The following is a 510,777-nucleotide window of genomic DNA, read 5'->3' as shown; positions in this document are numbered from 1 at the left end:
CTGCTCCCCATAAGGCTATCAATAGGCAGACGAGACGGTAGAAGCTGAGGCCTAAACCCTGAGAAAGTGAGCAGGGTAGTGAGGGAGAGGCCCTCCCCGCCCAGGATGAAGCAGCATCCCGACCTCAGCGTGGAGCATGCACCAGATGTTTGCAAAAGGAATGGATCTGCTGCTGGGCCCTGTGCCTGGGGACCTGGCTTGCCTTGGCTGGGTTTTGGAGCTTTTCCACGTAGGGAGTGGCCCCTGGCTGCTCTGGGGGTCCCTGCAGGGAGCCCAGCTTCTTGGTGTGTACCCAGAGGAGGGTGTCTATTGTCTGGTCTTGGAGACCGTGTTACAGATTTGTTGGGGGTCACAGTCTTCAAGGAAGGGGGCTTCTGCTGTGGATAAAAGGGGCCTCAAAGAGATCAGGGATGGGTCTGCCAGGGTCCAGGGCCACCAGTCAGCTCGAGGAGCCACAGCTTTGGGTTTTCCAAGCCAGAGACTCCCCTGTAGATTTCTGCTCTAGGAGTGTGTGATCCCCAACTATTCTCGGGTGAGAAGACAATTTCTAAAATGAGAATGACCAGAAAACACTAGTGAGAGAGACAATCAGATGCTAATGAGGGTTAGGGAACATATTTTTTGCAATCTAGGTTCTATGGGAATTGGAAAATACTTTTAAGCCCCAAGCCACCCCAAATAAAAAGACCATAAATTGTTTGAAAACCATCCTTGTGCCTGTGTGACTTATTTCTGGGCCCAATGTGCAACATCATACAACAATCCTTTTCTCCTCTATTGCCTGGGAGGGTTCCTGTGTCCCAGTGCTGGCTGGGCAAGGAGAAGAAGAATCCTACCCCTCGAATGATGGCCTGTTTTGCCTTTTGGCAAAATAATTTAAGAATGAAGTCCTAGGCTTAGAGTTCAATAGGTTTCAGAACTTCTGATAAGCAGCTGATGGGGGAGCTGGGCTCCATGGAGGTGGTGAGGAGGGGAGGCAGTCTGTGTGTGTAGTGGACACAGTGGCCCGTGGTTTTTGTTGGTTTGTTTGGTTTTGCTGCCTGGCTTCTCAGCCCACTGGATAAGCTGAAATGCAAAAATGCTTGCTTGCCTGGTTCCCCTGCAAGATCCTCAGGGCCACTTACAGCTTCTCCAACATTTTATTCCTGAATAACCAGTCTGCCAGAGCCCAGCTGCCCCCAGACAGCCCCTGATGAGGCCCTCAGCCTATATCTTCAGTGACGACTCGAAGGGAAATGGGGACAACATGTAGAGAAGCACTCTTAGAAGGGACTGGTGGGTTCCCCCACAGAAATAGTGAAGCAAATCAGGAAAACGTCTGATGATTAGGTCCAGGTTGACCATGCTGGCTGTGTTGTCTTAAAAAATCATGTTTTTAATTATTTTATATGGTGGTTAAAAATATCACACTGACGCTATAAGCATGAGACAGTTCCTGACCCTAGCTCACAGCCTGGTGGGGGAAAGTTAACTTGGGTAAATGAATGTAACATATGCTCATACATATTACAAAACTGAGCAAATATTTCTAACTTCAGCACCTTCTTACCCCATTAGATCCAAATGTGTTTCTCAAGCAGAACAGGCTCCACAGAGCTAAGAGAAATAGTGTGATGAGTGATATGTTATGAGACAATCCAGAAAGCCCGGTGGTGGCTGAGTTGGGAAGTGGGGGTGGGAGGGGGGAGTCTGCAGGCTGGGCTGGGAGGTGGGGCGCCTGGCTTCAGAGAGACGTCCTGCCTCTTCCTTGTACCCCCGAGAGATCTGGGACTCAGAGGGATTAATGTCATTCTCTGAACATCCTGGCCCCACACCTCCAGGTGCTACACTCGCCTCCTCTCTGTCCCTTTGAATTTCCATCTGGTGACGAGGATAGATGACTGCAGGGCAGCAGAGCAGCGGTCAGACTAGGGGGCGTGGTCAGAGCTGCTCACGAGAACCTCTTGGGAGGTAAGGCTCATGAAAAAGATGTGTGACCCTCGGGACAATTTCTGAGCTCTGCCGAGGCAGGAGACCCTCCAGGACAGGCTGGTTTCTGGCAGAAGGGCCTGGCCAGAACCTGAGTGAAGTTGGGCAGCCTGGGGAGTCTTTTGGTGTGGTGATGCTGCTGAGCACTGAGGCTCTTCCTGGGCCTGCTGTTTCCACAGGCTTCTCTTCTGGTTCAGCAGGGACAGTGGGGGAGCCTAGGCCTCAAAGTCCCACAGCCCCCTGAGTGTGTCACTGTCGCAGCCCTAATACCACCGGGGTCTCTTTCTCTCCCTCTGCCAGCTTCTTGGGGGAAAATCCTGTGTTTATCTCAGGAGCCCCAGCTCCTAGTACACTGCCTGCCACACAGTAGGTGCTTAATAAATGAACAGGGACAAGTCTACTCTGGGCCTCAGGGGGGCAGCAGGGACAGAGACAACCTCTGCCCTCAGAGAAGGAGGGTGCTGGCTAAGCGACCAGATGCCCCATTTTGCAGATGGGGCTGTAGAGGCCCCAACTGGCCACCTGATCTGCCCTCAGCCACACACTGGGCTCAGACGGCTGCTCAGGCCCAACGGGTGAGCTGGCTGAACTCCAGTGAGTCATAGGGACTGGGCTGGGGAGCACCCCTGCTTCATGTGAGAACATCTGCTGAGAGGAACAGCTGTCTCCACCCTGCGCTGAGCGGCTCCCGTGGGAATGTGGTCTGTGGCTTGGCAGAGAAACGGACACAGCTCCTTCGCCACCCGTGGCATTTTCGGGGTGGGAGGATGCTTAGAGTTCTGGGGCTTTGTCATATCTGTCAACGGCCATTTCTCTGGGCTTACATTGTCCCCTCTTCCCATTCTTTCCTACTTTAATTTCTAGGAGGTCTGGAAAGGGCAGGGCCCGATTGGTTGGGAACACAGTGGTCATAGGGTTAGGGAGATAGAGAGCTCTAGTGTCAGGAAACCAGCCCTCTCAGGTGGCCAGCATGACTTAGGCGGCCTGGGGCCAGAGCAGGCTGGGACAGTGTTATGAAAGGTGAGGGTGGTTGGTTTGGGGGTGGGGGTGGGGTAGGGGATGGTGGTGGGCACTCTTCCTTCAACTGTCCTTGAGAGAAAAACCACTGGGACTCACCTTGGCTTCCCAGCAGCAGCGGCCTGGCACGCAGTGAGATGGAATGAATGAACCAGCTCTGAACCATCAGAGAAACTCTCCTCACAGCAGCCAGGGGACGGGGGTGGAGCTGAGGCTTCCAGGGAAAAGAGGCGGCACCCGGGCTGGGCAGAGCCTCCTTTCTGCCTTGGGGATCCTCACAGCTTTCTGACTCGCCTTCCTAGCATCTCCTCTGGCTGACACCCACCTGGGAGGTGGCTTCTGGGTTAGGGCTGCTGCATAGTCTGGGACTGAGACAGAAACAAGACAGTGGCTCAGATATGGGCAGGGCCCAGAGTCCATGCGGGGTCTGGACTCAGAGTGGCTGAGCAGTCCCCAGATCAGGGCAAGACATGAAGGGGATGGGGTGAGTGGGGTGTGTGGGGTGTGTAGGGGCAGGGGTGGGTGGGGAGGAGGGCCTGTTTAACCCCCCAGTCCTTCAACTGAGCTTAAGTCCTTTGGCTAAACAATGATCTGGTCAATGTGGAACCACAGAGTGGGAGTCAGTGTCTCCTGGGGGCACAGGGCAGTGCAAGAGCGGGAAAGGAGCTGCCCCTGGCAGTAATCTGACTAAAGAGAACTTCCGGAGCAGTATTGAGCTCACTCACAGGCACCCGCGCTGAGCTGGGTGGTGACAGGAAAGGCATGCAGATCCTTTCGCTGCAGACCTGGAGGTGTGGGCCTTTCACATCAGCTCATTCAATAAAATGGCCCGGCAGCTGTGTCCTGAGGGAGGAGCCCCTGCTGGCCCTGCCAGCCGATGCCCTCCACCCCTGCTCCCACTTGCTTGGAAACTCTGCCCTGAGCCCCAGGAATCCAGCCTTGAGATGACCTGGGTAGACTTATTCGGGTGGAGTGATGAAAGTTTTTAAAAAATGGATCCTGTTTATTTCTTTTGTACATAATATTTACCCAATGTTACAGTGCAAAACCCCCAGAAATGTCAAACTAGCAGCAAAATGTACCAGTAATTCCATCAGTATAACAGCCTGCCTATCACTCTCCTAGGTTTTCAGATTCTCCCAGAACAATTTGTGCCTGGTTGGAATCTAGGTGCATATCATATCTTGTGATCAACTTTTTCATGTAACATTATTCTGTGTATCCTTTTCCATGGATCTGCATAGTCTGCAACATAATAGTTCGCAGTCAGGATTTGGGCTGTATCTAGTGTTGTGTGTTTACGAATTACACAGGTAAAAACATCTCTTTACAAATTGAGTTTTTCTTTTTTCTCTCCCTCTTCCTCCTTCCCTCCCTTCCCTCCTTTCTCTCTCCCTTTCCCCTCTCTTCCTTCCTTCTTTCATTCCTTCCATCTCTCCCCGCCTCTCCTTCTTCAGACAGAGGAAAGCAGGTCGGAAGGTCTGTTAATGTGAGCCCTCCGTGGCTAGGAGCTCTTTATCGACTCCGGAATGATCAGCTGTGTTTAGTGAGCTTCTTCTCCAGCTACTCGACCAAAGCTGCACCTTGCTCTGTGTTTGCTGGAGACCCTCGGAGATGCCTTCTGTGGCCGTCCTCTAATTTCTACGGACTTTCTTAAATATTTTTTATCAGTTTGTTAAGTATTTTGACATTATTTTTCATATTTACCATGAAGTATTCTTTCACACCAGCGCTTTTCGAATTGTTGACATACAGATGTTTACACGTCTTTAAAATATATTCTCATGGCCTCCTGTACTTTTCTTTGATTTCGTGCTTGAACAGTTTCTTGACTCTGATCTTTCTCCTCAGGGCCATCTGTTCACAGAGGCACCTCACTGCATCTGCCACACACAGCCCGGGGATGTCCACAACAGAGGCTAAAAGTGTGAATCACGGAACGGGCTCAATTCTTACGAACTGGGTATTTTTTTGTGCCTATGTTGTAGATAGGAAACTGAGCTCAGAGATGCTAAGTGTTTGAGTAAGCACCTCAAGTGGGACGGAAACTCAGAGATCTGTCTGCTGTGAAACCCACAGTTTGTTCTGACACCAGACTTTCAGCAGATTGAGTGAGCATACACACTTTTAGATTCTTGTATTGTGTGTTTTGTGTGTTTTTTTTTTTAAATGGTATATATGTGTATATCTGTGTGTATTTAACATTAGCCTGTCTGGAATGTTCTGTGGTAAATGGTATGAGTAAGGATTTGCTATTCACATGTCATTATTATCCATTTCCCCTATGAATGTAGTAGCCATTTTTCTTTCATTTTATAGTCACTTGATTTGTTACATATTAAACTCAAATAAATGTATTCACATCTGCTCTACCATAACGTGTTGACAATGGCCACATGTGTTCTACAGACTGGTAAGTAGGTATTTTCCTGGTTTTGCCTTAAGTAAAAAATTTTCTGAACAGTTGCTTTTCCATATAAATGTTTTTTTATGACTTTATAAACTTTTATAAAATGGATTTTATTTTCTTATGGATTTTTAATTTTATTGCATTGTGGTCAGAGAATAGAACTCATAACATTTCTGGGATTTGAACTTTACTGAGATTTTCTTTGTACCTGGATATGTTATTTTTATACTATTTCCTGGGTACTTAAAATAGGGCTATTCTTTGTAGTTCCATATAACTACATATGGGTTTATGTCATCATTTTCCATGGCACTCTAATGTATGGAGGCCTCATAATTTATTTAGTCACTTCCTTATTGATGGATTTGTAGGTTGTTTCCACATTTTTACTGTTATAAATGTAACGACATGACCACAGATGAGCTTCGATCTTGCAGTATATTGTGAGCATCTGACTAGGGCCAGAGACTCTGACCACATCCCAGTTGGTGGGGGAGCACCTGCTTCTGCAGCAACAGGTATTTCCAGGGCCAGATAATGACCTGGGGCAGGAAGAGAAGAGTAGGGAGGGTACTGGGAGGACATCATTGTTTTGGAGCTGATGGCCAGTTGGGCCTGGCTTTGCCTTCAGGGAAGGCCTGGGGCAGTTCTGAAGGGGGTGATGCTTGCCTGTGGCTACGTGAAAGCAGATGCTGCCCATGAGTGACCCTAGGCTGGGGTTCAGCCTGCAGTGGCCATTAGGTTGCTGTCTGTGCTTGCTGTCTAGAGTCCAGCATATTCCAAGAGCCACATAGGGATTTATGGGGTCCTGAAGGAAAACCCCCAGCCTGTGGTCACACTGAGAAACATCAATTTCTTTATCTGTCTAGGGAATCGAGTCCTCCCAGTCAGGAGCTCACTCCTATCCCGTGATCACCCAAGAGTGCTGGCACTAGGGGTGGGCCTAGCGGGCTAGGTTGTGTTTGACTTGGAAAAGCTGCTTTGCTTTGGGGTGCTGGTGCTTTTCCTGGATACCCTGGTAACATGGCATGGGGAGGCAGCTTCTTCCTTTTCCTCTCACCTCAGGGATCCCCAGGGGGAGGGAGGGGAGTTTGGTTTCATGGTGGCAAAAGGGGCGGTAGAGCAGGTATTAGCACCCTGAAAAGGGACCCCACACTCTTTAACCATCAACACCCAATTCTTCCGTGCCCCCAGGTGTAGGAAACCACCAATCTACTTTTTGTATCTATAGATTTGACAGGTGTTTTTTAAATTTAATAAATCTTTATTGTTCAGATTATTACAATTGTTTCTCCTTTTTCCCCCCATAGCTCCCCTCCACCCGGTTCCCACTCCACCCTCTGCCCTTAACTCCCCCACACTGTCCTCATCCATAGATGTACGATTTTTGTCCAGTCTCTTCCTGTACCCCCGACACCCCTTTACCCCTGAGAATTATCAATTTCTTCCCATTCTATGTGCCTGATTCTATTATATTCACCAGTTTATTCTGTTCATCAGATTTTTTATTCACTTGATTTTTAGATTCACTTGTTGATAGATACGTATTTGTTATTCATAATTTTTATCTTTATTTTTTTCTTCTTCTTCCTCTTCTTAAAGAATACCTTTCAGCATTTCATATAATACTGGTTTGGTGGTGATGAACTCCTTTAGCTTTTTCTTGTCTGTGAAGCTCTTTATCTGACCTTCAATTCTGAATGATAACTTTGCTGGGTAGAGTAATCTTGGTTGTAGGTTCTTGCTATTCATCACTTTGAATATTTCTTGCCACTCCCATCTGGCCTGCATAGTTTTTGTTGAGAAATCAGCTGACAATCATATGGGTGCTCCCTTGTAGGTAACTGTTTTTCTCTTGCTGCTTTTAATGTTCTCTCTTTGTCTTTTGCCCTTGGCGTTTTATTTTATTTATTTACTAGAGGCCCAGTGCACGAAATTCATGCACGGAGGGGGGGTTGTCTCTTAACCCAGCCTGTACCCTCTCCAATCTGGGACCCCTCGAGGAATGTCTGACTGCCCGTATAGGCCCGATCCCACTGGGATCGGGTCTAAAGGGGCAGTTGGACATCCCTCTCACAATCCAGGACTGCTGGCTCCCAACTGCTTGCCTGCCTGCCTTCCTGATTGCCCCTAACCACTTCTGCCTGCCAGCCTGATCACCCCCTAACCACTCCGCTGCCAGCCTGTTTGCCCCCAACTTCCCTCCTCTGTCGGCCTGGTCACCCCTAACTGCCTTCTCCTGCAGGGTTGATCACCTCCAACTGTCCTCCCTTGCAGGCCTGGTCCTTCTCAACTGCCCTCCCTTGCAGGTCGGGAGCCTCCCAACTGCCCTCTCCTGCTGGCCATCTTGTGGTGGCCATCTTGTGTCCACATGGGGGCAGGATCTTTGACCACATGGGGGCAGCTATATTGTGTGTTGCAGTGATGATCAATCTGCATATTACTCTTTTATTAGATAGGATAGAGGCTTGGTACAGGGGTGGGGGCCAGCTGGTTTGCCCTGAAGGGTGTCCCTGATCAGGGTGGGGTTCCCTTGGGGCGTGGGGTGGCCTGAGCAAGGGGCCTGTGGTGGTTTGCAGGCCGGCCACGCCCCCTGGCAACCCAAGCGGAGGCCCTGGTATCTGGAATTTATTTTCCCTCTACAATTGAAACTTTGTAGCCTGGAGTGGAGCCAAGCCTAGGGCTCCCTCTGCAGCCGGCAGCCATTTCTGTTGGGGTTATAATTGATACTTTGTAGTCTTAAGCGGGTGGGCCCAGACAGGGTGTGAGGAAAGCTTTGCTTCCCCTGTTGCCGGGGGCAACGCTGGCCTGCTCTCTCAAGCTCAATTCTGCTGCCATTTCTGTTTGAATTTGTTTACCTTCTATAATTGAAACTTTGTAGCTTGAGTGGAGGCTTAGGCCTGGCAAGGGCAGGCGGAAAGCTTGGCTTCCTCTGTTACCTAGGAAACCTTGCTCTCTGTGGCTGTAGCCATCTTGGTTGGGTTAATTTGCATACTCGCTCTGATTGGGTGGTGGGCATGGCTTGTGGGTGTGTCGGAGGTATGGTCAATTTGCATATTTGTCTATTATTAGACAGGATTTATTTATTTATTTATTTGTATTTTATTGATTTTTTACAGAGAGTAAGGGAGAGGGATAGAGAGTTAGAAACATCGATGAGAGAGGAACATCGACCAGCTGCCTCCTGCACACACCCCACCGGGGATGTGCCTGCAACCAATGTACATGCCCTTGACCGGAATCGAACCTGGGACCTTTCAGTCCGCAGACTGACGCTCTATCCACTGAGTCAAACCGGTTTCGGCACCCCTTGGCATTTTAATTATGATGTGTCTTGGTGTGGTCCTCTTTGGATTCCTTTTGTTTGGAGTTCTGTGCACTTCCTGGACTTGTAAGTCTATTTCTTTCACCAGGTGGGGGAAATTTTCGGTCATTATTTCTTCAAATAGGTTTTCAGTATCTTGCTCTCTCTCTTCTGCTGGCACCCCCATAATTCTGATGTTGGTACGCTTGAAGTTGTCCCAGAGGCTTCTTACAGCATCTTCAACTTTTTGGATTCTTTTTTCTTTTTGCTTTTCCCGTTGAGTGTTTGTTTCAAATCTTTGACTTGATTCTTGCGTTCCTCTAGTCTGCTGTTGGGTCTCTGTATAATATTCTTTATTTCAGTCAGTGTGTGTTTAATTTCTAGTTGGTCATTTTTCTTATCCTCGAGGGTCTCGTTAAATTTATTGGCCTTTTCTAGGAAATTCTTGAAAAACCTTATAACCGTGGTTTTGAACTCTATATCCAGTCATTTGTTTTCCTCCATTTCTTTCGTTCGTGATATGTTTCCTTGTCTCCTCATTTTCGCTGCTTCCCTGAGTTGGTAGGGTGGCTTTGGGTGCTAGGTGTCCAATGGGTGGGCCTCCCAGTTACCTGAAGTGGACACTCTTGGTGCACCCCCTTGTGGCCTGTGTGTACAGCCTTGTTGTAGTTAAGTCTTGATTGTTGTTGGTGTCACTGGGAGGAATTGACTGCCAGGCCAATTGGCTGTGAGGACCCACTGTGTCTCAGCTTTTCAGCACTTGTGCACGTCTCAATGCTCTTTTCTCTTTCCTTCTAGTTGTAGAACTTCCACTCAGCCAGCTTTCCCATGGTTCTGGGTGATAGATGCTTTGTCTTTTAGTTGTAGTTTTGAAATTGTTGTGTGAGGCAGCACTTTAGGTGTTTACCTATGCCACCATCTTGGTTTCTCCTTGACAGGTGGTTTTGATAAATAGAGCAGACACTTGATAAACTTTTATAAACCTCCCAAATGTATGCAACAGAACTTTTATTAATGAGCACAAACTCTGAACTAGACCTGTTGGGTCTGAATTCCAGTTCTGTCATTCCTAGCTATGTGACCTTAGAGAAGCTACTCAACTTGCTGTGCCTCAATGTCCTTATCTATGAAATATGGGGCTTTGTGGGTCAGACTTCTTAACATAATGGTTTTTTTTTTTTTTTTTTTTATTTTTATTTTTATTTTTTTTTATTTCTTTATTGATTAAGGTGTCACATATTTGTCCTCATGCCCCCATTCCCATCCCACCCCTCTCCCCACGCATGCCCCAATCCCCTGTTGAACTTAACCGTTGGACAGGCTTATATGCATGCATACAGGTCCTTTGGTTGAACTCTCCCCCTCCCCCCACCCTCCCCCTACCCTCCCCTATCCTCCCTCTGAGGCCCGATAGTCCGATCGATGCCTCCTTGATTCTGGTTCTGTTCTTGTTCCTCAGTCTATGTTGTTCATCATTTCCTCTAGATGAATGAGATCAAATGTCACTAGATATATACTAATAAGAACTGAATGTGAGACGAGCAATAATATTTATGCTGACAGGCAAATGAATCAATCTGTAGCGAGCTTCCCCCTGGACCAACAGTTCTTTTGAGACCCAATTTCGATGTCCAGTAGTTCCTTATGTGTACATGTCAGCACTGACCCCTCAGCTCTGGATGGTGGACAAATGGTGGTAATGGAGGTCCGACTCCCTCTGGTTTGGTCTCAGCCGAACCCAGGGGCACGGCGTCACCTGGACTAAGGGGCACGTGGCCTCACCCATACCCAAGGGGCGCGTGGTCTCACCCGGGCCTGGGACACAGCCTCACCAGGATGGATCCAGGGGCGCACGGCCTCACCCGGACCCAGGATCTGGCTTCACCCGTACCCAGGGACGCTTGGCCTCTCCCAGACCCAGGGGCACGTGGCCTCACCCGGGCTTAGTTGCACAAGGCCTCACCTGGATCCAGGGACACATGGTCTCACCCAGACCCAGGAACGTTTGGCCACTCCCAGACCCAGGGCCACTTGGGCTCACCCGGGCCTAGGTGCACGAGGCTTCATCCGGATCCAGGGACACATGGTCTCACCCGGACCCAGGGACGCTTGGCCTCTCCCAGACCCAGGGCCACTTGGGCTCACCCGGGCCTAGGTGCACGAGGCCTCACCCGGATCCAGGGACACATGGTCTCACCCGGACCCAGGGACGCTTGGCCTCTCCCAGACCCAGGGCCACTTGGGCTCACCCGGGCCTAGGTGCACGAGGCCTCACCCGGATCCAGGGACACATGGTCTCACCCGGACCCAGGGACGCTTGGCCTCTCCCCGACCCAGGGCCACTTGGGCTCACCCGGGCCTAGGTGCACGAGGCCTCACCCGGGTCCAGGGACACATGGTCTCACCCGGACCCAGGGATGCTTGGCCTCTCCCAGACCCAGGGCCACTTGGGCTCACCCGGGCCTAGGTGCACGAGGCCTCACCCGGATCCTGGGACACATGGTCTCACCCGGACCCAGGGATGCTTGGCCTCTCCCAGACCCAGGGCCACGTGGGCTCACCCGGGCCTAGGTGCACGAGGCCTCACCCGGATCCAGGGACACATGGTCTCACCCGGACCCAGGGACGCTTGGCCTCTCCCCGACCCAGGGCCACTTGGGCTCACCCGGGCCTAGGTGCACGAGGCTTCACCCAGATCCTGGGACACATGGTCTCACCCGGACCCAGGGACGCTTGGCCTCTCCCAGACCCAGGGCCACTTGGGCTCACCCGGGCCTAGGTGCACGAGGCCTCATCCGGATCCAGGGACACATGGTCTCACCCGGACCCAGGGACGCTTGGCCTCTCCCAGACCCAGGGCCACTTGGGCTCACCCGGGCCTAGGTGCACGAGGCCTCACCCGGATCCAGGGACGCATGGTCTCACCCGGACCCAGGGACGCTTGGCCTCTCCCAGACCCAGGGCCACTTGGGCTCACCCGGGCCTAGGTGCACGAGGCCTCACCCGGATCCAGGGACACATGGTCTCACCCGGACCCAGGGACGCTTAGCCTCTCCCAGACCCAGGGCCACTTGGGCTCACCCGGGCCTAGGTGCACGAGGCCTCACCCGGATCCAGGGACACATGGTCTCACCCGGACCTAGGGATGCTTGGCCTCTCCCAGACCCAGGGCCACTTGGGCTCACCCGGGCCTAGGTGCACGAGGCCTCACCCGGATCCAGGGACACATGGTCTCACCCGGACCCAGGGACGCTTGGCCTCTCCCCGACCCAGGGCCACTTGGGCTCACCCGGGCCTAGGTGCACGAGGCCTCACCCAGATCCTGGGACACATGGTCTCACCCGGACCCAGGGACGCTTGGCCTCTCCCAGACCCAGGGCCACTTGGTCTCACCCGGGCCTAGGTGCACGAGGCCTCATCCGGATCCAGGGACACATGGTCTCACCCGGACCCAGGGACGCTTGGCCTCTCCCCGACCCAGGGCCACTTGGGCTCACCCGGGCCTAGGTGCACGAGGCCTCATCCGGATCCAGGGACGCATGGTCTCACCCGGACCCAGGGACGCTTGGCCTCTCCCAGACCCAGGGCCACTTGGGCTCACCCGGGCCTAGGTGCACGAGGCCTCATCCGGATCCAGGGACGCATGGTCTCACCCGGACCCAGGGACGCTTGGCCTCTCCCAGACCCAGGGCCACTTGGGCTCACCCGGGCCTAGGTGCACGAGGCCTCACCCGGATCCAGGGACGCATGGTCTCACCCGGACCCAGGGACGCTTGGCCTCTCCCAGACCCAGGGCCACTTGGGCTCACCCGGGCCTAGGTGCACGAGGCCTCACCCGGATCCAGGGACACATGGTCTCACCCGGACCCAGGGACGCTTGGCCTCTTCCAGACCCAGGGCCACTTGGGCTCACCCGGGCCTAGGTGCACGAGGCCTCACCCGGATCCAGGGACACATGGTCTCACCCGGACCCAGGGACGCTTGGCCTCTCCCAGACCCAGGGCCACTTGGGCTCACCCGGGCCTAGGTGCACGAGGCCTCACCCGGATCCAGGGACGCATGGTCTCACCCGGACCCAGGGACGCTTGGCCTCTCCCAGACCCAGGGCCACTTGGGCTCACCCGGGCCTAGGTGCACGAGGCCTCACCCGGATCCAGGGACACATGGTCTCACCCGGACCCAGGGACGCTTGGCCTCTCCCAGACCCAGGGCCACTTGGGATCACCCGGGCTTAGGTGCACGAGGCCTCACCCAGATCCAGGGACACATGGTCTCACCCGGACCCAGGGACGCTTGGCCTCCCCCAGACCCAGGGCCACTTGGGCTCACCCGGGCCTAGGTGCACGAGGCCTCACCCAATCCAGGGACGCATGGTCTCACCCGGACCCAGGGACGCTTGGCCTCTCCCAGACCCAGGGGCACGTGGCCTCACCCGGGCCTAGGTGCCCGAGGCCTCACCCGGATCCAGGGACACATGGTCTCACCCGGACCCAGGGACGCTTGGCCTCTCCCAGACCCAGGGCCACTTGGGCTCACCCGGGCCTAGGTGCACGCGGCCTCACCCGGATCCAGGGACACATGGTCTCGCCTGGACCCAGGGGTGTGTGGGCTCTCCCAGACCCAGGGGCGCTTGGCCTCGCCTGGGCACGGGATCCAGCGTCATCCGGGTCCAGGGGCACTTGGCCTCACCCGGACCCAGAGTCCGGCCTCACCTGGACCCAGGGGCATGTGGCCTCACCTAGACCCAGGGACGTGAGGCCTCACTTATACCCAGAGGCGTGTGACCACACCCGAGCCCAGAGGCGCGCAACCCCGCCCGCACCCGGGTCTCAGCGGGGCCCCGTCTTCCCGATCCCAATTCCTGCCGGTCAATCCTCCCTCAGCAATTCCCCTGGCCATCCTTCCGGAGCTCCAGTATGGCTGCTGCAGAACTCGTCGGGCGGCGGCTCGGCGAAGCTCCGGTGCCCCCGGTGCATGGCGGTGGGCCAGTCTGGCGTCACTGTGTCGGCCCTTGGGTCTGCATCGGTGGCCGGTCGCTGAGCATGCGCACCTGGCCACTTCTGGGGCGTTGAGATTCTTGACGGACTCAGAGGTCAGCAAGCGCGGAGTCTCCCACCCCATGTCTCATAGGGGCTCGTCTGTCCGTGCTTGGCTGCCAGTGGAGCCGTCCCCTCAGCCGGAGACCGCCGGGGGAACTGCGCCGAGCACGTTCCAGGCCGCTGTTGTATCGCCTGAGCCATAGTTCTTTTGTGTCGCCTGAGCTGTAGTTCTTAAAGTGTGGTCTTTGGGTCACCGGCATCAGCATCATCCCACATCCCCCTCTTTTATTCTAGTTGTAGAGCATCTACTCAGCCAGCCCTATGGTGGTCTTGGATGGTGTCTGCTCTGCTCTCTTGTCGTAGTCTCAAAGTTGTTGTGGTAGGCAACAATCAGGCTTCCGCCCTATGCCTCCATCTTGGTCCTCCTTTGTATAGTTAAGTCTTGATTGTTGTTGGTGTCACTGGGGGGGCTCTCCTTGTCTATAAAGGAAGAGTTGCTGTGCAGGAGACACGTTTATGGGCCGGGTCTTGGTGCAGCAAAGCTTTGGCGCTCACTGAATATTCCCGTTGAATGTGTCCCTCATGCACGTGGTTGAAATCTGGTGTCATCTCCCACAGACCACTAGATGCCCTCGTTTCTGGGTCTCCAATGGGGTGTAGATCAGCTACTGCCTTAGGCACTCAGCAAGGATTACAGCAAAAACTGTAGTTTCTTCCTCCTGTCTGAGTGGCCCTGGAGCAGTCCGACTAGAACAGCAGATCATCTGGTCCGCTGCCAGAGGGCAGTCCACCCACATGCATAAGCCGTTGCTTGGGGCGCAGGTGTGCCTGCAAGACCTGCGGGGCAGGTCTTCAAGACGTGCGGGGCGGGTCCCAGGGCGGGGCGGGGTCTCAGGGCGCCAACAGGCCATGGTGCGGCGAGCCTCGATGGCTGTGAGTCTGGTCCTTCTGCCTTCCATGTATCTAAGTCCCCTGGTTCCGCACTCCAGCGCAGCAAACACTGATTGCTGGGCGCACCTCTGCATGAGTCCCGCCTCTCCCCGCAGGCATCTGGGTCTCCCGGAGTTCGCCAGAAGATGGGTTTCAGGGTGATGGAGAGCCAATCTCCCTTAGGTTTGGAACAAAAGCCCCTTTCCCCCGCCACCAGCCAGACCCACGCACCTCCACACCTCATCCCCTCCGACTTCGCTGGGTGCGAGGCAACAGAACAGCCTTTAACCTCCGTCGCCATCTTTTTCAAACCTCTCAATTTGCACTTCTTAATCCCTTCATTTCAGACAACTTTACTGAAGTCTAGCGCCGCCGGGAGGTGCACGGAAAGGGCGCCCGGGCCTCCGTCCGGTGCGCGGTGCACGCGTCCCGCGGAACCAGGCGCGCGAGGGCCGCGCGGCTGGGACGGGCGCTGGGCGGCCGCCGAGCTCCAGGCACCGCCATCGCCGTGTTCCGGACGTCGCCGCCGCGGCGTCCCCCCCAATTCATACTTCTTAATCCCTTGAATTCAGTCAACTCTACTGAAGTCTAGCGCCGCCGGGAGGTGCACGGAGAGGGCGCCCGGGCCTCCGTCCGGTGTGCGGGGCGCTCGGCCCGCGGCACCAGGCGCGCGGGGGCTTTGCGGCGGGGACGGGTGCTGGGAGGCCGCCGGGCTCCGGGCGCCGCCCCAGCGGCGGCGTCCCCAGCGTCCCGGGCCGGGCCGCCGGCGGGGGCGGCGGAGTTGCGAAAGTGAGTGAGTTTACCAGGGTTTTGCCCGGAATGGGGTTCAGTGCAATCGGCGCCGGTGCTCAGCGCACTCCGGAGCCTTTATCTCCTTCCTGCCAGTGAACTCCGGCCAGGTCATCAGCCGCCCCCTCCTCTCCGGTTCCATCCTCCCCGCAGGCGCGTGTGCTCGTGTCTCCGCCCGTTTCTCCATACCTCAGGCTTTTACGGCTTCCCCGACTGTCCCCGTGGCCTTCTCCTTCCCTCCAGCTGTGGGCATTTCAGTCCGCCAGCTCTCCTGTGGTTCTGGACGATGTCCGTTCTGACCTCTAGTTGTATTTTTGAAATTGTTGTGCCCGGCTGCAGGTTAGGTGTTTAACCTATGCCGCCATCTTGGTTTCCCCCTTAACATAATGGTTTTAAGATTCAGCCATAGTGTAGCATATAACTGTACTTCATTTCTTTTTATGGCTAAATAATATTCTGTTGCATGGATATACCACATTTTGTTTATCTATTCATGAGCATTTGGGTTGTTTCCACTTTTTGACTAACATTAATAATGCTGCTATGAATATACATGTACAAATTTTTCTGTCAACATATGTTTTCATTTTCTTGACTATATACCTAGGAGTAGAATTATTGGGTCTTGTGGTAACTCCAAGTTTAACTTGGAACTGCCAACTTACTTTGGTAGGTTACATATGTCTATATATTCTATTTTCTGTATATGCAGTATCAACAAACTTTTAAGATTATGCAAGTGTAAACTTATCCCAGTCTAATAAAACTGTTGTAAATTACATACAGTAAAATCTAAACGAGAGATTTTACTATGTATACTTTCATGATACTCTTTGATCATCACCTTTCACACAGTTATAAAGAGATCCTACATCATTCTCCATTGTGAGAAGTATCAACGCAGACACGGGTAAAGAGTAAGTGTGGGGCCCTCGCTGGTTTGGCTCAATGGATGGAGCCTGCAGACTGGGGGGTCCCGGGTTCGGTTCCGGCTGGGGGCACATGCCTAGGTTGTGGGCTTGATTCTCATTGGGGGGCATGCAGGAGGCAGCCGGCCAATGATTCTCTCATCATTATGTTTCTATCTCTCTAACCCTCTCCTTTCCTCTCTGAAATAAATTATATATATATATATATATATATATATATATATATATATATATATATAAACGAGAGAGAGAGAGAGAGAGAGAAACAGGTGGGAAATCAGCATTCTGTCAAAGTAACATCTCACCCCAGGTTTGTTCTATACATCATCCTTCAGCACCATCTGATTATGCTTGAAATAGTTGGCAAAGAATTGTTGGTTAAGATTAGTCAATCTGCATTTGAAAAAGTGTCTAAGAGGCAAGACATTTCTCATTCTTCAGTGACTCTAATATTAAATAAATGTATGTATTTTTTATTTTTGCACATTCTACTTTTAAAAATAACATATTTTTATTGATTTCAGGAAGGGAGAGGGAGAGAGAGAAACATTAATGATGAGAGAAAACCATTGATCAGCTGCCTCCTGCACGCTCTCCACCGTGGATCGAGCCCGAAACCTGGACATGTGCCCTGATCAGGATTTGAGCTGTGACCTCCTGGTTCATAGGTCCATGCTCAACCACATTCAACCAATCACAAGATGGCCACCCCCATGTCATCACAAGATGGCTGCCCCCACTGACACTAGCTGGGCTGCACATTCTACTTTTAAAAGTTTATATATTTGATTTTTCTGAAATTTATTTGGATTTAAAGTGAAGAATACAACTCTGATTTCCCCAAATGAGCTGCCAGTTGCCCCAACATTATTTGTGGAGTTTTTTTTGGCACATTTGTTGAGTTTTTCTCCCAACTATTTACTTTCACTTTTCTCATGCTGAATTCTCATTACACTTATGTAAAGTTTTGGACTCTGTTTTATTGCTTTGCCTGTTTATTTCTGACCATACTGTTTCATTCAGTGTGGTCTTAAAATATGTTTTAACATCTAGTAAGGTGTATCACTCCAAAGATTCTCTTCTTTTTCGGAGTTTTCTTTACTCTTTTTCAATATTTATTTTTCAGAACTTTAGAATAATGTATCCAAGTTCCCCAAATATCATGCTATAATTTTATTGAAATTACACATAAACTTAAGACAATTTGACATATTTTCAATATTGAGTTTTCCTATCCAAGGAAAAGGAGTTCCTTTCCATTTTCCAAGCTTTAAAGTTTCCTCATATTGGTCCTACACATTTTTATGAAGTTATTCCTGGCTTTTTATAGGTTTTGTGGTTATAATAAATGGAATTTTTAAAATGCTATTTTCTTACTGAGAGTTTTTATAAGTCAATGGTATTGCTGACATAAATAAAGCTATTAAATGTTTACATATTAATTTTTTTAATCCTCACCTAAGGATATATTTTTAAAAAAATTGATTTTAGAGAGAAGGAGAGAGAGAGAAATATTGATGTGAGAGAGAAACATCCATTTGTTGCTCCTGTACATGCCCCGACCAGTTATCAAACCCACAATCTTTTTGGTGTATGGGACAATGCTCCAAATGACTGATCCACCTGGCCAGTGCTACATATTAATTTTAAATTTAAACTAATAACTAAATATTTTTATTGTATTAATAGTTGTTAATTCAACTCTCTTGTTTGTTTGGCACACAGACAAGTCATGGTAAATAATAATCATATGATTTCCCGTTTTCTAAGTCTTATTGTTATTATTGGGCTTAAGAAAATAACCACTTAAAGGAAATGTAAAAGTGGCCTTACACAAAAAAAACATTTAAAAAATATTTTTATTGATTTCAGAGAGTAAGGTTGAGGAAGAGAGAGATAGAAACATCAATGATGAGAGGGAGTCATTGATTGGCCACCTCCTGCATGCCCCTCACTGGGGATTGAGCCCACAACCCAGGCGTGTGCCCTGACCTAGAATCAAACTGTGACATCCTAGTTCATAGGTCGACACTCAACCACTGAGCCACACCACCTGAGTCAAAAAACATTAAAAAAATAAAAGTCAAATACTTTCTTATCTATACTAATAAAAGCCTAGGTGGCCCTTGCACCCTCATGTTATCACAAGATGGTCACCCCCACATCGTCACAAGATGGCCACAAGATGGCTACCCCCATGTTGTCACAAGATGGCCACCCCCACATCATCACAAGATGATACCATAGCATGGCCGCCCCCATGTTGTCACAAGATGGCCACCACAAGATGGCTGTCAGGGGAGGGCAGTTGGGGGTGACCAGACCAGCAGGGGAGCAGTTAGGTGTCAATCAGGCCAGCAGGGGAGCAGTTAGGGGGCGATCAGGCTGGCAGGCAGAAGCGGTTAGGGGCAATCAGGCAGGCAGTCAGGAGAGTGGTTAGCAGCCAGCAGCCTAAACCATTAGTCGGACATCCCCCAAGGGGTCCCAGATTGGAGAGGGTACAGGCTGGGCTGAAGGACACGCCCCAGTGCGTGAATTTTGTGCACCGAGCCTCTAGTCTATATATATAAAAGGCTAATATGCTAAGTGTCCAACCGTCTGACCAGTTACTATGACATGCACTGATCACCAGGGGGCAGACACTCAATGCAGGAACTGCCGAGTTGCAGTGACTTGGCAGTGGTGGTTCTTGGGTGATGTATCCAAATAGTGCATAAATTTAATATGACCCCAAACAAAATATTGGTGGCTCTGTGACTGATGAAAAAATGATTCCAAATATTCTCAGGAACAATAAATAAGTTCATGAAAATGGTCAAGAAAATTTTTTAAAAAGAAAAGTCTTAAGGCATATTTTGTACACTTTGATATAAAAATGTGTTCTAAATGTTAATTAAAGATGTGTTACTGGTAAAGGAATAGATAGGTTGAAAAAAAATAGAATAAAAGGTTCAGAGATGGACCAAGGTAATTGAGGCTCTTAAATAACTGGAGCAAGTAGATTTAAAATAATAATAGCACATCATTAAAAATGTCCATATGTAAATATGGACATATATAAATAAGACATATTAAGAAGGCCTCTGTGAACCAGTGGACACTTCCTGCTGCTGCACTGGACATCCCTGCTCACCCTGCCAGTCTTACTGGTCACATTTTCAGGCTATGAAAATGGACTCTTTGGGGGTCCTTCACAGACAGTTCCATGAGAAACACCTTAGACCCTGGGAGGCCATTCTGGGGATGTCCTAGGTAGACAAGACCACGAGCTTTGCTGCTGAGATTCTACTAAGGCCCCAGCTCTTGTTGGAGCTGCTCTCCACGATCCAGCTAGTCCAGTTCCTCTGACATGGCTAAAGTACACCTACTGTATATTGTGCCTGGAGAGAAGGGAGGTGGGTGGTCCCTCCCGGGCCTTGCTACCTGCACCTTCAAACATTGGGCTGGTACAAGAAGCCAGCAGGCAGTTGGGGGTGGTGAGGGGAAATCTCTCAGCTTTCTCCTGAGGCTGAGTGCTTTGGGGACAGCCTTGTCATCTCATAGGTGGCAGCTCCCTGGTGGCAGGAAGAACCAAGGGGAGAGAAGGGGGAGTGACTAGCTCCCAGGTTACTGCTCCCCCAGATGCACCGGCATCATGCCTTACCCTCCTCCAAGAACCCTTCCACCCCTCAGAAGGTGTCCCTCCCTCAAGTTTGCCTCATGTGTTCAACAGCACAATGAGAACAGTGTTAAAAAAGTAAATGTGTGTTTGGATATAGGTATTTTTAGACGGAAAACTTGCTTTTCTTTGCAGTCAGAAGGCAGAGATGGTGAAGATGTCGGCCAGTATTTTCAGATTTCAGTGACTATTTTTCTTTAAGAAGAACAAAAAAGATGACACAGGAATTAGATGCATGAGTTCATTGCTTATGTTAACTCCCGCCCCCCCCCCCCCCCCCCCCCCCGCCCATGGCTGAATACTTGCCATCCATAATGTTGAGACAAAACTGTAAATGTTTTCACTGTTTCTGATAAGATAAATCTGGTGATATGAAATTTGAGAATTTGGTTAAACATTCTCACAGTCAGTATGAGGCAGTGGAAAGCCTCAGCTTCTGCCTCATGGCTATCTGCAGGGCCCGTGGATGGGCTTCTGTGCAGTGGGAGGAGAGGAATATGGAAGACTCTAGGTCAGCAGCAAGAGAAATAGCCCAATCCCAATGGGGAAAGATGAGATGCTTGAGCAGTGCTCTAAGGACAGGCCACATCTAGCTTGTTCACAGTGGTATCTTTAGGACCCAGGTTTGCCCAAGGCCATGGGCTGTCAGTGATAGAGGTGGGATTGAAACCTCTCTGAGCCACTGTACTTGCCTGCCTTCACACAGAGAAGGTACCATGAAAATGCTGATGGGATGGATGGATGGATATTGGGATGGAGGAAAGTGCTAACAGAGAGGGTACCTAGACACTGCTGGACAGGGATGGGAGAAATCTTTTCACTAGCTACCCTTTGGTACCTTCTGAATTTTGCACTAAATGAGTGTGCTACATCTAAAAACAAATACATAAAATTACAAAGATTAATATCTCCCAAGCAGAATAGGAAGCCACTTTTGAAGGATTGGAAATTAGCTTAGCTTTAGTTTTCATTTTCCCCCCAAATAAACATTCTAATCCCAGCATGACGCTCTGACTGCTGTTACATTCTTGTACATTAAAAATAAAAGAGGCAAAATAAACAGGAAATTGTTTTCAGCAAAAATGTCAGAAAATGGTTAACATTACACTTTAATAAGAGACTTGACAAATTAGTTGAATTGAAGGCCTTAATAGAGGAATCTTTAAAGTCATGAAAAAACAATATACTCATAAGAAAATACATTTATAGCATCAAAGAGAAGCCCAAACATCTTAGTAATCATACGAATGTATTAAAACATAAATGAAGCACTATTTTAAATCACTAAAGTAGTTTTTTAAAAGTAAAATACTCAATTCTGACAAAGTTATAGTGACATTGGTATACATTGTTTGGAGGCAACATTAAATTGGTACAATGTATATGGACTGGACATATATCAATTGTCAAAATAATGTTTATACCCTTTAGTATATTTTAGTTAGTACATTTTGTCTAAGAAAATTATCCAAAAGGGACTTAACCAAATAAATATACAAAAATGTTATTATATCATTATTATAATACTTAAATACTAAATGAAATAATTGTATATAAACTTAAGGGGATATTATATAGTCTTTGAAATTAATACAAAGATTTTTTCAAACAAAATAATTTAATACATGTGAAAATATTTAGTTGCATGGATGTTTATGATAACAAAAGATTGGAAATAATCTATATATTTAACATTATTGTGTAATTTTGGTCAAATAACTAATAGAAAATTCATAATGTGGAATACTACATATTTATTTAAATTAATGCTATAGAATTATATCTATTGGCATGTTAAATGAAAATTTTCAAGTTTATGAAATAAAGAAATTACAAAACAATGTTAAAGTCTATTCCATTGGAGGACTCACACTTTCAATTTAAAATGTACTACAAAGCTACAGTAACCAGGACAGTGTGGTACTGGCATAAAGACAGACAGATCAGTGAAACAGAATTGAGAGTCCAGAAATAAACCCATATATTTATGGCCAATTGATTTAGACAAGGGCGCCAAGATCATTCAATGAGAGAAGAGTAGTCTTAAAAAAAAAAAAAAAAAAAATACACACACACACACACACACACACACACACACACACACACATATATATATATATTGATTGATTTCACAGGGGCAGGGAGAGTGAGAGTAAGATAGAAACATCAGTGATGAGAGCAGATCATTGATCGGCTGCCTTCTGCACACCCCTTAATGGGGATTGAGCCCACAACCAGGACATGTGTCCTGACCAGGTATCAAACCATGACCGCCTGGCTCCTAGGTTGATGTTCAACCACTGAGCCACACCAGCTGGGCAAGAATAGTCTTTTTAACAAATGGTGCTTGGACAACTGAATAGCCACGTGCAGCACCCCCTTCCAAGTTAGACCCCTACATCATACCATATACAAAAATTAAACTAACATGGATCAAAGATATAAATGTAAGAGCTAAAACTATTAAACTCTTCATGACCTTGAATTAGGCAACAATTTCCCAGATATAATACCTAAAGCACAAGCAACTAAAGAAAAACAAGATAATTTGGACTTGATAAAAATTAAAACTTTTCTTTCATCAAAGGACATCACTAAGAGAGTGAAAAGACAATCCACAAAATGGAAGAAAATATTTGCAAATCATTTATTTGATAAGGGTCAAATACCTAGAATATATAGAGAATGCTTACAATTCAACAATAAAAAACAAATAACCCAATTAAAAATGGGCAAAGGACTTGAATAGATATTTCTCCAAAGAAGATGCACAAATGGTCAATAAACACATGAAAAGATACTCACCATCATTAACCATCGGGAATGCAACTGCAAAAACAAAATAATGTCATCAAGGTTGTTGAGAAACTGGAACCCCTTATGTTGCTAGTGGGAATGTAAAATGGTGCAGTTAGCATATGACTTAACCCATATGACCCAGAAATTCCACTCCTATGTATATGTATACCCCAAAAAATTGAAAATGTATTTTCATGCAAAAAGTGTACTTGAATGTTCATAGCAGCATTATTCATAATAGCCATAAAGTGGAAACAATCCAAATGTCCATCAACTGATGAATGGATAAACAAAATGTGATTGTATGTACAATGGAATATTATTTAGGCATGAAAGCAATGAAGTACTGATTCATGCTATAGTATGGATGGAATGTGAAAACATTATGCTAAGTGAAAGAAGCCAGTTGCAAGGGATCATATATTGTCTGATTCCATTTATATGAAATGTCCAGAATAGGGAAATCCATAGAAACAGAAAGTAGAGTGGTAGTTGCCTAGGGTTGGGAAATGAGGGACACTATTAATGACTATAGGTTTTCTTTTTGGTGTGATGAGATATTCTAAAATTCATTGTCCTAATGATTGCACATTGTGATTATACTACAAACTACTGAATTGTATGTTTTAAAATGATGAATTTTATGTTATGCAAATTTTATCTAAATTTAAAAATTTCAAAAAAGTATATCCAATCAACTACAAATGTATGTGTGTATATCTATTGATCTATCTCTGGGTGGTGGAATTGCACATAAATTTTTAGTTGTTTCCTAATAATCAAATGTATTACATAAGTTATTGAAATAAACATTTATCATTTATATAAAAAAGAAAAAATATATAAGAAAACAGAAAATACTAAGATACAATTTAAGAAAGAAGAAGGGATGTAAAATAGTTATATATTTTGCAACTGTGCAAAATAAATGTATAGTACTGGAAAACAGAATAAAATAAAATAATTATGCAAAAGTGGTAAAATTATGTATGAAGCAAATTTTTTGGAAATATTTTTTTATATTGTCATCATTATCTTTACAAGTAGGTGGAAAATGACCATATTTGCCTCACAAAATGAATTTATTTTTTATTTATTTATTTGATATTGAAAGTGTTAATGACAACATTATCAAGTCTAGATGCTTTTTTCTAAAAATGCACTCATTCATTCTACAAATCTTCATTGAATGTTTTCCCTATTTGTTCCTCCTTCTTCCTTTTGCCATTCTCTACCAGAGATTTCTTTTCTTTCTTGTGTTAATTTTATTCAAAATTGTTTATTTTCTTTTAATGTTTTAAACTTATAATAATGTAGTCTTTTGAATTTTGTGTTACAGTACTTGTGGTTTGTATATATTACATTAATTATATAACTAGTTATCTCACTTTTGCATATTAAACATATATTTTCTAATTTATTTCATATTTATAATTTTCCCTTTTAAATTTGTTGCTTGTATCTCTTTGAAATATAGGTGTAGATTTAGTTGATTTTTCTTCTCTTTTTCTTTCTTATTATCATAGGCATGGAAGATATAAAAGTTCCTCCAATACAGTTTTAACTATGTCTCCTTTATCTATTTTTCTTGTTTGTCTTTAAAATAACATCCTCATATTTGGTGTTGCCCTTTCAACTCATTGTTCCATCACAGAGCCTTTCTTCCATTCTTGCCTGGTCATGTGCATATAGCCCAGTATTGGATTTCTCTCCAATATTATTGTATGGAAGTCTGAGAAAGTATGTGTAAACTTTTTGTGTGTTTATCGTGAAAATAGCAGTTAATTTTTATGAAAGCTTAATGTACACTTGAGAAAGCTCTGTATTTCCCAATCTTTCCTCTTTTGGAGCAATTCCTCCAACAGCCTCATTTTGTAGAAGAAATGGAGGTGTAGGGACTTGCCAAGGATCCCTCAGTGAAGCTGGGGCAGAGCCTGTGTGTGGGGCCAATGAATGGAGTATTGTGGAGAGCTTACTCCAACATGCTCCAACAGCACTCGTCCTCTGCTGGTGCCCAGTTCTGTTGGAAAGCTCCAAAGCAGGCTCCCTTAGTCTAAACAGCTTGTTTTGTGGGAGCTCCCTTTCCCTACTGCACACAGCATCATACTGACTTGCTGTCCTTGGGCTTCTCTTTGGCCTTGGCTGAAAAAGGGATGCTTTCCTAGAATGCTGGCTTCTCATAAAAACCCATCCTCCAGTGGGTTCTGCCAGTGGTGTTCTGGGCATGCCCAAGTATGCTGGAATTCTGGGATGAACATAACTTCATCAGTCAAGCTGGGGCCCGCTATACTTGCTTTTATGTAAGCAGAATTGATCTGAGCCAGGTTTTTAAATTCTTCAATCTCCCCTTTCTTTAAATGTGTTTTTAATAAGATTCATAGGTGTGGATTTTGTCTTTTTTTTAATCCAGTCTATGTTCTGTTTTTTAAATAGTAGAGAATTTAGTCCATTTATATGTACTCTTATAATTGTCATAATTGTGTTATTATTTTTTCAATTAGTAAAATTCACTGTTTCTCTTTAACTTAATATAGGATTTCTATTGGATACTGTGTTGATTCTTTTAAGTGAGATCAAATGTAACATTTTCTGAACAACCCAATTTCCTAGTGCTTTACTATGTTTTCACTTACCCAACAAAAAATAGACTGTGCTCATTTCTTCACATCTTTTCTAATAAAAAAAATGTTTTTCTTTCTTATAAATAGGTTCATAACTTTTTGTCATTCACTCACCTTCTCTAAGCCCTCCTTAGTCAAATCCTCTTAGTTTTATTTTTGTATTCTGAAAAGTTTTCTCTCCAGTTAAATATTTTAAAATATGACCATCACATTTTATGATAACTATATTTATGTCCTTGCTTTCAAGACTAGGATATGAATATATGTGGAGATAGGCTACATACTGCGTAAGATTATCACACACAGAGCCCCTCAGGAAGGCATAAACCTGAGCAGCCATAATTCTACTTGTTGCATCTGTTTGCTTGGCTCAGCTGATAAGCTCCAGTGGATCCCTAACCTAATTCATAGCCTAGGCCAATCATATGTTTTCTCTCTAGAATTCTAGAATGTATGGACTCAATCAATGCTAGGCACTGGAGAGAAACAGAACAATGAAATTGTTCCCCACCCCCACCCCCCCCCCACCCAACACACACACACACACACACACACACACACACACACACACACGTGTGCGCGCACGCACACACAGCATGCTAACCCCCACCATGACTCCTTGGAGTATTGACACCTGAAGAAAAAAAAGAAGATTCTGTTAGGAAGAGAGAATGCCAAAGAGCAGTTTGGTAGGCTACAATATTTGTTTCAAGGGGAAGAATAAAAGCTGTTCTATTAGGACCACCATCTACAAGATATTTGGTTATTTTGCAGTCCTGAGAGTGACTACTGTTTAGGATAACTTCTTATTAAATAATAATATTAGCAAAAACATATATTTACTATATGCCAGGCACTGTCCTAAATGCTTTACATGTATTGACTCATTTAAATCTCACATCCACCTTATGAAATGATACTGTAATCATTCACATTCTATAGGTGAGGAAAACAGAGAGGTTGATTCACTTGCCCAAGGTCATACAGCAAGTAAATGGAGTTGGATTTGAAGCCAGCAGTTTGGTTCCCCTTAAGTGCTATGCTGCATTGCTGCTGTATTAGGGTTGCAACATGAGAGATGCCTTTCTTTTAAAAAAAATTTATCATTACTGTTGAAAGTTACAGATGTTTCCCTTTTTTCTCCATTGCTGCCCTCCACCCTGCACTTGTCCCCCCTCCTCAGGCCTTCACACTATTGTCTGTGTCCATAGGTTATGTATATCTTAATATATAAAAATCTTGGGTCCTAATGACCGGTAAAGACTAAGACTCGACCAACCGGAAGTCAGTGCTTCCACTGCAGGTGCGGTGCCCCAGCACTGACTGCTGAGGGGGCTACGAATCAGGGCCAGAGAGAGGCCTGAAGAGAGAAGCAGGGACTGATCCGTTGCCTCTGTAGCAGCTTTTGATCAGCTCTTGCCTTTCTCTTTCTCCCCCAGTCTGGCCAGCAGCTGCGCCTCCATTTCTCTCCAGGCCTCTACCGGGGATGCTGATCAGCCCCGCCTTTCTGATCAGGCCCCGTTGATAAGCCCAGAGAGGCAGACTGGCATAGAAACTGACCAATCAGAACCAAATCTCAGTGAAGTGTGAAGAACCAATGGCTGCCTAGGAGGCAGGGCTTTTGACATTGACTGGTATAGAAACTGACCAATCAGAACCAAATCTGGGTCAACTGTGAGGATCCAATGGCTGCCTAGGAGGCGGAGCTTTTGATGCTGACTGGCATAGAAACTGACCAATCAGAACCAAATTGGCCGGCAGAGGAGAGCAGTTGGGAGCGAGATCAGGCTGGCAGGGGAGGGCCGTTGGGGGAGATCAGGCCGGCAGAGGAAGGCAGTTGGGGGAAACCAGGCTGGCAAGGGGAGGGCAGTTAGGGATGAGATCAGCCCGGTAGGGGAGGGCAGTTCGGGGCAACCAGGCTGGCAGGGGAGGGCAGTTGGGGGCAAGATCAGGCTGGCAGGGGAGGGCAGTTGGGGGGCGAGATCAGGCCAGCAGGGGAGGGCAGTTAGGGGCGATCAGGCAGGCAGGCAGGTGAGCGGTTAGGAGCCAGCGGTCCCAGATTGTGAGAGGGACATACCCCAAGGGGGTCCCCGATTGGAGAGGGTACAGGCTGGGCTGAGGGAACCCCCCCACCTTCGTGCACGAATTTCATGTACTGGGCCACTAGTATGCATATAAATTCTTTGGTTAATCTCCCCCCACTCAACCCCAACTTTCCTCTGAGATTCATTAGTTTGGTCCATGCTTCTATGTCTCTGGAGAGAGTTGCCTTTCTAGCTTCATATGAGGCTGGTATCTGGCCGGGGGCAAGGTACAAGAGAAAAGCAAAATCTTGTCCTATAAAGACCTCCCACTACAGTGAATTCTCCAACACATTCTGGGTATACACATTCTGGGTTTGGTGAATTTAATGCCATTCTTTCTCTTTTAAAGTATAATAATTGTTAGATGCCATTTGCGGCTGCTGAAATACATTTGTGATTAAAACAGAAAGTTTGAAACCAGAAAAATATCTGCAAGATGGGAGATCAGAGAAAGAAAATATTAAAATAGGATGAGAGTATAAAAATTAAAACAAATTTAAAAATGTAGGAATGAAAGTTTAGAAAGAATAACCTTGCAAATAAGATAATTTTCTAAATTTCACATTTAAAGTAGCATATGTGAAATAAAAAATAAAAAAGACCAAAGAACTACCCAGCAATCCCTCTTCTGGGTATCTACTGAAAAACTCTAAAACATTTATTGGCAAAGATATATGCACCCCATCTTCATTGCAGCATTATTCACAGTGGCCAAGTCATGGAGACAACCAAAGTGCCCTGGATAAAGAAGATGTATTTGTACCATACACAATGGAATACTACTCGGTCATAAGAAAAGATGAAATACTGCTATTTGAGACAACATGAATAAACCTGAAGAATATCATGCTAAGCAAAATAAGTCAGTCAGAAAAAGCTAAGAACCATATTACTTCACTCATATGTGGGATATAAAACTGAAACTCATAGACACAGACAACAGTATGGTGGTTGCCAAAGGAAAGGGGGTGGGAGGGTAGTAAAGGGAAAAGGGGGCCAACTATATGGTGATAGAAGACGATATTTGACTGTGGTGGTGGGCACACAATGCAATATACTGATCATGTATCACAGAAATGTACACTTGAAACCTATATAATCTTATTAACTATGTCACCCCAATAAATTTAGTAAAAAAAGAATTAACCTGTGTGTGAAGGGGTTGGGGGAATAGAAGAGGTAAGAAAAAAAAATAGAGGAAAAAAGAAAAAGAGCAACAAACTAGAAAAGAGAAAAGAGAAACATCTAAAAAGTTAAGAATATTCTTAACATGTTGATAAAAATCCTGTTATAATAAAATTAATAGGAATGTCCTGGAAGTATTTATATTTAAAAAGTTAAGATAAAAATAATACTATAAAAGTAGAACGAAAATAAAAATGTGGTTTTTAAAACTAAGTTTAAAGTGAGACAAGAACAAAAACCGGCTATACTCAGACAAAAACTGCAAGTTGGGAATAATGGTCTGGGTGGGTCTAGTTGCTGCAGTGGAGGCGGCCAAGAACAATGGATACGGTGTTGGATGAGAAATGTTTTTTGCTCTCCCACAGCATTGTCAGCCCACAGCACTGTCAGCCTGCACAGGTAAAGACGGGGCTCCTGGCACTTTAATGCACCCCACACTGAGCTGAGGCCTTCCAAAGTCGAAGCCTCAGGCCAGCAAACACACCTCCACTTTTGGTTCTTGGAATATGTTCATTCTACCTTAGTTTTTCTTTAACCTATTTAATAGTCCTTTCATTATCTTTTACTTCCTTTAAGGTGAAATTAGCATGTGAAAGGCAATCAAAACAGTTGTTGAAAGCCTCTATTCCATTTTATCTCCTGAAGTCTCTCTCTCTCTCTCTTTCTCTCTCTCTCTCTCTCTCTCTCTCTCTCTCTCTCTCTCTCACACACACACACACACACACACACACACACACACACACAGAGGGACTGCCGGATATTATCACCTTGCTTCATCTTTGAGGTTGCAACACTTCTTATTGATCCTGAGTTGCTTGGTTATTTGTTCCTTTCACTGTAATTGGTGGCAGTGGAATTGGGTGGGGAGGAGACAATCTACAGCAAGTGTGTCAAACTCCTGGCCTATGGGTTGCACACGACCCACACCACAAGGAATATTTTTGCAGCCCAGCCAATATAACAGTATGTAAAAAATGTTTTAATAAAAATTTCATAACTTAATTTTTACAATATCCTGTTATACATAATTATTAATAACGAACTACAACGTTCGCTAATGTCTGATTAATATAATCGTGTTGCATTCATTTCCCTTACACTGCCTTATGTGAGGGTGCACCATTTCTCTCCACTAACACTAGCAGCAAATATTTTAGCAGCTGATTGCCACGTCATTAGTCTTGTACTGACTTGTACTGACTTGTTTGATGTGTGCAACAGGAAATATTTCGCTGTCTGAGAACAAGAAAAGTACGTTTATTTGCGTTACACTTATTCATTTGTGCAGTTATTCAGTGTCTGGTAAGTTAATGTTCAAGAAAAAAATATTAATTTTTATTAAAATGTTCTACTATTTTACGTTAACGATTACTCATTTATTTCAGCCCTTTGTATTCAGCATGTCTCTATTGAATCTACGTTTCTATGAAAATTGAAGCTTTTATTTTTTTGCAGCCCACATAAACTTAAACCTTGTTTATTTGGCCTGTGTTAGCCTTTGAGTTTAACATGCTTGATCTACGGGACTTTTCTTGGACTGGGCTGTTAGGATGAGGATGAGGTGATGAGGGCAAGTGGAGATGTCAAGAAGGACTCCTTTGTGACTGGGTGATGTCAGTATAGGGAAAGGCCAAGTGGTGGTGGTTAGATGTCACCAGTAGGCTGGAACTGGAAAGCTCTGGGGCAACGATAGCTTCCTGTAACCCCTAAACTCCCCAGAAGGATTGGACTTCATAACAGACACAGTCTCTCAAATGCCAAAATGTAATTCTCTGGAGGCAACAGATGGCTCACTTCATATACAAACGGGGTGTGATAACTCTGATCCTCCACTCATATCTTGCATTTTGAGGGCATTCTTCAAAGCACTTTGTACCATTAATTGGCCATCAGCCATTATTCAGAGACCAAAGTCAGACAAAGCATAGCATCTGGAACCTTCTATGCCCTCACTATCCTGAAAGTACACAGTTTACCCACAACTCTTTTTGTTACAGAATTTACCAGGTGACTGAGAAATATACAGGGAGTACTCGGAGATCCAGGATAAGCCCATTTATTTTCAGATGTACTAGTACAGTGACTCAGGGGGTCAGTTCTCCAAATCCTGAGTGAGTGACTATGGAGGAAGCTTTCCCTTTATACCCTTTGGTTTCTTTGTTTTCTGTTTCCTAACTACCAGCTTTTGTGGTGGGCTTTCACAGCCCCTCCTGAGTCAGTTAGAATGGGGAGGTTAGATTGTATCTAAATGCCTGGTCTGGGTGGTCGTAGTGACCTCCCCTCTAGCTAAGCTGTTACATTCTTTGTTTATGGCCCCTTTGTAAAATGGGAGTATTCTGAGAAACAGGTTCTGCAAGACAAGACAGGCATCAATGGAGTTAATTATCGGCTAGCAAGAGTGTGTATTAGAAGGCAGGTTACTGGCACAGATTCAGATTGCTAGCCTCCCCAAAATGTCTTATATTCCCCATTATTTTCAGTTCTCAAAAAATATGTCCTTTATACCTTCTTACATCATATACTAGAATGAACTCAAAATGGATAGGGAAAGATTTAAATGTAAGACCTGAAACCATAAAACTCCTAGAAGAAAACATAGGCGATAAAATCTTGGACATTTCTATTAGCAATATTTTTTTCTGACATATCCTCTTGGGCAAATGAAACAAAAGAAAAAATAAACAAATGGGACTACATCAAACTAAAGTTTTTGCACAGCAAAGGAAACATCAACAAAACGAAAAGACAACCTACTGAATGGAAGAAGATATTTGCCAATGATACATCCAATAAGGGGTTAATATTAAAAAGAACTCACAACTTACCCTGGCTGGGTGGCTCAATTGGTTGGAGTGTTGTCCTGTATACCAAAAGGTTGTGGGTTGGATTCCCGGGAGTGGCATGTATGGGAGGCAACTGATCGATGTTTCTCTCTCATGTATTTCTCTCTCTCTCAAAATATCATATCCTTGGGTGAGGATAAAAAAAAAAGTTTAAACCTAAATAGATACATTTCCAAAGTGGACATACAGGTGTCCAAGAGACATCTGAAAAAATGCTCAAAGTTACTAATCATCAGAGAGATGCAAATTAAAATGATAATGAGGTATCACCTCACACCTATCAGAATGGCTACCATCAACAAATCAACAAATGACAAGTGCTGGAGAGGATGTGGTAAAAAGGGAACTCTAGTACACTGCTGGTGGGAATGTAGACTGGTGCAGCCACTATGGAAAACAATATAGAGTTTCCTCAAAAAATTAAAAATGGAACTGCCATTTGACCCAGTGATCCCACTTCTAGAAATATATCCTAAGAAACCTAAACATCCCTATGTTCATAGCAGCACAATTTACAATAGCTAAGATCTGGAAACAGCCCAAGTGCCCATTAGTAGATGAGTGGCTAAAAAAGCGGTGGTAGCCTAAGCTGGTTTGGCTCAGTGGATAGAGTGTCGGCCTGCGGACTGAAAGGTCCCAGGTTCGATTCCGGTCAAGGGCATGTACCTTGGTTGCGGGCACATCCCCAGTAGGGGTTGTGCAGGAGGCAGCTAATCGATGTTTCTCTATCATCGATGTTTCTAACTCTCTATCCCTCTCTATTCCTCTCTGTAAAAAAATCAATAACATATATTAAAAAAAAAAAGCGGTGGTACATTTATACCATGGAATACTATCTATATATATAAAAGCCTAAGTGACTATCCGACCAGTAGCTATGACATGCACTGACTACCAGGGGGCAGATGCTCAACGCAGGGTGACTTGGCAGCTGTGGTTCTTGGGTAATGAACCTGGAACCGGAGAGGAGGGAGCCTGATTCCGGGGTGTGTCACCCAAGAATCGCCCTCTTGCAATCTGGGACCCCTCGGGGGATGTCGGAGAGCTGGTTTTGGCCCGATCCCCACAGGCCAGGCCGAGGGACCCCACTGGTGCATGAATTGGTGCACTGGGCTCCTCTAGTGCAGATATAAAAAAGAAGGGATCTCTTACCCTTTGAGATAGCATGGAGGGACCTGAAGAGTATTATGCTAAGTGAAATAAGCCAGTCAGAGAAAGATAAGTATCACATGATTTCACTCATATATGGAATCTAAAGAACAAAATAAACTGATGAACAAAATAGAAACAGACTCATAGATATAGAGAACAGATTGACAACTAACAGAGGGGAGGGGAGTTGGGAGGCTAGGTAAAAAAGGTGAAGGGATTAAGAAGTACAAATTGGTAGATACAGAACAGTCACAGAGATGTAAAGTACAGCATGGGGAATATAATTGATAATATTGTAATAACTATAGGTATGGGACCAGATGGGTACTTGAAATATTGGAGGAACCACTCTGTAAAAAAAAAAAATGCCCTTTATAGGAAAGATAAGTGTCTATCTCTTGAGGCATCATTGAAATCTCCCAGAATCCCAGCCAAGTTGAGCCTCATGAATTACGTTGGTCCTTTAACAAAGCACAGTTCTTTAGAATAGATGCTATATTCAAGTCTGCTAAGACATTGTGGGATAAACTTCACCTATTATATTTCATGTATTTGGGTCTTCCTTTTTCTACCTTAAAGGTTGATTTTGCCCCTTTTGTTTACAAAATAATTGATTTAGCTTCCTTTTATCAAATTATAACCATTTCTGGCCCTGTCTTGCTGGTGTTACCCTTGGCTAATATTTGGGGTATTTTAAAATTCTTCAACCAATTTAGAATTTTGTGGTTTTACTCCATAGATGGCTGGTGGAATAGATTTATAGTCTTTCAGAGAATAATATTTATATTTTGGTGGAGCTTATTATAATATTTTATATAATGGAAATGTACTGGAGTTATGGACTTGTGAGATAAGTCTCTCCCTCCAGTCACTCCAAAGTGTGTTGTGGTTTTCCTTTGGCCCATATGAGGAAGCCTTAGGCTCACTGAACTTAGAGGACATGGGGATATGTCTACCAGCCCTGCAAGGAGCCTTCATACTGGCTGACATCACACTTCCTCTCAAATGTCCAATCAGAACAGGATCTGCCTGTCCAACTTCTATACAATCACCTGAACTTATGATGTATATTCCCTTGTTCTTGTCTTTGCTATTTATTCCTGCTTCTATTTTAAAAAAATATATTTATTGATTTTAGAGAGGAAGGGAACAGAGAGATAGAAACATCAGTGATGAGAGAGAATCATGGATGGGCTGCCTCCTGCAACCAGGGCATGTGCCCTTGGCCAGAATTGAACCTGGGACGCTGCAGTCCGCAGGCCTATGCTCTATCCACTGAACCAAGCCGGCCAGGGCCCTGCTTCTATTTTTGATTTCCTTGGCTTCATTTCTAGTTCTGACCCCCAAAACTCAGCTTCCAAATTTTCAATCCTTTGTTCTTTTTCTCTTTTGGGTTTTCCATCCCAGGCTCCATTGGATCCTCTCCCACTCATTAAACCCCTGGACCTCCACCATCCTCTGCCCCCTGCCCCTGCTGGTATTCTCCCATCTTCTACACTTGAATAGACAAATTTGACATACATCACAGTTTTGCTAAGGGTTCTGAAAGGACTTGTGTGAACATTTAACACCAAAGACTGGGTTTATTCATTCTTTAAACAACATTGATTAAAGCTTTTGTGTGTGGCAGGCACTGTAGATACAAGGGTAAGTAAGAAATATTTCCTGCTTTCAAGGAACTCAGTTATCAGTAGAGGAATCCTGAAATTTGCAAATGCTTTTTAAAAAAATTACATTTTTACTGATTTTAGAGAGGAAGGGAAAGGGAGAGAGACATAGAAACATCAATGAGAGAGAATCACTGGCTGCCTCCTGCACGCCCCCTACTGGGAATGTGCCTGCAACCCAGGCATGTGCCCTTGGCTGGAATCCAACTTGGGACCCTTCAGTCCGCAGGCCAGTGCTCTATCCACTGAGCCAAACCGGCTAGGGCTGACAGTGCCTTTTAAAACACTAAGGTATTCAGGAATGAAGTCATCTCTTTTCCTTGTTTCAGTATGGAGCATATAGTGGTGGGCTCCAAACTCAAGCCACTATAGACTTTGACACTGTATACCTGAATTTTGATTTTCCTAGTCACCACTGGGCACTTGACCTCCATATTTGACGCGGGTGACCGCTCCCTTACAGAAATTCTTTCCTCTCCTGCTGCATCCTCAGCAGTCCTTCAACCCAACATCTGATTGCTCTTTGGGGGTTCCTTTTCCTTTGGTCACATCTACAATATTGATGCTCTCTAGGTTCCATTCTTAGCCATTCTCTCTTCTCTACACACTTCCCTGGATAGACCACACTGATCTTTCCTTGAGTTTGTCGTCTGAGCCAGCTCCGACCTGAAACACTTTTTTCCTTATCCTTTTTATTCGGCTCTCCACCATCAGCTTTCCCTACTTGTGTCTGGACTGGCCCTTCTCGGGCAGGCTCCAGTAGCTTCCTATATTTGGCCCTTCCCAGTACGCAGGACACTGCCTGCCCTCCCGGCGGCCTGGCATTCTGAGGTCAGGGACAAGACCGGGTTGACCCCTCTGCATCCCCAGTGCCGGTCCTGCACCGAGCCCTGAGCAGGGCCGTAGAGTAAAACCCTAAGGGCCGGCATGGTCACACTCGGGGACTAGAAGCGGGCTGCAGGGGCGGGAGGGCGCCCCTCGACGGCTAGCCTCGTAGAGCAGGGCCCGGAGCCCGTCGGGGCCGGGCAGGAAGGTGTTCCTGAGGCCGTCCTGCTAGAGCCACCCATCCAGCCAGTCGCCCCCGCAAGGCGAGACGGGAAAAGCTCCGGGGGCTCCCCGCCCGGCCCTTTCGCTCCCGCTGCAGCGGAGCAACCGCAGACCACCGCCTGCGCAGCTCACAAACCCGCGCTTCGCTCTTGGTCCCTTCCGGCCACCGTTGCTCTCTACACCGCCGCGCCCGCCCTCGACCCGGAAGAGCTTTCTCCTTAGCAACTGCGGAATCCTGGCAGCGCCGGCCTCCCGGGAGCTACGGTGAGGCCACTCACCCCCTCCCCGCCAGTCCCACCTCGACCCCTCCGCCGGACCCACCTGGTCTGGCCAGCGGGGCCTCTGCGGTGCTGCGTGGGGCACCAGTGGCGGCCCCGGGCGAGCGCCCTCCGCCGCTGGCGTTTCTCCCGGCCCTGACGTCGCTCCTGCTCACCTCACGCCCCCTGCTCCCGGCAGACGCGGCCTTCCCGGTAGCCCGGCGAGGTGCGCGGGGAGCACACCAGCTACAAGGCTGGTTGCGGTGGAGAGGATGCTTCCCGAGGCTCGGTCACCTGTGGGCGCCTTCTCAGGGTCCCTGACACTGATGTTCGGTGCCGGCGCTTCAGGAGTCTTGAACAGCAGCCACTTAAATATATTACTTGATGTTTTTTAGCTGCTTTCCAAAGTGATATACTTGAAATGTTCTGTTGATCGTGGAGACTCATTTAACTGATTATATTTGACCCTTTTCCCTGGAAATGAACTTTCCAGTGTCTAGGAATGTGCAGTTAATACTGTGTAGTTAAGATTTTGTATTTTCCGATTTTCTACAGAAGGAACTCTCCCTGAGACTGAGTAGGTTTAGGAGAAGTTTCAAGTGAAATTTGCTATGTTGAAGAAAGTAGGGGCAGGTGGTGTTAATATCTCTGATTTCCATTTGAAAACAGATTCAACATAATATCCAAATCCCAGCTGTATTTTTGAAATAGACAAACTGAAATTTATATGGAACTACAAGAGACTGAACACCTCCCATAACTGAGTTTGAAGGTGTAGTAACATTGTTGGATAATGACTTTACATTTAATCCAATGATAATAGAGCCCAAACAAGCATGTGAACAATTTTTGGGAATTACTTATTATTTGGGAATAAAATACAGGAGTTTCTGTCTCAAAATTCATTATTCAAAACAGTATAATTTCATTTTGGTTCAAGAACTATTAATTAAGCACCTACAGTGTTATATGCATCTGGAAGGATACATAATAAGAAATGAGACTGCACACATTAAATTTTAGGGAAACTGTAAAATAACATTTACTAAAATGCAAAATCAGCAGGAGGAGAGGTCAGTATGGGTCTGAGTTTTCAGGAATATGTTTATGGATTATATCTCTAAAGTATTGATATTTGTTTCCTCTCTAAGGCATAGATACAACTTCTATTCATATTGGAGGGGATAGAGAATCCTAAATAGTTTTTTTTTTATTGTCTAAAGTTTTACATGTGTTTCTTTTCCCCCAATTGACCCCCCCCCCCAAGACACCACAATTTAAGTAGAGTTACTGTTTCATACACACTTACTAGTCTTGTGAAATGTTGCTTTCTTCATTTTGACATATATTTCCAGAATGCTTACTATGTAGCTGGTACTGGATCAGGAAATAGTTTACCTATGGGGTGTATATGATGTGTGTGTATGTTTAAAATATCTGCCTTGGATGCTCAGCATTTGTCTAGAGGCATAGGAGGGCTAGAGAAATTTATATAGGTATACCTCGTTTTGTTTTGCTTTGTTTTATTGTGCTTCACAGGTTTTGCATTTTTTACTAATGGTAGGCAAGACCCTCCACCAGCAAAAAGATTGTGACTCACTTTATTATGGTGTCTGGAATTGAAACTGCAACATTTCCAAGGTATGCCTGTACATGCATCTGAGTTGACATTTTTCTCTTTTTTTAAAAAAAAATAATTTTTATTATTTTAAAAATCCTCACCTGAGGATATTTTTTCTTTGATTTTTGGAGAGAGTGGAATGGAGAGGGAAAGACAGAGAGAAACAGCTGTGTGAGAGAAACATTGGTTGCCTCCTGCTCAAGCCCTGACCAGGGCCCAAGCCAGGGAGGAGCCTGTAACTGAGGTATGTGCCCTTGACCAGAATTGAACCCAGGACCCTTTGGTCTGCAGGCCAACGCTCTATTCACTGAGCCAAACTGGCTAGGGCTTGTTTTTCTTTTTAAAGAGTTGAATAGGGACTTTAGGTTCAATTTTTTTGGGCATTCTCCAAAGATTCATTTTGTGAAGATGCACACTCTTTAAAAAAAAATTTCTTTATTGATTTCAGAGAGGAAGGGAGATGGAGAGAGAGAAAGAGAAACATCAGTGATGTGAGAGAATCATTGGTCGGCCGCCTCCTGCATGCCCCCTACTGGAGATCGAGCCCGCAACCCAGGCATGTGCCCTTGGCTGGAATTGAACCTGGGATCCTTCAGTCCACAGGCTGACACTCTTATCTACTGAGCCAAGCCGGCTAGGGCAAAGATAAACACTCTTAAGGAGACCCCTTCATTCTTTATAGTTTTAGTGCCCCTTTATTCACTTAGTCCACCAATTGAGCGCTTACTTGGTACTAGGCACTGTGCTTGGTCTTGGAAATGAAGGGGGAATGAGTGCAAACATGGTCCCTGTCCTCAGCAGATGATATCACATAATCACACAAATATAAAACTGTGACAAGTATTTGAGTTAGAGAAGTCACAGAAGTGACATTTGGACTGAAATCTGAAGGATGCACAAGAAAGGAGCAGTGTTCGAGTCAGAGCAAACAGTAAGGACAAAGACCATGTGATGTCACAGTTCATGAAGTGGACTAGGGACTTACAGTACAGCTGCATGTATGGAGCAAGAAGAGTGTAGAAGAATCTGGTGGGTGAGGGGGGCTCGAGAGTTGAGCTGGAGGGTGCTGGGCCTTGGAAACAGGTTGAGGATTTTTCTTTATCCTCTGTATGGTTTTACTTAATGGATTTAGGCTGGATTGCTTGTGGAGAAGACACCATTAGTTTGTGTTTGAATAGCCTGCTTTGTATTTTTACTATTGCTTAGTATTTGTATTGTCTTCTCTTTCCTCATTTTTTTCAACATGCTCCCTCAGCATTATTGTTGGGGAAGCCTCTATGTCCCACTAGCAATACATGTTCACGTTTCTAATTGGGAGAAAAGGAATTTAAGAGATTAGGATTAGAAACTAGAAGTTGATTTGAAATGTTTTTGCATTAGTGTGTGACCTCTAGGACACTAATTTCTGTGATTCTTTTTCTTTTTAATTGTGGTAGTAGAAACATTAAATTTACCTTCTTAATATTTTGAAGTGTTAACTATATTTACATTGTTGTGTAACAGATCTCTAGGACTTTGTCATCTTGCAAAATGAAAACTCTACCTATTGAACAATTTCCTATTTCTCCTTCCCTCAGCTCCTGGCACCTACCCTTTTACCTTCAGTTTCCATGATTTTGACTACTCCAGATATCTCATATAAGTGAAATTGTACAAGGTATGTTCATTTTTACCTTCATGCTCCTTCCCTAGAATATCCTTTCTTCTCAGTCAATTTAAATCCTTCCAGTTCTTTAAGGCCCATTTCCTCTCCCTTGTCCTTTTACTTGGCTTAATAGACCCAGTGTGGAAGAGCCCTTAGCAATTTTCTAGGTGAGCCCTGGCCAGGGTAATTCAGTGGTTAGAGCGTCGGCCTGTGCACCAGAGAGTTGCAGGCTCGACTCCTTTCAAGGACACATACCTGGGTTGCAGGTCTGATTCCTGCCCCAGGTCAGGGAGCGTGCAGGAGGCAACCAAGAAGCAGCCAATGGATGTGTCTCTGTCACATTGATGTTTCTCTCTTTCTCCCCTGCCCCCTTCCTTCCGCTCTCTCTAGAAATCAGTGGAAAAAATAAAAGAAAATTGAGTTCTATAGAAGTTTCAGTGATTTGCTTAGGGACAGACATCTAGAGAGTCGGGCAAAGTTGGACTAGAGCTCTAATCTTTCAACTCTTGGGTGGGTGCCTTTTCTGCTTCAGCCTGCTAACATGTTGTAATTTAAGTACCACTGAGGCACAGGCACATTTTCCTATCTCCATAACATTATGCAGAGGCATATTAGATGCCTAGGAAATATTTGTTAATGAATCGATTGTCTCCAGGACTTTCATTGCCTAAGAGGTGGCCCTACATAAAATTTTGAACTTCATTGATTTTTTAGATCCTTGGTTATATTAATCAAATTTACACTAGTCCTTCTGCAGTTGAGTAATTCTTTCACCTTTGCAATCAGAGTTAAGACTTTCTTACCTTTTCCTAATGCTCTCTATATTGCATATATTTGTCCATGGCACACATACTTGGGTTTCCCTACAAATTTTGATGAAAATCTAATGAAAAAAACAATCAGAAGTGGAAAACCTAATGCATTAAACTTTTTAGATTAGCTGATTTATTTTGAGGCAAAGGTTTAATGCTTCTTTGTGAGCTTTATTGCTGCTAAATGTTTTTGAAAGAATCATATTTGTACCACACTATATAGTGCTCATCTCAGAATGCCTATGAATCAGTTGATTTTGGGTATTGTACTGGAAATGATTTTGAGATGGCTCAATATCTTTAGGGGTAAAAACGTGTAAAAGAGCATTTTCTTGTATGAGGAAGATTTATAAACTTTTATTTGTAGTTTCATCATTTACCTCAGACTTTGCTTTCCTATAATGTTATAGTACCAGCCTTATAGAATCCAACTTTTATTTTTTAATTTATTTTTTTAAAAAATCTTTATTGTTGAACGTATTACATAGGTTCTTCCTTTTCCCCCATCGACCCCCTCCAACTCACCCCCGCCCCCCAACACCCCACTCTCTGTGTTCATGGGTTACGCATATATGCATACAAGGTCTTTGGTTGATTAACTCCCATCCATCCACCCTTCCCCGCCTTCCTGAGATTCCGCACTTTGTTCCTTGCTTCCATGACTCTGGATCCACTCCGTAAAAATCCAACTTTTAAAGTGTCCTCCTAATTTAACCTTCAAAAAAAAAATTAAAAAAAAAATCTGAGGAATTGCTGTGAGAAATTAAGTTCATCTTCATTCAAATACTACTGAGCACAAGTAAAAATCAAACTGTGGGCCTGGAATAGATACCTCTGAGGTCTAGCCATCTAAGCCATTATTGGTGATGTCAGGGAGACTTGGCCAGAATTCTTGTTGTCTTTATTAGTCTGAGGGTGGTGGTGGAACTGCACAGAATGCTCCTTTGGTCATGTGACAGGAGATAGAAAGATTTGACAATGAGGACTTTTCAGATAGCATTTTATTTGGAACCATAGTAGGAACTTGGTGTCCCAGAGTTGCAATTATGTGATTAACTTTTGTGTTGAGGCTAGAATTAGTCAAGTTTAGTCAACTGTTAGTCCAAAAAAACTACCTTTCTCCCCCACTATTTAAAATTATGGTGTATTGTGGAGATTATAATTAATGGATCACCTCCTATCTGTCAAGTAATTCACATACATTGTGTCATTTAATACCAGTATTTATCCATTGAGAAAGATGATTTGACTCTTTTATTGAGAAACTTGAGTCAAAAAGCAATATGTATTAGAACCAAAGTTTGGACCTATGTCTGTCTGATGCCAAAGCCCATATTCCTTCCATCACACTACATCATGCCACTTCCTTAAATCAGGTTCTGATTTCAACATTTACACTGGTCATGAGAACATAAACATAAGTATTGTGGTGATGATAAAGAAAAGGACAAGTGATGAAGTAGGCTGATATAGTAGGAAGTTACCTGTTCCCTGTGGCTTAAAAAATCCTTCAAATGAAGGAAAGTAATTGTTGGAGTATCTGATAGACTTAAGAGTTTGGGTACCTAAGCCAGGAGGAGGCAGGAAGTTATATAATGCTAATTGAAGAACTCTTTTCTTTAGGTTCCTCTGTAGGCTTCCTTTAGTGAAATTGGATTGTTTCTACCATTAGGCTTTGATGAGGAGGAGAGGTTTGTGGTGATTGTCTAGGTGCTGAGGGATTCAGAGAGAAGCCCCAGACATTTCTGTTTAACTTCACCTCATTTAGAGAACATTTCCTCATGGGAAATAGTTGCTTCTTTCTCTATTTGCCATGGTCAGCTTTAATCTGTTATAGAGGATTGACTATAAAACTGTAATAGCAGTTATACTAGGAAGGAGATAATAGCACTTTTTTTTTTGTTTAATCCTACTTGAAATAAAATCAACAGTTTACATGGTTTGCTATTCTTTTTAGTTATTTTTTCTTAATGAAAAAACATGTATATTGTTTAGAGATTTATTGCTTTTATAAGACATTTATTTTATGATTTACTGAATTTTGCCAGTTCAAATTAGTCTTTTTTAATAGTTTGGAAATAAGGATGCCCTATGAATTTTATGACAAAATACACATTATTAACAAGGAATAATTTTTAATGAACGAATTAGGGCCCAATTTGTATTATGAAATATTATTAATTATTGGGTTAAAACCATATTTGTTAAAAGCTGATTTATTGAGATAAGTTGACATATAAATTGTACATATCTAAGGTGTACAATTGGTTAAGTTTTGACATATGTATAGACTCATGAGACCATCATCACAAACAAGAGGATGAACATATCCCTCACCCCTAAAGCTTTCATCATATCCTGGCTCCTTGACCTCCATTCCAGACAACCACTGATCTTTCTCTCATTACACATTAATTTTCATTTCCTAGAAATTTATATAAATGGAATCATACAGCATGTAGTTATGCTTATTTTATTCAATATCAATTGTTCTTTTTTGCTTTTTTAAAATTAAATTTAATTTTTTTCTATTATTTTATGTTTAAATTTAATTTTATTGTTTAAAGTATTACAAATACTTGGACCTATGTCTGTCTGATGCCAAAGCCCATATTCCTTCCATCACACTACATCATGCCACTTGAGATAAGTTTGGCATCAGACAGGAGAGGGCAGTTGGGGGCGACCAGGCTGGCAGGGGAGGGCAGTTGGGGCGACCAGTACATATGTCTTCTTTTTTTCCCCATTGACCTCCCCGCAGCCTTCCCTACCTCCTCCCTCCCCCCCCCCCCGCTGGCATATGCCCTCCTCCCACCCCCTCCAGTGTCTTGTGCCCATTGGTTATGCTTATATGCTTATATGCAAGGATCAACAAGTCCTTCGGTTGATCTCTTGTTTTGAGATTCATGTTTTTAATGTATTAGTACTTGATTTCCCTTTAATTCTGAGTAATATTCCTTTGTATGAATATACCACAGTTTATTAATACATTCACCTATTGTCCGACTGGCGTGGCTCAGTGGTTGAGCATTGACCTATGAACTAGGAGGTCATGGTTTAATTCCCCAGGGCACATGCCTGGGTTGCGGGCTCGATCCTCAGTGTGGTGTGTGCAGGAGGCAGCTGATAAATGATTTTCTCTCATCATTGATGTTTCTATCCCTCTCTCCCTCTCTGAAATCAATAAAAACAAACAAACAAACAAACAAAAAAACCCTAATGGGTTCTTTAACTCTTTAGAAAATACATTCACCCATTGTTGGACATATTATTTCTAGTTTTGATAATAAATAAGACTGCTATGAAACTTTGTATACAAGTCTTTGTATGGACATATACTTTTATTTCTCTTGGCTACATAAATACCTTGGAGTAGAATGGCTAGATCATATGGTAGGTATATACTTAACTTTTAAAGAAACTATCGGTTTTTTGAAGCAGCTGTACTATTTTGCATTCCCACCAGCAGCGTATAAGAGGTTCACTTCTTCCACATTCTTATCAACTCTTGGTATAGCCAATCTTTTAAATTTTTAGACATTCTAATTTGTAGTGGTATCTCATTATGTTTTTAATTTTCATTTCTCCAACAATTAGTGATGCTGAGCATATTTTCTATCCATATAGCTTTGGTGAAGTGTCTTTTCACATTTTTTTGTCAATTTTTAATTGGGTTCTGTGTTTTCATATTACTAAGTTTAAGAATTTCTTTATATATTCTGGATGTAAGTCATTTTTCAGACGTAAATTTGCAGATATTTTCTTCTACTTTTTCCATTCTCTTTAATGGTGTCTTTTAAAGAGAGACAGTCTTAATTTTGATAAAGCCCAATTTATAATTTCTTTATTTTATGGGTTGTGCTTTTGTTGCTTTAGCTAAGAAATCTTTGCCTAAGTTAATATCACAAAGACATTGTCCTGTATTCTAGAAGTTTTAGTTTTTACATTTAGATCTATGATCTACTTTGAGTTAATTTTTATGTATAGGACAAAGTATTGATCAAATGTCATTTCTTTTATTTCTTTACATATGGGATACAATTGTTGTAGAACCATTTGTTTAAAAGATCACTCTTTCACTAAATTGCCTTGAACCTAGGTTATACCTAGGTTGAAAATCTATATATGTGTGGTTTTATTTCTGGACTCTCTTTTCTGTTTCATTATTATTATTATTATTATTTTTTATTTAATAAATATTTATTGTTCAGATTATTACAATTGTTCCTCTTTTTTTCCCCCCATAGCTCCCCTCCACCCAGTTCCCACCCCACCCTCTGCCCTTATCTCCCCCCACTGTCCTCATCCATAGGTGTACGATTTTTGTCCAGTCTCTTCCTGCACCCCCCACACCCCTATCCCCCCCAAGAATTGTCAGTCCACTCCCTTTCTATGCCCCTGATTCTATTATATTCACCAGTTTATTCTGTTCATCAGATTTTTTATTCACTTGATTTTTAGATTCACTTGTTGATAGATATGTATGTGTTGTTCATAATTTTTCTCTTTATCTTTTTCTTCTTCCTCTTCTTAAAGAATACCTTTCAGCATTTCATATAATACTGGTTTGGTGGTGAACTCCTTTAGCTTTTTCTTGTCTATGAAGCTCTTTATCTGACCTTCAATTCTGAATGATAGGCTTTGCTGGGTAGAGTAATCTTGGTTGTAGGTTCTTGATATTCATCACTTTGAATATTTCTTGCCACTCCCTTCTGGCCTGCATAGTTTCTGTTGAGAAATCAGCTGACAATCGTATGGGTGCTCCCTGTAGGTAACTAACTGTTTTTCTCTTGCTGCTTTAATGTTCTCTCTTTGTGTTTTGCTCTTGGCATTTTAATTATGATGTGTCTTGGTGTGGTCCTCTTTGGATTCCTTTTGTTTGGGGTTCTGTGCGCTTCCTGGACATGTAAGTCTATTTCTTTCACCAGGTGGGAAAGTTTTCTGTCATTATTTCTTCAAATAGGTTTTCAGTATCTTGCTCTCTCTCTTCTTCTGGGACCCCCATAATTCTGATGTTGGTACGCTTGAAGTTGTCCCAGAGGCTCCTTACACTATCTTCATTTTTTGGATTCTTTTTTCCTTTTGATTTTCAGGTTGGGTATTTTTTGCTTCTTTGTATTTCAAATCTTTGACTTGATTCTTGTGATCCTCTAGTTTGCTGTTGGATCTCTGTATATTATTTTTTATTTCAGTCAGTGTATGCTTAATTTCTAGTTGGTCCTTTTTCATATCCTCGAGGGTCTCACTAAATTATCAGCCTTTTCTAGGAAATTCTTGAAAAACCTTATAACCGTGGTTTTGAACTCTATATTCAGTCGTTTGCTTTCCTCCATTTCTTTCATTTGTGACTTGTTTCTTTGTCTCCACATTTTGGCTGCTTCCCTGAGTTGATAGAGTGGCTTTGTGAGCTAGGTGTCCAATAGGACCCAGTGGCTCAGCCTCCCCAGTTACCTGAGGTGGACATTCTTGGTGCACCTCTATGTGGGCTGTGTGCACAGTCTTGTTGTAGTTAAGCCTTGATTGTTGTTGGTATCACTGGGAGGAATTGACCTCCAGGCCAATTGGCTGTGAGGATCTGCTGTGTCTACGATGGGAGAACTTCTGTGCTGGAGACACCCTTAGGAAGCAAGACTTGCAAAAGCCTCTGTGCTCAGCTTGGATGGGGCAGAGCACACAGCATTGGCTTCCCGTCAGCCCTGCCCTAAGAGGCCCCTGGGTCTCAGTGTCCCGTGGTAATCGCTGCAAGCACCTCTGAGAGAAAGCTGCCCTTGAGTTTTGCCCGCTGCCAGACAGTCCAGTTTCTCCCCGAATGAGTCTGGGTCCCCAGAGTCTTGCCTGGAACTGGAGTTCAGAGTAGTCAGGAGCTTTTGTCTCACTCCCGGTTGAGAAAGCCAGCCGCGTTCTAAGTTGCCAGTCATCTCCGTGCACGCGTCTCTGTACCTCTGCCTTCCACAGCGCCTGTGAGTCTCAGTGTGCTTTTCTCTTTCATTCTAGTTGTAGAATTTCCACTCAGCCAGCCTTCCTGTGGTTTTGGATGATGTCCTTTTTGTCTTTTAGTTGTAGTTTTGAAATGTGCGAGGGAGCAGTTTAGGTGTTTACCTATGCTGCCATCTTGGTTTCCCCCTTCTGTCTCATTATTTGTTTGTCTATCTTGATGCCAATGTTATACTGACTTGATTAATATCTATACTAATAAAAGTCTAGGTGGCCCTCGCGCCCTCGCATGACACTTTCAAGTCATCACAAGATGGTCATCACAAGATGACTGGCAGAGGATGGCAGATGTGGGTGATCAGGTCGGCAGGGGAGAGCAGTTGGGGGCAGACAGTCCAGCAGGAGAGGGCAGTTGGGGGTGATCGGGCCGTCAGGGGAGGACAGTTGGGGTCAACCAGACTGGCAGGGGAGGGCAGTTGGGGGCAACCAGGCCTTCAGGTGAGGGCAGTTAGAGGTGACCAGGCCTACAGGGGAGGACAGCTTGGGCAACCAGGCCTGCAGGAGTGGGCAGTTGGGGGGGACCAGGCTGGCAGGGGAGGGCAGTTGTGGGCGATCAGGTCGCCAGGGGAGGGCAGTTGGGGGTGAGATCAGGCCTGCAGGGGAGGGCAGTTGCGGGGGACCAGGCTGGCAGGGGAGGGCAGTTGGGGGCGACTGGGCCTGCAGGGGAGGGCAGTTGGGGGTTATTGCGCCAGCAGGGGAGGGCATTTGGGGGCGATCGGGCCAGCAGGGGAGGGCAGTTGGGGGAAATTGGGCCAGTAGGGGAGTAATTGGGTGTCGATCAGGCTGGCAGGGGAGTGGTTAGGGGGTGATCAGGCTGTCAGGCAGGCAGGCGAGCAGTTGGGAGCCAGCAGTCCCAGAATGTGAGAGGGATGTCCGACGACTGGTTTAGGCCTGATCCGTGTGGGGTCCCAGATTGGAGAGGGTGCGGGCTGGGTTGAGGGATACTCCCCCCCCCCCCCAGTGCACGAATTTAGTGCACTGGGCCTCTAGTGTTAAATAGAAGTGATAGAAGCAGACTTATTTTGTCTTGTTCCTGATTTTAGGAAGAAAGTATTTAGTCTTTCACCATTAAGTATGATAGACCTGGGACTTTTCAACTTCTCTCTGGTAGGGAGGAGTATGTTGGTACTGTCCTTGAACTCACAGCTGCCTGCCACATGCAGAATTGGCTCTGATAAGGCAAGTGCTCAACTGGATTCATTCTAATTTTTGTATCGCAAAAGAGTTGAGAGCTGAGATTCAACCAGGGTTTTATTGGATTTTTATCAGTTAAAAATAATGGAAAAACATATTACTGTTCAAATCACATCATTCCTCCTGCAGTGCTCTCAGTTATCTGATGCAAACCTTTTTGCTCTTAGTTCTGGCAAGTACCCTCTTTGCTGAAGCTCCCTGAAATGAATGATAATTGTTTTCAGTGAATTTGATCAGAGTGGTTTACCCTTTGCTGTAAGCCCTCCCTACACCCATGAATCTCCTTGTTAATGCAACATCAGAAGAAAACATGAAAATCAAGGATTTTGCTAACTCCTAGCAAGTAATATTTAGGACATGATAGAATCAAACAGGTTTTCTGTGGCAGAAATTGAATCTAGTATTAAAAGACTACATATGTGTTTACATGAATTCTGTACAGTCTTGTTTTAAAATTGTGGTCTTTTATTAAATACTGAGAAGTTACAAAATAATAAATGCAAAATATGTGTAAGGTATACAGAATAATAGGGCAATGAATACTCATGTGTCCTAATGCCTAGTTTAAGGAAAGATTATCATTGCCTTTGAAATTCTCTGTGATTCTGTTCCTGATTCTACTGTTTCCTCTTTCAGAAGTAACCTGAGTTTTATATTTTCTTCATATGTGAACCACATAGTTTATATCCTTAAGGTACTTAATTTTTCATGTTTTTGAAATCTATAAAATGGAATCACAATGCAAATATTTTTCAGTAATATTTGAAATTAAATATTTTACACATCAAACAGCTGGTTGTTTTTGAAAATTGGAAATGAGCGTTTAGAGGAAACCCTGTTAAGTTGTCTATCCTTCAGGCCAGGTCAGGATTGTTTCTTCCAGCACATTCTTCAGTGCTTGGTCCAGCCTTTGTTAATTGTTTCAAAGAAAGTGCTCCACTATCCCAGAAAGAAGGTAGATTTGTAATCTCTGCTCTTGTCTGGGAGTTGTCCTTTGTAATTAGATATGGAGATTTCTTTTAAGGTCACTACCATCTGAAGTAATACAGAATGCATGTATATGGGTTTGCCAAGAGTACAATTGCTGTGGGAATCATAACTTTGGATTTCTTCACTTCTGGATTAAGGAATTATACTCTATGAATATAGGTTTTATATTTAATGTGTATCTGTAGGCAGCAAGATCTTAGTGATGTAGCTTCCCATAAATGATAGGTTGAACACTTGCAGCATGAAGTTTTAAAATAATCCTAAGATTCTGAACTTTGCTCTGGAGCCAATGTCCCACACTCTGCTCGTCTGCTCAGAAGGCTTGTGTAGAACCCTGCTCAGTGGTTGGCAAACTCATTAGTCAACAGAGCCAAATATCAACAGTACAACAACTGAAATTTCTTTTGAGAGCCAAATTTTTTAGACTTAAAATTCTACTAACGCTAGTTCTTCAATATAGACTCGCCCAGGCTGTGGTATTTTGTGGAAGAGCCACACTCAAGGGACCAAAGAGCCTCATGTGGCTCGTGAGCCACAGTTTGCCGACCACGGGCCTAGCATATTTCCCTGGCACCTGTGGACCTCAGTTTTGTTTTGTCTCCCTGAGAAGCAGGGATTTCAGTGTTGCTGTTTTAGAAGCAGCAAGGAGAAGAAAGGCCACAGGTCTGTCTTAGTTGCGTTTCAATATTTTTGGAATTATTTTGGTTAATTGTTGATTGTCCTATTATCTACCTGAAATTATTAACTGTAAAATCTATGGTTATGCCCTTGTGGGGGTGCTAGAGGTTTTTATCTGGAAAATGTAGAATTTTAAAAAGCTGCAAACCCTAGACTTACCATCTTTCAAACTCACTCATGTTGAAAGGTATGAATGTGGAACATAATTTATCCACAGAAAGAAGGGCTCCCATCACTTGTTCTTTGTAGGACTTCTCTCAGGTCCCCTATCACAGGGTGCTCAGCTGACAGACCAGATCCAAAATCGGCAGATTGGCATAGGGGGTCTTTAAAGTTTCCCCGTATTTCTATCGGTGGTCTGGATTTAGTCTTAGTCATTTAGCTGTTTAGATTTTGTGTCCTGCATCCCTCCAGATGCCTTGAATAATGCTAGAATTCTTCTCTGTGACAACTGCTTGTAAATTTGCATGTGTTCCTCTGGGAACATTCTATAAGACCCTATAGGGACCTTGTATTGTAGGCAGGAATGTGGTCATTAGTGAGGTCTTAACTCACGTGGGGCTGAATGAGACTGAAGGAAGTAAATTCCAGATATTTTCAGCTACAGCCCCGAGAGTAGGCATTGGTATAGCAATACTTTTCCAAGAAGAGAGTAGTGATATAACTGATAGAATTCTTAAAATATAGAACTGAAGAACCAAGATGGCACTGTAGATAAATGCGGGTACTCATGGCCTCCCACAACCACATCAAAATTACAACTAAAATACAGAATAACCATCATTCAGAACCGCCTGAAATTTGGCTGAATGGATGTCCTACAACTGGAGAAGTAAAGAAGAAAGTATATCCAGATTGATAGGAGGGGTGGAGGCATAGAACGGGCTGGTCCAACACCCATGTGTGGTGTGTTTTTAATTGAGAGGAATATCTCCACTGCAGAGGCTTCCTGTGAGAAGCAAGGGGTCCCAGCCTCACACCAGCCCAGGGTTTCAGAGCTGGGAAGAGAAGTCCCTGTAACTTTGGCCTATAGAAACCAGTGGGGATTGTGGCTGAGTGAAATGGAGGCTGCTGGAGACCCAGGCAGTCCCTCTTAAAAGGGCTGGTCCATGGACTTATTCGGACTCAATCCCTCTGGGCTCTAGCACTGGGGCAATAGCTGAGGTGGGGGGAATTCAGGGATATACGGGTGGGGGGGGTGGGGGGGGGTGGGGAGAACTAGATTGTCTGGCATTGGAGCAAGAACTTGGGGAAGGCTTTCTCCCAGATAGGGATGCTCACAAGGTCATTGTTCCTATATCAAGACCTCCCCCCAACCCCCGTTGCAGAACTGACTGGCAGCCATATGTGAGTTTCCATCAGCATGGGTGACACTGTTTGCTCTACCCTGGTGATTCCCTGAGACCATACCCCACCCAATTTGCAGCCCCACACAAGCTGTTTGCAGTGGCTTTTCACTATGAATGGCCTGTCTTGGCTCAGGCTTCAGACATTCCTAAAACCTTGGCGTCATTGTGCCCATACCTGTCAATAAGAGGCTCAACACTAACAGCAATCAAAACTCAGTTACTACAAGACTGTGCACACAGCCCACACAGGGGCGCACCTAAAGTGTCCAGCTCAGGTGACTGGGCACTACAGGACACCTACTACACAAGGCCACTCTACCAATTCCAGGATTCATAGTAGCTCTACCTAGTTCATAATAACAAACACAGGGAAGCAGTTAAAACGTGGAGATGGAGAAGCATGTCATAAATGAAAGACCAGAAGAAATATCTAGAAAAAGTTCTAAATGGAAGCAAGCAACCTACTGGATACAGAGTTCAAACAGTGGTTATAAGGATTCTCAAGGATCTTAATGAGAGCTTCAAGGGACTTAGTGAGAATTTCAAAGACATAAAAAAGGTCCAGTCAGAAATGAAGTATACACTAACTGAAATGAAGAATAATATAGAGGGTATAATAGTAAAGTAGAGGACACAGAGAATCAAATCAAGAATTTGGAATATGAAGAAGAAAACACCCAATCAGAATAGCAAAAAGAAGAAGGAATAAAAAATGTGAAGAGATAGTGTTAAGGAACCCCTGGGACAACTTCAAGTGTACCACCATTCCCATCATGGGGTTACTAGAAGGAGAAGAGAGGGAGCAAGAAATGGAAAACCTGGTGAAAGAAATAGATATACAAGTCCAGGAAGCACAGGGTCCCAAACAAGATGAACCCAAAGAGGCCCACAAGACACATCATAATTAAAATGCTAAAGGTTAAAAACAAAAAGAGAATCTTAAAAGTAGCAAGAGAAAAGCAGTTAGTTACCTACCAGGGAGTGCCCATCTGACTGTCAGCCGATTGCTCAGCAGAAACTTTGCAGGCCAGAAGGGAGTGGTGAGGAATATTCAAAGTGATGAAAAGCAAGGACCTACAACCAAGATAACTCTACCCAGCAAAGCTATCATTTAGAATTGAAGATCAGATAAAGAGCTTCCCAGACCAGGATAAACTAGAGGAGCTCATCGCCACCAAACCAGTATTGCATGAAATGTTAAAGGGTCTTCTTTAAGAAGAAATAAAAGATAAAAATATGAATAATAAATGCAAATCTACCAACAATTGAATCTAAAAATCAAAATAAATGAATGAGGAATCTAATGAACAAAATAAACTGATGAATAAAATAGAGCCAGAGGCATGGAGGTGCGGGAAGAGATTTACCAAAGAACATATGCTTATATGCATTACGTATGGACACAGACAATAGAGTGGTGAAAGCTTGGGGTGGGGTGGGAACTGGGTGGAGAGGGGCAATGGGAGGAAAAAGGGGGATAGCTGTAATACTCTCAACAATAAAGATAAAAAAAAATAGGACTAACACAGAAGCCAGGTTGATATTAATCTCTTGTGTAAAATAATTTATTTTTCATGAAAACTGACATTTTATTAGAAGTAATATAAATTTAGGGAAAACTACTTTTAATTCTTGTGCATTTTAATCACATTGTTCAGTTGATTATCGATTTTGAAAGTCACATATTTTTCCAAATTGCCACATGCACCTTTTTCCCCTTTGTCTCATTAATTTTGAGATTAGTATATGTGGGCAGATGATGGCTTTGATTACCATTTAAATTATGTACATTTCTAGTAGATGAGTTATTTTTCAGCTCTATTATTAAATATCTGCTTCTGTATCACAGCATGAAATTTGAGTTACCCTGTCTGATAACCTTGCTCCATAAAAACTTATGTTTTATGTAAGTAAAGGCCCTAAGTAGTGATAGAAGTTGCTGAATTGTTTGCTGAATAGAATATTTTTCCATTTATGACCTGTAATTTAGAGTTTTTAAAAGGGGGTTTAAAAGTTTTCCTACGTCCCTGGACCCGGGTGTGGCTGGGTCCCTGGGCCCGGGTGAGGCCACACGCCCCTGGGCCCGGGTGAGGCCACGCGCCCCTGGGTCCGGGTGAGACCAAGCGCCACTGGACCCGGATGAGGCTGGGTCCCTGGGCCCGGGTGAGGCCATGTGCCCCTGGGTCCGGGTGAGGTCTTGCGCCCCTGGGTACGGGTGAAGCCGGATCCTGGGTCCGGGTGAGGCCGTGTGCCCCTGGATCCATCCGGGTGAGGCTGGGTCCTGGGCCCGGGTGAGGCCACGCGCCCCTTGGGTCTGGGTGAGGCCACGTGCCCCTTAGTCCGGGTGAAGCCGTGCCCCTGGCCGAGACCAAACCAGAGGGAGTCGGACCTCCGTTACCACCATTTGTCCACCATCCAGAGCTTAAAAGTCAGTGCCGACATGTACACATAAGGAACTGGTGGACATTGAAATTGGGTCTCAAAAGAACTGTTGGTCCAGAAAGAAACTCACTACAGACTGATTCATTTGCCTGTCAGCATAACTATTATTGCTCGTCTCACATTCAGTTCTTATAAGTATATATCTAGTGACATATGATCTCGCTCATCTAGGGGAAATGATGAACAACATAGACTGAGGAACAAGAACAGAACCAGAAACAAGGAGGCATCGATAGGACTATCGGGCTTCAGAGGGAGGATAGGGGAGGTTGGGAGGAGGGGGGAGAGATCAACCAAAGGACTTGTGTGCATGCATATGAGCCTATCCAACAGTTAAGTTCAACAGGGGGTTGGGGCATCCGGGGGGAGGGGTGTGGGATGGGAATGGGGGGATGAGGACAAATATGTGACACCTTAATCAATAAATAAATTAAAAAAAAATAAATAAAAGTTTTCCTACGTGCTTCAGTATAATTTAGTATGTGTATATGTATGTGGGAGAGATGGTGTGTGTGTGTGTGTGTGTGTGTGTGTGTGTGTGTGTGTGTGTTTGTGTAGTAGTAATAGTAGATGAAATAATATTGGCTGATTAATTGGCAATTGTTGAATTTTAGATATGAGTATACAGTCATAAATTTTTTAACTTTGTATATGTTTTTAACTATATTTTTAAAAATTGATTTCAGAGAGGAAGGGGAGGGATAGAGAGAGATAGAAACATCAGTGATGAGAGAGAATCATTGATTGACTGCCTCCTGCACACCCCTCATGTGCCATGACCAGGAATCGAACCCTGACCTCCTGATTCATAGGTTGATGCTCAACTACTGGCCACTCCGGCTGGGCTTTTATGCATGTTTTAAAATATTTAAAATAAAAAGATAAAAAAGTCTTTCTGAAAGTAATTAAGAAAAGTGGTAAGATACCAGACAGATTTTATCTGATAGCAAGGACTAAGAGTTAATGAAATAGATGTCATAATTTCCAATACCCCCTACAGCGGCTTTTTCAGTGCTGTTGAAGTACTGCCCCTGGATTATTTCAGGAGAGAGAATATTATTTTGTTATTGCTCAAGATTACTGATCATAGCAGATACTCCAGTATGTTATTGCTCAAGTTTACTGATCATGGCAGATACTCCAGTATGACTGCTCACTTGTTATGAAAAGAAAGTCTTTTTTTTATAAGATACTTTCTTTTGCCATTTGGGTGCTGAGCATGAATTCTAACATCAATAGGTACCTTCATGTGCTTCCTTAGGCTCTGATTTCTGTTAAAAACTGAAATTTTAATTTAGTTTAATATTGCACAAGTTTCTCTGTTCATTTCTTCCCTCTACTGGATAAAGAGACATTTCTTCTTGTCTCTAAAGGTACTTTAACCCGAGCCTTTTGGTGCTTTGTCTAGAATTTGTCTCCAAAGTCTTCTTAAAAAGAGAAGATAGAATAAATTTCAGTGGGTTGAAAGTACCAATTGGTATGAGAGTCTTTAAAGCATAAGAAGTAATTTTATTTGTTTTAATTTAGTAATTATGTAGATAATTTTAATTATAACAATAAAATATGGGAGAGAAACATGAAGTTGAATTTAAAATAAATCCTGTACAAAGTATATATGAGAAATGAAGCTATTTGTTGAAAAATGAAGTAATTTTCACCTCAGCATTTTCGGGCCCTATTTGGTGGGAAAGCTTGTATTTGAGAAGACCTCTTTTGTTTTGGGTTTTGTATGTTGCCTCATTACAAATCTTATTTTGTTGTGTTATTTATGACCAGAACTCTGATACTTTAGTGACATTAAGATGATTCTGTCCTAATGGCAGGGAGATGATACTTAGGTCCACCCTAACAATATCCTTGTTATACTTCCTGCCTTTACTGCTGTGCTCCTGCATGTTATCAGGATGTGAAAATATTAAACTCCAGCATTCAGATAAATTGTATAATAGGCACTGAGATTTTAGAGTATTGTACAAATTTGTAAAATGATTATATAAATAGGGGAAATATAGTTCCGTTGTCTTTAAGGGTTTTCTTAAATTTTGGAATATGGTGATATGTTTTATTATTTTGAGGACAACTATTATTATCTTTTAAAATTAGAGTTAAGAAACACAGGTTTTTTATTCTTTTTCATAAATGTCAAGGTGTATTATCAAATTGTGTCTTCTAAATTCCATTGTGATATTAGGTCATAATTATGTTATAAATTGTATTCAACGTATCTTTTGTAGGGCACTATGTATAAATAGGCATAAGACATAGTTTCTACTGTTCAGTAATTTATAGTTGAGGAGTAACAGGGTATTTTAATTACTTCATTTAGTAAGCATTTCCGGGGTACCCACCCCACTAGGCACTGGTGATACACTGGTGAACCAGACAGACAAGGCTCCACACTCTTGGAACTTACATTCTAGGATCTTACAAATTTAATGCTAAATGTTGTAATTGTCCAGAACTTTACAAAGGAGGTACTACTTGTTCTGGGATGGTTAGGAAAGGTTGTATTGAGGGGATAGGACATGAGCTGGACAGGAAGTAGGATGTTCATTTCCCAGTGTATATTCTGTGGAACCTACTTTTAAGGATTTTTGGTCAAATAAATGTGGAAAACATAGTATACTATGGGGTTGCTGAGAAGGGATCCCAAGAGCTAGAGAAATTAGGTGAGATTCATAGAGGGGAGAGGATATGGAATTTGAACTGTTCTACTTTCTTTAAAAAAAATTTTTTTTTAATTGATTTCAGAGAGGAAGGGAAAGGGAGAGATAGATGAAACATCAGTGATGAGGAAGAATCATTGATTGGTTGCCTCCTGCACACCCCTAACTGGGGATTAAGCTCATAACCCAGGCATATGCCCTGATCAGGAATTGAACCGTGATTTCCAGGTTCATAGGTTGACATTCAACCACTGAACCACATTGGCCTGATGAGCTGTTCTTTAATGGATATAATTTTAAGAGTGACGTTAGAGTGGAGGATGAGTGAACTGTGTGAACTTGAGGGTACAGGACGTGCTGGGGGAGTACTAATCAAAATGAACCCATCTCCTCTCTTCCTCATAGAAGCTATAATTTATCCTTGGCCCCACTTTCTCAACTCTTCCTTTCTATCAGTATTTGAACACATCAGGGTTCTTCCTTAATGAAAATAATTGCAACAACAACAAATGGAAACTCTGTCTTTTGATTTCACCTATGCCTCTTCATAACCAAATATCACAAAAGAGTCAACTATACTCATCTTCTCTGCCCATTAATTCCTCGGTTTATTTTTCTTTGGTTATTATTTCCATTGCTTTACTAAAACAGCACTCACCAAACTCCCTGTGACATCCACGCTGCTAAGTCTAATGAACACAATTTTTATTTCACTTTTTTTTTTTATTGCCCATTACCTTCTTGAAACCTTGATTTTCTTGACAACACACTCCCAAGTTTTCTCTTTTATATTCTTCTTCATCTTTGCAATTTTGATTTTCTTCTTCCTGGCTACTAAACTTTGAGGCTCCTCAAATCTCAATCTTAGGCCCTCTCCATTCACTCTCTCTACACTCTCCTAGGCTGATGTCATCTGTGTTCAGGACTTCAGTTACTGTTTGTTCTTCTGTAACTTCAAATTTGACCTTAGACCAGATGTTCTCAGAGCTCTAGATTGTATATCAGCTGCCTGTTTGATATAGTTTGTTGGTGTTGCAAAATTGCCTCATACTTAGCATGTCCAGTACTGGGTTAATGATCTGTATCCTACTGTAATCCAATAATCCTGTCCCAGTGAATGTTACCATCATCCACCCTAGTGTATAAGCCAGAAAACATGAAGTTATCCTTGATCATTCTTTTTTTTTTAGTCTTATTGTCATTACCAAGTTTTTCTCATCCTATGGTGGAGGGAATATCTACTTATTCAAGATTATAAGTGTTAAAGTTGCAGCTGTTACCTTAAGGCAAGGTGGCAGGCTCTGGGCTTAGGGATCTAACTGTTGGCTATAGTGCCCTATACGGCAGGGTCCTCCACCTGTGGGGCTGAGTGAGCACACCTAATGCATTTCCTTTCCTTTTATTAATGAAAAGAGAAGATTATAATTTGGATGTCCTAGGATTGGTGCCTGTGTTACTTGTTCTTTAAATTAGTAAAATGTTGTTCAGCTCTGTTCCATTGTAGGGGTTCTGGAGAAGAGGCTTTCAAGAGCTGGGAGGGCAGCTTTCTCCCAGACAGAGGTGCTGGCAGAGGCCAGTGTTCCCGTTGCTGAGCCCTCCCTACCACGGAGCTGAAAGACTGTGCCATATCTGAATCCCCATAAACCTGTCTCACACTTTTCACCCTGTCCTGGTGATTCCTTGAGACCCCACCACTCCCTACTTGCAGGCTCATCCAAGCCATTTCCAGTGTCTTTGTCCATACAACTGGCCTCTCTTGCCTCATGCTTTCAACTTTTCTAAAAGCTCTCAAATAGGTAACAGCTGGCTTCAGCTTTCCCTGTACCTCTTAATAAGTGGCCCCAGGTTTGGCACTAGTGGCAGCCCACCCTATTCACAGCTTGGCCTCTCCTGGACACCACCAAGCTCAACACAAGTATCAGCCAGCTGCAGATTGCTTTGTAGCTCATGCTGGGTGGCCCCGGGCAGGGCACAGACAGAGGCTGACTTTGCACCTCCTGGGAGGACTCAGAGCCAGTGCACCTGGTAGCCAATTTTGACCATGCCGGATTAGAAGCCTACACCTCCATGAGTGACACACTCAAGGGATGGACTCATCAGAGCCCCACTGAAGTAAGTCCTGCTCCATAGGGTCAGCTCCTACACAGCAGCTCTTCAGCTATAGTTGTAGCTGATCCTTGCAACTGATTGACCTGGGGGTCAATCCCTCCCAGTGACGCCAACATAAATTAAGGCTCAATTACAATAGGACAGTGCACATAGCTTACACAGGGGTGCACCTAAAGTGTCCAGCTCAGGCGACGGGGGAGACTGAGCCACTGGGTTCTACAGGACACCTACTACACAAGGCCATTCTACCAAGTCCGGAACACATAGTAACTCTACCTAATACATAGAAACAAACAGAGAGAAGCAGCCAAAATGCAGAGCCAAAGAGACATGTTTAAATGAAAGAACTGGAGAAATCTCCAGAAAAAGAACTGAATGAAATGGAAGCAAGAAAACTACTGGATACAGAGTTCAAAACAATGGTTATAAAAATGCTCAAGGAACTTAATGAGAATTTTGAGAAACTTAGTGAGAATTTTAAGAAAATTAGAACATCAGGGTAAAAAAGGATGTCAGAAATGAAGTATACACTAACTGAAATAAAGAGTAATATACAGGGTATCAACAGTAGAGGACGCAGAGACTCAAATCAAGAATTTGGAATATAAGGAAGAAAAAAAATACCCAATCAGAACAGTAAAAAGAAAAATGTGAAGATAGTGTAAGAAGCCTCTGGGACAACTTCAAGCATACCAACATTCACATCATGGGGTTACCAGAAGGAGAAGAGAGGGAGCAAGAAATGGAAAACCTGGTGAAAACAATAGACATACAAGTCCAGGAAGTATAGAGAGTCCCAAACAAGATGAATCCAAAGAGGCCCACCAAGACACATCATAATTAAAATGCTAAAGGTTAAAGACAAAGATAGAATCTTAAAAGCAGCAAGTTACCTACAAGGGAATGCCCATATGACTGTCAGCTGATTGCTCAACAGAAACTTTGCAGGCCAGAAGGGAGTGGCAAGAAATATTTAAAGTGATGGAAAGCAAGGACCTACAACCAAGATTACCCAGCAAAGCTATAATTTAGAATTGGAGCTCAGATAAAGAGCTTCCCAGACAAGGACAAGCTAGAGAAGTTCATCACCACCAAACTAGTATTACATGAAATATTAAAGGGTCTTCTTTAAGAAGAAGTAAAAGATACAAAATATGAACAATAAAGTGGCAATAAATGCACATCTATTAACAATTGTATCTAAAAATCAAAATAAATGAATAAGGAACCTAGTGAACAAAATAAACCGATGAATAAAATGAACCAGAGGCATGGAAACATGGAACAGATTGACAAATCTCAGAGGAAAGGGGGAGGGGGTGGGAAGAGATAAAAGAACTTATATGTATGTATGTATTACCTATGTACACAGACAATAGGGTGGTGAAGGCCTGGGACATGGTGGGAACCTGGTGGAGGGAAGCAATGAGTGAATAAAAAGGGGTACATCTGTAATACTCTCAACAATATAGGTTTTTAAATACGTTTTTATTGATTTTTAGAGAGAGAGGAAGGGACAGGGATGAGAGATAGAAACATCGATGAGAGAGAAATATCAATTGGCTGCTTCCTGCATGTTCCTTATTGGGGATTGAGTCCACAACCCGGTGATGTGCCCTAACTAGGAATTGAACTGGTGACCTCTTGGTTCATGGGTCTCTGCTCAACCACCGAGCCACACTGGCCGGGCTGTCTTGACTTAAAAAATACATATATTTTTATTGATTTCAGAGAGGAAGGGAGAGGGACAGAGAGATAGAAACATCAATGAGAAGAGAGAGTCATTGATCGGATGCCTCTTGCAATTTCCACATGGGATCAAGCCCGCAACCCAGGCATATGCCCTGATCTGGAATTGAACTGTGACCTCCTGGTTCATAGGTCGATGCTAAACCACTGAGCCACGCAGCCAGGCTGTGTTGACTTCTTGATGTCCACCAACCAGGGCCTTTAAGAACTCTAAGCTGCCATCTGGCATTTAGTCAGTCTTGTCACAACCCCAAAGCAGCCTGGCCTTTTTCCTTTGTCTTGGTCAGTGATGGCAAACCAAATTGACACGCGTAGCCATTTCGGATGACACGCGGCCGCATGCCGAGGATGAAACATTTGCTACTCCTGAGGATGAAACATTTGCGACTAGAGTCTTGGAGTTAGTTTTTTCCTCAAAGTGACACACTACCCAAGTTATGCTCAGTTTTTTGGCGAAGTTTGACACACCAAGCTCAAAAGGTTGCCCATCACTGGTCTTGGTTGTTCCTTCAAGGGCTTATTCCCAAGCCTTCCAACATCTTCCCCTCCATATCAGTTCTCATGCAGGTGCATGCACCAGAGGAAGAATGGGGGTGATGAAGGGCAGCCAGGACTACATGTCAAAGGGATCTGGGTGAGGAACAGGTAGGGCTATACCAGCCATTCCTTCTAGCCCAGAGGGATGGAGGGGGCACCAAGGTGAGGGGGAGTGTGTGAGAGGGAAGAAGCATTGCTGAGCTCTCTGTCCTCTTGGACATGTGTTCAGAGAAAGGAGGAATGGATGGGACTGGGCTGGTTGTCTTCATGAAGTTGGAGACTTAATTAGTTGGGAACAGAAGAATTAGGAGCAATAAAGGATTTTTTAAAATATATTTTTACTGATATCAGAGAGGATGGGAGAGGGAGAAAGAGAGAGAGAAAAACATCAGTGATGGGAGAGAATCATTGATTGGCTGCCTCTTGCATGCCCCCACTGGGTCAAGCCCGCCATCCAGGCATGTGTCCTGACCGGGAATTAAACTGTGACCTCCTGGTTCACAAGTTGATGCTCAACCACAGAGCCATGCCAGTCAGGCAAAAAAGGTTTTTTGTTTGTTTTAAATAAAATAAAATGATAAGTTGTAGGTAAATGGTGTTAAGCCAATGTCATTAAAGTGAAGTAATTGTACATAAGTCCTTACTATTTAAGGATAAAACAGAGAACTTAAATTCTAACTACTCTTTTTGGTCTTCTGATAAGATAATGTTGAATAAGTTGAATAAGAATTTCTTAAATTTTTATTCATCTATGCCAATGACCAGGTCCTAGAAATGTAAGGAGAAACAATTTACCCAATTTTTTTTCTATATGAATGATGCTTTTGGTGTCATGACTAAGAACTATTTTTACCTAATCTTAGGTCATAAACTTTTTCTCTTATGTTTTCTTCTAAAAGTTTTTTAGTTGTATGTTTAGCCTGGTTTTTATTTAGAATTAATTTTTGTATAAGATGAGAAGTTTAGGTCAAGGTTTATTTTTTGGTCGTTTGATGTCCAGTTGTTCCAGTGCCATTTGTTCAAAGGCTATTTTCCCTCCTTTTGCACCTCTGTCAAAAATCAGTTGAACATGTTTGGATCTATTTCTAGGTTCTCTATGTTGTTCCATTGGTCTAGTGCAGTGGTCGGCAAACTGCGGCTCGTGAGCCACATGCAGCTCTTTGGTCCCTTGAGTGTGGCTCTTCCACAAAATACCATGGCCTGGGCGAGTCTATTTTGAAGAAGTGGCGTTAGAAGAAGTTTAAATTTAAATTTAAATTTGGCTCTCAAAAGAAATTTCAATCGTTGTACTGTTGATATTTGGCTCTGTTGACTAATGAGTTTGCCGACCACGTCTAGTGTCTATCCTACTGAAAATACCACTTTATTTTGATTTCTATTGATACACAGCTTAAAATCAGTATGTTTTCCCCAACTTAATTTTTTTCATTATTTTAGTTATTCTAGTTCCTTTACATTTCCATATAAGTTTTAAGATAAGCTTGTCTATATCTACAAGAAATATGGCGATTCTTTTTTAAAATATTTTTTATTAATTTCAGAAAGGAAGGAAGAGGGAGAGAGAGATAGAGACATCAATTATGAGAGGAAATCATTGATTGGCTGTCTCCTGCACGTCCCCCACTGGGGGTCGAGCCTGCAACCTGGGCATGTGCCCTTGACCGGATTCAAACCCGGGACCCTTCAGTCCGCAGGCCGATGCTCTCAAACCAGCTAGGGCAATCTGGGAATTCTGATAGGAATTATATTGAATTTAAAGATCAGTTTGGGGAGAATTGACATTTTTCCTATGTCATAATAGTCTACCAGTATCAACATCTTACCACTTTAGGTGAAATGTAGGAACCTTACCAACCATTTAGGCCCCTTTATCCTCCTTACTTTATAATTAGTTGTCTTAAATATCTCCTTTACATAAATTGAGAACAATATCAGATAATGTAATACTTTTCCTTTTAACCATGTAACATAATTTTAAAAACTTTAGGAGAAAGTTAGTCTAGTACATTTACCTGTAAAGTTACCAACATTAGTTACTTTTTCACTTCTAAAAGTTCTGTTTAATGCTTTAAATATTTGTCTTTTAGTAAGCTTTTCCACTTAATTTTTTCTTTATACACATTATGGTTTTAAAATAGTTTATTTATTGTTTTTATGACCTGAAACTATTTCGTACCACATTTTGCTGTGTTTTTTTTTTTTTTTCTGACTCTCAATCATGATGTCTCTGTTCCTAAAGCTCTCTTCCTCATGTGTTTTGTAAGTATTCATCAGGCATTTGACTATAGGAATATTCTGAATCAGATAGTTTTGAGAGGATTTTTTAAATTCACCCGGCACCCTGGGACATTACCAACCTGGGATCACTTGAAGTTAGTGTATGTGTTTGGGGTTGCATGACTGCGCTGCCCCCATGAGCAGCCTGGATCAGACACATTTCTTGATTGTTTTCTTCACTAGTCAGTGCATTTTTCCCTAGCCCACTGTTTCACTGAGTTGGTTGTCCTTTACGGGCCTTGATTTTTTGCACGGGGATCATGTCTCATGTAGTCAGAGCCTTATTTCCTGTCCCCCTTGTAGTTTTAGACTGTAAGCCTGTTGGCAATGACACCAAGATGTGCTCCAGTCTCTGTAGCTTCAGCTTCTACATATTCTGGTTACTAGCTCATGATATTGGGGATTTTCTTTTCTCTTTTGAGCTCTCCACTGTGCTGTCAAGCAGTTGATAATATTTTGTTCAATAGTTGTAGTAATTTGATATCAGTAAGTTTTTCAGAATATTGACTCCACTAAATGATCAGAAACAATTTTCAGCCACATCATGCTTTAGATCACAGATAGTTGGGTTAGGGACCTGCTCCTGGTTACTTCAGAATCTTTCAGAACTGGTCACCTTGGACAAAAGTTGCTTGCTGTCTCTCAGAAGAGGCTGTGTCCTTAAAAGAAAGGAGTATGGTCATATTTTGTTCTGCTATCACATTTGCCAAGCACATAGAGAGGCTCCAGAAGAGGGGAAATGTTCAGCTGTGTCAAGGGCTACGGTAAGGTTAAGTAAGACCAAGACTGAAAATTGATAGTGGGATTTCACAATCAGAAGATCTTTGCCAAAAAAGTTTCCATGGAACCGAGTGGGAAAAAGCCTATTGGGTGTTTTAACCTCTGGAAAGATGGTTCTTACCCAGGCAATTCCCATTTTGTCAGAAAGCATGACTTTTTTTAAGTAAGTGGCTATTTATTTTATAATCTCTTATTTTAATTCTCTCTGGGTTCCAACCCTGCCTTTGGTAGATTAGCTCTGTCTATCATAGAAATTGGACTCAGTCATAGAGTGTAGGACCTATCCATTATGTACCTATTCTTTTTTTTATTTGTTTTTTTTTTGTTAATCCTCTCTCGAGGATATATTTTCATTGATTTTTAGAGAGAGTGAAAGGGAGAGGGAGAGAGAGAAAAATCAATGTGAGAGAGACACATTGATTGGTTGCCTCCCACAGACACCCTGACCAGGGCCAGGGATTAAAACTGCAACTCAGGTATGTGCCCTTGACCTGGACTTGAACTTGCAACCCTTTGATCCTTGGGCCGATGCTCTAACTACTGAGCAACAGGCCAGGGCCAATGTGTGCCTATCCTTAAAGCTTTCATTTTATCTCCTCAAATGAGGTAATCAGAAGACTGATACAGTAAGAGCTGAGCTGGGGTGTGAAAGTAAGAGAAGTTATGAGATGTTACCAGTTTTAACATGAAGTTTCTGTTCTGTGGCGTTTTTAAAAATTATTATGAAAGTTTCAAATATACACAAACTAGAGAGAGTAGTTTATCACCCTCCATTGACCTATTTCCCAAATTCAAGAATTTTTGCATATTTGCCTCATTCATCCCTTTTTATTTTTCTCTCCTTTGCTGAAATATTTAAAAGAAATCCCTGACATCATTTATTGTAATTTCACATATATATGTACATGCTATGCAATATGAAAATTGTTATCTACAGGCATAATGTCATTATCATACCTGATACAAAATTGACAGTTCTTTGGTATAACCTACTATACTGAGAGTATTACTGAGGCCTCTTTTATTTATTTTTTTAAACTTTGAATATGCTGACGTTGTATCTCCTTTGTTTGTGTTTGTCATGTCCTCTCCCAAGAAGGCTCTACCCGGAGACCTTCACGTGGTGGACTTCTCATCATTTGGATCTTGACTATAGTATTTTTTCCTCAATAGAAGCTTTTTGTAATCACCAAAGCTAAAGTAGTACCCTCTTTCTCCATTCCATTTGTCACTATCTCTTCAGTCTGTTTTACTGCCTTAAATGGTTGCTTATCTTCTCCACCCCCTAGATGGTCAATACGATGGGAGTAGGGACTTTGTAAGGTCATGTTGTGTTCATTGCTCTTTGCCCAGGGCCTGAAGAGGTCCTACCATATAGCAATGAAGCACATGTTTAGAAACAAGTCAGCTATCAGATTAATAAGAAAAGGCTAAAAAATCTTCTTAATATTTTATAACCATTATCTCTCCCTACAACTGAATCCCAAGAGCTTTAACCAACAGCTGTGTTTGCAAAAATTGCTAGATTGTTGTCCCTTTCAGGACATTTAATCTTTTAAATCCTCAAAATATTTTATAAAATGTGAATAAAGTCACTTCTGACCTGTTGAGAAGCACTATTTTTACTGACATAACTCTCATTTGAGATCACTTTATTTGAGCTTGCAGCTAATAAATCTGTTTTGGCCTGTATGAAATGATTTTGTAGCCCACATATCCTTTAACTGGTTATTTGAACTTTTATTTAGTACATCATTTGTATTCGCTGTTAAGGGGATGTTTTTATTATATTGTCAGTTGTTGGGAATGTTCTTTAGCATGAGGAAAAATGTAACTCAATAAACAGATATGGTTTTATAATTAAAGATTTGGATTCTTGTTGGAAACATAATTTCAGACCTAAAGAAATGATTGAAATCAGCAAATTAACACTGATGTAATGGCATTGATGTAATCTATAGATTCTATTTAAATGTCTTCAAGTTCCTCAGTCATGCTCTTTATATGAAAAGAAAATCCTGGCCTTGGCCCATGTAGCTAAGTTGGTTGAACCTCATTCGATGCACCAAAAGGTTGCTCGTTCGGTTCCTGGTCAGGGAACATGCCCAAATTGCGGGTTTGGTCCCTGGTCGGGGTACGTTTGGGGAGGTAACCAATCGATGTTTCTCTCTCACATTGATATTTCTTTCTCTCTCTCTATTCCTTCCTCTCTCTCTAAAAAAAAATCCTGCATCACAAGTAGCATAGAGTTGTCATGTGTCTTTAGTCTCCTTTAATCTGGAACAGTTTTAACTTTTGCGAATTTAACATTTTTGAAGATTATAGAGCAGTTGTCTTGTAAATATGTTTTTTAAAAAAGTATTGATTTCAGAGAGAGAATGGGAGAGGGAAAGAGAGCTAGAAACATCACTGATGAGAGAGAAACATCTACTGGCTGCCTCCTGCACTCCCCCTACTGGAGATTCAGCTCTCAACTCAGGCATGTGTCCTGACCTCCTGGTTCATGGGTTGACCCTCAACTACTGAGCCACACCGGCTGAGCTATGCAGTTATTTTGTAGCAGGTTTAATTCATGTTTCACAAGTGATGTGTTTTTCATTATGTATCAGGAGGCATGTGATGTTGACTTGTCCCATTACAGGTGTCTACTTTACTAGTAATCACTTGGTTAAGGTGGTCTGCCAGATTGCTCTACCATCAAGATATGCTTTTCCTCTTTGTATTTAATAAGTATCTTAGAGACTATTTTGAGACTTTTAAATATTCTGTTACTTCTCAAAACTTTTACCCATTATTTTTATCATCCACTGATGAATTAAAATTAATTATGATGATGATTGTCAATGGTAATATTCTAATTCCATAATTGTTCTATATTTATTAGTTGGGATTCTGATGTAAGGAAGAACTTCCCCCTTCCATTTACTTGTTTTTATCAGTATGAACTCATGGATTCTTATTTAATATTTTACATGTAAGCTGTCATAATTTAAACAATTTAATCCTTAAATTATTATATACTAGTGGCCCGGTGCATGAAATTCATACACATTAAAAGGGAATTAATTAGAAGAAATATTTTAATATTGCTATTTGCCCTTTCTGTATAATAGAAGTGTCAGAGATGAAAGAAAATTAGTAAAATGTATGTAAAATCTCCCTCCTGTCAGAGTCTGGGGCGTGCCACAGGACCTAGAGTCAAGTTCCCCACCCACCACCCGCATGCACTTTGAAAACCCAGGAGACCCAGACCAGACCAGACCCACCCCCATTGGGTGAGACCCAGACCCGGCTGGCCCCAACCCCGTCAAGCCCCTCCTGGCGGGGGTGGGGGGGGGGAGGGGGCACAGCCTCAGGTCCCCTGGCCTGGCGCCAGGGTGGAAGGTGTGGCCTGAGGTCCCCTGTCAAGCCCTGCTGGGCGGGTTACGTGGTCTGAGGTCCCCCGGCCTGATGCTGGGGTAGGGGGGCGCAGCATGAGGTCTCCCAGCCTGGTGCCAGGGCACAGGGCATGGTCTGAGGTGTCCTGGCCCTGCGCTGGGGCGGGGTGTGCTGGGGCGGGGTGTGCTGGGGCGGGGTGTGCTGGGGCAGGGGTGCGGCCTGAGGTACCCCATCAAGCCCCACCAGGTGAGGGGCGTGGCCTGAGGTCCCTCGTCAACCCCCCCCTCCCCCCATCATTATGTCAGTCAGGGCTGAACGGGATGCACACAGGCAGTTTCTAGCTAGCTGGGGATGCAGGCAGGCAGCTTCACCTCAGTGCTGGGTCGGGACGCATGCAGGCAGCATGACCTTAGTGCTGGGGGAAGTCCCCGCCCCCATTCCCGCCCACAGACTGGTCGTGACTGGGACACCATAATGGACAAATTAGCATATTACCTCTTTATATGTATAGATTTTGCCAGTGGGAATCTTTTCAACTGGCTCCTGTGAACTTTTGTCATGTCCCCATCACTTTTTGGGTGTTTATTTACTTTTTGGAATGACAAGATACTTTAGGCCAGGGCTTGGAAAACTTTTTCTGTAAGTGGCCAGATAGTAAATATTTTTGGCTTTTTGGGCCATCTAGTCTCTGTGGCAACTACTTAACTCCACCCTCACAGCAGGAATGCAGCCATAGACAATTTGTAAATGAATGACTGTGGCTGTGTTCCAATAAAACTTTATTTATAAGGAAAGGTGGCTGTTTGGATTTGTTTGGCCTGTGGGCTATAGTTTGCCAACTCCCCTCTAGGCTCGTATTGTACTTTCCTCAAGCCAGTCTCAGAATTGGCCATTTTTCTAAGGAGCCCTGGATCCTTTTTGCAGTGAATGGTATTTAGAAAGTGAGAACAAGCCTGGCTGGTGTGGCTCAGTGGATTAAGCATCGTCCCATAAACCAAAAGGTCGCTGGTTCGATTCCTGGTCAGGGCACATGCCTAGGTTGCGGGCTTGATCCCTGGGGAGGTGGTGGTGGTGGTGGGGGGACACTCCAGGAGGCAGCCTAACAATGTTTCTATCTCTTCTTCTTACTTCCTCTTTAAAATCAATAAAAACATATTAAAAATATTTTTAAAAAGTGAGATCTGGGTAGGCCGGCTGGTGTGGCTTAGTGGTTGAGTGTTGACCTATGGATTCGATACCCAGTCAAGACATATGCCCGGACTGTGGGCTCAATCCCCAGTGTGGGGTGTGCAGGAGGCAGCCGATCAGTGGTTCTCTCTCATCATTGATTTTCTCTCTCTCTCCCCCTGCCTTCCTCTCTGAAATCAATAAAAATATTTTTTTAAAAAGCGAGATCTGGGTACTAGATATGTTCATTGCTACTGGGATATTGTTGATTCTAGACCCTCTTAGACAGAGCTAGATAATATAAGAATATATATATACATACTTGTATACATTTGTGTGTGTGTGTGTAGACACATCTATATTTCTGTGTATAGACCATCTATTTCTCTCCCTTTTTTCACGTTTTGACATTTCCTCTTTATCTCTTTATATATTATAAACCATTGAGTTATAATGATATGTTGGGGAGCACAAGAGACTTGGTTGGAAGTTGTAAGGAGGACATTCTGATAAAAGGGAAGTATGTGGAAGGCCGCCTGCTGAAAGCAGTGCCCCTTATTATTCCTTGACCTTTCCAAACAAGTCTGTGTACGTGCAGACCCCCGGTGTTTACTGGAATCCTTATGCTTAATCCCTGGATGCCCTTGCCTAGAGGACAGTGTAAACACATGTCCTCCCGAAATTACTCACCCTACTGATTGTATCTAAAGATAAAAATTCCAATAAAGGCCTACCTAACAAGGCAGGCACTAGAGCTGGGCAAGCCCCTTAGCCCTCTGTTTCACAGTCAGACTGTGTTTGAGTAATCTGTTCATCCATCGTTCAGGGGCTGCTGGTCAACCTCGGCAAGGTGGTGCCCGTGTGAGGACCAAGGAACGCAAGGAGAGGCGGCGGAACCCTCAAAAACGAAGAGGAAGGAAACGAAAGTAACTGCCCAGTAAGTCATTGGAGCCCGCTTGGGATTTCTAAGTTAGAGGGAATTGTTTTTCAGCTAAGGTTTCACAACAGGACAGCAACTGTCCACTGAGTAACATCTCTCTGTTACTTAAAAAGTGTTAAAAGCTAATGGTGCCTCAGTTATACAAGAACAATTAAGGAGCCTATTACAAATCATTATAATTTATAATTCTTGGTTCCCTTAGGATTTCCAAGTTTGAGGGGATTGTTTTTCAGCCAAGGTTTCACAATGGGACAGAAGTTATCCGTAGAACAACAATATGTAAAAGTGCTTAAGCAGTTGTTAAAGGTGAATGGTGCCTCGGTTATCAAGAAACAATTAAAAGGCCTTTTGCAGACTATTATAACTTATAGTCCTTGATCCTTGATGCTGGAACATTAGACCTTGATCTTTGGGAACAAGTAGGCAGGGTTTTAAAGAGAAATCAGGCCCAGGTGTTGTGGCAAGCCCCTTAGCCCTTCTTTCACAGTCAAATTGTGTCTGAGTAATCAGTTCATACGTCGTTCAGGGGCTGCTGGTCAGCCCTGGCAATGATATCCCCAATTTCATTTCAAAACCACAGGTCTTTATTCTAGTTTTTACACTTTCTATATTTGTAATTTCTTTCTCACTTTCACAAGTGTGACTCCTATTATCCACAGTATATTTACTTAATTTGTTGACTCTTAAAATATCCAGAAAGTAGTTTTAGAATTGCTAACCCATTCCTCTATAAAAAACTATTAATTTGAGTTTAATTTTTATTTCTTTTTTGTTTTTAACTTTTCAAAAGTTATTTGGGTTAATTCTCTCCCCATCTCTTTAGTATGTTGTGTTTTTCATTTTAAATATATTAGGATTGATATTAGGATTGTTTGTTTTTATTTGCATTGTATTTTAGGCTATTTCCTCCATTTTTATTTTATTTTATGCTGATTTTTTTGATTATGTGAAACATGAGCCTGTCTTTCTTTGGAAGTTATTTTCTCCCCCCCCCTTTTTTTTTTGTAACATCTGATTTTGTTGCTTCTTTATTTCATTTCAGTGTCTGCCTGTATATCTTTATTAATTTCTTTGTTATATTTTCTACTTTTTCCTCTTTGCATTTCCTAAAAGTTGCCCTAACCCAGATTTTGTCCTAGGCCCTCTTCTGTATAGTTTACCCTTTCTTGGCAGTCTCATCTATTTTAGAAAACTTTGGAGTACCATCTTTATGCAAATGGCTGGGTAATTTATCTCTCTAAGCTATGCTCTAATTTCTAAGTATTTGGTGTGGAGGTATAGGAAAAGGTATGTATTTCCATATATAGAGTATGCATTTCCATATGGAGCTCTATAATACCCCATGTAGAATTCATCATTTTCTCTAACTTAGTGATGTTATCATTCCTCAGTTTCCTTGTTTGAAATTTCACACAGGTGCCACTTCCTTGCTCTCATTCAGATCTGCCTGATTGCCAAATGATGCCACTTGGTCCTGTGTGACATTATGTTAAAAGTCTCTTCAGTGTCTGCCTATACAACTCTAGTTCAGGCATTCCTTTTCTCCATTCTGTTCTAGTTCTTTCCTAAGGTGCAGCTGCTGCTAGTTTTTCTCAACTGCAGATGAATCCTGCACAGGTCAATTTTTCCTGAAACACAACTCTGATCTGTCTTCTCTCCTGCTCACTCATGCTTCTGAAATTCCCTACTGCTTCTGAAAAACTGGACTGGTTTTCTAGACCTTCCAACTTGTTTTAATTTCCTTACCACTGCTTTTCTTCATATAGGCTGGACTGTATCCAAATGGAATTAATGTTGCAAGAACCTGCCTGTATTTCTCTCTCTCTCTCTCTCTCTCTCTCTCTCTCTCTCTCTCTCTCTTTCTCTCTCTCTCTCTCTCTCTCTCTCTCTCTCTCTCTCTCTCTCTCTCGTTTCCTTTGCCAGCAGTATGCTTTTCTCACATTCTCAGTTATTCCTTAAAATTTTTCCTAAAGCTCTCTTTGATTTATTGGCCTGCAGATACCTTTTCTCTCTCATCAGAAGTACATTTAGCCATACTTAAAAAAAAATTTAATGCTATCACTTTCTAACTTGTATTGTTAGTTCAATATGATTTTTATAAATTAACGTTGTATCCCTTATTGTTCCTAGTACAGTACCTTGAAGAAGTGTTGGTTGAATGAATGAATGGATGAATGCATTTCTGAATTAGACAATTAGACAGTCTGGGTTCCTGAATGTGCCTTTCCCACTACCTTGCTGGTTATCTAAGACAGAGATTTTCAACCAGTGTGCTGTGTCACACTGGCGTGCCACAAGAATTGTTAAAACCTGACTATTGCAATACCTGTCTATTTAGTCAGGGACACTGACCCCTTTTCCCTTAGATTGTTAAATAAAAAATGACAACAGCCAATATAACAATAGCTGTCTGGTGTGAATGAATCAAAATTATATCTATTTTTGTCATATAGGCAAAAAATATATTTTTTGGTGTGCCACAGGATTTTAGTAATTAGTTTATGTGTACCATGAGATGAGAATAGTTGAAAATTTTTTATCTAAGACAATCTATTTCTCTCACTTTTTGCACTTTTTGACATTATCTCTGTATCTCTTCATGTATGGCTAAATGGCCTATTACCTTTTGTCTCTGTTGCTTCTCTTCTCCTGAGTTATATTAATTTCATTTTAAAGAAAAATTACATCATTTTGGTAAAGGATGTTTGTGGGAAATTTAGAGGAAATGGAAGCTAGTATTTAGAATGACATCTTGATCCATTTTATGGGAAAGCATAAAGGCTGCTTACCAGGATTTCGGAAATTTGCAAGTATAGGCTTAAATCCTGGGCTGGTGGCCAGCAGAGAATAGAAAGTAGACATTGTGATGACATGTTCAGGTGGAAGGTCAGGGGGCCAGCTGCAGGGTCCCATATTCCAGTGCACTGATTCAGACAGCTGATTTCTATTCCTTAGAAGCAGCTGCCTGAGCTTCTGGTCAGATGACTGGTTTGAAGTGATGGCAGATCAGAATAGGGAAATAGATGCTTAACTACAATATTTCTATTTTTTAAAAGCTAGTGAACCATCTAGGGTTCCCTGCATAGTTTTGTGGCAGTGAATTAGATTTTGTTGATGAATTCTAAGGAATTGATTACTTGGTTTCATAGAGGAACGTCATTTTGTTCAAGGTTAAACTTAGTCAATGCTACGTCTCTTGACTAAGTGTACTTTTTCAAAATTGCTTTCCCTCCTGCTCTTGTGCATTTCACAAGCTAAATAGAACTGCACAACTCCTTAACTTCTACCTCATTGTTCCATTTGTGGAAGTTCTTAGTTGGAGTGGTCCAAATAAGCAAGCTAGTGATAACTGTGAAGGCGAAGGCCTTGAAAAGAAACTCAGGACAGAGGGTGTGCTTGATTAACTGCCCAGGACAAAGTGACGCCAGGACCCCGGAAGAGCACCACACTGCCTTTGCCCTCCAAGTACTAAATTTCCAAGAGCACAGAGGAGGCTACAGGTTAATTGCTCTTTAATCACCCATTTCTCTTTGGTTTCAGCTTGTAACAGCTAAGCTGCTAAAGGCAGGAAGAACTCTGAGCCTGAGCAGTGGAGGCCCCTCTGGATCTGGAGAGAAGAGGCAACCTTGGAACCAGTAATGAGTTATCCTGACGGCAGGCTGAACCTGGGGACTCTCAGAGGTAGCAAAAGGAAAATGGAGTCTACTCTAGCAACTAGAGATCTGAAATACAAATGGAAAGGAGGCAAAGGGCGGGTCTTAGGATTGAGGGGGCCTATAATTCTTTTGATGACTTGTTAAATATGCTCCTGTGTTATTTGTTCTAGAATTAAGTGTGATTTCTCGTTGTCTTAAATTGTTGATATATTGAGCACAGCTATTTAATTTCCTCTTGAAAAATGGCAATCTTTTAGTAATTCCTGTTTTTAAAAAGTTTGTTTCTATAAACAAAGCATACTGAACCCATTATTCAGATTATATTCCATGCATATGTGGTATTGTTTTAAAACTCAAGTCTCATCTGTATATATTTTACTCATGTTTTCTTACTTATTCTTTCCTTCTTGTGACTATTTGAAATCTTTATCAGGGAGTTTCATTTTCTTTTTTTAAATTTATTTAAGTATTTAAAAAATATATTTTTATTGATTTCAGAGAAGAAGGGAGTGGGAGAGAGAGAGATAGAAACATCAGTGATGAGAGAGGATTATTGATTGGCTGCCTCCTGCGTGCCCCACACTGGGGGTCAAGCCGGTAACCCAGGGATGTGCCTGACCAGAAATTGAACCATGACCTCCTGGTTCATAGGTTGATGCTCAACCACTGAGCCACGCTACCTGAGCAGGGAGTTTCATTTTCATGTTGGTCATTCTAAATTAAAAAAAAAAAGGTAAAATATCTCTAGTTTTAAAAATACAGTGATGTTTGATTGAGGAAAGAGTTACTTACTGCCTCATGTTTCTAGGTGTGTCCTCTGTGGTTGGCCCACATGGTGTTGGTGCTTCGCCAAGTGACAAAAAGTCAAAGAACAAGTTCATACGAGGGAAGAAAAAGAGCATATTTGAAAATTACATGTCCAAGGAGGATGTTTCAGAAGGCTTGAAGAGAGGAACACTTATCCAGGTGCTTAAATCATACTAGAAGGCTATTCCTTGAATATGTGGAATCTACAAGTGTTTATTTTTCTGTGCTGTGTGCTTTGAAAGAAATGATGACATAACAGGCACAGGGCTTCCCACTTCTTAGAACTACAGTGCAATTAGATGTAATAGGTGCCACAAGACAGTGACAGCCTAGTGCTCTGAGGTTTCAGAGATAGGATCTGTTACTTCCAGTTAAGGTTGTCCAGGAATGTTGTATTGGAAGTGATATATATGTATCTTTTTTCCAAGGCAGTTGTATAACTTTATTCAGCCATCAGCATTAGTTCTCATCCACATTAACGGTCTGTAGATTTTTGAAGGTGGCGACAGGAATGTAGGTGACCAATATATTCAGCTTGTTTGGTGAGTCTTCATCCTCATTACGTTTTCTGGACAAATGTACCCGTATACGATATGGGACATTCCTTATTCTTTTGGCCCAGATAGTTTTGTTGAGCCTGGTGTCCATGCACACGTCTGGAGTCCCTATCTCCTTCATGGCAAATTTCCAGATCTCCTGGAGTGCCTGAGGGGCAAGCTTCTTGAAATCCATGCCGTGGATGCACTTGTGGATGTTGATGGTGTGCTTCCTGGTCACCACCTTGTTGAGGGTGAAGCGGCCCTTCTTCTTCTCACCACCATTCTTTGCGGGAGCCATCATGCCAGGCAAGTTGGGAGGAACGTGGGGTATTGTCTGGAAGTGATATTTTTGACCCAGGCCATAGATTGGTACTATTTGAATAAGTAAAGATAAGAGAAAGAGCTTTATAAATGTAGAGACAAGTGTAAGCTACTCAGACAAAAGTGGAAAATAGGTTTTGGCTGTAAGACGCATTGATAGTTCAATTTGCCTTGAGCACATGAAAGCTGAGTGATGGAGAATAAGGTTGAAAGGAAACAGTAAACAGCAGCAAATATTTGTTGAGTGCTTTATAGTTTACAAAGTACTTTTACAAGCTAGTATAATGGTTTGGCTCAGCAAATGTTTATTGAGCATCCACTGTTAGCCAGGCACAGTTTATAATTAAGAGCATGCTCCTGGGTGCTCTTGAAATGAAGGTGGGTGAGGCTGCCTTTGTGTACTTTAAGCTGGCAGCCCAATGTGGGGCAGGCAGTCATATGAATAGATGATTTGGGGATAGATGGTAAGTGCTTAGATGAAGTGTGACCCGGGGTATGGGAGAGTGGTTGGTAGAAATTGGCAAACGGGGTGGTGACATCTGCTATGGATATTGGAGGATGACTAGTTTGGATCTATATTTTAAAAATATGTCTTTATTGATTTTTAGAGAGAGGGGAAGGAAGAGGGAGTGATAGAAACATAGATTAGAGAGAAACATCAACTGGTTGCCTCCTGCATGTCCCTACTGGGGATGGAGCCTGCAACCCAGGCATGTGTCCTGGCTGGGAATTGAACTGGGGACCTCTTGGTTCATGGGTCAATGCTCAACCACTGAGCCACACCAGCTGGACTGGTTTGGATCTACTAAATGAGTGATATGTGTGTAGGAAGAGTAGTGGCACTAATGAAAACATGAACTTTTGAAACAGTATGGAGTAGGGTAGCTTAGGTCTTCATAGCCATGAAATGGGAGCCAGGTAGTAGGTCGTGAGATGGAGACACAGGCAGAGCCACATATTCTTTGAATTAAGTTCATTTCATAATTCTTGGATTAGTATAGAAATATTGCCATGTGTTACCTGGCTCACTTGAAAATGTTGACTGTGTTCCATTTTTTCTCATTCTGAGAGCTCAGCTTCTATATTTGTATTTTTGGCTGAAGATCCAGCCAATTAATAAATACTATTGTCTTCTCTTCCTTTTTTGTCACCTTTTTGTATTTAACTATGGTTAAGTGCACATGTGATTAATACAGACTCTTGAATTGAAAACTGTATTTAACAGATGAATTAATCTTTCTGACTTTAGAAGTCCTGTTGGCTTTTTTTTAAAAGCTTCCCTTGGATTTCTTTGACAGGCCTCTCTTAGGAGAACTGGCCATTTGGCCATTCATTAATCCATTCACATGCTGTTTATCATTTGGCCCACACACTGAACTCCATTTTATGTACAGTTCCTTGGCCTTCTTCTTGGTCCACATACGAGGACTTGTTGTACCTTTCCCATTCTCATCCCCTGCACTTTCCTCCAGTTACGTTCTGCTCCATTCACTCTGATCTTCAAACTTTTCCTGTAAAGACTCTGCTCTTTGATTCCTCTATTTCTCTGTACATGCTGTTCCTGGTGCTTGGAGCATCTTCTTCCACTATCTTGATGTCATTGTGCTCGACCTTTAAGTCCCTATCTAAATATCACCCCCTTTGAGAGGCCTGACTTAAAATCTCCACAGAATCAGCCTTTTCCACTTTCCTGAAGCCAACTTCTTGGTTTACCCTTTATTTTAATCCTATTACCATTTCTTGACATTTTATGTTTCCTCATATAGATTGTTCAATTCCTTGTGTGCAGGGTCATCATGTCTTATTCCCACCTAGCTGGCATTTGATTGAAGCTTAATAAGTTTATATTGAATAAACATTTACTTACTGAATAAAGGATCAAGGTACTTACTAAAGAGTGCGGGGAATCTTGGTTGTTATAACTTGAAAGAAAAATTGCTTATAATTTTGGTTATAGGATTTACACAGATAATGTGAGGGAAATATTCTGCAATTGTATTCATTTTCCTTCCCTCCTATTAATTTTTACTTTTGAAGTAATTCTTTGCTGATAGTAAAAAAAACACACCAAAAACCTGATAAGTATAACAACTCTCATTTCCAGGCATTTTTAAGTGATTCCTCCTGGCCTGTGACATCAATAGACTCTAGCCAGAGCCTCCCCGCAACAGATGAGAACAGTTGTTCTCTGCAGATGGGGAAAGAAATGGGTTCCAGATATGAGGTCACTGTGTGAAATATACAACAACTGTAAATAATATTTTCATAGGCAGAAAACAGAGTCCATCTGCTTTTTGATATGAACTTTATGTGTGCAGGCCTTGATGGGTAAGGTAGAGAGCTAGACAATAAGAGATTTTTGAGTATTGTTGGAGAAAATACACTTACTATATATACTTATAAGCATGTAACTTGTATTCAAACATAAGTATACTGTTACATCCTTGCTCTTTCCTCCATCCAGAGGAGCAACTTTTAATGAGAGATATTGAGATATTTTAAAATAGGATAGGATAATAGTTTTTGTTTCCTTTCAATACTTTGACTGATATTTTGACATTTCATTGGTATCAAATTACTGTCCTCAGTGACAAAGAAATCTCTTTCCTGTGTTTGAACTGACTAGCAATAACTCATGATCATGTACATGTAGTTTGGAAAAAAATTTTTTATAACAAATCATCATCATATCAAAGAACATATGTCCTTTCTCCCTCTGTAGGTACAATGTTGTGAGGTTGTTCTAGGAGATGTTGGGGGAAATTGAGGGTATGGAATAGATAGTCTTAGAAGGGGCTCAGGTTTGGGGTGATGACCAAAGTGACATGGATAGAAAGATGGTAGAATTGGTTGGTTTCATAATCCCAGATATTGCTGTGTCTAAAGGTGGTTCAAGCTGGGCCCCAGAGCTGCCCAAGACATGATGTCAGAGTTCCCCCTAGAATAAAATATTGGTGTAAAACTGTTATTGAACCTCAAAAGAAATCCTAGTTCAGGAAGACAGGACAGGATAACCTAGTTCCTAGGACCATCACCATTTGTTAGGAGTGAAATCAGCTGGAGAACATTTGGGTGTGAGTTAACAGAAGAATAGAAGTGACATTACAGTGGACTGTCCAGTCATTTAGAAGGAACAGATGACATTCTTAACGTTATTATTAGGGGTGGTGGGAGAGCTTCAACTCTGCAGCCAATTAATTAGCTCAACAAATGTTTCTTGACTTCCTACTAAGTGCCAAACATATAACAGAGAGGCAATTCACTGGGGAGATAGGCAAAAGCAACTAAAGAAATAAAGATGAAATTATACCTGTGACGATTGCTGTAACCACCTCTAAGGAGGTAATCTCTTAGTTGAGATCTGAAGGGTGAGAATGAGCCAGCCATTTGAAGAATTAGGAGAAGAACATATAGGCAGAGAGAGCAGCTAGTGGAAGAATAGCAAGTAGAAAAAGACTTGGTGTTTTGGAGGACTAAGGAAGAAACCTATTGGACATGATGAGCAAAAGGAATTACCATGTGAGAATAAGTTGGAGAGTTAGGCAGCTGCCAAATCATGTAAGGTCTCTGGACTTTGTTGGAGAGTTGGATTTAATTTAAAGAATGATGGGGAGGGAGATGTCACTAAAGTGTATTAAGCAGGGGAAGCACATGATCTGTTTTATGCTTTAAAAACATCTCTCTGGCAGTAGTAAGACAAGTAGACTAGAGTGGAAGCTGGAGACCATGTAGAAGGCCATCACAGTACAACTGGCAAGAAAATAGGGAGACATGAACAAGGTGGGTGGCAGTGGAGGTGGAGAGAAGTGGATGGATGTGGAGCTAGAACTGGCATGTCATAATAATGGACTAAATGTGAAAGGTGAGGCAAAAGGAGGAGTAAAGGATGGTTCCTAAGTGTTTGAGTCAAGAAACTGGATGGATGATGTTGTCATTCACCAAGATTGGAAAGACTGAGGGTTGGAATATAGTTCGGTTTTTCTGTGGGAAGGGAGCAGATGGCATAAGTGTGAGCAAAGAGGCCCTGGGTCTGAGTATGGCAAACAGAAGCAGTCTGTAGTAGTTAAGAGCAAGGTCTCTGGAACCAGACTGCTTGGGATAGAATGTAGTGTGAAAGTGGGCACCTCTCAGTGTCTCAGTTTTCTGATTTATAAAGAGAGGATAATAGTACCTACCACCTAGGGTTGCTTTGAGGGTTAAATTAGTTGAATAGATATAAAGCTGTTACAACTGTGTGTGACACGTAATATATTGGTATAAGTGTTATTTGTGATTGTTTTTATTGCTATAAGAGAAGTATCTGCTATTCAACTCAGGTGGCTGTTGCTGGATGGGGTTAGCTGATGTTTCAACAAAATCTGGAAATATATATATTTATAAGTGAAATTCCTCAGTTTTGAATATTCTCAAATATCTTGTAAGTTTGTGATTGCCAAGTTAGGCTACTTAGTCCAGTTGTGTGGTTTTTTTTTTTCTCTATAGTAACAGTCAGCTCCTTGGGTTTAGTCATGGAGAAGGCAGATAGTTGGGGTCAACTGGGAGTGAGGTTTTGCTGGTTACATGTAAGAGGAAGAGTGGACTCAAGGTTTGCAAGGGCAGGAGGTAATGACAGGCCATGGCAATTAGGTAGCCAAGAAAGGGAGTAGGCATAGAGTGAAGATGATGAATGGTCAAAGTGTGGTCAGGTTCATGGGTTGGAGTTCTTAGTGAAGACGAAGAATTGTCGAAGTGGTGTTTCTACCATAAGTGAGCTGGAAGGCTAGGGGATTTTAATTAGAAAGTATGATATTTGATTTTTTGTGTTTAGAGGTGGTATAATTAGCAATGATGACAAGACATGGGGTGTGAACATGGGAGAAAGTGGCTAGGGTTGGGTGGAAGAAAAGGTGGCTAGAGTGACTGGTTAGGGTTGCCTGGTTATCAATATGGATGTGAAGTCCCATTAAATGTTTATAGGATTGGGAGTGAGCTACAAGTCAAAGCTTTCGGGAATCAGGGATATGATCAGGTTTGAAGATGACAGAAGGAGCTATAACAGGAGCTAATGAAATGAACTTCAAAGCACCTGTGGGGTTTGGAAAAGAACAGGGATGGCCAGGTTTCAATTAAGTCAAGGAGGTACCTCAGCTGAAAGTGAGCTGCACCCTCACAGCATTCATGCTTTATTTTCTTTTATAATATTTTTTATTGATTTTTTACAGAGAGGAAGGGAGAGGGATAGAGAGTTAGAAACATCGATGAGAGAGAAGCATTGATCAGCTGCCTCCTGCACCTCTGCCCCCCCCACTGGGGATGTGCTCGCAACCAAGGTCCATGCCCTTGACCGGAATTGAACCTGGGACCCTTCAGTCCCCAGGCCGACGCTTTATCCACTGAGCCAAACCGGCCAGGGCTATTTTTAAAAATTATTTATTGTTGAAAGTATTACATATGTCTCCTTTTTCCCCCATTTACCTTTCTCCGGCCCCAGCACATGGCCCCACCCCCTTATTGTCTGTGTCCAGAGACATAGAAGCATCAAACAGACCTTCAAACCTCAGAGGGAAGGCAGGGGAGGAGGCGTGGGGTAAGAGATCAACCAAAGGACTTGTATTCATGCCTATGAGCATGACCAATGCTTTACTTTAAATAGGCCTAGCTTGGTCATTACTCTCTCTCCCATATTATCTATCTCAGGGTTTTGAATATAATCAGAATTCAAGAAATAATTATTGAACTAAGGACTGAATGAGCATTTGTAGTAGTCGTATTGGATTGTTAATGGCAGTATAAACTGTTGCATGGAAATTTGTAATTTAAACATGGTGGGCCAGTGAAAGAAAGAATTATTGTCTGCTTTATTTTATGCCCTCACCTGTGTTGTTAATTATGCATCTTTGAGTCTTTTTGACAATTTAGGGGGAAATGTTATTTAAAATGCTTTCTCAAGACACTCTTTGAATCTGGCTCTTAGCAAAATAATTGCCTCCCTCCATGTGTTCCAGTGGCCTTCAGATGCAGCTGGGATGTGGGGAGGGTTACAGCTTCCTGCAAGAGCCTAAAATACTGAACTGGTATTGAGCACAGCCCCCACCTGCACCCTGTGCATAAATAGAAGCAGACCCTGATTTGGTGCTGGAATAACATGAAGCTGAAGGCAGACTGGGTGGCCTGGCTATTGGAGCCAGGATCCCCATTTACATTAAGAGCTGGTTCTGGACCACTTTGAATTATTGACTCATGCTGCTCTGCAGAGGGGCTAGAGTAAAAAATTATGCATCTGATCCCTTGAGGCTAAGTATCCAGGTTGGAAATCAACCTGTATTACTTTGAAAATTGTCACAGAAACAAGCAATTGTGGAAAGGTCTTAGAGAATTAAAAAGGCCATTATATAGTGAAGTATAATTCCCTGATCACCTTGTTCTTAAAATAAAAGTTGGAATTTGAAGACCAGCATATAGGGGCATATACAATCCCAATAGCTGCCACTTTCTCACTCCACTCCAGGCTCTGTTACTTCTTATCTCTACCTGTTCACAGCAAGGTGCCAGTGTGAGCTTTCAGTGTTTGATGGAACCCTATGTTACAAGTACCAATATAAATCATGTTTCATGCATTTAATGAGCAGCTCTCATAATCTAACTTGTTTTCTAGATCAAACTATTTAATTTAAAACTTTTTATTGGAGAATAACATAAGTATAGAAAAATCATACATGTATAACTAGTTAAAGTTTCATATATTTTTAATTTTATTTTAAAGGGTGTATTGAGAATTAATCCAAAGAAGTTTCATGAAGCCTTCATTCCTTCCCCGGTAAGTCCAATAATTTTATAATAAACTTAATGTCACATTTAATTTTTAGATGTGCTCTGGAACTGAAATAATATATTCTTACTAAAAAGCAGAGTAGTAAAACAAAATTGAGGATGGGCAAGGATTTGTTTCAAACTTAAATAAACAAAATTTGCTTTTGGTTAACAACCCTTTCTGCCAGTCTTAAAATCACACTTGAAATGAAAAGGGTGGCATTTGTTACTAGGCTGCAGAGCAGCTGAACCCACCCAGAACCCCACCAGTTCATGTAATTGGATGCCCTTGGTTTATAGCTTAAAAGGATTTATGGGTTTTCCACTGATTTATGTTAATCTTTCCTAAACAAATATGCTATCTACTTTCGATCTACTGCATGAGCTAATCTGCACATTTGTCCAAAAATAATGTGTAATGCTTTTTTTTTTTTGGTCAGTTTCTCACATCAGGTGATAGGACTTGGTACAAGGCTTTTTACCATTGGGTCTTTATACCCTTCCTTATGTTCATGACTCATTTTAACAGGCTCTTTTCCATTAAAGGAAGTCCACCCTGGCATATAGTTAGCAGCAGGCCTCTGAATAAGACTTGATTGTACAAAGTGGGAGAGCAATGTTCTTAAATTCCTGACCTAACTTTTCTAGGACACCATAAGTAGGATAGCAGTAGAATTATAGATTTTTCAAGACAGAAGATACCATAGAAATAAACTTTTGCTTATAGTTGAGGAAATTGTTCCGTTCTTCGGTCGATTTACATATTAGGGTTTTATTATATAGGATGTCAGTTAACATCTATATATATAAAACCCTAAGCAACAGGTTGACAGTTCAACCAGTCGACTGTTTGACCGGTTGCTATGACATGCACTGACCACCAGGGGGCAGTTGCTCAACATAGGAGCTGCCCCCTGGTGTGAGTGTGCTCCCACAGTGGGAGCGCAGCTGTGGTGGTATGAACCTCTCCCACCTCTGTGGCAGCGCTACTGGGTGGCGGCAGGCGCAGTGGGAGCAGCGCAGTGCCTGGGCTCAGGCTTGGGCTCCTCCCTGGCTGCCTGCCACTTCGTGCACTACTACATCCCTTGGGGGATGTTGGGCTGCCAATTTTGGCCCCATCCCCGAAACCGGCAGTCCGCCATCCCCCGAGGGTGTCCCAGATTGTGAGAGGGTGCAGGCCAGGCTGAGGGACCCCACTGGTGCATGAATCCATGCACTGGGCTTCTAGTAGCCTATCTAATAAAAGAATAATATGCAAATTGACCGTACTTCTGCTACACCCACAAGCCATGCCCACCAGCCAATCAGGAGCAAGTATGCAAATTAACCCAACCAAGATGGCTGTGGCCATGGAGTGAGCAGGAGGCTTGGGTTTCCCTGGCAATGGAGGAAGCTAAGCTTCCTGCACACCCTGGCCAGCCCAGGCCTCCGCTCAAGGCTACAAAGTTTCAATTGTAGAAGATAAATAAATCCCAGATCCCAGGGCCTCCCCTTGGGTCGCTGGGGGGCATGGCCGGCCTGCAAACCACCACAGGCCCCTTGCCCAGGCCGCCCCATGCCCCAAGAGAACCCCCACCCTGATCTAGGCCTCTAGCCTATCTAATAAAAGAGTAATATGTAAATTGACCATCACTCCAACACACAAGATGGTTGCCCCCTTGTGGACACAAGATGGCCACCACAAGATGGCCAGCAGGGGAGGGCAGTTTGGAGGGACCAGGCCTGCAAGGGAGGGCAGTTGGGGGCGATCAAGCCTGCAGGGGTGGGCAGTTAGGGGTGACCAGGCCTGCAGGGGATGGCAGTTAGGGGCAAACAGGCTGGCAGGGGAGTAGTTAGGCATCAATCAGGCTGGCAGGGGAGTGGTTAGGGGGTGATGAGGCTGGCAGGCAGAAGTGATTAGGGGCAATCAGGAAGGCAGGCAGGTGAGCAGTTGGGAGCCAGCAGTCCTGGATTGTGAGAGGGATGTCTGGCTGCCCGTTTGGGCAACCAGACATCCCTTGAGGTGTCCCAGATTGGAGAGGGTGCAGGCTGGGCTGAGGAACCCCCCCCCCCGTGCACGAATTTCATGCACCGGGCCTCTAGTCTATACTAATAAAAGGGTAATATGCTAATTAGACCGGGAGACCTTTCGGACATCCTTCTGGACAAAGCCATGATGGTGGGGCCTAGGCAGAGGCAGTTAGGGGCGATCAGGCTGGCAGGGGGGGCAGTTGGGGGCGAGCAGGCCAGCAGGGGGGCAGTTGAAGGTGAGCATGCCAGCAGGGGGGGTAGTTGGGGGCGATCAGGCCGGTATGGGGGGCAATTGGAAGTGAGCAGGCCGGCAGGGGGGCAGTTGGGGGTGATCAGGCTGGTGTGTGGGGGGAGGCAGTTGGGGACAAGTAGGCTGGCAGGGGGAGCAGTTGGGGGCGAGCAGTCTGGCAGGAGGGGTAGTTGGGGGCGATGAGGCTGGCAGGGGAGGCAGTTCAGGGCAAACAGGCCAGCAGAGGGGAGCAATTGGGGGTGATCAGGCCAGCAGGAGGGGCAGTTGGTGGTGAGCAGGCCGGCAGTGGGGGCGAGCAGACTGGCACGGTGGGCAGTTGGGGGCGAGCAGGCCAGCAAAGTGGGGGGGGAGTTGGAAGCAATCAGGCCGGCAGGGGGTGTAGTTGGGGGAAATCAGGCCAGCAGGGGGGCAGTTTGGGACGAGCAGGCTGGCGAAGGGGGAAGTTGGGGACGAGCAGGCTGGCAGGAGGGATAGTTGGGGGTGAGCAGGCCAGCAAGGAGGGCAATTGGGGGTGATCAGGCCGGCGGGGGGGCAGTTGGGGGTGAGCAGGCCAGTGGGGGAGGGCAGTTGGAGACAATCAGGCTGGCAGGGGGGCAGTTAAGGGTGATCAGGCCAGAAGGGGGGCAGTTGGGGGCTATTAGGCTGGCAGACCCAGTGGTTAGAGGTGATCAGGCAGGCAGGCAGGTGAGCAGTTAGGAGCCAGCGGTCCCGGATTGCGAGAGGGATGTTCGACTGCCAGTTAAACCTGCAGTCCGACATCCCCTGACGGGTCCCAGATTGGAGAGGGTGCAGGCTGAGCCACTATTTTCATAATGTTACACGACAGGTTTAGTGAGAATACAAGTTTAGACATGTACTTCATAGATATTATTGTTATTAACCTTAATACCTGGTCTCAAGCTCAGTTTAGTTCTTTTATTCCCTTCTCCAGAAGCCAGGAATTCATATTTATATCTCAAGTTTAGGTCTTAACCCATTGGGTTATATAAAAAGTATTACTGACACAAACAACAAGTGTTGGTGAGGATGTGAAGTAAAGGTAACCCTTGTGCACTGTTGGTGGGATTGTAAATTGATGCAGCCACTATAGAGAACAGTATGGAGGTTCTTCAAAAAATTAAAAATAGAACTACCATATAACCTAGCAATTCCACTTCTGGGTATTTATCTGAAGCAATCAAAAACACTAATTCGAAAAGATATATGCACCCCTATGTTCATTGCACCATTATTTACAATAGCCAAGATATGGAAGCAACCTAGGTGTCCATCAGTAGATGAGTAGATAAAGAAGATATGGTACATATATATATGATGGAATATTACTCAGCCATAAAAAAGAATGAAATTTTGCTATTTGCAACAACATGGATGGACCTGAAGGGTATTATGCTAAGGGAAATAAATCAGAGAAAGACAAATAACCTATGATTTCACTTATATGTAGAATTGAAAACATGAAATAAACAAACTCTTAAATACATAGAACAAGTTGATGGTTGCCAGATGGGAGGGGGTTGGGCAGCTGGGTGAAAAGGGTGAAGGGAAAAAGAAGTATAAATTGGTAGTTACAGAATAGTCACGGGGATGTAAAGTACAGCACAGGGAATATAGTCAGAAAGTCATAATAACTTATGTCTGGTGCATGGATGGTAGATTTAGAGCACATTGAGATAGTAACTTATACCCCCCATGAATCTGGGTTCAAAAGTAGAATTCTCAGATTCTTTGGAGCTGTCTACTGAAATATGGCTGCCTGGAGAGGGTCCACCTCTGGCCTGCTCCTCTTCTCTTCCCAGTTCTATCTTCCTAGCCACTGTTTGCTATCTACCCCCAGTCAGGAAGGGTCTCTGCATGCACCTTGTGGGCATCTTATCCCACACTAGAGGCCCAGTGCACGAAATTCGTGCACTGGGCGCGGGTCCCTCAGCCTGGCCTGCGCCCGCTTGCAGTCCAGGAGCCCTCAGGGGATGTCTGACTGACAGCTTAGTGGGCCTAAGCTGTCAGTCGGACATTCTTAGCATTGCCATGGAGGTAGGAGAGGCTCCCACAACTGCCGTTGTGCTCACCAGCTGTGAGCCCAGCTTCTGGCTGAGCGGCGCTCCCCCTGTGGGAGCACACTGATCACCAGGGGGCAGCTCCTGCATTGAGTGTCTGCCCCCTGGTGGTCAGTGTGCATCATAGTGACCAGTCATTCCACCATTCGGTCATTTGCATATTAGCCTTTTATTATGTAGGATACGTTGTAGATGAGGTCCCCTAGAACCATAAGAAATGCAAAAAATTCACTGTTAACTCATTCTTGAATTGCCCCCACTTAAAATCAAATTGCCCTCCTCTCCCCCCACCCCGGTGGGGCGTGTGCTGCACCTTGGGCACCACTGGGTTTGACACTTTTTCTCTCTGAGCTTCATTTCTGAATACATGAGCATATACCATGGGAATTGTAATTTCTTCTCTGCCTACCTCACTGGGTTTTCATGAGGAGGTTCTGAGCTAATAAACCTAGAAATGTTTCTTCAAGTAAGTGATGTCTAAACGGGAAGGGATTGTTATTTTAAGCCCATGTGTACCCTCACAGGTAGCAGGTGCTGATTAGGGGAGGAGGGCATGATTGTTTCCTGGGACTGTAGCTATGGAAGCTTTGCAGAGGGTTCCGCAGGCCTTGGAGGGGCGGGCTCTGGCCAGCAGCCCTGTAGCAGTGGTTGTCCTTGGAGGTGCTGGTGGGGGGCTGGGCATTAGGGGGGCTCTAGGGGGCAGTGAGGCCAAATGGGGAGTAACTGTCAAACCTTCCCGCTTGACGCCATTCTTTAAATTGTACGTGGCTGTTTCTCAGCTGTACTTGCTCAGGGCGGGGCTCCAATCTCCTGGAGTGGGGTGGGGGCCGGACCAGGGCAGAGCCAGGTGGGCTAGGAGGGCAGGTTTAGCTGCGCCCCCAGCGAGGTTCAGCACGCTTCCTCTGTGGAGACGGCGCTGCTGCTGTTGTGGGGAAGGGTCTGACCCTGGGGGGCCACTCAGGCCTACCTCCACACAGGTCTGGAATTATAGGGAGGAGAGGTGTGCCTGGCCCCAGTGGAGAGGGCCTGGCAGCAGCGGGCCACGGACCCTGGGTGCCTCGGTGGCGCTGATGGGTGGTTGCTGGCATGCTATTGTTATGGGCGCCCCTGGCAGGGGTGGCCAGGGAAGAGATTGGGAGTCGGAGGTGCGGGCTGCAGCTACCCCCGAGGCTGGGTCTTCTCCCCGTCAGGTCAGCCTCCCTGTTCCCCCTGGGTGTGCGGGGGCTGGGGTAGGGTGTCTGTCCATCCCCCCGGGGGTGCGGGGGCTGGGGTAGGGTGTCCATCAATCCCCCTGGGGGTGCAGGGGCTGAAGTAGGGTGTCTGTGCAGGGGGATTGGAAGAGCTCCCCGTGGCCGCTTCCTCTTCCTTCTTTGCAGTTGGGGCTCCTGTCAGGCACTCTCCTCAGACCCCCGGAACTTGGCTCCCGCTGCCTGCTCCCTGCTCCCTGCTGTGCGTGCAGCCTCCTGCTGGTCTGTCAGTATGCAAATTGGTTGTTACTGGGACACGGTAATGGACAATTAGCATATTACCTCTTTATATGTATAGATGTCCATCTCTTTACATAACTCATAGAAATTTCTACCCTTTAGCCACCTGCCAAATCCAGGGGTTGCCACCTATGATGTGGTCTGCCTTCAGGAAGACAGACTTGGGAAATATGCCTATATATGCCCTGGAAGTGAGCTTGGGGTTGAGTACAAATGGGGATACACATCCATTTGGCCCTGAAGACTCCTGAAGGGTGGGGTGTGTCAGGAGAGGAGAGCCAGAGTAATAGGAGAGGGAGTTAGAGGCAATAAATTACATGTGGAGAAATCCCACCACTGCTCTGGATTTCTGAGTACATATACACAGCCCATGTCCATGTCAAGTGCGAACTTTTATGAACTAGAAAAATGCTCAAAGGTTGACTAAGAGGTGGTGTCAGAAACGGCATGAACGTTACTGTACTCTGCTTTAGTAAGGAGGATAAAGACAATAATTGGTATTAAAAAAGATGTAGCCTCTGCTCTGACAATAAGAAATAGGAGTTTTCTTATTTGTAAAATGAAGAGGTGGATTAAATATTGTCTAATGTTCCTCACAACCTTAAAATTCTAAAGTTTTTGGAGAGTTGCAAATAGACTAGAGTTGATGAAATTATGTAGGTTAATTCTTTCTGACTAAAGAAAGTTGTGAACTTATACAATGTCATTTGCTATGTTCAAATATCTACTTAACTCACTAGGCTAGGAACAGTGAATTGATCATCAGGTTAAAAAAGTACTTTGTTTTGGGGAAACTTGACTTAGATTCATTATAATTTCTATTGATGGAAAGTCGATTTTCATTTTCTTATGGCAAACCCAAAATACATGGGATAAATCACTTTTGTATATAACTGCCAGTCTCCTGGGGTTCTGAATAAAATTAAGATATAGAGTTAGAATAAGACCATGTGATTTTAAGCACACCAAGATGATTTTATATTATTGATATGCCTTTTTATCCTATTTGGGCATAAGATAAATGGAGAAATGGATATGATGTAAAAACTTTTACAAAAAGCAGTTTCCATTCAGAGTTATGTTGATAAAAGACGTTTTGTAACTTTTTGGTGCATCTTGTCATGGTAGGCACTCTATATATCTGTGCAATTTACTTTTGGTACAGAGTAGCTATTCCATTGATGGAGGATGCTCTGATCATCTTGGCATACTTGTCCTCCCCTCTATAGCCTTCTATATATTTAGATTACCCCCAGATTCCTGTTTATTTTCTCTAGGATTGTTCATTATCCATTTTTCTTTTTTTTCCTCTCTATTCTTTCTGATGGGTAAAGCAAGTCTTTTGGCATTCAAATAAAGGACTGAACCTTTTTTTCCCCCCTTTAAAGAAGGCAGACTGTCACATGTAGTGCCTCAATTTGGATGTGTCTGGAGTCTTGGAAGCTTGACTACCCTATGTTCTCCTACAAATGGACCTTGAGAGCTTGTTTGGAGGTTCCAGCCCCAGTAGCGGGGGTGGTTAGGAGGGGGTGCTACTCGTATACTTTGACTGAAAATTGGTCCTTTCCTCTGGGGGGTGGGGAAGTTGTCCTCTTCGACTTAGCACAGCTCCAGAGGGTTGTACATGGAACGGTGAGGGAGGAAGGGGACACCTGTCTAGCCAGCGAGATGAGCTGAATCAACCCTGACGATCAGTGGGGTGACAGATGTTGCAGCCAGTTCACCCTTCACATCCAGAGCTGAACCTTTTGGCCTTAAAAAGTAGTTAAGAGGTATGACACAAACTTTTAACATTGAGGTATTCACATGTTTTGTATCTTTAAAATAAGAGATTCTGCAATAGATACAGGATTCTGAATGAATGAAGTAAGAGCTCAGTAGTGGTGCAATATTTATAGATTTGTGTGTTGTCTGAAGTTCAACTCAGCCTGCTTCTCTTGGTTTCCTGGCATAGAAACATGGCAATATCAGCATCTTACCGTCTTAAATATCTGAGCTGTCTGAGGGTGGTGTAACTGCTCATGAAAGAGGCATCTCACTGCATGTTTTGACACGTGATAATGGGTAGGATGATCTACATGCAGACAGCTCTTTTTTTCATTCATAGGAAGACGGAGATATCCCATTGCTTTATAAATTGCAGAAGGCAGTGATTGATGGTGGTATGTCACACTTTAGTTGTTCACTCTCTAGTTGCCTCTTTCTTGCTTGTCTTGAGGTCAACTGCAGTAATTCTGTCTTTGTGGCTAACATGGTAGCTATCCCTCAGGGACTAGGGTGGGTCAGGTTTGGCAGAGTATGCAGGCATAGCTGCCAGCCCACGGCTAGAGTGGAACTGGAACAGAAAGACTGTTTTAAAGATCTCTAATGATTTGTAACCAGAAACTATAAAAATTGCTGAGTGTCTAAAATCCCATGGGGGTGGTACATTTGGATGCTAATTTTAACTTTGACTAACATGTCATAGTAATCACCTGTAGTCGTCTGTTGAGTGTTAAATCCATTCTATATCATCTATATTAGGAAATTTTGAGTTTCCAAGCTTGCTTTCTATTTAAGAAAAATTAACATTTTATTTCTCCCTTATCCTCTGAAAAGAAGCACATAGTATAAACTTTGGAATGATAAAAGAATAAGAGTACATGTTTGCATGTTTGTTTTTGAAACATTTGGAAAATACTTAATTTTGTCACTTAACTGTTGAAGGCATGCTTTTTCTTAGCTGTGTTTTCCACTTAAGTATTTTTATAAAATTTGGCTTATTTTTGTAAAGGAATCTTGCACTAATTTAAGTTTAGCAATCAATATCTGGAGAGTTCACTGGGGCTACACTGCTTAAAGTGGGTTGTTTATAAGCATGTGATTGAGGGTGAAGGTACTCAAGCCTTGTTGCATTCACAGTTTACACTGCTCCTAGGTCAGTGAGAGAGGTGGAACATGAGAATGCTTTATGAATCTCATTTACATTCCTTTTCTTCTTTGCTATTTACTTTGCTATCCATAAAAACAATCCCAATTTTCTTTCTGCCACTTTTCTGGGGGGAGGTTTGGGGGAGTAGGATTTTGCTGGCTTCCTCTTAGAGAACCCACATTCTAGAGCTGTTCTAGCTCTCGATGTTCTTGAGGGATTATATGTTATTGTTCTGTTTTCTTGAAAACCTTTTTTTTTTTTTTTTACACTCTTACCTTTATTTAAAAAAAAATCAGCTGGTGTAGAAAAGATATCAGCATGTTTTATTTTATTTAAAACGTAAAAAGGATAACCTAAGGATAACCGGATAACCTACTCCTTTCTTATTTCAGTTATGAAAGCATGCAATCCTAGTTTTTTTGCTTCGTGTGTTTTTTTGTTTTGTTTGTCTTTGACCTGCCTGTAGTAGATTCTCTCTTACTTGGTGATTTGTTAGTATTCTGTTAATCTGCTCTTATGTGTTTATCACCATTTCTATTAGTTCCAAAGGGACTGAGCTCCCTCTAGGTCTACTTGTGACTTTGTACTAGTGTTCCTATTAAATCAGTGGACAGATTGTGGAGTTCATAGTTTTTAAACCAAGGAAATAATTTTTGGTTCCAAGCTTTGGTAAGCTCATTATTTTATTTCTTTCTCCAACCTAGGATGGTGATAGAGACATTTTTATTGATGGGATTGTTGCTCGTAATAGAGCCTTGAATGGGGATCTGGTGGTCGTGAAGCTGCTTCCAGAAGAGCAGTGGAAGGTGAGTTAAATTTTCATTTTCTAATTATAGACTTCTCATGGCCTTTTGCATCCATGGTGCATCACTGAGTATTATGGACCCCTAAGGCCCTGTGGTTGTCTCAGAAACAGGCCACATAATGCTTAGGACATAGAAGCTCTGGTGAGTAGACATGGAATGATTTGAGTTGTTTTCCTTGCTCTCTCCCCTGTGATTTGTCTTCCCTGTCACATGCTTTGCAAATTATATAACCTCTCTATGCCTCAAATGCCTCACCCATAAAATGGGAATGATCATAGTACCTACTTCATAGGTTTGTCATGTGGATTAAATGAGAATACCTGTAAAAATCTTAGAATGGTGCCAGATTAATGGTAGCAGTTCTTATTAATAACAGATCCAGAAATGTGGAAGTATTACCTTATACCAGAGCTTTGTTGAGGCATAAGTTTAATTCTTTTTTATCTGACAGGGCTAGAATAATTGAGTTAGACCTGTGTGCCAGGGATTTGTAGGGTGCAGGGAAATTAGTCATGATCCAAGATGACATAGTTCTTGCCCTCATAGAGCTTTTGGTCTGGTGGGGAGTACAGGCAGGAAGAGACACATAATAATTTAAGAGGCACTTATACAAATTTAAGGATACCAGTACATTTTTTAAAATCCTCACCTGAGGGTATGTTTTTTAAATTGATTTAGAGAGAGAGAAAGGAACAGATTGAGAGAGAACATTGATCAGTTGCCATCTGTACGTGCCCTGACTACACCAACCATGGATCGAACCTGCAACCTAGATATGTGCCCTGACCAGGAATTGAACCCTTCACCCTTTTGATGTACAGATGACACTACAGCCAACTGAGCCACCTGGCCAGTGCCAAGGATGATGTTTTTTAATGCTGTGAAGTTAAGTACAGAGTGTTTTATGAAAGTGAATTATTCTAAACCAGACCCCCGCTCCCCCAGTGTGGATATAGTTTCCTCCCTTGATTCCTTGAAAGCACAGTTAAGAGTTGGCTCCAGGTCCTAGGGACACAGATTGATTTAGTTCACTTCCTCTTTTCTTGAAAGCATCATTTAGCACAGTGTTGACCAAGTCCAAGAAGATAAGAGGAGTGCATTAAGGCTAAGCCAAAGGGGTCAAGCCAAAGGAAGTATTCTTATAGAGGTCATTTGGTAAAGTTAAGAGACAGCGTTACAATTAAGATGAGCCAAAGAAGGGCAAGAAATATGGCTTTCTTTTACTTAAGGGATAATAGTGGATAGAATTGAAAGAAACGGAAGAGTTGGGTGGGTCTAGAGCTGACTAGGTGTTGACTAGTGAAGAACACCTGTTGAGCTCTGCAGAGATTGCTTAGAGCAGTGATGGCGAACCTATGACACACGTGTCAGCACTGACACGCGTAGCCATTTCTGATGACACGCGGCCGCTGAGGCAGCTGCATGCCGAGGATGAAACATTTGCTGCTCCTGAGGATGAAACATTTGCGAAATAATGTTTTTTCCTCAAAGTGACACACTACCCGAGTTATGCTCAGTTTTTTGGCGAAGTTTGACACACCAAGCTCAAAAGGTTGCCCATCACTGGCTTAGAGGAACAAAGCCAAGTTGCCTGGCATTCTTATTGTCCTTGGCTGAGGTAGGGGATGGCTAAAATAAACAAGCATATGAATAAATAAATTGGTTACTTGTTCTTTACACATTTCTATTTAAGACCAGCAAGCACATCCTTTCCTGGTATGGTCAGAAGCACTCTTGCTTTGGGCAAGAAGCCTAAGAAGATGGGGGTAGGCTGGAGTTGAACGTGTTTGTTGCTGTTGTTGAGTTCTAAAAGGACAGATTTTGGACTTGGTCGTTCTTATTTCTGTGTTGGTGCCTTTACTTCTAGAAAAAAACCTATACCTGCTTTAAGACTCAACAAAGCAAAGTTGTGGTTTTCCCTAAAATGTCTTAATTTTGTGGACATTATCTGCTAATTAAGCAGATAAGAATTTGTAGAAATTCTTCTAGCATTTCCACAGTCAAAACATTCAGAGTACGTAGACACAACTTGTTGTTTTTCTATTTTACAGTTAATATCTGTAAAATATTGGCATGGATAAAAATAAGAGCCTAGACTGGCCAGGAGGACCCTACTGGGTTGCTAGTAGGAGTAGAGAAGGGGCAATGACAGAAGGCCAGCCTGGGTGTGTGCATAGGCCCTCTTCAGCTTTCAGAAGATTTGAAATGTAGAGGGGTTCCTTTCTTATGCTGTTTCTGTGGAGCCTTCAGGGTCTTCACGTGACTGCCTGACAATTGCTTTTTTTTTTTTTTTTAATTCTCACCCAAGGACATGTGTGTTTTTTAAAAAAATTGTTTTTTTAGAGATAGGGAGGGGGAGAAGGCAGGAGGAGAGAGACAGACAGACAAACATCTATGTGAGAGAGAAATATCGATTAATTGCCTCTCACATGTGCCTCAACCAGAGATCGAACCTGTAATCTGACTGGGAATAGAACATGCCACCTTTCCGTGTACTGGATGACACTCCAACCAACTGAGCCACACCAACCAGGATGACAATGGCTTTTTATATTAAAGTCAGCCCCAGAAGGTCTGTCTCTTAGGACTCATTAGTTAAAATATTTCACAGCTTCCCATTCTGAAGAGGGGAGCTCTGTTGACTGTAACACACCTATGACAGTTGTTGATGATAAGGTCAAACTAGAGAGAAGAGAATATTCAGACTGCCATCAAGAATCCCTGACAGCTGAAACTGGTTTGGCTCAGTGGATAGAGCGTCGGCCTGCAGACTCAAGGGTCCCAGGTTCGATTCTGGTCAAGGGCATGTACCTTGGTTGCGGGCACATCCCCAGTAGCGGGTGCGCAAGAGGCAGCTGATCGATGTTTCTCTCTCATCGATGTTTCTAACTCTCTATCCCTCTCTCATCCTCTCTGTAAAAAAATCAATAAAATATATTAAAAAAAAAAAGAATCCCTGACATGTAGAAGCTCAACATCTCAAAGCATACTGGTCAATTGTATTACAGGTTTGTTAGTACAAAAGCATATTGTTATCAAAGGAATCTGTAGTCAATGGTGTGAACAAATGTGAATTAATTGGATTATTCATCTTTGCTTCTTTATACTTGTGCTCACCCCTCTTGGGTATGTAAACTACAGGGCCTTTGGGGTTTTGGAAAAAAACAACAATTCTTTTAGCTATTGTAGTAAACAGTCACTTTATTTCACAGCATGTTTTTTTGTGTGTTTTTTTTTGCAAAATAGCTGTAAAAGTATCAAGCTGTGAGCCATAAACAATTTGCTTGTATATAACAATTTTAATTTCAGAATTATTCCACATTTTTAGTATTTATGTATATTTTTTGTTACAGTAATCTAATGAAGGGCAAATGATAGTTTATTTTCACTTTGTCAGTTGAGAAATTGCCTTCTCGAGAACTTGGAGTTTTTGACAGAACCAGGGAGTAGAATCCAGAATCCTTGGACTCTTCGCTTAATGTTCTTTTCTTATGTGTGTGTTTTTATTTCTTTTTTTTATTTTATTTTATTTATTTATTTATTTATTTATTTTTTTTTTGTGAGAGACACATTGATTGGTTGCCTCCTGCACATGCCCCAACTGGGGCCACGATGGAACCTGCAACCCAGGCATGTGCCCTGGCCAGGTAATTGAACCCATGACCCTTCGTTTTGTGGGCTGACTAACCAGAGAGCCACACCAGCCAGGGCGAGGGCCCACATTTTAAGTCCTTGGGAGTCCCAACGTCCTTTTGGATCCTGCTGGTTGGTGTCATGCTCTGTTGGCAACGATGTCCAAAATCTGGATTGAAGACCTGTGATGGTGGCCTTGGTTTCTCTTGGATTATGTCAGGTCAGGACCACTTTTCTCTATTTGGTACCGCAGCCTCCTGGCTCACCAGCTTGTCCATGAGCAAGCCCACCAAGTGATGTTTGAGAACTGAAAACCAACCACCAAAAGACCCATACAACAAAAACACCATGACTGGCCCCTTAATAACTACCAGGAACTGCTTTGTCCAACTTAACTCTGCTGTGTCCTGGCTCAGCTAGCACTGGTCTCAGGACCTCCCATTGGACATGAGTTGGGCCACCACCAGCCCTTTTAAACTCAAATCCCTCAGCAGCTTTGGCTGCTGCCCTGTGAAAAGGGATAGGGGTCAATATAGTCCAGGGAGGAGAGGGAGTGTTTTTATATTTGTTTTGTTTTTTGAGCGAGTGCATGTGTATATATTTTTCTAGGCTGAGCATCTGTGGCTTTCCTCAGGTTTTTAAAACAGGGGGCTGGGGCATGTTGCCCAAATAGTTAGGAGCCATGATCCTGATGTTTCTGCCTGCAGCAGTGCAGGGTACCAGGGGCTTCTCATCTTCCACCCATCTTGCTTTGTGTTAGATATTGGAGGTACAAACTCCAATAGATTATACGCTTTGGTCTTAAGGAACTCCTAGGCTGGATGGAAAGGGGATGGGAATAACTGTAGTATGGTTTGCAGGATAGAAAGAGAGATACATGTTGTTATGGAAGCATGAAACTCTTGAGTGAGTTGGGGAAGGTCCATATAGAGGAGGTTACATTTGAACTAAGGTTTGAAGGATGGGAATGGAGAAGGAGAGAAAATTTGTTTTGTTTTAGGAGGAGAGTGGGGCTGAGAATGATTTGGCAAGAGATGATTATGAAAGTTCCCCCTTTGAGGAGGAACCTACGGAATAAAGCTCCCTCTTCCTGCCATGCCGTTGGCTAAGTGCTGCTGCCCCTCAACCAAGTCTCCTAGACACTGGCAAGAGCAGGGGTTTCCTAACTGTTCTCTAGATCCTGCCCTCCAGGAAGATCAGCATCCTTGGCCCCTTTGCCAGAAGCTCACAGAATACTGTACTTTGCTTTGTAAAATCTTCTATTTGGCCATTTATTTGATCTTCATCCTGCCTCTTCCATTCTTTTCCCTTGTCCTTTTCTTTCCTTTTCCCCATCAAGTTAATCTCCCATCATTGTTAAACAACCTTGTCCTTCATCTTTTTTTTGTTAACTAAAAAAGTGTATCCTACTGTTTTCCTTATCTTGATACTTTATTTTTTTTAATCCTCACTTGAGGACATGCTTAGGGAGAGAGAGAGGGAGAGGGAGAGGGAGAGAAAGAGGGAGGGAGGAAGAGAGATAGAGATAGAGATAGAGATAGAGATAGAGATAGAGATAGAGAGAAATACCTATTGGTTGCTTCCAGAGTGGGGATCAAATCTGCAACCCAGGTGTATTCCCTGATAGGAAATCAAACCATCGTGCATAGGTCATTGCTCAATCAACTGAGCCACTCTGGCTGGACCCTTCTCTTAATACTTTACAAATAAGCATTGTAAATCTGTAGGTATTGCTGCTGATTACTAACTTTTTAGTGCTTACTATGTACCAAGAACTGTATTTGGTGCCTCACACCATTCTTTAGTTTGTTGTTATCTCTGTCTCAATTTTGTGAATGAGAACCCTGGGGTTTAGCTTAAACATCTTACTTATTTAGGGAAGTAGGCAGAGATAGAGTTGGGATTCAGATTCACATCTTATTTCATGGTCTTATTACTGTTTATTAGTCGAGATATAAAGAAGAAAGTTATTTGATCTGTAGATAGATATTGTTAGGTATCATAAAAATCAGCATAAATAAAAAATTAGTTAATATTTTAAGTTGCCATCATGGGTAAAGAAGATGACTATTAATTCAAATGACCAAAGGCCTAGTATTAGTTTTAGGAAATAAACAGTTTAGAAAAAAATAATTAGAATTCTAGTGCTTGTATCTTAAGACTAGAGAGATATGATTGCTTCTCATAGTGTTACGGAGGCAGATGTTGGGAATGTGTCACAACCTTGCCAGACACCTGCTGTAGTTGGTGGATCAGATACTGAGAGGACTGACCCAATTCAGATTAAAAGCTTGCCCTAACCAGTTTGGATCAGTGGATAGAGCATTGGCCTTTGGACTGAAGGGTCGTGGGTTCAATTCTGGCACAATCCCCAGTAGGGGGCGTGTGGGAGGCAGCCGGTCAGTGATTCACTCTCATCATTGATGTTTTGATCTCTCTCTTCCTCTCTGAAATCAGTAAAAAAATATGTTAAAAAAAATAAAGAGCTGGACAAGGTACAGAGTCAAATGGGTTGTAGACCCAGATGCCATCCTGACTTGTTGACAGCAGATCCCCCATTCATGGGGCATGTTGCACAGATATTCAGAAAGCAGGAGATGGGTCCTTCTGGGGCTTTGGAATAGGGTTCTAATTTCAGATATGTTGTATTGTCTTATTACAAACAGACTAGTAAATGAAGCCACTGTCATGTAGGAGATGGGTCCTTCTGGGGCTTTGGAATAGGGTTCTAATTTCAGATATGTTGTATTGTCTTATTACAAACAGACTAGTAAATGCAGCCACTGGGCTGGGAGTTAAGGGTAGGATTTGATCCCTACACTAGTATTGGCTAGAGCAGTACTAGGAGCAAGAACCATAGCAGAAGACCAACCCTAAGATCAGAATTCTGGACCTTTTCTAGTTACATAAAGGAAATTTGGGAATTCAGCTCTGGAATCTCAGATCTGGGAGGTGGGTTAAAAGCTAAGGCCTCCTATAGGAGGAGCCAAAGCTGTTTAAATAGTGCCTATTCTGCTTGATTGGGAGCTAGGGTGAGCAGTTTAGTTGATGCAACCATAGTGAGTGTCCATGAGAAAATCAGAGTGATGGAGGCCAACAGGAACATAGTTAAATTACACTCAATCAGGAAAAGAGAAGTGTGAAAGAGAAGCTGACTAGCTAAAGAGTTAGGGTGAATTTCAAGTGAAATTTATACTCATTAGAACAAAGCTTCTATATTCTTTTGTCTGAATATTTAAAAATATAGTAAGACTAGTGGCCCGGTGCACAAATTCATACACATTGAAAGGAAATTAATTAGAAGGAATATTTTAATATCGCTATTCGCCCTTTCTCTATAATAGAACTGTCAACCAAATTCACGATCCACAATGACAGATCAAAACATGTGTGTGATTGGCGCCAGCGAGAGCTTTTTATATATAGATAAACTTGCTTAATTAGACCTGCTTTCTGATTTAGCTAAACTTTTTCCAGCTCAGTAAAGCACCCCAACTTCTCTTTCAGGTAATTGTCAGCAACACAGCAGTAAATATCAACACAAAGCAGATTATTATTGTAGATCACGCAGGGAGAACAAAGGGTAAAATATTTAACTGCAGCAGTGTTTGACTATATTCTGTGTGAGAAAACCTGAAGTCATTTTCAAGGTCCACCATTTCTTACTTCTTTTCAGTCGGGTCAAGTTTCTAAATCTCTGTTTTCCTGCTAATGAAAAGAAAATAGAATTCCACTGAGTCTCCTATCTACCAACTCCAGGACTTCTGTGAGGATCAAATGAGATGAGGCACAGGAAAATGCTTCACAGACATCTGGTTAAAGTGTAAAATGTTTCCTCCTGGCTATAAAGCAAGTTGTGTTCCTGGGCTGAAGAAACAACAAGGAGACTAGTTGCTAGGGAGAGGAAGCTGGGCAATGCTATGTGACGTCATTACTCAGTGCCCACAGCCACCATTTCCGGGCTGGGCTGGGCTGTGGGCCGCATTTTGCACCATGGGGTTTTGGCAGCATCTGCTGCAATTTGGTGGGCTGTTGCTCAGGGTGGTGGCAGGGCCTGTGTCCCACTTGGGGGAAGCTGAGTGTTGCTTTGTCGGCACCAGGTCCACGGTGCCATTTCTCTGTAAATGATGAGCTCTTGCGTTGAGCATCTACCCCCTGGTCAGTGCACATCATAGTGACTGGTCAGATCAGATGGTTGGACACTTAGCATACCTGGTATTAGCCTTTCATATATATCCTATCTAATAAAAGAGTAATATGCAAATTGACCATCACTCCAACACTCAAGATGGCTGCCCCCATGTGGTCAAAGATGGCTGCCCCCAAGTGGATACAAGATGGCCGCCACAAGATGGCCAGCAGGGGAGGGCAGTTGGGGGCGATTAAGCCTGCAGGAGAGGGCAGTTAGGGGTGACCAGGCTGGCAGAGGAGGAAAGTTGGGGGCGACCGGGCCTGCAGGGAAGGGCAGTTGGGAGGGACCCAGGCCTGCCAGGGAGAGCAGTTGGGGGGGGGGACCAGGCCTGCAGGGGAGGACAGTTAGGGGCAAACAGGCTGTCAGGGGAGCAGTTAAACATCAATCAGGCTGGCAGGGGAGTGGTTAGGGGGTGATCAGTCTGGCAGGCAGAAGTGGTTAGGGCAATCAGGAAGGCAAGCAGGCGAGCAATTGGGAGCCAGCAGTCCTGGATTGTGAGAGGGATGTCCGACTGTCCGTTTGGGCCTAAACGGGCAGTCGGACATCCCTTGAGGGGTCCCAGATTGGAGAGGGTGCAGGCTGGGCTGAGGGACACCACCCCCCCATGCACGAATTTCGTGCACCGGGCCTTTTGTGTGTGTGTGTGTGTGTGTGTGTGTGTGTGTATATATCCTAGCCTAGAACTGATTTAATAATTGATACCCACTGGAAAATAATGCTATTCGTGTATCCCCCAGGTATTTGTTGAGTATCTGCATTGTACTGACAGGATATAGGGGGAATAAATCAATTTGTTAGCTAAGTCTAAATTTCTCTTGGGTCAGGATTCCTTCACTTAACTTACAACAGAGCAAAGGCTATACATGAATTAAGGAGGGTATAGAAGCAGGGACAGTTATTCTATATTTTCTAACATGTCTATTATACAGTTACTAAGAAAACATTTTTATTTAATGATTAATAATATTTTGGCAAGGAAATAATAGAAGTATGGATGGGTATTTTGGAAGAGCTTGGCACAGAAAGAAAAAAAATAACTTGAGTTTGGAAGAATACAGGAAGTACTGATAGGAGTAACTACTCTTATTCTAAATTAAACAAACAATAGGAAAAATCAAAGTGCACATTTAATCTCTGGTTTTCAATGACTGTTCCAAACCTTCTTATAGTCACATGAAATTGGTCTAGCATAGTAAATTGTTTCCTTTGACAACTACCTTTTCCTTCAAATGATTGTTTTAAAGTTTTGTCTTCCAAGTTCTTTAAATACGCACCCATCATATTAGATTATATTTAATCCAATCTCTTATATAACACTATCATTTTGGATTATTCTTAATTCCAGTGGAATTAGGATTTCTTAGAACTGTTTGGTTTCTTGGCCTGGGTGGCAGGCCCAAAAAAGACTTGGAAAGGTACTTAATGATGGGGAGAGCAAGGTCTTTGGAGCCTCCACCCACAGCAGTATGGTTGGTAAGGTGTATCTACTATGATGATCAGATTTTTCCCAAATTGTTATATACACAAATCTATTTTTAACAATCATCTTTTCTTCTTTATTATTGCCAGCTCTGGGATCAAATACTTCAGGTTCTCTGTTGCTTTAAACATGCTTTCAGATCTCTGTAATTCAAATTGAAATGTCTGAAATAAGGAATGTATCATTTAAGGTTAGAGTAGCTTATTTGTGCAGGGAAACTCCCAGTTAACATTTCAGAATTATTTGCTAGAAAACTAATTAATTCCTTCTTAACTCCATGGAGATAGTTTGATGAAATTCATGCTTATTGTAAGGAATGAGTCAATGTAGATAAAGTACTGATAAAAATGTTAGCACATAATAAGTGCTCGAGAAATGGCAGATATTACTATTACTCTTCTTTGAAATGAGGACTGAGAGTCATAGTTTGGCCAAGATCACATAATAATTCAATTTTATGATTTCCTGCTCTTGAATTTACCACTGACAATATATACTCACAGCAGACATAAAATATTGATGTAAAATGTTGACATAAAATGTTTGTGGTTTAATAAGCATTCCTTTGAAGTGTCTAAATTGCTGGACAATTGTGTGGTAGGTAAGGTCATACTGTGGAATGACATGGCTTAGTTCTTATTCATGCTCCTTGCCCATCAAGATCTTTTAGAGTTTTGTTTTGTATTATCTTCATTCCAGAGTTCCAGGGTGAATGGAACAGCTGCCAACTGGAGGGAACTGCTTTGAGGGGAAGGACTAGGGTGGTTTTTGATACTTTGAGTTTAAGGGGATAGTAGCAAATTATGATGGAATTGTCTAGAAGACATTGTGTTGGGTACTATATTCAATGTTGGGATAGAACAGTGAGAAAATATGCAAGCTCTGTCTTCATGGAGCTTGCTTGTCACTGGGAAAGGCATAATAATATAAATAAAATATGATTAGCATGCTCAATAGTGAGTGATAAGTACTAAAGTAAAAATAAATAAAGGAAGACATAAGAATTTTAGGGATGTGATTGAGATTTTTAATAGGATGACCAAAGAAGGCTTCATTGAGAAGGTGACTTTGTATAAGAATTGAAGCAAGTGAGGGAGCTATCCTTGTGGAGATCTTGGGGAACAGCAAATATGTGCCTTAATGTGTTCAAGGGACAGCAAAGAGGTTGAGCTGTAGAACAGTTGGAAGTGAGGTCAGAGGGTTTGTGGGGTTGGACTATATAGATTAGGTAGGGCCTGTGTATCAATTAGGAGTTGGGTTTAGCTCTGATGGAGGTGGAAAGACTTGGAGGACTTAGAGTATTGACATGATATGACTTATGTTTCATAAGCTCACTCTGGCTGCTCTATTGGGAATAGACTGAAGGGGGCAAGAGTAGAAGATCCTTTACAAGGCTATTATCTATATCCAGGTGAGAGAGATGATGCACCAGGGTGGTGGCCATGGTGCAGTGATGTAGAGTTGACAGGATGAGCTGACAAATGTGGTAGTGGTTGTGTGTGTGTGTGTGTGTGTGTGTGTGTGTCAGAGAGAGAGAGAGAGAGAGAGAGAGAGAGAGAGAGAGAGAGAGAGATTAATTGACATAGAAGGATAATGGGAATTTTGAGTAACTGGAAGAATGGAGATAGTTTGTTATGTTCCTATTAACTAAATAAAGGTAATTTCGGATGAACTACCTTAAGCAAACGAAGTTCCCAATAACAGATATGCCTTTAAGAACCTCTGTAATATGTCTTTAAAAATGATAGTGTTTATGGTCATATTTTATAATGAAAGAAGCCATTGGCAAGCCTTGTCAGGAACTCCCTGTGGAAATATCAATTGCTTTTCTTGGCTCCAAGTTATTTCCTTGAACAGTGTATTATACTTTGTCCCAAGTGTGCCATTAAGGGATTTGAAAGTTTGTTCAAACATGTGTGGCATGTGAGTGCTGTCACCTAAGCCTGGCCAGAGGAGCCAAGAAACGAAAAGCAGCTCCTAGATGGACTTTGACATGATTGGGACTGAACCAGATGCTCAGGTAGAGGGATGGGATGCACAAAGTCTTCAACCAACATTGCTCAACTAAACAGTCCTGTCAGCAGAAAGTGTGTGTGGACAGGTATATGTAAATCTTCTGGAAAACCTCCATTATACCCAGTTGATAGCACTGGGGAATGTAATATAATTTATTTGCTGGAACAGAATTTTCCAGTGCTAATATAGACTTGCTCTTTTTTATAAGGTTTAAAATAGCACTCTTCAAAGATAACTTTTATGTTCAAGGAAGGGCTTTTCTCTATCAGTAAGTGGCGAAACTATGAAATGTTTCATGTTTGGAATTTGAGTAAGCCATGTGTGATGGAAATGTTACTTAGCATTTTTATTTAGGATTTCATTGGAATTGTTTGGTTATAAGGATCCTTTCTGTGGCTGTCCAGTTTTTCAATACATTAATATATTAATTTTAAAAGGAAGGGGGAGAAAATCTGATCAATATCAAATAGTTTTGAAGTAGCCAGATTCTTGATTCTGGTAAGTTCCAGTAGCTATTTGCAGTTGATTTAATTTATAGTTCAATGTAGATGTTTCTCTTCCCCTCTTCTCCCCTTTCTAAGGGATAGATTGCTACTTCAAGATTTTGTAGGAATCAGGAAATGTACCTGCAAGTTATGCTCAGCTCTATACTTTCTCTTCTTTATCTAGGCATTTGTGATTTTTCTAGCTAAAACTGTTGTTTTTAAATTGGGTAATGGTAACTTTATGGTTATTTTGAGTTTATATTGAAATTGGCATTATAACTTAGGTATGAAGCTCTAGAATTATTTTTGAAAAATGCATTTATTTAAATGGCTTCCAGTTTTACTTAGTTGCATTTGTATTTATAGTTGCTTCATATGGTGCTAAGTTTCTATTTTTATTTTTATTTTTTGGTATTTGGTGTGGTTTTTTTCCCCAATTTTTTTTATTAAGGTATTATATGTGTACATATCTTACCATTGCCCCCCCCACCCCACTCCCATATATGCCCTCACCCCCCAGAGTTTTGCCTCCATTGGTTATGTTTATATGCATGCATACAAGTCCTTTGGTTGATCTCTTATCTTCCCCACCTCTCCCTAACCTTCCTGCTGTAATTTGACAGACTGTTTGATGCTTTACTGCTTCTGTATCTATCTTTTTGTTCAAGTTTATAGTGTTTTTTATTATCCATAAATGAGTAAGATCATGTGGTATTTTTCTTTCATTGACTGGCTTATTTCACTCAGCACAATGTTCTCTAATTCCATCCAGGTTGCTGCAAATGGTAAGAATTCCTTCTTTTTTATGGCAGCATAATATTCCATTGTGTAGATGTACCATAGTTTTCTGATCCAGTCATCTGCTGATGGGCACCTAGGCTGTTTCCAGATCTTAGCTATTGTAAATTGTGCTGCTATGAACATAGGGGTGCATATATCCTTTCTTATTGGTGTTCCCAGTTTCTTAGGATATGTTCCTAGGAGTGGGATTACTGGGTCAAATGGGAGTTCCATTTTCAGTTTTTTGAGGAAACTCCATACTGTTCTCCACAGTGGCTGCACCAGTCTGCATTCCCACCAGCATTGCACGAGGGTTCCTTTTTCTCTGCATCCTCGCCAACACTTGTCGTTTGTTGATTTGTTGATGATAGCCATTCTGACAGGTGTGAGATGGTACTGCATTGTTGTTTTGATTTGCATCTCTCGGATAATTAGTGACGTTGAGCATGTTTTCATGTGTCTCTTGGCCTTCCTTCTGTCTTCTTTTGAAAAGATTCTATTTAGGACCGTTGCCCATTTTTTTATTGGATCATTTATCTTCCTTTTATTAAGTTGTGTAAGCTGCCTGTAGATGTTGGAGATTAAACCTTTATCAGTGATACCATTTGCAAATATGTTCTCTCATGCAGTGGGCTTTCTTGTTGTTTTGTTGATAGTTTCTTTTGCTGTAAAAAAGCTTTTTATTTTGATGTAGTCCCATTTGTTTATTTTCTCCTTCATATGGTGCTAAGTTTCAACTGCGATGATTAACTGATGACTCCTGGTCTCAAGACATAGTGGTTAATGGGGAAGAATGCAGTATCATGCTGACAAGCATATCACTTTAGCTGGCTCTTGCTACTTGGTAGTTAACTTTATTCATTTCTTGCAATTTTTAAAGAATGTTTCTTTTACAGCTGATTTAAGTCTTTCTCATTCTCTTCATAAGAGAAAAAGAAACCAATATTTATTGAGCATGTTTTATGTGCCCAACATTTTGGGAACCTCTGAGGAATATAAAAAATGAATGTGACATGGTTTGCTGCCTGGTTGGAGCAAGAAACATGCAAACAAATAAGTGGAATATAACCTGATCAAGGAACCTTGTAATGAAAGAATAGTTAAGGAAAAGCAGTAGAACAAAGGAAGGAAAAAGAACATTTCTTAAGAGAGGGAAAGTAGTCAGAATCATTCACAGAAGAGCTAGGTCCTGAATGTCGATTATTTGCCAGGCAGACAAACAGTGCAGAGACATTGTATGCAGTGTATGTTCGTGGTGGGAGCTGTCTGTGCAAAGCTCACTCTGAATCTGTTTGCAGGAAATCTCCCATAAGAGTGTCCAGGACTGTGAGCACTGGACCTGGTGCCCTAGACCTGTGTGTTTGTCACAGCTCTGCTGTTTAGTTGCTGTGGGGTTGTAACATGTCTGAACCTGTTCTTTCCTCTGTGAGCTGAATATAATTATTCTCCTCTATATCACCTGGGGTCATTGTGTGGGTCAAATCAATCAGTATGTGTAAATATGAAGAGTGATAATAAAAGCCTTAGTGTTTGTTATGATTAACATTCATAATTATATTTAAATGTTCTCTACTTCACTAACTCCTCTCCCTTGTTGAATCCCCTTTATTTGAGTCTCTTCTCAGGGGTCTAGTCTCAGCTTATCTTTTCAGTTGACTATTGGCCCTGGTACACCTCACCTTTACTTTACTGTCAACCCATTGTGGTTAATTTCCTAACCTGGATTTCAGTTCCCCAGTATACTTTTCCATCTTCAGACCTACATTTCCAGCTGCCACCTGGATGGTCCTTTATCACCTTGGACTTCCTGGGTCTAAAAACTGAATTTGTTTCCCCTATACAAATTCACTTATTAAGCTTCTTACCATGTTCCAGGAACATGTGCTAAGAGCTTTTCATATATTATCTTAGTTTCCAGAATAACCTTATGATACTGGATACTGTTGTCCCTATTTTAAAGAGAATGAAACCGAGATTAAAAGAGATTAAATAACTTCCCCAAAGTGATATAGCTAGTAAGCAGCAGAGCCATGATGCAAACCCAGTTTGTTGACTAGAGTTACTGCTCTTAAGCACTTTTTTCTGCTTCGTCACTTCACTTGCTTTACAGTAAAGACCAGACTCATAAAGTTGGCATTCTGGACTCTTCATCCTCCCTTCTTACTCTTACTGTACATTTTGGTATTACTTGCCTTTCCTAAAGGAAAGTCTGCATTTTATCTCCTTGCTTTTGCATGTATGTCCTTTCCCAGTTCAGTCTTCTCCTTTTCATGTGTTCACCTATCAAAATCCAGAGGAAGGCAGGGCAGTGTATTGGAATATAATTTGCAGTGCACTCCCACAGCCAGAAGCCAGGTTCATGGCGGGCGAGCACAGCAGCAGTGGTGGGAGCCTCTCCCACCTCAGAGGCAGTGCTAAGGAGAAGTGAGCCAAGCAGTAAGGAGCAGTGAGCAGGTGGATGGTAAGGAGCGAGGGGTCCTGGACTGTGAGAGGGAGCGGTCTAAACTGGCAGGTGGACATCCCTCAAGGGGTCCCGAACTGCGAGAGGTTGAATGCCAGGATGAGGGAACCCCCCACCCCCCAGTTCACGAATTTCATGCATCAAGCCTCTAGTTGGAATATAATTTGCAAAGGAAGAAGTAGAAAATGAAAAAGATAGATATGGGCCAGATTTGATAAGGCCTTTTGGCATGGTGATAGAAGGATGTTGGGGAGCTGTTGGGAGAAGAACGTGATCTGATTTATGTTTTAAAAGGATCACTCTAACTACTTTAGCCCAAAATGGAAACCAGGAGGTCAGTTATTTCAGTAGTTCAGTAAGGAGCTAAAGGTTGCCCGGATTTGTGTAGTAACAGTGGAAATGTCAAGAAGATACATTATAAAGGAAGGACCAATGGGCTCTTCTGATGGATTGGATGTGGGGCATGAGAGAGAGAGCAAAGGGTAATGCCACAGTTTGGTGCCATTGGCGGAGAGACGGAATGCTGGGCGAGGAGTGGGCTCTGTTGTTTGAGGTTCCAACTGGCATCCAAATGAAGATTTAGTAGGGAATCTTATCTAATAAAAGAGCAATATGCAAATTAACCATCACTCTGCTACACCCACAAGCCACGCCCACCAGCCAATCAGGAGCGAGTATGCAAATTAACCCAACCAAGATGGCTGCGGCTACAGAGAGAGCAGGAGGGAGGCTTGGGTTTTCCCGGCAATGGAGGAAGCCAAGCTTTCCGTACACCCTGGCCAGCCCAGGCCTCCGCTTAAGACTACAAAGTTTCAATTATAGAAGATAAATAAATCCCAACAGAAATGGCTGCCGCCACAGAGTGAGGAAAAGGCTTGGCTCCGCTCCAGGCTACAAAGTTTCAATTGTAGAAGATAAATAAATCCCAGATACCAGGGCCTCCCCTTGGGTTGCCAGGGGGCATGGCCGGGCTGCAAACCACCACAGGCCCCTCGCCCAGGCCACCCCATGCCCCAAGGGAACCCCCACCCTGATCCAGGACACCCTTCAGGGCAAACCAGCTGGCCCCCACCCATGCACCAGGCCTGTATCCTATCTAATAAAAGAGTAATATGCAAATTTACCATCACTCCAACACACAAGATGGCTGCCCCCATGTGGTCAAAGATCCTGCCCCCATGTGGACACAAGATGACCACCATAAGATGGCCAGCAGGGGAAGGCAGTTGGGAGGGACCAGGCCTGCAAGGGAGGGCAGTTATGGGTGATCAGGCCAGCAGGGGAGAGCAGTTGGGAGGGACCAGGCTGGCAGAGGAGGGAAGTTGGGGGCAAACAGGCTGGCAAGGGAGTGGTTAGGGGGTGATCAGGCTGGCAGGAAGAAGCGGTTGGGGCAATCAGGAAGGCAGGCAGGCGAGCAATTGGGAGCCAGCAGTCCTGGATTGTGAGAGGGATGTCCAACTGCCCATTTAGACCCGATCCCGGTGGGGTCCCAGATTGGAGTGGGTGCAGGCTGGGCTGAGGGACACCCTCCCCCCCCCTCGTGCACGAATTTCGTGCACCGGGCCTCTAGTTGGATATAAGCCTGGAATTGAAGGAAAAGGTTGAGGATAGGCATTTAATTTAGGGAATTAATGACATATAGAGATGTAAAGCCATAAAACCAGATGCAATTACCTAGGGGTTAAGTGTAAAAGGATCTTTGCCCTGGTGTTGTTTAATGTGTTACTCTGTTCCCTTTATCAAATCAGATTCAAGTTCAACTTTTGGGGCAAAAAGTACTTCATAGTTAGTTGTATGTACTTCCTATTATGGTACATGAGGAAGCACTTGGATTATTTCTCTTTTTAAAATATTTATATTGATTAGTGGGTTCAGGTATTTCCACTCTGGTCCATCCTATATAATAAAAGGCTAATATGCAAATAGACTGAACGGCAGAATGACTGGTTGCTATGATGCACACTGACCACCAAGGGGCAGACGCTCAATGCTGGAGCTTCTCCCTGGTGGTCAGTGCGCTCCCACAGGGGGAAACGCTGCTCAGCCAAAAGCCCTGAGCTGGACTCACGGCTGGCGAGCACAGTGGCGGTGGCGGGAGCCTCTCCCGCCTCCACGGCAGTACTAAGGATGTACGACTGCCAGCTTAGGTCTGCAGGGAGCGGACCTTAGCCTTCAGTCAGACATCCCCTGAGGGCTCCTGGATTGTGAGAGGGCGCAGGCCGGGCAGAGGGATCTCCCCTTTCCCAAGCACATGAATTTTGTGCACCGGGCTTCTGGTCTGTTATAAAACTCCATCCCCATCAGCTTATGACTTATTGGTTTTAGTGACCATTGATGATCATATCCTGAATCCATTATTTCAATAGGTAAAATGGTGGTATTGAATGCCTTTCGTTTTTTTTTAATTTTATCTTTATTGTTGAAAGTATTACAGATAATTAGCTCAAACTCTCTGTGAAGAACCACTTTACCTCATCAATTATTTGGTTAACCTGAGATATAGGAAATGTAGGATAAATGCTTCGAATTTTCTAAGAATGACCACAGAGAACCTTTGATAGCTTCCTCATTTTCCAATTATGACACGATGGTCCCGGATAATCTTGTTTATTTTCTGTTCTGCACTTGAATTAACCATTTCTCTAAGGAATCCCACAATCCTTACTCTTAAGCAGTATAGAATAATTTTAGAATACCTTTTGTATCCTGTGATCTTATGATGATCTATGCCTCCCAACATTAGTTCTATTCTTTTAAAAATATATTTTTTTTTATTGATTTCAGAGAGGAAGGGAGAGGGAGAGAGAGATAGAAACATCAATGATGAGAGAGAATCAAAGATTGGTTGCTTCCTGCACACCCACACTGGGGATCAAGCCCTCAGTCCAGGTATGTGCCCTGATTGGTAATCGAACTGTGACCTCCTGGTTCATAAGTCAATGCTCAACTACTAGACTGTTCTATTCTTGTGTGTACTGAGATAACAGAATAGAATGAAAATACCTTTAAAGTGCAACATACTAATTTATATTTTAGTTGCACAGTTTCAAGTGACTTGATTTATTTATTAATTCCTGCTATTTTATTGAAAACTAGAGCCCGTGGCACGAAATTCGTGCATGGGGGGGCTCCCCTCAACTCAGCCTGCACTCTCTCCAATCCGGGACCCCTCAGGGGATGTCTGACTGCTGGTTTAGGCCCGATATTGGATGTTATTTTTATGTAGACGAAAGAACATCTTTTAACCCCTTTTTCAAACTACATGGTGAGTGTCCAGTGTTGGAGCTTTTGAATATGCAGTTTTTCGTTAGGAAAGAAAAAGGAAAAAATCTGCTCTTGCCCTTTCTTTCTTTGATTTAGCAGAACTTTTCTATTTTATTCAGGTAATTAAACCAGAGAGCAGTGACAAAGAAACAGAAGGTGCCTATGAATCAGATCTCCCTGAGGAAATCTGTGGAAGCCATCTTCTGCAACAGTCCCTGAAAGGCCATAATGACAGTCCTGATGTCATTATAGAGGCTCAGTTTGATGACAGCGACTCAGAAGATAGACATGGCAACACACAAAATGTTCTGGTTGATGGTATTAAGAAACTCTCAGTTTGTGTTCATGAAAAAGGTGAGTACTGGACTGCTATCTGACATTTTATTTTAGTAAATTAATCATGTTAGGTATTGGAATTCTCTCTGTGCTCCAGAATTAATCAAACAACACATTTGGTATTTTTCCAATTTCTGACCTGTATCAGCTTTTAGGAAAGAGGATCTTTGATAAACTTACAGCTGCTGGTTATGAGGAAGGACAGCAATGCCACTGGTGGTTTGTTTGGTTAGTGATGGCTGTTGTCATTTCCTAATAGGTTTTGAGTTGTGTTGATAGCTAACCTGAAATTTCCTGTGATTAGGTCAGCCCTACCTTTTGGTTGATATGAATAGAAGTAAACTGATCTTTAAAGTCCTTATTAAAAGCACTTTATTTTATCCTGTATTTTTCTTTAACTCAATACATTTGAAAAGAATTTATGTAATTGGTGGTGGAAATGGACCACTTTAAATTTTATAAGTAGGTTATTTTTATATAGACGAAAGAACATCCAGCCTAAGAAAAAGTCTTATTTAAGCCAAACTGATGACAATCTCTGGGAAGCAATTGAGAAAATGCCCTGGCCCTAGCTGGTTTGGCTCAGTGGATAGAGTGTCCGATTGCAGACTGGAAGGTCCTGGGTTCGATTCTGGTCAAGGGCACATAGCCTGGGTTGTGGCCTGGTCCCAAGTGGGGGGTGTGCAGGAGACAGCCGATTGGTGATTCTCTCATCATTGATGTTTCTTTCTCTCTCTCTCCTTTTCCTTTCCTCTCCAAAATTAATAAAATGGTGTGTGTACACACACACACACACACACACACACACACACACACAGGCCTGGTACATGAAATTTGTGCATTGGGGCAGGGTGTCCCTCAGCCCAGCATGAACCCTCTCCAATCTGGGACATCCCTCTCACAATCCAGGACTGCTGGCTCCTAACAGTTCACCTGCCTGCCTGCCTGATATCCCCCTAAGCGCTCCCCTGCCGGCCTGATTGACGCTTAACCGCTCCCCTGCTGCCATGATTGACATCTAACTGCTCCCCTGCCGGCCTGATTGCCCCCAACTGCCCTCCCCTGCCAACCTGATTGCTCCTAAGTGCCCTCCCCTGCAGGCCTGGGCCCCCCCCCCCCAACTGCCCTCCCCTGCTGGCCTGGTTGCCCCCAACTGCCCTCCCCTGCTGGCCATCTTGTGACAATGTGGGGGCGGCCATCTTGTGATGACATGGGGGCAGCCATCATGCGATGTGAGGGTGTGAGGGTCAATTTGCATATTACCTTTTTTATTGGATAGGATACTAGTAACCCAGTGCATGAAATTTGTGCATGGAGAGGGCATTCCTTCAGCCCAGCCTGCACCCTCTTCAATCAGGGACCCCTTCCTTGTGGGATGTCCGACTGCTGGTTTAGGCCTGATCCCTCTTGGACATCCCTCTTGCAATCTGGGACTGCTGGCTCCTAACCGCTCACCTGCCTTCCTGCCTGATAGCCCATAAATGCCTCTGCCTGCCTGCCTGATTTCCTCTAACCCCTCTGCCTGCCTGCCTGATTGCCCCTAACTGCCTCTGCCTGCCTGCCCCTAACTGCCCTCACCTGCCGGCCTGATCTCGCCCCCTAATTGCCCTGCCATCCTGATCACCTGATTACCCCTAACTGCCTCTGCCTGCCTCATTGCCCCTAACTGCCCTCCCCTGTCGGCCTGATCTCTCTCCCAACTGCTTTCCCCTGCTGGCCAGTTTGGTTTTGATTGGTTAGTTTCTATGCCAGTCAGCGTCAAAAGCTCCATCTTTTAGGCAGCCATTGGCTCCTCACAGTTCACCCAGATTTGGTTCTGATTGGTTGGTTTCGATGCCAGGGTCAAAAGCTCCGCTTCCTAGGCAGCCATTGGCTCCTCATAGTTCACCCAGATTTGGTTCTGATTGGTCAGTTTCTATGCCAGTCAGCGTCAAAAACTCTGCCTCCTAGGCAGCCATTGGCTCCTCACAGTACACCCAGATTTGGTTCTGATTGATCGGTTTCTGTGCCAGTCAGCGTCTCCGGGCCTATTTCTGGGCCTGATAAGAGAGGTGGAGCTGATCCGCAGCCCCCATGGAGGCCCAGAGAGAAACAGAAGTGCAGCTGCTGGCGAAGCCTGGAAAGAAAGAGAGAGGCAACATCTGCCATGGAGGCTGTGGATCAGACCCTTCCTCTCTCTCTGGGCCTCTCTCTGGGCCTCTCTCTGGGCCTGATCCGCAGCCCCACTGACTGCCAGACTGACTTCCGGTGTTCGGTCTAGCCTTCGGTTGTTTTGGACGTTATGGTCTCTGAGTTTTTATATATCTACTAGAGGCCCATTGCACAAAGAGATTCATGCAATAGGCCTTTCTTCCCTTGGCTTCCAGCACCGGTTTTCCTCCGGGACCCAGGATCCAGGCCTTCGCTCCGGCCAGAGTCTGTCTTTGCTGCAGACTCTGGCTGGAGTCTTCCATCTTTGTCTTTGCTGCGGCACTCGGCTCCTGTAGATCCCTGTCATAGCAGGTGTCCTGCCCCACCTGGCCACTCCGCGCCTGGAGCAGCTGGGTGGTCGCCGTCTTTGGCCATCTAATTTGCATACTCACTCTGATTGGGTATGGGTGTAGCGGAGGTACGGTCAATTTTACATGTTTGTCTATTATTAGGTAAGATATATATATAAAAGCCTAAGCACTCATTATGATGAAACAACCAGAACGACCAGTCACAATGATGCACACTGACTACCAGGGGGCAGACACTCAACTCAGGAGCTGACCCCAGCCTGCAGGCCCTGATCATTGATAAGGCCTGCTGGCCAACCTCCTGGTCCTTCCCCCTGGCCAGCAGGCCCCGATCGCCTGATTGGGGCCAGGCCCCCAGGCTGGGATGAGGAACCAGTGGTGTGTGGCGGCGGACATGGCCCCTTTCCCAGGGGGGCTGAGGGCTGGATCCCTCCTCAGGGCTGGTGGCCAACCTCCTGGGTCCCTCCCCTTGTTCCTCCCTCTGGCCGGCAGGCCCCAAGTGGCCCACCGCCTGCCCGCTGCGGTGGTGGTTGGCTCCTCCTCTCCTCCCAATGCCCCCCACCGGCAGGCCCTGATTGCCTGATCGGGGCCTGCTGGCCAACCTCCTGGTCCCTTCTCCCAGCCGGCAGGTCCCGATTGCCTGATCGGGGCTGGGCCCCAGGCTAGTACAGGGAACCGGGGGTGGGTGGTGGCTGACATGGGCAGTGAGGGAAAGAGGAGGCGGGGAGGTGGGGAGATGGGGAACCTAATCAGCCCTGATCGCTGGCCAGGCCTAGGGACTCCACCCGTGCACGAATTTCATGCACTGGGCTTCTAGTTAGGATATAAAAGAAAATGCTCTGGAGAATGGCAGTTTTGCAGCTTATTTCATACATGATAATCAGAGGAGACATTAGGAAGGTTACATGAAATTTGTTGGTGGTAGATTAAGGGGGAGGAAGAAAGCAAAGCTGGGAAACCTCTGAGATTGGATAAAAAGCAAGTGAAGATTCACATACTTCTTTTACATTGGTGGGTACAGGATAGTTAACATTTATAGCACAGAGAGTGTATGTGGAGGAACAAGGTAACAATGAGGGATTCTGGAGTCTAGAAAACAAGATTATTCTGACATTTATAAGGTATTTTATTTTAGATGCACAAAGTCAATGGACAATTTTAAAATTAAAGATTGATCTTTGTCAAGAAGGCTCCAGCCTAGGACATCACTATCCATTGTGACCCAGTTTTAGTTAGGAAGTTTTATGCTCAGACCACCCTATGTGGTTACTTTAGTCTCTCAGTTTGTAAGGCCTTCATGCTTGTCAGGTTTAGTATATGACTCCTTTTTAAATCACATTTACAAAGTGTCTTTTGATTTTAAGCCTTTTAAAAAAGCCAGTCTTATTTTCTCTGATCAAAACCTAAGCCATGAGTCCTCTGAATGTAGAGGACAGCAATTGCAAACACATGGCAAGGAGCTGTGATCAAGGGCTCTACCTGACCACACACTGGGAAGTGTAAGGGAAAATAGTAATGAAAATTGGAATATTTCAATGTATAGATTTCTAAGAGATTTTAAATGCAGGGTGGATATTTTCCAGCCAAATTGAGCTTTATGTATATTATGAAATGGAAAAGATTAACTTGGCTAGGTTGCCTAGATTATTAGGTTATTATTTTTTTTTTATGAGGAAGAAGTTTCTGGCACAGTCCCCATTAAAGGCTAGAAGAATGCCAAAAGATTACTAAAGGAGGATATTCAGCAGACACCCTGTGATAGGGACTGGTAAGCACAGCTCATTGAGTTCCTGAATAAAGCTGGGGGTGATTTCAGTAGGTGGCTGCCTAAGAATCAGGCTGGTTCTCCACTGCTGACTAGGTAGTGACTTGGGACATTGAACATTTTCTAAAAGCATGTATCTCTTAACTTTCCAAGTTTGAAATTCTTTTATTTTTTTTAATGAAGAGGCTGTTACTTTCTCACTGCCCTATCAGGTGTGGTGACCTGAGGGCACCCAGTTTCTTTTTGTTTTATGACTTACTTAGTGGTTTCACTGTTCAGGGCTCAGCCAATTTCCTTCTGTTGTTTCTTTTTTTCTTCCTTTAAAAACAGTTGGATACTGTGATGTGACCCTCTTCTTGAGAGTGCCTGTATATTATCGTAATGGCGTCAGTACTGTGAGTTATGTTTTTTCTATGAGAAGAAGAGGGAAATAACTAGGACCCTAACAAGCCAAATCCTTCATCATTAAGATCACCAAGGGAGAGAGATATTTGTAGTCCGAAGTCAGGCAAAGGAGCACTTTAAAATTTTACTATTTGGCCCAAAACTACTTTGTAGAAATGGAGTTCTGATGATTGGACTTGGCAGACCTTAGTAGCTCTTTTTCTTCTGGGCTCTGAGGTGAAGGGATAAGATGCCTTAATTTCTCATTAGTGATTGGTACCAATATAAGGGCAAGGAGATACTGATGGATGGAAGTGATGGCAGATTGATGCCCGGGGTGGATACTAATAATTCACTTTGCCCTTTGTTTGTGTAAATGTGCTCTTGATTTGTCCTCTATTGTAATTCCTCTCCTTCTCCCTTACTAATAAATACATTGAATTCTTTACAAGTCCACTGCATGCATGTTTTTCCTTTACTCTTTTTATGGTTTTCCTATCCTACTGTTATTTATATTGCTTCCTTACTAGCCCTGACTGAGGGAACAGCTTTAATCCTTCCCTCAGTATCTGGTACAAATTTCTCCTTTTTGCTAGCCTCTAAATAGAGAGTTTGTGAAACCACATGGCTGTTTCTCATTTCTTGCCCTCTTGATATTTAGGAAAATTGCAATTTGCTCTTTTAAAAATCATGATTTTTAAAGATATTTTAACCAGATTCTCTTGTCTGGATAATATAAAATCTGGTTACAGTTAAGATGTTAGTACTTTTTGCGCCATTTAAGGTTTTGAAATTTGTTATTGAAACAAACCATAACCTTAAGAACATTTCCTTAGATTTCTAGAAAGGTTCTTTGCTTTGTGTTGTAATTGCAAATGGATTATTTATCTTGTTTTACACTTATGTTTAAAAGAGTGTTTTTATATTTGCTTACTTTTGTTTTAATACCACGTTTCTTTTCCCAAAGCAAATGTTACATAGAGCATGTGTATGAATTATATATCCCTGTTGCCCAGGAAACATTCATATTTTTAAGATAACTACTAGTTTCTCTGGTAAGTGAGTAATTGCTTTAGCTGTCTGCAGTAAGTTCCTGTTGTTGCATGAAGAGAAAAATTTCTCTGGACATCTCAGACCTACACAATAATTTCTTCTAGGAAGACAACATGATCTGCATTGTCCTTAGCCTCTGAGAGACAGTGGGCCAAACACCTGGGCCCCTTTTGTAGGGCCAGTCCCACAGCCTCCCGATGCTGAGCTTTTACCACTTTCCAGGAAGTCGTGTTTTTGTCAGCACAGAAATATGCCATCTGTTTAGAGTCTGGGGGCAATCCTGATAAATTTTCTTTGGTATCAAATGAGTGGATAATGGCTGCCTGGTTTGCAAACTCCAAAGGATAAAGATCATCATGTCCAAGTGATACAGCTTGGTCATGTAATGTTAGTGCTCAGTGTATTTCATCATCAGAATTTTAAGAACAGTTTTGACCTCTGAATCTTGGTGACCATGTCCTAATCAGGTTAATGAGATGATAGTAGATGCAATCACAGTTGAAACACTGAGACAAAAAAAAAAAAAAAAAAAAGGAATTAACCTCTAACATGTTCTTGTTTATACTTTAAATCTAATATCTTAGAAAACACAAGGATACATAAGTACACATTCTATTAGTCATTCAAGTAAGGATTAGCAAAGGTATTCTGTAAAGGGCCAGGTAATATTTCCAGCATTGTGGGCCAGGGACAGAGACTTCTCTGTCACCACTATTCAACTCTGTTGCTGTAGCCTAAAAGCCACTGTAGGAAATATGTAATTGAGTGGACTTGGCTAGATTTGGCCTGCTGGTCAGTTTAGTTGGCTGATCACTACTTTACACTCATGCGTGAATGAAAGAGAAAAGAAGAAATAATGTCTTACTATTATTATGAAAAGAGTTTTGACCTGTGGACCGACCCTCTGACAGGGTCTCAAACCACACTTGGAGAACCACTGGTTTAAACTATTGAAAGTGATAGTTCATGCTGAACAGGACTTTAGTATATGTTTTAATTATTCTTTACTGTTAGGATATTCAACACTTCATTTCCTTAATTTTAAGTGGTTATTGGATTGGTACTTCTCCCCTTGTTTAGGAATGAATGCTAAATTACAGACTAAAATCTCTTGCCTCAATTCTTTTACCCAATTGTGGAATCTTTTTTGGGGACTCTTGTGCCCTATTTTGCTGTTTTGGCTCTAGTCTGGTCTATGTACATCTTCATTTATCAAAACTAGTCAAATTGTGAATTATAAACTCTTAGAACTTCTTAATATGCTTAGTAGTTTATCTATAGCATTGTCTTACACATTTCTTACTAGAAAAAACTTGAGTATTTTGTGTTTTTTTTTTTATTAATTTGAAAGGATATTTTTTCTAGCATTTTCTCACAGGTCTTTGTTGAGATACAAAAAAAGCTATTGTGGTTGTTCTTGTGAATTTTTTTAACTTAATGAGTGCTCTTAGTATTTCTAATAATTTTTCAGTTGGTTATTTTGATTTTCTAGTTATAAAATAATTTGATCTGCAAACATTGATTTTTGCCCCTTCCTTTCTAATTGTGTGCTTATTATATTACTCCATTGACCATTGCTTTAAGAACTGTATTACATAATAGTGGTAATTGTTTTCTTCCGGACTTTAATGGGAATGCTTCTACTATTAAACCCTCAAGAACAAGGCTGGTTGTTGGCTTGAGATCAAGTTAACCTAGTTTCCTTTTTCTTTTTTACTAAAAGTTCCTATTAGAACTGGATATTGAAATTTTTTTAAGTGCATTTTGAACTTTTTTCAAAATGCTGTTATTCCCTTTGGCTTGTTTACATGATGACATGTAACATTGAATAATTCTTGCATCCCTCATATGACCATGACCCTCGTTTAGTTTTGGTATGTAACATATTTTGTAACAGTTCTGTTTGCTAATTATTAATGATTTTTGTATTTGTAATACAGAATGTGAGATTGGTCTGTGGTTTATTTCTATTGTGGTTTTGGTATCAAGCTCTATTAACTTTGAAGGAAGAATTGGGGAGCCTTTCTCAATGTTTTGAAACAGTTAAAATAGCATCAAGAATGACCAGCTGTTCTCAGTGATTGAAGCATTTACAGAACTTGTGCTTGAAACATGGGTTAGGGCTTTCTTTAGCTAGCAACTTTCTCCATCTTTAATGATTATTGGTTTCTGTAGGAAATTTTTCCTCTTCTTGCATTAATCTTGATAATTTATATTTTCTAGGAAATCATATCTTTGAACCACATTGCCTATCTAATAAAAGAGTAATATGCAAATTGACTGTCACTCCAAGGCACAAGATGGCCGCCCCCATGTGGTCAAAGATAGCTGCCCCCATGTGGACACAAGATGGCCACCACAAGATGGCCAGCAGGGGAGGGCAGTTGGGAGGCACCAGGCCTGCAAGGGAGGGCAGTTGGGGGTGATCAAGCCTGCAGGGGAGGGCAGTTAGGGGTGACCAGGCCAGCACAGAAGGGAAGTTGGGGCTGACTGGGCCTGCAGGGAAGGGCAGTTGGGGGGGGGGGACCAGGCCTGCAGGGGAGGGCATTTTGGGGGAACCAGGCCTGCAGGGGAGGATAGTTGTGGGGGGGCCAGGCCTGCAGGGGAGAGCAGTTAGGGGTGAACAGGCCGACGGGAGGGCAGTTAGGGGCAATCGGGCCAGCCAGGGGAGCAGTTAGGCATTGATCAGGCTGGCAGGGGAGTGGTTAGGGGGTGATCAGGTTGGCAGGCAGAAGTGGTTAGGGGCAATCAGACAGAGGCAGGTGAGCGGTTGGGAGCCAGCAGTCCTGGATTGTGAGAGGGATGTCCAACTGCCTGTTTAGGCCCGAACCCACCTAAACGGGTGGTTGGACATCCCTCAAGGGGTCCCAGATTGGAGAGGGTGCAGGCTGGGCTGAGGGACACCCCACCTCCCGTGCACAAATTTTATGCACCGGGCCTCTAGTTCTAATATATTAGAGTTGTAGACATTTTTCAGTTGTTCAATTTCCTGTGCATCTGTGATCATAACTTTTTTCAATTTCCCCCTCATTTTTATAATGCTAGCTAGTGATCTGCCTAATTTTTAAAAGAACTTTATTTTTACCATTTAGTTATTATAAATAACTAATTTCTGCTTTTATATTTTATTACTAAGAACTTTCAGATACATTAAGTCTGAGGTGATCCTATGTCGTTGAAAATGCAAGTTGAAGCTCATGACAGGAGTTTGACTGGGAATATAGTTTACTAGTATAGAGTCATTGGCATCTAGTTAGTTCCTCAAAGAAACCCCTCTATTCTAAGAGTTTCTTTAAGGGGACTGTGAGAGTTCAGGGGCCTACCTCTTCTCTTCTGCCCCTGGGTTCCCCTCTGTGAAAGCAATAACTATTGTTTATCGAACTCTTCCCTGCCCTACAGGCTCTGTAACAAACAGAAACTCATGTGGGTTCAATTTGTGTGTGTGTGTGTGTGTGGTAAAATATATATACTACAAATTTTGCCATTTTTATGTATTCAATTCAATTGCATTAATTACATTCATGATGTGCAACTGTTACACTGTTATTACTATTTCAACACTTTCTCATCACCCTAAACAAAACTCTATAACCATTAAGCAGTAACTCTTTATTTCACCTACCCTAACCCTGATAACCACTAATCTACTTTCTCTCTGTAAATTTGTCTGTTCTCAATATTTCATAATAAGTGGAATCATATAATATGTCTCCTTTTGTGTCTGGCTTATTTAATTTAGTATAATCATTATTTATTTTTGTATTTATAATATAAAATGTGAGATTGGTCTATGGTTTATTTCTATTGTGATTTTGGTATCAAGCTCTATTAACTTTGGAGGAAGAATTGGGGAGCCTTTCTTTCTGTTTTTTTATGGCTGAATAATATTCCATTATACTGTATATATCACATTTTGTTTATCCATCCATGTTGATGGACATTTGAATTGTTTCCACCTTTTGGTATTGAATAGTGAGTAGTGCTGTAATGAACATTGCTGTGTAAGTATCTGAGTACCTTGTTTTCAATTTATTTGTGCACATACCTAGGAGTAGAATTATTGGGTTATATGGTAATTCCATATTTAGCTGCTTAAGGGAGGTGGATTTTTAGAAAGGGTTTTTTGTTATTAAAATTATATTTATTAGAAGGATAAACATAAATATAAAATCATGATGAACTATAAGAAATCTTAAAATAATAGTAATGAATTCTGTTCATTATTGAAATATAACAGAAGCTTGCCCAGTTCTTTCTCCAGCTTATTCTTTTCACTTCCTCCTTTGCCCTTTTAAAATTTTTTAATCATGGAGTCACTTCTACCTACTTGCCTAGTTTTTCTTTGACACATCAGCAGATGTAGGGGACTTGGGTTTCAGAATATTTTACTAACATTGCAAGTAGTTTATTTTATAGAATAAATAAAGTACCTAGGAATAGACATATCTGTCAGCCTTCTTGGTAGCAGCTTTAAAATAAAATTTTGGGCATAGAAATTTAAATAAAAGGAAATAATAATAAACATTCTTTATGCTATTATCTGGGAACTAGAGGTTCAGCGCACAAAATCTTGCGTGAGTAGGGTCCCTAGGCCTAGCCTGCGGTCAGGGCCATGTCCAACGCCCCACTACTCCCGCCCAACCACCCCATGACGCCCTGTGATGTGATGCTCACCCCCCCATGAAGCTCCGTGATGCTCGCCTCTGCCGCCCAGCAACGCTTGGTGAAGCTCCCTTCCCTGTGACACTCTGCAGTGCTCTCTGTCTCCCCGTCACCGCCCTGTGGTGCTCCCTGGTGCTCCGCGACACTCGTCTCAGCTGTGCCACGAGGCTCTGCGAAGCTCCCCACCCCGTGATTTTCCGTGATGCTCCACGATGCTTTCTGCAGCTGCCCTGCTTAGCTCAGTGACGCTCACCTCCGTCACCCCGTGATACTCCTCGACACTCCCCACCCCGCAACGCTCTACAATGCTCACCACTGCCACCCCACGATACTCACTGCTGCTCCCCGCTGGCCACCCGCCTGCCGCCACTCAACAGTCCCCAGTCCAGCCACCGCGCCCCCCCCCCTCCCCCCCTGTTCGCCGTGGTTCCCCAAGCCCCAGGCTCGGGCAGAGGGGAGGGACTGGTCAGTGCACCTCATGGTGACTGGTGGAGCGGTTGTTCTGGTTGTTCCACTTATGGTCCTGGCCTTTTATTATATAGGATTGGAGTTCCCAGGATTCTAGCATGTCAGTCATTATTTGTGCCTGCCCTTCTCTTCAGTGGAGGTGAATGAAGACTTGAAAGTGTCTGGAATCATCCTCCCTGGGGCACTTCTAGCACCCTTTTCAATATAGCACACTTAATTCTCTTGTTCGCTTTCAGCTCTATACTTGGTTCCTGGATTATTTAATAATCTACTTTTCTTGGGTTTACAAATGAAAAGGGAAGATCAACATCTTTATGTGATGATATCATTTTCTTCTTAATTTTTGTCCCTTGTTCACTAGATTTCAGTCACCCTTGAAATCTTTCTTTCCAGTCCATTCACTCATTCCTCTCTCTGGTACTTTCCAGATTGGGCAAGTTTGTGCTAGTGACAAGGGTCATAACTGTTTATAGTTTCATTGCCATAGAAATCATAGAATTTGGACCTGCACAGGTCCTACTTGATCATGTACTTGACATGTGGTGATGGTCTATACCTAGGGCTTTCAATGGAGCATTTGACATTATTTATAAATATTTTATAACAGTAAGTGAAAGTAGTAAAATTGTTTTCAGTAAGACCGCAAGGTAAACTTACTTCACTTTGATACAAATGATGCCTGCCCACCATTGTGACATTTCTTGCTGATCAGAAGCTCTAAGTTACATGTTTTTGGTAAAAACAAAACAAAATAAAAAATCCAATAACAACAAGATAGCAAATTAATTTTCAAAGCAGTTAATAAAAATACTTCAAAGTGTGAGATCTTGGGCAAAAATTCACTTTTAAAATGTACTTATAAAAAAATCTGCTGTGATTAAAAGGTCAGAAACAACTGATCTAGTTCATCCCTTTTGTTTTACAGACGAGGAAACTGAGGCTCAGAGAAGTTACTTGGCTTGTCCAGTGTCCTACAGGAAGTTAGTGAGTTCATAAAAGAAAATTACCTTATAATAACAACAGACAATTTCTACATGTGGTCTTACTTTTTGAAGAGCAAATCATGCCAGATCAGATTAATATTTTTTTATAAGAATATATTAGACATTGTTCATTGCCCACCTTCTGTCTATTTTCTCTTTCCTTTCCCATATGTTCCCAGACTTTCATCTGGACATGTTTCTTTCCTAATTCCTTAAACTTTAGGCAAGTTGACTCCGACTGCCAAACTGAGTCTTGGTTGTCTTATATAAGTTGCTTGATATATTTGGTTACCTTATGTCAATAGAACTTTTTGCAGCAATGGAAATGTTCTAATTTATACTGTTCAGTATTGCAGCTAGTAGCTGCATGTGACTGTTGAGCACTTGAAATGTGGCTAGTGTGATTGATAAACTGAATTTTTAATTGTTTCTAATTTTAGTTAATTTTCTTTTAAGTAGCTATATATGTTTTGTGGTATTATATTAAATATTGTAGCTTCATACTATTCCTCTTAGGCACATGATATAATCTGTTTAATCAGGGTGATTCCTGCTAGGATTTCTGGGATGTAAGTAGTTTCCTGACATATATAAGCAGGAAACATTTATCCCTAATTGCTACTAGAAGCTATTCTACATCTTACTAAGTATTGGGGACAGAAGACCAGGAAAAATCTGGGCCCCTAAGTGGGCCCAGGATCATCTGACCCTGAAGTCTGCCTTACTTCTGGATTTCTAATTGCATGAGTCACCTTTGATATATAAGCCAGTTTGTTTGAATGTTCTGTCATCTCAATGAGTATCCAAGAGAATACAGAGGGATTTTTTTTTTTTTTTTTTTGCTATTTGCTGGGAAAAGAAAGGTGAATAAAGAGTAAAATCTAGATGCTTGTCCTCAAGGTGAAATTAGTCTGTAAGAAGAGCTTCAATAAAGACATGTTCTGGGTCTTGCCTGCATTTGTTCCCTTCAATGGGAATTGCATTTACTGAAGCAGTACATACAATCTAACCTTGCCCCCCGGATCTTGGTTAGACCATGAGTAGATTCCTGACCCAAGGGTCATCAGTGACCCATTAGATTTTTTCTTCCATAGCTTGAGGACTCTGAAGCTCAAATGTCAGATAGAGTGAGAGCTGGAGACAGTCTTTAGGGAACAGAAGCTGCTAGTAACCTTACAGTGCACGTAGAGAAGAGGAACTGATGAGCAGAGGGAGGGAAGGGCCATGTAGAGAGGAAGGAGGGGAAGGTGAAAGGAGAAGGTAGGAAAAGGGAAGAAAAAAACAAAAACAAAAGACTTCTTCTCTGGGCCTTGAAGGGTTTGCCCGGTGAAGAAGGGTGAAAAATAGTTTTGGTATGAACAGGAGCACAGAGGTGGATGGTAGGTAGAGTAATATCTACAGTTGAAATAGTGCAGGATGCACAGTGGGGGAGTCTGGAGAGGAGGCTAGAAAAGTAGGCTCTGGTGATATCTTGCCCAGTTATCTGGCTGCTAAGAGATCTGGATCATCCAAGAGTTTGGATCCCCAAATCATCCAAGGTTTTTAAGGAAAGGAAACTGATTATTAGAAAGAAGGGAGAAATTGGCACACAGCATGAACCAGTTAAGACTAGTGATATTGAAGACCCGACTGAGAGCAGTGGCAGTTGGAATGTAGAAGGGATAGAGTCACACAATTTCAGAATTATAATTGACAGAGTTCAATGGCAGATCAAATATGGGACTTAAGGCAGAGGAACATTCAAGAATGAGATTCACTTGATATCTAGTTTAGCAACTGCACAGGTACTGACATCCTTTTTTTTTTTTTTTTTTGCATTTTAATTTCTTTATTGGTTAAGGTATTACATATTTGTCCTCATCACCCCATTACCTCTCCCCGCCCCCCCCCACACCTGACATTCTTAAGTGAGAAAAAGATGACCAGGGGTAAGAAAGACTGTGAATTCATGTTCTGATCGTATGTTGAATTTGAGCTACATGGGGGACATTGAAGTCATGACATCCAATAGGCAATTGGAAATAGAAATGTAAACCCAGAAGAGGGATGGTGAGAGTTATAGATTTGAACATTATCAATGAAAGCTATGGGAAATCAATAAGATTATCAAATACATGACTCAAAGTTGGAATTACATGAAGTAGACATTGTCTTATTAAACCAAGGCAAAAGCTGGTAGATATGGAAAACTTAGGGACAAGGGTAGGGGTTGGGAAATAACTCTGATAAAGATTTTGAGAGTGCTGTACAAGACTTAAAGAGCCCTAGCTGGTTTTTCTCAGTGGTTAGAGCGTTGGCCTGTGGACTGAAGGGTCCCCAGGTTCGATTCTGGTCAAGGCACATACCTCGGTTGCAGGCTCGATCCCCAGGCCCTGGTAGGGATGCATGTGGAAGGCAAACAATCGCTGTGTCTGTCTCACATCAACAGTTCTCTCTCGGTCTCTTCTTCTCCCTTCCACACTCTCTAAAAATCAATGGAAAAAATATCCTCAGATGAGGATTAACAACAACAAAAAAAGACCTAACAGAAAAGTGTGTAGAGCTAAGACATGTTGAGTATTTTCAATAAATGAAAGAATGCCTCTCTTTCAAGAATATCAAATGACTAAAGATAATTTTCATTTAAAAAGTCTAATTCTCACAATTATTTCAAATCAACCTTTATTCAGGGAGGGCCCCTCTCTCTTTTGTATTTAAACATTATTTTGGAAAAATAGATTTAAAGAAAAAAGTTCAGTTTGGTTTTTATTGAACTGGGAAACAGAATCAACTGTAGATGGGGACAGTTAATGTACTCATCCCACTTCCCTCTGCTGGGATTCTGAGCACTACTGCCTGTGAGGTTAGTTTTCAGGTCTTCAGAAGGGAAGGCCCAATCAAGTAGGTCTTCCCAATTTATCCCTTTGGTCAGCATATCCCAGGTTTATTCAGTTGAGTAATGAAGCCTTTAAAAAATAATTTTAAGTGTTTAACCTACTTCCTTAAGGGTTTATGTACTTTTCTTTATTATCTTTTGTTTGGTTTTGGTTAGAGACCCTTTCATTGCCACTGTGCAGAATTATATGGCTACAGATCCATCTTAATGACATTGATTTCCCCTTTGGGTCACTCTAAAAATGCCCATTCTCTCTTAAGAACTACTAACTACGTTTTTCAAGTTGTGAAGAAACATGCCAGGGGAAATCTTTGCCTGGTAATTAGAATAATGTTGAGATTTCAACTAAGCCTGTTGGGGAAAGAAAAAATAAAATTAAAACTGGGTCATGAGACGCTGGATGGGGAGAGGGAACTGACAGCTGTCCTACACTAGGTAGAAAATGTCCATTATTAAGGACAGATCTTATTTAACATTTTACAGTAGAAAATTGTCCCTGGTTTTCTGATATTAGTTTTAAAAAACTCTAGGAAATGATTGAGTTATCCATATCCCTTTAAGTGGAACCAGTCTCCTCCCTACCCGCCTCGCACACCCTTTCATTAGTCCCCTGAGTGAAAAAGCTCAGCTCCCATCTCTGCTCCCAGTTGGCTGACCCCCATTTAGCCAGCCCCCCTCGCTTTGACTCATTTGTTTGAGCCAGAAGCAGCAATCATGAACTTGATAGGCTTGACTTTGGCTCTGACGCTCATTTTGACCCTTCTTATTTCAAAGCCTTTTTAATACCAGCTTCTGCAGTTGAGAATGCTACACTGTTGGCTCTGGAGTATACCCAGGCCTCCTTGTACCTACTATTCCAGGTACAAATGCTCCTAGGACCCTCCACCCTGGTGCTTAGGGGCCAGGATCCAACCTGTCTGGCTAGCCCTCTTTGAATCTATACCAGCAAAGGAGGATCCAACAAAATGTGGCAACATTCTTAGGAAGAAAAAAAGGTACTGAACAACAGTTTTTGCCATTAATTCTTGACTATTAGTGCTTCATATTCCTTATTTGTGTAAAACCAAAAGAACAACAACCAAAGAAACTCCCCAAAAACAGCAATAAAGCAAAAACACACCTTCATAATACATAGTTGCCTTGGCTTCTTCATAGGTTGTTGCCTAAGTCAATGAGCTAATGGAAGAGAAAGTGTCTTAAAAAGGAGAAAGCATAGCATTCCATTATGGGCAGTTTCTAAATCATTTTTTGACGCTTGTTGCCTCTTGCACCTGCCCATTCAGACCTTGGTTCCAGTCACACCAGGCTTTGTATTGTTCCTAAGCAGTCCCTTCCCTCTTCTACCTTTGTGCTCCCTCCTTCCTGCCATGTATGCTGCCCAATTCCTCATCTCTTCCTGTGAAAATTCCTCCAATCTTCAAATATCAGCTGCCCTTTTACATGTGTATTAATTACCTATGGCTGTGCCACAAATGTAGTGGCTTAAAACAACACATTTATTATCCTGCATTTTCTGTGAGTCAGTGTAACATAATAAGAAATATTTATTTGGCCTCTGCCTCGGGTTTCTGACACAGAACTCCTAAAACCCTTGTAATTTCCTGAGTGATAGCAGTGCTAGGAACATCTTTTGTTCTAATATTTGGTCTTTGACCCTGGTTCCTGACACAGAACTCCTAAAACTCTCGTAATTTCCTGAGTGATAGACACATCTATTGTTCTAGTCTCTTGGTGGACTCCTAGATAGCTTCAGGATGGAGACTGGTCACCTGAAAGACCAAGCTGTGATTAGAAGCTTGAAATTTGCAGCTCCACCCTCCAACCCCCAGGGAGGGAAGGAGGGCTTGAGATTGAGTTAACATTTGATCATACCTACCTGATGAAATTGATCATGCCTATGGGATTTCATAGAAATTTCTGAACTATGGGGTTTGGAGAGCTTTTAGGTTGGTGAATTCATCTATGTGCTGGGAGGGTTGCTATACTTCTACTCCACAGGAACAGACACTCCTGTGCTCAGGAGCCTTGAAGACCTCAACCTATGTATATCTTCATCTAGCTGTTCATCAGCCTTTTATTATATTCTTTGTACTAAATCAGTAAAGGTAAGGTATGTGTTGCCCTGAGTTCTGTGAGTGGTTATTGAACCTAAGGAAGGGGTCATGGGAACCTCCACACCACTTTGTAGTGAACTTAGAAGTCTGGATAACCTAGAGACCCATTACTTGCATTTGGTATCACAAAAGCAGGGGGGAGGGGAAGTTTTTTGGGACTGAGCCCTTCACTTGTGGGGCTGTACTAACTCTTGAGTATTTAGTGTCAGAATTCAGTTAAATTGTAGCACACCCAGGTTGTGTCTGAAGAGAATGGGGTAATTCCTTAGTGTGGAAAACCCATACATTTGGTATCCAAAGTGTTATGAGTAGAGGAAGAAACAAGGTTTACCTTTAGTCAGGAATCTGGACATGGCTCAACTCTGTCCTCTGCTTCAGGGTTTCTCATTAGGCTGTGATCATGGTGTTGCTCATCTGAAGGCCTGACTTGGGAAGGATCTGCTTCTAAGTTTATGTGATTGTGGGCCAGATTTAATTCCTTGTGGGCTTTTGAACTGAGGACCTCAGCTCCTTGCTGGCTGCTCTTTGCTGCAAGGACCTATCTATATGGCAGCTGGCTTCATCTGATCCAGCAAGGGAGAGAGCTTGCTATCAAGACTGAAGTTATAGTCTTATGTAACCTAATCATGGAAATGACATCCTATCGTCTTTTCCAAATTCTATTGATTGGAAGCAAGACACAGGTACTTTTCACACTTGAAGAGAGGAGATTATACAAGGGTGTGAAGACTAGGAGGTGTGGGAATCATTTGGGGCCATTTTAGAGTATAGTCGGCTACAAGATATTTTCTCCACAAGCCTTTACTAATTTCTTCCAACTAAATGTGTGATCTGTCCTTTCTGTGGATCTTCTTTATAGTTACTTTTTTTTTTTCCAGTTTATATTCCATGACTGATATTATGTTGAATTTTTTTTTAACATTTCTCTCATGTAACTTTTTGCTTATCTTTCATCCACCTGCAACTCCCAGAACAGAGTTTTGTATTCGAAAATGTTCTGCAGAAGACTCCTTCCTTCCATTTTTTGAAACTAAAGAAGGACCAAACTAGTCACTCTCCTGAGTAATAACTGAGTCCTTTTTCTCCACAGCAGTCACCTAAGATCCACTATAAAACCTTCAGATTTGCCAATTTGGCATCAAAAGCAATGATTCACCTCTGTCTATATAACCTGGCTGGAATGATTTGCCTTAATCTGATTTGCATTTAGAGCTAGACTTGTTATCTTATTAAGGTGAAGCAATTTTCCATCAAAGATGCTTCAGACATTAGCTTTTTTTGAGTGGCACATTTTTTGTTTCCTAGGGGACCTGATGGATCTTAGAAGTGATTCAGTCTTCTTCTTTAAAGTCTTTTTCTTTTTTTCTGGTCATGATCACTTTGTGGTCCTGCTATTATTAGGTCACAGTAAATAAATTGATAAAGAGGACCAGCTTTTGGAGAAGCAGTGTTTTCCTTTTTTTCCTTTTTACCCAAGCAATGGGCCAGATCTTATTATCCCTGTTGGAGATGTTCAGTAGTACGAAATATTGCATGTGCTTTAAGAGTCTTGGGACATAGGAGGGCTATAATGTTTGATATATGTGAGATCACAGACTCAAAACACGGCAAAACCCATCTAATCTAGCTTCCCAAGCTTTGATCCATTCTCTACTTAACTCTCTAAGATAGCTTAGCACCATTATAATTTTTTTTGAAGTATTAATGGATAGCTAGTCCTTAGAAGGCAGATAAAGAAATACCAGTTTGATTTGAGTAAACACTTTCTGGTGTTGAAATGTCACATCACAGTAAGATGTGAAGCTTGGCTTCTTTAAGAAAACTCATGGGAGTCAACTTAAATTTGGAGGAATCATTCATCTTTTCTGTTGGAAAGATGCAGAATTAGTAATTTAAAGCCAGCTGTAGATGGGAGCACATTAGTGTGTATGCCTACATTTTGGGTCTTTTGGGAGCTATGAGGCTAAAAGCCAGTTAAAGCTTTAGTAGAGAGAAATTTAAAAGTGGTTTCTCCTGGGTAAGAGAAAGATTTGGAGCAGAGGGTACTCAGAGAAAAGCAGGAGGGTATTGATGATGTAATTAATGCATTTAATAGCTGGGAATGGGAATCAGTGCAAAGCTCCATTTAAGAAGATGACCCTGTGAGGGACTCAGACTTGGGCCTGAAAGCCACACCATCTGGGCTTCGACTCCAACTCAGGAACCTGGAGGCATCTGTATGCTCAGCCTGATGAGAAGGGTGACTAAATCGTGCCAAAAGAGTACCTCCTTTCTTACTCCCTTCCCAGTCTATAAGTTAAAAATGCATGAAAATAGGGTAGCGAAGGGATTCCCCACCCCCTTAATACTTGAATCTTAGTTTTATTTTCATTCATTTATTCATCCTGTTACTCTTAGTATGTTAAGTCCTTTTCCCTCCAGTCTCTACACATTTGTCTACTCAGACAATGTTATCGTCTAGTTGATATTTACAACCTCTACATCATCATAGTTATATTTCATTGTCACCCCAAACTCAAAAGGTGCCCCAGAATTGATTGACTTCTCCCAGTGTCTTATCACTCAGGCAGGTCTCTTCAACACCATGTGTTCTTTTCCATTCTCACATCTATTAATCCTGTTCAGATCTTGAAGGTTGAGTGGCATGATGGGAAGAGGATGAGGAGTTGGCATTTATGAGACTTAGGTTTGAATCCTGTCCTTGTCATTTCCTAGCTGGTAACCATGGACAAGCATGTTATTTGACCTTTGTGAGCCTCATTTCCCTTATCTCTAAAATTGGCATGATAATATCTGCCTACCTCTTTGGATTATTGGAGAATATTAAATATGGTAGTGCATGCAAATCCCCTGATTGTGCCTGGCATGTTCAGGGCCACTGTTTTGAGATGCCATTTGCATTTGATTCTCATCTGGAATTGTGAAACCCAATTCTGAATGTAGTGTGTGTCCTCTACCTCCCCTAGTGCTTTCCCACAGATGAGTTTGGCTACTATGTTTCAGAGAAAACAGAACTGCCCCATGTGCCCTCTCAGCTTTCAACTGCCAGACTTACAAATGGCTTGTGTCTGGATTCTTTCCCTCTTCCATTTACTTTGATACAACAAAGTTGGCATCTTTCTGTCCTTCTGCTTGAAATTAATCCTTTCCTCTGGGTTCAGGACCCCATCCCTTCCTGCCCAGGGACCTCTCCCTTTCCTAAGTGTGCCCTCTTTGACCACACCTTCTTTAACAGTTCCTTCATATCAGCAATGAATCATGTCCAAGCCTCCCTTATCTTAAAAAAGTAAAATAATAAAAACCTTGTCTGTCTCCCTCTAGAGCTACCACCCTGTCTTATTCCACTCCTTCTCAGCCTGACTTCCGGAGCACAGTCCTCACCCTCACCTCCACAGTCTACCTCCCACTTAATTTCCCACACCTGGCACTTAGTTTCTTTCTTTAAAATTAGTCTCGCTAGGGCCACCTGTTACTTTGCCACTAAGGTCACACTGCTGACCTTGATTTTCCTATTGAAACACTTGCTTTTCTGATCCCACATTAGTGTGATTTTTCTCAATATCACCTCTACCACCTCCAGTTTCCCACTAGCATCTAAACAGTCTTGCCTTCTAAATACCTCTCTATCCAGAACCCTCCATCCCCTCTGCCACTGGTCTGATTTATTGCAACCTGCTAACTGTTCTTTCTGCCTTCAGTCTCACATCTTCTAAATTTGTTCCCAATACAACCATCAATGTGAGCTTCTTAAAGCATAAATCACATTAGTCTCCTGCCTACTTTCTTCTATAGCTCTCCATTGCCTTTGGGATAAATCCGAATTTCTTAATGTTGACCTGGCCTCTGCCTAACATCTCTTGCCTCTCCTTACTTTGCACAGAATGCACCAGCCATACAAACAGGTATGTGCAATTTAAAGATATATATTATATAGCAATTATTGTGTGCTTACTGTGTTCTTTGGCATTTTTATAAACATTAATTTTAATCTTCTCATTAACCCTATAGGATGGATTACATTTCACAGATGATGAAATGTGACCCATTTTATAATTTAGACATTGTTCTGTACACCAGTCCTGTTCAGTTGTGACCAGGGTAACAGGGTTGGAGTCACTCAAAACTTACTGTGAGAGCTAATAACAATATCAACATTAATAATTACCTGACCATTTTTGTTAATGTACTTTGTGCCAGAGCATTACATGTAAACAGAACTCATGTAAACTATTCCTGATTTACAGAGTAGAATATTCAAAGGGAAGAAATAACTTGTTCAAAGCCACATAGTTTTGAATTTAGGTCTTGTGACTCTAGAGCTCATGCTTTTAACTTACTCTATTGTCTCCATAGGCAGAAACAATGAAATTACTTAGAGAGCTTTTTGTCATTTGGCATCTTCTAAAATTTTGGATTTGGATTCATACTGGGTTATGACTCCTCCTCTGATAACCATCTCTTTGGATGAACCCTGGGATTAGTTACTTTACCTCTTTGATCTACTGATTGCTGTTCTTGAAAAATCAGAATAGTAATACTTTCTTCATGGGGTTGCTGAGGAAAATATTACTTTCCTGCCTCTTCTCTCCATCCCTTGTGCTTCTGTCTTAATGTGATATTGGACACTATCATAGTAGCTTCCTTATTATTTTCATGTTGTGTTTCCTGCACAGATCACTGTTGTTCCCACCCCTGACCTCTCACCCCTGTCACTGCTCCCTAACTATGCTCAACACTGCTACCTGAAAAACATCAAATTAAAAACAAAACCCTAAGGACTTTCTGTTAATTGTAACAGAAATGGTAGGCTGTTATTCAGACACACCCCTTCCCACTGAAACAACCAACAATATTTGGATAAAATAAAAACAAACAAACCAGCAAATTGGAAAAGGAATGAAATAGAACTTCTAGAAGTAAACATAACTGTGATGAAATTAAGAACTTAGTGAATGAGGAAAAATATGTATTCAAGTTTAAAGAAAAAAATCTCAATGGATGGATTTAACAGAAGATTGGATAAAGCTGAAGAGAAAACTAACAAACTGGAAGACAATGAGAAAAAATTATCCACAGACAAATAGAACTGCAGAGGGAGAGAAAGTATACGTTTAATTAGAGTCATAGAAGGAGTTGAGAAAAAAAAAAATGAACAAAGATGAAATTTGAAGTTAGTGGCTGAGATTTTCCATAGCAGATAAGATACTGAACTGAAGATTTAAGAAGACTAGTGATTGTAAGTGTAATTTCTTTTTAAAAAATCTAAGCTTAGACATATCAAGAGGAAACTATAGAAAACCAAAGGTCAAGAGAAAATCTTAAAAGCAGCTAGAGAAAAAGATTATCTTCAAAGTAGCAATAGACCATTCACTTTTCATCAAATATAATTCTGATCATGCTATTCTCAAAATTTCCAATGGCTTTCCATCCTTAAAATGTAAAAGACATACTTTTTAGCATATGAGGCTTTTCATAGGCTGGTCCCTGCAGCTTGTTTAGACACAACCTTCCTCCTTCTCAGTTTATTCTTGATGGTGTGCCCTTGCACATGCTCTTCTCCCTTTCTGGAATGCTCCACATGCCCATTCATCTAGCCAGCTCTTACTCAGCCTTCCCATTCTCAGCTCAGGGGTTCACTGTCAAACTGTCTGTCGCCCTTACTACTGCCTTTGAGTACACTATTTGCTAGCTGTTGTAAACACCATGTACTTTAAATATTTGTTGTCACCTTTGTCTCATTTCTAGCACATGGGCTCTCTGAGGATAGAGATAGGGTCATTTACAGTGTCTGACACTCCATAGACATTCGGACTTTTACTGGGTTAATGCCGGCTTTTCAGGGAATCCCATCACTACTTACACAAAATCTTAATGTGGGTTTTCATGGCTTTTCCCATGATGCACTAATTCTTGCTTATGTGGAGAACTGGTCACCATGGTCTGCATACTGTCATAGACTGACTCTGTCTTTTCATTACTCCCATTTCCTTGGTGAAACGGTAATGACAATATCCACTCTACCCATAGCATGAAGTTATAGTGTGGATCAAATGAGGTAACATTTGTGAACCCACTGTGAAAACTCTCTTGACACCATACAATTTCATTAGCTTTATTTCAGTCAGAGGCTTGTTTGGGCTGGGGATTTTATGAAGAAAAAAACTCATTGGTGCCCTAAGCTTTGGCCTTGGCAAGGGCTAGATGTGGGGTCCTAGAACAATCATCAACACTTGCAGCATAGCAAATTACTATAACATGAATGTTAACTGCCCCTGTGAAGACTTGTGTTGTCATTTCTACATTTCATTGAGGAGAGGGACCCATAAAATATGTTTTCCTGGTTGGTTGATTTTGAGAGATCTAAAGGGAAATGTTTTCATTTACAAAAAACAACTGCAGTTTTCATTGTAAATTAGAGGCGGGGTGAGAGGTGTGTGGCAGGGGGGGAGGTTTTGTTGGGTCCCTCAGCCTGGCCTTCGCCCTCTCACAGTCTGGGAGCTTCTCATTGTGTTTAGGTTTAACTCCAGGACTCTTTTTTTTTGTGTCTTATAAACAGCTTTACTTATGTATTTATTTATTATTGTTTAAAATATTACATATATTAGTACATATATCTCCTTTTTTCCCCTCATTGCTCTTCCCCTAGCCTCCCCTATCCCCTGTCGCATGCCTTCATCCCACCTCCCCAGTGTCTTGTGTCCATTGGTGTGCTTATATGCATGCATACAAGTCCTTTGGCTGATCTATTTCCCTCCCTCCCCAACACTCCCCAGCCTTCCCGCTGTAATTTGACAGTCTGTTTGGTGCTTTACTGCCTCTGTATCTATCTTTTTATTCATCAGGTTATAATGTTCTTTATTTTCCATAAATGAGTGAGATCATGTGGTATTTTTCTTTCATTGCCTGGCTTATTTCACTTAACACAATGCTCTCCAGGTCCATCCATGCTGTTGCAAATGGTAAGAATTCCTTCCTTTTTATAGCAGCGTAGTATTCCATTGTGTAGATGTACCACAGTTTTCTAATCCACTCATCTGCTGATGGGCATTTAGGCTGTTTCCAAATCTTAGCTATGGTGAATTGTGCTGCTATGAACATAGGGGTGCATATATCCTTCCTGATTGGTGTTTCTAGTTTCTTGGGATATATTCCTAGAAGTGGGATCACTGGGTCAAATGGGAGCTCCATTTTTAGTTTTTTGAGGAAACTCCATACTGTTCTCCACAGTGGCTGCACCAGTCTGCATTCCCACCAGCAGTGCACGAGGGTTCCTTTTTCTCCGCATCCTTGCCAGCACTTGTCGTTTGTTGATTTGTTGATGATAGCCATTCTGACAGGTGTGAGATGGTACTGCATTATTGTTTTGATTGCATCTCTCAGATAATTAGTGACTTTGAGCATGTTTTCATATGTCTCAAAGCCACAGAATATACATTCTTCTCAAGTGCACATGGGTCATTTTCAAAGATAGACCATATGTTGGGTCATAGGCAAAGTCTCTTCAAATTCAAGAAGATAGAAATCATATCAAGCATCTTCTCAGATTAAAGTGGCATAAAACTGGAAATCAACTACAATAAAAACAATCTAAAAAAATCAAACACGAGTGAGCGCCAAAGCTTTGCTGCACCAAGACCCGGCCCATAAACGTGTCTCCTGCACAGCAACTCTTCCTTTATAGACAAAGAGAGCCCCCCCAGTGACACCAACAACAATCAAGACTTAACTATACAAAGGAGGACCAAGATGGAGGCATAGGGCGGAAGCCTGATTGTTGCCTTCCACAACAACTTTGAGACTACGACAAGAGAGCAGAGCAGACACCATCCAAGACCACCATAGGGCTGGCTGAGTAGATGCTCTACAACTAGAATAAAAGAGGGGTATGTGGGATGATGCTGATGCCGGTGACCCAAAGACCACACTTTAAGAACTACGGCTCAGGCGACACAAAAGAACTATGGCTCAGGCGATACAACAGCGGCCTGGAACGTGCTCGGCGCAGTTCCCCCGGCGGTCTCCGGCTGAGGGGACGGCTCCACTGGCAGCCAAGCACGGACAGACGAGCCCCTATGAGACATGGGGTGGGAGACTCCGCGCTTGCTGACCTCTGAGTCCGTCAAGAATCTCAACGCCCCGGAAGCGGCCAGGTGCGCATGCTCGGCGACCGGCCACCTATGCAGACCCAAGGGCCGACGCAGCGACGCCAGACTGGCCCATCGCCATGCACCGGGTGCACCGGAACTTCGCCGAGCCGCCGCCCGACGAGTTCTGCAGCAGCCATACTGGAGCTCTGGAAGGATGGCCAGGGGAATTGCTGAGGGGGGATTGACCGGCAGGAATTGGGATCGGGAAGACGGGGCCCCGCTGAGACCCGGGTGCGGGCGGGGTTGCGCGCCTCTGGACTCGGGTGTGGTCACACGCCTCTGGGTATAAGTGAGGCCTCACGTCCCTGGGTCTAGGTGAGGCCACATGCCCCTGGGTCCAGGTGAGGCCGGACTCCGGGTCCGGGTGAGGCCAAGTGCCCCTGGACCCGGATGACGCTGGACCCCATGCCCGGGCGAGGCCAAGCGCCCCTGGGTCTGGGAGAGCCCACACACCCCTGGGGCCAGGCGAGACCATGTGTCCCTGGATCCGGGTGAGGCTGCGTGCACCTAGGCCCGGGTGAGCCCAAGTGGCCCTGGGTCTGGGAGAGGCCAAGCGTCCCTGGGTCCGGGTGAGACCATGTGTCCCTGGATCCGGGTGAGGCCTCGTGCACCTAGGCCCGGGTGAGGCAACGTGCCCCTGGGTCTGGGAGAGGCCAAGCGTCCCTGGGTCCGGGCGAGACCATGTGTCCCTGGATCCGGGTAAGGCCTCGTGCACCTAGGCCCGGGTGAGCCCAAGTGGCCCTGGGTCTGGGAGAGGCCAAGCGTCCCTGGGTCCGGGTGAGACCATGTGTCCCTGGATCCGGGTGATGCCTTGTGCACCTAGGCCCGGGTGAGCCCAAGTGGCCCTGGGTCTGGGAGAGGCCAAGCGTCCCTGGGTCCGGGTGAGACCATGTGTCCCTGGATCCGGGTGAGGCCTCGTGCACCTAGGCCCGGGTGAGCCCAAGTGGCCCTGGGTCTGGGAGAGGCCAAGCGTCCCTGGGTCCGGGTGAGACCATGCGTCCCTGGATCCGGGTGAGGCCTAGTGCACCTAGGCCCGGGTGAGCCCAAGTGGCCCTGGGTCGGGGAGAGGCCAAGCGTCCCTGGGTCCGGGTGAGACCATGCGTCCCAGGATCTGGGTGAGGCCTCATGCACCTAGGCCCAGGTGAGCCCAAGTGGCCCTGGGTCGGGGAGAGGCCAAGCGTCCCTGGGTCCGGGTGAGACCATGTGTCCCTGGATCCGGGTGAGGCCTCGTGCACCTAGGCCCGGGTGAGCCCAAGTGGCCCTGGGTCTGGGAGAGACCAAGCATCCCTGGGTCCGGGTGAGACCATGTGTCCCAGGATCCGGGTGAGGCCTCGTGCACCTAGGCCCGGGTGAGCCCAAGTGGCCCTGGGTCTGGGAGAGGCCAAGCGTCCCTGGGTCCGGGTGAGACCATGTGTTCCTGGATCCGGGTGAGGCCTTGTGCACCTAGGCCCGGGTGAGCCCAAGTGGCCCTGGGTCTGGGAGAGGCCAAGCGTCCCTGGGTCCGGGTGAGACCATGTGTCCCTGGATCCGGGTGAGGCCTCGTGCACCTAGGCCCGGGTGAGCCCAAGTGGCCCTGGGTCTGGGAGAGGCCAAGCATCCCTGGGTCCGGGTGAGACCATGTGTCCCAGGATCCGGGTGAGGCCTCGTGCACCTAGGCCCGGGTGAGCCCAAGTGGCCCTGGGTCTGGGAGAGGCCAAGCGTCCCTGGGTCCGGGTGAGACCATGCGTCCCTGGATCCGGATGAGACCTCGTGCACCTAGGCCCGGGTGAGCCCAAGAGGCCCTGGGTCTGGGAGAGGCCAAGCGTCCCTGGGTCCGGGTGAGACCATGTGTCCCTGGATCCGGATGAGGCCTCGTGCACCTAGGCCCGGGTGAGCCCAAGTGGCCCTGGGTCTGGGAGAGGCCAAGCGTCCCTGGGTCCGGGTGAGACCATGTGTCCCTGGATCCGGGTGAGGCCTCGTGCACCTAGGCCCGGGTGAGCCCAAGTGGCCCTGGGTCTGGGAGAGGCCAAGCGTCCCTGGGTCCGGGTGAGACCATGTGTCCCTGGATCCGGGTGAGGCCTCGTGCACCTAGGCCCGGGTGAGCCCAAGTGGCCCTGGGTCGGGGAGAGGCCAAGCGTCCCTGGGTCCGGGAGAGACCATGTGTCCCTGGATCCGGGTGAGGCCTCGTGCACCTAGGCCCGGGTGAACCCAAGTTGCCCTGGGTCTGGGAGAGGCCAAGCATCCCTGGGTCCGGGTGAGACCATGTGTCCCAGGATCCGGGTGAGGCCTCGTGCACCTAGGCCCGGGTGAGCCCAAGTGGCCCTGGGTCTGGGAGAGGCCAAGCGTCCCTGGGTCCGGGTGAGACCATGCGTCCCTGGATCCGGATGAGGCCTAGTGCACCTAGGCCCGGGTGAGCCCAAGTGGCCCTGGGTCGGGGAGAGGCCAAGCGTCCCTGGGTCCGGGTGAGACCATGTGTCCCAGGATCTGGGTGAGGCCTTGTGCACCTAGGCCCGGGTGAGCCCAAGTGGCCCTGGGTCGGGGAGAGGCCAAGCGTCCCTGGGTCCGGGTGAGACCATGTGTCCCTGGATCCGGGTGAGGCCTTGTGCACCTAGGCCCGGGTGAGCCCAAGTGGCCCTGGGTCTGGGAGAGGCCAAGCGTCCCTGGGTCCGGGTGAGACCATGTGTCCCAGGATCCGGGTGAGGCCTCGTGCACCTAGGCCCGGGTGAGCCCAAGTGGCCCTGGGTCTGGGAGAGGCCAAGCATCCCTGGGTCCGGGTGAGACCATGTGTCCCAGGATCCGGGTGAGGCCTCGTGCACCTAGGCCCGGGTGAGCCCAAGTGGCCCTGGGTCTGGGAGAGGCCAAGCGTCCCTGGGTCCGGGTGAGACCATGCGTCCCTGGATCCGGATGAGGACTCGTGCACCTAGGCCCGGGTGAGCCCAAGAGGCCCTGGGTCTGGGAGAGGCCAAGCGTCCCTGGGTCCGGGTGAGACCATGTGTCCCTGGATCCGGATGAGGCCTCGTGCACCTAGGCCCGGGTGAGCCCAAGTGGCCCTGGGTCTGGGAGAGGCCAAGCGTCCCTGGGTCCGGGTGAGACCATGTGTCCCTGGATCCGGGTGAGGCCTCGTGCACCTAGGCCCGGGTGAGCCCAAGTGGCCCTGGGTCTGGGAGAGGCCAAGCGTCCCTGGGTCCGGGTGAGACCATGTGTCCCTGGATCCGGGTGAGGCCTCGTGCACCTAGGCCCGGGTGAGCCCAAGTGGCCCTGGGTCGGGGAGAGGCCAAGCGTCCCTGGGTCCGGGAGAGACCATGTGTCCCTGGATCCGGGTGAGGCCTCGTGCACCTAGGCCCGGGTGAGCCCAAGTGGCCCTGGGTCTGGGAGAGGCCAAGCGTCCCTGGGTCCGGGTGAGACCATGCGTCCCTGGATCCGGATGAGGCCTCGTGCACCTAGGCCCGGGTGAGCCCAAGAGGCCCTGGGTCTGGGAGAGGCCAAGCGTCCCTGGGTCCGGGTGAGACCATGTGTCCCTGGATCCGGATGAGGCCTCGTGCACCTAGGCCCGGGTGAGCCCAAGTGGCCCTGGGTCTGGGAGTGGCCAAACGTTCCTGGGTCTGGGTGTGACCATGTGTCCCTGGATCCGAGTGAGGCCTCGTGAACCTAGGACCGGGTGAGGCCACGTGCCCCTGGGTCTGGGAGAGGCCACGCGTCCCTGGGTCCGGGTGAGACCATGCGTCCCTGGATCCGGATGAGGCCTCGTGCACCTAGGCCCGGGTGAGCCCAAGTGGCCCTGGGTCTGGGAGAGGCCAAGACTCCCTGGGTCCGGGAGAGACCATGTGTCCCTGGATCCAGGTGAGGCCTTGTGCAACTAAGCCCGGGTGAGGCCACGTGCCCCTGGGTCTGGGAGAGGCCAAGTGTCCTTGGGTACGGGTGAAGCCAGATCCTGGATCCGGGTGAGGCCGTGCGCCCCTGGATCCATCCGGGTGAGGCTGGGTCCTAGGCCCGGGTGAGACCACGCGCCCCTTGGGTATGGGTGAGGCCACGTGCCCCTTAGTCCAGGTGACGCCGTGCCCCTGGGATCGGCCGAGACCAAACCAGAGGGAGTCAGACCTCCGTTACCACCATTTGTCCACCACCCAGAGCTGAGGGGTCAGTGCTGACATGTACACATAAGGAACTACTGGACATCGAAATTGGGTCTCAAAAGAACTGTTGGTCCAGGGGGAAGCTCGCTACAGATTGATTCATTTGCCTGTCAGCATAAATATTATTGCTCGTCTCACATTCAGTTCTTATTAGTATATATCTAGTGACATTTGATCTCGTTCATCTAGAGGAAATGATGAACAACATAGACTGAGGAACAAGAACAGAACCAGAAGCAAGGAGGCATCGATCGGACTATCGGGCCTCAGAGGGAGGATACGGGAGGGTGGGGGGAGGGTGGGGGGAGGGGGAGAGTTCAACCAAAGGACCTGTATGCATGCATATAAGCCTATCCAACGGTTAAGTTCAACAGGGTATTGGGGCATGCGTGGGGAGAGGGGTGGGATGGGAATGGGGGGATGAGGACAAATATGTGACACCTTAATCAATAAAGAAATTAAAAAAAAAAAAAAAATCAAACACATGGAGACTAAACAGCATGCTATTAAACAATGACTGGGTTACCAGAGAGATCAAAGAAGAAATAAAAAACATCATGGCAACAAATGACAATGAAAACACAACAATCCAAAATCTATGGGACACAGCGAAAGCAGTCTTGAGAGGGAAGTTCATAGCTCTACAAGCCTACTGCAAAAAACAAGAAACAATGGTAATAAATTACCTAACCCTACAACTCAAAGAGTTAGAAAGAGAGCAACAAGAAAAGCCCAGTGTAAGCAGAAGGAAGGAAATAATAAAGATCAGAGCGGAGATAAACGACATTGAGACAAAAAAAACAACAACAAAAAACACAGTATAAAAGATCAACAAAACCAAGAGCTGGTTCTTTGAAAGGATAAACAAGATGGATGAACCTCTAGCCAGGCTCACCAAGTAGCAAAGAGAGAGGACCCAAATAATCAAAATCAGAAATGAAAGAGGAGAAATAACAACAGATCCCACCGAAATACAAAGGATTGTTAAAAAATACTATGAACAACTCTATTCCAAAAAACTGGACAACCTGGAGGAAATGGACATATTCCTAGAAAAATATAACCTTCCAAAACTCAATCAGGAAGAATCTAAACAGCTCAATAGGCCAATAACTATGGAAGAAATTGAAGCAGTCATCAAAAAGCTTCCAGCAAACAAAAGCCCAGGGCCAGACAGCTTCACAGGGGAGTTTTACCAAACATTTAAGGAAGAACTAAAACCTATCCTCCTCAGACTATTCCAAAACATTCAAGAGGAAGGTACACTTCCAGGCTCCTTCTATGAAGCCAGCATCACCCTAATACCAAAACCAGATAAAGACAACACAATGAAAGAGAATTACAGGCCAATATCCCTCATGAACATAGATGCCAAAATCCTCAACAAAATTCTAGCAAATTGGATCCAGCAGTATATCAGAAAGATCATTCGCCATGACCAAGTAGGATTTATCCCAGGAATGCAAGGATGGTACAAAATCCACAAATCAATAAACGTGATACTTCACATAAACAAATTGAGAGATAAAAATCACAGTCATATCAATTGATGCAGAAAAAGCATTGACAAAATCCAACACCCTTTCTTGATAAAAACTCTCAACAAGGTAGGAATAGAAGGATCATACCTCAACATAATAAAAGCCATATATGATAAAGCCACAGCTAACATCATACTCAGTGAGCAAAAACTAAAACCATTTCCCTTAAGAACAGGAACAAGACAGGGATGCCCACTCTTACCACTCCTGTTCAATATAGTGCTGGAAGTACTAGCCATTGTGATCAGACAAGAAGAAGAAATAAAAGGCATCCAAATTGGAAAAGAAGAAGTAAAGCTGTCCTTATTTGCAGATGACATGGTATTGTACATAAAAAACCCGAAAGACTCCATTAAAAAACTAATAGACTTAATAAATGAATTCGGCAATGTAGCAGGATACAAAATTAATGCCAAGAATCTATGGCATTTCTATACACCAATAGTGAACTTACAGAAAGAGGGACTAAAAAAGCAATCTCATTTACCATCGCACCAAAAAAATTAAGATACCTAGGAATAACCTTAACTAAGGAGGTAAAAGATCTATACGCATGGAAAACTACAGGACACTGAAAAACTCCTGGACTCTTAAATCCTAGAAAGCCCCACCTGAATTGACTCCTGTCTGCCTCTCATTCTCATCTTTTGTCATGCATATTCCTGCTCATTGTGCTCTAGCCGCAAAGCCTTCTTTTTCTGCTCTAGATTGTGCCAAGAACTTCCCACTTCTGGCTCTTCCCTAGTGACATTCCCAACCCTTATGTTCCCTTCTTCACTCCTAAACACACCATCCTCATTGTCTTAGCTTAAATGTCACCTCCACACAGAGCCTTTCCCTTACCTCTTAATGTAAATCATATGTCCTCTCCTCTTATTCCTAAGGGACTATTCTTTCCTTTCTACCATTCATCACAACTTATAACTTTATATTTGAGTGATTACTTATTGAATATCACTCCCACATTAAGGTATATGTTCTATATGGTCTTGGACTATATTTCTTTTATTCACCACTGAATCCTCAATGCCCAGTGCTCAATAAATACACATGGAATAAATGAATAAATAAGTGATCTTGAGATTAAACAATGCAATAGATTCTCTCATTAAATTGGCAACTTTGCTATTCAGTGTGGTGAAATGTAGCTGTGGGAAACCTATTAAGGTGATTCACCTTTCTAAACTGGCATTGTGCTTCTTCATATATATTGAGCACATCTATGATGTTCACCCACAGGGCTGTAAACTTAGTTTAATTTATTAGTTCAACTCCAAAATGCATCTTTGTCTGAACAAAGCCTTATTTCTGCCAGGATAGTCTTATGAACATAGAACCTGAAAAGGTCATGTTCAGGTGTGATATCTGAAAGTCATGATTGGGCCCACTGCCGTGGCTTGCCCTCTTTCTTTGGATACAGCCTGGCATAACCTTTGAAATTAAAGGCCTGCTTGTTGTTGGAGTGGAATTTAAACCAGCAGTCATAAGACAGAGCCATCAGAAGGCTTTATGCCTAGGATTTGGGGTACATTGGAAAAACCCTCACTACCCTGTATTGACTACCAACTCTTGTGCTCAAATATTAGATATCTAGGTACAGTGTACTTGTTCATGGTAATTCCAAGTTCATTATCTTTCCTGAATTACCTGTTCTGCAGAACATATTGGCAAGATATGTATGGACCAGATCAAAAACTTGTATGGGTTTTTCTCCCTAAGAGTGTAAGAGGTGTTGTTCTGGAAGCATCCAATGATTTTTTGGAATCCTGAACATCGAATTGTGACTTCCTGGTTCATAGGTCAACGCTCAACCACTGAGCCACACCGGTCAGGCTGAATCCCCTCTTTTACTGGTGGACAGCATGATCAACAATGGGAATGTTATTATTTGTTTTTTTTCCTTTTGGTAAACAATGAAAATTTTGCTTTCAGTGGGCACTATGGTAGGTATAGTGGAAAAGCAAACTGTTGGTCATTCTTAAGCCCTAGTAGGTCAGATCATGTCAGTGTTTCCAGAGTATGCTCACAATGGTAAAAATTGGCTTTAAGCCTAGCTGGTTTGGCTCAGTGGATGGAGCACCAGCCTGCCGACTGAAGGGTCCTAGGTTCAATTCCAGTCAAGGGCACATGCCCAGGTTCCGGGCTCTATCCCTAGTAGGGGGTGTGTAGGAGGCAGCCGATCAGTGATTCTCATCATTGATGTTTCTGTCTCTCTCTCCCTCTCCCTTCCTCTCTGAAGTCAATAAAAAAATATATTTAAAAAATTGGCTTTAAGCTGAGGCTTTCTAAGAGGCAGCTGGTCCTTAAAATAAATTATTTATTTATTTTGGCCTTGGTAATATCTAATTGATGATAAATACAAGTCTCTCTTGGCTCTCTGGAGTGTGTCCTGCATGAATTGGTTGTGACCCCCCAAATCCAAAAACTCTAGTATAGTTGGCTAAGACTATTTTGTGGCATGGGGGAAATTTAATGTAACACATGAAAATACAAAATATTAAATGTTCAAAAGTGTGTAACTTGCTGCTTTTGTTCATGAGTGTTTTTAATACTTCTGGTATAGAGCCTAATTCTCTTTACTGGGGAAATGTGATTTCAGTTTCTTGGGTGAATGTGCATTTTATAAGTTTTTTAAGAAAGGAAATTAAACATTAAAAGACTTTAAGTACTTTATTCTTTATATAATGTCACTAAGAAAGCCAGAAAAATCAGGTTTGGCATTTTTATTTATTTATTTAACTAGAGGCCCGGTGCACGAAATTTGTGCACGGAGGGTCGGGGGGTTGTCACTTAGCCCAGCCTGCACCCTTTCCAATCTGGGACCCCTCGAGGGATGTCCAGCTGCCTGTTTAGGATCGGGCCTAAATGGGCAGTCGGACATCCCTCTCATAATCCAGGACTGCTGGCTCCCAACTGCTCGCCTGCCTGCCTTCCTGATTGCCCCTAACCGCTTCTGCCTGCCAGCTTGATCACCCCCTAACCACTCCCCTGCCAGCCTGATTGATGCCTAACTGCTCCCCTGCCATCCTGTTTGCCCCTAACTGCCCTCCCCTGCAGGCCTGGTCCCCCCCAACTGCTCTCCACTGGAGGCCTGGGTCCCCCCCAACTGCCCTTTCCTGCAGGCCTGGTCACCCCTAACTGCCCTCCTGTGCCGGCCTGGTCACCCCTAACTGCCCTCCCCTGCAGGCTTGATTGCCCCCAACTGCCCTCTCTTGCAGGCCTGGTCCCTCCCAACTGCCCTTACCTGCTGCCCATCTTGTGGTGGCCATCTTGTGTCCACATGGGGGCAGGATCTTTGACCACATGGGGGCAGCTATATTGTGTGTTGGAGTGATGGTCAATCTGCATATTACTCTTTTATTAGATAGGATACAGGCCTGGTGCATGGGTGGGGGCCAGCTGGTTTGCCCTGAAGGATGTCCCGGATCAGGGTGGGGGTTCCCTTGAGGTGTGGGGCAGCCTGGGCGAGGGGCCTGTGGTGGTTTGCAGGCCAGCCACGCCCCCCTGGTGACCCAAGCAGAGGCCCTGGTATCTGAGATTTATTTATCTTCTACAATTGAAACTTTGTAGCCTGGAGTGGAGCCAAGCCTTCTGCTTGCTCCTTGGCGGCAGCCATTTCTCTTGGGATTTATGTATCTTCTATAATTGAAACTTTGTAGCCTCGAGCGGAGGCCAAGGCAGGCTAGGGCTTCAGAAGCTTGGCTTCCTCCATCGCTGGGAGCAACCCTAGCCTCCTGCTCTTTCCAGCTCTGTGGCTGCTGCCATTTCTGTTTGGATTTATTTATCTTCTATCATTGAAACTTTGTAGCCTTGAGTGGAGGCCTAGACTGGCAAGGGCAGGCAGAAAGCTTGGCTTCCTCTATTGCCAGGGAAACCCAAGCCTCCCTCCTGCTCTCTGTGGCTGCAGCCATCTTGGTTGGGTTTATTTGCATATTTGCTCTTGATTGGCTGGTGGGCATGGCTTGTGGGTGTAGCAGAGGTACAGTCAATTTGCATATTACTATTTTATTAGATAGGACTATAGGCCCAGTGCATGAAATCGTGCACCAGCGGGGTCCCTTGGCCTGGCCTGCGAGATTGGGCTAAAACTGGCTCTCTGACATTCCCTGAGGGGTTCCAGATTGCAAGAGGGCTCAGGTCAGTCCGAGGGACCTCACTGATGCAGGATTGGGGCCAGGGAGGGACGAGGGAGGTTGGCCAGCTGGGGAAGGATCGCGGGAGGGCTCCAGCCCATCTTGCTCAGTCCCAATCGGCCAGACCCAGCAGCAAGCTAACCTACCACTTGTTGGAGCATCTTTCCCCTGTGGTCAGTGCACGTCATAGCGACTGGTCGACCAGTCAACTGTCTGCCTCCTGGTTGTCAGTGCATGTCATAGGGAGCGGTTGAGCGGCCTTAGCATATCATTAGCATATTATGCCTTGTTTGGTTGAACAGACAACCAGACACTTATCATATTAGGCTTTTATTATCCTATCTAATAAAGAGGGAATATGCTAGTTGACCCTCACGCCATTGCCAAGATAGCGGCGCCCATAGCCAGTAAGGAGGGAGTATGCTAATTTGACTGTCGTGACCACAGCCACAACATGGCCGGCGCCCAGTCCCCTCAACCTTGCCTCCTCAAGTCCTCTCAGCCCCCCAGCCGCCCAGGGCCAGCCCGAAGCACAGGCAAACTTTGGATGGCAGCTGCCCAGCTGCTCAGGGCTGGCCTGAGGTTCAGGCAAACCTCAGATGGTGGCTGCCCAGCTGATGCCCGAGGTGCAGGCAAGCCTCAGATGTCAGCTTCCCAGGGCTGCCCGAGGCTCAGGTAACCGGCTGAGGCTTGCACTGCCGGCAGTGGCAGCAGTAGAGGTGTGATGGGGCATCACCTTCCCCTGATCTCCGGGTCACCTCCTGCCCCTGAGGGCTCCCGGACTGTGAGAGGGGGCAGGCCAGGCTGAGGGGACCCCCCCACCTCCAGTGCATGAATTTTCATACACCGGGCCTCTAGTATAGTATAAGTATAATTTATTTTCCACCATTTTGTTTGTTATGGCTGATACCAAAATACTTTTAAAGTTAACATTTATTTTGATTTTGTTTTATTTCAGCAGATATACATAATAAAATAACCTATCTCTATTCTTCATTGTGGGCAGGCACAGTATTTAACATGTAGTGTTTTTGGCATTTTGACACATAGGTGATTAAGTTTAACTCAACGTAGTTTGATGCTCTCCTTATGTATGATGTTTAGCATATGAATAGTGTTAAATTGGTAAAATGTGGCCTGCTGAGTGAGCCTTAATGCAAGTAGGTGATGTGATTGACCGTAGCCAAGTCACATAACCAGTGAGGGCCTGGTTTTTCATTGCCATAAAATGAGTTGTTTGGGGTAAATGGTATCCAAGAACTCTGTAGCTCTGAACTTAAAAATACCATGAGTCTATATGCCTAATACATTATGACTAATACATTATGCCTAATACATACACGTCTTATTGCTCCTCTTCTCTCTTTTTCTTTCTGTTTTTAATTAAGGAGAAGAGGATGCTGGTGCACCAAGTGCAAAAGATGAGAGCACTTCCGTGGCACAGGACACAAGCGCTTTACCAGAGAGGTCGCTGCAAAGATCAGCAAAGGTCATTGCCTACAGATTTCCCCATTTGTCCAAAAGGCTGTCCTCTGAGCTACCTGTCAAAGGTCTCTCATGGGTCACTTAGGGCTGTAGTTAGTAAATTAATCAGAACTGTCAGTGGAAGCAGGGTATTATAAAAAGTGAATCTTTTTTTTATAACTATAAACATGTAATAAGTTCATTTGCCTGCCTTTGGATGAAGGACCAAGGCCTTTTCTTTGTATGTGGGTAAGTTTATTGAAGTTCTGCATTATTTATTTACTTATTTTTGCTTAAACCACACTCCATAATGTGACATCTGTGATTTCCAGTTTGGGTTATTTAAAGTGGAGTGAGAATTTAGGCACTGGAGAAGGAATCAATATTAATGTTCTAGATTTTTATAGTTTTTATTCTTCATTATTTTTAATTAATTAATTAGTTAATCCTCACCTGAGGACATGTTCATTGATTTTTAGAGAGAGGGGAGGGAAGAGAGAGAGAGAGACTTTGATGTAAGAGAAATATTGATTGGTTGCCTTCCCTACACACACTGACCTGGGATTAAACCCATCACCTAGGTATGAGCTCTGACCAGGAATCCAACTCTCGCCCTTTTGGTGTATGGGATGATACTCCAACCAACTGAGCAACACCAGCAGGGCTCCATTGTTTTTTAGTTGTCATGCTCATATGTAATTAAAAAGTAAGCTTTTAAAAAGTCTTTTTTAATTTTTCCAAAGTGTTTAATTTAGTTATCATAGAAATGTAAACAATTGATTTTGTTGTTTTGCATAATTCAGTTTTATTGTTTAATTATGTATGCAGTGACGTAATCAGATATGGGATCAAACACAGCTGACCCCAGCTAAGTAGCTCATGGTGGAGGAAGCGGTACACAGGCAAAGAATGAGGTGGCATAATGGCGTGAGGCTTCCTCTGCCCGAAGCATAGACAGCATGTTTAACCTGGGGAATGCAGTTTTGCTGCTCAGTCTAGGGCAGTGGTCGACAAACCGTGGTTCACGAGCCACATGCGGCTCTTTGGCCCCTTGAGTGTGGCTCTTCCACAAAATACCACGTGCGGGCGCGCACGTACAGTGCGATTGAAACTTTGTGGCCCATGCACAGAAGTTTGTTTTCAGCTCTCAAAAGAAATTTCAATTGTTGTACTGTTGATATTTGGCTCTGTTGACTAATGAGTTTGCCGACCACTGGTCTAGGGAGTTAGTTAGGAGAGTGTCTAGAGTGTCTCCTGCATAGTGACATGAGAAATTTCTAAATTATATCACATACATGTTACCCACAATTCCCATCCAGTTATATAGGTCTTTATTTTAATAAGCATTTTCAATACTAACCATGTGACAGTATGTGAGGTGTGGAAGATTATAATGAATGGAAATCCTGTGGGCTAGATCTGGCTCACAAACTTGTGTTTTGTTTGACCTGAGAAGTATTTAAGTATTTAAGATTTTTACTTGGTAGCTTACATTAAAAAAAAAAAAATTGGAGTGGTCACATAAAAAAAATTAGACTTCTGGCTTCTCCTGACAAAGCAAAACATCGGCAGCACTGGGCCACATTCTGAAATGACTTTAGTCAGAGCTGAATAGAGGCAGCTGGAAATGGAACTTGTGTTCTGTAATTTGCTACTGCCCTCCAATGGTACTCTCTCTCTCTGGCTGTTTTTTGTTTTGTTTTGTTTTCATGAGGGGTGGGGAGATGGAGGGATAGTTTCATAATGAATTCAAACTAAAATTACAAGCCCAAATAACACTTGTATGGGAAAACTATGCTGTGGTCAAGTCATTTCTATGACAACTAATGTATGAAATATAAGTAATGTCAAGCTGCTTTATACACTTCTTATGCTGTCAAATATTAAAACTAGAAGCAAGGATTTCTGGTTCAGACAAGATGCCATAGATTCATTTCTCCTTGCTCTTCTCTACTAAGTACAACTATAAACCCTGGAAAATAACAAGAGACAACCAAGGAAGAATTCTGAAAGGGGAAAAGAGGAAGGCAACTAGTTAGGGGCTCCAGACTAGAGGAACAACATAGCAGCAGGGGACTTCACAGTCCCCCACCAACAGAAATAGCAACTACTTAGTCACACAGCTTCCCTGAGAGGCACTTCATATAGACCTAGAAAAATTGCTGGACCCAGCTGGTTGACCAAATAATTTCCTGCTGACCTCTCCCAACTGTCCCCAGTCCTGTAGATAAACAGCATTGAGTATGTCTTTGGTTTTTGCAGGTGGTTTACATCGTGGAGAAAAAGCATTCCCGAGCAGCAACTGGCTTCCTCAAACTTCTGGCTGATAAGAACAGTGAACTATTCAGGAAATATGCCCTGTTTTCTCCCTCAGATCACCGAGTGCCTAGAATATACGTGCCTCTCAAGGACTGTCCCCAAGACTTTGTGACCCGACCTAAAGATTATGCCAATACACTGTTCATTTGCCGCATTGTCGACTGGAAGGAGGACAGCAATTTTGCCTTAGGGTAGGTGAGCTCTGGCAAGAAAACCACAGATCCCACACAGAAATTGGTTCAGGGAGCCTTTAGGTAAACTTTTTTGTTATATTTTAATTATTATTTCTTATTAAGACATGGGTACTTTACATATTTTAATCCTGGTTCTTAAGAAATTGACCTTAGCTACCACCTCAAGTGGTCACCTATAGGTTCCTCGAATTGCGAGGCAATCACATTTTCAGTTTGTTTTTTTGACATAAAATATAAGCACATACTGAACCTATACATATATATTTCCTGTCATATATCCTGTTTGTATTTGTGAACTACAAAGAATTCATCACATCAAACAATCAGACCCATCCTTTCAGACACTAGTGTTAATATATGCAAGTTCAGGGCATATTCAGGGGATCCCAGTCTCCCATGTTTTAAATCTGAATATGAAGGGATGTTTGAATGATGTGCTTTTTTGACACTAATCTTCCGAGTTTTCACTTATGACATTAAAAACTAAATTACCTTACTGTAAGCAGAAAAATGGTACCATTTTTTAACGGAAGCTATCAGAAACCAATCTAACTTAAATATAGATTATGTAGTTGCAGAGCATCATGGATAGCCACTTTATTTTGATCTGAAGAAACTGCTGGACCCAGCTGTTTGATCAAATGCTGAGCCTGTCTTCTTATAATTGGTCTTCATATTGAAAGAAAAGCAGTCTTAAGTTTTAGCTAAATCTTTAGCTCTTTATTATTGACTAGAGGCCCGGTGCATGAAATTCATGCAAGGGGCTTGTCCCTTGTAGCTGCGGCGGCTTGCCTCGGCCCTCGCAGCCCCGGCTTCGTCCAAAGGTCATCTGGAAGGACGTCCAGAAGGTCGTTGGGCTGTCCAGTCTAATTAGCATATTACACTTTTATTATTATAGATGATGTCTGGTTTATGCTTCACAGGAAATGAAAATAAAAGCATACAAGTTAGAACAGTTTTTTTCTGACACTTTTTTATCCATTTTGGTGATTTGCTTGTTGATCATCTAACTTATACAGGATGGAGCCTTCTGGGAATGTTCCATGGTTATGAGTGCCAATGCTGAATGGATGCCCAAGTGTGCTGTTTTGATCAAGTTTATTCTATACTTAGCCTCTTATGCCTAGTGAAGTAAGCCAGATCAAATCTGTATGTCATATCAGTGCAATTTAAGAAGGACTATCCTATACCACTCTCAGTGATATGAAGATCATTATGATTTATATGATCTCAGAACCACTTAGGAACAGTTGTACTTTCTTTTTACTCTCAAGTGGTGTGATTGCAATGTCATCATTTTTTAAAGCCTAATTCATTATCCAAAAGTGACGTCAATCCATTGAGCTCTAAATAGTCCTTCTCAGAGGCTTGCCAGTTTCTCACCATTAACTCGAAAGGCCTGATAGTAGCTGTGCCACCTGGCCTCTGTTGATTGTGGCTGCCATACTCTGCTTGGCAGTGAAAAGGGAAGACTTGCACATCACAGCAGGAAATCCAGCCTTGTCTTTTATCTGCCTTTATGTCACGTCCCATTGTGTATATTTGATTGGACTTCTTCCTTAGTTTTCAAGTTGTAAGGGTGTAGTCAGGATGTCTTTAGGGTGTGAGTTTCTCTTATTGCTAGAATGGCCTTGCAGGTTCCTTTTTTTTTTTTTTATACAGTTGAGCCATTATTTCATCAAGGTTTCTTTTTCTTATGGGTAAAGTACATTAATAATTGAAAAAGGAATCAGGCCTTTAAAGCAGCAAGGACATTTGCTGAATATTAAGAAAGAATATTTAAAAATAGCCATATGTTAATTATTTTCTTTTCAAAATAAAAAAAATGGAAGCTTCTCAACTTAGATGGAAAACTCTGCTTGCTTTTCCTCTATTTTCTTACTATAAAGACGTTAAAAATGATCTTTTATGGAAATATGCCTTTTAAAATCTTTGTGAAAAAGAGAAAATGTATCTGAAATAAAATATGGCAGGTTTTCATGATGTAGTTCTCAGATGACGTCTGTCTCCTAAGGGGTATGGGCTGCAGCTGCTGAACATGTTGGTGGTCGCCTTCCCATTGGTTCTGGCTATCAGTTACTGATCTTTAGGAGCTGAGGTCACTGTTTCCCAACCAGAACATGCTGTGCTGAGACTGTCTAGGTTTTCTGTATCATCCTGGCCAGATTTCTAGCAGGAGTGTGAAGGTAGTACTTGCTATGGGTGTAAATGTGTGTGGTTAGCTTCCACAAAAAACTATGCCTAAAAACTGAGGTTAGCCAAAGAGGCTTTCTTTTGAATTTTCTCCCTGCCCCTACACTCTACCCTTAGAAGTATCAAACTTCTTCCGCCTGTCTAATTGCTACTAATTATTCAAGTCCAAAGTCATTTACTTCCTCTGTAGTTAAATTCAGTTCATGAGGCAAGTGTTGATCAACTGTGTGCAAGTCACTGTGCTCTATTGTGTGAGAACTAGAAAGGTGGAAAGCTATGGTTTCTTTATTCAAAGGAATTATAGCCTAATGAGGAAGGATTTGTACATAAATGTCACAGGATTAATTTGATTCCAAGAAATGGAATCCTAATTGAACCGGTTTAAATAAAAATGGTGATCCTCCTCAAATCCAGGGCCAGAAGTATAGGCAGGTCTCCTGAGGAACTCAGACCTAACATGGCGGCAAAGAATCACAGCTTCTCTCTCAACTACCCTGACCAGTCCAGCCAGCACGTGGTATCATTTCTCTACCCCTTTCTACACGCAAGCTGTATTATTCTGCTTCTTTCTTAACAGTTGCCACCTACCTACTCAATATTCCACATGGCCCCAAAATGGTACTGCTGGGCCTCTGCAGGTCACATACCAAAGTCTAGATCACAATACAGAATTTCTATGATAGAAAATTTTATTGATCTAGCTTGAGGCAATTATTTTCCCTGGTCAGTAGTTTTAACTAGAGGTAGGAGCCCAAAGTCCCATGACCTACTGCCCAGTTAGCATGGCTCTCTGTGCAGGAGTGTGGATAAACAGACAGATTGAATGGCTTATGTCTTTTGAGCTCTAATTATAATATGAAATAGAATGTTCTAAGTTCTTCCATAGGAACAAAATAATTTTCAGGAAGTGTAGAGGAGGTGGATGAAGGGAGAAATCCAAGATTGTTTCCTGGAAAATGGAAGCCTCCTTGCTAAAAGATCAATCACTGAGAGCCTAGAGTGGATGGGAAGGTACATGACTTGAAGCAAGCAGTCATAATAGGCTTTTGCAGTAAGATGAGATGTAGAGAACCTGAAGGAAAGGAGTTGCAGTGAAGGAAACAAGAGAAAGAAAAGATTCAGGGGAAATGAAGAAGGTCAGTTCTTCCAGGCATGATGACCGATTACAAATGGGGCATGAAGGAAAAGGACAGAATCTTGGATGAACTTTCAGACTTCCAACTTGTGTGATTGGGTAGGTGATGATGGCATGTAACCACAGTTCTCTGAGAGCAATCTCAGCTCCCACCATTCTCTTCACTTATGCCTCACTGCTTGCTGTTTTCATTTTCCAACCTGTGTTTGGTCGTAGCTCCAAACTTTTGCACACTGCACTCCCATTCCTAACAGCGGCTTTCTCCTCTCCCCAGAGTTTATTTAGTGAAATACTCAATTTTTAAACTTTTATCAGTTGTCAAAAAATGTTTCATGACTCGATAAGTCAGTGATGGGCAACCTTTTGAGCTTGGTGTGTCAAACTTCGCCAAAAAACTGAGCATAACTCAGGTAGTATGTCACTTTGAGGAAAAAACATTATTTCGCAAATGTTTCATCCTCAGGAGCAGCAAATGTTTCATCCTCAGCATGAGGCCGCCTCAGCGGCCGCGTGTCATCAGAAATGGCTACACGTGTCAGTGCTGACACGCGTGTCATAGGTTCGCTATCACTGCTCTAAGTCCTCTGACTCTTAGGTGCTCTAACAGTTTCTAATAATAACTTTATTGTGTCTCTCCTCTGTTTGTATTGTAATTGCTTATGCAAGTTATTTACCTGGCCATGAGCTCCTTTAGGACAGGATACTGAGTAGCTGGTCAGATGGGTAGATGAAAATGATTTGATGACCCCCGACATTGATTAGGAAAAGGTTGTACCATAAATCATGCTAGAAAACATAGGAGAGTGTGTTTGGAACAGAAAATGATGAGAACTAAGGTTATATGATTTCAAAATCAACATTTTTAACAACATCTAATCAGTATATAAACATAAGTAGAGAACTCCTAATTTAGAATGTTTGTTTTTTAAAATAAACCTTTATTGTTGAGAGTATTACATATGTCCTCCTCTTTTCATCCCCCTATTGCCCTTCTCCACCTGGATACTGCCCAGCCCCAGGCCTCCACCACCATATTATTTGTGTCTATGGGTTTTTGCATATATGCATATAAGTTATTTGGTTAATCTCTTCCTGCCCACCTCTTCCCTTCCATCTGAGATTTGTCAGTCTGTTCCATGCTTCCATGCCTCTAGTTCTATTTTATTCATAAGTTTATTTTGTTCATTAGATTCTTTGATTATTTTGATTTTATATTCAGTTGTTGATAGAATTATATTTATTACCACTTTATTGTTCATATTTTTATCATTTTTTCTTCTTCTTAAAGAAGACTATTCAACATTCTATCTAATAAAAGAGTAATATGCAAATTGACCATCACTCCAACACACAAGATGGCTGCCCCCATGTGGTCAAAGATGGCTCCCCATGTGGACACAAGATGGCCACCACAAGATGGCCAGCAGGGGAGGGAAGTTGGGAGGGACCAGGCCTGCAAAGGAGGGCAGTTGTGGGCAATCAGGCCAGCAGGGGAGGGCAGTTGGGAGGGACCAGGACTGCAAGAGAGGGCAGTTGGGGGCGATCAATCCTGCAGGGGAGGGCAGTTAGGGGTGACCAGGCCGGCACAGGAGGGAAGTTGGGGGCGACCAGGCTTGCAGGGAAGGGCAGTTGGGGGGGGACCCAGGCCTGCAAGGGAGAGCAGTTGGGGAGGACCAGGCCTGCAGGGGAGGGCAGTTAGGGGTGACTAGGCCTGCAGGGGAGGACAGTTAGGGGTGACCAGGCCTGCAGGGGACGGCAGTTAGGGACAAACAGGCTGGCAGGGGAGCAGTTAGGCATCAATCAGGCTGGCAGGGGAGTGGTTAGGGGGTGATCAGGCTGGCAGGCAGAAGCGGTTAGGGGCAATCAGGAAGGCAGGTAGGAGAACATTTGGGAGCCAGCAGTCCTGGATTGTGAGAGGGTTGTCCGACTGCCTGTTTAGCTAACAGGCAGTCGGACATCCCTCGAGGGGTCCCAGATTGGAGAGGGTGCAGGCTGGGCTGAGGGATACCCCCCATGCATGAATTTCATGCACCGGGCCTCTAGTTGGTATATATAAAAGGCTAATATGCAAATTGTCCTTTTAGGAATTCGACCAGGAGACTGGGAGTTCAATTGCTCACTATGATGTGTGCTGACCACCAGGGGGTGATGCAGAATGAAGGAAGGCCCCAGCCAGCAATTGGCAGCTGAGGAAAGGAGGCCCTGGCCGTCAGCCTGAAGGAAGGCCCTGATTGGTCCTGATCGCTGACCAGGCCTAGGGACCCTACTCGTGCATGAATTTCGTGCACTGGGCCTCTAGTTTCATATAATACTGGTTTGGTGGTAATGAATTTCTTTAGCTTTTTCTTGTCTGTGAAGTTCTTTATCTGACTTTCAATTCTAAATTATAGCTTTGCTGGGTAGAGTAATCTTGGTTGTAGGTCCTTGCTTTTCATCACTTTGAATATTTCTTGCCACTCCCTTCTGGCCTGCAAAGTTTTTGTTGAGAAATCAGCTGACATTTGTATGACGTTCCCTTGTAGGTAACTAATTGCTTTTCTCTTGTTGCTTTTAGGATTCTCTTTATCTTTAACCTTTACCATTTTAATTATGATGTGTCTTGTTTGGGACTCTCTGCACTTCCAGGGTGTGTATGTCTATTTCTTTCAGGTAGGGGAAGCTTTCTGTCATTATTTCTTCAAATAGGTTTTCAATTTCTTGCTCCCTCTCTTCTCCTTCTGGCACCCCCATGATGCAAATATTGTTATGCTTTAAGTTCTCCCAGAGGCTCCTTACACTATCTTCATATTTTTGGATTCTTTTTTCTTTTTACTCTTCTGATTGGGTGTTATTTGCTTCCTCATATTCCAAATTGATGATCTTATTCTCAGATCCTCTACTTTACTATTGATTCCCTGTAAATTATTCTTCATTTCACTTAGTGTATCCTTCATTTCTGACTGGTCTTTGATGTTCTCAGTACTTTTCTTAAAATTCTCACTAAGTTCCTTGACATTCTCACTACGACCTTTGAAGCTCTCATTAAGTTCCTTGAGCATACTCATAACCATTGTTTTGAACTCTGTATCTAGTTTGCTTGCATCCATTTTCATTTAGTTTTTTTCCCCTGAATATTTCTTCTGGTCTTTCATTTGTGACATGTTTCTTTGACTCCGCATTTTGGCTGCTTCCCTGTGTTTGCTTCTATGTATTAGGTAGAGCTGCTATGTCTCCTGGAATTGGTAGAGTGGCCTTGTGTAGGAGGTATCCTGTAGGGCCCAGTGGCTCAGCCAAAGCAGTTACCTGAGCTGGGCACTATAGGTAAACCCCTGTGTGATCTGTATGCACTGTCCTGTTATAGTTGAGCCTTGATTGCTGCTGACCCCCAGAATAATTGTGAGAACCAGTTATGACTATAGCGAAAAAGCTGTTCTGTAGAAGATATTCCTATGGAGCAGGACTTGTTTCATTGTGGCTTTTGTGCTCACCAAGTCCACCCCTTGAATTGTCGCTCATGGATATGATAGAGTTGTAATCTGGCATGGTCTGAAGCTTCTGTCATGGTCTGAAGCTGACAACTGGGTGTATTGACTCTGGCCTCCCCGGAGGTACAAAATCAGTCTTTGCCTGTGCCCTGCCTGGGGCCATCTGTCACGAACTACAGGGTGATCTGCAAGATGGCTGCTACTTGTGTTGGGTTAGGAGGTGCCCAGGAGAGGCCAAGCTGTGAATTTTGGCAAGCTGCTGCTAGTGCCGGGCCTAGGGCCACTTATTATTATTATTTTTTAAAAAAAATATATATATATACACTGAGTGGCCAGATTATTATGATCTCTGAACGCATAATAATCTGGCCACTCAGTGTGTGTGTGTGTGTGTGTGTGTGTGTGTGTGTGTGTGTGTGTATTGGAGGCCCGGTGCATGAATTCGTGCATGGGTGAGGTCCAGCCAGCCTGGCCAGGGGGAGGGGACATGGGTGGTTGGCTGGCTTGCCTGTTGGTCAAACTCCTAGTTGAGGGGACAATTTGCATATTAGCCTTTTATTATATAGGATATATACTTACAGAGAGGAAGGGAGGAGAGAGAGATAGAAACATCAACGATGAGAGAGACCCATTGATCAGCTGTCTCCTGCATGCCCCATACTGGGGATTGAGCCCACAACTCAGGCATGTGCCCTTGACCAGAATTGAACCTGGGACCTTTCAGTCTGCAGGCCAATGCTCTATCCACTGATCAAGCATTGGGGCCACTTATTGAGAGGCATGGGGCACACTGAATCCAACTGCTACTTGTTTGAGAGATTTTAGGAAAGTCTGAAGCCTGAGCCAAACAGCCATTCATATGATAAAGACACTGCAAACAGCTTGGGTGAGGCTGCAAATTGGGTGGATTGGGATCTTAGGGCAAGGCAAACAGTGTGGGCCAGGTTGATGGAGACTCAGATATAGTGACTATTAGTCAGCTGTGTGTGTGTGTGTGTGTGTGTGATGTCCCAGCTCTTTTGTCTGGGAGAAAGCTTCCCCCTAGTTCTTGCCCTGATGCCAAACAATTTAGTTTCTCCCGTATGTCTCTGGATCCTTTCAAGGTGCTGCCCCAGTGCTGGAGCTCAGAGGAGTGAGTCTGGGTAAGTCTGTGTGCTGGCCCTTAAAGAGGAACTGTCTGGGACTCCAGCAGCCTCTGTGTGACTCAGCTACAGTCCCAGCTGGTTTTTACAGCCCAAAGCTATGGGGACTTCTCTTCCTGGCTCTGGAACCCTGGGCTGGGGCCTGTGTGCGGCTGGGACCCCTTGCTCTTCAGGGATGCCTCCTCAACCAAGATAACCCTCTGATTAAAAACATGCCCATATGGGTATCGGACTAGCCTGTTCAGTACCTTCATCCCCCTACCAGTCTCAGTGTGCTTTCTTATTTAATTCTCTAGTTGTAGGACTTCCATTCAGCCAGATTTCAGGCGGTTCTGAACGATGGCTGTTCTGTATTTTAGTTTTAATTTTGTTGTGGTTGTGGGAGGATGTGAGAACCGCCATCTTGATTCCTTCTAATTTAGTATTTTTAATAACTTTAAATAAAACATACACATTAATTGAATATATAATTCCAGTAGCTTTAGAAGGGGCCTTAAGGAGGCCATTAATCTTGGTGCCTCCTTTGGTGTAAGCATTGCTTCTCTGGCTCCCCCATTGGCACTTTGGTGTTTCTAATTGAGGGAAGTCCCAAGGTTATTACAGTACTGGAAACCTCTATTTGTTAGAAAAGTTATTTTTCATCTTGTTCTTAAAATTGTCATGAGAGATCTCAGTTGAGCCTTGTTTACCTCTATACACGATATCTACCACATTTTCATGAATCTTAGTTCTGTAATATAAAAAGCCTAAAGATAATCATTCTTAGCAAACGCTTGCTGGCTTTCAGGGATCACAACATATTAGGTACTTTTCATATTTACTACTGCATAGTCCAGGATATTTAAAAAGCCACATTGACTTCCTCATTGAGATAATTTGTAATTATATAATCAAATTTACAGTTCTTAGAGCTTCCCAACCCTCTTCAACCATCTTTCCCGTTAGAAACTCTTACAGTAGAATTCATGCCTGTATTTTCTCAGACCTTTTTGATATCTCTTTTCCTAAAGGCTAGAGTTTACAGTCCCATATTTCCCTTCCAGGATGTCATAGCAAGGAGATACAATTATGGTCTTTTTCTCCCAGATTTGTCATAATTTCTTTTTCTTAAATATTTAAGGATAAATCTTAAAGAAAATGGGCAAGTTTTACAGCAGCTACTCTGGGGAACATAATAGTGTTTCTTGGCAACATTGTAGACTAACTAAAGATGTATCACATGAATTGACCTAGAGCAAATTGACATATTTATAATATTTTCTCTAGCAAACTTTGGTAGCTTCAAAGGATGGGGAGGAGGGAAAATGAATAGGTCAGTGTAGGTATAGCAAGGCTGAGAAAGTTTTGGTTGAACATGGGATTATTTAAGCAGTGGTTCTCAACCTTTCTAATGCCACGACCCTTTAATACAGTTCCTCATGTTGTGGTGACCCCCAACCATAAAATTATTTTCGTTGCTACTTCATAACTGTAATTTTGCTACTGTTATGAATCGTAATGTAAATATCTGTGTTTTCCGATGGTCTTAGGCGACCCTGCTAGTGGTTCTCAGCCTGTGGGGGTCACCACAACATGAGGAACTGTATTAAAGGGTCGTGGCATTAGAAAGGTTGAGAACCACTGGTTTAAGGCTTAATGGGAGGCTGTCGAAAAGTGAGAAATAGAGAATGGGTCACAATACTGCTCATTTTAATGAAAGTGAAGGACAGCAGTTTCCGTTGCAGAGTGACTGGGCAAGGTGAAAGAAGAGGAAGGAAGTGGTGGAGGAGGACCTGGTTGGGGAGGGAAGAGGGTCGTTCTAGTATTTTCCTCATCTCCCAGTTTTGTGCCCATAAGGTGTCAGTTATTAGACAATCAGAAACATTTGTTGACTAATGAAATCAAATACTTTAACTCTTCCATCTAGTTTTGATAGACTGAATTTCTTATAAGGGTTGGGGAGCTGGTCATTAAATTTTATTTAGTAGGAAAATGAAAATGTAACTAGGTTGCTGAAAAAAACAAAACAGGAAAAATTAGTTTGTTTCATTGAGGCATAGCTTACAAGATTAGCAAATTGAAAAGTAGCGCTATCCAGTCTTTCTTCTTGAGCAAAAGGACTATTTCACCTTTTTAAGAGTATGCTTTCCTTATCTGAGGAAGAGGCTGAGTTATGTAATCCTATGAACTTGCATTGCCAAACTTAGACTTTGTAAGTTCTTTCCAGGGGGTATGGCTCTAGCTGGCTGGTGGACAAAAAGCAAATCAGGCTGAGGAGGGGGCTCTCTTTTGTGACTTTTGGGCTCCACCTGGTGGCCTATAAGGATCAGATTTGGAGAGCGCTCCTTCAGCAATGAGAGCTTCCTGATCAAAGCAGAGCAAATGTAAAAGGAGTGGAAGAGAATGGGCTTTGATGAACAGATTGTTTCTTTCTTCACACTGTGTATAATCATTAACACATCTTTTGTGGTTGTCAGCTTCACCCACAATTTTTAGTGCTTTCTCTTGGAAGTATTAGTATAAAGTATAAGGGAACTTGACTACCATTAGCCTTCTCATAGTATATCCTTAAATGCTTTCGGCTTCCTCTTTGCTCCCTTCACATCGACATCAAGCTCTTCACTCTCAAGCTTTAGGGCCTTTTCTAAAATCATTCAGAATTGTTGAGCCTTGCTTTTTCCCCACATTTTGCAATCTGTTTTCATTGATCTGTATACACTTTTCCTAAAGTCCCCCTTTACTTGCTGCCTTCTGTTCTGTCATAATACTGAGCCAGAAAAAAGGGAAAATAACATGTTCTTTCCTCCTGATTATAGAAAATAGTATGTAAATATGTGCAGCCAAAGACATTGTATACTTCCCACACATTGTTTTCACTGTGTGTTGCTACTGATGTTCCGGGCCCTCCATGTGCTGATGTTCGATTGCTCTTCACTTGCAGGTTCTTATTGTATCTGTTTGCATGGAGTTTTCAACATGGACTAATATTCATGAGAACATTGATTTAAGAGTGTTAATGATAGGGATAATCACTATAAGGGTGTATGAATGTCTTCCTAGGTATAGCCTAGTTTTAAAGCTGAACCTTTCTAGGAATATGTGATAGAGAAAGGAGGATAACACCATGTTTACTTTTAAGTGCTCCTATTTCCTTTAAGGCAAAGAGACCAATTTGAAGGATTTCTTATCTTAATTTTTTACATCTATAGCTGGTCCCTTCCCTCAAGAAGTTTTGTACTTGTACATCACCCAGAACAGTGGACCTAATGCTTATATATATGGAATTTTTACACACACACCACCTAGCTATAGGATGTTGGGAATATTGTTTCAGCATTGTACCAATTAATTTACAGTAGGAGCCAATTGTAATGTCATTGATTATGAATGGGAACAGTATTTTTGGAGGAGTTCTGGCGAGTGAGAAAATTTGAGTTGGTAATCATTATAAATTACTCACAGATATTTATTATTACCATATCAAAATTAGGAAAAAATTTTAATTTTCTCAAGTACATATATATTATATACTTATTATTAAAATTGTTTCAAATATATGCTAGAGAAAGTGAAAAACTATAATTTTACCTCTGTGAAATAATCATTCTTAAGAGTTTGGTATATATTTATCTAAAATATTGTTTTAAAATATTTATATTAATTGCAAAATACGTTTCACAGATAAAAGAATATATGTAATACTTATGTAATTTTTGAATTCTGATATTAAAACCGACCCATTAACCCATTAACTCACCACCCAGATTAAAAAGTATATCACAATACTGTTGAAGATCCCTGTGTTCCTGTCATAATCTCTAATTTTTTTTTTAGTAGTAACCATGATCTCAAACATGCTAATTGAAATGTGCTTTTCTTTTTAATTTACCCATGTTTTATATTCCTAAAAGTGTTTTTGAACCTTATAAAAAATACCATGCTATCCCTGATCAGGTAGAACAGTTGTTTAGAGTGTCATCCTGATACACCAAGGTTGTGGGTTTAATCTCTGGTCAGGGCACATACAATAAGCAACCAATGAATGCATAAATAAGTGGAACAAAAAAATCAATGTTTTCTCTCTCTCTCTCTCTCTCTCTCTCTCTCTCGCTCTCTCTCTCTCGCTCTCTCGCTCTCGCTCTCTCCCTAAAAAGAAATCAATAAAAAAATAAAAATACCATGCTATATATATTCTTCTATGACTTGCTTTTTTATTTAACATTATGTTTCTAAGATATATGTATATATATCATTCATTTTAATTCATAGTATTTTCACTTTTTGACATATAACATTATTTATTTATCTCACAATGGATATTTGGGTTGAACCACGGTTTTGTTACTATAAACAATGCTTTTATAAATATTCCAGTTCTTATGAACTCAAGTTTCTCTAGATGCTAAGAATACAATTATTGCATTACACATATATACATGTTTAACTTTACAATTTTATAGCCAACCCATTTTTCTAAGTGGCTGCACCTATTTTTAGTCCTACTAGCAGTGTATTAGTTTTCACATTTTTATCAACACTTGATATTGTTAGACTCTTCAATTTTTGCCAATCAAGTGGGTATAAAATGGTATCTCATGATTTTAATTTACATTTTCCTAATTACTAATGAAATTGAGCATCTTTTCCTACATGATCATTATGTTTCTCTTCTAGAAATGTCTTTATTTTTTTCACAGTTAATTTTTTTGTTTAGATAATTTAGGTTTACAGAAGTTGCAAAAATGATACAGAGAGTTCCTTTACCCAGCTTCTCCTTAAGTTAACATCTTACATTACCATCGAATACTTATCAAAACTAAGAAATTAACCTTGGCACAATACTATTAAATAAAGTATAACATTTATTCAGATCTTACTAGCTTTTTCACTACTATCTTTTTTCTGTTTGAGAATCTGGGCCAGGATCCTATAGTACTATTACTTGTTGTATTGCTGTAGTTTCTTTAGTTGTGACTATTCTTCAGCCTTATCTTTCCTTACCTTGATACTTCTGAAGAGTATTAGTCAGTGCTTTTGTGGAATGTTTCTCAGTTTGGGTTTGTCTAATGAGTTCTCATGATTATATTTAGATTACCCATTATTTGGAAGGACACTACAGAAGTGATGTGCATCGTATCAAGGGATACATTATGTTGATCACTTGGCTAAGCTAGTATCTGCCAGGATTTCTGACTCCTTGTTTTTTCCTTGTAATTACTATACTATATTTTTGGGAAGATTATTTTTGAGACTATGCAATTATTCTGTTTCTGGTTAAACTTTCACCAACTAATTTTAGCATTCATTTTTAATTGGGCTGTTTGTTGTATGATTTTTTTGGAGTTAAAAAATATTCTAGAAAGTAGTACTTTTAACATTCACTATATGGAAGATACCTTCTCCCCAGTTCATGAATTGTCTTTTCATGTTATTAATGTTAACTTCTGAAGAATACGATTTTAAGTTGCATTTTCTAACTTTTTAGTGCTTGTGTATAGAATTACAATTAATTTCTGTATATTAATCTTATATATCCAGCCATCTTGCTATATTCCCTTATTAATTCTAATACTTTGGATATACTGTAATTTGCTTTGTATTTTCTATGTAGAAAATCACATCATCAACATGTAATGACAGATTTGTTTCTTCCATTCTAATCTATAACTTTTTTTCTCTCATCTTATTAAACGGGTAACTCAAAATTGGCATTTTCTACACCAATAAATGATAAAAGTTCAATAATTTTTTTTAACTTAGAGGGTTTTTCATTTTTTTAATTTAATAAATCTTTATTGTTTAGATTATTATAATTGTTCCTCTTTTTCCCCCCATATCTCCCCTCCACCAGGTTCCTACCCCACCCTCTGCCCTTACCTTCCCCCCACTGTCCTCATCCATATTTGTATGCTTTTTGTCCAGTCTCTTTCCGCACCCCCCACTCCCCTTTTCCCCCAAGAATTGTCAGTCCACTCCCTTTCTATGCCCCTGATTCTATTATATTCACCAGTTTATTCTGTTCATCAGATTTTTTATTCCCTTGGTTATTAGATTCACTTCTTGATAGATATGTATTTGTTGTTCATAATTTTTTTTCAAGTTTTGGGGGAGATAAGTTATATATAGATTTTCTTATAAATTTTTTATTTATTTATTTTTTAATTTTTATTTTTTACATATGTGTCCCTATTCCCCCATTACCCCCCACCCCCCAGTCATGCCGCACCCCCCTGTTGTCTGTGTCCATTGATTAGGCTCATATGCATGCACATAGTCCCTCTGTTGGTCTCTCCCCCTTACTCCCACCGACCCCCACCTTCCCTGAGGTTTGACGTTCTGATTGATGTTTCTCTGTCTCTGGATCTATTTTTGTTCATCAGTTTATATTGTTCATTATATTCCACAAATGAGTGAGATCATGTGATATTTATCTTTCTCTGCCTGGCTAATTTCACTTAGCATAATGCTCTCCAATTCCATCCAAGTTGTTGCAAATGGTAAGAACTCCTTCTTCTTTACCGCAGCGTAGTATTCCATTGTGTATATGTACCACAGTTTTTTAATCCATTCATTTGCTGATGGGCACTTAGGCTGTTTCCAGATCTTAGCTATGGTGAATTGTGCTGCTATGAACATAGGGGTGCATATATCCTTTCTGATTCGTGTTTCTAGTTTCTTGGGATATATTCCTAGAAGTGGGATCACTGGGTCAAATGGGAGTTCCATTTTTAGTTTTTTGAAGAAACTCCATACTGTTCTCCACAGTGGCTGCACCAGTCTGCATTCCCACCAGCAGTGCACAAGGGTTCCTTTTTCTCCACATCCTCGCCAGCACTTGTTATTTGTTGATTTGTTGATGACAGGTGTGCGATGGTACTGCATTGTTGTTTTAATTTGCACCTCTCTGATGATTAGTGACTTTGAGCAGGTTTTCATATGTCTCTTGGCCTTCCTTCTGTCTTCTTTCGAAAAGTGTCTATTTAGATCAGTTGCCCATTTTTTTATTGTGTTGTTTATGTTCTTTTTGTTAAGCTGCATGAGTTCCCTGTAAATGTTGGAGATTAAACCCTTATTGTTGATATCATTGGTGAATATGTTCTCCCATGCAGTGGGCTTTCTTGTTGTTTTATTGATGGTGTCCTTTGCTGTGCAAAAGCTTTTTATTTTGAGGTAGTCCCATTTGTTTATTTTCTCTTTAGCTTGCATTGCCCTAGGAGTATTATCAATGAAGAAGTTCTTTCGGCATACATCTGATATTTTGCTGCCTGTGGATTTTTCTAGTATTTTCCTGGTTTCCCATCTTAGGTTTAAGTCCTTTATCCATTTTGAGTTTATTTTTGTGTATGGTGTAAGTTGGTGATCTAGCTTCATTTTTTTGCATGTATCTGTCCAGTTTTCCCAACACCATTTGTTGAAGAGACTGTCTTGACTCCATTGTATGTTCGTGCCTCCTTTGTCAAATATTAATTAAGCATAGTGATTTGGGTCAATTTCTGGGTTCTCTGTTCTGTTCCATTGGTCTATATGTCTGTTCTTGTGCCAGTACCAGGCTGTTTTAAGAACACTGGCTTTGTAATACAGCTTGAAATCTGGTATTGAGATCCCACCTACTTTATTCTTCTTTCTCAGGATTGCTGCAGCTATTCAGGGTCTTTTTTTATTCCAGATAAATTTTTGGAAAGTTCGTTCTACGTCTGTGAAATATGTCATTGGTATTTTAATGGGAAGTGCATTGAATTTATATATTGCTTTGGGTAGTATGGACATTTTGATGATGTTGATTCTGCCAATCCATGAACATGGTATGTTCTTCCATCTGTTTATGTCTTCCTCTATCTCTTTTTTCAGTGTCGTGTAGTTTACTTCCTTAGTTAAGTTTATTCCTAGGTATCTTAATTTTTTTGGTACGATGGAAAATGGGATTGCTTTTTTAGTCTCTTTTTCTGTAAGTTCATTATTGGTGTATAGAAATGCCATAGATTTCTTGGCGTTAATTTTGTATCCTGCTACATTGCTGAATTCATTTATTAAGTCTAATAATTTTTTTTGATGGAGTCTTTAGGGTTTTCTATGTACAGTATCATGTCATCTGAAAATAAGGACAGTTTTACTTCTTCTTTTCCAATTTGGATGCCTTTTATTTCTTCTTCTTGTCTGATCACAATGGCTAGTACTTCCAACACTATATTGAACAGGAGTGGTGAGAGTGGGCATCCCTGTCTTGTTCCTGGTCTTAGGGGGAATGGTTTTAGTTTTTGCCCATTGAGTATGATGTTGGCTGTGGGTTTGTCATATATGGCTTTTATTATGTTGAGGTATGATCCTTCTAATCCTATCTTGCTGAGAGTTTTTATCAAGAAAGGGTGTTGGATTTTGTCATGCTTTTTCTGCATCAATTGATATAACTATGTGATTTTTATCTCTCAATTTGTTTATGTGTTGTATCACGTTTATTGACTTGCGAATATTGTACCATCCTTGCATCCCCGGGATAAATCCTACTTGGTCATGGTGTATGATCTTTCTGATGTACTGCTGGATCCAATTTGCTAGAATTTTGTTGAGGATTTTGGCATCTATATTCATAGGGGATATGGGCCTGTAATTCTCTTTCATTGTGTCATCTTTATCTGGTTTTGGTATTAGGGTGATGCTGGTTTCATAGAAGGAGCTTGGAAGTGCTCCTTCCTCTTGAATGTTTTGGAATAGTCTGAGGAGGATAGGTTTTAGTTCTTCCTTGAATGTTTGGTAAAACTACCCTGTGAAGCCATCTGGCCCTGGGCTTTTGTTTGCTGGAAGCTTTTTGATGACTGCTTCAATTTCTTCCATAGTTATCAGCCTATTGAGATTTTTAGAATCTTCCTGATTGAGTTTTGGAAGGTTGTATTTTTCTAGGAATGTGTCCATTTCCTCCAGGTTGTATAGTTTGTTAGAATAGAGCTGTTCATAGTATTTTTTAAACAATCCTTTGTATTTCTGTGGAGTCTGTTGTTATTTCACCTCTTTCATTTCTGATTTTGTTTATTTGGGTCCTCTCTCTTTGCTACTTGGTGAGCCTGGCTAGAGGTTCATCAATCTTGTTTATCCTTTTAAAGAACCAGCTCTTGGTTTTGTTGATCTTTTGTATTGTTTTTTTTGGTCTTATGTCATTCATTTCTGCTCTGATCTTTATTATGTCCTTCCTTCTGCTCACTGTGGGCTTTTCTTATTGCTCTCTTTCTAATTCTTTGAGTTGTTGAGTTAGATGATTTATTACCATTTTTTCTTGTTTTTTGAGGTAGGCCTGTCGAGCTATAAACTTCCCTCTCAGTACTGCTTTCATTGTGTCCCATAGCATTTGCCTTGTTGTGTTATTATTGTCATTAGTCTCCAGGATGTTTTTAATTTCTTCTTTGATCTCGTTGATCACCCAATCATTGTTTAATAGCATGCTATTCAGCTTCCAAGTGTTTGAGTTTTTTGGAATGTTTTTATTATAGCTTATTTCTAATATTATGCCATTGTGGTCTGAGAAAATGCTTGATATGATTTCAATCTTTTTGAATTTGGGGAGACTTTGCTTGTGACCCAATGTGTGGTCTATTTTTGAAAATGTGCCATGTGCACTTGAGAAGAACGTATATTCCGTGGCTTTGGGGTGAAATGCTCTGAAGATGCCAATTAGGTCTATTTGATCTAGTGCGTCATTTAGAATTGCTGTTTCTTTGCTGATTTTTTGTCTAGAGGATTTATCCAGTGATGTCAGTGGTGTATTAAAGTCTCCTACTATGATTGTATTGTTGTCAATCTCTCCCTTGATATCTTCCAGGAGTTTTTTAATGTATTTGGGTGCTCCTGCATTGGGTGCATATATGTTTACCAGAGTTATATCTTCTTGTTGAATTGCTCCCTTTAGTACTATGTAATGGCTTTCCTTATCTCTTGTTATGGCCTTTACTTTGAGGTCTATTTTATCAGATATAAGTATTGCAACCCCAGCTTTTTTCTCATTTCCATTTGCCTGAAAAATGTTTTTCCATCCCTTCACTCTCAGTCTGTGTGAATCCTTTGCTCTGACGTGAGTCTCTTGTAGACATCAAATATATGGGTCATGTTTTCTTATCCATTCAGCTACCCTATGTCTTTTGATTGGTGCATTTAATCCATTTACATTTAATGTTATTATTGACACGTACATGTTTGTTGACATGTTTTTCCTTAATGTTTGTGTTTCTTTTTTTTACTTTCTCTTTCTTCTTTTTACAGCAGTCCCTTTAGCATTTCTTGCATTGCTGGCTTGGTAGTGATAAACTCTCTTAGCCCTTTTTTGTCTGTGAAGCTCCTGATTCCACCTTCAATTTTGAATGATAGCCTTGCTGGGTATAGTATTCTTGGATTCAGTCACTTGCTTTGCATCACTTTGTATATTTCATTCCATTCCCTCTGGCCTGGTATGTTTCTGTTGAGAAATCAGTTGATATTCTAATAGGAGATCCCTTGTAGGTAACTTTCTGTCTCTCTCTGGCAGCCTTTAAGATTCTTACTTTGTCGTTAGTGTTCGCCAATTTAATTATGATGTCTTGGTGTCGGTCTTTGGGGATTCAACGTGTTTGGGACTCTATGTACTTCTTGGACTTGCATAGCTTTTTTCTTGCCAATATCAGGGAAGTTTTCTGTCATTATTTCTTCAAACAGGTTTTCTATTCCTTGCTTCTCTTCCTCTCCTTCTTGTATCCCTATTATTCAAATGTTGTTTCGTTTTGTGTTGTCCCAAAGCTCCCTTAGGCTCTCCTCTTGCTTTTAAAGTCTTCTTTCCAGTTGCTGCTGTGTTTGTGTGTTTTTTCCAACCTTGTCTTCTAATTCACTGATGCGGTCCTCAGCCTCTTCTAGTCTACTGTTTAAACCTTCCAATGTGTTCTTTATTTAAGCTATGTCGTTCTTCATCTCCTCTTGGGTTTCTTTTCATGTTGGTGACATTTTCATTCAGCTTCTTATAGTTCTCATTGAGTTGTGTGTATTTGTCATCCATCTGTTTAAATATCCTTATAACCATTACTCTGAATTCTTTCTCTGTTAAGCTGCTAGCCTCAAGTTCATTTAACTCCCTTTCTGGTGATTCCTCTTTTTCTTTCCTTTGAGGATTGCTTTTTTTGTCTCCCCATGTTTTCCTGTAATGTTTTAATTGTAGATCCAATTGCTTTGCTACCCAGGCTCTTTTGGTGATGGTGCTACTGGTGTAATCTCTCAGTTCTCCTGGGCTTGGTAATCTAGTGTAGTTCCCTACTTGAGCTATTTGGGTTCTCTTGATGTAGGCCTGCGAGCTTGAGAGGCACAACTGCAGTGTCTAGAAGTCAGAAGTCATGGAGGGGAGTATCCCAATTTTTGCTGTCTTGCACCCTAAATTGAAATCACGCATGCCCAGTGGGGACTCACAGTGGCACCTAGGAACCGTCTGTCGGGGTGATGTGGCTCAGGGGGCCTGCACTCTGGAAAGGCGTGACTGTGTTGCCCAGAGTTCTGTAGTTATGGGGTGGGCAGACTCAGCTTTTGCTGCTGCACCTTTTCCCAGGGGATCTCTGCCCTTCCCGGCTGCAAACTGTCTCACCAAGCTGCGTCTCCTTCGCCAATTCGGGCTGGATTCCACTTGTTTCAGCTGCTCCCTCTATTTGCTCTGGGACAAGGCTCAGGACACATCCGTCTATTTTGCCGCCATTTTGTCTCTCCTCTTGTTCATAATTTTTATCTTCTTCTTCTTCTTTCTTCTTCTTTCTTCTGCTTTCTTCTTCCCTCTCCCCCTCCCCCTCCCCCTCCTCCCCCTCCTCCTCCTCCTCCTGCATTTTATATAATACTGGTTTGGCGGTGATGAACTCCTTTAGCTTTTTCTTATCTGTAAAGCTCTTTATCTGACCTTCAATTCTGAATGATAGCTTTGCTGGGTAGAGTAATCTTGGTTGTAGTTTCTTGCTATTCATCACTTTGAATATTTCTTGCCATTCCCGTCTGTTGAGAAATCAGCTGACAATCGTATGGGTGCTCCCTTGTAGGTAACTAACTGTTTTTCTCTTGCTGCTTTTAATATTCTCTCTTTGTCTTTTGCTTTTTGCATTTTAATTATGATGTGTCTTGGTGTGGTCCTCTTTGGATTCCTTTTTTTGGGGGTTCTGTGCACTTCCTGGACTTGTAAGTCTATTTCTTTCACCAGGTGGGGGAAGTTTTCGGTCACTATTTCTTCAAATAGGTTTTCAGTATCTTGCTCTCTCTCTTCTTCTGGGACCCCCATAATTCTGATGTTGGTAAGCTTGAAGTTGTCCCAGAGGCTTCTTACACTATCTTCAACTTTTTGGATTCTTTTTGCTTTTCCGATTGAGTGTTTTTTTGCTTCTTTGTATTCTAAGTCTTTGACTTGGTTCTTGCAATACTCTAGTCTGCTTTTAGGTCTCTGTATAATATTTTTTATTTCAGTCAGTGTATGCTTAATTTCTAGTTGATCCTTTTTCATATCCTCGAGGGTTTTATTAAATTTATCGGCCTTTTCTAGGAAATTCTTGAAAAACCTTATAACCATGGTTTTGAACTCTATATCCAGTCATTTACTTTCCTCCATTTCCTTCATTTGTGGCCTGCCTCTTTGTCTCTGCATTTTGGCTGCTTCCCTGAGTTGATTGAGTGGCTTTGTGTGCTAGGTGTCCTAGCAGGGCCCAGTGGCTCAGCTTCCCCAGTTACCTGAGGTGGGCACTCTTGGTGTACCCCTTTGTGGGCTGTGTGTGCAGCCTTGTTGTAGTTAAGCCTAGATTGTTGTTAGTATCACTGGGGGGAGTTGACCTCCAGTCCAATTGGCTGTGAGGATCAGCTGTGTCTCCGCTGGGAGAGCTTCTGTGCGCAGCTTGGAAGGGGCGGAGTCTCAGGGTGGAGCAGACAGCCTTCGTTTCCCTCAGCCCCGCCCTATGAGGCCCCTCTTGTGTCTCAGTGTCCCGCGGCAATGGCTGCACGCACCTCTGAGAGAAGGCTGCCCTCGATTTTTGCCCACTGCCAGACAGTCCAGTTTCTCCCCGAATGAGTCTGGGTACCCAAAGTCTCACCTGGAACTGGATTTCAGTGCAGTTGGGAGGTTTTGTTTCCCTCCCGAACGAGACAGCTAGCCGTGCGCTTGCTGCCCACCCTCTCCGCGCGCCGCGAGTAAGCCAGCCGCGTATTCAGCCGCCTGTCCTTTCCGCATGCGCGGGTCTCTGCACCTCTGTCCTCCACAGCTCCTCTGGGTCTCAGTGTCCTTTTATCTTTCCTTCTAGGTATAGAATTTCCACTCAGCCAGCTTTCCGATGGTTCTGGACGATGTACGCTCTGTCTTCCAGTTGCAGTTTTGAAATTGTTGTGCGAGGCAGCAGTATAGGTGTTTACCTATGCCGCCATCTTGGTTTCTCCCAAAGTTCAATAATTTTGAAATAAAGCAATAGTAGCAGGCATTTTTCCTTATTTGATTTTTTGATATGTTAATATTAATAATTTTGATAATGTGGCAGCTGGTTATTAAAGTGCTCAAAAGTATACCTAAGTACATGTCTTTGGGTTTTATTTGTTTGTTTTATTATCTTCATTTTTCTTAGTTTTCCTTTGGAGTTTCAAGGAGGACTAGGAGCCTTTTTCCAGGCTCAAAAGCATTAATATGTTTATTCATTTACTTACCCATCATGTGATTAACAAGTCTCATTGTAGGATACAGAAATAAATATTTATTCTCTTTAGGATAATCCTCCTCATTTATTAGTAAAGAAGAGATGTACTTAAAAGCACTATGACTAGAAAGTGGAAAGTGGCATGTGTCAGAAAGGAGACATAACCAGAAGAGAGTGATAGTACTGAGGAGAGAGATTTGTGCTAAGGCTCAGATATCCTTCCTCCTATATCCCATGAAGTGAAATGAACTTGACTTATGTTTTGTGGGTTGAGTTCAACAGAAATCTTAAAGGAAGTATCTTTAAGATAGTAATATATTGCTTAAGGAAGGAGGCTTTATAGTGTTTTTATGCTCTAGAACTAGCAATACTGTGTCAATGTGTAGTGAATACCTACAAGATATATGATGTTAACAGTCCTGAGATTCTATTTTTGGTGGTAAGAGCTTTACATTTTCTGTTGTAGAGTGAAGGGAGGGAAAGGGAAGTTTGCTTCTCATGGAAGATATTTTAAAATATTTTATATTTGTTAATATGCTTGTAGCACCAAATGATAGAGCAAGCACCCTAACCAAATCGACTGCAATAGTAGGAAATTTATTATCTCACTTATGTGGGAATCCAGAAGTTGTGCAGGCTCCAGGCCCGATAGTCAGTGACTTCTTGGTGTTATCAGGATGCCTTTGTGCTCTTCAGTGATCTAATAGTAGATTCTCTAAGGCCACATAGACGTGTGGTACATGCAAGTATGGTCAGCTATAGGTGCTTTTTGACCACATGCCAGTCATGATATTGATTACAGTCCCCATGGGAGTCATGCCCTAGTAGATTCTGCTTTTGTTTAGACCCCTAAATATTCTGATTTTTAGGGTGACAGTGGAATTTATGAATAAGTAGACAGCATAGGATTCTTCTGGGGCATCTAAGGCCCAAATCATGAGCTTTGTCAGCATGCTGACCTGTTGGATTTTTATCTCCTGTAAGCAGCCTAGTCTGTGCTGCTATCAAATAGATCTCCAATGAAAATCTATAATACATTTATTTAAATAAGGTACTTGAGAAATGTTCTCTGAAACTTAGAAAAATAAATGCTAATTACTACTAATAGAAACTTGGAGTCATTGATAATATTTGGAAGCCATAACTGAAATATAATTTTGTCTTTATAAGCCATGTTGTACTTTCAGTAAACAAATCAAGCTTCTTTGGACTCAGAATATAACCTGCTGAAAATTTTTGCCAGAACACAAAGTGCCAATAAAATTAAACAAAAGACCAACTTCTTTTTCTTTTAATTTCAGTAAAGGTCCAATGACTGGTATGATTTGTTCTGACAATTAATGTTAGATCTGTCTTCACCTGCTTCCTTTTGTTCTCCTTTATGTTCACCTCCCCACCCCACAGAAGTGATCCGATACTTGGCACCAGTCTTCTTGGAGAAATTTCTCCATATCTTGGTAGGCCATAGTTTTTCATCCAGTAGTTTTTCAGAAAAGGTTTGTGAGAACTATATTCCCTGAGTTCTTGCATTAAAATTTTTCATCTTCGAACTCCAGTAACTTCACTAAAATATATTTCGGTGATGATTTTTTATATTAGTTTTTCCTGAAACACGGTATATTCTTTCTGTCTATAAAATTTCTTTTATTTAAGGAAAGTTGTCTTAAAAAGTATCTTGTAAAATGTTTTCTATTCCATATACCTATTTCCTTACTTCAGGAATACCAGTTATGCCAATGTTGGATCTCCATCTGCCTTTCGTATCTGTTTTCTCTGTAATCTTTTTCTTTAACTCTTTATATTTTTCATTTTCATTTTCTTCACTTCTCTCAAGCTTCTCCTTTGAGATCCTTATTTTTTTTAAATAGTATCAGTTCTTCATTAGTTATCTCCAGTATTACCTGCATGTCTGTAATGGTTTTCTTTTTTACTTATTTTTTAGGTCTAAAACACTAGTTTTTATTTCCTTTTGTGAAATCTATTTATTGTTTTGAACTCTTCCCTTCTAGAATTCTTCTAGAATTCTAGTGGCGATATTCTCATATGCCTGTTCTTGTTTACATTATCAGGTTGTTTTGATTACATTATCAGGTTGTCTTTGATTCTCAAGACAATCATTTCTATGACCACATACTTGTAGACTATGTTTTATCCTTCTGCCATTTCTTTTGCTTGTTCCTTTCTTCCTTTTTAATGTAGTACTTCTTTTTAATAGAACACCTGGGATGGCTCCTCTATCCCTCATCCTTGAATAATGAATTCTTTGTGGATTTATTTTATTTTATTATTATTTTTATTGTTTAAAGTATTACATATATTAGTACATATATCTCCTTTTTTTCCCCCCATTGACCTTCCCCCAGCCTTCCCTACATCCTGTCGCATGCCCTCATCCCACCCCCCCCCCCCACCCCCAGTGTCTTGTGTCCATTGGTGTGCTTATATGCATGCATACAAGTCCTTTGGCTGATCTATTTCCCTCCCTCCCTAACACTCCCCAGCCTTCCCGCTGTAATTTGACAGTCTGTTTGGTGCTTTACTGCCTCTGTATCTATCTTTTTATTTATCAGGTTATAATGTTCTTTATTTTCCATGAATGAGTGAGATCATGTGGCATTTTTCTTTCATTGCCTGGCTTATTTCACTTAACATAATGCTCTCCAGGTCCATCCATGCTGCTGCAAATGGTAAGAATTCTCAGAGCTGCTAACAGAGGGGATCTCTAAAAAGTAACCCATTTTGATCTGGCACAGAAGGACAGCCTAAAAATTTAAAAAGTGTCCTGGCTGCTTGGACACAAGGGGGAAGGAAGGACTGCTCAGACTTGCGCACAACCTGGAAGTTCGCACACTTGCGCTTTTTCCTCTTTAAATCCTTGCTTCTGATTACTAAGCCCAATACATAGGATCACCCAGTTGGGGACACCCTAGGAGATTGCAGGGGAAAGTTGTTTTTCTGGAACCTGGGAATAAGAGCGGGGAGTGACCATCGGAGAACCAGCTCTGGGGCAGCCCACTCCCACAAATTGGTATTGAGTGCCACTGGGAAAGTAGGATCTAAGCACAGGCTAGAGAGGACCTATAGACCCGGAGGTCAGTCCAGAAACACTGCCACCCAGGGGTTGAATCGCAAATTGACTTCCGTGGATGTTTTATTATTCTTTAAAAGTTGGACATTATAAAATGCCTTCTGTTTAAGTGTTTAGGCCCTTTTCTTCTTCAGGTATATAATAATCATTTTTGGCCACTCCAGCCTCATCAGGTAAGAATGGCCATTGTGTTTTAAGTGTGCCTCACAAAGATTGATACTGAGACTCCCACTCCATGTAAAAATGTATTTCTTTTAACAGTCTAATTCTCTAATAACCTCTATAAGATGTACCTCATTGCTCATACTTCTCCAAGAAACTATCTATGCTATCTGATTATATATATGGTTAGTTATTTTATGTGATTTTTGATACTATAGGGTAGAATCATGTGGAATTGTGTTTTATAAAAAGGTCAAATACATTGGCTATTTCATATGTGTCAATATAATATATGAGTTACTTCTATATAATATGACTTGCCATTCTTTTTTTTTTAATTTGTCTTTATTGTTGAAAGTATTACAGATGTCCCCCTTTTTTCCCTATTGACCGCTTCTGGTCCACACCTACCTCCCACCCCATGCCTTCACCACACTATTGTCTGTGTCCATGGGTTATGCATAAATGCATATAAGTTCTTTGGTTAATCTTTTCCCACCCACCTCCACTTTTTCTCTGAGATTCGACAGTCTGTTCCACGCTTGTATGTCTCTGGATCTATTTTGTTCATCAGTTTATATTATTCTTTAGATTCCACATATGAGTGAGATCATGTGATACTTAGCTTTCTCTGAATGGTTTATTCACTTAGCATAATACTCTCCAGGTCCCTCCATGCTATCTCAAAGGGAAAGAGATCCTCCTTTTTTACAGCTGCATAGTATTCCATGGTGTAAATGCACCACAGCTTTTTAATCCACTCATCTACTGATGGGTACTTGGGCTGTTTCCAGATCTTAGCCTTTGTAAATTGCACTGCTATGAACACAGGGGTGCATATATTATTTCTGATTGGTGTTTTTTTTTGTTTTGTTTTTTTAGGATATATTCCTAGAAGTGGGATCACTTTGTCAAATGACAGTTCCATTTTTAATTTTTTGAGGAAACTCCATACTGTTTTCCATAGTGGCTGCACCAGCAGTATACTAGGGTTTCCTTTTCTCCACATCCTCACCAGCACTTGTCATTTGTTAATTTGTTGATGGTAGTCATTCTGACAGGTGTGAGGTGATACTTCATTGTCATTTCAATTTGCATCTCTCTGATGATCAGTGACTTTGAACATTTTTTCATTTGTCTCTTGGCCATCTGTATGTCTACTTTGGAGAAGTGTCTGTTTAAGCCCTTGGCTCCTTTTTTTTTCTTTGTTCATTTTTAATTGGATTGTTTGTCTTCCCTTTGTTAAGTTGTATGAGTTCTTATATATTTGGAAATTACATAACCTTTTATCAGATGTATCATTGGCAAATATGTTCTCCCATACAGTGGGCTCCCTTTTCATTTTGTTAATGGTTTCTTTTGCTGTGCAAAAGCTTTTTATTTTTATATAGTCCCATTGGTTGATTTTTCTCCTTTGTTTCCTGTGCCCTTAGAGATGTATCCACAAACATATTGCTATGAGAAATGTCTGAGATTTTGCTTCCTAAGGTTTCTTCTAGGATTTTAATGGTTTCACGACTTGCATTTAAGTCTTATCCTTTTTGAGTTTATTCTTATGTTGGTCTAAGTTTGATGGTCTAGTTTCATTTTTTTGCATGTACCTATCCAGTTTTCCCAACACCATTTATTGAAGAAACTGTCTTGACTCTATTGTATACTCTTGCCTCCTTTGTCAAATACTAATTGAGCATAATGGCTTGGGTGGGTTTCTGGGATCTCTGTTCTGTTCCATTGACCTATATGCCTGTTCTTGTTTACATTATCAGGTTGTTTTGATTACAGTCACTTTGTAATATAACTTGATATTTGGTATTGATCCCTCCAACTTTGTTCTTCTTTCTCAAGATTGCTGTGGCTGTTCGGAGACTTTTTTGGTTCCATATAAATTTTTGGAGTATTTGTTATAGATCTGTGAAATATGCCATTGGCATTTTTATAGGGATTGCATTGAATCTATAGATTGATTTGGGTAGTATGGACATTTAAATGATGTTAATTCTACCAATCCATGAACATGATATATTCTTCCAGTTATTTGTATCTTCCTTTATCTCATTTTTCAATATCCTGTAGTTTTTCAAGTACAAGTCTTTTACCTCCTTGGCTTATTCCTAAGTATCTTAATTTTTTGTTGCAATGGTAAATAGGATTTTTTTTTAAGTTTTTCTTTCTGGTAACTCATTTTTGGTGTATAAAAATGCCATCAATTTCTGGGTGTTAATTTTGTATCCAGTAAATGTCAATTAAATTAATCTGATCTGGTGTATCATTTAGAGTAACTGTTTCCTTGTTGATTTTTTTATCTGGAAGATCTAGTAGATAATCTTTAGGGTTTTATATGTACAATATCATGTTATCTGTGAATAATGACAGTTTTACTTCCTCCTTTCAAATTTGGATGCCTTTCACGTTTTCTTCTCTGATCGCTGTGGCTAAGACTTCCAGTACTACTAGTATGTTGAATAAGAGTGATAAAAGCAGACCTTCCTGTCTTATTCCTGTTCTTAGGGGGAATGGTTTTAGTTTTTGCCCATTGAGTAATAGTGTTGGCTGTAGGCTTATCATGTATAGCCTTTATTATGTTGAGGTATGATCCCTCTATTCCCACATTGCTGAAAATTTTTGTTTTGTTTTTTAATCAAAAATGGGTGTTGGATTTTGTCTAATGCTTTTCTTCTGAGTCTATTGATATGATTGTGTGATTTTTGTCTTTCAATTTATTTATGTGATGTATCACATTTATTGATTTGCAAATATTGTACCACCAGCCTTGCATCCCTGGAATAAATACCAATTGGTATTGGTATCTGGTATTTTTAATGTATTGCTGCATCTGATTTGCTAACATTTTGTTGAGGATTTTAGCATCTATGTTCATTAGGAGTATTGGCCTATAGTTCTCTTTCTCTGTATCTTTCTCTGTCTTTGGAATTAGGATAATGCTGGCCTCACAAAAAGAGCATGGAAGTGGTCCTTCCTCTTAGATTAAAAAACAACACTTTATTGTTCAGATTATTACAGATGTTCCTCTTTTTTCCCCCCATAGCTCCCCTCCACCCGGTTCCCACCCCACTCCAGGCCTCCTTGAAGGTCAGATAAAGAGCTTCACAGATAAGAAAAAGCTAAAGGAGTTCATCACTTTGAATATTTCTTGCCACTCTCTTCTGGCCTGCATAGTTTCTGTTGAGAAATCAGCTGACAGTCATATGGGTGCTCCCTTGTAGGTAACATACCGTATTTTCCGGCGTATAAGACGACTGGGCGTATAAGATTTTCCTGGGTTAAAAAGTCATCTTATACGCCGGAAAATACGGTAGTCCAATATATCTAATCCATTATATCTAATAATATCAATATAGTCCAATATACCGAATTTTCCGGCGTATAAAACGACTTTTTAACCCATGAAAATCTAATACGCCCAGTTGTCTTATACGCCAGAAAGTACGGTACTGTTTTTCTCTTGCAGCTTTTAATATTCTCTCTTTGTCTTTTGCTCTTAGAATTTTAATTATGATGTGTCTTGGTGTGGTCCTCTTTGGATTCCTTTTGTTTGGGGTTCTCTGCGCTTCCTGGACTTGTAAGTCTATTTCTTTCACCAGGTAGGGGAAGTTTTCTGTCATTATTTCTTCAAATAGGTTTTCAATATTTTGCTTGCTCTCTTCTTCTGGCACCCCCATAATTCAGATGTTGGTATGCTTGAAGTTGTCCCAGAGGCTCCTGACACTATCTTCATATTTTTGGATTCTTTTTTCTTTTTGCTTTTCCAGTTCGGTGTTTTTTGCTTCTTCGTATTTCAAATCTTTGACTTGATACTTGCGATCCTCTAGTCTACTGTTGGATATCTGTATATTATTCTTTATTTCAGTCAGTGTATGCTCAATTTCTAGTTGATCCTTTTTCATATCCTCGAGGGTCTCACTAAATTTATCAGCGGTTTTTAGAAAATTCTTGAGTAACCTCAAAACCGTGGTTTTGAACTCTATATCTAGTAGTTTGCTTTTCTCTATTTCTGTCATTTGTGACTTGTTTCTTTATCTCCGCATTTTGGCTGCTTCCCTGTGTTGATAGAGTGGCTTTGTGTGCCAGGTGTCGTATAGGGCCCAGTGGCTCAGCCTCCCCAGTTACCTGAGGTGGACACACTTGGTGCACCCCTTTGTGGGCTGTGTGCACAGTCTTGTAGTTAAGCCTTGATTGTTGTTGGTAATCACTGGGAGGAATTGACCTCCAGGCCATTTGGCTGTGAGAATCAGCTGTGTCTACGTTGGGAGAGCTTCTCTGCTGGAGACACCCTTATGGGGCAAGACTTGCTTCAGTGGGGCTTTGGTGCTCACTGAGTCTGCCCCCGAGTGTGTCCCTTATGGGTCTGAGGAGTTGTAATCTGGATGGTCCCACTCTGACCACTGGGTACACTGGCTCTTGGATCTCTAAGGAGGTGCTAATTTAGCCTCTACCCGAGGCCACCCAGCAGGAGCTATGGAGATCTGCAGATTCCTCTTCTTTGTTTGGGGTTTGGAGGTGCCCAGATGAGGCCCGGCTGTGATGCAGTGCAAGCTGCTGTGGGGCCTTGGGCCTTCTTTTGGATGTTCTGGGTCTCTCTGACCCAGCTGCAGTTTGTTAGGTAATTTTAGATTGCAAAGGGCCAGGCCATTCTTATACAAAGGCCTCTGCGCACGGTTTGGGTGGGACGAGGTATCAGGAAATCAACAGGGTGGAGCAAACAGCTATGGCTGATCCTCAGCCCTGCCCTAAGAGGCCCGGGTCTCAGTGTCCCGCGCTAATCACTGCAAGCACCTCTGAGAGAAAGCCGCCCTCAAGTTCCGCCCGATGCCAGCCAGTCCAGTTTCTCCCCATATGAGTCTGGGTCCCCAGAGTCTTGCCCAGAACTGGAGTTCAGAGCAGTCTGGAGTTTGTGTCTCCCTTCCTGATGAAAAAGACAACCGCATCCTCAGTTGCCAGCCCTTTTCGTGCATGCACCTCTGTACCTCTGCACTTTATTCCCGTACCTCTTCTGAGTCTCAGTGTGCTTTTCTCTTTCCTTCTAGTTGTAGAATTTCTACTCAGCCAGCCTTCCTGTGGTTCTGGATGATGTCCGTTTTGTTTTTTAGTTGTAGTTTTGAAGTGGTTGTGCGAGGCAGCAATTTCAGGTGTTTACCTATGCTGCCATCTTGGTTTCTCCTCCTCATCAGGTTTTTTATTCATTTGATTTTTAAATTCACTTGTTGTTAGGTACGTATTTGTTGTCACTTTGCTGTTCATAATTTTTTATCTTTACCTTTTTCTTCTTCTTCCTCTTCTTAAAGAATACCCTTCAGCATTTCATATAATACTGGTTTGGTGGTGATGAACTCCTTTAGCTTTTTCTTATTCGTGAAGCTCTTTATCTGACCATCAATTCTGAATGATAGCTTTTCTGGGTAGAATAATCTTGGTTGTAGGTTTTTGCTATTTATCACTTTGTATATTTCTTGCCACTCCCTTCTGGCCTGCCTAGTTTCTGTTGAGAAATCAGCTGACAATCGTATGAGTACTCCCTTGTAGGTAACTGTTTTTCTTTTGCTACTTTTAATATTCTCTCTTTGTCTTTTGCCCTTGGCATTTTAATTATGTTGTGTCTTGGTGTGGTCCTCTTTGGATTCCTTTTGTTTGGGGTTTTCTGTGCTTCCTGGACTTGTAAGTCTATTTCTTTCACCAGGTAGGGGAACTTTTCTGTCATTATTTCTTCTAATAGGTTTTCAATATCTCACTCTCTCTTCTTCTGACACCCCCATAATTCTGATGTTGCTATACTTGAAGTTGTCCCAGAGGCTCCTGACACTATCTTCATATTTTTGGATTCTTTTTTCTTTTTGCTTTTCCGGTTGGGTGTTTTTTTGCTTCTTTGTATTTTAAATCTTTGACTTGATTCTTGCGATCCTCTAGTCTGCTGTTGAATCTCTGTATATTATTCTTTATTTTAGTCAGTGTATGCTTAATTTCTGATTGGTCCTTTTCCATATCCTTGAAGGTCTCACTAAATTTCTAAGATGTTTCTAAAAGATTCTTGAGTAACAAGAATAACCGTGGTTTTGAACTCTATATCATCCAGTATTTTGCTTTCCTCCATTTCTTTCATTTGTGACTTGTTTCTTTGTCTCTGCATTTTGGCTGCTTCCCTGTTTTTGGTTCTATGTACTGGGTAGCTGCTAAGTCTCCTTGAGTTGATAGAGTGGCCTTGTGTGGTAGGTGTCCTATAGGGCTCAGTGGCTCAGCCTCTCCAGTCACCTGAGGTGGACGCTCTTGGTGCACCCTTTTTTGGGCTATGTGCACAGTCTTGTTGTAGTTAAGCCTTGATTGTTGTTGGTATCACTGGGAGGAATTGACCTCCAGGCCAACTGGCTGTGATGACCAGCTGTGTCTACACTGGAAGATCTGTTGCACAGGAGACACCCTTATGGGGCAGGACTTGCTTCAGTGGGGCTTTGGCGTTCACTGAGTCTGCCCCTTGAGTGTGTCTCTTATGGATGTGAAGAATTGTAATCCGGTATGGTCTCACACAGACCACTGGGTACACTGGCTCTTGGATCTCCAAGGAGGTGCAAGGTCAGCCACTGTCTCGGCTGCCCAGCAGGAGCTACAGAGACATCTGCAGATTCCTCCTCTTTGTATGGAGTTTGGAAGTGTCCAGACGAGGCCCAGCTGTGAAGCAAGGCAGGCTGCTGCTGCCAGGCCTTGGGCCTTCTTTTGGAAGCTCTGGGGCTCTCTGACCCCGCTGCAGTTTGACAGGTTTTAGGTGGAGAAAGGACAGCCTATTCATATGCAAAGCCAATTCGCACAGCTTGGATGGGGTTGTAAATTGGGTGTGGCGGGGTCTCTGGGAATCACCACGGTGGAGCAAACAGCAATGGCTGCCAGTCAGCCCTGCACCAGAGAGGTCCCCGGGTCTCTGTGCCCCGAGCCCCGTGCAGGAACAATGATCACTGCAAGCACCTCTGAGAGAGCCGCCCTTGTGTTCCTATACTGATGCCAGATAGTCTAGTTTCTCCCCATATGTGTCTGGGTCCCCCAGAGTCTCGCCCAGAATTGGAGTTCAAAGCAAGTGGGAGCTTGTGTCTCCTTCCCGATTAAAAGAGCAGCACATCCAGGTGCCAGTACTTTCCATGCCTCTGCACCTCTTACCAGTCTCAATGTGCTTTCTTCACATCTCTAGTTGTGGAACTTCCAGTCAGCCAGCTTTCCCACGGTTCTGGGTGGTAGTTGTTCTGCCTTTCTGTTGTAATTTTGATGTGGTTGTGAGAGGCAGCAAGTATAGGTGTTTACCTATGCCACCGTCTTGGTTCTTCCTTCCTCTTAGGTTTTTTTGAATAGTTTGAGGAGTACAGGTGTTAGTTCTTCTTTAAATGTTTGGTAGTCATCTTCTACTTATTCTGGGATTTTCTTGTTGTTCTCTTTTTAATTCTTTAAGTTGTAGAGTTAGATAGTTTATTTAAAATTTTTATTGTTTTTTGAGGAAGGCCTGTAGTGCTATGAACTTCCCTCTCAGTTCTGCTTTTGTTGTGTCCCAGAGATTTTAGGTTGTGTGTGTAAATTTGCATTAGTTTCCAGGAAGTCTTTTCTTTTTTTCTTGATCTTATTGGTAACTCATTTGTTGTTTAATAACATGCTCTTTAGCCTCCATGTGTTTGAGTGTTTTTAATCGTAATTAATTTATAATTTCATTCCATTGTGATCTAAGAAGATGATCAATATAGTTTCAATGTTCTTGAACTCGTAGAAACTTGTTTTGTGTCCCAATATGTGGTCTATCTTTGAGAATGACCCATGTGCACTTGAGAAGAATGTATATTCTGCAACTTTGGGATGAAATGTTCTATAAATGTCAATTAAATCCATCTGATCTTGTGTATCATTTAGAGTCACTGTTTCTTGTTGATTTTTTTTACCTGGAAAATCTATCCAGTGAAGTTAGTGGGTGTTAAAGTCCCCGCTTATGACTGTATTGCTGTCGATCTCTACCTTAATATCCTCCAGAAGTTTTTTTTTTTTTAATATTTAGGTGTTCTTATATTGGGTGCATATATTTTTAACAGGGTTATATCCTCTTGTTGGATCACATGTAATGACCTTTATTGTCTCTTGTTACGGCCTTCATTTTGAAGTCTATTTTGTCAGATATGAGTATTGCCATCCCAGCTTTTTTTTTTTCTTCATTTCCATTTGCTGGAAATTTTTTTCCATCCCTTCATTCTCATCCTGTGTGAGTCTTTTGTTCTGAGGTGGATCTCTTGTCGACAGCATATATTAGGGTCATGCTTTATTATCCATTTAGCAACCCTATGTCTTTTGATTAGAGCATTTAATATATTTACATTTAAGGTGATTATTGATAGGTACTTATTTATTGCCATTTTAATTCTTTATGCCTATGTCTCTGTTTCTTCTTATTATTACAGTAGTCCCTTTAACATTTCTTGCAATGTTGGTTTGGTTTGGTGGTCATAAACTCCTTTAGCCTTTTCTTTTAGGTCTGGGAAGCTCTTTGTTTTACCATCTATTTTTGAATGATAGCCTTGCTGGATATAGTAGTCTTGATTTCAGATCCTTGTTTGTCATTACCTTGAATACTTCATGCTGTTTCCTTCTGGCCTGTAGTGTTTCTGATGAAAAATAACTGACAGCTTTATGTGAGCTCCTTTGTAGGTAACAGGTTGCTTTTCTCTGCTGCCTTTAAGATTCTCCTTTGTGCTGGGGTTCTTTTCCCAGCCTTACAAAGAGTTCAGCATTCTGGAGAAAGGGGCTGTGTAGATGATTAAAGAGTCCGGAGACAAAAGATAATTTTGAAAGACATTGGGGGGTTAGAGGATCTTCAGCTGAAGGAGTTAAAGACTCTGTTGTCTAAGGATCCCGTGGTATTTATTAAACACAATTTGTCGTAAGGCAAGGCGGACATATACACTTCAAAGGGTAGGGTACAGAAGCATTGTCAGTTTGGGGAATAGCCTACAGCTGTTCAGGTGTTTGGCCAACAGGAGGCAATAAAATACCCTGAGCTGTCTGGCAGTTAACAATTATCCTATTCAGGTTTGGGGGAAGTGCTGTTTAGCGGTTTCCAACAGGTAAACTACATATGTGGCTCACCCTTGTTGAGCCGCCCAAGCTTCACCAACCTTTTGGTGAAACTCTTGTAATTATTACATGCTGGAATTGGTTCCCGGCACTGTGTCTTTAATTTTTGGCATTTTAATTATGATATGCCTTAGTGTGGGCCTCTTTGGGTTCTTGCTTGGATCTGTGTGCCTCCTGAGCTTGTGTGACTTATGACTTGCCATTCTTGAAATCTTACCTTAGAGTCATCTCTCAGCTGGCTTGAATTGCAAGTGTTTTTCCAGGAAGGAAGTGGGCAATATATTTTATGCCTTATTTATATCAGTCAGGTTTCTTAGAGTCTTAGCTTCCAACTCAAAGGAATCACTACGGTGTCCCCAGAGATACTAAAAACCTTTCAGCTATAGAGGTGAGTATTGCTGTGATTATTATGGGTAGGTTTTAAGCATGATATTGAAAGATTCAACTCCTCCCCAGCCAGATCATGTACATGGCTCTTTTATCCTGAGAAGGTGTTGCCTCTCAATGTAGTCTGTCAGTACACCATTCTAATCAGTGACTTCAATAGGCTTTGCTACTTCTGTAAGAATAAATTGTTGATTACAATGTTGAATGTGATAACATAATGGCTGATATTTGGTAAATCTATGGATTGTGGTATTTATACAAGCCAGGTAGGTAGAACAAATGAAGGTAGCAAATCTAAACCCAAAATTAGTGTTTCTTTTAATGGAGAGAGGTTACTGTCCTCTCCATCACAGAAGAGTTCAGTGAACTTAACCCGCTATCAAATATTTGGTGTGTCCTCCTGCTGCGCTTTTGTGTCAGAGGCTCAGAGTTGGTAGCTGGTGCTGGCAAACTGGCGTCCTGCAGGGGTGGTAGTCAGGTCATCATTAGTAAGAGGAAGTTCACACTGTGGAGCTCATTTCCTGCTACCATGTACTTGGTACTTATGCCCATTGAATAAGCACTGTAGTGGCTAGGGAATGAGGTTGGTTGACAGGTCATTCTGCCTCCACAGTGGAAGTATTTTGCTGAGCATTCTCATGGAATACAAATAATCATATTTTGGGCTCATTTCAGTAGATCCATTATCCACATGTCTTCACCAGCTGTTCTGGTCACCAGTTCTCCAAACTTGCCTCTTTCAGGTCTTTATCCATCAGGCCACCTTTCCTTAGCCAGAGTAGACCATGGACATATTTTGCTTGAAGTTCTGTTGCAGGGAGGAAGTTGCTGCTCTACTGTCTTTTTAGAGACAACCCTTAGAATGGATATAACACTGTCATAGTCCACTTATGACTGTGAGAATGGAAGGTGAGTTGGAACTAGCCATCCTCCTATATAATATCGTGTGTGTGTGTGTGTGTGTGTAAATCTGGTTCTCTGAATTTCACCTTTCTGATTAGCACCCTTCACTTCTCACATAAAAAACTTAGTGAGACCATGACTTTTATGATATAATCATTTATTACCTTTTGAATTTCTCCCCATCTTATCCTGTAAGTAATTCAAAGTATCTTTGTGATATACATAGAAAAACCCTAAGTTTCCCATTAGCCTGGAATCAAGAATTTAGAAGTTGAGCATGTAATTCTTTGTTTCCACCCCCTTTTCAGGTTCTTCAAGTCTCTTACTATTTCTGTGAACTCTTTGATATCTTTCCAATAAATTCTTTTTCAAACCAGAGTTAGTTTCTTGTGCTTGCAACTAAGAACTTAGACAGTTAAAGACATTAGTATTAAGAGATAGATGTAGAAAACAGAACCACATGAACTTGTGAAAATAATAAATGGTTTTAGGTTTCATTAATTTTCAAAATACTAATGAATTTCCAAAATGTCCTTCAAACTTTAAAGATAGTGATAGTAGCTTCTCCAAATTCTCAGTGGGAACTTTGTTCTAGTGAACACAGGTAATAATGTAGTAATTTTGAAAATTAATGAGACCCGAGTCTTCAACTGTCTGGATTTTTGGTACAAACAAAAGAAACCAGCTCTCCTGGCCAGCATGGCTCAGTGGTTGAGCATGGACCTATGAACCAGGAGGTCAAGGTTCAATTCCCAGTCAGGGCACATACCTGGGTTGCAGGCTCCATCCCCAGTGTGTGGCATGCAGAAGGCAGCTGATTAATGATTCTCTCTCAGCATCGATGTTTCTCTCTCTCTCCCACTCACCTTTCCTCTCTGAAATCAATAAAAAAAGAAAGGAAGGAAGGAAGGAAGGAAGGAAGGAAGGAAGGAAGGAAGGAAGGAAGGAAAAGAAAGAAAGAAAGAAAGAAAGAAAGAAAGAAAGAAAGAAAGAAAGAAAGAAAGAAAGAAAGAAAGAAAGAAAAGAAAAGAAAGAAAGAAAGAAAGGAAAGAAAGAAAGAAAGAAAGAAAGAAAGAAAGAAAGAAAGAAAGAAAGAAAGAAAGAAAGAAAGAAAGAAAGAAAGAAAGAAGAAACCAGCTTGGGTTGGAAAAGGAATTTATTAGAAGGGTATTGAAGGACTCACGAAACAATTAAGAGTCTTGATCATCCTGAGGAAGTCATGGGTAGGAACCAAGGCATATCTGAAGAGGCAAGAGCAGGAAGTCCAGCCATCGTCTTTTTATCAGGATTAGTTTGGCCATAATGCCAACGATTCTTCCTGCTACCTTTCAGGACAGCATTGCCATCAGACACTGATATGCACTACTGTCACTAGAAACCATTCTAGCCATGAATGAATCCTAAGCACTTCTTTGTCTTTGTGTCATTCTTTTCACAATCAAAGTCTTGAGTAGAAGCAGAGTGTAAGTCATACAGTGTGCTGGCTACTGTACTTTCATAGAATGAGAGAGGTCTTCTATAAAGAGAGTCTAGGCATTATGTAGGGGGCTGGCCACTTCTATAATGGGAATGATAGTCCTTGGACCCATTTACATGCAATGTGGAAGTCATCCTTTCCAATTTGTATGCCTTTTCTTTCTTTTTTCCTTGCTTAATGGCATTCACTAGGACCTCCAACGCCATGTTTAATAGTGCTGGTGAGAGTGAACACCCTTGTCTTCTTCCTAATCCAGAGGAAAGATAATTTAGTCTTTTCCCATTGAGTTTGGCATTAGCTGTAATTGAAGATGTTCTTTATTACTCTTTTGCTGAGAGTTTTGATCATGGATTGATTTTGTCAAATGCTGTTTCTGCATCTTTTGAGAGGATTGTATGTGTTTTTCTCATTATTTGCTAATATGATTATGTTGATTGTCTTTTAATGTTGGACAAATCTTGAATTATGTGGTCATGATGTATTACCCCTTTTATATATTGCTGAATTCTGTTAATATTTTATCAGAATTTTAAGTCTATGGGATTTAAAATATAAAAACTTGCTCAAAATTTAAAAATGGGAATTTGTTAGAAGTCTATATATGAGGCAGTCACATCCTCCACCCCTTCCACCACTGTGCATCTAAGGGCTCTGGTGGCCAGGCATCTACCCTTACATCAGAAATGGTATCTTCTTCCAAGAAATTGAATTATCCCTGAAAAGGCTCCAATGGCAGATCTAAACTCCTTGCAGGAAGAGCTGAGAGCAGATTCCTAGATCACCCTGGTAGACCTGCAAAATAGAAGTGAAGTGGCCATCTTTGGTCTCCCCAAAACACTTTACAAAGGCAGCTGCTTCATATATTGCATTTCCTGTTGAATGTCTGTATTTAACATGTAGCTTTAGACTTGTGGTCTATATGTGGTATGTCAATATATATGAGAATGGGAGCTATCAGTTTGACATATGTATACATGACCCACAGATAAAGAGTGAGATCTGCCCCCTGAAGGTGGAACCCTACTCATAATGTCAGTACTATCCCATTAAATGCAATCTTACTTTTAATAGACCACTACCCTCAAATGTGAATAGCATTTTTCCTGGTGACTGGATTACAGATAAATTTCATTTCAGTGCATTTCTGTATTTTCTAAATTCTCTGAACATATACTACTTTTTTGTTGAGATAAAATACTTCAAAATGTTAAGGTAAAGCCGAGACCGGTTTGGCTCGGTGGATAGAGCGTCGGTCTGCGGACTGGAAGGTCCTGGGTTCGATTCCGGTCAGGGGCATGTACATTGGTTGCGGGCCCATCCCCTGGTGAGGGGTGTGCAGGAGGCAGCTGGTCGATGTCTCTCTCTCATCGATGTTTCTGGCTCTCTATCACTCTCCCTTCCTCTCTGTGAAAAATCAATAAAATATATTTTAAAAAAATGTTAAGGTAAAAATTTGTAGAATTATGAAATATAAACATTGAATCAAATCTAGTGAGCATGACTTAAGGTATAGGGACTGTGAAACTAATGATTTAACAACAAACTGGGTTGATCAGAATTGTCTCTGAAGGTAAACAAGAGAAAAAATAGACAAAAGCTTTTAACAATATCAGTTTGACTTCTCCATGAAACACAATTGCTGGAGTCCAAAGGAAAGCTGTCTGGCTCTAGTCGCCAGGACAGAATTCCTGAAGAAAGTTAACATTACACAGTAGTCATGGCTTTAAAGGACACATGTATCATTGTCTCTTCTGCTTGGCCCCTCATTCATTTCCTCTCTAAAACTGGCCTTATAGGAAAGTCTTTAAAACCTCTTGCCCTTCCTACTAGGGTCAGTTTTAGAGAGGAAATGGGTACCTGTCTTCCCTTTACTCACTATCACACTTGTTTCTCTCTGTCTTGTCCACAGGCAGCTGGCTAAGAGTCTTGGGCAGGCTGGTGAAATTGAGCCTGAAACAGAAGGAATACTAACAGAGTATGGTGTGGATTTCTCTGATTTCTCTTCAGAAGTTTTAGAATGTCTTCCTCAAGACCTGCCCTGGACAATACCACCAGAGGAATTCAGCAAGAGAAGAGATTTAAGGTAAATATCTGAAGCTCTTTAAGAAAAACATGTTTCTCCCTTTTTGCTTTCTCACTTAACTTTCCTAGGAGCTGGGCTCAGATGTTTCCATCTTCCATTAACATTCAAGTTCAGTTCAGTTGACAATTAAATGCTCTGTACCAGAGGTTGTCAGATTGTGGCCCACCAACTAAATCCATCCCACTGCTTATTTATGTACAGCCCATGAGCTAAGAATGATTTTATGTTTTTAAATCATTATAAAAATCAAAACAAGAATAATCTTTTATGATTATTATGTGAAATTCAAATTTCAGCATCCATAAAGTTGCATTGGAACACAACCATGCTTGTTCAGTTACGCATTGTCTCTGGGTGTATTTTTACACTAAAATAGCAGAGTTGAATAACTACAACAGAGACCTATGGCCTGCAAAGCCTAATAGATTTGTTCTCTGGCCCTTTATAGAAAAAGTGTGTTGACCCCTGTTCTAGATCATCCAGATTTCAAAGGGTCCAGTTGTCATCTTGCTTTCTCATTGCTTTGCCCCATAAGTCTGGTCGAATAAAGACAGTGCTATCTGGTTAGAAGTGCCTTCCTTTAAATGGGCCTCTTCAGGCACAGAGCAAAGGATTCAAGACTCTGTGCTTGGAGCTTCATTTTAAAGCTTTACTTTTAGGTCTGGAATTTGTTGGAAAGTACTTTTGTGGTATTTTTATAACAACATCTTCTTTGAAGATGTTTCTTCATTGTGGGATGTTAGTTCTTTTCTGATATTTCTCTTTAGAATTTGGTTTCAGTACTGGCATTCATTTTGGATGCCACATGGAGATAGTTAGAACCAAGAAACTTTTCATACAACCCACTGAGGCTGTGGAAGGTTTTTTGCTAAGGTCATCCCATGTCAGAGTCTTTTTCACCACACTTGCTCACTTCATGCAGCTGAACTTATGATACCTTTAGCTCTTGGTGCCCATTCCTCCACCTACTTTGAGAATCCTCCTTCTGTGTCCCCTTTTGCTATTGTATCTTTTAGGAATTTACTGCCTTTTTTCCTTTTCTTGCCAAAGTTAGGCAAGGAAAAGATGACAGCACTAGTATGTCCCTTTTCCTACTTGTTAGTAGCTCTTGTGGAACTCATTATTTTTGAAGTCCATTAACTGAAGTTGTTGTCCTGGCTTTCAGCAGTAACCACTATCGTGGAACTCCTGCTGTCCCGTTATCTCATCCCGGGGGCTTTGAGATCTTGGGCCCATCGCCTTGCTCTCTCTCAACCTTTGTTTACTCGGCTACAAATTGATGGGATTATTTTCTGAGATATTTTTATAAATCTAGGAATCTATAAAAAAAATTAATAGATAAGTCAGAATGAATGGCTGAACTTTATTGTTTGAAATATAAATTACTATAGCCATTCTGTAGTTGCTATCAATGTTTTAAATGTACTCCACTTCTAGGAATCCTACTCAAAGAAGTATATAAGGATACATGTTCATTATTGCAAAGGTAACTCTGCTAATGACTATGTCATGTCAGTAAGATAGCATTCCCTACAGCTGTAAAAAAGGAGCTAAATCCATATGCACTGTCCTAAAACAATGGCTGTTACAGATTGTGAAGGAAAAGAAGCAATTCAGAACAATATGAATGAGTCTATTTTTTATATAGTCAGATAATAAAAAAACTATATAAATGTATATGCATCCATATATATATATATATATATATATATATATATACACATTATACTATATAAATGTATATGCATCCATATATATATATATATATATATATATATATATATATACATATATATATATAAAAGTATATATACATTAAAAATTCCTGGAAGGAAATCCAGACCTTTTTCTATGGTTATTGACAGTGATTGGCATGTGCAAACTCAGTAGAATAGTAGGAGGTAGGGAGGCAATATTTTACTTTTTATTTTATAAATTTTTCTATTTAAATTATTTTAAAATAACTTATAACTATTAAAAATTATAAATTAGACTATTCGAAAAGAGAAGTGCTCAATCATTTCTAGTCTTACTCCTAGCCTATCCTATATAATAAAAGGCTAATATGCAAATTGTCCCCTCGGGAGTTTGACTGGGAGTTCCATCGCTCACTATGATGTGCGCTGACCACCAGGGGGTGGCGTGGAACATGGTGGGCCACCAGCAAGGGTGGTGGCAGTGGGGCGCTGAGGGAGCGAGGGAAGGAGGAGTGGGGGAGGCAGGGAGATGGGAAACCTGATCGGCCCCGATTGTCGGCCAGGCCTAGGGACCCTACCCGTGCATTTTGTGCACTGGGCCTCTAGTAGATAAGTAATAAGGCACTTCAATAGTCATAGAGTCCAGTGTTTCTCTCAGTCCCCTCACTTGTCTCCACCTTGCCTTTTTCTTTGTTCCGCATTGCCTCTGTAGACCACAGAATAGGAGGCCTTGCTCTGCCGAAAGCCTCTGTGAAAATATACCAATGTGTCCTGCAAAGGGCTTTAAAGATACAAGGGGCTTATGGAATGTTGTCTGCTGTTAGTATAGTAACAGGGATTTTTTTAAAAAATCACTTTAACCTCCAAACACTTTCTCCCTGCCTATTATCTCTAGGATTATGTTTCTAAAATTCAAATCTGATTTTTTTTTTTACTCCTTTGGCCTAAAATCTTTCAACTGCTTCTTGATGTTCTAAAGTAGTAATCTCTGAACTTTGTTGAACATACATTCCAATAATGTATGTCTCTTATAAAATTACAAATGTACTTACTTTAGTAATTTATTATGTGCATTGTAAATTTACATAAAAGTAGAAAAGTGAGAATGAAATAAATTTTAGAATATTTTCATTGTCCTACCTAATAAAAGAGTAATATGCAAATTAACCATCACTCCGCTACATGCACAAGCCATGCCCACCAGCCAATCAGAGCAAGTATGCAAATAAACCCAACCAAGATGGCTACAGCCACAGAGAGCCAGAGGGAGGCTTGGGTTTCCCAGGCAACAGATGAAGCCAAGCTTTCCACCTGCCCTTCCCAGCCTAAGCCTCCACTCAAGGCTACAAAGTTTCAATTATAGAAGGTAAACAAATCCAAACAGAAATGGCGGCAGCCATGGAGCTGGAAAGAGCAGGAGGCTAGGGTTGATCCCCGCTTTCCACACATCCTGGCCAGGACAGGCTTCCGTTTAAGGCTACAAAGTTTCAATTATAGAAGATATACACAAACCCCAACAGAAACGGCTGCCAGCCAGGAGCTAGCAGGAGGCTTGGCTCCACTCCAGACTACAAAGTTTCAATTGTAGAAGGTAAATAAATTCCAGATACCAGGGCCTCTGCTTGGGTCGCCAGGGGGCGTGGCTGGCCTGCAAACCACCACAGGCCCCTCGCTCAGGCCACCCCACGCCCCAAGGGAACCCCCACCCTGATCCGGGACACCCTTCAGGGCAAACCAGCTGGCCCCCACCCCTGCACCAGGCCTCTAGCCTATCTAATAAAAGAGTAATATGCAGATTGACCATCACTCCAACACACAATATGGATGCCCCCTTGTGGTCAAAGATCCTGCCCCCATGTGGACACAAGATGGCCAGCAGGGGAGGGCAGTTGGGAGGCACCAGGCCTGCAAGGGAGGGCAGTTGAGAGGGACCAGGCCTGCAAGGGAGGGCAGTTGGAGGTGATCAAGCCTGCAGAGGAGGGCAGTTAGGGGTGGCCAGGCAGGCAGAGGAGGGAAGTTGGGGGCAAACAGGCTGTCAGGGGAGCAGTTAGACATCAATCAGGCTGGCATGGGAGTGGTTAGGGGGTGATCAGGCTGGCAGGCAGAAGCAGTTAGGGGCAATCAGGAAGGCAGGCAGGCGAGCAGTTGAGAGCCAGCAGTCCTGGATTGTGAGAGGGATGTCCGGTGGGATCGGGCCTAAACGGGTAGTCGGACATCCCTTGAGGGGTCCCAGATTGGAGAGGGTGCAAGCTGGGCTGAGGGCCACCCCCCCCCCCCCCGCCCCTAGTAAAGGTATAAAAAACTTCATATTAATTTTACTTTTGATGGAAGTAATGTGATTGAATATTCTTTTTTTAAAATGTTGCTTTAACAACTTATGATATGGATATGCAAAGGTCTAATTATAGGTTCTGTAAATTTGGTACTTAGTTTTGCTTTTAATAGTTATCATAACTGAAAAAGATACCTGAATTTACTAAACTATAGTACTCATTTTTCATCCTATTCACTGATTATATTCAGATTCATTTTGCAATCCAGCTAATAAATTTCCATCTTTCATGTCAGTTCTTGGGGACTAATTGAAAGGTGCTGCATTTTTTGATTTTTTAAAAAATGTGTTCTTAATCCTTGATTATTTTTTAGTTGGCATCTTTAAAAACTACCATATTTTCCGGTGTATAAGACGACTTTTTAACCCAGGAAAATCTTCTCAAAAGTCGGGGGTCGTCCGGGTGTCATCTTATAGGACGGGTATATCCCAAACTCTATATTTTAACTGGAAAAGTTGGGGGTCATCTTATACGCACAGTCGTCTTATACGCCGGAAAATACGGGTAATTAGAAAATTCTGTTAGGATATTTAAGTGTATAGGTATAAGTAGTTTTTTTTTTCTTTCTGTTTTGTTAATCCTCACCCACAGATATTTTTTTCATTGATTTTTGGAGAGAGTGGGAGAGTAGAGAGAGAGAGAGAGACAGAGCGATATGAGAGAGACACATAGATTGGTTGCTTCCCTCATGCACCTCAGCCAGGGCTGGGGATCAAACCTGTAACCCAGGTACATGCCCTTGACTGGGAATCAAACCTGCAACACTGTGGTAGGTAGGCAATACTCTAACCACTGAGCATGCCAGCTAGGGCTAGATATGAGTAGTTTTATAGTTTATACACTAAGATCATTTTAGGCTCTCAAACTGTATAAAAATAGAAAAATTTAAAGATATCCATTTTAAAAATTTTATCTTTGAACACTTGAGTTTTTCATTTTGTTTTGTTTAAAAAGAAGTAACTTTTTTTCCTCATTGTTAAAATGTCAACTTTACCTTGAAGGGACAGATTAAGTGTGTTTAATTTTGTCTAAGTATCTGCTTGATAGCATATGATTGACAGTCATTGTTTTGAAATCATAATGTGACTGATTATGAATTCCTATTAGGAGAAGATATGTTAACTCTGCTATTTTCCTGGTATTGGTAGTATTAGTGTTATTGTTAGTTTAGTATTATCTTTAATCTGTGGATCTTTGCAATAATCATTTTATCCACTTTTCTATTTTGTGAAGATTAGTTCAGCTAAAACTAGATAATTTCTGTAAATACCCACTGATGGCTGAAAGCATAGAATCTAATGGGATTGCCAATGTCATTGCCTTGGTGTTCTGGAGTACTGACTTTCATCTGTACACCTCAACATCTCACCCACACACCTTGTGAGGATGCCAGGTGGTTATATTGTCATGGTTAAGTTTTTATTTTTTTACAATAAAGAACAAAGAGAGAGAAAAAAGCAAACAAAAAACAAAGAAAAGTCCATAGTATGCTGAAGTATTTGGATCTGATTACCTTTCCCTTTTTTTTTTTGACTGGTTTTGTAATAGACTTATTCAATTTTAAACTAACAAATATTTACAGAACAGCGGGGAATCAACAATGAACAAATACAGGTCTGGTCTCTGTTCTCATGGAACTCTCAGTCATTGCAGAAGAGCATGAGCTAAATGTGTTAAACAGGCCCTAGCCAGTTTTGCTCAGTGGTTAGTTAGAGTGTCGGCCGCAGATTGTTGCAGGTTCAGTCCGCGCCCACAGGAGTCAACCAATCAATATGTATCTCTCTATCGATGTTTCTCTTTCTGTCTCTCTCCCTCCCTTCTACTCTCTCTAAAAATCAATGGAAAAATTATACTTGGGTGAGGATTAACAAAAAAAAATAAAATAAAATAAGTGTCTTAAACAGTAGTCAAATATGGATTTGTAATGGAGGAGAGAGGTACTTGATATAAGGAGAGAGGTACTTGATACAAGGATTTATGCTTAGAGGTTCAGAACCTTCACAAAGTTTTTATGAATATTAATTTCCCCAGGAATGTCAAGAGGACTAGGAATGAGTTCCAGTGCATGCTAAAAACATGTGCTATGATTAATTAATACATAGTCCATAAATTCCTAAATAAGACCTTTTGTGTCTTCCCTTCTTTCTTCTCTCATGTATACATTTATTTACATATATTATTATATATGTGTATATATCATATACTAGAGGCCTGGTGCACGAAATTCGTGCACTGCGGGGGGGGGGGGGTTCCCTCAGCCCAGCCTGCACCCTCTGCAATCTGGGACCCCTCAGGGATCGGGCCTAAACCGGCAGTCGGACATCCCTCTCACAATCTAGAACTGGCTTCCAACTGCTTGCCTGCCTGCCTAATTTCCCCTAACCACTTCTGCCTGCCAGCCTAATCACCCCCTAACCACTCCCCTGCCAGCCTGATCGATGCCTAACTGCTCCCCTGCTGGCCTGATTGCCCCCAACTGCCCTCCCATGCCAGCCTGGTTGCCCCCAACTGCCCTCCCATGCCAGCCTGGTTGCCCCCAACTGCCCTCCCATGCCAGCCTGGTTGCCCCCAACTGCCCTCCCATGCCAGCCCGGTTGCCCCCAACTGCCCTCCCTTGCCGGCCCAGTCGCCCCCAATTGCTCTCCCCTGCCGGCCTGGTTGCCCTAACTGCCCTCCTCTGCTGGCCCGGTTGCCCCTAACTGCCCTCTCCTGCTGGCCTGATTGCCCACAACTGCCCTCCCCTGCTGGCCATCTTGTGGTGGCCATCTTGTGACGACATGGGGGCGGCCATGTTGTGCAAGGGTGTGATGGTCAATTTTCATATTACCTCTTTATTATATAGGATGCCAAGTAATAAATTAGTCACTGGAAGTACATAGACAAGTAAGGCCCAACCTTTTTTCTTCAAGACTGTACTGTTTCTTAGGGATACAGATTTATACTCAGATAAATTAAGCAGAGTATGTCAAATGCTATAATGTGTGTGTGAGCAAGCTGCGGGTCACTCATTGGTGCTTGAGCTGAGATCTGAGAAATGAGCAGGCACAGTGAGAACTAGAGGGACTAAAGTAGCTTTCATTTTCTTGATAAGCTATGGTGGCAGAAAAGGTGACATGTTCCCCAAGACTCCCAGGTCCTTCTATAACAGGGTTCACAACTCCTATGGTTTTGATAGCTTCTTGACCCCCTCTGCTGGGCCACCTTGCCATGGAGCCGGCAGTGTTACTCTGGCTCTAACTATGTAAGGACTTCAACATACCCGTTTAGGTTTGGTATTTGAACAATTATATTTGGAACAGAAAAGTTCCATCAATCTTTAAACCTCATAATCCAATTATGTCAGTAAAATTCCAGTTTTTTAGTCCAATGGAATTGGGGTAATATTTTGCAAACTGAAGTTGAGAGAAATAGTGTTTATTTTGAAAAGAAAAATGGTTGGTTAGCAATTTTCAAGAAGTGAGGCTGGTGTGAACTGCTAGGGGCGATCTGGCCCTTCTGATTAGGAGCACCATTTTTTCGGACCTGCAGAATCCCTGTTTACCTTGCCTAGACCTGAAGCTCTCTTTAGCAGGGCATCTGAGGTTAAAAAAAAAAAAGCAACACCAATACTGCAAGCCTTTGGGGATCTGGAGAAGAATGTATCCAAGGAAACTGCTTAAAGGGGGTTGCACCAGAAGCCCAAGAAACCCCAAGGTTATTTCTGAGACTGGCTCCAGTTATTTCCAATTTCATTGATATTGTTTTGTTTCCTTTGTTGCTAAACGAATAGGAAACCAAAGCTTAAAAGCTCAATTGAAGTGGAAAATGAAAACCTAAATATTGGAGGGGAAAATACCACGCTAAACTGATTTTTATGTTTTTCCTATAGTTAGTAATATTGCAGAAGCTTGGGTCACATCACTTTTTAGTAAAACTATGAGTTTCATTGAAGTGGAGGTGGTTTCTATAGTATTTCACAGGAGAACTTGTGGATATCTATTTCTTTACTATTTCCTCAATAAAAAGGAAGCCCAGTGACCTCCACTGGACCATTACAATGTGAAACTTGGCACTTAAAATTGCTTGCTCTAAATTTTCCAATTGCTTTCTTTTTCCCCCATTTAATGTCGTTCTGCCAACTAGTGATTTTATTATTATAAACAGGACATTGTATTCACTTTTAAGAAGAAATATGAAGCTGGAGGTAAAATTACAAACTGTAGCTTCTCAGCTGCCAAAATAGAAAACAATGAGCTAAAAATACTGAGCACAGAAAGGGTGTTGTGGTAAGAAATATTGAAATATCTTCAAGATGGAACTGTTCCAAATAGACAGAAATGTCCTCTCACTCCAGGTAAAACCAACCTTGAAATAGCAACTTGAAAGTAGAGACATATAATACTAACCTCTTTCAGGTCAATCCTTTTTGTGGGAAAATTTTCAAACACAACTAACATTAAGTGACTAATAATCTTGCTGTTTATCAGGAAGTCCAGTGTGATTAAATTGCCATTAGAAAAGGTTCTCCTGGTAAGGGAGTGTGGCAGCATAGAAGGAGCACTAGAAGTTAGTCCTCCCTCTCCCAGGGACTAGTTGAGTAACTCTGGGCAAACGAGCTAAACTTGGGAAGACAGACAGAGAGAACAATTTCATCTTTTGTACAATGGATTAGTTGACCAGGTTAGGATTTCCCAAAAAGTGTTGATAGACTACAGTTTCTTTTGGTATTAAGGTAATAGGTATTAAGGAGAAAAGGGGGTTGATAGCCAAGTATTTTTAGAAATCAGTGGGTTATTAAATTTCTTAGAACTTTTTCTTATAGATCATCTCATAGAAGTATAGTGTTCCTTAGAATACACTTTGAAATTGCTAAACTAAATATTTCAAAATGTACTAGCTCTAATAGTTTTTTTGTGGATGCCTTAGGATTTTTTATATTTAGATTATCATCTGCCTATTTATTTCCTTTTCTTATCCAGTTGCTCTGGCTAGAACCTTTAGTACAAAGTTGAATAGGAGTAGCAGTGGATCTCCTTGTATTGTTCTTGATATGAGGGGGGAAACTATTCAGTCTTACAACATTAATTATAATGTGAGCTATGGGGGTTTTTGAGGATGCTTTCTATCAAGGTAAAGGCAATTTCTTATATTTCTAGTTTTTTTAGTGTTTTTCTCATGAATATTACTAGATTTTGTGAAGTGGTTTATCTATGTGATTTTTGTTCTCCATTAATATATTTCATTGATTGACTTTTATATGTTAAACCAACCTTGCATTCCTGTGTTAAATCTTACTTGATCATGATGTATAATCCTTTTTATGTTGCTAGATTTGGCTTGCTAGTGTCCTGTTGGGCATTTTTGCATCTATATTTCTAAGGGATCATGTCTGTAAATTTCTTTTGATATTTTTGTTTGGTTTTTGTTTGAGGATAATGCTGACCCCATAGAACAAGTTTTAGAAGAGTTTGTGAAGAATTGGTGTTAATTCCTCTTTAAATGTTGGGTAGAATTTACCAATGTAGTCATCTGGCCCTGTGCTTTTCTTTATGGAAAAATTTTAATTATTAATTTAATTTCTTTACATGTTATAGGTCTGTTGAACTTTTCTGTTTCGTCTTAAATCAGTTTCAGAAGTTTGTAATCTTTCTACAAATTTGTCCTTTTTATTGGTTAACTAATTCATGGTTTTCCTTTCTGTGGTTTCAGTTACCCTTTGTCAACTGTGGCCTGAAAATATTAAATGGATAATTCCAGAAATAAATAATTTAAAAGTTTTAAATTGCACACCATTCCGAGTAGTGTGATGAAATCTCAGGCCATCCAACCAGAGATGTGAATCATCCCTTTGTCCAGCATGCCCATGCTGTATATGCTACCTGCTTGTTAGTCCCTTAGTAGCCATCTCAGTTATCATATCAAATGCTGTGGTATCACAATGCTTGTGTTCAAGTAACCCTTATTTTACTTAATGGCCCTAATTATAGTAATAGTGAGTTAGATGTGTGAAATACACCATTTGGATGTGCCAAATACACAATACAGATATGCCAAAGAGAAGACACAAAGTGCTTCCTTTAAGTGAAAATCAAAGTTCTCAACTTAATAAGGAAAGAAAATAAATGTTTGCTGAGGTTGCTAAAATCCACATTAAGAAAGATTCTTCTATTTGAGAAATTGTAAAGAATGAAAACGAAATTTGTGCTAGTTTGCAAAGAGAGAGCTATCCATAGTCACATAATCGTTATTATAGTACTAGAGGCCCAGTGCATGATTGAATCATGCACGTGTAGGGTCCCCTACACGCTTTCGCTTTCAATCACGGGGGACCTGGGTGCCTGTCCACTGGTGCACCAGGCCTTTCGGAGGCTTCTGAAAGGCCTGGTGCCTGAGTGGACAGGCACCCAGCTCCCACGCTTTTGCTTTCGATCGCAGGGGAGCTGGGTATCTGTCCGCTGATGCACCAGGCCTTTCAGAAGCCTCCAGCGCGGCGAAGGCTTCTGAAAGGCCTGGTGCCTGAGCAGACAGGCACCCAGCTCCCACGCTTTTGCTTTTGATCGCTGGTGCACCAGGCCTGTGTGGACAGGCACCCAGCTCCCACGCTTTTGCTTTCGATCATGGGGGAGCTGGGTGCCTGTCCGCTGGTGCCTGAGCGGATAGGCACCCAGCTCCCACGCTTTTGCTTTTGATCGCTGGTGCCTGAGCGGGCAGGCACCCATCTTCCCTGCTTTTGATGGTCCACAGTGGGATGTGAGCTCGCTGCCCCAGAGGCCCCTTCTGTGCCGCAGCACAGCCATGGTGCAGACGCTGAGCTCGAGCCGCCGCTGGCGACGCGAGCTCAGCGTCCCGCCGGCCCAATCAGTCACCCCGGCCACCCCGAGTCCCGCCACCCCCCCCGCGCCTCCTGGCCAATCGCGGGCATAGCGAAGGTATGGTCAATTTGCATAATATTTGCCTATTATTAGGTAGGGCTAGTGGCCCAGTGCATGAAATTTGTGCATGGTGGGGGGGTGGTGTCCCTCAGCCCAGCCTGCACCCTCTCCAATCTGGGACCCCTTGGACATCCCTCTCGCAATCTGGGACTGCTGGCTCCTAACCACTCACCTGCCTGCCTGCCTGATTGCCCCTAACCACTCTGCCTGCCGGCCTTCTCACCCCCAACTGCCCCCTCACCAGCCTGCTTGCCCTCAACTGCCCCCCTGCCAGCCTGATTACCCCCACCTGCCCTCCCCACTAGCCTGCTCACCCCCAAAGCCCCCCCCCCCACCGGCCTGATCACCCACAACTGCCATCCCATTCTGGCCTGATCACCCACAACTACCCTCCCTTCTTGGCCCCTAACTGCTTCTACCTTGGCCCCGCCACTATGGCTTTGTCCAGAAGAACATCTGGGAGGTCTCTAATTAGCATATTATCCTTTTATTAGTATAGATAGAGGCCTGGGGCACGGGTGGGGACCAGCTGGTTTGCCCGGAAGGGTGTCCCGGATCAGGGTGGGGTTCCCTTGGGGGGTGGGGCAGCCTGGGCGAGGGGCCTGTGGGTGGTTTGCAGGCCGGCCATGCCCCATTGGGGTGGGGGTCCCCACTGGGGATGGTGCTGGCCTGGGCGAGGGGCTGGGGCAGTTTGCAGGCCAGCCACACCCCCATGGGGTGAGGGTCTCTGCTGGGGGGGCGTGGCCAACCTGGGTGAGGGGCTGAGGGCTGTTTCAGGCTGGCCAAGCACCCCAGCGGGGACCCCCACCCCATGGGGGCATGGCTAGTCTGGGTAAGGGGCTGAGGGCCGTTTGCAGGCCCCTCCTTTGGCGGCTGGCCTGGGCGACCCAAGCCTCCTGCCTGCTCTGGTTGGCTCCGTGGCTGCTGCCATCTTTGTCCTGCTAATTTGCATATTCCCTCCTGAGCACCACGGAGTGATGGTAAATTACCATATTTCTTTCTTTGGGTTTCCCTGGCAACAGAGAAAGCCAAGCTTTCCACACACTCTGGCGGGCCCAGGCCTCCACTCAAGGATACAAAGTTTCAATTATAGAAGGTAAACAAATCCAAACAGAAATGGCAGCAGCCACGGATCAAGCAGGAGGCTTGGCTCCGCTCCAGGCTACAAAGTTTCAATTGTAGAAGGTAAATAAATTCCAGATACCAGGGTCTCTGCTTGGGTCGCCAGGGGGCGTGGCTGGCCTGCAAACCACCACAGGCCCCTTGCTCAGGCCGCCCCACGCCCCAAGGGAACCCCCATCCTGATCCGGACACCCTTCAGAGCAAACCAGCTGGCCCCCACCCCTGCACCAGGCCTCTAGCCTATCTAATAAAAGAGTAATATGCAGATTGACCATCACTCCAACACACAAGATCAAGATAGCTACCCCTATGTGGTCAAAGATCCTGCCCCCATGTGGACACAAGATGGCCACCACAGATGGCCAGCAGGGGAGGGCAGTTGGGAGGCACCAGGCCTGCAAGGGAAGGCAGTTGAGAGGGACCAGGCCTGCAAGGGAAGGCAGTTGGAGGCAATCAACCCTGCAGAGGAGGGCAGTTAGGGGTGGCCAGGCAGGCAGAGGAGGGAAGTTGGGGGCAAACAGGCTGTCAGGGGAGCAGTTAGACATCAATCAGGCTGGCATGGGAGTGGTTAGGGGGTGATCAGGCTGGCAGGCAGAAGCAGTTAGGGGCAATCAGGAAGGCAGGCAGGCGAGCAGTTGAGAGCCAGCAGTCCTGGATTGTGAGAGGGATGTCCGGTGGGATCGGGCCTAAACGGACAGTCGGACATCCCTTGAGGGGTCCCAGATTGGAGAGGGTGCAAGCTGGGCTGAGGGACACCCCCCTACCCCCGTGCACGAATTTCGTGCACCCGGCCTCTAGTATTTTATAATTTCCCTGTGATTTCTTCTTTGACTCACTGATTATTTAGAAGTGTCTTAATTTCCATATATGTATGAATTTCTCAACTTCCCTTTTGTTATTATTTTCTATTTTCATTCCATTTGGAGAACATACTTTGTATGATTTCAGTCTTTTAAGATTTATTGAAACTTGTTTTATGGCCTAGAGAATGTACCATGTGCACTTGAAAAATATGTGTTCTACTGTCGTTAGATGGGATGTTCTGTAGATATCTGTTAGAATGACTTGGTTGATGTATTTTTCAAGTCTTTAGTTTTCGTGTTGATATTCTAGTTGTTTTCTGTGTTGAAAGTTGGGTATTAAAGTCTTCAAATATTATGTTTTCATTGTTTCTCCTTTTAGATCAGCAAGTTTTTGCTTCATTTGGTGGCTCTGTTTTTAGGTGCATATATGTTTATAATGTTATGTCTTCTAGGTGGATTGATCCTATTATCATTATAAATTACCTTTCTTTGTCTTTATAACACTTTTAATCTTGAAATCTATTTTTCTATTTAGCATCTGTAGCTTTCTTTATTACTGTTTGCATGATATATCTTCTATATCATAAAGATATATCATTCATTGTAAATAATATAACATGGAAACTCTGAAAATCAGATCACTTTCTCAAAGTTTGTTGTTGTCACAGTTTGTTTTTGCTGCTGTTTGTGACTTTCATGAACAAATTCTGTAGTGTGTATTCTTTGTTGTGTAAAGTTTCTGCTTGACCAGCTTTGTAATCACCTAATGAATAGACAAAAATTTTCTTAAATGCTTAGGCTCAATAGTCTCTCAGCTTTGCTGAAGACCTGTGTGTATGTGTTGGGGTATACCTTCAATGCTCAGACATGCACTTTCTAACTCTGCCTTATTCTTTGTTTCATGCCTGGTCCGAGTTTCAGTATCATCCAGTGGTGAAAACTTCACTGTTACCTGTTTTTTTTGGGGGGTAGAATGGGGAATGAAGGGCATGTGCACAGCCTGTGGATATGTGTGGCTGTCTCCATCTCCAGGAATATATCAGGCCTTTTCAAAGCTCTCTATGACATCTTAATCTCCAACTTTAATTTTTAACTGTTTTGGTTAGCTTTTTGTTTGCCCAACTGTTATCACCACCTCAAAAATCTGTGATGTTAAATAATTACTGGTTGTTTTCTTTTTTTTTTCTTTCTTTCTTTCTTTTTTACAAACACCCCTAGGTTTATAAGGCTGTTTGCACTGAGTAAGGTGTGAGTCATGTCAAATTAATGTGAATGGGGTTTTTCAGGGAAGTGCCAAGCAGGTCAAATAATGTCAGTTCCTCTGGATTGCTGTTTTTGGTGAGTTTCTAAATCTGTTCTGCCCCTCCAGTGGCTGCTAAGCTGCTGGTTTTCACCATATTAGAAGGCTGTTTGTTTTCAAGGCTATTACAGAGCTTGGGAGAGAAATATAAAGCAGTAAAAACCTTACAAAGCTCTTTGTTCTTATTGAGATTAAGCCATTTCTCGTGAATAAATGTACATCAGATTGTTACAAGCCTTTAGTTAATGTCCAGAGTTATGAAAAGGTTGATTTTGACAATTCTACCAATGTTATCAATGCTTTTCAGAGATCCATACTCTCTGCCAGTCCCACTTATGTAACTCTCAAGTCACTTCACCTTTTAATATTTATGTTGGAGATAAAATAAGACAACTTGCAGCAGAAAGTTTTGAGAAAGAAATAAGCCTCTCGTTGAAGATAACAGAGAGAGGGAAAGGAAGATGTAATTTGAAAATAAAAGCCAGGAGAAGTAAATAATTGTATAGGCAAATTTTTCTTAAGATTAAGAAATGTTGGATAGCTTGGCTCTCATCATCATATATAATAAAAGCCTAATATGCTAAGTGTCTGGTCGTCCGGTCATCTGTTCAACCAATCAAAGCGTAATATGCTAAGGCAGTTCAAGTGCTCACTATGACATGCACTGACGACCTGGGGCAGACTGTTGACCAGTCGACTAGTCATTATGATGTGCACTGACCACTAGGGGGCAGACACTCGGACCAGTAGGTTAGCTTGCTGCTGGGGTCCGGCCAATTGGGACTGAGTGAGATGTGCTGGACATACCCTGGAGCCCTCCCACAGTCCCTCCCTGGCTGGCCAACCTCCTACATCCCAGATTGTGCACCAGTGGGGCCCTCGGCCTGGCCTGTGCCCTCTCGCAATCCAGGACCCTCGGGGGATGTTGGAGAGCCGGTTTTGGCCTGATCCCGCTCAATGCAGGAGCTGCCCCCTGGTGGTCAGTGTGCTTCCACAGGGGAAGTGCAGCTTAGCTAGAAGCTGGGCTCACGGCTGGCCTAAGCCGGCAGTCAGACATCCCCCCAGGGCTCCCAGACTATGAGAGTGCACAGGCTGGGCTGAGGGGACTTCTCCGCTCCTCCCCCCACCCCCGAGTGCAGGAATTTTGTGCACCAGGCCTCTAGTATATAAATAAAAGTGAAAAAATGAAATTACAAAGTTTATTGGTAATGGGAAATGATGGAAATAAATTTCTTAGCTCCTATGCAATATCCTGTTCTGCATTCAACCCTTCATCTTATCCCAAGACATTTTACTCCATCAGAGTTCTGCATCTTGCCTATGCCTTGCTCTGCACTTAATTCATTTTCCAGAGCCCATCTTAACTTAAGATGTCTTCGCTATCTGGCTCTGGAAGAATTAGTCATGCCCCACTCTCTTGTCCCTTGACTTTTTGTTCATACCTACATTACAGTACTTGCCATACTGTCCTCTAATTTACCTGAATGCAATTCTGTTTTCCTGATGGATAGCAAAATTCTCAAGAACAAGGGCTAGGTCTTACTTATCTTTTCATTTCTAGAAGCTAACTCAATACTTGGTATATAATAAATTTTATAGAGTAGTTCCTCCTCACCTGTGGGAGATACGCTCCAAGACCCCCAGTGGATGCCTGAAACTATGGATAGTACCAAATCCTGTATATACTGTGTTTTTTCTATTCATATATCCTATATAATAAAGAGGTAATATGCAAATTGACCATTATGCCCTCGTGTCACAAGATGGCCTCCTCCACGTTGTCACAAGATGGCCACCCCACGTCGTCACAAGATGGCCACGCGCCCATCATCACAAGATGGACTCCCACATGTCATCACAAGATGGTTGCCACCATACGGCTGCCCCCACATCATCACAAGATGGCCGCCCCCACATCCTTACAAGATGTCCGCCCCCACATCCTTACAAGATGTCCGCCCCCCACGTTGTCATAAGATGACCGCCCCCACATCGTCACAAGATGGCCACCCCATGTTGTCACAAGATGGCTGCCCCCACGTAGTCACAAGATGGCCGCCCCCACATCCTTACAAGATGGCTGACCCCCAAGTTGTCACAAGATGGCCGCCCCCACATTGTCACAAGATGGCTGGCAGGGGAGGGCAGTTGGGGGGGACCAGGACTGCAGGGGAGGCAGTTGGGGTGATCAGGCCAGCAGAGAAAGGCAGTTGGGGGCGACCAGGCCTGCAGGGGAGGACAGTTGGGGCTGATCAAGCCAGCAGGGGAGGGCAGTTGGGGGCGATTGGGCCGGCAGGGGAGCAGTTAGGTGTCAATCATGCCAGCAGGGGAGCGGTTAAGGGGCTGTCAGGCTGTCAGGCAGAAGCGGTTAGGGGCAATCAGGCAGGCAGGCAGGCAGGCAAGTTGTTAGGAGCCAGCAGTCCTGGATTGTGAGAGGGATGTCCGACAGGGATTGAGCCTAAACTGGCAGTCGGACATCCCCCTAGGGGTCTCAGATTGGAAAGGGTGCAGGCTGGGCTGAGAGACTGGGCCTCTAGTATATACATATTTATGATGGGCTTTAATTTATAAATTAGGAACAGTAGAAGGTTAACAATAATCTAACCTAATAATAGAATAATATGCAAATTAACCCTCACTCCATCACACAAGCCACGCCCACCAGCCAATCAGGAGCAAACATGCAAATAAACCCAACCAAGATGGCTACAGCCACAGAAAGTGGGAAGGAGGCTTGGGTTTCCCTGGTAACAAAAGAAGCCAAGCTTTCTGCCTCCTGTTGCTGGCCTAAGCCTCCACTCAAGGCTACAAAGTTTCAATTATAGAAGGTGAATTAACTCCAACAGAAATTGCTGCTGGCCACGGAGCGAGCAGCAGTCTTGGCTTTGCTCCAGGCTACAAAGTTTCAATTGTAGAAGGTAAATAAATTCCAGATACCAGGGCCTCCTCTTGGGTCGCCAGGGGGCATGGCCGGCCTGCAAACCACCACAGACCCCTTGCTCAGGCCGCCCCACGCCCCAAGGGAACCCCCACCCTTCAGGGCAAACCAGTCAGCCCCCACCCATGCACCAGGCCTCTATCCTATCTAATAAAAGAGTAATATGCAGATTGACCTTCACTGCAACACACAATATATCTGCCCCCATGTGGTCAAAGATTCTGCCCCCATGTGGACACAAGGTGGCCACCACAAGATGGCCAGCAGGGGAGGGCAGTTGGGAGGCACCAGGCCTGCAAGGGAGGGCAGTTGGAGGCGATCAACCCTTCAGGGGAGGGCAGTTAGGGGTGACCAGGACGGCAGAGGAGGGAAGTTGGGGGCAAACAGGCTGGCTGGGGAGCAGTTAGGGATCAATCAAGCTGGCAGCGGAGTGGTTAGGGGGTGATCAGGCTGGCAGGCAGAAGCGGTTAGGGGCAATCAGGAAGGCAGGCAAGGTGATCAGTTGGGAGCCAGCAGTCCTGGATTGTGAGAGGGATGTCTGACTGCCCGTTTAGGCCCGATCCAGGATCGGGCCTAAACGGGCAGTCGGATATCCCTTGAGGGGTCCCAGATTGGAGAGGGTGCAGGCTGGGCTGAGGGACACGCCCCCTTCCGTGCACGAATTTTGTGCACCGGGCCTCTAGTCCTATATAATAAAAGTGTAATATGCAAATAGACCAAACAGCAGAACAACCGAAAAACCAATCAAAGCATAATATGCTAATGATATGCCAAGGCTGCACAACTGCTTGCTATGATGTGCACTTACCACCAGGGGGCAGACAGTTGGCCGGTCAACCAGTCACTATGATGTTCACTGATCACCAGGGGGTAGATGTTCCGATCGGTAGGTTAGCTTGCTGCTGGGGTCCAGCCTGTCAGGACTGAGCAAGATGGTTCAGACACTCCCTGGAGCCCTCCCGCAGTCCCTCTCTGGCCCAGTTGTGCACCAGTGGGGTCTCTCAGCCTCGCCTGCACCCTCTCACAATCCGGGACCCCTCGGGGCATGTTGAAGGGCCAGTTTCAGTCTGATCCCACAGGCCACTCCCCTTGAGAGGGCACCAGATGCAGGGCTCATGGCTGGGGAGCGCTGCTGTGGCAGCGCGAGCCTCTCCCGATTGGGACTGATTGAGGGTGAGACTGTGGCAGGACAGTGGGGCCGGGATGAGCCAGAGCAGCAGGTAGGAGCTGCAGGTGGCGTTGGACTGTGGGTTTCGGCTTGATCCTTGCAGGCCACCCAGAGGGACCCCACCCATGCACAAATTCATTCACCAGGCCTCTAGTAACTAATAATAGAACTATTATAGCAATATATTATAATAATAAAAGTTAGATGGATGTGGTTTCTCTCAGATAACCAGTTTGATAATCTAGACGGCTACTTAGTGACTAACGGGGAGCGTATAAGTATGCTTGCGTTGGATTGGACAAATGAATGTTTCTTGTCCAGATGGGACAGAGCAGGATAGCAAGAAGGTACTGCTACTCAGAAGAGTATGCAATTTAAAACGTATGAATCTTTTATTTCTGGAAAATTTCATTTAATATTTTGGGCCTCAGGTGACTGGACCAAGGGTGACTGGAACCATGAAAAATGAAACTGTGGATAAGAGAGGACTACACATTTGCAAATAAATGTGTATAGGATAAAAGAAGGGAGAAAAAGGAAAAAGATAAAGAAGGTTATGTTTAGAAATTTGCAGAATATGTATTAATTTATTCAATATAATGTATTTTTAAGCAAGTGCTGAGGTTAATTCTCATTTCTTCGCGATATTCCTAGGGAAATGAATATAGATAAAATGCAATCCAGTGCCTTTAAAGTGGTTGCTGTGTAATATAAAAATTAGGTAGGAAAACACATTAAAGAATAAAATATTAAAATTAATAAAATGAGGTACAATTTCTTCTGACAAAGCTAGAGGATACCCACTCCTCCTGGTTCTTCCAGCTGAAAACATGGAGATAACACAATAAACAAGCATGGTAAGATTCTCTCAAAAAAGAAGACAGGACTGCCTAGGGTTCTCAGGACTTGAGATACAACATGCCAGTGGTTCCCCTGAGTTTCCTTATTGCCTCCCATATAGCTTAGACAGGGTGCTTTAGAAGTTGCCAACCTGGAATGGCCAGAAGGCACAGGAAAAATAATCTCCAAGAGAAATCTTTCTCGTCTATCCAAAAGACCAGGGAAAGGGTGGTCTAACAACAGGAAACCCTTTTGGCAATATCTGCCATACTCCAACCAAATAGTAGTAGAAAAGACACACACATACACACACACACACACACACACACACACACACACACACTCCCTATAGTTCAGTGGGGCTGAACAAGATGCCATTATTCCACACACCCCCATCCTATCCCATGAAATCAAGCAGCAATGCTCTAATTCCCCCTACCTGGTGATGTCTGTGGAGCCATGCAGTGACTTAATCTTCCATCCTGTCTGCCACACTCCAATTCCCCCTTTGGGAGGTATCAGCAGGTCTGAGTAGGGAGCTAATATTTCATTCCCTGCACAGCAGAAGCAAATTAAGTTCACAATGAAATATCAGTACATACCTATCAGAATGGCCAAAATCTAAAAGAAAAAGGCTAAGTTGATGAGAAGTTTCCAAGCAATATAAAATGCTGGTGAGAATGCAAAGAAAGTGGGTCATTCACACACTACTGGTGGAAATGTAAAATGGCACAGCCACTTTGGAAACCCTTGGGCAGTTTCCCAAAAAACTAAACATAACCATTATACAGCCTGGTAATTGCATTCCGGGCATTTATCCCAGAGAAATGAACACTTATAGTTCACACAAAAACTACACAAATTTTCATAGCAGGTTTATTCATAACAGCCCCAACTGGAAACAACCCAAATGTCCTTCCACGGGTGAATGGTTAAAACTGTGGTACATCCATATCATGATTGATACGCAACAGTAAAAAGGGCCCTATCCAGTTTGGCTCAATGGATGGAGCGTCAGCCTGCGGACTGAAGAGTCCTGGGTTCGATTCCAGTCAAGGACATACATGCCCAGGTTGTGGGCTCGTTCCCCAGTAAGGGGCATGCAGGAGGCAGCCAATCAATGATTCTCTCTCATCATTGATGTTTCAATCTCTCCCTCTCCCTCTCTCTGAAATCAATAAAAATATATTTTTAAAAAAGCACAGTAAAAAGGAATGAACTATTGATACACGCAGCAACTTGAATGAATCTTCAGGATATTATGCTGAATGATAAAAGGCCAATCAGAAAGATTACATCGGTATGATTCTATTTAACATTTTAAAAAGACACATTTTAGAAATGGAGGATAGATCTGAAGTTGCCAGGGATTGATGGAGGCAAGGCAAGAAAGACTTGGATATGATTATTATTAAAAGACAACTAGAGGATCCTTAAGATGATGGCTGTTTTCAGTGTCCTGATTGAGGTAGTGCTTACTGAACCTACCTGTGACATTTTATAGAACTTAACTAGAGGCCTGGTGCACGAAATTCATGCATGGGGTGTGTGTCCCTCAGCCCAGCCTACACCCTCTCCAACCTGGGACCCCTCGACCTCAGTGGGATCGGGCCTAAACGGGCAGTCGGACATCCCTCTCACAATCCAGGACTGCTGGCTCCCAACTGCTCGCCTGCCTGCCTGCCTGATTGCCCCTAACCACTTCTGCCTGCCAGCCTGATCACCCACTAACCACTCCCCTGCCAGCCTGATCAATGCCTAACTGCTCCCCTGCCAGCCCAATTGCCCCTAACTGCCCTCCCCTGCTGACCTGGTCACCTCTCACTGCCCTCCCCTGCCGGCCTGGTCACCCCTAACTGCCCTCCCTGCAGGCCTGGTCGCCCCTAACTGTCCTCCCCTGCAGGCCTGGTCGCCCCTAACTGTCCTCCTCTGCAGGCCTGGTCAACCCCAGCTGCCCTCCTGTGCTGGCCCGGTCACCCCTAACTGCCCTCACTTGCCAGCCTGGTCGCACTAACTGCCCTCACCTGCCAGCCTGGTTGCCCCCAACTGCCTTCCCCTATAGGCCTGGTCCCCCCAACTGCCCTCCCCTGCAGGCCTGGTCCCCCCCAACTGCCCTCTCCTGCAGGCCTTGTCCCTCCCAACTGCCCTCCCCTGCAGGTCTATTCACCCCCAACTTCCCTCCCCTGCCGACCTTGATCGTCCCTTACTCCTCTCCCCTACAGGCCTACTTCCCCCCAACTGCCCTCCCCTGCAGGCCTGGTCCCCCCCAACTGCCCTCCCCTGCAGGCCTGGTCCCCCCCAACTGCCCTCCCCTGCTGGTCATCTTGTGGTGGCCATCTTGTGTCCACATGGGGGCGGCAATCTTATGTGTTGGAGTGATGGTCAATTTGCATATTACCTCTTTATTATATAGGATGAGTACAAGTAAGAATGGGAAATAAAGATCATGCGTTGTATCAATGGCAATATCCTGGTTTTGATGCTGTACTATGTTATATAATTTTGTTAGATTTTACCATTGAAAATTGGGTAAAAGATAGCATCTATTATTTTTTACCACTACATGTTAATTGACAATTATCTCAAAATGAAAGGTTCAAAACTTTTTAAAAAGGAACCAGGTGAACATAGATGAAAAAGTAGTAATTAATTTTGCATGAGGAAGCTTTAAAGCCAGGCAATCTTTGAACTTGGCCTTGAAGGATGAATAGGATTTCCATAGGCTTTTACCTTATTATTATTATTAAAAAAGAAGAAAAGCAACTAACACTGTTACAGATATCCTCTGAAAAGACCTCTAAGTAGGGGGATATGCTTGTACAGCCCTTGAACTATGTCAGTAACCTTAGGTAAGGTGAGATTCAGGAAAATCTGAGATTGCAAGGTAGAGGGCAAGAATAAAATGCTTGGATGGGGAAATGTGAGTAAAATCTGGATACTCAGTGCCTAGAATACCAAAAGGAGATGTTCAAGTGGCAGTAAGAAAAATAGACCTGCACTCAGGAAAGAAGTCTGGGCTGCAGATAGCTATTTAGGTGCATACAAGTAGGAGTCAGAGCCACCAAATTGAATGAATATACCTAATGAGCATGCGGTGTGAAAAAGAGAGAGGACCATGGTGGACTCTGAAGAGCTCCAACATTAAAAGGGTGGAAGCTTCTGAGGAAAAATGGAGTGGGGGCGCAGAAAGGCGGTTATTAGAAGAGTGAAAGAATAGGAACAGGAAAAGCTGGTACCAAGTTCCAAGCAAGGGTGAGCTTCCCTGTACTCTGCTGTATCAAGGTCATTGAGGATAGAAGCCACTGCATTTAGCCATCAAGTCCTTTTCTTTGTCTTTTGGATTCTGACCAATTGCTTCAGTGAAGTGATGGGAGCCAAAGCAGATTGGAGTCAGTTGAGGAGTAGAAGGGAGGTGGGAAAGTGGAGACACTAAGTATCAACTTCTCTTTTAAGGAGCTTTTTTCAATGCAGAGGAGGTAAGAGGGACTTGACAGAAGCAAGGTCCTGAGGATGTTTTTGAGGATGAAGAGGCTTTGAGCTTGCTGGCAGGCAGTGGGGAAGGAGCCAGGGGAGGACATACACATTTTTGGACTCCTCTTCGGAAATTGCCTTCAGAGCCTAAGGCACATTTTCAACAATGGCAAATCTTCATCTTTTAAGAGTGGCTTTGATTTTTGGAAACAGCCAAGTCAGTTTAGAGCCAAGAGTGGTAAATCAGGTGGTGATCAAGCTGGATAATACAAGTTCAAAAAAAAGTATAATTATAAAGTAGTAAAACTGATTTTCTTGTGAAGCTCATGAATTGGCTTAGAAAGTAGTTCTTAGAGAACTCCAAAAACCTTGTGAGCAGTTGTGGCATTATGTGAATAAGTGTCCAGAGTTTGTTTATAACTCAGGAAGACACTGAAGTGCATAGAAGTTCTATTATATGTGTGCAGAAATTGGCCTTGTTATTCCATATTTACTCTAAATGTGCAAATGTAAAGTTGCCCTATAATCTTTTTGCCTGAGAGGTGACTTAGTGGAATTCCACCAAAGTTTGTATATGGGAGAATCAGGAGTTTCAAATTGTGATTGTTTAAACAGTTCTCCTGTGGTCTTACAGATGTAATTAGAATTCCTAGGATAGGAGTGTTCCCACAAGCATAATAATACTTTAAATGTGTGTTCAATTATCCTTTTCTATAGTCATATTTAATCGTTTCTTTTTGAAATAGTTACTTTAAAAACATTAAATAACTAGCATAATCTTGACTATCTGTGAGACCTGGGCCGGTGCTGGGCATGTAGTAGGTACTCACTGAATGTCCCTCTCCTGTCTTCTCTGCTTTGGGGCTTGACATATACCAGAGGACACACCAAGAGAAAGTACATCCCTAGTAGTAGATCATCTCCATTAATGCTCAGCCCAAAATATCCAAGATAAAGAAATTTAGCTTTATTTTAATGTGACAAATATACACATATCAAAATGGGTCATTTACCTAATACTTCTTTTATACTTTTTATATAGATTATCTCACTTAATTATTTTATACTTATGTAATACCTTATTTAATCATTAAAACAAACCTGTGCAATAACTCTCTTTATTTTACAGATGAAACTGTGGCTCAGGCTATGTAGTCACTTGCCCCATGTCTCATGTTGAGAGGAGAACAACTGGGTCTTGAATTCAGGTCTGCAGTCAGGAAGCTTTTAACTACCATCCTCCTAGTCTTCACCCTCTTAAACCCACACCCTTAATAACCATTTTAAGATAATCAATCCAAAACACCAAGTCAATAAAAAACACTATACACTGCCCTCTCTGATATTAAGGAAAGAGAAGTTAGAGCCTTCTTCAAATCACTACTGGCCAAAAAATGGTGTATAGCACTGTATTTTGTGTAATTTGAATGACTAAAGCAATCTTTTTAAAGTTGATTTGTTTTTTAAATAGAAACTTAATATTGCTTTTCTGCCATTCCTTCCCTCTACCTCCCCACACCTTAGACACTCACGTGCCACCAGGAGTGGGCTGTGTGGAAGCATCGACCTAACTTCCTATTGTGGCTTGTTAGTGAGAAGCATCGAGAGCACAAGTTAGCTATTCTAGGAAACTTTCACAGCTGTTGTATTAATTAAGACTTTTTTGGTCCCAAATAACAGAAACCACTTGAGCTCGCCTAAGCAGAAAGGATCCTGTGGTGACTGCCAGAACCCAAGGCCAGGGAACCAAGGACCGAAGTGAGGCAGGAACCCTGAAGGGCTTCTGTCTTCATCTCCACCTCTTCTACTCTCCACATCTGATCCCTTCTTCCCTTCACTCAGACTAGCCTCTTTTCCTTCCTACTCCTTATTGGGATGGCTGCTACCTAACAGCTACCACAACCCCTCAGAGGGAGCCTGATTTCTCTTTCCCTCTTGTCTCCTCACATGCCTTTCTCCTTATCTCCCTCTCCCATTCTCAGTCCCAGTTTGAAATTCTGGGCCCAGGGTCTGTTTGTCCTGGTTCGGGTTCCATGCTGGTTTGGGAGAGGTATCGTCAAGACAGGTAACAGTCTACAACAGCTGTGTTCACTGGTTCTTTTTCTATTCCAGGAGTTTGAAAATTTTAAATTACCCTGATATCACAAGGCTGAAATATAAGAAGTACATAGGTTTTAGAGACAAATTTGGTTTGAATCCCCACTCCCTCTGCCACTTACTAGGTATACATTCTTGGGCGAGTTACTTAACTCCTCTGAGCCTTACTTTGTCCTTCAAAGAAAATAAAGTCTAGAAGAGATGATGAGTCTACATGAATCACTAAAATCAGGACATTTAGCAGAACTGGTTTGTTAAGGGCCCATGTTAATGAATGCATCATCTTAAGAAGGGAAGAATAGTTTGAAGTCAGAGCATGGAGGATTCTGAATGCCAAGCTGATGACTGTTTGTCAGGATAGCTGGAAGTTAGTGAAGGTTTTTGAGAAAGAAGCATAACTAATGCTATGTTTTAGGAACTTCATCCTGGTAGCCAAATGCTGATGAATCTGAAAGGCAGGCGAGAAGGAGAGAAGATGGGAGTCCAGTTGGCAAGAGCTTCTGTAGGAAAAGAGGGTGGGGTTATGAATTCAGGACCAGTCCAAGGCTTGGTAAGGACTGGGTGATGTTGATTGGATTGAGATAGAGGGAGTATTTTGGGAGACTTGACCCCGGAAATACAGGAAGAGGTGCAAACTGTACATGGGGTCATCCAGGTCACTCCTGAAGATGGGGTGGGAGTGGAGAAGTAGTTCTCTGAGTTTCACTCAATGCATTCTGCGGCCAAGGGAGTGCTTACGGTAACCAGGGTGCTGCTATTAGAGCTTGCCCTGCCCTGCCCACCTCAAAGGGAGACTTTATGGGTTTTTGTTTTTTTGTTGTTGTGTTTGTGTTTTTGAGAAAGGAAACCTAGATGAATTTCAGTGACTTATTTGGAGCAGTAATTACAAACACATTTTCATCTCAAAATCTAGGTATTTAATATTAAAATCAGTTAGGAAGTCACTACTGGCCTGATTGGATTTTGTTGTTGTTGTTGTTTTTAAAACTATACAATCAACTCTGTGAATAGTGAAAACAGAATTTTGGCTCCAAAGTGAATATTTAAAAGACATACAAGACTAGATGTGGCTTTCCCCATTAATGAGAAGAAAGAATTCACTTTTTTTTTTTTCCTATTAAGAGCTACAGAGTTATCATGTTAGCTAAAGTAATAATAATGAACCCCTGATCATTCTGAAATAGCAGCTGACATTTATTTAGGCATTTATTATTTGATATATTCAAGTTGTTATTTTCAGCAGTAATTTTAATTAAAATGCTAAAATGCTTGTAGGTGTCTCTTAAACAAGTCTCTCACTTCACTAAACTGGGACTCTAATAAATGTTCTCAGTATTTTACAGAACTGTGCAAGGTCTATTAAGGCCCATTCATGGTGCTTTAATCATCCTTTTAATAAGAAACAATCATTTGGGAATACATTTTCCAGACAGTTCCTCTACCTCCCAGGGGAAATATTTGAGGCCTCCTAGTGACCACAGGATTAAAAGCCTTGACAAGGAAGCCCTAGAATTCTTGAAGAGTTAGGCTTTTGAAAGATTCATTGTTGTGGAATCTCCCTTTGAAAGAGACCACTTTATCTTGCTCCTAAACATCTATAGGACAAACATAGCACTTTCTGAAAAGCAGTTCTGGGTAATGTAGAAGAACAAATGTATGTAGGTAATCCAGTATGGGAAGTGTGTAATTTGAAGAATGATAGTTCCATTTTTATGGTTGCCATAACAATCATACAGTTGTGCAAAATACGTGTATAGCTTTTATAGAAGGGAGCTGGCACCATTGTAATGATTCTTCTCATATCAGAACAACTGTTTTCAGATCTGAAAAATAGGGGTGGCTTAACCCTTCCCCAGTTAGCTCAGCATGTTCCTGAGAAGGCTTTTTGGAGCTCCAGGGCTGTTGAAATGTTTTCATCACTTACATTTGCATGTTAGCCTGATAAATGGATTGAGAATTAAGGATGATGATCCTTTCAACAGCAGGTTCTGAATTCCTAGTTTGGGAATTCAGAGGATGAGAAAAAAAAATACTGTTCCTCAAATAGAAATCTAGGAGCCATGTCTAGACATAGTTAATTCCTTGACTTTGTGACTGTTCTTAATTCTGCCTACTAGAATTTAAATCTGTTACATACTGGTCTTTACCCCATTGTGTTTAAGTCTCGGATAAAGTCATTAAACTTTGGTTACAATTTCTGTTTTATTTTTACATATTAACTATGTCGCTTCTGGAAATTGCATAGTAAATTTAAAAATGTAGTATATCTAAGTGAAAATATTTCTATGCATATTCTTTTTTAAGCTCCTTTTCCCTATTTTTGTATATTCATTCCAAAAGAAAATACTTGGGTCTTAACTTTTTTCTGACAAACTAAGGAATATCGACTTTGAATAAATTTTATATCAGAACTCTGTATGTGGATTTTCATGTTGAAAGTAAAAGGTTGTCAGATTTGGATTTGGTACTTTAAAATTAAGTCATTGCCAACTTAACCATAGAGAAACTTGTCCTGAAAGAAATTTTTGGCAAATATATATATTTTTTTTTTTTGCCAAATTTTTTCTGGGATGTCTAAATCTTAATATAACGTTTGGAACTACAGGTAATTAGAAAAGTTGTCAATTTCCATTGAAATAAAACTTCTTGGTCTAATCCACTTTTAACACCTCCTCTTTTGAATTCCTGTCCCATTAAATCAGAGCTCTACAATTCTGTGATCTTAGGCATGTTACTTAATCTCCCTGAGCCTCAGTTTCCCCATCCCACAAAATGGGAGTAAAAAATAATACCCACCACTATTATAAATTTATTTTCTCGCCCTGACCAGTTTGGCTCAGTGGATAGAGCATCGGCCTGCGGACTGAAAGGTCCCAGGTTCGATTCCAGTCAAGGGCATGTACCTTGGTTGCGGGCACATCCCCAGTACAGGGTGTGCAGGAGGCAGCTGATTGATGTGTCTAACTCTCTATCCCTCTTCCTTCCTCTCTGTAAAAAATCAATAAAATATATTTTAAAAAAAATTTATTTTCTCAAGAAGTGATTTGTAGGAGGTAGAAAAAAAGTATTTTAAAGTATTTCCCATATATTGAAGACCTCTAATGTGTTTATTCTCTGTGAAGATTTTGTACATTGTATAGACCTTTTTATGCTTAAACTCTTAACACTACAGGCAGTCCGCAGCTCTCGGGTTATGTCATACTCGATGTATATTGTTTCGTGGTTACGTTGCCATCTCCCATTTATTTATAAAAAAAAAAAAGTTCCGTCATTTCAACATATGCACATATGTGCTTTATGTTTTTTATTATCTATTTACCACTAGTAAAGGTTAGGAATTGTTAACTTACTTAAAAATTTTTTTTACTGTTTCACTTCATTACTACCTGTGTATGTGCTTCATGTGAGTGACGTAAGTGCATATATAGGTGGGTTCTGACTTAACGGTGAAAATCGCATTACGTCGCACCATAGGAACGGATCTCCGATGTAACCCGAGGACCTACTGTATATAAATATTTAGGGGCTTAGAAATTTGATCCCTCTGTGGGAGTATTTTCTGGAAGCTTACTGCTACCTCATTTTGTCCAATTTTAAATTTTAATATATATTAATCAGTATTCTCATAGCCTGTTTTAAAGTAACCCCAATCTGATATTTTAAATCTGGGTTATAGGAAAATCCTACTACCAGAGGTTAAAAGAAAGATGTTCAGTAAGAGCTGAGAAAAGATAGAAAGACTTTGTGGATGCATTGGGACTCGGCTGCTCTTGCTGTCTTGGGCAAGCCTAGGTTAAAACAGGAAATAAAAGCGTGAAGAGGCCAAGCCATCTCTGCTCCACATACAAACACTCTTGGTTCAGCTGTGCCCAGTATAACTTCAGGGAAATTAACTTAATGGATTCTGGAACTTTGCACCAGCTCTTCTTCTTCTTCTTCTTTTTCTTTTTCTTTTTTTCATTTTTCAAAAATATATTTTTATTGATTTCAGAGAGGAAGGGAGAGGGAGAGATAGAAACATCAATGATGAGAGAGAATCACTGATCGGCTGCCTCCTGCATGCCTGTACCCTACTGGGGATTGAGCCCGCAACCCGGGCATGTGCCCTTGACCAGAAGCGAACCTGGGAGCCTTCAGTCCTCAGGCTGATGCTCTATCCACTGAGCGAAACCAGCCAGGCCAGCTCTTCTTTTTGCCCAAGTCTTTCTTCCCCCAGATAGCCATGGATCACTTCCTGAAATCCTTCAAGTCATCTTCAGATGTCATCGGCTTGCCCTTACTGTCCTATTTGTAATTGTAATCAGTACTTCGAACACTTCTTGCTCTGTTCTAATGTTTCTTTCTTTTGCTCCACAGCACTTAGTGTTTATTTTATGTCTCCTCTCCCACTAGAATGTAAGCGGATAATAATCTTTGTTTTCAAATGTTTCCCTAGAACCGTGGTCGGCAAACTGTGGCTCGCGAGCCACATGCGGCTCTTTGGCCCCTTGAGTGTGGCTCTTCCACAAAATACCATGGCCTGGGCGAGTCTATTTTGAAGAAGTGGCGTTAGAAGAAATTTAAGTTTAAAAAATTTGGCTCTCAAAAGAAATTTCAATCGTTGTACTGTTGATATTTGGCTCTGTTGACTAATGAGTTTGCCGACCACTACCCTAGAACAAGCAGTAGATGCCCAGTAAATACTTAATGAAGGAATTCTGGCCTTCTTCCTCTTGACCTCTGATACCTTCTTTATACTCATGTTTCACTGGTCCCTACAACTTCAAATTGATCTGGATACAAAATAAGTAAAAATGTATGAAAAGAGTGACAATTATTACACACAAGTATAAACAATTTTTTAAAATAAATCTTTATTGTTCAGATTATTACAATTGTTCCTCTTTTTTGCCCCCATAGCTCCCTTCCACCCATTTCCCACCCCACCCTCTGCCCTTACCTCCCCCCCACACTGTCCTCATCCATAGGTGTACGATATTTGTCCTGTCTCTTCCCACACCCGCCACACCCCTTTCCCCGCCGAGAATTGTCAGTGCACTCCCTTTCTATGCCCCTGATTCTATTATATTCACCAGTTTATTCTGTTCATCAGATTTTTTATTCACTTGATTTTTAGATTCACTTGTTGATAAATATGTATTTGTTGTTCATAATTTTTATCTTTACCTTTTTCTTCTTCTTCCTCTTCTTAAAGAATACCTTTCAGCATTTCATATAATACTGGTTTGGCGGTGATGAACTCCTTTAACTTTTTTTTATCTATAAAGCTCTTTATCTGACCTTCAATTCTGAATGATAACTTTGCTGGGTAGAGTAATCTTGGTTGTAGGTTCTTGCTATTCATCACTTGGAATATTTCTTGCCACTCCCATCTGGCCTGCATAGTTTCTGTTGAGAAATCAGCTGACAATCGTATGGGTGCTCCCTTGTAGGTAACTAACTGTTTTTCTCTTGCTGCTTTTAATAGTCTCTCTTTGTCTTTTGCTCTTTGCATTTTAATTATGATGTGTCTTGGTGTGGTCCTCTTTGGATTCCTTTTGTCTGGGGTTCTGTGTGCTTCCTGGACTTATAAGTCTATTTCTTTCACCAGGTGGGGGAAGTTTTCTGTCATTATTTCTTCAAATAGGTTTTCAGTATCTTGCTCTCTCTCTTCTTCTGGCACCCCCATAATTCGGATATTGGTAGTCTTGAAGTTGTCCCAGAGGCTCCTTACACTATCTTCATATTTTTTGATTCTTTTTTCTTTTTGCTTTTCCGGTTGGGTGTTTCTTGCTTCTTTGTATTTCAAATCTTTGACTTGATTCTTGCAATCCTTTAGTCTGCTGTTGCGTCTCTGTATATTATTTTTTATTTCAGTCAGTGTATGCCTAATTTCTAGTTGGTCCTTTTTCATATCCTTGAGGGTCTCGCTAAATTTGTCAGCCTTTTCTAGAAAATTCCTGAAAAACCTTATAACTGTGGTTTTGAACTCTATATCCAGTGGTTTGCTTTCCTCCTTTTCTTTCATTTGTGACCTGTTTCTTTGTCTCCGCATTTTGGCTGCTTCCCTGTGTTGATAGAGTGGCTTTGTGTGCCAGGTGTCGTATAGGGCCCAGTGGTTCAGCCTCCCCAGTTACCTGAGGTGGACACTCTTGGTGCACCCCTTTGTGGGCTGTGTGCACAGTCTTGTTGTAGTTAAGCCTTGATTGTTGTTGGTATCACTGGGAGGAATTGACCTCCAGGCCAGTTGGCTGTGAGGATCAGCTGTGTCTATGATGGGAGAACTTCTGTGCTAGAGACAACCTTATGAGACAAGAGTGTGTCCCTTATGGATCTGAGGAGTTGTAATCTGGATGGTCCCACTCTGACCCCTGGGTACACTGGCTCTTGGATCTCCAAGGAGGTGCTAATTTAGCCTCTGCCTGAGGCCACCGAGCAGGAGCTACAGAGAGGGTGCTCTCTTTGTTTGGGTTTTGGAGGTGCTCAGATGAGGCCCAGCTGTGAAGCAATGCAAGCTGCTGCGGGGTCTTGGGCCTTCTTTTGGATGTTCTGGGTCCCACTGACTCAGCTGCAGTTTGTGAGGTAAGATTAGAATTCAAATGACCAGGCTATTCATGTACAAAAGCCTCTGCACTCACCTTGGATGGGGCGGAGTCTCAGGGCAGAGCAAACAACAATGGCTTCATGAGGCAGGATCTCAGGGCGGAGCACACAGCAATGGCTTCCTGTCAGCCCTGCCCTAAGAGGCCCCTGGTTCTCGGTGTCCTGGGGTAATCGCTGCAAGCACCTCTGAGAGAAAGCCACCCTTGAGTTTCGCCCACGGCCAGACAGTCCAGTTTTTCCCCTTATGAGTCTGGGTCCCCAGAGTCTCGCCCAGAACTGGAGTTCAGAGCAGTCGGGAGCTTTTGTCTCCCTCCCGCTTGAGAAAGCCAGCCACGTACTAAGTTGCCAGCCCTCTCCGCGCGCACGCCTCCCTCTCTGTGCGTGCACCTCCATACCTCTGCCTTCTGCAGCTCCTGTGAGTCTCAGTGTGCTTTTCTCTTTCCTTCTAGTTGTAGAATTTCCACTCAGCCAGCCTTCCTGTAGTTCTGGATGATGTCCGTTTTGTCTTTTAGTTGTAGTTTTGAAATTGTTGTGCGAGGCAGCAGTTTAGGTGTTTACCTATGCTGTCATCTTGGTTTCTCCCAGGTATAAACAATTTAAAACAAGGAAGGAATGGTTCTACTTCTTGGGAAAAGTCATATTTGAAGGACTGCATGGTGAAAGAGGGAGCCAACTAATTCTTTGTGGCTACAAAGGGCTGAATTATGAAGTTTCTGAGACTCGGATTTCAATTCAGAGTGTGAAGGTACTTTCTAATAGTTAGAGTTCTCTAAAATTAAATTCACAGAAGAAGAATCTGCAGATCTCTCTGTAGCTCCTGCTTGGTGGCCTCAGGCAGAGGCTAAATTAGCACCTCCTTGGAGATCCAAGAGCCAGTGTACCCAGGGGTCAGAGTGGGACCATCCAGATTACAACTCCTCAGATCCATAGGGACACACTCTTGTCTCATAAGGTTGTCTCCAGCCTAATGTGGCAATGAATTCCACCACCCCTGTCCCAGGTATTCAAGAGATGAGCTGACCTGCCTGATGGACTGTGGTTTGTAGGCATTTCGGAGATAAGATTCGGATGATGGTGACCTCTAAGGAACTTTCAGCTCTGAAGATTCTATGATTCTGTTCCCTGAACTGATAGAGTAATTCCCAGGATTTATTGTTAAGTAACAATAAAGCAATTTGCAAAAAAGAATTTATAGTATTCAACTGTTTGAGTAGGGAAGAATAGAAAATAAAAATAAGGTATATCAAAAAAGAAAAGATAAATCAGAAAATGATAAAAATAATTATCTATAGTGGGTGGGTTGGATCAAAGTAAAAGAACAGAGACAAGAATAAAACTCATTTTAACTTTGAACCATTTAAATGTTTTAAATATTCAACAATAACATTAAATCTAAAAGGAGGTAAAAGCATACTCTTTAAAATTGACATCAAACAGAAACAAATGGTTCTAATGTTTAGCAAGTATGTAACATCACCACATTTCGAAATAATAATTAAATCAAGTAACTTTGGGGTACTGTATATTTGACCACTTTGACTATATATCCTTAGTGACTACTTTCTAAGAATAAAACTCCAAACACATCTTATATTTAATAGGTTATTTGATGCTAGTGGTATTGAAATTCTGAAGCTACTTTGAATATTAGGTTATTGGTAGCTGAGGTTCTTACTGTGAGACTGAAGTTATAAATATATAATTGGAGAAGATGAGGAAGAACTCTGTAGTATTAGATTTCAGTTGGAGATGTCAATATGAACTCATGATTTTTTAGCAGTATGTTAGGTTGAACCACATGAAATTGCCAATTTTTAAGCCACAAGTAGTCAACTATTAGCAATTTCATATGATTTAACCCAGTATTTTCTAATTCTGCTCACTAAGCAGTATCATGGTTCTGTAGAAGAATGCTCTTATTCTTAGAAAACACATGATAAAGTATGGAGGAATAAAGTATCATGATCTCTGCAGTGTAATTTTAAATAGTCAAGATGTTTTTTAAAAGCTTGCTAAATGAAGGGAGGGATCCAGGGAGGAGAAAGAAGATAAAGCAAATATGGCAAATTATTGACATTTAATGAATCTTGATGAGAAGTATATGGATGTTCATTTTGTTATTCTTTCAACTTTCCTGAAAGTTTGACATTTTTCAAAATGAAAATTGAGAAGTAGAAAGTAGCATAGTTTCTGAATTTAAACCATGGCTTTCCTGGACCGGGCCATAGTCTTGGGCTCCCATAATACCAGACCACCCTTGTCCTGTGGCCTCTGCTCTAAGAGTGTCTTTTTTTTTTTTTTAAGTATAAAAGAAGTTCAATGGTAGATGAGTAAATGAATGTAACAAGAGAGGTCAGTTCTGATTCAGTCTTATTACTGTCCTTTCGAAAGTAACCATTTGATCTAGCATTTTACTAATGCTTGAGATAGACCTTCTGTGGACCCTATATGAAAACCCCTGGTCAGATGAAAAGAGCCTGCACAGAGCATTGCATCATTTCTCTCTGCTCACTCCATGGCCTCATATGTGTCCGGCTATCACTTGGGGGAAAGAGAGGACAGATAAATCAAGGTCTGTTTTTGCTTTACATAGACTAAGTATTTTTCTGTTCTGAAAATATCTGTGATTTGTGTCAGACTTGTTAACATCTGTTGTGGCAGTAGAACTGAGTGAAAGAGTGTTACCATATCCATAGCTGCCATCAGAAAAAATAAACGGTCCAGCCCCACCACACCAAGGAGGCAGACCGAGATTTAAATGATGATCCCAACTCCCTCTGCGTGCAAGAGGAGAGGCCACCCAAGTCCTGAAGAAAGTCAAGGTGAAATGGAAGTGCAGGTGAATTCAACATCTGACTTGACTATGCTCTCCACTTGGCACTCCTTAGGGACACGTTACCATGGAGTCCTCTAGCTCATTAGCTGTTTTTTTCTGCTGCAGTTTACATAAAAATTTCTGGTTTCTTTATAAACTCCAATACTATCTAATCTAAGAAAGTGTTCGAGTAAAAAATTATTCTTTGTTTTCTTAAAGTTATTTCTTAAAATTTTCCATTCCTTTTCACCCATTCACCACCACTGACCCAAATCCTCTCAGAAGAATTGCTTGCTAGCAAAGAGACAAACCCAGAGTCACGGACGTAGGAGGGCCTCTATAAATTTTGTTAGTCTACAAATGGTTCCTGAACCACAGTGTATAAAACCCTGTTTTATGAGAAAAGAATATGGGATAAAGACAGAAAAGGACACCCTTGGAAACAATAACACTGTGGTGTGACCACAGGTTTGGATGCCAAGAGGTCATGAGTTCTAATCCTAAATGTATTTCCCAAGACATAGTAGCAAAATTGAATGGAAAAATGCTAAAGAGAGCCCTTTCGTCATTTTTTCATTCACTTATCCATCAACTATTCATTACATGTGTGTCTTCAGTATGCTACAAGAGGTACAGAGACAGGCCAATGTCACAGCAGACCTTGAAGATTTTCTAGCCTTGTCACTGCAATAAGACATATCCATAAGTAACCACCAGCATACTGGGACCGTGACCAGTGTTATTGGAGAGAGACAGGTCACAGATTTGGGCAGGGCAGACAGGAAGAGGCGGCTTCCACTCTGGAGCCACAAAGGTTTCCTAGAAAAAAACATGGCAATGCAGTTAGGCCTTTAAAAGCCTTGTAGGTCTTAGACATTGGAGATAGGTGATGAAACGTCCCAGTGTTAGGGACTGAACAAACAATGTCTCAGAGACCAGAGGGCATAGAGAAAAGTTTGGCACAAAATATACTGTTGGGAATATGCAGTCTAACTGGAAAAATATAGGTTGGGGCCCTATCTGAAAGGCTTCGAATTCTAAGCCAAATTTCTGTTTTACTCAGTAAGGAGTTGGTGAAGGTTTTTGACTAGATGCATGCTTTAAAATGATGACTCTGGCCCTAGCTGGTTGCTCAGTGGTTAGAGCAGGGGGTGGGAAACTTTTTTCTGCCAAGGGCCATTTGGATATTTATAATATTCTTGGGCCATACAAAATTACCAACTTAAAATTTTAACCTGGTGTTTTTGGTCAAACATTTAATTAACTCATTGCTAATGCCTTGGCAGAACCAGACCAAATGATTTTGTGGGCCTTATAAGGCCCGCAGGCTGTATGTTCCCCACTCCTGGGTTAGAGTGTTGGCCTGCGGATTGAAGGGTCACAGGTTCGATTCCAATCAAGGGCACATACCTTGGTTTCAGGCTACTCAGTCCCAGGTGGGGCATGTACAGGAGGCAACCAATCGATGTGTCTCACATTGATGTTTCTCTCTCTCTGTTTCTCCCCTTCCCTTGTATTCTCTCTAAAAATCAATGGAAAAAAATATCCTTGGGGGAGGATTAACAACAACAACAACAACAAAAAGATGATGAATCTGGCAGCACTGTTGCCTTAGGGAGAACAATTTATGTGCTGTGATACAGGCCACAGCCAAAATCCAGTGAGGTCAATAGTGACAAAGTAAGTGGTGAGTAAAAGTTGCTGTGGAGACTAGACAGCTGTTCCAGCTGCAAGGAGGTGGATGGAGATGTTGGCACCTTGAGGAGGAAGAGGACGCAAGGTCAGAGGAAGAATGTGTGAGTGACAGAGGAACGGAAGTTCTTTCTATGCTTTTGTGATATCCTGGGATTCTTGGCCAAGTCTTAAGGGCTTATAGAAGGCTTTTATTTTTATTCTTCATGTGTTCTTTTCCTGGGTCAAGGCTTTGTATAAAATAATATTAGAAGTTTTCTGTCACTTTAAAAAGTTATACTGGGCCCTTCAGTCATGTGCCTTCAGAAGTTTTGGTTATATAACATTGCTCTGAATTGAAATTCTGCAGCCTCATGAACTGGAGTCTCATTCTATCCCTCCCCCACCTGGCACTTTATTTTCTGTGGGTCAGGGTTAGTTTCTTTCTAACCATTGTTGTGGAACTCCTTAAATATTTGGTCTCGCAGGTTCTAGAAGCTGGCAGGCCAGGCCTCTCCCTGCAGGTTGTGAGACCAGAGCCTTCCAGAAAAGGAGCCAGTAAAATCCGAAGCATGTTAACAGAGTGTAGCAGCTGCACAGTACACCGCCCCATGGTGCTGGGCTCCCAAATGCTGAGGCCAGCAGCTCCCAGCTACTGTGGCCCACAACCAGAAGGAGCCCTCTTGCACCACATCATGGCTGATTCGTAATTGTGGTGATGACAACAGATTAACTCACTGGCTCTCAGCACTGAGGCCTGGGGTTTGTCAGGGTCACTCACTGTTCCCTTGCTTCTCCCAATTTTCCATAGTGAGAGAACAAATTGGAGTCTACTGATACAGTACAAATAGTTGTTGGGAGCTCTGTGAACTTTATCTAGAAGTTGGTTTTCTTTATTTTTTAAAAAAATATATTTTTATTGATTTCAGAGAGGAAGGGAGAGGGAGAGAGAGATAGAAACATCAATGATGAAAATCAATGATCGGCTGTCTCCTGCGTGCCCCCTACTGAGGATTGCAGGTTCTAGAAGCTGGCAGGCCAGACCTCTCCCTGCAGGTTGTGAGACCAGAGCCTTCCAGAAAAGGAGCCAGTAAAATCCGAAGCATGTTAACAGAGTGTAGCAGCTGCACAGTACACCGCCCCTGGGCATGTAACCTGGGCATGTGCCCTTGACCGGAATCGAACCCGGGACCCTTCATTCCACAGGCTGACGCGCTATCCACTGAGCCAAACCAGCCAGGGCTAGAAGTTGGTTTTCTTAATAGCCCATACTGAAAGTCTCTTTTTCTTCTCGCATCATCTCAATATATATACAGTGTATATATACCCTGTGGTTTTTAAAAATTATTTAAGGCAACTTGCTGATATACATATAGTGCAGTGAATTTTTAAAAATTAGGACATAGGGCAAAAGGAATACATGCATAGAAAAATTAGGCACAGCTAGGATAAAGTTTCACAAAGTTTAAACTACAAACAAGATCCTCTAGAGGCAAGTCACAGATGTTTTTATGAGCTTCCTGACAGCCAAAGCAGTGAAGGAAATCTTAAAGGATGAAACTCACATGTCTGTAAGGTATAAATCAACCATCAACTCAGGAGAAGAGTGAGTCCTTGCACTTAATGGACTTCCCTCATAAAAGAGACACTGAGTGATGAAAAGGACAGGGCTCTCATCAGCTTCCCCTCAGTGAATAGTACAGCCATTTGGTTGACTTCTTGCAGTGTCTCTTAGGGTAGGCTTGTGGGACAAGGACTGCACTGGAGGCCTGTGCAGTCCATCATTGCTCAAAGAGTGCTGTCCTGATGATCCTGCCTCTGGAAGACGCTCTGCCATAAAAAGTGCCAAGATCAAGAGAGTCAGGCAAGAACTGTACAATACCAGCATATTGAAGGCTCTGCGAAGTCCTACAAAATGGTGATGGAAGGATACTTGACTTGGGTTGGTGAACACACTATACAATATACAGATGATATACTGTAGAATTGTACCCCTGAAACCTGTGTAATTTTATTAACCAATCTCACCCCAATAAATTCAGTAAAAAAATCCTAAAATTAAGAAACTGGTCCAGAGTTTCCCAAACAGATTTAATCACAGGACCTTTTTTTAAAAATTAGAATACTTACTTGACACATTGGGAAACATTGATCTAAAATGGGCCAGCAGACACAGGATATCCACCTCATCTTGCTGCTGCCCAATATGCATCTCATCTGTATGTTCCCTTAATAAACTTTTGATATAACACACACACACACACACACACACAAAACAGGGGACAGCAAACTTTCTGCTAAGAGCCAGATAGTTATAGTTTAAGCATAACTACTCAACTCTGCCATTGTACTGAAAAATGGTGGCTCTGTTTCAATAGAACTTCATTTATGGATACAGAAATTTGAATTTCATGTACTTTTCACATGTCATGCAATAATCTTCTATTTGATTTTTTTTCAACTACTTAAAAATGCAAAAACCATTCTTAGCTTTCAGGCCTTTCAAAACAGGTGAGGGCCCACTTGGACTGTGAACTGTAGTTTGCCGACCCCTGATGAAGAATTGGATGGTATGCTTTTCCAGCAAGCTTTCCTGAGGACTATTCCTCAGAGTTGTCTTAATTTAGACTTGTATGTTTCTGGTTTAAGAGCAGATTTTTTTTAAGTAGAAAAGAATTAGTTTGAGAGCATGCAGGTTAAGGTTAGTCTAAGATTTTTCTCAGAAACAATTTGTGGGTCCTCTCAAAGAAGACATTGACAGACTAAAAATTAAAGACTTATAGTTTTACTCTGTTACATATGGTTGGGTCAATTTGAGGCTTGAAATGTTTTAGTGGGAATTATCATTCATTCATAGAAATAAAAGTCTCAAATCACCCAGAGACATTCAATTTTAAGAAAACATAGCTCCTAGTCAACGCTCCAAGTAAACCAATGAACTGTGTCCCCTACCAAGCTAAGAGTATTCTTTTTTATTTTGACTAGAGAGATGTTCTTCCAGCTTCTTACAATGAAAGGACTAAAATATTCCCACCACCAAGTCTGACATTTCAATTTCAGTTCAACAACTATTTATTGATACTCAGTACATATAAAGCATATTGCTTGCTTTTATGGGGCATACAAAAAGAACCAAGAAGCAGACAGTTCCTTCTTTACCTTGTGAATCAAGTTCAAGCTTCTAACCAATTTAGAGCCCATTATTGTTGTGTCAGGATTAATTTCATCTTCCTGTCAGCATTCATTCATTCATTCATTCATTCAACATACACTTGTGAATTGCAGCCTATGTTCATAGCACTGAAACACAGCCTTTAGTCACCTGCGAAACACCCAATCTCCAGCCCAGTGCCTGTGGAGGAAAGGGCAGAAGTTATGGAAAATTGAGGCCAGACTCTGCCCAAATCTTTAGCCATTTGATAGGAATGGCTGGGTTGGGTGGGCATGTTATTTGAGAAAATCTAAAGCAGAAAGAGAGTGGCTGGGGCTTCACAGAGTAAGAGTGGAATTGCATAGGGATAGTTTGTGGAAATAAATGGACAGAGGGTGTACTTGATGATATGAGCTTGGGTGAGGTATACAATTGTTCATGTAAACAAACTGTGATTAGGGACGTTTCCAAGTAGAATTGTATTACAGCTAACTATATGGCCGAAAGTTTTTTTGCAAAACTTATTCTTGGGTCCCCTGCCCCATGTCATAACAAGTTAGGTGATTTGTTTTTTTAACACACCCCTTTTTCGGAAGATAGAAGCACTACATTTCCTCACATAGATCCTTGAAGGATAGGTTCCCATGAACCACTGAGGAAGGGGGAAGCAAAAATAAGAACTGATGATTGGAGAGTTGTTTACCAGAGATTTGTCCCTGTAGTCAGACAGCTCCTCTTGAGCAGCCTCATTCATGGATGCTGCCTCATTTCCACCTTCTCACACCTATTCCTGTTCAGGGTCAAGAAGAAGTAGGTGCCAGTTCACAGAGAGGAAGAAAAAGACACAGAGACAATATGGAGCCTTGCTGTCTCCTCCCATTGTCTCTCCCCAGTCTCACATTTTACTGAAGACCCCTCCTCAAAGAGACATTATAAGAGTTACTCTGCACTGTGCCTACCATTTGTACATTTTCAAAATAACTGTTCTTTAAAGCTAATACTACAGTAGGGTAAAGTTTCTGTTATATGCGGCATCACTAATTATATCTTCAATCTTTCCTAGAAAAGACTGTATCTTCACCATTGACCCATCAACTGCCCGAGACCTTGATGACGCCCTCTCCTGCAAGCTACTTGCTGACGGTAGGATAGAAATGTCTCTACCATTCTGGGTAGCAGACAGTGTGCATACCTTTGTGGTCAGCCTGGCTGCTGTGTATTCCCCAGGCAATGCAATGTGCAGGCTGAGATTTGCCTTGTTCCTGAGCTTGCCATAGGCTTCTGAGGCCACACAAGTATGTGACCTAAGGATTGTGTTCCTGTGGTGACTTTGGTGAGGGTGAGAATAAGAAATGTCTTCTCTATGGGATCCTTCTTGGGCCTCAGAAGAGGCAGCAGAAAGGGCAGAATAGCTAATTCCAGGCCTTGGCCTTCAGGAAGTTCCAGTTTGGGTGGGATGTGTTAAAAAAAAAAAAAAAAAGAAATCCCTGAAGACTCTGCTTGGGAGAAGCATAGGCCTCTTTACCTGAATTTGACAACATATGGGGTGAGTCAAGGGTGCTCTCCAAAGGCATGCTCAGCAATGGGTATTAGGAACACCTGCCCTGAGGAATGTCCCTCAAGTGAACTGGAGAAGCCTGCACTGTTCCCAGTAGGTCTTCATCTGTCCAGCGAATTGCAAAAGGCAGCTGTTAGGGACTCTTTCAACAATCTTTTGGGGTGGAGCTGAGCAAGAAAAGGTGGGATTTGAGGCAGCAGCCTTTGAAAACTGCAGTAGGGAGAAAGGGAATGTGGGGGTGGTGGTGAGAAGAGCAAACTTATCAATTTCCATTTTAATGTCTCCCCAGGATGTACTGCTTAAGTCTTAGCTACTTCTTGCCCCTCTCTAGGGTAGTGTCTGGGTGACTGCTTTGGCTTCAGTCTTTCTTGGATATGGTTTTGGTAGTAATATGGCCTGGGACGGCTTGCCTATGATGAATGTCCACCCTGGGTTTCAATCTTCAACAAAGTGTTGATGGCCTAGTGGCTTAGTCTTATAAAACATTTCAGAGTTGTTCACATATTCCACTGGGACAAAACTGCATAGATTCAACGTCTAATCTCTACTAGGCAGTGAAGCATAGTAGAGAGAATCCAGAGAGACAGAAAGCATCATTGCCTAAAACTTTTTTTATCTTCTTTTAATGGGAGTCCTCCTTGAAACTATGGGCAAAATAGCTCAGTATTTTCAACTAGAGAAATTTGAAAGGAAGATAAAGCATAAAGAGAGGAAAGTCCCCATGAAAATTTTTGAGGAATTATGTATTTTTAAAATCCAAAATTTGAACAGCCTACTTAAAAAAGCAAATACTGGGTTAGTTTCTTATATCTTGAGCCATCTGTGCATATAAAGGCTTGGGCATAGATCGTCCTCAGCATGAATTCTACTCCCCTGAACCCCAGTGTGAAAAGTGCCCCTGGGCAGAAAGCCAGGTGACAATGGGCCGCACTTCCTGTATTGCCCTACTCCCCAGGTTCACAGCCCTGCTCTGTTTGTAATCAAGTGCTTGAAAACAGCTGCTTCATTTATTTTGTCCACTTTTATAGTGTTAATGGCAGGAGGATAGGTCTAATATCTGTTACTCCATCTTTGCTGGCCCCAATGAATTTGCCTTGCAGGGACGGACACCAGGGAGCTGGCACGTGTCCTGCCCCACTCACTCAACCCTAGTTTTGTGTGTACAGGATCACTGCAGAGGTTTCACATAGGCTGATGGTAACAGATAGGCTAGAAAGGTAGACTGGGGACAAATTGTACATTTTTTAAATTTTTCAACTAGAGAATATGCTTTGTCAGACAGTCAAATAAATTGTTTTCAATCTGTGGGTCAGGGAGAGCAGTGAAAGTGAGGGAAACAATTTAGCAGCACAAGATAAAGGATAGGAGAGGAAGTAGAGGCAGAGAAATGAGTCAGAAAAACATTGTAATTATTTAGGAATATAAGTAGGTAATAAGTAACTGGACCAGAGATGGTGACAGTATTGATGGGGGTGGGGAGGACAGATGTGAGAAAGGGGTAACAACAGAATAATCAATGGAAATGGATGCTAGAATTCAGGGAGAGTAGTTCAAGAGGGGGCAAAAGTTTCAACCTGGATGATGAGGGGATGAAATCCATAATTTAGAAACCGGGAAGACAGGAGGTCAGGCTTGTTTTGGAGAGAGTATGTCCACATGGAGTTATCTGTCTGATGATATGTATTTATATAAGCTGCTGCAAATCCTTTTCAGAGGAGGTCGAGCGCAAATAAGCTACATACATATGGTCCATTAACTACATCCGGAGAGCCCTGAAAAAAAGTAGACAGTGCACCAAATGCAAACAGTGATTTTATTGGGATGATGGGATCATAAGTGATTTTTCTCTCTTCTCTAGTTTCCAAATTTTTATAATGTGGTAATAATAGTTTTATAATGAAAAAAATTTTGTAATAAAAAATATTATGAGGTGCCAGAAATCACAGGGCTGCCGAGTAGCGCACTGCACCAGGTGACTAGATACCTTCCATCTGCTTAGTTATTCTTGCATTCCAGAGGGGTAATTAACATCTGGTCATTTGGCAAAGCAGCAGAAAAAGGACATGGAAAAGGAGTCAGGGAAGAATCTGAAAAGGCCTCAGTTGGTCAGTCAAGTGTTTTTATGGTGGCACTTCTACAGTTGGCCTTTGTGACAGCAGTTTCTGCCAAAGCCATTTATCCAGGGAACTGAAAAGTAAAAGTCAGTTCCAGCTTGGATGGGGGTGAGTTTGGCAAAGTTCAGGTTCCGTTAGTTAACAATTCAGTCAATTCTTGCTTAGAGGAAAAAATGTTTAATGTTTCAAAGAGCAAATAATGTTTTCTGGCCATATTTACATCATCTATAACCATTTCATTTATTTTTTATTGAATTTATTGGGGTGACATTGGTTAATAAAAATATATAGGTTTCATATATATAGGGATATAATTCTATATATAACCATTTTTATTTAAAGAAAATAGAAAGGTCAAACTTTTCTTTGTTCCCATTGAAATCATCTGAATGACTGTTCTGTGAAAATAAAACATGCAGACAGATGTAGATTATTTAGTCCTCATTCTCCCTTTCTACAGAGTTCAGATGTAACCCCAGGACTTGTTACCAATATCTCCTATAGGTAGGAGACTGAGACTATATAGTCTGAAGATAAATTCTGCAGAAACACAGTGACACCTGTTCTCTAGTAGGTCCTGATTAGATTGGAAGGCTGAGGGGGGTGCCCCTACCCTTGAATTTCAGCTTTGGAAGGGATCCTACATCTAGCTGGTAATGCTCCACCTCGTGTAGCCTATAAGCACACTTGAGTGGAACATTCCCATGACAGTACCCAGAACATAGAGTACTGTCATGGGAATGTTCATAGAGTCTTTCATTTTTGCTCAAGAAAATACTTAATAATGCAAGTGAATAAGAGTGGTGTTATATTGAGAACCCCGAATCTAAAGTCAGTAAATCACACACTTCAGTTTTATTGATGTAACAGATCACTTGCAACACACCTCACAGTTGACCTCACCCATCAAGTGTGGGAATGCCATAGTTGTCACACCACCTTCTGTTTTCAAGCCTCTACAGCATCACTTACTGAATTACAGATTGCATTTAACACTCTACCTTATAGGCAGCCCTTTGGCCTGAAGATTACATGACTATTAGGAACTCCTTCCCTCTAATGACCTGAAATAATGCTATCTCCCTGTAACTTTATATCCATTAGTCCCATTTATTCTCCTTGCAGACTACACAAGTTTTGTCTGTCATGTGACAACCCTTCAAATACTAGATAACAGCTGTCACATTTCTCTGAGTCGCTTCTCAGCTGAGCATCCTACATATTCTTCCATGTCCTGTAGCTTTTGCAATTTGAGCCCATTTCCTGTGTCATAGAGTTTTTTCTGCCTGTATGGGACCTGAGGTACATAGCTGTCTATATCCAGACTTCTCCTCCCTGGTGGCCAGGGCATGGTGACTTTCTTGCTACTGGATGAGATCTGAGTCTGGTGTAATAGCCACCCATTCTGTTCAATTAAATAAGCATTATTGCTATGTTCTAATCTCTGAGCGAGGAAGTTGTTAGCCAAATAAGCAAGGACCTTTATTCAGCTTTTAGCTGTTCAGGCTTCCAATAGACCCCACAAGAAATTGATGTTCACCATTTCTCTATCATCTTTTTTCTCTAATGATGCTCTGCCTCTAAGCATGTCAGGATTATCCTAGCCAGGCCTTCAAAATGAAGGATTGGAGCTAAGGAGAGGGGGAAATGAGGAATGACTGCTAATGGGTTTAGGTTTTCTTTTGGGGGTGATGAAATGTTCTGGAAGTAAGGTGTTGATGGTTGCACAACTTTGTGAATATACTGAAAACCACTGGGTGGGGGGAGGAAAAGGAGTGTATGGATGAATGAATAAGAATAAACAAACAAATCCACTCATCCTTGAGGCTATCTGGAAATTGGAATATACACCTTAACCACAGTTTAGCAGAAGTCATGATGGAATGCCTGGGCTAGATACCTGTAGTCACATCCCTCTTCTCTCTCTCTCCTCCTTGCTGCTGTAATCTCTGAATTAATGAGCACACCCCTCTCTTCAGCCACCTGCTCATATTTCCCTTACCTTCAGAGTGCAGCCATCGTACTCAGAAGAAAGAAGGATCTGTCCTACTGTCCAGGTAAAAGGACATCATCTAGCCCAAGGGACCTCATCATCTAGCCCAAGGAATGCAAAGTACCTACTGTGCTCTAGGGGCGCCAGTCTTCCCGTCTGTTTTTTTTCCTGATGCCTCTCTGGTTGCAAGCAAGGCTTTCCCTTCCCTGAGGAGCATGGACTAGGGAACTCTGTCTCAGGGAGCCCTTTGGTAAGGGAACAGGAATGAGAGACTAGAAGCAAAGCCTGTAAGAATTCCTAAACTCTGTCACTTCCCCACATGTCTATATTTGTCACCTGCTGAGAGTTTCTTGTCATGACTGATCCCCTTTGGAGGCAGAGGGGAAGTAAGAGCTGGAGAGGCTTTTCCTTTGTTTTTAAGATTGAAGTGATTTATTTTTATTTTTTTAAAAGAAATCTTTATTGTTCAGATTATTACAGGTGTTTCTCCCCCCCCCCCATAGCTGCCCTCCACCTGATTCCCCATCCCACCCCATGCCCTTACCCCCCGCCACTGTCTTCATCCATAGGTGTAAGATTTTTGTCCAATCTCTTCCCGCACCCTGCACACTCCCTTCCCCCTTAGAAATGTCAGTCCACTCCCTTTCTATGTCCCTGATTCTATTATATTCATCAGTCCATTCTGTTCATCAGATTTTTTATTCACTTGATTTTTATTATTTGATTTTTATTCACTTGATTTTTATTATTTATTTTTTTATTCAATTGTTGGTAGGTATGTATTTGTTGTCATTTTGTTGTTCATAATTTTTATCTTTACCTTTTTTTTCTTCTTCCTCTTCTTAAAGAATACCCTTCAGCATTTCATATAATCCTGGTTTGGTGGTGATGAACTCCTTTAGCTTTTTCTTGTCTGTGAAGCTCTTTATCTGACCTTCAATTCTGAATGATAGCTTTGCTGGGTAGAGTAATCTTGGTTGTAGGTTCTTGCTATTCATCACTTAGAATATTTCTTGCCACTCCCTTCTGGCCTGCATAGTTTCTGTTGAGAAATCAGCTGACAGTTGTATGGGTACTCCCTTGTAGGTAACTAACTGTTTTTCTCTTGCTGCTTTCAAGATTCTCTCTTTGTCTTTTGCTCTTGGCATTTTAATTATGATGTGTCTTGGTGTGGTCCTCTTTGGATTCCTCTTGTTTGGGGTTCTCAGCGCTTGGTGTGGTCCTCTTTGGATTCCTCTTGTTTGGGGTTCTCTTGCTGGACTTGTAAGTCTATTTCTTTTACCAGGTAGGGAAAGTTTTCTTTCATTATTTCTTCTAATAGGTTTTCAATATTTTGCTCTCTCTCTTCTTCTGGCACCCCAATAATTCAGATGTTGGTATGCTTGAAGTTGTCCCAGAGAATCCTTACACTATCTTCATATTTTTGGATTCTTTTTTCTTTTTGCTTTTCTGGTTGGGTGTTTTTTGTTTCCTCATATTTCAGATCTTTGGTTTGATTCTTGGGGTCCTTTGATCTACAGTTGAATTTCTGTATATTCTTTATTTCAGACAGTGTATGCTTAATTTCTGACTGGTCCTTTTCCATTTTTTTGGCATTCTCATTAAGATCCTTGAAGGTCTCACTAAGCTCCTCGGAGCTCATCAAGTTTCTCGGCGGTTTTTAGAAGATTCTTGAGTAACTTTATAAATGTGGTTTTGAACTCTATGTCCAGTAGTTTGTTTTCCTCCATTTCTTTCATTCGTGACATGTTTCTTTGTCTCTGCATTTTGCTGCTTCCCTGTGTTGATGGAGTGGTTTTCTGTGGTAGGTGACCAGTGGTTCAGCCTATCACCTGAGGTGGAGACTCTTGGTGCACCCCTTTGTAGGCTGAGTGCAAAGTCTTGGTGTAGTTAAGCCTTGATTGCTGTTGGTATACTGGGAGGAATTGACCTCCAGGCCAATTGGCTGTGAGGACCCACTGTGTCTATAATGGAAGAACTGCTGTGCTGGAGGTATGCTTATGAGGCAGGACTTGCTTCAGTGGGGCTTTGGTGCTCACTGAGTCTGTCTCTTGCATGTGTCACTTATGGATGTGAGTAGTTGAAATCTGTTGTCATCTCACACTGACCACTAGATACACTAGCTTCTGGATCTCCAATGGGGTGCAGGTCAGCTACTGTCTGAGGCCACCCAGCAGGAGCTACAGCGAGAACTACAGTTTTCTCCTCTTTGCTTGGGGTTTGGAGGTTTTGGAGCTGTCTGACCAGAGCTACAGTTTGTTAGGTTAAGCTGCAATAGGGCAGGCCATTTATATGCAAAAGCCGCTGCGAGGAACTTGGGTGGGTTTGTAGATTGTGCGGGGTGGGGTCTCAGGGAGTCACTAGGCTAGGGCATGGCAAACAGTGATGGCTGCCAGTCAGCCGTCTCTGTGTTTCCAAATCCCCGCACCCCAGCGCAGTAAACAATGATTGTTGCGCGCACCTCTGCAAGGAAGCCACCCTCACTTTCCGACCCGATGGCAGACAGTCCAGCTTCTCCCCGTAGGAGTTTGGGTCCCCAGCGTCTCCCCAGAAACTGGAGTTCAGAGTAATCGGGAGCTTGTCTCCCTTTGGGTTGAAAAAAGCAACGCACCCAGTTGCCCACCGCCAGCCCGATTCGCGTGCCTCCATACCTCAGCTTTTTAGTGCTTGTGCACGTCTCAGTGCTCTTTTCTCTTTCCTTCTAGTTGTAGAACTTCCACTCAGCCAGCTTTCCCGTGGTTCTGGGTGATAGACGTTTTGTCTTTTAGTTGTAGTTTTGAAATTGTTGTGCGAGGCAGCAGTTTATGTGTTTACCTGTGCCGCCATCTTGGTTTCTCCTGAAGTGATTTAAAAATATATATATAATTGATTTTTTTACAGAGAGGAAGGGAGAGGGATAAAGAGTTAGAAACATCGATCAGCTGTCTCCGGCACACCTCCTACTGGGGATGTGCCCGCAACCAAGGTACATGCCCTTGACCGGAATCGAACCTGGGACTTTTCAGTCCGTAGGCTGATGCTCTATCCACTGAGCCAAACCGGTTAGGGCAAGATGGAAGTGATTTTGACCTGTTTCTATATTAAGAGATTGGAGACATTGAAAAAAAAAATAGGAATGAAAGGAGTTGATTATTTTTGTAAGGTCTTGAAGAAGAAGGTGGGAGTGAATTCAGCGTGTAAATGGAAAATGAAATGACATGAGAGGTCTTAGGGAATGGCTGCTGCTGCTGAGTCTTCACACCTGCTGAGGGAAGAAATGGAGGAGGAGGGGTACTATTGAAAGGGATAGGAAAAGGAGCTGACCAGAAACCCACCAAACACGCATTATTAGCTACACTGTCCAGGTGTGCTGAGGTGGAAATACTAGCAAGTCTGGGGGATTTTCTTCAAAAACCCTCAGCCTCCTGAGTTTGGAAGCAGAAGTTGCAATGATCCAAATTTGGGGGTTTGCTGGGAGGGAAGGCATGGCCAGCACCAAGACAAGGGTGCTGTGACCTTGCTTCTCCTCTGTTTTTTCTCCATTCCCTACTTTTATAATGGCATTACCTGCCACCTAATCAGCCAAAGGTTTTTTAGAAAAGGAATCCTGGAATCACATTTGATTCCTCTTCCTAAGCCCTGTGACAGCCATTTCAATAGTTCCCCTCATTCTTCCTGTCTACCCTCCACCTTGCTACCCAGTTGTCTCTTCTATTATATATTCTCAAGAACCAGATCATGTTGCTTTTCTGCTTGAAAATCTGTTGTACCTGAGTATAGTCCACATTTTTTAGCAGAGCTTCTTTATAAAAGCCCTTTAAGATTAGCTTCCTCTCCCACCTTCCCCACCTCCCAATGTCACTTCCCCCAATATACACACACACACCTAATGATGTCTGGTCACTCTGGGCTCTGCATTTTCCACTGTACTCTATCCTGCATCTGGGCCTCTGCTTGCCCTTTGCCCTCTGCTTAGAATGCCTAGCCTCCCTCTTCTGTGTTGGCTGAATTCCCATAGATAACCAAGATTGTTCCTATCAGCACACTTTCTTCATGTCACTAATGCAGCAATACTAGTAAACACCGTTGCTTCTGGATTTAATTTTCCTTTTTGCTTGTTTCCTATGGGCAGGGAGTGCCTTGGATAGCTCTATATCCTGAGTATCAAAACCTGTGTTTAAAAAGCGTTTGGTCTAGTCAATCTAACTAAGCAACCTGGTGTATACCTTCAGAGTTCACTCCTTTTTGTTTCTTACCTTGCCCTTTTTATTTCAACCCTTAAATCTGTAAGTGTCTGTGGGCTTATATGCTGATATATAAGCCTACTCCACATGCTCTCCTAAAAAAGTCTGTTGTTTTTTTTTAATTGGTGTACCTTTCTGTCATCACAATTAAGTCTTTTAGTCCTTTTCATCATGCCTCTGCAATACTATGAGATCACTGAGTTATAACTTATGTTCCTGACATCTGTTCCTCCAGCTCTGTGATTGGCATATTTGAGCCTCACTCCTTCCTCATTATCTTTTACTAGAGGCTTGGTGCATGACATTTGTGCACTGGAGGGGGTTCCCTCAGCCCAGCCTGTACCCTCTTGCAGTCTGGGACCTCTCAGGGGATGTCTGCCTGCTGCAGAGGCGGGAGAGGCTCCTTCCACCACTGCTGTGCTTGCCAGCTGTGAGCCTGGCTTCTGGCTGAGCGGGGCTCCCCCTGTGGGAGCACACTGACCACCAGGGGCCAGCTCCGGTGTTGAGTGTCTGCCCCTGGTGGTCAGTGTGCATCATAGTGAACAGTCATTCTGCCATTCAGTCAATTTGCATATTAGCCTTTTATTATATAGGATAACTGAACAAATAGAAGCTCTCTCTACTTCCTCCAAAATACATAAGACAAATAACCAAACTCTTTTCATGCATGTCATAGGAAAAAACAATTTATTTACTCGAATGACAAAAATTCTGTTTGCACTTTGGCCCTGCCAAAATGGAAATCTTAAAAAGTAGATATAATATGTCAAACATAGCTATTAGGTCTCATTTTTGTTTTTCTAGTATTAGAGTGCTATTTAATTGTCAAGCTAAGGGTATTTTACCAAAAACCATTAATGTTTGAAAAAAATTTGGCATGTTAAGATTTAATTTTGGAACAGAATTTGAAACATATGAACATGTACATATGCTTTTTTAATATTCAGTTTCTGCATTATTTTTAGATTTTATATTATACATATATATGTATAGTGTTTGTGTTCCATGAACATTTTAAATGTCTTTTCAATAATAATAGAAATATAGTAAATAACTTCCTAACTTGGAAAGAGAGGCAAATGGAATGAGGAAAACACATAAAAACACCTCAGTATAAAAGAAAGCGTAACAGGAGGGGGGAAAATGTATAGAAATGAAATAAAAAGCACATATTAAGGTGCCAAAAAATATAAGCACATTAAATTTAACTGCAGTAAAAAACAAGCAAACAAAGACTGTTAAACCAGATAAATCTAGCTATATGCTTCTTTTTTTTTTTTTTTTATCAGACACACCTAATACATGAAGACATGAAGGGCATCCCTTGGAACATGGCATTAAGATTAAATATAAAAATGTGAAGACACAAATATTAAATGTAAACCAGGCCCACCTAGGTTTAGACCTGTCCCCACACTGCCAAGGCATCACCCAGGGACCATGCCTCAACACCTGCCCTTCAAAAGTCTAGACCTAAGAGGTGCTAGAAAGAGGCCTTGGGCCTACTTCCTGCATTTCCCATCTGAGGACTTGCCCTTCCCAGGAGGTTGGGGAGGTTCATTTCCTCTAGGGAAGGATGTGCCCATGCCTTGTTTCTGCTATCAGTGTACTGCAGTGGCAGTGGGATTGCTGCATATTGACAGAAGCTGAAGGTCATTGGTTCTACATCTAATGGGAGACCTGGTCTGCTGCTTCTCCTCTTGCATCCGCAGTGAGATGACTTAAAGACAGCATTGCATTATATTGTACTGTGCACCACTCCTAACCTTGCACAGTGTATTTTGCCACATCCTTAGCTCTAGCTGAACCCTGCCTTACACCCCAGGATCTCACATATCCCTGTTGACAAGGAATAGAAAGACAGAATCATAATCCTATGCTCTTGTCAATTAGGTCATTGGGTAGGAAATAGGCTCAACAATCAGTGCCTTCAGGCACTGTGGAGAGACTTCTCCTTGGTTCATCCACTTTAGCAAGCTGGACCCTGATATGCCATGTTCCAAGGGATGCCTTTCCTGAATATTGACATTGTACTGCAACAGGCAACTTAAACTTCATTTGGAAAGTTTAATCTATTAGATGTTGGAAACATGCAATATATAGCTTAAAAATAAGGTCTATGTGCAACATTTAATTTATCTAAAAGAAACTATGTTTAAAATCTATTCCTTGTGTTCTAGAAGAGAACCCTTGATAAATCTTTCATAGATTTTTGGAAAAGAAAAATTTCATGTCAGGTCAATTTTATACCTGAATCCATTTCTGGGTTTTGTCTCTGACACCTTCATGATGCTCAGTGCTTCAAATGCTGGTCCTCCTACTCTCCTCTTCTTTGTGAAGTCATTTCTAATCCAGATTTTGAAGCGCTAATTTTTCCTCTTTCAGTCTCTGTGTCAGAGGGCACTCTGACCTCAGGCAAATGCAAAGCAACCCAAGTACTTCATGTGAGACAAACCTTATTTTTGTAGTATGACCCTTGATAATGAACCTGGGAAGAGAAATGGAAAATTCTGTAGAGCCATCAGCTCATAAGGAAGTGCATGTCTTCTTCATTCATATGGGGCATTGGTAAGTGAACAATTTTAACTGTTCTTGTAGTATGATAATTTTTTACTGAATCGTACCTTGACTCGAAAAATCCAAGTAACTGAATAGTCATGCGAGTCCTCTGGCATGGAAGTGGGCTTCTGGGATGCTTGCCAATGAGTTCCTGTTTTGAGGACACAGAATCTAAGTGGAAAGATTAAGTGGAGAGACAGCTCCACCCCTCTAAGTCTTATTCCTATGTTCCATTTGAATCTTCTAGCCTAATTTCTGTGGGGTCTGGACTTCGGAAATTCTCTTTTTTCATGGATGTCTCAGTGCACCTTGTTAAACCAAATTTGGACTATGGCCTGTTCATCTCCTTCCAGCTCTGCTGATTGGTTCCAGTTTCCTTCCTCATTAAAGCCAAGATAATCTGGCACCCACCAGTCAGGCATCCTCATGTATCTGGCACCAAGGTAAACTTGGAAGCCAGTTAAGAAATCTCAGTGATCCAACATGCTCATTGCATGAGGAGAGGCAGTTGTGGTATACCAGAAAGAGCACTGGGGTAGGAGCAGGAGAGCTGGGTTCTTGTCTCATCTTTGCCTTTACTGCATCATGTAAGTTTGGACATGTCTGTGGTTTCTCTGAAATTGTCTTTCCTCGGCTATATAGGTGTTTGGACTAGACAGTTTCTCAAATGTCTTCCAGTTCCAAAATACTGAGTATATGAAAAGCTAAAGGAACAAAGCTCCATTTATGCCTGTTGTTGCAAAAACACAATCTAGCTTTAAAGATATTAGCAGTGACTGCCAAAAGTTGCATATATTACTAATGCTTTTCCATAAAAATAGATAGAATGACAACAAAATAAGAAGTACAGTCTATATTTCAGAAGAAAAAATTAACCTCTCCATAGCTCACATTTTCCAATCTATAAAATGGAGATAATAACACCTAATTTAAAATTGTGGAAAAGACTAAGTGAGATAACCCTTGGCATTTAGAACTGTGCCAGACAAAAAGTAAGTGCTCAGTGAAAATTAGTATTAATATAAACGTGAAAGGTTAAATTGACGTGGAATTTTAGTAAGGTAATGCTGAAAGGATACTAACGGTAGGTACAGAATAGAGAATCCAGAAACAGACCCGCACATATATGATCACCTGGTTTTCAGCAGAGATGTCACTGCAGTGTAGTGAGGGAAAATGTTTTTATCAGTAAATGGTACTGGCTATCCATATGGAAACAAATGAACTTTGACTCCTATTTTATACTTTGCATAAAAATAAATTTCATGTGGCTCACAGATCTAAATGTGAAAAAGTAAAATAGTAACACTTCTTGAAATGTTAACACTTCCAGAAGATAACATAGAAGAGTTAACCTTATGACCTTGGGATAGGCAAATATTTCTTAAGCTGGAGAAGAATGATAACTTAGAATTAAAAGGCAAGTCACATAGTAGGAGAAGATATTTGTCAATTATATCCATTAAAGGACTCCTATCCAGAATATGTAAAGAGTTGGACAGGGATTTCATAAAAGAAGATAGCCAGTGGTCAAAACTATTCGAAAAGTGCTTAATATTATTAGTCCACAGCAAAATGGAAATTAAAACCACAATGAAATACTACTATGTAGTATCCTTGGCATTTAGAATCTACCAAAATAGCTAATTTTTTTTTGAAAGCTGACAGTACCAAATATTACTGGAGATGTGGAGCAATTAGAACTCTCATACCCTAATTAGGAGTATAAGTTGGTAGAATCATTTTGGAAAATTATTGTATGATACATAATGGAGCTGAAAATATTCCTATTCCATAACCTAGTGGTTATATTTTTAGATATATACCCTACAGAAATGAGTACATATGTACAAGAATGCTCATAGCAACATTATTCACAATAGCAAAAAACTAAAAACAAACCAAGTATCATCAATAAAATGTTACATTGTCAGATAGTTTTACAATGGAATTCTATATAATAATGTACAGAGCAAATTCAAAACACAACATAGATGAGTAGCAAAAATATTGTGAATAAAAGAAGCCAGACACACACACACACACACACACACACACACACACACTGTGTGTGAATCCATTTATGTACAGTGCAAAGATAGGCAACACTGATTTATGATTATAGGTGGCAGAGGTTAGAAAAGTGGTTACCTTTGGTAGGTATAACGACTTAAAGGAAGACACAAGAGAAACTTCTGGAATTCTGGTTATGGTCTGTTTCTTGAACCTGGGGTGTGTTTACCTAAGTGTATTCATGTTGTAAATATTCACTGAGCTGTAGCTTAAGGTTTGTATACTTTTAAATTTTATGTCTCAATAAAAAGTTTATTTTAGAAAGTGAAGGAACATAGAAAAAGTGGAATCAACCCAAATGTCTATCAACTGATGAATAATCCTATCTAATAAAGAGGGAATATGCAAGTTGACTGTCACACCATGACAAAGATGGCAGTGCCCAGTCCCCTCAGCCCCGCCAGAGTCCCCCAGTCCTTTCAGCCCCACTGAGGGGGGTGGGTGGGAAGGGAGGGAAGCGGCAGGTGCACAGTGCGGCTAGACCTGCCCTCAGCCCCCCAGCTGCCCAGGGCCAGCCCGAGGTGCAGGCAAGCCTTGGATGGCGGCTGCCCAGCCGACGCCTGAGGCGCAGGCAAGCCTCGGATGGCGGCCGCCCAGCCGCTCAGGGCCACCCAAGGCTCAGGTAACCAGGGCCGGCCGAGGCTCGCGCTGCCGGCTGTGGCAGCAGCAGAGGTGTGATGGGGATGTAGCCTTCCCCTGATTGCTGGGTCGCCTCCTGCCCCTAAGGGCTCCCGGACTGTGAGAGGGGGCAGGCCAGGCTGAGGGACCCCCCTCCCTCCAGTGCATGAATTTTCATGCACTGGGCCTCTAGTCCTTTATAATAAAGAGTTAATATGCAAATTGACCTTCACACCCTCACAAGATGGTTGCCTATGACCAGGCCTGCAGGGGGGTTAGTGAGGGACGACCAAATGACCGAACAGCAGACTATGTGGGGTGACCAGGCCGGCAGGGGGGTTAGTGAGGGACAACCAAATGACTGAACAAGCAGGCTGCGTGGGGCGACCAGGCTGGCAGGGGGGGCAGTTGAGGGCAACCAGGCCGGCGCAGGGGGGTGAGGATTTAGGGATGATCAGGCCAGCAGAGGAGGGCAGTTGCGGGCAACCAGGCTGGCAGGGGCGTCAGTAAGAGGCGACCAGGCCGGCGGGATGGGGCAGTTAGGGGTGACCAGGCTGGCGGGAGGGGCTGCAGTTGGGGAGACCAGGCTGGCAGGGGGCACAGTGAGGGGCAATCAGGCTGTCTCGGCGGGGGGGGGTGGGGGGGGAAGGGGCAGTTAGGGACAACCAGGCAGGCAGGCAGGTGAGTGATTAGGAGCCAGCAGTCCAGGATTGTAAGAGGGATGTCCGACTGCTGGTTTAGGTCTGATCCCCGGGATCAGGCCTAAACCAGCAGTTGGACATCCCCCAAGGAGTCCTGGATTGGAGAGGGTGCAGGCTGGGCTGAGTAGACCCCCCTCCCCAGTGCACGAATTTCCTGCACTGGGCCTCTATTGTTTAATAAATGTGGTATAGCTTCACAGTAGAATAGTATTCAACCATTAAAGAAGTGAAGTACTGATACATGCTACAACATGGATGACCCTGGAAAACGTGCTGAGTGAGAGAAGACACATAGTGAATTATTCCATTTCTATGAGATGTCCAGAATAGGCACATTTATAGAGACAGAACATAAATTAATGGTTGCCAAGGCCTGGGAAGGTTGGGGAGAAATAGGAAATAGTGCCTGAAAACAGATATGGGTTTCTTTTAGGTATGTTGAAATGTTCTAAAATTGATTGTGGTGATGGTTACGCAACTCTGTATATACTAAAACCCATTGAATTGTACACTTTAAATGAGTGAGTGAAATCTCAATAAAGTTGCTAACTGTGGAATGATTAAAGCCCCTTAGGAAAAGGCTGTCCCATGTGGCCCTGTAGCATGATAGTTAAGAATGCTGATACTAGAGTCCAACAGTATTCTAATCCTGGCCCTACTGTTTGCTAAATGTGACATCGAGTAAAATATCTAAGCTCTCTGAGCCAAATGTCTTCATCTGTAAAATATTAATATTATTAGAATCTACTCTGCCCAGCCGCATGGCTCAGTGGTTGAGTGTCGTTGACCTATGAACTAGGGCAGCAGTCGCCAACCTTTCAGACCTCATGGACCACTGGTTGCCAACCGCTGAACTAGGGGGTCAAGGTTCGATTCCCGGTCAGGGCACATGCCCAGATTGCAGACTTGGTCCCCAGTAGAGGGCCATGCAGGAGGCAGCCAATCAATGATTCTCTCTCATCACTGATGTTTCTATCTCTCTCTCCCTCTCCCTGCCTCTCTGAAATTAAAAAAAAAAAAAATAGTACCTATCCCATAGAACTTTTGTGAAGATGATTCATTTAATTAAGAGATATGTGGGTATCTTTTATGTGCCAGGTTGAATCTGATAACTGTTGTTATATATAGCCAGGGGGTTTTGCATCTGAAGTCTTTACTCCACTTTAGTGACAGCGATAAGTAAATTTGAGAGTATGTCTTGAAGATAAGACAACTTTGCCCTGCTATACCACATCAACATCTATTGCAAAATACAAAAGAAATGTTTATATTAATGACCCTGAGTTATTAATATTGAATTATATTCTGCTATTAAGAAAAGGAGGTACATAATCTATAATAATAAAAGCATAATATGCTAATTAGACTGGATGTCCTTCCAGGATGAAGGGATCCAGGCAGCCACCGTGGCTGCAAGGGAGGGATCAAGGCAGCTGCGGCTGCGAAGGCCTACTCTTGACGAACTTTGTGCATTGGGCCTCTAGTACATTTATAAAGGATTTTCATCTGGAAGCATTAAAACCATAAATGTTGATGATTAAGGTATTGGCATTCAGTTACCTAGAAAATTTGGCATTTCATTATACATTATCTGAAAACTAGGTTTATGAAAAAAAAACCACAGGAAAACTGAGTTATAACTGTAATCGATATATAGACAGTTCAAAAATAGAAAGTAACTTTTTATTTCAGTCAATGTATATTGTCCTCATAATGAAGTTCCTTTTGGTTATGTTTAAAATCATACTGTGGTTACTTAGTTATCATAAAATGGATATTCTGCAATGTAAATGTATAACCCTTTTAAATGTTACATTGACAGTGCTTGTAGCCACAGGAGTTGAGAAAGAAGCAATTATAAGTTAGTCAAGTTCCTGATACTAAGGGGCACATCCCATAAAGTAATATTTAAGAGCTTAGTCTCAGGAGCCAGACTTTGAGGCAAGGTATCTGATCTCCCTGGGCTTCCGTTTCTCATCTGTGGAAAGAGAACTCATAGCATTGGAAGGATTAAATGAATTAATACAAAATTCTCTAAAAATCAAATAGCCAATATGCGATTGTTATGGGATAGCCAATATAGTAGACTCATACTGCAAGCATGCATAAATTGTGGATATCATTTTTTATTAACTGTTGGAAAGCCTTGGGGAATCAGAAAAGCCTTGGGGAATCATACAAGGAGATTAATTAATGAAACTAAGTGCCTAGATCTAAAAAGAACTAATTGGATATGGTGAGAAAGTAACAGAAACCCACAAAGGCTTCTCCAGAATGAGATAAAAGCTCCTAAAGGGTTTTATCACCAGGATATAAACCTTTTAAAAGCTTTTGCCTCTCAAAACTCAAGGTGAATATGAAAGTCGATTTAATTTCAGCTGAAAGGAAGGCTGGGATTGGACTAAGCTGTTGTTGATGATAGTTAACATTTAGTGAATCAACATCTAAATACACACATGTTTATATTTCTGTAAGACTTGTTGAAATTTTTATCTCTTTTCAATTTGGCTATTTTAGACTTGTAATTATGTTTTGTTAATAGAAGGGAGCTTTTTAAAAATAGAAAAATCTACAAGTGAGTGAAAATACACTGAAATTCAGTTTTCAAGCCCAATCTGGGAAACCAGTTTACTGGGATTATACAAGCACTAGAGGCCGGTGCATGAAATTCATGCATGGGGGGGGGGGGGTGTACCTCAGCCTGGCCTGCAACGACGTCAGCATTCCTCACCCCAGCCTCTAGCCAGAGGCCCCTCCCTATCCTCCGCACAGCCTCTGGGAAGATGCTTGTCCTGGGGCCTCCTCAGGGCCCCAGCCCACGACGCACGGAAGCTCGGGTACTTGGGGGCTTGGGCTTCCAGGTCCTGCTACCCCGGCACCCATAGGGCTCTGTCAGCGTCAAGAACTGGGAAGATCCATTTTTCTGGCTCCGTCAGCATCAGGAACTGGAAAGATCCATTTTTCTGGGTCCTCCCCTCCCTCCGTGAGGCTGGGGCGGGGACGCTGGGCTCGCTTTACCATGAGCTCAGCGTCCCTCACCCCGACCTCTGGCCAGAGGCCCCTTCCCTCCCTCTGCGGCCAAGGAGCAGACGCTGGGCTCGCGTTGCCTGGGCGATGCCTCTAGCGTCTGCCCTGGCCGCTATGTGTGCCGCCGTTTTGTCATGGAGTGACGGTTAATTTGCATATTACTCTTTTATTAGATAGGATTCCTTGCACCCTACAGAGACGAGAAAGAACAGGGTTCTCATGCTATCTGCAAACACTGAACCTATGTAATGATGACAAAAAACACAGGCTGCCACAATCTGGAGTCACATTTCTGGCATGAAAATAAAAGGGGTATGCCCAGTTCCTGCTACTTCATTTACTGAGTTGGCTCTAACAGAACTTGCTCACAAAGGGTTTAGTTGCTGTTATCCACCAGGAAAATTGTCAATGAGCTGCCACTCTTTCACTGCCTCCTGCCCAGGCTGGCCAGTGGGGCTTTTTCCTATGTGGTGGGGAATCACCAGGAAGCAGGAGTGGGGGAGGGGAGCAAACAGCCTTTTGTTGGTGTGTTTTTATTTAAAAAAAGAACACAAAAATGTAAAACAAAAACCCATTTATAATAGAAAATCCTATGTAATAAAAAGCTAATATACACATTGTCCCCTCGGGAGTTCGACTGCTCACTATGACGTGTGCTGACCACCAGGGGGTGGTGCGGAATGAAGGAAGACTCTGGCCAGCAGCTGGCAGCCAGGAGAAGGGATGCCCCAATGGGCCCCGTTGACTGCCAGGCCTAGGGACCCTACCTGTGCACGAATTTCATGCACCGGGCCTCTAGTTTACATATAAGCAGGAAAAAAAATTCATCATACTACCACTCAGACATTTTCAAGCCAGGTTTGCATTTTTTGTTTTATACTTTTTATCATTATTGTTTTTCCAGCCTTTGAAAGCTGGCAATGTTACAAATGTATATAATGCAGAAAGATATGGTCCCCATAACCTCAACTTCCAGAGATCATCACTGGGGACATTTTAATTCTGCTCTTCTTAAGCGGTAACCCTCCCTTGCCTCTATTGGCTTGTCTTGCTTTTAATACTTGTAACTAGTTTTGCTTAACTGGATTTTTCCTTTTTAAACTTTTTTCCTTTCGTTGGCTTCAACCTCTGCAAACATTCTTATTTTTAATTTTTGGATAGAGAAGTTTGAACACAAAAGTAGACAGAATGGTATAATGAACCCCCTTGTTCCCATCATCCAGCCCCGGGAACCCTGAAAATATAGCCAATCCACCCCATTCACACCTACCCCTCTCCCAGTCCTTATTATTTGGATTTGCTAATTTTGTAACTACCTTTAAGGGTCTTTCTTGGTCCCTCTGACTTCACTCTCTTTTAGAAATGAGAAAGGACCAAATGCCCGCCTTGCGCCTCATGAGCTGTACTCAGCTCTCTGTCCCAGGCCCGACCGGCTGACCTGGGCTTTCCCCGCTCACTGTGAAATGCCTGGAAACTCCCAGACACAAGGTGTGCCAGCTGCACATGTGCAGCTCCTAGTCCTCTTTCCTGGTAATGAAGGAGGCCATTGCTCAAATCACTTGGAAAGGGAAATGTGGAACTTACTACCTGGGTGTTCCTCTTCATGCTGTTCATATAAATTTAAACTTAGATTCCTGAGAATTAAATTGAACATGACAAAAAGTTTTGTGTGGGTAGTTTAGCTGAGTACTTGAAGCTTGATAGAGCCCTTTGTAATAATGAAGGGAAAGATTTTCTAAGCTGATTAGTTCCAGAAGGTGAGCTCACCATTTATGGAGTTTGCAGCTAAAGATCCTCATCAACTCTCTGTGGATGGCATAGAAAATTTTTGAAAGGCAATCTGCAGACTCTTCAAATCCTGGCTTTCAGAAGAACCTGAGAAGTCATCTTGTATAGCCCCCTTCTCATACATGGGTACCTTGCATTGCATTCAGATTTATTTGTCCCAGAAATTTTTCTCTTTTGACTTCTTTTAAGTTTATGAAATATCCTCAAACCATCACCACGTCATAGCTAGGGAGCACTGCCATGGCTTGCTGTATCAGTGGTCAACTTTTGTGTTTGATTGCATAACCAAATACCACACAATTGGAATATGTCAGCATTTGAGTTGTCCCTCTTACCTAGCAACTCAATCAGTGTTTCCACCAAAGTCAGGGAATTTGCTTACCCCAATTAAAAGATGGAGTTTGTTGTGTGGCCACAAGGTGATCCAAGCCCAGTTATTTCTCAGCTATGGAATCTGTCTCTAAAATTCAATAGGACCAAACTAAGGCTAGGGCCCTCATCCTGGCTGACTGTGCTGCCAAAAGTGAAGCCCATCACAGCTGGGGATGTCTGGACAGCAGAAAAGTCCCATTCTCTCAGGTCTCTACATTGGATTACCCTTTCTGAGCTTCCAGAGTACTGTTTTCTATCTCTCTAAGACTCATGTTGCTGAGAAGACTGGCCACAGGGTCAAGAGAGTGATTTAAGTAAGATCATCATGTTCCCGCTGTGTTGGCTGGATGGAAACGGGTCTGCGGGATGGGGAATCCCACTTTTATTGTATCTTTTAGTGTGTCTTTTACATTTTGCTTCTTTTCATCATCTACCTTTGTTCACCAAATGTATTTATTCACTGAAGGGTCGATTTAATTTTTTTGCCTGTTAGCACCATTCCCAAGAGATTGTGGTCTTATTCAGGCTCATTGTTTTCAGTTCAGTATGGCCTTAGCAGAACCATGGTGGCAGGGTGACTGTCTTATTACAGGTGGGAAATACATTAGTAGGATCATGGTGTGCAGAGTGAAGGAGGTGACAGTGTGAGAAGTGAATGTGGCATATCCAATTAATGTTGCTTTGCTGCTTAAAACTCACCAGTGGTTTCCCATTGCACTTGAAATAAAATCTACATGCTTCTTCCTGCCACCACAGGGCATCTCTCATTGTGGCCCCATCTACCTCAATAGCCTCCTGGCTTCCAATTCTCCCGTCTTTCCATTCTTCTATTTCTTAGATGCACCAGGCTTGCTCCCAGCTTTGACCCTTTGTTCTGGTTATTCTCCTACCTTGATGCTCTCCCTCATACCATGATGTGACGTGGTTCTTTTCAGACATACATCTCAATTTATTTACTCAAAGAAACCTTCCTAACTAAATCTGAGATGGACCTAGACATTTTTATCACCTCACCCTAATTTTATTTACTTTAAAGTCCTTTTTACTATGTTAAGTAATCTTATCACTTAATTATTTGCTTACTGTCTTCTCTCCCCCATTATAATGTGAGCTCCACAAGGGAAGGGACCTTGTCAATCTTGTTGACTTGTATGTACCCAGAACCTAGAAAAGTACCTGCCACACGTAGTAGGAGCTTACTAAGTATTTATTGGTGGCTAATTGAATGAATGAAGACGGTCATTAGAAACACGTTTGAAGTAGATGGTGAGGATTATGAGGTGACTCAGAGCCACGCCATGTGGGTATTTAGCCTGAAGGAGAGAAGATCCAGGGGACCTCATGCTATCTAAATATTCAAAGCTGGTGCTACCCCAAAAGCAGAGCTCAACCCTACTGGAAGAGGTCTACCCCGTCACTGTTTCTCTTAGCCAGGTTGCTGTCCTCTGAGAAGATGGCATTGTTCTGGAGAGCCCAATGAGGTAGAACTGCACCAACAAGTGGAAATTTAGTGAGATGTATTTTGTCTTCAAAGGCGGGAATTTTTAAAACACAATTCCTTATTGTTGAAAATATTATATATGTACCCTTTTTTTTCAAAGGAGGAACTTTTTTCTTATTGTTGCTATCTGAGGAAGAAGTGGACTGTGCTGGGAAGTAGTGATTTCTAAGTTGCCTGAGACATACAAGAATAGGTTGGACACCCTTTGGGAGAACCAGGTGTGGGGACTGCAGGCTTACCCCATCGGTGGTGGAGATCTGTGTTTTGGAAAGAGTACAGTGTGGAGAATGGGTTTGAGAAATGGCAGGGAGATCCACGAGTAGGTTGTTAGATTTTCCTCCAGAGAAACGATGGTGGCTCTAGCCAAGAATGGGATGGTGGGCAGAAGAGAGACAGGCAGTCTGAAGAGGCGTTGGGAGGTAGAGTTCAGAGTACTTGGTGGATGCAGGTGGAGGCAGGCCCAGGTTTCCTCTATGTTTGAGCAGTGCTGCTTTAGTGGAGGTGATTCCACTTCCTGGGTGGAGAATAGGAAAAGAAAAGGTTGTGCTGGGGGTGGGGACTTTAGGAGGTGTAAGTGTGAGGTACCTGTGGAACAGCTAAGTAGCAGTTCCCAGTAGACCCTTGTATATGTCATTCTGGAGCTGGTGGCACAGAATGAGGAGACAGAAGCACAGAGATGATGCTTGAACTCATGGGAGTGGATGAGACAGTCCAGGGAGAGAGAGCAGAATGGGAAAAGAAGGTGGCCCAGGGCAGAGCTTAGAGGCATATGTACATGGGAGGGATAGGAGAGGAAGAGGAGCCTGAGAAGGAGCAGCCACAGTGTTGGACATCCAGAGTGGGGCCATAGCCAAAGGAAGAGGGTCTCAGCAAGGTTAGAAATCACCACAAGCCTCAGATGTCCTAGAAGATCAGGCCAAGTCAGGCCTAAAAAGGTTTGAATTTAATGACACAAAGGCCATTAGTGACCTGGACAAATGCAATCATTTTTGCTAGTGAAATACACTTAACAGCATTGTTCCCCTACACTCTGGATTAAAAGGAGTGTCCCACTGGTCAAGAAGAGCCTCTGTCACCACGGTCCAATCTTAGCAGTGGGTAAAGGTGAGATCAAGTGACCCAGGTCTGAAAGGCCCTGGTCTCACCCTTGGCAAGGCAGGGGAAGCATGATATTGCCACCTATAATAAGACAGTCACCCTGCCACCAGCTAAAGATGACTGTAAGCTAGAAGTTTAGAAAGGGATTGTTGGACCTCAAGGGCTTTAGTTAAGTAGAACTAGAGTTGACAGCTTAGTGGTTACTCTAGAATCAGGCCCTGCTACAAGTGGCCAAGGAGATTGGCAATGGGAACCAAAAAAAAAAGCATCTGCAGGGTCAGAGATGTGACTGGGTACAAGGCTGAGAAAATTCCTGACAGGACTTATGAATCCATAGCAAGAATGTGGCTTCTATGGAATCAGAAGACATAGAGAGGCATTTCTAGCTGTGGTCCACTGAGATGAAAAATTGGGTTATATCATGTCCTAAAGTTTTGGTGACATTGGCGGAATTGAGGGGTGGTAATAAAAGGAGCAAAGGCTCGAAATCTGACCTGGTTTTGAATCCAGGGTTTATTACTTACCAGCCAGGTAAACCTGGACAAGTGACTTGGAACCTCTCTGAGTCTTAGATGATCCATCAGTGAAATACGGTTTACATGGCTATTGCCAGAGCTACATTAATGTGTGTGAAGACCCTGGCACAAAGGAGACATTAAACCAAATGGTCACTGCTGCTGTCCTTGTTATCATTTTTGTGATCATCAATGTCAACATTGCATTTATGTTGTTATAAATTATAAAACACTAGACATGTTCTTATTGAAGTAAAAACAGATTTCAGCTCAACTTGCTCCCTGCAGTAAGGTTTTGTAACTGTCCTCTTTCATAGCACTAGTAACATTATATTGTCACCACATTGGTATATCTGCCAACCACCTTAGGCTGTGAGCTCCTCTAATGGAGGGATTACCTCTTAACAGAGGTCCAGTGCTGAAATAAACTAGGGCTCTATTTCTGAGTATCATGGATCTGTGTAAGGAAGCGCTTTCTCGTGACCAAAGCTCTTCAGAAATGGAACAGTGGCCCTAACCAGTGGTCAAGGACAACGGGGATTGGGGCATGCGTGGGGAGGGGTTTGGGATGGGAATGGGGGGATGAGGACAAATATGTGATACCTTAATCAATAAAGAAATTTAAAAAAGAAATAAAAGGGGGGGGGGAAAGAAATGGAGCAGTGGCTTCAAAATATGAGCTCCACCCCCTTGAGACTGTGTCGGGGGCCACCTGACAGGCACACAGCAGGGAACAGCTGAATGACTGAAAGGCTAGTGTAGAAGATGGTTCTTAAGCCCCTGCTTTAGGTTTTGTTAGTGTTTTAATTAGATGAAGCAGTTCTGATATCTTCTCAGGTTCATTCAGAGGAGCATTTGTATTCATTTAAGTCTGCAGAGTTCGCCAGGCATGGCTGGCCTGGGGACTCTTCTTCCTCCCTCTCCTTCCACAGCTCTTCAGAACTCACAAGACTCACCTTAGCCCCAGGAGATGAAAATGTTTTAATGTAAAGAAAAAATTTAGAGAATACTTTTATATGGAAGACGGTATTTTTTAAAACATCAAATTTGTCCTAAATGTTTTGGCGGCATATATTATATAACCTTTTGGATTTATATTTTCTCTTTCATAGAATAAAAACTACAGTACAACTACCTCAAGAGTTCTGCAAGTTCACATTATGTAAATATATGTAATAAAATATTTACTTAGGGTTTCCATTAAAAATGTCCAAAGGAGAGAATACAAGAGCTTCTCTTTACTGGTTTTAGAGGCTCTGCTGGGAATTCTGAGTGAAATTTAAGCCTCTCAAATATGTTTTGATTGGCCTCCTTCATATTTTATCTCCTGTAATGAACTCTTTGTCAGTTTGTCAATTTTGACTAAGGACAGAAAGTTCATGTGTAGTAACAACACACAGACTGAATTTAAGATTATGGTTTATATCATGATGTAATAATCCTCTCTCTTTTCCTTTAGTCAATATTTACCTGTTAGGCCAATATATTATAATTCTGACTTCAAAAGAAGACACTTGGTTTTACCTTCTTCAAGTGTTGGCTTTAGATACTTGTAATATCAAAATTGGAAGTTGAGCTGTCTGAGACTGTTGGCCACATTCTCTTGGGGTTGAGTTCCTCGATCATCGCAGGGCAGGTTTCACTGTTCCCCATGACCCAACAACACAGCTGCGTGGCTCTCAGAATGAGGCAGCTGAACTTTGAGCCACACTGTTTTCTCTCAGCCTTTCAGACAGTCCTTTCTCCTCTGTGGGAAATTGGTCTGTTATCCCATAGCAGCAGGATCTCTTAGGTGGACTTAGGTTTTTCTAATGTATTAATGTTAAAGGATTGGGCAGGAAAACCCAGTGAATGTCCAGTAGGAGGGTGGTCTCTGAGTAAAGAATGCTTTTCCTCCCCTGAATCCCTTAACTACCCCATTTTTAAATGTTTTTCCATTTTAAAAACTGGGGGAAGAATCATCCCCCAGTGAAGAAGGAATAGGAGGACAATAAATAGCTATAAGATTTTCAGATAAATGTGTGAAACCTTATCCAGGTAACAGAGAAGCACGTTTGTGATATGTTAGCAAACTCTTCTAAGTAAACTTGGATATCAATCAGGATTCTTTCTTTTTGGTGGCTTATAAACAACAACATTTACTTCTTACAGTTCTGGAGGCTGGGAAGTCCAAGATCAAAGAGCCAACACACTTAGTGTCTATGAGGGTCTGCTTCCTAGTTCATAGATAGATAGTGGTCTTCCCACTGTGACCTCACATGGTGGAGGACTCAGTCAGGATTGTTTCAGTGAGGTCGCCATGACCGAATCACTCATGAATTGCCAAGTCCACAGATAGTCTAGTTGCGAGTTCAGCTGGATCCTGGAGTTCAAATGAGGTCATCATGATTTCTCCCTTTATTTCTTAGACCTATTATTTACTATATTGGCATGATTATATGACAAAGAAATTTCCTTGGCAATTCTGGACTTAACAATGGACCTTACTGTCTCTGGATTCGGAGAGAGACACTTTTTCCTGAAGTCCAAATTCAGTCCCTGAAAACAGACTCAGAATAGATCTACTTGAGTCATATACCTATGCCTAAACCAGTAACTGTGAACAGGGATGAGGTGTAATAGAATTACACCAAGTATATATTTAAATTTAAACAAATTCACTTTTGTGCTCATATCATCAGTATGCTTCTGTCTGCATACTTCTACACGTTTATTTCACATGTGTGCTCTTTTTCATATTCTGTTCATTTTGTGTATTTTCATATATATATGGAAGTGTGTGTGTATGTGTAATTACATATACTACATTTGATAGATGATTTATAGGATTTTCAAGAGTAAATCTTAAATAACTTCACTGGTCCCCAGCCCAGCTTTAGATGCAATTCCATTGGCCTGAATCATCTGACCATCTCTAGTGGAACTGATAGGGAATGCAGTGCCTGTTGAAAAACAGCTTCCCCAGTAAGGGAAAGGGCATTTCCTTTCTAAAAGGAAAACAAGAAGGGTCTTTTGCCAGAAGGGAAAAAGCAACTGGCAAAGCAATTATTGATTTATTCACTCAACAGGTATTGCTGAGTGTCTACTGTGTCAGGCATTCTTCTAGGCACTGGGCCTACAACAGTGAACTTTACACCAAAGCCTTTCCTTTCCGGAGCTTACACTGTAGGGAGAGAGACAGACATTGGAGTAACGCAGTGCAGATATGCTGTGATATCTGGTAGTGATGAGACCTCTGAAGAATGGTCATGACAGGCATCTTCAGTTATGGGTTGAGTGTTTTAATAGTGCAGCTGGAGGAAACAGGGCAGAGAATCTCTTCTTGTTCTGGGATACTCTTCAGTTAGCCCTTATAAGGTAAGAAGGATCTTGATAGGCAAGTCCTGTTGAGATTATCTCAAGTGTAAGAAAAAGCACAAGCCAAGCCAGCATCTGAATGGGATGGAGTAAGACATGTTCTGGGAATGGGAAGAAATTTGCCATGACAGCTGCATATAGCGCATGTGGAGGTTAAGGTCATAAGGCTGGTGTGATAGATTGGGTGAGACCATGCAAAAACAAGAGTAGCAGGCTAGGGAGTGGCATCACCAGATCCATGGTTATGAAGATGAATGGAAACAGTATGGAAGGTTGGGTATGAGGCTGCGTACATCAAGGGAGAAAGGCCAGATGTGGGGCTGAAAGCAGGGTGTTGTCAGATGGACTGGACAGCAGAGCTTTCAGAGGCAGAGTCTGTAGGATTTTGGGACCAACTTGCTTCTAGTGACCTGAAATGACTTGTTCATCATCTAAAATGAGTCTTCTTTTGCAAGTCTACTAATGTTTTGTTAAAGACAGGAAGCCTTTAGAAATGGGAAACACACCTGGCTGTCATGGCTCAGTGGTTGAGCGTTGAACTATGAACCAGGAGGTCACAGTTAATTCCTGGTCAGAGCATATGCCTGGGTTGCGGATTCCCAGTGTGGGACATGCAGGAGGCAGCCAATCAATGACTCTCTCTCATCATTGATGTTTCCATCTCTCTCTCTCTCCATCTCCCTTCTTCTCTGAAATTAATAAAAATATTTAATTTAAAGAGAGAAGTGGGAAACATATTGTGAAAATGGTTAATGTTGTTTGTTCAGGATAAAAATCTCATCAAGTAACAACAGTGAAGTTATGGGAGTAGGTAGAGCGCCCATCGAGACTGGAAAGGGTCCCCATTGGCCTCTGAGAGTGACATGTGTTCTTGGGAAGAGTTCTTGGGAGGGATTGCTGTTGCCTTCCAGACCAGGCTGATGGACTTTCTTGTGTCTTTACAGGCAGCACCTATGAAGTGGGAGTTCACATTGCCGACGTCAGTTACTTTGTCCCTGAGGGCTCTGAATTGGATCAAGTGGCTGCTCAGAGAGCTACAAGTGTCTACTTGGTTCAGAAGGTAAAAATCAGTCTCTAGTGTCTTGGATTGAAAAATGTGCTTCTATTTAGTCCTCTTCCCTTCTTTTAAATTTTTTTAAATTTCTCTTTAAACAAAAAATTCCTGAGGACAGCAACCTTGTCTGAATATCTTTTTTCACATCTAATAAGGTCTAAAAAAAAAAAAAAGTTTTCCCTGGAAAAATACTTGTCCTCTATTATTGCATGTTTTCCTGTTAGGCCTTTATATGTTCAATAGGAATGAAATTAAAGAGATACGAAGGCAAGATACAGGTATTCATCTCTAGCCTTCCTATAGACCCTGACACGTAAGTAATGCAGACAAGTAGTCAGCTTCAGCAAGAAATGAGGAAAAATAATTGCTTGCAAACTATCATTCCAAATAAAGCAGGGCTCAGCAAACTCAGCCACAGCAGCCACCATTTTTATAAACTTTTATTGTAACACAGTCACACTCGTTCACTTATGTAGTATCTATTAAACGGCCATACTATAGAATAATGGAATGAAAGTTTACTACTAGCCTTTTAAGAAAAAGTTTTTTTGTGTTTTTTAAAAAGATTTTTAAAATTGATTTTTAGAGAGAAAGGAAGGCACCCTACCAGGATTAAGCCTGCAACCCGGGCATGTGCCCTGACTGGGATTTAAACTGGCAACCTTTTGTTGCACTGGACTCAACCAAGTGAGCCACACCTCCCAGGGTGTTTTGACTCCTGTTCTAAAGGGTGGAGTTCATCTGCCCTTGCCCTGCCCTTTACAAGATACCCTGGATTCTCAGAGATGGAAAAGCAAAGGGAGCCAAGGATATACCATCTGCCTAGTCTTGATTCTGCCATTCCTGATGAGGCACTGAGTCTATAGGCCTCCTTTAACAAGTATTCAATGGGCACCAGTGTCTTCCTGGCACTGCACTTAGCCCTGGGGACGGTGATGAGTAAAAGACCATATGTGAGTTATTTCTACCCCCTTACTGAAGCTCATGAATTCTTCCAACTTCTTTTCTCCTCCATTCATCTGCTTATTTGGTTATATCATGACTTTCACTTCCAGTGTTCTCCCGGGTTCTGAAAATTGTCCCCGACAATTTCATGTCCGTGCTCATAGATGGCTCTGTGGCACCACCTCCATACCCACCCCTCCCCATCACACTATTGCCAAAGATATACCATCTATGCCCATATCCCAAATGTATAATTACCCTGGAGCCCAAAGCTTCTAAGACTGCCCAGCAATTATAGTATACAGTCAGCCCTCTGTATCCACTGATTTTGTATCCCTGGATCCAAACAACTACATATTTAAAACATTCAGGGGGAAAACAGTTATGTTGTTGCTGACATGTACTATGTAGTTAGCCCTGTGATGGTTACGTCTGTACTAAACATGTATAGACTTTTTTTCTTGTTATTCCCTAAACTATACAGTATAACAACTATTTACATAGCATTTACATTGTATTAGGGATTATAAGTAATCTAGGGATGAGTTAAAGGTTGTGCATGGGTTCTATGCAAATACAACATACACCATTTAATATAAGGGACTTGAGCATTTTCGGATTTTGGTATCTGTGGGGGTTGTCCTGAAACCCGTCCCCCATGGATACTGAGGGATGACTGTACTTCCTTTTCAAGTCTGAAACCAAGGCTTTCTACAAATAGAGACGTCAACTGTGTCAGGGGTTTCTCAGCCTCTCTGTCTTTGCTGTGGAGCCCACTTCTGCCAGGACTTCTGCTACTTAAATACAGCCATCATGGAAAGTTCCCATGATTCCCACAGACCCAAAACCTCATGTAGTTCTGCTCTGGTGCACAGGATTGGTTCACCCCCACCTCAGCCCTAGTGGGCATCATCTGTGATATGTGGAAGATTAACTTCCAAACATACCTCTGCCACATCCAATAAACCTAATGTCATTTGACCTTTGAGTGCCCCAGCCGCGTGCTAGCAATGCATGGACTACATTTACTATAGCCTCAGGTTGGAGATGTCTCATCCACATCCCCTGCCCGAAAATGCAGGACCTCTTAGAGGAGGGAGATGAGACTTCAAAATCACTTTTATCTACAAAAACTATAATGTTATGATGGAAAGATAAATAAAAGTAGCAATCTCTTTGCAGACCACATAAAAGTGCATAAAAGAAATGTTCTCCCCATGTAGAAAAGTTTAACTCTGCTCTTCAAATTCAAATATTTAGGAATTTCTGTCACAATGTGAGGTTCTTCTAAGCAGGTGTCTTTCTCTTATCTAACTGCTGCATTCTCTTTTTATAGCCAGGAATTTTGTTTCAAAATTAGGAAATGATGAAACAAAATTGGGTTAAATAACTAAACATGTTTTCAGTTCTCTTTGATTTCCTGACTGTCACAGTTCTAAAATTTATTGTTGGGACTCTGCTCCTAAGCTCTGAAAGCAGGAGCTGGGTGGAGGAAGGGCCTTCATGCCTCTGAATGGCTGCGGGCTCCTGCCGCCTGCCGGCACTGCCCCAGCTTGGCAGGAGCCAGTGGCGCCGGCCTACAACCTTGGACAGCAGCAGCTTTGCCTCCGGATTCCTTGGAACCACAGCTCTGACCTTTCCTCCTACTCGTTTTTGTTTCTTAAAGGACTGTGTCCAGGAACTCTTCTGCTGTTTTCACTTTACTTTGCCTATAAAGGTCTTCTTAAAAGCTGGATGAGCTGCGTTCCTCCTCCTCAAATCCTCTGCTCTCTCATTTGGCAGAATCATTATCCCAACTCCATCAGATCGGGGAGGGAATATGTGTGGTGAGGGCGGGAGTGCCGGATATTTTCCCACCTGGAGGGAATGTGCCACTAATTGTGTTCATTCAGTGCAACTGACCTGTGAGTGACTAATGTCAGATTGCAATCTAAGCTTGATGGGGAATTCTCATGGGATCAGGACAGCATGCAGGGCAACAGATCTGGGTCCAAATACTGTCTTACTGCCTTCTAAATGAGATTCGTTTTTGTTGGGACGTTATTCACAGAAATAAGTATTTGGTTATTCTTGTTAACACTAGGGTTTACTCAGGAGGAAAGATAAATTTAAATACTGTCCATTTAAATCCCTTGAAAAAACACCTTTTTTTCTTTTCTTTTTTTAATAAAAGATATCTATTAGGCTAGGGACTATTTGCCCTAACTTAGGCCTGTCCTTCTCAGGAGGACATGCCATCTACCCAGTTAATGTTTCCCACTGTCTTCTCTGAGAGAGAAATATAATGTAATTGTAAAATTTAAGGTAATTCTTTTAAATAAGTGAATTGAGTTTTAGAAGTAAAAGAAAACCTAAACAGTTGAAACCTAAACCAAAAATTTCTGCCTATTGGCCCAAGCACTTGTGTTATTTTAGGTGTGAAACAGCTCAAATGAAAGTTCGCCCATAAATCTCTACGATATTTTATTGGTACTGCTTTATAATAGAGATCAAAGATTGGGATTGGAAGCCTGTCTTAAAGTGAAGTCCAAAAAGTTTTAAGATGTTCCTTTCTGACCCCAGCAGGTTGTCAGAATGTTGATGTTTTGTTAATGTCAAACTGTGCAACACAGAGTTGATCAAATTCAGAATTCATGGAAGTGTTGATGTGAAAAAGAAAACTCTTTAAACAGAGATGTTGGTAGGCAAGTGAATTATCTCTGTCCTTTTAAGTTGTTTATGTGTGTGAGTTGGGAGCTAGCTGAGTGCACCTCATTGTTAAAACCTCGAAGTCCTCAGAGAGGAGAAAATTCACCACGTTCTCAGGCTCAGACAGCCAGTGGGCACAGAAGGTGTGAGGGAGGTTTGGGAGCCAGCGGTGGCCTGAGCTGAGAGAGACAGAAGAGGCCTCTACAGCCCCTCCTGGTTTTGCGCAACCCAGTTAACAGCTAGCTTCCTTCAGCTATTGTAGCCCCCTTGTCACTGCTAGTCACCTCCTGTTCCTCCTTGCCTAGCTGATTGATTCTTCCCCTCTGTGGCCCTTTCGGTTGGTCACAGGGCTGTCCTGGCTAACCCGTTGCTGAACTTGGCCAGCCTACCCGCTGTGGCTTTTGCAGATGTTTCTGCTCTCTGAGGCTAATATAAGATTTTATAGTCTTGTTGGTACCCCCACCCAGCTTCCTTGGGCAGTGGTGTATTTACCTAAATGATCAATTCTCTCAGCTCTCTTAAGTTCTAGTCCAGAATGCTTAGAAAGTCGGTATTGTCCCTTTTTATCCATGACCAGCTTTTAAGCTCTGCCCTGACCCAACTTTGATCCTGACTCTGAAACATGCTTAAGAAGATTTAGCACCCTTTAATCCCCTTTCCTTTCCTGCTGCCTGAGGTGCTACTAGCCTTCATCCAGTTAGCATTTATCAAGTTCCAGCTGTGTGCCAGGTGCCAGGCTTATGAAAAGGGCCGAGATGCTGATCTTGGCCTGGGAAGTCTGAGGAGGTGGGCATGTAACAAACAATTACAATGCACTGGGCTACCTGTACTCCCAAGGTGAGGAAGTACTATAGAGAAGAGAGGTTTTATTTGCCCTGGTTGGTGGTAAGAGAGGAGCTTCCATAAGAGCCAAGAAGGCATTATAAAGCTATTGATTTTTTTGAGCAGGGCTTCAAATTATGAGTAGAAAATTTTTAGATAGACAAAAGTGGATGGAGAGGGCATTCTAGGCCCAGGCTAGGAAAAGCATGGAACTTTTCATGGAACAGTATATAGTTTAGAATTGCTGGGGTGTATGTTGCAGGGGGTGCCAAGAGATGCTACAGAGAGGCCTAGAATGGTGGGCTAAAGAGCTTGGGCTTCATTTTGAGCGCAAGCAGGGAAGTGACATGATCTTTTTTTATTAAGATGGGCAATCCCCTTAGCAACCATGTGGTTGAAGAACAGTGATGCTACAGTTATCAGTACCAGAGCCCTTTCCCTCGGTTGTGACCCCTTGAGGCTTTGAGTGACCCTCCACAGAATCATAGGGGGAGTCTACTGATGTGCTGGCATCCACCTGGAGCTCAGGAAAAGTAGAGCAATAAATGTCTGCAGCCTGTGGCTAAAATGGACATCCTGAGCACGAAGTGTTTCACATTTGCCTCCAGATTGCCTCCCCTCCCAATCTAGCAATCCATCTCACACAATAAGAGTGGGGTGAGGCAGATGGGAAAGCTCAGCTTTCACTGTGACTTTGCTGTCTCCTTAGAGGAGGGATCCCGGTGTTGTGCCTTTGCTCCTGGAGAGGCCTGGGCCACACGTGACCTGGGCCATGACCAGGCTGGTTCGCAGACTTCTCAGAGCCCTCCCTTATTAGCAGGATGAATAAAAAATCAAATTACAGAATTTAGCTCATCAACTGTCAGAGAAGGTAAAAGCAATGTACCTTAATAGAAGTGGGAATGCAGGTTATCATTGGATGGAGTTTAGTAAGAAGATGTAGAAATCTGGAGACTAATAAAGAAATCTTATCCAGAATAATTTCCACTCCGGAACTCTACTGCTATCGGGAAATATCCCAAGAGAGACAAAGGTGTCAACACTTTACCAGTGGAGATGGAGAGGGAAAAATTCATTTTAGAGAGATTTAGAAGGTAAGACCTACCAGACCTGAATACTGGTGGGTTGTAGCAGGAAGAGGAGAGTGGAGGAATCACAAAGTAACACCTAGTTGTGGTCTGTGGGAGGGGTGTGTGTGTGTCTGTGTGTGTGTGTGTGTGTGTGTGTGTGTGTGTGTGTGTCTATGTGTGTGTGTGTGTGTTGTTTGCTTGCTTATTTAACTAGGATAAGGTGCTGCTCTTAACTGAGAAAGAAAATACAGACACAGGAACAGGTGAAGGGATGAAAATGCTGACCTTTGTCTTCTATATGCAAAGTTGAAGTAGGCATGGAATGTCCAAATCAGGGTGTGCAAAGGGCAGTGTAATAGAGGGGTTTGGAGCTACCAGGAGAGGAAAGGCAGGGCTAGAGACGGGATATAGATGGTATTCATGTATCAGTGGTCATGCACACCCAGGGGTGAAGGGGCTCCTTGGGGAGAATGTGCAGAGAGAGAATAGAAAGCAAAGCCCAGAGAGAGAGGAGCACCAGGGTTGAGGGAGCCTGGGAGGGAGAAGAGACCCATAAAGACCAATACAGAGGAGCGTCTGAGTGTCCACTAGTTCTTTGTTTCAAAATATACATAGACCTATAATATGTAATATTTTACCTGACACATAGTTGTTTATATGTGCACTGAAAAAAGACAAAAGTTCTGTACCAACATGTTACCATTGTTTATCCTAAGGCATGGAGCCTCAGAATTTTTACATTCTCATGTTTTGGTTTATTGTCATCTAAAATTTCTACAGTGAACATATAATTTTTGCAATTTTAAAATGTCATATTGCCTTGAGATGTGAAAACAAACTGGAAATGAAAACAGGAAGCGAAACTATTTTGAGAACCTTACCTGAGAAGTGAAGGGAGGGCTCAGAGGGAGAGGGAGAGCTAACCTTACCTGAGAAGTGAAGGGAGGGCTCAGAGGAAGAGGGAGAGCTAAACTGAGGAGGTGAGTGTTGTCTGTTGTTGCTAAGACTGGCCTTGTATATGGTCTATAAGAAAGATATGACACCAGCAGAGCAGGTAGCTGATTGAGAAGAGCGTTGGCGGGAGGGGTGGATCAAATGTCCAGACAGAGGCCAGGCTTTAGACAAGGAGGACACTTGTACTTGTGAGGTGTCAGGGAACTGAGGCACTCAGGTGAAGTTAGAGGGGGTGGAGTCTGGAGAAACTGGTGAAGGAAAGAGCTGGAAGGATGCTTGGGAACAAGTAAATTTGACGTGCTCACCTTCTCTGTGAAGAAGAGTTGAGGTTTTCTATTGAAAATGAGGCAGAAGGCAGTTGGGCAGGAAGTTTGAGGAGAGTAATGAAGTTTTGGAATAGAGCCTGAGGGGCACAGAGGAAGGAACTAAGCAATGTAAGTGAAAGACTGCCAGCCACCACTGGGTGGGAGCTAAGGCTGGTTCAGTGGTGCACCTGCACACGGTCCATTGATTTCCTCCATCACCACTCATCTGTGAATGGCAGAAGCAGGAAAGGCAGATGATAAGCTTGACTGTGGGTCTGTAGACTTGGGACAGTGAAAGTGAGCAAGTTTGAGAACTTTGAAAGAAATAGCCACGTGGTCCATACTGAGTAGTGAAGCTAATGAGGATAAGGCAGGACTCAACTGTGGACAATCTCAGGGATGCATAAGCATCTGCACGATGCTAATAACAACTAGCAGTTTCTCAACTCCTGCAGAGACCTGGTCTTTCTTCTCTTTCTAGTTACACACCATGTTATGCATGTATCACCCCTGCTTCGGAGTCTCTCCAGGTACCATGGCAGATCTTATGCAGAGAAGTGCGCATGGGGCACTGTGCTGTTGTCCAGGCAGGTCTTCCCTGAAATAATAGGACTGTATTTAAAGCAGCTTATCAGGAGCAGCTGCCTGTCTCCCCAGCCCCATCTCCCATGGGGATCCCTGCTGTGCTCTGTTCTTGATACATGTGCCTCATGTCATAGAGCACATTCCCAGTGACCCCAGCAGAAGTCAGGCCCGATTTATGAGAGGCATGACATGCCAAACCACAGATGTGATTGTGGTTTACTCATTTTCCTTTCAAAGACATAGAAATAACCATTTATTTACAAAACTATGTGGACATAAAGACTGTTTTCTCTGAATTCCGTCTGAATTCTGCCCTAAGAAATTTTATTAAAAGGAATACTCTTTAAAATTTAAAGATAATTATACTACAAGAAAAGTGTTAATGTTTAGCTTCTTCCTGAGCACTTAGGTTCTTTGGCATCACATTGCAGTGTGAATGTTAAAATGTCATCTTCTGTATAAGATACAGGAGACCAAGCAGTGTTTATCTATAACCAGGGCAGTCCCTGTGTGTGTCCATTGTTTTTAGGGGAGAGTAGCCAAAACAGCTTATCTTATACTTAAAGTACTAGCTGCCTGTGAAAATCTTTTGTAAAGATGTTTAAGTAGAAGTCTGCCATGTATTTCATAAAATCTTCTGTGATGCAGTAAACAGTAAACATAGAAAAAAACAGGTGATTCATTTCCCAGGCAAAAGTCATTCATTCATTCAACCAAAGTGCCTGCTGTGTGTCTGGTGCTGGATAGAGAGATAGGAACAGGAGCTGGAGCTGGTCTTCATTCCTAAGGATTACATGGTCTAGTAGAGGGGAGAGGCACATAAAGAAGCAATTAGGATGAGTGTGTTAAGGGCTACAGAAGTACTGTGAAAGAGCAGGAAGGATGGAGTAAGTGACAGACGTTCAGGACTGCCTCTAGTTCTTTTTGAAAGAACGGGCTGGGGTGGGGAAGTACACAGAACATAGTACACACTCCACCTGGGGGAATCTGTATAATCTTTTTAGAAATGGTGATGAGTTGAATCTTAAAGGATGTGCAAAAGTTGGCCAGATGCCAATTATCCATACAAGTATTCCAGAAAGAGGGAACAAGAGCTAGAGCAATGAGCAGGCCTGGCAGGTGAAGGGGTGTGCAGTGAGCAAGTCAGTGTGGCTCTGATTTGGGTGTAGAGGGGAACACCAGGGCAAAGACTGGGGGAAGGCTGAGCCATGTGACCAAAGACCCAGTAGACCGTGGGATGGCAAGGAGCTGACTTTTATTGGGCACCTTCAATATTGTTTTCCTAATAAGGAAACTGAGACTCAAGAGAACTAGACTAGCTTGCCCAACTTGTACAGGATTAAACCTCAAGTCTGTCTGGCTTCAAAGCCTTTGCTTTTCTTTCCTGCATTGTGCTGATGATGAACCTGGACATAATGCTATTGGTTAATGATTTTCAGACAATTTGCAAATACAATGTTAACCCCAAACTCTGATGTATAGTGTTACCTGAACAGATCTGGTTAATATCTTCACAGTGCCATGTACATTTGCTATAAGTAAAAAGCTGACATCAGAACATTACTGTTAACGAAAATGCATACTGTATTTGGATTTCACCAGTTTTTGCACTATTGCCTTCTTTCTGTACCAGGGTCCAGTCCAGGGTACCACATTGCATTTAGTTGCGATAACTTTCTTTTGACAAACACTAACACATGAAGTCAGGAGTTGTGCTACATCCTCAGATATTCAGTTTTGTGATTCACAATCAGATACTGCCTTGTACACTTAGAAGAAATCCTAACTAGCAGGGTGAGCAGCCTGCTACCAAATACAGTTGGTATAATTATCTGATAATGCAGCACAAAGAAGAATTCAAGAATTCACCACAAAAAACTCGATTTGGCCTGTCTTACTCAGCTTGGGCTGGCATACCAAAATATCAAAGAGGGGACTTAAACAACTCACATTTATTTTTTCATAGCTCCAGATGCTAGAAGTCCCAGAAGAAGATGTCAGCCAATTTGGTTCCTACTGAGGACTCTTCCTGGCTTATAGTGTTACCTGAACACTATTTTCACAGGCAGCTAGTACTTTAAGTATAAGATAAGCTGAACAGATCTGGTTGTATTTATTAACATAAATTTCTTCCATATTTAAATGTATGGCACTTAGGAAACATACTAATAAAAACAGTGGCTTTCTTTTTAATAAACTCTTTTATTTTGAAATAATTTTAGATTTACAATGAAGTTGCAATGACATTACAGAGGGGGTCCATGCTCAGTGGCGTTTTGTGTATGTGCAGGGTAGAGGGGTGTTTATCTCTTTCTATAGGATCAGGGACCCACCCTTATGACCTTATTTAACCTTGATTACCTCCTAAAGACCTCACGTCCAAATACAGTCAAATTGAGGGTTAGGGCTTCAACATGAAATTTGGGATGGGAGACAATTCAGTCCATAGCATAGTCCAAAGGCTGAAATTATGTAAAATCTTTACAATTCAATCATGGCACAATATGGTACTGAAACTTAATCCATTTTGTTCAATATGTTTATGCAGGTAAAAATGTATTACTTTGTAAAACACTTGATATGTACAAGAAAAAAATTTAATTACATTTTAATATTCATTAAATAAGTTAAAGAAAATATAGTGTTATTTGAACATATGGTATAAAAGTAATGATAAGAAAAAATTTCAAAAGTGGTTATCTTATAAAAGCTGTTACCAGACATTTGCAGGTGGTCATTAGATTGTACATAGGTGTTAGGAAGATACAGCATCCCTTAGGACAATTAGTTGTTACTGGTATGGGCTGTGAGTTCTAGAATTTACTTTTCCATACCAAGGTTATTTACTGTACTGAAATGGTACAAGTACAGACACTTCACACAGAATAAGAAAACACTGGGGTTTGTTTTGCCTTTGCTGACATAGAAACTTAACTAGCTAATTTTATATCAACTAGTGCATAGTTGCTCCTCTTACCTGTCACTCCAGTTACTTCACACAGAGTAGCATGTTACCTGTACTTGGCTGCAAATCAAGTAGGTATGCAGTGTGTTGAACAAATGGCTATTGATGCTCTGTTTTTAGTTTGGGTGGTGGGGTGAATGGTACTGCCATTAATCCAGAAAACTGAGAAAAGGAATAGATTCAAAGGAAGGAGGGAGAGAGTTTGAAATATCTCTAGGAAATCTGGGTAGAGATATTCAAATCATCTCTGGAATTTTAGAGAAAACAAGTAATATTCTAGAATAGCCATCATTTAAAAGTAAATTGAAAAGATATTTTTTAATTAAAGAGAGCATACCATTGTATCAGTTACAGGATAGAAAGATCAGTAAAATTAAGAAATAATTTGGGCTTAAAACACTGCAAAATGAGTGACTAGTAGACTACAATGTTCATGTAGGAAACCTGTATTTAAGAACCTTTCAGTATAAGCCAGTCAAAGAAAGACAAGTATCACATGATCTCACTTATACGTGGAATCAGATGAATAAAATACACTGACGAACAAAATAGAAAAAGAAAAGAGAACCTTTCAGGGATATTTCATTGGAATATGTATTAATGTTCCAACATGTGATTTGATCAGTTGTGTTATTTTCAATTACTAAAGCATTGATTCAGCAATTTTACTTGGATGAAATTCTGTTATACTTAGTCCTTAGATTCTTTTTATTGTCCCCAGCTTTATTGAAGAATCATTGACAAATGTAATTGTATGTATTTAAAGTGTATAGTGTTACATGGATGGAGATGGAGAGCATTATGCTAAGTGAAATAAGCCAGTCAGAGAAAGATAAATATCACATGATCTCACTCATTTGTGGAATATAATGAATAACATAAACTGATGAACAAAAATAGATCCAGAGACAGAGAAACATCAATCAGAACGTCAAACCTCAGGGAAGGTAAGGGACAATGGGGGTAAGGGGGAGAGATCAACCAAAGGACTTATATGCATGCATATAAGCCTAATCAATGGACACAGACGACAGGGGGGTGGGGGCATGAATGGGAGGTGGGGAGTAATGGGGAAAAAGGACACATATGTAGTACCTTAATCAATAAAGAAATTAAAAAAATAAAGTGTATAGTGTTATGATTTCATATACATATACATTGTGAAATGATTGCCAAAGTCAAGATAATTAAGACATTTATCAACTCATGTAATTAACTCTTTTTTGGGTGTATGGTGAGAGGACACTTAAGATCTCTCTCAAAAAAAATCTGCTCTCATCAAATTTCAAGTATACAGTATCTTATCAGTAACTGTAGTCACCAGGCTGTACCTTAGATCCTCAGAATGTATTCACCTTATAACTAAAAGTATGTAACCTTTGACCAACATCTCTCTATTCGCATCTTACCCACCAACCCCCCACCTCCAGCCCCTGGCAACCACCATTCTACTCTCTGTTTCTATGAATAGGCTTTTTTTTCCCCAAAGATTTAACATATATATGATACCATACACTACTTGTATTTCTCTGTCTGGCTTATTTCATTTAGCATTATGTCCTCCAAGTTCATCCATGTTGTCACAAATGGCAGGATTTCCTTCCAACAGCCAAATAATATTCCTCTGTGTGTGTGTCACATATTTTAGCCATTCATTTGAGATATAGACACAGACACACACACACACACACATGCACATATATATGTATATCACATATTTTAATCTATTCATTCATCAGTGGACACTGGGTTGTTTCCATGTCTTGGCTATTGTGAATAATACTGTCATGAACATGTGCCGGGGCTGACCAGCAGACCCTGAGCGACGGATGAACAGATTGCTCTGATGCACGTTTCTGTGAAAAAAGAGGGCTAAGGGACTACTTGGCTGTCGCCACCAAGTAGCCCTGTTCGCCTGCCTCCTTTGGCTTTTATTGTCATAACAGCTTGAACTAAAATTAACCTCTAGATACAATCACCAAGGTAAGCATTCTTGAGAAAGCACATTCTTCTACAAGGTCGGGTCTAAAGACTAAACAGATCCCTTAGTAAAACACCCGGGGGATCAGACTTGTTTGGAAAAGTCAAGGTAGGGGCTGCCGCCTTCGGCAAGGTCCCCCCAGAGGCCCCCAACCTTTCTGAGAATCCTCCTTACAGACATTCCAACCAAGTCCTGTACTTCTCCACAAACATGGGAGTGCAGATATCTCTTAGAAGTAATAGTAAGTCACCATGGTTCCCTTCTCTTCTAATATATACCTAAAAGTGAGATTGCTGGATCATATGGTAGTTCTATTTTTAATTTTTTGAGGAACCTTCATACTGTTTTCCATAGTAGCTGTACCAATTTACATTCCCATCAACAATGTACAAGGGTTTCCTTTCCTCTACATCTTTGCCAACATTTGTTATCTTTGTCTTTTTTGTAATAGCTATCATGTGAGGTGATAAAGAAATAAAGACAGCAATCCTACTTACAATAACATCAAAAACAATAAAATACTTAGGAATAAATTTAACTAAGGAGATGAAAGACCTATACACTGAAAACTGTAAGACTAATTTTTTACAAGGGTGACAAGAACACACAATGGGGAAAGGATAGTCTCTTTCAATAAAAGTTGGGATAATTGCATAGCCTCATGCAAAAGACCCCTACACCACTATGCATAAAAAACAAACTCAAAATGAATTGAAGACTTAAAGAGTAAGACCTTGGGTTTTTAAGTATATAGTTCAACTGGAATAGTTATATCCTAAAGTACAGGTCATTCTTGAGTCTAAAGCTTCAGTTTTAATATATGGTAAAATGTAGATGTTTTTCATTGCTCTAATGTATTTTTCCCTGCTACCAATTCTTCTTACCTTTCATTTCACATTCCTATTTGACTTTAGAAGCTCATGGAAAAGTATCAGATAGTGTGGTTTTTCTGATAGTCTTTGGGGAAAAGAGCTGCCTCCTTCTTCAGCTCTATCTGGAAGCTCAAACTGTTCATCAAAACTCTGCTGTCTGGGATATTTCTAAGGCTGTGTAAACTCCTGTGGATTGGAGAAAGGTGCTCACGGGTCTATTCTCTATTTGCAGGTGATCCCCATGCTTCCCAGGGCATTGTGTGAGGAACTCTGCAGCCTCAATCCCATGACCGACAAACTGACCTTCTCTGTGATCTGGACGCTGACTTCGGAGGGCAAGGTAACAACTTAGACTTGTGTCCATTCTACTCAGTGAGTCCCTGTTAAGTCCCTACTGTATGCCTCGTACTAGGCTGGAGTCCCACGGTGGTAGATGATGATGATATAGGAACAGCCACCATAGAGAACATATAAGAGCTGCTGCCTCTGAAAAGCTGTCAGTCTATTGGTTTGTTTGTTTATTTATTTACTTTCTTTCCTTCCTCACCTGCAAATGAACACACAAGAGTAATGGCTGCTTCCTACATAATAACCAGAATGAGATTTGAAGACAAATCTGACTGAGTTGTCCCTTGTTTAGAATCCTCCTGTGGCTTCCCATTCTTTCCCATTGCAAGACCTCCAGGGTCTCCCACTCCTGTTGACTCATTTTCATCAGACAGCAGTGGCCTAGTGTGGGGCCACAGCAGACCCACCCAGCAGAGCAAGGAGTCCCCCACCATCTCTGCAGATTACAAAACAAAACACAACATCGATCCAGAGCCCAAGGCCAGAAGCACAGGGAGGTGTGTCCCTAAGCCAAGACCATTGGAAGGTCGGTTGGACAGGATGTGCAGGGAGATGCTAAAGAGCCCTGTCTGCTGTCGTCTGATTTGATGGAGACTCTCCCTATCTCTCCAGGTTACCTGGAAAACAGGTGGGTGAGACCTTGGCAGTTTTCAAAGGTTTGGGGCTGTTCCTGGGAAATGTTGCCCAATACCTGCCCTGCCACTTCCAGGATTTCTTTATCTACAAGAACTTCTGTCCCACTCACTGGGCTTTGTGAGGGGGAAAAGGAGCAAAGAGATTGCCCACAGAAGTCGGTTAAAAAATTCTAGTGAAACTCCTTCACCCAAAGTCCTATGTGGTTGGAGGTCTCTGATGTATCATTGCCAAATATGTTCCCTCATACAGTGGGCTCCTTTTGCGTTTTGTTGATGGTTTCTTTTGCTGTGCAGAAGAGACTGTCTTGACTCCATTGTATGCTCTTGCCTCCTTTGTCAAATATTAATTGAGCATAATGGCTTGGGTTGATTTCTGGGGTCTCTGTTCTGTTCCATTGGTCTATATGCCTGCTCTTGTGCCAGTACCAAGCTGTTTTGATTATGGTGGCTTTGTAGTATAACTTGAAATCTGGTATTGTGATTCCTCCAACTTTGTTTTTCTCAAGATTGCTGCAGCTATTCGGGGTCTTTTTTATTCCATTTAATTTTCAGAGTATTTGTTCTAGCTCTGTGAAGTATGCTGTTGGTATTTTAATAGGGATTGCATTCAATCTGTAGATTGTCTTGGGTAGTATGGACATTTTAATGATATTGATTCTACCAATCCATGAATACAGTATATTCTTCCACTTGTTTATATCTTCTTCTATCTTTTTTTTTTCCAACATCCTGTCGTTTTCTGAGAACAGGTCTTTTGCCTCCTTGGTTAAGTTTATTCCTAAGTATCTTAATTTTTTTGTTGCAATGGTAAATGGGACTTTTTTTTTTAGTTTCTCTGAGAATTCATTATTGGTGTATAAAAAAGCCATTGATTTTTGGGTGTTGATTTTGTATCCTCCTACATTGCCAAATTCATTTATTAAATATAATAGTTTTTTTTGTGGAGTTTTTACGGTTTTGTATGTACAATATCATATCATTTGCGAATAATGAGAGTTTTACTTCCTCCTTTCCAATTTGGATGTCTTTTACTTCTTCTTCTTGTTTGATCGCTGTGGCTAGGACTTCCAGTACTATGTTGAATAATAGGGGTGAAAGTGGACATCCCTGTCTTGTTCCTTTTCTTAGGGGAAACTGTTTTAGTTTTTGCCTGTTGAGTATGCTGTTCACTGTAGGTTTGTCATATATGGCCTTTATCATGTTGAGATATGCTCCCTCTATTCACACTTCGCTGAGGGTTTTATCCAAAATGGGTGTTGGGCCCTAGCCAGTTTGGCTCAGTGGATAAGGCGTTGGCCTGTGGACTGAAGGGTCCCGGGTTTGATTCCAGTCAAGGACACATACCCGGGTTTGGGGGCTTGATCGCCAGTAAGGGGCGTGCAGGAGGAGGCAATCAATGATTCTCCCTTATCATTGATGTTTCTATCTCTCATTCCCTCTCTCTTCCTCTCTGAAATCAATTAAAAAAATGTGTGTGTGTGTGTGTGTGTGTGTGTGTGTGTATTAAATGGGTGTTGGATTTTGTCAAATGCTTTTTTCTGCGTCTATTGATAAAATCATGTGATTTTTTTCTTTTATTAAGGTATTATATGTGTACATATCTTACCATTGCCCCCCCACCCCACTCCCATACATGCCCTCACCCCCCCAATGTTTTGCATCCATTGGTTATGCTTATATGCATGCATACAAGTCCTTCGGTTGATCTCTTATCTCCCCCACCTCTCCCTAACCTTCCCACTGTAATTTGACAGCCTGTTTGATGCTTTACTGCCTCTGTATCTATCTTTTTGTTCATCAGATTATAATGTTCTTTATTATCCACAAATGAGTGAGATCATGTGGTATTTTCCTTTCATTGACTGGCTTATTTCACTTAGCATAATGTTCTCCAATTCCATCCAGGTTGCTGCAAATGGTAAGAATTCCTTCTTTTTTATGGCAGCATAGTATTCCATTGTGTAGATATACCATAGTTTTCTGATCCAGTCATCTGCTGATGGGCACCTAGACTGTTTTCAAATCTTAGCTATTGTAAATTGTGCTGCTATGAGCATAGGGGTGCATATATCCTTTCTGATTGGTGTTTCTAGTTTCTTAGGATATTTTCCTAGAAGTGGGATTACTGGATCAAATGGGAGTTCCATTTTTAGTTTTTTTAAGGAAACTCCATACTGTTCTCCACAGTGTCTGCACCCACCAGCATTCCCACCAGTCTGCATTCCCACCAGCAGTGCACAAGGGTTCCTTTTTCTCCGCATCCTTGCCAATACTTGTTGTTTGTTGATTTGTTGATGATAGCCATTCTGACAGGTGTGAGATGGTACCTCATTGTCGTTTTGATTTGCATCTCTCAGATAATTAGTGACTTTGAGCATGTTTTCATGTGTCTCTTGGCCTTCCTTCTGTCTTCTTTTGAAAAGATTCTATTTTGGTCCGTTGCCCATTTTTTTATTGGATCATTTATCTTCCTTTTATTAAGTTGTATAAGCTGCCTGTAGATGTTGGAGATTAAACCTTTATCAGTGATTACATTTGCTAATACAGTGGGCTTTCTTGTTTTGTTGATGGTTTCTTTCACTGTGAAAAAGCTTTTTATTTTGATGTAGTCTCATTTGTTTATTTTCTCTTTAGCTCCCATTGCCCTAGGAGCAGTACCAGTGAAGAAGTTCTTTCGGTATACGTCTGAGATTTTGCTGCCTGTGGATTCCTCTAGTATTTTTATGGTTTCCCATCTTATGTTTAAGTCCTGTATCCATTTTGAGTTTATTTTTGTATATGGTGTAAGTTGGTGATCTAGTTTCATTTTTTTGCATGTTTCTGTCCAATTTTCCCAACACCATTTATTGACTCCATTGAATGTTCATGCCTCCTTTGTCAAATATTAATTGAGCATAGTGGTTTGGGTTGATACCTGGATTCTCTATTCTATTCCATTGATCTATATGTCTGTTCTTGTGCCAGTACCAGGCTGTTTTGAGAACAGTGGCTTTGTAATACAGCTTGAAATCTGGTATTGAGATCCCTCCTACTTTATTCTTCTTTCTCAGGATTGCTGTGGCTATTCGGGGTCTTTTTTTATTCCAGATTAATTTTTGGAGAGTTCTTTCTAGGTCTGTGAAATATGCCGTTGGTATTTTATTTTTATTTTTTAAAATATATTTTATTGATTTTTTACAGAGAGGAAGGGAGAGGGATAGGAAGTTAGAAACATAGATGAGAGAGAAACATCACTCAGCTGCCTCTTGCACACCCCCTACTGGGGATGTACCCGCAACCAAGGTACATGCCCTTAACCGGAATCAAACCTGGGACCCTTGAGTCCGCAGGCCGCTGCTCTAGCCACTGAGCCAAACCGGTTAGGGCATGCCGTTGGTATTTTAATGGGGAGTGCATTGAATCTATAGATTGCTTTGGGTAGTATGGACATTTTAATTATGTTGATTCTACCAATCCGTAAACATGGTATGTTCTTTCATCTGTTTACGTCTTCTTCTATCTCTTTTTTCAGTGTCCTGTAGTTTTCTGCGTATAGGTCTTTTACCTCCTTAGTTAAGTTTATTCCTAGTTATCTTAATTTTTTTGGTGCGATGGTAAATGGGATTGCTTTTTTAGTCTCTCTTTCTGTAAGTTCACTATTGGTGTATAGAAATGCCATAGATTTCTTGGCGTTAATTTTGTATCCTGCTACATTGCCGAATTCATTTATTAAGTCTATTAGTTTTTTGATGGAGTCTTTCGGGTTTTTTATGTACAATATCATGTCATCTGCAAATAAGGACAGCTTTACTTCTTTTCCAATTTGGATGCCTTTTATTTCTTCTTGTCTAATTGCAATGGCTGATACTTCCATTACTATGTCGAACAGGAGTGGTGAGAGTGGGCATCCCTGTCTTGTTCCTGTTCTTAAGGGAAATGGTTTTAGTTTTTGCCCACTGAGTACGATGTTAGCTGTGGCTTTATCATATATGGCTTTTATTTTGTTGAGGTATGATCCTTCTATTTCCACCTTGTTGAGAGTTTTTATCAAGAAAGGGTGTTGGATTTTGTCAAATGCTTTTTCTGCATCAATTGATGTGACTATGTGATTTTTATCTCTCAATTTGTTTATGTGATATATCACGTTTATTGATTTGTGGATATTGTACCATCCTTGCATTCCTGGGATAAATCCTACTTGGTCATGGTGTATGATCTTTCTGATGTACTGCTGGATCCGATTTGCTAGAATTTTGTTGAGGATTTTGGCATCTGTGTTCATGAGGGATATTGGCCTGTAATTCTCTTTCATTGTGTTGTCTTTATCTGGTTTTGGTATTAGGGTGATGCTGGCTTCATAGAAGGAACTTGGAAGTGTTCCTTCCTCTTGAATTTTTGGAATAGTCTGAGGAGGATAGGTTTTAGTTCTTCCTTGAATGTTTGCTAAAACTCCCCTGTGAAGCCATCTGGCCCCAGGCTTTTGTTTGCTGGAAGCGTTTTGATGACTGTTTCAATTTCTTCCATAGTTATTGGCCTATTGAGCTGTTTAGATTCTTCCTGATTGAGTTTTGGAAGGTTATATTTTTCTAGGAATATGTCCATTTCCTCCAGGTTGTCCAGTTTGTTGGAATAAAGTTGTTCGTAGTATTTTTTAACAATCCTTTGTATTTCGGCAGGGTCTGTTATTTCACCTCTTTCATTTCTGATTTTGTTTATTTGAGTCCTCTCTCTTTGCTTCTTGGTGAGCCTGGCTAGAGGTTCATCAATCTTGTTTATCCTTTCAAAGAACCAGCTCTTGGTTTTGTTGATCTTTTGTATTGTTTCTTTGGTCTCTATGTCGTTTATCTCCGCTCTGATCTTTATTATTTCCTTCCTTCTGCTGCGTACACTGGGCTTTTCTTGTTGCTCTTTTTCTAACTCTTTGAGTTGTAGGGTTAGGTAATTTATTACCATTGTTTCTTTTTTTTTTTTTTTTTTGCAGTAGACTTGTAGAGCTATGAACTTCCCTCTCAATACTGCTTTCGCTGTGTCCCATAGATTTTGGATTGTTGTGTTTTCATTGTCGTTTGTTGCCATGATGTTTTTTATTTCTTCCTTGATCTCTCTGGTAACCCAGTCATTGTTTATAGCATGCTGTTTAGTCTCCATGTGTTTGATTTCTTTGGATTGTTTTTATTGTAGTTGGTTTCCAGTTTTATGCCACTGTGATCTGAGAAGATGCTTGATATGATTTCTATCTTCTTGAATTTGAAGAGATTTTGCCTATGCCCCAACATATGGTCTATCTTTGAAAACGATCCATGTGCACTTGAGAACAATGTATATTCCGTGGCTTTGGGGTGAAATGTTCTGAAGATGTCAATTAATTCCATCTGGTCTAGTAAGTCATTTAGGATTGATGTTTCTTTGCTGATTTTTTGTTTGGAGGATTTGTCCAATGGTGATAGTGGGGTATTAAAGTCTCCTACTATGATTGTATTGCTGTTAATCTCTCCCTTGACATCCTCCAGGAGTTTTTTTTATGTATTTGGGTGCTTCTGTATTGGGTGCGTATATGTTACCAGAGTTATTTCTTCTTGTTGGATTGCTCCCTTTAGTATTATGAAGTGGCCTTCCTTATCTCTTGTTATGTCCTTCACTTTGAGATCTAATTTGTCAGATATAAGTATTGCTACCCCAGCTTTTTTTCATTTCCATTTGCCTGGAAAACCTTTTTCCATCCCTTCACCCTCAGTCTGTGTGCGTCTTTTTTTCTGAGGTGGGTTTCTTGTAGACAGCAGATATATGGGTCTTGTTTTCTTATCCAATCCGTTACCCTGTGTCTTTTGATTGGGGCATTTAATCCATTTACATTTAAAGTTATTATTGCCCTGACCAGTTTGGCTCAGTGGATGGAGCGTCGGCCTGCAGACTCAAGGGTCCCAGGTTCGATTCCGGTCAGGGGCATGTACCTTGGTTGCGGGCACATCCCCAATAGGGGACATGCAGGAGGCAGCTGATCGATGTTTCTCTCTCTCATCGATGTTTCTAACTCTCTATCCCTCTCCCTTCCTCTCTGTAAAAAATCAATGAAATATATTTTTAAAAAATAAATAAATAAAGTTATTATTGATAGGTACTTATTTGTCGCCATTTTTATTCTTTACCCTTGTGTTCCTTCTTCGCTTCCTATTTCTTTTTTTTTTTTTTACAGCAGACCCTTTAGCATTTCTTGCATTGCTGGTCTGTTGGTAATAAATTCCCTTAGTCCTTTTTTGTCTGTGAAGCTCCTGATTTCACCTTCAATTTTGATTGATAGCCATGCTGGGTACAGTGTTCTTGGATTCAGACCCTTCCTTTGCATGACTTTGTATATTTCATTCAATTCTCTTCTGGCCTGATGAGTTTCTGTTGAAAAATCAGTTGCTAGTCTGATGGGGGTTCCTTTGTATGTAACTTTCTGTCTCTCTCTGGCCGCTTTTAAGATTCTTACTTTGTCGTTGGTGTTTGCCAGTTTAATTATAATGTACCTTGGCTTTGGTCTTTTGGGGTTCATTTTGTTTGGGACTCTCTGAGCTTCTTGGATTTGTGTGGGGTTTTTCTTCCCTATATCGGGGAAGTTTTCTGTCATTATTTCTTCAAACAGGTTTTCTATTCCTTGTTCAGTTTCCTCTCCTTCTGGAACCCCTATAATGAGGATATTGTTTTGTTTCGTGTTGTCCCAAAGTTCCCTTAGGCTCTCCTCCTGCTTTTTAATTGTTTTTTCTAGACTCTGCTCTACTTGGTTATTTTTTCCCATCTTGTCTTCTAGCTCATTGATGTGGTCCCCTCTTCTTCTAGTCTACTCTTGTTGCATTCTATTGAGTTCTTTACAGCAGCGATGCCATTTTTCATTTCTTCTTGGTTCTTCTTCATTTCCTCTTGGTTCTTACTCATATTGTCGAATTTGTCTTCCATTCTTTTCAGCCACCTTATGACCATTTCTCTGAATTCTTTCTCTGATAGGTTGCTTGCCTCTATTTCGTTTACTACCTTTTCTGGTGATGCCTGCTTTTCTTTCATATGTGGGCTGTTTCTTTGTCTCTCATGGTCTCTCTTCTCCGGATGTCTGGTTATGTAGTTCTCTCTCTCCTTATCCTAGCCGAAATCTGACCCTTCCGTGGTGGAGTGCAGAGCTCCCCCGAATCCGTGTGTTTGCGCCAATTGGGGACTGGTGCGCTGGGGCTCGCAGCTGTTCGGTGGCTGCTGCAGCCATAGATTTTCAGGCTTCCAATAAGATCCACTCTCTCCTTCAAGATGGCGCGGTCTCTGCATCTGAGCGCATAGCTCTGGGAGGGACCCAGCAGCAGTGGGGGCTGCCCAGTCAGGGGAACCCCATCCAGCAGTCCCCCACCTTCTCCTGGAGTCTACCTGTCCCCTAACTTGCCAACAAACACTCCCCATGCGACCCTCAGCTGCTCTTTCTTTCCACTCTGGGACAAGGCTCAGAACACATCTGTCTATTCCACCGCCTTTTTCTGAATCCAAAATCATGTGATTTTTGTCTTTCAGTTTGTTCATGTGATGTATCACGTTTATTGATTTGCAAATATTGTACCAGCCTTGCATCCCTGGAATAAATCCTACTTGGTCATGGTGTATGATCTTTTTAATATATTGCTGGATCCTATTCGCTAATATTTTGTGGAGGATTTTAGCATCTATGTTCATCAGGGATATTGGTTTGTAATTCTCTTTCTTTGTAGTGTCCTTATCTGGTTTTGGAATTAGGATAATGCTGGCCTCATTAAAAGAGCATAGAAGTGTTTCTTCATCTTGGATTTTTTGGAATAGTTTGAGGAGTATAGGTGTTAGTTCTTCTTTGAATGTTTGGTAAAACTCCCCTGTGAAGCTGTATAGACCTGGACTTTTGTTTACTGGGAGTTGTTTTTTTTTTACTATTGCCTCTATTTCATCATTTGTTATTGGCCTATTCAGGTTTTCTCCTTCCTGATTCAGTTTTGGAAGATTGTATTTTTCTAGGAATTTGTCCATTTCATCCTCATTGTCCAGCTTGTTGGCTTATAGTTGTTCATAGTATTTTCTTACAATTCTTTGTATTTCTGTGGTGTCAGTGGTTACTTCTCCACTTTTGTTTCTGATTTTATTTGTTTGGGTCCTCTCTCTTTGTTTCCTTATGAGTCTGGCTAATGGTTCATCAATCTTGTTTATCCTTTCAAAGAACTAGCTCTTGATTTCATTGAATTTTTATATTGTTTTTTTAGTCTCTATGACATTTATTTCTGCTCTAGTCTTTATTATTTCTTTCCTTCTACTGACTCTGGGCTTTTCTTGTTGTTCTCTTTATAGTTCTTTAAATTGTAGGGTTAAATAGTTTATTGTTGATTTTTTTCTTGTTTTTTGAGGTAGGCTTATAGTGCTGTGAACTTCCCTCTCGAGTGCTTTTGCTGTGTTCCAGATATTTTGGATTGTTGTGTGTCCATTTTTATTTATTCCCAGGAAGTTTTTTTATTTCTTTCTTGATCTCATTGGTAACCCATTCATTGTTTAATAACATGCTATTTATCCTCCATTTGTTTGAATGTTTTGGGGCATTTTACTGTAGTTGATTTCTAATTTCATTCCACTGTTATCTGAGAATATGCTTGATATGATTTCAGTCTTCTTGAACTTATAGAGACTTGTTTTGTGTCCTAACATGTGATCTATCTTTGTGAATGATCCATGTGCACTTGAGAAGTATGCATATTCTGCTGCATTGGAGTGAAATGTTCTATAAATGTCAATTAAATCCATCTGATCCAGTGTGTCCTTTAAAGTCACTGTTTCCTTGTTAATTTTTTGTCTGGAAGATCTATCCAGTGAAGTCAGTGAATTGTTAAAGTCCCCTACTATGATTGTACTGTTGTCAATCTCTCCTTTAAAGTCCTCTAGCAGTGTTTTTATATATTTAGGTGCTCCTATATTGGGTGCATATATGTTTACGAGGGTTATATCCTCTTGTTTGATTGATCCTTTTAATATTATGTAATGACCTTTGTTGTCTCTTGTGATGGCCTTCATTTTTTAAAATTAATCTTTATTGTTAAGATTATTACAGATGTCCCTCTTTTTTCCTCCCACAGCACCCCTCCACCCGGTTCCCACACCACTCCAGGCCCTCGCCACCCTATTGTCTGTGTCCATAGGTAATGCATACATGCATATAAGATCTTTGTCTAATCTCTCCTTCCCCCCCACCCTCTTCCCTTTGAGAATCGTCAGTCTGTTCCATTTCCATGCCCCTGATTTTATTCCATTCACCAGTTTATTCTGTTCATCAGATTTTCTATTCATTTGATTTTTAGATTCACTTGTTGATAGATAGGTATTTTTTGTCAATTTGTTGTTCATATTTTTTAGCTTTTTCTTGTCTGTGAAGCTCTTTACCTGACGTTCAATTCTAAATGATAGCTTTGCTGGGTAGAGTATTCTTGGTTGTAGTTTCTTGCTATTCATCACTTTGAACATTTCTTGCCACTCCCGTCTGGCCTGCATAGTTTCTGTTGAGAAATCAGCTGACCGTCATATGGGCACTCCCTTATAGGTAACTAACTTTTTCTCTTGCTGCTTTTAAGATTTTCTCTTTGTCTTTTGCCCTTGGCATTTTAATTATGATGTGTCTTGGTGTGGTCCTCTTTGGATTCCTCTTGTTTGGGGTTCTCTGTACTTCCTAGACTTGTAAGTATATTTCTTTCACCAGGTAGGGAAAGTTTTCTGTCATTATTTCTTCAAGTAGGTTTTCATTATCTTGCTCTCTCTCTTCTTCTGGCACCCCCATTATTCTGATGTTGGTACGCTTGAAGTTGTCCCAGAGGCTCCTTACACTATCTTCATATTTTTGGATTCTTTTTTCTTTTTGCTCTTCAGGTTAGGTGTTTTTTGCTTATTCAAATCATTGATTTGATTCTTGGGATTCTCTAATCTACTGTTGAATCTCTGTATATTATTCTTTATTTCAGTCAGCATATGCTTAATTTCTGACTGGTCCTTTTCCCTTTTTTTTTTTTTTTTTGGCATTCTCACAGATCCTTGAAAGTCTCACTAAGTTCCTCAGAGGTTTCTAGAAGATTCTTGAGAGTTTGCTTTCTTCCATTTCTTTCATTTGTGACATAGTTCTTTGTCTCCACATTTTGGCTGCTTCCCTGTGTTTGTTTCTATGTATTGGGTAGCTGCTAAGTCTTGAGTTGATAGAGTGGCCTGTGTAGTAAGTGTACTATAGGGTCCAGTGGCTCAGCCTCCCCAGTCACCTGAGGTGGACACTCTTGGTACACCCCTTTGTGGGTTGTGTGCACAGTTTTGTTGTAGTTGAGCCTTGATTGCTGTTGGTGTCACTGGGAGGAATTGACCTTCAGGCCAATTGGTTGTGCGAGACCAGCCATGACTACAGTGGGAGAGCTGCTGTGCAGGAGATACTCTTATGGAGGAGGACTTGCTTCAGTGGAGCTTTGGTGCTCACTGAGTCTAACCCCTTGAGTGTGTCGCTTATGGATGTGACAAGTTATAATCTGGTATGGTCTCACACTGACCACTGGGTACACTGGCTCTTGGGTCTTCAGGGAGGTGCAAAGTCAGCCACTGCCTGGGGCCATCCAGCAGTAGCTACAGAGAGATCTGCAAATTCTTCCTCTTTGTATCAGGTTTGGCAGTGCCCAGAGGAGGCCCAGCTGTGAAGCAAGGCAGGCTGGTGCTGGTGCTGGGTCTTGGACCTTTTATTTATAGGTTTGAGGCTCCCTGACCTAGCTGTAGCTTGTTTGACTGGTTTTTAGCCTGAGAAAGGAAAGACCATTCATATGCAAAAGCCGCTGTGTACAGTTTGGGTGGAGTTGTAAATTGGATGAGTCAGGGTCTCAGGGAATCACTAGGGTAGAGCAAACAGCAATGGCTTCCAGTCAGCCATGCAGAGGGCGGGTGCATCACGGGAACAATGACCGCTGGGAGCACCTCTGTCTGGAAGAAAGCCACCCCCAAGTTCCTGCCCCAATGCTAGACAGTCCAGTTTCTCACTGTATGTGTCTAGGTCCCCCAGAGCCTCTCCTGACACTGGAGCTCAGAGGAAGTGGGAGCCTGTAAATTCAGTTCATGGTGCTGTCCTTTTAAGAGAAGCAGCTGGGTTTCCAACAGCCTTTGTGTCACTCAGCCCCAATCCGCACTGGTTTTTATAGCCCACGGTTCTTACAGCCCAAAGGGACTTCTTTCCCCAGCTCTGGGACCCTGGGTTGGGGGTCTGGTATGGGGCTGGGATCCCTCACTCCTCCAGGTGGCCTCTGCAGAGGCGATCTCCCTCCGATTAAAGAAGTGGAACACCCAGTCCATTCCACGCTCCCGCACCTCCTACCAATCTCAATGTGCTTTCTTCTTTACCCTCTAGTTATAGTACTTCCACTCAGCCAGCTTTCTCACGGTTCTGGATGATAGTTGTTCTGTATTTTGGTTGTAATATTGATGTGGTTGTGGGAGGCAGCAAGTATAGGTGTTTACCTATGCCGCCATCTGGGTTCTTTGATGGCCTTCATTTTGAAGTCTGTTTTGTTGGATATGAGTATTGCTACTTAAGCTATTTTTTCTTTTCCATTTGCATGGAAAATTTTTTTCCATCCCTTCACTCTCATCCTGTCTTTTGTTCTGAGGTGGGTCTTTTATAGACAGCATATATATTGCATCATGTTTTTGTGTCCATTTACCTACCCTATGTCTTCTTTTTTTTTTTGAGGTTTTTTTTAATTTAATAAATCTTTATTGTTCAGATTATTACAGTTGTTCCTCTTTTTTACCCCATAGCTCTCCTCCACCCGGTTCCCACCCGACCCTCTGCCCTTACCTCCCCTCCACTGTCCTCATCCATAGGTGTACAATTTTTGTCCAGTCTCTTCCTGCACCCTCCACACCTCTTTCCCCCTGAGAATTTTCAGTCCACTCCATTTCTATGCCCCTGATTCTATTATATTCATCAGTCCATTCTGTTCATCAGATTTTTAATTCACTTGATTTTTAGATTCACTTGTTGATAGATATGTATTTGTTGTTCATAACTTTTATCTTTACCTTTTGCTTCTTCTTCCTCTTCTTAAAGAATACCTTTCAGCATTTCATATAATACTGGTTTGGCGGTGATGAACTCCTTTAGTTTTTTCTTATCTGTGAAGCTCTTTATCTGACCTTCATTTCTGAATGATAGCTTTGCTGGGTAAAGTATTCTTGGTTGTAGGTTCTTGCTATTCATCACTTTGAATATTTCTTGCCACTCCCTTCTGGCCTGCATAGTTTTTGTTGAAAAATCAGCTGACAATCATATGGGTGCTGCCTTGTAGGTAATTAACTGTTTTTCTCTTGCTGCTTTTAATATTCTCACTTTGTCTTTTGCCTGAGGCATTTTAATTATGATGTGTCTTGGTGTGGTCCTCTTTGGATTCCTTTTGTTTGGGGTTCTGTGCGCTTCCTGGACTTGTAAGTCTATTTCTTTCACCAGGTAGGGGAAGTTTTCAGTCATTATTTCTTCAAATAGGTTTTCAGTATCTTGCTCTCTCTCTTCTTCTGGCACCCCCATTATTCTGATGTTGGTACGCTTGACGTTGTCCCAGAGGCTTCTTACATTATCTTCAAATTTTTGGATTCTTTTTTCTTTTTGCTTTTCTGGTTGGGTGTTTTTTCTTCTTTGTATTTCAAATCTTTAACTTGATTCCTGCGTTCCTCTAGTCTGCTGTTGCGTCTCTGTATATTTTTTATTTCAGTCAGTGTATGTTTAATTTCTAGTTGGTCCTTTTTCATATCCTTGAGGGTCTCGCTAAATTTATCGGCCTTTTCTAGGAAATTCTTGAAAAACATTATAAGCATGGTTTTGAATTCTATATCCAGTCGTAAGTTTTCCTCCTGTTCTTTCATTTGTGATCTGTTTCTTTGTCTCCACATTTTTGCTGCTTCCCTGAGTTGGTAGGGTAGCTTTGTGTGCTAGGTGTCCTATATGGCCCAGTGGCTTGGCATCCACAGTTACCTGAGGTGGACACTCTTGGTGCATCTCTTTGTGGATTGTGTGTACAGCCTTGTTGTAGTTAAGTCTTGATTGTTGTTGGTATCTCTGTGAGGAATTGACCTCCAGGCCAATTGCCTGTGAGGATCAGCTGTGTCTACACCAGGAGAACTTCTGTGCTGTAGACAGCCTTATGAGACAAGACTTGCAAAACTGCAAAAGCCTCTGTGCTCAGCTTGGATGGGGCGGAGTCTCAGGGCTGAGCAGACAATCTTGGCTTCCTGTCAGCCCTGCCCTATGAGGCCCCTGGGTCTCAGTGTCCCTCGGTAACCGCTGCAAGCACCTCTAGGAGTAAGCCGCCCTTGAATTTTGCCCGCTGCCAGACAGTCCAGTTTTTCCCCCAATGAATCTGTATTCCCAGATTCTCGCCCAGAACTGGAGTTCAGCACAGTGGGGAGCTTCCGTTTCCCACCCGCTAGAGAAAGCCAGTGGCGCACTCAGCAGTCAGTCCTCTCTTCACGCACTCGTGCATGCGCCTCCAGACCTCTGCCTTTCGTGGCTCCCCTGACTTTCCGCCTGACAGTCCAGATTCCCCCCGTATAAGCCTGGGTCCCCAGGGTTTTGCCAGGAGCTGGGGTTCAGTGCAGTCGGAACTGGGGTTCAGCACAGTCGGGAGCTTTTGTCTCCTTCCCGCTAGAGAAAGCCAGCCAGGCACTCAGCCACCCGCATGCGTGTTTCCATACCTCAGCCTTTTGCAGCTCCTGTGATTCTCCATGTGCTTTCCTCTTTCCTTCTAATTGTAGAATTTTCACTCAGCCAGCTTTCCTGTGGTTCTGGATGATGTTCGTTTTGTCTTTTAGTTGTAGTTTTGAAATTATTGTGCGAGGCAGCAGTTTAGGTGTTTACCTATGCCACCATCTTGGTTTCTCTCCCTATCCTATATCTTTTGACTGGAACATTTAATCCATTTACACTTAAGGTTATTATTGATAGGTATTTGTTTATTGCCATTTTAATTCTGTATGTCTAGGTTTCTCTCTCTATTTCTTCTTATTACAGCATTCCCTTTAACATTTCTTGTAATGCTGGCTTAGTGGTTATGAACTCCTTTAGCCTTTTTTTGTCTGGGATGCTCTTTATTTGACCGTCTATTTTGAATGATACCCTTGCTGGATATAATAATCTTGGTTTCAGATCCTTGTTTTCCATTACCTTGAGTAGTTCATGTCATTCGTTCCTTTCTGGCCAGTAGGGTTTCTGATGAGAAATCAGGTGTCAGCCTCATGGGAACTCCTTTGTAGGTAATAGTTTTCTTTTCTCTTGCTGCCTTTAAGATTCTCTCTTTGTCTTTAATTTTTGGCATTTTAATTATGATGTGTATGGGCGTGGGCCTGTTTGGTTTCTTCTTGCTTGGGGTCTTCTGTGCCTCCTGTACTTGTGTGACTTGTCCCTTTATCAGGTTAGGGGAAGTTTTCTGCCATTATTTCTTCAAACACATTCTCTATCCCTTTCTCCCTTTCTGCCTCTTCTGGCACACCTGCTATTCTAATATTGTTACATTTCACATTGTACCACAGCTCCTGTAAGCTGTCCTGTTTTTTTAATTGTTTTTTTCTTTTTGGTACTCTGAGTGATTTTTTCAACTCTGTTTTCTAATTCACTGATTCAGTCCTCAGCTTCCCCTAATCTGCTGTGTATTCCTCCTAATTGTTCTTTATTTGTGCTATCTCATTCTTTTTTTCTAACTGTTCTTTTTTCATAGTTGCTATATCTTTTCTCATGCTGTTAGCATCTTTACCATCATTATTCTGAAGTTTGTTTCAGATAAATTTCTTATCTCCATTTCATTTTTATCTCTTCTTCTGGAGAATTCTCTTGTTCTTTCATTTGTGGGTTGTTTCTTTGTTTCCTCATTTTGGCACCTGTTTAGGTTTGTGACTATGTATTAGGTAGATCTGCTACATCTCTCAATCTCTAGTGCAGGACAGTGTCAAATATTGTTTCTGACTAATTAGATCAGGCAAAGACTCAAAGTCTCCAGAGACTGCCTCTGGCTGTAGACTGATAGGATTCCTCTTGATCTGCCCTCAGGCAATCACCTACAGGTGTGGCAAGAGTTTTTTGTTTTTTTTCTGCAGGATGGGTTAATTGTTTCTTCCTGGAGGCTAATTGTTATTCTCAGTCTTGTAAGGGGCAAGGTGCTTTCCAATAGAGTGGGTCAGCTGTCTTCTCCCCAGGCAGTCATCTGCTTGAGAATGATTACCTCTGCAGTGTGAAGGAATGGCTCAGCACAAGAAACCAGGGTATCTGCCTTCTGATCCAGAGCCTTCGATCCTGGTGTCTACTCACCCAGCTCCATCCACTCTGCTGTTCCTCTGTCAGAGCACAAGATGGGTGGCTCCACAGGGACTTTTATGCATTGGCCCTTTAAGAGGGTCCTGAATTTCCAGCCATCTCTCTATGGCAGACAGCTACCCCACTGTTTTTCACAGCCAGATATTATATGGATACCCTTCTCAGTTTTGGTGTTCTCTGCTGTGGGGCCCACTTCAGGAATTAGACCCCAGAGTTCTCAGTGGCAACCCCCACAGCTGAGATTTCTCTCCAGAACTTCAGCTGCTGTCTATGGGGGCTTGGCCAGCCCTTTCACGCTTCTGCCCCTCCTACCAGCCTCTATGCAGTCTCCACTTTTCGTTCTCAGGTTATCAGGGTTCTCTCCAGTGTGTCTCCATTGATTATTCAGTAAGTTTTTCTGTATTTTAGTTGTAATTCCAGTTTGAATCTATGTGCATGTCTGTGTAGCATCCATTTACTCCACCACCATTTGTAATCTCCTGCTCTTGTGTTTTTGTTATTAGCCTATGCTGTCCATTTAAAAGGCAAGACAGACCCTAAGCTTTCAGAAATAAGTACTTGTTTTTTATCTATAAGGTGAAGAAAGCAATTGTGTAAGCAAAGTCACTTGGGGAAGCTTAGTTCAATAGATAGGGTGTAAGTGAAGATGAATGTTGATTGGCAGTGGCAGGAGGAGCAGCAGGCCTTGTTGGAAGGATGAGATTCAGGGGAAGGGTGCCGACTTTGAAATCACACTATGGGGAGCCACAAGTGTCAGTCACTAGTGAATTGTAGGTGTAAGGTTCCTCTGAAGTGTCATGAGAAAGGTGACTTTTAGAAAGATTAGTGCTGCATCATTGTGTGAATGCCTGGCAGTTTAAAGATGAATTAGATTTGCACAAGGTCTTTCAATAATCAAGGCAAAGGTGATGAAAGCACAGAGTGAGAACAGAGAAGTGATGAATGTCAGCAAGCATTCCCTAAATAGAGGGAATAAATGAGACAAATAAATGAAAGGTGACTCTAGGAAAAACTAGTTCCCTCCCCCAAACAGAAACAACTGTAAACACTCAAAAATGGGGTAATGATTAAGTAAATTATGGTTCCAACTCAGTGGAATGTTATGCAATTACTAAAATTGTTACAAAGACCATGTAAGAACATGGGAAATGTGTATGCTGTAAAATTAAATGAAAGAAAAAAAGATATTTAATTATAAAGAGGTTCCAAATAAAGATGGAGGATCAAGTACCCACATTTGCTTTCATTCCCTCCCAAAACCTCACTAAAACAACAGTGAAGAGATTTTTTTAAAGACATAAACCCACAAGGACAAAGAGAATGGGAGAGGAGACAACGGCAACAACATTTTGGAAGCTGGGAAGCAGATGGATGAGTGGTAACTGACTTAGCAGTCCTGAGAAAGCTGAATCCTGTGCCAGCAATAGAGAAAGCCAAGAAACAACCCAATTTACACAGCAGAACCCTAAAGAAATTTAGAAACTGACAGCACCAGGTAACTCTGTAAAGTGGGAAAGAGGTGTGTGAAGAGAAGACTAGCTCTATTGATTGAAAGTTTATTTAAAAGATTGCCCTTTCCATAATTTTGAAGAAGACCAGAAATTTACTCCCTGGACAGAATAAAGTAAAGGTTGTTTGAACTAGGGGACACTTGATGGTGTGGTCCCTTAGCAGAGGTTGAGTAAACTCTGTCACACTGAATGTTAAGAGTCCCAGATTTCTTTTCCTAGTCAACCCCAGAATTCCAGTAGCTGAGTCTATACCCTGAATCAGGAGGTGGGAAAAATTTTCCTCTGAGGAATCTGAGTAGTGAAACAGATTTAAAGATAATAACCTCAGGATTGCTGAACCAACAGCCCAGCTGTATCTCTCTATAGTAAAGCTTATAGACAATCATCTCCACTTACACAAGCAGAACATTTTAGGACTTCACAAAAAATCAGCCTTTTAGTATTTCACTTTCATGTATGAAGAGACAACCAAGAGGAAAACCTCTAACATGATATAGGAAAACCAAAGCAAGCAAACAGAAAAATAGCAACTAGAACAAGACAGACTATACAAGGAAATGAAACTATTGTTTACATCCTAAGAGAATTGTTTAAAAGAAAGCATTTATATCACAAGATCTAAATACTTTTTAAAATAAACATTTGGGGGATGGAGGGAATGCTCTTAGAAATTAGAAACATATTAGAAAAAATAAAGACTCAAACTTCTGGTTAAAAGATTAAATTGAGGAATTGTCCCAGAAAGAGAAAGAAAAGGTAAGAAAATTATAGGACCAGTCCAAGATGCCCAACATCTGTTCAATAAATATTCCAGAAATAGAGAACAGAACAAACAAACAACAGAAGGGAAAGAAATAATTCAAGAAAGTGCCCTGACTAGAGGGTTGACTTTTTATACTGAAAGAGCCCACTGTCCAGCACAGTGGTGGAGGCACATCCTCACCAAGCCACATTGTCCTACAATCTCAGATCACTGAGAACACAGAAAGGTCCTTAGGCTTCTAAGAGTTAAAAGAAAAAAAAGTCACACAGAGTCGATCAGAACTCAGACTAACTTAAGGCTTTTCTATTAAAACCCTAGAAACAAGATGACAGTGAAGCAAAGCTTTCTAATTTCTGAAAGACTATGATTTCTACGCTAAAATTTTGTACCCAGTTGAGCTGTGAATAAAATGTGAGAGTAGAAAAGGACATTTTCAGATATGCAAAGTCTCAAACAAAAAAAGTACCTCATATACCCTTTCTCAAGAAGCTACCAGAATATGTGCTTCACCAAAATTAAGGAGTAAATCAGGAAGGAGGAAGACATGGGATTTAAGAAACAAATAAACCAACACAGGAAAGAAGTGAAAAAATCACCTAGATCACAAATAAACAAACTTTCCCCATGAGGACTAAACAGTAAATATTTTTAGCTTTTATAGGCCATTTGGTCTCTGTCGCAACTACTCAACTTTGCCCTTGTAGTAGTAAAAAAACAACAACACAAAAAAACAATATATAAATGAGTGAGCATGGCTGTGTTCCAGTAAAACTTTATTTAAAAAACAGGTGGCAGGCTGGATTTGGCCCACACACCATAACTTGTTGACACCTGACCAAGGTGATGGTGAAGAAAGTTGCTAAGATATAGCTCTACTTGGTGTAGAAGGCTCTAGGAGAGATATCTTTGAGAAAATGAAATAGTTAAGATATATGTATATCTGAATTTCTTGAGAGATGATTTAGACTGGCAGTTATCAAGCTTTTTGGTCTCAGAACCTATTGCATTAAAAAATGATTGAGGATGTCAAAGAGCTTTTATGTAGCTTACCCTATTAGAAATAAAAACTGATTAAATTTTAGACATTCACTTATTTTAATTAAAATAAATCCAATTCATTATATATTGATATAAATAACATTTTGTGAAAAATAACTATTTTCTAAAACAAAATTAGGAGAAAAGCTTTTTTTACATTTTTGGAAATTTCTTTCATGTCTGTCTTAGGCAAGACATTGAACTGGGTTCTCACATGTACTTCTATATTCAATCTATTGGGGTAAGTTCTTTTAGTTGAAGTATGTGAAGAAAATCTGGCTTCAGACAGATATGTAGTTAAAGAAAGGAGTGTCTTAATAGCTTTTTTTCAAATAATTGTGGATATTTGTTTATATTACACAAGAATTTGACAGTAATCTCTTAATGTCAAATGCAATCTAGAATCTGAAGCCATATCTGCTATGGACTGAATTGTGCCTCCCTCCTCCCCAAATTCATATGTTGAAGCCCTAACCCTGAATGTGACTGTATTTGGAGATAAGACCTTTAAGGAGATGATTAAAGTTAAATTAGGTCATGAGAATGGAACCCTGATAAAAATGATAGAATTAGTACCCTTATAAGAAGAAGCCCAAGGGCTTACTCTCTCTCCCTGCCATGTGAGGACATAGTGAGAAGATGACCTTCTGAAAGCTAGGAAGAGAGCTCTCACCAGAAGCCGAATCAGCTGGCACCTTATCTTGGACTTCTAGCATCCAGAAATGAGAGAAATATCTGTGATTAAGCCACCCAGTCTGTGGTATATTGTTATGATAGCCCTAGCAGACTAATACAATATCAATTGATTTTTTTAACTGGGTTATATTATAATCTATTGGTCTGTCTTACACTCTGAATGGATCTTTTATACGTGATTTTTTATCATGTATTTAGAAATTTAGAAAATATTGGTTTGTTATTGATCTTCTAAATGTGGACACATTATATGATATCAAGAAATCACATTTGTTAATATTACTACTGATCTTAGACAAGTCTTTTAGGAAATGTGTGTAATATGTGTCACATACAAGGTTTCCAAAATTCTAATTTTCATGAAAGTTCAAATTTTATCATTGGCAATAAATGATGTCAGTTGTTTTCCTTGAAGTGCCAAATAATCATAGTTTGTGTGTCAGTTGTTCGTTCAAGTAAAAGTGATATTCCATAAAAAAAAAAAAAAGCAATCAGTTTAGCTCACAACTCAAAGTTATATAAATGCTTTTCCTCAAGATAATCATCATACTTCGGCATGCAGAATAAGTGATAAAATAAGCACTAAAGGGTTGAGACGTAATAAAGTTAATAACTTTCACTGTTTCATCAAAAACATTCTTAAGTGAACTGTTTTTCCCTGAGAGTGTGAAGTGTGATGAGTTTCCTGACCACTGGTACCCTTTGTTGCAATGGCCGGATTCATGCCAAGGCAACAGCAGTTTTCCCTACCAGTGCTTTTGTACCATCAGTGTAAATGTCAGCACACGGAAAGGGGCAAATAATGCCTTAGTACTATTATGAAAATAGTTTTGACCTTATGGGTCCCTGAAAGGGTCTCAGAGACCACCAGGAGTCCACAGACCATGAGATCCACTGTTCTATACAGTTGGTAGTTTGGAGTGGATCAATGTACATAGTATACAGAAAAACAAGCAAATTAAAACAAGACAGTTATTAAATTCAGTGAAAATAAAAGTTGTATAGGAAAGAAAAGTAACACTTAGTATCTACATAATCATAATAGTTAATGCTGATAGTTTATTATGTAACTTTATTGGGAGGATGAGGGCATGGAACAATTATGTGGGTTTGATTAGGGGAAGGGTGTGTGTGGAAAGAAAAATAAATTATCTTCTATAGTGAAAAGTTTGTGAATAATGTCTAAAACTGAAAAATCAAGAAGTAGAAATCAAGAAGGCTATACAAAAATATGAAAGTAATGCCAAAATAATCTGATCTGCTGAACGAGGTGAAAGTGATTACCCCGTGGGCAGGGCAGAAGAGAGAGAGGGACAGAGAGCTACTGTTTTTATAGCAAGCTTTTAAAACTATTTGACTGTGTGAACTATGGATACTTCAATCTTCTCATTTTTATTTTGTAAAATTTCAAGCATACAATAACCCCACCATCCCTGCTCCCAGACTCGACTATATCAACATTTTTTTCTTTGCTAAAGTACTTTAAAATAAACACAGACATCATGTCATTACACTCATACATATTTTGATATGTAATTCTAAAAAATGTGGACACTTTCTTATGTAAGCACAATGCTGTTAGCACACCTAACAATATGCTAGTGCTTTGGTGTCATGTCCAGAATCCAGTCCATAATTACATTTCCTGGATTGCCTCCAATTGATTTGTCTGGACTGGAATCAAAACAAGCTACACACATTACATTTGGTTTTGACAGTTCCTATATATCTGATACTAGATTCCTTTGTGAGAATCAAGAAGCAAACCTGATCTGAAATACAAAGAAGGAATTGTGAAGACAGTATGCCAGTAATGATATTTTGGTGGGGGTGGGAACATGCATGGGGAAAAAATGAATGGAAAAAGACCAGAAGGAAATAAAATAGAATGCCAATAGTGGTTGTATTTGGGTAGTAAGACTATGAGTAATTTTTTCTACTTTTTTGTGTGTTTTCTAATGTTTTTTGAAAACACATATTACTTTTATATTTTAATAAATGCTTGTTTTTGCAAAAATTTAACTAAATAGAAAATAAAAGCCCATAGGAGAAAAGTAACTTGAATCAACAGAAAAGAACGATGAATCTGAATTATGCCTGCCAGGGTCAGACCCAAGGAATAAAAAGCTGCCTGATCTAATGAGCTTCTAAAATATGAGGGTCATAAAAGAAGCACTAGAAAGAGGCACTCTGAAGGCTCAATTGGTCTTTAGGGTTTCTGTTGGAGGTAGTGTCTGGTAACCAAGCCTTTTGGCATGAGGGGTCTATAGAGCAGGTGTGAAGTAGGCACAAGGTCCAGGAGGGGATGCTGGGCCTCTGTCAAACAAGCCAAGTAGGAAGTGAAGGGATTTGGACTGGGAATAGTTGTAGAACCACTAACCACACTTATTGTACTGTGGTCATCCAAGCACCCTACCAGACCAAATAGCACATGGGGAGTTAACCTGGTTGGTTAGTCCAGGGGTATAGTGACCAATGAGTAGCTCTTACAGCAGGGGTGGGGAGCCTTTTTTTCTGCCAAGGGCCATATGGATATTTGTAACATCATTTGCGGGATATACAAAATTATCAACTTAAAAATTAGCCTGGCCCTAGCCGGTTTGGCTCAGTGGATAGAGCATCGGCCTGCAGACTAAAGGGTACCGGGTTCGATTCTGGTCAAGGGCACATGCCCAGGTTGTGAGCTCAATCCCTCGTAGGGGACATGCAGGAGGCAGCCAATCAATGATTCTCATCATTGATGTTTCTATCTCTCTCTCTGAAATCAATAAAAATCGTCAAACCTCAGAGGGAAGGTAGGGGAGAATGGGGGTAAGGGAGAGAGATCAACCAAAGGACTTGTATGCATGCATATAAGCATAACCAATGGACACAGACACCGGGGGAGTGAGGGCATAAGCGGGGGGGGGGGGGGGGGTGGCGGAGACAAGAGGGGGATAAAGAAAATAATTATTTTTTTTAAATAGCCTGCTAGTCTAATCAATGATTCTCTCTTATCATTGATATTTTTCTCTCTCTCTCTCCCTCTCCCTTCCTCTGTGAAATCAATAAAAATATATATTTTTAAAAATTATCCTGTTATATTTGGTTAAACATTTAATTAACTCCTAATGTCTTGGCAGGGCCAGACCAAATGATTTCTTGGGCCTTATACAGCCCAAGGGCTGGACATTCTTCACCCATCTTACAGCCAAGATGCATGAAATGGGGTGGGGGTGGGGTGGAGGGCAGGTGGGAGGGTCAGGGAACCAGCAGGCCAGTAGGGACCCTGAATAAATGAGGAGGATGTGTCCAAAGCCTGAGGCTGGGTTTGTGTGTAGTGATGGTTTGTGTGTAGTGATGGTTTGTGTGTAGCCCTGGAACTTAGGAGTCGGAGCAGGGCCAACAGCATCCAACAGCATCGTACCTCTGCTACATGGTGCCAGTCTCACCTGGGGACGAAGTGGAGAATGTTTTGTAGTTTTCCTTAGCCTGCGGGAAGTCTTATTTTCTAGAGTAGGCATGGTCATCTATAGAAAGGATATTTTTATTTAAATACCCACTAGGTTTTTTTAAACATTCAGCAGAAAATCTTGGTCATACATGCTTTCATTAATCCAGCGCCCAGATTTTTAGATCAGTAAATTCTGAAGGATCTATTTTTGGCACTTTTCTCACATATTGGTGGTGAGGGCATTGTTCTCTGATCTAGATATTTGTGACTATATATTGTCATATGGAAAACAAGCCCAACTGAACCTTGTGCTTTGTAAGTTCCAACTTGGGTACCATGAAATCCACTTTGACCATGTTAGTCCAGTGCCCTTGTTATTTTTTAACACCTCTGGCACTCTGTCTAACTTGACACTAAGGTCCTACAAAACAGAGACCATACCTAAGTGCCCCACTCATCAGAGGCATCTTAATTTTAAGTAACTTCTGTAAAAACATCTATCTTACATTTTAAAGGAGGTCAGAAGCAATGAATCTGACTTGATAACTAAGTTCTTAGATCTTAAAACTGTAATATCTCAGGGTCACAGTTCGGAATACTGAAGGAAGTGTCTCACAATTATAGTAGCTCTTCACAGCTTGCCTTTCCAGCAATATCCCTGCCATTGCTCCTTCTAAGTTAGAATGTGAGGGTATACTCCAGAAGTTGCCCATTTCAACCTTAATCAGTAACAACAACGCCATTTCAGCCATTTACGTAGCCAAAAACCACAATGTCATTATTGACTTCGATCTTTCTCTTACCTCTTACATCCAATCCACCAGTGAATCCCCTCGGTTTTATCATCATAACTACCTCTAGAATCTGTTCCCTTCTTTACCACTACCAGCATTGTCACCTGGGTCCAGGCTACCACCCCCCACCTGGACTACACTGGCTTCCTAACTGTTCTCCTGGCTTCTACTTCTGCCCCACTTATCTTCTCTCTACTCAGCAGTCAGAATGATCCTTCTAAGTCAGAAATTAGGTATTATCTCTCTTAAAAAACAAACAAACACAAAACTCTCTAGTCTCTTATTCAGAAAAAAATCTAAAAAGTCTTCACAATGGGATCCCCCCCCCCCCCTTTTCTTTTCTCCCTGTCTTCACAGCTAGAAATGCATGAACTACAAAGTCTGCTTGGGACTAGAGTCTCTTCTCGCTTCCTAGAGCATCTCTGCTTTGGGAAAAGCTGGTTTTTATTGCATAACTGAGCTCTCCACTATGTAGCAGCTCCCCACCCCAGCTTCCATGACCTGACTTCACTCAAGGTCGCACTTTCCTAACTGCCACCTTAGAACATCCTTCAAGTCTCTGTCCATTCCTTGGAGGTCTAGGAAAATCTTTCCTGTCCATGCCTAACACCCACCATTTTGAATATTGGACACTGTAGAGGAACTACAATGTCGTTCTTCAGCTGGCCCTTCAATGTGCTATTTGAGAATCCTTTTATTGCCAGTGTAGCTGTTTCAAACTTTTATTCTTGACTCCAGCCTTCAACTTTGCCTTCCACTCCTCTTTCCTTCAAGATCCACCATTCCCCCAGGAGACTTTCAGTTCTTCTTGGAAATCAAGGAAACCAGCCAGCTTGATCTGCTGAAGTCCCCACTTCAGAGAGTCAGAATACCCCTCTGCCTTTCCTCATCCCTTCACCTCTCTTCATTCAGTAAAACATCTTCTGCTGCAGCCTGAGTTCAAGCCCCACCTTCTCTAGATCTGTTACCGGCATCAGCATCTTCCAAACCACTTAGACTCTCAGCCTCTAGCCTGCTTCACATCTGCCAAAACCCAGCAGTTCTAAGTGCTAGCAGCTCTACCTTTGCCAAGTGTCTCTAGTCACTCCTCTCTTTTCTGTCACCACAGTCACTGTCCTACTCAAATCCTGTCATCCTCCTCTGGGATGGCTGAGAGAAACTGTTCAAGCCCTCTCCCCAGTGGTGTTAGATGACTTTTTAAAGCTGAATCTGGTCTCATTGCACTACTAGAGGCCAAGTGCATGAAATTCGTGCACGGTGGCGGGGCGAGGGGAGGGTCCCTCAGCCTGGCCTGCACCATCTCCAATCCGGGACCCTTAGGGGGGTGTCCAGCTGCCTCTCACAATCTGGGACTGCTGGCTCCTAATGGCTCACCTGCCTGCCTGCCTGATCACCCCAACCCACCTCTGCCTGCCTGATCTCCCCTAATTGTTCCCCTGCTGGCCTGATCGCCCCTAACCTCCTCTGCCTCGCCCCGCACCCGGGACCCGGGCTTCCCTCCCTCTGGCTAGCCGCAGGCACCCAAGACCCAGGCTGGCTGCAACCACAGGGAACCATAGATGTGTGGCTTCACCTGGGCCGCAGCCGCAGGCACCCCGGACCACGGGCCGAGCGGCTTGTCCCTCTCCCGGGCTGCAGGTGCAGACACAGCCGTTGGCGCTGTGAGGACTGCGGGGACCATGGGCATGCAGATTGTCCCTCTCCCGGGCCACAGGCGCAGCTGCTGGCACCCGGGACCGCGGGGCAGGCGGCTGTCCCTCTCCCGGGCCAAAGCCTGGCTGGTCCCCATTCCTCTCTCACAAGTTCATTTGTGCCTGACTGGTCCCCATTCCTCTCTTGCGAGCTCATTTGTGCTTGGCTGGTCCCCATTTGTCTCTCATGAGCTCATTTGTGCCTGGCTGGTCCCCATTCCTCTCTCCCCAATGTTGAGTGTCTGCGCCTTTACAGCATGAGGGTGTGACAACCATTTGCATATTAGCTCTTTATTATAAAGGGTAGGATTGCTCAGCATCTTTCTTCAGCATGACAATCTCCAGAGCATGATATTCAAAGACCTCACCGACTCCTCCACTACTACATGACCATCTGCCACCATTCTCTGGTCCCCTAAGCCCCTACTCTTGCCACTGAAGGGTTTATTTGCCCTCACACTTCTGAGACTTTGCATATGCTTTTCTCTCTTCTTAGACTGTTCTTCCCTCATCTCTACCAGTATGAATCCTACTTATTCTTTGAGATCCAGCTAAAATACCACTTCTTCCATGAAACTATTGTTAGTCCTTTATTCATTCATTTAGTAATTAGTCATTAAGTATTTGCTCTGTTCAATACAACTACATATGTACTGAAATAGAAACAGGTCATAATTTTCTCCTGATGGTGGATTTATAGGAGATTCTTTTTCTTCTCCTTTTCCCACCTGTATTTAAGTTTTCTGCAGTGAATGCATATCACCATTGTAGTAAGAATTATTTTGAGGTTCTTTTCCTGTCTTTTTTTTTTTTCTTTTAAATAAATAGATGAGTGAGATTGGAGTTTGTTTGTAGGCTGTATGGGAAGGCGAATAGAAAAGGAGATGTTGAAGACAAGGAAAGAGGAACAGATTTTTAGAGTCAGGTCATGAAGGAAGTGGGAGACTTAAAACCCAAACCCCAGGTGAGGGAATTGCTCCCAATCCTATATAATAAAGATGTAATATGCAAATGGTCGTTACACCGGGAAGCATAACGACCAGATCATGGATCAGTGGGAGGGTGGGGCAGAGAGCTACAGGAGGGGCCAGGGCAGCAAGCTATGGGTGTGGGGGAGCTGCAGGAGGGCGAGGCAGCAGGTGGAGAACTACTGGAGGGTGGCAGCAAGCTACGGATTCGTGCGCAGGGCTACTAGTAGGACTATAAGAACCACTAACTCACAAGCCTCGAGGGAGTGAAGATTGGGGGCCCCTGCTGTAGTCTGGGAATGGTGCAGGGTAGACAGCCTACAAAGGTGCTCAGATAGGAGGGCCCCATTCTCCCTGTCAGAACCCATTTTCTCGCCTCTCCATCCCTACAGCACCTGTCATCTGCACTTGGGAGCTATTTGTACACAGATCCATTGTCCTATTAGATTTTAACATCCTTATAAGCAGAGCCCATTGTTAACTAATCCTTCCCCCTCCACACCACAGTGCCATGTAACCCCCTAAAATGCTCAGAAATGATTTCATAAAGTGAATTGCATATCTGTTTTCACAGATCTTTGTTGAGTTGGTCTGCTTAATTAGAATGGCATTCCCCTTGGTAAGGCATTTTTATCCACAGCAGCTTTCTCAGCCCTCTTGAGCGCTATCCTGGGAGTTGAGAAGGACCTTCCACAGCTCACGCAAGGAAGAATTGATGATTCTCATGACTCCTCCACAGAGGTTCACTCCACTGCCTCCCATGCTCTCCCTGCCGCTGTCACCCCCACTGCCACCCATGGAAATCCTATGAAATGTGAGAAATAAAATATACTTTCCGGGGTCATCATGGTGTCTGCAGTCAGCTCACAGAGCCAAGGTTCATGAGCACCATTGTGTGACTTAGGGCTTCAGTTAGTGGTAAAGAAATACACTGTTTTGCGTCATCCTCGGGCACTACAGTGGGAGTCTTGCCCAAGAAGCTCCAGTGAGAGGCAGTAGCTTCAAAGGCTGCTTCTTAAGAGTAGTAGAAAAGTTACCAGAATGCCCACCTCTAGTCCTTAGCAGAAGCAGGACAGAATTGCTTTATCTCGGGCCTATAAAAACCACTGGGGACCAGAGGAGTCTTTGGAAAACTGCTGTATTCTTGGTCCCCTGTGTCCCAGTTTGCTAATGAAGGCCCCACGCAATTAGAGGCTTCCCTAAGGTCACTTCAAGGTAACAGCAGACTGAATCGTGGACACTGATTTTGCTGTGAATCCTTGAGATTCAACATAAAATATTTTCAAGGAAAAAAAGACATTTACCATTTATTTATAAGACTATCCTGCTAAAATGATTTTTAATCATCTTTTCTCCTGCATTTAATAGTTATTAATAGTGAACTTGACTTAAATCTTAAGGACTTGAGCCCTGAAGTTAGTTATCAACATAACACGTCACTTTGCTGGGTGTCTTTAAGAAAAGCTGGACCTGTGTTCATGAGAGCTGGTTTAGGTTGGTCATGTTGAAAGGCTGGGTCTGCCCTTCCAGTGTCGCTCAGTGGTTGAGTGCCAACCTATCAACCAGGAGGTCATGGTTCAATTCCCAGTCAAGGCACATGCCTGGGTTGTGGGCTCCATCTCTGGTGGGGGTTGGGGGGGGCATGCAGAGGGCAGCTAATTGATGATTCTCATCATTGATGTTTCTATCTCCTTCTCTGAGATCAATTTTATTTATATATATATATATATATACATTTTATTATTTTTTTTTAATTTTTAAAGAGAAAGAAAAGCTGGGGCTGAGCTAACCTCACTGGTCTTAAAAATCTGCTTTTTGTGTTTCCTGGGTCTGTCTGAAGCCAGTCCTCAGAAGGCTTTCTCCATGGCTCTCCAACATTTCCCACCCTCTCCCCCACCTTTAACTTCCTTCCCTACCTAGTTCCTTAGGCCTCCCAGCCTAACTACCAACCTGAGATTCCCACTGCCCCTTCCCACCCTCATGCAACTGTCATGGTAAAGGGAACACTTTTCAAGGGCTGCTCAGGCTTGGGGCCTCACCCACTGTCATAGAAATGGAATTCTTGTCTCCTAACCACATCCGGGACCTGAGGTTCCTCTCACATTCCTGCCATTTTCTACAGTTGCAAGGCAAACACTTAAGGAAATTCCCTCATTTCCTTCCTCTTAGGCTGGAAGTTTAGACAGTTGACCTTTAGACAGGTCAAGATGAAAAGGGGCCCGATTATTGTCTGGGGGTTTGCAGACTAGGATGATGGCAGGTGACGTGAGACAGAAGAGCTCACGGTTTACTCGGGCTTTTTTTTTAATACAAACGTTGCAGAAAATTCTAACACATAAACAAACTGCCTTATAAACTAAAACAGGCTGGCAAATGCATGGCCCAAGCACAGGCCCGTCCTCCGTGCATTCTGGTGGGCCTAGTGTGCCTCAGGGCCCCTCCACACAGTAGGAAAGGACACAGCTGGGTCTAAATGAAGTGAGTTGCTGACGGTTCTTCCATCTTGTTTTTTACTCTCTAATCTCACTGAAGTCTTCTCTTTTCTTTAAAAAGTGACCTGCACCTTGCTTAATTACTGTGGGCCTGGTGCAAGGAGTAGGCCTAGGGGATCCTTGCTTGCTCCTGAGCCAGCCACCATCCCACTGCCTCTCCCCACTGCAGTCCCCAGGCCCCCATCACAAACATGTTGATCTCTCCTAGCTGCCTTCAAGCCCCTCCTTTTTCTGCCCAGTCCCTTTTCAGGCATGTTCTTCTTGGCCCCTTGGACTTTTCTCACGGCTGTGCCCCTCCCCCCACCCCCTCGACGATTTCCTTGTGTTCCAAGCAGCATAAATTCCCCATCCCCACCCCTGGCCACCTCAGACTGGTTTTATTCCAGTCAGGAAAATGTTTCTTCCTAATACTTTTTTTTTTTTAATCCTCAACTGAGGATATTTTTCCATTGATTTTTAGAGAAAGTGAAAGAGAGAGGGAAAGGCAGAGAGAATATCGATGTGAGAGAAACACATAGACTGGTTGCCTCCTGCAGGAGCCCCAACCAGGGCCTGGGCTGGGGAGGAGCCTGCAACCAAGGTAGGTGCCCTTGACCGGAATCTAACCCGGGACCCTTTGGTCCACAGGCCAATGCTCTATCCACTGAGCCAAAACAGATAGGGCTCTTTCTAATACTTAAAAAAAAAAAAAAAAAAAATTATATACAGAAAACCAGAACTGCTGTAGAAGTAATTTTGCACCTACTTACTTAAAATTACAAATTTACCCATTAGCAGAAATGTCTTAATGAAGCACTGACATTTTTTAGATGATAAATTTTATAATGTATTTAAATAGAATTAAAGTTTTCCAAGGATATGATGTCCTCACAACATGGTATCTATAATACAGGTGTCCTCAAACTACGGCCCGCGGGCCACATGCGGGTGTTTTTGCCATTTTGTTTTTTTTACTTCAAAATAAGGTAAGTGCAGTGTGCATAGGGACTTGTTCATAGTTTTTTTTAAACTATAGTCTGGCCCTCCAACGGTCTGAGGGACAGTGAACTGGCCCCCTATTTAAAAAGTTTGAGGACCCCTGCTATAATATATGGAAGGCTGGTATATGAGGCATACTTCCTTTCCTTTACTCCACCATCTTTGTCTGTTATGTGACCTTTAGCTAAAATATAATACAAGTAACACTAGATTTTGAGCCTTAAGTCTTTAGACATAGATCTGCTCGTGGCTGCCACTTAGAAGCTTTTTCCCAGCCTATTTTTTCAACTGTAAAATGGGCTGAATAATGCAGTCCTCCCAAATGTGTTCAAGAAACTGTGAAAGGTTGTTCAGTAGGGGCCAGGGCCAGATACTCCGAAGTGCTGTCCACAGCAGTGTTGTTATTTCCTGTCCTACCTGGGGCCAAAAAGTAGGTCATGAGATAGAGTGTTTGCTCCATTCTGACCACGTTTTCCTCATCATCATATGCCTTCAGTAGGCGTTGGCACAGAATTCAGTCTGACATTCTAAACAATGATGTCCTCGAATGAATGCAGGAAGCTTGCCACCTGCAGATAGCCAGTGACCCGTCCTGTGATTAAGCGAAGGACAGAGGAAGGACATGATCTTCTCTCTGAAGGGTTTTATTTATGAAACTCCTCATGGCTTTTTCACTTTTTCCGTGAAAAACTGTCCTTTTGTCTTCTGCTACTGGCCCTGGTTCTGGACGGGGCGTTGATGTGAATACAGCTGCCAAATTGGAAATTAATGAGGTGTACCTTCCAGAAAGGCCTTCTTCCCTTGCTGTTAGGCATGCTGCCCCTGGGAGCCACCATTCCTGGTCCTTCTTTCCCTACTGCCCTCTCTGTGAGGCTGTGGGGGACATCCTTGCTTCTCTGCTGCCTCCCCACAAGGTGGTTTTAGGCCAGTTTTCCTGACCTCCATTTTTTTAGTCCCTGTGATTCCAGAATCACTGGATTGTGTTAAAGCAGGGTAGGTTCTGCTGCCTGAGGCCACTGTCACATGGCCAGATAGTTCTCGATGGCTCTTCAGAACTTTCACTTCAACCCGTTGTGGGTTCAAAAAGAAGGGCAGTACAGGTTTTCTGGGATGCGGGCATTATAGGAAACTTCTCAGTAGTCGCAGATCTGGTGGTGGTCTTGTGTGCTGTTAAGATAGGTATTGGTGGATAAGGAAACCAGCTGAAGGAGCCAAGGTGCCTGTTAGGAAGAAGTGGCTCAAACTAAGATAGTGCAAGCAGCGTGTGTTAGGGAGCTCTGATAAGGAGTGTAGACTTCCAATTCTGCCAGGTTACAGATAATAAATGTTAAGAACTGGCATTGATCCCAGGGCTCTTCCACTTTCCTCACGCCTTTGAATCCCACTCAGGACCCTTATTCTTTGCCTTCTACTTGGCTCCATAGGTTGGGAATATCTGATCCGAGTGTTCTTGGCTTGCCTCATCCCCTCAAGATCGCCTTTCTTGCCTCCCCTATGCTTCCCACCTCCCCTCCAGGTCCCTGCTCCTCTTTCATGGATGGGTCACCTACTGGAGTCCTTTGGCTCAGGACCCATTCGTTCTCCGGCAACGTCGGTCCTCCTTATGTACTGGCTTCTCCCCTCACCCTACAAACTGCAACATCCCTGTCCTTCCATCCTTGTGGAATCAGCCATCCACACATTGCCACCACTGCTTGCTAGCTGTCCACCTGTCCTAACCCCAAATTTTCCAAACTTTCCCACATATGCCTCGCACAGAAGATGCTGCTTTTTGAATGGCACACGGGGTGTGAGAGGCCGGTGGAAGGCAGAGCTCTGGCTGCCGGATTGACAGTGTCTCTGTAATCTGTCTGTAGCACATGCCTGAAATCTACCTAGCCTGTACCATATTCCCCCCCTAAAATAGCCTTCATAAAGCTCACCAATAAGCAAATGCTCAATACAAGGTCTTTTCCTTTGTTTTCATCCTCCTCAACGTCCAGATGGCATTTGACATAGCCTAGCGGTTAGGAGCTCAGGCTCTGGGGCTGAACTGCCTGGGCTCAGTTCCTGGCTTTGCCATTCATTCTCTAGCAGGTCACTTAATGGGTCTGTGCCTTAGTTTCCTTGTTTGCAGAGTGAGGATAACAAAACACCTGCCACATACGTTGCTGTGTGATGAAGTAGTTTTATGGAAAGTGTAGAAACAGCGTCTATCTCATCCCAAGGGCGATGAAATGTGCCTGTTGCTGCTTCTAAGCACCCCTTTCTTCCACCCTGTCTCCTGCTCTTCCTAACAGCGGACACTCTTGAATTTTCTCCTGTCTTTTTGAGTCCTCTTGTTTTTGTTTGTTTTCAGCATCCAGCTTTTCTTTTTGTCCCCCAATATGAAGGAGTTTGTGGAGAATACGGCCTTCTCTTTCTTTCAGGTCCGGGAGGCCATCTTCCCACCTCCAAACCAGTCATTGCCCCAGGGCTATACCCACTGCCTGTAACTTGGCATCATCCAGGTCTCCGCCCTGCACCTCAGGCTCAGGAGTCCCCCGAATAGTTTAAGGTTTATTTTATTTTTGTTTTAAAAGTAATAAATGCTCATTATAAAAAAATAGAGACAAACTGAAAGGATAAAATGCAGATCATTGGTAACCCATCCCTCAGCAGTATCACTGCTCAACTCAGGTGTGTCTGCTTCGAGCCCACTGGATCTCAATCTGCTCCGATAACCGCAGGGGACATTTGACAACGTCTAGAAATGGTTTGGTTGTCAACTCAGGGCTGGGGAGAGGTGCTAGTGGGCAGAGTTGAAGGATACTGCTAAACACTTCACAGTGCACAGTACAACCCCACAACAATGAATTAGCCCAATAGTGCTGAGGTTGAGAAATACTGTTCTGGGCCTTTGTTTCTACATCAGTGCCCCAAAGAGAACAAGTTGAACTTGGCTTTTTCTTTCTCCTGCATCCTGCTCTCTGTTTCTAGGGGCCCCACCTTTTCCCTCATCCCACATCATATCCATTACCAAACCCACAGACTCCCCATCTGCACATCTTTGGCATCTATCCCTTCTTCTCTTTCCCAGTTTTGACATTGATGACCACTTACCCAAATGAATGAAAAAGCCTCCTACAGGCCCTTCACCTCAGTCTCCTGCTTGGCTTTGCCTGAGCCCCTGTGCTCGGAGACGTCTGGAGACTCCATGCCTGCCCAGTCCAAGCCTGGTAGAGGCTGAGCTCGCTGAGGGCAGCAGCTTCCACATTGGATCAGTTTTTGTACCCAGCCGGAACCTAACACCATTCTGAGCAAAAAGCCAGCGCTCAGGGAATCTTTGGAGAATGCATGTGGGTGAATGGTCACATGTAAGAAAAACCTGAAAACCAATTCCTCACAATCTGTCCTCCTGCAGATCCTTAGTGAGTGGTTTGGCCGGACCATCATCTGCTCCTGCACCAAACTGAGCTACGAGCACGCACAGAGCATGATTGAGAGCCCGACTACGACAATCCCTGAGCAGGAGCTACCCCCCATCTCCCCAGAGCACACCAGTGAGGAGGTACACCAGGCTGTCTTGAATCTTCACCGGATTGCGAAGGAGTTACGCAAACAGCGGTTTTTGGACGGCGCACTGCGTTTGGATCAGGTCAGTCACTTCCTTTTTTTAGTGCAACCAACAGATTTGCTTTGTACCTGAACCCAAGCATGTCTGCAACTCAGTATGGTAGTCTTGAACTCTTCCCTCCTTGTTTCTTCAGTCACTGCCCTGAAACAATGTTCTGCAAGGTAGGCAGGAACTAACTCCCACTCCTCCTAGCTCCACAGGTGCCTGAGGCCTAACACTGTGAGCTCAGGCAAAGGGTAGTGTCTGGGTGGCTGTGAGACCAAAGCTCCCAGCTGGCCTAACCTGGGAAGGTATGTCCAGTATTTGGTCCTCACCTTGGTTTCTACTGTTAATCCCTCTTAACTGAGCTGGGAACAGGAAACATGGACATGTAGGAGTTAACCAGTATCTGATTATGGGGCTTAAAGAAATAAGTGTTTCTTCTTATCCCTTGTCATCCCAAAAGAATTATGTTTACAAATTCCAGATTAATAGCTGAGGAAGCACAGAACTGGGGAGACTATAGAATGCTGGCTATTGAAGAAAACAATGTCCCAGAATGGTATTGATGGCTCTGGAATAGCACAGCCATGCCAGCGGTTCACTGGGACTTAGGCAGCTGTCATTCAAACCTGGCTGAGTTGCTATGTCTGGTAACTTAGTTATCTGTATCTCATTGGCCCTCTCATTTTATAAATTAGAAAGCCAAAGCCCCCAAAGGTTAAATAAGTTGCTTATATGCAAGAAATCCAGATAGCTAGCACTTTGTTCACCTTTCCTCCTTTTACGCCATGCTGACTTAAGAGAAAAAGTTTCCTTTCAAGTGAGAAAAACAAGCCCTCAAAAGTCCTACTTAAGTTCCAGTTAATGAAGGTTTGAAAATAAGGGATTTGCATCCTTGGAGTTGAATCCTTGGTTCTCTAGATGAGTGTGTGGACCAGGACTTTAGGAGGAGCACATCAGTCTCCTGCGACAGAGACACCGTGAGATCCTTTATAAATCAGCTCAGTGGCCCATTTGGCAGTCACTGCATTTGTTCTCATGTGTCGACTGCCTGCATTTGCCTTCACTAAAATCCATTTTTCTTCGGGGCTTTGGCATAGCCTGCTGTTTGAGTTGCTCTCTGATGCTGTTTGCCTCAGTTCACGATGTCCACGTTTTTGGTGGCAGTCCTAAAATATATATATGCATTTTTTACACTAACCTCAATTAGGAAGGTGCTATGAGAGGCCTTTGTAAGAGGGGACACCATCCATGTCACACAGTATGCCCTTGAATGCAGAATAGATCTGCTAACCCAGAAGTCACCTTTCCAAGAAGTCAATTTACCGTGATGACTTTCAGAATGGGTGAGATGGAGTACACTAGCATAGTACCTGTTTGTCAGGTAAGGACTCAATGGTTTAGAGGTCATAACAACTTCCGAAATGCAGAGCAACTTGACCACTGGGTGATTGCAGTCCACACCTTAGACCAGAGCTGCCATACTCACGTCTGAAATGATGCACCCTCAGCCCTCAGGGCTACCTGGGCTGGCCTCAGTTCCTGGGGACCACCTGCTAGCAGTCCTGTCTGCTTATCCTAGAGTGCTGTCAGGTACTAGCAAGTTCTGTATGTACTGTGATGTGAAACAGATGGGAAGCTCTGCCTTTGAGTTCGGATTACCTGCTCCAAATGTCTCTTTTATCTGGAGCTTAAACCGAGTTGTAAAGAGATTCTAGCTCAGTGAAATGACGCTCCTTTATGCCATTGCCCGAAAGCAAGTGTAGGTGCTGAGTGCATTCTTTGTGCTTGTGGTTGGATGAGTTGAGTAACATACCTTCCAGGTGGTTTCTTCCCACCTTCATGTTTTCTGCTGCCATGTTAATTCTAGAGTTTAACACATGCATGTTTTATTTTCTTTATTATACATATGTTTATATATATATAAAATATATATACATATGTTTATATGTATAATATATATACATATGTTTCTTAAACAGAGATTCTCATAAAGGGACTTTTATGTGTTTGTAGTCAAAGTAATCATAATGGATTATAATCATATCTAAATCTGAGTTTTGTGGGGTGGGGGGCTATGGGAAGCCCTTACACCCTGTTCAGATTTTCCTGGACGACTCAGGCCTGCCCTACGGGCCTTGGGAGTGCACAGAGCTCCCTGACCCCCATCCTCCCAGAAGCCTCCTTTCCAGAGATGAAGATGCCATTAGTTGACTCTGATGTGATGTTCTGTGTCTTAGCCATTGCCTTCATAAAGGATAACAAAGGGAGGGTAGCAGGGTGCTAAAAAGAACCCCCCAACAAAAGTCAGGAAGCTACACCTACAGTTTTCCGGGGCTTTCTCCAGGCTGACACCCTTAGTGTGGTGACAGCACTCAGAGGGAGGCCTTCCATGGGAGGCTTCTGAAGAAAGGAGCCCCACTGCCTGAAGGAAACTGTGCCACTTCAGGATCCTCAGCATGTGAGAGGGTGGATATGGCTGGCTCCTGCTGAACCTTTGACTTTCTGAATTAGAGAAAGTTGTAGTGAAGAAAATTTATTTTCATCTTCATAGTCAAATTCCTCTAAACTAAAGGGGCCTTTATTAAATTCTCAGCCATCTTACATGAATCCTGCCTAGCACAATTTTGAAGCTCAAATTAGTGGCCATTTCTGTGAGCAAGATAAACTCATTAATGGAAATAATTTTTAAGTACCTTGGAATCCAAGCTGCTGTGGAATGCTATTATGGACTAGAGGCCCAGTGCATGAAATTCGTGCATGGGGGGGTGGTACCCTCAGCTCAGCCTGCACCCTCTCCGATCCGGGATCCCTCGGGGGATTTCCGACTGCCGGTTTAGGCCTGATACTGGGATCGGGCCTAAACCGGCAGTTGGACATCCTTCTCACAATCTGGGACTGCTGGCTCCTAACTGCTCACCTGCCTGCCTGCCTGATCGCCCCTAACTGCCCCTCCCTCCCGCTAGCCTGATCACCCCTAACCACCTCTGCCTGCCGACCTGATTGTCCCCAACTTGCTACCCCCGCCAGCCCGGTCGCCCCCAACTGCCCCCCCTGCCGGCCTGGTTGCCACCAATTGCCCCCCTCTGCTGGCCTGGTCGCCCCTCACTGCTCCCCTGCTGACCTGGTTGCCACCAACTGCCCTCCCTGCCATCCTGGTTGCCCCTCACTGACCTCCTCTGCTGGCCCAGTTGCCCCTCACTGCCCCCCTCTTCTGGCCTGGTTGCCTCACGCAGCCTGCTGTTTGGTTTTTTGATCACCCACGCAGCCTGCTGTTCAGTCATTTGGTCGCCCCTCACTAACCCCCCTGCTGGCCTTGTCGCCCCATGCAGCCTTCTGTACAGTCATTACTGTGAGGGTGTCCTGACAAATTTGCATATTACCCTTTTATTAGTATAGATGGCCTTGCCTAGCCATCTTTTAAGTTATGGGTCTGCAGGCTTCCTCTAAAAGGCAGATAGTAAATATTTTAGGCTTTGTGGGCCATAAGTTCTGTCTCCAATACTCAGCTCTGCTGTCATAATGTGAAAGCAGCCAGAGATAGACAAACAAATGAGTGGGGCTGTTCCAATAAAATTTAAGGACACTGAAATTCAGAGTTCATATAATTTTCATGTCACAAAATGGTATTCTTCCTTTAATTATCTTTCATTTATTAAAATATGTAAAAACCATTCTTAGCTTCCATACAGAAGCAGGTGGAAGGTTGGAGTTGGCCTGATGTCCGTGGTTTTCACACCCAGTCAGCTCTTAGCAGCTCATCATTGCTGCACTGAGAATTGGACTGGGTAATGGGAATAGCTGTGCTAAGTTAGCTCTCAGGATGGTTTCATGCAATTAAGTAAAGTATTCCTTTGATTACTGCCATGCTTAGCAGGTCCAATTGATGGCCAGAAGTAGAGGAATAAATCAGTTTAGCACCAGTTCCCTTACCCTATTTACAGTCAAGTAGCTTTAATTAGCCTGAAGCAAAAAGAGCAGTGGTTTTAATTTCCCACCTCTGCAAGCTCCACAGCCTCTTTACAGTCAGTCTCCTCCCACCAGCCCATGTCCCTGGGCCCACTTGCAGAGATGCTGGCTCTGCCATCTTGTCGGGTACACTGAGGGTGGGGATTGCTCATGGCAAAACATGGCTCTGATGCCATGGTAGCATTCTCCCCCTGCCCCTGTTGTTATATGTAGCAGTAAGTTATGTTGAGTCATGCATTTACAAATTATAGTTAAGAATATTTTTATTCCTTCTCTATAATACAGTTATTTTCAAGAAATGAGCATTTTTAGCTCTCTGCTGTTTAATTTTTATCCAATATGGTATTTGGTACAAGATAGAAGGATGGCCTAATCATTCTATTTGGCTCTTCTTTGGTCTTATTATTTATGCCATCATTTTTGCACAAGAGTAAGCTGTTAATCAGGTAGTTGGATATGTTTGTAGAATCAGTCTCGATTCTCATAGTCACAGAGTCCTTCATGCAACATGGCTGCAGAAGGCATTCTTCGGGTGCTGGAGATGAAGGATGGAGGAATAAGACTTGGTATAGTGGAGGAGCCAGCAGACCACCCAGAAAATGAAAAGTGCCACAACAGAGCTCTCACAGAGTGCAGTGAGACTGTACTGGTTTCAGACATCAGAAGGTTTCCCAGCAGGGCAGTGTGCCCATGAGGGCTTTAAAAAGACTTGAGGGACTCACCAGGCTCTGAAGGCACTGGGGGACCTGGGGAGCACATTTCAATAAACTACTGGTACAGGCATGGGAGGAGCAACAGGTGGCACATTCGGCCAATTGCTCCAGATCATGAGGTATATAGTGAAGAGAGGGAGCAGCTAGGAAAGAAGGCAGAGTCTGGGCCTTGAAATCTGAGGGAACCATCTAGGGGAGCCATGCAATTATTTTAAATATGGAGGTGACGTGATCAGAACTGTGTTTTATAAAGTTTACTAGCTATAGTATGAAGAGTAGACTGAAGGAGAACAAAATAAAGGATTCTTATATTCAAGAGAGAAACAACGAGGGCCTGACATAAAGACTGTAGGGAGAGAAATTTACAGATCCAAGAGAGGAAGGAAAATCGGTGAGCCTTGACCAACTAGACTTAGGAAACTTTACCCTGTCTCTGGTTATCTCCTTAGGACATTCCTGGAACAGTGATGATAGGGTCAGAGATACAGACATATTTAAAAATCTTGAAATATTGTCACATGCCATTCTAGAAAGGTCATACCAGTCTATGCCCCTTTCAGTAACCTGTGAATAAGGGCAGGAGGGGAGAAATACTGGCAAGCATTCTTTGCCTACATGGGGGTGTTTGTGTCTGTCCATCTCTCTCTCTCTCTCTCTCTCTCTCTCTCTCTCTCTCTCTCTCTCTCTCTCTTTCTCTCTTTCTCTCTTTCTTTTCATGTCCAGGTCTGAAATGTCTCAGTGACTGTGGTCTTAAATTATTCCTTCATCTTTGTTCTGTGTTCCTATTTGCATTAGCCATTATAAATAAAGAATGCATAAAACTCCTAAGGGTCCTAATATTTTAAATGTCTGAGAGAAGAGATTGAAAGCATCTCGCTAAGCCCTTGCTAACATTGAGCCTGGAGATCTCCCGTCCACAACTACAGTTCTTCCCACTCTCATTAAAATTAGAGATCTCCCGCACCAAACTACAGTTCTTTCCACTCTCATTAGAATTAGTACAGAAACCCACTGTATTTGGAATGGTGCTGAGAATTCTTGTTGTATTTTTAGATCCTCGGAGAACATTTGTAACTTCACTAGCCTATTTTGTTGCCCTAACTTCTGTGTGTAACAGCTCTCAGGCATTGTTTGGGTTGGCTGCACATGAATAATCATAAGGAAATCTAATTAACTTAAGACTGAGGAGGATAAAATTGCTCATGTAACCTGTGCCACTGTAAGAATGGTGTCACTCTTTTTAAGGTGGTGATAAACAGTATAAGAAGACTTCTAGAAATTCAGGACTTCTGTTTAAATGTTGACTGTGCATTACTTCAGCTGTGGAGATAGTTCTAGAATCCGTGAGGTTTAACGAATCTTTATCACCCTGTCATATTTTTCCCAGTTACCAGTTTCATAATAATCATATTAGCAAAATTTTTGTTTAGATTTATCCAGTTTATTTATAAATAACTCTATAGCCAAGATTGTGCTCTTGAGCTCCTCGGTCCCCAGGTTTTTGAGGATGGCCTCTGGAGGAGAGCGGAGCGGCTGGAGAGGGGACACACTGCAGCCTCGGGCTCCACGGAGGATTCCCAGTCAGAGGGCATAGAATCTCTCCTGTGAGGGGAAAAGAGATTGATTCACTTGTCATACTTTAATTTCATATGGAATCAGGGAAAACAAGCCATATGTATGCATCCCACGGCATGAACAAAACAGACTTGAAAACTTGACCTAGTTGTATGTAAGTACCACTAATTACAGCTACTGTGTGAGCTGATCACTATTTGTGGCTTGTTAACATACGCATAAAAACTAACATATATCATTAAATTTCAGAGTAACTCTGCCGAGCAGCTTGTTATTATAAACCTAAACTCTTCATGTACTCACTCTTCCTTTAGGCACATCACGGAGTAATTTACTCATAATTTTAAAAAATTATAAGGGCTACAGGTAGTATTATTCTGGAAGTTGTTAAAAATACAGACTCAGACAAGATCTCCAACGCTCACTAGACAGATATTTCTTGAGTTCCTATTGTGTTACAAATTCTGCTCATAGTTCTATGAGGAGCCTTTGGCAGTGGAAGACAGACTTTCTGTCCTAAAATTGCACAGTGAATTTGAGAAAAACTCTGTGTACTTACAAGAAACTCCAATAAGATAAAATTGAGGGCCTACCTAGTCTGCTGACACTGGGTTGAAGGAATACAGATCTGATGATTCTTAGGTAGATGAGATAAGTGAAAGAAGGCTAACTTAGAATCAGTGAGACTTAACGAATATTTATCATCTGAGTCACAGGTGATGAAGTGAAGGTGTGACTGGGGAAGAAGAACTGAAAAACGTGGGATGCCCACCCTGTTGAGATTTTAGTGTCTGCAGCAGATTGGTTCCCGGACACCCCACAAATACCAAAATCTGTGGTGTTCAAGTTCCTTATATAAAACTAGTGACCCAGTGCACAAAATTTGTGCACATTAAAAGGGAATTAATTAGAGGAAATATTTTATTTTATTTTATTTTTTAATATATATTTTTATTGGTTTTTTTTACAGAGAGGAAGGGAGAGAGATAGAGAGCCAGAAACATCGATGAGAGAGAAACATCGACCAGCTGCCTCCTGCACACCCCCCACCGGGGATGTGCCCGCAACCAATGTACATGCCCTTGACCGGAATCCAACCCGGGACCCTTCAGTCTGCAGACTGACACTCTATCCACCGAGCCAAACCAGTTTTGGCTAGAGGAAATATTTTAATATTGCTATTTTCCCTTTCTCTATAATGGAAATATCAGAGATGAAAGAAAATTATATATGAAAAAATTATATATAGTAAAATATATATGAAAATAATATATAAATTTATTAATAAATAATAACAGTGTCACATCCCCCGGCTGGCACTGGGCTGGGGACGCAGCCTCATGTCCCCCGACCTTGCCACACATGCGGCCCTGCCCACCCATCCCTGCTATGCACTCAGCCTCCTACTTGATTGGTCATTACAGCGTAAGGGCGTCATGACCATTTGCATATTAGCTCTTTATTATATAGGATGGCATAGAATGATACATACAATGTCTGCCCTCCATATCCGAGTATTCCCAACCCTGGACTGAAAATACAGCTGGTTGAAGCCACGAATGCAAAATGCATAAATTCGAAGGGCCAACTATATTCCATCACACTTTTCTCTGAGTTCTGAACCCACTGAGAAATAGACATGCAAATCAGACTGAGATCAAAATATTCCATCTATTACTGATAAAGTTTGGTTTAGAGAAGCAGCTTGAGCAAATTCAGTGTTTTGCACAGTGCTTGGGAACAACCCAGAAGAAATTAATGTTATAAAAAGAAACTCTGGCCCTAGCTGATTTGGCTCAGTGGATAGAGTGTCGGCCTGAGGACTGAACGGTCCTGGATTCAATTCCGGTCAAGGGCACATGCCCAGGTTGCAGACTCAGTCCCCAGCAGGGCGTGTGCAGGAGGCAACCTATCAATGATTCTTTCTCATCATTGATGTTCCCATCTCTCCCTCTACCTTCCTCTCTGGAAGCAATAAAGATATATTTAAAAAGAGAAACTTTGATAGGAGGGATTAGAGGGAGCAGAAGGTAGCAGAGAGAGAACCATGCCCTCTGCCAGCCACACCAGGGACTCCAGGATGGTCCTCACGTGACCTTTGCTGCTAGGTGCCCTCAGTGCAGTGTCTGCTGGTGAGGACCAATAGCGGATACTTCTGCTCTTGGTTGGAATGATCTGTATAACTCTGAAGACTACTTTCTATATGACTTTAGAAAGTAATCTTGGCTCCTGCCCCCTTCCAGAAGCTTTTTACTTGCTTTCTGGTTCTTTCTGCTTACTTATACCCAGGCTCATTTCTCATAGGTGGGAAAAGCCCTACTCACACCCTCCCTGACCCCCTAAAGACCTTTCTTAGCTTCCAGGAACCTGAAGAGCGAAACTCCACATCCTGTTGCAGAGAGGTTTGCATTGCCCCCCCGCCCCCTCCCAATCCATTTCCTCCCACTTGGGGTTCCCTAGCTCTTTATTTACACCTGTTACCCTTTTTTTAAAAAAACATTTTTTATTGATTTTAGAGAGAGGAAAGGGAAAGGGAGAGAGAGATAGAAACATCAATAATGAGAGAGAATCATGGATCGGCTGCCTCCTGCACACCCTTCACTGGCTAGTGAACCTCCTGGTTCATGGATCAATGCTCAACCATTGAGCCACACCGGCCAGGCTACAACTGTCACCCCTCTTGATCACATTGTCACATTGCCTTGTTATTTTCCACTGTCACATTGCCTTGTTATTATCCACTGTCTCTAGACTGAGTTCCTTAAGGGTAAGGACAGCGTCTTTTCATCTTTGTATCTCCAGCTCCTACACAGTGCTCATTTTTAACCAGGCGTTTCAAGGTCTGTAAGCATCTCTGTATATATTGGTCTTTTTAAAGAAGAGTGATGGTTGTAACCTGAAAGAGGTACTGTGGCTAGAGGAGAGAGGTGTGTTTATGTAAGAGAATTAAATGCACATTATGAATCAGAGAAGCTTCCTCCCCTTTTGAATAAAAGGGTTGGGTGTTTGATTGCTTGCCAGGGCATACAAGGTTTAGAACAAGGTGTAATGAGGACTTTCTCAAGGTGGAGCTGCCTGGACAGGTGCGAGGAGCCAGGAAGCTTCAGCACCCCAGGGGGCTGGCAGTGCTTCTGAGGGGTCCTGAGCAGTCTGTGTTCACCTCGATATCCTCAGACCAAGCTGTGCCCCTCGGCGAGCCTGGCAAGGACACTCTCTGGAAGAAGGCACTGAGACCCCAGGTGCCTCCCTGGGAATGGAGAAGCTCAGGCTTGTCAGAGACCTGGCTTGCCAGCACAGAAAGGTGGCGGGGTGGGGGGGTGGCACCAAATTCCCCCACATGCCACTCAAAGAGATTGTCTCTAGGGTGAACTAATATGAGCTGCTATCCCCACCCCCATGACAACATGAAAATGATTTGTCTACCCAGTGGGATCCCTGGTCTAATAGTTCCTCTTAGAATTTGATCAGAGCCTGGTGTTGCTTCTAATGGGAATGATTTCAACAAGATCGGTTCTGTGTTAGTTGTTGCTGGGCTTTCTGAGAAGATAACTCATATCACAGTTGGAGTTGAGAGTGTGCCCGATGACTCAAACTTAAGTACCTCGCATTTCCAGAGGGCAGTGAAGTGAGACAGAGGGCTCTCACACTGACAAGATGATGTATAAGACACTTCTGGGGGTCAAGCAGGGCAGCGGCAAGTGCCCCATGTTCCTCTTCAAGATGTGAGCCTTCAGGTTAGTGGCCTTGACAGACGGAGTAGATTTGGCTCCTCCAGGCCTGTCTTTCGGATTAGGCAGGGCTTGGACTCTCCCTTTCTATTCACAGGACACCCTGCATGTCCCCGCCCTACCCCATGTCACACCCACGTCACTCAAATGTGAGCCAAACAGCTACATAAGAGATGTGGAATCCTTTGACGTTAGTAAAACCTGCACTGGGAAAGGCATCCTTGCAGCTGATCCTTAGATTTCCACCACGACTGCTTCTTGGGGCAGGCCCAGTTGAGTTTGACTTTTATGGTTCGGTGAATTGGGGCTCTGTTCCTGCTCTGTCCTAAACCCTGCTGCCAGAGATTCCCCAAATGTGCTTTCACCTTCACTCAAGAACCTACAGTCTCCTGAAACAACTTTCACGGACCAGTAAGATTTCCATAAATATTCTGGGACAAGATACAATGGCTAGGTTTTAATTTTGCTGAACAAGGACATTTTCCTAAAAGTCAGTTACCATCTCTTATCTCCACGATTTTACAAATGAAAACATTTTAGCACCAAAATGAAGGAAATAAAGAATTTCCTAATACGGGGTTGTCTTTTATACTGATTGAGCTTTTAGGAAAGCCTTTTTCTCTTTTTGTTGATCTCCAACCAGCCTTTGAAAACTACTGACTCATTCCATCAGATCCAAACACCTCCTGGCTTCGGAGGCCCTCTGCGATGTGTCCTGTGTTTGGTACCCCCTATTTCCCAGCCACGTCTATACCTTCCTCCCTTGTCCTTCCCTGCCTCATGTAGTCCAGGCCTCCACTTGCTGCCCCAGTCCCACAGACCTCCTTCCTCCACAGAGGCTGCCTCCCACTCTCCTTCCCAGGCGCTGGATGGAGAACTTGTTAGGTTTGCATTCGCTTTGTTTTGTAGTTTTGCTCTTTATTCCCTTCCTGCTTCCTCCCGCCTGCATTCTGGATCACCAGCTGTGTAAAAGGCAGATACCTCTCTGTCACTTCTTTCTCACCCATAAATTTATGCACTGGCACACCAGAGGCATGCTAAAAGCTGTTCCCAGCACTCCAGGTCACCTGAGGTCAGGGGGTGCTTGAGGACACACTGCCCTTCTCCAGTCTAGAGCTTGAAGATGTGGTCCTGTTATTTCTCAAGATATTTCCACATTTTTAGTCCTAGACAGTTTGGCTCGATGGATAGAGTATTGGCCTGTGAACTGAAGGGTCTCAGGTTCAGTCCCAGTCAAGGGCACGTACCTCGTTTGCAGGCTCAATCCCTAGCCCCGGAAGGGTGCATGCGGAACCCAATCAATAGGTGTATCTCTGTCACATCGATGTTTCTCTTTCTCTGTCTCTACCCCTCCCTTCTACTCTTGCTAAAAATCAATGGAAAAATATCCTCAGGTGAGAATAACAAAAAGAAATGTCCATATTTTTAAAGAATGGTAGTGTTGCAACAAGTTTGTTTTGTTTTGTAACACTTATAACATTCCCATTTTAAATGACATATGACAGGCATTTTTTAACTAAGGAGATTTGAAGCACCTTAAAATTATTTTGTAACTTCCGAATATCCCCTTTACCTTACCTTTTTAGAACCCACATGTTTTTTGACCACCTACTAGCACAAAGTACTAGGTATACTGGTTCATAATGCCAGATTTTGTAATCAAAGAAAACATGATAATTTCAAGAGAAACATCAAAAGTGCTTTATTCAAAGTAATGTCCATCGCTAGTTACACATTTTTCCATTTTTCAGGTAATTTGTGGATACCATCCCAATAGAACTTTTCTGTTTTGAGGCAAACCATTCAGAGACCCAGTTTTCCACTTCTTTGTATGTTTTGAAGTGCTGCTCAGAAAGTGCCTGTGCCATTGATGGGAACAAGTGGTAATCTGAAGGAGCAAGTTCTGGTGAATACAGAGGATGGGTTAATACTTTCCCAGGCAAGATCTTTTAAGGTGTCTTTAACTGGTTTTGAAGTGTGTGATGGTGCATTATCTTGAAGCAAAATTACTTTGCTGTGTCTTCTGGCCCATTCTGGTCGTTTTACAATCAAAGTGTGGTTCAAATTGATTATTTGTTGTTGGTAGCTATCAGTATTAATGGTTTTACCTGGTTTTAGAAGCTCATACTACACCACACCTTCCCAATTCCACCAAATGCAGAGCATTGTCTTCTTTCCGAAGCGATTTGGCCTTACAGTCGATGTTGATAGTTGACCTGGATCAACCCATGATTTTGTGCATTTGGGATTCTCAAAATAAATCCACTTTTCATCGCCAGTCACAATTTGATGCAAAAAAAGACTTTCGTGCCGTTGAAGCAACATTTTACTGATGACTTGTTGGTTTTCCATTTTTTTGTTCAGTTGATGTGGCATCCTTTTTCCTTCCTTTAAAATCTTTCCCATTGCTTGTAAATGATTGGAAGTTGTTCGCTGAGCAATGCTTAATTTTTCTGCAAGTTGTTTTTGAGTTTGACATGCATCTTCATCCAATAATGCTTGTAATTGTTGGTCTTCAAACTTTTTTGGTTGACCTGGACGTTCTTTGTCTTTCACATCGAAATCATCACTTTTGAAGTGTTTAAACCAGTGTTCACAAGTATTTTGAGATGGAGCATGTTCACCATAAGCTTCCTGAAGTATTCAGCAGCACTTTTCTTCAAAATAAAGTAATGAATTATAACTTCCCGCAAATGCTCTTTATTTGGCACAAAATTCGACATTTTTAAGTATAAAAATATCTATTATGTTAACACCTTCAGCAAATTTGACATATGAAGTTTTGAAGCTTGTTGTCAATACAACAAAATAGCATACATTTCAAATCGCATATATATCAACATATGTGTAACTCCATCTATTGAAAAAAAATCCGCATTATTAACCAGTACACCTAGTAGTATGCTAGGTGTTGGGGACAAAGAGAAAATTGGATCCTGGTCCCACTCTCAGCATGGCTTAATGCCTCATGGAGGAAACAGACACATAGAAGCCTGGACATGTTGATTTGGGCTGTGTGGAAGTGGCTGCTTTGGTGGTTTACATGACACTAGCTATGGTAGGAAGGAGCCACCTTCAAATTTTGATTTGGAATAAGGTCATTCTGATTTAAAAATTTCTACAAAACAGAAATTAGCAATTTGCTGTATAAAAATGCTAGAAATTCTGAAAATAAATTAGAAATTATTTAAGCACCCCTTGAATTGTAACCTCCCAGGGTCAAGGAAATCTGCCTTGTGGAAGGAATGAGTGCAGACCCAAAGGGCAACACCCAGGAGGGAATCCCAGCAGGTCTCTTACCAGCTTGTCAGCATTACATTGGCAGTCTCCTACATAAGAACATTTGCTAATGATTCGAAATCTACTGGCTTTAAAGAGCTCTTGATCAGGGAGCTGTTACTGAGCTCTGGAAACTTGGGCTTGGCCATCAAACAGGTTGAAACTGATTTGCTACAATCAGTTTCCTTCTGTAAATAATAAGGAGTTCTCCCCTTCATTCTCCTGCCCTCTATCCCAGCCAAGTACTGGGACTTAGCCCTTCCTGCAAGCTTCCGGCCAGCCAAGCCCCCAGGTTTGCCTGCCTCCCTGGCTGGCCTGCAGAACACACTTGTGAATTCAAGTGGAGGGGGAGCAGAGCGCTGCCTGAGCTTTCCCCCTTTCCTCCGCCTGCCTGGCTGTCCAGCTTTCTGGCCTGGATTCCTGACTCCTTGTTGCTGAGGACTTCTTGGTCCCTGTGGAGATCTGTCCTGTGTGCTCAGAAGCCTAACTCTGAACTCCTTCTTGGCACATGCTTCTGCTCCGACTGCCCAGGGCCCAGTGCCAACTCTTCTGTGGCCACCAACTTCAAGTCAGTGACTAGTTACAGAATGGAGAGCTCAGGAGCACAGCCCTTGCCTCAGACCACCGGGGTTCAGACCCTTTTTCACTTTGCTGTGCAACTTGAACTATTCCGTGCCTCAGTTTCCTAATACAGTAATGAGTAAAATGAGATACCATATTCTGATATAACATTTGGTAACAATGAGATTTCACCTCACCTATGTCATAGGTTTGTTGTTAGGTCATGAGTTGTACCCATAAAACACTTAGGAAGGACAGTGCCTGACATATAGCACCCTGCAGAAGTTAGCTGAATGGCCAGATGGCGAGAAAGGCCCCATTTTTGTCCTCACAGAAGAGCTACCTCTATCTGGGAAGAACCCAGCAAGGGCTATAGTACAGGGGTGGTGGCCACCAGAAGAAAAAATTATCCTATTTCAAATGGTCTGGATGGAGGGGGAGGATTTGACATGCAGGTGCAAGGGCAAGGAAAGGTTCTCCTCTGCTCCACAGGGAGCGAGCCAGGTTGGGCTTGTGCAGGAGTATGTGGCAGCCAGAACTCATACTGGGCTGTGCCATAGAGCATCAAGAGTTGGCATTGGGTTCATTCACAGGGGACACCATGCAAGATTTGTGAGCAAGGGAGGGAAGGAGAGGGAGTTCTGCACATCACGCTTCAAGTTCCTCAAAGAGGAACTGAAAAATACTCCACTTGTATAAATATACCATGCTTTATATAACTCTTTCATAGTATTGTTGTCATAGGTTGATTTTAGTTTTTATATTGTAAATGACATGGCAATTATTCTTATGCATAAAATTTGAAAATCATTTTGTAAATCAATTTGAAAATCAATTTGTATCTCCTTAAGAGTGCATTCTAAGAATTACTGCATTGAAGGGAATTTATTTTTTCTCTGTGATACATTTCTCTTTTTTATTAACTTTCATTATTTTATTATAAAAGAAATACATGTTTATTTTACAAGAACTTAGAAATTAATAAGTAAGCCAGAAATAGCCATTCATCAGTCACCCATCACCTAGCAATAACATTTTTCTATGTATCCTAAAAAGTGTACATTCTCACCCTAGCCAGTATGGCTCAGTGGATGGAGTGTCGGCCTGGGGACTCAAGGGTCCCTGGTTCGATTCTGGTTGGGGGCACATGCCTAGGTTGTAGTCTCGGTCCAGCGTGCAGGAGGCGGCCGATCGGTGATTCCTTCTCATCATTGATGTTTCTATCTCTCTCTTCCTCTCCTTTCCTCTCTGAAATCAATAAAAAAATATATATTTTTTTAAAAAGAGTGTACATTCTCAGAGCTTTCGGTACAAACTGTTAGATAATTTTCCAGAAAGGCTAGATTGCTTTAGGCTTTCCCCAGCAGGAACAGTACATTGTCACTGCCTCTCACTGAATTGAGAGTTTGTGGTTTTATTTAATCTTTGTTAAATATGATAGGTTGGAAATAGTGTTTTATTAGTGTTTGGACTTGCATTTGTTTCATTGTTTGTGGGCTTAATCAACTCTTTAGTCTCCTATGAAAGGGCAGATTTTATAAACCATCATCTCCTACATCTTAAACAGTAGCCCAACCGGCCGCATTTTTAGCCAGAATTACATTTTTTTCCTAGTAAGGTATAGTTTATACACAGTAAAATTCGCTCTTTTTAGCGTACTGGTCTGCAGGCTACACATGCCACAATAAAAATATAGGACAGTTGTATTGTACCAGAAAATTCTTGCATGCTCCTTAGTAGTCAGCCCCTCTCCTCTAGCTTCAGCCCGTGGCGACTGCTAGTCTGGTTTCTATGCCTGTGTGGTGCCTTTTGCAGAATGATGCACAAGTGGACTTGTTCAGTTGGCAGCCTTTGGGATCTAACTTCTTTCACTTAGCATCATGCCTCAGAGGTTCATCCTTGTGGTTGTGTGTATGTGTTTGTTCCCTTTTACTGCACAGTAATATTCCATGGTACAGATGTACCAATTTGTTTATTCATTTACCAGCTGAAGGATACTTGGGTTGTTTCCAGTTTTCGGTGATTATAAATAATGATGCTGTAAACATTTCCCTGCAAGCTTTTGTGTAACCATTAAGTTTTCATTTCACTTGGGTAAATACCTAGAGGGGAAATTGCTGGGTCATATGCTAAGTGTATCTTTAACTTTATGAAAAACTGCCAAACTGTTTTTCAAAATGGCTTTACCACTCATCAGCAATTTGTGTGAGTTCTGGTTTCTTGATATGCTCACCAACACTTGGTATTGTCAGTTTCTTGATTGTTTATTTGTTTGTTTTGTTTTTGAGCCATGCTAACAGGTGTAGTGTTATTTCATTGTGGTTTTCATTTGCATTTCCCTAGTAGCTAATAATGTTGATGATCTTTTCATGTGCATTTTTGCGGTCTGCATATCTTTTTTGATTATGTGTCTGTCAGACCTTTGCCCATTTTTTAATTGGGTTGTTTGGTTTCTCATTAGAGTTTTGAGAGTTCTTTTTATATTTTGGTTATAAATCCTCTCAGATACGTGATTTGCAAATATCTTCTTTTAGTCTTTGGCTTGGTTCTCCATTCTCTCTCTCTCTCTGGCTTATCTTTTCATCCTCTTTTGAAGAGTAAAATTTTAAACTTTGATGAAGTCCAGTTTATTGAAAAAAAAATTTTTATTGTGCTTTTGGTTAAGAAAGCTTAGACTAACCCAAGGTCACAAAGATTTTCTACTCTGTTTTCTTCCAGAAGTTTTATAGTTTTAGGATTTATATTTAGGTTCCCCTTCCTTTTCAAACACTATTTTCTTGGGCCCAGAAATTTCATTTGGAAAACAATTCCAGAAACAGACAGACCTACCTGAGAAGGTTTGGGATAGAGTTGGTCCTGGGAGACTTTCCGGGCATGGTGCCCCCCAGGAACCATCTGAAGAGCAAGTATCAGCATCAGAAGCTGATCCAGGAGTGGCTTTTAAACACATATGAGGCTTTCCTGGCTTAAGACTTGGCATAAAAGTGAAGATTATATCTTCCCAAAGGAGGTCCTGATGATAAGAGAAAACCCTCTAAACTTTCTAGATAATTCCTCTGACTGCTGCACAAAATCGGGACAGTGAGTGGTGCCAAGCACAGGGCTTTGCCAATTACATGCAAACACCCATGTCAGTGACTCACTCAATCACACTTTAATCTTATAACCGAGAGGATTTTAAAAATTATAGTCAACAAGGCAGCTTGCTAGTAATGACTGCCATTGAAATCGGGTTTTCCTCAGAACAGCTGGAGTATGATGAGGTGGGAAGAGAGCCTGATGTGGATGCGAGGCCAAGGATTGCTTGCCTGGGAAGGACGTGCAGCTAACGTTTGATAGAAATCTGTGGAAGGACCAACCTCAGCCAAGCAAAGTAGAGGCCTGCCATCTTTCATCCATGGGAAAAGGCTCTGCAGCAAAAACACTCAGAAAACAACATTGATTGTCGGCTTGTGTCGGTCATTGCACAACAGATTAGCCACATCTCCCAGAAACGCCTGGTCCTGATCGTGATCCTTGCTGGATCTGAGGAGTCAGAGGAGATTCCCTTCTTAGGAAAGGAAAGCAGTTGAGAGCACGTTGGGAATGGCTTTTCCAAGGATGTTCCAGGCAGAGCAGTGCAGAGGTTTGGTATGTCTGGAATGTGCAGGCTGTTGGCGTGGCTGTGTCATAGGAAGGGCTTACAGGGTGGCCGGGAAATGTCATTAGAGGTGTAAGTAACCAGGGCCAACCTAAGTACCTTGTTTGCTTTGCACTGAAATATGAGTATTTTTAATTCAGCTTGCTACCATTGAAAGATTTTACATATGCGAGTGATGGGATAGGACTTGCGTTTTCGAAAGTTCTCTCTGGAAGCTCTATAGAGAGAGAATTGAAAGGGGTCAAGGTGAACATCAAGGAAGCCAGTTGGGTAGCTATAGCACTAATCCAGGAGAGACCCACTTGAGATCATACAGCTGACAGGAAAGCCCAGACAAGAGGTACTAAGGAGGTGGAATCAGAATCTAGGAAGTGGAGATGGGGCTTTTGGATACTCCTGGATTTCTCTGACTGGGCAGCTGGCTGGTTATGGTGCTACCCAGGAGAGTCTCCCCACACTCTGGGAGGAAGAGCAGACATGAGGTGGGGACCCTGTGGGCTTGAGGTACATTGGGATCATTTGGTTAAAGAACCCACGAGACAGGTGGCCATGGAAGTCTGGTGTGCTTCTACCTCTGCCATAGGTTTCTCCTCTGTTCCAGTTAAGTGAGCATTTCTGGAAGCACTAGGAACATGCGTACCTTCCAAAGTATAGTGAGTAGGACTAGAAACAATATAAATAACAGTGCAAGAGACTGTGGTGAGCACACACAGGACTGAGGAACAGCACGTGGCACACCTCTGTCCCCCCACTGTGAGCGAGGATGCCAGGGGAGCACTTGGGGCTGCATGGAGCTGGAGGAAAGCAGCACCGTTAGCTCGTTAGCTCGGGCCTGCTGCTGCCCTCCACCTTCCCTCCTTCCCTCTTCCCAGCTGAGCCCTCTCACTGGTTAAAAAAAAAAAAAAAAAAAAAGGAGTGAATTCACTCCCAGTCCTTTTGAAACCCAACATGTCAGTGATAGATGAGGCGGTATTCATTAACTTCAAAGGAGAAAGAGTGAGTGAGTGAATGTAGGCCAGGGGAGTTGAAAAGTCCAAGGGAACAGGAGACACATGGGGTGACCCCACCATCAGGAGGAGTGCCCTCAATCCCACCCCTGCTGGTGCCATGCAAAGGCACAGACAATGCCACTTTTAATAAATCATGAAGGATCCTGAATACCCATTTTTGTCCGTTTTCAATGGGCCATGGGCATATTGCTTAAGATATAGCCAGCCATTTGTGCTGGGTTCCCAGCTACTCAAAGTGCTCTCTCGACTATGTAATGGAATCTTTGCATGTGTGATTTGGGGGGAGATTTCTTCAGATTTCTGTAGCTAGTCATGGTAAAGGTGACATCGTGGTCAGTGTGGGCCATTGTCATCCTTCACACATGCAGCCTTTGAGTGATGCTGAGCTTTGTGGGGTATCCATGCAGCACCTAATTCAATCACACATCTGACCCTTGTCTCTCTTTGGCACTGTCCCACTCTCTGTGCTCAGTGTGCTGCTGGGGCCTGTGCACAAACCCTTGCTGTCCTCGAGGCATTGGTGCTAAACTGAGAGCCCGGGGCCATTTTTTCCCACTTTCAGAATTCTCGGCCCCCTAGTGACACTGGCATGGGGAGTGGCTGCTTATTCTCATGAGGGTGTGCCCATGGAGATGCCTGTTGGAAGGGCCTTTTAAAAGTCCCCACTTGTTTCCACGGTGGAACAAAGGAACGAATAACCTGGGGTCATTTAAGGGCTGGAGTGGTCATTTCCTTAATCGTCTGTGACCATTAAGAGCCTAGCTTTCTATAAAGAGACACAGCAGACTTCCTTGGCTTATCTATTAATAATAACAAACAGCTAGAATGTATGGAGCACCTGCCTCTTGCCAAGTGCTTTCACGTGTTACCTTATTCAATTCTAAACCTTATACCCATTTTTACAGATGAGGAAACTGAGGCTAGGGTTAAGTAACTTGTCAAAAGTCACATCACTAGAAGTGGCAGAACTAGGATAGAAACAGACCCTATTCAGAACTGTGCTCAACAAGGGCTTGCTTGCCAAATTGTAACATGGAACCAAAGGAACATCTCTTCTGAGGCTTCCATTTTACAGATGAATTGACATAGGACTAGACACACATTGCACCAATAGATAGGGGCCCATGACTTCAGAAATAGAAATTGGCTCTATGGTGCTCTCTTCGGCAGCACGTATACTGAAATTGGAATGATGCAGAGAAGATTAGCATGGCCCCTGTACAAGGATGACACACAAATTCATGAAGAATTCTGTATTTTAAAAAAAGAAAAAGAAATTGGCTCTATGAACGCCCAACCCATTTTTTTCAGTAGGATAATAATAGATCCTGTATTAATTGTAGTTTGTGTTGTTATTGCTTCTTTAATTTGTTTTCCTTCCTGCCATCCATTATTTTTACTAGCTGACTGGTATTTCTTCTCTTAGCCTTTTGCATACCTGTGAAGCCCTTGGCTCTGGTTCTGGTTTTATTACTAACTACCTGTGTGACAGAGGCACGTCAACCAGAGGGCAGTTCATTGAACCGGAAAAGTAGAACCAGCCCATCTCTCTCTTTCTCACTTGCTGTCACTTGAGTGGGCTTACCTGGCAGGACACTAAATGAGGCAGGCCCACCCACCATTCACTTCCTCCAGTTCAGCTTCTCCACCTGAAACTGGGCAGGTTGGTCTGCTCAGCCTCCCCACTGGACAGAAGGAGTTCCCACCTTGTTTTTCAATAGTGCCTTTGCCAGTGAGCCTAGGGAGACTGAATGCCCTTTGCTGTCCTTCATCTATTAGATTCTAAATGAGAGAAGTAAATTTTGGAGCCCCTTGTTTGTGGGATAAGAAATTGCAGGTGTTTCCCAATGGGAAGTGTTACATGGATTTGAATTTCATTTCTGGTTCTGCCAAGTGTTGCCTGATCTTGGGTAGGCAAGTTACTTCCCTTCTCTGAGCCTCAGTTCCTCATCTTTAAAACGGAAGTAGTGGTACCTGTATATATGAAGTTCTTGGCACCGTGTCTGGTTGGGTATGAAACCTGTTATTCCTGTTACTTATTGCAGGGCACTATATCACCTGGAAATCCTTTATTTAATATAGGCTTGTCAGGGATCACCAAGAGTAACCAATTGGGAGCTTATAATCTGTAATAGTTAAACAAATATACAGCTACAGACATGTTCCAACTTGAGGATAAATGAAAAGAATCAGACCACGATAGAAGCAATTTTTTTGTATCCGGGCTGTCAGAGCCAGCCCTCTGACTTGCTCTAGCAGGTCGTTGTGGCCTCTTCCTTTCCCAAAGAGAGATTTACTGACAAGTCGGTGTCGGTGCAGAGGTACTGCGCAGCCTCCATGTTGAGGCATCTGCCAACCTTGCCGGCCCTTCAAAGCTTGTCTTTTGAGTAGTGAGCCTTGTGTAGGGCACAGCAGCCCCCCTGCCTGCTGCTGCAGGAGATCTGGTCACCAGAGAATACAGTGGGGCTGCTCTGTGATAGAAGCCCGTATCAGCACAGCCAGACAGCACTATAAATACCGATGGGGCTGTCCAAGCAGACAGGTGATGCTTTGAAGCATCATGTCCTCCTGCTGAGTGCCACAGTGCTCCTGCACATGGAGAAGTGGCTTCCAAAGTACGGCTCCAGCTCAGGTTTCATGGTGATCCTACTTGGAACTGTGGAGTCCCAGTCAGCGTGTGCCAGTATGTCATCTTCTAAATTGTGATCTCAGCTCATTATAAGAAATAAACCCAGGCCTCATTACATCAGGAACATTTACATAATGTTTGCCATAGCTAGGTACTACTCTAATTCGGTTTTTCTCATTTAATTTTCACAACAACCCTATGAAGTAGGTACTATTATCCCCATTTTCCAGAGGAGAAAACTGAGGTACAGTAACTTGCCTGGCTTACTAGTAGACAGCTAATAGGAAGTAAAGCCAGAATTCAAAATTATACTGCCCGAAGAGGCTGCACCTTTACTTCTAATCTGTGTGGCCTCCCTGCATTGATACTGTGTATAAGTACACCTGCTTGCATTTCCTTTCTTATACAGTAGGCCAGTGTCCCAGGCAGGGGCATCGCAGCAAAAGTAGGAACTCATAGGAAGGGAATTTGGGCAGTCTAATGGGCAGAAAGTTAGACCAGAGGGTCCCCAAATCTCTGCAGAGCATAAGAACCTCAGCCTGGCCCTGAGTCCAGCCCAGACCCCTAAAGAGACTATACAAAGGTCGAAAGGAAAACAAGTTTCTGCTTAATAAAAATGTTCCCCTAAAGTTACTACAAAATGATTTTCAATTATGTTTATTATCCAATGATTCTCTATTTACCAAAGCTGATTTTTCTGGTAGTAAGGCAAATAGAAATGCCGTTCATTTTCCTTCTTACTGGATCCTGGCATTTTTTAACACCCTCAACTAAACTCTTTAAATTTTTTTAGTTTTACATCTCAGCTGTAAACTTATTTTGTACTTTCTTTAAACTTCACAATATCCATATATTCTTTGGTTTTTATCATAATTAGAATGGTATCTATTAGATTGATAGGTTGTTCTATAAAGAAAAGGGCTATTTAAATTATTTTGGATGAGAATAGGAACCTGAGGTAAGAGCTTCCAGGTCTGAGCCTCCTAAGTATCCCTTCCAGATTGTTCTGAGCAATTCAGATCAACAGGCATTTTGTGCCTGGATGGAAGTGGACAGCTATTATGCCAGGAGGTACTGCTGAGCCCGCTGCCTCAGGTTGATAAGCTGAAGTCAGATTGCAGGTGCAGGGGAGAGGGGCAGACTGGCTGCCCTAGGACCAGAAAGGCCCTTAGAATATTGTCCTGGTATATATTGTCCAGACATTTGATCTTATCTGAGAGGAAGGAAATAGAATTAGCATGAATCATGTCACAAACTTTGTCAGTTGCTCTTGGTCACATAAGACAGCATTAAGTAGTAAAATTCTTAACTGTCACTTATTTCTCATTAAAACATCCAAAGATGGGAGCACTGGTCAGTCTGAATCCTCGGAGCTTCTATTCTCACAGATTTCGCAGGGACATATTACAAGTGCTTTCTTCCAATAAACCTAGACAATATCTCACATTTGTCCATAAAACAGACCTCAGCAATGGCCAAAGAGGAACTCAGCTCCATGTTACAGGTGGGAAGGCTAAGGCCAGCAGAACCCCAAAACCACCCTGGAGTCTGGGAGAGAACAGCGACAGGCCCAGCAGTGCTGGCTCCCAGCTTGGGGTTACATAACTCCCAAATCCTCAAGTCCCTAGAAACTGAGGCCAATTCCCTGGAAGATCATTCTGTTCTCTTCTGTTTTTTCAAGAGTAGAGCCAGCCTGATTATGGCTCTGAGGATTGTACAAGACCATCCTGTGTTCTCTCTTCCATGAACTGAATGCCTACCATCATGCTCATTGTTTCATCAGATTGTATTCAAGTTTGCCTGAATCTCAGTTTTACATTTGGCTTATATTTTGAAGACCCTTATTTTATTTATGTACATCCTCAGCCATCTCCAAAAATGGTTTGAGAACACTTAGAACAAAGGAAATGGCCCATGAAATGAATATAATAGAAAGACAATCAGGAAAGGAGGCAGAAGGATCCTGTTTTGTGGGGGAAGGAAATTTTCATAAGGTTACTTCTTATAACAAGCCTCATTCCTAGCTCTCAAAGCACTTTTGCATGTAAGGCTTGATTTTGGGGACATTAAATGTCATAGTGGACAGATTTTTATATTTATGGCAAATGAAGAAGGAGGTTTTATAAGGCTATTTCTTAAAACAAACTTTGGTGAAAATTGAAGGATGATTAAAACAGCTCGAGGGCCTGGCTGGTGTTGCTTGGTGGTTGGGCATCGACCTATGAACTAGGAGATCACAAATCACTTCACAGTTAGGGTACATGCCTGGGTTGCAGTCTCAATCCTCAGTAGAGGGTGTGCAGGAGGCAGCTGATGAAAGATTCTCTCATCATTGATGTTTCTATTTCTTCCTCTGCCTTCCCCACTGAAATAAATAAAACTATATATATTTTAAAAAAAACCTCAAGGAAGGCAAGTGAGCTGTGAGCATGCTCATGTCCGCATATGTAATTTGCCTATAGCAGTGATGACGAACCTTTGACACGCGTGTCAGTGCCATTTTTGATGACACGCAGCCGCAGAGGCGGCCGCATGCCAAGGATGAAACATTTATGTTATTTAAACTATAAATATCGCGAAATAATGTTTTTTCCTCAAAGGAACACACTATCCGAGTTATGCTCAGTTTTTTGGCGAAGTTTGAAACACCAAGCTCAAAAGGTTGCCCATCACTGGCCTCCAAGAGAAGCTTAGAGTATCTCCTTGTGTGGCTGGTGGCCTTTCACCAAGCTGCTTCCTCCCTGCTGGATGTGGAGTAGAAGCTGCGAGCAGACCCTGATGCTGGAGGCTCTGCAAGGTCTGCAGTGGGGAGGTTTTCCACTGTGTGGGCAGGGCCTCAAGCTTTAGAAAGCAGATAGCTAGCTGGCAGAACTGATACCTTTTAAATGCAAAGGGACCCAGATGACATCTCCCCTCTGTGGAGGGGCCAGGTGCCATCTCCACAGTTAGCACTTTCCCATAGAAGCAGCTTTGGGCAACTCCAGTTCCTGAACTGTGGTTGATCTGAAATGGTCCCAGAGCTCTGAGCTGGCAATGTCCCAGCACAGTCACCCTTGCTGGCCATGAAAATCATAAAAAATGCTTCAGCTGTGGGTAGGATGAGCAGATTAGTTGCAAGTCTCTGCCTTTGTGTGTGACACACACAGACTTGCTCACCATGCTTTGTAATAATGTCGGCCAGAAATTTGAGGGGCAACAGTGTAGCCCAGTGACCAGGTAAGGCCTCATCAGGAAAGCTAGGCTGTTCTGCTAATAGGAGACCCTGGGATGGGGAATGAGCTCTTCTGGGCTGTTCTCACTCAGTAATAGAAGCAGAAGTAATGTGGGGCAGTGGTCAGCAGAGCCCTACCACCCTGGCCTTGCTGGTGAGCGATGAAGTGACCCTCAGAAGAGGAGGCAGCCTGACAGGTGGGCAGGAGAAGCCAGGCTTCTTTCCTGGGACTAGCTTGTTGACTGAAGCAAACAGAATAAACCTACACACTTGGCCTCTGAGGCTCCTAACTGAAGAGCAGCCTTTCGTATGGGTTGACTGTAGCTCTGGAGACAGGCGGTTTTCTTCTGAGCAAATTAAACCTCAGCATTGAAGAATCCTTGTCCTGTCATTTTTAACCGTAATGAGAATAGAACGAGCCTCTGGAACAAGGTGCGATGGAGTCAGGAGAAGTGGCCTTAAGTGAAAACACAGCTGTGGGGTTTACAGACGGTGCGCGGGGAGGCGTCATCCAGTGGGAGCGGCCAGCCTCACTATAGACTTTCCAACACTAATGAATCGGGAACTCCATGCTGAACAGGATTGAGTTTGATGGGTCCCTGTGCCAGCAGATGGATGTATTTTTCTTGAAAGACCAAGGTGCCAGCAATCTCCATGATTACGTTACTGGAGCAAGGTTCTTTTTTGTGGTTTGTGAAGTTGAGCGTCAGGACTGCAGGATTCTCTTGCTCTTTCTCACTCTTATTTTTTCCAGGTCAGAACCAGAGCCTGGGGTGGGGAGGAAAATCCTGCTGAATGAGCAAGTTCTTTCTTAAAAAGCTCTCTCCAAGTCCAAAAAGACTTCAGTGGACTTAGGAGAAAGAAACTTAATACATTGCCATAGAATCGTTGTGAACCAAGTGAAAGCCAAGTCCACAGCATCTTTGTCTTATAAAAGAAAGCAAAGAGGAGATGGAAAAAAAGGAATAATGCTTAGGAAATCCAAACCAAACAAGGAAAACTAAAGAAGAAAAACTAAAGATCACCTCAGAGAATGTGAAGATTTCCTTCTAATAAGATTTTTCAATTACAAAACCAGGCTCAGGTAGAAGTTACTTTTCTGTTCTTTCTAAGTGCCATAAATGGCATACCTGAAATGTTTGAACTAGGACGGGGTTTGCCACTTTCAGCTTGAGAGAGAGTTGGACACTCTGCAAGACTAGTGGACTGTGTGGGGAAGAGTCAACCATGTAGCGGCTGGAGGCTTCCCAGGCTGGTCCTTGACCTGCGTTTGAACCTTGGTCCTAATAGCTAGCAGATTGAAGCAAGCTCACAGGCCTCCCAGAGAACCCATGTTGGTTTGAACTCTAGCAAGCTTGGCCACATAATAGCACTTTTTTTTTTTTTTTTACCAGCTACCTCTCTCACTGCACCCCTGTCAGAGGAACTCAGAGCTGGACTCCAAGGTCACCCCTGCTCAATGATGGAGCAGCCTGCAAGTACCATCCAGGCCAAGGTCAGAGAGAGACCTGGTTGCCCACCAGAGTTCATCTTGGAGCTGTTGTAGACAAAACAGGCAACTCCTAGACTTCTTAATGCATGTTTTGCCCATCCAAGGTCAGGCCAGGTGTTTTCAAAAGCAGCAGAAGCTCTGAGCTGGTACCTTCCTTAGCTGATGGAGTTTAGTGCCAAGTGGCCTGAGTATAATGTTCTTCAGTAATGTGGCTGTTAGGGAAAGCCAACTGTGACATGAACAGATTGAAGACTAACTTGTTTATGAGCCCAGGGCACGCCATGCCTAGCCACCCTTTCCTGTCCAGACCTCAGGACATCTCATAAGACTGTCACTCTTTTCTGGTTAGCCTCATGAATGTGATCTGGCCGTTGGCTTCACTGGGTTGGCCTCCAAAGTAAGGTCACATTTCCTTTAATGGTTACATTCAGTGATTCTGTGCACACCTCTCCTGCTTTGCCCAGGGCATTTGTTCTTCCCCTTAGGTTTACCTGAAGGGTCTTCCTCAAGCAATGTCTGAGAACCCTGAGGAATACTTAGTCCTGAATCAGTCATTCTTGTTGCTCACCTATTGCTACCTGCTGGGAGGATGGCTCTATTGCCTCTCTTGTCCTCACCCCGTCCTCACCCCACCAGTCCTCTACTCTCCCGAGGGTCCTCACCCCTTCCACTCACTCAAGAGCCTCAGCTCACCCACACTGCCAGTGTCTTGGGGGCCCATTTCGTAGTGCAAGAGGTAGTCAGAAGGGGTCCCAGCAGGAGTCTCATACTCTTGCTGTCCTGAGCCTGCCCTCCTTGGTGATTTAGCATGAACCCCTGAAAGTAGAAGACTCTTCCATTTCCTGCCCAGGGGAGATGACCTGTCCTTTGTCCAGAGAAAACCTTTAATCAATTATACCCATCTAAAGGCCTCCTTCCTCTGCTGGAGGAGTGGCCTGTGACTGCCCTTGGGTTTCTTCACTGGCTTCTCTCCTCACTTAGTACCAGGAATGCCGTGCAGTCAGAATGGTCTGGTTGATTGGGGTGGACTCTTCTCCTGCTTGACGTGGCAGCTGCCTCTGGAAAGGGAAAGACAGACCTCAGGACATCTCATAAGACTTTCCAGGCTTCACCTCTCCACGGATGGGTCCCTGCAGGCCCTAGTTAGAGCCACATGGATACAGATGGCAGCCTGGCTCATAGGACGCAGTCAGTAACTACTGTTGAATGAAGGACTGTGTGTACCTCTTCAAAGGCACTGGTGAGAGGGGAGCACCTGGCCACTGAGAGAATTTGAGCCACTGCTTATCATCTGGTAGCACAGTTACTGAGTCGGGGTGGATGTGAGGTAAAATTTCCTTACTGAAGCAAAAGGAAGAATAACAATCTCGGGTGAAATTGAATGACTAAAGGTCTGTTGGACCGGATCAAAATGTGCCAAGGGGCACAGCAGCCTGCAGGGGGCATGGCTCTGTGCCTGTAAATCAATGACTGGAACACCTTGGTGTAAAGGACTACGCTCCAACCAACTGAGCTATGGCCAACGCCTACTGCCATTTTGATATTGTACCTTCCCATCTTTCTTCTATGCAGTCTTTGATATTTACATAATCTTGTATAATCAAGTACGCATCCTGTTGTTGTTTTTTGGTTTTCTTTTTTTTTTTCATCTAACCCAGATATTTTCCCAAATTAATGAAAATTCTTCATAAACAGTGTTACGGCTGCATACTATTCTGCATGTGACTCTGGTATAGTTTATTTAACCATTCTGCTGTTGTTGGTCTTTTAAGAGTCTTTCCAGCAAATAATACTGGGGTGAACAGTTTTGGGAAAAAGGCTTTCCTCTTACATTTATAATAATTTTTCTAAGACATAAATTCATAACTTGAATCACTGAGTCAAATGATTTAAAAATTTCTAAGCAGTACAGTCTTTGAAGCAGACCAGATGGTTATAGACCTGATATTAGCTGCAAAGGGGGAGATAAAGAGAAAAGGGTTATATTTAATAGATTTTTTAAATAATTATTTTCTGTTTTACGGAAGGAGATCTGAGAAGAACCAGCAGTGCTCTGTAGGGAAAACACACCTTTAACTTGAAGTTTCTGGCTTTGTGATGGTAAAGAAGGGCTTGTTTCTGTCTTTGTATTTTCATGTGGGTCAGTAAGAGGACAAGCCATTCCTACCAGCTTGTTTCCCTCTAAGGAAGAGAAAACTCGTCCAGTGTCTAATGATGCAGATCATTAGCTATGTTAACAGCCTTGCAGTTAGAAAAAAAAAGTTATAATATTGTATCCTTCTAATGTGCAGTTGATTTTAGTGAAAATTTCCCTAGCAATTTAAAAACCCAGTGAATTTGTAAATCTAGTAACTGGCTCTGCATTTGGAAATTTTAAAGCTGCCATAGCCACCTGGGCTCTAGCAGGACACACAGAACCTCCCTGAGCTCTGGCTCCTCAACGACACAGATGGAGTTCTACATTTACCTGAGCACCACCCACCCCAGCCCGTCTGGGATCCAGAAAGAGAGACTTCATTAACAGAGTTCTTATTCCTGATCTTCCCTAACCAGAGAGAGCTAATGAGTGCCTCCAAGTTAACATGTCCAAAATCAAACTTTTGACTCCCTATCCATATCCAAGTTCAGCAATGGAACAACCACCTGCCTGGTTGTTGAAATCAACGTCTTCACTACTACCGAACATCAAGTCCATCAGTATATCCTGTCAATTCTACTTCTAAAAGTTCACTTCAAAGATAGATCTCAAATTGTTCATTTCTGACCATCTTGCCTGCCCGCCCTCTATGCCCAGCCCCCATCACCGCTCACCTGCTCTTCTCAACAGCCTTCTACAGGGCTCCTGCTTGTCTCTCTCCCCTACAGTCTGGTCTCTCCATGGTAGCCAGAGGGATCTTGGTAAAACCTAACTTTGATCATATCCATCCCTTCCTTAAAACATGTCATAGTCCTTCCTTTGCTATTAAGGTAAAGGTCAAAATTTCTAATGTAGCAAGAAGGTCCTGCTTTTTCTGTCCTGGCCTTCCTCTGCTGCATCACTGTGCACAGTGTAAGTGAGTTCTGGCTTTCCAGCCATCCTTCAGGTCCTGGAACTCCTGCACCATGGCCTCTGTGCTCTGTGCCAAGGAGAACCATCTGCTCCCCCATCCTTCCCCCCTATGGTCCAGGTAACCCTCTCCTTCTTTCCTCAGTCCTAGTCTAGGTCCAGTTATTTACTTTTATAGAAACATGGGAATTTTTTCCTGCTTCAGAGGACCTATTTTAATTTGAAGTGTTTTATATCTATTGTCATTAGTTTATGTGATTGATGTCCATCTTCTGCACTGGACTATAGGATCTGTGAATGAGGCTGCTTTCTGCCGCTGTTCACTGTTCTCTCCCTGTCATTCAGATCAGTGTCACAAAGTAGGTGCTTAATAAATAATTGGTTGCATGCCAAATGAATAGTAGAGTCCTGGTAACAACAGTGTCCCTGTGAGGCATGGGCTCTTCCCAGAAGTGCAGGCCCAGGTTCTCCACACTACATCAGCTGGAGGGAGTTTGCTTTTGCTTTTTTTTTTTTTTTTTAATTTCAGCTGTCAGAATGAATAGAGCATGCTGCCTAAAATCTTACTTGTTTTTCTCTTCTCTCTTTATCCAGCTGAAGCTTGCTTTCACTCTGGACCATGAGACTGGATTGCCTCAAGGATGTCACATTTATGAGTACCGCGACAGCAACAAGTAAGCCACTCAGTGGGAAAGGGAGTCACCTCACCGTGTCCCGCAAGGGTAGCACCTGTGGGCTTTCTTATACCGGGCTTCTCCTACAAAGGGATTGTCAGGGAGAGAATCACACTTTTTACGACTGTACTAGAAAATAGGTGGCAGGAAAATATTTCTCCTTTTGCCCGTAAACAGAGAACTTGAAGTGCTTGCATACGAGCAGCTGTGATGTTTGACTTGTGTGTCCCAAAGCAGACCTTCCTTTCCAGGCTCCAGCTGTTCTCCGGACCCGCCCTGCTTTGTCTCCAGCCATGTGCCTGCTAATTTGGTTCACTGTGTGACTTTGGCTTTCGTTGACGTTGTCTGATTACACTTATGTTTGCAGGTTTTGTTGTAATTGTCTACCTCGTGAATTTTGTAGTTGGGGATTTCTAGAGATTTAACCTGGTGGCCTTATCAGAAGGGTGGCATCTGGCATGCTTCCATAGCCCCATCTTTCTTCCTGGCAGACTGATCCGTGATGTGTGTTTCTGTCTATGAGACAGTAAAAGTGGTGAGTGAGGCAAAGGGAATATGCCCTGATGATGACAGTGACGATGATGGTAAATAAGACGGCAGCCACTATTGAGAAATTCTGCTGGGGGTTAGGACAGTACTAGAACATTACACTTGCTATCCATTTTAATCCTCATAACAATAGGAAGACTTTTCTTTTACCATAGGTGCTGCCAAATCGAGCACTGGAGTTTCCTTTTGTTATTGTTGTATTTGCAGAAGCTGGAGTCAAGGGCACTTGCTCACGGTCACTGGCCACAGCTGTTTGAGGCAGAGTCACATTATCATGTTTACTCTGAGGAGAGAATAGACAACCTGTTGTCCCAAGTTGCTACCTTGGAAACTCCAGTCATTGACAAGAACAGCCTCAGTATGGACTTGAGGACAATATGCCCTGGTCTGAATGTTTAAATATCTAAGCTATTAATTTTATGCAGTGAAAGGAATCAAATAGTCATACTCCAGTGGGACTGTACATTACCTTCCAAAGGGAAACCCATGTCTTCCTCAGAGCTCCTGCTTTGTTATGGATTGAGATGGTTCCTGGGTGCTTCATGATCAAATCTCCTCTCAGGTTGCTTTCAAGGCATCATTACCCTTTGTAATTTATGTTCAGGAGGATGGATGTCTTGGTGAGCTGTTGTGTACCTTGGTTCCCACCAAGTTAATCATTTAGGAAAGGCTGGCCATGCATCCTTTAACATCATCCTTCCTCCTCTTGGATGGCACTATATAAGCCATGGTGTTGGAATTACCATCTCAGCTTCTTGTAGTGCTTAATTCCACAGAGAAATAGGGCTGGACTTCTTTGGAGTCCAGGGACTAGCAGGGACAATTGAGCAAGTCTCTGGGTGGTAAGGGCAAGCATCACTTGGGAATGGGAGAAACATAAGCCTCAAGCTGGTTGGCGTGCCATTCTGTTACCCTGCTTATCAGTGCCACCCCATACTCCCTGCCCTTGCTGGATGGCGATGGATGGCAGCCCCATGCATGGAGATCGTGGCAGCAGAAACAGATCTTTATGCCCAGGAGTGTTTACAGACTCCATTTCTGGCCTGACTCTTCATTCCCTGAAACAAAGGTTGGCAGGGTTTTGGTTCAGTGGGAGAAGGGCATTGGCCCTCTTTCCTATAAATTCATGTGGTCCAATGATAACAACTTAGGTTGTCTTTGAAGCTGAGAGGAGAAAATAGCCTAGCTCTGTTTCTTGGTCCAACCCCTAGCTCCTGAACCTCGTAGTCCAGGTCACATATGTATCAGAGTAAGCGATGTTTAGGAGGAGAATTTCAGGGTTCTAAATATAAGTACGCTTTGACCCCCCAAAGACCTGTAAAAGAAAACATTTGTGTGGGAAGCTGGATAGGAAATTATGTGATCCAGTGCCTCATTGGCCTCTCCCTATGGTTCTGTCTTGCCTGTCTTAGAGGCAACATTGGGGTTGCCTCCTGCATGCCTCAAACCAGGGGTTCATTCTCAAATTGTGGACAAATTTCCTAACCTCTCTGAGCCTCAGGTTTCTTCATCTGTTAAGGTCAGCGGGACTAATGATACCTACCTGGCATGATTGTCATGGGATTGAGTAGGAAGACGTGTTGAAAACATCATCACTGACTTAGCATATAGAATGCCCAAAGTGTTGATTGCCTCTCCTTCCCAAACAGAGAAGTCATCTCATGTACTCTGTTCTGTTTTCCCCTGCCAGCAGGGCTGTGTCCATGAGCTCTGGATGCAGCTAACCTCATCTCTTGATTCGGGAGGAGGCTGGTGCCCACGCCTCTGATAGCCCTCAGCTGTGTGCGATACACTCTGTCCAAAGGCAAACTCCTTTTCCCACTTAGAAATTGTGAAGTGAAGCATGGAGAACCCCATGAGCTTGATCATGATTTTCTCGTTTCCCCCAGGCTCTGCCCTGTGTTCCTCTGTTCACGGTCATGGTCATTTCCCCAGGAGTGCCTGAATCCCAATATTGGTGTAATAGTGATGTTTAGGAAATGAGGATATTCACTCTGGCCCTAAGGAACCAAATGACATGAAGGCAGCAGTAGCAGAGAGATGAGGGTCTACATGTGAAAGAAATTAGTTTGATATCTCAGTATTAGTTTGTAATAATTAATTATTAAAACCACTACTTGTTTTGTTCATTTCAGTACTCCTAGTGACTAGACCAGGACCTGACAAATAATACTTTTTTTTTAAGCTTAAGACTAGCTTTGTTGTGATACTCTTTTCTTTTCTTTCTTTCTTTTTTTTTTAAATCCTCATCTGAGGATATTTTTTTCCATTGATTTTTCAGAGAGAGTGGGAGAGGGAGAGACAGAGAGAAACACCTATGTGAGAGAGACACATCAGTTTGGTTGCCTCCTGCATGCCCCAAACCAGGGCCAGGAGCCTGCAACTGAGGTACGTGCCCTTGACTGAAATCGAACCTGGGACCCTTCAGTCCACAGGCCGACGCTCTATCCACTGAGCCAAACCAGCTACAGCTGGCAAATAATTTTTGATAAAGGGATGGGAAGACCCAGTTTAATCCTCTCAGAGAGAACCTAACTATTGGGCAGTTAGGTTCTTTGTCCTTTCATTTATTGTAGGATTATAAGGATTAAATTACTCATGACATGAGGGCAAATTATCTCCTTGGATAGTTTATGGATTCTAAAGAACTAACACGTAGAAGAAAGAAGCTATAAAAATTTGGTTTAACTCTGCGAATATAGAAGTAATTATAGTTACCAGTATTTATAACTGTCTACCGTTTTTTGCCTGATAGTGAAGCATAGTAATACTGCTATGCTTCACTATCATTTTGTCTGGTGCATTGAATACACCAAACAAAATTGCAGGAGCCAAATTTGTTTGCAAGGTTACACTTTGTTCACAGCCTCTCGAGTTTCTGACCCATGGAGCATAAGAATGATAGGAGTGCCCTGGTTGGTTTGGCTCAGTGGATAGAGCATCGGCCTGCAGACTCAAGGGTCCCGGGTTCGATTCTGGTCAAGGGCATGTACCTCGGTTGCAGGCTCCTCCCTGGCCTGGGCCCTGGTCAGGGCACGTGCAGGAGGCAACCAAACAATGTGTTTCTCTCACATTGATGTTTCTCTGTCTTTCCCTCTCCCTTCTGCTCTCCCTAAAAATCAATGGAAAAATATCCTTGGGTGAGGATTTGAAAAGAAAAAAGAAGAAGAAGAAGAATGATAGGAGCTCCTGCCTCCCAACTGCCCACAGCTTACCAGCACTGGGCTACGGGCTTCACCGTTTATCTCTAGTTTCAAAACCACTCAAGACAGACTTACTGTCACAGTTTTACAGATTACAAACCAAAAACACATTACGACTGAGAGTCAGAGAGGTTAACCTGCCCAAGGTCATACTGTGGTCAAGAACAGAACCTGAACTTTATCCCGGCTGTAACAGGTTCCAAAGCCCATGTCACCTGCCTTTCTCTCCACAGCTTAGAGAGCAAGGGAGCTCTGATTCTAGCCTCTGCTAAGCTGACCTTCCCTAGAAGCTCCTTGTCTGGAAACTCTGGGATTTCTAATCCCTTCAGACCTCTGGGTGGGTAGACAGCCTGGTCTGGTAGAACGAGTTCTTGATTTGTCATTGTAAACCTGAGTCTGGCCAGTCACTCTCTGTGGCAGGTTATTGTCCACTCTGTAATATAGCCTACCCATTAGAAACATAAAGGTGATGTTACATCTCAAGGTTGAGGGAGAATGCAACAATGTGATGTGCGATGTGACTGTGGAAACTGTGGTGCTTGCCCTTGTACCTGCCTGAGTGGCCCGTGCACTGTGCCTCACCCTGGTCCAGAGACTCCCTGACACCCACAGCCTGCTCCCCCACCTCATTCTTACTCTTGGGTGGGTGAGTTTGCTAAACAGATGAAACTAAATATTCTGTTTGCCTCACCAGATGACTCATCTTGGCGCCTTGAAACCTGTATCATCAGAGCTAATAGCCCACATCTAGAGGTATCAGAGAGAGAGCTTCCAGTGGGACTGATTGTCCTCAGCTGAGGTGCCTCCACCTTCCTAAACCCACACTGAAGGACAGTGTCCCTGCAGCCTTCCAGAGCACAGGGCAGTTCTGCTCTCACCTCTGTCCTCTCCTCTCCCCAGCCCGAGGTCACCTCGTAGTTCAGGTCACTGGCTTTTCTGGCAGCAGCCAGGGCTGAGGCATGACTCTGGGCCCCTGCAAGCCCACCTCAGTTCTTTCCTCCAGCCCCTAATCACATAGTCAACCCTTTCTGGACTTGAGGGATTCCCAGTGTGCTGGCCTGCCTTGGGGGGCCTGGCCTGCTCAGCGTCCCCCAAGTTGGAGGACACTCTCCGTGCAGGCAGGGCAGACCCAGAGGACAAAGCTCAGGGTCACACTGAGAGTCTCCTTCTGTTGTTTTGTTCTCATCATGGAGGCCATGCTGGGTCAGGTCAGGTGCGCTGACAGGTAGACTCTCAGACAGGATTAATGTGCAGGAGACGTATGGGGGATGAAGGGAGTGGTGGGAGGCTGCAGACAGTTTCACCAGCCTGCCCCTGTAAAAGAGGGGGGCAGGGAAAGGAGAGCTGGTGGGCAGGGCCTCAGCCTGTAACCATGCTCTAAGAAAGCTTTGGCCAGGCCCGTGGCTCATCCTCCAGCCAAAGTTGCTGATTAGAGGAATCTCACATCCCATGTGGGAGAACAGTCCTGCCTCAAGACCCCTGCTGTGTTCAGTCACCCCGGTCCTCTTCCCCATAAGGAGCTTAGAAAGGAGAAGTGAGTGGGACAAACTGCCACCTCCATTATCATAGTGGAACTTGGAGCCCCAACTGGTCCTCACCCTCAGCTAGCACCTAGCAGGTCTTGCAGCTTAGCTGTTAGTGTGACCCAGACCTTCATTGCAAGGTTTCTGCGCCTTTGGCTGTATTATCCCTCTCAGGATTGACACATATGTCTGTTCACAGTTGGGCACAGTGCCAGCAGGTTCCTATGGGTTCAACACATTTCTCTCCCTGCCCCTCCTCTGATCTGTGTTGATTATCGCCCCACCCTCCCTCCATCTCTCCATGGTGACTCTTCCTCTTACCCACGGGAGCCTGGATACATGCAGTCAAAGAATCCTGGCAGTAACCATCACTGGTAGTTCAGACCTCTGACCTCTAGTATCTCAGCTCCTTCATCCCCATGGGTGTTAGTGAGCCCAGCTCCATGACTACCTCTCTGTGGTCCTCTCTGGCCTGCGGAGGAATGCCAGCACCAAACTCCTTTGTGATGCTGGCATCTCACTGGTGCATTTCCTTTTCCTTTTTCTGTTTTTTTTTTTTTTTTTTTCCAGAGAGAGGAAGAGAGAGGGAGAGGGAGATAGAAACATCAATAATGAGAGAGAAACATTGGTTGGCTGCCTCCTGCATGCCTCCCACCAGGATTGAGCTAAAAACCCAGGCATGTGCCCTAACCAAGAATCAAACCGTGATCTCCTGGTGCATGGTGCGATGCTCAACCACTGAGCCACACCAGCCGGACTCACTGGTACATTTCTGATGACCCTGGTGAAGGGGATATCCTGCAGATCCTCCCACGGAACACAGGCCTCTCTCTCTGGTGGGCCTTCTGGGCGCAGTAATACATCTATTCCAGCATAGCCCCTCCTCTCAGCCTCTATTCCTACTCAGCTGTTTGCCAGGGCAGTTCATGCCTTTTCACTTTGCTCAGCCTTAGCTGTCAACTTTCTCCAGGCTCCTGGGCAGCAGTTTGCCCCATGCCTTAGGGTCTTTGCCAGGGTGCTAAATCCCACATCTCAAGAAATTACCTCCAAATCAATGAATTGTTGCTCACCTGGTCTTATTTCCTGCCCCCCTTATCAAGCCCCTCAATTAGCAACTAATTCTTCTCACTCTTGGTACAAAATCTCTTTCCTCCCTTGTCAGGCCCAGCACGTCCCCCCGCTGGATTATCCTGGCATTTAAACCCCATTGTGGGCCAGAAAGGAGGTGGGAGGCTCCCGAGGAGAGGGGAGAGACCTCTTCTTGTGCCCAGGTATGGGGGCATTGCCAGCCTTCTGAGGGAAGTGGGGGCTATCGTTTTGTAAGTTGCCAAAGAGGCCCTCCGGCTCTCCCACTTAGCCTTTGACCACTTGCTAAGGGCCCTCAGACTGTCACTGTCCCCTGCTGACCATCAGCACACCTGACAGTAACCAGCCAGCTCCCCAGTCCTGGGCCTCCCAGGCTTTCAGGTGCTTTAGTCGTCACACTGTGATTAAAGGCTCTTTCCCAGGTTGTCTCTGAGCAGTTGTGCCACTTCTCTGTGCCAAGGACTCTCGGTGTCCCACATACTGCTCAGAAGAGTGTCCCCTTTGCCCTCCAGGTAGTGAGTGAGCCAGTGTCCAAATTCCATCTTTCTGCCTGTTTTTCTCGGATCTGCTCCAGGACCATTTGTGTTAGCTCAGGTCTTCCAGGGGCAGGTGCCAACACAGGATTAGATGTGCACCAGATTTATTGAGGGAAGGCCTGTGAGGAACAGAAGGGCAGAGAAGAAAGCAGGGAGAGAGCTTTCAAGTCTGACCCCTAGGGAGGAGCGGGGAGGAGGAGGATGGTAGGAAGAGTCTTAGGCTGCAGTCTGGCTTTCAGAAAGGTTCCCCAGGCTGATGGGAAGTCCTCAAGCCAAAGTTACCTGTTGGAGGATTCTCACATCTTGCAGGCCTCCCCAGAGTGCTCGGTCACTGGCCAGGAGCAGCCCATGGGACGTGTGGCCTCAATGCAAGTGCAGTGATGGGTCACAGGGGCTGCAGCTGGGCTGTCAGGCAATTTATGCTCCCATGGCAGGAGCTCCAAGGGGCACCTTTTCCTGGCCGTCAACTTGAGGAGGAGAGGGAGCAAAGCTCTTGGATAAAGCCCTGAGTTTAATTTGTTTCCTTCTTCACTTGGTTGTCTCCTTCCTTCACCTAAATAAGCAGAGAGGATTGGTCCCGGCAGCTCTGACAACTTCAGACCAACCCCAATACTTGTCAGTATTTGGAAATGACACTTTGTGTCTGCACTTTGGACCTGAGGCCAGTTCCTCAGGCTAAGCAGTGATGTGACCTGAGAGCCTCCAGACCTCCCACTGAAACCACAAAATTAGAAGGAAGAATGCCTTTCTTGTCCTGGGGAAGCCCTTGCTTAGGCGAAAGGGGAGCTGGAAGTCAGGCAGAGGAGGGCTTTGGGGGAAATTGGAAGCAATGCAGCTGGAGAGAGGTGCCAGAGGTGACCTCATGGGAGCGAGCCTGCAGCTGTGATGTGCATGCTGGAGTTGGCTGGAATGTGAGTTCACTGTTTCCATCACAGCCTTTACTGCTGGGCATCATCATGTTAAGTTGCTGTACTTTCAAGGTGGTGATTGGTGAAGGATGTGCTTCACCTTCCCACCACACAGAGAAATAGGTGGTAGCTCTTTGTTTCCTCCCATCACCTCACTCCATGCAGCAACAATAATGATATTTTGGATGACAAAATGCAGTGTTCATTTGACCTCAGTTTTTCCTAGAGGAAGAGAAGGGGATATGAACACTCCCATCTTATAGAGAGGGCAGCCAGTTCCCTGAGAGGTACCCTGCCCAAGGTCAAGCTGTAAACCGGAGATGGAGCCAGCAGGCTTCTCCCTGGGATATTGCCTCCACCACATGAAACATGGAGCGAGCCTGGGACAGCTGCACAGAGTGGTGCTGAACTGCTGTGGGCCCTGCAGGGAGGGCAGCAAGGCCCAGGTCAGCATGGCTGCCTCCTGTGTTGCTTACATTACCTTGGGTTACAGTAACCCAGTCTCCCACAAATGTAATGTGGCCAGGGCAGGGAGAAGCTCTTAATGAATTGTGTGCGGCAACACCCTTTCCTGCCGCTGGGAAATGGGGGAGGGATGTAGCCTGAAGTCACGTTTTAAAGCACTAAATTGCCTCAGCAAAGGATTCCCATCTGCAGGTCAGGGTGCTGAGCCCTTGGTGGCAATCACTAGCTCCTCAGCTCCTGCTGCTTTCTAAGGCTGGACTGATGACAGTGAGAACACGTGGAAGCCACAGGGGGAGATGGTGCTGGATCGAGGCCATGCAGACACATCAGTGCACATGCAGAGACGCCCTGATCCATGTCTCAGTGTGTGTTAATGTCCACTCCACTCTTTCCCTCCATAGTGCGCACTGGGAAACATTTTTACAATAAACTCACTTCTGTAAAACGTCTTTTTAATTTATGACATGAAGACAGTACAAGAATCTTATGCATCTAGTTCAGAGGAGTAGTAGAATGAACACACCCACTTAACTGTTACCCAAGTCAAGAAATAGAACATTTCAGATCCCAGCAACTTCCTTTATGCCCTCTCTCTCATCCCAAAGGAATCCATCATCTTAACTCCAAACATGTAGATTAGTTTTGCGTGGCTTTGAGCTTTATGTAAATGGAATCATTCAGTATATTCTCTTTTGTGTCTGATGTTTTTCTTTCAGAAGCCATGGTATTTGTCAGTCTTTATTTAGATCCTCTTTAGTTTTTCTCAGTAGTGCTTTATACTTTTCTATGTAGAGTTCTTCCTCATCTTTCCTTAGATTATTCATAGGTATTTGATATTTGTGATACTATTTTAAATGGTGTTTATAAATCTCCTTTTATCTTTATTGCTGATATATGGAAATATAGCTTATTTTTATTGACCTATATCCAGTGACCTTGTTAAATTTATTTATTAAATTTAAATAATTTGTTATAGATTCTTTTTTATTTTCTATACTAGAGGCCCAGTGCACAAAATTCATGCACTTGGGGGGAGGGGGTCCCTCAGCCCGGCCTGCACCCTCACGCAGTCTGGGACCTCTCAGGGGATGTCCAACTGCTCTGGAGGCAGGAGAGGCTCCCGCTACCGCTGCTGCACTCGCCAGCCATGAGCCCAGCTTCTGGCTGAGCAGTGCTCCCCCTGAGGGAGCACACAGACCACCAGGGGGCAGCTCCTGCGTTGAGTGTCTGCCTCCTGGTGGTCAGTGCGTATCATAGCGACCGGTCACTCCGCTGTTGGGCTGAAACCGGCTCTCCAACATCCCCTGAGGGGTTCCAGATGGCAAGAGGGCACAGGCCAGGCTGAAGGACTCCACCGGTACACAATCGGGGCTGGGGAGGAATCGTGGGAGGGCTCTAGGGCATGTCCAGCCCGTTTCACTCAGTCCCAATAGGCCAGACCCCAGCAGCAAGCTAACCTACTGGTCGGAGGGTCTGCCCCCTGGTGCTCAGAGCATGTCATAGCGACTGGTTGACTGTCTGCCCCCTGGTGGTCAATGCATGTCATAGCAAGCGGTTGAGCAGCCTTAGCATATCATTAGCATATTACACTTTGATTGGTTGAACAGCTGATTGGATGAACGCACACTTAGCATATTAGGCTTTTATTATATAGGATACCCAGTCATATCATCTGCAAGTAGTGACAGTTTTTTTTTTCCAATTCTCATACCATGTTATTTCTTTTTCTTGCCTTATTGTACTGTGCAGTATTTAATGGAAGCAATGACATCAAGCATCCATGTCTTGTTTCTGATCTCAGTGAGAAGGGTTTTTTCCCCACACTTACTTTTTTTTTTTAAAAAATTTTATTGATTTTTTTTACAGAGAGGATGGGAGAGGGATAGAGAGTTAGAAACACTGATGAGAGAGAAACATCGATCAGCTGCCTCCTGCACACCCTGCACTGGGGATGTGCCCGCAACCAAGGTACATGCCCATGACCAGAATCGAACTTGGGACCCTTCAGTCTGCAGGCTGATGCTCTATCCACTGAGCCAAACTGGTTAGGGCCACACACTTACTTTTAGATTATGAAAAATTACCCTGGAATTTTCTTTAGTATACACTTGATTTTACTTGTCCCCAAGATGAGCTTTCAATTTGGGAATATTTTTCAGTTTGACATGTGGCAGTGATGGTTTGTACTCTAAGAGCTAGATTAATAGAATCAGTTTTATATTTGAGAGAAAAGGAACTGATATTTATCACAAGACTGTGGCTCTTTATTTTAACCTTGTGGAGAAGATTTTGCCTTTTCCATTTTACAGAAGGCTCTTGTGGCTGGTACAGGTGAGCAGGAATTCAAAAAAATGTGATGGACCCAAAGCTCAGACTGTTCTTACTATTCCCAATTCCCTGGAAGAATATTGAATGTCTAATCCCAAGGTCACCAAAGTATCACTTTTGTCTTAGATCTCTAAGAGAAAAGTTGTTAAACTGCTTCATAGGTATATTTAATATCTTTTCCTTTTCCCTCCTCCACATCTCTTTAAATCAATCACTGTCATCTGTCCCATCCCACTTCCTCTGATTTCTGTTGCCATGGAAGCAAACTTGGGCTTCTGTTGAGTCTCCCAGGAAAGGAAACCTTCCTACCTCCCTGGAACCTTGAAGGTCTTCACCTGCAGCTCTCCTCAGCCACCTGGCTGAGCCACCCACCAGCCAGGTACAGGGCTTCCCTCATCTCTGCTGCCATGTGTGCTCTTGCCTAATGCCAGAGGATGGAGGAGGCGACTGAGAGCTTTCCTCTCCATCAGGCTGCTTGGGTCATGGCACAGAACTGTGTATTTTTAAGCTCTTTATAGTCTCAGCTGTCCCAGTTTGAGGATTATGAATCCTGTGCAGTTACACAGACTTTTTCTCTGCTGAGATTTGGAGAGATGAAGGAAGAGTACAGGGAGAGTAGAGACCCAAACCAGCCCTGAGCTGGCAAGGTGAGGATGTCCTTGTTATTCTCACAGCCCTCCTTTTGCAGCTCCAATAACTACCCAAGGATGACCCAAGAGATTTCCCTGCAAGACAGAAAATTCTAGGACACCAGGATCTCTCGAAACTAACACTTTAGAAATTCTCAAAGACCTTATTAAAGAGAGTAAATGTTTTCTTGGTTGATTTAACACAGGGTTGTATTAAGCAAACAATGTTTTTTCCTTCTTGAGTTAAATTTCTTTTGTACAAGTTGGCCTTTTTCTTTACTCATCTTTTTTACACTGACTGCAGTTCTCACCATTCTGGGGAGCCTCCTGGGGCAGCAAGCCAGTGTGACTTGGAGCCCTTCAGCTGGGTTTTTTTCCAGTTGCTTTTTAGCGTGTGATGACATGCTTTGACCCATGAGAGAGGATGGGTACAATTGGCATATTTGTTTTCTCTATACCTCTACCTGCCACATCTCTACCTATTTCAGAATTTCCTGGCATGACTCATGCCTCTTATTCTGCCTCTCTGGGTATTTGTCCATCTACAGATTTGTATTCCAGGTGGGCGGAGGGGATGGGGTAAGAGCCTGCTCTTCAGCCCCTAAGGCCAGCTTTTTGAGCAGATGGCTAGACTGGGCAGTTTTTAAACCCAAGGAGGCCTGCCCCCTTTCAAGACTTTGAGGAGTTCTAGAAGAGGCTGGTGATATCCAGGCTACTCCCTGGTTGATGAACAGGCCCACAGTTCCTGGCAAGTGGACGTGTCCCTCCGGACCCTCTGTGCCGGTGTGCTGAGCCAGACTCCAGGTCATGTGCAGATACTTAGAGCAGCAAATCCCTCTGCGTAGACACCCTCTCTTGGGCACCTGGAAGTCCAGATCCCAGGCCCAGGCCACAGAGGCCTGAGAGCCTCTCAAGGAGGTTAGTTAGGAAACGGGCCACATGATTACGTGTTGGCTCTGAGCCTGAAGAAAGGTGCCCGTGGTTGTGACCTCCTGCAGCTGCCTGGCAGGTAACCAGACGTGCTTGGCTCTCTCAGCTTTTGGCTGTGTTCTCTGTGGGGAAGTGTTTCAGATCTGTCTTCACTGCCACTCCCCAGCTCTCTGGAGCATTGTGGCTTTTTCTTGGTTGGGCAGGAAGCCTCCAGAGCCTAAAGGAATTGCTGTGCTTGATGACAAATGCCATCAATTGATATAAACCACTGAGAGGCTGCTTCATTTATTGAAGAGGAAGTGAACATGATTACTCTTTCTTCTTAGTGCACTTCTCCAGTGGTCGGCACCCAGAGAATCTTACTGAGGGACTCAGCAGGTGCCCAACTCATGGCCATTGAGTCAGGTGAAAGCAGTGGCAGACTTACACAGCTACTCTGAAAACGTGAGAGTGGCCGGGGATGTTAGAGGACATGGCTCATTTCCAGTGATTGAGGACCCCACTGTCACCACCATAGAACTGAAGGGCTGTGGGGAGCATTCAGGACTGACACCTGCAGAGGCAGAGGTGCCAACTCACCCTTCAGCACCTCCCTCTCGGAATGCCGGCACCCTCACTCTTCTGCAGCTTCCTCACGTGCCCTTCTGGGTATCTCCTCCTCCATGTCTCACACAGGGGCAGGCCAGTATGGTCGTTAGATAAATACCAGAACATCTGAGTCTTCTGGAACCTTAGGGAGGGCATTGTTCAATAGAATCATGTTGTCACCTGGTAAGGGATTATTTTAAGCACCAAAACTTTTAATTTATACACCTACTGTTTGATAGTGTCAACTGGACATACTGTGGCCCTTCTTAGATTTAGGATTATTCATAGTGTTTAGATTGTGATGTTAGAGTGTTTTCCTTGTGGTCTGCTATGCTGTACCACGCCCTTTGCCTCCATCTATACTGAATGCCTCACAGTACAGGTGTTTCCATTCAACTTTACTGAGTCACCTCAGAAGAAGCCCCTCGCACTCTCCAGCCTGATGTGAGTGTGTGGCTCCGTGGGGGTGTGAGATTAGTTAGGAAGCCAAGTGGAGGGTTAGAATTATTCATGAAGAAAAGAGGCTCCGAGTGGACTTCCCCGTGAGTCACACTCGACGCCTGGCTCCCACACCTGTGTTGGCTGCTCACAGTCTTTGTGGCTGGTTTTCCTGGTTCTCCCCATGTTTCAAATATTCAAGATTATGTGTGATTGAGTTCCAGACAAGCAAGATGAGGCTATACTTTTTAAATCAACTTTTAACTGAATTGTTTAGTGTATTTTTCATGCTAGAAAGTTCCTTCTTAGTTCTACCAGCCCTCCAGTTTAATGTAAATCTGTTCTTCTCAGTAGTCTTCAGCATAGATCAAAGACCAGTTAGCTGGTTACCATCTTTTGTGTCATAAATATTCTAAAAAAACTACCAGATTCTTCAGTGTTCTTTCTTGAAGCTGAAGGAATTCTTCACCCTCTTAGGCTTTTTCAACTGTCACTGTCATCAGACGTCACTCTTATGTTGTTCGTGTATTTCAGACCCACAGCACTAGCCTGCGCGCCGGAGGCAGGCTCCTGCCTTTGGCTTTGTGGAAACGTTTTTGTGGGTCAGGTGTGAGCGTAAAACCACTTTGCTCAGATCATCTGAGGGATCCATTGCCCAAAGTGCTAAGAACACTTTGTGGGAGCGCAGGAAATAAATGCTCCAGGAAAGAGCCCGCTTATGACTCTAAGAAAATTCTGATGGGAGGTCCGTGGGGTGAGTGCATGTCCATCTTCTAATTCCTGTGCCCAAGGGCAAGGGCGGTATCTCTGCCCCAGCCCCAGCATGATGCCTGGGGCACTGTGGATGCCCAACAAATTCTGACTGACCAGCTCTGGAAGAAGGCTGCCTCTGCTCTTACCCCTCGTGTTCTATGTTCCTAACATTTTTCTATTAATAACAGCAGACTCTTATCACCTTAAATAATAATAATGAATATGTATGAAATACTTAACAACATGCCAGGTCCTGGATAAGAGTTTTATACATTTTCTCACTCCATCGTCATGGAAGAACCTGTGGGGTGGGTCATGGAGGTGAGGAGGTGAACCTGCCTCGGTTACCAGGCAGCCAGTGGACGACTCCCTATTTTTCCCTCACTGTAGTAAGCAAGAACATAGGAGGCCACTGCTGTGCTAAGCTCAGATATAAAGGGAAGCTGCTTGTCCCCAAGGGAGAACCCTGCCCGCCTTGCTCATCCTTCCCATCCAGGCCAGGCCTCCCTGGAGACCTGAGGCCAGTACTGGTCAGAGCCCCAATAAAGCTGGGCTGGAGCAAGGGAAATAGGAATCTTCAGGGAACATATTCAGAACTGCATTACATACCAAATGGGTCATTTCCCCTGCCAACTTAGAAAGTGACCCCTAAGACATTCCTCAGTGCCTGAGGAAGGGCCTTCAGGAGGCTGCCCACGGGCCTCATAGTCGGAGGACCAGTTGCTAGTGTTTTCAGCCCAGACCTAGACACCATTTCTTTGCTCGTTCAGCAAATTTTTTTGGACATCTGCTAGTGCCACTACTGCCCAAGTGTGTGCAACCAAAAGGGCCCTCCTCCCTGAGGCAGACAGCCCACTGGGGAAGACACGTGTAAAACAGCACCCATGAGCGCTAACCAGGGCCATGGCAGAGGTGTGCAGAGGTTGCGGGAGCAGGCTCCCAGTGACATGCCCACTCCATGTGGGGAAGCCCGCACAGCTGGGAGCCTGGGCAGTCAGTGTGGGAGGCCCAGCCCACCCAAGGGAGGCAAGTGTTCAATGGCAGGTTGCAGTGTTGGGGCAGGGGACAGAAGCTAGGAGAAAAGAGGCTGGCCGGGCCCTGGTGAGCCAAGCTCAGAGTTGAGAACTAGCTCATAAAGCTCTGCATTCTATCTTATCAGGCTTTTCTGGAGTGAGAGGGACCTGCTAAGGATCATGAATGGGAGAAGAATGGTTCTCCCCACTCCACCCCTGGCCATCTCTCCCCAAAACTCCATGAGCATTCCCCAACAGAGCGCATGGGTTGTCACTTCCATTTGCACACCTGTATGCATGGCCACTTGTTTCTTGGAACTCTGTGCTGGGCCACTGGCCCAGTTTGCCTCAGTGCTCAGCAGGGTGGGTGTCATTGCTGCTGGCACGGCTGCTGTGGCCATTCCTGGGCAGAGTGAGCAAAGGAGCAGCACCGGTCTCTGGAGGTTGGCTGTGGACACTGCTGAGCTGCACACTGTCTATAGGATGTCCTGGCGAAACCGGTGGCCAGGTCTTCCTGTTATTGCAAATAACCATTTGGCAGTAATTCCGCCAACACCCAAATGTGGCATATAAGGAACTTGGCTTGCATGTCACAAAGATTGACTGGTGTAAGTAGACTGGCATAGACACCATTAACCAGGGAAAGTAGTCACTCTCCCCTTGCAGTGGTTGTTGGGAGAGACAAGAGGTCTGATCGTGGGAGGACAGCTGCAGCCAGGGAACCACACAGGGCTCTGCAGGGCGTCAGGCAGGGCTTCCACCCAGGTGGGGGCAGCTAGGCTAAGGCCAGAGAGCCCTGGGTGCAGTGCCTTTGCCAAGGAGAGCAGTGCGCACCTGAAGGAGACCTGGATGGAACCGACTGGTCCACCTAGTCATGAATGGCTGCCCAGGCCTGACCTGAGCTGCCTTTGAAGAAGTCCATTGTTCCAGGTGCTCAATTTTCTTAGAGTGTCTCTAAGTCATGGGTAAACAGGGGCCCCCCTCTGCATCCTGGGCTTCCCTAAAAGATGAACTTGGAGCGACTGGTCAGGGAAATGGAACCATGGGGTCCAGTCAGGTATTGACACTCACTGGCCTCACACTCTGACTTACCATCCAACTCAGCTCATTTTTTAAAAATTTCTTTATTGATTAAGGTGTTATATATGTGTCCTTATTCCCCCATTACCCCCCTATTCCCCCCACTCATGCCCTCACCCCCCTGTTGTCTGTGTCCATTGGTTAGGCTTATATGCATGCATACAAGTCCTTTGGTTGATCTCTCCCCTTTACCCCCACCCTCCCCTACCTTCCCTCTGAGGTTTGATGGTCTGATCAATGTTTCGCTTCTCTGGATCTATTTTTGTTCATCAGTTTATGTTGTTCATTATATTACATAAATGAGTGAGATCATGTGATATTTATCTTTCTCTGACTGGCTTATTTCACTTAGCATAATGCTCTCCAGTTCCATCCATGCTGTTGCAAATATTAAGAACTTCTTCTTTTTAACCTCAGCGTAGTATTCCATTGTGTAGATGTACCAGTTTTTTAATCCACTTATCTGCTGATGGGCACTTAGGCTATTTCCAAATCTTAGCTATGGTGAATTGTGCTGCTATGAACATAGGGGTGCATGTATCCTTTCTAATTGGTGTTTCTAGTTTTTTGGGATATAGTCCTAGAAGTGGTATTACTGGGTCAAATGGGAGTTTCATGTTTAGTTTTTTGAGAAAACTCCATACTGTTCTCCACAGTGGCTGTACCAGTCTGCATTCCCACCAGCAGTGCACAAGGGTTCCTTTTTCTCTGCATCCTCGCCAGCACTTGTCGTTTGTTGATTTGTTGATGATAGCCATTCTGACAGGTGTGAGATGGTATCTCATTGTCGTTTTGATTTGCACTTCTTGGATGATTAGTGACTTTGAGCATGTTTTCATATGCCTCTTGGCATTCCTTCTGTCCTCTTTCGAAGAGTATCTATTTAGTTCCATAGCCCATTTTTTTGATTGGGTTGTTTATCTTCCTTTTGTTAAGTTGTATGAGTTCCCTGTAAATGTTGGAGATTAGGCCCTTATTGGTGATAACATTGGCAAATATGTTCTCCCATGCAGTGGGCTTTCTTGTTGTTTTGTTGATGGTTTCTTTTTCAGCTCATTTAAAAAAAATATTTTTTATTGATTTCAGAGAGGAAGGTAGAGGGAGAGAGAGATAGAAATGTCAATGATGACAGGGAATCATTGATTGGCTGCTTCCTTCACACCCCCTACTGGGGATCAAGCCTGAAACCTGGGCATGTACCCTTGACTGGAATCAACCCAAGACCCTTCAGTCCACAGGCTGACAGTCTATCCACTGAGCCAAACCAGCTAGGGCCACTTAGCTCATTTAAATCACTCTGAACCTATTTCATAAAACTGTGGGTCAATATTTTAAAAGACATGTAACTAATGAAGAGCTGTGCCAGACTTAACACACTGTATCCCAGTGGGTGATAACGACAAGTGTTAGTTCAATGGAAACAGTCCAGAAAGAGGTTTTTTAAATAATCAACTGGGTTTCATATTTACAGTGAGGCGGGCTCCCCTTGGACAAGAGTATTCATTGATCAGGTGGCCAACAAATGCACCTCAGCACACCATCACCTCGTGTTGGTTCTAAGTGATAACCAACTACAGCAAATAGGAATCTCACAAGAGTAGATTCAGCGAGTCCCACTAGACTGGCAGAAGCTATCTTAGTTCTGTCTGCCAAGTTCATGTGCCCACCTTCCAGCAGGGATAAGCTGAAGGGAAGCCTCAGGAACTGAACCACCACTTCTAGGGCCTTCTCCTGGATGCTCCACTCCCACTCCCCAAAAAGGCCTTGTTTTCCCCTCAGCATTTTCTGTGGATCATCAAGCGGATCGTGTCTCTGAAGTGCTTATTTGTTCTATAAATACTTCATCAGCACCTACACGTGCCCTTGGCCGTGGGATGCAGAGATGAGCAAGTCCTGCTCCCCAGAAAAGAAAACTGCTGATCTAGTGAGTTGAGCCTTGAAAACTCAACCTGACAATGTGGAGAAGGTGGGCTAGGGCCTGGCAGGCAGAGAAAGCAGTGTAGAAGCCCCAGGGGGAATCCCAGAGAGTCGGGTGCCCATCAGCCAAGAGGAGGCCCGAAGGCAACGTGTGGAGGTGCCCATTTCCTCGTGACTCGGTGGGGGAGCTGGGCTGAGGCCAGGAGCTGGCCAGCAAGAGCCCTGTAGGGGCCAAGGGAGCTGCAGCCTTTGATGTAAGAAGCCACGTCCCTGGTGCTGAGAGCCTCCACAGGCCTTGCTGCCCTGGCCGGCCCACTCAGGTAGTCCCCCCATTCCGCACCCCCCGCCCCGCCCCCAGTCTCTGTAGTTCTCAATCACTGGGCTTAGGGAGACGCCCCTCTTTATTGCTGAGGAATCATTATTTAGCCCAAGAACTCAGATTCCTGTTTTGCCCAGTCCAGAACACCCTTTTCTCCTGGACACCTTACCCTTTCCTCCACTTGCACCAGGTAGGCCTGGACCTCAGCTACTCTGGCAGGCCCTTCCCACCTGTAGGTTGGTGGTGGAGAGTAGGCTTTGGAGTAAAAAAGACCAGTCTCCAGATTACAGCCCTGCCACACTCTGGTTGTGTGATCTATGCACTCACCGTACTTGGCCTCTCACCCACCCATTGTCCCTCTGTGCAGATTAGGGCCTTCACACTGCTCCCTGTGCAAGGCTTCTGTGCAGGTTCAATGAGATGCCTGAGATGCTCTTTTTCTGTAGCTGTTAATGGCCGTGTGCCTGGGGTGGGGTGGTGGGCCCTGCTCAATGGGAGTTGCACCTAGCGGCAGTGGGGCCAAGAGCATCTGGAAAGGTGAGCAAAGCATGCTCCAACTTGCAAAACCAAAGCAGCTTGGGTTCCCAGAACATGTGTCTCATCTTCCCTTATCTGTGTGTGTGTACAAACAACTGTGTATTCCAGCACACCCTTGTCTTTTCGAAGAGCTTCATGCCCAAAGCCTAACTTTAAAATCAAAATTGATCCCTCCCAATGTCAGCGGTGACTTTGCTGGCCCCACGGAACTTGTCCTAGGCTACAGAGGCAGCCCTATTGTTGGGCTGGGGTATGAAAGAGACCCCTAGCCTGGGAGCCTAAGCAGAGCAGCAAAGCTGTTGGGGGCTCTGGGGCAGTTCCCCGAGGTGGCTGGGCCTCTGTGCATCTTGGCCACACCTCCTCTGGTCAGCGGTTCCAATTCCAGTTGGGCAGCAGCTAGAAGTGGAGAAAGGCATGTGTGTCAACACCGTGGCAGAGCCAGCAAGCCCTAATTGCCCAGCTCTGCAAGGCTGTGAAACTGCCACCTGGTTCTGCTTAGGGGGAGTTTTCTGCCATGAGCAAGCCCGGCACTGCCGCGTTCAGGCCTGCCGTGTGCCTCCCTGAGCAGAGCGCTGAACCTCGGGAAGGGAGCGAGGCTTCTCTTTACGCTGACAAAGGGCTTTCTGCCTGTCAACCGGCTCCCCAGCAAGCCCCCACCCCCTGCCTACCGCAGCCACTGGGCCTCCCTTTGGCAGGGCCTAAGGGCCCGTGCTCAGGAGGCCTAGCCTCTGGAGACTTCCTTTTGAGCTAGAAAAACAAGCAGCTGAACCATGCCTTGCTGTAGCTGGGCCCCGCCTGCCGAACCTATAGGAAGGCCTGGAGTGGGTTCAGCCTCACAGAAGAGGAAACCTGGCTCCAGCCTCACCCACAGGGCCTGTTATGTCTGGCTCCAGAGGCCTTCTCCTCTGGGGTTTTCCATGCCTGTGAACTAGGCCCCATTCATTTCCCTGTGGTTTCATGGGAATGTCCAAAACGCTCAGCAGGTTGCAGCGAGCCCAGGAGGAGAGGGGTCAGCAAGAGGCCCAAGCTCTGACGTGTGGGCGGCCCTGGGGCTGCAGCACCCTCCACTCAGTAGCTTGAAGTGGGGTGCCCAGTCGGCTGTGGGTGGGCGCCCATCAGTCAGTCTGCTAAATTTCCTCTGGTGGGCTCCCCACCCACCCTGGCCTACTCTGCTTGCAGCTCCCTCTCTCCTGGCCTCCGCTTTCCAGCTCCCAGGCCACCAGCTCCACCCTGGCCTGGCCTAGGAGAGAACTGCAGCAGAGAGCTTCAGTTTCCCAGCCCAGCACTCTCACTCTAGTGCTCCTTGGCCACTGCCTCCCATCAGACCCCAGCACCGGGCCCTTCCAGTTTTCCGCCACACTACACTCAATTTAGGGCTGCAGGAGAGCAGCAGGTCCCCCATGAGGGTGGCCACTGCCTCCACCCCTGCGGGCAGCTCAGTCATGGAGAAGGGGCATTGCTCAGGTACAAAGCTCTTGTGAGAGGCACAGCTGCCTTCAGGGCTGGCTGCTGCAGAGCCTAGGAGCTCCCTGGCCCACTGTGAGGATGTGCCCAAGTGGGGAAGATCGACTCTTCAGAAGAAATGAATTTGAGACTGGCTAGAAGCAATTCGTATCAGATGTTCCAGTTAGCAATTTTCACCAAGAGCTAATTGAACAATCTCTGTGAGTGGCCTGATTCCATTTGCATGAGACTCCCACGGAGTTGTGACAAGTGCCCTGGTGGCTGAGGGCAGAAGAAGCTCTTCTAGCCTCTCACTTGGTTTTGGTCTTTGAAAAATTGATGCATTTTCAGGTTTGGGCAACAGCCATGCCACTGCCCTGGCTGCCTGGCTCCTGGTTGTTTCCAAAGCCACTTTCTGAGTGTTCTGAGTGTGGAAGGGGTGGGGCGAGTTTCTCATCTGGTTTAGCTGGTAAAATGGATCTGGAAACATAACATCCTCGGAGGCCCTGCCTCTCTTGCCAGGCAGTGTGGAGAGGGTAAGTGCAGAGGAGCAGTGAGCCCAAGTTCGAAGGCCCTTAACCAGCAGGCTGGGGAGCTCAGCCTGCCTGCCAACACCACCCAGGGGTGGGGAGAGTCCTGCTGCCGGCAGGCACCAGCTTCCTCGCTATCTAGATGGGCCAAGTGCTAAGGGAGGGGACAGCAGCCTGCTGGGCTGTGGTCAGCTCAGCGCTGACCTCGATCTGGACCATGCCTCCAATGCCACAGTCCAGGGGCAAAGTGCCCCCCACCAAGGTCTGCCCGGAGAGGCTGCCCTTCCTTGGACAGCCCTTTCCTCCTCGAATGCCGGCGGGTCACATACTCAACCTCAGGTCTTTCTCACAGTAGCTCCTTTGCCTCTGAAAGCACATTCAGATCTTTTAAATATTTAAAACAGCAATCAGAAAACATTACAGAGAAAACACTTTAACTCTAGTTTCTTTCACCAATAAATGTATTGAGAATTGTCCACTCTTAACAGCCTCCCTCACTCTTCAGTCTCTGGTTTTCTGAATCAACTTCCCTACCCTACCGCCATTGAGACCCCAAGCTCCTACTTGCCAAATCCAGTGGCCTCTCCAGCCTCTTCCTCTTCACCACAGAGCCAGCACTGTGGGCAAACTGCCCAGCTCCACCTTATGCCCTCCTCTCATCCATTTCCTTCTCGGCCACCTCATCACCCTTCAAGCACCCTCCTTCTTACCCCTCTGTGCCCATGACAAGGTGACACTTGTGTCCACTCTGAGAGCCTCACCTTGTATGTATCTCTAGACTCTGGCACAACCTGCCCTTTCTTGCTGCCTCTGGATTCTTGCCAGCCCTCGGACTCTCCAGCTTCCATTCTAATGGCATGTGGCCTCTGGTCCCCGTGTCCCACCATTGCTGGTTCTTCTCCTTCATGTCCATCCCTCATCCTCAACTCCCCAGGCCCCTCAGTGAAGTCCCAGCCCCCCACTGCACAGCCCTCCTCCTTGATGCCTTATTCACCAAACATGCCTTTTTTTACACCTTCATCCCTTTGTGTAAAGTGTTTCCCTCCTTCTTGCCATCTCTTGGAATTGATCTTGCATTTCTAGACATATCTCCTCACAGGGCTGGGGCTTCAGGAGGGCAGGCCAAGGCTCTCTGGTGGCAGCGGGGCCTCAAAGTCACACAGCCCTGTTCGTGAATCCCAGCTGCTCTCAGGGAGAAGTGGGATGTGGGGCGGCCATCTCCTTCTTTTTTTGTATCTACACTGAGAGGGATTAAAAATGCCTCCCAGGGCTGCAGGAACGTTTCATGGGCTGCACTCACATGTGGTGCTTACTGGGTGTCTCGTCCATCTCTCGCTGACCCAACCCACAGCAGCTGCCCAGAAAGATTTGAGGATGAATAAGAGTACAAACAGGAACAAATGAATGGCTCTAGTTGGGAGGTGTAGCACTCCGGCTTGTCATAAGTGCACATGGTGCTCTGTGGACTGAGGGAGGGAAAGAACAGGAGCAGGCTGTGCTCTCTGGCCTGGTTTGGGGATGATCTCAGTGAAGCTCTTAGGCAGAGCTTTAAATTAATGACACCCTCTGGCAGCAATGTAAGGAGTCAAAAGTAAACATGGGAAGATTGTATGCCCGAAGAGAAAGGAGCATGGTGGCAGGGACCTAACCCTCAACTCCTGAACGTGCCCCATCCTGTGAATCCTTCATTCTCCGCAGGTTTATTGAGTAGCTACACTGTGCCAGGCCTTGTACTGGGACCGGGGAGGCAGCATTGGAGTGAGGGTGAGGGGGTGGGGGAGATACAGCCCATGGTCAGTGATGTGGGCTCAGTGCCGAGATGGGATATAAATGGGTGCCCAGGGAGCACATAGAGTGGGTACCTCATGCTGCCCCTCCAGAGGAAGGGACATCTAAGACAAAGAGATGGGAGAAGAGTAGTCTAGGATTCTAGGCTAAGGGAACAGCAGTGCAAAGGGACAGAAGAAACAGCCCAGAATTCAGTATGGTTGAAGTGTGTGTGTGGGGGGGGGGGAGTAGGGGGGGGGAGTATGGAGGAGGGGGGAGGGGAAAGAGGTGATCTGGCACATGACACAAAGCTTTGTAAACTTTATTTTAGGAGGAGGTGGAACTAACTGGAGGGCAGTAGTAGCTCCTGAAGGGCTTCAGGCAAGAGAGGAAAGTGACCAGATTTGCCCTCGAGAAAGAATACACCACTTTGGGTTCGAAAAAGGAAACAAAGCAGGCATAACTAGAAGTAGGGAGGTCAGCCCTGGCGGGTGTGGCTCAGTGGATAGAGTGTTTGGGTTTGATTCTGGTCAAGGACACGTATCTCAGTTGTAGGCTTCATCCCTGGCCCTGGTTGGGGCTCATGCAAGAGGCAATCAATCAATGTCTCTCTCATCGATGTTTCTATATATCTCTCTCCCTCTCCCTTCCTCGCTGAAATCAATAAAATATATTTTTTTTTAAAGAAAAAGAAAAAAATAATAGGCCAGTTGGTAAGAGATGGAGGCCTGAACTTGGGGTGACATTGTGGTGAGAGCACAGCAGAGGCCTCTGGGCATCTTGCCATGGGCTGCCAAATCCTGGGGTTGGGGCCACTGGGGTCAGTTACATCCACAGTATGCATAACAATAATGTAATAATTAAGGCTAGGCACTTATATATTGCATCCCCATTTTTCAGGTAAATAAATTGAGATTCAGAGAGGGTAAGAAACTTAACTGAAATCACACAACTATTGAGCAGCAGAGCTGGGATTGAAGACAAGCTGCTGAGCTAATAACCACTAGCCTCCCTGCCTCTCCAGGTGGCTTGGCCTGAGCAAGGAAGAAAGTAGTGTCAGGAGAGGTCAAGAGCAGGAGTCTCACCATAGGACACCCCCCAACCAGAGGGCCTTCTGTGGCCACAGACACAAAACAAAGCCACTGCCTTCCAGATGAGCAGAGGGACACTCAGTCCAGTTCCTTGACAGTCAAGGATAGACAGCCTTCTTCTGAAAGGTAGTGTTTTAGCCCAGTTCTCATTTACTAGTAGCCACTGCCTGATCCCTGCCAGGTGGAGCGGCCTTTCCCAAACAGGTTCAGTCATCACTGAGCAGCAAATGCTGCACCCAGGAGCTCCTCCTCATAAAGTCACAATTCACATTAGCGTCCTAAAGGCGAAGGGATGTCCTATAATATTGTCAAACAGAATAACCTCCAGCACTTCATATGTGTTTATTCTTTAATCCTCACTTGTTCTTATTGGTTTTATTTTTATTTTTATTTTTTTAAATATATATTTTATTGATTTTTTACAGAGAGGAAGAGAGAGGGATAGAGAGTTAGAAACATCGATGAGAGAGAAACATCGATCAGCTGCCTCTTGCACACCCCCTACTGGGGATGCCCGCAACCAAGGTACATGCCCTTGACCGGAATCGAACCTAGAGTCCGCAGGCCAACGCTCTATCCAGAGCCAAACCGGTTTCGGCTCTTATTGGTTTTAGAGAGAGAGGAATGGAAAGACAGAGAGATCAATGTGAGAGAGAAACATTGATCGGTTGCCTCCCGTACATGCCCCGACCAGGCATGTGCCCTGACTGGTAATCAAACTGGCAACCTTTTGGTGCATGGGACAAGGCCCAACCAACTGAACTACCTGGCCAGGCTATACTTTATTCTTTAAGTGACAGTAACACCTTTTGGGAAATACCATTCTAGACCAGAGTCGTCCTTGCTGTGGGAAGAGTGTGTGTACTTGTGTGTAGGTTGCTTGCAGTCTTACCTGCCATCTGCTATAGCAGGTGAGGGACTCTGACACCTCTGGGCTTGCTCAGCTCCTCCCTGGAATGAGTAGCCTCTCACCTGTCCTCTGCCTCGCCCTCCAGCACCTGGAGGCCCAGAGCACAGGTAGATGGGATGCTGCAAGTGTTTGCCTGGCCCACAGTTGGCCATGCAGTTGTCTATCACAGCAGAGCCCGCCCCAGACCTCCAGAGTGGTAGACCCCCAGTGGCACTGGCTCCAGATGCTCAGCAGATGCCAGGCCTGGGACTAAGGCCTCATCTCCGAGGGCTTGGCTTGCTGTTCTGGAAGGTGATGCTGGCTGGCGGCCATTCCTGAGCCCCTATTTAGAGCAGTTGTCAGGCAGTTGCTGAGTTCCAGCTTACCCTTCCCCCTTCCCCCCCCCAGCAAGACTGGGTGATCTCATGCCTGTGCCATGGGAGGTGGGATGGGAGGGGGAGGGGTTATGATCAGGGCAGCATGCAAGGCTCCATCTCCATTGGGGTTCCCAGACCCCAGTGTGTGCAGTTCGCTCTCAGAGGTGTGTCCTAACCACCCAGAACAGCTCGGGACATCATCTAAGGCCTGGCTGTGGGCCTGTGAATACAGCACTGCTGTCCCCAAAAGAGGAAAGAGAGGGGGTGTTGCTGATGGGGTCAGCTGTCAGAGCTCCTCTTGTGATCACCCTGCTGTTCGCTTTCCCTGACTGAGTGCAGCCTTCAGCCCCAGAGCTGGCTTTGGTGAAGGAAAAACACTGAATGGGAGCCCAGAGACCCTGGACCTTGGGCAGCTTATAAACAGACGCCCTTTCCTGCTCAGAAGTTCCTGGGTTCTAAGATGCTCCTGCCACGTCCCAGGTCCTGTGGGAGGGAGATGTTGGGGGCCCCCTGCCGGTCCTTCTAGGGAACTGACCCGTGGGGGACCTGTGACACTCTCCCTGGCCAGCCCAGTTCTTCCTCCTGTGGTGCCTGCCAGGTTTTGACAGTGAATCCTGAACTCTGGAATCTGGTTGCTGGCGCTTGGCTTTTCCTTGGCCTTTCTGTTTCTGCACTCCTTGGGGACCCAGTTTCGTCTGTGCTGCACCCCTCCCCGCCATCCCAGGGCTTGATCACCAGGGCTCTCCAGGCCTCGCTCCTGCTTTCTCATGCTCACTCGTTGGCAGGTTCTCCTTATCCTCCCTCTCCCACCTGCTGGTATAAGAAGAATTTTAAGGACAGGTTGTGGGGAAATGGTCCATGCAGCTGTGCTAAAACACTAATGAGCCATGGTGGCACTAAGGGAACTGGGCTTATTACTGCACAGCCTCCCAGTTTGGTGACATTGACATTTTTCTGGGATGAATGCTTGATATCAGTGAAATAATTTAGATGGGATTCCACAGTCTGCCCTCCTAACTCCTGCCACTCTGTTGCAAGGGAGGGGCCGAGACACTCAAAGAGAATCGGAGCCCCCCAAAGGCACCAAGGCCCTGTCCAAGGTTGGCCTCTGAATCCAAAGCTTCACCTAACTTTGCTCTCAAGGTCAATAAGAGCACACTTGTTTTTCTCTCACCAGCCTCAGGTGACTCACAGCATGTACTGGGGGTCCAGAGAGGACAAGGAGTGGGGTCACTGGAAAAGCAGCTTGACTGGGGTCTGTTGTCACTGTCTGGGGCTTTGGACATTGGCCCTCCCCTCCCCTTCCTTTCTCTCCTATTCTCCTTACCTAAAGACCTTGAGAAGTAAGGCAGGGCCCTAGCTGGTTTGCTCAATGGATAGAGCATCATCCTGCAGACTGATGTCCAGGGTTAGATTCTTGTCAAAAGCACATGCCCGGCTCAGTCCCCAGTAGGGGGCGTGCAGGAGGCAGCCAATAGATGATTCTCTCCTATCTTTTATGTTCCTATCTCTCTCCCTCTCCCTTCCTCTCTGAAATCAATAAAAATGTATTTTTAAAAAAAGAAGAAGAGAAGTAAGGCAAGAACTGGGAACAGGAGCTTGGCTCTGCCTGGGGAGGCTGCCCAAACATTCAGTTCCTTGGACCCAGGAGGGGAGAGCCCAGTGAGGGGACTGGCTGAAGGCGCCCCAGCTCAGCCCTGCTACTTTGCCCTACAGCCCTGCTGTGGGGACATGCTGCCCCCTGCTGGCCATGCTGGCAAAATGCAACCCAGTGTCTTCACCCTAGCCTGCTGTTAGGCTGGAGACGGGATTCCAAACCTACAACTATTCTCTGACTGCATGGGAAGACAAGCCTAGCCCTCCCTAGCACACAGCAATGTTTGTTGAATGAACAAACGAGTGAATGAATATATGTATCTGAAGAATTTAGGAGGTGATGGCCTGCAGTGTCTGACCAAGAGAAGACAATAAATCAGACATTTATTGAGCAGGAATTGAGACTCCTCTTGGGTTGACAAAATCCCAATAAGAAAACCAAATATGAAGTGTTAGATGATGTTAGACTGTGACACAGGTGACCGTAGAGCAGCCTGGACCTTTAGGGAAGGCATGGCAAGGATGAGGAAGGGGGACAGATGGCAGGGATGAAAATCACAGGGCACTCGGAGACACCCAGGCTGGCCACTTGGCATGGAGGGCAGGGAGAGAGGAAAGCACTCCCTGTGTCTTGAGGCACAGGATTGGCCCTAAAATATGTATTATTCCAGCGTGAAGAGGTGCTGTTTATTATTATTCCTTTTCTACATTTGAGAAAAAGGAGGGTCAGAAAAGGACCGTGACTTGTTCAGGGTCCTACAGCAAGAGCATGTGAGCCCCGGCAGGGTAGCTCAGTTGGTTAGAGCATCGTCCTAATATGCCAAGGTTGTTGGTTCAATCCCCGGTCAGGGCACATACAAGAATTAACCAATGAATGCATAAATAAGTGGAACAACAAATTGATGTCTCTTTCTCAAAAAAAAAAAAAAAAAAAAAAAAAGCATGTGAAACCAGGTCAAGATTTCATCTGAGGAGATTATTTTTGGTGGTTGGGTTCAGGTGCTTGAACTCAAGGGTTTTTCCACAGGGAGTAATGTGCTCAAGGACAGATGGAGGGGGGAGGGGAAGGATCAGGATGGCCACTTTAAAGGCTGTTAGGGCATCCCAGTGAATGAAGAAACTCCCATTCCCTTCACTGGCTTCCTGTATGGCACATGGGCTAGCAGAGGCCCAAGCCTGCGTCCTATACCCAAGTTGTAATCCTGCCCCACAGTGCGCTGGCCCAAAGCAGTCCCTGTAGAGGAGGGGCTAGGGGTGTAGGACTTATAGAGAGGGCTTCTGAGAGAGACAGATGTGCTGTTGGGACAGCTTAATAGACCAGAGCCCAACTTCTGCTGAAGCAGGTTCAGTCTGGGGGGAAGAGGGGTGTCACACACTCAGGCTCCCCCTCCGCCTGGCCTGCTCCTGTCATTGGCTATTTTCCTTCCTTCCTTCCTTCCTTCCTTCCTTCCTTCCTTCCTTCCTTCCTTTTCCTTCCTTCCTTCCTTCCCCTTCCCTCCCTCCCTCTCCTTCCCTCCTTCTCTCCTTCTCTCCCTCCCTCCCCTCCTTCCTTCCTTTCCTTACCAAAAGATACTTTTCCCATTGATTTTTAGAGAGAATGGAAAGGAAGGAGGGGAGAGAGAGAGAAACATTGATGTGAAAGAGACACGCTCATTGATTGTCTCATGCACCCCAACCAGGGCCAGGGATTGAACTTGCAACCAAGGTGTGAGGTACGTGCCCTTGACTGAGAATGGGACCTGCAAACTTTTGGGGTTCCACTGGCTAGCACTCTAACCACTGAGCAACCCAGCCAGGGATTTTTTTTTTTTTAATTTTTATTTTGAGAGTACATTTGTTAAAGCTGGGGACAGTGAAACAAGAAGAGCTTAGCATAAAAGAAGCAACAGAAGAAAGCTTAGGTGGGCTGCTTTGGCTTTCTAGAAATGTTGTAGGAAAGAGATGAGCCATGGTGGGGGCTGCTATCAGCTCACTGGAAAGTCAGAGAAATGGGGGCCTTGGAGATAGGTTCAGGGGTTTAGCCTGGGATGAGCTGCCGCAGCTCATTGCTCCCTTGGTTGCAAATCTCATGGGGAGCCTTAAAATTTAGGAGATGCACGCCTGAGAGTGAAGAAAGGCATGGGCATGCTCCCAGGAAAGATAGCACACCTGGCTGCTTTTCTTTCCAAGAGCTTGGTCAGGTGACAAGGCTATCTAACCCTGCAGCACTACCCAGAAAGGGGAAGTTCATGCTGGGCCGCCAGCTACTACCCGGCCTGCCCCTGCCGGAGCTTCCTTCCTGAGCTCTCTGCCTTGGTGGGAGAAGCACAGGTGGACGTGCAACCTGGAGTTCAGATTAAAGGCAGGGGAGAGTCTTTCCTATTCTGGGCAAGACTTTCCCCACTCAGGGCACCCTGGCCACCATGGCACCAGGACATGCCTGAGCCCCCTTCTCAGAGGCCTCAGCTCTTGTGCACCACCCGTATGATCCGTGGGAGCCCCAGGTGGGGGGGCACCATGTAGGCTGCCTCAGATTAGGGGTGGGGGTGCTGACCTCAGGCCTCTGTGATCCAGCTTCCCACTTTGCCTGACTCTTCAATACTGGCACACTCCCTCCTCCTCCAACAGTCCTCTTTCTTCCCCTGGGCCCTTGCTGAGGTATCTATTCGTACTTATTGTTGATCCTGATTACTTTAAAGTGAAGCAGAACTAGAGTGTTAACTCCTAAGAGGTTGACTGGGGTTTAACCCTTTGCACTCGCTTGCTTTTTTCTCGATTCCTTTATTCTAATGCTAACCATGTCGAGTCACACTCGACATCCGAGTGCAAAAGGTTAAACACCCCAACAGCACCTTTGCCTTGTCCCAGGATGTTTGAGGTCACTCTTGCTGTCTTGAGGACTCTCCCGTTCATCCTCAGAAACCCTCATTTCCCCAGGGAGAGGGGGAGCCCTCTGGGTTCTTGGGGCACATTGTTTTCTTACAGAGATCTTCTCTGAGCACCTTCTGTGGGTCAGACAGGTTGCCAAGCCCCGGGGTGAAGCAGAGAATGGGACAGACCCCATGCCTGCTCTCCAGGAGCCCCATGTAGTAAGGCAGATAGTGCCCAAGCTGACACTGCAAAAGAGTCTTATGGACTGATTAGTGCAGTGAGGGGTGTGAGCAGGGGTGAGAGAGAAAGCAACTTGAGGAACAAAGTAGATTGGATGGGGGGAGGGCATCTCTAGGCTGAGACTGAGGGTGCAAGAGGGCCAGCTAGCAGAGAGCCTGGGACAGAAAGAATGAGCATGGCCCCTGACCGGTTCCTCCCCCTGCAGGCTCGTGGAGGAGTTCATGCTCTTGGCCAATATGGCAGTGGCCCACAAAATCTACCGCGCCTTCCCCGAGAGGGCGCTGCTGCGCCGGCACCCCCCACCCCAAACCAAGATGCTCAATGACCTGGAGGAATTCTGTGACCAGATGGGGCTGCCCATGGACTTCACCTCCTCTGGGGCCCTCAATGTGAGTGCTGGGGGCTGGGAAGTTGGGGGAGGCAGGTAGAGGCCCTGTTTGGGGGGAAGAGGGTGTTGTGGGTGCAGCAGCCTCTGCATTCCACCAGGGTTCGTTCCTCTTCACCCAAGGACCGTGCTTCCCACCAGGACGGGCTAGGGAAGTCACTTGAGGTTCAGCCATGGCAGGGGTCCTGTAGCCAGGCATGGGCTTGGCTTGGCCCAGAGGCCTTCAGTGGGTGTTGGGTCATTGGAAGCCATAGCATGCCTTTTATGGTAAGTGGTGTCAGGTATTCCCTGCCTCGAGCTAAGCCTCAAGGAGCTCAGGACTCCAGTGCCCAGATCTGACCCCACTGGAGAGAGACTATTTCCACCTGTGCCCAAGCCTAGGGTGTGTGCAGAGGTATCTTGGGTCAGATAGCTGGAAACAGTCTGTCCAGGCCAGCCAACTACCAGTGAAAGGACTGACCTCCGAGCTGTTGCCTGTGAGGCAAGCCCACTGTGGGACACAGGCTGGGGGCTACTGGCCCCTGTGCCCCACCCATGGCCATCTGAGTAGGGTTGGGCCCCTCAACTGACCCTCCCTCCCTGAAGCTGCCTCTCAGATGCTCTGCGGGTGTCAGGGGTCCCAGACTCTCTCCCCAAGTCTGACTGCATATCACATGGGTTTGCTTCTAGAAAAGTCTGACCGAAATATTTGGAGATGACAAGTACTCACTGGCCCGGAAGGAGGTGCTCACCAGCATGTGCTCCCGGCCCATGCAGGTAAGGAGGGGCCTGTCCCCCATCCTCCCCTTCTCCCAGGAGCATCCATGACTTCTGCACATGCAGAGGACTTGAATGGAAGCGTGGTGAAGATGTCCCCAGGCAACACCTGGGACAGGTGGGTCTGGAGCTGAGCCTGATCTGCCTCCAGCCCAGTCTTGCCTGCTTCATCTGCTCAAGGACAGCTTGACTGGACCTGCTCGAGGGCCCAGTTTGAGCCCTGCTGACCCTTTGTGTGGCCTCTGGGGCTCTGTTCCCTGGCACAGGACAGGGTGTCACCACAGGGCCTGCACCGAGCCTTCAGTGCCAATCCTCAGAGACCAGACCAGGTTGGGGAAGGGAATGGGGATGGTCAGCACTCATGACCAGATGGGGACCCTGGAGGGGGGAGAGTGTTTCCCAAAGCAGCCTGTACAGGGGAGTGGTCCTCAGCCCCCACTGCAACTTGTGGACCCCAGGGAGAGAAGTCTCCCTCTCACCAGCCAGGAGAAGAGAGGTCAGACTGTGGGCCTGTGTCTGCAGGCAGGATGATGGGCTGGCAGCCTCTCAGTCCTCTAAGGCTGAGCTTCAACCCCTGCAAGCCCGAGCATCTTGGGAAGGAGCCAGCCCAGTGGACTGTCAGGCCAGCAGGAGCTGTAGATGCTGATGGGGCTAGCTCTGGGCTGAAGCCCTTCTGGGGGGCAGTGACAAACCATTTTTCAGGGGCTTGGCCACTCAGCACTATTCATTCTTTTCACAAGAACCATATCGCCCCATCTGGCCACAGGTGACTTATTTTCTGGCATCTTATAGCTCTGCCAAGGACAGAGCTGTCAGGGCCTGTTTAGGTCTAGCTGCCCTTAGCCTGCTCCACACTAAGCACCTTAAAGCCCACATTGCGGGGGTTGGGGGGGTGGGGGGGGGCAGTGTACCTATGGCCAATGGACTCAACACTACTCTGCCCTCTAATTGCCCATAGGTCATAAGAACTGCCCCCTGGCTGTGCCATGCAGGGCCAGTGAGGCCCCCATTCCCTGACCCTAGAGCCATCCATATCCAAAGTCAAACCAGCCCTGGAGCTCCATGAAAAGGAGCTCTTTCCTGAGTCACTCAGAGTCTGAAAAAGACTGGCCTTTCCTGCCAATGACCTCAGAGGCCTTCCTCTGCCTTGGGATCTGATGGCAGGGAGTGACCAGACAGTCTGGAGTCCCTTTCTCCCAACCCTAAAAACTGTGGTGGGGTGGGGGACCGGGCAGGGGAGCAGCAGTGAGCATGAAAGTCCTGAGTGAACTGCTGAAACAGGACACAAGGGCTGTCCCAAGGAGGGCTGGTCACTGTGGGAAAGCTACGGTCCCCACCCATCCCACCCTGCCAAGAGACACCTTTGCCAGCCAGGAAGGGAGCCACGGCCTTCTGTCCTCTTCACCCCAGCTCATCTGGGGAACTGGGCCACCTCTGAGAACAAACTGGCTCAGAGTGGAGGCAGCTCCCACCTCCCCCTGTGACTTGCCCCAGACATAACCCAGGACCCAGCAGGAGCTGGAAAAGAAGCCGAATTGGGGAGCTGAGCAGGTCACCACCAGCTGTGCCCTGGGTTCCAGGGCCCTGTACAGAGGAACCGGGGCCGGCTGACCATTTGGCTGAGTAAGCGCACGGAAGGGTGTGAGGTGAGAGAGCGTGGCAAGCAGCCCGTGAGCGAGCAAGTGAACACACAGGGTGTGACTTTGGCTCCAGTGAGGAACCTGCTCATTGGCTCCCAGGCAGCAGCACATCCTTGTTTCCCAGCCCTGAGAGCTCAGGAAGCAGGGCCAGGGCTCCCAGGACCACAGGACTATTCCAGCCTGGGGCTATTTGCGGAGCCCCAGAGCAGTGCCTATCCCTTCCTATACCCCAGTCATAATCCCTGCCCTGCCCAAGGGCCTTTTGAACTCAGACCTGGGTCTTGGCCCCAGGACAGATTATCAGGGACAAGAAGGGCTGACGCTGGCGAACTTTTGCCTCCCTTGGCTGGCACAAGGTGGAGTGTTGGGGACAAGGGGTAAGGAGCCCCTGACCTAGCTCTGCCCAGCTTAGCCAAGCTCTAAGACCGCCCATCCCCCCAGATGGCGCTGTACTTCTGCTCGGGGATGCTGCGGGACCGGGAGCAGTTCCGGCACTATGCCCTCAACGTGCCACTCTACACACACTTTACCTCGCCCATCCGCCGCTTTGCAGACGTCATGGTGCACCGTCTCCTGGCCGCTACACTCGGTAAGAGGCGCAGTTCGGGAATGCAGGCCTGTGCCCAGCTACTGGCTGCCCACCCCCTAAAGTGGGTGCCCAGAGGCCACACTGCTATGACTATGGAAGCTCCAGCATCAGGGACTCTAGACCTGAAACTCTCCCTCTGGGTGTCCCTATAGGGGAAGCCACATTAGGGCTCATTAGAAACCCAAACAAAGGCTGCCCCATCGTTGTCAGTCTCTGGAGCTGGGCAGCAGGTGGCCTTCGCTCTGCATGGGCCTCCCAGGCCCCACCTTGCCTGGTCCCAGGGTACCATACTACCCATCACCCAGCCATGGCTGTGCACATAGAGTACCGCAACCCCCTCCTCAATAGCAGGCCCCCAACCACCCTCTCTCCAGGCTACAGGGAGCTGCCAGATATGGAACCCAGTGTCCTGCAGAAGCAGGCCGACCACTGCAATGACCGCCGCATGGCATCCAAGCGTGTGCATGAGCTCAGCACCAGCCTCTTTTTTGCCATCTTGGTCAAGGTGAGGCCACCCTCCTGACACCCCCTCCCCTTCCATCTGCCCCACCTCCCCTCCCGGCAGCTACTCACAAAGGCCCTGGAGGATCCCAGGGGCCTTCAGCAGCCAGGGTGGGCCCTGGGGGGATGCCACCCTGGCCAAGCCTTGGCTGGAGCCCTGCCCTGCCCTGCAGGAGAGTGGCCCCTTAGAGTCGGAAGCTATGGTGCTGGGCGTCCTGAACCAAGCCTTCGATGTGCTGGTACTACGCTACGGGGTGCACAAGCGCATCTACTGCAATGTGAGTATGTGGGGGGCATCCAGGCCACAGTTAGGGACCTTCTGGGGAGGCAGAGGCCAACTACAGGGTGCAGACACCCATCAACTGTGAAATAAGTACGGGGGCTGTGCGGTTCCCCCTCAGACACCAAGCTGCATCCACTAAGCACACACTGTTTTCCCCTGCCTGTCCCATTCCCTTCGCTGGGGTCTTTTTCATATTTTCCTAGTATCTGGGGGGAGAGGGGGTCCTGGCCCAGGGACAGCCCTTAGTGGACATATAAGCATGGAGGATGGGAGCACAGGCGAGGACCCTGCTGTCCCTGTCCTCACTGGGGATCCAAGCTGTGGTGATGACTGCACTGCACCCTCGCTCGGATGTGGGCTATGCTGTCACACGAAGGCAGAGGGTATGGGGCCCCTGACCTTGGTCCCCTCTCAGACCCAGCACCAAGCCCACCCATAGGCCCTGCCAAGATAGCCAACTGTGCTCTCTGGGATGGGGGATCCAGGCCAGGGGTCGGGCTTGGTCTTCTTCTCTAAGGTCCCAGAAAACAGGTCCCTCCATAACCAGTACAGGATGGCAGGGTATACAGCCTTTGTGAGATTTTGTATAGGAACATGGGAGAAGAAAAGACCAGAACGAATGGTCCATTGCCACTCTGAAAGTGATGCCCCTAAACTAAAGGAAGAGACCAGCCTTTGCTCCGATGGCTATTTATTCCAGGCTCTTGGTGCCTGTCTAAGGCCACCTGACGGAGCTGTTTCAGCCTACCTTGTGGTTAACATCCAAAACACTTAGGGATATGCAGAGCCCAGCACATAGTGTAGAATAAACATAATATTAACATGGAGTAAAACAGAAGAGACAGAACAGAGGCCAGCTGGAACCAATCAGTGTTCTGGTCTTTAAGTCCTGACATTGAGCAGGACAGTTTAGGTCTAGATCATCTCTGCAGACAACCCAGCCCTCAGTCTGTGCTAACATGCAGCGCCAGCAGAGGGCAGCAGCCCTCCAGCCTCAGGTGCTTGGTCCACTTCGGGCCCAGGTCCTGATGAGCCTGGACAAACCCACCACTTCCCCGGAATAACACACAGAGCCTAGGTACTGGCCTTGTCCCGCCCCAGTCAAAGATGGTCAGGCAGGGCCTCCCTGAAGCTGCCCAGAGGTGAGGATGAGGATGGTACCCCCAGAACGTCAAGCAGCCAGCTGCTGGGTGGGGGTCAGGGCAGGGAGTTCCCTTGAGGTCAGTCAGGGCTTTGTAGGGTCAATGGTTAGGGGGCTGCATCCAGGCCCAGGGCCTGAGATCCAGCTGTGTGCACCCCCAGGCCCTGCCCCTGCGGTCCCACCACTTCCGGAGGGTGGGCAAGAAGCCGGTGCTGACGCTTGTCTGGGATCCTGAGGACATGGAGCAGGAACCAGTGCAGCAGGTCAGAACCCAGGGCTGGCGCCGCTTTCCCAGAGCACCACTGTGGCCCCGGCCCCCGCCCCCTCCCCTGCACCCAGGCTCCCGGTGGTGGGCACCAGTTCACCCACATCCCCTCCTAGCTTTCTGGTACCACCTTCCTCCCTTGGGGACACCCTCTGTGAGGAGAGGCAGAGATAGGGGGAGGTTCTGCCTGTCTCTTTAATACAGGGCCTTTAAAGTTTTGAGAATCTGATGAAAGCTATGCACCTCCTGCCCAAGAAATTCTGTATAACAGTTTTTACCTAAACATGCTCCCGAGGCCAGCCCAGACCCCACCGTCTCCCTACACCGAGTGCTCACTGTGTGCCAGGGCCCCAGGGCCTCAGTATTTGAGTGGGCTCAGCTCTCAGACTGGCAACAGAGGCCTAAAGAGGCAGAGCCAGTGGTCCCAGGCACCCCGCTGGACAGATAGTGGCAGAGCTGGACTTGGTCCGTGGGTCCCTGACCCTCCTGTCCTGTGGGCAGCCCCTTGAGACCCACCCGTGTCACTGCCCGACTCTGCTGTGCTGCAGGTCATCACCATCTTCAGCCTGGTGGAGGTGGTGCTGCGGGCAGAGGCTGCCGCCCTCAAGTACAGCGCCATCCTGAAGCGGCCGGGCACCGAGGACCTCTTGGGCCAGCAGGACAAGGAGGAGTGTGACAGTGACCATGACCATGAGCAGGAGGACTGAAGCCACCACCCTACCTGCCTACCCCACCCACTGGCTTTTAGGAATAGGACCTTTTGACACCAAAGGGGATTTTTAATTTGGTTTTTAACATCTCAGGGTTTTGTTTTTATTTTTTCATTCTATTTTACTTTTGCAGCTCAGTTTTTAAATGAACTGGAGGGAAGAGGGTGGGGCTGGATGGGCCAGTGCTTATCAGAGCCGAGTGGTACCGCCCTCCTGGGAGGCCAGCCCCCCTTCTGCCAGGCCACCCACTGCCTTCCCCTGCCCAGGAAACGGGGTTTTCAGCAAATCAGTGTCATGGAATAAAATCAGGTGTGAAGTGCAGCCTGGTGTATGACGCACGGCTGGGAGGCCAGGATGGCAGGGTGCCCCTTGGGCCCAGGACCAGGGACCTGGCTCAGGCTCCACCCATCACAGCTAAGCTGGGTCACCACTCTCTGGAACCTTCCTGTCAGTTCCAGGATGATTCACAGAGCTGGCCACCTGGCAGATTGATGCCAGCGCCTCGTTCTGGCTGATTAGAAATGTCATTAGTATGCAAGGCGGCAAGCTCACCCATCCCTGTTGCGGATGGCTATGTCCATCCCTGCCCCCACCACTTCCTCTCTGCCTGCCAGACCCCAGATGGGGCATTGGTTCTGTAACACCCCTTCCCCCTCTTCCCAGGCTAGAGCTCTGGCCCTGTTTCTATCCCTTGGTGCAAGCCAGTACTTCAGCACCTTCAGTCCCAATCTTGCACCCTGGCAGCATCAAGGGAGCCTGGAACAAAGTGAGGGCTGGGCCTGTGGGACATGAGAGGGGCCCTCAAACTGGCCTTCCCAACCAGGGAGCAGAAATGGGCTCCTGGTGGCCCAGCCTGGCCTAGTCACCTGTCGGCATCCTGACATCCACGGATGCCACCCACCATCTTCAGGGACGCAGGGACAGAGATGGCAGGCCCCTGGGCAGCACTCTGTCCCCAGCAGCCTGGCCACAGCCCCTGCTCCTTCCCCACCAAACTAGGGAACCACAGGTTGGCTTCCCCAGTAGCTGCCAGAAACTAGAGAGAACCAAAGCCGGTGACCAAGGGCCCAGCTTCACCGCGCTGTTTCCTGGGGGGTAGTATTAACAAGCTCGTTTGGTCTAGTTATAGTGAATGTTCTTCAAAGGAAAACTCAACGCAGTACCTTTAGGAGGGCCTCGCAGGGACTGGGCATGGCTGCTGTAGTCTGTCACAGTGGGCTGTGGTTCATTGTCCACCCAGCACTGGGCTGGGTGCCAGAGGGGACAAAGGACACGTGTCTGTCCCTGCCCCCTGTTCCTTTCTCTCCTCCTCTAACATCTCAGTCAGCCTTCAGTCTGTCCATCCTGCCACTCAGAGCTGCCCCAGGGGCCACCATCCCCTTTCTGCTCCTGTCCCCAGAGGCTTCTAGAACCAAGTATGTGGAAGAGAAGAGGTGGGCGTCTGGTGGTTTGGTATTTGGATGAGGAGGTTTCTGGGTGCTTCCCTAGCCTGGGTGGCCTAACAGTGAGAGCCCAGGGTGAGGTCCTGTCCCCAGCCCCTCAACTGCCCCACCCTCTGAGGAGGAGCAGCCCTCCTCTCTGCTGTTGTCCCCCAGGGCCTCCCATAGAGCCTGGGAGCGGAGGGCAGAGCAGCGCCCCAGGGGGTAGTGCCCCTCCGGGAAGCAGTGGGTCAGAGCTGGGGCTCCCAGGAGGGCAGCATGGGCCCAGGCCACCAGACATCCCTCCATACGCCGCAGCCCTTCCAGGCCCATGAGGAGTAGCCAGGTTGGTCAGCGAGGAAGATGTTTGCTGGCCAGGCCTTGAAATCCCTAGAATCACAAGGGCCATAGCAGCCCCATCCACCACCACCCCATTTGACAGGAGTGGAAACTGCCCCCAGAATGGATTCAGGTGACATAGCAAGACTGCCCAGCCAGGACCAAGTCTCAGGCATCTGCCCTCCACCACACCCACTGCCTGGGCCCAATATCTGCATGTGTGGGACCATGTCCATGGGTCCAAAAAGGAAGACAACCCCTTCTGTTGCCCCATGCTCGGGGGACTGTTGACAAAGGTGGGTGATGAGACCCAAAACCTCATCAAAAAGGAAGACTCGCAAAATAAAATACAAATGGAAAAAAAAAGATAACAAGGAAGACTTGTTTGCTTCTTAACAGCCCATGGCACAGAGCAAGGCTCTTTTCCCAGTCTCCATGGGTGAGGGAGGCAGACTCAAAAAAATCACCACATAGCGAGGTTCTAGCCAAGTTCCAAGTCTGGGTGGCATATTCCCAACCATAATGGAATAGCTCCCAGAAAAAGATGGCAAAGGAACTGAGGCTTGAAGGTAGGCTCCTTTGATGGGAGCCGTGAAGGACTGAGGTCACTAGGACCAGAGTGCCCAGGGGCGTGCAAGGTGATGCTGGAGAGGCAGGAGCAGGTGGGTCACCTCGAACCTCTGCTGCCAGAGTTTGCACCCTCCTCTGGGCAGTGCAGAGCCCTTGAAGGTTTTCATCAGGGTGTGACACAATTTGACCTCTGTTCCTTCCTTCATTTATTCAACAACAGTGAGTGTCCACAATGTGCCAGTGTTCTCAGAGAGCTGAGGGTCAGGAGGGGGTGTCCCATTTCTAGTGTGGCAGGTGGCAGTGATGGCACAAAAGGTAAAGCAGGGAAGGGAGGCCATGTGTGGACAGAAGCCTTGGAGCACCTGGTGGCTATTTGCAGGCACAGACCCTGAGGCAGGAGTGTGGTGGTCAGTGGAGGGGCGCGAGGGCAGAGCACTGGGCTGGAATGAGCTGGAAGAGCCCGGGAGCTGAGGCAGACTCACCTAGGCTTTTCAGATGGTCGTGAGGATTTTCCTAGGATTTGAGCAAAGGAGGTACACAAGCCACCGCCTCCCCGCCCTCCAAGCTGCGTGCTGAGAATAGAACCTGGGGTTCTGTATGGAGGCTGCGGCCAAGATCCCTGCAGGGATGGAGGGGAGGGGTGGTTGGGTTGAGAAGCTGGGGGCCACAGTGACAGGATTTACGAAGGAATAGATGTGGAAATGACAGCAGAGGTCTAAAGTGCAGGGGAGCACCTGTGCTCTGGCCAGGGAGTGGGTGCTAAAACGACAGGGGCAGGGAAGAAGTAGGACAGAGTGAAGGGCAGAGGCTGGACTCGTGGGGACAGGGAGCTCAAAGAGGTGGCAGAGAGGGGTTAGGAGAGTGCAGACAGCCCAGCAAGTGAGCAAGCAGGTCCTCGTTCGTGATCAGGCCGAGGTAAGGACACACCTGAGTGTCTGTCTGCAGATAAATGGGGAAAAGATGTAGTACATATATAAAATGGAATGTTATTCAGGCTTGCAAAAGGACATCTGCCCTGGCCAGTGTGGCTCAGTTGGTTGGGCATTGTGCCCAATTGGTCGTCTGTTCGATTCCCAGTCAGGGCACATGCCCGAGTTGCAGGCTCAATCCCAGTAGGGGGCATGCAGGAGGCAGCTGGTGGGTGTTTCTCTCTCACTTCCATGTTTCTCTCTCTCTCCTTTCCTCTCTGTAATCAATAAAAACATACTTTTTTTTAATGCCGAAACCGGTTTGGCTCAGTGGATAGAGCGTCGGTCTGCGGACTGAAAGGTCCCAGGTTCGATTCCGGTCAAGGGCATGTATGTTGGTTGCGGGCACATCCCCGATGGGGGGGTGTGCAGGAGGCAGCTGATCGATGTTACTCTCTCATCGATGTTTCTAGCTCTCTATCCCTCTCCCTTCCTCTCTGTAAAAAATCAATAAAATGTATTTTAAAAAATTAAAAAAAAAATAAAAACATACTTTAAAAATAAACATAAAAGACATCCTGCCATTTATGATAGCATGGATGAACTAGAGGATATTATACTGAGTGATGTAAGCCAAGCACAGAAAGACAAATACTGTGTGTTCTCATATGTGGTGTCTAAAGTACAAGCAGAGAATAGAATGGTGGTTCCCAGGGCGGGAAGGAGGGAAAGAATTAGGAGATGCAGGTCAAAGGTTTCGGTGAGAAAATGAATGAGTTCTGGAGACCTAATGTACAGCATGGGATATAGGTAACAATACTATGTTGTACATTTGAAATTTGCTAAGAGGGTAGATCTTTTTTTTTAATAATTTAAAAAATTTTTTATAGATTGAATTTTAGAGAAATTGATTTGTTCCACTTATTTATGCATTCATTGGTTGATTCTTTTTTTGTGTGCTTTTAGAGAGAGAGAGGGAGAGGGAGAGAGAGCAACATCGATGAGAGATGTTTCTCCTGCCTCCTGTACACCCCCTCCTGGGGATTGAGCCCGTAACCCGGGCATGTGTCCTGACAGGAATCCATCTGGTGACTTCTTGGTAGATGGGGTGACACTCAATCCATTGAACCACACCGGCTGGGCCATTGGTTGATTCTTGTATGTGCCCTGACCAGGGATCAAACCTGCAACCTTGGCATATTGGAAAGACACTTTAACCAACTGAGCTACCCAACCATGGGAAAGAGGGTAGATCATAAATGTTCTTACCACGAAGAGAAAATGGTGACTATGAGGTAGGTAATGGGAATGTTGATCAACTTGATTATGGTGGTCATTTCACAGTGTATACATGTATCAAAACATCAAGTTGTACACCTTAAATATGTACAATCCCTATTTGTCAATTATGCCTCAGTGGAGCTGCTAACTTCATTAATTGGAAGTGGAATCTATGTTTCCTCCCTTGAATCTGGACAGGCCCTATAGCTGCTAACAGGCAGAAATGTGCAAAGTGACAACGGGCCAGTTTCTAAGCCCATAAGAAGCCGGCAGCCCTGGCTGGTTTGGCTGAGTGGGTAGAGCGTCGGCCTGCGGACTGAAGGGTCCCAGGTTCAATTCCGGTCAAGGGCACATGCCTGGGTTGCAGGCTCAATCCCCAGTAGGGGTTGTGCAGGAGGCAGCTAATCAATGATTCTACCTCTCCCTTCCTCTCTGAAATCAATAAAATATTTTTTTTAAAAAAAAGAAAGAAACTGGTAGCTTCTTCCCGTCTCTCGGAATCCAGCTGCCATGTTGTTCAGAAGCTAAAGCCGCCTGTGGAGAAGCCAGCCCACAGGGAGAGGAGCCAGTTATCATCCATGTGACAGCTGCTTCAGGGAGGGGATCCCCAGCTGAGACCTCGCAGATACACCAAGGTTGTGTGTTTGATCCTGGGTCAGGGCACATACAAGAAACAACCAATGAATGCATAAATAAGTGGAATAACACATCTCTCCTTTCCCCTCCCTCTCTAAAATAAATAAAAATGTTAAAGGCATTAAAATAAAGTAATTAAAATAAATAATAAGTAATTGCTTCTCGGTCTTTTGGCTAAGATTAAGTGTAGTACCTGTTCCTATCAGTTTAATATCTGATACATCCTCTATCTGAGGACAATATATTAAATGAGAAAAAAAATGAACAAGTATGTGATTTGAAAACTGGTAAATATCAAATTAAAAAGCCAAGGGAAAGATGACTGCCTCTGAGATGGGAAAACGCAGGGGGAGGGGCGCTGCTGTTTTTGTTTTGTTGAAACAAACATGGATGACCTAGTTTATACTTTACGCACATGTATAACTCCAATAAGAAAACTTAAAAAAAATGTTTTTCCTTAGCAAGAATGGATCTACAATGGGTTTGAAAGGCTTCCTGTACAGTCAGCAATGGGTGCATCAAACTCCATTATTCCAGTAAATAAGATAAAGTTTTTGCTGACAAGCAGCCTGATAGTCCCACTCAGTTAAAATGCTGCCTAAGGTTTTCAGCTTGAACACTCGGGTGGTCGTCTTGGCTGTGAGGAGTCCTGGTTGCCTCAGTGGAGACCCAGGGACTGTGTCTATTGTGTCTGAGTCAAGACCAGGGTGTGCAGGGTGCGGGGCTGGCTCCTGGGCAGCTGCCAGCCTGGAGGCAGCAGCCTGGCCAGGAAGGGCAGGACTGCAGACAAGGCTCCTGGCCCTGCTGGGGCAGCTCCACCAAGGGCTGTGCCACAGGCCCTGCCGGGCAAGCACCACTGAGGCCACCTTCCAGGATCAGGCCCCAGATGTCAGGGGGACTGGAGTTGGAGCGGTGCTGAAGCAAATGGAAGATTGGAGTCTGGCGAGTGGGAGGAGGAGGGCTGATGCCTTTGATGACCACAAACGAGAGTCCGGAGATGGGAGAGGGTTTATTTAACACTTGGAATGAAAAGTTTGAATTTGCACATAACTGAGTTAGGTTATGAATTTAAAAACTTTTGCAATATAATTTCTCTGAGCCTTCTCTGTATGGGTTTTATGGTGGGGTTGTATATATATATTTTTTAATTAACATAGAGACTCGAAAGGAAAAAAACCTTTACCCTTAAGGTTCTTTCAGCTGGTCTAATCATCAAATAGGCATGAGACAGATTAACAAGAGAACCTGACCAAACTTCATACATACATATGTATGGGAACCCCACATCCATGAGAGTCAGAGACCCACACGCACCAGAGGTCTAGGGGGAACTTGACATTCTGGGGGAGGGATGAAGTAAGGCGCCTCCGGGGCTTCCCTGGGTGGCTGCAGGATTAGAAGAGCAGATGCTTAGTAAATAGAAGCTGGCCCCGCCATAGGTGGGTCAAAAAGAGATCATAGCTATCATCTCTCTTAATTCAAGTTCTAGGCAAGGGAGGGGCAGAAATTTCTCTTGAGCCTGAAGCTAAAATTGCCCTTAGCTCAGAACAGCCCACCTGCCACAGAAGCACAGCTTGGTGTGACTAGCTCAGGGGCTCTGTCACCGTGATGCCATTTGGGACTGTGGTTTTTCTCTTTCACTTCCAGGTTCTGGCTGGTGTAATAATCAAATTCACATGAGACAGGTTAGCAGCAGAAAACAGATTAACATTTAATAACATGTATTCCACTTGTAGACATGGGAGAGACCCAGAGTAACTCTCCCAAAGAGTGGAAGCCACACCTTAAATATCATCTTCAGCTAAAGACAAAAAAAGATGTAGGGTGCGGGGAGTCAGGCCTGGAAGGTGACCCGGAGAAGCACAGCAAACGGGAGTCAGGCTGTTAGGCAGGTTTAAGTGTCTGCTTCCTCCATTGATAAGTTTCTAGGAATTTAGATGCTAGCTCTTTCAGTGAGGAAAATAGCCTTAAAACTACAGGTTGCCCACCCTGGCTGGGTAGCTCATGTGGTTAGAGCTTCACTCCAATACACCAAAGTTGTGAGTTCCATCTTCGGTCAGGACACATACAAGAAGCAACCAATGCATGCATGAATGAATGGAACAAATTCGCTCTCTCTCTCTTTCTCTTTCTCTCTCTCTCTCTCTCCAATCAATCAACATTTTTCAAGAATTACCCAGCCTAATCAATATCCCCAAAGAGGCATATTTTGGGATGGCAAACTCTGCTGCCCTTCAACAGGAAGAGGATGCAGGGAATAGAGGGAGTGATAGAGGCTGGCAGATAACTCTTGGAGGTGAGATTGTCTCAGTAGAGCAAGGAGGACCCAGGAAGGCTCTGCGGGTGGGGAGGAGGACCCAATGACAAAGAAGGCTACTGTGGTCCCTTAGGGTGGGCAGATCTGGGAAGAAGGGTCGTTTTTAGATATATATATATATCATTATGCCCAGCCAGTGTGGCTCAGTGGTTGAGCGTCGACCTATGAACCAGGAATTCAAAGTTCAATTCCTGGTCAGGGCACATGCCCAGGTTGCAGACTCAATCTCCAGTAGGAGGCATACAGGAGGCAGCCCACCAATGATTCTCATTGATGTTTCTCTCCCTCTCCCTCTCTGAAATCAATAAAAATATATTAATATATATTTTAAAATTTGGTAAAAAGCATGACATAAAATTTACCATCTTAACCATTTTTAAGTATACAGAGTTCAATAGCTAACAAGATTATGTGCTCTTGGAAGGCAGGGAAGGGTGGGTGGGAAGAGATCAACCAATGAACTTGTATGCATATATGCATAACCCGTGGATACAGACAATGGGGTGGTGAGGGAGATGGGAGCAGGCTGAAGAGGTTAATATGGGGAAAAAGAGGACCTATGAAATACTTCAATAATAAAAATTAAAAGAGCCCTAGCCGGTTTGGTCAGTGGATACAACATCAGCCTGTGGACTGAAGGGTCCCGGGTTGGATTCCAGTCAAGGGCACATGCCCGGGTTGTGGTCTTAATCCCCAGTAGGGGGCGTACAGGAGGCAGCTGATCAATGATTCTCTGTCGTCACTGATGTTTCTATCTCTCCCTCTCCTTTCTTCTCTGAAATCAATAAAAATAATTTTTTAAAAAAGAGAAAAAGATCATGTGCTCTCTTGAGGGTTAATACCCCTTCAAAGGATATTACTTCTGGTATTTCAAAGGTGTGTTAACCTGGACGCACAAGAGCAAAGGACAGGGCTGGCTTCAAACCTTTCACTGAAGAAGTTATAGGCCTGGGACGTGCCTACCCAGCATGACCTGCCCAGTTAGGAAGTTATGGTCAGATCTCCCTGTGAGGTTACTTTCCATAGAACCCCATTTTCATCCACAGTATGAACACCACATTTTGTTTATTCATTCATCTGTTGACGGACTTGTGAATTGCTTGTACCTGTTGGAGAGGGGATAATTCTCCCCCTTCTACCCTTTAGTTCTTAATTCTGGACTAGAAATAAAATAATAAAAATTGATACAAGATTAACAGGATGTTAACAAAAATTCCAAGATGAATTAAAAGAGCGTTTTATTTGCAAATCAGGGACGTAGCCCTTGGTGTGAACCAGAGACATGTTCCAATGTGGAGGGGACAAAGCAAGGCTTCCAAAGGCAAAGAGCAGGGGCTGCTGATCAAAGAGGCGAGTGGCTGCGGGGAAGACCACAAACTTCCATCACTGGTTCTCTGAGAGGTGGGGGCAACTTCAAAATTCAAGAATCTGCTGACTCAGGGATCAAAAGTAGGGCTGTGATACAAGAACAATGGGTAACATGATGAGGCATTTGTCAGGTCCTAGTTCTGGTTCAGGCCATAGAGCACAAGTTCTGGGTTACCTATATAATAAAAGCCTAAGTGACTGTTATGGCAGAATGACCAGAACGACCGGTCGCTATGATGAGCACTGACCACCAGGGTGCAGATGCTCAATGCAGGAGCTGCCCCCTGGTGGTCAGTGTACTCCCACAGGGGGAGCACCGCTCAGCCAGAAGCTGGGCTCATGGCTGGTGAGCTCAGCGGTGGTGGCAGGAGCCTCTCCTGCCTCTGCAGCAGTGCTAAGGAGCAGCAAGCAGGTGGGCGGTAAGGAGAGAGGGGTCCCAGTCTGCAAGAGGACCCCCCCCCCAGTGTATAATTTCGTGCACCAGGCCTCTAGTTTATTTATCATCAGACAGCGCAGAGAGAACATTCAGTTGTAGGCGGCAGGAACGGCACCAGGTATCTGAGTGGTGGGGTCAGACTGGACCCGGGTTCAGCAACCTCGGTACTTGAGTTCTAGCTAGGAAAGAATTCAGAGCCAAGACTTAAACTATAAGAGAACATTTCTTTATAAAATTAAGAAATGGGCTGAGGAAATGAGTTACGGAGGCAAAGGAAGGGCCCTAGGAGCTTGGGAGTGAGGAAGGTAATGGTAACATGCCTGAGGGTGGGGATGGGGGGTAGGAAAAGGAGAAGCACTGGGAGAAAGCACTGGGTCCTCCATCCTAAGGGTGTGTTTTTTTTTTAAACATATTTTACTGATTTTTTTACAGAGAGGAAGGGAGAGGGGTAGAGAGTTAGAAACATCGATGAGAGAGAAACATCTATCAGCTGCCTTCTGCATACACCCTATTGAGGATGTGTCCGCAACCAAGGTACATGCCTTTGACCCACGCTCTATCCACTGAGCCAAACCAGTTTCGGCCCATCCTAAGGGTTTTAAGGGTGGAGATTTTAGGGGAGGTTCCAGAGGAAGATCTTATTAGATTCAGCAGTTTTCCAGGTGTGTCCTTTTGGAGTTGTGGCCTCCACTGATTGATTGGCCAGCACAGGGGACCATTATTCAATGCAGCTGGTCCTGAGGTCAGCCATGGGGTTGCTGGTCTGGTTTCATTGCTTTTTTGGGCCCATAGCTGAAATACAACTGAGGTGTAAATGTTTTCTCTAGGGAGAAAAGGTCAAGAGGTTGAAACCACATGACCATGGATATGCTAGGGGAGGAAAGGCCACGCTGGTGGTGAGGTCACACCCTACAGTTATCCGCTGCTGGGCGCGTGTAGCTTTCTGCCCAGGTGACCTTCTGTACCTGGCCCATCACACTGGCTCTGCTCATGTCTGTCTACCACAGTTCTATGGGCCGATCCCAGGCCTGGAAGCAGAGGCATGCTCTTTAAACAGCCTCGGAGTTCACCCTGCAAAAACCCAAGTGTTGGGACACAGATGAGGATATTTAGGCTCTGATAAGTCCTCAAGGAGAAAAACCAGTTTAAAACATGTGCAGGAGACCCACAGTGAGATGCTCAGGTCAGAAAATGAGGCTCAAGAAATGTTCGAACCAGGCACCTTTTTATGTTTTTTGTACAAACACATTTGTGAGAAACTGACCAGACGGAGAAAGTCACTGCTCCTTAAAAGGAATGTAAGCAGGGCTTGGGCTAGCGGGACAGGCTTGTTGGCACAGCCCTCTCCTTCCGGATTCCCAGCTGTGATAAGGTTGTGTCAGCCCTTGGGAGCGGGAAGGCACCTGTGCCTCCCAGGATGTTACCTCCTGCTTTCAGGGACACAGAGGAGAGGCAGGCCTCCTCCTGCTCCTGCTGCCTCCCAGGTGACTGCAGTTGGAAATAATCACTAGGTCACCGTGGAATATTGTGGGGCGGCCTGTCCTGGGCCCCGACACACCTTTGGCTGTTATGGATAGTGCTGTTATGAATATGGGGGTGCAATTATGTCTTGAAGAGCCTGCTTTCAGTTCTTTTGGGTTCATACCCAAAGGTAGGATTGTTGGGTGGGAGGAATGCTTCTCTGAACGCTCCTGATCAGAGGAGAGCAGACTCATGCCTGTGCTCCAAACCCCTGTCCAACAGAGCAAACAACGTCATGTACAGGGCACAGGAGCCCATCCCGCCTGCCCTCTGAAGGCACACCTGTTACCGGGCAGGGAACCTGGCCCAAGCAGGTCTGCCTAGGGCCGACAGGTAGTGTGTGGGTTCTTGAATTCATGCAAGAAAAATTCACAACACAAGTCCAGGTGAATTTTAGAGGACGTTTATTAAAGCTGGGGACAATGAAACAAGGAAGGGCTAGAGCAGTGGTCGGCAAACTCATTAGTCAACAGAGCCAAATATCAACAGTACAACGATTGAAATTTCTTTTGAGAGCCAAATTTTTTAAACTTAAACTTCTTCTAACGCCACTTCTTCAAAATAGACTCGCCCAGGCCATGGTATTTTGTGGAAGAGCCACACTCAAGGGGCCAAAGAGCCACATGTGGCTCGAGAGCCGCAGTTTGTTGACCGGGTCTAGGGAAATGGGCCTAGGCTGGGCTACTTTGGCCTAAGAAGTCAGAAAAGGGGGCCTTGGAGATTTTTCTGGGACGAACTGCCACGGCCCACTGTTGTCCTGGTTGTGAACCTCCTGGGGTCCCTGAGAGATTAGGAGATGCATGTCTTGGAGAAAGAGGTGGGGGAGGCCAGGTGAGCTCCTAGCCAGGCCGGACCTTTGTTTTGAGGGGATTGTAAGGGCTTCGCCTTTAGGAGAGGGCTTAGGGGAGGATCTAAATAGAATATTCGAGAGCTTTAAGTCATGGATCAAAATGAGATTGATCCCTCCCACCCAGTTGATCCTAGGGTGTAGTTGGCAAATGGCACTAATTGGATTTCTGCTACTTGTCTCCCTGAGTAGGATGGTTTAAGCTATTTACCCTCTGGTTGGGGAGGAGAAGTGCAAACTCTTAAGTGCCCCTGGTGTAGAGAAGACAGGATTTACTAGATGGCTACAAACTGCTGCTTAACTCTGTCTCAGTTTTATTCCCCTTTACCTGGCTTACAGGCCTGTCTCTCTCACACACACTGCAAGGCTGGCCCAGCCCAGGGTAATTGGACACACAGACCCGGTCCCCACTGTTGTCACCACCACCCACACTTTTCCAGCGAACAAGACCTTGGGCCGCAGCTCCTAACAAGTAGCCCAGTGCCTGCTCACCTGCCCAGGCCAAGCCTGGTGAAAAGCCACCTGGGTGGCAGGATGACATCTGGAAGCCAAACCCTGTGCTTGCACCCCACCTCCCTCAGCACTCAGAACTGAGCCTGGGCCCAACTGGCTCAAGGAGATGAGGTGAACAAAGGAGTGACAGGTGCCCAGGACTGCAGGAGCAGAGGATAGGGGGAGCCCAATCAGGATCGATCGAATGCTCCTCGTCCAGAGGACACCTGCCTCTTAGCCCCACCCTACCCTGGGGAGACACCTGGGCTTCTCCTTGCTGATGGCTCCACCTTTTGCAGGACCCCTGCCCCAAGGCTGTCACACCCTACAAACAGGAGGGGCTGTCTCAGGGTGGCTGCCTGGGGCACTGGGAGGGACCCAAAGCCTTTTATAGCCAGGGTTGAAGGCCTCCCCTGATTAAGCCCAAAGAGCTTGCCCTGCAGCCTGTGCCCTGGTGTCTCAGCCTTGTCCAAGTTCCAGCCTCACCAGGTCCCGGCCCCTCTGCAGTCCCAGCTCCTTCGCTGGCCCCCCATCCCACAGGCATGCAGGGAGCCCACGAGCTGCTGCTGCTGCTGCTGCTGCTGCTGCTGCTGCTGGGCCTGAGGATACAGCCGTCCCTCGGATTCATCCCAGGTAAGGGGCCCCTCCCAGCGGGCCCACACATGGGGCGCTCCCTCAAGGCTGACCTGACCGCCCTCTCCCCTTGGCCAGCTGAGGAGGAAGACCCAGCCTTCTGGAACCACCAGGCAGCCCAGGCTCTGGACACCGCCAAGAAGCTGCAGCCCATCCAAACCGCCGCCAAGAACCTCATTCTCTTCCTGGGGGACGGTGAGTGTGCATGGCATGTCCATTCCAGAGCCCCACAATCCTGGTACCCAGGGCTACCTATGGACACAGCCCTGCCTGCGGACTCAGACCTGACAGGGTTCTACTCCTTCAGGGATGGGGGTGTCTACGGTGACAGCAGCTCGGATCCTAAAGGGGCAGATGAATGGCAAGCTGGGACCTGAGACCCCCCTGGCCATGGACAAATTCCCATACATGGCTCTGGCCAAGGTAAGGGCTGGGTGGCCTCAGGGTGCTCCACACCACAGGGGTGGGGTGGGCCTAGGGAGCCTGGTAGGAGGGAAGGCCCCAGGAGGGTTGGGGCCTGAGTTAGGGGCCCAGGGCCTGGTCATGATCCGGGTCTCTGTCCCAGAGAGGAGCTGAGGGTGTCTCTGTCCCCAGACATACAACGTGGACAGACTTGTACCAGACAGTGCAGGCACGGCTACAGCCTTCCTGTGTGGTGTCAAAACCAACTTCCTGACCATTGGTGTGAGTGCAGCAGCCCGGTATAACCAGTGCAACACAACACGTGGCAACGAGGTCATCTCCGTGATGAACCGGGCCAAGAAAGCAGGTGGGCTTGGGGCCAGCCTAGTGGGCAGGGGTCGGGCCCAGAGAGCACAGTGGCTCACCCTGACCTGACCTCCATCACCCTCAGGGAAGTCAGTGGGGGTGGTGACCACAACGAGGGTGCAGCATGCCACACCAGCCGGCACCTACGCGCACACGGTGAACCGCAACTGGTACTCGGATGCAGACATGCCTGCCCAGGCGCTGAAGGACGGCTGTCAGGACATTGCCACGCAGCTCATCTCCAACATGGACATTGATGTGGGTCATGGGGCCGTGGGGACCTGAGCAGCGGGGTGGGCCCCACACTGGCCACAGTCCCAGGCAACCCACAGCCTGAGCCCTGGGGCCTGGGGTCTGGCAGTGTCTCTGGGCACGTGGGCTGGTGGTGTAGAAGGTACAGGCAAGCCAGGCTGTTGCCACAGACCTGGTTGGGGGCGGAGGGGACTAGAGATTGTTTGTTCAGGGGGCAAAGGGCCAGGCAGGCCCCAAGCTCACCTGCCCTACTCCTCTGGCTCCAGGTGATCCTGGGTGGAGGTCGCAAGTACATGTTTCCCATGTGGACCCCAGACCCTGAGTACCCTGGTGATGTCTCAAAGAACGGAATCAGGTTGGACAAGCGGAACCTGGTTCAGGAGTGGCAGGCCCAGCACGAGGTGACAGGGGCTCGTGGGTGCAGGGGACAGAGCAGGGGCAAGGGCAGGGCTGCTGGTGGTAGAGCCGTGGGCTGAGGCCTGCTTCTGTCCCTGCCAGGGGGCCCAGTATGTGTGGAACCGAACAGCGCTCATTCAGGCGTCCCAGGACCCCTCCGTAACACACCTCATGGGTAACGACCCACCCCTCCCCACCTTCCTGCCCTGTCCTCCGGGTCCCTGGACACGCATGTGTGCACGGACCCCACTCCACAGCTTGTCCGTCACCCCGGTCCCCTTCCCCACAGGCCTCTTTGAGCCAGGGGACATGAACTATGAGGCCCAACGAGACACCAAGCAGGACCCAAGCCTGAAGGAGATGACAGAGGCCGCCTTGCGTCTGCTGAGCAGGAACCCCCGGGGCTTCTACCTCTTTGTGGAGGGTGAGTGAGTGGCACCCCCTCACTGAGCAGAGGTGGGAGGATATTCAGCGCACATTCCCCACCACCCACCCATGGTCTTTCTGCAGGGGGCCGCATTGATCATGGTCATCATGATAGCACAGCTTACCTCGCACTGACCGAGGCTGTCAGTTTTGATGACGCCATTAACAGGGCCAGCCAGCTCACAAGCGAGAAGGACACACTGACCCTTGTCACCGCTGACCACTCTCACGTCTTCACTTTTGGTGCCTATCCTCTGCGTGGCAGCTCCATTTTCGGTAGGTCTGGGGAGAGTGGCAGGCGCTGCTTCCTCAATTAGGAGGCAGAAAATGCTGTGAGCCTCAGTTTGCTCATCTGTCAAATGGGGTCATAATAGCCATAACCCTGCAGGGTCTTGTGCGGATTAAGTATTGCATTGGCCAGCAGTGCTGGGGCTTAGCCCACAGGGGGCGCTGCAGAGCTGTGTTGGTGCCATCATGGGTCCCCTCTTCCCCGCAGGGCTGGCTCCTGACAAGGCAAAAGACGGCAAGGCCTACACCTCCATCCTTTATGGCAATGGCCCCGGCTTCTCAATCAGCGGGGGCTCACGGTCCGATGTTCTTGACAGCCAGAGCAGTGAGTGCACCAGTGGGCGGGCAGGCAGGGGGAACTCGTGGGAGGGTGCGCACCATGCCTGATTCCCTGTTATCTGTCCAGGTGCCCCCAACTACAGGCAGCAGGCGGCCGTGCCCCTGTCGTCCGAGACCCACGCTGGCGAGGACGTGGCGGTGTTCGCGCGTGGTCCGCAGGCGCACCTGATGCACGGGGTGCAGGAGCAGAGCATGGTGGCGCATGTCATGGCCTTCGCCGCCTGCCTGGAGCCCTACACCGCCTGCGGCCTGACGCCGCCTGCGGAGCCCTCGGAGCCCTCGGCAGGCCCCTCAGCAGGCCCTTCACTGACTTTGCTGACTGGGGCACTGCTGCTGCTGCTGCTGAGGACTGTTAAGCCCTGATTGCCCCACCCCTCACCCTGGGGGCCCACCTCCCCCAGGGGCCCTACACCAATTATGGGCCACTTACTGCCAATACTGAATCTCCCCCTTATCACCCCCAAGCTTCCCAGGGCCTCACCTTTACCCTGCGGTGCACTGCCCCCACTCAGCCACCTTGGAATAGGGCCGGACTGGGGCACCCTGGAGGCTGAGGTGGTGGCTTCCTGAAGTCTCCAGGTTCTCCCAGCTGCTCTGGACTCGCAGCCCCGACCTTGATTGCCAAGGAAGTTTCGTAGCACCATGGGACCTGAGGACTATGGCACATGGGGGTTATGGCACGTGGGGAGTAAGGGGGTGTCCAGGAGAGGGACAGCTTCCTGTCACCCTACAACCTGTCCTATGGCTACTTCCTGGCCATAGGCCGCTGTGGCCAGTACACCCGGTGCCTTTGACATAAAGCCCTGGGCTTCCTCATCTAGGGGCACAGTGTTACCATTTCACAGGGGAGATGGGGACACAGAGAGGAGAGGAGTTTGGCCCCCGTCACTAAGCTACTGAGGTGGTCACCTCCCAATGCCCATCCTGGCTGAGAGCTCCCAGGAACAGCCCTTGCCCCACCCTGAGGCCATGTGGCACTAGACATATATTTGTAAACGGGATTCCCTGCATCCAGGGGCCTCTATTCTGGGAGGGATACATATAAAACTAAATAAACTGCTTTACAATGTAATGCCAGTTCTGATATGTTCTTGAAAGAAAAATTAGTATGTGGGGGTACAGAGTGTGTGAGTCAGAGGGGAAGATAACTCAGATTAGATCAGGGAGCAGAAAGGGACTCACTGAGGAGCAGACAGGTGCCCAAGATTGATGGCAGGAGGGCTTCAGCAATGCTAGCAAGGGCCCTGTGGCAGCAAGTGACTTTGAGACCAAGAGCTGGGTCAGAGTTGGGGGTTGGATGGGGGAAATGAGGGATAAGGAGGAATGGGGAAAGAGCTCAAACTTCATCCAGAGTGTGACTTTGAGCAGGGACAAAACATGACTTTTTTGAAAATATCAACCTGGCATATGTGGGGAGGGACCAAGATGGTGGCATAGGTAAATATAGTACTCGCTTCTTCCCACAACCACATCAAAATACAACTAAGCCCTAGCCGGTTTGGCTCAGTGGATAGAGAGCATAGGCCTGCAGACCAAAGGGCCTCGATTCCGGGTTTGATTCTGGTCAAGGGCACATACCTCGGTTGCAGGCTCGTCTCTGGTCCGGACCCTGGTCAGGGCTCGTGCAGAAGGCAGCCAATTGTGTTTCTCTCACATAGATATTTCTGTCTTTCCCCTCTCTATTTCACTCTCTAAAAATCGGTGGGGAAATATCCTCAGGTGAGGATTTAAAAAAATACAACTAAAGTAACAGAACAACCATCATTCAGAAATGCCTGAAATCTGACTGAATAAGGTCATATCACACAACGAGGGAATTAAGGAAGAAAGCATGTTGAGATGGGAAGGAGGGGCAGAAGTGCAGAATGGGCTAGTCCAGACCCTCATGTGGTGTTTTTTGTTTTTGTTTTGTTTTTTAATTCAGAGGGATATCTTGGCTGTGAAGGCCTCCTGTGAGGAGCATGGGGTCCCATTCCCATGGCAGACCCCTCAGCCCAGGCTTCCAGTACTGGAAAGAGAAGTCCCCATAATTTCAGGCTGTAAAAACCAGCAGCGATTGTGGCTGAGTGACACAGAGGCTTCTGGAGACCAGACAGTTCCTCTTAAAGGGCCAGCACACAGACTTACTCAGACTCACTCCCTCTGAGCTCCAGCGCTGGGCAGCAACTTGAAAGGATCCAGAGACATACATGTAACCTGGGAGGAACTAAATTGTCTGGCATCAGGGCAAGAACTCGGGGGTGGGCAGCTTTCTCCCAGACAAAAGTGCTCACAGAAGTCATTGTTCCTACGCTGAAACCTCTCCCTGACACAGCTGACTGGCAGGCGCCATATTTGAGCCTCCATCAACCTGGCCCACTCTTTGCCCTGCCCTGGTGATTCCCTGAGATTCTGCCTTGCCCAATTTGCAGACCCAAATCATTTGCAGTAGCTTTTCCCTATGAATAGCCTGTCCTGGCTCAGGCTTCAGACTTTCCTAAAATCCCTCAACAAGTAGCAGCTGGACCCACCGAGTCATACCTCTTTTTTTTTTTTTTTAATATATTTTATTGATTTTTTACAGAGAGGAAGAGAGAGGGATAGAGAGTTAGAAACATCGATCAGCTGCCTCTTGCACACCCCCTACTGGGGATGTGCCCGCAACCAAGGTACATGCCCTTGACCGGAATCGAACCTGGGACCCTTGAGTCCGCAGGCTGACGCTCTATCCACTGAGCCAAACTGGTTTCGGCGAGTCACATACCTCTTAATAAGTGGCCCCAGGCCTGACATTAGGTGCAGCCTGTGTTGGATCACAGTTTGGCCTCTCCTGGGCACCTGGAGCCATCTGCAGATCACTCTGTTGCTTGTGTGGGTAGTCCCAGGCAGGGCACAGGCAGTGACTGACTTTGCACCTCCCAGGAGGCCCAGAGTCAGTGTAACTGGAGGAGAGCTTCAGACCGTACCAGATTAAACTCTACACATCTATGAGTGACACACTCAAGGGGCAGACTTGAGCACCAAAGCCCCACTGAAGCAAGTCCTACTCCATAGGGGTGTCTTCTGGACAACAGCTCTTCCGCTGTTGGTCCTCACAGCCAATTGGCCTGGGGTCAATTCCTCCCAGTGACACCAACAGCAATTAAGGTTCAACTACAACAAGACAGCGCACACAGCCCACCCAGGGGTGCACCTAGAGTGCCCAGATCAGGTGATTGGGGAGGCTGAGCCACTGGGCCCTACAGGAGACCTCCTACACAAGGCCACTCTACCAATTCCAGGAGACATAGCAGCTCTACCTAATACACAGAAGCAAACACAGGGAAGCAGCCAAAATGCAAAGCCAAAGAAAAACGTCACAGATGAAATACCAGAAAAAATCTGGAGAAAAAGACCTAAATGAAATGGAAGCAAGCAGACTACTGGATACAGAGTTCAAAACAATGGTTATAATGAGAGCTTCAAGGGACTCAATGAGACTTTCAAGGATCTTAGTGAGAATTTCAAAGACTTGAAAAAGGTCCAGTCAGAAATGAAGGATACACTAATTAAAATGAAGAATAATTTACAGGGAATCAACAGTAGAGTATAGGATTCTGAAAATCAAATCAATGATTTGGAATATGAGGAAGCAAAAACACACATTAAGAAGAGCAAAAAGAAAAAAGAATCCAAAAATATGAAGATAGTGTAAGGAGCTTCTGGGACAATTTCAAGTGGACTAACATTCACATTATGGGGATGCCAGAAGGAGAAGAGAGAGCAAGATATTGAAAACTTTGCCAAAACCAGTTTGGCTCAGTGGATAGAGTGTCGGCCTGTGGACTGAAAGATCCCAGGTTCAGTTCCAGTCAAGGGCATGTACCTGGGTTGCGGGCACATCCCCAGTGGGAGGTGTGCAGGAGGCGGCTGATCGATGTTTCTCTCTCATCGATGTTTCTAACTCTCTATCTCTCTCCCTTCCTCTCTGTAAAAAATCAATAAAATATATTTTAAAAAATATTTAAAACCTGTTTGAAGAAATAAAGACAGGAAACTTCCCCTGTCTTTATTTACTAGTCTTACTAGTAATAGACTTACTAGTCTATGTAGCACAGAGAGTCCCAAACAAGAGAACCCAAAGATGCCCACACCAAGACACATCATAATTAAAATTCCAAAGGTTAAAGACAAAGAGAGACTCTTAAAAGCAGCAAGATAAAAGCAGTTAGTTACCTACAAGGGAGTGCCCATATGACTGTCAGCTGATTGCTCAACAGAAACTTTGCAGGCCAGAAGGACATGGCAAGAAATATTCAAAGTGATGAAAAGCAAGGACCTACAACCAAGATTACTCTATCCAGCAAAGCTATAATTTAGAATTGAAGGTCAGAGAAAGAGCTTCCCAGACAAGGACAAGCTAAAGGAGTTCATTACTGCCAAACCAGTATTACATGAAATATTAAAGGGTTGTCAAGAAGGAGAAGGAGGGGGTGAGGGCATATATGGGAGTGGGGTGGGGGGGTGGCAATGGTAAGATATGTACACGTATAATACCTTAATTAAAAAAATTGAAAAAAAAAAAGAAGAAGAAGAAGAAGAAGAAGAAGAAGAAGAAGAAGAAGAAGAAGAAGGGGAGGAGGAGGAGGAGGAATAAAAAATGAAAAATATAAACAATAAATGGCAATAAATGCAAATCTATCAACAGTTGAATCTAAAAATCAAAATAAATGAACAAGAAATCTAATGAACAAAATAAACTGAAGAATAAAATAGAACCAGAGGCATGGAAAGATGAGACAAACTGATGAATCTCAAGGAAAGGTATGAGAGGGTGTGGGAAGAGATTAACCAAAGAACTTATAGGCATATATGCATAACCCATGGACAAAGACAATACAGTGGTGAAGGTCTGGGTTGGGGTGGGAACTGGGTGAAGGGGGGCAATGGGGCAAGTGGGACATCTTTAATCTGTAATATTCTCAACAATAAAGAGTATCCTATAGAATAAAGAGGTAATATGCAAATTGACCATCACTCCAACACACAAGATGGGCACCACAAGATGGCCAGCAGGGGAGGACAGTTGGGAGGGACAAGGCCAGCAGGGGAGGACAGTTGGGAGGGACAAGGCCAGCAGGGGAGGGCAGTTAGGGGAGACCAGGCTGGCAAGGGAGGGCAGTTAGGGGTGACCGGGCCAGCAGGAGAGGACAGTTAGGGGCAATCAGGTCAGCAGGGGAGGGCAGTTAGGGGCAATTGGGCCAGCAGGGAAGGGCAGATAGGGCGACCAGGCTGGCAAGGGAGGGAAGCTAGGGGTGACCGGGCCAGCAGGGGAGGGCAGTTAGGGGCGACCAGGTCTGCAGGGGAGGGCAGTTGGGGGCAACCAGGCCTGCAGGGTAAGGTAGTTAGGGGCAATCAGGCTGTCAGGTGAGGGGAGTTGGGGGGGGGAGGACCAGGCCAGTAGGGGAGGGCAGTTAGGGGCAATTGGGCTGGCAAGGGAGCAGTTAGGCATTGATCAGGCTGGCAGGGGAGTGGTTAGGGGGTGACCAGGCTGGCAGGCAGAAGTGGTTAGGGGCAATAGGCAGGCAGGCGAGCGGTTGGGAGCCAGCAGTCCTGGATTGTGAGAGGGATGTTTGACTGCCTGTTTAGGCTCAATCAGGTCTAAACGGTCAATCTGACATCCCTCGAGGGGTCCTAGATTGGAAAGGGTGCAGGCTGGGCTGAGGGACACACCCCCTGTGCATGAATTTCGTGCACCGGGCCTCTGGTATATACATATATGAAATCCTGGCTACTCTGAGGAGACTATATTCTGTTTGTTTGTTTTTTGTTGGAGGGAGGAGGGCAGAAGCAGAAGATAGGAACCCTGAGGGGAGATGTGGACACAAACTTGTCTGACCTCCATCCCAGGGCCAACATTCTGGGGAACCCACTCCAGTATAGCTACTTACTGAGTATCTAACCCACCCAAAGGGAACATTTAAAAGAATCCCAGAAAGGTGAAATCAACCATATTTTCCAAAGCATTTTAACAGAATTACAAATTTATTTATCCATTGACAAAAGTGCAGAAAACCACTTGGCTCTGACTGGAAATACTGAGATGATAGAGCATGCTTCTACCATCTTGACTAACACTAACACCACCTTGAAGGCCTGGGTCTCAGGGCAGCTTAGTCCAATCCTGGATTTCAGTGGCTGTCACAAGAATGGGAGCGCAATGGAAGAAGGGCATTGTTAGCTGGGCTCACTGAGCGTCTCACTCACTGGGAACTCCATCCACGGGTTGTGCAAAGGGTTGTGTTAGAATCCAGCTACTATTTTATTTGTCTTCCCTTTGTCAGTCAGTTGATCTTACCCACCAGTGGGAAGGTGCCACGTGTTTGTTTCATAAATGGATTCAAAACCCAAGGTAACCTGCCTTAGACGGTTTGGCTCAGTGGATAGGGCATCAGTCTGCAGACTGAAGAGTCCGGGTTTGATTCCAGTCAAGGGCAAATGCCTGGATTGGGGGCTCGATCCCCAGTGCAAGAGGCAGTCAATCAATGATTCTCTCTCATCATTGATGTTTCTATCTCTCCCTCTTCCTTCCTCTCTGAAATCAATAAGAATATATTTAAAACAACAACAACAACAAGGTAGCCCTACATTTTAAAACTCTACAGATTTTAGAAATAGACTATTCTAGAATTAGTGTTGATGGCCACACAACTTCAAATATTCTAAAGAACATTGAACTGTGCACTTTAAAAGGGTGAATTTTATGGTATGTATTTTTTTAGAGAGAGGAAAGGAGAGAGAGGGAGAGAAATGTCAATTTGTTGTTCCATTTATTTATGCATTCATTGAATGATTCTTGTATCTGCCCTGACAGATCTACCCTACAACCTTGGCATATTGGGACAATGCTCTAACCAACTGAATTACCTGACCAGGGCTATCTAAATTTTATAATAGTTTCTGCTTCCAAGTTATTTCCATGTGTAAGTATGAGGGGGTGTATTGTCAAACACAATGTTGCCTGCAAAGTCAGGTGTCCATGGGAACATTCCCAACATCTGTTTGGTTGTCTTTACCTTGAGGGGGCAGACACATGGAAAGTGTGTTTTTTAAGGTTCTTATTGGGGGCCTAAGACTGACAGATCTTGTCACTCAAGACATGTCAGGACCTTGGTCTTGAATTAGGAGGGAAGTTAGAAAGAGAAGGAGGAAAGCTCACACGAGCCCCTTTCCATACTTTGCCATCAAGACGACTCGTTCTTGGTTGTCTGGAGAGTTTTCATGGTCACACCCAATCTTGTAACTGTGAGCAGGACACCTCACTGGCTGGGCTCTGCTCACCCTGAAGCTGCTGCAGTAGAAAAATCCCGGGATTTCTAACATGAGCCTGCACTTACCCCTTGTGGCCATAAATCAGTCTGAAGAATGCATTGATGATTAACACTTTGGTTGGGTAGTGGGTCTTACAGGGCTCAGAAGACTCATTCCTAGGAAGTCTCAGTATCACCCTCTTGTAGAAATGGCGGGCCATTGAGGATGGGGCAATACTGTAACTGTGGGATGTGAATTGAGGCCAAATTTTTCCCAAAGGAATGGGCAGGTAAATGGAAGGCAGTCAGGTTGTATGGCCTTCATTGTGAAAAACACTCTGGATCATTTCCATCTTGTGACCTATCGTGGTCCTAGGTTTTGGGTCTGTCTCATTTTTCTGTATTTTGCATCTAGTGTAACATTTACATAAGCCATAAAGAGTATTGACAGTTATTTTATACTAGTACATCTTCAGTAATCATAAACAGTTGAGCTGTATAGAAAAAAAGAATAAGTACAGTGGAACCTCGTTTCTCCAACAATTCGCTTCTCAACCTTACAACCTCTTCATGCTGATACCTGTATGATCAGTCACGCATCTCTCAGGTGACAAACAGGAGAAAATGTGTGAATATGAGTCAGTTTACCACTGTAAAAATCTCAGGACAGTATGCTGTGAATATTTCTGTGTGTATTTTTTTCTTTTGTTGCTACTTATAATTTTTGTTGCATTTTCATTTTTTACTATACATTTCCTTTCCTTTTTGTTAAATTTTCATTTACAGCTCATGTCCTTTTTGTTTTTAAAGTGCTTATTTGTAGATTAAACAGTATAATAGATAGGTACTGAAAATAAGAAAGGTTAAAACAGGGAATCATTAGGGGGTCTGGAACTGATCAATTCAATTTACATTATTGCTAATGGGGAAAAAGAATTCGGTTTTTGAACAGCCTTCCAGAACAAATTAAGTTTGAGAAACGAGGTTCCACTGTATAACTATTATACTATTACTAGAGGCCCAGTGCATGACATTCGTGCACTGGGGTGGGGGTCCCTCAGCCCTGTCTGTGCCCTCTCATAGTCTGGGACCCCTTGGGGGATGTCCACCTGTCAGCTTAGGCCCGAGGGGATCAGACCTGAGCCGGCAGTCAGATATCCTCCTCGCAATCGGGGCTCTCACATTCTGGGACCCCTCACTCCTTACCACCCGCCTGCAGCGGAGGCGGGAGAGGCTCCCGCCACCACTGCTGCTCTCCCAGCTGTGAGCCCGGCTTCTGGCTGAGCAGCACTCCCCCTGTGGGAGCGCACTGACCCCCAGGGGGCGGCTCCTGCATTGGGCATCTGCCCCCTGGTGGTCAGTGCGATCCACCCACCATTCCGTTGATTGGCATATTAGGGTTTTATTATACAGGATTCGTAGACAGGTAAAGACAATCCAAAAAATGGATTTTGAGAGCAATATCAATCTGGAGATTCACAGGCCTTGTCAATGTCTTGGGAGCACTCTCTTCGTCAGTTGTCAGCAGCATCTCATCCTAGAGAAGTCTGATGTCTGTTCTAGGTACAGGCAAGTGGACATCTGACAGGGGCAGAACCTTTTTTTGATGAGAAATGTGAATCCATGAGTTAACCCCTTTAAGTTGAGTTGCACACAACAATAAAACTAAAAAAAAAAAAAAAAGGTTTAGTTGCACATGGATTCATTAATAACACCTGATCTGGTCTTTTCTAATGAGATTGGAGAGAGGCTTTTGTCTATTCCAATAGACAAAATCTGCTGATTGTAAGCCATGGTCTTTGAAGTCTGCGTTTCCTGGAAGTGCACTGTGAAATGAATCATCTACTAATTTATCAATTTTTAAAAACAGAATCTTTTATTAGCAGGGAGCAAAGAACATTCTTGGGTCCAGATAATTTGATTGCTTACTGCTGTTTGTTTAGCTGCTGCATCAGCTAAATGATTTCTTTTTGTTTGCTGGTAGCTTTAGAATGTCCAGGAATCTTGATTATTTCCAGTTGTCTTGATTGCTGTATGTGATCTAATAATTCTTCAACCTGTTTTCCATTCTTTATAGACTACCCCTACGGAAGTTAAGAAGCCTGTTGCTTCCATAACTTTCTAAAGTCATGAGCTACACCAAAGGCACAGTGACTGTCAGTGTAAATACTGACTACTTGGTCTTTGGCCAACTGACAAGCTTGAGTTAGAGCAATTTAACTTATTTGTATTTTTTATTGATTTCAGAGAGGAAGAGGGAGAGAGATAGAAACATCAATGATGAGAGAGAATCATTGATCAGCTGCTTCCTGCACGTCCCCCACTGGGGATTGAGCACACAACCCAGGCACGTGCCCTGACCGGGAATTGAACCGTGACCTCTTGGTTCATAGGTTGATGCTCAATCACTGAGTCACGCCAGCTGGGCGAGTTAGAGCAATTTACTTGGTTTGTTGGTCGGATCTTAATTCAGCTAAATGAGAACTTTCCATTATATCCACCTGAAAGTTATTGCATATTCGGCTGAGTTATGTTCCTTTTTGTCTTTGAGATAAGATCCATCTGTAAACAAGAATAAGTCTGCATTATCAATAGGAATTTCCTGTACCTGATAAATCTTCCCAGGAACAAGGAGGTGGTCAGTGTTTCTATCCTGTGAAGAAGGTAGTAAAGTTGCTGGGTTAAGACTGTTACATTGGACAAAAGTAATATTAGGTGTAAAAGCAGGAGTATTTCATAAAAAGCCAGTTGAGTAATGGTGAGAGTTTAGCAAAGATTTGACAGAATAAGGAGGAACATAAATGGTTAAATGTTTTTTTAATATATTTTATTGATTTTTTTTACAGAGAGGAAGGGAGAGGGATAGAGAGTTAGAAACATCCATGAGAGAGAAACATCGATCAGCTGCCTCCTGCACACCCCCTACTGGGGAAGTGCCCACAACCAAGGTACATGCCCTTGACCGGAATCGAACCTGGGACCCTTTAGTCCGCAGGCCGACGCTCTATCCACTGAGACAAACCGGTTATGGCAATGGTTAAAATTAAATGTTTGTTTGCATAACCTGGTTTCAGCAGAGGTGGCCCTCAGGCAGCGAGGGAGCCCGCTGGGTACTGAGTCTAATTGCTCACTATAATATTCTAAAGAGCTATGACGCTCTCCGTGTTTCTGAGTTAGAATTCCTAAAGCATTTCCTTTATTTTCCTGTGTAAAAGGGAAGAAAGGAAGTTTATAATTAGGGTGTCCCAAAATTGGAGCTTCAGATAATTCTTCCTTCAGAGTTCCTACACTTTGTTTCCCTTCTACTTCAATGAGATCAAGTCCATTTGATTTCAATGTGGCATGTAGAGGTATAACCATTAATGAAAAGGTTAGAACCCAGTTGTGACAGTGTCCAGATATCTCTACAAAGCCTCTGAGCTGTTTCCTAGTTCTTGGCAGAGGAAAGGCTAGAAGTCATCTGAGTCTTTCAGGGTTAATTAGTATCCCACTTTTTTTTTTTTTTTTTTTACTTTCTCAGCAAATCCTCAAAACTATACTATGAGTTAAGTACATTTATTATCTCAAGTCCAGAGAGGTGAAGTTATTTGTCCAACACCACACAGCAACTGCCTAGCCAGGGCGTGATCTTAGGTTAGTCCAACCACAGAGCCCTAAACCAAGACCTCACCGCACGCACGTTGTGCACTGAGCTCATTTTCCTCCAGCCTGTGGTCCCCCACGCCCACCACTTTCCAGAAGGAGCAGCAGGAACAGAAGGACTATTGTTGGTGGAGCCCCAGGCACTGTAGGGTCCTAGAGAAATAAGAGGACAAAGGTGCCAAAAGCTCTATGGGGGCATCCCTGGGTCTGGGGCCTGGGAGGTGGAGACAGCGCAGGTGGAGGTGCAAGGGCATCTGGGCAGCCTGGGCAGGCGTCGGGTGGAGGCGTCCGAGGAGGCTTCATCCAGGACCTGTCTTTGGGGTTTTGTGCTCTCCGCTGGCAGTAGAAAGTGCTGGCCCAGGACAGTGCCCACGCGGGCTGCAGACCCGTGGTCCCCGAGCACAGGGCAGAGCGGTAGTACCATGTGTGCCTGTAGCTGACCAGGGAACACTGTGAGTGGTTGCAGCTGGACCAGAGCACAGCCAGAGCTGGTGGCCACCACACGAAGTGGCTTAGGGTCCTCTTGACACCTTCCAGGATGTCCTTTCGGGACGGGGACTTCGCTGGAACTGCGAAACCAACACCATCAACGTGTTCTGGTTTCAGAGCTGCTGGGGTCTGCCCCGCAGAAGTAGCCGGGATCCCATCAGTGATAGCCCAGTAGGTGGCTCTTCGTGGGTGGGCGAAGACTTCTGGAGGCGGCTTGCTGTCTGGGACAACCAGAGAGGAGTACAAGCCCAGAGGTCTCCTCCCCAGATGCTCGGACAACCTGGGGTCCTGCTCCCGGAGCCCCAGGGACGGGCTCAGCTGGGGCAGCACTGAGAGCAATGTCAGCTCTCCTGGTTTTCCTGTCACCGGAAGACCCTGTGGCTTGTTCGTCACTAGTGGTCCTTTCTGGCCCATCACAGATGCCATCAGCACATCGACCAGCTCCTCCTACTGAGGTTCTCTGGCTGCAGCAGCCCTGGGAAGGACTGGTTTCCCAGGGACCCCGATCGATCGATTGTTTGCTGGAGCCTTGAGGTTGCAGTTGACGCTGGGCCTCGGTGCTAAAGCCTTCGACCGGGCGGGCTGAGCGGACCCCTGGCCCTGCCACCAGCTACCCAAGACATGGCCCCAAACCCAGTAGCCACCCATCTAGTATCCCATCTTTAATATCAAACCACCAAGTACGTCACTTGAGGCAAACAGAATTGGAGCTTGTCTTTTGAGACGTTATGTTATTTTATAGCCAGCTGCTGACATAAGTAAATGGTGTCCTTTAGGGAGTCTAGTTATATCCTAGAGAATAAAACTAAATCATCCACCTATTGGATTAGGGTTCAGTCTCCGGGAAAATCAACATAATCCAAATCAGCCTTTAGTATCTTAGAAAAATGGGTGGGTTTCCGTATCTCCCTTCACATTACAGTCCAAGTAAATGGGAGGTCTCCCCCAGGTGATGGTAAAGAGCTATTGACTCTCTTTTCTGCAGGAATGCCGAAGAAGGCACCACAGAGATCTTATGAAAAATATTGGCAATCCACAGGAATGGCTGATAATAGGATACATGGATTTAGAACCACAGGATGTCTGGGCATACCTTTTTTAAAAAAAAAAAATCCTCACCTGAGAATATGTTTTTATTGCCTTTTAGAGAGAGAGGAAAAGGGTGGGGGGGAGGGGGGCAGGGAGAGAGAAACATCAGTGTGAGAGAGAAACTGATCAGTTGCTTCCCGCCTAGACTGGGGATTAAACCTGCAACCTAGGTATGTGCCCCGACTGAGAATCGAACCGTGACCTCCTGGTTCATGGGTTGATGCTAGCCTGGGGGTAATTTCAATTTCTCCGAAAGCATTGGTAAGAAGAAGGGGAAACACCCTCTCATAACCCTTAGAGAAGCTCCATGCTTGCTCCTCTCTCTCCCCCTGCCTTTTTTTTTTCTAAATTCCATTTCAATTTTTGACAATTTTCCTTAAGACGCTATGGCTTTTTACAGTAAAAAGAGACTCTCTTTTGACCTCATTGGAAAGTCCTTTGGGGAGGTCTGACCTGATTGCTTAGCTGCTGGAGTTGTACATTCATAATTTTAGTAGCTTTATCCTTTTCTGCCTTTGAATCGTTTCAAATAAGTGATGGGCCAGAATTGCTAGTTTATCAGAATTGCTAACATATGTGGTTGACCAGTTTAATTCATGTTGTTCCATCAGAGTTACAAGCTCCTCATCTAATCCTTCCAGAAATGCTGATAAGCATTGGACCATTCTGATGTTCCTTAAAACTGTCTGGAGACGATCCTGAATGTTGTTTGAAACTTTTTTTCAAAACATTCAAATAAATCAAGTATGTTTTCATTGATGTTGTTGGATTTTCATCCAATCTATTTTCGGGGAGCTGGGGGGGAGGTAAGGGAGAATCTCAGGGGTGGCTTGGTGAAGCCAGTGGGCTTAATTCCCTGCATTTTTCTTGGCCTGTTTCTCTGTTTTTTTAAAAAATCCTCTATAGGAGTTTTCCAGCAGACCCTACTTAGCTATTCTGCTGCTTTGCTCTCAGAAACTGGTAGCTGTATTAGTTGAAACAGGTTAGAATATCCAGGATCATATATTCTAACAATTAACTGAAATTCTTTTGCAAACCCAAAAGGGTCTTAAAGAGGATCGGGAAAATCTGTAGTTAGATTCCTTAATTCTGCTTTAGTCCATGAGAGCAAATTATTGCTGGTTCCCCTCATCCTGAGACTGGCTTTTCTCTAAGCAGAGCTACAATGATTTGTGTGGGTTGTTTGTTTGTTTTTCTAGCCCTATTCTGTTCTGTCTTTTAATTCTTACTTTCCCTAAGCCAGTAGAGGGTGATAGTAATGAGGAGAGAAGAGGAGGTAAAGAAAGGGCAGGCAAGCCCAGAAAAGGGAGCTCAGAAAGGAGCAGGCAGATAGAGGAAGGGTGAAGTGGGGTGTTGGCCCTGGGCAGCCTCAGAAGCCTTCTTTAGATCAGAGACAGTTTCTAAAAGTTTCTTGCTAACTTCCTTGAAGATAAAAAAAAAAAGTTATCTGACAGTTCAGAAACAGTCTTTAAAATTCTCTTAAATTCCCAAACGGAGGAAAGCTTACCTGTGCTCCTTGTACAGACTTCTATTTTCTAGTCAAGGTTAGTGTCCCATTCATCCAATTCCATTCCAGAGCCTGATTTTTCCCATCAAGCACACAAAACATAGCTTAGCGGTATCTAAAGAGACCTTTGTTGCCCATCTTAAGCTGCTATCACTTTTATCTAATTCTCCGCATTTCTGTAAACACTCTCAAGTCGAGGCTTCGTACAAATTGCACAGGAAACTTGCCTGAGTACTGAAGGGAGGCTGACTGTCATGGGGCTTGTCAGCCTTGGATGTACAATTTCCCACATTAATTTTAACTTTTATTTTGAGCCAGTTAAGAACAACTCAAATAGCCCTTGGCCGGTGTGGCTCAGTTGTTTGGAGAGTTGTCCTGTGCACTGAAAGGTGGCGGGTTCGATCCCTAGTCAGGGCATGTGTAAGAGGCAACCAAATGATGTTTCTCACATTGATGTTTCTCTCTCCCTTCCTCTCTCTAAAATCAATGAAAAAATAATAATAAATAGAAAGAACAACTCAAAGAAAGCCAGGAACCACTACCTAAAGCAGGTAGGTTAAGGATTTCAAGAGGAGACTCACCCAAGTTTACCTCGTGAGGGTCAAAGAGCCCCTGGAGCACAGTGGGCACACTGAACCTGACACCTGGCCTGGTGCAGGGTGGTCCTGGGTGGGCTTATTTAGAATCCTGCCAGCTGAGCCAACTAATGCCCATGTAAGAATGTCCAAACCTGTAGAGGATGTTTATTAAAAAGTATTTGAGCCAAACAAAGCATATACCTGGAGGTAAGATCTCAACAGAATGAGAAAAAATGCTTCTTAGAATGTCGTTTGCATTTTCTTTCTTTCTTTCTTTCTTTCTTTCTTTCTTTCTTTCTTTCTTTCTTTCTTTCTTTCTTAATATGTAGCTTCTTTTATACATTAGGAATTAAGGAGGGAACATAAGGAAGATTACCTGAAGGTAAGAGAAAGCAAGGCAAGATTGGACTACAGGATAAGATTATGTGCTCTCTTGAGGGTGGTTTTTCTTCTGAGGGGTCTGAAAAGAGACCTTTCAAAGATGTGTTAACCTAGGTGCACAGAGACAATGGGTAGGATTTGCATCAGACGAAAATAAACCTTTTACTAAAGGTGATATATGCTCACCCATTAACTTCCAGGTTAGGAACTTACAAGCCCCCCCTGTGAGGTTACTGTCCATTTTGTCCATATACACCCCACCTCCCTCCACACCCAGAACTGAGCCTGGGCCCAGTTCTCAAGGGGAACATAGAACAAAATCAGGTGAATGAAGGAGTGATGGGTTCCCAGGACTGTGGAAGCAGAGAGTTGGGGTGGCCACATCAGGACCCTGCAAATGCTCCTCACCCTGAGGGCACCTGCCGGGGGTCTTGTCCAGCATCTAGAAGGGTTCAGGAATCTGGAGAAGGGGCTGCTGTAAATTATTAAAGAGTCTAGAGATGAAACATAATTTTGGAAGGCATTTGGGGAGCCAGAGGAGCTTGGCTGTAGGAACCAAGTTCTGCTTGTCTCAGGAACCCTTAATTTTTAAAAATATATTTTTTATTTATTTCAGAGGAAGGGAAAGGGAGAGAGAGATAGAAACATCAATGATGACAGAATCATTGATCAGCTGCTTCCTGCACACCCCCTACTGGGGACTGCCCAGGCATATGCCCTTGACCAGAATCAAACCCAGGACCCTTCAATCCATAGGCTGATGCTCTATCCACTGAGCCAAACTGGCTCGGGCAGGACCCCTTGCTTTTTATTAACACAAATTGTGCTAAGGCAAAGTAGATATACAGATCAAAGGAAAGGTTTAGTATACAGAATCCATTGTCAGATTGGGGGAAACTGCCTAGGGCTGTTCAGGTGTTTGGCCAATAGGAGGCAATAACAGGTAGATTGAGATGCCCTCAGCTGTCTGGCAGCAAGCAATCATTTATGCAAATCTTCAGGTGTGGGGAAATGCCCTTAGACATTTCCAGCAGGCAAACCTCAAGGTTCCATCAACCTTTTGATGAAACTCCTTACATTTATGATATGCTGGAATTAGCTTCCGGCAGGCATCTCTCCCCTGACCCCACTCTACCTTGGCAGATAGCAGGCTCCACCTTGTTCAGGCCTCAAAACTTTGCCACACCCTACCACCTTCCTTCTGCAAGCAGGCAGGGGTGGGGTCAGGGGAGCTGCCTGGGTCATTGGAGGGACATGGAGACTTTTATAGCCAGGTCTGAAGTCCTCCCCTGATTAAGCCCAAAGAGCTTGCCCTGCAGCTGGTGCCCTGGTGTCTCAGCCTTGTCCAAGTTCCAGCCTCACCAGGTCCCGGCCCCTCTGCAGTCCCAGCTCCTTCGCTGGCCCCCCATCCCACAGGCATGCAGGGAGCCCACGAGCTGCTGCTGCTGCTGCTGCTGCTGGGCCTGAGGATACAGCCGTCCCTCGGATTCATCCCAGGTAAGGGGCCCCTTCCAGCGGGCCCACACATGGGGCGCTCCCCCAAGGCAGACCTGACCACCCTCTCCCCTTGGCCAGCTGAGGAGGAAGACCCAGCCTTCTGGAACCACCAGGCAGCCCAGGCTCTGGACACCGCCAAGAAGCTGCAGCCCATCCAAACCGCCGCCAAGAACCTCATTCTCTTCCTGGGGGACGGTGAGTGTGCATGGCATGTCCATTCCAGAGCCCCACAATCCTGGTACCCAGGGCTACCTATGGACACAGCCCTGCCTGCGGACTCAGACCTGACAGGGTTCCACTCCTTCAGGGATGGGGGTGCCCACAGTGAGCGCAGCTCGGATCCTGAAGGCACAGATGAATGGCAAGCTGGGACCTGAGACCCCCCTGGCCATGGACAAATTCCCATACATGGCTCTGGCCAAGGTAAGGGCTGGGTGGCCTCAGGGTGCTCCACACCACAGGGGTGGGGTGGGCCTAGGGAGCCTGGTAGGAGGGAAGGCCCCAGGAGGGTTGGGGCCTGAGTTAGGGGCCCAGGGCCTGGTCATGATCCGGGTCTCTGTCCCAGAGAGGAGCTGAGGGTGTCTCTGTCCCCAGACATACAACGTGGACAGACAAGTGCCAGACAGTGCAGGCACGGCCACGGCCTACCTGTGTGGTGTCAAAACCAACTACCGGACCATTGGTGTGAGTGCAGCAGCCCGGTATAACCAGTGCAACACAACACGTGGCAACGAGGTCATCTCCGTGATGAACCGGGCCAAGAAAGCAGGTGGGCTTGGGGCCAGCCTAGTGGGCAGGGGTCGGGCCCAGAGAGCACAGTGGCTCACCCTGACCTGACCTCCATCACCCTCAGGGAAGTCAGTGGGGGTGGTGACCTCAACGAGGGTGCAGCATGCCTCGCCAGCCGGCACCTACGCGCACACGGTGAACCGCAACTGGTACTCGGATGCAGACATGCCTGCCCAGGCGCTGAAGGACGGCTGTCAGGACATTGCCACGCAGCTCATCTCCAACATGGACATTGATGTGGGTCATGGGGCCGTGGGGACCTGAGCAGCGGGGTGGGCCCCACGCTGGCCACAGTCCCAGGCAACCCACAGCCTGAGCCCTGGGGCCTGGGGCCTGGGGCCTGGGGTCTGGCAGTGTCTCTGGGCACGTGGGCTGGTGGTGTAGAAGGTACAGGCAAGCCAGGCTGTCGCCACAGACCTGGTTGGGGGCGGAGGGGACTAGAGATTGTTTGTTCAGGGGGCAAAGGGCCAGGCAGGCCCCAAGCTCACCTGCCCTACTCCTCTGGCTCCAGGTCATCCTGGGTGGAGGCCGCAAGTACATGTTTCCCAATGGGACCCCAGACCCTGAGTACCCCGGTGATGCCTCACAGAGCGGAATCAGGTTGGACATGCGGAACCTGGTTCAGGAGTGGCAGGCCCAGCACGAGGTGACGGGGGCTCATGGGCGCAGGGGACAGAGCAGGGACAAGGGCAGGGCTGCTGGTGGTAGAGCCGTGGGCTGAGGCCTGCTTCTGTCCCTGCCAGGGGGCCCAGTATGTGTGGAACCGAACAGCGCTCATTCAGGCGTCCCAGGACCCCTCCGTAACACACCTCATGGGTAACGACCCACCCCTCCCCACCTTCCTGCCCTGTCCTCCGGGTCCCTGGACACGCATGTGTGCACGGACCCCACTCCACAGCTTGTCCGTCACCCCGGTCCCCTTCCCCACAGGCCTCTTTGAGCCAGGGGACATGAACTATGAGGCCCAACGAGACACCAAGCAGGACCCAAGCCTGAAGGAGATGACAGAGGCCGCCTTGCGTCTGCTGAGCAGGAACCCCCGGGGCTTCTACCTCTTTGTGGAGGGTGAGTGAGTGGCACCCCCTCACTGAGCAGAGGGAGATCAGGATTCAGGGCAGGTTCCCCACCACCCACCCATGGTCTTTCTGCAGGGGGCCGCATTGATCAAGGTCATCATGCGGGAAGAGCCTACTTCGCACTGACCGAGGCTGTCGGTTTTGATGACGCCATTAACAGGGCCAGCCAGCTCACAAGCGAGAAGGACACACTGACCCTTGTCACCGCTGACCACTCTCATGTCTTCACTTTTGGTGGCTACACTCTGCGTGGCAGCTCCATTTTCGGTAGGTCTGGGGAGAGTGGCAGGCGGTGCTTCCTCAATTAGGAGGCAGAAAATGCTGTGAGCCTCAGTTTGCTCATCTGTCAAATGGGGTCATAATAGCCATAACCCTGCAGGGTCTTGTGCGGATTAAGTATTGAATTGGCAAGCAGTGCTGGGGCTTAGCCCACAGGGGGCGCTGCAGAGCTGCGGTGGTGCCATCACAGGTCCCCTCCTCCCCGCAGGGCTGGCTCCTGAGGCAGCCTCCGATGGCAAGACCTACACCTCCATCCTTTATGGCAATGGCCCCGGCTTCGCAATCAGCGGGGGCTCACGTCCCAACGTCAGTGACAGCCAGAGCAGTGAGTGCACCATCCCGGTGGGGGGGCAGGTGACCTCCGTGGGGAACTCCCTGGCGGGGGGAATTGCCCAAGGACCCTGAACCCCACCCTGAACCCCCATCTTTGGCCAGGTGACCGCAACTACAGGCAGCAGGCGGCCGTGCCCCTGTCGTCTGAGACTCACGGCGGCGAGGACGTGGCGGTGTTCGCGCGTGGTCCGCAGGCGCACCTGATGCACGGGGTGCAGGAGCAGAGCATGGTGGCGCATGTCATGGCCTTCGCCGCCTGCCTGGAGCCCTACACCGCCTGCGGCCTGGAGCAACCCCCTACCACCAGCACCCCCACCGACGCTGCGCACCCCGGGCTGTCCGCAGGCCCCTCGCTGGCTGCGGTGATTGGGGCGCTATGGCTGATACTGCTGGGGAGAGTGGTGCCCTGACCATCCCACTCATTTTGGCCCCCATCTGATGTCAGCCGAACCCCTGCCCAAAGCCTCCAGACCCAGGACCCGCCTCGGGCCTCTACCTTCTGACCTTTACCTGTTGGCAATAAATGAGCCTCAGCTGGCGCAGCGCTGCCCCCGCCCCACCCTGCGGGCCTGATGGTGGGGCGCCCTAGAGGCTGAGGCAGTGGCTTTCCTGCCGCACCCACCCTCCTCCTAGGTGGCTCTGGACTCCCTGCCACCCCACCCCCAAACTGGGCAGACTGAGACATGAGCAATGTCCAGTCACCCTGATAACAGTGGCTTCCTGTCACCCTGCATCTGGCCCTGAGGGTACTGTGTTGATGGAGGAGTCACATGGGGGAGGGGGTCACATGGGGGGGTGGCGCTTCGACAGAATCACTGGGCCTGGTCCCGTTACCCAGAGGAACAGAGACACAGAAAACAGCCCCACGCCGCGCCCGATGGCCTTTCAGTCTGGGAGAGCCAAGAAGCTTCGGGCAGCCCCAGAGCAGCCCTTGCTCCCACCCTGAGCCGTGTGGGCACTGGGCATAGATTGGTGACCAGGAGATGCCCTGCCCTATTCTGGGAGGGACACAGGGATAATCAACTAAACTGCCAATGCTGACATGTTCTGGAAAGAAATAGCATTAGCATGTGGGGCCACAGAATGTGTGTGTGAGTCAGGGGAGGGGAAAGGTAACTCAGATCAGGAGGGCAGGGGGCAGGGAGGGGCTCCCTGAGGAGCAGACAGGTGCGCCCAGACCAGAGGCGGGAGGGCTTGAGCAATGCTGAAAGGACAGCGTGCAAAGATGCTGAGGCAGCAATCAAGTGCTGCTGAGGCCAATAGCTGGATCAAAGGAGATAACCCCTGAAGGGAGGGGAGCGGCTGGGGGAGGAGCTCAGAACTGACCCACGGACTGGTATGTGATCAGAAGGCTTTGAGCACCGGCATAACAGACCTGACTGTAGGAACTATCGCCCTGGCTACTGTGGGGAGAAGACTAGATTCTGTTTTGTTGGAGGGGGTGGGGCAGAAGCAGGAGATGGGAAACCCCAGGGGAGATGCGGACACAAACCTGTCTGACCTCCATCCCAGGGCCAACATTCTGGGGAACCCACTCCAGTATAGCTACACTTCCTGAGTATCTAACCCACCCAGAGGGAACATGTAAAAGAATCCCAGAAAGGTGAAATCAACCATATTTTCCGATGCATTTTAACAGAATTACAAATTTATTTATCCATTGACAAAGGTGCAGAAAACCACTTGGCTCTGACTGGAAATACTGAGATGATAGAGCATGCTTCTACCATCTTGACTAACACTAACACCACCTTGAAGGCCTGGGTGTCAGGGCAGCTTAGTCCAATCCTGGATTTCAGTGGCTGTCACAAGAATGGGAGTGCAATGGAAGAAGGGCATTGTTAGCTGGGCTCACTGAGCGTCTCACTCCCTGGGAACTCCATCCACAGGTTGTGCAAAGGGTTGTGTTAGAATCCAGCTACTATTTTATTTGTCTTCCCTTTGTCAGTCAGTTGATCTTACCCACCAGTGGGAAGGTGCCACATGTTCGTTTCATAAATGGACTCAAAACCCAAGGTAGCCCTACATTTTAAAACTCTACAGGTTTTAGAAGTAGATTACTCTAGAATTAGTGTTGATGGCCACACAACTTCAAACATTCTAAAGAACATGGAACTGTGCACTTTAGAAAGGGTGAATTTTATGGTATATAAATTATATCTAAATTTTATAATACAGTTTCTGCTTCCAAGTTATTTCCATGTGCAGGTATGAGGGGGTGTATTGTCAAACACAAGGTTGCCCGCAAAGTCAGGTGTCCATGGGAACATTCCCAACATCTGTTTGGTTGTCTTTACCTTGAGGGGGCAGACACATGGAAAGTGTGTTTTTTAAGGTTCTTATTGGGGGCCCAAGACAGACAGCTCTTGTCACTCAAGACATGTCAGGACCTTGGTCTTGAGTTAAGAGGGAAGTTAGAAAGAGAAGGAGGAAAACTCACAAGAGCCCCTTTCCATACTTTGCCATCAAGATGACTCGTTCTTGTCTGGAGAGTATCTGTGTCACACCTTCTTACTGTGAGCAGGACACCTCACCGGCGGGCACTGCTCACCCTGAAGCTGCAGCAGGAAGGTCCAGGGACCACAAACAAGAGCTGGCAAAACCCATCAGACTTCTTGCCACGTCAGCCTCTTGGGTGTCTACCTGCAGAGTGCAGGGGAGGCAGAGAGGTGAGGCGCCTTTTCTACATGTAGACAAGGAGAAGTATTCGTGGGCCTAGTTCTTTGGGCACAGTGATTGTCCATTATTTGTCGGACAGTCAAATAATATATATATATATATATATATGTAAATATCTGTGTTTTCCGATGGTCTTAGGCTCTACAGCAGCGGTTCTCAACCTGTAAGACCATCGGAAAACACAGATATTTACATTACGATTCATAACAGTAGCAAAATTACAGTTATGAAGTAGCAACGAAAATAATTTTATGGTTGGGGGGTCACCACAACATGAGGAACTGTATTAAAGGGTTGCGGCATTAGGAAGGTTGAGAACCACTGCCCTAGAAGAAGTTCAAAGCACACCTGTCTTTAATATTCTCAATTTCTAAGACTGAAGGAAAAAACATGTTTTTATTTATTTCAGAGAGAGGAAAGGAGAGGGAAAGAGAGATAGAAACATCAATGATGGGAGAGAATCATTGATCGGCTGGCTCCTGCACTCCCACTACTGGGGATTGAGCCCACAACTGGGAATTGAACCGTGACCTCCTCTTCATAGATTGATGCTCAACCACTGAGCAATACCAACTGGGATATTCCTAGTACTTTTAATTATATTTAGGGTATCCCCCCAAATGTATACACACTATAACAGCTGATAGCTCAATTTTGAAAATGAAATGTATTTTAAGAAACACTACCTTTATAATTATTAAAAGCGTGTGTATACATTTTTGGGGACAACCTATATATTGAAATTTTATTCCTTAAAAATTTTAATTCCTAATAAAAACTAAAAAGCAAGCAATTAGCTTTCTTTAGATTGGCAAGGTTATTAATACATTTCATAACCTCAACAAACTTATTTTACTGACAAATAAATATATCTCATAATTTTTGGAGATATATGCTTCCTCAACAAAACACAAGCCATATTTATAAACAAATCTGATTTTATCTTTCAGTTTCTCTATAATAAAAAACCAGAAGTAGGTAAACTTATGCTTACTTAGTAATTAATGCTTTAGTATTTTATCTTATTTGAAAATGATCTAGAAGCCCTAGTTGGTTTGGCTCAGTGGACAGAGTGTCAGCCTGCAGACTGAAGGGTCCCGGGTTTGATTCCAGTCAATGCCACATGCCCAGGTTTCGGGCTCGATCCCCCAGCACTGGGGGTGTGCAGGAGGTAGCCAATCAATGATTCTCTCTCATCATTGATGTTTCTATTTCTCTTTCCCTCTCCCTTCCTCTCTGAAAGCAATAAAAATATATTTTTAAAAAATAAAATGACTTAGATATTGAATAATTTTTATCATATACAACTTAGCAAAACTCTAAGGTTTCAAATTACCAAAAGATTTTGGGAAACTATTAAAAGTATATATTTAGCCGAAACCGGTTTGGCTCAGTGGATAGAGCGTTGGCCTGCGGACTCAAAGGTCCTGGGTTCGATTCCGGTCAAGGGCATGTACCTTGGTTGCGGGCACATCCCCAGTAGGGGGTGTGCAGGAGGCAGCTGGTCGATGTTTCTCTCTCATCGATGTTTCTAACTCTCTATCCCTCTCTCTTCCTCTCTGTAAAAAATCAATAAAATATATTAAAAAAAAAAATATATATATATATATTTATTGCTAAAGTGTTTCACCTAAACACTTTTTATTTATTGACATCTATTTATTACTTCTTAACAATCATACTTAGAGTACTAGAGAAGATTTTATGCTACATTAAAGCAGCTTCTTTCATGAACTTATTAAACCAAAAGGGCTTGTATAAAAATTTTTTTAAAAATCCTTATTGTTAGAGATCAACCAAAGGACTTGTATGCATGCATATAAGCCTAACCAGTGGTCACGGACAACAGGGGGGTGGGGGCATACGTGGGGAGGGGTTTGGGATGGGAATGGGGGGATGAGGACAATTATGTGATACCTTAATCAATAAAGAAATTTTAAAAAAATCTTCATTGTTGAAAGTATTAAAAATGCACCCCTTTATTCCCCCAATGCCCTCCACCCGGTTCCTGCCCCACCCCAGGCCTTCACCACCCTACTGTCTGTGTCCATAAGTAGGGAGTGTGCAGGAGGCAGCTGGTCAATGATTCTCTCTCATCATTGATGTTTCTATCTCTCTCCCTCCCCTTCCTCTCTCTGAAATCAATAAAAACGTTAAAAAAAATAGTTTGCCAATAATTCCCACAAAATCCTGGACCTCTTACATTTTTACATGGGATGAGAATGTACTTTTATCTATGACAGTGTCCGGAACAACGTGCTTCTTACCCAACCACATGACTCCCCAAAACTTTACTACGGTGCCTGGACCTTGAACTGTCTGTGGATTCACTGCCCATCCTCTCTGTGGTAGGTGGTCCGGCAAAGCTTATAATGTTTTCTGTAGCAGAGGTAAATCTTCACAGGTCAGCATCATGTCATCCATATAATTTCACAGAGGTCGGGAAGGGAGCAGCGATGGGGCCACGTGCGGTGGGGCTATGTAAATAACCTTGAGGGAGCATCTGGAAGGTCTACTGTTGCCCTTCGTAGGAAAAGGCAAAATGATCTCGGGGCTCGATAGCCAGGTGTATGCTAAAGAAGCATTGGCCGGGTCCAGTACAGCATGGACCGTTCTAAATAAGGCAGTGCCTCCTTTTTACGCAGCTGTACCGAACACGGCCCCTCGGATAGACCCTGGGATAGAGGGGCCGTGTTCGGTACAGCCGTGTAAATAGGAGGCACTGCCTTATTCAGTTCTCTGTAGTCGCTGTCATTCTCCAAGGCCGTCTGGCCTTTCTGCCGGCCACACTGGACTGTTACAGACGTTGTGTTCAGGACACTCAATATCCACACCACGGAGCTCTCGAATAGTTTCTCCTGTTCCCTCGTTTCCTCGTGGTAACTGGTATTCTGTGCTTACTTGCCACTCTTTGTGGTTACGTGTATTCAGAGGTGGATTTTCCAACAGAGGTTTGTAGGGTCTGGCCTTGCAAAATGTCAATACCCAGAATGTTCTCCAGGACGGGGGCGATAAAGACATCGTATTCCCGAAGGGGATAGCACCCAATTGGCAGAACCGGGGTCCTTTTAATCGTAATACTCTGGCTTCCATAGCTGTTTATAGCACTGAGGAGACCAGACAACTGGTTTAGGATGACCATGTATTAGAGTTCATGTAGCATCAGTGTCAACCAAAGCAGTAACTCTGTGTGTATTTCTGGGGAACCAATGATGGGTGAGTTCTATGTGAGGCCTCCAACCACCCGCTGTGGCCCTCACTTGAGGTTGATCTTGACTTTCATCCTATCCTGGGTGGAGGGGTAGGAGGCATCCAACCAGAGTAGAATGAAATCCCAGAGGGTTCCTCCTGTGTGGGGGTGCCCTGCTGAGGCCTCAGAGGCTGCTGCTGCAAGGGCTTTCTTTGAATCAAAGGTCAGATGCACCGGGTGTGTCCTTGGCTCACTGCTTTTATTATCCCTTGGGAGAAACTAAGCTGGGTAAACAATTACTGTAAATTAAACAAAGAGGGAGAGCCACTTGCATCTTCCCCACTCCCTAGCAAACCCCATTTTTAGGTTTTTGGGTTTCTTCATCCACCATAGTGCATTTAAACTGGAATGCATTCAATGCCACTTAGTATGGATCATCAACATGTTCTCATTGTTGCGTGTATGTTTTCCAGGTGGGTTGAAGCCTTCCCCTGCCGCAAGGCTGATGCCCTCACAATGACAAACTGTCAGAAAATGTGTTTCCCACTGGGCTGTGCCTCCCACAGTCTCTAGTGACCGAGGCACCCACTTCACTGAGGAAATCATATGAGCCTTGATGGACAGCCTTGCAAAGAAAGTTATTGGGATTGTCACAAACCCTGTCACCCTCAGTTATCGGGCAAGGCCAAGAGAACCAATGGGAAAACTTGATTCAAGAAGTATTAATTACATGGGACTGAATGAGCTGACAGGGATGATTATATTGTTATGACTTTTTGTTTGAAACATTGCTGGTTCTTTAATTTTTTTTCCAGATACAAGGGAACCTTTTCTCTTTAACTAAGACTTAACAGAAAGTTAGTAAATTACACCTTTATAAACAGAATTGAAACACTTCTCTTTTTCTTTCTACTCAATCCCTCCAGAATTCAGAAACTATATTTTTATTTTCATGGAAATATTGCTATCTGCATGAATTCAATAAGAATTTTGTTGCCCTGGCGGGGTAGCTCAGTTGGTTAGAGAATCATCCGGGTATGCCAAGGTTTCAGGTTCAATCCCTGGTCATGCACATACAAGAATCAACCAATGAATGCTGAAGTAAGTGGAACAGCAAATCTCTCTCTCTCTCTCTCTCTCTCTGCTTCCCTCCATTCCTTCCTCTCCCTCTAAAATCAATCAATCAATAAAAATTAAAAAAAAAAAAACAACAACCACGAATTTTGCCCAGCTGGCGTGGCTCAATGGTTGAGCATTCACCTATGAACCAGGAGGTAATGGTTCGATTCCCAGTCAGGGCACATGCCTGGGTTGCAGGCTCGATCCCCAGTGGAGAGCGTGTAGGAGGCAGCCGATCAATGATTCTCTCTCATCATTGATGTTTTTATCTCTCTCTCCCTCTTCTTTTCCCTTACTCTCTGAAATCAATAAAAAAAATATATATATTTTTTAATGTATTTTTTAATTAATTTCAGAGAGGAAGGAAGAGGGAGAGATAGAAATATCAATGATGAGAGAGAATTACTGATTAGCTGCCTCCTGCACGTTCCCCACTGGGGATCAAACCCACAACCTGGGCATGTGCCCTTGACTGGAATAGAACCTGGGACCCTTTAGTCTGCAGGTCGACGCTCTATCCACTGAGCCAAACCAGCCAGGGCAAAATATAGATATTTAAATAAAGAATTTTGTTCTTGTAATGATGCACAATTGGAAACTAATTATGTTACGAAGCTTTGACTGGAATGCCATATTTGAGAGAGTCACACATAGACTTAGATCTGACCAGACAGCTTTAAGGAATTAAATTTGACTTGGGGAAGCCAATAAAATCCTTGGAAATGTTGGCCTGGTACCTAGCTTACAGGGTTCTTAGCAGCCCTACCAGGTGAGTAAAGGAGTCACTTCTTGGCAGGTACAGGAATCTCAAGCAATTTGAGGGACATCAAGAAAAGAGGAACTCACCCAAATCTGCAGGTGTCGCAGGTGAAGTCTGAGCATCAGAGGCCTTCAAAGTTCAGTCAGGAGGTTCCTTATGGAAAAGTCCCAGCAAAGCAGATTTAAAAGCACCTATATGATCAATTGCTATTCTTGTTGTATATATACACATAATACACCAATTTATTAAAACTATACAATTTCAAACAAATTCATCTTACTTTGGCTATCTTTGGTAAAAACGGGGGTGACTTTAGAGAGAAAACGGTTTCAGTAAAGCCCTTTTGTGGATATTAGATTCTAGTGCTGGTCATTGTCTTTTGAGGTTTGGTTTCTACGTGTAACTAAATTGGATCCTGGTTTCCTCCAGCGTCTGGCTATGACTCTCCAAACTCACATTGCCAATGTTTCTTCCAGCCTTTGACTGGGAATCGTTGAGAACCCAAACCACCCTCTCGAAAGCCGTGCCAGCTGAAATGGGACAACTTGATATAACCTTCAGAGAAATCACAGCAGCTCAGATATGGACAATCTTGGTGCCTGTGGCAGAAAGACCATCAGAGACGTTCAAAATGCAAACGAGGAGAATCTGTCAGACGCTCACTGCCTGCCTTCACTCCACCTAAAGATGATTCCAGCCAAATGTCTAGAAATCCCCTTGCCTGCCTGCTTTCAGAACTCAGAAATCGGGGTTATAGTCTGCGCCAGTCACTAACCATTTTTCTTTTGTTTCCACAGAGATGCCTCTTATTATGTACCTGGTTGCTTGTACCATAGGCCTAACTTTGGGGGCAAAACTGTTGAACTGAACCGACCTGTTCTCAAGACAGACTGGCTTAATGAGATATGGAACAACCTCTCAACCCAACTTCTGGACCGCGAGTTCTCAGGAAGTCTTAAAGGCAGGACAAGGGGTTCAGAACAGGCCTCCCCAGGCAGTTCATGAGAATCTTTCCCTCTCCCTTAAATAATTTTAATTAGGGGCCTTGCCCATAATAAGAGTTATCAGAAATAATGTTTTATGACCTACCTACAGGGCAAGGCAAATCTCTAATTACTGAACATCCGCCCTTCTTATCGACCTTCCTCCCCCGAAGCCCCGGGTGCCTTACCTCACCCCTAGCTCAGAATGTCATACACACTCCCTTTTTCCTTTCTGTCCCGGAACCTCCCATGTCTGTGGGGTCTCTGACTCTTGTGTATGTGGGGTTCTCATCTGCACGTATGTAGTTAAATTTGGTCATTTTCTCTTGTTAATCTGTTAACCAGTTGATGGGTCTCTCACATCTATGTTTTTCTCTCTCTCTTTCTCTCCCCCCCCCTTTCTCCCTCCTCCCTTCCACTCTCTCTAAAAATCAATGGAAAAAATATCCTCAGGTGAGAATTAACAACAATTATATAACAAACTGTTTGAAGTACCCCCCCACCCCATCAGAAGAGTCTAGAAGGAGAAGGTTCCCTCCCCCACATTACCAAGTATCATATAAGGCTCCAACACTTCTAGGGCAATTTTTGTTTATAAAGTTAAGGCCACAGCTGGCTCTACAGCATTTTATGTGCTGTTGGGGCCTCCAGCCCTTTCCTGCAAGGCTCTGACTGCGCCTGAGCCATCAAAATCCTTTAAAATAAAAAAATAAAAAATCCTTTCTGGGAAACTGCTCCATTGAAGGGTGCACTAACACTGTTTTCCCCATATGACATTGTTTTTATTAAACAAGACATTTACTGTTGAGAATATATCTTCTCTGCTATATCTCTCCTTTAGTGGTTCATGAAAAAAAAAGTGGTTTGTGGATTTCATTATTGGAACAGAATTCAGCAAATACGTTAAGCTGAGATGTGTTAGAAACATCTGTACTTTCAGCCAACTGTATAGCAAACCTCCCACACTGGGTAATTTGCTCTTACATTTCCTCCTAATCTACGGCAGTGTTTTCTCTACATCTTCCAACAGTATTTGCTGACAAAGAAATGCGTTTCGGTTTGTCGACAGATCATTTTCTGTTCATTGTTTCTGCCATTTTTACTGCAGTAGAAAGAATGAATGCCTGGCGGTAGCTGCTTTTTGTCTTCTGCTATTATGTAAGAAACTTTAAAAGAGCTTTCCAAATATTTATCATTGCTTAGGGAAATATCAAGAAGTACTGGCTGGACAGCATGTCACTTTAAACATCATTGGGAAAGGTTGCGGGAGTCCATCTCCGTGTTCTGGAAGCTTAATTTTTAAATTCCTTGCTCACCATGAGGGTTCTGTGTTGTCATTGACTAATATCTCAAGGTACAAGGCATGCGGGGAAAGCTTTCCCAGTGATGACAGGGACGGGGTAGGAAGCAGTTTAATTTAATATATATACTAAAGGCCTGGTGCATGAAATTCGAGCACCGGGAGGGAGGAGGGGGGCTCTCAGCCAGGCCTGCACCCTCTCGCAGTCTGGGAGCCCCGCCCACTCGCCGCAGCGCCGTCAGCGTGGTGGCCTGGGCCTCCCTCTTTGGCACAACTGAAGAGCCCTCCCCCACCTCCCCCCATTGCCCCACCGGCTGGTGGCCTGGGCCTCCGTCTGCAGGGCGATTGTGGGGTGATGGCGGGGCCCCCCAACCAATCGCATAGCACCCGCCTTGGTTGGCCTGGCATCAGTGCGTGCCATAGCGTGGTTGTCCAGACGTTGTTCTGCTGTTCGGCTGTTTGGTCGATTTGCATATTACGCTTCTATTATTATAGATATTGGAGGCTAACTTCTCCTCAGGTCTGTTCCAGGGGTGATGGCAAGCATGTATCCGGAGGGAGGGAGGGTCTCGGCTGCTGCTTCTGTGGTTGTTCGCCTGTGTGTGAATTACTGGTATTATCGGTAGTTTCTGTACAGGACTATTTTGTAAGCCACTTGATTTTTTGGGACGATTAGTTTGTTTAAAATTAGATCATATAATCCATAAATCCACATAGAGACACACTGAAGTCGAACACATCGCAATCTATGGAGAGTGAGCAAATTGGGAGGGGTTGCAGCACCTACATACCTTCCCCCAGGACACCCAAGAACCATGTTGGGTGGGTGCCAGGCTGACAGGCGAAGGTGCCAATGGAGCTAGATTTTAAACACATATGAGAAGTGCTGATTCCCTTCCATCCCAGCGCCCCTCCACCCCAAGGGCTGAGGAGAAGCTGCGAATGAGGTGAAGCATGGAGATCCCGGGACTAGGCACTCGGGTGGGGCGGGGGGAACGGGCACTTTCTGTCCCTTTCACCAAAACCCCTGACATCCAGAGGGGAACCCAGAGGTGCTTGGGCCTCACCAGACTCTCAAGCCCAGCAAATCCTGCAGAGTTTAAACTGGGCTCTAGAGGGCGCCATTGGTCCAGCTAGACCGGGAGCCCCTGCTTATGCAGCCCCTGTGAGCCCTCTCTGGTGGCTGACACCCGAAGGGTCCTGATAGGTAAAAACAGGCCCACCGCCTCACAGACTTCAGGAACAGGGGCCTGCTAGCTGTGCCTTGTCCCGACCTGGGGCTGACATTACCATCCGACGCCGTCATCCCCCTGGTTCCAGAAACAGGTGTCCCCTCGTCGGCATTGCCCCTGGAGGATGCCTCCCGGAGTCCCTGGCTCCCTGCGTGATGCCGCGCGGCATCTTCCATTGCATTTCCTTGGATCTCAGGCATAGCCAGGGTCTGGGTACTCTACGGAGCAGAGCTTCAGCGTTTGCTACCAGGGCACAAACCAGGAAGTAGCCTTGTCAAAGGCATCTGGAGTTTCCCCTTGATATGACCTTGCCACTGGGGATGCCCAGTCTGCCACGCGATGCACTTGGCATGGGGGCCCAGGAACCAGTCTTGTGTCTCCCGAGGTGCCCCTTAGGGAGGAAACAGCCGTTCCCTGCCCTAAAGTGTGCGGCCACCGTCCACCCTCAGCGGGAGGCTTCCAGGCCTTGATGCCCTGTCTGCCCCTTTCTTTGTTCACTGGATTTGCAAGTTACTGGTCATCAGCCAGCACAGCGCCCCTCCCTCCCCGCCCGGCCTGGGCTCCTCGGTGAGAGGGAAAATAGCTGCATTCAGACCCCTCCACACAGATCCCTGCCAGCGCCCCTGCAACGGTTTGGTCCTGCAGGAAGGTGGGAGAGTTTTATTATTATTTATGCAAAGTATAGGCAAGGAGAGATGCGGCTAATAGCTCCACGTGACAGCAGCTGGGGAATCTGAGCTGCGTGTTGGCCAAGTGAATCAACCTGAGCCACTGCCAGAGGCTCCTGGGTCCGGGGTGGCAGCTGAGGCTGGAGCCAGGTACTGCCTCATCCCCTCTGACCGATGAGCTCATGCTGGACACCAGCCCGCATAGGAGCCGCTCCCAGGGACCTGGGCCACCGATGACAGTGTGCTGTGCAGCCCTCTAGGCACCTTCTAGTCAGCATGGGGTGGCAAGGAGGGCTGGGAGGAAGCAGCATGGGGTGGGGGGAATCCATGGGGCCAACGTATTTCTGCTACAGCAGGGCACACCCAGATAGCAGTGGGGGGACCATGGCCAGGGAAACATGTGGGGTAGAGCCTCAAAGATGCTAGCCGGTTTGGCTCAGAGGATAGAGCATCAGCCTGCAGTGAAGGGTCCCGGGTTCTATTCGGGTCAAGGGCACATGCCCGGGTTGAAGGCTCAATCCCCAGTGGAGGCATGCAGGACGCAGCCAATCAATGATTCTCTCTCATCATTGATGTTTCTCTCTCTCTCTCTTTTTTTTCTTCTTCTTCTTCTATGAAATCACTAAAAATATATATATATTTAAAAGATGGGCTGTAAACAAGAGGGCTGGGAATCCCCAACTCAGGCAGATGAGGAGGCCCCAAAATGAGCTACAACCCATGTCACGTGAACCAACCGCAGTTGGGACAAAGGCTGGGCCTGGAGGGGGTCCTCCTCAGGCCACAGAAGAGGGATCAGGGGACACCAGGGGTAGCGTCCGGTTTATTCTGAAGACTGCAGGAAAGACCAGGCCAAGGCGCAACTAGTGTTCCCCAAAGGGAGGGGTGCCTAGGGACCCGGAGTCCCCACCCAGGTGACCCCGGAGCAGCTGCAGAGCACTGCTCCTTAGACACCGGTGAAGTACATGCCTAGGTCCCACTCAGGGATGTGCCGTCAAATGTGTGGCCTCCGAGCTGAAAAGGGAGGTTAGAGAGCAAGGGCTTCCTTTGGGAGGACAAGCTGAGTTTCATATTGTTCTCAATACGAGCAGGAAGGAGTTTTAAATAGTGGCTCAGGCTCAGTGGCCTGCATTTTTCTCGATAAAATGCTCCCTAGGACTGCTTAGTGTGGTCAGCTGCAGCAACTGAGACCCAGGAGGGCTGCCTGAGCCCAAAGCCTAATGGGTCTTGCTTTCTCCGGAAGCCCCCTTCTGCCCCTGCCGGCTGGGGCGGTGATGAACAGGGTGCAGGAAGGGGAGATGCCATTTAAACAAAAACGGGTTGTAGTCCCTTCTGCTTTGTCAGGGGTGCGAGGTGGCAAAATTACATCTGTAATGATCAACCCCTCCCAGCCAGCTCGGCTCCTACCGAGGCGTGGGACACGGGGAGGGACGCTGCACTCTGACGCCCTGCCCGCTGCCCTGTCCTGCTGCAGGGTTCCCCGCCGGACAGCCTCGGGGACACAGACAGAGCTCAGGCTCTGGGCCAGGCTGGAGTCAGCAGGGGGAAGGGGAAATTGCTCTTTAAAATAAAAAATATATATATATATATATGTTTTTATTGATTTCAGAGGAAGAAAGAGAGACAAAAACATTGATGAGAGAGAATCATTGATGGGCTGCCTCCTGCACGCTCCCCACTAGGGATGGAGCCCGAAACCCAGGCATGTGCCCTGAATGGGAATCGGAACCGGTCCATGGGATGGCACTCAACCAACTGAACCACACTAGCCAGAGCTAGCAATTGCTCTTCTTAATAAAGGGGGCTTCCCGAGCCTGTTTTGGGAAGGGGTGAGGAGCCCAGAAAGGAGAAGAGGTAGCAAAAGGGCTTTGCCCCATCCAGCACCCCAAACCTCTAGCAAAGCCTGTGACTTCACCCAGTCTTTGCAGTAGTCCCTGGGAAAGGGGAGTCAGCTGGGGTGCGGCCCAGCAAGGGGGGCGTGGGGTGGGAAAGGGCCAACCCACCCAATGGGGCATGAGGAGAAAGCCAAGCCAGCCTCCGATAAACCAGACCTGGAGGCATTTGCATAGAGAGGACCCAGCACATTTGGAATAGAGGCCAAAGCCATTTAAAAATAGTGCATCGGGGGCACCTCACAAGCTGGGGCACTTGGGACCCCCAGGGTGCTGGACATCTGGTCAGCATAGAAGCAACCACATGGCTGGCAGAAACTTGAATCCGAGCGCCACAGAATGGGTTGGAAAGGCCTGGAGTCCAGGGCTGCTCAGTGGCACCATACCCCTCAGCCCCTTCCCGACACGCCCATCAGCTGACACAAGCAGTGTGGCCTCAGAAAGGGCACGTGACCACCCTCAGTTTCCCCATCTGTTAAAGGGGCCGTCCCTGCCGCTGTCCGCCTCCCTGAGTGGCAGTGAGGATGCTCTTGGGCTGTCTGGAAAAGCAGTTTGGAAACCAGTGGGTGGCCAGAAATCCCAGGTTACCGACACCCCTGTCTCCTCTGAGACTCAAGGCAGGGAAACTGAGGCACAAGTTTGCCTCTTCATTTGGCGTCAAGTCCTTCTCAAATCCAGAGGCCTGGCTAGTACACAGAGCTGGTACTCACAGGGCTGAGGGTGACCCCAGCATGCTTGGCCCCGAGGACTCAGAGTTGGGTAGGGGTGAGGGGATGGGAGGCTCTACCACAGGTAAGTGCACCCCTCACCAGCACCCCCAGGTCTGCTGATGATCTCCTGGGGTACAGAGACATCGAATCATTTGTCAAGGCACCTCAGCAGTGACCCTGGTCTCATGGCTGTGGATGGCTGAAGCAAGGTCTGATGCAGAGGTTGGGAACCTCGAGGCCCTTCGCACACAGGACACAGGTGCTGCCTGGAAGCTTAAATGCAGTGGTAAACCATCCTGACCTCCTTTATTTCCCAGCTGTTAAATGCTTCACTGAAGATTGCTCTCTGACATTGGTGAGCTGCACTCTGAGGACGCCTGCTGCGTAGGGAGCCTGCCCTCTGGGGATGGATGCAGCCAGCCCTTCAACAGCCACCCCAGGCCACATCTAGACTCATCGCATCACCGCTTGTTCCTGCTCCTCACTTAAAAGGGAAACTGAGGCCCAGTGGGCCGCCGTGCCGTTTGCTCACCTCCTCCACCCCAGAAGAGTAATCTAATCCCTAGTGTGACTGCAGACGGGGCCTGGCAGACAACACAGCGGCCGGTGTTTGTGCTGTGTACAAGGTTTCTAAGTCACACTGAGAGCTGATGCTGAATATGGCACGGACACCCAGAGCTCGAGGACTGGGCAGCCAAGACATGCCCATCAGCTGACTCAAGCAGTGTGGCCTCAGAGAGGGCACGTGACCCCCCTCAGTTTCCCCCTCTGTTAAAGGGGCTGTCCCTGCCGCTGTCCGCCTCCCTGAGTGGCCGTGAGGATGCTCTTCGGCTCTGTCTGGAAACCAGTGGATTCTGTCCTCCAGATATCCTTGGCGTGCACTCCCTCTGACCCGCTGACCTCCCTCTGTTCTCCCCAAAGGAGCGTGAGGAGTCCCAAGCTCTAGGTAACAGCAACATCGACACTGAGTGAGCCCAGCGGGGACCCATCAGGCAGAGGGGTCTCAGGTAGCCTCATGCCTGTCGGACACAATCTCACCAGCAGGGTGGGCACTCCCCAGCCAGGGTGCACTCTGGGCATCAGACTCCCAGGCAGCAGCTGGCAGCTGAGGCTCATGTGGCATCCTGGGCACCAGCTCTGGACCAGCCCCCAGGCTGGAAACCTTATGTCCTCTCCCAGGGCCCCTGGGCCCACCTTCCCTCACATGCCCATTCCCCAATGGGCCCCCAGCAGGGCGCCGATGTAAAGGGGAAGGTATCCAGGCTTTGCCGCACTTCTCACCACACAGCAGTGACCCTGGAAGTTCACCCCACAGGCCCCCGACCCTGAGGCTGCCTCTAAGCCAGCAGGGAGACTGGAAAAATGGTTTTGAGTGGATTTGGGGAACTTGGGGAGCCCAAGCAAGAGGGTTAGGCCTGGGGATTCCTATTCCAGCCAGGATCCTAGGCCAGAGGGTTGGGTGGGGCGTGGGGCGTGGGGCGTGGGGCACCACTGGGCTGGGTGTCCGGTACCCACGAGGCTGGTCTGGGGCACCCCCAGAACTGGGCAGGAGCCTAGGCAGGACTTGGGGGACGGGGAAATGGGTTGTTGGTGAAAAAGACAGAAGAGCCTGGGGCGGCAGGACAGAGGCAGCTCAACCAAGGTCACTGGGAGGGGACAAGAAGGCCCCTAGGGTCCCGACGGTGCTAGGAGCCTGAACCTCCTCCCAGAGGAGACCCTTCCTCCAGCCCCACCTTCCCAGAGGCAGAATTGACAGTACAGCAGCTTTATTGACCAGACATAGCAGCAAGAACACAGCAGAGGTGGGGCCTGGAGAGTCCGGCCTGGCCACGGGCTCTGGCTGACTAGAGTCAAGTCTGGGGACCCCTGCATCTCTCCCCATGCCTTCCTAGAGCCCAACCTCATCCCTGCTCTGAGTCCTCCCTGAAGTGATGGACAGCAGGGGCTGAGGTCCTGGAGGGGCTGGGAAGGCAGGTGGCACCCAGATTGGGGCCAGTGCCAGGTCCAGTGGCCAGCAGGAGGCAATTCGTGCAGGACAGTGGGGGCGTGCGGGTAGGTGGGGAGCGGCCGGCTCACCACACAGAGCACTTGTGAGCAGGGTTCATGGGCGAATCTTTGGGGCAATGGAAGGCCCGGCCAAACTCCTCAAACTGGGATACACTGCCCAGCACCCTGGGGTGGAAGAGACCCATAAAGTGTGGGTCCCAGCTTAGCCCAGCTGTCCCTTCCCACGGGTACCTGCTTCCATCCCAGATACAAGGAGAGGGTGAGGCCCAGCAGCATACCTGTAGTGCTCAGGTGCGTGCTTGTCGGTCAGCACCTGCAGGTAGATGGACTGTGACCGCCGTTTGATGCACCAATTCTGGGCCCGGGGAGGGGCGGGGCGCAGGGGAGGAGAGTGGAAGATGAGGCCAGAAGTCCACTGCCCAAGCCCTGCAACACCCTTCCCACAACCCTCAGCACACGAGGCCTTAAACGCCCATCAGAACCCACAGAGCTATTGTCCCCACCACCAACCACCTACCAACCCCAACATGGCCCACCTGGGCAAAGGCAATGAAGAAGAGCTGGTTGTGTGTGTACTTGAGCCGGTGCAGTGGGTGCTCTGGGCCATGCTCCCGCACCCACTTCTGATAAGCCTGGGGGTTCAGGAGGTTCAAGTGCCTGGAGCTGCAGTGCCCACAGTGGGGCAACCTGACTTACCCTCCACCCAGCCAGCCCCAGCTCTGCACATTGAGGCCCCAGCTCCCTCCTTCCACACTCTCCAAGCTGTGCTCGCTCCCAGGAAGGCTAACCCCAGGTAGGTACCACCCCTCCAGGCAGCCCTCCCTCCTCTTGGAATGCAGGGCCTGGGAGTCCCTCCATTTGTTGAGGACCCCGTGTCTGGCACCCCCTAGGCCAGAGGACAGCAAAACAGGGAGAAACAGTGCTACATCTCTGGTTGAGTCCCCATCAGCCCCCACCCCTCCCCTGAAGGGATGGAGGGCCAAGCCCCAGCAGCTCACATAGTAGGCCAGCTTGAGGCCCCCCATATCTGCGATGTTCTCGCCAAGTGTGTGCTTTCCATTCACCTGCGCAGAAAGGAAAAGGCTGCATGGGGCCCACTGACCTTCCTCAGGCCTTGCACCCGGGCCCCCGCCCACCCCTACCCCTGCCCTGTCCTCCCCTTTCCAAGAGGATTTAGGAGGGACTCCAATCCCTTTGTGCCCCGTGGCCCTGGTGAGTCTGTGTGAGCTCATTTATGTGTCTGTGAGAGTGTGCACGCACCCTTGGGTGTGTGTGCAGGGACCTGCACAGGGTTTGTTCGGGCACATGTGTGTACACGTGTGTGTGCACGCTCCTGTTATGTGCCGAGCTGGGCCCCAGGGGCTGAGGGAGGTCAGGGGGTCTCACCCGCTGGTTGTAGACAGTGAAGTTGTCGTAGAGGTGGACGATGCACTCAGCCTTGCGCAGGAAGCGGCGGTAGGAGGCCTCTGTCCACCAGTGCAGCAGGTTGCCCGCGCGGTCATATTGCCCCCCTGTGGGGAACGGGCAGGATGGGCTGAGATTGACGCTCACTCCCAGAGCCCAGGCTTTGAGGACAGAGGGGCCCCGTGGCGTTTTAATCAGCCCGCCACCACCCTACCCCCTACTGCCACCATCCCCTCAACCCACAGGCCTCACCCCAGTCGTCGTAGCCATGGGTCAGCTCGTGCCCGATGATGGTGCCAATGCCCCCGTAGTTCAGAGACCTGGGCCCACAGCAGCAGCATCAGGCCCCACCTGTGTTCTAAAAGTGCCTCCCTGCTGCCCGGGCCCCGGGAGGCCCTGGTCAGGCTAAGAGGTGACCCCAGTGGTGTCTGCATGGTGCCAGGCACTCCTGCCTCAGCTTCCTTGTGGGATATGTAAAAGGGGCCATTTATACCTGCGCACCTGCCTTTTAGGAAATAACATCTCACAGAGTTGGCGGGGGGCGGGGTGTGGGGAGGAGGCAGGATTGGAGGGAGGCAGGAGGGAAACGGAGGCACCCAACATGGAATATGCCTTTTTCCTCATCACTAGGGTCGCTCCACTTTTGAAACACCTGATGAAATCTCAAACTAGGTAAGGGGGGACTAGGAGCATTACAAAGAAAGTGAAAAAAAAAAAAAACACACACACACAAAAACTACTTATGTCCTAAATAACCAAGGATGAAGTAGGACTAGGAGGACCCAGGGTCTGCAGATGTCATGGCTCCCGGACCCACCCAGGTTTGGAGCAGTCTGAGCAGCCCCCACCCACCGCGCAGACAAGGCCAGGTTCCGTACTCACTGTGGGAAATCGGGGTCATACAGGGTGGGCTGCAGGATACCAGCAGGGAACACTACAGGGAGGGTGTGGTAAGCAGGAGACCTGCCCACCTCCAAGCCCTGCCCCTCTCAGGACATGCCCCTTACCCATCTGGTTCTTGTTGGGTAGATAGTAGGCATTGAGTGCTTGTGGAGGAAGCAGCCACCTGTGGAGGAAGGCTGAGGTCAGCTGCGGGGGGTCCGCACTCCTCCACAACCCTCCTAGCCAACTTCTTGAAGGCTGTTCTGGTAGCCCAGCCTACGGCCATGTCCTGGCCTCCCTCAAGCTGCTCCCCAATGATCTCCAAAGCTGGTAGCCCCACCCACGACTTGTGCAGGCCTTGTGCCCCTCGCACCAGCATGGTGTGAGGCAGTTTGCCCCACCAGCCTCCTGGCTTTAGTAAGGTGCCCTCTCTCCATGGCATTTCCCTGCCCCCCAGCTCTGGGCCAGGCACCCACGTGGACTTATCCACCTCCTGCCGGATCTTCTTGACTGAGAGCTGGATGCTAAAGCGGATGCTGTTTAAGATGTTCTTGAAGTAGGTCTTCTCGTGGACTTCAAACTGCACAGGGGACAGGCAGCACTCAGCGGCAGGCCAGGGGCAGGGCCACATGAGCGCCAGGCAGGCCCCATGCCCTCCCAAGGTCCATCAGCTGAGGGCTGGCTGTGGCTCCTTCACTGCAGTGGTGGTGGGCTCCCTGGAGGTCTTGGACAGGGGCCTGGAGAAACCCAGCTGGTCAGGCTGGACAGGAACAGGCCAGGGGGCAAGCCCACCTCATACTCCTTGTCCACGGCCTCGGGCTTGAGCAGGAAGTCTGGGTAGCCGACCATCACCATCATGTACTGGAGCTATAGTCGAGAGGGCAGTGAGAGTGGGCCAGGGCCTCAGGTGATAGCCTCCCACCCACCAAAGAGAAAGCTCTAGCTCCAGCTTAGAGGTGGAGTTCAAGGATGGAGAAGAGCAGACCGAGTCAGGACAACTCCATAAAAGGCACCTTTGTCTCCTTTGTTATCCCAGCCCTAGGTGCTCAGAGGTGCTCAATAAATGTAGAACACACAAATGGGAACAGGATCCCACTTCACCTTGGCCCGAGCAGCCGCCTTGGTCTCAGCATCCATCCAGTCCAGCTCCTCCAGGCGCTGGCCCAAGATGTACTTGATGTCTTCCACCAGCTGCTGCACCTGCAGGGTCAGGGCTCAGGGCTCAAGGATCAACCCAGGAGGGCTTAGAGCTGGGCCCCCAGCACCTGGTACGAGGGGCCACCTAATCATTCAGCACCACTTTCTAAGTTCAGGGCTGGTACTGAGCACCCAGGGGTGACCTTGGAGGTGGGGATCCAGGCCCTGCACCTCAGACAAGAAGCTCCCAGCCTGGAAGGGGGCAAACTGCCCCAGCAATGATCACATGTATTCCTAAGACCATGCCTACTGACATGGCAGAGAAGGATGGGCAGGAGCTTAGTAGGGAGGGCCTCCTCTGGCTGACAGGCCAGGTGGGCTTCCTGGGGGAGGAGACCTGGTGAAACCAGCCTGTAGCCTCAGAAAGGGCAGAGCCCTAAACTGAGCCCGTTGCCCCTAGCTGCAGGGGGATGTGTGGGGCTCCCCATCCTCAGACCAAAGCCATACAAGGACTCCATGCCCAGTTCAACACTCGTAACCCCACCCCCAAGCCCAGGGCAGCCTGACCTTGGCTTTGCTGGCAGCTGAGAAGTGTTCATGTACAAAGAGGGCGCCAAGAGCCATGCCAAAGTGGCGGTTGGCCTGGCCCAGGCAGACACGGGCCAGCTCCTGGGGCTTGTCACTCCCCTCCATCTCACGTGCCAACTCATGCAGAGCCTCTCGAAATGGTGGTGACAGATGCTCACTCAGGACCACCACCACGCGCCACACCAGGTAGTTGTGCAGGATCCTGAGGGCCGGGTGAAGGAGCTAGGTGTCCAGACAGGCTCACATGCTTGGGCCACCCGAATGCACCAACCTACCGCCCAGACCTAGCACCCCCCAGGAGTGAGGGTCATTCCAGGCACACGGAGGCAGAACCTAGAGTGGCCTAGTCAGGGAAAAGGACTGGGTCCACACACACAGCAGGACACATTCTGGCCACGGGTCATAGGCCAGCATCATTTTCTGACTTGCTATGGGTGGGACAGTTGGCACTTCTGGTGACTGTGTGCCCCAGAGCTGGCCTTGAGAGGCCTCTGTTCCTCCCCAAGGTGGGCAGAGAGCAGGGAGGCTCTCCCCAGGGTGTCCTTTCTGATGTCCAGACCCACTCAAGCCTCACTCTCCCCGGATGAGGAAACTGCAACTCAGGAAACTCACAGCCCTACTCAGGGCTCCACAGAGGACGTGAGAGAACCACATCTGAACCTAGGGATCAGGACTCCTTCTCCAGTGCTCCTCACATGCCTCCCCATGTGGCTCCTGCACAGAGGTGGGAACTCATAGCTCACCAGGAAGATGGGTCTGGGGTATCGGGGAAGGGCCTGGGATGGGTAATTGGCAGTTGTACCTTCGGGGTGTGGAGCGGATGAGCTGGGACACCTGCTGCATGTAGTCCGTGGCCAGCAGCACCACCTCCTCGTCCTCTGAGAAGTCCTCCTGGAAGATCTGGTCCAGCAGCCACTTCCACTGCAGCTGTGGGCCATGGGTGGGAGCGGTGGGTGTGGGTGTGACAGGGACCACAGAGCATAGGGAAGGGGTCAGGGAGACACAGGAGGACACTGGAGTCCTGGGGAGGGGATGACCCAACAGTTTCAGGATCAGCACCCCACCCCACACCCACCAGGGCCAGACCACACTCACATGGGGAGTGATCTTCTGCAGCTGTCCCAGTGTCACCTTGTTGTACATGGAGCTGACGTCTCGACGGAGGTCATCATACTCTGACACTGTGATCTGGGGTGGATGGAGATCAGGTTGACCCAGCCCTGCCCCATGGTCCCCTCCCCCCAGCCCACAGCAGTGCCCCTGCTCACGTTGGCCAGCCGCTGCTCCAGTTGCAGGATCTCCTGGGCCTTCTGCTCCACAGCATTGGCACCCAGGAGGCTGAGCAGGCGCTCCATGAACACTCGGTAAGCTGCCAGGATCTGCACCAGGATGGGGCATGTCAAGGGTGAGGATCATTGCTAGGCCCTGGTCCATTCCTCTCCGAGCCTCAGGCCTTCCCTGCAACCCCACCCCATTGCCCCCACACCTTCTCACTGTCCTCATCCTGAGCTAAGTACAGGGTCCTCTCCGGTAGAGTGAGCCCATCCTGGTCAATCTGGAGAGAGAGGTGGGGGTCAGAGGTCAGAGGTCAACAAGCCAGGTTCAAGCAGAGGAACTGAATTCCCACTCAAATGCCCAAATAGCAAGACATCCATTGTCACAACCTCAGGGGCACAAAGACATTAGCCCCTCCCTCTATCCAGAGAAAAGGGCGTAGAAGCCCCTGCCTCTACCGGTCTAGCCTGGGGTAGCCTGGGGATGATAGAGGGGAGGTCCCCGCCTCCCCACCTCCACCTCCACCCCCACTCCTATCCCCACCCCTACCCCCACCCCCACTTCCTTTACGCCTTCCCTTTCTCCACCTGTGAGGAGCACTGGCAAAGAGGTATTGACATTTAGGGCCCAGCATCTGGCCAGCCCCAGCCCCGCCGGGCTCAAGGGCACACACCTCCTTCCGTGCTCACGGAGCCGGCAAGAGGGCTGGGAAATTGCAGCTCCCGCGGCTTCGCTAAACACCGCAATTACTCCAGGGAAATTACTTGCGCCCTCCTCCCGTGCTCTGCCAGCGCACGCTCCCTTCCTCTTTTCTCTCCTCCCCTCCGGAATGGGTCTATGGGAAGCGGGCCAGCACCCCGGGTTCCGGGCCGCTGGCGGGTACCTGAGGAGCGGGGGACACTCACGCGGATGACATAGCGTGAGGAGTTCCTGTCGTCCAGGTTAACGGTGAGTGAAAACAGCGCGGCGGCGCTGTACACGCCCTGCGCCTTGTACAGCAGCCGGTTGAGGTCCCAGTGTCCCGAGGACCCCGGGCGCTCGGCGGCGCCACCCAGGTCCCAGCCTCCGCAGTCCTCGATGACCTCAAGCATGGGCCTCGGGCCGAGCCTCTCTATCTCGCGCATGTCGAGGCACGAGCGGAAGAAGGCGCGCACCTTGCGCTGGGCCGCGCCGCCGGGCCCACCCCCGGGCCGCGCCAGCAGGCGCTGCAGGCGCTCCTCGTTCTGCTCGCCGATGGCCGCGATGGTGCCGTAGGTGAGCTTGTCGTCGGGGATGGCGTGGCGCCGTAGCCAGCCACCACACGCGAAGGAATAGAAGTCCTGACACGGGTCGATGCTGGTGTCCAGGTTGGCGGCCAGGAAGCGGGCGGCACGCGCGAAGGCCTTGCGTTCGGGGCAGCCCTCCGAGCAGGCTCCGCTGCCCGCCGCGCCCGGGCCCAGGTACTTGAGCGCCAGCATGGCGGCTAGGATGGCGCAAAGGCCGGCGGCGAACACCAGCCCCGACAGCAGGCAAACCTCGCGCCGGTTCCAGCGTGGCAGCCCGGCCCGGGTCCCGGAGGCGCTGCGCCCAGCGCCCAACGGGAAGCCAGGGGGCAGCGAGGTCCCGCGCGCGCCCCCCGTGCCGCACCGGCTCACATACTTGACCTCCTGGAACTCGTCGTAGTGCGCAGTCATTGAATATGGGGCCTCCATGGCGCGGCCGGCGCCACCCTGCAGCCCTTGGCGATCTCCGCTACAGGATGCACCGGGCCACCGGCCTTCTGTCTGGCCTCCGCATGGCTCCCTGGGCCGCAGCTACAAGAAGGGTAGATGCAGGCTTAGAGAGGCATTGGGGCCCGACGGAAGGGGTGCAGGCCTGGGTCCAGAGGCTGGGACTCCCCAACAGCGAGCAGACCTGGCGCCTGGCCTCCCTGCGCCGGAAGGAGAACGAGGGAAGGGGAAGGCTCGGAGTGGCCACCACTTCCCACCTATGCATCCTTTGACCTGTCTCCTCTTTTCCTGAACAACGATGCCCGTCGCAGAATTAGGAGGCCCCAGGTGGAAAGCTGGGAGCACCAGGCACGGGGCCTGGCACGTAGTAGGCCTTCAACGAAAGACTGTTTCTCTGACCTTAGCCTTTCTTGTGCAAGACCTGCTCCGGTCAAGGCCGGTGGGGGAGGGGGAAAGCGGAAGCTGGAGAAAGGAGGTGCGGTCGGGAGAGCGTCTATGCGGACACTGAAGCCGCCTTCGGCTCCCCGCAATTAGACGTTCGAGAAAGCGGCTGAAAAAAAAACAAACTGCCCTCTCGGATGTCAGCAGAGCGACCCCCAGCCCCGTCTCCTTCTGTTCGATAGCTAGAATGCCCCTTTCTCAAGCGTCGTCTGCCGTCTGGCCCGGAAAGAGGAGGAACCCCCGACGGTCCTACGAACCTGGACCCAGTACCGTCTCCAGCTCCCCGTCCCGCCTGGGCTACTCCCGGCTTCAACAGGTTCTCCTTGGAACCCAAACTTGGGCGAAGTTTCACCCCTAGCGTGGAGGGAGCCGGCTCCGCGCGCCCCGAGGTCTGGACGCCCAGCCTACCGCACCGCGCCGCACAGTCCGCGGAGCCAGAGAGCAGAGCCCGGGAGTCGCAGCCGCAGCCGGAGGGAGAGCTGCGAGGACGCAGACAAAGCCTAGAGGCTCGCCGCGGCGGCGGAGGTGGCTGCGTTGGTGGCCGCGGCAGCAGAAGACCGAGTGCCACTTACCCATCAGGTGCGCACCCGGGCCGAGCGGGATCAGAACGGGTTGAGCCCGAGCCCGTGCCCGAGCCCGAGCCGCAGCCCGACCAGAGCCGGAGCGGGGCGGGCGGTCGTTCTCTCCGTGCGCCCGCCGCCTCCTCTGCCGCCGCGCGGCTCCGCGCCACCCGCCGGCCCCGAGGGAGGGGGCGCGCCGGCGGCTCCACCCTCCTCCTCCCGCCCTCCTCTTCCCCCTCCTTCCTGCCTCCATCCAGGCTACCTGGCAGCTCTGGCAGTTCGGGGGCGGGGACGACGGCTGTGGGAACACGCTCCCGAGGGTCTTGCCGGGACTCCAGGCTCGGGGATTCCAGTTCCAACCGCGTCCGGGGAAGAGTGAGGGCGCCTGCTAATCCCGGGATGGGGTTCCCTCCGATCCCGTGTCCACCAGCCCGTCGATAAAGGGCTCAGGTTGCAGATGGCGCGTGGGCCGTCCCATCAGCGTCCACAGGCCTGGAGCACAGCCCGCCCGAGGAAGACTCCTCGAAAAGCTGCAGCATGTGCCTTTACAGCGCCAGGCGCAGAGCGGACTTCAGTAAGGGGACCGCCTGGCCCATCCCAGCTCTCTCCCCTTCACCTAGGACATCTGGGATTTTGGTTGCCGGTGCAACCCTCCCTCACCCAGCCCCTGGTGGAAGGAGAGCCTCCATGGAGGCTGCTGCAGGAAGGGGGCCTCAGGGATGAGACTGCATCCCTCCCCAAACCTTGACTGGCCTTGCACCCACTGCTTAGGAAGACCCTGACCAGAGAGGAAGAAAACATGCCTCAGGACCCTGGTATGTGGACTGGCGGGAGGAATGGGTAGGTGTAGAGGGAGACTGAATTTATCCACCCACTACCTTCTTCCCCTGCAACTTGCTTTTTAATGTGGGACCTCTTTACCACACTCTCAGCTCTGAGGCAGAGCCCACCTCTGCCTGGCTCGGCACAGTACCGACAGGGCCTGGAGCTTCTTGGATGAATGCTATCCTTTCTGGAATCTCTGCTTTCTCTGCCCTGCCTTAGCTACCCCCTCTGCTTCCGGAGTCCTTAGCAGAGGACCCTACAAAGCACCAGCACCCCCAGGCCTGCAGGACTGGCCTAAACAATATTGGAGAGCTTAAGACTGCCTTGGAGCCCCATCTGATAAGAATCATGATAAAGCAAGGACCCAAAAGACCCATTGCCTGTTCCCTCCCTGGGGCTTCTCATATGCACAGCCACTGGGTCCTGGCCCCCAGTGGCCTCCTCTGTCCCCATTCTGCCTGTCCCATGTCTGTCCACCTGTCCATCTCAAAGCAACTCTCTGAATACTCTCTGCCTTCATTCTGGCCATTCTAGGGTCCTCCTCCGCCCCTTATGTTCTTCTTGGGTGCGGTTAATTCTCCGGAAGAGAAGTGGAATTATGTAAAATATGGTGAGTCCATAAAGGGGGAGGGGAGGGCAGGGCGGTAGCAAAGTGGCTCTTTGTGCTTTTAATCTGCATTTTCCCTCAGTGTTTTGTCTCCAGGAGGATAATTTTCCAGCCTTTTCAGGCCCTGATTGGTATCATTTCTCCAGCAATGACAGTTTTTATTTTCCCTGAAATGAATGCCGTGAAATTTCCAAGAAATATAAAAATGGATATTGTCTCAGGGAGCTGACTCTCTTCCGACAGAAAGGCAGAAAGACCCAAAAGGCAAACATGCTTCCCAGGGACCCTGTGTGCCCAGTCCCTGGGGGTGGGGGCCCAGGCCCTCAGCCCCTCCTGTGCCCCTCTCTCCTCCCAGCTCAGCTGTCTGAACCTCCTGGCCAACCCTGTCCCAGACTCAGCTGCCTTCGTTCTGTTCGTACACCTACCCAGTCCTGGCCAGGCCACCCTCCCTGCAGGCTCCAACTTACCTGCTCTATATAGCACCTCATCCCCCACACCCAGCCCTGAGCTCAGCAGCCAGCACCCCTCCCCAGCCCGTGACCACTCAGTCCTAGTGACCCTAAATGCCCACCAATAAAAGCGACCAGGCCTTGCCTCCTTTGCTCCTCCACCCCTTTCAGGAAGTGAAGCCAAGCAAAGATGAGTGGGTCTCCCTCACTCTCTATTTGAGGCTTCTAGAACTCTTCCAATGCCTCCTCCTCCTCCCCACCCCATTGTCAAGGTGACCCCCTGAGGAGCGAGAGAATGACTGGATACTACAGCTTCCAGCCAAACCCTGAATGAGGTCAATGGATGCTCCAGCTTGCGGGAAGTGGGGAACAGAAGTGAGGGAGCATGGGCCAGAGCTGCCTTGGGGGGAGGCCTGAGGGATACACGGACAGAGGTTAGGGATTTGGTCAGTTCCCCGAGCCTCTGACCTCTGCCCCTTCCCTGATCATGGCCCAGATCCCAGCACACCCCTGCTAGGACCTGGGTTCCGGGGCAGCGGTGCAGAGGAGCACCAGCTCACTGGGAATAGCAGTCCTCACACTGATGACTCCCATCTGTTGAGCTTCCCCTAAGTGAGATGCTACATGCCTCACTCCAAAGGGGGGCTGCCAACCTGAAGCCAGGCCCTGTGATGATCAGACACATTTTTGTGCCCCTCTGGCATGCACATGTTGGGGGACAGACTGGGCCCCCATCTGCCTGCTGCTTGAGCCCCTCAGGAGCTGAACCCCGAGCCCTGCCTCTGCTCTGGGAGATGCCCCCCAGCCCTCGCTCTCCACCACCGACAGTTCTGCGGTATCTTCTGTGCCCTGGAAAACACCCCCAACCAGCTTCCTGTCCTCTGCTCAGCCTCCCAGGGCTCATCCCATCTATTATTCACAGCACAAAATGGATTTTTAATTTGAGAAATGAAATGACTCTCCCAGGTGGCTGGGATGGCAGGGAGGGGGTGGGGAAGGTTGGAGCCACGAGGCGGCCACCATGGTGCTGACTCAGGCTGTTATTGGAAATCTGGGTGCCCACAGCAGACCTGGGGATTCCAAAGGTCCACATACCCCACTGCCCAGCCTGTGTCTTCATTCCACCCTATTGCTATGTGCTCTGTTGCTATGACCAAAGTAAGTGAATGGGTACCTGTCAGTGGGCTCTGCTCCTGGACAGGCAAGGGGCTAAGGAGGGCTGGTGCTACACTTACTTCAGATTCTTGAACCTGGAGAGCAGCCTTGGGCTCCCTGGCCTATATCCGGGGCTTAGACATTCATGCCAGGGCTCAGAACTTGATCTGGGGACGCTAACCTCGTACCCAGAATCCAGTCCTATATCGGGTGCCCAGACCTCCATTCTGGGCCCATAACTTCATCAGGGACTCAGGACTACATCAGGGTCCCAGACCTTCAGGCCAGGCCTAGAAGTACATCCCAGGACCCAGACCTCATATCATAATCCAATCCTGTATTGGGGGCCCAGACCTCCAATCCAGTTCCAGACCTTCATCTGGGGCCCAGACCTCTATCCCAGGACCCAGACCTCCCTCAAGGGCCAAGCCCTCCAACTGGGGCCGAGACTTCCATCCCAGTTGCCAGACCTCCATCCAGGGCCCAAATCTCCATCTGGGGCTTAGACCTACATCCGGGTCACAGACCTTCCTGCCAAGTCCCAGAAGTCCAACCCGGAGCCCGGACTTCAGACCCTGAATCCAGTCCTGTGTTGGGGGCCTAGACCTCCACCCATGGTTAAGATCTCCATTCCATGACCCAGAGGTCCAATCCACGAACAAGGCCTCCCTCCAGGGCACACACCTCCAGCCCGAGCCCAGATCTCAATCCCATGACCCTGACCACAATCTGGGGCTGAGACCTACACCCAGGTCCCAGACCTCCATGCCAGGGTCCAGAAGTACATCCAGGGGCCCAGACCTCTAACCCAGAATCCAGTCCTGTATCAGGGGCCCAGAGCCCCATCTGGGGCTCAGACCTCTATGGGGGTCCTAGAGCTTCATGCCAAGACCCAGAAGTCCATTCAGGGGTCCAGATCTCGAAGCCAGAATCCAGTCCTGTATTGGGGGACTAGACCTCCATCCATGGTCCAGACCTCCACTCCATGACCCAGAGGTCCAGCGTACGACCCAGAACTCCTGGGGCCCAGATATCCATCCCACTACCCAGCCCTCCCTCCAAGACACAGCCATCCATCCAGGGCCCAGAACTCCATCTGGGGCTCAGACCTACATCCGGGTCCCAGACCTTCAGGCCGGGCCCAGAAGTACATCCCAAGACCCAGACCTCAAACCCAGAATCCAGTCCTGTATCAGTTGCCCAGACTTCCATCCCAGTCCCAGACCTTCATCTGGGGCCCAGACCTCCATCCCACGACCCAGCATCCCCCACCCCCACTCCCTGCAGGACACAGTCTTCCATCCAGGGTTCAGACTTCCATCCCAGGACCCAGACCTCCATCTGGGGTTCAGACCTCCATCCAGGGCTTAGACCTTCATGCGAGGGCCAAGAACTCGATCCGGGGACCCTAACCTCAAACCCAGAATCCAATTCTGTATCGGGTGCCCAGACCTCCATCCAGGGCCCATAACTCCATCAGGGTCTCAGGCCTATATCTGGATCCGGGCCCAGAAGTACATCCCGGGACCCAGACCTCAAACCCAGAATGCAGTCCTGTATCAGTGGCCCAGACCTCCATTCCATGACCCAGAGGTCCAGCCCATGACCCAGACCTCCCTCCAAGACACAGCCTTCCATCCAGGGCCCAGATCTCCATTCCAGGACCCAGACCTACATCCGGGTCCCAGACCTTCATGCCAGGGCCCACAACTCTATCCTGGGACCCTGACCTTGAACCCAGAATCCAATCCTGTATCAGGGTCCCAGACCTCCATCCAAGGCCCAGACCTCCCTGTGGGGTCCAGCCCATCCCAGGACCCAGACCTCAATCTGGGCCTCAGACCTACATCTGGGACCCAGACCTTGAACCCAGAATCCAGTCCTGCATTGGGGGCCTCGACCTCCATCCATGGTCCAGACCTCCATTCCATGACCCAGAGGTCCAGCCTACGACCCAGACCTCCATCCGGGGCCCAGATATCCATTCCACTACCTAGCCCTCCCTCCAGGACACAGCCACCCATCCCCGGCCCAGACCTCCATCCAGGGCTCAGGCCTTCATGCCCAGGGCCCAGAACTTGATCCCAGGACCTTAACCTCGAACCCAGAATTCAGTCGTATATCGGTTGCCGAGACCTCCCTCTGGGGCCTGGGGCTCAGACCTGCATCCGGTCCCAGACTTTCATGCCAGGGCCCAGAAGTCCATCTCAGGGTCCAGACCTGGAACCCACAATCCAGTCCTATATCAGGGGCCCAGATCTCCATCTGGGGCTCACACCTACATCCGGGTCCCAGACCTTCATGCCAGGGCCCAGAAGTCCAACCCGGAGCTTGGCCCTGGAGGGAGATCTGGGTCCTTTTCTCCCCAAACCTCTTGGACCTCACTGTGCTGGGTTTAAGAGTCTTCCCTGTACAGAACCCTAGCTGAGCCACGTTGCTAGGTCTCGGTGCATTAGGATGCCCACTCCATACTGGATAGCTGCTCCTACCACCCCACTGGGTTCTGGCTCCCGTGCCCCCTCCTCAGCTCTCATGATAGAATTCACATGTCTAACATGGCCCACAAGGCAGTGGCCTCTTCCCCATCCTTCTCTGTCCACTGCCTACCTCTTTCTCCTCTGGTCATCTCCTTCTGGTCACTGTTATCTAGTTTCATTTCCCAGAATGTAGCTGGCTCTCACATAGCTCAGTGGCTTAGCACTTGCTGTTCCAACTACCTGGAACACTCTTCTCCCATCACCTCTTCTGTTCGCCAATTGCCACTCATCCTTCTTGGGATGTCAGCCTCACTGTATGGTCCGGTGAAGCCTCTGTAGGCTGCGGACTTGCCCTCCCTGGGCCCCTACCACACTTCCTGCATCTTAATCAGCTGTGTAGTCCAGAGCCTGGCACAGGCAAAGTATCTGATAGACATGGACTGATCTCACACAGCAGGCGTCGGCTTATGGAGCTCCTGTGTGAAATATCCCCCAGGGCCAGGCCTTGCACCAGGTGCAGCAACCCCACCTACACACACCTCCCCTTGGCCCTGGGGTCCATCAGAGGACAAGAGGGAGCCATTCCTCCCCTCCCCTGCTCCCCGACAGTTTCACTCTCCTGCCCTGTGGTAGATTCCATCCCTTTGAGTACACACTCCTCTGAAGTCACCCACTAACCTCTAGATCAGGTTTTTATTTCATACAAGAAATGTATAAACACAAGCTTATTCAAAAAGATTAAACTACAAAAGGATGTAGAGGGCAGATGCGAAGGCCCTTCACACATGTCCCCCTCCAGACCTTCCCAAGGTAAGTTGAGGTAAGCTCTGTGACCACTTCAGGTGAGCATCTGGGGGCTTGCAGGCATCTCTTGTCTTAAAAAAATAAACAAACAAATAAATAAATAAATACAGTTTAGTGCCTTGTGCCACAGGCTTAAACCAGCATTTCCCACACAGAAGTCCTTGGCATCACTGTATCTAACTAAGGGACATAGGTCTTGATCACACCTGTCTGGTCTCCAAATCCTGGAAGCCTTAGCTAGTATCCTGTCTCTCACCTCCCTCTGGCCACACCCCGACCCCACCTCTCCATCCCCTGGAGGCTATGCCCAGATGAGGGCCATGGCTCCTGAGTCTGCCCTCTGACCCCAGATTGCACCTATACCCACCTGTACCAGAAGCTCCTCCACCTGTGCCCACCTGCACCAGAAGCTCCTCCACCTGTGCCCACCTGCACCAGAAGCTCCCTCCACCTGTGCCCACCTGCACCAGAGGCTCCCTCCACCTGTGCCCACCTGCACCAGAGGCTCCCTCCACCTGTGCCCGCCTGCACCAGAAGCTCCCTCCACCTGTGCCCACCTGCACCAGAAGCTCCCTCCACCTGTACCTGCCTATATCAGAAGCTCTCTGCACTCCAGCTCATCTTTCACTTACCCTCCTCTTTCTCCTTCAGTATATGAGAACCAAGTCGTGGCCTCTCAGCCTTAGAAAGGCTTTTCACTTCCTCCCCTTCCTCCCTCCATCTTCTTTCAGTTCTAGCCCTTAGTCCTCTCATCCTTACTGGAGGAAGGAGGTCTCTTCCCCTTGCCCCCGGGTATTGCTGCATCCTGCCCATTCCTGCCCCACACCCTCTGTGACCCCTCCTCATGGCTTCTGAGGTCTCCTCTGTCTGGCCGTAGACCATTTCCAGCCACCTGACTTACTCTCCTGAATGTCCCTCCTCCTCACAGGGATTGCATCCTTGCCTCTGTGCCTTTGTTCAAGCCCTCAGCCCCTTTTGCCTAAATGCCTCATTCCCATCCTTCCTGCCCTCCTTAGGTCCCTGTCAAGCTTCCAGTATGCCCTGATAGTCCTATGGCTGCACAGGTCCCATCCAAGGAGCCTGTTTGAGGGCCTCTCCCTTCAGGGAGAGATGTGCACCCCTATGGGCTAGATGGAGCAGGCCCCACTCCAATGTGGACCAGCTTTTCACAGCATGGGCAGAACCCCCACAATGACGTGCGTGGGGCACCTCCTAAGTGCCATATTCTATGCCAAGCTCTCGACCTGTTTCACCACATTGAGTCTCCCAGTAACATCCTCCCCCCGAGGGGGCCTTGTTGTTGCCCAATTTACACAGGAGGAAACTGAGGTCCAGAGAAGGAAAGCAAGTTGCCCAAGTGCACCCTGCTCACTAGTACCGAAGCTGAGATTTGAAGCCATGTCTGCTGCACTTAGGGTCTCAGGGACATGCACACTATGAGCTGGGAGCTGAAAGGACAGGCCTGCAGGGGGACAGGCAGGGCACTCGGAACCCAAGTGAAAGCAACACAGAACCAGGAGGCCGCCTATGACCTCAGTCCAGGACTTGTATTGGGGATTATGAATCTGGGGGGAGAGGAGGTACGCAGGTGCCAAGGCTGGCTTTGCCCAGAGACCTCAGAGGGAATCCCAGGGCCTACACTTGGGCCTTGACCTCCATTCCAGATGTCCCCACCTCCAGGGACCCTGCCTGGATCTTCTGTCTGGAGTGCCCAGTTGTTTTCTATCTGTTACTCAGGGTATATCCTATACTGCATTCATCACCACCTAACGTTAGCTTGTAACTTGGTATTTTCATGGTCTCTCTTTCTCAGCTCCTTTGGGACCCCAGATTTTTCCATTACCCTGTCCTTCTTATCCAGCCTGAGTGACCAGGCCTCAACCACAAAGCAGTTGAGGATGGGGCCAGATTGACAGAGCTGAAGTAGGGTGGTGGCCACAGGGGGTAGGGAGGTCAAGGGGCATAGAGTCTGAGGCCTGCGGTCCTCTAGCTCTGACAGCCAGGCCCCCTGGGCTCACCATTTGATGGACAGGCCGTGACAAGCTGCGCAGCTCCTAATGCAGGATGCAAATAAAGCCACGGGGGCTGGCCAGATATAGGAAGGTGGACCCCTTCCTATCAGGGTCACCACTGGCCTCTGCCTGGGACTACAAAGGGAGCGGGGGCTTGGGACCTAAAGGGTGGGCCTCTTCCTGGCCTCCCAGGGTCACTGGGAGGTCCCCTCCCCCAGCACTCCATCATCATTTCAAGTGATTGGAGCTGAAGGGGATCGTTAGCTAATTAAAGCTGAGGCCACTAATTGTCCCTTGTAAGAGAGAGAGCAGGGCTGCAGAGGGGAGGAGACAGAAGGGTTCAGAGGGATGTGGGGGGGGAGGAGGGGGGGGGCGCCTGGCCCTGGGTGGAGCCTCCTTCTACACTGTGTTGTAGAAGGGAGCATTGTCAGAGAGTCCTCAAAGTGGAACTGTGGGAGAGAGGACAAGAACGCCCCACTTAGAGGTCCCATCCAACGCTATGTGTCACGGTGAACCTCCATGCCCACCTCTGCCTACTGCCAGCCTGCCCCAGGTTTGGGTGGTGGGTTCCCACAGACATCCTGTGGAGGCACTGATGGGTCATATTTGAGACAGGCACAAGGATGCCAGGGACCCAGCCCCTGGCTGGCCCCGAGCAGGAAGCATGGCTGCCAAGTCTCTGCCCTCCCCTCCGCCTCTTGAAGAGGAACCAGCAGCTGGTGCACAGCCACTCTTCTGAGTGCCAGCCTCACCGGGGGCTGCCCTCAGCCTGGCACCAAGCTCCCCTCCTGGCAGGATGTCTCCGGGCCTTCCAACAGAACTACCAAAGAGGGTTATTACTTTTCTAGGGCTGGGTATCAAATCACCACAAACATAGCAACTTACAGCAACATTATCTCAGCTTCTGTAGGTCAGAAGTCCAGCGCAGCAGGTTTGGAGTCTCTGCTCAGGGTCTCACTGGGCTGAAGTCAGGGTCGGCTCAGGCTGGGCTCTCACCTGGGGCTCAGGCTCCTCTTCCAAGCTCACTGGTGGTAGCAGAATTCAGCTCCTTTGGTTGTAGAATCAGCGTGTCCATTCTTTGCTGGCTGTCAACCTAGGGCTGCTCTCAGCTTCTAGAGGCCGACCACATCCCTGGCCTTGTGGCCCCTCCATCTCCAAAGTCATCAATGGAAAATCTCCCCTAAAATCAAATCCTGGTCCTGCTTGGAGTCCGTCTTTCTCTCACCAATTAGCCAAAGCAAGTCAGCTTTTATTTTATTTACTTTTTAAAAGATATTGTTATTGATTTCAGAGAGATAGGGAGGAGGAGAGATAGAAACATCCATGATGAGAATCATTGATCAGTTGCCTCCTGCATGATGGGGATTGAGCCCATGACCCGGGTATGTGTCCTGACCGGGAATTGAACCATGACCTTCTGGTTCATAGGTTGATGCTCAACCACTGAGCCACGCTAGCCGAGCAACAACTCAACTTTTAAAGGGCCTAAGTAATTACATTCTTGAATTCCCTAGATTTTGTGTTGATTAGGTAACAGGGAGAGTATGTGTGCACACAGAGGCCAGGAAGCTTGGAGGCACCTTAGATTTCTGCCTACCACAGAGGACCTGGGGCAAAGAGCAAAGACCATACTAAGAATACTAGTACCTGACTTCTGGACCAGGTCCTGGGCTTTAAGTGCTAAGTTGTCTCATTTAATCCTCACAACAATTCTAGGAGTCAGTCCTACTATTATTCCCATTTTACAAAGGCAGCAACTGAGGCCCCGAGAGGTTTCACAAAGTCATGCACAGTAACTGGCCAAGCTGGGATTCTAGGGCAGCAATTTTCAATATTTTTCACCTCATGGCACATATAAACTAATTACTAAAATTCTACAGCACATCTAAAAATATATTTTTGCTGAACCGAAAAAACCCCACACGGTATAATTTTGATTCATTCACACTGGATGGCTATTGTGTTGGCTGTTGCCATTTTTTTATTTGACAGTCTAAGGGAAAAGAGGTCAATGCCCTGACTAAATAGTATTGCATGTTTTAAAAATTCTTGCAGCACACCAGTTAAAATCACTGTTAGCACAAGTTCTGATCCAGTATCACTGTGTGTTTTGGGGAAAGTTGTGTAACCACTCTGGGTCTGTGCAAAATGAAGGGTGCTGAAGTCTGTTCCCCATAGACAGGTAGGCCAGACTCCAGGACCCATGTCAGAGGACCAGTCGGCTCTGGCCTGGCCCATCCACAGCCAATGAGCCTTGGGGGTGTCTGATTGGCACCTATGACACTCGGTGAGATGAGGTGGGACTGGGGTCCCTGATGTCAGCTGTCTAATTGCAGCCACTCTGGCTTCTGCAACCCAAGGACATGCTATTCCCTGGCACTGAGGCTGGGAGGCTTATAGTTACCAGGGTGCCTCTGGTCCCAAGATTAATGGTCAGGAAACTCCTGCTCACCCAGCGGGCTGGGCCCCTTAGAGAATCCAATAGGGGCTTTCAGGCCTTTGTCCAGATGTGGGTGTGTATGTTTGGAGGGTTCCCCTCTTACTGTTAAGCTCTGGCTCTCTCTATTCAGCTGGGCAGGCTCCTGTTGGCTACTGCTCTGGATGGGGAGGGGACCACAGAGCTGACAATGGCCACCTGCTCCCCGCCCCCATGAAAAAGGCTGTCAGTCAGCCCCTGTGCAGCTCCCGCCCACAGTCCACAGACAGCCTCCCCTGTCCCCCCAACCCCCATGCTTGAGCTGCCTCCCTCAGTAATGGGGCTTAATCATAACATGCATTAGCGAGAGCCTGCTGTCTGCAATTACCACTTCAATCAGCCACCCACCACCTGCCGCCCCCAGCCTCAGGCCACCTGTGGGGACACCTCCACCCTGCCCTTCCTGGCCCCTCCCCAAGTACAGCATAGGTGCCCCAGGCTGTGTGCATGGACAGAGAAGTGACCAATGGCCGCGGGGGCCCGGGGCGGGGGCCGCCAGTGGACATAGAGCTACCGCTCAGGGTCACAGGCAATTATTGTAAAAGCCTGTTGGAAACGGCGCAGCGTTCCCAGCACAGCGGGCTCATCCCAAGGGTTGCACTGCCCCAGGTTACAGACATGCTTGCATGCACACACGGTGTTCACACGTGCTAGCCACACACCCACACAGGATGGGTGAATTCCAGGGCACACACAGAGATGGCTACTGGCTGTCTCCAAGGTGTGGACACACAGGGAGGCCCCACCTGAGCGATCAGGGGGTGTTCCCTGCACTGCCCTTTGCACCCCCTGCCCTGTCCCTAACACAGACCCCCTCATGTCCTTTATCTCCCACCCCAGACGTAGGGCACAGGGAGCCTGAGCTGAATTGGAGGACTCCCTCAGATCTAGGTGGGGGCTGGAGATGAAGGGGAGAAGGCAGACCTGGCGGGGGGAGTGGAGGAGGGGACCGCTGTTGTGCTGTGATTCTCTCTAATTGCTGTTTTGCTGAGAGGTAATTAAAATCCCTTTTTATTTCACACGTCAGAACCCTCACCAGCCTGTGGAGAGGGCGCAGGGGGAGGCTGGGAGGTGGGGGCATTGGAGGGCCACACAGCCTGGCACAGGGAAGGATGGGGAGGTGGGGCAGCTGAGCCCAGCCTGCCAACCTGGTCTGCCTGCCAGAAGGCCCAGTGGCAGGAGTCCCCAGCCCAGCCCATGAATACACAGTCTGGCCCTGGCCAGGATAAGTGCAGTCCATCAGAGCCAACAAAAGCCGTAAGAATGGGTCACTAACATCTCCAAGTGCCTTCGACATCCCAGGTGTTTTCCTGAGCTCCCAACTTATGATTGTTTCAAAAATAACTACTACCAGGTAGATGCCATTATCATCCCATGTGTCAGGCAGTGATGACGCTGAGAATCAGAGAGGAAGAAATCGCCAAGAGCCCCAGCTTGTCAATGGTGGGACTGGATTGGAACTGGTGACCCCAAACTCAGAAGCACTGTGTCAATCTGCCCACTCCAGTCCATATAACCATCCCCCCCTGCAGAGCCTGCCAGAGTTCCACAGCCCTACCCTCACCCTCTGGTCCTCATGGTCAACTGCTGATGGGTTCAATGGACCAGGAGACCTACAGTTCCCCCTGTCTACCAGGAACTGTGGATGTTCCCTAGAGGCCTGGGTGGGACCAAGAGACCATGGCCAGCCCAGCCGGCATGGCTCAGTGGTTGAGCATCGACCTATGAACCAGGAGGTCACAGTTCAATTCCCAGTCAGGACACATGCCCGGGTTCTGGGCTTGATCCCCAGTGTGGGACGTGCAGGAGGCAGCTGATCAATGATTCTCTCTCATCATTGATGTTTCTATCTCTCTCTCCCTTTCCCTTCTTCTCTGAAATCAATATATATATACTAGCGTTCCTGTTGCAGGAAAAATCCTACAATAGGATTTCCTGCTGCACTCTACTCCGCCTCCGTTCCTCCCTTGTTGCCCGCCCCGCCTTCTCGGCCAGCCGGCCTGCTTTTCTCTTCGCCCCCGCCCCGCCTCCGCTCCGCCCTTGTCTCCCGCCCCGCCTTCTCCACCAGCCCGCCTGCTTTTCCCTTCGCCCCGCCCCGGGCCCTGACTTCGCTCCTCCCTTCTCCTCCCCCCCTCCCCCCACCCTCCCAACGGCTTGCTTGCTTCTTTGAAGCTTTACTCCCTTCTGCAGCTCTTGGCTTCTTTCGACGCTGTCTTGATATGCAAATTAGCCGCCATCTTTGTTGGGATAATTTGCATACTCATCCTGATTGGTTGGTGGGCGTGGCTTGGCTGGTGGGCGTGGCTTAGGTGTTGCAAAGGTGCGGTCAATTTGCATATTTGTCTATTATTAGATTAGACTTTTTTTTTTTTTTAAAGAGAGAGATGATGGCTAGACCAGAGCCTGGACCAATGCACAGCCAGAGTCAGGCTGGAAAGGAGCAAGGCCCCGACCTTTTCCTGGGCTGGCTGGGGAAGGTGGGCCACTGGGAGCTGGGTCTTGCTGGCTGGAGCAGGTAAAAGCACCTCTGTGCTTTGCACCCCTTTCTCTCTGTTCTCTCCCCTCATTTGAGCCAGGAGTTGCATCACCCCATCCTTTTCATCATCCTTATCCCCACCACTGTCATCACCAACATCCACCATGTCACCATCAGCATCATCACCATCACTTTCTCTGTCATCATTATTTTTTTCTCCAAATTTGCCATCATCATCATCATCATCATTATATTAATTTTCATCAAAGTCATCAGCATTACCACTACCTTTATCACCATGATCATCACCATCACAATTATGATCATCATCACCACCACCTTCTCTACTGTCGTTTTAGCCAAATTTAACATCATCTCCATCCACCATCATTGCCATCATCAAATTATGACCATCACTTTTGCAATGATCATATCATCATCATTTTCACCAAAACCACTATCGTCATCACCATCATTGCCATCAGGATGCACTGTTCTAAGACAACAGGAATTTTATCTCATTGAACCCTCACAATACCCAAGAAGTAGGTGCCAGAATTATCCTTCCATTTTACAGATGGGGAAACCAAGGCTTATAGTGAAGGAGCTTGCCCAAAGCCACAGAGCCAGGAAGTAGCAAAGGGAGTGCTGAAACCTAAAGTGCCTGATACTAGAGCCCAAGTCATAACCACTACACTTCACCACCTCTCAGTCAAGGAGCCAGAGGACATGGGAGAAAGAGAGGCACTGGGTCTACTCAGGATTTACCAATCAGAGGCACCCCTCCTCCCGCCCAGCTTCCTGAGAACCTAGCAGCAGCAGCTGGCCAACTTGCTGCCCTGCTGGGGGCTGTCTTGACCCAAGTGGCCCCTCTGGCTGAGCCTTGCCAAGGCTGCAGTGGGAAAATGGTCAACAGGAGCCTTTATGTCTCTAGCCTGACAAAGGCCAGGCTGCTCCATCTCCCCCGGTGTTCCCTCATTTTCTGGGCTATGGCTGGCTCTGGGGGCTCCTTCACCTCTTGTGAATAGTAGCCAAGCTGAGGATAGGCAGTCAGGGTGGGGGTGCAGGGCAGGGAGGTGGCAGCCCTGGAGTGTAAGACATACTCGTACAGCAGCCCCAGGGGGCCCTTGGTGATGTCTCAGGACTAGATTCTGACCAAGAGAGAAGAATCCCTGCCCACCGGCCTCCCTCTCTTCAGGCCAGTGCATTGGCTTTGATGTCTTGCTCACACCGGGGCCAAGAGGGCAGTCATAAACTCAGGGACCAGCCAGGTGACCTGCCACTCTGCCTGAGGTCTGATGGGAATGGGAGATGGGAGGCTGGGGACTGCAGAGGAAGGACCTGGAGGGTCCTGAGGTCCACTAGCAGGTGCCTCAGCCTCTCAGGGGCAGACATGGTGACCCTGTGTCCATGTAGCGCTGTGCACTGGTGTCCATATGTAAGTAGATCCAGCAAGAGAGGGAGGAAGAGGTGGCCAGGGACTCCCTGGGTCTGCAGGAATGACATAGAGACGGTCCCAGCTGCCTGCAGCAGCTGGGACTGGGGGCAGAGAAGGGTCTTATTCATTGTGTGTCCCCAGTGCATGGTGCTGGCACTAGGACATAATTAATATTTATGGAATAAAAGAATGAATGAAAACATTTTCAGGATTTAAATTGTTCCCAGCAGGACGCCAACTGTGGAGCTAAAGGATTAAAACCTTGGTCTCTGTAATCTGGATTAAATCTCAGCACTATTTCCTAGCTGTGAACAGGCCACTGGCCTCTTTAAGCTTGTTTCCTCATCCAAAAGTGGAGATAATGAGGTCCATCTGAGAGCATGCACAAGGAGGGCAGGAGAGAGCCTGGTCCATGACCAGGCCCGAGGCTGGGGAGTGACCCAGGTGGGCAATCCTCATCTCAGCGCCCAGGAGGGGAGGCTGGGGCCAGCCTGAAGCCCTGAGCCTCCCTCCCCATCCTCCTCCAGGCACCTAGTGACCTCCTTCCCACACCTCATTTGTCTCCACTGAGGAGCAACTGGGCATGGCTGATCCCAGCAAAATGAACTCCCTGACCCGGTGCCCCAGTGCAGTGAGAAACCCCCATGGGGCAGACCAGTGGCAGAACAGAGGGAAGAGACTTCAGGAACACGGCTCCTGGGGTATTTGGGGGTCCTGGCACACCTGGGAAGGAGGCTCCAGGGAGGCCAGTGGGATCCCAAGCCCTTCTTGTCCCTGAGCCTCAGTTTCCTCATCTGTATCATGGGAATAATCACAGGGCCAACCCCTCAGGGCTGTGTGGGGTTTATATGAGGTGATGCTGTGAAAGCCCCCAGCAGCAGGTCTGGCATGTAGTGGGGCCTTAGGGTTCGCGCATATGCGCGCGCTTGCACACACTCACACACACACACACACACACACACACACACACACACCCTGCAGTCCCTCCCTCTGGCCCCCCCTTCCTCGCACATCAGTGGCAGAAATGCACACTGCTTCCCGCCCCCCCCCCCCCACTTCAATGTTCCCTGCCAACTAATGGGCCAATTTTTTAGCATTACGGAGATTTGGCCAATTTGGCCACCCTGACAGAAAGGCACAGCGAACAGTTGCCTGGGGGCGGGGAGAGTCTGTAAGCAAAGATGAGAGAGGAGGAAGAGGAGGAGAAAGAGAAGGGGTCAGCAGGCAGCTTGTCTCTTAGGCTGCTCCCAGCTGCCCCTCCAAGTCCTGGGCAAGGGGGGTGGAACAGTGGGGAGATTACAGAGATAATTAGCCCCACTTATGCCCACCCTCACCGTGCACAGGCCCTGTGCTAAGCACTTTGCATATATTTTCCATTTTAATCCTCCACTAACCCTATGAGACCAGTTCTATTATTTGCTTGATCCTTCCTGGTATGGAACAGGCACAGAGCTGGGAGCTGGCCCAAGGTCACAGCTAGGAAGTGATGGAGCTGGAATGTGAGCTGAGGCAGAAAGCCAGGCCTTTTAACCATAGCTGAGCTCAGTTTTTAATTAAAGACTGAGAATTAGGCCAGGACCACCCCCGTCTACCTTCCTGTCTCCCCACTATTTCCCAGAGCCTGGGCCTCTCCAGCGCCTGGGGACCCCTGTCCAGCACACATGGCCTTCCCCTCCTGCACGAAGGTGTCTCACCTTGGAGATCCCAGACCCAGCATCTCTGCAGGGAAAACCCAGCATCTCCGCATGCATGCACCTCACAGCACAACTGCCAGGCTGAGCTCTCCCCTCCTGCCCAGGCTGTGGGCCGGGGATCCCATGCCAGCTATGGAGCACCCTTTCCTGGCATCAGTATCAGCTGTGCCCTCCACCATAGATGATGATGGGCCCTCTGGGAGCAAGGAGGCAGATCTGCCCGGGAAAACAGGGAAGGGAGGGGAGAGGGAGGGGACTGCCTCTGGGCTGGGGGAGGGGGCTGCAGAACTCTGTGCATTAAGCGATCAGAGAGCACAATATTTCATTGCTGGCAGTCGCAGCCAAGACATCAACTACTTGGGGAGAGCAGCCTTAAAAGCCTTTTGATTTTATTTCTTCCACTTCATTTTTTTTCCCCTTTCCTTGCTGGTGTCCTTGACAAGGCCTCCCTTCCCCCTCTGCTGCCCCTTCCTCAGCCCCCTCAGGAGGCCAGGAGCCAGAGGAGGGGCTGAAGCCAGGGAGAGGGGTGTGGGGGTGGAAGAGCTGCATGTATGTGCACTTTGTGAATGCATGTGTGTGAGTGGGAGGCACTGCTCTGTGTGCACCTGGCACCACTGTGTGCATCTGGAAGTTTGCGTCCTGTGGACATACATCTGGGTGCCCAGATAGGTCTTGTGTGCACACTGTGCGTGCATGCCTGGGTGTGTATGCACACGCATATGCCTCACTGTGCACGCACACCCAGAAAGCCCCACCAAGGCAAGAGACACCGGGCCAGGGCCGCGGGAGGGTGGCAAATTCAGAGGGCCAGGAGGAGAGAGGGGGGCTGGGATGAGAAACGGGTGAGGTCACTCTTAGGAATCACCCTAATTGGGCCAAATCCGGACCCAGTGGAGACTTTTGAGACCCAGAACGTCCCCCACAGAGGCCGCGCACGGACACACAGATGTGCACACGCACACACGGGCGGGCACACACTCACTGCAGAGGGCGGGGAGGGCCTGGTCGCTGCGGGACTCCTGGCCCGACGCCCAGGACGTCAGTGGCCTCGCTGTGACGTCACCGCCCTGCCCCCGCCGCGGGCGCTCCCCCTCCGCCCACCCGCAGGCGCTGCGGAACTGCACGTCTGTCATGTCGGGAATTAGTTAATTGAATCAGCCGCTCCGGCTGCGGCAGCGACCTCGGCCCTGGCCCGGGATGGGTGCTCAGCCTGGAGGGCGGCGTGGGGCGGGGCTCGCCGAGAATGGGGCGGGGGACCGAGCTCTCTCGGGAATACTTGTCTGTGTCCCGCTCAGCTACCCCAACCCCCCACCCCGTGAGGACGGAGGCCGAGGGCCTGGCGCCCGCCGGTGGAACTGAGGGGCTGGCTGCAGCCCAGGCCCCTGCGGACACGGCCCGCCCCTGCCCCAGAGCCCTCGGGCCGCCGGCTCCCCCTCTCCTTGCACCTGCCCCCGCTCCCTCTATCCTCGCCTCCGCCGAGCCCACCCCGCGGCGGCCCCCTCGCTGCCTCCCCCGGAGCACGTCCCTGGGGTTCCCTCCCGCTCTGCGCTTTGGCTGGCTCTCCATCCTGTCCTCTGGCCCTGTGTCCCTTACAGGCGCTCCCGGGCCTGCCTGCAGGGTCTGTCCTCAGATCTCCGACCCTCCCTGTCCCCCACCTCCATCCTTGGGTCACCCCTCCCTCCCCACTCTTTCCTTCTCAGACACAGCATGGGAAAGATGTCAGGCTGTCAGACAGACTCAGGTTCCACGCACAGCTCTTCCTCTGTGAGCTGTGAGACCTTGGCATGTAACTTAACCTCTCTGAACCCGTGTCCACACCTGACACTGGGAAATAATAACAGCAACCTATCGCATTGGGTAAAATTAAAGGGCTTAGAATTTATGGGATTCTGGTAGCCAATACATTGCAGCTTTATAATGGGAGGCAGAGCTGCTATGGGGTGTGGTTTCTCTAGAAGGATCCATGGGCATTGGGTGACAGAAGGCACCACATTGAGGACTGGGAAATTTGAAGGGCCAAGGAATCTGGATGGGGCTGCCAGGTGGACAAGGCTGGGGTCCCTCATAGTGAGGAGTCCCACCCATACCAGGGCTCCCACCTGGAAGCCAGGATTCACCTTCCTCTGCTCCTACCCAGGCCCAACAATGCCCCACCTGCCCTCTATCATTAATTCCACACCTTTGCATAGTCCTTCATGTTTCACAGATTGACAGCTTAATCCAAAATGCTTAATCTTTCAACATTATCATCCCCATTACACAGATGGAAAAGCAGAGGTTCAGAGAGGTTAAGTGACTTGCCAAAGATTTCACAGCTATGACATAGCATAGCTGGGATTTGAACCCAAGTTCTCTGGCCTCAAATGTCAGCCACTCTCCAATGCTCTGCCTCCCCCTCTGAGGACCACTCAGTTGCTAGGAGACAACAAGCCAGTGGTTACTATGGGAACTGGGCTGATGTGGAAAGAGTCGGTGTCCAGGCCGCAGTGGGAAGGCTCCAGGTGAGCTCACAGCCTTTCTCTGCCCCTCCCATGGAGTGGCATTCAGCTTTCAGCTCTGGGGTCTGGGGTCCAGATCCTGGGTTCCAGGTGGCAGCTGCTCAGTGACAAGACCTGAAAGAGGTGTGATGATGGTGGGTTATCCTGGACACTGCCTCTGCACACCAAGAGCCCTGGTGGAGGATGTGACCCCAAAGATGGGGCTGAGGGGCAGACAGGTCAGGCCAGGGAGCCTCACACTCCTGCTTCCCCCAAATTGGCTGCAACCATGCCTGCTCTGCAGACAGCAGAGCTGAGCCTGTTCCTGGGAAACAGGAGAAAGGGGAGGCTCTGGATGTGGGCAAACCCTCAGTTTTCTCGTCTGTAAGAAGGGGCTGATATTAGCCTCTCTCCCATAGATATTATACTGAGAAAATTAACAAAGATACAAAGCACTATGCCTAACACAGATTTCACTAGTTGTGTGACTTTAGACAAGTCACTCAGCCTCTCTGAACCCCTGTAAAATGAGGATAAAAAGAGTGCTTTCTGCCCTAACTGGTTTTCTCAGTGGTAAGAGCATTGGCCTGCAGACTGAAGGGTCTCGGGTTCGATTCTGGTCAAGGCATGTGCAGTAGGCAACCATTCAATGTATCTCTCTTACATCGATGTTTCTCTCTGTCTCTCCCTCTCCCTTCCATTCTCTCTAAAAAAAAAAAATAACACAAAAAAAAAATCAATGGAAAAAATATCGTTAGGTGAGGATTAACCACCACAACAAAAATAGTGCCTATCTCATAGGGTTGCTGTAAGGATTAAATGAGTGGATACAGATAAAAGGCTTCAAACAGGGCCTGGCAGACATTAAGGACACAGTGTTGGCTGTTCTAGTTTTACAGTAATCCTCAACAGCCCCCAGGGGTCCAGGTCACTCTGGACCCAGCTCCTTTGCTCTCTCACTCGTTTAGGAAAAACACTCCTGCTACCCCTTCCCCCTTGCTGGGCACTTTGAGGAGGAGCAGAATCAGAAACAGGACTCTAAGGCCTCAGACCTCCCTACTCAAAGTTCAAGGACCCGGAGCCTTGGAGGTTGGGGTGGGAGGGAGGGAGTGAAGAGGTGGTTGGCCCTGGCAGCTAGATTTGTTCACCCGCTTGCCAGCCCCTTAATCTGATCTCCAAGGAACAACACAGAGGCTTCACTCTGGATGACAAACGAGATGGGGAGAGGCCTGCCCTGCCTGGACTCCGGGTGAGTAATGGCCTTGCATTAAGATATTAGGCCTGGACAACAAGAATTGTGCTCGGGCTCCCCCTCCGGAGAGGAGGAGGGATTTGAGCTGGGGCTTGGGAAGCAGGGTGGAGGGCACACAGAGAGAGAACAAGAGACACAGGCACTCAGAGAGAGGGCGGGAGAGAGACACAGGGGATGAGGGTGTCAGAGAGACAGACACAGACTCACTGAGAGACACAGAGGGGACAGGGGTGTCGGGGAGAGAGGACCAAGTGAGAGAGTTGGGGCAGAGAGACAAACAAGGACTCTGGGAGAGGATGGAGAGAGGGAAGATGCCTCTACTCACCCAGGGTGGGGTCACCAAGGGGGATTCAGTCTCCAGGGAGGGCCAGGCTGGAGGCCCGGCTTCAAGGCTGGCTTTGATCTTTGATGTTCCTCTACTTGATCCTGAGCCTCCTGGGCGGGGAGGACACTGTGTGGAGATGGTGGTCCTGTCGAAAATGGCTTAGGCCAACGGCAGGACCTGTGGCCACACAGACAGCACCCTTCCCTAGGCAGGAGGAGAGGGGGCCAGACCTCTCAGGGGGAATGAGGACAGGGACCAACACAGAGGGCAAGTTCCAGCTGCAAGCTCCTGCACGGCTGCTGGGGTGGGGGGCTCTGGAGGAGGAGATGGGCCCAGGGCAGGACTTAGAGACAGTGTGGCTCAGAGGTGATGGGCCAAGAGAGAGCACAATGGGGTGGAGATGAACCCCAAACAGACGGTGGGACAGACTGTTCCTCTGTCACCACATTCAGCCTCCTCTGGCGCCCTCAGAGGTACACCATGAACTGGCTCAGACAGCAGACCTTGTCTGCCCAGATTCAGCTGCTGGTTTCACCTTTCTGTTGTGTGACCCGAGCAGGTTGTGTGACCTCGCTGGGCCTCACACTGTCCCAGTCTGTAAAGTGAGGGTGATTGTGGTCCTTACTGCATGAAGCTTCTGTGAGGGATCCCTGGGTCAGTACCTAGAGGATGCCTAGAACAGGCCTGGCACATGCTAATGGTTCCGTGAACTTCACAAATTACCGTTGTATTATTTCCTCCAGGTCTCAGCCATGACCTGTAAGCAAGATGACCTAGAGCAAATCTCTGTTCTGGGGATTTGCAAATCTCCCCAGTGGTTCATGCCCAGACCTGGAATCCTGGCTCACCTTGGTAAGCCGTCAACCTCTGCATGCCTCAGGATCCTCATCTGCAAAATGGACACACCCGTAGGCTTAGTGGAGCCAGTGCATGTAATCACTTAATAAAGATCACAGTGGCCTGTTCCGATGCCCCAGCCTCTGTTCTAAGGACCTCCCTGACCAGGTGTGTGTGCATCCATGCACAGGCGGCAGGGCAAGAAAGGTCTGCAACGGGAAAGGTCTGGGAGCCTCCCAGAGTAGAAATACTCAGACACAAAGATGGGGCGAGGGGCAAATCCCAGGCCCAGAGTCTCTTGTCGGGAGCAAAGGCCCGCAGCCCAGTGGCCCAGACCCTCTGCACCCCCTCCCTCCAGCACCTCCTTGGCCTGCTGCCCGGGCCTCTGGTCCCACTCAGGTTCTTGGATGCCCAGCTCTGACACCTGCTTGGTTCATCTCCCTACCGTTGCCATCTTGACATTCTTAATAATTGTTGAACAAGGGGCCCTGCAGATTATGTAGCTGGTCCCACTTTTCTCAGGCAGGGTCACACAGGTGCCAAAGCTGCCCCGGGTTGTGGCTTGAGCAGGGCGAGGGCCATTCAGAAAACAAAGGGGGTTCCATTCCGGTTATGGGCATGTACCTTGGTTTCGGGCACATCCCCAGTAGGAGGTGTGCAGGAAGCAACTGATGGATTTTTCTCTCTCATCGATGTTTCTAACTCTCTATTCCTCTCCCTTCCTCTCTGTAAAAAAAAAAAAAAAAATCATATCTTTAAATAAAAAGAGAAAAATCATATAAAAAAAAAAAGAAAGAAAGAAAACAAAGGGGTTGCCTTGGGAAAGGGGGGATAGCGTGGGAAGATCATGGTGGGGCAGAAGACGCAGGAGACTCACTCCCAGAACCCCAGAAGGACGCACGGGGCGTGGAATAGGCTGTGCCCTGCTGGGGGCAGGCGGGGTCGCCATGGGGAGGTGCTCCCACAGCCCATGGGGGACGGGGGGGGGGGGCGGGGGGCGGTAACTGGGGGGAGCCAGTCACCGAGATCTTCCTTCAGCGGTCCTAAGATCTCCCTCTGAATCGCCGGGGTTCGAATCCCTTGTCCCAACTGGGCAACCCTGTATTTTACTTAGTCCCCCATTGCCTCCCTGAAGACTCAACCCCCCCCCCCCCCCCCCTGCCTTCCCGGACCTTCAAGGCCTGCGTGTCTCACCGAGCGCCACCAGGAGGCGCCCCACGCCTGCTCAATCCTCAAGGCCCCAGACCCGATAGGCCTGCTCCGTGGGGCCTCCTGGGGATGGGAAGGGGAGGGTGTGCTGTGCAGCCCCGGAACACGCACCTCTCTCTCTCTCTCTCTCCTGAATGACCCCCCTCCCCCGCCACCGCGTGGAGGGTGTCCCACCAGATACTCTCTCCCAGATGCTGCTCTAGCTGCGTCTGAGGTCCTCTGCTCGGTCCCTCAGGCCCCTCCCGTGGAGCCCTCGGCCTTCCTGCAAGCACCTAGCCCTGAGTCTGGGGTTGGCTGGGACCACATCAGGAGCAAGTCACTTCTCCTGACCCTCTGATCCCTGAAAGTTCATGAACTACTGTTCCCAAATCTGGTTTGTTCAGAATGGGTCAGCGCTTAAATAAGTATTCCTGGGCCACCCAGCTTGAGAGCAGGCCTGGAATCAATTAGTAACTTTAACCAATTACTCACCCCTGTGCTTCTGGCTCCTTCATGGGGCCCTTTGCACCCCCAGGAAGAAACAAAATCATATTCATGTATATATTAATTTAGGCCCTGGCCACGTAGCTCATTTGGTAAGAGCATCATCCCCATATACCAAGGTTGTGGGTTCAATCCCCGTCAGGGCACATACAAGAAGCAACCAATGAACGCATAAATAAGAGGAACAACAAATTGATATTTCTCTCTCCGTGTAAAATCAATACATAATTTTTTTCAATTTAATAGAAAATACATCCAAAATAAAAAAATCTTTTTACCACCCTGTCCCCATTCACTTGATCTCCTGCCCCCACCCTTCCACATATCTGCAAAAGGCCACTTTTATTCATTTCTGATGTAGTTTTCTAAAGAAAATAAGAATCTATGCTTCTACTTTTTCTCCTTTCTTCCTCAAATGATAATAAACTGTGTACACTGCTCTGCATTTCGTTTTCACAAAATCTATCTTGACACCCATTTCATAAGCAAAGTCCCTGTTCTTTTTTTACAGCTGCATAGTATTCCACGGTGTGTCTGTATACCGTTCATCTAATTCAGTTCCTTTTTATTCATTTATTTTTATTAATTCAAGAGAGAGACATCATTTTGTTGTCCCACTTATTTATGCATTCATTGGTTGATGCTTGTATATGCCCTGACCAGGGGTCAAACCCAAAGCTTTGGTGTATTGGAATGATGCTCTAACCAGCTGAGCTACCCAGCTAGGACTCAATTCTTTCTTTCTTTCTTTCTTTCTTTCTTTCTTTCTTTCTTTCTTTTTAAATATATTTTATTGATTTTTTACAGAGAGGTAGAGAGAGGGATAGACAGTTAGAAACATCGATGATAGAGAAACATCGATCAGCTGCCTCCTGCACACCCCCTACTGGGGATGTGCCCGCAACCAAGGTACATGCCCTTGACCGGAATCGAACCCGGGACGCTTCAGTCCGCAGGCCGACGCTCTATCCACTGAGCCAAACCGGTTTCGGCGGGCTCAATTCTTTCTTGATGAGTAACTGGGTGCTTGCTCCTTTTTCACTCTTACTAACAATGTTGCCGAGAACATCTTTGTATATCCCTCATTTCGTAAGCATGCTTTTATACAGCACAGGAGGGTAAAATGCCCTGAGTGGGAGTACTAGTTACCGAATGAGAGTGTTCATAATAATTCAGGTAGGCATTCAGCAGGTAATGCAAATTTCCCTGCATGGCACTTGAACCACTGGGCACTCCCCCAGCAGTGATGAGACTGTCTCTCAGCACCTTGCCAACTGAGTGTACTGCCCAACTTTCGGATTTTCCCACACATCCAGTTGTATTCAGTGCCCCCAGGAGGCCTACCTTGACCTCCAGACTATAACCCTTCTCCCTGTATCACCCCAGAAATAGCAATGATTTATATATTATGTCATTATTATTTTTTTCAGTATTGGCCTACTCCAGCCTGTCAGCTCCTGGCACAGCACGGGCACATCGGAGATAATGAATACCCCTTTGTTGGCTAGGATAGCCCCCTGTGTGCCCTGCCCCCTTACAGGAGCTTTGCCTGGGTGGCCCAGCTGTGCCTGTCAACCTCCTTATGAGGGAGGCCCTGGAACTAGCTCCATTGAACAAAGGAGGAGACTGAGGCTCAGAGATGGGAAGTGATTTACTCAAGGACTCACCACTGGCCAGTAGGGAAGTCCTTTCTCCTTAGCCCTTGTTGCTCCTCCTGAATCCCTGGCTTCACTTCCCTATCTGGCCCATGGCTCCCCCACCCCCAATCACCAGGAGCAGTCAGGCCCAGTTCAGGGGCACTCCAAGCTTAAGATTGGCCCCCTCCGCACCACCTGCCATAATGGGGAGCCCAGCTGGGGGCCTTGGTGGCTTATAGGCTCAGCTCCCTATAAGCACCACCAGGGCCACAGTGACTCCAGCAGCTGTGAAGTGGCAAGAGCCCCTTCCCAGAAGCCCAGGGCTGCGCTGGCTTTGTGCCCGACTGTCACTCTGTTCCCCAGGGTCCCCAGCGGCTCTTTGTGGCGGCTGCCTGCCTCCCTGTCTCCCATTAATCATGGGTGCAGGATTTATTTTCTCCAGCAATTTATTTCAGCAAATGCAATCTGGGTGTGCCCGCAGGTGGGCAGGATGCTCTGCTGCTGCCAGAGTCACGGAGCCTGGCTGTACTGTCAGGCTGACAGGCATGACTTGCCAGCACCCCCACAATAGACACCAGGCCTGGCTGAGCCCTGGGCTGGGACACTAGGGACCCAGGGATCAGCCCCATCCCCACATCACCACGACCTCAGGGTCCCAAGCAGCCTGGGAGATCCAGTTTACGCCACTTCCTTTACTGGGTCTTTGCTGCCCCTACCAAAGCTAGCTGACTGAGGAAGGACAAGGAAGGTCTTCAGCCCGGAGCAGGCATTCAGAGGCCTTTTGTGAACACAGGTGGCTCTTTTCAGCTACCTGTTCTGGGGAAAGGGGAGTGCTCCCTCTCAAACCCCCTTCTCCCTGGCCCTCATTCCCACAACAGTCACAGAGGGAAACTATCAACCAATTCCAACTCTGCCGCCCCCCTCACCAAACCCACAACACGCATCCTCCTCCTGGGGTTCCCTTTGGGCCTTTTGTCACCCTGAGCCCCTCTAGGCTGTCGGCAGGATACAGTCCCGAGGCCAGGACAGGAGAGGGAGCTGCTCAGCCGTGATTTCAGGTCCCGAGTCAGTGCTCCTGGTTCTCTGTCTACTTCTGGGCCTTGGAAGCAGGGAGGAAAGGGCTATGGGCACCAGGGCACAGAGGCTGTCCATCTGGCCCTGGCGTTCACCAAGCTCTTTGCAGTCCCTACCATGCCTCCCATCCCTACAGCACCCCCAGGGGCCCAGGTCCTAGCCCATGGGCACCTGCTTCCTCTTTTAGTGCCCCCAGACCCAGCCTGTGCTCCCGCCCCTTCCCAACCAGCTTGGCTGCCTCTAATGCTGCAGATAATTCCTGCTGTCGCAAAGCCATTACCCTGCAAATGGGCTGTGTGCGTGCGTGCGTGTGTGTGTGTGTGTGTGTGTGTGTGTGTGTGTGTGTATAAAGGAGGGGGTGGCTGCAGGCAGGCAAAGCACCTTGTTTATGCCTCGCTCACTGCCATAATTGACTCCATCCTCCACTCCCTTGCCTCTGGTCCCCACCTGCCCTGGCTGCTGGCCTCTGCTGACCCCTGGGTGATGGGACCTGGAGCTCTGGGCAGGAACCGATATGTCCAGCTGGAGGGTGATGTGGCTTTGCTGAGTAGTCCCTTGTGTGTGTGTGCACACACATACCCCTACTCCATGTCTGGCAGCTGGACTCAGAAAGAGTGGCTGAACCCCCCTACCTCACTTGGCCCCCCAGACCTAAGGGTTCTTGGGAAGTATAGCCGACTGGAAGTGCAACATAGATGCTGGAGAAACTTGAGTGGTATCTGTGGTCCTCGTTTCTCCTCTTCCTCCTCACTCCAACCCCTCTGGGCCCCTGGTCTCTCACCATCTGCTTTGTCTCACATTTGCAGACCCCCACCTCCAGCCCCAGCCGCTATCACAGCCGCTCCACCTTGCCCCCTCCTGCCTTGGCACAGCCATTCTCCCCACCCCCCTTTAAGGGCAAGGCAAACACTCCATCCCTTTAAGAAGAACATTTGACCTTTGTGTCGAGCCCTCAAAAACCCCAACAGGTTGGCACAGTTTAGGAGCATCTGGGACTCAGGAGGCAGGTCTGGGTGGAGGTCAAGGTACAACTTTCAGCCACAAGCAGAACTGTTTTTGACTCCTCTAGTTTCTAGTGATGTGGTCTTGGCCATATCACTCAACTTCCATGAGCCTCAATGGCCTTACCTGTAAAATGGGTCTGGTAACACCCGTCTCAAACAGTTATTATAAAGGTTTATAATACATGCAACTGTAACCCATGGAACCACACAAAATTGCCTATATTTAACCAGTCTTTGACATCAATATTTATTGGGTAACATATTACATCAACAGGTTTTGCATTGTTTCTACTTGAGGACCTGACAGTTCCTTCATTCTCTTTAGGTTTTGCATTTGTACAAATACTCCCTGCTGGTTTTATTTGTTTGTTTGTTTGTTTGTTTGTTTATTTATTTATTTATTTATTTAGAGAGAGGAAGGGAAATGGAGAGAGAGATAGAAACCTTGTTGAAAAAGAAATTCAATGAGAGAGAAACATCCATTTGCTGCCTCCTGCATGTCCCCTATTGGGGATGGAGCCCACAACCTAGATGTGCCCTGACCAGGAATCCAACCAGCACTCTCTTGATGCATGGATCAGTGCTCAACCACTGAGCCACACCAGCCAGGCAGGTTGTAAAGAATTCGAGCATTGTGGGCAAGCACAAAGAAGACAGTAAAGTGAAACAACATAAAAATATATCTCCCCATCTGAAATAGCCATGATTAATGAATAACCACCATTTTCAGAAATCTCTTTTTGCGTTGATGCAGATAGAAGTCCAGAGAGACAAATTGATAGAAATATTGCTGTAAGACTTATAGGGATCTGATTGAATATTTTAGCTATAATTTATTCGATCTAATTTTATTTTAACAAAAGAAAATAAATGGAAGTAACACAGAAGGAAACCGAAACTCCAGAGAATGTCTCTTCATTAAAGACACAGCGTTTCCTAAAAAGATCATCTCATGTTAACAGAAAGGTCTGAAAGCAATAAGAATAAAAATATTGATTGGGGAGACTATATCATGTAGGAAAAGGAGAAATTTGAATATTATAGTAGAAATTGAAGGCGTTAAATTAGCAAGTTTCAGAAAAACACAGCTGAAAGCAAGATTGAGAAAAGGGATAGAAAACTGATGGCGAGAGATCACAAGAAAGAAAGACAAAAGATGCCCCAAAAGGAGCAGCAACAAGCAGAATTGTGAGATGGTTTGATTCTTTTAATCACAAGGTTGAACAGTGATATTCAAAATTTCGCACATATTCAACTTGAAAGAATTTTGCCTAGACATGCCCTCCTTATCTAAAAGTTTCCATAGAGTTTAAATGGGGAAAAGATGTAATTTCTGGAATGTGTACATATTGACATGTTTAAATAAAGTGTTTTATTGCTCTTTTTTGTTGTTGTTAATCTTCATATGGTATTTTTTCTATTGCTTATCTGAGGGAGTGGAAGGGAGGGAGGGGAGATAGAGAAAGATGGAGACTGAGAGAGAGGAAGAGAGAGAGATGTGGGAGAGACACATCGACGGGTTGCCTCCCACTGCACCCCAACCCGGAGGGCAGGAGGTGAACCCGAACCACCTTGATCAGGAATCAAACCCAAGACTCTTCGGTGTGTGGTGGGCCGATGCTCTAACCACTGAGCCACTGGCCAGGACTATTTCAGTGCTCTTTTGACTGTATCTGATCATTTTGATGGAAAGAATGGTAATTTCAGGTGGTTCAACCTAAGAAATAAAACACCCAGCCTGCAGCCAGCCCACAGAGGTGCTCAACCTCACAGCTCTTGGGTGACTCTCCTGCCCACTGGCTTTTGCCCATTCCCGGTAGAGCCCAGGGGCGGTCAGGGTGGTTTGAGATGAAGGGAGGGTTCTGAGGAAGAAGGAAGGGAAGGTCCTCGCCCAGAGGACAAGTGTAGCGACCTGGAAAGACAGCTTCTGTCTCTAGGTGGCAAGTGCCTGGGTCTCCTTCCCATTTCCAGAGGCTCAGGGTCCCTCCACCACCCTCCTCTGAGTACAAGAGCGGGCTCTGTGCCAGAGGGGAGGCCGCGGGGCTGGCTCACCCACAGAAGCCTCCTGACACAGTCTGCTGGGGTTTTCCAGAGGTATCAGCAAAAAGGTCCACGCTCTTTTCCCACCCTCCTCTTGAAGTGGGAGGTGGGGGCGGAGACTGCCTCCACCTGTGAGAGGGATGGAGGTGGGACAGCTGGTGGCCTCGCAGGGCCAGGGCAGGAAGGTCAGCATATGGCAGACAAGGCAGCTGGCCTCCCAGGCAGGAGCCTGGAGCCTGGAGGGAAGGCTGAGAATCCAGAAGCTGCAAATGTCACCAACAGTCTCTGGAGTCCCTTCCGCTTCCCTCCTGCACCCTCACAGTCCTTCTGCCCCACCCCGTCCAAGAAACTGGGAGGCAAAGAGGAAAGAACATGGAAACAGCAGAAGAGAGAGAAACCCCAGCTCTGCCACCTGGGGCTGGGGGGCCACATTCCTACCCCAAGTTCAGAGATAACCATGTAAAGTGCTGATACCGCCCGACCAGGAGGCTCAGTGGTTGAGCATCGACCTACGAACCAGGAAGTCATGGTTGGATTCCAGGTCAGGGCACATGCCTGGGTTGTGAGCTTGATCCCAGTTGAGGACATGCAGGAGGCAGCCAATCAACAATTCTCTCTCGTCATTGATGTTTCTATTTCTCTCTCTCTTCCTCTCTGAAGTCAATACAAATGTATTTAAAATAAATAAAGTGTTGGTACCGACAGGCCTTCCCAGACAATGTCACTTCTCTCCCGCTGACCCACACTCCCAGGGAGAGGAAGGGACCCGGCGGACTGGATGTGGGCATGGATGAGAAGGGCCACCCCTGTGGGGAAAGGGAGCTGACAGGGCAGGGGAGCCCCCAGGCTCGAATTGGGCAGAGGGAGGTTGACATGCAGGAGGCAGGGAATTCAGCCCTGGAGCAGGAAGAGGGGCCAGCACTGATCACTCATGCCTTCGTTTGTTTAGCGAACAGTGTGTCAGGCTCTGTCCCAGATGCTGACACCACAGGGAGGAGACAAAGCCCTGCTCCCCTATAGCAGACAGACCAGTGACCAAGCTCACACGGCCAAGGGCTCTCACCAGCTTATAGGGAACTCTCATCTCATCGGGTTATAGATTTAAAACGATTCCATTTCCCTGTGCGGGGCCAGGCTCCTTTCCCACTGGGAGGGGCAGCTTCCTTCCCAACATGAAGCCAGATTCTGAGCCTTCCCCACCCACCAGGTTCAAATCTCCTGGCAAATTGTCCATTGAAACTCCCCTCTCTTGCTTGATGCAAAGCTCTTCTTCCTAACCCGGGGGCCAGGTGGAGTTTCATGAGCTGCAGTGAAAGCGGGAGAGTGTATGGGTCTCCCCTAACCCTCCATTCTTTGGCAAGGAGAGAGGAAGGGCGCCTGCCCCTGGCTTGCCTGGGCCAGGGAACCCCAGAACCTCAGCCACAGCCCTATCACTGCAGGTCTGAGCCTCTGTCTAACCAAGCGGGGCAGGTTCCCATTAGAGGCTCGTTCACCTGTGCAGAAGGAACAAGGGCTGGAGCGATGTCAGGACAGAATCCAATCTGGAAAAGGACCAGGCCTGCCAAGCCACCCTGAAGTCGCCAGCATGAACTGGGGTGACAGGATTATTTTGGGGGCCCCAGGACATTTTGGGAGATAGAAGGGCACCAGGTGGGAACTCTGTCCCAGGAGAGCTGCAAAGTTGTAGCCCTTCCCGTGAGACTCCAGAAGACTCCCTCTGCCAGATCAGGGTCAGAGCCACTGAGAACAATGCTGGACAGGCCCAGCGGGCCCTGCGCGGGGGTGGGAGGTCTGGGAGAGCGTCAGAAGCTGCTGGGGCCTGTCCTCCCCAAACTGGGCCACTGGGGGGGCCTTTCATCTCCCGCCTTCCTCTCTGGGCCACTCCAGCGTCCGCCTGCCCCTGCCTCTTCCCACCCCACTACCCCCAGTAGGGCAATCACGGCACTAATTAGGGCACTTTGATCATCTTTAGAAATGGCCACATTGGGGAGGGATGCTGCCAAGCAATTAGGGGCAGAGGAGCTGGGAGCTCAGGCACCTCCACAGGGGCTGGGGCTGCCCAGGACCCTCAGACAACCCCTACCCACCTTCCCCCACGATTATCTGCCCCCAGCATAGCTGTGAACTCCTCAAGGAATCGAGGCAGATGGGAAACCCTCCATCTGAGCCTTGGAGACGGCGCCAGCCCCTGCCCATCAGCCCCCCTCTGCCTGGCCCCCAGCCTAACCGTCAGCTCTTCTGGGCTGTCCAGGCCCCTTTGATGGAGCCGCAGAAACAAGGGCTCCTTTGAGGGAAGGGGGCCTCAGAGCCTCAGAGCCGGATGACGAAATTTCAAAGGTGAGGGTCGAGCCCACTACCCTGTGCCCCCCCCTCAACCCTGGCCTCCGCCTGTGCACCTCCCCCATCTGTCCTCTATATAGCCCCTAAGCCCCATTCCCCTGTGGGCTCCGGGAGTTAAGGACCAGGTGAGGGACCACCAAGGGCAATGGAAACTTGGATGTAAGAGAATAGGGTCAGATGATTTGAGGGACATGAATTCAGTGCTCAGGGACAGAAAGGCAGGCACCACAGGATAAGCGCCTGGAGGGTGGACCCCGAGGGGAAAATAGGACAGGGCCAGTGCCCCGGCTCCTGGTCACCATGCTGCTGGCTATGCTGCTGCTGCTGCTGCCCCTCCCAGACCCACGGTTTGCCCAGGGGCACCCGCTGTACATGCGTCTGCCCCCCAGCACCCTGCAAGGTGAGCCCGGGGAGGTCTGAGGGAGCGGCCAAGGAGGGAGGAGCAGAGCGGAAGTGGGTCCCGGGCAGAGAAACATGAGCTTGCCTCCTGAATTCACAAGGACCTTTGGCTTCTTCTGCCCACCCTGCTGGGAGGAGGGGCCAGGAGCACAGGTAGGAGAGGGAGGGGGAAGTTGAGGATGGAAAGGGAAGGGGAGCCAAGGAGGGTGTGCATCAGGGAAGTTTTGCAGGGAGGAGACAGCCTAGAGCATCCCCTTGGCTCTCTGGGCCTAAAGGTGGGCCATTCAAACACAGTCATTTTGTGTCAATACATCTGAGTTCTGTGACAGCTGAATCTTCAGAGTACTGTTTTTCCTTCGAGGTTTTTAAGGAAATGCCCTTTTCAAAGATTCCAGCCCAGCCCTAGCCAGTTTGGCTCAGTGGATAGAGCGTTGGCCTGTGGACCAAAGCGTCCCAGATTCGATTGTGGTCAAGGGCAGGTACCTTGGTTGCAGGCTCTTCCCTTCCCCAGGCCCTGGTCGGGGCTTGTGCTGGAGGCAACCAATCGATGTGTTTCTCTCACATTGATATTTCTGTCTTTCCCTCTCTCTCTAAAAATCAATGGGAAAAATATGCTCAGGTGAGGATTAACAAAGAAGATTCCAGCCCCGTTGAATGACAGAGATATACTGGGCTGAGAATCCAGAACCATTGGCTCTGAGTGCTGGGCCCTGGGCCTTGGGGCTCTGTCTCCTCCCATTCCACCCCAGCGCTCAGGGATCTCAACCTGCTTCCCTGCGGGTCTCCCAAGGCAGGGCTTGGAACTGGGGCAAGGAGGACAAGCCCACAGCTCCTCCCCCACCAGGCATGACTGTGCCCCATGTCCCCGCAGCTTTGTCGGCCCAGGGGACAAAGGCATTGCAGGTCGCCCGGAGGAGCGCCCGGTGGGCCATAAATCTAGTGGCGATGGAGATCCAGCATAGATTGCATGAGTGCCAAAGTTGTGCCAACCGCACCACCCCCTGCACAGGTGAGCTTGCACCAACTACCTGGGACTGTTCTCCTGTCCACCCCACCCCTCCCTTGACTTGACTCCCTCTTGGAGACAGAGACTGAGTGGGGCTGCAACAGGACAGTGCTATGAAGGTCTAAGAGGAAAGCGCATGCTTGCCAGGCTTGGGGCACCGCTTGTGCAAGGGCAGGAGGAAGGAACAGTGTGAGCTCATTTGGTGAAGAGTGAGACGTTTGTGGCTGCTGACACAGACCCTGACCGCTATGGGGTGGGGGCAAGACAAGGGGAGCCCAGGGGAGAGAGAGGGCTGGGCACAGCGTGGGGTAGAGGGAAGGTCGGGAGGATGGCAGGGAAGCTCAAATGGTCTGTTTCTCAGCAGGACCTGGGCGCCCCAGGCCTCAAGCCCCCCTGCTCCAGGACCCACCTGAGCCAGGTGAGGCTGAAACAAGTTTCAAGGGGACGGGGCTGAGAGCAGGTGGACCCTGGAGTGGCCTCGATGGTGAGAACGCCAGGACTTGTCCCTCATGATAGCGCTTCCACCTTTCTAGGGCCATGTGGCGAGAGGCGCCCGGGGAAGGTCAATGTGACGCGGGCCGGTGGCCGCATTGTGGGGGGCAGCGCGGCGCGGCCCGGGGCCTGGCCCTGGCTGGTGCGGCTGCGCCTCAGCGGGCGGCCTCTGTGTGGCGGCGTCCTGGTGGCGGCGTCCTGGGTGCTCACGGCGGCTCACTGCTTCGCAGGGTACGTCCGGCCCCCAGGTCTCTCTGACCAGCCCGGGGCATCCCAGATCGTTGGGTGGGCGACACGCGAGGGCGGTCTCTGCTGCTCCCTGGCGGCGGCAGCCCTGCTCCCCAGCTCCCGGCCTCCAGGCTCCCGCCAGGGCGCGCACTCAGCCCGCTCGCCGCAGCGGCCTCACCCAGGCTCGCCCTCCCTGCCCTCGGACAGCAAACAGCCGGGCTGGCGGGCTTGCTGGGTGGTGCCCGTGGGCTCCGGGGAGCGGGGCCTCCAGGGAACCTGCCGCTCGCCACGCAGCGCCCCGAACGAGCTTCTGTGGACGGTGACGCTAGCCGAGGGGCCCCGGGGGGAGCAAGTGGAGGAGGTGCCGGTGAACCGCATCTTGTCCCACCCCAAGGTGAGAGGGCAGCCCCCAGGCCCTCCGCGCTGGAGCAGCGTCTCCACCCCACACCTCCTTGACCCTGCGTCGCCCCTCTCTGCCTAGTTTGACCTGCGGACCTTTCACAACGACCTTGCCCTGGTGCAACTGTGGACGCCGGTGAGCCCGGCAGGGGCTGCGCGCCCCGTGTGTCTGCCCCAGGGACCCCGGGAGCCCTCCGCCGGCACCGCCTGCGCCATCGCAGGCTGGGGGGCCCTTTTCGAAGGTACCGGCAGGGCTGGACCCGCGCGGGTTTGCCTAGGAACAATAGGGTCTGGGGTGATGAAGTCTGGGGAGGCCAGTGCGTACCGAATCAGACCTGCACTTGGCTGTCTTCGCAAAACACTGCCCGACCTTGCAAAAGGGGAGGAATCAAGGGGGTGCAATGGGAGGGAGGGACCCTCACAACGGAGTCCCTGCCCTCCAGGCCTGAGCCCACTCCGCTGCTTCCCTGTAGATGGGCCCGAGGCTGAGGCGGTGAGGGAGGCCCGCGTGCCCCTGCTCAGCGCAGACACGTGCCGAAGGGCCCTGGGGCCCGGGCTTCGCCCCAGCACCATGCTCTGTGCGGGTTATCTGGCCGGGGGCATCGACTCCTGCCAGGTACGGGCCCCAATTGATTGGAGGGTGCTGGGTGGGCCGCTTTCCAGGGGCGGGACAGCCTGCTTTCCTTCTACAGTCAGGCTGTCACTGATTTCTCTGAGCCTCCATGTCCTCAGGGATAAAATGGGTACAGGAGTGGTAGCCCCAGTAGAGCTCAGAGCTGCCTAACCCGCAGCTGTAAGGCTGACGCGTGGGGTCGATGCAGTGCCCTCTCTCTTGGCTCCGGTGCCCACAGGGTGACTCTGGAGGCCCCCTCACCTGTTCTGAGCCTGACCCCCACCCCAGAGAGGTCCTGTATGGAATCACCTCCTGGGGGGACGGATGCGGGGAGCCAGGGAAGCCAGGGGTCTACACCCGTGTGGCCGTCTTCAGGGACTGGCTCCAGAAGCAGATGAGCGGTGAGTGCTGGATTCCTATTGTCTCCCCGCCCCCCCGCCCCCGCAGTGTCCCGCCCATAGCTCTGGGACGAGCCCGAGCTCACGTCCTCCCCACGTGCCGCCAGCCCCCTTCTGCATCGGGAAAGCCTCCCTCCGAGGCAGGACTTCGGGGGCGGGGGGGGGGGGGGGTGAACAAGCCCCTGCCGCTCTCCGCAGCGGCCCCCTCCAGCCGCGAGCCCAGCTGCAGGGAGCTTCTGGCCTGGGATCCGCCCGAGGAGCCGCCGGCAGACGCCGCCCCGCCCTGCGCCTTCTATGCCCGCCTGTGCCCAGGACCCAAGGGCGCCTGTGCGTCCCTAGCGCATCAGCAGTGCCTGCAGCGCCGACGGCGATGCGGTCAGTCCCGTTCCCCGTGCTGGGCCGGGGAGCAGGGAGCCTCGCCCACGTCTGACCACCAGCCGCACCCTTGTCCCGCCCGCAGAGCTGCGCTTGCTGGCGCACACGCTGCTGGAGCTGCTGCGGGGCGCCCAGGAGCTATTCGGCCCGAGCCCGAGGATGCGGCGCCAGGCCCCGGCCCTGGCTCGCCCCGCTCCGTCGCTCCGGGAGACTCCTAGGCACCCCGCCCGCGAGCAGCGGCTGCACCCAGGTACCCCGAGCCCTGGCAGCCCAGCCCCGGCCCCACCCCTGGGCGGCAGAGGCTTCCCCCTAATCCTGCGTCTTTCCAGGATCACCGGCTGCAGGGACCGTATTCCCGAAGCGGAGGCTGGAGCAGCGCGGAGACACGCGCGGTAATTACGCCCCCTGCCGGCCGTCGCCAGGGGAATAGGCACGAGAGCTGGCGGAGGCCCGGAGGGGATTCTCCTGGAATCTGCACCGGGAAGCAGTTACCCCTTGGCAAAGGGCAGACCCTCTCTACTCCTCCCCTGAAAAAGGGGAATGACCCTTTGGGGCTACTTGTGGCTTTGGGTCCTCATCAGTGTCAGAAAATCTCGACTTTGTTATCACTTAACCTCTCTAAGCCTCAGTTTCCCCATCTGTAGCATGGGAGGTGGTCCTGAGGTGCTGGTGTCTCTCCTGCAGACTGCCCTGGCCTGGAGCCCCTGCGGCAGAAGTTGGCCACCCTCCAGGACACCCATGCCTGGATCCTTCAGGTCCCCCCAGAGCGCCTGGCCATGGACTTCCAGGAGGTAGGTCTCCAGGCTTCCCAGACTCCTCCACAGTGGCCTCTGAAGGCAGACCTAGGGGGGCAGAACGGGCACCCTCCCCAGCAGGAGGGAGGACCTTCACCCCCACAGCCTGGCAGGGACAGAATCCAAGAGGAAGCGGGGAGGGCAGCTGTGTGTGAGCTAGGGTACTGGGTGGGTATGAAGGTGTGGTGGGGAGAGGGAAGATGTGAGTGGAGGGGCTTAGCGGGTGTCCATGTGAGCAGGAAGTGTGCAGGGTTGTGGGGTTGAAAGGAAGGGGGTGGGTTTGGGTGAGAATTTGGGGGGCCAGGAGGAGGGGACCTAGAGTAGCATTGGAGCCCCTGAGCACCCTCCTCCCTCTGCAGGTCCTGGCCGATCTGAGCTCCAAGACGATAACGGGGCTCTTCCGAGCCTGGGTTCAGGCTGGCTTGGGGGACCGGCATGTGGTCTTTGGGGGCCTGGTGGGCCTGGAGCCAGCCACACTGGCTCGAAGCCTTCCCCGGTTGCTGGTGCAGGCCCTGCAGGCCTTCCGCTTGGCTGCTCAGGCCAAGGCAGAGCCCCAGGGAGCCTGAATGGGTGCAAGGCAGAGCCGGGAGCTGGGGGGGAAGGGACACCACCCAGTGGGCCCTCAGGTTCCTCCAGCCAGACAGCCATGAGCCATGTCTGGACCCCCAGCCTCTGGCTAGGACCTCCTGCTCCCAGGGGCTGGGAGGGTTCAAGAAGCACAATGACAAACTGTCACTGCTGCAGATGCCCAGATGTGTGGAGTGGGTGGGGGTCCTGGGCCCTGCGACCCACGTGTCTTCCCAGATGTGTCATCAGAAAACCACAGTTGCTTTAATAAATGTTATTTATGATATACGGAGACAATGCTGGGGCTTCTGTGGGATGGAAACTGGATGGGGGACATCGATCAGCTCTCTGGGAGTGGGGCCCGCGCAGGGCAGGCCCAGCCTTCAGAAGCAGTTGGCAGAAGTCACAAAGGCAGGGGACAGAGCTGCTAAGCCCCCATCTGAGCAGACCTGTCTGCCACCCAGGAAATGGCAGCTGACCTGCTTATCACCACTCCCTGATCCGCGGCTGACCAGCACCGTCCACCGTGTCCAGTGCCTCCACCCAGCCCTCACCCCCATGGCTAGCTGTGGGGACTCCTAGCCCGGGATCTTTGCCTCATGTCCTTGGGCTTCTGCCCTGCTAGTCAGTTCCTATCCTTACCCTCATGGCTAGCTGTGGGGACTCCTAGCCCGGGATCTTTGCCTCATGTCCTTGGGCTTCTGCCCTGCTAGTCAGTTCCTATCCTCACCCCCTCATCACCTGCCCCCGGTTCTCTGCCCTACAACAGAGCACAGAGGTATCAGATTGCATTTCCGGCTGCCTCTTTCCTCAGCTCCTCCACCCCCACGCTGCACCTGTCCCCTCTGCCACTCACCCACATTCCCCAGCCCAGTGGACAGGAGGAGCAGATGCAGGACCTAGTTGGTGAGACAGGATGGAGGGTCCTGTGTTAACGCTGGGACTGCTGGCCACCCTGGTTGTCTGTGGTAAGATGGGACATCATCCCACCCACCCAGCTCCCCCACAGCATCGTCCCCTCCTTTCCCTCCCCCAGCCTCACGGCCCCCTCCTCATTCCCATTGCCATTTCCCCCTGGAGGACCGACCACCAGGGCCCCGCTCCTGGGCCCCTGCCCAGCACCCGTCCCTGTCCCCAACTGTCCCCAGGCTGCTGGGGTCTAAATGAGGAGGAGCGGCTGATCCGGTACCTGTTTAAGGAGAAGGGCTACAACAAGGAGCTCCGGCCCGTGGCTCACAAAGAGGACAGCGTGAACGTCTCACTGACCCTCACCCTCTCCAATCTCATTTCCCTGGTGAGTGGCCCCGCCATGGCTGGGCTGGGGGCTGGAGGGCAGGGACAATTTCCTTGAGGCCTGGCTCTCTCCCGGACTGGGATGGCCACGAGGGAAGCTCAAGGCCGAGGGCCGGCCTGTGGCAGCTCTTCTCTCGGTGCTGTATGTTGCCCCCAGACCCTCAGGCTGGTACCCCTCCCTTCCAGCTGCCCCCCCATATCACACCCATGACACACTTCAGAGGCCCTGTGTCCTCCCTGCTCCCTGGCCTGCCCACCCACTCCTGAGTGCTTGGGGTAGGAGTTTGGTCAGGCCAATTCCCCTGGATCCCCCTGGGTGGCAGCCGGGAGGAGGGGTCTGGTGAATGCGTGCAGCTGAAAGAAGGATGCGGGACCCTGGGGACAGCCCTCCGGTTTTCTTACAGAAAGAAGTCGAGGAGACCCTCACCACTAACGTGTGGATTGAGCACGTAAGAACACCCCAGTCAGAGCAGGGGGCTCGGAGAGGGTGCAGGGCGTAAGCTCCCCTGTGCCCGCTTCTGCTCGGGGAACCCCCAGCCTGCCTCAGACGTTTTCCTGCGGGAGGCGCTGGCTCCTGCCTGCAGAGAAACCCCTGCCAGCTGCCCTTGCCCGCCCAGTGCAGCCACCAGCCCAGACAGAGCCTTTGGGTGGACTGGGATTCTTCATCTGTGGGAAGTTGTCACTATCCCGATTTTATTAGGAGACACCTCTGCCACCGGTCAGAAGTTCATAACATCGACCTACGTCTCCTAGATCCACAACGGAAATAATGTTCCTTTATTTGTGTAGTGCGCATCCTACACAGACCTGCATGACAGACCTGAGTCCCCACTCCATACCCACCTCCCCAAACCTCTTTTGTCACAGCCCTAGACCCTGCCCGGTCTTCCCTCAGGGAAGTTGGGGGGAGTGAAGGGGTCAGGACAGTAGCCGAACCCACTGCTGACATTCCTGTCGGCCTCCAGGGCTGGATAGACAGCCGGCTGCAGTGGGATGCCAAGGATTTTGGGAACATCAGCATCCTGCGCCTGCCTCCTGACATGCTGTGGCTCCCAGAGATTGTGCTGGAGAACAAGTTGAGCCGCAGCCCTCCCTGGCCTCCCCTCATCACTCGACCCCCCTTCCTTAAATATCCTGAGCCTCCCCCTCCAGCCCCAACCTGCCCTCCCTCCTCTGCTTCCCCCAACCCTGCCATTTGGGAGCTGGCCCATGCTCACTGTGGCCCTTGTCCCTGTCCCCAGCAATGATGGCTCCTTCCAGATTTCCTACGCCTGCAACGTGCTGCTCTCTCCGTCAGGCTATGTGTTCTGGCTGCCACCTGCCATCTACCGCTCTTCCTGTCCCATCTCCGTCACTTACTTCCCCTTTGACTGGCAGAACTGCTCCCTCAAGTTCAGGTGCACCCACTGCTCCAACCACCCCTCCCCCCAGGGCACCCTGCCAGGGCCACCTTCAGGCAGAGGCTTCTGCTCTGTCCAGATTAGAGCTCCCCTCCCCCACAATGGCCTCTCTGACCCTGGGGCATTTCTCCAGCCAGTGGCTGAGAACCACCCTCTGCCCACTGCCCTCCCCAGTTCACTCAAGTACACGGCCAAGGAGATCACCCTGAGCCTGAAGCAGGAGGAAGAAGACGGCCGCTCATACCCTGTGGAGTGGATCATCATCGACCCTGAGGGCTTCACAGGTGCTGGGAGCGGCAGCTGGCGGGTGGGCAGATGGGCAGGCCCCTTAGAACCTCCCCCACAGACATACATACAGTCACACTGACACTGCCGAGATGCATGTCTGCGCACCCATACCACACACACACACACACACACACACACACACACACACACACCACTAATCCAGCCCGCTGAGAGGAAAAGGAGTGTGGCTGGGGGGGACTGTGTTCCAAAGGCAGAGACAGATGAGAACCGTGCCCCACCCCGGCCTCTGCCCAGGCCAGAAGACTCTCTGTGTTTGAGCAGGTCCCTGGGGATGGATGTGGCTGGGGATGGATGTGGCTGATAGGTGAGGGGGTGGTTAGTCTTTCTGTCCCAGAGTGCGCAGGGGTATGGTGGGGCTTCAACTGTCATCCTGATAAGGTGTATGTCACCCCCTCCCAATACCCCCACTCCCTACTTGTGACCAAGCTCAGATCTTTTTATATATATACTAGAGGCCCAGTGCACGAAATTCGTGCACGGGGGTGTGGAGAGGGGGTGTGTTTCCCTCAGCCCTGTCTTGGCCTGCAAAGACGCCAGCATCCCTCACCCGGCCTCTAGCTAGAGGTTCCTCCCCTCCTTCTGCACAGCCTCTGGGAAGATGCTTGTCCTGGGGCCTCCTCAGGGTCCTGGCCCACGATGCCCTGCAGCTCGGGTACTTGGGGGCTTGGGCTTTCAGGTCTGGCTTCCTCACCTGGCATGGTGAGCATCAGCTGCCATGGGAGCCTTGCCTTAGGAGTCACCCCCTTGGACCATACTACTTGCGAGTGTGTGTGGGGGGGGTGGCCTCCGTGGCAGTGAGTTGATGTCTGTAGCATGCCCGCTGACACCCACCACCGTGGCACCACACTGGTCCCGTCTGGACTGCTGGCAGGGGGCTTCCAGTCTGCGACTGGGGCTGATGGGCTGCAACTGGGGGCTGCAGGTGGAGGACCCCAGCACCCATAGGGCTCTGTCAGCATCAGGAACTGGAAAGATTCATTTTTCTGGTTCCTCCCCTGCTGCACGGATGCTGAGCTCCGGGCCCCACAGGCCCCTTCCCTCCCGCCGAAAGGCAGGCCGGGGCGGGGACATGGGCGGGTGGCCCCGGAGGCCCCTTCACTCCCGCTGCGGCTGGCCGGGGTGGGGACGTGGGCTCACTGCCCCAGAGGTCCCTTCTCTGCTGCAGCACAGCCGTGGCTCAGATGCTGAGCTCCCGCCGCCGCTGGCAACGCGAGCTCAGTGTCCTGCTCCCAGTCCTCTGGCCAGAGACCCCTCCGTGGCCAAGGAGCAGATGCTGGGCTCCCGTTGCCGGGGCAATGCCTCCAGCGTCTGCTATGGGCACCGCCATTTTTGTCGCGGAGTGATGGCTAATTTACATATCACTCTTTTATTATATAGGATTTATTGATTTCAGAGAGGAAGGGAGAGGGAGAGAGAGATAGAAACATCAACGATGATAGAGAATCACTGATTGTCTGCCTCCTGCATGCCCCCTACTGGGGACCAAGCCCACAACCCAGGCATATGCCCTTGGCCAGAATTGAACCTGGGACCTTTCAGTCCACAGGCTGATGCTCTATCCACAGGGCCGAACAGGCTAGGGCCAGGCTCAGATCTTTTATGGAGTCAGCCGTGTCCATCAGAGGAGACCCATGTCCTGCTGATCCATCACACCTTGGGGGAGGGGGTTCTTACTCTCACTGCCTTGTTATCCCCAAGACTCCATATTTGAGCCACATATGGCCTCAGCTTTTATGTTTTCCAAAGAGAAAACAACAACAACAACAACAAAAACGAATCCCGGAGGAAAATTTCTCCCTTGCAGATGGAAACCTCCATCCTAACCCTCAGGGAAAGGCCCACAAACAGAACCCGAGCCCTCCTCTGAGTGACCCCCTCAGGGCCCTGCAGACAGGCCTGGCTGCCCCTGCAGGTGGCTCACTCCACCAGCCCCTCACCCTGCCCCGAGGCCCCGCCTTAGCCCCCTTGCCCGGACTGACTCCAAGATGTCTGCGTGCTGCCCTCAGAGAACGGGGAGTGGGAGATCGTGCACCGGCCGGCCAGGATCAACATGGACCCCAGTGCCCCGCTGGACAGTCCCAACCACCAGGACGTTACCTTCTACCTCATCATTCGCCGAAAGCCACTCTTCTACATCATCAACATCCTGGTGCCCTGCGTGCTCATCTCCTTCATGATCAACCTGGTCTTCTACCTGCCAGCCGACTGTGAGCCTCTCACCCGGCCTCAGTGCCGGCCCCAGCTCCAGGGCAGCCTCTTCCCACCCCCACAGTCACCAGAGCAATGGCCACCTAGCCCAGCCTCTCATTTCCTCCTGGGAGCTCCCTGGGGGTCACCACTGCCCAGGGTCCAGGCATGAGGGGCATGTTGCCAGCCAGAGGGGGGCTCTTTGACCCTGTCCTACATCCCCCAAATGAACAGGGTCCCTCCTGTACCCTACTTCTCCCTCTCACTTTCCAAGGACCTAGACTGCCTCTCAGCCAGAGCAGGAGTCAGGTCTGATGTGGCCGTGGGTCTGGCACACAGGAGGCCATCAGTGGTTGAGTCTATTGGGCTGGGGGGGGGCGGGGGGGTGGTCTTGGGAGCTCTAGAGAACGAGGGTGTGGAGATATGCATCCCCGCTCACCAGTTCTAGAAGGACACATGTCACCTACGTTTACTCGGCTCTGGAATATTTACTATGAACAGGCACTGCGAGTCCCAGAGACAATGCCACCCCAGCCCTGCCCCTGCTTGAGACAGGGTGAGCAGTGCATTACACATAGAAAAAGGGTGCTGGGGCAGGGCCAGGGACCCGGGACCACAGTGGCCACCACATGGTTTGCTCAGGGCCGGGCTGGGAGTTGGGGTGTTACTCTGGTGCTGTCTGTGCAGGAGGACATGCACAGATCTATGATTTAGGAGGGCTGAGTGGCAGGGCATTGGCTAATGGTGACAGCTGGTGTTTGAGGTCTTACTCAGTTCCAGGAGGAGTGACCAGCGTTCAGTATACTCTCCCACTTGGTCCTCTCAACATCTAACAATTGAGAAAACTGAGGCACAGAGAGGTTAAGCTACAAACCCAGGGTTACCCAGCCAGTAAGTGTCAGAGTTGGGATTTGAATCCAGTCACTTTAGTTCCAAAGCCTATTATGCTAATTAGGGCACCATGGTATCGTGAACAATGGTGCGAGGTCCACAGTGGGGTCCTCTGGGACCAGCGATCACGGCTAAGTCCAGGCTCCCTCAGGTGGTGAGAAGACGTCAATGGCAATCTCCGTGCTGCTGGCACAGTCTGTCTTCCTGCTGCTCATCTCCAAGCGGCTGCCGGCCACATCCGTAGCCGTCCCCCTCATCGGCAAGTATGTAGCCCCCTTCCTCCCCACCACAGCCCACCTCACCTCACCCCACCACGCCGCGCCACGCCCCACATCACCCTGACATGCCCTGCCATGTCCTGCCGCACCCTGGATGCTCCAGGCTGAGTGTGTGCCCACAGGTTCCTGCTCTTCGGCATGATCCTGGTGACCATGGTTGTGGTGATCTGTGTCATCGTGCTCAACATCCACTTCCGCACACCCAGCACCCACGTGCTGTCCGAGGGGGTCAAGAAGGTGAGGGCTGTCGATAGCCCACACGTCCCCCTACAGGGGTCTGGGCGAAAACACTGAGATAGTTCATGTGGGGGAGTGCCCCCTGCAGTACAAACCCACCAACCGCTGCTACACCCGCCCGCCGGCATGGACGACTCTCCCGGGTGTACTGTTACCTGTAAGAAGCCAGGCACAAAAGAGCACAGACTGCACAATTTCTTTTGCATGAAGTTCAAGGGCAGGCAAAACCAAATGCTAGAGACAGAAGTCAGGATGGTGGTTCCCTCTGGGGGCGAGAAAGACTTGATGTGGGGAGGCATGAGGGAACCGTTTGGGGATAATGTTTGATAGCTCCTCTGGGTGGTGTTTGACACAATTGAGTGCATCTGTAAAATTCCACCTGGCACTTTGTGGCAGTCAGAAACGGAGTCACAGGTGTTTGGATGTGTGAAGGCAACCCGTGTTGGTTAAATGGCCTTCCTGTGTCCCCCTGATCTGCCGCAGCTTTTCCTAGAGACCCTGCCCAAGCTCCTACACATGTCCCTCCCAGAGGAGGACAGCCCCAGCCCCGGGGCCCTGGTCCGGAGGAGCAGCTCCCTGGGTTACATCTCCAAGGCCGAGGAGTACTTCTCGCTCAAGTCCCGAAGTGACCTCATGTTCGAGAAGCAGTCAGAGCGGCACGGGCTGGCCCGGCGCCTCACCACAGCACGTGGGTCCCAGTGGCTTGGGGTTTGGCCCCACCATGGGAGGTGGGGGGGCAGGGCTCATGCCTGCCTCGGGTCTGTCTCCTCAGGCCAGCCCCCTGCAGGCTCTGAGCAGGCCCAGCATGACCTCTTCAGTGAGCTGAAGCCAGCTGTGGAGGGGGCCAACTTCATCGTCAGCCATATGAGGGACCAGAACAACTACAACGAGGTGAGTGGCCGCAGGGCTGCATGCACAGGTGTTCCCGTTGTGTGCTGATCGAGGGTAGCCTATCTCAGGGGCCACAGTTCCTCTCAGAGACACATGCCAGCTTAGATGAAGGAGTTGACAATGGATGCAAAATCCAGGCCCCCCAGAGACGGGAAGCCCCTGCCTAGAACCCCATCACAGCTCACTGGGCCAGGCACACACTCAGGTGTACACACAGGCACTTGTCTTCACATTCTGGACATCCCTTAGGGTCCCTTCTTTCTCCCAGCTGCCAATCATTTTCTCTCCCTGCTCAACTCCAAGCCTGATACTACAGACACAGCCAGACATTTAAAAGGCAGCCTTCTATGGTTGTTCAATAGAACACAACTTTCTAAAACTTTCTCTTGAGAAAAGGGTGCCTTGTTCCATTCCCATAGGGGCTCCCAGCAGCACTGAGTGGCTGGGATGAAGACTGTGGCCCCACTCTTAGTCTCCTGGACTGACAGAGTGACAGGCCTGCCTGTGGCCAGAGGAGGGCCTTGGCCTTGGCTGGGGACATGCAGAAGGCCCCACTCTGCTGTGAGCCCGAGGTGGCTCCCACCGACACACGTCTGTTACTGGGCCCCAGCTTGGGGCATGGGCCTGTGGTCTGCGGGCCCTCCTCACCCCACTGTCTCTGCCCCCCTCCCTGTCCCCAGGAGAAGGACTGCTGGAACCGGGTAGCCCGCACAGTAGACCGACTCTGCCTGTTTGTGGTGACGCCCATCATGGTGGTGGGCACGGCCTGGATCTTCCTGCAGGGGGCCTACAACCAGCCCCCACCCCAGCCTTTCCCCGGGGACCCCTTCTCCTACCTGGAGCAAGACAAGCGTTTCATCTAGAGGGCCTCCCTGCCTGGCCTGGCCCAGCTCCCCGGGCAGCTTCGGTGGGGCTTCGCGCCTGAAAGGGGTGGGCCTTCAGGGGTGGCAGGGAGCTGTGTGGACAGGGGCGCCTGAGAAAGGACACGCTCCTCTTAGGGAGGCAACTCCTGGCCCTGAGACGTGAGCCCAGTTGGTCTGCACGGCTGAGGTGGGGATGAGCTGTGCCTCCCGAGACGAGGAAAGGCGAAGCCCCACTCCTCAATGAATAAAGACAGGAGCCACCGAGAAGGTCTGAGAGTGGACACTGGCTGGTGGGTGGGGCAGGACGATTTTGGGGGAGACAGGGGCCTGACTCAAGGGCCAGGGAAAATGTCATTCAGTCTGGCCTTTTGGGACCCCTCTGTGAGAAAGACAGTGGCCTCTTCTTGCCTCCCCTTCCTCTAGGTGGGGGTAGAGCAGGTGTGCTCCTGTGCCCTCACTTCCTGGTTCCTACAGCTGTCAACCCCTCAGCCTTGGCTTCTGAGGACCCCCGGAGCCTCTCTTTCCAGACCCCTTAGGGAAGGAGGTTTTGAGCAAAGGTGGGAGCACCAATGTTTGAGAATGTCCTTCCTAGCTCTTCCTGCTTTGGCCACTCTGTCTGGGTCCCTGTGGGGAGCTGAGGACTAGGGTAGGAGGATTGGGCCCAGCAGCCACAGAGGCCAGAGGTCAGCCCATCAATCTCAGCTCACATGGGCTACCCTAGGGCCCCAGATCCCAGCCCTCCCCTAGAGTGTCTCCTTGGGGTCACCTATTCCTCTCCTCCAAAATAGGGCTGCCAGGTAAAACTAAAAAAAATTATTCACATTTATCTGAAATTCAAATTTAACTGTGCATTTTATATATTTATTTGCTAAATCTGGCAACTTTACCCCAAAGGGGACTTCCATCAATCTTATCCTAAGGGCCAAAGGCTGAAGCTGGAGGAGCTGGAGGAGGTTCTGTGAGGTACCCCACCTCCAGGATGGCCCCAGTGATCCCCACCTCCTGTATTCATACCCCCGTGTAGTGCCCCTCACACCACACTAGGATTGATCTGGGTGACCAATAGATTGAGGCAGGAGTGATGGTATGTCACTTCCGAGGTTAGGTTATAGAAGACATCAAAGTGCCCCCACCCTGCCCTGCTCTTGCTCTCGCTCCTTCACTCTCACTCTCACTGGGGGAAGCCAGGAGGCATGATGAGCACCCTATGGAGAGGCACACAGGCAAGGAGCGGAGGCCTCCTGCCAACAGCCACTGGGGTGAACTTGGAAGTGGATCCTCCAGCCCAGCAGGACCTTTGGATAAGATCACACTCCCCACGACAGCCCCTGAGCCAGAACCACCCTGCGGAGATGCTCCCGGATTCCTGGCCCCCGAAGCTGTGGGAGATAATAAATGTTTGTTGCTTTAAGAGACAAAGTTTTGGAGCTGTGTGACCTTGGTCGAGCCACTCCTTGTGTCTCAGCTTTAGTTTTCTCATCTGCAAAATATGCATAAAATAAGACCCATTCACGGGATGTTGTGAGAATAAAAATTGCTACATGTGTCCTACAAATTAAGAGGTGGTTATTGATCTCGTTTCTCATTGGAGGGCCTCAGTCACAGAGGATGGACCCCTCTTGTGAGGTCTCTCCTACGTCCAAGCCTGGTGTGGTGACTGAGAACTGGAGCAGGTGCAGATGGCCCTATTACTCACCTCCTGAGGTCCAGGCTCAAGGTCTTCACAGCTCATCCCATTTCCCTTAGAAGGTGTCTATAGCCTCGTGAGCTCAGCTATACAGAAGGTGACATGTTTAGTTTTTCAATGGAAATGAAGGAAAATACCCAAACTGACCCTACTTACTTCTGCCTCCCAATATAAATCATCTACAAATTCAAGGTACACATTTTGAATTCCCTTTGAGTAGGGAAACTAGCTTGGACTTATACCTGTCGATGAGCAGGAAATCAGGGCCTTCCCTGGAATAGTCCACCACTTCGGTCCACCAACTCGCAGAGGGTCCCTATTTCGAGCACAGAGAAGAAAGGCCTGGATTAGATTCCTCGGCCAGTCGTTGCTTCTCTCTGCCACACGGTGGTGCTGTTGGCAGCGGGTCTTAACACATCCCAATCAACAGGTGAATCAGTGTTGTCAGGCCTAGCTCAGGTAGCTGTGAGCCTTCCAGAAAAGACAACTCCAAATGCCACACCCAATCCAAACTGCCTGTTGTACAGGTTCCCAGAGCCACAGAGGGTCCCCCAACAGCACCCATTCCCCCAGCACTCAGGTTCCAGGTGCCGTAAGGGCTGGTCCACTCTCTGGGTGGCATGGAGCTCTATCATCTTCCCCCCATAAGAAGTCACACCCACAGGGGCCAGCTGTCCATGAAGCCAGGGCTGTCCCTACACATCTCCCCAGGCCAGCTGGGCTACCCGCCCTCTTTCAAAGGGTGATGACTCCATTAGGAATGCACTGAACTGCAAGGAACAGAAAACCCCAAGAGTCATGGCTTAAATAAGTGAGGTTTCCTCTTTCTCACATGATAAGAATCGCAGGCAGGGCCGTGGTTGCATCGTTGCTTCAGCTGTCCCACAAAGCTACCAGGGACCCAGGCTTGTTGCCCCAGGTTGCAAGCTGACTGCCACAGCTCCGCACGTCACATCTGTGTTCAAGGCAGGAAAGGGGCCAGCCATTTCTGACCCCGTTTATGAGGAAGCAAAAGCTTCCTTGAAGCCCCTCAGCCAACTTCTACAGACCTACCACTAGTTATCACATGGCCACTCTTAGCTACAAAGGAGCCTGGGAAATGAATATTTCACTTTTCTGGCCTCTAGAGTAGAAGGTGGTGATGGAGTAGTTGTTAGACAATAAATGAAGCCTACAGAAGAGTTCCTCTTAATGGGTCCCATACCTTCCCTTTAACCCCTCCAGGCCGGAAACTGCCACCCCTCAAAGGCAGTTCACCCTCCTGAGAACCAAGAGACTTCTCAGCCACTCTCCCAGAGCAGAGAGGAGAAAAAAGGAGTTTAAAACTTCATACATAGGGAGGTAGCATAATTCAAAGCAGAGGGAAATCAGTTTCCATCTTCTCCCTTTTCCCTCCCTCCCAAACACTGTGGGGAAGGAAGAAGGCAAAGTAAAAAATGTTGAAGCATCAGTTGAACCACTTGTGCCTGGACCTATGCCTGGGAGGATGGTGCCAGGAAAGGGAGAGGGATGGGTGGCCCATTACTGAGCGGAAGCCATTAATGATCTTTGGCAAAGTGTGGTTTTTGAGGGAAGAGCTATTGCTCTGCAAAATGTGCGCGGCAATTGGGTCTGGGGGCACCAGAGGGCAGAGTGGGAAGAAGGGGGCATTGGTTTTGTAAACTCCAGAGAAAGCAGCCCAGGTGCATGGAGAGATCAGAGCTTGGGGTGGCGGTGCTGTCAAGGCAAATCAAGTGTGGGGCCCAGGGCAGGACTGAATGTAAGGATGGCAGCCGAGCCACCCACATGACACAGAACAAGCAGATGTCCAGGGAGGCAGCTGCTACCACTACCGCCTCCCCTCCTCCAAGTCCTGGTGAGGACAGGAGGAGCTTGTGGCCCTGCTACAAGGGGCTGAGGTCTGAGCCAACCTCTCATTTGGATCGCCAAGGACAGGGTGTGTCAGATGACTTCCGGTTTACTGACACACATTGAAAAGCTACAGACAGCCCTACCTGGTTTGGCTCAGTGGATAGAGCATCGGCCTGCAGACTGAAGGGTCCTGGGTTCAAGTCCAGTCAAGGGCGCATGCCTGGGTTGTGGGCTCGATCGCCAGAATGGGGCGTGCAGGAGGCAGCCAATCGATGGGTCTCTCTCATCATTGTTGTTTCTATCTCTCCCTCTCCCTTACTCTTTGAAATCAATAAAAATTTATTTTTTAAAAAAAGAATAGCCACAGACATCATTCATTTGTGGGGTGGGGACATGGCCTCAAATGGTGCTTTCCTTCAGACCTCAGAGGCATCTGCCACCCTGTCCCCTAAGATCCTGACAGGTGGGTGGCATGAATGGGAAACTGAATTTTCTGTCTTGCCCATGAACTGGGACACACTGACCTGTCTGCTTGGAATAGATGGTCAGAAGACAGGTGGCCTGAGCCTGTGTCACAGCCATCGGCTCCCAGATCAGCTTAGCCCCACCCTTCCCGTGACCACAAACCATGAAGTGGATGGAGCTTGTTTTCCAGCCCTTCTAGGCGCCCTTATCCGACTCTCAGGGGGCCACAACTTCTTGTCTATCTGCCCCATGGACTGTGAGCTCCTGCGAGCAGCTCCCGTGTATCCTGAGTCCCCCAAGCCCAGAGCTGTGCCTACCATAAGTCTACAGATGATTTAATAAATACTTAGGAACCCCTATTCAGGGCCTGTCCTATTCACAAGAGCCCCAAGTTTGAGTTCTTTCTCAGCCCTCCTTCCTATGAAGCTTACCAGGCTGGGACCCATGCCTCAGAGACAGGAAGGACCCTGACCTGACACCCTGATTTGTTGTTAAGGTGTCAAAGCCTGGGGCATATCATGCATCTTTCTTGTAGGCGTTGTGCCTTCTGGTGCCTTGGCCCAGTGGAGTGATCCATTAAGATGTCAGGCTGGTGGGAGAGGTTTGGGGTCCTCAGCCATGTCATAGAGAAACTCGGGTACAAATCATGCCTAACCAAAAGCCTTCACACCTCCCCAAATCCTGACATGCTGGAGGGAGCAGGAGCAGGAACTCTTCCCAAGCACTCTGCCTTCTCTCCCACACCCACGAGGCCCTGGCTGCATCCTCAGCTCCCCCGCTGGACATGAATCTGGGACAACTGAATCTGAGTGGGGAGGGAGGCTGGACCATCTCTGTTGGGGCAGACGGGCCCCTCTGTCCCCTCCCCAGCCCAGGTAACCCGAGCCTGGCATTTTGTCCATCCTAGAACAGCTGACAGTGCTGTGGTCAGACAGCTGTGGGGCTGGGCCAGCCTGGCCGGGCTGACTGGGGTGGGAGTGTGGGCTGTTACATGAGACCAGAGTCTGCATCTCTCGGCCTCAGACCTGGGGAGCTGCCGTCCCCTCCTGTCCCCTCGGAGAGCTGTGACACCATGCACAGGGGTCAGGGGCAGCTGTTCCTCCTGCCGCTGCTGGCTATCTGCCTGGGTGTGGACACGGGCTTGGGGCCCTGGGGAAGACCGGAGCAGGGGACCAAGGCCTCAGGAGACGAGGGACTGGAGGGCTATTGGAGCCTGCCCTCAACCCCAGCTCTCTGCCTTTCCATGTCACATCCTCTCATGGCCTCCCCCTCTCTCTGCCCCAAAGTTCCTGCGCCCAGGCTTACCGCTGTCTGTTTCAGGAGCCCAGGGCCGGAACCAGGAGGAGCGTCTGCTGGCCGACCTGATGCACAGCTACAACCCCCTCCTGCGGCCTGCTCAGCGGGATGCGGACGTGGTCAACGTCAGCCTGAAGCTCACCCTCACCAACCTCATCTCCCTGGTGAGCCACGGGCTTGTAGGGTGACAGGGAGGAGGGACCAGGGACCTGCTAGGGAGAGGAAGGTGCTAGAACACGCCCATGGAGACTGCCCAAAAGGCTGGGGTTCTGGGGGACCCAACAATGGCCTGTAGGGACTAGTATCTGGGAGGCCAATTGTTGGGGGCTTATACCTCGGTCTGCACCCCCAGAATGAGCGAGAGGAGGCCCTTACCACCAACGTCTGGATAGAGATGGTAAGAGATCACCTCTCACCCTCTTTCCTCTCTCAGGGCCCCTCACCACGGGGCCCCAAGGCCCTCAGAGCTGCCCTCCTCCCCTCCCTGCCTCTTCTGTGCCCCCTGGGCCGGGCTCCTGTTCCTGGGGGTGTGGCACACAGACAGCAGGGCCTGGCAAACCCTCCTCTCCCTGCAGCAGTGGTGCGACTATCGCCTTCGCTGGGACCCGCAGGACTACGAAGGCCTGTGGGTGCTGAGGGTGCCGTCCACCATGGTGTGGCGGCCGGATGTCGTGCTGGAGAACAAGTGAGGAGGGGATGTGGGCTAGGGTTGGGGGACAAAAGGACACAAGATCCAGGCCTAGCAGGACAAGGGGGGTCTGGGAAGAAAGAGGTGACAGAGGGTGCAGACTAGGGGCCCTGCAGAGGCGCAGGCTACTAGGCAGAGCAGGTGCGGAGGCCCAGCCCAGGCCAGAGCTGCTTGCAGAACTGGCTCCATCACGCTGGGCCATTCCCTTCCCTCTAACCTGGGGACAAGGAACAGCGCCTACGGAAGCTGCCGAGCACCAACCAGCCAGGAAAAGCGCTGTACTCGGTCCTGGCACTTTGCAGCAGACGAACAGGTGTTAGTGGCTATCATGACCACTAACTGAAGAGAGTGGGAGAAGTGGCAGTGACGGGATGCGGGGTCTGAGGAGCCTGGGCGGGTGGGGGTGGCAGGGAGGTGCTAGGGAAGGTGGTGATTCCTGTGGCCAGTGGGGACCAGGCAGGGCGTGGCCCCCAGGAGGGGTTGGTGTCCCCAGGCAGAGGGATGGCGCCGGGTGCGGGTCTCAGCAGCCTTGTGGCCTGGCCTGCCCACAGCGTGGACGGCGTCTTCGAGGTGGCCCTCTACTGCAACGTGCTCGTGTCTCCTGACGGCTGCGTCTACTGGCTGCCACCTGCCATCTTCCGCTCCTCCTGCCCCGTCTCTGTCACCTACTTCCCCTTCGACTGGCAGAACTGCTCCCTCATCTTCCAGTGAGGCCATTTACTGGGGCGAGGGGGGCCTCGGGGAGCTGCCTTAAGAGGGGCCCTGGCCAGGTGGGGGACATGAGGCTTCTGGCCAGGGGTCTGGCTCCATCTCTCTGGGGCTCTGTGCACATTAAGATCCAGATACCTGAAGACACCTATGTCCCTCCCTGCTAAGCCCCTCCTTCACTGCCTCAGTTTCCCTGCCTGTGCCCCAAGGGGAGAAATGAATGTCTGGAATGGGTGGGTGAGAAGGCATACACATGCCAGAACATACATGATGCATACACATGTGCCACCACATGCAAGACCATTACATTCTACAGCCCAGGGAGAGGTGGGGCTGCCTCAATTTTCTCATCTATACATGCGGGGGTGGGGGGGCGGTCTGGGGGAGGGTCTTCTCTAGTTTAGAGGAGCAGTTTTCCACAGGGAGACCCTGCAGGGAGACCCTCCTCAGTAAACAGACCCGACAGGTATGGACGGGTTTTCAGTTCTGACCTTTGGCACCTTCTGCCCAGGAGGCAGTGGAGGAGCAGAACACAGTAACCCGGGGCCCTTGGACACAGGTGGCCACACTAAGCCGCAGCCTCCTGTCCCTTCAACTCGGGTTTCTCCAGGGCCCCCAAGAGCCCAGGCCCCCTCATCTTGTTGCCAGGGTTTTGTGGAGAACTCAGAAATTATTGGCTGCGCTTCTTCTTTTTTAATCCTCACCCGAGGATATGCTTATTGAGGGAGGGGAGGGGAGGGAGGGAGGGAGGGAGGGAGGGAGGGAGGGAGGGAGGGAGGGAGGGAGGGAAGCACTGATGTGAGGGAGGATGTTGATTGGTTGCCTTCTGTATGTGCCCAGATCGGGGATCGAACCCGCAACCCAGGTATGTGCCCGATCAGGAATGGAACTCACAGACTTTCGGTATATGAGATGATGCTCCGACCAACTGAGTCACACCAGCCAGGGCTGGCTGCACTTTTTGAGGCAAAACTGCCCACAGATGACTATACCGTATACCTCACAGGTGGGTCTACGCACACCCAGCTTCACCTTGTCTCCCTCCCCGACCCCCAGGTCCCAGACCTACAGCACCAATGAGATCAATTTGCAGCTGAGCCAGGAAGATGGTCAGACCATCGAGTGGATTTTCATCGACCCCGAGGCCTTCACAGGTAACCTCCACCCAGGGCCCCTGCTGGACCTGGCTGTGGGGATAAAGCTGGACCAGGATCATGCCCCCTCCCATGTAACTCAAGATGAAAACTAAGCAAACTGTAAAATGGCTTATTAAAGGTCTACAAAGCTCTGATTTTCCTCATGATAATGACTCCCATTTTGGAGGGAGGGGATTAAGAATCCGATTTCCCTCACTGTTTCTGCCCCTCGATGGCAATTCTACGGGCACAAGAGGGCTGCAGGGGTCTGCCCAGCCCACTGCCGTGCCCACCCGGCCTGCCACCCACAGAGAATGGAGAGTGGGCCATCCGGCATCGGCCGGCCAAGATGTTCCTGGACGCTGCGGCCCCGGCAGAGGAGGCGGGCCACCAGAAGGTGGTCTTCTACCTGCTCATCCAGCGCAAGCCCCTCTTCTACGTCATCAACATCATCGCGCCCTGTGTACTCATCTCCTCCGTCGCCATCCTCATCTACTTCCTTCCTGCCAAGGGTACCTGGAGCCTTTGGGAGGGGAGCCATTGGCCGGGCCAGAGGGGACAGCTGGCAGGGCAAAGAGTGGCACCACAACCCCAGGACTAGGGCAGTGCGCTCCTTGTGGGGTGGGGGGAGTGCCCCACAGTAGGGAGATGGAGACCTGCTCTGAGAGCCTCTTGGTCACCCACAGCGGGTGGCCAGAAGTGTACCGTTGCCATCAACGTGCTCCTGGCCCAGACTGTCTTCCTCTTTCTCGTGGCTAAGAAGGTGCCTGAGACCTCCCAGGCAGTGCCACTCATCAGCAAGTAAGGCTAGTCCTCACGCCTGCCGCCCACCTCCTCCCCCTCCCTTCTTGGGCACTGCCCTCCTGCCTCCCTCCCAATGCCAGCCCCTCCCCCAATGGATCTGGGGGAGCAGCCTCTATGGGTGGGGTTGGCATCTGGGCATGTAGTGCTGAAGGGCCAGCCCCACCTCCTGCCCACCCCACCCCCACCCCCCGGCAGGTACCTGACCTTCCTCCTGGTGGTGACCATCCTCATTGTTGTGAATGCTGTGGTCGTGCTCAACGTGTCCTTGCGGTCCCCCCACACACACTCCATGGCCCGCGGGGTCCGAAAGGCAAGGTCCCTCCCTGCTCCTTCCAGCATCTTCCTACTCCGCTCACTGACATGCACCTTCTTTGGCACCCCTGTCCCTGTGCATATTCCTCACATGCCATATTCAGCAGCAAATCTGGTTTGTGTGTATTTTGAAGCATGTGCCCAAATGAGTTAATAATAACATTGAATACTGATTGCTTACCAAATGGCAGACATATTACACATACTAACTTAACTTTGATAAAACCTCCCTGAGTGGATATTAGTATCATCTCCATTTTTCAGATGAGGAAATGAGGCACAGAGAGGTTCAGTAGCTTACCTAAGGTCACAGGTAGAAAGTGGAGGAGACAGGATTCTGGTCAGGCAGTCTGGCTCCAGAGCTTGTGTGACATGCAGTCCATCTGCAGCAGTCAGCTGGGGCCCTTGTCACCAATGCAGATTCCCAGGGCCCCTGCCATATCCTGGGCCAGAATAGTAGGGATGGGGCCCAGGAACCTCTGTTTGGGACAAGTGCCCTGGTGATTCTGATGTGCACAAGAGTTTGGGGACCAGGCCTCAATGTCCGGGGCAGAAGAGCCGAGCTGTATCAGGGCCAAGCCACAGCCCCTAAGGTCCTGCCTCCCGACCTCTAGCAGCATGAGCCCTTCGTGCCAACCTGCATTTTCTGCTGCAAAGCCCAGCTTGGCTGCCGAGCTAAACCACCCAGAACCCCCCTCTGCAGGTGTTCCTGCGGCTCTTGCCCCAGCTGCTGCGGATGCACGTGCGCCCGCCGGCCCCAGCGGCGGTGCAGGATGCCCGGCCCAGGCTCCAGAATGGCTCCTCCTCAGGGTGGTCAATCTCAGGTGGGGAGGAGGCGGCCCTCTGCCTGCCTCGCAGTGAACTCCTCTTCCGGCAGCGGCAGCGCAATGGGCTGGTGAGGGCAGCGCTGGAGAAACTAGGTGAGGCAGAGGATGTGACACTGGGGACGTTCCTCCCCGTGGACTCCCGACATGGAAGGCTGTCTGTTGGCCAAAGCATGAGGCACTGCAGATGAGTGTTGGGCAAGTGTACAGGTGGGGGAGAGAGGGGCTGGGTCCCTAAGGAGAGGCCACCTTCTCAGCCTCTTTTTCCTCCATTCTACTCACAAACCTGACCCTCTCATCTCATCAGAGAAAGGCCTGGAGCCAGGGCAGAGCCAGGTGTTGTGTGGGAGCCTGAAGCAGGCTACCCCAGCCATCCAGGCCTGTGTGGAAGCCTGCAACTTCATTGCCCGTGCCCAACACCAGCGGAATCACTTTGACAGTGTAAGCCAGTCTGGGAGTGGGAGGTTGCTGTGAGTACCTGGTGAGGGGCTGGGGCCTGACATGGGGGCAGGATGAATGGGGTGACCATGGTAGGGCAATGGGATGGGAAAAGTAGAGTTGGGATTGGGGAGGAGAGGGGACATCAGGGCCAGGGGACCATGGAAGAAGCCAAGTTGAAACTTGGAAGTAGGTTAGAAGGGCCCAAAGAAATGGAGAATGGAGGCCTGCTGGAAGGCCAAGGACGGTTCAGGATCCAGGGCAAGCTTTGTGCCCCCGCTGGTCATCCCACACTCTGCCTCCACCCTCAGGGGAACGAGGAGTGGTTCTTAGTGGGCCGTGTGCTGGACCGTGTCTGCTTCCTGGCCATGCTCTCCCTCTTTGTCTGTGGCACTGCCGGCATCTTCTTCGTGGCGCACTACAACCGGGTGCCCGCCTTGCCATTCCCTGGAGACCCTCACCCCTACCTGCCCTCGCCTGACTGAGTCAACCAATTGCTGTTAACCATTCAGAGAATTACCAGCTGTGTTCTTCTGCTGAGGTCGTGAGTGTGCCCTTTGGAAAGCATCCTGTGGAAGCCCTGAGAAAGCTGGAGCAATAAAGAGACAGAGCCGGAGTCTTGGAGTGGTTGAGGATGGGCTGTGGGCAGGGTGTGCTATGGGGGGGTCAGTGGCAAAGCATTATCAACTCTCAGAATTTTTGAAGTCCTAACGACTCCATTTTGCATGATGCCCCCAACTAAGTAAGGTCCTACCCCTCCAGTCCTGGGCCTCTCTTTCTTTTTATGAGCTCCCTACAAGCTCTTCAAAGAGGGAAGTCCAGAGAAATGGGAAGAATAGCAGTCAATGATCTCTCAAAAGAAGATGGCAGCTCACCCCAGCTGCCATCTCCCTCCCCTGCCTTGCTGCACCCAGTACTCATCGGCACCAGTGATTTCTTTATTCATATGCATTTTTTGCCATTGATTACAACATATTTCATGAGTTTTATTATATTTTCCCATTGTTAAGAGCTCCTCACAGCATCATGGAAAGCAAGCGTCACTATATCCCTAATGTTTCAGATGGGCAAATTGGAGCCGAGTAAGAGTGGCTTCCCAACCAGAACACTGGTTGCTGTATGGTTTGGAGTCCAGAATTCCCAACTCTGGCCCAATCTTAGACACTCTAAGAAAGATTCCACAGCCTGGAAAACAGACCCCCCTGCCCTTCTCTTCTCAAAGGCCAGGGAATTTGCACTGGTCCCACAAAAATGGTTAAGGAAGAGCTAGGGAGGGAGGCTGGGAGGTAACAGGGAATTGCTGGGCTCTGCCTTCAGCCTCCCTTGACCCCACTTAGGAAACAAGAGGACTAGCTGACATCTTCCTGGGAGAGAGGGAAGGCCACGCGTTGAGAGTACAGATGGGGCGTGAGTTCTGTTGGCGATAAGAGGGTAAACTTAAGCAAGTCATTTGTGCTTCCTGAGCCTCTGTTGCCTCATCTCTAACTGTGGGCTCAGATATCAGTTTAGGATCATTACAGGATCAAAGGTGTGTGTGAAGGTGATTAAAAACTGTGTAAGTGCCACATAAAGACCTGACAATGACACATTGCTGGGGGAGGGAAGAGGATCCCGGAAATAACCCCCTCTCCCAACTACAGGGTTGCTGGCTTTGGGGCTCAATCACCAGCAGGTTCGTTTCCTTTACTCCAGTGCGTGCGTGTGTGCACCCGCTGTGTTTGGAGCAGAGACTTAATCCAGGAGGCAATCTGATGATGGTGGAACCAGCTCTGGTCCCTGTAAGCCTTGCCAGACTCTCCACTTCACTGACAGCTTCAGGGGCGGCGATGAGCTCTGTAGCTCCTGGCCCTAGTAAGCAATGATTAACAACAGCTACCGCTTATTTAGGGTTACTTTGCCTCCTAGCGCTTGAATTGATTATCTTGTTCAATCCACACGGCAACCTGAAGAGGCAGGTACTATAGTATAGCATCGCCTGTAACAAAGAGGAAAAAACTGCCCGTGGGAGGTTGAGTCCAGGATCCTTCAGCCCGCTCTGGGGGTGGGGTCGGGATCTGTGCCCAGCGGAGGGCAGAGCCCGCACCTTCGCGCTGCGGCGCGATCTCCCTCCCGGGGCCTCGGGAGGGGTCTGCGCGCCCGCCTTGGGCGGGGAGAGATTCCTCGGAGCCACAGGGCGGGCGGCCGCCAGGGACCCGTCAGACCACAGCAGCCGGTGCTGTCCCCGAGCCCGGGCACGTCCGCGCAGCCGCCCTGGGCTGGCGTCCCGGGATATCCGCCCCCCACAGGGCCCGCGAGCCTACGTTCCGCGGCTCCCCGCGCAACCGGAAGTGGCCGGGCCCTAGGCGGAGGGACCCGGCGGAGCGGAAGTCACTCCGTGAGGCAGTGGCGACGGCGAGAGGATGAACAACAAGTTCGACGCGTGAGTGGCGTGCGGTCGCCTCCCGGGGCCCCTTCCCCCAACCGTTCCCCGCACCGTCCCGGCCGCGCCTGGCGGCGGCGCCAGCTCCACGGCGCCGGGCTCTCTCCCGGGTGCGGACTGCGGGCTGGAGCCCGCCCAGGCGGCCGGCGGGAAGGCGGGGTGCAAGGGTTCCGGGGACCCCAAGACAGTCCGGACCGGGGCGAGGCGCTGGGGACGGGAGACGGGTGGTTGTGCCGCCCGGAAGAAGATTTTCGGACGCCCCGCCCCGGCGGGTGCGGGTGGCTAGCGGCGTGGAGGGGTAGGGGTGTTCCCTCAGCCGGCCGCTTCTGAATTTCTGAATCCAGCTTTCCTCATTCTGGCCTGGGCAGGTGATCTCTCCTTCTGCGTCTCAGCTCTCTCCTCTGCACAGTGGGGACGGTAACAGAGCCCGTGCCTAGAGTTGTGCAGATGCAGTGAGGTAACGTGGCTGCCGCGCTCGGCACCGTGGCTGCTCAGTGAAACGGAGTTCTCGTCGTCTTCCTGAGACTCCTTCCTACTTCCTTTCTCCTCCCCCTCCTTTTCCCTTCCCACACACTCTCCGGGAGCTTCTCAGTTTCTTGCCCAGCGGGTATATTTGTCCTGGCCCCTACTCGACTTCTGTTTGTACCCTATCGGATTCCTGGTTCCAGCAACAAACTGTGGAGATGCAGAAAGGAAATGCAAAGTAATTTTCCGTATTTCCCTGCAGCGATTGTACCTTTAGGTAGAGTATGTTCTTAGCTCTCTTTTTAAGTAGTGTAGTAAATCTGTCTGCTCTTCCGAAGACCTAGATTTCCAGCCCCAGACCCACCAATTACCAGTTCCTTGACAGCAGAAAAGTTTCCCAGTCTCTGAGCCATGGTTATTTAAGCCACTTTAGTGCCCTGCTGCCGCACAGGGGTGTTAGGAGGGTCAAATCAGATTCAGCTTTGCTTAAGGGTGTTTTGTAAATTGCTACATGGTGATGTATAAATGCAAAGTGAAATTACTATTAGTTTAGGTTGTGACCTGCTGCTGCTGATGGGGAATTGTTTTTCCCCCCAGTACAATGAGTGCTGATGTGCATATTCAGAGGTCATGAATTCCAGCACTCCAGACAGCTCCTCAAAAACATTTCTTGGTTGTGGGGTGAGGACTCGTTTTATAAAATACTAGAGGCCCCGTGCACGAAATTCGTGCACTGGGCCGGGTGGGGTGGGGTGGGGTGGGGTGGGGTGGGGTGGGGTGGGGTGGGGTGTGGGGGGGTGGTGCCTGAATGCCATGAAAGCGGGAAAGACTCCAGCGGCTGGCTTCTGGCTGAGCTGCGACAACACCCCCCCCCCCTCCCCCTGGAGTGTACTGACCACCAGGGGGCAGCTCCTGTGTTGAGCGTCTGCCCCCTGGTGGTCAGTGCGCATCACAGCAACCAGTTGTTCCACCGTTCAGTCCATTTGCATATTAGCCTTTTATTATATAGGATTTTTATTGATTTCAGAGAGGAAGAGAGAGAGAAACAGCATTGACAAGAGAGAATCACTGATTGACTGCCTCCTGAACGATCAGGGATCAAGCCTGCAACCTGGGCAGATGCCCTGACTGGGAATCTGGTTCATAGGTCGATGCCCAACCACTGAGCCACCATGGCCAGGCGGGAGAGGACTCTTCTACTAGTCTTTGGCAGAGCACTTCTGCAGCCAACTGCTTAGCTGTGTCCATCCCTATACTAACCCCTTCTCCATCATAAACCCTGCCACCCCTAGTGCCAGATCTAAGGCCTGCCTCAGTGGAGCTTTCTGCCAGTCTTGTACCCCTTCCTCCACTGAATTGAACAAATCAAAAGTTTATCCTTAGATACTTTAAGGATCATCTGGCACGGTCCTACCCGTTGAAGGTCTGCAGTAAGTTAATTAAAGAATGTCAATAATGGCTTCTCAGGGCAGCTTGCTAGATACTTTCCATATATTATTTCTACTCCTAACAACCCTGCAAAGGGGATCTTGTTACCTCCTATTACAGATAAGGAAAATAAGCTGCTTTGAGGTTAAGTAGCTTGCCCACAACAACAGGAAGGGCCACATGATGGGATTCAAACCCAGATTTCTTTAACCTTGGTTCAAGCACCTCTTGACAAAAATTAACCTGGGTCATTTTTTATTTGTTCTAATTATTAACTATTCCTTACACTGACCCAGAATATTTTAACGTCTGTCTTCTAGCTACGCAGGAAAAAACCAAAGCTTTCTTTCCTTTGAAATTAGCGATTGAAAACAGCACTCCTACCCCTAGTTTTGCTTTAGTTGTTTTTGTTTTTTTTTTACAAAAACTACAGTTTTTAGACCTTACATACTTGGCTTCTGCACTCTTCACCATGGTTCCTAAGGACTTGTTTCAATTTGCCAGAATCCTAAAAATCCAGTGCCTGGAGTTAAGTACTGTAGTCTAATCTGTGGGCTCAGATCAATGAAGAACTGGAGCCTCCTTTACTGTGTGAGCTCCATTTCTAGGAATGTAATCTAAGACTATAATTGCCCCCCCCCCCCCCCCACACACACATCTATCAAGTCATTAGCTACTATTGCCATTGATCCTATTCATATGCAAAACCCTAAGATGCTTTCACTGTATTGCAGTCCCAACTGTGTAACTTGGTTTTCAGATCTAGGTGCCAAACTTGATGTTGTTCCTCAGTCTTTGTTAGCTTTTAGCCCATTCTTAACTATTGTCTGAACTACTTATTTGGTATTTGTCGTATTCTGACTTGTATTGCTTTGATTTTAGAAATCCATTCACCAAACATGTTTCTGATGCTATACGTACAAAAATGAATTAGACCTGTACATATAAAAATGAATTAGACTAAGTCCTTACCCACAAGGAATCTGTCTAGTCAGAAAGTATGGGGACATATCTGAGCAAGAGCTTGGTAAGCTATTTAGGTGCAACTCGGTCTGGACAGCTTCAGAGATACTAATTGCCCACCTGAGTCTAGGGAGCACTGATTTTTCAGTCTGGATTATATTTTGGCTCAAATTTAGCTTCACACTAGGAAGAGTAACTCTGGAAGAAAGGATACAAATAACTTGCCTTAAGTGCAGGTTAGCTCCACCCTCAAGAGATAACTGCACAGGATGAAGATCCAGGAGGGTTTCCAATGACTGTCTTAGAAGGGAGTCAGAAAATATAGTTCAGGGATCACAGTAGTGTTGTTTTTTCTTGACATAATTATTTTGTTGTTATTTTTCTGTTTTCTAGTAGTGATTAGCAGCAAAACCTCCACAAAGAAAGGAACTTACATGCTTTGCTTGGAATAGCAAAATGAGAGATGCTGGGTAACTGTGTCCCTCTTCAACCAAGACTTAAGGCACGGGAACCCAGAGGGTAGGGAACCCAGAGGATAGCGAGGATGTTTGGAAGCTGAGAAAAGAGGGGAATGGTTTGAGTCCCTGGAGTCTGCCCTAAGGAAGAGAGTTAGGAACTGTCTTGGGCCTAAGCAATAGAAAAACCCATGTTCTTAATCAGGAGACAAAAAACTGGCCATGACATAGCTGGGACAAGTACAAACATTTATTAGGGAAAGTCCAGAAGAGGGGTACGTAGGCTCCGCCTCGGGAAAGATTAGGTACGATTTCCAAGAGAAAGTGGTCCTCGCTCTTAGTCCTGAGGGACAGTGTAGGTAGGGGAAGAGGGTTCTCCAAGAAGAGACCACATAATGAGCATAATAGGGGTGAGGTCAGGGAATTGCAAATAGGTTGATCACTACTACAGTGAAGGGAGTTTGTTGGGACCAGGCAGGAGATGATATTGGCACATGTAGGTAGAGGAGGGTCCTTTGTACCATGCTGAGGCCCGAGTATGTGTCCTCAATCAGGTCCTTGGGGACAGAAACTCTAGTGTCTGATACCAGCAATAGGTACTCGGTACATGTTGTGGGACTTGTGTGCTATACAGGCTCCTTTCGGAAAGTTTCATAAGGGGAAGGGTATCATAGCACAGATAATGGTTTCCCAGAAGTCCAGGGAGGCCAAACGAAACCAGTGGAATGATAGCATCACAATCAAAGCCAATCTCTACTCTCTCTGCTCCTCTGCTCTATTCCCTTTTCCCAACTGGCTTTCTCTGCCTTTGCTCATTGTCTTTATTTGTGTGTGGCTTTTCTTGTGTGGGACCTATATGCCTGCCGCAGCTCTGACTCTGTGATCGTTCATCTTTTGTATGAAAAGCTGAGGAAGGAATCTGCTCATAATTTTGAGCAAGGCCCTGAGGCATAGGTTATTGGCCAGGCTAGACTGCCCTTTTGTCAGGTGCCCTTCATAGTCATGTCCAGGATGGGGGTGGGGACATTTATGGTACAGTGCATGGCCACCTGAGTATATTCTACAACACATGGCTAGCTCATGAATTCTAACATTTATTGAATGCTTTTTATGTGCTAGGCAGTGAAGATTCATGGGCAGAAAAAAAAAGGGTGCTTTACAAAAGGTTTTTGTGTCTGTGTAGGGTAATATCTGAGTTATAATTTGAGCATTTCTAGTACCTTTCTTGAGAGTTGGCTAATTCCATTTGACTAGATCAGTGATGGGCAACCTTTTGAGCTTGGTGTGTCAAACTTTGCCAAAAATCTGAGCATAACTCGGGTAGTGTGTCACTTTGAGGAAAAAACATTATTTCGCAAATGTTTCATCCTCAGGAGCAGCAAATGTTTCATCCTCAGCATGCGGCCGCGGCCGCATGTCATCAGAAATGGCTACGTGTGTCAGTGCTGACACGCATGTCATAGGTTCGCCATCACTGGACTAGGTGGTCATTAGGGACAGAAAGGTGATTTCAGAGAAGATCCAGCTCTAGACTAAACAGCATTCTAATTATCTTTGTGAACTCACTTTCTGTTTATTTTTTTGTCTGAATCCAGTGAACTTGAGCTGTACCTGAAAGCGTTAGGGTAGTTTCGCTGCTCTTAAAACGGCAGCTCTTAAAGTATATTTGATCATACTTATAGGCAAGAAGTCATTATTTCTTCTTTCAGTCATTTTTTTTTTCCATTTATCATTTATTCAGCATCTTCCTTCCCTTGGTGCTGGATATACAAAGATTAGTAAGACACTGTTCTAAGGGATCCTTCCATCTAGTAGGAACAGATGTGGGAGGAATGGCACTTTAGGCTGAGGGAGTGCTTGCAAAGAGCACAGATGTGGGAATATAGATGCTTTGGGGGCGGTGCTAGCAGGCAGGATTTGGATTCTAAAGGATCTTGCATTTAATTGTACTTTATCCTTCAGGGTGGACAGCAAAGGGCAAGGGACAGTTGAGCGTTTTAAGCATGGAACTTAAATGAACTGTTTGCATTTAGAAAGATCATGCTGGTGGCTATGTGGAGGATGGATAGAGGGAGGATATAATTTGTGTTGGGAAACCATTTAGGAATTTATTGTAATAACTGAGATGGTAAGAAGAGGGCCTGGACTAAAGCAGTAGCAGTTGGGAAGGATAGGAGAGATGGTCAGAACAAGAAGAATAGGTAGATAAGTTTTTTTTGTTTGTTTTTGTTTTGTTAATCCTCACCTGAGGATATTTTTTCCATTGATTTTTTTAAGAGAGAGGGGGAGAGACCTATTGACTGGTTGCCTCCTGCACGCACCTCCCAGGAGGCCGGGGATCGAGCCTTCAACCCAAGGTATTGAACCCTTGACCCTTCAGTCCAAGGTCCGATGCTCCAAATACGAAGCAAAATGGGCTTAGGATAGGTAAGTTTTAAAACTTCATTCCAAATGCCAAAGCAGTTACTTAATCCAGAAACTCTTCTGATTATTGACTCTTTATTTTTGGTCAAGAAAACAGTTCCTTAAGCTGTTTACCTCTTGCTTCTTTGTGTAGCCTGTTCTGAAACTGGAAGAGGATGCTTTCTGGAATTCACACATTAGCTAATGGGCATTTCATTTTTGTTTAATCTTCCTAATTGACTTTCTACATTCCCTTGCCCTTCTCTCATCTCATTGCCGGTATTTTGAGTGACTTTGGGCTTTTCCCATGGTAGTTCATTTGACCTGGTGGCTTTGTTAGGTAAGCAAGAATCAGTTCAGTCATGGGATAACACTGTTTTGCCTTTCTACTTAGATTGAAAGATGATGACAGTGGTGACCATGATCAGAATGAAGAAAACAGCACACAGAAAGATGGTGAGAAGGAAAAAATGGAACGGGACAAAAGTCAGAGCAGCAGCAAGAGGAAGGTGAGTTGGGACTCGAAATTTGGTTATCTCATAGAATCTGTTTATCTGGAAGATAGCAGGTTAACGATTGCACACTATTTTGTAATACCTGATTTTGTTCTCAAGAAAAAATTGTTGAATCATTGGAGTTCATTTTGGGACTCAGAACTGTTCCCTTACCACAGGACCTTGAGATGCCGCCTTGCTTTCCAGCATTCTGCTAGCCTGAGGTAGGGGAGAATAACCCTGCCGTTAACAAGGCCTTATTTGCTTCATAATCTGCTGCTGAGTATTTAAAATCATGTACATCCCTTGAAATTTTAGACTCTTTAGTCAGTAATAGTCTAAACTAAAATGACTTGGAAAAGAGGAAATTTAGAGAATAGAAATAGATGGATCAACTTCTTTATTGAAAAGCAATCATTAATTGCTTTATTCTGCAATATTTAGTACCTTCCAAATACAAGCATTTCAGGGCTAAGAGGACACAAAGGTCAATGAAACTGGATCAAGGAGCCTACATTTAATGGTGGTGGTAATAATAGTAGCTGACATTTATTGAGTACTTTTTTAAAAAATAGGTTTTTATTGATTTAAGACAGAGGAAAGGGAGGGAGAGAGATGGAAACATCAGTTAGAGAATCATTGATCAGCTGCCTCCTGGATTCTGGTTTCTGGTTTCCATAGTCAACTGACACACTGGGGATCAAGCCCGAAACCCGGGCATGTGCCCTGACTGGGACTCGAACCCTGATCTTAGTTCATAGGTTGACGCTCAACCACTGAGCCACGTTGGCTGGGCTATTGAGTACTTCTTATGTATCAAGCACTGTGCTAAGCACTTTATACATCTATTAAATTATTTTATCCTCTCAACACCCATATGAGATGATGATTACCCCATTTTTCAAATGAGTAGCTGAGGCACAGACAGGTTAAACAACTTGTCCTAGGTCACTAGCCAATATGCGATAGTGGCATAGAGGAAGCGGTGCTGGACCTGGGAATAGATACAGATAATATACAAACATAAATACTTATGAAGTAAAAAGTTACAAAAGCTATCAGAACATAGGTAAAATGTTACAGGAATTTAGAATCCATTAATTACTACAGAAATTTACTGTGTAAACAGAATCGTGAGCACATTGCAGGTAATTGAGCATCTATCTATTTTTTTAATTTTTTAAAATACTTTTATTGAGTTCAGACAGGAGTGGAGAGGGAGAGAGATAGAAACATCAGTGATGAGAGAGAATCATCGATCGGCTGCCTCCTGCACTCCCCCCACTGGGGACCAAGCCCGCAACCTAGGCATGTAGAACTGAACCTGGGACCCTTCAGTCCCCAGGTCGACACTCTATCCACTGAGCCAAACCAGCTAGGGCGAGCATGTATCCTTTTTAAATTGGGGAGGTAGTAAGGGGTGATGCTATAAAATGTTTTCTCAGTCTCAGAGCATGTGATAAATGGCCAGGACTAACACACCTTTAATGTACAGGCTGTTGTCCCGGGACCAGCAGAGCATCCCCTGCAGTACAACTACACTTTCTGGTACTCCAGGAGAACTCCCGGCCGACCCACCAGCTCACAGAGCTATGAACAGAATATCAAACAGATTGGCACCTTTGCTTCTGTGAGTACTTAGTGAGCCTCAGTAGTAAATTCATGCCTGTATTTATATCATTATGTTTGTTTATCCTCCTGGTAACCTCTAGGATTCTGGTTTCCTTAGTCAGCTGACCTGAGTCCCTGAGGTCAGATTTGTTCATTCTTAGGTTTCTCATTAGATATCCATAGGTAATTAGTGTGTAATTGTGGAATTGATCAGAAAGGGACAATACAAAAATACAGGTTTGTTTAAGTAGATATTTAGTGAGTCCTTACTATGTGCAGAGTGTCCAGGGGTGAGTGGAGATATAATTTTTTAAAAATTGATTTTAGAGAGGAAGGGAGAGGGGGAGAGAAACATCAGTTGGCTGCCTCCCATACACACCCTGACCAGGAATCGAACCCAAGCCCCTTCAGTGCATGGGAGAATGCTCCAACCAACTGAGCCATGCCAGCCAGGGTGAAAAGTTTATAGTACATGGTATCTATTCTCCTGAAGCTTGATGGTTAAGTCAAGAATAAAGTTCAAAAGTTTCCTTTGTATTTAAGAACCTTTCATTAGGATTTTGGATCTGTTTGTAATTATGTATAAAATATCATATTTTTCCTGTCTTCAGCATGAAAAGGAAGTCTCTAATTGTTTTTGTGGGTATTGTCAGAACAGGGAGCCCAGGCTCTGTCTTATCACCTTCATAGGGAGCTAGGTCTGTGTTCCCTAAGAAGCTTTGTGTTCAGCACAGATTATGTACTTCCTATGTGCTATACATTCCATCTCTGGGCATAATCAAATGCCGGGTTTGTTATTTTCTTGAAATTGTTGGGGTATCTGCCCTGATTAAAATGCAGATACTGGAAAATGAAACTTTAATAGGCAGTAAATGTTACAGTAAAGTAATAAGGAGGAAAGACACAGTAACAGCCACTTTATGTAACTTCCTTTGATCCTTATGATAGCCTTTTGAGGTCAGTGATGTTATCCATATTTTAGAAATGAGAAAAGGGAAACTTGGGTTAACTATCTGATCTAAAGTCAAGTCAGTTGGAATTTATTTGACTAAGTGGAGGAACCAGTGTTGAAACTCAGGTTTGGCAGGCTGTAAAAGCCGCATTCCAAAGCCCATATTTTTTCACCTTTCCAGTATATCAGAATGCATGACATGAGCCTTCAGTTTTTTAAATGTTTGCATCGTGCTAGACAAGCTACATTTATTTATCTGTTTATTATTGATCAGATATACTACACATATAACTGGTAATCAGGTCATCCCATTACTATATTGAGTTGATATATGCTCCCTTAACACTGGTAAATTTAGGCTTTTTTGAAATATTAAAAATAGCTTGTGCACTGGTGCATATTTGGTTCGAGAATTGTTTGTTGAATGAATTCAAGGGACTAGTAGGGTTCTAAAATGAATTAATTCCTTTGTCATTAGGGAAATGAGACGTAGCTAGGAATTCTAACACAGGGAGACAGAAGTGCTATTGGGAAGCACAAGGAGGGTCCACTTACACTTTTTTCAAATGACCCGGGCAGTTCAAACAAACCCATGTTGTTCAGGGGTCCTAACTGTAGTCCTAACATTTCTGAATCTATCACAAAAGTTTTATTACCTGCTATATGGGAAGGAATGACCTTTACAGGTAAAATAGCAGCCTTTATTTATGAACATCTGGTTGAGCATTTGGAGGATCAGAGAAGACACTGAACTGGGGATTAAGTTTTCATTCAGGATTCTGTTCAGTTATTTTGTAGTAGTTACGAATATTTCTAGGACTTTTCTTTCCCTCTTAAAGAAAGCATATGTGAAGTTACCCAGCTTGTGAAAGGAGGGTTTTGTTTTCTCTTTTGGCATATATGTTAAGTTGAATAGAATTGGCCATGAGCATCATCTGGGGGGTTCATGCTTCAGTACTCACTGGATGTGTGACAGTGTTTGAAGTCAGCTGTCATGTAATTCACAGCATTAAGAAAAGCCTCACAGTATTAAATCCTCACAGAGAAATAATTACATTGTGAAATCTTTTATTAAATCCAAAGCAGTATTTCCATTTGTCTTTAATCCTAATATTTAACTAGTAAAAGTTCTTGAAATCAGGGTGACTAAGAAGGCAGTGTTTTAAAATGGGAAGAGCATTGGACTTGGGGGTGGCAAGGCTCATTTATCTGGTGCTTGACTCTGTGGGCTGGGGCAAGTTCTGAAGCCATTTTCTCAACTATAAAATGAGTAAGGTAGTTCTGAGGTCTTTTCTGCACCTCATATTCTGAGTCTGAACACTTCTTTTATTTTTTTTTTTGTTTCAATGAAGAGTTTCAGAAACCAAAGTTGCCTAAAGAGAAGGAAAAACGTCTTTTAAAGTTTAATAATATTTCTTGAGCTGTCTACTTCATTTCTCATGGTTTAGATATAAGATTGTGACTGTACAATTGTATAGTCTGGCTGTAAGATTGGAGAAGGCCAAGCCATTAATGAAGCAGTGCTTGACTGAGGAATTGGGGATGATTTGTGTACCTTTCTACCCCACAGTCCCTCTCTAATTCCTATTTTACAGTGAGCCACAGTTTCTACTTGGTGTACTTTATTTCTTCCCACTGTGTTCAGTTTGAAAAGATTATTGCTCATTGTATACATTTGACCATTTACTATCCCTTATACAGTTAAGCATAGCAGTTGCTGAGATGAGAGACTGCATTAAAGTCCTACAAATGGCGCTCATTCCTGACTTCTTTGTAACATGAGACACTGCCTGTGTTCCTGTTCTTAGAGGACTGAAGGAATAGCCATTGTACATAGTGTAAGGTCTCTTTCTTAGTTGCTAACCAGATCTAGAAATATGACCTGAATCTCTGTGTACTAAGTATCCATTTTCAGCTGCACAATTCTGGTGTCTTGCTGTGTGTCTGTTTAGAGCCTCCTGGGCAGTGTGTTGGCAATACCAGTTGTTTCTCTCCAGACTGTTGTACATCTTCTCTTTCCTCCTAAAGTGTGCCTCTTCGCTGGCCAGTACTTTGTAGGTGTCCTCTGTGAGACAGAGGGGTAGGAAAGTCATGTTGCAAGGCACCACTGAGAGGAACAGGAAGGACTAGCATGATGAGTATAAATAAGTCTGCAATTGCTAGAGAAGGGTGTCAGCTTTTCTAACAGGACTTTGAAGGAGGGGCAAGGAGAAACATAGATGTTCTAGGTAAGAAGAGGGACTTAGAACAGACTGAAGGTTGTCAGAGGAGTGAGGGGTTGGGGGATTGGGTAAAAAAGTTGAAGGGATTAAGGGGTACTAATTGGTAGTTACAAAATAGTCATGGCAATGTTAAGTACGACATAGGGAATATAATTAATAATCTATAATAATAAAAGCATAGTTTGCTAATTAGACGGACATCCTTCCGGACGAAGCCAGGACTGTGAGGGAAGCCCGGGTCCCGGGTGCCAGAGGGAAGCCAGTGCCAGCAGCCTGGGGAAGAAAGGCCTACTCTTGCACGAATTTCGTGCATCGCGCCTCTAGTATTGTAATAACTGTGTAAGGTGCCAGGTGGGTACAGGAAATATTGGGAGAATACTTGATAAAGTATATGATTGTCTAATCACTATGCTGTACACCTTAAACTAATACAAGATAATATATCGAATATAAACTGTAATTGAAATATACATTTATATGAGAAGAAGAGGGACTTAAACCCTAAGTATTAGAGGCTAAGTCCTGCTTGGTTTGGACTCTCCTGGCCTTAGAAAGGCACCATGATGCAGCATATTGCATGTGGTTGATTTTATCACTGTGCTCAGTAATTAAGTAGAACTAAAATGTATTTCACTGTAGCTAATGCTGTATTTGAGTAAACAGTCTTTGATCAAGAGGGTATTTAGGCCCGGCCGGCGTGGCCCAGTGGTTGAGCATCAACCTATGAACCAGGAGGTCACAGTTCGATTCCTGGTCAGGGCACATGCCCAGGTTGCGGGCTCGATTCCCAGTGTGGGGCATGCAGGAGGCAGCTGATCCATAATTCTCTGTCATCATTGACGTTTCTCTCTCTCTCTCCTTCTCCCTTCCTCTCTGAAATTAATAAAAATATATTTTTAAAGAAAGAGGGTATTTGGTTCTAAAAAATGCATTTAAACTGAGGTTATGTGGCACTTAATATACCTTAGAGCTAAAGGGTTTCCATTATGTAAAACAAGGTCCTCACATCATGTCATGGTTATCCTGTGGCCTCTGTGGGAGGATGCATATTGACTGGCATGACTTCACCAGCCAAGGTTCCTGGCTGAGACCTTAGAGTTTTTCTTGTATCAACAATATTAACTTTTTCTTTTATCCAGCTATACCATATGCTTTCATCTAACACGCCCTTCCTCCCACACAGTCCTCCAAATGAAAATGTATCCTTCCAAAGTATAGCCTGTAACAGTATGTCTTCCATGTTTTATGCTTTTCTCTTAGATAAGTCTTGCATTCAATCAAAGAAAAAGAAAGGTCACATCTTCTGTACTCTGGGGCCCTCTCTTCACAGGTGGAGCAATTCTGGAGGTTTTACAGCCACATGGTACGTCCTGGGGACCTGACAGGCCACAGTGACTTCCATCTCTTCAAAGAAGGAATTAAACCCATGTGGGAGGTGAGGACTAAGGGCCTCAGAAAGTTGAGGGTTTTTTTTGGGGGGGATTGTTGGGGGGAGATGGGGATGCTAGCCCTGCCAAGGTTAAAAGTACTTTAAGCCTTCTTTCAAAACTGCATTACTGTTTGGTACAGCCTTAAGAGCTGGGACCTCCAGGAAAAGACACTAGTGCCATTGTTTGTCTGGGTGGGTTGGTGCTGGGTGGTTTTGAAAGATTGTTTCATCACTAAAGTGGTATGTAACAACATTAAAGGATAGGTTTCATTTTATTTAATTTTTTAAAAATATATGTTTTTTATTGATTTCAGAGAGGAAGGGAGAGGGAGAGAGATAGAAATATCTATGATGAGAGAATCATTGATCGGCTGCCTCCTGCATATCCCCCACTGGGAATCAAGCCTGCAACCCAGGCATGTGCCCTGACTGGGAATCAAACCACGACCTCCTGGTTCATAGGTCGACGCTCAACCACTGAGCCAGAATGGCTGGGCTGTTTTTTTCCCCTTATCCTGTAGAACTGGCTGTGTGTGTAGTATATTACCTTAGTATACTTATGATTAAAGTGGGTAAAAAATAAGCTTACAGGCACCAATTGGAGACCCAGAGCTGATCTCTTTGCTTTGCTGAAATCCATCCTTTACTCTGATACCATGGCATTTTTCTAGAAGACAAATGTGATCACACCTTCCCTCCCACCCACCCACAAAATTACAAATGTTATGCAGCTCTCTGTTGCTCACATGATCTTGCAGCTAGTTTACCTTTCAGGCCTCGTCTCCCATCATTTCCACATCTTCCCTTTGGTGCTGCTGGACCTTCCTTTGACTACCCCCATCACACACTCAGAGTCTGCGCAGATTCATGCTCTTCCCAGTGCTTGCAGCCTCTTCACCTGCTCTGCCTGGCTGACTCCTGCGCCCCTCAAGACCCAGCTTAAATGTTTCCTCTTCTTGAGTATTTTCTGGAGGTCTCATTCTTTTTTTTTTTTTTAATCTTTTTAGAGGTCTCATTCTTTTTTTTTTTTTTTTTTTTTAATCTTTTTAGAGGTCTCATTCTTTAATTTATTGTGCATACTCTGATACAGTAGCGCTGGACAGACTATCCTGCTGTAATTAATGTTCTTGCCTGTCTCCTCAGCTAGACTGAGTCTGGGAGAGACTGTGGCTTCCTGTTTGTATATTTGGGACATGATGACACCTGGTAAACTCTTAGCAAACCAAGTGAGGAATGAAAATAATAATAAAAGTGAGGCATGATCTGTGTTTGAGATCTGATATTTCATTTTGATTACTAAAGTAGTTTCAAAAAAGGATTTTTATTCTTCTTTTTTTTTAATCCTCACCTGAGAATATGTTTTTATTGATTTTAGAGAGAGAGGAAGGGCGGGGGAGAATGAGAAACATCCATGTGAAAAAGAAATATTGATAGGTTGCCTCCTGTACATGCCCCAACCGGGGATCAAACCTATAACCTAGGTATGTGTCCCGACCGGGAATTGAACCTGCAATCTTTTTTTTTTTTTTAAATATATTTTATTGATTTTTTACAGAGAGGAAGGGAGAGGGATAGAGAGCTAGAAACATCGATGAGAGAGAAACATCGACCAGCTGCCTCCTGCACACCCCCTACCGGGGTTGTGCCCGCAACCAATGTACATGCCCTTGACCGGAATCAAACCTGGGACCTTTCAGTCCACAGGCCGACGCTCTATCCACAGAGCCAAACCGGTTTTGGCTGAACCTGCAATCTTTTGGTGTACAGGGTGGTGCTCCAACTAACTGAGCCACCTGGCCAGGGCAGGATTCTTTTTCTTTCTTTTTAAAATTCTTGGGTAGTATTCTTTTTAAATCGTATGTTCAGCCACTTTTTGTAATGGCTTGTATAAGGATTCCACCTTGTTTTTCTTTGTTTTCTGTATCTTCTCTTCCTAACATTTTTCCTAGAAAGTTGAATAATTGGAAAGTGACAAGACCTTTTAGTGTTCATGCAAAAAAAAAAAAAAAGAGCTGTGAAACCATATTTTAACTTCAATGCTTTCTGTCTTTTTATAGGATGATGCAAATAAAAATGGTGGCAAGTGGATTATTCGGCTGCGGAAGGGCTTGGCATCGCGTTGCTGGGAGAATCTCATCCTGGCCATGTTGGGGGAACAGTTCATGGTTGGGGAGGAGATCTGTGGTGCTGTAGTCTCTGTCCGGTTTCAGGTAAGCTTCCTGCGGGCAGGTCTGGTTTCATGTGTTGCCTTTGCTCTCCTCACTGCCTCTGGTTTGCTTTGATGAGTCCCTCTGTTCCTCCTGTAGGAGGACATTATTTCAATATGGAATAAGACTGCCAGCGACCAAGCAACCACAGCCCGAATCCGGGATACGCTTCGGCGAGTGCTTAACCTACCTCCCAACACCATTATGGAATACAAAACCCACACCGACAGCATCAAGTACGTGTTGGGGGGGTTTGGGGGTGCATATCCCTAACCTTAGCAGAAGTAGGTTCTTAGTTGGGTCCAGAGGAATACGGTCGTACAGGAGACTGACTTGTGGAAAAAGTACAGAGCAGTCTTCCCCTCTAATGCTTCTGGCCACTTGGAGCAGCTCTTTGCTGGTGAGGCTCCCTGCTCACCTCACTGTATCGGAGAGAGCCCCTCTGCAGAATCCCAGTTGCAGTGCCTGGGCTTGCTTTATTTCCATGGGCTGTCTTGTCTTTCATTGGCTAACCACTATCTTAAAATGAAAGACAAAGCGCTCTTCTTTTTCTTGCTTGTTTTAAAGATAATTTCACTGAACAAGAAGGTCCTCCCTGTCCACTCCAACCCCCCACTTTTGCATGTGTTTTTAACCTGTTAGCTTCAGTCTGTTTCTTTATCCTGGGAAATTAACTTCTTATCAGGAATGTGACTCCATTTCCTTGTGTGTAGAGCTGAAATCCTAGAGGAAGCAGAATAGAGTGTTTGTTAGAGTAGAATCTGAGAAGCATGAATGCCAACAGGAAATAGGCTTTGCTTTGCCCTCGTCCTAGGACTTAGGGAAATGGAGCCAGACATCCACACAGAATCACCGGTTAGGATTGCTCCTTCAGTGATTGAGTGCCAGAAATAAGTTCAGATTACTATGATGAAGTTGTGGGGAGTGGCTATTAGATTTCCTCAAAACTGGACGGAGAGCTAGCCAACTAGGAGTCGGGACTTTTAGGGTTAGTTCTCTCCTTTGACTCCAGCATCATTGTGTGCCTTTGGCAAGTCTCTGCCACTCTGCTTCAGTTCCCCCGTCTGTAAAATGGGGGATAATGATAACTTTACCTAACGGGGTTGTTGGGTGGCTGATTGAATCTTTCTAATGGAAGGTCCTCAGATGGAGATGGCTCTTACAGGGCCAAGTTACTATTGTTGCTGTCATCATCATCATCATTAGAAATGATATCATCATAATGTTATTCTTATTAAAGACCATAATGAGCCCAGTGATGGTGTTCAGCAGACGGACCATTTTGGGAGTCTTTTTCCCATGCAGTCACAGATGATGTTGTGGGTGGAGTTAGCTAAAACTAGCTAAGGGCCAGTTTTTAACTGGGAACACTGCCATAGGAGTTCGTTCATAATCAAATGGCTGCTTATGACTCAATGAAGCAGCCAAGAGTTATTAGCTGGCCATTGCCCTGGTTGCTTGACTTAGCAGTCCTGTGTTAGCATTGTTTTTCTCTAAGCACATTTTTCCTATTCTTCGTTCTGGGGTAGAAGTAGTTTCTGCCCTCCAGCTAGATCAGTCCAGGCTGGAGAGGTCCACACCTACTTTTTCTAGGACTCTTACATTCAAGGTTTCTAAACACCCCCCCCCCCCCCCCCAAAAAAAAAAAAAAAAAAAAGCAAGCTTTTCACCTGGATAGGAAGGGAAAGAGGTATTTTTCAACTTTTCCCCTCTCCACTGATCTACCTTTCTAATGCCCTGAGGCAGTTTTTCCTGACTTGTAGAAATGTATTCAAGTCCTTACAGAGTCTAGGAGAGCCTGTGGGCTTTTTGCCTTAGACTGCTGCTCGCTGCTTTATCCAGAGGTCTGCCTAGTACTCCAGCCTGCAGCTACAGGGACCAGAAAACCCTCCTTGACACCCAGATGCTACTTTCCCTGCGTCCCCCTCTTTCCTCTCCCAATGTGCCAACCTTTTGCACTTCCACTAGAATGCCAGGCAGGCTGGGCCCCCAAAGGCTCCTTTTTCAAAACCTCTGGAAGCCGCGGTTGAATGTGCCATGACCCTCTCCCTCTCTGGATGGCACCATCATTGAAGCTGGCATCATCGGAGTCTCTTGTTCTGTTGGCGTGCTACCTGGAAGATTCTTCTGTCCTGGACAAGAGGAATTGGAAGAGCATTTTATGTTTTAAGAACAGGCTGATACACAGCAGCTACAACAACAGCTGAGATCACTTAATAAATGGTGCTAAACTAGCTTGTCTCATGCTCTTGCTCTTTATGGTGCATCAAAGAAGTGGCTTTTCAGACTGACTGTCACCATATTAAGGAACGGCACAGACTTCTCCATGGAGGGCCATTGGGGGAATGCAGCCTCATTTCCATAAGCCCATTCATTGTACAGTGTCATGTGGTATTTGTTCTACTTCTGCTGAGGTCTGACATAACGAGGAGACATCTAGCTCTCAACATGAGACCCATTTTCGGTACTTGAATTCAGTCTCCATCTCGTCACGCTGATTAACAAGAACAGTGATTTCTGATGTAGAATTCGGCTTGAAAGTCCTTAAGGTTGGAAAGGGGGGGGGGGATCCTCAGCCTTTGCTTTGCTGACGTCATTTGCCTTTACTTCAAAGAAATCTCTTGCTTGGAGGTAAATTCCTGCTTCCATCTGTGTGTAGCTGTACATATATAGCTTCCTTGCTTGGTGTTAATGGGGTTTCTCACTGCCAGGGCTGCCCAAGCCACAAGCTTTTTGCCAGTCTTTCCCTTCCGCTTTCCCTTCAGGGCCAGGTCATCCTCCTCTTTGGGCTAACTCTGCTTGCAAGGTCTCAATGTTCTAGCCCTTCCCATTCTCCCAGGGTAATTGTGCCTTAGAATCTGAGGAGGGGAAGCATCTTCATCCTCCGTGAGTTTGCTCCTTAGGGTATCTGACTGCAGCACGTGCCAGCCCCTCACATGCTTTGTGGCTTGGCTTGTGTAACCTGCAGCTTGGCCTGCAGGCCCTAACCTGCATGTACAATTGCAGCAAGCCTCATATTACTTCAGGCTTTCTTGGGAGCTACCACCAAAACCAAAAATAAACATTTTTGCAGACACTGGGTCAGGTTGCCTGATAGTATCTGTGAAGGTGGCTATGGGCGTAATGTGGAAGTTTCCAAAGTGGCTGTTCCATTCTGGCAGCGACACCCTGTGCTTGTACATCCTGACTGACCACCAGTCTCCACGTGGCCTGTGATTCCACAAAACACACACTGGGACAGCACCCTAGGCTCAACCTTCTGGAGTTGTTTGTGTCATTGTTTCTTTGTTTATTGCATATACAAAATTGGTTGAAGTCTCTAGAAAATGGTATGTAGAAATGCCTTTTCTCTGTTTTTAGCATTTGTCAAAGAGTTACCTCTTACGGCCTTTTCCCTCTTGCCTCCCGCTATTATGTTACATGTATTGACCTTAATTTCACCTAATATTATTGGTCCAGGGGATGAGCTTGACATCACCTTCCTGAGTAAGTTGATCAGAAAGCACCAAATTGACCTTCAGCCCCCTCTGTTCCTTGTCACATGTGAACAGAAGTCAGAACTGGTCTGCTTTGCTCCCTTCCTGTGCCTCTCACAGGTATGGCTTTGCTTGAGCCAAGGACAGCAGCTTCTGGGACTTGAGAATTTAAGGGAAAATTAAGGGAAAACGTATTGTGGAGAATACTCCCAAGTGTTCTGGTGGGACTTTTTGTAGGAGTGGCCTAGATTTCTCAGTCAAGTATACCTCCACCTTGCTGTGTTTCCAATGTCCTTTTTCAACTGTTCGGTTTTTCTAGCCTGCCCCTAATACACTGCTTGTGGCCTTTGCCTGCTGCACTCCTAGGTGAGTTGAGAGGCACACACTGCTGCACACATCACCAGAGCTGCTTTGCTACAGAGGTGACGCCTGCCTGCTGCCTCCTACCTTTGTGTTGCCAATAGCAGGTCCCATTGAGAAACGGGAAACTTGTTAGATGGAGTGTTCGCTTCAGGTGCATGGCTCCTAATGAGGCCAATCGCAGTTAAGGTTTTACAGGTTTGGGTCCTTGGAGGCATCAAGTGTCTCACTGTGTCCTCCATTTTGAGAAGAAATCTAAGACAGACTTGCAACCCAGAATCGTGGGCCCAGGATAAAACCGGGCAGTCTTTTGTGAGGAAATAACTTCTGGAATAGTGCCATTGAATCCCTTTGTGCATCTGGCCCGGATTGAAGAGGGGAAGACAGGGCCAGCTTCACTCAGTGGGCCACAGTGTTGGGAAAAGTGACCAGCCCTCTCTGCAGAGAAACTTGAGGGTAGGTGACTATTTCTTTGTTCTAGAGGAGAAATGGGTCAAATCGTGGGGATTTCCTTAACCTTGTTTAGATTTCATTATACTTAAACATGGAACTTCGTAGGCAGCGACCAAATATCCCTTCTGTTGTGGCTAAATCAGCCTGGTGGCACTGGGTCACACCAGTGTTAAATGCTGGCCTGCCTTATGAAAGATACTCCTTACTGATGTTCAAAGTAAAGAAAGCCCAGACTAGTAGGAGGCGGAGTTTGTCCATGAGTATTGAGGGCCAGCTGAGTGCAAGACTATGAACAGGCTTTAGCGGGTGGAGGGTGGGACAAGTTCGGAGTTACCCAGACATGGACCTCTGCTCTCAGTTTGCTTTCTGGTAAGTGAGCTGAAACAAGAGTGGTCTTTAAGGGACTCTTTTGACTCTGTCATTTGAAATTGTCCAGAATTCCCTGTAGGCTATATTAATCTCAGTTATTATTTTAAAAGCTTCATTCATATGACACTTTTAACATTAAACTTTTTTTTTTTTACCTTTAAAAGAAGCAAGTTTTAATATTACCAGTATGCCTGGGATGTCGTATGGAAAAGAGTTAGAATATTCGCACCTAGCTTTAGGCAGGTGATTTGTTGGTCTACATTGTACCCCAGTGACTATGACCAACTAATTTATTTCCACTGTATCCATGTGAGGAAATTTCTTCACCCAGATTCTTCATGTTGAGGTTTAATATGTAAGGAATATACTTCTAAAAAAAATGGGAGCCTAGTTTAATGCCAGAATGGGTTAGTGTAGGTTTTTAACACAGAACTGCTCTGTTTGGACTAGTGTAGGCCTTTCTGGAAACAAAAGGATACAGGAGACGAAGCTTCAACGCAACCATGTAATTTCTCTGGATATTTAAATAGTATTTAAATCTCAATGTTAAAATGAGAGAGGGGTTTCCTGGGTCATTGCCCAAGCATCAGATTTTGCTTTGCCCTTGTCTTAATTTGGAATGAAGTGAAAGGGCCTTCTGACATCACTCCTGGACTCACAGAGTTCGTCATCACGTTCCCGTCACCAGGATGGGCTGTGAAACAGATTTCTTGTTGTGAAAATTGTTTGTTGAATTAACAGAGACTGGCACACTTGTTTGGTGGTTTTATATTTTTCTTCAGTTATCATATATTTGTAATTTTGGTAATACTCTGAAGAAACCATTAACTGCACATCAAATTTTTATTCTAAGAGGTAGATCATGAACTTATAAATGCTCCTGTTCAAAAGGGAAATACTGATGAAACATGTATAAGTATCACCTAGAAGAGTGAATTTGTTGTGCCAAATCTCTGTATTTAATCTCTCCCTATTTAAAAAAGAAGAAGAAGAAAAGCTACCTTTAGAAGGTCTGGTAAAAATTGTATTTTAGTGGCCATAATTTAAGCCTGTAGTAAGTGACACAATATGTTGTCACCCTGGGTATTGTCACCCCTTTAAACCAAGGATGAATAATTGAAAAAAATGCATTTTAGATTTAGAAGTCTCAACCATATACACACACACACACACACACACACACACACACACACACACAATTCCCAGGGGACTTACCAGACATTCTGTTCTAGTGGGGCTGAGAAGTGGCTGGGGCAAAAGTTAGGGCATCAGTTCCTCAGAAAACAAGGTGGTAGGGCTTCTGGATGCATAGGGACTCTGGGTTTCTCCTGTTTTCCAGCCAGCAGTCACCAAGGGCCTCTTTGTTGAGCACACTCTGAGAGACTGTACTCCTCGGTCACATTCTTATCCCTTATCTCTGTTTCTGAGTTAATCAGCATGGAAGTCATGAGCATTGTTCTTGGAAATTTTGACCTGTGACCTGCACAGCTTAAATTTTTTGTTTTTACACAGCTTACATTTTAAGATACTTACATGGGTATATTCTGAAACAACCTGGTACAAATTTGGGGTCTGAAGTTAGAAGGGTCAGAAGGTTGGAAATGTGCAAACAGAGATGGAGTAGTTTCCCCATTGCATCTTTAGACACCATAATGCTGTCGGGTACCTGCTATTACCCTCAAGGTGAGACCCGATAAGAAAGTTTCTGCCACCTGCCCTTACCTCCCACTGCTGCCCTTGCTCCAGAGAATTGGGGGTGTCTTGTAATGGTTGAGCTTAGCTCCTACCGCATTGGCCTCCCGGGTAGACTTGTTGAAGGAGTGGATACAAAGCCTCGCGGGAATAGTGAGGGCCAGTCAGGACAAGTGCCAGCTGTCCCTAAAGGCATTGACATTACTGTGAATCTGAGGGCAAGTCCAGGTGGGAAAGCTCATTGCAATGCTTCCGGGTATCGTGGGCTGCACTCGACCTTGAGGGTATCTGGAATGGGATGTGGGGTTATGTGTCTGTTCTCTCTGTTAAAAAGCTTTTGATCTGAATGTGCTATTATGTTTTTTGTCTCTGGTTTGCCAGGGCCTGGGAGGAGTTTCATGGCCTGGTGAACAGCAGCGGCCGCTGATCGGACGCTCCCCTCTGTCTCTCATACTCAGGGTAGGGCCTTGTCAATCTTCTCTGTAACCTTTTGACATACCTCTCAGCCATAGGACCCCTCTTTCCCAGGGGCTGTGCCCTCCCCACTTGCCCCAACCTTGTTCTGCCAGCATGGAGTCGCCTCCGAATCAGCTCCAGCCTCCCTGACTGATTGTCAGTCTCAGAAAACACTGGGTCCAGACATGTCTCGGGGTGAACCCTGGGCAGGCCACTGTACCTCTGTACCTCTGTTTTCTTAACCTCACTGTACCTCTGTTTTCTCACTTGGGAAGTGAGGTTTCACTGACTAACATCTCAGATTTCTTCTGATGACAGCATTTCATGATTATAAATGTGCCACAAGTCCTTTTTCTTTTGCCCAGATGTGGCCATGTTAAACCATCTGACAGTGTCCTGTGACTTACATGGAGTAGGTGAGAGGTATGTCTCTTGCTTGCTGGTGGTGTTTGTCAGTTGTGAGGAGCCAGTGAGAACTTTGAGGTTTTCGCAGTGAAAGGGCTGGTGCCGATGCCGGGCTCCATAGGAGACAGCTCCTGTGTGTACTGTAATAACCATCGCACGTTTCCCAGTAGGGAGAGGCCTTGGGATGTTGAAGGCCAGGCCAGCTGGAGCATTCATTGGAAGAACATCTGTATATCGGTTAGGAGAGTCTCTCTTTGTTGAGCACCACTTAACATGTCTGCTGCTGTAGCAGGAAAGTTGGGTGTATTTATTCAGAATGAAAGAGGTGGATAGAAGGATGGGATCTGTGTAGGCCTGACCTGAGATCGTTTTCCTGTACATCACCCCCACCACCACCACCACCACCAGCACCACCATTCCTAAGAAAGGATTTCTAAGCATGGAACAGATCACGTCAACAGTAGTAGCTGCTTCAGAACTCCACCTTCCCAGGGAGGAAGTGAGGCTTTTCAAGAAGAGGAGACCTGCATCCCACAGATGAGCTAGAAGAGAGGGTGACACGGTGAGGGACAGAAGCTGGTGGCAGGGGTCTGAGGACTCTGGGGATAGACAACAGTCCCAGAACTCCTGCACACACGCATGATGCCACTCACACCTCTTTTTAAAACAGTTTAATTCCCATATTATAAATTCAATTTTAGATAATATTAGATTTTTTAAATTGAAGGTTAAAAGGATTCTCTAAAGTGTGGTCAGCATGGAATTCTGAGATGACTGCTGATATGCAGGAGGGATGAAAAACGCATCAGCTGTACAATTAGATACATTGATTTGCAGGCTGCAGAACAGATACTTAAAATAAATTAAGTTTAATTTCCAGAGGCCTGGTGCTATATAGAATTGTTTAATATTACCATCCATATTTAATTATGTCTAAGATCCACACTTTTTTTTTCTTTTGCATCCCTAAAATTGGAATGCTTACAGTGAATGTAATAAGAAAGATTTTTGTCATAGTTTAATTGGCAATGTTTACTTCTTAAAGTACATAAAATGATGATACCTTTAAAAGTCAACATCATGTTAGGTCCATGAAAAAAAAAATGCTTTAAAATGAAATTGGAATAATCAGAATGGAAGAAAACTTAAAATCATTCCCTCTCCCTTTAGCTAACACTAAATCCCCCAGAAAAAAATTTCAGAGTTGCTTTGAAAAGTCCTATCTGTGCATGATTGCCATTTTACAGTCTATGTTCTCCCTCCTCCCCATTCCCTGTCTTTTTTATGGGAAGATGAAGGAGGTACTTCTGTTCTTTGAGGCACGGACTTGGAAGTCTGAGAGGATTACTAGAGTCTAACAAACAAAAACCCCAGCTTACTCCATTGTCTTAACAGACTTGAGAAGGTCTTCTTCATATTTCATCTCTATTGATTTAACCTTGAAGGAGATGCTCCCAGAAGATGCACACACCCAGCTCAGCTCATGTTCAGTGCCTCTGACATTTAGCTCTCATCCTCTCTTTGCATTTTCTCCTTCCAAGTAGATCATGATCTGTGAAGGAATAAAAACTGCTATTTAAATAAATTCTTATTGAACTACAAGTACTTTTCCTCTCTCTGATATTTTATGCCATTCTATATGGCTGCTAATATTTTAGGACTATTTGATTTGACACCCCATTACAAATCAGTATTGCCCTTCATACCATGCCTTCATTTAGAGGTCCCAGTCAGCTGCTGGGAGAGGATTCTGGTTACTTCTGTGTCTGGGCTGGCAGGCACAGAACTGTGATCTGTATTTTTGGGGAATGAAGTTGGTGTGGTCACTCAGTGAGAGATTAGACATTGAAATTGGCCCCACTGCACCTAGGATCTTTGCAGTTTTACTTAATATGCAGGAGGGAGCCCGAGCTGGCCTGGGTTGGACATACCCAGGGAATGTTCCCTTGAAGAGTGTGGATTCTTAAGCCCATGGGCCAATTTGTAACTGTGCTCTCAGAGCAGACACTCAGGGAGGGCTTCTCCTAGGTGGCTCCCAACTTTCCCTACAGGACCAGAATCATTTTGGTGCCCCTACTGGGCATCAACACGGGCAGGTTTCTGTAAGAGCAGGAGGCATTTTTCTGAGGAACCAACCACCCTGCTCCCCAGTGGTCCCCGCTCAGGAATTAACTACCTTATTAGCTCATTCTTTCCAGAGTTTGTACTTGTCCATTTCTCTAGAAGTACAAGAAGGTGATTGTTTTGAGGCAGAGTAGATTAGAAAGCTGTTTCAATTGTGAAGTTAGAAGCCAATTTTGATGGAGTTCTGCTATTTCTGAGGCCCTGTCATCAGAATAGAGGGTCATCCAGTAGAGAAAGAGTCCCTCTGGCACTGTGGGTCTTTTGGCTTCCGTGGCCTGTGCCCTGGCATGTAAAAATCTTTTGGAATGAGTTAGGATAATGTAGACATCTTTTAAAAAATATATAGATTTTATTGATTTTAGAGAGAAAGAGAGAAAGAGAAACATCAGTGATGAGAGAGCATAATTGATCAGCTGCCTCCTGCACGCCCTCCACTGGGGATTGAGCCCACAACCCAGGCATGTATCCTGACCAGGAATCAAGCCATGACCTCTAGTTCATAGGTCAACACTCAACCACTGAGCCACACTGGTTGGGCTACAGTGGACATCTTGATGTCTGAAAGCCCCTTTACTAAATTCACAGATGAGAATGTAAATTTTTTCTTTTTTTAAAAGATCTTTCACATAAAAAACAATAAAACCTTTCTGTTAGCCCATGAACCTTCCCAGCATTGCTAGGTGGCTGGAGGGGCTAGCTATCAGGAGCTCATGCTGGGTTTTCTAAATTTTAGTTTGCTTTTAAAAGAACAAAAGCCCATCTTTTTATAAGAAAACAAAAGTCGCCTGTGGCCTTTGCTATTTCCTATCTCCATAATCTCTCTGTGTACTGCAGCCGAGGTGAGGGATGAACTGAGGGACGAACGGAGGATCAGTTCCCAGCTGGTTTGAGGTGAACAAATTCCTCAGACTAAATTTGGCACCAGGCTGTTCTCAGCCCACTTGTTTTAGAAAGGCCGGACCAGTGCCAACTGCCACCTGCCTGTCATTGTCAGGAGCCTGTCGCCCATCCTGTTGCTCTTTCTGATCCTTTATATCAGACTGGAAAAACAGCTGATTCTCCTGGCTTCTTTACTCCTCTCCTTCCCTTTTCCGTTTTTCAGACTTTAGCATGATTATAACGTCTTAGGTTTTCTGACTCTGAAGAGATCTATGACAATATAAATAATTAGAGTAAATATTAAATATCTAAATGGGAAATTGTTATAGAGCTCTTCAGCTTACCTGCCACAGAAAGAAGAATTTGTTTCTGGCCCAACCCCAGCACAGTACAGGAATTCTTCCAAAAGATGGTCACCTACTTATGATGGTGACATCTTGAAAATGCTCTTCTTTACATCACTAACCAGCTGAAAGGGTTCGTCCAGACCCTTGTCTGCCATCTCTCTTACTCCAAGATAGATCATTTTCCCATAGTCAGAAAACTCTGAATCTACTCCCACACCCGCTGCCTTTCTAGTCACTCATCTTATTTCTCCCTGCTCGTTGACTTTTGTCATCCAATTGCTTAATGGGAATAGAGGTGGCATCAAAAGGAAGAGATGGGCCCTGGCTAGTTTTGCTCAGTGGTTAGTGTTGGCTGACGGACCGGAGTTGTCTCAGTTTCGATTTCCAGTCAAGGGCACGTATCTCGGTTACAGGCTTGATCCCCAGGGCTTGTGTGGGAGGCAACCAATTGATCTGTCTCTCACATCGATGTTTCTCTCTTCCTCTCTCTCTCTCTCTCTTCCTCCCTTTCTGTCACTCTCTCCCTTCCTCTCGCCCTCCTTCGCTCCCTTCCTCTCTCTCCCTCCTCTCTTAAAAAAAAAAAAAAATCAACAGAAAAAAAATATCCTTGGGTGAAGATTTTAAAAAAAGGAAGAGATGAAACAGAACAAACCATTCCTTCCTAACTACTCCTTTGTTAGGGGTGTCCTCTGTCGTGTAGACTCAGTGTTACAGCACATCATCCCAAGAGGGCTCAGAAGTAGCACACACACATTAGTTATGCTTGCTTTTCTGCCTTAGGATCAGGTACATTCCTTGTCATTTACTAGCTATTTCTGGCACCTCAGTGGGGTCTGTCCTTTTGTTTATTTTTATACATTTTTATTGATTTCAGAGAGGAAGGGGGAGGGAAAGAGAGATAGAAACATCAATGATGAGAGAGAATCATTGATCGGCTGCCTTCTGCATGGCCCCCACTGGGGATCAAGCCTGCAACCTGGGTAAGTGCCCTTGACTGGAATCGAACCCAGGACCCTTCAGTCTGCAGGCCGACACTCTATCCACTGAGCCAAACCAGCTAGGGCAGGGTCTGTCCTTTTAAAGGGCCCTTTAAAATAGCTGCTCACCCCATTAAGTTCTCTTTGTGTTAAACCTTCAACTCCTTAGACAGAAATCATTGAAGTGCTCAGTAGCCATTGATAAATGAGCTACATGGTCATGCATGTCACTTACAAAAACACCAGTGGTTTTTGAGATAACATCAATCTCTTCCTAGGCAGAGTTGGCCCACACCAGTTCCAGCTTCCCGTCCATCTGTGTACTGTGTGCAGTCACGCTCTTGGTGTAGTGAGGGCTGTTAGTCACAGTCAGCCTGCCCCAGCACTGGGAGAACCCCTCCGCTGATAGCGGGAGAAAACTGCTGCCTGGTTGGGCCGAGCATATTCTTTCATCTGAACCCTTGCCCTATGCCCAATCAGTTGTAATCATTTTAAGACAGGCCTGTTAAAGCCAAAGTTTCTAGAATGTTCATTAAAATTAAAGGGAAATAATGACTTTAAAATAAGGTTAATGTTTCAAAATTTCATACAAATTTAAGTCTTAAGCACTGGGCCACAGCAGTAGGTAAGGTAAGGTGATCTTGAGTGCCCCTTCCAGCCCTTAGGTTTCCAGATGCAAATGGCAATGTGAACTGCTGAGATGTCATTGGATTTCTAGTGGGAACAGGGTGGGTACTAGTGGATGACCAAACCGGTCTGCAGCCAATCGAAGGCAACTAACAGGACACATCTTACAGTCTGTCTGTCACACACATACATGCTTCTCTTTCAAGAATTATAGCTAAGTTTCACCTCTTGGAATATCCCTTTTAAATTGCTATAAGTTTTGAACATGGGGAGGGTAGTTTGGTTGGCGGGTTGGTTGATTTTTTTTTAAATACATAATAAAATCATATGTTCGGTTTTTTGTTTTTTTTTAAGTATGTGTGTGTCTAAGAAAAAGAGAGGTCTCCCTCCCACTCTGACTCTGTCTTCCCAGTTTTCACTGTTTCCCTTCCCCTGCCCCAGGTCACCACTGCTGTTGGTTTCTTATGGAACCTTACAGAGTTGCTTTATGTATATACAAGCAAATGTGAGCTATGACCTTAGTTCCCCCATCCCCGCTTTCATAAAAGGTAGCATACTGTGTGCACACACTGTCCTGCATCCTTACTTATCCACTTCTCTTGGAGATCTTTCCATATTAGTAGGGAGCTTCCTTGTGTTTTCTAAGCTACACAGTGTCCCATTGTATGAATGTGCCATTACATTAATATTAACAAGTCCCCCTGTTGATAGGCATTTGGGTGGTTTCTAATCATTTGCTATTGCACAGTTGAGTTGGAGTGTATGAAGGAACTTGGGAGGCCGGTTGCTGTGCCGGCATTAGATTAGTAGGAAGGAGGGTCCTGGACTGTGTCATGGTCATGAGGGCCCCAGAGCTGCTTAGTTCATTCAGGTCTCCCCTGTGTGTGTGTGTGTGTGTGTGTGTGTGTGTGTGTGTGTGTGTGTGTGTGTTGCCTATAGATGATCAGTGTATTGAATGCTCTATTTTCTCCATTTTTTCTTTCAGGGACAATTCAAGCTTTCGAAATACAAAAATCACATTGTGAACGTACACAAGCTGGCAATAATCCTTTTCCTTAAGTATGTGTGTGTTTGTCCGAAATGGATGGGAGGTCTCCAGCTGGTCCTTCCATCTGCTTACTGAAGGGACGTCCCTTTTGCACTCATTCCTGGAGGATGGATTCTGCTAGACACCCTCCAGCATCGCTGACTTTATAAAGTGGAAAGATGGCAAACGTGACTTTGTAATAGACACACTTTTTTTTTAATGGGTTACTGTGGGGGGAAGTCTAGCCTTTCGTTTTGCTGTGTGCTGTCCAGATGCCTCACAGGCCCTCTGTCATGCTCCTCTCTACTGTACAAAGGGTGTCGCAACCACGTGTACCAGCCAGAGCTGTCCACTGAGACTTGTCAGTATTACGAATGTCTGTGCATCCAGGAAACACTTTTTGTTGGAGGTCCCGGGATAGCTGTAAATGCTCTTCTAGCTTTGCCATTAAATTATTGGGACGTTTTGTTTATTTTGCTCCCCTCTTCCCCCAAGCCCACCACCTTCTAAAAATGTGTTACTGATTTTGCATGGTCTCCTGCCTTACGCCCTCTGTCTTCCCTCGTGTGGGACTCTTTCCTCTTAGGCACTGCTGCACTTAGAACTGTAATCCAGGTGGCTACTCTACGTCCCCTGAGGCGGCTCAGAAGGTGACTGAAAATTAAACTGGAGCGGCATCCGGTTTGTTAGGAGCAGGATTCTAGCAGAGGTTCCGAGTGTGGGATTTGGAGCTGAAGGCAGTGCTGAAACCATTTCCCCAGATGGTCAGGGCCTGTGTGTGCAGCCTGTTTCTGTGGGTTCTTGCGCACCCCTCATTGAGGAAGGGAAGCAAAAGCTGGTTTTTGCCAGGTATTAATACTTAGTATG

General features: G+C 45.9%; 9 protein-coding genes, 2 long non-coding RNA genes, 1 other non-coding gene and 2 pseudogenes across 23 annotated transcripts; 10 read left to right on the top strand and 4 right to left on the bottom strand.

The window, feature by feature from the left end:
* Nucleotides 1-35,676: 35,676 nt before the first annotated feature.
* DIS3L2 (DIS3 like 3'-5' exoribonuclease 2) lies at nucleotides 35,677-366,372 on the top strand. 2 transcript variants are annotated; one of them, XM_028140542.2, is made up of 23 exons: nucleotides 35,677-35,706; nucleotides 38,898-38,977; nucleotides 67,914-68,024; nucleotides 71,568-71,708; nucleotides 72,492-72,649; nucleotides 80,093-80,146; nucleotides 89,559-89,660; nucleotides 108,091-108,325; nucleotides 144,434-144,534; nucleotides 146,772-147,019; nucleotides 185,616-185,789; nucleotides 225,752-225,831; nucleotides 253,130-253,245; nucleotides 266,659-266,766; nucleotides 300,475-300,708; nucleotides 330,117-330,196; nucleotides 359,987-360,170; nucleotides 360,836-360,922; nucleotides 363,004-363,151; nucleotides 363,526-363,656; nucleotides 363,826-363,930; nucleotides 365,238-365,339; nucleotides 365,890-366,372. In XM_028140542.2, the coding sequence occupies exons 4-23, from the start codon at nucleotides 71,666-71,668 to the stop codon at nucleotides 366,046-366,048; spliced, it is 2,649 nt and encodes an 882-aa protein (XP_027996343.2). In that variant the 5' UTR covers nucleotides 35,677-35,706; nucleotides 38,898-38,977; nucleotides 67,914-68,024; nucleotides 71,568-71,665; the 3' UTR covers nucleotides 366,049-366,372. The 2 variants fall into 2 exon arrangements, with proteins under 2 accessions (XP_027996343.2, XP_054578843.1); XM_054722868.1 differs by lacking the exon at nucleotides 35,677-35,706 and adding an exon at nucleotides 37,309-37,340.
* On the bottom strand, nucleotides 72,950-73,330 carry LOC114230425 (60S ribosomal protein L31-like). Its single transcript, XM_054722869.1, has one exon. It carries the CDS (start codon nucleotides 73,328-73,330, stop codon nucleotides 72,950-72,952), a length of 381 nt encoding a protein of 126 aa, XP_054578844.1.
* Nucleotides 306,829-327,388, bottom strand: LOC129150687 (uncharacterized). The gene is made up of 3 exons (XR_008557407.1): nucleotides 327,375-327,388; nucleotides 315,564-315,742; nucleotides 306,829-306,953 (listed from the first exon to the last, which is right to left on the bottom strand). It is a non-coding gene; the product is annotated as an uncharacterized LOC129150687 (long non-coding RNA).
* LOC114230517 (U6 spliceosomal RNA) lies at nucleotides 320,299-320,405 on the top strand. Its single transcript, XR_003616437.1, has one exon. It is a non-coding gene; the product is annotated as a U6 spliceosomal RNA (small nuclear RNA).
* Nucleotides 366,373-371,357: 4,985 nt separating the features above from the next.
* On the top strand, nucleotides 371,358-371,465 carry LOC114230509 (U2 spliceosomal RNA; annotated as a pseudogene).
* A 7,255-nt stretch (nucleotides 371,466-378,720) lies between these two features.
* On the top strand, nucleotides 378,721-381,649 carry LOC103283437 (intestinal-type alkaline phosphatase-like). The gene is made up of 11 exons (XM_054723145.1): nucleotides 378,721-378,817; nucleotides 378,896-379,012; nucleotides 379,125-379,240; nucleotides 379,412-379,586; nucleotides 379,671-379,843; nucleotides 380,104-380,238; nucleotides 380,336-380,408; nucleotides 380,523-380,657; nucleotides 380,744-380,935; nucleotides 381,156-381,272; nucleotides 381,354-381,649. Exons 1-11 carry the CDS (start codon nucleotides 378,727-378,729, stop codon nucleotides 381,647-381,649), a joined length of 1,620 nt encoding a protein of 539 aa, XP_054579120.1. The 5' UTR covers nucleotides 378,721-378,726.
* Nucleotides 381,650-392,315: 10,666 nt separating this feature from the next.
* LOC103283439 (mitochondrial mRNA pseudouridine synthase RPUSD3-like) lies at nucleotides 392,316-393,333 on the bottom strand (annotated as a pseudogene).
* A 4,319-nt stretch (nucleotides 393,334-397,652) lies between these two features.
* ALPI (alkaline phosphatase, intestinal) lies at nucleotides 397,653-400,624 on the top strand. Its single transcript, XM_054723151.1, has 11 exons — nucleotides 397,653-397,737; nucleotides 397,816-397,932; nucleotides 398,045-398,160; nucleotides 398,332-398,506; nucleotides 398,591-398,763; nucleotides 399,038-399,172; nucleotides 399,270-399,342; nucleotides 399,457-399,591; nucleotides 399,678-399,869; nucleotides 400,090-400,206; nucleotides 400,317-400,624. Exons 1-11 carry the CDS (start codon nucleotides 397,659-397,661, stop codon nucleotides 400,622-400,624), a joined length of 1,620 nt encoding a protein of 539 aa, XP_054579126.1. The 5' UTR covers nucleotides 397,653-397,658.
* Nucleotides 400,625-416,819: 16,195 nt separating this feature from the next.
* Nucleotides 416,820-423,731, bottom strand: ECEL1 (endothelin converting enzyme like 1). 2 transcript variants are annotated; one of them, XM_008138396.3, is made up of 17 exons: nucleotides 422,946-423,731; nucleotides 422,252-422,320; nucleotides 422,034-422,144; nucleotides 421,861-421,953; nucleotides 421,568-421,692; nucleotides 420,745-420,967; nucleotides 420,142-420,240; nucleotides 419,833-419,907; nucleotides 419,517-419,620; nucleotides 419,166-419,224; nucleotides 419,041-419,092; nucleotides 418,411-418,478; nucleotides 418,141-418,265; nucleotides 417,753-417,818; nucleotides 417,291-417,386; nucleotides 417,033-417,109; nucleotides 416,820-416,919 (listed from the first exon to the last, which is right to left on the bottom strand). In XM_008138396.3, the coding sequence occupies exons 1-17, from the start codon at nucleotides 423,729-423,731 to the stop codon at nucleotides 416,820-416,822; spliced, it is 2,328 nt and encodes a 775-aa protein (XP_008136618.1). The 2 variants fall into 2 exon arrangements, with proteins under 2 accessions (XP_008136618.1, XP_054579293.1); XM_054723318.1 differs by having other exon boundaries at nucleotides 419,523-419,620.
* Nucleotides 423,732-443,221: 19,490 nt separating this feature from the next.
* On the top strand, nucleotides 443,222-446,160 carry LOC114230398 (uncharacterized). Its single transcript, XR_003616286.2, has 3 exons — nucleotides 443,222-443,664; nucleotides 444,821-444,889; nucleotides 445,961-446,160. It is a non-coding gene; the product is annotated as an uncharacterized LOC114230398 (long non-coding RNA).
* A 9,981-nt stretch (nucleotides 446,161-456,141) lies between these two features.
* On the top strand, nucleotides 456,142-461,350 carry PRSS56 (serine protease 56). Of its 2 annotated transcripts, none has more exons than XM_008138399.3 (13): nucleotides 456,142-456,241; nucleotides 457,112-457,219; nucleotides 457,611-457,664; nucleotides 457,780-457,969; nucleotides 458,261-458,360; nucleotides 458,448-458,607; nucleotides 458,839-458,981; nucleotides 459,217-459,376; nucleotides 459,575-459,751; nucleotides 459,837-460,001; nucleotides 460,081-460,143; nucleotides 460,436-460,542; nucleotides 460,905-461,350. In XM_008138399.3, exons 1-13 carry the CDS (start codon nucleotides 456,142-456,144, stop codon nucleotides 461,109-461,111), a joined length of 1,734 nt encoding a protein of 577 aa, XP_008136621.3. In that variant the 3' UTR covers nucleotides 461,112-461,350. The 2 variants fall into 2 exon arrangements, with proteins under 2 accessions (XP_008136621.3, XP_054579377.1); XM_054723402.1 differs by having other exon boundaries at nucleotides 459,217-459,379.
* Nucleotides 461,351-462,028: 678 nt separating this feature from the next.
* CHRND (cholinergic receptor nicotinic delta subunit) lies at nucleotides 462,029-469,461 on the top strand. 4 transcript variants are annotated; one of them, XM_008138400.3, is made up of 12 exons: nucleotides 462,029-462,080; nucleotides 462,261-462,406; nucleotides 462,810-462,854; nucleotides 463,371-463,480; nucleotides 463,647-463,802; nucleotides 463,980-464,089; nucleotides 466,121-466,321; nucleotides 467,344-467,455; nucleotides 467,593-467,707; nucleotides 468,191-468,395; nucleotides 468,480-468,598; nucleotides 469,279-469,461. In XM_008138400.3, exons 1-12 carry the CDS (start codon nucleotides 462,029-462,031, stop codon nucleotides 469,459-469,461), a joined length of 1,554 nt encoding a protein of 517 aa, XP_008136622.2. The 4 variants fall into 4 exon arrangements, with proteins under 4 accessions (XP_008136622.2, XP_054579197.1, XP_054579198.1 ...); XM_054723222.1 differs by having other exon boundaries at nucleotides 462,029-462,083; nucleotides 462,255-462,406; XM_054723223.1 differs by lacking the exon at nucleotides 462,810-462,854.
* A 5,075-nt stretch (nucleotides 469,462-474,536) lies between these two features.
* Nucleotides 474,537-480,155, top strand: CHRNG (cholinergic receptor nicotinic gamma subunit). The gene is made up of 12 exons (XM_008138402.3): nucleotides 474,537-474,591; nucleotides 474,785-474,924; nucleotides 475,113-475,157; nucleotides 475,336-475,445; nucleotides 476,000-476,155; nucleotides 477,213-477,310; nucleotides 477,604-477,804; nucleotides 477,979-478,093; nucleotides 478,292-478,406; nucleotides 479,112-479,328; nucleotides 479,540-479,673; nucleotides 479,982-480,155. The coding sequence occupies exons 1-12, from the start codon at nucleotides 474,537-474,539 to the stop codon at nucleotides 480,153-480,155; spliced, it is 1,560 nt and encodes a 519-aa protein (XP_008136624.3).
* Nucleotides 480,156-481,903: 1,748 nt separating this feature from the next.
* Nucleotides 481,904-510,382, top strand: EIF4E2 (eukaryotic translation initiation factor 4E family member 2). 6 transcript variants are annotated; one of them, XM_008138405.3, is made up of 8 exons: nucleotides 481,908-482,089; nucleotides 488,198-488,312; nucleotides 489,793-489,927; nucleotides 494,413-494,517; nucleotides 496,569-496,721; nucleotides 496,818-496,954; nucleotides 503,450-503,527; nucleotides 509,869-510,382. In XM_008138405.3, exons 1-7 carry the CDS (start codon nucleotides 482,070-482,072, stop codon nucleotides 503,493-503,495), a joined length of 711 nt encoding a protein of 236 aa, XP_008136627.1. In that variant the 5' UTR covers nucleotides 481,908-482,069; the 3' UTR covers nucleotides 503,496-503,527; nucleotides 509,869-510,382. The 6 variants fall into 6 exon arrangements, with proteins under 6 accessions (XP_027996359.1, XP_008136627.1, XP_027996358.1 ...); XM_028140558.2 differs by lacking the exon at nucleotides 489,793-489,927 and having other exon boundaries at nucleotides 481,904-482,089; XM_028140555.2 differs by lacking the exon at nucleotides 503,450-503,527 and having other exon boundaries at nucleotides 481,909-482,089.
* The last annotated feature ends 395 nt before the right edge of the window (nucleotides 510,383-510,777 follow it).

The sequence above is a fragment of the Eptesicus fuscus genome, chromosome 11, assembly GCF_027574615.1.
Source record: "Eptesicus fuscus isolate TK198812 chromosome 11, DD_ASM_mEF_20220401, whole genome shotgun sequence".
Classification (NCBI taxonomy): domain Eukaryota; kingdom Metazoa; phylum Chordata; class Mammalia; order Chiroptera; family Vespertilionidae; genus Eptesicus; species Eptesicus fuscus.
The sequence above is the reverse complement of the archived record's forward strand: the minus strand, read 5'-3'. Positions and strand labels throughout refer to the sequence as shown.

Excerpts from the sequence above, each read along its gene's own strand:
- DIS3L2 (XM_028140542.2), top strand. The coding sequence starts at position 71,666 with ATGAGTTATCCTGACGGCAGGCTGAACCTGGGGACTCTCAGAG. Across the intron at positions 185,790-225,751 it reads AGCAAGAGAAGAGATTTAAG|AAAAGACTGTATCTTCACCA; the intron begins GTAAATATCTGA and ends AATCTTTCCTAG. Across the intron at positions 363,931-365,237 it reads ACAAGCGCATCTACTGCAAT|GCCCTGCCCCTGCGGTCCCA; the intron begins GTGAGTATGTGG and ends GTGCACCCCCAG.
- LOC114230425 (XM_054722869.1), bottom strand. The coding sequence starts at position 73,330 with ATGATGGCTCCCGCAAAGAATGGTGGTGAGAAGAAGAAGGGCCGCTTC.
- LOC103283437 (XM_054723145.1), top strand. The coding sequence starts at position 378,727 with ATGCAGGGAGCCCACGAGCTGCTGCTGCTGCTGCTGCTGCTGCTGCTG. Across the intron at positions 379,587-379,670 it reads GAACCGGGCCAAGAAAGCAG|GGAAGTCAGTGGGGGTGGTG; the intron begins GTGGGCTTGGGG and ends CATCACCCTCAG. Across the intron at positions 380,239-380,335 it reads AGTGGCAGGCCCAGCACGAG|GGGGCCCAGTATGTGTGGAA; the intron begins GTGACAGGGGCT and ends TGTCCCTGCCAG.
- ALPI (XM_054723151.1), top strand. The coding sequence starts at position 397,659 with ATGCAGGGAGCCCACGAGCTGCTGCTGCTGCTGCTGCTGCTGGGCCTG. Across the intron at positions 399,343-399,456 it reads CTCCGTAACACACCTCATGG|GCCTCTTTGAGCCAGGGGAC; the intron begins GTAACGACCCAC and ends CCTTCCCCACAG. Across the intron at positions 400,207-400,316 it reads CGTCAGTGACAGCCAGAGCA|GTGACCGCAACTACAGGCAG; the intron begins GTGAGTGCACCA and ends ATCTTTGGCCAG.
- ECEL1 (XM_008138396.3), bottom strand. The coding sequence starts at position 423,731 with ATGGAGGCCCCATATTCAATGACTGCGCACTACGACGAGTTCCAGGAG. Across the intron at positions 421,954-422,033 it reads TGGAGCAGCGGCTGGCCAAC|ATCACAGTGTCAGAGTATGA; the intron begins GTGAGCAGGGGC and ends CATCCACCCCAG. Across the intron at positions 416,920-417,032 it reads CACGCACCTGAGCACTACAG|GGTGCTGGGCAGTGTATCCC; the intron begins GTATGCTGCTGG and ends CTTCCACCCCAG.
- PRSS56 (XM_054723402.1), top strand. The coding sequence starts at position 456,142 with ATGCTGCTGGCTATGCTGCTGCTGCTGCTGCCCCTCCCAGACCCACGG. Across the intron at positions 458,982-459,216 it reads GGGGCATCGACTCCTGCCAG|GGTGACTCTGGAGGCCCCCT; the intron begins GTACGGGCCCCA and ends CGGTGCCCACAG. Across the intron at positions 459,752-459,836 it reads GCAGCGCCGACGGCGATGCG|AGCTGCGCTTGCTGGCGCAC; the intron begins GTCAGTCCCGTT and ends TCCCGCCCGCAG.
- CHRND (XM_054723222.1), top strand. The coding sequence starts at position 462,029 with ATGGAGGGTCCTGTGTTAACGCTGGGACTGCTGGCCACCCTGGTTGTC. Across the intron at positions 464,090-466,120 it reads CGACCCTGAGGGCTTCACAG|AGAACGGGGAGTGGGAGATC; the intron begins GTGCTGGGAGCG and ends TGCTGCCCTCAG. Across the intron at positions 467,708-468,190 it reads TGTCCGAGGGGGTCAAGAAG|CTTTTCCTAGAGACCCTGCC; the intron begins GTGAGGGCTGTC and ends GATCTGCCGCAG.
- CHRNG (XM_008138402.3), top strand. The coding sequence starts at position 474,537 with ATGCACAGGGGTCAGGGGCAGCTGTTCCTCCTGCCGCTGCTGGCTATC. Across the intron at positions 478,407-479,111 it reads TGGCCCGCGGGGTCCGAAAG|GTGTTCCTGCGGCTCTTGCC; the intron begins GCAAGGTCCCTC and ends CCCCCTCTGCAG. Across the intron at positions 479,329-479,539 it reads GGCAGCGCTGGAGAAACTAG|AGAAAGGCCTGGAGCCAGGG; the intron begins GTGAGGCAGAGG and ends TCATCTCATCAG.
- EIF4E2 (XM_008138404.3), top strand. The coding sequence starts at position 482,070 with ATGAACAACAAGTTCGACGC. Across the intron at positions 489,928-494,412 it reads AGATTGGCACCTTTGCTTCT|GTGGAGCAATTCTGGAGGTT; the intron begins GTGAGTACTTAG and ends CTCTCTTCACAG. Across the intron at positions 496,722-496,817 it reads TAGTCTCTGTCCGGTTTCAG|GAGGACATTATTTCAATATG; the intron begins GTAAGCTTCCTG and ends TTCCTCCTGTAG.